Source organism: Saimiri boliviensis, chromosome 12 (assembly GCF_048565385.1).
Source record: "Saimiri boliviensis isolate mSaiBol1 chromosome 12, mSaiBol1.pri, whole genome shotgun sequence".
In the NCBI taxonomy this organism is placed as follows: Eukaryota; Metazoa; Chordata; class Mammalia; order Primates; family Cebidae; genus Saimiri; species Saimiri boliviensis.
Genome location: NC_133460.1, coordinates 87,476,028 through 88,019,246, shown reverse-complemented (window position 1 = coordinate 88,019,246; position 543,219 = coordinate 87,476,028). Strand labels below are relative to the sequence as shown.

The 543,219-nt window shown below is 43.1% G+C and overlaps 7 protein-coding genes, 3 non-coding genes and 5 pseudogenes across 18 annotated transcripts; 8 read left to right on the top strand and 7 right to left on the bottom strand.

Moving 5' to 3' along the window:
• The first annotated feature begins 11,666 nt into the window (after positions 1 to 11,666).
• PCGF6 (polycomb group ring finger 6) lies at positions 11,667 to 60,012 on the top strand. Its single transcript, XM_010333361.3, has 10 exons — positions 11,667 to 12,100; positions 14,587 to 14,686; positions 14,775 to 14,871; positions 16,115 to 16,170; positions 16,268 to 16,327; positions 17,222 to 17,330; positions 27,505 to 27,532; positions 42,739 to 42,837; positions 50,178 to 50,264; positions 58,855 to 60,012. The coding sequence occupies exons 1-10, from the start codon at positions 11,741 to 11,743 to the stop codon at positions 58,909 to 58,911; spliced, it is 1,053 nt and encodes a 350-aa protein (XP_010331663.2). The 5' UTR covers positions 11,667 to 11,740; the 3' UTR covers positions 58,912 to 60,012.
• Positions 29,867 to 39,132, top strand: LOC104650479 (non-histone chromosomal protein HMG-17 pseudogene; annotated as a pseudogene).
• On the top strand, positions 53,416 to 53,543 carry LOC120362577 (U11 spliceosomal RNA). The gene has a single exon (XR_005578436.1). It is a non-coding gene; the product is annotated as a U11 spliceosomal RNA (small nuclear RNA).
• An 18,592-nt stretch (positions 60,013 to 78,604) lies between the features above and the next one.
• Positions 78,605 to 92,515, bottom strand: INA (internexin neuronal intermediate filament protein alpha). Its single transcript, XM_039465209.2, has 3 exons — positions 91,451 to 92,515; positions 81,818 to 81,942; positions 78,605 to 80,615 (listed from the first exon to the last, which is right to left on the bottom strand). Exons 1-3 carry the CDS (start codon positions 92,513 to 92,515, stop codon positions 80,306 to 80,308), a joined length of 1,500 nt encoding a protein of 499 aa, XP_039321143.1. The 3' UTR covers positions 78,605 to 80,305.
• Positions 92,485 to 269,907, top strand: NT5C2 (5'-nucleotidase, cytosolic II). Of its 8 annotated transcripts, none has more exons than XM_074382805.1 (19): positions 92,485 to 92,573; positions 174,480 to 174,604; positions 208,478 to 208,551; positions 250,320 to 250,437; positions 251,276 to 251,371; positions 251,997 to 252,020; positions 257,697 to 257,788; positions 257,921 to 257,978; positions 259,280 to 259,373; positions 260,252 to 260,305; positions 261,798 to 261,881; positions 263,169 to 263,210; positions 264,447 to 264,554; positions 265,163 to 265,229; positions 265,890 to 266,060; positions 267,541 to 267,592; positions 268,108 to 268,168; positions 268,319 to 268,495; positions 269,190 to 269,907. In XM_074382805.1, the coding sequence occupies exons 2-19, from the start codon at positions 174,504 to 174,506 to the stop codon at positions 269,415 to 269,417; spliced, it is 1,701 nt and encodes a 566-aa protein (XP_074238906.1). In that variant the 5' UTR covers positions 92,485 to 92,573; positions 174,480 to 174,503; the 3' UTR covers positions 269,418 to 269,907. The 8 variants fall into 8 exon arrangements, with proteins under 8 accessions (XP_074238906.1, XP_039320949.1, XP_039320950.1 ...); XM_039465015.2 differs by lacking the exon at positions 92,485 to 92,573 and adding an exon at positions 157,945 to 158,022; XM_074382804.1 differs by lacking the exon at positions 92,485 to 92,573 and adding an exon at positions 158,314 to 158,850.
• On the top strand, positions 101,675 to 102,344 carry LOC120362530 (eukaryotic translation initiation factor 1 pseudogene; annotated as a pseudogene).
• On the top strand, positions 133,773 to 133,879 carry LOC120362610 (U6 spliceosomal RNA). Its single transcript, XR_005578463.2, has one exon. It is a non-coding gene; the product is annotated as a U6 spliceosomal RNA (small nuclear RNA).
• Positions 268,044 to 441,769, bottom strand: CNNM2 (cyclin and CBS domain divalent metal cation transport mediator 2). 2 transcript variants are annotated; one of them, XM_010333363.3, is made up of 8 exons: positions 439,921 to 441,769; positions 310,223 to 310,366; positions 305,594 to 305,731; positions 303,125 to 303,294; positions 290,497 to 290,590; positions 287,115 to 287,180; positions 282,850 to 283,034; positions 268,044 to 282,130 (listed from the first exon to the last, which is right to left on the bottom strand). In XM_010333363.3, exons 1-8 carry the CDS (start codon positions 441,503 to 441,505, stop codon positions 281,921 to 281,923), a joined length of 2,592 nt encoding a protein of 863 aa, XP_010331665.2. In that variant the 5' UTR covers positions 441,506 to 441,769; the 3' UTR covers positions 268,044 to 281,920. The 2 variants fall into 2 exon arrangements, with proteins under 2 accessions (XP_010331665.2, XP_039320948.1); XM_039465014.2 differs by lacking the exon at positions 287,115 to 287,180.
• LOC141580644 (large ribosomal subunit protein eL43-like) lies at positions 343,287 to 369,066 on the bottom strand (annotated as a pseudogene).
• Positions 441,770 to 454,481: 12,712 nt separating the features above from the next.
• On the bottom strand, positions 454,482 to 497,068 carry AS3MT (arsenite methyltransferase). The gene is made up of 11 exons (XM_010333124.2): positions 491,256 to 497,068; positions 491,006 to 491,049; positions 490,641 to 490,768; positions 489,530 to 489,680; positions 488,598 to 488,734; positions 487,450 to 487,519; positions 483,886 to 483,967; positions 482,460 to 482,591; positions 482,000 to 482,142; positions 466,430 to 466,564; positions 454,482 to 459,625 (listed from the first exon to the last, which is right to left on the bottom strand). Coding segments are annotated over exons 1-11 (1,131 nt in total). The 5' UTR covers positions 491,257 to 497,068; the 3' UTR covers positions 454,482 to 459,517.
• LOC120362616 (U6 spliceosomal RNA) lies at positions 493,086 to 493,190 on the bottom strand. Its single transcript, XR_005578469.1, has one exon. It is a non-coding gene; the product is annotated as a U6 spliceosomal RNA (small nuclear RNA).
• Positions 497,069 to 497,158: 90 nt separating the features above from the next.
• BORCS7 (BLOC-1 related complex subunit 7) lies at positions 497,159 to 510,791 on the bottom strand. Its single transcript, XM_039465307.2, has 5 exons — positions 510,607 to 510,791; positions 501,255 to 501,317; positions 501,105 to 501,148; positions 499,342 to 499,362; positions 497,159 to 498,657 (listed from the first exon to the last, which is right to left on the bottom strand). The coding sequence occupies exons 1-5, from the start codon at positions 510,742 to 510,744 to the stop codon at positions 498,606 to 498,608; spliced, it is 318 nt and encodes a 105-aa protein (XP_039321241.1). The 5' UTR covers positions 510,745 to 510,791; the 3' UTR covers positions 497,159 to 498,605.
• An 8,744-nt stretch (positions 510,792 to 519,535) lies between these two features.
• LOC104650523 (prostaglandin E synthase 3-like) lies at positions 519,536 to 521,286 on the bottom strand (annotated as a pseudogene).
• LOC101045632 (profilin-1 pseudogene) lies at positions 520,383 to 520,826 on the top strand (annotated as a pseudogene).
• A 721-nt stretch (positions 521,287 to 522,007) lies between the features above and the next one.
• Positions 522,008 to 530,699, top strand: CYP17A1 (cytochrome P450 family 17 subfamily A member 1). Its single transcript, XM_003922241.4, has 8 exons — positions 522,008 to 522,468; positions 524,208 to 524,346; positions 524,608 to 524,837; positions 526,099 to 526,185; positions 527,153 to 527,368; positions 527,668 to 527,837; positions 529,633 to 529,733; positions 530,250 to 530,699. The coding sequence occupies exons 1-8, from the start codon at positions 522,172 to 522,174 to the stop codon at positions 530,531 to 530,533; spliced, it is 1,524 nt and encodes a 507-aa protein (XP_003922290.1). The 5' UTR covers positions 522,008 to 522,171; the 3' UTR covers positions 530,534 to 530,699.
• The last annotated feature ends 12,520 nt before the right edge of the window (positions 530,700 to 543,219 follow it).

Below are 543,219 nucleotides of genomic sequence, written 5' to 3'. Positions count from 1 at the left end.
GCTCACTGCAACCTCCGCCTCCCGGGTTCAAGCAATTTTCCTGCCTCAGCCTCCCAAGTAGCAGGGATTACAGGTGCGGCCCACCACGCCCCATTAATTTTTGTATTTTTAGTAGAGGTAGCGTTTCGCCATGTTGACCAGGCTGGTCTCGAACTCCTGACCTCAGGTGATCCACCCACCTCAGCCTCCCAAAGTGCTCGGATTACAGGCGTGAGCCATATAAATGAATTTTTTTTTTTTTTTTTTTTTTTGAGACGGAGTTTTGATCTTCTTACCCAGGCTGGAGTGCAAGGGCCCGATCTCGGCTCACCGCAACCTCTGCCTCCTGGGTTCAGGCAGTTCTCCTGCCTCAGCCTCCTGAGTAGCTGGGATTACAGGCACGTGCCACCATGTCCAGCTAGTTTTTTTGTATTTTTAGTAGAGATGGGGTTTCACCATGTTGACCAGGATGGTCTCGATCTCTTGACCTCGTGATCCACCCGCCTCGGCCTCTCAAAGTGCTGGGATTACAGGCTTGAGCCACCGTGCCCGGCCCCAAATGGTGATTTTCTAATTTCTCATTTATTCCACACTTATTTTTTTTTTTTGAGACAAAGTTTCACTCTCGTTACCCAGGCTAGAGTGCAATGGCACTATCTCAGCTCACCGCAACCTCTGCCTCCTGGGTTCAGGCAATTCTCCTGCCTCAGCCTCCTGAGTAGCTGGGATTACAGGCACGTGCCACCATGCCCAGCTAATTTTTTGTATTTTTAGTAGAGACGGGGTTTCACCATGTTGACCAGGATGGTCTCGATCTCTTGACCTAGTGATCCACCCGTCTCGGCCTCCCAAAGTGCTGGTGTTACAGGCTTGAGCCACTGTGCCCGGCTATTTTTGGTTTTCTTTTTTTTTTTTTTTTTTTTTTGAGACGGAGTTTCGCTCTTGTTACCCAGGCTGGAGTGCAATGGTGCGATCTCAGCTCACCGCAACCTCCGCCTCCTGGGTTCAGGCAATTCTCCTGCCTCAGCCTCCGGAGTAGCTGGGATTACAGGCACGCACCACCATCCTCAGCTAATTTTTTGTATTTTTAGTAGAGACGGGGTTTCACCATGTTGACCAGGATGGTCTCGATCTCTTGACCTCGTGATCCACCCGCCTTGGCCTCCCAAAGTGCTGGGATTACAGGCTTGAGCCACCGCGCCCGGCCTGGTTTTCTAATGGAAGAAATTTTCCATCTCTTGGCCAGGCACAGTGGCTCACACCTGAAATCCCTGCACTTTGGGAGGCTGAGGAAGGAGGGTCAGGAGTTTGAGACCAGCTTGGCCAACATAGTGACACAGTCCCTACCGAAAAAGAAAAAAGAAAAAAAAAAAGCCTGGCAGCTACTTGGGAGGCTGAGGCGGGAGATTCACTTGAACCCAAGGAGGTGAGGTGGTAGTGAGCCAAGATCGTGCCACTGCACTCCATCCTGGGTGACTGAAGAGACTCCATCTCAAAAAAAAAAAAAAAAAGGAATTTTCTGTCTCCCTATTTATTTATTCAGGCAGTCATATCAGTGTGGACTCAGTTTCTTACTGTATTTAATGTATATTCTCACTAGACATTACCTGGTATTCTCATCATTTTTATTTTGATATTGTTTATCACAAATAAGATCATTAGGATCTCCTTCAAACTGGCTCCTTTGTTTCTTTGACATGGCTGCATAATTGTTTGAGCACTTCCTTCTTACTTTCTAGCACAATGAGACATTCTAGGCTCCCCTTATATTGTCCCAGGCTACGGTGCAGTGACATGTTCATGGCTCACTGCAGACTCGACCTCCCTGGGCTCAGGTGATCCTCCTACCTCAGCCTCCCAAGTAGCTGAGACTACAGGCATGTGCCACCATGCCTGGCTAATTTTTGTATTTTTTGTAGAAACGGGGTTTTGCCATGTTGCCCAGACTGGTCTTCAATGCCCGGGCTCAAGTGATCCACCTGCCTCAGCCTCCCAAAGTGCTGGGAATACAGGTATGAGCCACCATGCCTGGCTAGTTCCTTTTATTGGTATTAGAAACCAAGACCAGAGTGTGAGGTAATGTAATTGCTTCTAGGCCCTCTCCGCAGATAGTGCTGAGAAATGTACATACATCTACATGTACATAGCTATCTGTATTCATCTATCTTTCTATCCTTAAGTTCACCTTCAATGTCTTCAATTCTAGTCTAGTAAAGCAAAATTCTATCCATTCCCTATTCTGTATTTTTAACACCCTTTTCCAATAGTGAGAATTTTGTCATTGTTCACACATATTTATTTGCTTGCTCAATCCTAGGATATACAGAAAGTAGCTTCAGAATTGCTAACCTATGTCTCTTTAAAAAAGAAGTGTACTAATTAGATTCAATTATTTTATTTTATTTATTATTATTATTTTTTTTTTTGAGATGGAGTTTCGCTCTTTTTACCCAGGCTGGAGTGCAATGGCGCGATCTCAGCTCACCGCAACCTCCGCCTCCTGGGTTCAAGCAATTCTCCTGCCTCAGCCTCCTGAGTAGCTGGGATTACAGGCACGTGCCACCATGCCCAGCTAATTTTTTGTATTTTTAATAGAGGCAGGGTTTCACCATGTTGACCAGGATGGTCTCGATCTCTCGACCTCATGATCCACCCGCTTCGGCCTCCCAAAGTGCTGGGATTACAGGCTTGAGCCACCGCACCTGGCAGATTCTATAATTTTTAGAATGCTGGCAGTTCTAGCTCTGCACAATAGTCTGGGGCCATAAAAAATAAGTGTGCTGGCCAGGAGCAGTGGCTCATGCCTATAATCCCAGCACTTTGGGAGGCCAAGGGAGGCAGATCACCTGAGATCAGGAATTCAAGAACAGCCTGGCCAACATGGTGAAAAGTCGTCTCTACTGAAAAAAAAATTGTGAGGACGCTGTGGCTCATGCCTGTAATCTCAGTACTTTGAAAGGCTGAGGCAGGCGGATCATCTGAGGTCAGGAGTTCGTGACCAGGCTGGATCACATGGTGAAACCCTGTTACTACTAAAAATACAAAAAATGAGCTGAGCGTGGTGGCAGGCACCTGTAATCCTAGCTACTTGGGAGGCTGAGGCAGGAGAATTGCTTGAACGCAGGAGGCAGAGGTTGCAGTGAGCCAAGATTACACCATTATACTCCAGCTTGGGCAACAAGAGCAAAACTCTGTCTCAAAACAAAACAAAACAAAAAAACAAAAATTAGTCAAGGGTAGTAGTGGGTACCTGTAATCCCAGCTACTTAGGAGACTGAGGCAGGAGAATCACTTGAATCTGGGAGGCAGAGGCTGCAGTGAGACAAGATCACTCCACTGCACTCCAGCTTGGGCAATGGAGTGAGACTCCATCACACACACACACACACACACACACACACACACACACACACACAAATTGTGCAAGTGGAAACCGTGCAAAGTGATCTTAGTGTTAATGTTGCCATTGTTCTATGACCTTCAAAAAAATGTTGTGAAAATATTAAACAGTCTCTTACTGTTGGTTATAAATGCATAAAAAATTAAAAACAGGGCCAGGCATGGTGGCTCACGCCTGTAATCCCAGCACTTTGGAGGCCAAGGCGGGTGAATCACCTGAGGTTGGGAGTTCGAGACCAGCCTGACCAACATGGAGAAACCCCGTCTCTACTAAAAATAGAAAATTAGGTGGGCATGGTGGCAAATGCCTATAATCCCAGCTACTCGGGAGGCTGAGGCAGGAAAATCGCTTGAACCTGAGAGACAGAGGTTGCGGTGAGCTGAAATCGCGCCATTGCACTCCAGCCTGGGCAACAAAGAGCGAAACTCCAGCTCAAAAAAAAAATTTAAAAGATGGTAAAACTGGCCGTGCGCGGTGGCTCACACCTATAATCCCAGCACTTTGGGAGGCCGAGGTTGCGGTGAGCCGAGATCGTGCCATTGCATTCCAGCCTGGGTAACAAGAGCGAAACTCTGTCTCAAAAAAAAAAGAAAACAAACAAAAGATAGTAAAACTAGTATTTATTTGGTACACTGCAATTTAAAACATTAGAAACGCCGGGCGCGGTGGCTCAAGCCTGTAATCCCAGCACTTTGGGAGGCCGAGGCGGGTGGATCACGAGGTCGAGAGTTCGAGACCATCCTCGTCGACATGGTGAAACCCCGTCTCTACTAAAAATACAAAAAATCAGCTGGGCATGGTGGCGTGTGCCTGTAATCCCAGCTACTCAGGAGGCTGAGGCAGGAGAATTGCCTGAACCCAGGAGGCAGAGGTTGCGGTGAGCCGAGATCACGCCATTGCACTCCAGCCTGGGTAACGAGAGCGAAACTCCGCCTCAAAAAAAAAAAAAAAAAAAAAAAAAACATTAGAAACATTGAGGATTAAAGTGCTTCATTTCTTTGCTAAAAACTCGTCAAGAATAATGAGTGTTAAAGTCTTATTGGAAAAATACTCATTATGAATAGTTTGAATACTGCTTGCCTTCTCTTATAAAGTACAGTAATAGCATGTTTTTCTTTTTCTTTTTTCTTTTTACTTTTTTGAGATGGAGTCTCAATCTGTCACCAGGCTGGAGTGCAGTGGCGCAATCTCAGCTCACTGCAATCTCCACTCGCTGCAATCTCCTCCTGTGTTCAAGGGATTCTCCTGCCTCAGCCTCCAGAGTAGCTGGGACGATTCTCCTGCCTCAGCCTCCAGAGTAGCTGGGACTATAGGCGCATGCCACCACACCCAGCTGTCTCTGTTGTTTACTTAGAGATTTGAGGACTGAAGAGCTAACAGCAAAGTTTATACTTTATGCAATTACAGTTAATATAATGTAGTAACTACCTTTGAACTATGTTATTGTTGGACTGGTGTTATTTAATTAAACTGTGGTAATTGAAATTCATACATGTCAGAACTGAACCAAGCAAGAACCTTCTATCTTTTTGTCTTCAGCCTGTGGATATATAATCCAAATCCTTTGCAGAAAAGTAATTTGGGTTAGTTCTTCCCCAGCCCATCCTTCACAGTGATTATCTTTATCATTCGAAACACAGTTTGATTAATTTATTTCTTTTTGCATTCAATTTTAGAAGATTTCCCAATTTTTTTTTTTTTTTGAGTCAGGGTGTCGCTCTGTCTCCCAGACTGGAGTGCAGTGGCACGATCTCAGCTCCTTGCAACCTCTGCCTCCCGGGTTCAAGCAATTCTCTTGCCTCAGCCTCCCAAGTAGCTGGGACCACAGGTGCACGCCACCACACCCAGCTAATTTTTTGTATTTTTAGTAGAGATGGGGTTTCACCGTGTTAGCCAGTATGGTCTTGATCTCCTGACCTCGTGATCCACCCTCCTCAGCCTCCCAAAGTGCTGGAATTACAGGCATGAGCCACACGCCCGGTCCTTTTTTTAAAAAAAAGATATTAAATTCAGGACTATGCAAAAAGATATATTCAGGGAAGTGTCATATCCATTCCTTCAATCCTTTGTTCCAACCACATCCAAAGTGTAACTTATCTCATTAGTTTCAGGTTTATCCTTTCTGTTTATTTTTCAAATATGCAGATAAGGTACTGTATATTTTCTTCTTTCTCTTTCTTTCTTAAGCAAAAGGTGGCATACTACAGATTATCTTTTTTAAGTTGCTCTTTTTCACTTAACAACATATCCTAGAAATCGGCCAGGCATGGTGGTTCATGCCTGTAATCCCAGCACTTTGGGAGGCCGAGGCAAGTATAGCACCTGAGATCAGGAGTTCCAGACCAGCCTGACCAACATGGTGAAACCCCGTTTCTACTAAATACAAAAAATTAGCCAGGGATGGTGGCACATACCTTAATCCTAGCTACTTAGGAGGCTGAGGAAGGAGAATCGCTTCAACCCAGGGAGGCAGGGGTTGCATTGAGCCGAGATTGTGCCATTGCACTCCAGACTGGGCAACATGAGCAAAACTCTGTATCAAAAAACAAAATAAAACAAAAACACGAAAACCAATGTATCATAACTGTCTTTAGAGAAATTTCTCATTCCTTTTTTTAGAGTTGCACAGTACTCTATCTCGTGGCTATTCAGTAGTTTATTCAGCTACTCTGATGTTTATGGGCATTTAGTTTCCAGTATTGTGTAATTACCAACAGCGCTGCATTAAGAAACCTTTTGTGGGCCGGGCGCGGTGGCTCAAGCCTGTAATCCCAGCACTTTGGGAGGCCGAGGCGGGTGGATCACAAGGTCGAGAGATCGAGACCATCCTGGTCAACATGGTGAAACCCCGTCTCTACTAAAAATACAAAAAATTAGCTGGGCACGGTGGTGCGTGCCTGTAATCCCAGCTACTCGGGAGGCTGAGGCAGGAGAATTGCCTGAACCCAGGAGGCGGAGGTTACGGTGAGCCGAGATCGCGCCATTGCACTCCAGCCTGGGTAACAAGAGCGAAACTCTGTCTCAAAAAAAAAAAAAAAAAAAAAAAAAGAAACCTTTTGTGTATGTATGATCTTTTTTTTTTTTTTTTTGGAGTTTCACTCTTGTCACCCAGGCTGGAGTACAATGGCGCAATGTCAGCTCACTGCAACTTCCACCTCCTGGGTTCAAGCTATTCTTCTGCCTTACCCTCCCAAATAGCTGGTATTACAGGTACCTGCCAGTATGATGCCTGGCTAATTTACTTTATTGCTTTTTTTGAGACGAGGTTTCACCATGTTGGTCAGGCTGGTCTTGAACTACCGACCTCAGGTGATCTGTCCGCCTTGGCCTCCAAAGTGCTTGGATTACAGGCGTGAGCCACCACTCCCGGCCTAATATAAATGTTTATACCTTGTGACCCACCATGTTGGCCAATCTGGTCTTAAACACCTGACCTCTGGCCAGGCGCGGTGGCTCAAGCCTGTAATCCCAGCACTTTGGGAGGCCAAAGCGGGTGGATCACGAGGTTGAGAGATTGAGACCATCCTGGTCAACATGGTGAAACCCCGTCTCTACTAAAAATACAAAAAATTAGCTGGGCATGATGGCACATGCCTGTAATCCCAGCTACTCAGGAGGCTGAGGCAGAAGAATTGCCTGAACCCAGGAGGCGGAGGTTGCTCCGCCTCAAAAAAAAAAAAAACAAACAAAAAAACAAAAAAAACACCTGACCTCAAGTAATCTGTCCATCTGTACCTCCCAAAGTGCTGGGATTATAGGTGTGAGTCACTGTGCCCAGCCTTAATTATTTATAGTATGTATTACTTTGTGTTGTGGAACAATATATATAAAACATAGAATTTATCCCTTCAATGATATTTAATATACAGTTCAGTGTCATTAAGTACATTCACATTGTTGTGCAGCCATAACCACCCTCCATCTCCAGACCATTTTCATCTTCCCAAACTGAAACTCTGAACCCGTTAAACAGAAACTCGCCAGCATTTTACTTTCTGTCTCTATGACCTTAACTACCCTAGGTATCCATATAAGTGGAAATATACAGTATTTGCCTTTTTTTTTTTTTTTTTTTTTTGAGATGGAGTCTCTTTTTTTTGTTTGTTTGTTTAGTTGCCCAGGCTAAAGTGCAGTGATGCAATCTGGGCTCAGTCTCTTGAGTAGCTGGGATTACGGGTGTATACAACATGCCTGGCTGATTTATATATATATACATATATATGTGTATATATATATATATATATATATATATATATATATATAATATATATTTTTTTGAGACAGAGTTTCGCTCTTGTTACCCCGGCTGGAGTGCAATGGTGCGATCTCGGCTCACCGCAACCTCTGTCTCCTGGGTTCAAGCAATTCTCCTGCCTCAACCTCCTGAGTAGCTGGGACTACAGGCGTGCACCACCATGCCCAGCTAATTTTTGTATTTTTAGTAGAGACGGGGTTTCACCATGTTGACCAAGATGGTCTCGATCTCTTGACCTCGTGATCCACCCATCTCAGCCTCCCAAAGTACTGGGATTATAGGCGTAAGCCACTGCACCCAGCTGATTTTTATATTTTTGATAGAGACGAGGTTTCACCATGTTGACCAGGCTGGTCTTGAACTCCTGACCTCAAGTGATCTGCCCACCTCTACTTCCCAAAGTCCTAGGATTACAGGCTTGAGCCACTGAACCTGGATTCCTTGTGGTTTTTATTTGCATTTCTGTAATGATTAGTGATGTTGAGCAGTTTTTCATATGCTTATGGCCATAGCTTTATTTATTTATTTATTTATTTATTTATTTATTTATTTATTTTTGAAGTCTCACTCTGTTGCCCAGGCTGGAGTGCAGAAGCACAATCTCTGCTCGCTGCAACCTCTGCCTCTCAGGTTCAAGTGATTCTCCTGCCTCGGCCTCCCAAGTAGCTGAGATTACAGGTGCTCGCCACCGTGCCCAGCTAATTTTTGTATTTTTAGGAGAGATGGGGTTTTACCATGTTGGCCAAGCTAGTCTCGAACTTCTGACCTCAAGTGATCCACCCACCTCAGCCTTCCAAAGTGCTGTGATTACAGTGTGAGCCACTGCACTGGCCCATTGCTTCATTTTTATGAAATAATAAATGTGACTAAATAATATTCCACTGAGTGGATCAATGACATTTTATTTATCCATTTTCAGTTGATGGACATTGGAGTTCATTCTATTTGTTTTTATCAGTAATGCTGCTATAAGCATTCATGTAAGCGTTTTTGTATGAACATATGTTTTAATTTTTCTTCATGTACCTAGGAGTGAAAATGTTGGCTCACATGGTAACTTGACGTTCAAGCTTTTGACAACTGCCAGACTGTTTCTCATAGTTGCTGCACCATTTGACAGTCCTACCAGCAATGTGTGAGGGTTCCAATTTCCCTACATCCTCCACAGAACTTTTTATTATCTGTTTATTATTATAGCCATCCTAATATGGTGACGTGAGCTGGGCACAGTGGCTCACACCTGTAATCCCAGCACTTTGGGAGGTAGAGGCATGTGGATCACTTGAGTTCAGGAGTTCGAGACCAGCTTGGCTAACATGGCAAAACCACATCTCTACAAAAACTGGTTGGGTGTGGTGGTGTGCTTCTGTAGTCCTAGCTACTCGGAGGCCAAGGCATGAGAATTGCTTGAAGCCGGGAGACAGAGGTTGCAGTGAGCTGAGATCATGTCACTGCACTACAGACTGGGCAACAGAGTGAGACTATCTCAAAAAAAAAAAAGCTAATAGAGTAAAGTGGCATATTATTGTGATTTTGATTTGCATTTCTCTGAAGACTTATGATGTTGACCATCTTTTCTTTTCTTTCTTTTCTTTTCTTTTTCTTTTTTCTTTCTTTTTTTTTTTTTTTTTTTTTTTTGAGACAGAGTTTCACTCTTTTTTTTTTTTTTGAGACGGAGTTTCGCTCTTGTTACCCAGGCTGGAGTGCAATGGCGGGATCTCGGCTCACCGCAACCTCCGCCTCCTGGGCTCAGGCAATTCTTCTGCCTCAGCCTCCTAAGTAGCTGGGATTACAGGCATGCGCCACCAGGCCCAGCTAGTTTTTTTGTATTTTTAGTAGAGACGGGGTTTCACCATGTTGACCAGGATGGTCTCGATCTTTCGACCTCGTGATCCACCCGCCTCGGCCTCCCAAAGTGCTGGGATTACAGGCTTGAGCCACCGCGCCCGGCCTAGAGTTTCACTCTTGTTACCCAGGCTGGAGTGCAATGGCGCGATCTTGGCTCACCGCAACCTCCGCCTCCTGGGTTCAGGCAATTCTCCTGCCTCAGCCTCCTGAGTAGCTGGGATTACAGGCATGCGCCACCATGCCCAGCTAATTTTTTTGTATTTTTAGTAGAGACGGGGTTTCACCATGTTGACCAGGATGGTCTCGATCTCTTGACCTCATGATCCACCCGCCTTGGCCTCGCAAAGTGCTGGAATTACAGGCTTGAGCCACCGCGCCCTGCCTTCTTTTTTTTTTTTGAGACAGAGTTTTGCTCTTGTGCTCTTGTTGCCCAGGCTGGAGTGCAATGATACAATCTTGGCTCACTATAACCTGTGCCTCCCGGTTTCAAGTGATTCTCCTGCATCAGTCTACCGAGTAGCTGGGATTACAGGCATGTGGCACCATGCATAGCTAAATTTGTATTTTTATTAGAGATGGAGTTTTCCATGTTGGTAAGCCTGGTCTAGAACTCCCAACCTCAGGTGATCCACCTGCCTTGGCCTCCTAAAGTGCTGGGATTATAGGCGTGAGCCACAAGGCCCAGCCTGTTTTTGTTTTTGAGATGAGCTGTGACTGTGTTGCCCAGGCTCATCTTGAACTCTTGACTATATGGAATTACTGTAGCGCTCCACCACATCCACTTGAGGCATTCTCTTTCTTTCTTTCATTTTTTTCTTTTTTTGAGACAGAGTTTCGTTCTCGTTACCCAGGCTGGAGTGCAATGGCCCGATCTTGGCTCACCGCAACCTCCGCCTCCTGGGTTCAAACAATTCTCCTGCCTTAGCCTCCCAAGTAGCTGGGACTACAGGCATGTGCCACCATGCCCAGCTAATTTTTGTATTTTTAGTAGAGACGGAGGTTTCACTATGTTGACCAAATGGTCTCGATCTCTTGACCTCGCGATCCACCCGCCTCAGCCTCCCAAAGTGCTGGGATTATAGGCGTGAGCCACCATGCCCGGCCTGGGAGGCATTCTCTTTCAATACTGTACATAGTAGTTTTTATTCCCAATCCTCTGGAGTCTATACCTCCTCCTTTTAGGAGACATTTTCTTCCTTCCATTCTTTCTTGAGTCTTGCAGACTTCAGTATCTCAAGATTGACCAGACTTTGGTTTGGGACTGCAGAAGGGGAGGGGGTTCTGGTCCAGATACAATGGGAATACATAACCTGATTCACTGTACCCCAACCAAATACCGTGACTTGATTTAGTCATCAATTTCCTAGGAAGTACTTACGCTGCTTCCAACCAAATTAGCATTACTATTGCTCATTAACAACACATTCAGCCTTTTTTTTTTTTCTCAAGCTATTCTCCTGCCTCAGCCTCTGTGAGCCACCACTCCCGGCCCACATTCAGCTCTTTTATGTACTTATTTTTATTATTATTATTTTTTGAGTCCAGGTCTCGTTCTTGTTGTCCAGGCTGGAGTGCAATGGCCCGATCTCGGCTCACAGTAACCTCCGCCTCCCAGGTTCAAGCGATTCTCCTGCCTCAGCTTTCCGAGTAGCTGAGATTACAGGCATGCGCCACCACGCCCGCTAATTCTGTATTTTAGTAGAGACGCGGTTTCTCCGTGTTGGTCAGGCTGGTCTCGTACTCCCAACCTCAGGTGATCCTCCCGCCTCAGCCTCCCAAAGTGCTGGAATTACAGGTGTGAGCCACCGCGCCTGGCAGGAACTTCATATTTCCTAAGGGAAATAATCTTGGATGGAAGTGATTTGCCACAGAAGAGATGAATAGTTGGTACTCAGATGGAAATGATCATTATTTGTAATGCAACATCTTATGCTACCTGGTTCAGTGCTCGGTGAATTAGGTGATGCAAATATTCTATTGTTGCCTGGAACGGTAGTAATTTTGTCGTTTTTAAAAGGCGGCGAAGACAGCGTCCCCTTCTAAGGGGAACATGTGGTGTGATTCCTTTAAGGTGCGACCCGCGCGCCCCGCCGCCTGCCCCTGAGCTGCGGGCTTTGCGCCCCGCGGAGGTGAGGCAGCTAAACCACATTTCCCGGCGGGCCCCTCAGCCTGCCGCGCCTGCGCAGCGGTGCAGTCCGGGGCTGGCTGAACTCCCGCGCTCTCCCGCCGCTTCGCCTCGCCTGGTGCCTCCCCGAGCCATGGAGGGGGTCGCGGTGGTGACGGCGGGGAGCGTGGGTGCTGCCAAAGCCGAGGGAGCTGCAGCCTTACCGCCTCCGCCTCCCGTCTCCCCGCCCGCCCTCACCCCCGCACCGGCAGCTGGTGAGGAGGGACCGGCGCCTCTGTCCGAGACCGGGGCTCCCGGCTGCTCCGGCTCCCGGCCCCCTGAGCTGGAGCCGGAACGTGGCCTAGGCCGCTTCAGAGGCCGCTTCGAGGACGAGGACGAGGAGTTGGAAGAAGAAGAGGAGCTGGAGGAGGAGGAAGAGGAGGAGGAGGAGGACATGAGTCACTTCTCGCTAAGGCTGGAGGGAGGCCGGCAGGACTCGGAGGACGAAGAGGAGGTATTTAGAGTCCCCGTGCGACCCCTCTCGTCCCAAGCGGCGTCAGGGGCGTTGCTGGCCCTTGTCGGCCAAGCCTGGGCCCGAAGCTAGTGCGCCGCCGCCCCCGGAGCACTGGAGCCGACTTCCCGCGACCCCCGCCCCTGCTCCCTAGTCGTGTGGCGCCGACAGGCCTCCGCCCGGCCCTGGTCCGTATCCGATTATTTTGTGAGGTTACTGCAGGTCAGTTAGGTTCTGCAGGTCCGACTTAATCGTTTTGTTAATAATTATAGTTATTTTGGGACAGGGTTGCCCAAGCTGGAGTGCAGTGGCGCTACCATGGCTCACTACAGCCTCCAGCTCGCGAGCCCAAGCGATCCTCTCGCCTCAGCCTCCGGAGTAGCTGGGACTACAGGCGCGCGCCACCATGCCTGGCTAATTTAAAAAAATTTTTTTTTGGTAGAGAGGAGGGCTCCTTATGTTGCCCAGGCTGGTCTCGAACTCCTGAGTTCAAGCGATCCTCCCTCTCCGGTCTTCCAAAGTGTTAGGATTATACAGGCGTGAGCCATCTAGCCTACCTTTTAAGTAATTATTGAAGCTGCTCCTTACTAGGCAGTAAAGATCCTTTTGAAACAGTAATTTGGCCAGGCGCAGTGGCTACCAATCCAAGTTACTCAGGAGGCTGAGGCAGGAGAATCTCTTGAACCAGAGAGGTGGAGGTTGCAGTGAGCCAAGATTGGGCCATTGCACTCCAGTGTGAGTGACAGAGCGAGACTCTGTTGAAAAAGAAAAAGAAAAGAAACAATAATTTATATTGTGTTCTTATTGTAACTTTCTGCAGTATTTTGATGAGTTGGAGGTATATGCTTCCATGTTGCAGTGACATTTTTTTTTTTTTGAGACGGAGTTTTCGCTCTTGTTACCCAGGCTGGAGTGCAATGGCACGATCTCGGCTCACTGCAGTCTCCGCCTCCTGGGTTCAGGCAATTCTCCTGCCTCAGCCTCCTGAGTAGCTGGGATTACAGACACACGCCACCATGCCAGCTAATTTTTTGTATTTTTAGTAGAGACGGGGTTTCACCATGTTGACCAGGATGGTCTCGACCTCTTGACCTCGTGATCCACCCGCCTCGGCCTCCCAAAGTGCTGGGATTACAGGCTTGAGCCACCTGCGCCCGGCCGCAGTGACATTTTTTTTTTGAGACAGTCTCACTCTGTCATCCAGCCTGGAGTGCAGTGGCACAATCTTGGCTCACTGCAACCTCCACTTCCTGGGTTCAAGTGATTCTCCTGCCTCAGCCTCCCGAGTAGCTGGGATTACAGGGAGGCTGTAGAGACAGGCCATTTTAGTAGAGATGGTTCCACCATATTGGCCAGGCTGGTTTCCAACTGCTGACCTCAGGTGATCTGCCTGCTTTGGTCTCCCAAAGTGCTGGGATTACAGGCCTGACCCGCCTCGTTCAGCCTGCAGTGCACCCAGCACATTTTGAGATAATAGTGTAAAAGAATTTGATGAGCCGGGTGCGGTGGCTCAAGCCTGTAATCCCAGCACTTTGGGAGACCGAGGCGGGTGGATCACGAGGTCAAGAGATCGAGACCATCCTGGTCAACATGATGAAACCCTGTCTCTACTAAAAATACAAAAAATTAGCTGGGCATGGTGGCGCGTGTCTGTAATCCCAGCTACTCAGGAGGCTGTGGCAGGAGAATTGCCTGAACCCAGGAGGTTGCCGTGAGCCGAGTTCGGGCCATTGCACTCCAGCCTGGGTAACAAGAGTGAAACTCCGTCTCAAAAAAAAAAAAAGAATTTGATGAAGGTGGGCTGAGCACAGTGGCTGACACTCACAATCCTAGCACTTTGGGAAGCCGAGGAGAACGGATCACCTGAGGTCAGGGATTCAAGACCAGCCTGGCCAACATGGCAAAACCTCATCTCTACTAAAAATGCAAAAATTAGCCAGGCCATAGTGGTGTGCACCTATAATCCCAGCTACTTGGGAGGCTGAGGCAGGAGAATCACTTTAACCCAGGAAATAGAGGTTTCATTGAGCCAAGATCACACCAGTACACTCCAGCTTGGGTGACAAAGTGAGACTCTGTCTCAACAACAACAAGAAAAAGGAATTTGAGGCCGGGCGCGGTGGCTCAAGCTTGTAATCCCAGCACTTTGGGAGGCCGAGGCGGGTGGATCACGAGGTCGAGAGATCGAGACCATCCTGGTCAACATGGTGAAACCCCGTCTCTACTAAAAATACAAAAAAAAAATTAGCTGGGCATGGTGGCGCGTGCCTGTAATCCCAGCTACTCAGGAGGCTGAGGCAGGAGAATTGCCTGAACCCGGGAGGCGGAGGTTGCGGTGAGCCGAGATTGCGCCATTGCACTCCAGCCTGGGTAACAAGAGCGAAACTCCGTCTCAAAAAAAAAAAAAAAAAAAAAAAAAAAAAAAAAGAAAAAGGAATTTGAAGAAGGCAAGGACTTGTATTTTAAAACTGTTTCCATTGTATTTGCAGCGCCTGATTAATCTCTCTGAGCTGACCCCATACATCTTGTGTTCCATTTGCAAAGGTTACTTAATAGATGCAACTACCATTACAGAATGTCTTCATACCTGTAAGCATATGTTCACATTTCTGAATAATTTTTCTGTTTTTGAAATGTCTTGAAAGCATCCTAATTTTAACATTTTCTTTTTCAACAGTTTGTAAAAGCTGCATTGTAAGACATTTTTACTACAGCAACAGATGTCCAAAATGCAATATAGTAGTACATCAGACACAACCTCTTTATAACATAAGGTAAGAGGAATATATAAGCAACAATTGTATTTTAAATATACTTTTTCTGAAAGCTTGAAGTTATGTAGTTAGAATAAATTCTTGACCTCTCAGGATGCGCTCAGTGGCTCACACCATAATTCCAGCCCTTTTTGGGAGGCTGAGGTGGGCAGATCACTTGAGGTGAGGAGTTCAAGACCAGCCTGGCCCACATGGTGAAACCTCGCTCCCACTATTAGCCAGGTGTGGCAGCACATCCCTATAATCCCAGCTACTCAGGGGGCTAATGCGGGAGAATCGCTTGAACCTGGGGGGCAGAGGTTGCAGGAGCCGAGATCATGCCACTGTACTCCAGCCTGGGTGACAGAAGGAGGAGACTGTCTCAAAAAAAAAAATTTGTTTTGACCTCTCTCAAAATTAAAAGGGAACTACGTATTCTTTTAAGAAATATATATAGAGCACTTACTATGTACCAGGCACTGTAATATCTGCTAAGAACTTAAAAGAGGCACAGGCCTCTTTCCTGAGAATTTTAATCCCATCACTCACTCAAGTTAATGAGGCTAGTTTAGGCTTATTAATTCTGTTTTTTTCTTTTTAGAAGTAATAACTGAAACAACTGGCCTCTTTAGTAAAGCCCATTTGTCATAGCTCATTATGGCTTATTAATAAAAATTCCAGTTCATACTCAGTTTCTTAAGAGAGGAAAAATACTAACAGATTACTGTTACTTATTCAACAAATATTATTGAGTTTTTACCACCTTCACACAGGGGTGCTTTGCAGATGATAGAAGTCCAAAATACAATCTCTGCCCTCAACTCGTATTCTTATGAAGGGAATAAAATCAAACTAACCAGGCATGGTGGCACGTGCCTTTCGTCTCAGCTCTTCAGGAGGCTGAGGTGGGAAAATCACCTAAGCCTGGGAAGTAGAGGCTGCAGTGAGCCATGATTGAGCCACTGCACTCCAGCCTGGGTGACAAAAGTGAGACCTTGCCGTCACACATACACACACACAAACACAATGCACATGAAACAGTTTAGTGAGCCATTCAAGAATCTATGAATACTTATGATTACATGTAATTACTTAAGGTTTTCTTGAGTGAGTTATATTTTTAGGAACTATAAATGCTACTTAAAAGTAACTCACCTCTGTGAAAGAAGATACCCACTCTCAAGAGAAAACACAATCAACTCACTCTGTACCAAAATGCATTTTTCTGAATTCTGAGGTATTCTCCATCCTTTCCTTTTATTAGGTTGGACCGACAGTTACAAGACATAGTGTACAAATTAGTGATCAATCTAGAGGAAAGTAAGTTTCTTTTATTACATAGTTATGAATCCCAGAATCTCTGACTCTACTAGTTACATTTTAAGTATAATTTAGTCTGTGTTTTATCATTTTTTAGGAGAAAAAAAGCAAATGCATGATTTCTATAAAGAAAGAGGTCTAGAAGTACCTAAACCTGGTAAGTTTGGGTGTATACCATAATGTACTTATAGATTAAAGAATACTAACAATAAAATATATGCCCTTTGAAGTTCTTTTGGGGGTAGCTTGTTATATGATCTGAGAGATTTTGAAGGTAGTGTTGTGTGTAATCCAATTTATTTATAAAAATTAGAGATTGTAGGCTCTGGAGCTAGATTCTCTGAGTTTGTTCCTGGCCCTTCTGCTTTATGAGGTGTATAACTTAAGCCAAGCTAGTTATGTACTTAAATGTCTGTTTCCTCATCTACAAAATAGTGATAATACTACTTTATTTAAAATATGTATATTGAGTAATATAAGCACTTAAAACAGTGCCTGGCACACAGTAACTGTTCAAACATTAGTTTTTACAATGATGTAATATCATGGAATGGATGGCAAATAGATTTGAATTTAAATCCTGGTTCTTTCACTTAGTTACCTGGGTGACTTTGGACAAATTGCTTAATCTCTCTAAGCCTCAGTTTCTTTATTAGTTAAAAAAGAAAAAAGAGTAGTAGTGATACCTTTATCATGGGATTATAGTAAGGATTAAATGAGATGATGTGTGTGAAGTGCTGAGCATGAGCCCTGGCACACAGTAGTGCTTATGCAGGGTTGTCTACACATGTTGCTGTTCTGGTGAGCTCCCTCTGTGGCCCCAGTAAGCCAGCCACACATGTCTGCCTTCCATCGTGGAGTGGTCCCCAGGCTTGCCTCTCATTTCACTGGCTTTGACAGATGAGCCAATGTCATTAGACAGGGAGATTGAGTGCTTTATGATCTTTTAAATAGTCAACATAGTTATAATACCTGTGTAGTTATTTTTCCAAAGACCTCAATTTATAACGTTTTTATTCTAAATTAACATTTTTGTTTGGCTATCAAATAGCTGTTCCACAACCAGTCCCTTCAAGCAAAGGAAGATCTAAAAAAGTCCTAGAATCAGTGTTTCGTATTCCACCTGAACTTGATATGTCTTTATTACTGGAGTTCATTGGGTGAGTACCCTAAAAATGTACGTTTTAACCTTAAACAATGTTAAAAGTCCCAATGTTAAGAAATCATTCTGAACTTGGTAAAATTAAGTTTTTCTGACATCTCCTTTGAAAATTATTGAATTGAATATTAGAAATAATTAGAAAAAGGTATGAAGGGCCGGACATACGTAGTGGCTTATGCCCGCAATCCCAGCACTTTGGGAGGCTGAGGAAGGTGGATCACCTGAGGTCAGCAGTTCGAGACCAGCCTGGCTAACATGGCTAAACCCCATCTCTACTAAAAATACAAAAAAAAAAAAAAAAAAAAATTAGCTGGGCATGGTGGCAGGTGCCTGTAATCCCAGCGACTTGGGAGCCTGAGGCAGGAGAATCACTTGAACCTGGGAGTTGGAGGCTGCAGTGAGCAGAGATCATGCCGTTGTACTCCAGCCTAGGTGACAAGAGTAAAACTTCATCTCAAAAAAAAAAATACAATAAAAAAGAAGTATAACCAGTAGTATTCTAATCATCTGGTTTAAGAAATAAACCATTGCTAATATCGCTGAAGTCTCTGGCTAACTCTTCCTTCAGAGGTTAATAACCACTCTGTTAAAAGTAGTGTTTGTCATTTCCATGCTTTTTCTTCATGTGGTTGCCACATGTATATCTATTCCTAAGCAATATGTAGAATTGTTTTTGCCAAACTTAAAATGGTATACTTTTCACTCAGTACTGTGTGATTCATCCCTGTTGAAATATGTAGCTCTAGTTCATTCATTTTCACCGTTATCTGGTATTCCATTAAAATGAATATATTATTGCTTATCTTTTCCTCTTCTGTTGAATATTTAGGTTTTTTCCAGGTTTGTTGATTTGTTTGGTTGTTGCTATTATAAACAATGTTGCTCTAAACATATACATATCTTCTGTGTATATATGAGAGGGGTAATTCTCTTAAGAATTCTCTAATGTTGGTCAGTAGATTTACTGACTCTTAGGGTATGTTTCTCTTCAACTGTAGTTGATTTTGCCAAATTGTTTCCCAAAGTAGTTAGATACCTTTCTTTTTTCTTTTTTCTTTTTTTTTTTTTTTTTTGAGACGGAAGTTTGCGCTTGTTGCCTGGGCTGGAGTACAATGGCGTGATCTTGGCTCACGGCAACCTCTGCCTCCTGGGCTCAAGGGATTCGCCTGCCTCAACCTCCCAAGTAGCTGGGATTACAGGTATGCGCCACCACACCCAGCTAATTTTGTATTTTTTTTTTTTTTTTGAGACGGAGTTTCGCTCTTGTTACCCAGGCTGGAGTGCAATGGCACGATCTCGGCTCACCGCAACCTCCGCCTCCTGGGTTCAAGCAATTCTCCTGCCTCAGCCTCCTGAGTAGCTGGGATTACAGGCACGTGCCACCATGCCCGGCTAATGTTTTGTATTTTTTTTTTTTTTTTTTTTGAGACAGAGTTTCGCTCTTGTTACCCAGGCTGGAGTGCAATGGCACGATCTCGGCTCACCGCAACCTCCGCCTCCTGGGTTCAGGCAATTCTCCTGCCTCAGCCTCCTGAGTAGCTGGGATTACAGGCATGTGCCACCATGCCCAGCTAATTTTTTGTATTTTTAGTAGAGACGGGGTTTCACCATGTTGACCAGGATGGTCTCGATCTCTCAACCTCGTGATCCACCCGCCTCGGCCTCCCGAAGTGCTGGGATTACAGGCTTGAGCCACCGCGCCCGGCGATGTTTTGTATTTTTAGTAGAGATGGGGTTTCACCATGTTCACCAGGATGGTCTCGATCTCTCGACCTCGTGATCCACCCGCCTTGGCCTCCCAAAGTGCTGGGATTACAGGCTTGAGCCACCGCGCCCGGCCTAATTTTGTATTTTTAGTAGAGATGGGGTTTCTCCATGTTGGTCAGGCTTGTCTCAAACTTCTGACCTCAGGTGATCCACCCACCTCAGCCTCCCAAAGTGCTGGGATTAGACTTGAGCCACTGTACCCGGCTAGATAATTTTCTAATTAGAATAAATTGTTTATTTCATATACTGTAGCATATGGTATACTCCATTTTAGTGCAACAATGTTAAACAGACTGTTATGGTCACAGAGTTGGCATGTATCAAACTGTAGTTTTCAAATGCTTAACTATCTGGCATAGTAAACTAAAATACCTTTCTTGGAAAAATCTAGATTTCTCAGGTATTACTGATGACTATTTTACTTCTCAGTCATCTCTTTATAACTCTAAGCTACTTGTATCATTTATTATCTAGCATATGCTTTGTTGTATTTATCTCTTTGTATATTTACTTTGTGCTCTCAACTGATATTAAGAACCCCTAAAAGGCAAGAGACATTTCTTATATCCCCAAGAAATCCATAGTAGTGGTTGATGACAATGAAATAAAGATCCCTTTGGGGCCGGGCGTGGTGGCTCACGCCTGTAATCCCAGCACTTTGGGAGGCCGAGGCGGGTGTATCACAAGGTCAAGAGATTGAGACCATCCTGGTCAACATGGTGAAACCCCGTCTCTACTAAAAACACAAAACATTAGCTGGGCATGGTGGCGCATGCCTGTAATCCCAGCTACTCAGGAGGCTGAGGCAGGAGAATTGCTTGAGCCCAGGAGGCGGAGGTTGCGGTGAGCCGCGATCGCGCCATTGCACTCCAGCCTGGGTAAAAGAGTGAAACTCTGTCTCAAAAAAAAAAAAAAAAAAAAAAAAAAAAGATCCCTTTGGAAAAAGTTCGAAGAAATCATATAATTCCAGATTTTAATCCAGCAATTTCTGTTATTAAAGAGTGTTGCAATTTAAATGTCTATAAGGGAGTAGGTTAAATAATGGTATACCCATACATGAATGTGCGCTAATATAATAATGTGTGTGACAATATGGAATAATAATTGCCAAGATGTATTAAGTGGGAAAAGCAAGGTGTGGAAGGCAAGTATATGAACCATGTGCTCACTTAAGCTTTTTAAAAAGAGGATGCTGGAAAATAATACACGTATTTTTTTTTTATGTACACAGACCATTCCTGAAAGGACATTTAAGAACATTGGCTGGGCATGGTGGCTCACGCCTATAATCCCAGCACTTTGGGAGGCCAAGGTGGGCAGACAGATACCTGAGGTCAGGAGTTCAAGACTACCCTAGCCAACATGATAAAACCCTGTCTCTACTGAAAATACAAAAATTAGTCCAATCTGGTGGCAGGCACCTATAGTCCCAGCTACTTGGGAGGCTGAGGTGGGAGAATCACGTGAACCTGGGAGGTGGAGATTGCAGTGATCCAAGATCATGTTATTGCATGCCAGCCTCGGCAATGAGAGTGAAACTCTGTCTCAAAACCAAAAAGGCCAGGCACAGTGGCTCATGCCTGTAATCTCAGCACTTTGGGAGGCCGAGGTGGGTGGATCACTTGAGATCAGGAGTTCGAGACCAGCCTGGCCAACATGGTAAAACACTGTCTCTACCAAAAATATAAAAAATTAGTAGCTGAGCGTGGTGGTGCGTGCCTGTTATCCCAGCTACTCAGGAGACTGAGGCCGGAGAATCACTTGAATTGGGAGGCGGAGGTTGCAGTGAGCCAATATCATACCACTGCACTTCAGGCTGGGTGACAGAGCAAGACTGTCTCCAAAAAAAAAAAAAATGGCTGATCGCAGTGGCTCACACCTGTAATCCCAGCAGTTTGGGAGGCCCAGGCAGGTGGATCACAGAATCAGGAGTTCAAGACCACCCTGGGCAACATGGTGAAACCCCGTCTCTACTAAAATACAAAAAATTAGCTGGGTGTTGTGGCAGATACCTGTAATCCCAGCTACTCTGGAGGTTGAGGTAGAAGAATCGCTTGAACCTGGGAGGCGGAGGTTGCAGTGAGCCAAGATTGTACCTTCACCCCAGCCTGAGCAACAGAGTGAGACTCTATGTCTCCAAAAAAAAAAAAAAAGAACATATTAATGGCAGTTGCCCCTAGGAAGTGACACTGGAGTCTGTGAGTCTAGGGTGGGAAGAAGTCTTACTTGGCATTGTGTTTGAACTTTTACATGTGACTTGTTTTATTTTCATACTAATCAAAAGAGGCTGGAGTATATCTTTTAATGACTAGCTAATTAACATTTGAAAATTAAAAGGATTTGGCTGAGTGTGGTGGCTCATGCCTGTAATCCCAGCACTTTAGGAGGCCAACACAGGCCTCCCCCAAAAAATTAGCTGGGTGTGGTGGCCTGCGCATGTAATCCCAGCTACACAGGAGGCTGAGACGGGAGAATCGCTTGAGCCCAGGAGGCAGAGGTTTCAGTGAACCAAGATCAGGCCACTGCACTCCAGCCTGGCCAACAAGAGCAAAACTCCATCTCAAACAAAACAAAATAAAACAAACAAAAAAATACAAAAGTTAGCCAGGCATGGTGGTGTGCACCTTTAGCCCCAGCTACTTGGAAGGCTGAGGCAGGAGAATCACTTGAACCTGGGACACGGAGGTTGCAGTGAACCGAGATAGCGCCATTGCACTCCAGCCTGGCTGACAAGAGCAAAACTCCATCAAAAAGAAAAAGAAAATTAAAAAGAATTATATTTCTAAAAAATTATTTTGAGAGCCAGGCGTGGTGGCTCGTGCCTGTAATCCTAGCACTTTGGGAGGCAGAGGTAGGAGGACCACTTGAACCCAAAAGCTGGACACCAGCCTAGGCACCATGGTGAAACCCTCTCTCTACAAAAAATATAAAAAGAAAAATTAACCGGGTATGGTGGCATGCACCTGTAGTCCCATCTACTCGGGAGGCTAATGGGGGAGGATTGATTGAGTCCAGGAGGTTGAGGCTGCAGTAAGCCTTCATTGCATCACTGTATTCCATCCTGGGCAACGGAGCAAGACCCTGTCTCCCCCCGCCAAAAAAAAAAATTATTTGAGGGAAATGTAACATTTTTCACTAATACACAGCAGGAACTTGGATCCACTTTTTATATCTTTTTTGAAAAGTCAGATATTGTAATACAACAATGGTATGCCACCATTTCTTCTTTGTTTATTTGCAGCAGAAATCAGTTAATCATAGCAGGCTTTCCTGAGTGAGACTTGACCGCAATGCTCAAGGCAGTCATTACTATTACCAAAGTTGTTGCATTATTAACGCATTCCCTGCTGTAGAGGAAAAAACCCTGACTTGGAATAAGGAGATCTGGATTTAAGTCCTAGCTCTGATGTTTTCTAGCTTTGAACAAATTGCTTTTTGTTTTGTAACCTTGAACAAATGGCTTTTTGTTTATTCATAAGGTTTATGTGTGTGTATATATATATATTGTGTGTGTGTGTGTGTGTGTATAAATTTTTTTTTCTGAGAGAGTCTTGCTCTGTTGCCCAGGCTGGAGTTCAGTGGCATGAACTTGGCTCACTGCAATCGCTGCCTCCCGGGTTCAAGCAGTTCTCCTCCCTCAGCCTCCCAAGTAGCTGAGGTTACAGGCGTGTACCACCAAGCCCGGCTAATTTTTTTTTTTTTTCATGTTTTTAGTAGAGACAGGGTTTCACCCTATTTGGCCAGGCTGGTCTCAAACTCCTGACCTCGTGATCCACCCGCCTCGGCCTCCCAAAGTGCTGGGATTATAGGCATGAGCCATGTTGCCCTGCCTCATACGGCTTGCTGTGTAAATAAAAATTGAACCTTAGAAATTGTTGATTATGTTGGGTATTCAGTGTATCTCATAGTATAGTTCATTATCTTTTTTCTTCTTCCTTGAGACAGGGTCTTGCTCTGCTGCCCAGGCTGGATTGCATTGGCACGATCTTGGCTTACTGCAGCCTCTGCCTCCTAGACTCAGGCAATCCTCTCGCCTCAGACTCCTGAGCAGCTGGTACTATAGGTACACACCGTCATGCCCAGCTAATTATTTTACTATGGTCTTGAACTCCTGGCTCAATCTGCCTGCCTTGGCTTCCCAAAGCAATGGGATTACAGGCATCAGCCACTGCACCTGGCCCTAAGTTTTTATTACATGGAAAATTATTTGTATTACCACAAAATTAGGCTATTGGGGGTAACCCATAGGAAGCTGTTTTCATGACAGGACGAGGCGTTTTAGTCTCATGAAAGCACAAGTGCAAATTTGGTTCAGCTGTTGACCCTGCTTGATTTGGAGGAGGAAAACAACTGAGATGGGTTCAGCCTCTGCACAGTAATCTTTCAGTTACTAGAATATGAAATTAGATTTCTCCCCTAAATTGGGTATGCTTTTTTTTTTTTTTTTTTGAGATGGAATTTTGCTCTTGTTGCCCAGGCTGGAGTTCAGTAGCGAGATATTGGGCTCACTGCACCCTAGCCTCCCGAGTAGCTGGGATTACAGATACATGCCACCATGCCCGGCTAAATTTTTGTATTTTCAGTAGAGATGGAGTTTCATCATGTTGGCCAGGCTGGTCTCAAACTCCTTACCTCAGGTAATCTGCCAGCCTCGGCCTCCCAAATCCTGCTGGGATTACAGGCATGAGCTACCACGCCCAGCCAGGTATGCATGTTTTATGATCTTTTTTTTTTTTTGAGACGGAGTTTCGCTCTTGTTACCCAGGCTAGAGTGCAATGGCGCGATCTCGGCTCACCGCAACCTCCGCCTCCTGGGTTCAGGCAATTCTCCTGCCTCAGCCTCCTGAGTAGCTGGGATTACAGGCACGTGCCACCACGCCCAGCTAATTTTTTGTATTTTTAGTCGAGACGGGGTTTCACCATGTTGACCAGGATGGTCTCGATCTCTTGACCTCTTGATCCACCCGCCTGGGCCTCCCAAAGTGCTGGGATTACAGGCTTGAGCCACCGCGCCCGGCCGTTTTATGATCTTAAGATAGTCTCTTATCCTTTTTGTTCTATAGTGTCTATGTATAAAGTAGATTATAAAAAGAAATAACCTAAGACAGGCAGTATGGTATGTAGAAAGAGTATAGGTTTTAAAGACTAACTCGGGGTAGATAACCCTTGTGATGTAACTTCACTGATCTGATCATCAGTTTCTGTATTTCTTTTTTTTTTTTTTTTTTTTGAGACGGAGTTTCGCTCTTGTTACCCAGGCTGGAGTGCAATGGCGCGATCTCGGCTCACCGCAACCTCCGCCTCCTGGGTTCAGGCAGTTCTCCTGCCTCAGCCTCCTGAGTAGCTGGGATTATAGGCACTCGCCACCATGCCCAGCTAATTTTTGTATTTTTAGTAGAGACGGGGTTTCACCATGTTGACCAGGTTGGTCTCGATCTCTCGACCTTGTGATCCACCCGCCTCGGCCTCCCAAAGTGCTGGGATTACAGGCTTGAGCCACCGCACCCGGCCCAGTTTCTGTATTTCTAAACTGGGGGTTACAATAGCAATTCAGGATTGTTGTAAGAATCAAATACAGTATTCTTAAGTCTAAATTATTATCAATAGAAGTATTGAAGTAATGCAGGGTCCTTCAAAAATAAAGGTTAAAGTGGTCCATGGTGCTATAATACATATGTATGCACACCAAAGAAAATGGACTCTTACAAGATGTAACCCAAGAGGTAGTATTCTACTATATGCTGGTTCTGTATTGTGTTCAGTCAGCTCTAAACTGAGGTATAACCACAGTGTTAAAAGTTTGAAAATGTGTCATGTGGTAATGGAGGGAACAAAAATATTTCATTTGGAAGTGAAGAAATGATAAGTCCCTCAAATTAGTTTAAAACTCTTTAAAGGGTTACCAAGTAAAAGAAAAATTGGTCTGATTCACAATACCAGAAAGCAAAACTATGACTACTAGGTATAGTATGTTTGATTAAGTGGAAGCAATACTTTTTTTTCGAGATGGGGTCTGGCTCTGTCACCCAGGCTGGAGTGCAGTGGCGTGATCTTGGCTTACTGCAACCTCTGCTTCCCGGTTTCAAGCAACTCTCCTGCCTCATCCTCCCAAGTAGCTAGGATTATAGGCATTCCCCAACAAGACTGGCTAATTTTTTTTTTTTTTTAAATCACTGAGGAAAATGCTCTGCTGAAATTTTTTTTTTTGAGATGGAATTTTGTTCTTGTCCTGGCTGGAGTGCGATGGCATAATCTCTGCTCACTGCAACCTCTGCCTCCTCGGTTCAAGTGATTGTCCTACCTCAACCTGCCAAATAGCTCAGATTACAGGCATGCACCACCACGCCTGGCTAATTTGTATTTTTAGTAGAGACGGGATTTCTCTTTGTTGGTCAGGCTGGCCTCAAACTCCTGACCTCTGGTGATCCACCCGCCTGGGCCTCCCAAAGCACTGATGTCTGGCTAATTTTTGTATTCTTAGTGAAGATGGAGTTTCACCTTGTTGGCTAGGCTGATCTCAAAACTCCTGACCTCAAGTGATCCATCTAGCTCGGCTTCTTAGAGTGCTGGAAATATAGACGTGACCCACTGCACCTGCCTGCAAGCAAGTAATTTCTAACAAAGTCACCCACAAATGAAATTGCTGACTTGTCAGTTAAACTGTCTTTAAATATTCAGGCAGAAGCCGATGCCCATGTACCATGTAGTCTACAGAGATCATTCTTATAATGAATGGGATACTTTATAACTCTTTTTTTAATCTTTAATTTTTGCCCTGTCACGTATGTGATGTAATTCTTAAGATTATATGATAATTTGACATTTTATGTGTGTATTTTATATTTGTACGTACATTAATGGATTTACAGTTTATATATTAATATTATTTTATATTATATAAAATAATATTTATAATATATAAATTATATTTCTGTATCTCTATCATATATATTTTTTCTTATAAAGAGTACTTTGGAATCTGGGTGTGGTGGCTCACACCTTTAATTCCAGCACTTGGGGAGGCTAAGGCAGGAGGATGGCTTGAGGCCAGGCCTTTGAGACCAGCCTGGCCAACATAGTGAGACCCTATCTCAAAAAAATTTTTTTTAAAATTAGGCATGCATGGTGGCACATATCTGTACTCTCAGCTACTCAGGTAGGTTAAGGCAAGAAGTTCACTTAGGCCCAGAAGGTTGAGGCTGCAGTGAGCCACTACACTCCAGCCTGGGTGATAGAGCAAGACCATATCTCTTAAAGAAAAAGAAGGGGGGAAAAAAGAATAGAGATGATGCAATTGTGAACTTGTCTATTCTTCTTCACAACATAAGGAAGATAGAACATTGGCTTTGATGTTAGGCACACCTAAGTTTGAATTTCAGTTTTGTTACCTACCATCTATGTGTGACCCAAAGCAAGTTATTAAACCTCTCTGAGCTTAGTTTTTTTTTTTTTTTATCTGTAGAATAAGGGTACTAATACTTGATTTAAAAGGCTATTGTAAGGACTAAATGAAAAACATGCATAATATATGAAAATCTAATTCAATGCCTGGTACATAGTACATTCTCAACAAAAAGTTAGATCCCCTTGCCTCCCTCATGTCTTAAAAGTAATTGATTTAACCAAGAAATCTCTAGACTTCTAGGTGAAAAGACAAATTGAGTGAAAATTATGGCTAGGTAATTATGCTGCAAGAAAAGCAATAGGAAGCATAGCAGCCTTCTTGTAAGAAATCTTATATTTTAAAGGTTACTATATAGAGAAAAATCACATTAATTACGATTAAAAGATAAACAAACATGAAACTAGATTTTAAGCTGTAAATTGTTAGGATGCCAAATGGAGGGCTTGGGGGATATTTAATATGTAAGAATATACTTTTTCCTGGAGATCTATTGTACAGCATGGTGACTATAGTTAATAATGTAATATATACTTGAAAATTGTTAAGAGTAGATCCTAAATGTTCTCACTACAGCAAAGTAAGTATGTGAGCTAATGGATATGTTAATTTGCTTGATTTAATTAGTTTACAGTATATTTATATGTGTATATATATATCAAAACCTACAGATATACTCAATTTTAATTTGTCTGTTATCTCTTAATAAAGCTGGAGAAAATAAATAAGTAAATCCTCATGTTTTCCATCAGAAAAAGAATATACTTTTAGCTTCTGAAATTAAGTATAAAGTAGTGTAAAATACTGGATAAAACTGCTTTTGCCTTAACCACTAGGTGGCAGAAATGACAATTACATTTGTTTATTTCATAAAATTTTAGATGACTTTTAAAATTACAATGAATTGATGTTTCTCAGATATTTATGTTATTTTATGTTGTTTTGTGATTAAATATATAGGTTAAAGTATTAAATATTGATTAATTTTGCTCTCATTTTTCAGTGCTAATGAAGGCACGGGACATTTTAAGGTATTTTACTTTTTTTTCCATTCATTTCACAAGAGGACTGTGTAGCACACAATTTTAAGTCAGATTAGCAACCAAATGGAGACTGTATAAATAAGTTATTTAAATATGAAGTACATTTAGTAATATTTTAATAGATTTATGAGTAAAGTTATTAAGTAGGGATTTGTTCATTTAGAACAGTAGTCTAAGAAAAATTAAGTTAATACTTTTTAAAACTAAAACCAAATGCTGTAATTTGGTTATAAAAAATGTCTCACAGCATTTTTTGCATAGTTGGCATTTAGAGTTAAATATGAGCTTTAAATTTTATTTGCATGTAACATTTTTTGCTCAAGTTAACTTGCCCTAACTTGTTACTTCAATTATTCACTGAAATTTTAGAGGTAAGAATGAACTCCTTTATAACATATGTAAGTTCAAGGTTGTTTTAAAGACTCCAGAATCACAGGCACCAGTGTATACCTTGTTGCTACTATAGTATGAGTTATCAGGGAAAGGTAACTTTTAAAAGGGGTAAATCAGACCTTATAATTACTTGGGACTGTAATTTTTTTTTTTTTTTTTGAGACAGAGTGTCAGTCTGTGGCTGAGCTAGATTGCAGTGGCGCAGTCTTGGCTCACTGCAACTTTCGCCTCCTGGGTTCAAGGGATTCTTCTGCATCATGGGACTATGGGTGTGCACTACCATGCCCTGCTGATATTTGTGTTTTTAGTAGAGACGGGGTTTCGTCCTGTTGACCAGGATGGTCTCAATCTCTTGACCTTGTGATCCGACTGCCTCAGCCTCCCAAAGTGCTGGGATTACAGACGTGAGCCACCTCGCCCAGCCGGGGACTGTAAATTTTTAAGGAATAGGTGATTTTGATCTGTTTAGATTTTCAGTGACTTTGTCAAGAGTCAGCACTGAAAGTTTAGTGAATTATACCTGGTTGGATATACTGTATTATTTTATGAGCACACTAGCTCAGAGACATGAATTAAAGCATAGGAATAGATACATACTTCTCTGGATGAAGCATATTATGCATATGTCTCAGAGATTGATATGATAGAGGGAATGCAGAATGCAGTTTAAGTCCCCATAATTTTTTTTTTTTTTTGAGCCTGAGTCTCCCTCTGTCACCTAGGCTGGAGTGCAGTGACACAATCTCAGCTCACTGCAACTTCCACCTTCTGGGTTCCCCGCTTTAGCCTCACAAGTAGCTGGGATTACAGGCATGCACTACCATGCCCAGCTCATTTTGTATTTTTAGTAGAGATGGTGTTTTACCATGTTGGCTAGGCTGGTCTCAAACTCCTGACCTTAGGTGACCTGCGCACCTGGGCCTCCCAAAGTTCTGGGATTACAGGCATGAGCCACTGCACCCGAATATAAATCCCTATGATTTTTGATAGCATTGAACCTCTTCTAAGTTGTAAAACATCAAACTGGTGGTGTTTAGCTTTAGGAAATTGTCTCATGGCCATGTCATGGGTGGGACAGTGGTAGATATGTTTTTATATGGTTCAAGCACAGGAGTGTATGCTACTAGTGTTCCTTGAAGGTATCTGTCTAATAACCTATAGTAGTCAGACCAACAGAGTTTTAAAACCTCATGACAAAAGAACTAGAGAATGAATTGAAATATTAGGCCAGGTTCAGTGGCTCACATCTGTAATCTCAGCACTTTGGGAGGTCAGCATAGGATTGCTTGGAGCCAGGAGTTTGAGACTAACCTGGGCAACATGGTATACCCTGTCTTTATAAAAAATAAAAACGTTAGCTCTGCATGGTGGCATGGACCTGTAGCCCCTGCTACACAGGAGACTAAGGTGACAGGATCCCATGAGCCTAGGAGATTAAGGCTGCAGTGAGCTGTGATTGTGTCACTACAGTCCAGCCTAGGTGACAGAATGAGACTCTGTTTAAAAAAAAAAAAAAAAGCCAGGCATGGTGGCTCATGCCTGTAATCCCAGCACTTTGGGAGGCCAAGGCGGGTGGATCACGAGGCCAAGAGATCGAGATCATCTTGATCAACATAGTGAAACCCCGTCTCTACTATAAATACAAAAAATTAGCTGGGCATAGTGGCGCGTGCCTGTAATCCCAGCTACTCAGGAGGCTGAGGCAGGAGAATTGCCTGAACCCAGGAGGCGGAGGTTGTGGTGAGCCGAGATCGCGCCATTGTGCTCCAGCCTGGGTAACAAGAACAAAACTCCAACTCAAAAAAAAAAAAAAGAAAAAGAAAAAAAAGGAAAGAAAAAGTCTTTGTCTACTGCTTCCTCAAAAGCACATGTGCAACCCAGAATATATATATATATATATATATATATATATATATATATATATATATATATAGTTGTGATTCTCACACATCAAAAACCATGATGGCAGCACCACGTTGAAGTGTTCTTGCCAAAACATACAAGAAGGCGATTATGCTTCTAAATTGCTAATTTACAAGAACTACAGGGGACAAAGAGATGTATTAAATGACACTGTAGGAATATAATAAGCCAAATCAAGATAGTAGAAAATTACATGGCAACCAATTCTGTTTCTTCAGCAAGTAAATTAAAAAGGAAAGAGGTGAAGAATAAATGTACAGATGAAACCTATTGTAACTCAAGGATATATACATTAATTTGGTGTGTATGGCCAGGCACTGTGGCTCATGCCTGTAATCCTAGCACTTTGGGAGGCCGAGGTGGACAGATCAGGAGGTAAGGAGATCGAAACCATCCTGGGCAACATGATGAAACCCTGTCTTCACTAAAAATACAAAAATTAGCCAGGCGTGGTGATGCATGCCTGTAGTACTAGCCACTTGCGAGGCTATGGCAGGGTAATTGCTGAACCCGGGAGGCAGGGGCTGCAGTGAGCTGAGATTGTACCACTGCACTCCAGCCTGGGTGATAGAGCAAGACTTCATCTCAAAAACAAAAACAAACAAACAAAAAAACTGGCAGTGCACGGTGGCTCATGCCTATAATCCCAGTATTTTGGGAGGCCAAGCCGGGCGGATCACCTAAGGTCAGGAGTTCAAGACAAGCCTGGCCAACATGGTGAAACTCTATCTCTACTAAAAATATAAAAAATTAGCTGGGCATAGTGATGGGTGCCTGTAATCCCAGCTACTGGTGAAGCTGAGTCAGAAGAATCACTTGAACCCCAGAGGCAGAGGTAACAGTGAACCATTGCACTGCAGCCCGGACAATAAGAACGAAACTCTGTCTCAAAAAATATATATATATATATGCTTATATTAGAATTTTTGTTTGAGCCCATCACTGATTATCTTTTTTTCATAAAATATTTTTAGTTTTCTCTTTTAGTAATGACAGCCCTATAAAACGATAAAATCATTTTCTACTAGGTTAAAGAAATTGGGGCCAGGAGCAATGGCTCACACCTGTAATCCCAGCACTTTGGGAGGCCAAGGTGGGCAGATCACCTGAGGTCAGGAGTTTGAGACCAGCCTGGGCAACATGGCAAAACCCCATCGCTACATGGAAAAAAAAAAAAAGAAAATAGAAAAATTTGCTGGGCATGGTGGTGTGCACCTATAGTCTCAGCTACTCAGGAGGCTGAAGTGGGAGATGTCTTGAGCTCAGGAGGCAGAGGTTGCAATGAAATGAGATTGTGCCAGACCCTGTCTCAAAAAAAAAAAAAAAAAAAGTGGGGGGCCGGGTACATGGCTCAAGCCTATAATTCCAGCACTTTGGGAGGCTGAGGCAGGCAGATCACCTGAGATCGGGAATTCGAGACCAGCCTGACCAACATGAAAAAACTCCATATCTACTAAAAATACAAAAAATTAGTCGGGCATGGTGGTGCATGCTTGTAATCCCAAGCTAATTTTTGTATTTTAGAAGAGATGGGGTTTCACCATGTTGGGAGGCAGAGGCAGGAGAATCACTTGAACCTGGGAGTCAGAGGTTGCGGTTAGCTGAGATCATGCCATTGCACTACAGCCTGGGCAATATGAGTGAAACTTCGTCTGAAAAATAATTAAAAATCTGAATACTTTCATAAGTTTTCTGATAATCATGTTATAGTTATATAGGAAAATCTTACTCTAAGAAGATAACTGCTGGTATATTTAGGGTAAAGTATTTTAGTGTCTGCAAATAGCTGTCAAGTGATCCAAGAAAAAAATATATGCATATATACACACACATAGGAAGAGACAAAACAAATATAGAACTATATTAACAGACTGGACCTGGTGGTTCATGCCTGTAGTCCCAGCACTTTGGGTGGTCAAGGCAGGAGAATTATTTGAGCCTTGGAGTTTGAGAACAGCTTGGGCAATGTAGGGAGAACACATCTCTAGTAGAAAAAGAAAGAAAAAGAAATATATTAAATGTGTATCTCCCCAGGCTTAGGTGATCCTCCCACTTCAGCCTCCTGAGTAGCTGGGACTACAGGTGTGCACCACCACACACAGCCAAATTTTTGTATTTTTTTGTAGAGATGGGGTTTCGCCATGTTGGGCAGGCTGGTCTTGAACTCCTGACCTCAGGTGATCTGCTTGTCTCAGCCTCCCAAAGTGCTGGGATTACAGGTGTCAGCCACTGCGCCCAGCTCTGTAGTGCATTTTTTGGGGGGAGGGGGTGGGTGGGGACAGAGTCACTCTGCTGCCCAGGCTGGAGTGCAGAGGTGCAATATTGGCTCACTGCAACCCCCACCTCAAGGGTTCAAGTGATTTTCCTGCCTCAGCCTTCTGAGGACCTGAGATTACAGACATGTGCTACCCACCTGGCTAATTCTTGTATTTTTAGTGGAGATGGGGTTTCACTGTTGGCCGGGCTGGTCTTGAACTCCTGACCTCAAGTGATCCGCTCACCTTGGCCTCCCAAAGTGCTGGCATTACAGGCATGAGCCACCGTGTCTGTCCTGTAGTTCATTTTTTTAAATGCCTTGGGCCAGGTGCAGTGGCTCATGCCTGTAATCCCAGCACTTTGGGAGGCCGAGGCAGGCCAATCACGAAGTCAGGAGAGTTAGGAGACCAGCCCAGCCAACATGGTGAAACCCCATCTCTACTAAAAATATAAAAATTAGGCCGGGCGCGGTGGCTCAAGCCTGTAATCCCAGCACTTTGGGAGGCTGAGGTGGGTGGATCACAAGGTCGAGAGATCGAGACCAACCTGGTCAACATGGTGAAACCCCGTCTCTACTAAACATACAAAAAATTAGCTGGGCATGGTGGCGCGTGCCTATAATCCCAGCTACTCAGGAGGCTGAGGCAGGAGAATTGCCTGAACCCAGTAGGCGGAGGTTGCGGTGAGCCGAGATCGCGCCATTGCACTCCAGCCTGGGTAACAAGAGCGAAACTCCATCTCAAAAAAAAAAAAAAAAAAATATATATATATATATATAATTAGCTGAGCATGGTGAGGGGCGCCTGTAATCCCAGCTACTCAGGAGGCTGAGGCAGAAGAATTGCTTGAACCTGGGAGGCAGAGTCTGCAATGAGCCAAGATCATACCACTGCATTCCAGCCTGGGCAACAGAGCGAATAAATAAAATGCCTTAAGTAAGGATCCAAATAAAGTTCACACATGGTCATTGGTTGATAGATCTTTAAATATAAGTTTGCCATAGTCTTGTCCTTTTTTTTTTTTTTTTTTTTTTTTGAGACGGAGCCTTGCACTGTCACCCAGGCTATAGTGCAATGCACAATCTAGGCTCACTGCAGTCTCTGCCTCCTGGGTTCAAGCAATTATCCTGCTTCAGCCTCCTGAGTAGGTGGGACTATAGGTGTGCACCACCATGCCCAGCTAATTTTTTTTGTATTTTTAGTGGAGACAGGGTTTCACCATATTAGCCAGGATGGTCTCATCTCCTGACCTTGTGTTCCACCTGCCTCAGCCACCCAAAGTGCTGGGATTACAGGTGTGAGCCACCACGCCCGGCCTCTTTTTTGTGAGACAGAGTCTTTCTGTCACCCAGACTGGAGTGCAGTGGCTTGGCTCACTGCAACCTTCACCACCTGTGTTCAAGCAATTATCTTGCGTCAGCCTCCCAAGTAGCTGGGATTACAGGTGCCTGCCACCACACCTGGTTAATTTTTGTGTTTTAGTAGAGACAGGGTTTCACTATGTTTGCCAGGCTGGTCTCGAACTCCCAACCTCAAGTGATCTGCTGCCCACCTTGGCTTCCCAAAGTGCTGGGATTGCAGTCGTGAGCCACTGCACCCAGCCATAAGTTTTTCATTTCATTTTTTTTTTGAGATGGAGTCTTACTTTGTCACTAGGTACCAGGCTGGAGTGCAGTGGCGCAATTTCGGCTTACTGCAACCTCTGCCTCCCAGGTTCAAGAAATTCTGCCTCAGCCTCCCTAGTAGCTGGGACTACAGGCGTGTGTCACCTCGCCCAGCTAATTTTTGTATTTTTAGCAGAGACAGGGTTTCACCATGTTGGCCAGGATGGTCTCGGTCTCTTGACCTCGTAATCTGCCTGCCTCAGCCTCCCAAAGTGCTGGGATTACAGGTGTGAGCCACCGCACCCAGCCTCATTTCTTTTTTCTTGCAATTCATCATTGACAAAACTGAATCACTTGGCCTGTAACGTTTGTATAGATTAAGTTTTGATGTTGCATTTCCGTGTGATTTAACATGTTCTTCTGTATTCTCTCTTTCTCATAAACTGGGAGTTAAATATGAGTATTAGTAAGACAGGTTTGATTGGGAGGAGGAATAATACATCATAGGTGATGATATTTTCATCTGTTAGGAGGTGTATAATATCTGTGTTTCTTTGTAATGTTAGCAGCCATTGATGCTCATTGTCTAAGTTCGTAGATTTACTAGGGGTTGAAAAATGATGCCATCATTCCTTTTACTTGTTGAAATAGTTCTATAAAAAGAAACTTCTCTTTGTCTACTTGGTTACCCAGTGGTACAGTTTATATAGGAAATATAGGAAGGCAGGGCACGGTAGTAATCCCAGCACTTTGGGAGGCCCAGGCGGGTGGATCATGAGGTCAGGAGTTTAAGATCAGCCTGGCCAACACAGTGAAGCCCTGTCTCTACTAAATACACAAAAAATAGCTTGGCATGGTGGTGGGTGCCTGTAATCCCAGCTACTTAGGAGGCTGAGGCAGGAGAATCTCTTGAATCCAGGAGGCAGAGGTTGCAGTGAGCTGAGATCTTGCCATTGCACTCCAGCCTGGGCAACAGAGCTAGACTCCATCTCCAAAAAAAAAAAGAAAGAAAGAAAAGAAAAGACAGGACAAATGTTTGATTCTTTCCCTTTACTTGCCACATTCAAAATAATGAGTTGGTTCACCAGCATACTCCAGTCATGGTCAATTAGGTTTTGTTGGTTTTGTTTCTGCTTTGTTATGAACTTATGGGTTTAAACATGGTATGGTATAAAGCATTTCAGTTATAATTCTTTGTTTTTTTTGTTTGTTTGTTTTTTTTGAGATAGATTCTCACTGTGTTGCCCAGGCTGGAGTGCAGTGGTGCGATCTCAGCTCACTGCAACTTTCGCCTCCCAGGTTCAGGCGATTCTCCTGCCTCAGCCACCCGAGTAGCTGGGACTACAGGTGCACACTGCCATGCACAGCTAATTTTTTTTTTTGTATTTTAATAGAGACAGGATTTCACCATGTTGCCCAGGCTGGTCTAGAACTCAGCTCAGACAATCTGCCCGCCTTGGTATAATTCTTATTGATGTTTAAATTGCCCTATCATGTCATAGTCTATGATAGCTTCCTGGCTATCTGATATAACAACATGTTTTCATGCTTACTTTGTATATCTCTTGCCCCAGACATGGAATCGGTCATTTTCCCAAGGGGTCCTAGTTACTTTTGGTGATCATTGGTATTTCAGAATTACAAGCTGATTTGCGTTACTGCTTGGGTTGGTCTCTGTTTCCAGGCCTTTTCAGTTGATAGAGGTAGGAATATTTTTCAAGGCAAATATATCATGAGTTAATACTACTATCTTTTTACTGGAAAAAAAAACAACCAAATATATATATATTTCCCTATGGATTTTAGGCTAGCTTATTTCAACTTATCAAATTAACCTTTTTGTTATAGATGACAGGAATGATTGTCATACAAAATTTCAAAGAAGTTGGAATCTGAGTATTCTTTTTTCTGCTTATTTGCAGACCGCAGGAGTGTATTAGGTATAGTGGAAAAAATAATAAATTAGCTATCTACTTGAGAGCTGATTTTGTAGCCTTCAGCATGCATATATATAAAAATAGGCCAAGATCTATTTTTTTCTTTCAGATATTGGCATATGTCATAGTTCTGATTTGGGTGATCTAAGAATTACAGTATTCATAACATTAGCTAAATTGGTTTAATTTTAACAAACATTTAAGTCATGTACCCACCAATAATTTAGAATTGAGGGAAATCGGATTGTCCTCTGCTGATATACCTAAGCTCTAGAAATCGACCTTCAGAAATACGTTGGTTGGCAGGCAGGCATCTAGTTAGGTTATCCTTAATAGCAGCTTCTCAAGGCATCTACTGGGATGGATTGTCATGTTAATCGGGCATTGCCACATGCAATGAGGTGCCCTCTTGGGGCCTCCAACCAGGATACTGTTTTATCTCCTCCTTAGTGAGATTGCCTTCACTTTGTGAAATATTCATTCCTATACCTGCATTAAAAGAATGAAAGCACTGGCCAAGTGTGGTTGCTCACAGTTATAATCCTAGCATTTTGGGAGGCCGGGATGGGCAGATCAGTTGAGTCTGAGAGTTCTAGACCAGCCTGTGCAACATGTCAAAACCCCATTTCTACAAAATATATAAAAATTAGCCTTGCATGGTGTTGCACACCTGTAGTCCCAGCTACTCAGGAGGCTGGGGTGGGATGGGATGATCACTTGAGTCCAGGAGACAGAGGTTGCAGTGAGCTAAGATCATGCCACTGCACTCCAGCCTGGGTGACAGAGCCAGACTGTCTGTAAAAACAAAACAAAACAAAAAGAATACAAGCACTTTGCTGTTGTTCTCTAGATTATAGCAATGTCTTAGGGTGAAAACTGGGCCTTCTAAAAAGTTAAAATCTGGCCAGGAGTAGTGATTTATGCCTGTAATCCCAGCAATTTGGGAGGCTGAGAGGGTTGGATCACCTGAGGTCAGGAGTTTGAGATCAGCCTGACCAATATGGTGAAACCCTGTCTCTCCTAAATATACAAAATTAGGTGGGCCTGGTGGTGGGCGCCAGTAGTCCCAGCTACTTGGGAGGCCGAGACAGGAACCCAAGAGGCAGAGGTTGCAGTGAGCAAAGATCGCACCACTGCATTCCAACCTGGGTGACAGAGTGAGACTCCGTCTCAAAAAAAAAAAAAAGTTAAAATCTTTCACATAAAGAGTCAAATGATACAAATCATCTTAAAGAGACAAATGGATAAACCCCCCAGAGCCCGAGCAGTGTGAAGAATAAGAGGCGAGAATGACCCCCGGACCGACCAAAGCTCACGCGACGCTGCATCCTGTGCTCAGCGCCTATGTCCCACTGCCGTCGCCACCATGCCCAAGAGAAAGGCTGAAGGGGATGCTAAAGAAGATAAAGCCAAGGTGAAGGACGAACCACAGAGAAGATCCGCAAGGTTGTCTGCTAAACCTGCTCCTCCAAAGCCAGAGCCCAAGCCTAAAAAGGCCCCTGCAAAGGAGGGAGAGAAGGTACCCAAAGGGAAAAAGGGAAAAGCTGATGCTGGCAAGGAAGGGAATAACCCTGCAGAAGATGGAGATGCCAAAACAGACCGGGCACAGAAAGCCGAAGGTGCTGGAGATGCCAAGTGACGTGTGTGCATTTTTGATAACTGTACTTCCGGTGACTGTACAGTTTGAAATACTGTTTTTTATCAAGTTTTATAAAAATACAGAATTTTGTTTTACTTTTTTTTTTTTTTTTTTTAAGCTATGTTGTTAGCACGCAGAACACTTCATTGTTGTTTTGGGGGAAGGGGCATATGTCACTAATAGAATGTCTCCAAAGCTGGATTGATGGAGGGAAACACCTTTCCCTTCTAGTTTTGAGAGACTTCCTCTTGGCTCCCAGGAGGAAGGATTCCCTGACTTTGACACACATGGCTATCTTGGCACACAAAAGCCTTGCGGTATGGAAACACAAATTCGTTTTTATGTCCTCTTCTCCCTTTCCATCTTTCAGCATAGACCTAACTCCCTTAAGCCCAGACATCTGTTGGGACCTGACTCCCAGTCATTGGTTACCAGTGCGTCAGGCAATCTGGACTTGCCAGTGATGCCACTGAGATGGCACCTGTCAAAAGAGCAGTGGTTCAGCCGGGCGCGGTGGCTCAAGCCTGTAATCCCAGCACTTTGGGAGGCTGAGGCGGGTGGATCACGAGGTCAGGAGATCGAGACCATCCTGGTCAACATGGTGAAACCCCATCTTTACTAAAAATACAAAAAATTAGCTGGGCATGGTGGTGCGTGCCTGTAATCCCAGCTACTCGGGAGGCTGAGGCGGGAGAATTGCCTGAACCCAGGAGGCGGAGGTTGCGGTGAGCCGAGATCGCGCCATTGCACTCCAGCCTGGGTAACAAGAGCAAAACTCCATCTCAAAAAAAAAAAAAAAAAAAAAGAGCAGTGGTTCCATTTCTAGATTGTGGATCTTCAGATACATTCTGCCATTTTCATTTCACTTCCTGAAAGTCAGTCGGCTCGTGAAAAGTTGTTAAACAACATGCTAAATGTGAAATGTCAGCCCTCATTCTAAACTTTCCCTGTTCAGAGCATCAGATGAAGACTTCATTGGGTTTTATAGTAGCTTTCTGATTTTTGGTAGTCCATCAAAGAAGAAAGTTTGAAAGTTGTTGTATACTGTTAATGATTGTCTGCTCATGTCCTGCCTGAAATATCATGATTGTTTATGAAAAGTATCTTTAATAAAGCTGGATATAGTTTGGCTTGGGAAAAAAAAAAAGAGACAAATGGCTCACAAGACTAACAACTCTTCAGTGCTTACTGTTTGTCAGGTATTTTTATTAGTTATTTATAAGCATTATTTTCATAATTCTACAAAACAGATGCCAATTTTATCTGTTTGACAAATAGAGACACAGACAAGTTCAGGAACTTGCCCAACGACTCACTGTTAGAAAATGCAGGGCCGGGCGCAGTGGCTCACGCCTGCAATCCCAACACTTTGGGAGGCTGAGGCGGGCAGATCACGAGGTCAGGAGTTCGAGACCAGCCTGGCCAACATGATGAAACCCCGTCTCTACTAAAGATTAAAAAAGCGAGGCATGGTGGTATGTGCCTGTAATCCCAGCTACTCAGGAGGCTGAGGCAGGAGAATTGCTTGAACCAGGAGGCGGAAGGTTGCAGTGAGCTGAGACTGTACCATTGTACTCCAGCCTGGGCAACAGGGCAAGACTCTGTCTCAAAAGAAAAAGAAAGGAAAAAAAATAGAAAATGGCAGAACCAGGGTTTGAACCCAGGAAGTCTGTCCCTGGAGTGCCTGCACTCAACACCTGTGCTATATGCTATACTGTGGTAACAGGTAGACCATTTATCAGTTGCTCAAGTATCACAAGCAAGCCCAAGACACCTAGAAAAATAAAATACCTAGCTGATGTAGACTTTATGAATTTTAGTTAGGAAAGTTCTTTTTTTTTTTTTTTTTTTTTTTTTTTTGAGACAGTTTCGCTCTTGTTACCCAGGCTGGAGTGCAATGGCACGACCTCGGCTCACCGCAACCTCCGCCTCCTGGGTTCAGGCAATTCTCCTGTCTCAGCCTCCCGAGTAGCTGGGATTACAGGCACGTGCCACCATGCCCAGCTAATTTTTTGTATTTTTAGTAGAGACAGGGTTTCACTATGTTGACCGGGATGGTCTCGATCTCTTGACCTCGTGATCCACCCGCCTCGGCCTCCCAAAGTGCTGGGATTACAGGCTTGAGCCACCGCGCCCGGCCAGGAAAGTTCTTAAGAACAAACTACAGATAAGAAAACTCAGTGCTCTAACATGGAACAAATGTGTGTCTCGGTCCCCTAGGTAGCCATTCATGGCTCCCACTCTAAGTGCTAGAAAAGTTTCCTGAAAGGGACTTTTTAGTTCTGATTACTTCAGCTTTTCATTTGCATGAAGTCATAGCATCCTTAATTGTCTCAGAGAGATGGGAGCTAGGTAAGCATTAGTTTTTACTTTCAAGCTCTGTCATTTACTTGTCACCTCCTACACTTCAAATTATTGGGTCCCACATTCCAGCCACATATGTTTAAATAGTAATCTTTTTAGTATTCCTTTAAAAAACAAAACTATTAGGCCGGGTGCGGTGGCTCAAGCCTGTAATCCCAGCACTTTGGGAGGCCGAGGCGGGTGGATCACGAGGTCAAGAGATCGAGACCATCCTGGTCAACATAGTGAAACCCCGTCTCTACTAAAAATACAAAAAATTAGCTGGGCATGGTGGCGCGTGCCTGTAATCCCAGCTACTCAGGAGGCCGAGACAGGAGAATTGCCTGAGCCCAGGAGGCGGAGGTTGCGGTGAGCCAAGATCGCGCCATTGCACTCCAGCCTGGGTAACAAGAGCGAAACTCCGTCTCAAAAAAAAAAAAAAAAGAAAACTATTATGCAAAATTTTAAACTTATACAAAAATAAGCAGAATAGGCCGGGCGCGGTGGCTCAAGCCTGTAATCCCAGCACTTTGGGAGGCCGAGGCGGGTAGATCACGAGGTCGAGAGATCAAGACCATCCTGGTCAACATGGTGAAACCCCGTCTCTACTAAAAATACAAAAAATTAGCTGGGCATGGTGGTGCGTGCCTGTAATCCCAGCTACTCAGGAGGCTGAGGCAGGAGAATTACCTGAACCCAGGAGGCGGAGGTTGCGGTGAGCCGAGATCGCGCCATTGCACTCCAGCCTGGGTAACGAGCAAAACTCCGTCTCAAAAAAAAAAAAAAAAAAAAAAAAAAAAGCAGAATAGTATAATGAATTCTCATGTACATACCACTCCAATAATTATAAACTCATGTTCAATATCCTTTTATGGCAACATAATGATACTATAATTTTTTCTTTTCTTTTTTTTTGAGACAGTCTTGCTCTGTCACCCAGACTGAGTGCAGTAGCACGATCTCAGCTCACTGCAACCTCCGCCTCCTGGGTTCAAGTGATTCTCCTGCTTCGGTCTCCCGAGAAGCTGGGATTGCAGGCGCCCACCACCGAGCCCATTTAATTTTTGTATTTTTAGTAGCGCTGTTTCACCATGTTGGCCAGGCTGGTTTTGAACTCCTGAACTCCTGATCCGCCCACCGCAGCCTCCCAAAGTGCTGGAACTGCAGGTGTGAGCCACTATGCCCCGCTGATACTACAATATTTTAAATTAATGATAATCCCTTGATCAAATATCCATGTACTATTTAAATTTCCTATATTGTCCCATGAAAATTATTTGATAGTCTTTCTTTTCTTTTTCTTTCTTTTTTTTGGGGGGGGTTGAGATGGAGTCTTGCTCTATCACCAGGCTGGAGTGCAGTGGCACATTCTTGGCTTGCTGTAATTTCTACCGCCTGGTTCAAGCTGTTCTCCTGCCTTAGCCTCCCTAGTAGCTGAGACTATAGGCACATGCTACCACACCCAGCTAATTTTTGTGGTTTTAGTAGAGGTGTCATTTCACCATGGTGGCCAGGATGGTCTCCATCTCTTGACCTCGTGATCTGCCTGCCTCAGCCTCCCAAAGTTCTGGGATTACAGGTGTGTGCCACCTCGCCTAGCATTTGATAATTTTTCTTTTTTTCTTTTTTTTTTTGAGATGGAGTTTTACTCTTGTTACCCAGGCTGGAGTGCAATGGCACGATCTCGGCTCACCGCAACCTCCACCTCCTGGGTTCAGGCAATTCTCCTACCTCAGCCTCCTGAGTAGCTGGGATTACAGGCACACACCACCATGCCCAGCTAATGTTGTGTATTTTTAGTAGAGACGGGGTTTCACCATGTTGACCGGGATGGTCTCGATCTCTTGACCTTGTGATCCACCTGCCTCGGCCTCCCAAAGTGCTGGGATTACAGGCTTGAGCCACCGCGCCTGGCGCATTTGGTAATTTTTCAATCAGGATTCAGTAAGGTTCATAGATTGTAATTGGTTGATGTGTTTGTCATTTACAGCCCTTAATGTTACAGCCCATTCCTCCTCCATCTTGTTTTTTCTTTCTTGCAGTTTCTATGTTGAAGAAACAAAGGTTTATGTATTTATTTATTTTTAAATATTTATTTATTTTTTGAGACAGAGTCTTGCTCTGTCGCCCAGCCTGGAGTGCAGTGATGCAATCTCAGCTCACTACAACTTCCACCTCCCAGGTTCAAGCAATTTTCTACCTCTTGGGTTCAATTGATTCAACTGCCTCAGCCGCCTGAGTAGCTGGGATTACAGGTGCATGCCACCACATTTGGCTAATTTTTTTTTTTTTTTTTTTTTTTTTTGAGACGGAGTTTCGCTCTTGTTACCCAGGCTGGAGTGCAATGGCGCAATCTCGGCTCACCGCCACCTCCGCCTCCTGGGTTCAGGCAATTCTCCTGCCTCAGCCTCCCGAGTAGCTGGGATTACAGGCACGCGCCACCACGCCCAGCTAATTTTTTTGTATTTTTAGTAGAGACAGGGTTTCACCATGTTGACCAGGATGGTCTTGATCTCTTGACCTTGTGATCCACCCGCCTCGGCCTCCCAAAGTGCTGGGATTACAGGCTTGAGCCACCGCGCCCGGCCTTTTTTTTTTTTTTTTTGTATTTTTTTGGTAGAGACGGGGTTTCGCCATGGTGGCCAAGCTGGTCTCCAACTCCTGACCTCAAACGATCTGTCCACCTCAGCCTCCCAAAGTACTGGGATTACAGGCATGAGCCACCGCGCCTGGCCTCGAAGTTGTTTTAGACATTTGGTATTGGGTGTTTCCTCTTTGTCTTTAAAGTGTAAGTTCAGTACTTGAATGAATAAATTTTACTCTGAGTTTTGTTTTTTAATGAAACAATAAACCAGCAAGCCTATTTAGAAAAATTGTTGACATACTTTTCAGAAAGGGAAAACTGAGCAGAATTTCCGTTTTTCTTCTCTGATATGTATATTAGCTTGTTTCATAGTTTTTTCAAGAGTCTATTGAATTGTCTTTGCTATAAAATTTGCTTTAAGGTTTGCATATTACATGTATATACACACACTTCACGCATATACAGGTATATTTAATCTAAAAGTAGTTTTATCTATCTACCTATTTATTTTTGTAGCCATTGGAAAAGAAGTTTGTTCGAGTTTCTGGAGAAGCAACTATTGGACATGTAGAAAAATTCCTCAGAAGAAAAATGGGTCTTGATCCAGCTTGTCAGGTATAGTACATGTATTTAAAAGAACAGGGAAAGTTGTGAGATTGCCTTTAGCACACTGAAGAAAACTCTGTCTCTAGGATTTAATGCAATTACTTTTATGATGTTGTAGACATTGTTAATGCTAATTGAGTATTGATACACAGTGATTCACACCTCCAGCTTTAATCACATTTGGTTGTCCATTTCTTTCTTTTTTTTTTTTATTTTTTTGACAGACAGGGTCTCTTTCTGTTGCCCAGACCAAAGTACATTGCCATGATCAGTGCAACGTTGAACTTTTCCTGGGCTCAGGTGGTTCTCCCTCCTGTCTTAGCCTCCTGAGTAGTTAGGACTAGAGGGACATGCCACCATGCCCAGCTTTTTTTTTTTTTTTAAAGAGATGTGGTCTTGCTGTGTTGTCCAGGCCGGTCTCAAACTCCCAGCCTCAAGTGATCCTCCTGCCTCAGCTTCCCAAAGCACAAGGATTATAGGAGTTGCCACTGTGCCAGGCCTAGTATCCATTTCCTACTGCCACTGATAGCAATCTATTAGTGTCAGAGAAAAGCTGAAGATAGGAGAAATATTAAGGAGGCCTCAGTTCTAGCCCTTTCCATTTTGGTAATAGAGAAAGATTCTTTATTACCCACTTTTCTTCATAGGACATCCTTGCATTTATTAGTTCTTCAAGTATAACCAGCAAGCTCAGGACACATAGAGAAGTGAAATATTTATCTAATATGGACCCTGTTAGTTTTTTATGCATAAACAGAGATCTCCTGTTCTAGTTATATAATATTTTCTTGTTTTTATATGATGGAAACCTCAAACCTCATGTATTGTTGAACATAAAAGTAAAATACAGTTCTAGTTATATGGTCCAGTTAGTAAAAGTGCACCTTTATATAGCTTTGCTTTTCCATTAGTAAAATGTAAATGGCATTTTTGTTATTCACCATCATGTGTAAGATTTTATAGAATAATTTTTATCTAAACTACTGTATTGTGGCTGGGCACAGTAGCTCACCCCTATAATCCCAGCACTTTGGGAGGCTGAGGTGGCTGGATCATGTGACGTCAGGAGTTTGAGAGCAGCCTGGCCAACATGGTGAAACCCTGTCTCTACTAAAAAACGAAAAATAGCTGGGCATGGTGGCATACACCTGTAATCCCAGCTACTCAGGAGGCTGAGGACGGAGAATTGCTTGAACCTAGGAGACAGAGGTTGCAGTGAGCCTAGATTGTGCCTTTGCACTTCAGCCTGGGTGACAGAGTGAGACTCTGTCTCAAAAAAAAATAAGTAAAATAAAATAATAAAATACTGTATTGTTAGTTAAATTAATAAATATGTTAAAACAGTGACTGACCTGGCATTGTGGCTCAGACCTGTAATCCCAGCACTTTGAGAGGCCGAGGCAGGTGGATCACCTTAAGTCAGGAGTTCAAGACCAGCCTGGCCAACATGGCAAAACCCCATCTCAACCAAAAATACAAAAATTAGCCAGGTGTGGTGGTGCGCACCTATAGTCCCAGCTACTCAGGAGGCTGAGGCAGGAGAATAACTTGAACATGGGAGGCAGAGGTTGCAGTGAGTCAAGATTGTGCCACTGCATTCCAACCTGGGCAACAAGAGCAAGACTTCATCTCAAAAAAAAAAAAAAAAAACAAGAGGTGGCTGAAGGTTTGCTAGTGTTTCTAGTGCCTGTATTTACTGGTAGTAAATATATACCAAATCCAATGAAATATTACGTCTCTAACTGAGCTTCACATATCCTGGTTATATATTATGGCAGCTGAAAACTAGAAATGACTTCTTTTTTACCTTGTAGCCACAGCACACTTGAGGATATTCTTAGGTTTTGGTTAGAAACAGAGAGCTGTTTAGTGACTCCTGGACAAAAAATTGTGAGTGATCCCTTAACAGCCTATTATTTCTAAAAGCAGAAGTCAGAAGACTTGCTGTTGATTATATAAGAAGTAGACTGGGCACTGGTGGCTCATGCCTGTAATCCCAACACTTTGGGGGGCTGAGGCAGGTAGATCACAAGGTCAGGAGTTCAAGACCAGCCTGGCCAAGATGTTGAAACCCCATCTCTATTAAAAATACAAAAATTAGCTAGGTGTGGTGACGGGCACTTGTAATCCCAGCTACTTGGGAGGCTGAGGCAGAGAATTACTTGAACCCAGGAGGCAGAGGTTGCAGTGAGCTGAGATCGTGTCACTGCACTCCAGCCTGGGTTCAAGTAAGAGTGAGACTCTGTCTCAAAAAAAAAAAAAAAAGAAGTGATACCCAGGGGGACTATAATTATAATCTAGGATCTAGATTATTTTCTCTATGACCTATACGTGTGTGTGTGTGTGTGTGTGTGTGTGTGTGTGTGTGTGTGTGTGTTTTGGGCTTTTTTTGGTGACAAGGATAAGATACTGTGTTTCCCAGGCTGGACTTTTTTTTTTTTTGATATAGAGTCTCGCTCTGTCGCACATGCTGGAGTGTAGTGGCAAGATCTTGACTCACTGTGGCCTCCAACTCCCGGGTTCCAGCAATTCTCCTGCCTCTGCCTCCAGGTAGCTGGGATTATAGGTGTGCACCACCATGCCCAGCTAAATTTTTTTGTATTTTTTAGTTGAGATGGGGTTTCATCATTTTGCCCAGGCTGGTCTTGAACTCTTGGCCTCAAGTGATCCACCTACCTCAGCTTCCCAAAGTACAGGGATTACAGGTATGAATCACTGTGTCCAGCTTGTTTTTTTAATTGACAGAAATAATATATATTGGGTTGGGCATGGTGGCTTATGCTTGCACTCCCAGCACTTTGGGAGGACAAAGTGGGTGGATAGCTTGAGCCCAGGAGACTACCCTGGGCAACATGGTGGAACCCCATCTATACAAGAAATACCAAAATGAGCCAGGTGTGATAGTGCACACCTGTAATCCTAGTAGTCCTAGCTCCTAGGGAGGATCAACTGAGCCTGGGAGGTAAAGGCCACAGTGATCCGTGATTGCACCACTGCACTGAGCCTGGGTGACAGAGCAATACACTGTCTCAAAAAAAGGTAAAAATAAGTGAAATGAAGGCCAGGCATGGTGGCTCACACCTGTAATCCCAGCACTTTCAGAGGGCAAGGTAGGTGGATCCCCTGAAGTCAGGAGTTCAAGACTAGCCTGGCCAACATGATGAAACTCTGTCCCTACTAAAAATGCAAAAATCAACCAAGCGTGATAGCACACGCCTATAGTCCCAGCTACTTGGGAGGCTGAGGTGCAAGGACCACTTGAACCCAGGAAGTGGAAGTTGCAGTGAGTTGAGACCACACTACTGCACTCCAGCCTGGGTGACAGAGTCAGACTCTGTCTCAAAAAGAAAAAAAAAAAAGAAATGAAATGAAATAAATAAATTATATCAATTTACTGTGTACAACATGATGTTTCAAATATGTATACATTGTGGGATGGCAAATTAACACATTACCACACATATTTTTTGTGGTGAAAACACTTAAAATTTCTACTCAACAAGTACAGTATATTATTATTATTATTATTATTTTCCTTTTTTTTTTTTTTTTTTTATTGCATTTTAGGTTTTGGGGTACATGTGATGAACATGCAAGATTGTTGCATAGGTACACACATGGCAGTGTGCTTTGCTGCCTTCCGTCCCCTCACCTGTATCTGTCATTTCTCCCCATGCTATCTCTTCCCACCTCCCCACCCCCCGCCCCTCCCCCATTTCCCCCCAACAGACCCCAGTGTGTAGTGCTCCCCTCCCTGTGTCCATGTGTTCTCATTGTTCAACACCCGCCTATGAGCGAGAATATACGGTGTTTGATTTTCTGCTCTTGTGTCAGTTTGCTGAGAATGATGGTTAGTACAGTATATTATTAAGTACAGTCACCATTGTTGTACAACATATGTCTTCTAAGTTGATTTTGTTACTAAAAATGTGGGTTTCTTTTTTGCTTACATCATGGAATTTAAGCCTTTTTTTTTTTTTTTTTTTTTGAGAGGGAGTCTTGCCCTATCGCCAGCCTGGAGTGCAGTGGCACAATCTCAGCTCACTGCAACCTCCGCCTCCTGGGTTCAAGCCATTCTTCTGCCTCAGCCTCCCAAGTAGCTGGGACCACAGGTGCATGCCACCATGGCCAGCTAATTTTTGTATTTTTAGTAAAGACGAGGTTTCAGCATGTTGGCCAGGATGGTCTTGATCTCTTTTTTTTTTTTTTTTTTTTTTTTTTGAGACGGAGTTTCGCTCTTGTTACCCAGGCTGGAGTGCAATGGCGTGATCCCAACTCACTGCAACCTCCGCCTCCTGGGTTCAGGCAATTCTCCTGCCTCAGCCTCCTGAGTAGCTGGGATTACAGGCACGCGCCACCATGCCCAGCTAATTTTTTGTATTTTTAGTAGAGACAGGGTTTCACCATGTTGACCAGGATGGTCTCGATCTCTTGACCTCGTGATCCACCCGCCTCGGCCTCCCAAAGTGCTGGGATTACAGGCTTGAGCCACCGTGCCCGGCCAGTGGTCTTGATCTCTTGACCTCATGATGTACGTGCCTCGGCCTCCCAAAGTGCTGGGATTACAGGCATGAGCCACCGTGCCCGGCCGGAATTTAAGGCTTTTAGCACTTTGAAAATTAAATAAAATTATGTAAAGGGTGTGGTGGCTCACACCTTTAATCCGAGCTACTGTGGAGGCTGAGGTAGGAGGATCACCTAAGCTTGGGAGGTCAAGGTGGTGCTCCCGGAGAACCTCAGGAAAAAAAAAAAAAGAAGAAGATATAAAATTTGTTTTAACCTTTAATTTTCTTTTTCAGTTCTTGGCTCTCTAAATTAATATTCTCAATTACTGTATAGCTGGTAATATTCATACATTATTATTTAACCAAAATGTTAAAAGAATGGAATAGAATTATCAAATATACAGACCCATTAACTGGGGACAAAAACTGTTGAAGCCTAAATTTAAGATAGAGTAAATGAGTTACTTCTAATAGGAACAAAACATTGAGCTGGCTTACTGGTCATCAGAATATAATTCTTGGTGTCCTGCAGTCACTTGAGCCTGCTATGCTGACTTTCTTTAAACCACTCAGTTCCAGGTAGGAGACACGTGCATGGTTTTCAGATATGTGACCTTCATTTGTGGTTGTTTACTAACCGGAATGAATAATTCCCACAGGACTGTTAAATGGTAACCTACCTTTATTAAAGTTATTTGTGGCAGATTAAAATAAAAGAAGACAATTCTGAAAGTTGAAAAAATACAGATTATGTGTTCTTAAGAAAGACTTAAGTTGATTTAAAATTTAAATATCAATAATTATCCAAATGTGCTTCTTTTCCGTATAGACTACCGTGTTTCAGGGTTACTGTGGTTGATTTAGTGGTATTTACTCTTCGACGTTTTGTTGTATTTTGCTCTATAAATAATTAGTATTGTTTCATATTCTTTTGTACATCATTTGATATTCAGACCTCATTTTTCTTTTATGAAATGAAATTTAGAACATATACCTCACATTGATCACTAAAAATTCTTCTATAAGATCGTAATATTTGATTTTTCTGTTAATCTTGCCATACGAATTCCGTCTTTTTTTTTTTTTCTGAGACGGAGTTTCGCTCTTGTTACCCAGGCTGGAGTGCAATGGCGCCATCTCGGCTCACCACAACCTCCGCCTCCTGGGTTCAAGCAATTCTCCTGCCTCAGCCTCCTGAGTAGCTGGGATTACAGGCACACGCCACCATGCCCAGCTAATTTTTTGTATTTTTAGTAGAGACGGGGTTTCACCGTGTTGACCAGGATGGTCTCGATCTCCTGACCTCATGATCCACCCGCCTCAGCCTCCCAAAGTGCTAGGATTACAGGCTTGAGCCACCATGCCCGGCACGAATTCCATCTTAAAAGTTAGGTTGGCCTGGCACAGTGATTCAGCACTTTGGGAGGCCGAGGCGGGCGGATCACGAGGTCAATAGATTAAGACCATCCTGGCCATCATGGTGAAACCCTGTCTCGAACTCTGGCCTCAAGTAATCCACTTACCTCAACCTCCCAAAGTGCTGAGATTACAGGCATGAGCCACCACACTTGGCTGACAGTCATGACCTGTTGGGTAAATCCAGGTTTCTGCTCCCTCTTAGGGCTGTGTGGTGTGATGTACTGTTTCTAGGTTATGTGATTGTGTGGTTTGTTGCATTAAATGTTGTGGGTGATTATAACACAAGGACAAATATTTTGTGTATGAAAAAGGAGAAAGAGGAGTCAGTAATGATATTCTGGTATGGAAGACAAGGAGAAATTTCATACCATAATCTAAATAGCAACGTTAGAAGATGGAGCCAGTTAAGTGATATATATATATTAATAAGCTGTTGAGGATCTAACCCCATTTTAAGCCAGTGGGAAGGGAGTAGTACTTAGTGAGAGAAAGATTAAAGATTTGCATTTCTAGCTTAGCAAGTAAGTGTAGTAGAGTCTTATTAAAATGTATATATACAACAATATTCTCTCTAGAGAATTCTGTATAAAAGTCAATATATTGGCCAGGGCACAGTGTTTCACACCTGTGTTTTGGGAGGCCAAGGCAAGAGGATCACTTAAGACTAGGAGTTTGAGACCAACCTGGGCAATATAGCAAGACCCTGTCTCTACAAAAAATTTTTTTTAAAAACCAATTAGCCAGATGTGGTGGCACACACCTCTAGTCCCAGCTACTTGGGTGGCCAAGGTGGGAGGATTGCTTCAGCCTAGGAGTTTGAGTTTGCAGTGAGCTATGATTGGGCCCCAGCATTCCAGCCTGGGTGACAGAGTGACACGTTGTCTGGAGATATATCTTAGAGCTCTGCAATTACCAAAGGGCTGAAAAGACCTTGTTGAGATTGTTCATCTACAAAACAGTTTCTTTAGTGTGTACTTTACGTCAGTGTTGTACTTTGATATATATGGCATCGTTGAAAAAGATACTCCTCATAAGAGAATTTTTCACATAATGAATGATTGCCTTTTAAAGCATTAATACCTTTTAATGATTTTTATCACAGATATTTAAAAAGATGCCTACTTTCCTGGGCCATCTAATGCTAAATACATCCAACATGACTTAATTTCTTTGAGATTCAGGGAAATCATTTTGAATATCAATTATACTGTGCTATTGTCCTGCCATATCCTCTAATGCTCTTCCCATGTTACCTTATTTACTTCTATAAAAAGTTTCTAAAACTCTCTTTTCAGGAGTGTTTAATCAGTCTAAAATAAAATAGCAAAATCTAGTTTAGAAACAATTATGTTAATTTTTATCTTCATTTCTTCAGATGGTATTTTGAAGCAAGAAAGCAATCTAATACTGTCTTCATGTCCATAGGTAGATATCATCTGTGGTGATCACCTGTTGGAGCAGTATCAAACTCTAAGGGAAATCCGACGTGCAATAGGTGATGCAGCCATGCAGGTAGGTTCTAGACATTCCCATGTCTAACAGATAAGTTACTTAGTGAAAGAACAAAGTTCCATGTTATCAGTAAGTTTCCATAAATATTCTACAATTATCTTAAAATTTCCTAGACTATAGGCCGGGCGCGGTGGCTCAAGCCTGTAATCCCAGCACTTTGGGAGGCCGAGGCGGGTGGATCACAAGGTCGAGAGATCGAGACCATCCTGGTCAACATGGTGAAACCCCGTCTCTACTAAAGATACAAAAAAATTAGCTGGGCATGGTGGCACATGCCTGTAATCCCAGCTACTCAGGAGGCTGAGGAAGGAGAATTGCCTGAACCCGGGAGGCGGAGGTTGCGGTGAGCCGAGATCGCGCCATTGCACTCCAGCCTGGGTAACAAGAGCGAAACTCCGTCTCAAAAAAAAAAAAAAAAAAAAAAAAAAAAAAAAATTTCCTAGACTATAAATAATTATATTTAATATTTATCAAATGCTTACTGCATGTCAGGTGCTATTCTAAGTAGTTTAGATTAGCTTATTTATTCTTCATAATTATTCTAAGAAAGCAGGCAGTTGTTTTTTCTTTTTCATTTTAAAGATAAAGGAAACTAAAATACAGTAAGGACATGTAACTTCCTACAGTCAGTGAGTGAGACAGGGCTCAGACTCTAGGCAGTTTGATTCTAGAAGCCTTGGTTTTTTTCTCTATCCAGTGCTATAATAAAATTTTGCGGCCGGGCGCGGTGGCTCAAGCCTGTAATCCCAGCACTTTGGGAGGCCGAGGCGGGTGGATCACGAGGTCAAGAGATCGAGACCATCCTGGTCAACATGGTGAAACCCCGTCTCTACCAAAAATACAAAAAATTAGCTGGGCATGGTGGCGCGTGCCTGTAATCCCAGCTACTCAGGAGGCTGAGGCAGGAGAATTGCCTGAACCCAGGAGGCGGAGGTTGCGGTGAGCCGAGATTGCGCCATTGCACTCCAGCCTGGGTAACAAGAGCGAAACTCCCTCGCATAAAAAAAAAAAAAAAAAAAAAATTTGAAGGCTATTAAGCCAGTATATCAAAAAGGGCATTTCAAGAAAAACTTGCAAGTACTCATCAAGCTTTAGAGCAAGTTTGTCCAACCAGTGGCTCAGGATAGCTTTGAATGGGGCCCAAAAGAAATTCGTAAACTTTCTTGAAACATGGTGAGATTTTTTTTTTTTTTTTTTTTAACTATCAGCTACTGTTTGTATTAGCTTGCTTATTTATTTATTTGTTTGTTTATTTAAAACAGGGTTCTTGCTCTGTTGCCCAGGCTAGAGTACAGTGGCACTCTCTCAGCTCACTGCAGCCTCTGCCTCCCAGGTTCAAGCAGTTCTCCTGCCTCAGTCTCCCTAGTAGCTGGGATTACAGGCATGTGCCACCACACCCAGCTGATTTTTATATTTTTAGTAGAGACAGGGTTTCACCATGTTGGCCAGGCTGGTCTCGAACTCCTGACCTCAAGTGATTCACTCACCTTGCCCTCCCAAAGTGGCGGGATTACAGGCATGAGCCACACTGCGCCTGGCCTGTGTTAACATCTTTTATGTTGGCCCAACACGATTCTTCCAGTGTGGCCCAGGGAAGCCAAAAGATTGGACACCTCTACTTTAGAGATTTCAGATAGCTTTTCTTGTTTAGTAGATAACTCAAGGTGACTATTTTGATGTTTTAATTAACCTATAATGTGAGTGGGAATGTAATGTGAAGTCTCCTAGTCAAAATAATAAAAAGCAAGATAAGATCTGCAAGTTTAATGAAGAGAAAATAGGACCACATTTTCTTTTCTTTTTTTTTTTTTTTTGAGACGGAGTCTCGCTCTTGTTACCCAGGCTGGAGTGCAATGGCGCCATCTCGGCTCACCGCAACCTCCGCCTCCTGGGTTCAGGCAATTCTCCTGCCTCAGCCTCCTGAGTAGCTGGGATTATAGGCACGCACCACCATGCCCAGCTAATTTTTTGTATTTTTAGTAGAGACGGGGTTTCACCATGTTGACCAGGTTGGTCTCGATCTCTCGACCTCGTGATCCACCCGCCTCGGCCTCCCAAAGTGCTGGGATTACAGGCTTGAGCCACCGCGCCCGGCCAGGACCACATATTCTAATGTATTCCAGAACCTATAGTGGAAAATTGTTTTTTGTTTTGTTTGCCAGGCTGGAGTGCAGGGGCGCCATCTTGGCTAACTGCACCTTCCTCCTCCCGGGTTCAAGCATTTCTCCTGTCTCAGCCTCCTGAGTAGCTGGGACTACAGGTGTGCACCACCACTCCCAGCTAATTTTTGTAGTTTCAGTAGAGATGGAATTTCACCATGTTGGCCAGGATGATCTCAATCTCTTGACCTTGTGATCCGCCCGTCTTGGCCTCCCAAAGCGCTAGGAATATAGGCATGACCCACTGGGCCTAGCTGGAAAATTGTTTTAAGAACTATATGACTCTGAGAAGCTTATGAAATACTAATGAAGATTTGATGAACTCTCAAACTAAGTGTTTGTTTGCTAGAAATACAATTCTTGGGAAGAAAAAAGGGGCTTCAGGGCCGGGCGCGGTGGCTCAAGCCTGTAATCCTAGCACTTTGGGAGGCTAAGGCGGGTGGATCACAAGGTCAAGAGATCGAGACCATCCTGATGGTGAAACCCTGTCTCTACTAAAAATACAAAAAATTAGCTGGGCATGGTGGTGCGTGCTTGCAATCCCAGCTACTCAGGAAGCTGAGGCAGGAGAATTGCCTGAACCAAGGAGGCGGAGGTTGCGGTGAGCCGAGATCGTACCATTGCACTCCAGCCTGGGTAACAAGAGCAAAACTCTGTCTCAAAAAAAAAAAGTGGGGGGGCTTCTATGGCAGGGTGTGGTGGCTCACATCTGTAATCCCAGCACTTTGGAGGCTGAGGTGGGCGGGTCATTGAAGTCAGGAGTTTGAGACCAGCCTGGCCAGCATGGTGAAACCTCATCTCTACTAAAAATATAAAAAACATTAGCTGGGTGTGGTGGTGGACGCCTGTAGTCCCAGCTACTTGGGAGGCTGAGGCAGGAGAATGACTTGAACGTGGGAGGTAGAAGTTGCAGTGAGCTGAGATTACACCACTGCACTCCATCCTGAGCGACATAGCAAGACACCATCTCAAAAAAAAGAAGTTGGTTGGGGGAGGCTTCTGTTGTGAGTGGCACACATAGGGCATTGTTTGCTCTTTGTGGAGAATCAACATCAAGAGATTTCAGAAGCATGATTTTTTGGTATTTGGGTAGCTGGTGATCATTGGTCCTGGAGCCCTTATTTGTTGTATAAGTTAGACAGTTGTGACTTTTTTTGTGTGTGTGTGGCAAAGTCTTGTTCTGTCACCCAGGTTGGAGTGTAGTAGTGTGATCTCAGCTCACTGCATCTCCTCCTCCTGGGGTCAAGTGATTCTAGTACCTCAGCCTCCCAAATAGCTGGGACTGTAGGTTTACCACCACACCCAACTAATTTTTGTATTTTTAGTAGAGATGGGGTTTCGCCATGTTGGCCAGGCTGGTCTTGAACTCCTGGCCTCAGTGGTCTGCCCACCTCAACCTCCCAAAGTGCTTGGATTACAAGCGTGAGCCACCACAGCTGGCTGACAGTCATGGCCTTCTGAGTAAATCCAGGTTTCTGGTTTCTGCTCCCTCTTAGGGCTCTGTGGTGTGATGCACTGTTTATAGGTTTTGTGATTATGTGGTTTGTTTTATTAAATGTTGTGGGTGATTATAACACAAGGACAAACATTTTGTGTATGTAAGTATAGAAAACATACATTAAAGATCTCTATAAATGACAAGAAATTCGGCAGGGCATGGTGGTGACTCATGTCTGTAATCCCAGCACTTTGGGAGGTGAGGTGGGAGAATCGCTTCCAGCCTGGGAGGTCTTGGCTGCAATTAGCCATGAGTGGCTCGGTACTCTAGCCTGGGCAACAGAGCAGGACCATGTCAAAAAAAAAAAAAAGAAAAGAAAAAAGAGGCCAGGTGTGGTGGCTCATGCTGTAATCCCAGCACTTTGGGAGGCAGAGGTGGGCAGATTACTTGAGATCAGTAGAGACCAGCCTGGCCAACATCCTGAAACCCCATCTCTGCTAAAAATAGAAAAAATAGCTTGGGCTGGGCACTGTGGCTCACACCTGTAATCCCAGCACTTTGGGAGGCCAAGGTGGGTGGATCACAAAGTCAGGAGTTCGAGACCAGCCTGGCCAACATAGTGAAACCCCATCTCTACCAAAACTACATGGCCAGACACGGAGGCTCACACCTGTAATCCCAACACTTTGGGAGGCCGAGGTGGGCAGATCATGAGGTCAGGAGTTTGAGACCAGCCTGGCCAATATAGTGAAACCCTGTCTCTACCAAAAAATACAAAAAATTAGCTAGGTGCAGTGGTGGGCGCCTGTGATCCCAGCTACTCAGGAAACTGAGACAGGAGAATCGCTTGAACCTGGGAGGCAAAGGTTGCAGTGAGCTGAGATCGCGCCACTGCACTCCAGCCCAGGTGACAGTGTGAGACTCTGTCTCAGAAAAAGAAAAAAAAAATACACAAATTATCCCAGCGTGGTGGCACACGCCTGTAGTCCCAGCTACTCAGGAGGCTGAGGCAGGAGAATCGCTTGAACCCAGGATGTGGAGGTTGCAGTGAGCCAAGACTGTGCCATTGCACTCCAACCTGGGTGACAGTGGACTCCACCTCAGAAAAAAAAAAATTAGCTGGGCGTGGTGGCGGGTGCATGTAATTTCAGCAACTTGGTAGGCTGAGGCAGGAGAATCACTTGAACCTGGGAGGCAGAGTTTACAAAAGTGAGCCAGGATTACACCACTGCACTCCAGCCTGGAAGAGCAAGACTCCATTTCAAAAAGAAAAGAAAAGCAATTCTTGGCCAGGCATAGTGGCTTGCTCCTGTAATTCCAACACTTTGTGGGGCAGAAATGAGGATAATTTGACCCCAGGAGTTTAAGACTAGCCTTGGCGGGCCGGGCGTGGTGGCTCATGCCTGTATTCCAAGCACTTTGGAGGCTAAGGTGGGTGGATCACCTGAGGTCGGGAGTTCAAGACCAGCCTGACCAACATCATGAAACCCAGTCTTAAAAAAAAAAAAAAGCCGGGCGCGGTGGCTCAAGCCTGTAATCCCAGCACTTTGGGAGGCCGAGGCGGGTGGATCACGAGGTCGAGAGATCGAGACCATCCTGGTCAACATGGTGAAACCCCGTCTCTACTAAAAATACAAAAAAACTAGCTGGGCGTGGTGGCGCGTGCCTGTAATCCCAGCTACTCAGGAGGCTGAGGCAGGAGAATTGCCTGAGCCCAGGAGGTGGAGATTGCGGTGAGACGAGATCGCGCCATTGCACTCCAGCCTGGGTAACAAGAGCGAAACTCCGTCTCAAAAAAAAAAAAAAAAAAACTAGCCTGGGCAATATAGCCAGTCCCCAGTCTCTACAAAGGATAGAAAAATTAGCAGACATGTTTGTGCATACCTGTGGTCCCAGTTACTGAGGAGGCTGAGGCAAGGGGATTGTTTGAGCCCAAGAGTTCAAGACCAGCTTAAGCAACAAGACGAAACCCTATCTCTATAAAAAATACAAAAATTTGGCCGGGCGCAGTGGCTCACACCTGTAATCCCAGCACTTTGGGAGGCCGAGGCAGGTGGATCACGAGGTCAAGAGATCGAGACCATCCTGGTCAACATGGTGAAACCCCGTCTCTACTAAAAATACAAAAAATTAGCTGGGCATGGTTGCGCGTGCCTGTAATCCCAGCTACTCAGGAGGCTGAGGCAGGAGAATTGCCTGAACCCAGAAGGCGGAGGTTGCGGTGAGCCGAGATCGCGCCATTGCACTCCAGCGTGGGTAACGAGCGAAACTCCGTCTCCAAAAAAAAAAAAAAAAAAAAATACAAAAATTCACCAGGTGTGGTGGTACATGCCTATAGTTCCAACTACTTTGGAGGCTGATGTAGGGGAGATTGATTGACCCAGGAGGCTAAGGTTGCAGTGATCCATGATCACACTGCTGTACTCTAGCCTGGGTGACAGAGTGAGACCCTTTTTCAAAAGAAAGGAAAAGAAAAGAAATATAATTCTTTTGTGTGTGTGTGTGTGTGTGTGTGTGTGTGTGTGTAATTGCCTATGTTCATTTGTCTCAATGGAACAACTGCTTAAAAGAAGTGTGAATATTGTGAGAACTATCTTTTTTTTCTCTTTCCTCACAATCTGGTCCCAAGAATTATTTTCTTAATGTAAATTATACAGTTCCTTGGAAGAAGCAGAATATATACACATATGCATAGTTATATGTGCATACATAATATGATATGTTTTAATTGACATAATGCAATGCATGAGTTTCAACAAATACCTAGCTGCTTAACTGAAACCCCTCCTTGACATGCAGAACATTTCTGTCACTCCCGGAGAGTTCTTTCAGCTCCTTCTCAGTTAATTATTCTCCCTACCACCAAGGCAACCATTGTTCAGCTTTTTTCACCAGAGATTAGTTTTTTTCTTTTCTTTTCTTTTCTTTCTTTTTTTTTTTTTTTTTAAGACAAAGGCTGGGCGTGGTGGCTCATGCCTGTAATCCCAGCACTTTGGGAGGCCGAGGTGAACAAATCACCTGAGGTCAGGAGTTTGAGACCAGCCTGGCCAACATGGTCAAATCCCATCTTTACTAAAAATACAAAAAATTAGCTGGGCATGATGGCAGGTACCTGTAATCCCAGCTACTTGGGAGGCTGAGGCAGGGAATTGCTTGAACCCAGGAGGCAGAGGTTACAGTGAGCCAAGATCGCGCCATTGCACTCCAGCCTGGGCAAACAAGAGTGAAACTTTGTCTCTGAAAAAAAAAAAAAAAAAAAGACAAGGTCTCACTGTTGCCCAGAGTAGAATGCAGTGGCGCAATCATGGCTCACTGTAGCCTCAACCTGGGGGTGCTCAATAGATCTTCCCACCTCAGCCTCCCAAGTAGCTGGGACTATAGACGTGCACCACCATATCTGGCTAATTTTTAAATTTTTTGTAGAGATGGGGTTTTGCCACGTTGTTCAGACTGGTTTTGAACTCCGGAGATCAAGCAATCTGCCCACCTCAGCCTCCCAAAGTGCTGGGATTACAGGTGTGAACCATCATGCCTGACCTTTGTTTTTTAAAATAACAGTTTTATTAAGTTGTAATTCACATACTGTATTAGTCCATTCTCACATTGCTCTAAAGAAATACCTGAGACTGGGTAATTTATAAATTGTCTCACAGTTCTGCAGGCTGTACAGGAGTCATAGCGGCGTAGCTTCCAATCATGGCAGAAGGCAAAGACATGACAGGAACTAGGAGCAAGAGAGAACGAGGAGGGGAAGTGTTATATACACTTTTAAACAACCAGATCGTACGAGACGTTATTTTCTTTTGTGAGGACAGTACCAAGGGAAGTGGTGCTGAACCATTCATGAGAAATCCAATCCAGTGACCCAATCACCTCCCACCAGGCCCCACCTCCAACATTGGGGATTACATTTCAACATGAAGTTTGTTTGGGACACAGATCCAAACCATGTCAATACACCCCTGCTTCCCCCAATCTCATCCTCACATTTCAAAATACAATCATGATTTCCCAATGGTTCCCCAAAGTCTTAACTTATATCCAGCATTAACTGAAAATTCCGAAGTCTCATCTGAGACAAGGCTACTCCCTACTGCCTATGAGCCTATAAAATCAAAAACAAGTTAGTTACTTCCAAGATACAAGGAGGGTATAGATATTGAGCAAATAACTCCCATTTCAAAAGGGAGACATTGGCCAAAAGAATGGGGCTACAGGCAGGTACAGTGGCTCACGCCTATAATCCCAGCATTTTGGGAGGCCAAAGCAGGAAGATCATCTAAGGTTAGGAGTTCAAGACCAGCCTGGCTTACAAGGCAAAATCCTTTCTCTAGTAAAAATACAAAGATTGCTGGGCATTGTGGCTTATGCCTGTAATCTGAGCACTTTGGGAGGCCGAGGCAGGTGGCTCATGAGGTCAGGAGTTTAAGACCAGCCTGGCCAACATAGTGAAACCCCATCTCTACTAAAAATACAAAAATTAGCTGAGTGTGGTGGTGCACGTCTGTAGTCCCAGCCACTTGGGAGGCTAAGAAAGGAGAATCGCTCGAACCTGGGAGGCAGAGGTTGCAGTGAGCTGAGACCACGCCATTGTATTCCAGCCTGGGTGAGAGTGAGACTCCTTCTCAAAAAAATAAAAATTAAAAAATTAGCTGGGCATGGTAGTATGCGCCTGTAACCACAGCTACTCGGGAGGCTGAGGCAGGAGAATTGCTTGATCCCAGGAGGCAGAGGTTGCAGTGAGCCACCATCGCGCCCCTGCACTCTAGGCCAGGTGATAGAGTGAGATACTGTCTCAAAAAAAAAAAAAGCACATTCACAAGGAGTGTTTGGTGAATAAGAAACTCTGTGGTCCACTTATTTTCTTTAAATTAAGTAATTTCACCTTAGTGTTAGATTATTAAAAAAAAATAATAATAAGCCAGCTTTAACTTAATCATTTGGCTTACTGGTTTGAAAGAACTGCAAAATTGTTTTTTTCTCCCCTTTTCAGGATGGTCTGCTTGTCCTTCATTATGGTCTTGTGGTCTCTCCTCTGAAGATAACTTGAAGATTCTAGGCATATTATGAGGGAAACAAAGGAGGCTTCTGTAGGACTGTATCTCACCAAAGATTTTAATGAATTGTAATTGCTACCACTTTGCTGTTTGAGACATAACTTACCTATTTTTAGCACCAAGAATTATAGCATTTATAAGTACAACTTGGAACGATGGAATGCATCTGTTACTAGAGACTGTATATAAAAAGCAGCCAAAACTCAGGGGAAATTTTTCAAAAATTGAATTTTAAAATTGCTTGTGATTTTAAATACTTTGTCATTGATTTTTGCTTCCCATCTTTGAGGTAGTTGGTTAATTTTCTTTGTTCAGCCATTTCAAGTTGGTAGTTGGGATGTCTGCTCTCTGGAATGGCATCAGTTGGGCAGTCATCCTTTTGGAAAAGAAGTGTGCTTTTGAATGGAAGATTCAAAGCCAGTCTTTGTTAAACTGCAGGGTGTACTCTCAGACAAAGACCAGAACTACTGGCCACTTTTGTGTGTTGCCAGCATATTTTGAACTTGTATCTTTTTAATACCAGCAACACTACAAAGAAGATGTTATTCACTTCAAAATGGATGAATTGTTATTTTGTGTGAAGAGACTCTGAGTTTATGGTCTGTGCCATAAGCTTTCAGTGTAATAAGACTTCTTTAATGTATCTTCCAACAAGGAATGCTTCTTTGTGACAATATTTTTATTTCTGACATTCATTTTATTTGGGTACATAGTGTGGTTCTTGATACCTTGCAATAGTGTTGCTTCTGAAAGTAATAAAAAATTTTAGGAGAATTTGAGAAGTTTACAGAATTACTTATTGATTGTTTTCAGTTTAATGTTTATTTTCTCATTATTTTGTCACTGGAATAAAGAATAAGGGTGTTTGAGCTCACCTCCATGCAAAGACTTCAGTTTTAAACATGATTTTGCCTGAAATTAGCATTGTGATGCTTTCTAAAAGAAATATTTTATAAACCGTATTTCACAGCAGAATTTCCAAATCTGTGTAGAGACTACTACAGAATTGGAGAAGGATTGGCAATTCTTTGTAAAGAATTTGTGAATTGTATATAAATTTCTTCTAACATTTAATAAAAATTTATTTTAACCTATTTGGAAATGTTAGTGTTTACTCTGGATTAAAAAATAATAATAACCAAGCCAGAGCTGGGTGCAGTGGCTCATGCCTGTAATCCCAGCACTTTGGAGGCTGAGGTGGGTGGATCACTTCAGGTCAGGAGTTTGAGACCAGCCTGGCAAACATGGTTAAGCCCCATCTTTACTAAAAATACAAAAATTAGCTGGGCATGGTGGTGGGCACCTGTAATCCCAGCTACTTGGGAAGCTGAGGCAGAATTGCTTGAACCTGGGAGGCAGAGGTTGCAGTGAGCCAAGATTACACCATTGCATTCCAGCCTGGGAGACAGAGCAAGACTCCATCTCAAAAAAATACCAGGCATGGTGGCACATGCCTGTATTCCCAGCTACTTAGGAGGCTGAGGCAAAAGAATCACTTGGGCCCAGGAGACGAAGTTTGCAGTGAGCCGAGATCTTGCCACTGCACTCCAGCTTGGGTGACAGAGTGAGTGAGATTCCATTTCAAATAAAACTTAAAATGAGCTGAGTACAGTGGCTCATGCCTGTAATCGCAGCACTTTGGGAGCCCGCGGTGGATGGATCAAGAGCTCAGGAGTTTGAGATCAGCCTAGGCAACACAGCAAGATCCCATCTCTACGGAAAAAATAAATACAAAAAACAAAAATTACCCGGGCATGGTAGTGCATGCCTGTAGTCCCAGCTACTCAGGAGGGTTGATTGAGCCTGGGAGGTCAAGGCTGTGAGCTATGATCCTGCTACTGCACTCCAGCAAGACCCTGTCTCAAAAAATAATCTGATCTTTAGTAGCTGCTTACAATGTACCATTTGTAACAAGAGAGCTGACCAAGAGTTGAAGAGATGTTAATGTTTAAAGATTATTGTCAGGCCGGGTGTGGTGTCTCACGCCTGTAATCCAAGCACTTGGAGGCCACAGCGGGCGGATCACCTGAGGTTGGGAGTTCAAGACCAGCCTGACCAACATGGTGAAACCCCGTCTTTAAAAAAAATAAAAAATAAAAAAATAAAGATTATTGTCTTTAGAACCCAGATTTGGTTGTTTTCAAGTATTATAGATTTTCTTATTTTGGAGACAGAGTCTCAAGGCTATCACCCAGGCTGGAGTGCAGTGATGCAATCTCACCTCACTGTTACCTCTGCCTCCTAGATTCAAGCAGTTCTCATGCCTCAGCCTCCCTAGTAGCTGGGATTACAGGTGTGTGCCAGCACACCCAGCTAAATTTTTTTTTTTTTTTTTTTTTTTTTTTTTTTTTTGAGATGGAACCTTGCTCTCTCATCCAGGCTGGAGTGCAATGGCGCGATCGCACTGTTACCTCTGCCTCCCGAGTTCAAGCAATTCTTCTGCTTCAGCCTCCTGAGTAGCTGGGATTACAGGTATGTACCACCCATGTCTGGCTAATTTTTGTATTTTTAGTAGAAATAGGGTTTCACCATGTTGGTCAGGCTGGTCTCAAACTCCTGACCTCTTTTTTTTTTTTTTTTTTTGAGACAGTCTCAATTTGTCACCTAGGCTGGGGTGCAGTGTCATGATCTCCGCTCACTGCGATATCCGCCTCCTGGGTTGAAGTGATTCTCCTGCCTCAGCCTCCTAAGTAGCTGAGATTACAGGCGTGCAACACCCATGCCCGGCTAATTTTTGTATTTTTAGTATAGACGGGGCTTCACCATGATGGTCAGGCTAGTCTCGAACTCCTGACCTCGTGATCTGCCTGCCTCAGCCTCCCAAAGCACTGGTATTATAAGCGTGAACCACTGCACCCGGCCTAATTTTTGTATTTTTTAGCAGAAAGGGGTTTCGCCATGTTGGCCAGGCTGGTCTCAAACTCCTGGCCTCAAGTGACCTTCCCGCCTTGGTCTCCCAGAGTGCTGGGATTACAGGTGTGAGCCACTGTGGCTGGCCACATTACAGATTTTACCATTTCAGGGAAGAGATTATCCCTACAGAGACTCAAATGTAGACTTGGAGTAAACATTTACTTTCCCCCTATTTTCCTCAAGTAACCAACCCATTCATGACTGTAACATGGGAAAATACTTATCTCCTTAAAAGTAGAATATTAGCCGGGCGCGGTGGCTCAAGCCTGTAATCCCAGCACTTTGGGAGGCCGAGGCGGGTGGATCACGAGGTCGAGAGTTCAAGACCATCCTGGTCGACATGGTGAAACCCCGTCTCTACTAAAAATACAAAAAATTAGCTGGGCATGGTGGCGCGTGCCTGTAATCCCAGCTACTCAGGAGGCTGAGGCAGGAGAATTGCCTGAACCCAGGAGGCGGAGGTTGCGGTGAGCCGAGATCGCGCCATTGCACTCCAGCCTGGGTAACGAGAGCGAAACTCCGTCTCAAAAAAAAAAAAAAAAAAAAAAAAAAAAGTAGAATATTAAATGTAATTATTTGATAAACACTTCTGTAATGAGCAAGTCAAGAGTATCACTTGTTAGATGTGTAAACAAGATTCAAAGAGAAGTGACCTATCTTCAAGGAACTCACAGCTTATGGGTTACAACATCTCTAAGAATCTAATGAAAAGCAGTTATTGGTAAGTACTGTGATTCACAAAAAGCTCTACCTTTTCTTTTTTCTTTTTTTTGAGATGGAGTCTTACTCTGTCACCCAGGCTGGAGTGCAGTGGCACAGTCTCAGCTCACTGCAACCTCTGCCTCCCAGGTTCAAATGTTTCTCCTGCCTCAGCCACCCAAGTAGCTGGGATTACAAGCATGCACCACCAACCCCAGCTAATTTTTGTATTTTTATTAGAGACAGCGTTTCACCATGTTGGCCAGGCTGATCTCAAACTCCTGACCTCAAGTGATCTGCCCTCCTCAGCCTCTCAACGTGCTGGGATTACAGGAGTGAGCCACGGCGCCCAGCCTACCTTTTCTTTTTTCCACCTTCCTGGACTTGACCTCCCAAAATTGCAAAGAACTAAGTAGATAACTGGTAAAATCTGCTTGGCCTGTAAATTAAGTAAGTATGCCAAGTGATTGCTGTACAAATCTGTAGCTATTCCGAAAACCAATGTGTCCATGGGCTACAGTAACAGAAACACAGTTTCACATCAAGGAATTAAAAGTTATTTGTTGTTTTTTTTGAGACAGAGTCTTGCTCTTTTGCCTAGGCTGGAGTGCAGTGGCACAATCTCAGCTCACTCCAACCTCTGCCTCCCAGATTCAACCGATTCTCCTGCCTCAGCCTCACAAGTAGCTGGGACTACAGGCTTGTGCCACCATGCCCAGCTAATTTTTGTATTTTTTAGTAGAGATGGAGTTTCACCATGTTGGCCAGGCTGGTTTTAAACTCTTGGCCTTAAGTGATCTGCCCACCTCAGCTTCCCAAAGTGCTGGGATTACAGGCATGAGCCACCGCGCCCTGCCAGAAATTAAAAGGAAAAAAAAGGGGGGAAAAAGAAAAAAAGTCGGGGGGAATAGTTCTAATCTCTAATGCATCCCTGTCCTGTTCTAGGTAGCATACTTCAAAGGTACCGATAGATAGAAGGGTTTCCAAAAGACAGTAGAATAGAGGATGGCGATGGGGACAGACCCAGAAGCTAAACAAGAATAAGGGCTGGGGGCAGGCGTGGTGGCTCACGCCTGTAATCCCAGCGCTTTGGGAGGCTGAGGCAGATGGATCACCTGAGGTTGGGAGTTCAAGACCAGCCTGGCCAATATGGTGAAACCCTGTCTCTACTAAAAATACAAAAATTAGCTGGGTATGGTAGCATGTGCCTGTGGTCCCAGCTACTTGGGAGGCTGAGGCAGGAGAATCGCTTGAACCCAGGAGGCAGAGGTTGCAGTGAATTGAGATCGTGCCACCACACTCCAGCCTGGGCAAACAGAGACACTGTCTTAAAAAAAAGGGCCGGGTACGGTGGCTCACGCCTATAATCCCAGCACTTTGGGAGGCCGAGGCGGGTGGATCACGAGGTCAAGAGAGTGAGCCCATCCTGGTCAACAAGGTGAAACCCCGTCTCTACTAAAAAAAATACAAAAATTAGCTGGGCATGGTGGCGCATGCCTGTAATCCCAGCTACTCAGGAGGCTGAGGCAGGAGAATTGCCTGAACCCAGGAGGCGGAGGTTGCGGTGAGCCGAGATCGTGCCATTGCACTCCAGCCTGGGTAAACTCTGTCTCAAAAAAAAAAAAAAAAAAAAAAAAAAGAATAAGGGCTAAACAAGTGCCTCTGGTTAATCTGGAGAAGTGAAAATACAGTTGGTGGAAAGGCAATACATTGTAGCTGTCTTCAAATAACCAGGTCAAAAACTTAAATGAGAGAAAAAAACACAAGCAAAAATAAGCCAGATGCTGGGCACCATGGATCACGCCTGTAATTCCAGCATTTCAGAAGGCAAATATGGGAGGATCGCCTGAGTCCAGGAGTTTGAGACCAGCCTGGGCAACATGGTGAACCCCTGACTGCAAAAAATGCAAAAATTACCTGGGCATGGTAATTTTTTTGAGTATCTGGGCACAAGTCTGTAGTCCCAAATACTCGAGAGGCTGAGTTGGGAGGATCACTTGAGCCCAGGAGGCAGAAGTTACAGTCAGCCGAGATTGCACCACTGCACATAGCCTGGGTGACATAGGCAGACCCTGTCTCAAAAGAAAAAAAATTTTTTAATTAGCTAGTTGTTGTGTGCTCCTCTGATCCCAGCTACTTTGGAGGCTGAGGGAAGAAGATTGAGCCCAGAAGGTCCGGTGAGTTACAATCTCCCCACTGCACTGCACTCCAGCTGGGTAACAAAGTGAGACTTGCTGGGTGCGGTGGCTCAAGCCTGTAATCCCAGCACTTCGGGAGGCTGAGGCGGGTGGATCACAAGGTCGAGAGATCGAGACCATCCTGGTCAACATGGTGAAACCCCGTCTCTACTAAAAATACAAAAATTAGCTGGGCCTGGTGGCACGTGCCTGTAATCCCAGCTACTCAGGAGGCTGAAGCAGGAGAATTGCTTGAACCCAGGAGGCGGAGGTTGCGGTGAGCCGAGATCGCACCATTGCACTCCAGCCTGGGTAACAAGAGTGAAACTCCGTCTCAAAAAACAAAAACAAAAACAAAAACAAAAAAACAACAAAAAAAACCAAAGTGAGACTCTTGTCTCTTAAAAAAAAAAAAGCCCTGTTTTTTTGTTTTTTTTGTTTTTTCTTTTTTGAGATGGAGTCTCAACCTGTCACCCAAGCTGGAGTGCAGTGGCACAATCTCGGCTCACTGAAACCATCACCTCCTGTTTTCAAACGATTATCCTGCCTCAGCCTCCCACGTAGTTGGAATTACAGGTGCCTGCCACCACGCCCAGCTAATTTTGTATTTTTAGTAGAGACGAGGTTTTACCAAGTTGGCCAGGCTGGTGGTTGAAATTTGACCTCATGATCTGCCTGCTTTGGCCTCCCAAAGTGCTGGCATTACAGGCGCGAGCCACCGCGCCCACTACTCCTGGATTTTTTTTTCTTTTTAGGTAAAGTCTCCCTCTATTTCCCGAGCTAGAGTACCATGACATGATCTCGGCTCACTTCAGGCTCTGTCTCCTGGGGCCAAGCAATCCTCCCACCTCAGCATCCTGAATAGCTGGGACTACAGGTGCATGCTGTCACACCTGGCTAATTTTTGTATTTATAGTGGAGATAGGATTTCTCCATGTTACCCAGGCTAGTCTTGAACTCCTGGGCTCAAGTGATCTGCCCACCTCAGTCTCCCAAAGTGCTGGGGTTACAGTCATGAACCACCATGTCAGGCTCAAATGCCCAGTCTTGATTCACACAGATTCCCCGACTTACCTGTTCTCACTTGATCTCTGCAGAAGGTGCACAAGGCCCAGATACATGTGTTAGTCTTGTTGTCACCACCAGCAGCGTGCATTTTATATATATATATATATATATATATATATATATATATTTTTTTTTTTTTTTTTTTTTTTTTTTTTTTTGAGACGGAGTCTTGCTCTGCCACCCAGGCTAGAGTGCAAGTGGTGCAGTCTTGGCTCACTGTAACTTCCGTCTCCCGGGTTCAAGTGATTCTCCTGCCTCAGCCACCCAGGTAGCTGGGATTACAAGTGATTCTCCTGCCACAACCTGCCGGGTAGCTGGAATTACAGGCATGAGCCACCATGCCCTGATAATTTTTTGTATTTTTAGTAAAGATGGGGTTTCACCATGTTGACCAGGATGGTCTTGAACTCCTGACCTCAAGTGATCTGCCTGCCTTAACCTCAAAAAGTGCTGGGATTACAGGAATGAGCCACCGTGCCTGGCTGAAAGCTTTTTCTTTCTTTCTTTTTTTTGAGACAAGAGTTTTGCTCTTGTTACCCAGGCTGGAGTGCAATGGCGCAATCTTGGCTCATCACAACCTCCGCCTCCTGGGTTCAGGCAATTCTCCTGCCTCAGCCTCCTGAGTAGCTGGGATTACAGGCACGCGCCACCATGCCCAGATAATTTTTTTGTATTTTTAGTAGAGATGGGGTTTCACCCTGTTGACCAGTATGGTCTCGATTTCTTGACCTCCTGATCCACCCACCTCGGCCTCCCAAAGTGCTGGGATTACAGGCGTGAGCCATCGCACCTGGCCCATTGAAAGCTTTTTCAAAAGGAGTTTTTACTAGGAACAGAAACAGAAACAGGAACAAAACTAAATATTCAAATCTGCACAAAAGTTTACCATAGAGTGTATGAAGTACAGACTCCGGAGGCTAACATCAATGGCTAAAGAAAGATTTGTTTGACTGGGACAATTCCAGGTCCCTTTGTTTTGCCTAACTGAGGTAATATTAAGCAAAGATGCCCAGAGGAATAGTTCATGGTAGTTTTGTTTTTGTTTTTGTTTTTGAGACAAAGTCTCACTCTGTTGCCCAGGCTGGAGTGCAATGGTGTGATCTTGGCTCACTGCAACCTCCACCTCTCAGGTTCAAGCGATTCTCCCACCTCAGCCTCCCAAGTATCTTGGATTACAGGCTCATGCCACTGCGTCCGGCTAATTTTTGTATTTTTAGTAGAGACAGGGTTTCACCATCTTGGCCAGGCTGGTCTCGAACTCCTGATGTTGTGATCTACCCGCCTCGGCCTCCCAAACTGCTGGGATTACAAGCGTGAGCCACCACACTGGGCCAGTAGTTGTTTGTTTGTTTTTGAGACAGAGTATCACTCTGTCACCCAGGCTGGAGTGCAGTGGCATGATCTCAGCTGACTGCAGCCTCTGCCTCCCAGGTTCAAGTGATTCCCCTGCCTCAGCCTCCCGAGTAGCTGGGACTACCAGTGCTTGCCACCACGCCCAGCTAAGTTTTGTATTTTTAGTAGAGATGCGCTATCACTATGTTGGCCAGTCTGGTCTCAAACTTCTGACCTCAGGTGATCCTCTCTCCTTGGCTTTCCAAAATGCTGGGATTACAAGCATGAGCCACTGCACCTGGCCATTGGTGGTAGTTTTACTCTGGCAGAATGAGTGCTTAGCAGGTTTCTCGTTCCTCCCTTAAATGCCATCACGTTTTCTCTCTAATACAGATCCCAGCCATTTCTGCTGACCTTGGGCTTCACTCACCTTCCGCACTGCCTTTCTCTCCTGCTTGAGTCAGATGCATTCTTTTTTTTTTTTTTTTTTTTTTTTTAGAAAAAGAATAATAAGAAAAAGAATAAAGAAGAGGAAGAAAGAGAAAGAGGAAGAGGGAGAGAGAACGGGGGTATTGCTTTGTTGCCCGGGCTAGAATGCAGTCTAAATATGGGTATGCCTATAATTGTCCTTAATAATGGAGACATGAAAGAAAATGAGGGAAGAGAGTAACAAACAAGGAGCCAACCAACATTTCGTTTAAACTTCTAAGTTGATATGATGTAGTACTGATAAGAGTGTATATTTTGTGTAAAGTGGAGAGTTCTATAAATGTTAATTACGTTTACTTGTTCCAGATCTGAGTTCAAGTCCTGGATATCGTTGTTAATTTTCTGTCTCATTGATCTGTCTAATATTAATGTTGAAGTCTCCCACTATTATTGTGTGGGAGTCTAAGTCTCTTTATAAGTCTTGTATGTCTGGGTATTCCTGTATTGGGTGCGTGTATATTTAGGATCTGTAACTCTTCTTGTTGTTGCATTGATTCTTTTATCATTATATAATGTCCTTCTTTGCTTCTTTTGATCTTTGTTGCTTTAAATACTATTTTATCAGAGGCAAAAATTATAACTTCTGCTTTTTATTTATTTATTTTTGCTCTCTGGTTGGTTGGTAAGTCTCTCTCCATCCCTTGTTTTGAGTCTTTGTGTATCCTTGAATGTGAGATGGGTCTGGATGCAGCATACAGTTTTAGTTTTTTGTCCAAATTGCCTGTCTTTGAATTGAGGAATTTAGTCAATTTAAATTTAGAATTAATAATGATATATGTGAGTTTAATACTGTCATTTAATATTAGCGGGCTATTTTGCCCATTAGTTGATGTAAATTCTTCATTATATTGATGTTCTTTACTTTTTGGTATTTTTTAGAAAGGCTGATACTGTTTGTTCCTTTCTATGTGTAGTGGTTCTTTCAGAAGCTCTTGTAAAGCAGGCCTGGTGGTGATGAATTCTCTGAGTGCTTGCTTGTTCACAAAAAACTTTATTTTTCCTTCACTTATGAAGCTTAGTTTGGCTGGATGTGAAATTCTTGGTTGAAAGTTCTTTTCTTTAAGGATGTTGAATATTGGTCCCCACTCTCTTCTGGCTTGTAGGGTTTCTGCTGAGAGATCTGCTGTAAGTCTGATAGGCTTCCCTTTGTGGGTAACCTGACCTTTCTCTCTGGCTGCCCTTAGTATTTTCTCCTTCATTTCAACCCTGGTGAATCTGACGATTATGTGCCTTGGAGTTGCTCTTCTTGAGGAATATCTTTGTGGTGTTCTCTGTATTACCTGGAGTTGAATATTATCCTGCCTTACTAAGTTGGGAAAATTTTCCTGAATAATATCCTGAAGCATATTTTCCAGCTTGGATTCATTCTCTTCGTCACATTCAGGTACACCTATCAAGCGTAGATTAGGTCTTTTCACATAGTCCCATATTTCTTGGAGACTTTGCTCATTCCTTTTTATCCTTTTTTCTCTAATCTTGTCTTCTTGTTTTATTTCATTGAGTTGGTCTTCGACCTCTGATATCCTTTCTTCTGCTTGATCAATTGGCTGTTAAAACTTGTGCATACTTCACGTAGTTCTCGTATTGTGTTTTTCAGTTCCATCAATTCACTTATTTTCCTCTCTAAATTTTGTATTCTTGTTGACATTTCGTCAAACCTTTTTTCAAAGTTCTTAGTTTCTTTAGATTGTGTTAGAACAAGTTCTTTTAATTCACAGAAGTTTCTTATTATCCACGTTTTGAAGCCTGCTTCTGTAATTGGAACACACTCGTTCTCCATCAAGCCTTGTTTCGTTCTCCATCAAGCCTTGTTTCGTTGCTGATGAGGAACTGGAATCCCCTGCTGAGGAAGAGGCGTTTTGATCTTGGGTATTCTCAGCCTTTTTTGACTGTTTTCTTCCCTTCGTTGTAGATTTATCCATCTGTGGTCTTTATAATTACCGTCTTTGTAATTGGGTTTCTGAGTGGACGTCCAACTTATTGATTCTCAGCACCGAAATCTGAGCAACCCACTGCGCCGACCAAATCAGCGGCGTTAAGATTGATGGTGCTTTTCTGACTCTGCACCAAGAACCGACGCTCCGAGGCGCCGGCAAAACCGCCTCGCCGGTCACAAGAGTCGCGCTGGCGACCCGTGGGGCTCCTCCGCTGGGAATCTCCTGGTGAGTGAGCAACAAGAATTCATGTGAAGGTGTGGCGTCCTCTCGTTCTTTGCGTTTTCAGTGGGAGCTACAATCCCGAGCTGCTAGTGATCAGCCATCTTGGATCTCTCTCCCGCATTCTTACCTAGTTTCCAACAGTTCTTCCTTTGAACTCCAAGCTAACACAGACCGTGACACACCCTTTCCCCTCTCCTACAGAGACTTGGTTTAGGATTCCTGAAAGTAACACCTTGGACCCATTTATTTGTTCAATCCAGCTTGCCTGAAGTGCATACCCTGTTATCCACTCCTAGATAAGTGTTCTTATAGTTTCACCAGGTTGTAATTCCTAATCAGATATATGTGTGACTAATTGTTACAATTTTTATTCTGTCTTTCTTTTCTTTAAAACTCAGCTGGGTGTGGTGGCTCACTCCTGTAATCCCAACACTTTGGGTGGCCGAGGTGGGCAGATCAGGAGTTTGAGACCAACCTGGCCAACATGGTGAAACCGCATCTCTACTAAAAACAAAAGTTAGTTGGGCATGGTGGCACGTGCCTATGATTCCAGCTATTCAGGAGGCTGAGGCAGGAGAATTGCCTGAACCCAGGAGGTGGAGGTTACAGTGAGGCAAGGTTGCGCTACTGCGCTCCGGCCTGGGCGACAGAGTGAAACTCTGCCTCAAAAAAAAAAAAAATTTTTTTTTTAATTTAAAAACCTTTCATGATTGCAGCCACTATGCTGTATTTTGTTTTCTTGGAAACCCCCTGATAACAGAGAAGATTCAAGCACATGCTGATTCTGAATGTTCATCTTTGTTTTCTCTAGTAGACCATATCTTAAGAGGGAGTCCTCATTTTTATTCTTTTTCATTATGTTGCCGTGTACATGAGTTTGATTGGCTTCTCTTCAAAACTGGATTAGTGAAATCTAAATTTTATTGCCTATAGAGATTAATAGTGCTCTCACAAATGAAATGACATATTGATCTCCCGAAAGCCTGCCAAGTAGTTACTTACACAGAATGGGTATTATGGGTTAATCGATACTGCCTTTTGATTTGGTGTTGCGGGTGTCTGTGGTTTTACAGAGCTTCTTCTTATGACACCATTTTCATTGAAAGAAGAAACAATGTTTTTATTCTAATGTTTCTCAAGAAACATTTTCCTAAGAGAAAAGCTAGTGGAATAATATATTAAATTAAAAGATGAAATGCCAGGCCGGGCGCGGTAGCTCAAGCCTGTAATCCCAGCACTTTGGGAGGCCGAGGCGGGTGGATCACAAGGTCAAGAGATCGAGACCATCCCAGTCAACATGGTGAAACCCCGTCTCTCCTAAAAATACAAAAAATTAGCTGGGCATGGTGGTGTGTGCCTGTAATCCCAGCTACTCAGGAGGCTGAGGCAGGAGAATTGCCTGAGCCCAGGAGGTGGAGGCTGTGGTGAGCTGAGATCGTGAAAAGAAAAAAAAAAAAAAAAAAAAAAAAAGATGAAATGTGAGGCGCAGTGGTTCACGCCTATAATCCTAGCACTTTGGGAGGCCAAGGTGGGTGGATCAACTGAGGTCCGGAGTTCCAGACCAGCCTGGCCGTCATGGTGAAGCCCCATCTTTAAAAATTAAATTAAATTAAATTAAAATTAAAAGACGAAGACAAAGGCTGCCAGGAACATTTTTTTTTTCCCAAATAGAAAATAAAGTCAGGGAGGAGGGTGTGGTTTCTTGTGCCTATAATCCCAGCTACTTTGGAGGATCACTTGAGCCCAGGAGTTCAAGGCTGCAATGAGCTATAATTGCACCATTGCACTCCAGCCTGGGTAGCAGAATGAGACCCTGTCTCTGGAAAAAAAAAAAAAAAAAGGCATAAAGGCAGTATTGCATAGTCATTAAAGACAGACATCACGGAGCTAGACTGCATAGCTTAAAATCCCCGCTTTAGGCCATGCTCAGTGGCTCATACCTGTAATCTCAGCACTTTGGGAGGCCAAGGCAGGCAGATTACCTGAGGTCAGGAGTTCGAGACCAGCCTGGCCAACATAGTGAAACCCCATCTCTACTAAAAATACAAAAATTAGCCAGGTGTGGTGGCAAGTGCCTGTAGTTCTAGCTCCTCAGGAGTCTGAAGCAGGAGAATCGCTTGAGCCCAGGAGGCGGAGGTTGCAGTGAGCCAAGATTGTGCTGCTGCAACTCCATCCTGGGTGACAGAGTGAGATTATCTCCAAAAAAAAAAAGGCCAGGCACAGTGGCTCATGCCTGTAATCTCAGCACTTTGGGAGGCCAAGGCAGGTGGATCATGAGGTCAGGAGATCTAGGCCAACATAGTAAAACCCCATCTCTACTAAAAATACAAAAATTAGTTGGGTGTGGTGGCACACACCTGTAATCCCAGCTACTCAGGAGGCTAAGGGAGAATTGCTTGAACCCAGGAGGTGGAGACTTCGGTGAGCCGAGACTGCGCCACTACACTCCAGCCTAGCAACAGAGCAAGACTCCATCTCGAAAAAAAAATCCACAAAAACATAAAACCCCAGCTTTGCTGCTTGCAAACTGTGTGATCTTGGACATACTATTTAACTTCTGTAAACTTTAGTTTTCCTTCTCTATAAAAGGGAACAATGGAGAGGCCAGACTCAGTGGCTCAAGTCTGTAATCCCAGCACTTTGGGAGGCTGAGGCAGGCAGATCACAAGGTCAGGAGTCTGAGACCAGCCTGACCAACATGGTGAAACCCTGTCTCTACTAAAAATATAAAAAATGAGCCAAGCATGGTAGCACGCATCTGTAATCCCAGCTACTCAGGAGGCCAAGGCAGAAGAATTGCTTGAACCTGGGAGGTGGAAGTTGCAGTGAGCCAAGATTGTGCCATTGCACTCCAGCCTGGGCAACATAGCAAGACTCCATCTCAAAAAAAAAAAAAAAAAGGGACCAATGTGGTGCCTAACTCAAGGGGTTGTCATGAGAATCAAGTGAATATATAAAGCACTGACAACAGTACCTGGCACAATCTATTATCAAGTTCAAATATGATCCTTACATAGTCACTTCTCAGATTACTTTGCCGAGTTAGTTCCTTTCTGACGAATAAGGAGGTCTATTAATATTACAAGATTGCTGTTGAGCCACTTGTTTTTTTCCTTTCTTCTTTCTTACATATTTATCACTTTACCTGCTTCTATCAATAACCAGGAGAGGGATGACGATACATCTTGGCGATTAATGTCTCAGGCTCGGAAGTTGAACCTGCATTCTGCTTTCATTCTAATTCCAATCTTAGCTCTTCTGCGTTGTGACTAGATTATTCCATAGACAGACAGTTTCAGTCGCCAGAAAGAGTTCCTGTTGTTAAGCTAAAGTCTTAGTTTAAGATAAGGAATTATTTAGCCCTAAAAGATATCAGGAATTTTATATGTCGTGTATGAATTCTTATGCCAGGAAACCGTGGAAGATTGACATTACACCTCTCACTTATTCATACATGTAGCATAGCAAATGAACCTGTGAGTTACGTTTGTTTTAATAAGCACTTTTAAGAAAAGATGCAATTTTTGTCATGTGCAATAATCAGCAATTGACTAAAAGCTGCCACTCGTTATATTCCGAAACTCTAGTTTTATATATATGATCTTGGTTACACTCTGCTGAGCATTCTGAAACCCTTAGAAGTGTGTGATAGAGCGTGTGATAGAGCTAGAATGAAACATCTCAGACTCAGAACAGAGACCATTTGCCTCATTATCAGAGAGAATAGCCATGTGGTGATCCACAGGGATTAATCAGTGAGGAAGTGAACCTAGAGACCCTTCTAAGATCCATCTTCATTTTTCTTCATAGCTTGAGCTTCCTTTGTTTTGTTTTATTCAGAATCCCTGGGACCCTGAAGAAAAATAAGTTTTTTTTTTTTTTTTTGAGACGGAGTTTCGCTCTTGTTACCCAGGCTGGAGTGCAATGGCGCGATCTTGGCTCACCGCAACCTCCGCCTCCTGGGTTCGGGCAATTCTCCTGCCTCAGCCTCCTGAGTAGCTGGGATTACAGGCACGTGCCACCATGCCCAGCTAATTTTTTGTATTTTTAGTAGAGACGGGGTTTCACCATGTTGACCAGGATGGTCTTGATCTCTCGACCTCGTGATCCACCCGCCTCGGCCTCCCAAAGTGCTGGGATTACAGGCTTGAGCCACTGCGCCCGGCCAAAAAATAAGTCTTTAAACATCTGCAATGTGACTCACTCCATTTTATCATAATCCTGCTCTGCATGTGTGTGTGTGTGTGTGTGTGTGTGTGTGTGTGTGTGTGTGTGTATTTTAAAGGGAATGTAAGAAAGGGTTTATAGGCAGGGCGCGGTGGCTCACGCCTGTAATCCCAGCACTTTGGGAGGCCGAGGCGGGTGGATCACAAGGTCAACAGATCGAGACCATCCTGGTCAACGTGGTGAAACCCCGTCTCTACTAAAAATACAAAAAATTAGCTGGGCATGGTGGCGCGTGCCTGTAATCCCAGCTACTCAGGAGGCTGAGGCAGGAGAATTGCCTGAACCCAGGAGGCGGAGGTTGCGGTGAGCCGAGATCGCGCCATTGCACTCCAGCCTGGGTAACAAGAGCGAAACTCCGTCTCAAAAAAAAAAAAAAGAAAGAAAAAAAAGAAAGGGTTTATAAATCGTAGCTGGTCTCCACTCCCACCTAGTAAGCTTGTGAAATATCAGCATAAAACATGGGGAAAGTCCAGCCATCTTCTAGGAGATCAGTAAAGGAGGAGAGAAGCCCTTTGATCTGTGTAGTAATCACTCTCTTCATCCTTTAAGGGTATGCAGCAGGGCATGGTAATATAATCAAAACAGTCCTTTATTTGGCTAGATTCAGGAGCACCTACCTCTTTGAAAATGGCATGTGAGATATTTGAAAATGGCAAAATGCTTGATGACATCAATGTTAACCTGTACCTTATGTCTGAAAATGTCGCAAAGCCAGTACTGTGTGTTCTATAAAGAAAAAATGTCACATATGAGTGCTGCTTTAAACACCCAGGAAGCCCACTTTCTGTTATTTCCATTTAAATTACTGTACTAACTTTCAGGTACAGGCCGGGTGGGGTTGCTCATGCCTGTAATCCTAGCACTTTGGGAGGCCAAGGCAGGCGGATCACTTAAGGTCAGGAGTTTGAGACCAGGCTAGCCAATATGGCAAAACCTCATCTTTACTAAAAATACAAATATTAGCCAGGCGTGGTGGCACATACACTTGTACTCTCAGCCACTCTAGAGGCTGAGGCATGAGAATCATTTGAAACCAGGAGGCCGAGTTTGTAGTGAGACGAGATTGTGCCACTGCACTCCAGCCTGGGCAACAGAGCAAGACTCTGTCAAAACACACACACACACACACACACACACACACACACACACACACAAGAAAACCTTTTAGGTACATAAACTTATTTTGTTCTAAGAAAAATAAATGTATTCTTACAATTTAGATGTTTTTCAGGAACTTAGAGACATCTGATGATATAGTGATAAAAATAGTATTAGCTGAAAGTCAGTGATGGCAGTTATAAGTAAGCAACATTTCCAGCTCTCTGTGTGTGTTTGTGTGTGTGTGTGTGTGTGTGTGTGTGTGTGTGTGTGTGTGTGTTTAAACCCATTTATGTCCAGAGAGAGTTCTGACTTTTTCGTTGGGCTGTTTTAAAATCAATATTCTTTTTTTTTGAGACAGGGTTTTGCTGTTGTTGCCCAGGCTGTAGTGTAATGGCATGATCTTGGCTCACTGCATCCTCTGCCTCCAGGTTCCAGTGATTCTCCTGCCTCAGCCTCTGGTATAGCTGGGATTACAGGAGCCCACCACCATGACTGGCTAATTGTTTTGTATTTTTAGTAGAGACAGGGTTTCACCAACAGACAATGTTCACCAACAGACATGGTTTCACCATGTTGACCAGGCTGATCTCACACTCCTGACCTCACGTGATCCATCTGCCTTGGCCTCCCAAAATACTGAGATTACAGGAGGAGCCACTGTGCCTGGCCAAAATCAATACTCTTCTTAGATCTGGTTTGTTTTCCTAATGGGATTACTTTTTTTTTTTTTTCAAGATGGAGTTTTTGCTCTTGTTACCCAGGCTGGAGTGCAATGGCGCGATATTGGCTCACCGCAACCTCCGCCTCCTGGGTTCAGGCAATTCTCCTGCCTCAGCCTCCTGAGTAGCTGGGATTACAGGCACGCGCCACCACGCCCAGCTAATTTTTTGTATTTTTAGTAGAGACGGGGTTTCACCATGTTGACCAGGTTGGTCTCGATCTCTCGACCTTGTGATCCACCCGCCTTGGCCTCCCAAAGTGCTGGGATTACAGGCTTGAGCCACCGCGCCCGGCCCCACAGGTAAGTTCTACAAGTTTATCCCCACAATTATTTGTGACTTACATTAACCCTAGATCTAAACTTTGGGCTGTAGCTTCCAGGCAGTTGCTCAGCTTTTGTCTCATTAGCCAGTGCAGTAGAATAAATTCTAAGTGTCCTGGATTGATCACCTCTTGTAGAATTGTTCCTTCCGTATATGTCCTCACTTCCTGCCCCTCGATGGGAAGCTACAGAATTCCTTTGCTAAATTATAAGAAAGGCCACCCCACCGCCCTTTTTTTTTTTTCTTTAATAGAAAACTAGTACCCAGTTCTGTATAATTTTTGGCAGAAGCAGAGGTGGTTTGTGGTTGGCTGGGCCCAGATTCCAGTTTTGAGCTACTTCCTGGCAATGGAGGAAGGCAGTTGGCTGAGGAAGTCTGCTAGTGTGTAGCAGCTTGCCTGCAGGAATTGGTGTTGCAAAAGGTTTCTTGGACAGAGAAACTAAGTAAAACATAGTGAGAAGGGGATGAAACAGAAGATAAAAAGAAAGATTTCTACTCCCTTCAGCAAGGAGACTTTCTTTTATGCAGAGAGAAAACATAAGGGCCAGGTGTGGTGGCTCCCATCTGTAATCCCCGGACTTTTAGAGGCCAAGGCAGGTGGATCATTTGAGGTCAGGAGTTCAAGACCAGCTTGGCCAACATGATGAAACCCCCATGTATACTGAAAATAAAAAAATTAGCTCAACGTGATGGTGGGCACCTGGAATCCCAGCTACACCAGAGGCTGAGGCAGGAGAATCACTTGAACCTGGAGGCAGAGGTTGTAGTGAGCTGAGATCATGCCACTGCATTCCAGCCTGAACAACAGAGTGAGATGCCATCTCATAAAAACAAACAAAAAAACAGAGACAAAAGCAAGCATTGTAGAGTCAGACAGAAGGCCAGGGTCCAAATCTCAGCTCTGCCACTTACTGTGTGATATCAGACCAGGGTCTTTTTGTTGTTGTTGTTGAAATGGAGTCTTGCCCTGTCGCCCAGGTTGAAGTGCAATGATGCGATCTGGGCTCACTGCAAACTCTGCCTCCTGGATTCAAATGATTTTCCTGCCTCAGCCTCCCGAGTAGCTGGGATTACAAGTGCCTGCCACCACACACAGCTAATTTTTGTATTTTTAGTAGAGACGGGGTTTCACCATATTGGTCAGGCTGGTCTCGAACTCCTGACCTTGTGATCCACCCACCTTGGCCATAACAGGCATGAGTCACTGTGCCCGGCCCAGACCAGGGTCTTAACATTGTTATTCTGAGGTTCTACATCTTCATTTGTAAAATAGGTATACAAATACTATACCTAACGAGTGGTTGTGAGTTTTTTTTTTTTTTGAGACGGAGTTTCGCTCTTGTTACCCAGGCTGGAGTGCAATGGCGCGATCTCGGCTCACCACAACCTCCGCCTCCTGGGTTCAGGCAATTCTCCTGCCTCAGCCTCCTGAGTAGCTGGGATTACAGGCATGTGCCACCATGCCCAGCTAATTTTTTGTATTTTTAGTAGAGACGGGGTTTCACCCGTGTTGACCAGGATGGTCTCGATCTCCTGACCTCATGATCCACCCGCCGCAGCCTCCCAAAGTGCTGGGATTACAGGCTTGAGCCACCGTGCCCAGCTGGTTGTGAGGTTTATATAATTCTGTTTACTACCTCATATAGCGTCTGACACATAGAAAACAGGTACTGAATTTTATTTTTTCGAGATGGAGTCTCGCTCTGTCACCCAGGCTGGAGTGCAACAGTGTGATCCCAGCTCACTGCAACCTTCACCTGCCAGATTCAAGTAATTCTCCTGCCTCAGCCTCCCAAGTAGCTGAGATTACAGGCACCCACAACCGCACCTGGCTAATTTTTCTATTTTTAGTAGAGACAGGGTTTTGCCATGTTGGCCAGGCTAGTTTCAAACTCCTGACATCAGGTGATCTGCCTACATTGGCCTCCCAAAGTGCTGGGATTACAGGCATGACCCACCACATCTGGCAAGTCTAGCTATTATTAATGTCTCAGGATGCAGGGGATGACATTGACAAATGAATCTGAAAGTCATATGGGATATCATTAGCATACACTGCAGGCAGGCTTTCCCCCAATCTCTTGGACTTGTTTTGTTGAGACAGGGTCTCACTCTGTCGCCCAGGCTGGAGTACAGTAGTGTGATTCCCCTCCCGGACTGAAGTGAGACTAGTCCCGAGTAGCTGGGACTACAGGTGCAGGCCACCACAGTTGGCTAATTTTTGTTTTTGAGAGATGAGGTATCCCTGTGTTGCCCAGACTAGTCTTGAATTCCTGGGCTCAGGCCATCTGCCCACCTTGGCCTCCCAAAATGTTGGGATTCCACATGTGAGCCACCACACTTAGCCATGTCTTTCTTTTATAAATGAGTTCATGGCAATTAAGGGTCATTAAAAAGAGCAGACACAAATCAGTCAGAGCCAGAGCCAGACTGACTCTGAACCCAAACAGTGCTTCTCTCAGCAAAAGGGCAGAAACCACAGAACACAAATTACGTTGGTGGGATTCGTGTGACTTTTAATTTATTTTACTAATGTCTTACAGTAAGTGTGAGGAGTAAAGATAGGGATGGGGTAAAGGTAAGGAAGAGAAAAGTATCTTTCAAGTTCCTCGAACTATTGAAGCATGTGCTAGGATAAGAAAGTTCAGTAAAAGCATCATGTCCTTATCACCAGAGCTCTTAAAGGAGATGTGGAAGAGAGACGGGGCAACTCTTCAGCTCTGGCAGAAGTGACTGCTGGACAGAGAACAAATCCTGCATCAGCCTTGGCACAAGTGAAAGACTAGGCAACGCAGATGCTACAGAGTTGGGCAGATGAAGAGCTGACTGTCCAGAATCTACTTCTAGCAAGCGAGTAGGCGCATGCACACCCCCTCCTCTGGTCTGAGTGTCTCTTCCTCTCTGGCAGGACCCCACCAACTGTGCAGCCATGGGGCAAATGTTGGGGAAGTCTTTTAGAAAAGAGAAAGATTTCTTTTTTATATTTGCTGGTGGTGTTGACTGACCAGACGTGGTTTCTTTTACTTTGGGGCAATAGCATTGTGTTCTGGTGACAAAGTATCATATACTTAGTACTCGTAAAAGGCATACGAGAGTGAAAGCAAGGCCTCTTTAGGACCTAGACTAGTGGGAAAGGGAATGAGTGGATTCTAAGGGTAAGGGCATGAAAAAGCTAATTCTACATCACCACAAATGAACTGACACATAAATTACACCTTGGCTTTTTCCACTCATAGAAACACTCACTTCTTCTAGCTTATACTACTAAATCTAAGTTCAGCTTAATCACAGTTTGGAATAACTATTTACTGAGCTTCTAAAGTAAAGGTGAAAAGCTACATCCTTAATTTTTTTTTCTCCTAATTAAATGGATTTGTGTAAGCTGAAAGCCTAAAGTCTAGGGATTCTTTTCATTATTTTATTTGTTGGGGGAAACTCTTGAAATTCATCACTGCCATTTTTTTTAACCTACAGGATTGAAAGAATATGAAATGGGCAGGGATGAGTCATTACATGAATCATAGACATGGTCAACATGCATCTAATTTTACCCACTGAGCAAAGAGAGCTAACAGGGGTAAGTTCTTTTGAGAAGAACCAAAATGTGTTTAAAAGGGAAGAATACTACACTAGACTATTTTTTTTCCTGCATGGAAGAAAAGGATATATGGAATTGAGGGAGGTGGAAAAGTGTCCATTAAACAAACACCTATTATTTGTGAAACAGTTCTATCAGAGTGGAACTGGGTGTGGACCATTAGTTTATCTTTGGCAGTGATCTTATGTTTTAGATACCTAGAGTAAGATTATTTAGCTGGATAATGGCTGGGTAGTGTGAATAATTTCAGTTCACAGCAAATGACGATGATCACAGATTTAGCACCTTAGTTTGTACTTCCTCTGCACCTGAATCATCAATCGCTGTGAAGTGTAAGCTGAAGGTCAGAAAGCTGTATTCTTAGATAACTCATCTGTGATTGCTCCAGGACTGCAGTTCACTTCAATCTAAGGGGTGGTTATCTTATTAGAGAATGTAAGTATTCAATACTAAATATGAGACTGAAGCCTTGAAGACATTTCATAGTGGTGTGGCAGGTGTTATGTTTCAGGAACAGGCTGTTTAACAAGTCAAGTGCATATCATTCCCTCTTAAGCATTAACTCTTTCAAAGCAATGGAATTATATTTTTTGGCTCGAAATGGTGGTTTCTTCTATATTTGATTTCTCGGTTTTCTTAGTAGATATTACCGTCTCCTCTAATATTTCTTCAAAACTTTCCCCTATCTGGGAGGTTTTCTTAGAGGCTACCTTAGATGCCTCCTCCTCCTCTTCCTCTTTCTTAAGTGATAGCCCAGTGGATGAGACTTTGGAGGTTGTAGAACTGAGGATTCTAGATGGGAGCAGATAACTTGGATTGGGAAGTGGATTCAGCCCCGAAATGCTTAACCCACTGGTGCTAAAACGTGTCTCTTCACCTTCCAGCAGTTTCCTGTAAATTCAATAGAGAAAAACTCTTAGGAAGTCAACTTATAACTTCCCACCCCGCCAGAACTCAACCGTCCAGTCCCGATTCATTTGATTGAGATTCCAAAGGACTTTGGAGTTTCTTCATGAGACTGAAACTAATAAATATTTAATTTCAAAGCTCAAAGAGTTGGAATGTGTGCATGGGTGTACACACACATACACCCCTTCAGCACCAGCTATGTTTAAATCATTGCTAAAGGGAAACCTATCCTATTCACAAATATATTCCAGAAGGAAAACCTACAACTCTGCTTGGCCACATCACACCCATTTTTGGCAATTAGCAACAAAGCTCTAGGGAGAAGTGATTTTCCTAATTCACACCTTAGCTGCAATAGTGATAAGGAGGTGAGATGTCCACAAAGGTGGTAGGAACTGCCTAATTCAACCTGGATTTGAGATTTGTACTTTTTCAGTGAGTAAGGATACAAAGAGAATAGAACTAGCAATAACAAAAGCCAGTGAATGACACTATTTCAGATACCAGATTTTTCTCAGTGTGACTAAACAGTCCTATAAGAGTGGCCCCCAAACCATGTTTTTCATAATTCTTAACCATTTTTATCATCCCTTTTTTTTTTTTTTTTTTTTTGAGACGGAGGCTCACTGTCTCCCAGGCTGGAGTGCAGTGGCGTGATCGCAGCTCACTGCAACCTCCACCTCCCTGGTTCAAGCAATTCTCCTGCCTCAGCCTCCCAAGAAGCTGGGACTACAGGTGTGCACCACCATGCCTGGCTAATTTTTGTATTTTTAGTAGAGATGGGGTTTTACCATGTTGGCCAGGCTGGTCTTGAACTCCTGACCTCAAGTAATCCACCCGCCTTGGCCTCCCAAAGTGCTGGGATTACAGGAATGAGCACCACACCTGGCCCTAAACCCTATTTTTAAAGTTACAAGTCTCATGGGTTTTTATTTTAACCTCTGTGTCCTCACATTATAGCCTTAAATCCTTGCAGAGGTACACAGAATACTCCGCGACTTGTATGGTGGAGCTGGCTTATATCTAAGTAGAGGGACAGAGAGGTCAGTTCACTTGAAAGGGGCCAGTGATGCCCTTCCTCCCTCCCTCACCAGTCAGAAGCCAGAGAGACTAGACCCACTTATTTGGGTTGCACTGCTCCCAGGTGACTGGATTTACTTGGGTGAGCGGGCTCTTTGCGGTACCTGTAAGCTGCTATCTCAATGTCAAGAGCCATTTTGACATTGAGCAAGTCCTGGTATTCCCGAAGGTGGCGTGCCATCTCACTCTTGGTGTTCCTCAGATCATTCTCTAGCTGTCCAATGCTATCCTGAAAAACAACATATCCAAAACAGTTAGGCCAAACCAGCTGAAATTCCTTGAGATTTCCAGAAGGCAAGGATTCTCAACACTGACTACACATTAAAACTACCTAATGAATAACTTGCTTATATCCAGGCCTGTCCCTGAGCCCAGATCCAGATTCACTGATTCTGGGGTGGGGTCTCAGCATTTGCATTTATTTCCTAAAGGCCCCCAGGAGATTTGGACTCATGGTGAGAACTGGGAACTTTTACCCAGAGGGCAAGTGAACACCTGCCCTTTTCAGGATAGTGACACAGCAAATAGTTCTCAACTGAACATGGAGATGATTTCTTTTTTACACTTACTTAGCATCCCTCCCTTGCTTGCTGTGGCATGTACTTTCCAAAGCCCAAAGCCTCAGGTCAGGAGCTTAGATTCAGAAAATTCCTACTGTGGAAAGCACAGCAAGGACAGCAAGATTTGCCTCCATTCATTTTGATGATTTCCTGGAAGCCTACTAATCAGTCACTTTACTGAAAATGTTTTACATTATAGGTAAGGAGAAAGCAGAAATATTCCACAGAATTTTTTTTAAAACTAAGGTATGGAAGAGAAATCATTTTATATTTATAGTCCTTGAGCAGCCAGAAGGATTTTATTTTTTTGAGACAAGGTTTTGCTCTGTTGCCTAGGCTGGAGTACAGTGGTGTGATCATAGTTCACTGCAGCCTCGAAACTCCTGGGCTCCAGCAACCTTCCTGCCTCAGCCTCCCAAGCAGCTGGGACTAGCAGCTATGCACCACCATGCCTAGCTAATTAAAAAAAAATTTTTGGCCAGGCTCGGTGGCTCAAGCCTGTAATCCCAGCACTTTGGGAGGCTGAGGCGGGTGGATCACAAGATCGAGACCATCCTGGTCAACATGGTGAAACCCTGTCTCTACTAAAAATACAAAAAATTAGCTGGGCATGGTGGCGCATGCCTGTAATCCCAGCTACTCAGGAGGCTGAGACAGGAGAATTGCCTGAACCCAGGAGGCGGAGGTTGCGGTGAGCCGAGATCGCGCCATTGCACTCCAGCCTGGGTAACAAGAGTGAAACTCCGTCTCAAAAAAAAAAAAATTTTTTTTTTGTAGAGATGAGGTCTCATTGTGTTGTCCAGGCTGTTCTCAAACTCCTGGCCTCAAGAGACACGCCTATCAGCTGGGTGGGGTGGCTCACACCTGTAATCCCAGCACTTTGGGAGGCTAAGGTGGGCGGATCACAGGGTCAAGAGATCGAGACCATTCTGACCAGCATGGTGAAACCCCATCTCTTAAAAAAAAAAAAAAAGAGAGAGAGATACTCCTGTTTTTACCTCCTAAAGTGTTTAGATTACATATGTGAGCCACCGTGCCCAGCCTGGCCTTTTCTTTTGCTCCTTAACTATATCAAGTTCATTGCTGTCCCAGGCCCTTTAGGCTTGTTATTTCCTCTACCTAAAATGCTATCTTTACATGGCTGACTCCTTGTCATACAAGATTCAGTTCAAGCCAGGCGCAATGGCTCATGGCTGTAATTCCACCACTTAGGGAGGCTGAGGCAGGTGGATCACCTGCGGTCAGGAGTTCAAGACTACCAACATGGTGAAACCCCGTCTCTAATAAAAATACAAAAATTAACCGAGTGCAGTGGCGTGCACCTATAATCCCAGTTACTCGGGAGGCTGAAGCAAGAGAATCACTTGAACCCGGGAGCTGGAGGTTGCAGTGAGCCAAGATCACTACCATTGCACTCCAGGCTGGGAAACAAGAGCAAAACTCCATTAAAAAAAAAAAATTGAGTTCAAATGTCCTCTTCTGACAAGTGCAGTGGCTCATGCCTATAATCCTAGCATTTTGAGAGGCCAAGGCAGGTGGATCACTCGATGTCCAGAGTTTGAGACCAGCCTGACCAACATGGAGAAACCCTGTCTCTACTATAATTATAAAAAATTAACCAGGCATGGTGGTGCATGCCTATAATCCCAGGTACTCGGGAGGCTGAGGCAGGAGAATAATTTGAACGCAGGAGGCAGAGGTTGCGGTGAGCCGAGATTGTGCCATTGCACTCCAACCTGGGCAACAAGAATGAAACTCATCTCAAAAAAAAAAAAAAAAGTCTTCCTTTGCATTCAATTTAAGTATCCTCCCTCCACCAACCCAGTACATTACCTGAAGCCCAAGCAGCTGCTAGTCCATGCAGGAACCTTGTGCAAATTAGAAAAAGATACCTTCAATAGGAGGACAAATTAAAAAAAAAGCATTCAGTTGAATGCAGCCACGCTGCTCTTAGCTCTTATTATTACATAAAATTAGCTTCTTCATGTATTAGGTTTTTTTTTTTTATGAAATGGAGTCTTGCTCTGTTACCCAGGTTGGAGTGCAGTGGCGCAATCTGAGCTCACTGCAACATCCTCCTCCTGGGATCAAGCAATTCTCCTGCCTCAGCCTCCCGAGTAGCTGGGATTACAGATACACACCATTATGCCTGGCTAATTTTTGTATTTTTAGTAGAGACAGGTTTCACCATGTTGGCCAGGCTGGTCGAATTCCTGACCTCATGATCCGCCCGCCTCAGTCTCCGGAAATGCTGGGATTACAGGCATGAGCCACTGTGTCCGGCCCTGGCAATTTGTTAGTTTATTCTAGTTTATTTTCTGTTGCTTTTCTCTATGACAGAGTTTTACAACTTTGACAGTATTGATGTTTTGGGCTAGATAATTACTTGTTATTGGGAGCTGTCTTGTGAAATACAGGATGTTTAGTAGCATCCCCGGCTAGATGGCAGAAGCACATACTTCCCTCTCCCAGTTGTGGTAACAAGAAAACGTCTCCAGGGCATGGCGTGGTGGCTCACGCCTGTAACCCCAGCATTTTGGGTGACTGAGACAGGCGAATCACTTGAGGCCGAGCTGAGAGAATTGCTTGATCTGGGAAGGCAGAGGTTTCAGTAAGCCATGATGGCGCCACTGTGCTCCAGCCTGGATGACAGAGTGAGAGCTTGTCTCAAAAAAAAAAAAAAGGAAAGGACACAATGAGTAATTGGGGGTTATTTATTTTATTTTATTTTTTAGACAGAGTCTCACTCTGTCACCAGGCGCTAGGCTGGAGTGGTGCAGTGGCACAATCTCGGCTCACTGCAACCTCCGCCTCCCGGGTTCAAGCAATTCTCCTGCCTCAGCCTCCCGAGTAGCTGGGACTACAGGCGCACGCCACCACGCCCAGCTAATTTTTGTATTTTTAGCAGAGACGGGCTTTCACCATGTTGGCCAGGATGGTCTCGATCTCTTGACCTCGTGATCCACCCGCCTCGGCCTCCCAAAGTGCTGGGATTACAGGCGTGAGCCACCGCGCCTGGCCCAATTGGGGGTTATTTTTAAGAAACAGTGATGCAGGCCAGGTGCGGTGGCTCACGCCTGTAAACCCACCACTTTGGGAGGCCAAGGCGGGTGGATCACGAGGTCAAGAGATCGAGACCATCCTGGCCAACATGGTGAAACCCCGTCTCTGCTAAAAATACAAAAATTAGCTGGGCGTGGTGGCGTGCACCTGTAGTCCCAGCTACTAGGGAGGCTGAGGCAGGAGAATTGCCTGAACCCGGGAGGTGGGGGTTGCGGTGAGCCGAGATTGCGCCATTGCACTCCAGCCTGGGTAACAAGAATGAAACTCCGTCTCAAAAAAAAAAAAAAGAAACAGTGATGCAGATAAACATATCAGAAACCTCAAGAAAGTAAGTACTGACAGGCCCGTGCAACTCCCCTGTGTGAGAATGATGAAGCAATGGTGAAAGGCAGGGCTGAGACATCAGGGGGTGCAAACTTCCAAATCAAGAGAATTTGCAGAATTAAAATTCATGCCACCTACCTGTTCTATAAATATTGACAAGAATACTGCAAAGAAGAGTCTCAATTGACTGATGGGTGCAGAACAAGGAATGACAGTCAGTAGGAAAAATACGTATTATACTGGACAGTGATGCATATATTTCAAAGTGTGTTAAGAGATCATGAGGGCTTAAAGAGATTTTTACTGAGAAATTTTAACTGACAGTTCCTATTTGAGGTTATAATCAACTCTGCTACTGACATATTAGGGGCAAGATAATCAATATTACTGTGGTAAGAGAGAAAAGAGTCTAGGGCGAGGGAAAAAGGAGAAAGAAGAAAATATGATTATGCAAAGAAGGAGGAGGAATGCTATATGAAGATAAGAGGAGGATTTCATTAAGGACTCTGGGTTGCAGTTTTTGCCCTGCCACTAACATCCATTGGACTTCAGCCAGTTTTCTACATTTTAGTTTCTTCCTATCTTCTATTTCTGCACACAGAAAGTTATCATGTTCATTCTTTTTCTAAGGTGTTCTGAGATCCTCAAATTAGGACTCCAATTTAATATATCTCACGTATACATTAGTATATGATGAGTCCATTATCTGTTAAATTAGATAGTAGCATTAAAACAGCATGGCAAATAGAAAGAATGCAATAAATGTTAGTGATTTTTACTGTTAATATCGAACCATGTAGCCCTCTATCCTTTTGATGATATGGACAAATTTATCACAAGCCTTCACTATTACCAACCCCTTAGATAACTAAGAAAACGAATGTATCATAACACTTTAATATTGGATAGTTGGAGGCATATACCTTAAAGCGCCAGATTTTTTAATAACAATTTTGAATAAAAAGCCTTTCTAAAGTGACTTGAGCGATGCTGGAATCAGCGTTGCTGCTTATTGGTTTTCTTTGTTCTGAAAGATGAACGGATCTGCTGCTACTCATTCTTAATGCCTGACTCCAGTGGTCCCCATTCTGTATCTTGCTGCAGGCTTGAAACCAAATAAAAAAGCATTTTGAAATTATGTTATGAATAGGCTGGGGGCATTAGAGAGGCCAGGTTCCTAATATGTGGCTTAGATAGATAATATGTCTCATCAGCAGGTTAATTAGATCCTTGCTTAAAACATTACTTTTGTTTCATAGCTGTTTTTTTGAATAAGAAAGAGGTGGTTGTGGATCTGAGTTCTAGACAAGAGTTCCTTGAACTTCTATGTTACAGATTTCAGATTTCACATATCTATTTTACAGATCACTGTACACAAAAGCACGACTTTGCTCCTTTCAGAAGCAACTGTGCGTGTGCTGACCATTGATTGCTCTTCAATGTCCGGTTTCTTTGTTTGCGCTCTGCTCCCCACATCAGGCTGTGTCTTGAATTGCCCTTCAAAAGCCCTGCCAAAGATGGCCTCCAACTCGAGATCTGAGCAGAGCGCCGCAGTCCGTCCCCTCCCCCAACCACGCAGCTGCTGCCGGCTTAGCCTGAGGGAACGCAAGAGCGGCACGCCCAGCTCCAGCTGGGGTCTCTCCTGGAGGAGCTAAGACAAATGCTGAGCATCGTGCCCACGGCTGGAAGGATGCCGGGTGGAGTAAGAGAAAAGAACTGGCCACACTAGCATCTGCAGTGCTGAAGAAGAACGATAGAGCTGTGGATTTCAGCACGTTTTGGGGGCCCTCGGTCAGGGGGGCAGTAGTGAGTGCCCCATAGTCTGATTTAAAGAGGCTATCTGGAATTACTGCTCTGCATAATCAACTTGGGTGGGGACAGAGGATTTTTATTTGTGGTTCACCATGCGTGCTTTATTCTCACTCCTATCTTTCCTTTGTCCCCATCTTTTTCTTTCCTCGACCACACTCAAAAGCCCTGCATTATGCGTTATCTCTGTAAACTACTTTACTGGAAGAAGTGGTTTAGATCAGTGTACTCCAAAATCAGTCTGAGGACCAACAGGATGCAGCACTTTTATTGAAAAATGCATATTCCTGGCCGGGCGTGGTGGCTCACGCCTCTAATCCAAGCACTTTGGAGGCCAAGGCAGGCAGATCAACCTGAGGTCGGGAGTTCAAGACCAGCCTGACCAACACGGTGAAACCCCGTCTTAAAAAAAAAATTTTTTTTTTACAAAGAAAAATGCATATTCCTGGGCCCTACCTGTGAACTGCTGAATCCATATCTTTGGGAGTGGGCCTGATTATTTTTTTAAGCCCCCAATTGACCTGAGTGTCACTGGGTTTAGGATCCACTAGTTTAAATTTATTTCTATAAAGATGCTTTTATGGTGGCCCAGGTGACAGTAATACAGTAAGATTAAGGTGGGGCAAACAAAACAATGAAACAAAAACCAGGTGGAAGAGCTTACAAAAGACCAAATGTACCTAATTTTAGAAATGGATCTATCAAGCTATGGATTTACGTGCAGCCACTGCCACCTCCAATCTCCAAGGGGCCAGCCCCTGCCTGCTATTTAATTAGGCTGTACTCCAATCTCATAATGGAGAGAAAACAGCAGCCTTGGCTTTTCTCCCTGGAGAGCATTAACCTGCAGTGATCTTGATCATTCAGCAAGGTCTTTCAAGGAAAGCTTCAACTTTTCAAGACTGACCGCAGTAGAGGCCTGAGACCCCGAGGACCCTCCAAGAAATGTCTTTGGATATCTTTAATAGAACTGGGACTCCAATGGTGCTGAAGTGGCTATGTAGGCACTGGAATTGCCCAGTGTCAGAAATGGAAACCCCTTCGGCTTTTTATGCAGCTCTTCTCTTGCCTGATTCAGACTTTCTCATACACTATTGTGTACTTATTGTATCACCTTGAATCATTTTTTTGCCCTTTCAAAAGTGTAAGAAGCTTTCTCTTCTCAAATAGGCTATCAGCTCTCTGGGACAGAGAAGATGGAACTTTAATGGGACCTTCCTGTTTCATAGAGGGTGCCAAGCTTGAAAAGGAAAATGGCCCTATCACTAATCTCTAGCAGAAGAAAGAGAACATCCTCCCATTATTGCAGTGAAAGGTGGGGACAGGGTGAGAAGGCAAGAAAACAATGGCTAAATCTCACTGTAGAAAGGGAGGTTTTTTTCGGTCAGCACTGCTAAGATTGTCAGAACCGTCAGAGACACCCTTGTGGCATCAGGCCTTTAGGATCCGCAGGTAAGACTGAGCCCCACCTCAGCCTTAGGCCCGAAGGAGTAGGGAACAGCTCTCTGTTGTCTGACCACCTCTTCCACTCCCATCAGCAGGTCCTCTGTGGCTCTAAAGGCTCAAGCTGCTAGGGGCAGCACCGCAGAGCTGCAGTTTCTTTGCTGTTTTTTGTTTGTTTCCTGTAGACCATTTCTGGATGACCCTACTATTGTCTAACGATGAAAGCCTTTTACTGCAAACAAGCCAAGCCAAACTGTCACTACCTCTTAGAATGTATGGGCTATAACAAGCAAACAGAGGACATGGAAAAGCCCAATTCAGCTGACAGCTCTAAGTAAGTTATCCTTTTTTTGTGTGGAAATACTGGGCTAGGCTGGGCATGGTGGCTCACACCTGTAATCCCAGCACTTTGGGAGGCCAAGGAGGGAGGATCACTGGAGGTCAGGAGTTCGAGACTAGCCTGACCAAGATGGAGAAACCTCGTCTCTACTAAAAATACAAAATTAGCTGGGTGTGGTGGCACATGCCTGTAATCCCAGCTACTCAGGAGGCTGAGGCAGGAGAATCACTTGAACCCAAGAGGCAGAGGTTGCAGTGAGCCTAGATCACACCACTGTACTCCAGCCTGGGTGATGGAGTGCGACTCTGTCTCAAACAAACAAACAACAACAACAACAACAACAAAAAAAAAAAAGAAAGAAAAGAAAGAAAAGAAAAGAAAAAAAAGAAATACTGGCCTAGCACTCCAGAAGACCACACCTAGCTCATCCTTGGAGGCTTCTGGAAGAAAAAAACGAAGTCTCAATTAGCCAAATATGATTAATTCAGGCCATCCAGGGGCAAGGGTGCATAGTGAAAAGTTGAAGTTCCAGATTTTGAAGCAGAAACGGAAGTACTTATTTGAATGATGCTGCAATACCAAACTAACCTAAACAGTCCAAGCAGGCTTTCGTCCTTCATCAAAGGAAGTTATTTGTAAAAAATAGCAAATACCTGAACATCAATAAGAATTCCTTAGCTTCTGATTGAAATGATACTTTTGAGATTTCATTTCTTTCTTGCTTCTCTTTTACCAATGTTCCCAAGCCCTATTTATTTCACCAAATATAAGCTTTAATCCTAGCTAGAATTACTGCAGGTTTCTGAATTGTCATTCTATTCAAATGAGCGTTCACCTTGAAACTGAACCATAGTATTTTAATTCTTTTCTACACTTTCCATTTACCCGTCTCCTACCTCTGTGCCCTTTATGGTCATAATCCCAGAATGTCTTATATAGTAAAACTGAAGATGCTGTGGCCTTTGTTGGTAAGAAATAGCCAATCAATACCTTCACAGGAGCTTGGAGGACAGAGAAAGATGGGGAAAAAAAATACATATACTAGAACAAAGGAAAACCATCTCTGTGACTTATCACATGCACTTACGATGAAAAAAATATTAACGAAACAGGAATTTTCAAGTGGGACCTCACAGCTGCTGAGCAAATTAAGTGGTTTTTGTTTAGTGCTAAGCCATCCATGAAAGCCAAAATTGATGTTGTCTACGAGGTGACCTTTGATTGCAGGTAGCCAAGACTGATATGTTGGTGTTGCAGGGGAAAAAAAAAATCAAAGCAGTTTAACTGTCTAGAGATTCATAACTGGGACACGAGATGGGAGAGACATCATTTCCGAGACGGAAAGAACTCGAGATCAGCACCCTGGACAGCGCCCCGACCTTTCACGTTTTGCCAACTAGCGTATGCTTTCTTTAAAAAATGTCAGCTGGTGGACAAGGGAATCATGTGTGTGTGTGTGTGTAGCTGGGCGGTTGCTACTAGCTCAAGTGTGTGTGTGTGTGTGTGTGTGTGTAGAGCAGGGCGGTTGCTACTAGTGATAAGTGTGTGTAGAGCAGGGCGGTTGCTACTAGATCAAGTGTGTGTGTGTGTGTGTGTGTGTGTGTGTGTGTGTGTTAGGGTAGAGCAGGGCAGTTGCTAACAGCTCAAGTATTGCTCAGCTTGTTGGCTCCCAATCTACTTTTTGGAGCGCAAAAGTCAAGAAAATGGGATAGGACCCTTCCCAGTTCAGGACGGCATTCTTTCTTCAACCCTGAAGCGTACCAAACTCCATGAATACCTGCCAGAACGCACAGAAAGCCTTTCAAAGTCAACCAAACAAGCCAAATAGCCGAGACAGCACCGCCCACGTAACCCGCCCCGTTAAGGTCAGTCCTACTTTGGGTGGGGCAGTGTTCTCCGGATCCCCGGTGTGTGTCTGCCCGCTTGCTGACAGACAGGCATAGCTAGGTTTTCGAACCTCAAAGAAGTTTAATGGCTTCTTTGTTTAAAGGGCTGGGGCAGGAACCTAAATGAGGGGCGTTCCCTAAAGTTAATAGTAGAGACTCCAGGGCTTTTTGTTTACTAGCGCCTCCAGCCGGGGCTCTTCTCTCCTCTCTTTTGCCCTCCCCTTAAGTCCTAGGGCCCAGTTTTACCAGAGGAAGCGGGAATGCGCGGGAGAGGGGAGGGCACCCCTTCCCACGCCCGGCCCCAGCCCCTACCTGGTAACCAGCCACCTCGGCATTGTGCCGCTCCTCCAGTTCCAGGATCTGCCTCTCCAGGGACTCGTTGGCCCCGCGCAGGCCCTCGATCTCGATGGTGCGCGCCTGCAGCTGGCGCCGGTACTCGTGGATCTCCTCGCGGCTGGCTCGTATGGCCTCGGTGCTGCGCGCCGCCTGCTCGTTCAGGTTGGCGAACTTGGACTTGTACCATTCCTCCGCGGACTGCAGGTTCTTAGCAGCCAGGGACTCATATTGGGCGCGGATCTCTCTCAGCGCCGAGCTCAGGTCTGGTTTAGCCACAGCCACGTCCACCTCGGCCGCGGCCTGCGACGACGCCTGCAGCGTGGCCAGCAGCTCGGCTACCTCCTCGTCGTGCACCTGGCGCACGAAGGCCAGCTCGTCCAGCAGCGACTCCACCTTCTTCTCCAGGTCCAGGCGGGCCAGCGTGGCGCCGTCCACGTCGCGCTGCTGCGCCTTCAGGGCGCGCTCGGCACCTTCGCGACCGCGGCTCTCCTCCTCGCAGCGCGCCCGCAGCCGCTGCACCTCCTCGGCCAGCCCGTCGCGCTCCAGCAGGGCCTGCGCGCGCGCCGAGCTCGCCTCCTCCAGCTGCGCGCGCAGGTCGCGCAGCTCGCGCTGGAAGAGCTCGCCGACGCGCGACGGCTCGGCGTGGCGCTGCCGCAGCGCGGCCAGCTCGGCCTCCAGCGCGCGGTTCTGCGTCTCCAGCTGATGCACCTTCTCGATGAACACCGCGAAGCGGTCGTTGAGTCCCTGCAGCTGCTCCTTCTCGTTGGTGCGGATGATCTTGTACTCGTTGGTGCGCGCCGCCGCCTGGCTCAGGTCTAGCCCGTCGGATGCCGGCGGCCGGCGATAGGCCAGGCCGAGGCCGAGCGACGAGGCCGAGGAGCAGGCGGTCGAGGAGGCCACATTGCTGCGGGACAGGGACTGCGAGCGGAAGCCGCCCGCGCCGCCGGCCCCGGAGAGGCGCGTGGACAGGCGGGAGCCGTCCCCGAACACCTTGCGGTAGGAGGAGGAGGAGCACAGGTAGTGCTCGGAGCCGAAGCTCATGGTGCCGGGATCCGGGCCGGGCGTGCGGCTTCGGCTGCAGATACAGAAGAAAGGAGAGGTGCGGCAGGCAGGGCGCGGCGGGGCGGTGCGCGCTGGCTTTTAAGGCGCCGGGGCTGGGGCGGCGCGTTGGGGGCGGAGCTCCTGCTCCGAGCCTGGCCCGGGGAGGGAAGGGGGGCATCCAGGAGCGGGGGCGGGGAGGCGCAGTGACTACTGCAGCTGCGCGCTCAACGACCTGGGGCGCGGGGTTAGGGCCATCTGCGTCGGAGTCGCTCCTCTCCGCAGCGCCTCTCCCCAAGAATCCACTGCTTCTGAAGTGACTCAAGCGGAGGGGTGCCCTAAACGACTGAGGTTTCCCACTCGGAAACCACACAGCTCTGTCGCATCACTTGACCCTGTCTCTTTCTTCTTTAACCCACTGGGAGGTTAGGGGTTTCTGGGAGGTGTCCCCTACACCCACCCTCATCTTGGGTTCTGAGGGCGAGGCTGTGTTTTCCCAGTTACAGTGGGAAACCGCTGAGCGAGGCCTTGCTCCTCCCTCAGATGGCTCAGGGTCCCCAAGGAGAAAGGTCAGAGAGTGTCTCTCCAGCTGGCCCTCTGCAGCTCCTGGGAGGCTCCGGGCAGGCGGGCAGGTAGATGCTTGGAAAGAGCCTCTCCCCCAGAAGAGAGGGGAGATCGGTAAAAAAGTGACCCCGAGCTGCAGAGAGTGGGGAGAAGCAGAGGTAGAGAGAGGAAAAGAGGCCAGACTTGGAGAAGCAGGAAGCGCTGGGAATTGCTGGGGCTCATCGATAGGGCACTAAAGTATGGCACAGGCCAGGACCTCAAGCTGGTGGAAAGGGGGCTGCAGACTTTTGTGTTTAGAGCATTATGTTTTAAAACATTTCAAAAGGAGCGTTTTCAAACCAGGAGGTTTCACCTAAAAAGAAATTGGATTTCTGGCTTCTTCTGAAAACGGGAAGAGGTGGGATGCCCACAGTGGGCAGAGGCGAGTTGCCCTTGGCCTTTGTATAAGAAGTGTGCTTTCCTGTTTACTACAGTGCCAGCCATTCTCCACTGAATTACCCCCACCTTCTTAATTCGTGTACTTTACCTCTCTGATCATGTGTGCATTTGAGATTTCAGTCTGTGTAAATCCAGCAGGGCAGGTCCTCATCTGGCTTTGGAGAGCCACCTACTCTAGAGATCTCTTTTTGGAGAAAAGAGATCCCTGCAAAAAGATTAAACTTTCAGAGTAGGGGAGAGTGCTGGTGACTGAGCCGGCCTCTTCTACCACATGGTAGGGTTGGTGGGAAGTGGGGTGGGAATCAAAGAATGGGATCTGAAAAGATGAAGCCTGGGAGGGGTCAGCGTGAGGTCTGTAGTAAGTACCCACTTTCAAGCTTCCAATGGCACTCAGGTTGTGGATATGGCTTTGGAGAGGGAGTAGGAAGACCTTTTTAGCTATATTCCAGAATTCCAGTCTGAGGGCCTTTTTTTGATCTTGGAATCTTCAAGGACGTAGTCCTAGGATAACTTTTACTTCATGAGGAAAGGGAAATATGCTTGGGACAGGCCATCAAAGGAAGGGTGAAAGGGGATCTTATGGGACTTTGGAGCATATCTTTTGGCTTTGTGCTTAATGTCACGGAAGATGGTTAGGCCCTGTCACAGCCTGTCCCTCTGGTTCCTCATCACAGACCAAAGCCTTGAGGTAGAGGGACTCAATTCTGAGGTCTTTGCACTCAGAAAGACCTGGTAAGGTGAACAATAAAAGATTACTAACACTGTTGAATAGTGATTGTCTGCAGTACTTGTGCTGGCACTTTTGCATAGATTTACCTCCTCTGAATATGCTTCAAGGTGGCCCTCACCTCTGTCTTTTAAGACACTAAGGTGCCAGTGCAGCACAAGGTCAGCAGCAAGCAAAGACAAACATACATTCTCCCTTTACTACATAATTCTGCAGTGAGACTTTTTTTTTTTTTTTTTTTTTTTTTTTTGAGACAGAGCTGGGCACAGGGTCTCATGCCTGTAATCCCAGCATTTGGGGAGGCCGAGAGGCAGATTACTTGAGGTCAGGAGTTCGAGACCAGCCTGACCAACATGGTGAAACCCCATCTCTATTAAAAATACAAAAATTAGCCCAGAGTGGTGACACATGCCTGTAATCCCAGCTCCTCAGGAGGCTGACACAGGAGAACTGCTTGAACCTTGGAGGCGGAGGTTGTAGTGCGCCGAGATTGTTCCACTGTACTCCAGCCTTGGCAACAGAGCGAGAATCCATGTCAAAACAAACAAACAAAAATCAAACACACAACAACAATGGGGTTTTGCTCTTCTTGCCCAGGCTGGAGGGCAGTAGCATGATCTCAGCTAACCACAACCTCTGCCTCCTGGGTTCAAGCTATTTTTCTGCCTCAGCCTCCTGCATAGCTGGGATTACAGGTGCCCGCCACCATGCGTGGCTAATTTTTTGTATTTTTACTGGAAACAGGTTTCATCATGTTGGCCAGGGTGGTATCGAACTCCTGACCTCAGGAGTGATTCACCTGCCTTGGCTTCCCAAAGTGCAGGGATTACAGACATCAGCCACTGTGCCTGGCCTGCAGTGAGACTCTTGAAATCACGTTAATTTCTATGTAGCACAGCCAGGCGTGATGGCTCACGCCTGTAATACCAACACTTTGGGAGGCTGAGGTGTAGAGATCACCTGAGGTCGGGAGTTTAAGACCAGCATGATCGCCGGGCGTGGTGGCTCAAGCCTGTAATCCCAGCACTTTGGGAGGCCGAGGTGGGTGGATCACGAGGTCAAGAGATCGAGACCATCCTGGTCAACATGATGAAACCCCGTCTCTACTAAAAATACAAAAAATTAGCTGGGCATGGTGGCGTGTGCCTGTAATCCCAGCTACTCAGGAGGCCGAGGTAGGAGAATTGCCTGAACCCAGGAGGCGGAGGTTGCGGTGAGCAGAGATCTCGCCATTGCACTCCAGCCTGGGTAACAAGAGTGAAACTCCATCTCAAAAAAAAAAAAAAAAGACCAGCATGATCAATATGGAGAAACCCCGTCTCTACTAAAAATATAAAATTAGCCAGGCATGGTGGCACATGCCTATAATCTCAGCTACTCTGGAGGCTGAGACAGGAGAATCGCTTGAACCCGGGAAGTGGAGGTTGCAGTGAGCTGAGAGGGTGCCATGACACTCTATCTTGGGCAACAAGAGCAAGACTCCATCTCAAAAAAAAATTTTTTTTCTATGGAGCCAGAGTAGGACTAAGTGGGCTTCAGTAGAGTCATGTGCTGATTTGTTATTGATTTTTTTTTCTTTTTTTTTTTAAGATGGGGGTTTTACCATGTTGGTCAGGCTGGTCTTGAACTCCCGATCTCAGGTGATCCACCCGCCTTGGCCTCCAAACTGCTTGGATTACTGGCGTGAGCCACCACGCCTGGCAAAATTCAAGTTTCTTTTCTTTTTTTTTTTTTTTTAAAGATGGGGTTTCACCATGATGGCCAGGTTGGTCTTGAAATCCTGACCTCAGGTGATCCACCCACCTTGGCCTCCCAAAGTGCCAGGATTACAGGCGTGAGCCACAGCGCCTGGCCTGTTACTAATTTTTAATTGGAAGAACATTGGACTCAGAGTCAGATGGGTTTGAATTGTGGCTTCTGCCATTTACTAAGCATGTGGAGATAACAACACCTACCTCCCAAGAGTCATGAAAGCTTAAGCTGATGCATGTGAAGGTGCTTTGTAAGCTGTATAGATACAAAGAGTTATGGTCATCATCGTCCTCTTTCAAATGAAAGGAATGGTTTCACATCCACCAGCTGGGTTTAGGGAGGGATTATAGGAAAGCATCCAGCACATCCTTGCACAGATCTCCTGGCTAATACTACTGAAAGACAGCAGCAAAATGCCCTGGTTGGATTTCACTTTTCTTTCCCTTCCCGTCCTCCAGTGGAATTGGTACCCCAAAGGCAAAACACACATAGAGCAGAAGAAAGTGAGGCAAAGGGCCTAAATATTCCAACAAATGGCAGTTGCTGTGGCAAAGCTGCATTTTGCATTTTCTCAACAGCTTACCTGAGATTCCAAACTGGTATTCTCCTCTGGGACTTATGCCTCCCCTCTCTTGATATCCCACCCCACAGGCCCAGATGTTTGGCTTTAATAATTTTAGCACAAAGCTGTCTTGTGAACGAGTGCTCTTGGCTGAGCCTCAATCCATAACTCCTTCCAGCTGGCTAAGTCTCCTGAGGGAGTTCCCTGTGTGTGCCAGGGCTGTAAATTCATCATCCTCTAATGGCACACTTGGACACCACAGACACACTGTCAGCCATCCCCAGTTCTCCCTAATGCCACATTCTCCAATCTTTCTGTGGCATTTGGCAGTGCTGACCACTCTCCTTGGTTTTAATGACTCAGTTCTTGGCCTTCTCCTCTTTCTTCGTAAATACTTTATTTAGGCCACGCACCATGACTCATGCCTGTAATCCTAGCACTTTGGGAGGCTCAGGTGGGAGGATTGCTTGAGCCCAGGGGTTTGAGACCAGTCTGAGCAACATGGCAAAAATACAAAAATTCAAAATACAAAAATACAAAATTAGTCTCTACCAAAAATACAAAAATTAGCTGGGTGTGGTGGCACATGCCTGTGGTCCCAGCTACTCAGAAGGCTGAGGTAGGTGGATCACCTGAGCCCACGAGGTTGAGGTTGCAGTGAGCTGAGATTGCACCACTGCACTCTAGCCTGAGTGACAGAGTGAGACCCTGTATCAAAAAATGATGACAAACTGTCTTTTTAAGATTTTGGATCTCCCAGAAGAAGGGAAGCTTATAAAGTTTTCTCCCTGAGAGACCTGATTTTCCATCATGGTTTTTCCTAGCCAAATGACCTCAAACACATTACTATTATTTGCTGAGCCTTAATTTCTTGAAATTGTCTGTGAAATTTCAATAAAACAATCCACCAGAGTGCTCTGCAAACCTGGCTGATCATTAGAATTACCTGAGGACTTAAATTCAGATTCCCAGGCTTTACCCACAACCCACTGAATCTAGGGGATTGAGATCCCCAGACCTACCTCTCATGAAATGACTGAGGTTTAAATGAGATTATGTATACAAAGCAGGCATCACAGTGCCTGCTGTGTGCATGTTCAGTAAATGGTGGCTGTTAGAAATACCAACTTCTTTAATTCATTCATTCACCAAATAGTTACTGAATGTTTATATCCAAGGCCCTGCAGTAGGTGCCTTCTCCATAGGAATAAGCCATGGGACTGGCATTCTAGTAGGAGAGACAGAGATTAAGCAGTTAATTACACCATTAATTGTTAATGACAGTCGTGAGAAGTGCTCTTAAGGAAAGTACAAGTTGCTGTGGGGCATACAACTAAGGGCCTGACCTGCGCCAGTGAGTCCCAAACCCCTATTTCTAATTTCCGCCTCCAAATTCACATATCTAACAATCTGTTGGATAGCTCCACCTGAATGCTTGCTGGTCTCTTTAAATACCATAGATCTGAAAGTGATCTTATGATCTCTGTCTTCTCTTCCCCTTACCCTTGCTTCTTGATCTTGACCTTGTCCCAGTCCTGCTCCTCTGCTTACACAGTTCCTTCTTCCTGGAATCCGGTCTTACTTCAACTATTGAGATCCTTAAGGCTCAAATGCTGCCCCTCCATGAAGCTTTCTGTGGTATCTCCAAAGGCAGGCAATCCATCCCTCTCTTGAACTCTCCTCCTACCCATAGCCTTTGCAACACTCACATGGCTCATAATGACTACAGTCTTCTACTGTAATTATTTGTGTGATTGTCTGAATTGAAATGGGAGCTGTGTGCAGTAGTGCACACCTATAGGCCCAGCTACTGAGGCAGGAGGATCTCTTGAGACCAGGAGTTTGAGACTGTAGTGCACTATGATTGCACCTGTGAATAATACATGTGAGGTGAAAAAAGGGGTTGAAAGTGCCTTCTGTTACAATCACTTGGGAAAAGTCTTTGGCATGACACCAAGCGTGAGATTCATAAAAGAAAAAAAAAACAATACTTTTAATTTCATCAAAATTAAAATCTTTTGCTCTGTAAAAGATCCTGTTAGGATAAAGGCCAGGCGCAGTGGCTCACGCCTGTAGTCCTAGCACTTTGGGAGGCTGAGACAGGAGGATCACAAGCTCAGTAGTTTGAGACCAGCCTGGCCAGCATGGTGAAACCCTGTCTCTACTAAAAATACAAAAAATTAGCCAGGCATGGTGGCGAACACCTGTAGTCCCAGCTTCTTGGGAGGTGGAGGCAGGAGAATTGCTTGAATGAGGCAGGCAGAGGTTGCAGTGAGCTGAGATCACTTTGTATTCCAGCCTAGGCAGCAGAATGAGACTCCTCTTAAAAAAAAAAAAAGATGGAAAGACAAGCCAAAATATTTACGAATTACAACAAATATATCCAGAATATGAATCCAGAATTTGTGAAGAACTTTCTGAATGTAACATTTCAAGTCATTTGCCCATTTTCTAATTGGAATGTTCATTAGAACATTCTAATGAACATTCCAATTAGAAAATGGGCAAATGACTTGAATAGGCATTTTACCAAAGGGAGTATACGGATGGCAAATAAGCACATGAAAATATGTTCAACATATCTAGCCATCAGGGAATCAAATTCAAAGCAAAATTATGTGACACTACATACCTACTAGGGTGGCTTAAACACAAAACACTGACAATACCAACTGCTTACAAGGATGCAGAACAGCTGGATCTTTCATTCATTCCCACCAGAAAAGCTGGTGGGGATGTAAAATGGTACATCTACTCTGGAAAAACACTTTGGTAATTTCTTATAAAGTTAATATACATTTGGCCGGGCACAGTGGCTCGAGCCATTACTGTAATCTTAGAATTTTAGGAGGCCAAGGTGGGCAGATAGCATGAACTCAGGAGTTCAAGATCAGCCTGGGTGACATGGTGAGACTCCGTCTCTACTAAAAATACAAAAAATTAGCCAAGCATGGTGGTATGCACCTGTAATCCCAACTACTTGGGAGGCTGAGGTGGGAGAATGACGTGAACCCAGAAGGTGGAGGTTGCAGTGAGCTGGGATCCACTGCACCGCAGCCTAGGTGGCAGACCGAGGCTCTGCCTCCAAAATAAATAAATAAATTTAATTAAATTAATTAATATACATTTACCATGTGACTCAACAATCTCACTTCTGAGTTTTTAGCCTAGAAAATGGAAAACCTATGTTCACACAAAAATGAGTACACGAATGTTCATAGCAGCTTTCTGTATGATATACTAAAATAGGAGGCAACCCAAATGTCTCTCAGCAAGTGAATGGATAAGCAAACCAAGATATATTCATACAGTGGAATACTGTTCACCATTAGAAAGAGTGAACCATTGACACATGAAACAACTTCAGTGGGCCAGGCGCAGTGGCTCACACCTATAATATCCCAGCACTTTGGGAGGCCTAGGCGGGCGGATCACGAGGTCAAGAGATCGAGACCATCCTGGCCAACATGGTGAAACCCCATCTCTACTAAAAATACAAAAATCAGCTGGGCATGGTGGTGCGTGCCTGTAGTCCCAGCTGCTCGGGAGGCTGAGGCAGGAGAATTGCTTGAAACCAGGAGGCAGAAGTTGCGGTGAGCTGAGATCACGCCATTGCACTCCAGCCTGGGTAACAAGAGCGAAACTCCGTCTCAAAAAAAAAAAAAAAAAAAAAGAAAAGAAAAAAAGAAACACCTTGGGTGAATCCTAAGGGCATTTTGTTGAGTAAAAGCTAATCTCAAAATGTTACATATTACCTAATTCCATTTATAAAACATTCTTGAAGTGAATAAATTATAGTGCTGGAGAAAAGATCAATGGTTGACAGGAATTGGGGTTGTAGAGGTGTGGGAGGATGTGACTGCAAAAGGACTAAGAGGAGGGAATTTTTGTGGTAATGGAACATTTCTGCTACTCAAATCTGTACACATGATAAAAATTTAGAGGGTGGGAGAGAGAAGAGAGTAACCTAATGAAATCCAAATAAGGTCTGTAGCTGAATGAAGGTGTTGTATTAATGTCATTTTCCTGGTTTTGATAATGTACTATGGTTATATAAGATGTGATCATGGGGGGAGCTGGGTAAGTGGCACATGGGAACTTTCTGTACTATTTTTGCAATTTTTTTGTATCTTAAACTATTTCAAAGTAAGACATATATAAAAATAGGCAAATGTTCTTAGGAGATACATACTGAAGTTTTAGGGTTGCAATATCATAATTTATGTAACTTACTCTTAGATGGTTTGGCAAAAATGCCATCTGTACATATAAAGGGACACAGAATGGGGAGGTAAAACAAATGCATCAAAAATTTGACCTTTGGTGAATTTAGGTGAAAAATGTACAGATGTTTATTGTATTATCCCTGCAACTTTTCTAGGTTTAAAATTTTCAAAATAAAAAGTCAGGTAAACAATTTTTTTTTTTTGAGTTAGAGTCTTGCTCTGTTGCCCAAGCCGGAGTGCAGTGGCATGAACTTGGCTCACTGCAGCGTCTGCCTCCCAAGTTCAAGCAATTCTCCTGCCTCAGCCTCCCGAGCAGCTGGGACTACAGGTATGTGCCACCAAGCCAGGATAATTTTTATTTTGTATTTTTCTTTTGTTGAGACAGAGTTTCACTCTTGTGTCCCAGGCTGGAGTGCAATGGTGTGGTCTCAACTCACTGCAACCTCTGCCTCCCAGGTTCAGGCAATTCTCCTGCCTCAGCTTTCCAAGTAGCTGGGATTACAGACACCCACCACCATGCCCAGCTAATTTTTGTATTTTTTTTTTTTTATGAGACCGAGTCTTGCTCTGTCACCCAGGCTGTAGTGCAGTGGCATGATCTTGGCTCATGGCATCCTCCACTGCCCAGGTTCAAGCGATTCCCCTTCCTCAGCCTCCTGAGTAGCTGGGACTGCAGGTGCGTGTCACCACACCTCGCTAATTTTTTTTGTATTTTAGTAGAGACAGGGTTTCGCCATGTCAGCCAGGATGGTCTCCATCTCCTGACCTCATGATCCACCCACCTTAGCCTCCCAAAGTACTGGGATTACAGGCATGAGCCACCGCGCCTGGCCAAGAAGTTAGAAAAATTGATTAAAAAAAAAAAAAAAGACCCCAGTCACTGAGCCGCCGCCGAGGACTCAGCAGCCTCCCCCTTGAGCCCCCTCGCTTCCCGACGTTCCGTCCCCGCTGCCCGCCTTCTCCCGCCGCCGCCGCCTTCCGCAGGCCGTTTCCACCGAGGAAAAGGAATCGTATCGTATGTCCTCTATCCAGAACCTCCACTCTTTCGACCCCTTTGCTGATGCAAGTAAGGGTGATGACCTGCTTCCTGCTGGCACTGAGGATTATATCCATATAAGAATTCAACAGAGAAACGGCAGGAAGACCCTTACTACTGTCCAAGGGATCGCTGATGATTACGATAAAAAGAAACTAGTGAAGGCGTTTAAGAAGTTTGCCTGCAATGGTACTGTAATTGAGCATCCAGAATATGGAGAAGTAATTCAGCTACAGGGTGACCAACGCAAGAACATATGCCAGTTCCTCGTAGAGATTGGACTGGCTAAGGACGATCAGCTGAAGGTTCATGGGTTTTAAGTGCTTGTGGCTCACTGAAGCTTAAGTGAGGATTTCCTTGCAATGAGTAGAATTTCCCTTCTGTCCCTTGTCACAAGTTTAAAAACCTCACAGCTTGTATAATGTAACCATTTGGGGTCCGCTTTTAACTTGGACTAGTGTAACTCCTTCATGCAATAAACTGAAAAGAGCCAAAAAAAAAAAAAAAAAAAAAAAAAGAAAGAAAAATTGATTAATAGATACATAGATGAGAGAGAGAGAGAAGGCAAAAAGGAAAGTATCACCCAAATCTGGGCTTGAACTAGTGACCTTCAGTCTAACATTCTCTTATCTTGGGCTAATTGTAAATACAACTCCCCTTTCCTTCTTGCCCACCAATAGGAAAATCCTGCTTGTTTTGAAGTAACAGAAAAAGGTCAGAATTCACACTCTGTTGGAGGTATTTTAAGTGCTACTCTGAGTCCTTGGTATTGCCATAGTCATCTTACACACATTTACCAAACCCTGGCTAGATGCCAGCTGCTGGGATCCTAGAGATGAATATAGCTAGAAGTGACACATGATGTCACTTTTTCTCAGATTAATTTTAAAATAAATATGGAAATATACGTAGTGTGTAAGGTGCTACAACTTTCTTTTTTCACTTCATAAATCATATATATTTTCCCACATTAGTTATTTACATCTATTTACTTCTTTTTATAGTTCAGTATAGCATTTACTTGTAAGGATGTGCCATAATTTTAGTTTTTCTCTGATAAAAACATCAGTCTGATTTTTTTCTTTGTCTTATTTACCACAAGTGCATGTGATTTTTTTTTTTTTTTTTTTTTTTTAAGACAGGGTTTCACCATGTTGGTCAGGCTGGTCTTGAACTCCCAACCTCGGGTGATCCACCCACCGTGGCCTCCAAAGTGCTTGGATTACAGGCGTGAGCCACCATGCCCGGCCCGCATATGATACTTTTTTACAAAAAGAAAGAAAAAAAAGCTGGGCACGGTGGCTTATGCCTGTAATCTCAACACTTTGGGAGGCCGAGGTGGGTAGATTGCTTTGAGTTCAGGAGTTTGAGACCAGCATGGGCAATATGGTGAAACCCATCTCTACAAAATTAGCTGGGCGTGGTAGGGTGTGCCTGTAGTCCCAGGTACTCAGGAGGCTGGGGCCAGAGAATTGATTGAGCCCAGGAAGCAGAGGTTGTGGTGAGCCAAGCTTGCGCCACTGCACTCCAATCTGGGTGGCAGAGTAAGACTCTGAGAAAAAGAAAAAAAAAAGAAAAATACATTTCCTGAGTGAAATCCAGCCTTCATTTCTAGTTTGCAATAATCACACACACACCTGCTGTGTATCCAGCTGCATGCTTGGTGCTTTCTGTGTCTGTGTGGGAGAAGACGTGAGACATAATCAAACTCCCAAAAAGCTTACAATCAATTGAAGAGGTTTGACTACCTTGAGATTTTAACTTAAGTACTACCAGGCAGTATGCACTTGATTACAGACCGTATATACTAAGTATATTTTCTGTTTGATTTTAGGCTATTTTTTCAGATGGATTTTGTTAGCTTCTATGAAAAGATATTGCATGAGCATATCATTAAGGAAGGTGGGGAGAATCATGCCCCAAACTTTCTAGAAGAAAGGAGAATGAGCCGGGCACGGTGGCTCAAGCCTGTAATCCCAGCACTTTGGGAGGCCGAGGCGGGCGGATCACAAGGTCAAGAGATCGAGACCATCCTGGTCAACATGGTGAAACCCCATCTCTACTAAAAACACAAAAAATTAGTTGCGCATGGTGGCGCATACCTGTAATCCCAGCTACTCAGGAGGCTGAGGCAGGAGAATTGCCTGAACCCAGGGGGCGGAGGTTGCGGTGAGCTGAGATTGCGCCATTGCACTCCAGCCTGGATAACAAGAGCGAAACTCCGTCTCACAAAAAAAAAAAAAAAAAAAAAAAAAGAAAGGAGAATGTTTTTTAACAAACATGAAAGAACATGACATCAAACTGAATCATACTCTCGTTTATTCTTCATTATAAAACTTCAACTGTTTCTATGTATATAGAAGATAAAAACAAAAAATTGGTCAGGTGCAGTGGCTCATGCCTGTAATCCTACCACTTTGGGAGGCTAAGGCAGGTGGGTCACGAGATCAGGGGATCGAGACCAGCTTGGGAACATGGCGAAATCCTGTTTCTACTAAAAATACAAAATTTAGCTGGGCCTGATGGCACATGCCTGTATTCCCAGCTCCTTGGGAGTCTGAGGCAGGAGAATCGCTTGAACCCGGGAGGTGGAGGATGGAGTGAGCCAAGATCGCAGCATGACTGCATTTTAGCCTGGTGACAGAGCAAGACTCCGTCTCAAAAGAAAACAAAAAACCCACAACCAAACAAACAAACAAAAAAACACAAGTATAAGTCATTTGGATGGATCAGTTGATAGTCACAGTTCAATCTATGTGGTTGTAGTTGTGCTCACAAATTTGTGTTTGCACGGTTTTGCATTGCATTGTTTGATGTTCAGTGTTTGTTCCCCTTTTGTATTTTTGCTTAGGGAATTTGGGGTTTCTATGTTTTGGCTTTAGCAGTGTCTCAGTGCTTAAGCCTATTTCTGCGTTCTCTTTCTTTCTCTCTCTTTTTCTCTCTCCCTCTCTTTCTTTCATCTTCCCAGAATGTTCTCTTTATTCACTTACTTCTTAGTCTGAGGCTAAGAAGTTTCTGACCCAAGTTTCCAGAACCCCAGGATTATGAGAAACAGGGACTTGCTGGTTCAGTTACACTTCACAACCATGGACAGCTCCCCGACTGTCCTAGTATTGGTGCTTGCTTTATAGACTTCTCCGAATGTGAGAATGGAAACGTATCCAAGAAACCATTTGGCTTACCTCCTCCTACCTTTTGCTGTTTCCCAGAGAAAGGATCCTAGTTGGCAAATAGTCCAGGATTATTGACTGCTGGCTAGGGGTAAATACAAAGGACCTGGAGGGCGCCTTCACCCAGGATTTCCTGCACTCACATCTGCTAGTGCTTGGAAAAATCCTTCAGTTCAATTCAGCAGACTTGTGTGGACCCAGCCTTTCCCTCCTTGGAGAGATAAGGCCTAAATATAGATATTGTCTTGGAGGGGGAACAAAGGAACTCTAGTTTAATAAGAAAATAATCCCTCGTAAAGGCTGTTCTCTATGAGAAATAGAGGAAGAGAGAGCCCAGAGTGTTGGGGACTGAAAGGGCAGGAGAGGGAGTGGCAGAATGAAATGGAGGAGAAGCATTCAGAGACATCTGGGGGCTCTGAAGTCAGTCTTGGTGAGCTCCACACAGTTTACACCAATGTGCCCTGAGCACACAGTCAAAGACATGCCTTACACTTTCCTAAAATGAGAGTACAGAGGCTTCCCACTGTCTCTTCTAAGGAAAGAAAGAGTCACTAGACTCATTTCTCTCTCTTTCACTCTTCCTTTTCTTTCCTTTCCTTTCTTTCCTTTCCCTTTCTTTTTTTTTCTTTTCTTTTTTTCTTTCCTTCTTTCCTTCTTTCTTTCCTTCCTTCCTTCCTTCCTTCCTTCCTTCTTTCTTTCTTTCTTTCTTTCTTCTTTCTGTCTTTCTTTCTCTCTCTCTCTTTCTTTCTTTTCTTTTCTTTTCTTTCTTTTCTTTCTTTGTCTCACTTTGTCAACCAGGCTGGAGTGCAGTGACACAAACTTGGCTTACTGCAGCCTCAACCTCCTGGACTAAAGTGATGCTTCTGCCTCAGCCTATCAAGTAGCTGGGACTATAGGCACATGCACCATGACCAGCTAATTTTTTTTTTTTTTTTTTTTTTTTTGTAGAGATGGGATTTTATTATGTCACCCAGGCTGGTCTAAAACTCCTAAGCTCAAGCCATCCACCCACTTTGGCCTCCCAAAGGGCTGTGATTACATGTGTGAGCCACCATGCCCAGCCAACTAATTGCATAAAGATAATTTATGCAATGATTTTATGCATTTTTATCTTCTTTGTTCTTCATGACTAGCTTAGGATTTTATTATTCCCATTTTCCAAATGAATAAACTGAGACTCTGAGAGATTAGGGAACTTGCCCAAAGTGACACAGCTAGAAAATGGCAGAGCTGGGTCTTGAACCAAGTTCTTCTGACTCTAAGCTGGTTTTCCTTTCATCACACTTTATCCCTAATTGGGTCTTTTTGTGTGTGATAAAATGAGTATAACATGAAGTTTACTGTTTTAATCATTTTAAGTGTATAATTCAGTGGCATTATATTCACAATGTTGTACAGCCATCTCCATTATTTCTAAAACCGTTTCACCATCCCAAACAAAACTCTGTACTCATTAAGCAGTTCCACATTCCCCCATCCTCGTCTTTGGCAACCCTGTTTTATTTTCTGTTTCTATGAATGTGACCATTCTACGTACCTCACAGAAGAGGAATCGTATAATACTTGTCCTTTTGTGTCTGGCTTATCTCACTTAATATAACGTCAAGATTTATCTATGTTGTATCGTGTGTTAGAACTTCATCTCTTTTTTCTTTCTTTCTTTCTTTTTTTTTTTTCGAGACAGGGTCTCACTCTGTCACCCAGGCTGGAGTGGAATGGCACAATCTTGGCTCACTGCAACCTCTACCTCCCAAGTTCAAGCAATTCTCATGTCTCAGCCTCCCGAGTAGCTAGGATTACAGGTGTACACCACCATGCCTGGCTAATTTTTATATTTTTAGTAGAAATGGAGTTTCTCCATGTTGGCCAGGATGGCCTTGAACTCCTGACCTCAGGTGAGCCACCCACCTTGGCCTCCCAAAGTGCTGGGATTACAGGCTTGAGCTACCATGCCTGGCCAGAACTTCATCTCTTTTTATGACCTGATATAATCTTGTGGTTGCAGAGGACAGAGATTCACTCAGGCCACCAGAAGGAATGAAGGGTTATTGTAAGCAGCCTTAACAGAATTCAGGAAGACATAAATCTCAGCCACATGCTGAAGTTTAGGAATAGCCCTATGGCTGGGTTTATTAGGACTTAAATATAATTTGGAATCTGATCAGCACAGCCCTGGGGACCAAGATTTCTCATTGATTTCTTAGTGGCAGGAAGTTGTTGTTTTCTGATACTTAGCCATTATGTCAACATAGTGATACTCTATGTAGAGATATTCTCCTTGTAGTCTGGCACCACCACTGAACTACTTCATACCCTGTGGATTTTCTCCCTTATGGCTTTCATCTCCTGCTCCCACTGCCAGTTGACAAACTTTCCAAAAATCTCTGGCTCTAAGCCACCTGCCTACCTAGAAATTATCTGCCCTTGAGATGAGCATCTTCCCCAGCTCTGATCAGTTGTAGCCAGGGTGACAAGTCACATGCTATTGAACGTGCCTCCTAATGGTAAAGACCTGCCTCTCTTAGGAAGAAGTTGGGCACGTGGCAGGTGGATGCATAGAGAGGTATTGACGTCATCCCTCTGCATGAGCTCTCTGGTACTCTCTCATCAGGTTGTTTATTGTACTTTAACCCTATGGATTTACTTCTGTGACTTTATAAATCCCAGAGAAGAGGTATATTTAGCTGAGTTGTGTACTATGCAGGTATTTTTGGTCATATTTTTAGATTATACAATCATTGCTGTATGGTGAGATGGAGTTTGGAATTGGTACAAATATACTTAGCTTATGTCAAGCTGCCTATTTGTGGTTTCTGAATGGAATTCTATTCTATGCTTTTCTTTTCTTGAGACAGAGTCTTGCTCTGTCACCCAGGCTAAAGTACATGATCTTGACTCACGGCAACCTCCACCTCCTGGGTTCAAGTGATTTTCCTGCCTAACTCAGCCTCCCAAGTAACTGGGATTACAGGTGTGTACTACCATTTCCGGCTGATTTTTGTATTTTTCGTAGAAACGGGGTTTCTCCATGTTGGCCAGGTTGGTCTCAAACTGCTGACCTCAGATGATTCACACACCTCAGCCTTCCAAAGGTCTGGGATTACCAGTGTGAGCCACCATGACCAGCCAGTGAATGGGGTTGTTTCTTTAACACTGAAAATCTGTTTTCAATTTCTATGCCAAATCTACAGTAACAGGAAGATCTTCAGAACACAGGGCACACTGAGGTGCTAGCAAACCCATAAGGTGGATCCCACCTTCCAATAAGCTATTGGTAAAAGGACTGGATTGTGGGAATCAGGTCATTCCTAGTTCTGTAACTATGACAAAGAATGTGGTGCTCATCACAGATCACACATCACACAAACATCTCATGTCCTCTCCCTCCACAACGTTTTGCAGCTTCCCTTGTAGTTAGATTGGAGCATGTAACTAATTTTGGTCAACAGTCTGTGAGAGGAGGTGATACATGTTCTCCACAGTTTCTCTCTCTCTCTCTCTCTCTCTCTCGCTCTCTTTTTTTTTTTTTTTTGAGAGATGGGTTTCACTGTGTTAGCCAGGATGGTCTTGATCTCCTAACCTCGTGATCCACCACCTCAGCCTCCCAAAGTACTTGAATTACAGGCATGAGCCACTGTGCCTGGCCTGTTCTCCACAGTTTCTCTTCTTGGAAGGCATGAGTTTGGTTGACAGAACCCTCAAGGTAGAAGCCGACTGAATCCCTGAGTCATCATCTGAAACAGTCCTACCCCAGGGAACCTCCAGATCTTTTGTGAGTAGAAAATAAATCTCTACAGGTTAGGCCCTAAAGACCTTGTTGTCTGACTGTTAGAGTATAGCTTGTGTCTAATCAGTACAGTCAGTAACCAGCAGTGTGACCTTGGGTGAGTAACAGTGTCTTCAGTCCTCATTTTCCTCTTCTGAAACAGAAGAGAATTGCCCCAGATAATCTCAAAGGTTACCTTCATGATTCCTAATTTACCATGTCCTGCTGACTTTTCCTGGGTGGACTTTCTGTTCACTTCTTTCCATTCTTACCGCCACTAAGGTATAGACTTTCTCACTTGAGCCTCCGAATTGGCTTCCATGTCTCCAGGCTCGTGCATCTGTCTTTCGACTTCCTTATATAGATCATGTTCCCTTCTTACTCAAAAGCCTTCACTGGCTACCCACTGCCTGCTGAAAAAAGCCCATGCGGGCTGGGCGTGGTGGATCACACCTATAATCCCAGCACTTTAGGAGGCTGAGGTGGGTGGATTGCTTGAGCCCAGGCATATGAGACCAGTATGGGCAATAGGGAGTAACCCTGTCTCTACAAAAATGAAAATAAAAATTAGCCAGACATGGCGGCGCACAGCTGTAGTCCCAGCTACGTGGGAGGCTGAGGCAGGAAGATCACTTAAGCTCAAGAGGTCCAGGCTGCCGTGAGCCATAATTATGTCACTGTACTACAACCTGGGTGACAGAGCAAGACTCTGTCTCATAAATAAATAAATAAAGTCTGTGTGATGTCATGCCTTTGAGGTTCTTAACAATTTGTGTTTGGTTATTTGTGCAGAGTTCTCTCTCATCCACTGTACTGTAGGCTTCTTGAGGCCCAATATCACATTTGATTCAGTTAATAGCCTCCTAGAGTTACTGTCTATTGAAGTGAAAAGTCAAATTTCTCCAACCTAGGAATGAATCTCTAGTAAAATGATAGAAACTACTAAATGAATTGGAATGATGAACTTTGCCAGTAGAACAGTGTATTCGTCCATTTTCATGCTACAGATAAAGATATACCACAGACTGGGCAATTTACAAAAGAAAGAGGTTTATTGGCCGGACGCCATGGCTCATGCCTGTAATCCCTGCACTTTGGGAGGCTGAGGCAGGCGGATCACGAGGTCAGGAGATCAAGACCATCCTGGGCAACATGGTTGAAACCCTGTCTCTATTAAAATACAAAAAAAAAAAAAAAAAAAAAAAGTTGGGCATGGTGGTGTGTGCCTGTAGTCCCAGCTACTTGGGAAGCTGAGGCAGGAGAGTCACTTGAACCAGGAATCAGAGGTTGCAGTGAGCAGAGATCATGCTACTGCACTCCAGCCTGGTAAGAGAGCATGAGACTCTGTCTTAAAAAAAAAAGAAAAGAAAAGAAAGGTTTATTAGGCTTAAAGCACCACATGGCTGAGGAGGCCTCACAGTCATTGTGGAAGGTAAAAGGCATATCTTACATGTCGTGAGACAAGAGAAGAGAGCTTGTGCAGGGAAACTTCCACTTTTAAAACCATCAGATCTCATGAGACTTATTCAGTGTCCTGAGAACAGCACAGTAAAGACCCACTTCCATGATTCAATCACCTCCCACCCAATTCCTCCTATAACAAGTGGGAATTCAAGATGAGATCTGGGTGGGGACACAGCCAAACCATATCATTCTGCCCCTGGCCCCCCCAAATCTCATGTCCTCACATTTCAAAACCAATTGTGCCTTTCCAACAGTCCCCCAAAGTCTTAACTCATTTCAGCATTAACTCAAAAGTCCACAGTCCAAAGTCTTTTCTGAGACAAGGCAAGTCCCTTCTGCCTATGAGCTTGTAAAATCAAAAACAAGTTAGCTACTTCCTACATACAGTGGGGGTACAGGCACTGTTGTACAAAACTGGAGAAATTGGCCAAAACAAAGGGGCTACAGGCCCCATGCAAGTTTGAAATGCAGTGGGGCAGTCATATCCTAAAGCTCCAAAATGATTTTCTTTGATTCCATGACTCACATCCAGGTCACACTGATGCAAGAGGTAGGCTCCCATGGCCTTAGGCAGCTCTGCCTCTGTGGCTTTGCGGGATGTACTCCCCATTCCTTGCCACTTTCACAGGCTGGTATTGAGTGTCTGTGATTTTTCTAGGTGCAAAGTGCAAGCTGTCAGTGGATCTACTATTCTGGGGTCTGGAGGATGATGGCCCTCTTCTCACAGCTTCACTAGGTAGTGCCCCAGTAGGGACTCTGTGTAGGGGCTCGGACCACACATTTCCCTTTTGCACTCCCCTAGCAGAAGTTCTTCATGAGGGCCCTGCCCCTGCAGCAAACTTCTGCCTGGGTATTCAGACATTTCCATACATCTTCTGAAATCTAGGTAGAGATTCTCAAACCTCAATTTTTGATATCGGGGCACCCACAGGCTCAACACGATGTGGAAGCTGCCAAGGCTTGGGGTTTCCACCCTCTGAAGCAACAACCTGAGCTGTAACTTTTTTTTTTTTTTTCGAGACGGAGTTTCACTCTTGTTACCCAGGCTGGAGTGCAATGGCGCGATCTTGGCTCACCGCAACCCCCACCTCCTGGGTTCAGGCAATTCTCCTGCCTCAGCCTCCTGAGTAGCTGGGATTACAGGCACGCGCCACCATGCCCAGCTAATTTTTTGTATTTTTAGTAGAGATGGGGTTTCACCATGTTGACCAGGATGGTCTCGATCTCTTGACCTCGTGATCCACCCGCCTCGGCCTCCCAAAGTGCTGGGATTACAGGCTTGAGCCACCACGCCTGGCCCTGAGCTGTAACTTTTAGTCACAGCTGCAGGAGCTGAGATGCAGGGCACCAAGTCCCTAGACTGCACACAGCAGGGGGACCCTGGGCCTGGCCCACTAAGCCATTTTTTTCTCCTAACCCTTTGGGCCTATGATGGGAAGAGCTGCTATGGGGACCTCTGACATGTCCTGGAGACATTTTCCCCATTGTTGGGGATTAACATTAGGCACCTCATTACGTATGCAAATTTTTGCAGCTGGCTTGAATTGCTCCTCAGAAAATGAGTTTTTCTTCTCTATTGCATCATCAGACTGCAAATTTTCCAAACTTTTATGCCCTGTTTCCCTTTTAAAACTGAATGCTTTTAATAACACCCAAGTCACCTCTTGAATGCTTTGCTGCTGAGAAATTTCTTCTGCCAGAAACCCTAAATCATCTTTCTCAAGTTCAAAGTTCCAAAAATCTCCAGGACATGGTAAAATGCCACCAGTTTCTTTGCTGAAACGTAACAAGAGTCACCTTTGCTCTAGTTCCCATTAACTTCCTTATCTTCATCTGAGACCACCTCAGCCTGGATTTCATTGTCCATATCATTATCAGCCTTTTGGTCAAAGCCATTCGACAGGTCTCTAGGGAGTTCCAAACTTTCCCACGTTTTCCTGTCTTCTTCTGAGCCCTCCAAGTTGGTCCAGTCTCCATCTGTTACCCAGTTCTAAAGTCACTTCCACATTTTTGGGTATCTTTTCAGCAGCACCCCACTCTCGGTACCAATTTACTATATTAGTCCATTTTCACACTGCCGATAAAGACATACCCAAGGCTGGGCACAGTGGCTCATGCCTGTAATCCCAACACTTTGGGAGGCCGAGGTGGGCGGTTCACAAGGTCAGGAGTTCGAGACCAGCCTGGCCAACATAGTGAAACCCTGTCTCTACTAAAAATACTAAAATTAGCTGGGCATGTTGATGCATGCCTGTAGTCCCAGCTACTCGGGAAGCTGAGGCAAGAGAATCATTTGAACCTGGGAGGTGGAGGTTGTGGTAAGCCGAAATTACGCCACTGTACTTCGGCCCAAGCAACAGAGTGAGACTCCATCTCAAAAAAAAAAAAAAAAAAAAGACATACCTGAGACTGGAGAATTTACAGAAGAAAGAGGTTTATTGGACTTACAGTTTCATGTGGCTGGGGAGGCCTCACAATCATGGCAGAAGGTGAAAGGCATGTCTCACATGGCAGCAGAAAAGAAAAGAGCTTGTGCAGGGAAACTCCCATTTTTAAAACCATCAGGCCTGTGGTGCATGCCTGTAGTTCCAGCTACTTGGGAGGCTGAGGTGGGAGGATTGCTTGAGCCCAGGAGTTCTGTGCTGTAGTGCACTATGCTGATCAGGTGTTCACACTGTTTGACATCAATATGGTGACCTCCTGGGAGCAGGGGACCACCAGGTTGCCTAAGGAGGGGTGAACTGGCCCAGGTCAGAAATGGATCAGGTCAAAACTCCTGTGCTGATCAGTAGTGGATCACGCCTGTGAATAGCCACTGTACTCCAGCCTGGACAACATAGCAAGACCCCATCTCTTAAAAAAAAAAAAAAAATCAAATCTTGTGAGATGTATTCAGTATTATGAGAACAGCACAGGAAAGACCCACCCCCATGATTTAATCACCTCCCACCAGGTTCCTCCCATAACACGTGGGAATTCAAGATGAGATTTGAGTGGGAACAGAGCCAAATCATATCAAATACCTACTGGCAACATGTAGAATGTGTATTAAAATACAGAATATGTGTGTGTTAAAGTCTGCTTCCAAGGTTGACTTCCAAAGGCTATTTGGAAAGCATTGTGCAGTAAGGGAGGTGAGGGGGTTACAAAGATGTATTATATGAAGCACAGCCCCTGCCCTTCAGGAGGTGGTGGGAGGAAATGTGTGCAAGAAGCAGTCCACTTAGAACAGCAAGGGAGTCCTTAAAGTGGCTTTCTGGGGACAACAGAGAAAGGAATTTGGTTATGTTGGCTGGTGCTGGTACAACCCTTGTTTATAAGAATGCTGTGACTTGGACGCCACTGGCTTTGCCTGTAGTGCTATAGGGGGCCCCTGGTGGGCCCAAAACACAGACAGAGGAGGAAACAGGTAGGACTCTAAAAAAGGAAGGAAAGTGAGAAGAAAAAAAAGTGAAAAGCCGGGCGCGGTGGCTCAAGCCTGTAATCCCAGCACTTTGGGAGGCCGAGGAGGGCGGATCACGAGGTCAAGAGATGGAGACCATCCTGGTCAACATGGTGAAACCCCTCTCTACTAAAAATCCAAAAAAATTAGCTGGGCGTGGTGACACGTGCCTGTAATCCCAGCTACTCAGGAGGCTGAGGCAGGAGAATTGCCTGAACCCAGGAGGCGGAGGTTGCGGTGAGCCGAGATCGCACCATTGCACTCCAGCCTGGGTAACAAGAGCGAAACTCTGTCTAAAAAAAAAAAAAATTTAGCTGGGTGTCATGGTGACGCCTGTAATCCCCGCCACTTGAGAGGCTGAGGCAGGAGAATAACTTGAACCCAGGAAGTGGAGGTTGTGGTGAGCTAAGATCGTGCCACTACACTCCAGCCTGGGTGACAGAGTGAGACTTTGTCTCAAAAAAAAAAAAAAAAAAAAGGAATGAAGGAAACAAAATCATCATTAGAACACCACGGTAGTAATTGCTGCAGATAAAGTCCACTGATAAAGCTAATATTAGTAGGCAAAACTCTTAAGAAGAACCAGGATATTTGCATAGCATCTAAGTATCAACCTCCAAATCTGCATTAATTATCTTGTTTTTAACATATGTCCCCAAATGCTTTGATACCCCTCCCTTCACAATAGAAAGCTTAATTTGCCTTCCCTTAAGTGTGGGCTGATTTAGTGGTACACTTCTTTTTTTTTTTTTTTTTGAGACGGAGTTTCGCTCTTGTTGCCCAGGCTGGAGTGCAATGGCGCGATCTCGGCTCACCGCAACCTCCGCCTCCCGGGCTCAGGCAATTCTCCTGCCTCAGCCTCCTAAGTAGCTGGGATTACAGGCACCACGCCCAGCTAGTTTTTTGTATTTTTAGTAGAGACGGGGTTTCACCATGTTGACCAGGATGGTCTCGATCTCTCGACCTCGTGATCCACCCGCCTCGGCCTCCCAAAGTGCTGGGATTACAGGCTTGAGCCACCGCGCCCGGCTTAGTGGTACACTTCTAACAAGTCATGCAAGGGTCAGCAAAGACCCAAATAGGAAATATATGAGGTTATTTAAGCTATAAAGTCGCTGTTGCAACAACTCACCCCTACTGTTGTAACAACTCACCCCTACTGTTGTAGCATGAAAGCAGCCGTAAAAAATATGTGAATGAATGAGTGTGGCTGTACGCCAATAAAACTTTATTTATAAAAGCAGGCATTGGGCTGGATTTGGGCCTCCAGCCACGGTTTGCTGACCTCTAGAATAGTATATGAAAAAGAAAAAATAGTAACTTTGCAGTGGAAAAACCTGGCAGACACCACCTTAACCATGTGATCAAAGTTAACATTACCAGTAATAAGTAATAATGAAGTGTTGTAAGTGAAAAATGGCAGAGTAAGGAACTCCCCAAGTGTATCCCTCCATAAATGCAACCAAAAGGTTGGTTAAAACTGTTGGAATCAGCCCAGCCCGGTGGCTCACATCTGTAATCCCAGCACTTTGGGAGGCTGAGGCGGACAGATCACGAGGTCAGGAGATTGAGACCATCCTGGCCAACATGGTGAATCCCTGTCTCTACTAAAAATGCAAAAATTAGCCAGGCGTGGTTGCGGGCGCCTGTGGTCCCAACTACTGGGTACCAGTACTAGAGGGAAGACAATGGACCTAATTCACAAAGAATTGTTTTTGTTTCTTTTGACCTCTATGGTGGCTCCCTGGAAGACTTCTCAAGGCATTACCATCATCTTGTCTAACTTGGAACTCTCCAGTGGTGAGGGTGGCTAGTGAAGGAGCTTCTGTTGAAGATATTTACAGGCAAATGTTTTGGTTGTTGCTCCCTGGGACACTGGGTAACACTTGGGGCAAACAGTAGACTAATTTAAAGCATGGGAGAGAAGGCTGAATATTAAGATGCTTTGAAAAAAAAGGACTTTGAAAAACTGACATATCCCTGGGAAACCAGAAAGCCACATGCATGCAAAGGCCTGTGCACATGTTCAGGAAACCTCTGAGAAGGCCCTAAGTTTTCTGGCTGATCTTCAGGCTCTTCACAAGCATGAAGTGAAGGCTAAGGCAAAGCTTAAACTGCTTGGCTAAGTTAAAGGCATACCCTTGAACGCATGTAGCCCAGGTGCAAAGACTGGCAGATTTTTGTGGTTCAAAGCATTTAACAAAATCTGTATTCAATCACTAGCTGAGCACTTAACTAGCAGAACAGATATTTCAGTGGCCACACACAACAAAGAATACTGACATTACTAATTAGTTCAGAAAAGTCACTAAGCAGGACAGCATGGTGGCTCACGCCTATAATCCCAGCACTTTGGGAGGCTGAGGAGGGTGGATCACCTGAGATCAGAAGTTCAAGACCAGCCTGGCCAACATGGTAAAACCTGCCTCTACTAAAAGCACAGAAAAAAATTAGTCAGGCATGGTGGCAGGTGCCTGTAATTCGAGCAACTTGGGAGGTTGAAGCAGGAGAATAGCTTGAACCGAGGAGGTGGAGGTTGCAGTGAGCTGAGATTGTGCCACTGCACTCCAGCCTGGGCAACAGAGCAAGACTCTATCTTAAAAAAAAGAAAAGCCAGGCCGGGCGCGGTGGCTCAAGCCTGTAATCCCAGCACTTTGGGAGGCGGAGGCGGGTGGATCACGAGGTCGAGAGATCGAGACCATCCTGGTCAACATGGTGAAACCCCGTCTCTACTAAAAATACAAAAAAAAAACTAGCTGAGCGTGGTGGCGCGTGCCTGTAATCCCAGCTACTCCGGAGGCTGAGGCAGGAGAATTGCCTGAACCCAGGAGGTGGAGGTTGCGGTGAGCCGAGATCGCGCCATTGCACTCCAGCCTGGGTAACAAGAGCGAAACTCCATCTCAAAAAAAAAAAAAAAAAAAAAAAAAGAAAAGCTGGGCGCGGTGGCTCACGCCTGTAATCCCAGCACTTTGGGAGGCCGAGGTGGGTGGATCACGAGGTCAAGGATCGAGACCATCCTGGTCAACATGGTGAAACCCCGTCTCTACTAAAAATACAAAAAAAAAAAAAAAAAATTAGCTGGGCATGGTGGCACGTGCCTGTAATCCCTGCTACTCAGGAAGCTGAGGCAGGAGAATTGCCTGAACCCAGGAGGCGGAGGTTACGGTGAGCCGAGATTGTGCCATTGCACTCCAGCCTGGGTAACAAGAGCAAAACTCTGTCTCAAAAAAAAAAAAAAAGAAAAAAGAAAAGTCACTAAGCAAACAACAAAAACTGCAACAAACAGCAACAACAGACTCCAGGGAGGGAGGAGAATCTGATTTCCACAGTTGCCAAATTATAGTAAAAATGTCCGTTTTTCAACAAGAATTACAAGGCGTGCAAATAAAGATGAAGGTATGGCCCATAAACGGAAAAGAAAGCAATCAATAGAAACTGTTCCTGAGTGTGCAGGCACAGTGGCTCATGCCTGTAATCCCAGTACTTTGGGAGGCTGAGGTGGGCAGATCAGTTGAGGTCATGAGTTTGTGACTAGCCTGGCCAACATGATGAAACCCTGTCTCTACTAAAAATACAAAAATGAGCCAGGTGGGGTTGTAGGCACCTGTAATCCCAGCTACTAGGGAATCTGAAGCAGTCTGAGGCAGGAAAATTGTTTGAACTCGGGAGGTGGAGGTTGCAGTGAGCCAAGATCACAGGACAGCACTTCAGCCTTGGTGACAGAGTGAGACCCTGTCTCAAAAAAACAAACAAATGAAAAAAACTATCTCAGAGAAAGCTCAGATGCTGAACTTACTAGACAAAGACTAAATCTTAATACATTTAAAATATGTTTGGAGAATTAAAGTAAGCCATGTCCAAAGAACTAATGGAAACTATGAGAATTATGTCTTACCACTAGAGAATAGCAATAAAAAGACAGAAATGATAAGAGCAGGCTGGACATGGTGACTCACACCTGTAATCCCAGCCAAGGGGTTGGGAGGCCAAGGCGGGTGGATCACGAGGTCAAGAGATCGAGACCATCCTGGTCAACAAGGTGAAACCTCATCTCTACTAAAAATACAAAAATTAGTTGGGCATGGTGGTGCGTGCCTGTAGTCCCAGCTACTCAGGAGGCTGAGGCAGGAGAATTGCTTGAACCCAGGAGGTGGAGGTTGCGGTGAGCCAAGATTACGCCATTGCACTCCAGCTTGGGTAACAAGAGCAAAACTCCATCTCAAAAAAAAAGATACACGTACATACATATGCCTTTCCTGACCATTTGAGTTAGTTGTAACATCATGACTCTTTACTCCTAAGTACTTGAGCAAGTATCTCCTAAAAACATGGGTGTTCTGCATAGCTGCAGCATCATTATCATCCTTGGGAATTTTAACATCAGTACAATGCTATATGTAACATATGCCCATATTTAAATTCCCTCAATTATTCGTTATAGCTGTTTTTTCTTTTTTTTGTTGTTTTTGTTTTTGCTTTTTGTATTTGGATCATGCATTGCATTTTGTTGATAGGTCTCTTCTATCTCCTTCAATCTAGAACAGTTCTCCAGTCTTTGGGGGTAATTTTTACATTAACCCCAACAAAATGATCTCTGTCACCCATTTCTATTTTTGAAGCTTCCAGGCTAATTGTTTTGTCTTTGTCTAACTCTTTCTTCTTCCATCTATCTTCTATCTATCTATCTATCCATCCATCCATCCAAGTCTCACTCTGTCATCCAGGCTGGAGTGCCGTGGTGCGATCTTGACCGACTGCAACCTCTGCCTCCCAGGTTCAAGCAATTCTCTTGCCTCAGCCTCCCAAGTAGCTGGGACTACAGGCGAGCGCCACCACTCTTGGCTAATTTTTGTATTTTTAGTAGAAATGAGGTTTCACCATGTTGGCCAGGCTGGTTTCAAACTCCTGACCTCAGGTGATCTGCCCACCTCAACCTCTTGAAGTGCTGGGATTACAGGTGTGAGCCACCGCTCCTGGTCATCTTTCCTCGTGTTTAAAGTGAATCATTTTTGTCACGAATATTACAGAGACAATATTGTGTCCTTTCTTGTGTATCACATTAGGAAGCACATGATGCCAGATGTCTCATTATGTTAAAGCTTTATTTTTGTGATGGTTTTGACATACGATGATTATTTCCTAGGAAGAATAATACCCTCCACCCAAAAGCCTGGGAAGATTGGGTTCTGTGTTAGAGGGGAGGGGAAGGGGAGTAACACCAGTTGAATACTTACTCTATGCCAGGCACCATGCCAGTGCCTTTATAGAATTAATCCCATTAAACCCTCATAACAACCCAGAGATTGTTATGCACATTTAATACAAATGGAATCTAAGGCTTCAACAGGCCAAGTAACTGCTCAAAGTTCTAAAAACAAATGGAACTGGATTTTAATACAGGTCAGTCTTACATTAGAGCTCATGCCTATTCAACATATCATTCCTTTTGTTTGTTTGTTTTTTGTTGTTTTTTTTTTGGTTTTGAGACAAGGTCTCACTCTGTCACCCAGGCTGGAGTGCAGTGGTGTGCGCTCAGCTCACTGCAGCCTCGACCTTCCAGACTCAAGTGATCCTGCCACCTCAGCCTCCCAAGTAGCTGGGACCACAGACACTCACCACCACACCTGGGGAATTTTTGTATTGTTTGTAAAGACAGGATTTCACATTGTTGCCCAGGCTGGATCATTCTTTCTTAAAACCATGTTCAGAATCAAGTTGAGTAGCTTCCCGTAGACCCATCTGGATTGCAGTAATGGGAGGATGGCAGATATCAGGCTTGCACATCACCGCTCACCACTCCTCACTCAACCGCAGCCGCGGCTAATTAAACCTGGCACTTTATCCTCTTAATTCAATAATTAAGAATGTGAAACCCAGGAATTCTTTCTCAAGTCACTGTTTCAGGCAGGTGCTACCAATGGATAGGAGTTGGCACGGGAGATGAAATCTACTCTGTGGCTTTGTAATCAGTCATGTGGGTTCAAACCTGTACTGTACACTTACTAGCTATATGATCTTGAGCAGGTCATGCAAACTTTCTGAGGCTGTTTTTGTCAACTGTAAATTAAGATAATATCTCATTTGCAGTAGAGTTGCCTTAGGATTATCGTGAGGATTAGTTTATGACATGTATTTAAAAGCACCCAGCACTGTACCTGGCAGATTGCAGGCCATGAAGAGTGTATAGCCTTTAAGGAGCCCATCAATCACTTCAACTACTGCTCTGGAGACTGGAGGAAACACTTTTTTTTTTTTTTTTTTTTTTTTTTTGAGACGGAGTTGCCCAGGCTGGAGTGCAGTGGTATGATCTCAGCTCACTGCAACCTCCACCTCTTGGGTTCAGGTGATTTTCCTGCCTCAGCCTCCTGAGTAGCTGGGATTACAGGTGTGTGCCATCACGCTCAGCTGATTTTTGTTTTGTTTTGTTTTGTTTTGTTTTAAGATGGAGTCTCTGTTGCCCAGGTTGGAGTTCAGTGGCATGGTCTCAGCTCACCTCAACCTCCACCTCCCCAGTTCAAGTAATTCTCCTGCTCAGCCTCCCGAGTAGCTGGGATTACAGGCATATGCCACCACACCCAGCTAATTTTTGTCTTTTTAGTAGAGATGGGGTTTCCCCATGTTGGTGAGGCTGGTCTTGAACCTCTGACCTCATGATCCATCCACCTCAGCCTCCCAAAGTGCTGGGATTACAGGAGTGAGCCACCATGCCTGGCTAGAACACTTTTTTTTTTAACCAGGAAATGCTATAAAAGAACCACAATTTGGCGAGGCTTGGAGGCTCCTGCCTGTAATCCCAGCATTTTGGCAAGCCAGTGTGGGAGGATCACTTGATCCCAGGCATTTGAGACCAGCCTTGGCAACATAGTAGGACCCCGTCTTTACAAAATAGAAAATTTTCCAGTGTGATGGCACATGCCTGTGGTCCCAGCTACTCAGGAGGCTAAGGTAGGAGAATTGCTTGAGCCAGTTGGAAGGTGAAACAGCACGAGCAAAAGTGGTAAGAGAAAGGAGAGCACAGAGAGGAGACTGGCTCTTCCATTGTCCAGGGTCTGGGCTGGGGAGTCTCTTCGGTGGGGAAGGAAAAGCCTCTTCCGGGCGGGGTACTTTGGGTTTTCCTCTCGTTCCCTGCCAGTTCTGATCTAACCCAGCCAACCCCAGGAACACCCGAAGAAGCAGAGACTCTGCTCGTTTCATGACTACCACCAGGGTGCAGTATGGCACAACAGCTTGGCGCATCAGAGTTCATTCAGTTCCTAATTTGTGCCAAGAGCTGATCTAGGTGCATGAAAGTGTCCACCAATCTAATGTTTGTGGAGCACTTTTCATGGAGTTTTCATAGTACTTTAACCTCAGTGATCTGATCTAATACTAACTACAACCCTGTGTGGTCTTTACGTGTTGGTCTCATCTACCCGGAGGAACCGATGTTGAGGATTTAAGTGAATTACTCAAGTTCATTTAGACTGTGCAGGAATCTGAATTTGAACCAAGGGTCATAATCTCCACCTGGTGCCCTCTACTACCACTTACTGCACTTTGTTAAGGAGACAGGAGCATAAAAATATTTAGCATAATGATAAAAGCTTATATTAATAATTTTTAAGAACCAGTGGCAGAGTTTCAGTTTGAGAAGATGAAAAAGTTCTGGAGATGAATGTTGGTAATGGTCGCACAATGTGAATACATTTAATACCGCTGAACTGTAAACTTACAAGTGGTTAAAGTGGCAATGTTTTTGTTTTTGTTTTAGGCAGGGTCTTGCTCTGTCCCCTAGGCTGGAGTGCGGTGGTGCAATCTCAGCTCACTGCAGCCTCTACCTCTTGGGCTCAAGAGATCCTCCTACCTCAGCCCACCAAGTAGCTCAGATCACAGGTGCGTGCCACCATACCCAGCTAATTTTTTGGAGAGATGGGATTTTGCCATATTGCCCAGACTGGTCTCAAAACTCTTGAGCTCAAACAATCCACCTGCCTCAGCTTCCTAAAGTGCTGGGATTACAGACATGAGCCATAGCACCTGGCCTAAGATGGCAAATTTTATGTTATGTATATGTTAATACAGCTTTAAAAATGGCAACTGCTAGGCTGGGCACAGTGGCTCACACCTGTAATCCCAGCACTTTGGGAGGCCAAGGCGGGCGGATCATGAGGTCAAGAGTTTGAGACCAGCCTGGCTAGCACGGTGAAACCCTGTCTCTACTAAAAAAAAAAAGAAAGAAGAGGCCGGGCGCGGTGGCTCAAGCCTGTAATCCCAGCACTTTGGGAGGCCGAGGCGGGTGGATCACGAGGTCAAGAGATCGAGACCATCCTGGTCAACATGGTGAAACCCCGGCTCTACTAAAAATACAAAAAAATTAGCTGGGCATGGTGGCACGTGCCTGTAATCCCAGCTACTCAGGAGGCTGAGGCAGGAGAATTGCCTGAACCCAGAAGGCGGAGGTTGCGGTGAGCCGAGATCACGCCACTGCACTCCAGCCTGGGTAACAAGAGCGAAACTCCATCTCAAAAAAAAAAAAAAGAAAAAAGAAAAAAGAAAATACAAAAATTAGCCGGGCATGGTGGTGTGAGCCTATGATCCCAGGTACTCGGGAGGCTGAGGTAGGAGAATCACCTGAACCTGGGAGGCAGAGGTTGCGGTGAGCTGAGATTACGCCACTGCACTCTAGGCCTGGGTGACAGAACGAGACTCCATTTCAAAAAACAAAACAAAACAAAACAAAACTATGACATAAATGGTTAACTGTATAACATTTATTAATAACAATAGTTACTGTTATATACCAGTAACTGCCTTTAAAAGCACTGATGGGCCAGATGCAGTGGCTCACACCTGTAATCCCAGAACTTTGGGAGGCCAAGGCAGGCGGATCACAAGGTCAAGAGATCAAGACCATTCTGGCCAACATGGTGAAACTCTGTCTCTACTAAAATACAAAAATTAGCTGGGCATGGTGGTGCGTCCCTGTAGTCCCAGCTACTTGGGAGGCTGAGGCAGGAGAATTGCTTGAACCCCGGAGGCAGAGGTTGCAGTGAGCCGAGATCACGCCACTGCACTCTAGCCGGGCGCCTAGAGACAGAGCAAGACTCTGTCTCAAAAAAAAAAAAAAAAAAAAAGCACTTATGAACTTACTTCCTTAATTCTCACCATCATCAATTGAAGTAGATACCATTATTACTCTCATTTAATAAATAATTTCATCACTGGGTCTGTCTTTACTCCCTTCCTCTTCCCAGGCCCTACCCCCAACCCCCTCCCTCAACAACCCTGGTATAGACTGTGATCTGCCCTTAGTTAACCAGTACTGTGGAGTGTGATAGAATGGAAAGACCATGGGCTTTGGAGTTTACTGACCTAGAGCTGATGGGGTCTCAGCTGTTTTACTGGCTGAATGTTCTTGAGTACATTACTTAATCTCTCTGAGCCTCAATTATTTCATTTATGAAATAATAATACTTACTTCATAGGGTTGTTGTGATGAGCAAATAAGATAATGTATAAATGTGAAATGCTTAACAGTACCTGACACATCGTACGGACTAAAACATGTTGGTTATTATTATTTGCTCCTAGTAGGGTGCTCAGAAAACAGTAAGTAAATAGGACAGGAGCGATGGCTCATGCCTGTAATTTCAGCTCTTTGGGAGGCCAAGGCAGGCGGATCACCTGAGGTCAGGAGTTTGAGACCAGCCTGGCCAACATGGTGAAACCCCATCTCAACTAAAAATACAAAAATTAGCTGGGTGCAGTGGTGGGCGCCTGTAATCCCAGCTACTTGGGAGGCTGAGGCAGAAGAATCGCTTGAACCTGGGAGGCCGAGGTTGCAATGAGCTGAGATGGTACCACTGCACTCCAGCCTGGGTGACAGAGTAAGACTCTGTCTCAAAAAAAAAAAAGAAAAGAAAAGAAAAGAAAACAATAAATAAATAGATGGATATGTCCCGAGGGTACCTGAAATACCTCCTGGCCCTCATGGGCTTGGGGGTGTTGGAGGAAAGCAGCACCCAGCAGAGAATGTCCAGCCCCAATCAGCTGAGCTCATGGAATGATAAGAAAAGATGAGGCTCTTGGAGTCCAACTTCATCATCTTACAGAGGAAGCCAAAACCCAAGAAAGGGAGTAGTGTTATGCAGAGTCACCCCTTTGTGCCAATCAGCTGGGAATTTACCCTGAGAAACAGTCTGGTGTGGTGAAAGCCCCTTCCTGGAAGTCAGGCCCAGGCAGTGATGGGAGTTCTTAGCCAGCTCTAGGGTCCCTCCCAGAAAAACAGCAGGCTACCATCAAGTCCTCTCTAGCCTCAGGGCTGCTCTGAGAGGTGCTCACCTCTGCCCTTTTTCTGCAGGAGCAGCCAAGAGGATCATGAAACCAGGAGATCCGCAGTTTATTGTAGCCTCTAGGGCGGTGCGAACGGGGAGAGAAGAAAGGGGACGGGCCCTGGGCATACTGCCACAGCTGTACCTTTGGTTAATATTTATTCTTTCTTCTTCCTCCGCCTGGAAGCCAAGGGAAAGTCAGTAACAGCTTGTGAGGCAGGATCCCAGGCACTTGAGAAGCTGGTTCCTGTGAAAGATGACTCAGCACAGGCCTTTAGAATGCCAGGCAGTGTCCCCTGCCTGGATGCTGCACAGGCCCAGGAGCACCATGTGAGCCCCTTTGGCTGTTACAAAGTCCAGGCTGTTTGTCTGCTTAGGGGGTACTTGTCTCCTTGGAGCTGGGGGATGTCCTGCAGCCCCCAGCTCATGAGTGGCTAATAGCATCAAGGTCCTTGTCGTGGTTGGGTCTCTGAATCACTTCCCTTACAGAGACCCTTCATGCCTTGCCTATATGCAGCGACCCTGGTTTTCTCCAGACTGTCATTGATACTGCCTCCAGACTGGGCTTTCCAGTGCATTTCATCAGGGCATTCCCCAAGGATGCCTCACTGCCTATGAACTCAGCTCCCAATTCCTTAGCACAATGTGGTTCTGACCAAAATTTCTGCTTCAGGCCGGGTGCAGTGGCTTACCCCTGAAATCCCAGCACTTTGGGAGGTCAAGGAGGGTAGATCACTTGAGGCCAGGACTTCAAGACCAGCTTGGCCAACACTGTGAAACCCTGTCTCTACTAAAAATACAAAACTTAGCCGGGTGTGGTGGCACGCACCTGTAGTCCAAGCTACTTGGGAGGCTGAGGCAGGAGAACCACTGGAACGGGGAGGCAGAGGTTGCAGTGAACTGAGTTTGTGCCATTGCACTCCAGCATGGGCAACAGAGCAAGACTCTGTGTCAAAAAAAAAAAAAAAAAAAAAAAAAAAAAATTCTGCTTCATCCCAGCCCCCTCTCCTTTCTCCTGCCATGCAGCTTGTATTCTAGCCCAGGGTTTCTCAGTGTAGTCTGTAGACCATCTTCTTCAGAATCGTTGAAGATATGATTCCTGGGTTCCAGACCTACTGAATAGAAAATGCAGATTCCTGTGCTGCAGAACTACTGAGCCAGATGTTGCTGGTACCTCAGAACCTGCATTTAAACAATACTGGGGCTGATTTTTGTATAGAATACAGTTTAAGAACTACTGCTCTGCCAAACCAGATTGTTGAGTTTCCTGACTGTATCTGTGTAGTCACACCTTTCTCACTTCCTGAATTTTGCAGCCTGGTGCACTCTGCCCCTCCTCTAAGTTTCATCGCACACATCAGCTCCTCTGCTGCTTTCCCCAAATTCAGGTTCCTCTCCCTGTGTTCACATGATACATTGCACTTTCCACCCACCTCTTCTATAGTATCTTCTGACCACGTCAGAACGACCATGGATGTTTTTGAATCCCCAGAACCTAGCATAATACCTGGCAGGGAGAGGGCATTTGATGTTAATGCATGTTTGCCGAATGAATGAATGAATGAAGACCAGATCATAGTCTAAATCAGAAAAGTAGATTAAAGCTGGGCATGGTGGCTCACGCCTATAATCCCAGCTCTTTGGGAGACCAAGACTGGAGGATGGTTTGAGCCCAGAAGTGTGAGACCAACCTGGGCAACATAGTGAGACCTTGCCCCTAGAAAAAAAAATTATATGGGCATGGTGGCACATGCCTGTAGTCCTGGCTACTTAGGAGACTGAGGTGGGAGGATTGCTGGAACCCAGGAGGTCAAGGTTGCAGTGAGCTGTGATCTTGCCACTGCACTCCAGCCTGAGCAACAGAGCAAAACCCTGTCTCAAAAAAAAAAAAAAAAAAAAAAAAAGAAAAAGAAAAAAGAAAAAAGAAAAAAAAAGAAAAAGAAGGAAAAGATTAAACCCATTATGTAGTGGACAGAGCCGTATTTATCATTCAGACTCCTGCTTCACAGTTTCAGTCTAACTTGTTTTAAATGTTTGATCTTTTCTTGAGGAAGCTACGGGTTTCCATTGTGGCAAAGGTAGTTAGGTAAGTTATGAGTTAGGCCTAAGAAGTATTTTTTAAAATCCCAACATGTGTTTGTGTGGGAGGCCAAGAAACAGCTTCCTCTTGATCTCTCTGAGGATAGATCCTACCAGACTTTTTCTCCACCCTAGACCTGTTCCCAAGGATTATTCGTTTCGGAATTCTTGACCTTCTAACTCTAGTGACGTAACTGCCACCTCAGTTAGGCACGCCCTGACCTTGTCATGATTGTCCAGCTCAGAAATGCGAACAAACTGGTCTCTGGCCAGAACTTCCTTGCCACCAGTTTACTCCCTTCCCCTACTCCCAGCTCCCTGCATCTCTGTCCTAAACCCCAGCCCACGAATGCCTCCTCTCTTCATTCTTGTCCACAGGGAGGTGCTTTTCCTGCTGTCTGAGGCCTGCTGCCTGCATGGGCTCTGGACCCCATCCTTCCAATCCCTCAGCACTTGGCTCCATCAGCAGCAGCTCACTCTGTCCTCACTCTTTCCTTTCTGGCGTTTCCTTCCACACATGAACACAGTCAAGCTTCTCTCACCTCGGAAAGGTACCTCTGTCTAGCTATAAGCCAGTCTTGCAAGTTGACTTCACAGCAGAGGTTATCAAAAGAGTGGGCCCATGGCTGGGCGCGGTGGCTCATGCCTTTAATCCTAGCACTTTGGAAGGCCAACGTGGGCGGATCACTTGAGGCCAGGAGTTCCGGATCACCCTGGCCAGCATGGTGAAACCCCGTCTCTACTAAAAATACAAAATATTAGCCGGAAGTGGTACACACCTGTAATTCCAGCTACTCAAGAGGCTGAGGCAGGAAAATTGCTTGAACCTGGGAGGTGGAGGTGGCAGTGAGCTGAGCGTGCCAGTGCACTCCAGTCCTGGCAACAGAGCAAGACTCCATCTCAAAAAAAAAAAAAAAAAAGTAACGGAGAGTGCTTTGCAAACCAAGGAAGAACAACAGAGAGTCCACAAGAAAGGAGTAGTTCATAGTGTCAAATGCCACACAAAATGCAAGCAAAATCGCGACTGAAAACTACTTGTGTCTGTGCGCGGTGGCTCATGCCTGTAATCCTAGCTCTTTGGGATGCCGAGGCAGATGGATCACTTGAGGCCAGGAGCTCAAGACCAGCCTGGCCAACATGGTGAAACCCCATCTCTACAAAACAAAATACAAAAAATTAGTGGGGCATGGTGGCGGGAGCCTGTAATCCCAGCTACTTGAGAGGTTGAGGCAGGAGAATTGCTTGAAGCCAGGAGGCTGAGGCTACGGTGAACCAAGATCGTGCCATTGCACTCCACCCTGGGCAATAACAGCATAACTCCATCTCAAAAACAAACAAACAAAAAACTATAGCTGCAGCTTTCCTGCTGGTATCTAACAATACAGGCTCCTATCAGGTCTCTGCCTCTCCACGATGTTAGCTCTCTAACTGGTGCGTCTCTATTGAGTCTTTTACCCTCTAAATCTGTTAACACTCTGGCCAATTATTTTTTTCCAATGATTGTTTCGTGTTTTTTCTTTTTTGTAGAGATGGGGTTTTGCTATATTGCCCAGGCTGGTCTCTAATTCCTGGACTCAAGTGATCCTCCTGCCTCAGCCTCTCAAAGTGCTGGAATTACAGGTGTGAGCCACCATGCCCAACTGACCGTTTTGGTTGTTTTTTTTTTTTTTTAATTGCAGTAAAATAGACATAACAAAATTTACCATTTAATCATTTTAAAGTATACAGTTCAGTTCATGTTGTTGTGCAACCATCAACGCCATCTATCTACAGATCCTTTTCATCTTCCCAAACCTAAGCTCTATCAGAGCTTCAGAATGTCTCCATTTCTCCTTCCCCATCCCTGGCAACTGCTGTCATCTGCTTTCTTTCTTTTTTTTGAGATGGAGTTTCGTTCTTGTTGCCCAGGCTGGAGTGCAATGGCGCAATCTCAGCTCACCGCAACCTTTGCCTTCCTGGTTCAAACAATTCTGCCTCAGCTACCCAAGTAGCTGGAATTACAGGTACCCACCAGCACTCCCAGCTAATTTTTTTGAATTTTTAGTAGAGATGGGGTTTCACCATGTTGGCCAGGCTAGTCTCGAACTCCTGACCTCAGATGAATCCGCCTGCCTTGGCCTCCCAAAGTGCTGGGATGTCAGGCATAAGCAACTGCACCCAGCCCAGTCATCTGCCTTCTATCTCCATACATTTGACTGGTCTAGGTACCTCATGTAAGCAGAACTATACAGGATGCATCCTTTTGTGACTGGCTTACTTCACTTAGCATAATGTCTTCAAGGTTCATCTCTATTATAGCATATGTTAGAATATCCTTCCTTAGCCAGGCGCGGTGGCTCAAGCCTGTAATCCCAGCACTTTGGGAGGCTGAGGCGGGTGGATCATGAGGTCGAGAGATTGAGACCATCCCGGTCAACATGGTGAAACCCCGTCTCTACTAAAAATACAAAAAATTAGCTGGGCATGGTAGTGTGTGCCTGTAATCCCAGCTACTCAGGAGGCTGAGGCAGGAGAATTGCCTGAGCCCAGGAGGCGGAGGTTGCGGTGAGCCGAGATCGCGCCATTGCAATCCAGCCTGGGTAACAAGAGTGAAACTCCGTCTCAAAAAAAAAAAAAAAAAAAGAATATCCTTCCTTTTTAAGTCTGAATAATCCAGCGGTTTGGGTGTGTGCATATATGTCACATTTTGTTTATCCATCTGCTGATGGACACTGGAGTTGCTTCTGCCTTTTGAGTGTCGTGAATAATGCTGTTAGGAACATAAGAGTACATGTGTCTCTTCAAGACACTGTTTTCTTTCTTTCTCTCTTACTCTCTTTCTTCCTTTCTTTCTTTCTTTTTTGAGATAGAATCTTGCTCTGTTACCCAGGCTGGAGTGCGGTGGTGCAATCACTTGAACCTGAGAGGTATGAGTGATTCTCCTATCTCAGCCTCCCGAATAAGTAGCTGGTACTACAGGCTCATACCACCAGGCCTGGCTAATTTTTTATTTTTTGTATTTTTAGTAGAGACGGGTTTTCACTACGTTGGCCAGGCTGGTCTCGAACTCCTGACCTCAGGTGATCCACCCGCCTCGGCCTCCCAAAGTGCTGGAATTACAGACATGAGCCACCACGCCCAGCCAAGACCCTGTTTTCTTTTTGGGGTATACCCAGAAGTGGAATTGCTGAATCATATGGCAATTTTACTTTTTAATTTTTTGAGGAGCCATCACACACAGTGGTTTGTATTGCTTTACATTCCCACCTGCACTACACAGGGATCCAGTTTCTCTACATCTTCACCAACACTGGTTATTTTCTATTTTTTGTTGTTGTTGTTTCTTTTTAAAATAGCCATCATACTGGGTGTGAGGTGACACTGTATCTTGTGGTTTTGATTTGCATTTCCCTAATTTTTTTTTTTTTTTTTTTTTGAGACGAAGTTTTGCTATTGTTACCCAGGCTGGAGTGCAGTGGCACGATCTCGGCTCACCGCAACCTCTGCCTCCCGGGTTCAATCAATTCTCCTGCCTCAGCCTCCCAAGTAGCTGGGACTACAGGCGTTTGCCACCATGCCCAGCTAATTTTTGTATTTTTAGTAGAGATGGGGTTTTACCATGTTGGCGAAGCTGGTCTAGAACTCCTGACCTCAGGTGATTCACCTGTCCTAGTCTCCCAAAGTGCTGGGATTATAGGCGTGAACCACTGCACCTGGCCGACGTTGCCCATTTTTAAATTGGGTTGTTTTTTTGTTATGGAGGTCCTCTATGTATTCTGGATATTAGCAATTATCAGATATATGATTTGCAAATATTTTCTTCCATTATGAGTTGCCTTTTTGCCTTTTTATTCTGTTTTTTGTTTTGTTTTGTTTGGAGACAGAGTCTTGCTCTGTTGCTCAGGCTGGAGTGCAATGCACAGTCTCGGCTCACTGCAACCTCCGCCTCCCAGGGTCAAGTGATTTTCCTGCCTCAGCCTCCTCAGTAGCTGGGATTACAGGCGCATGCCACCACCTGGCTAAATTTTGTATTTTTAGTAGAGACGGGGTTTCACCCTGTTGGTCAGGCTGGTCTCAAACTCCTGACCTCAGGCGATCTGCCCCCTTGGCCTCCCAAAGTGCTGTAATTACAGGCGTGAACCACTGCGCCCAGCCTATTCTGTTGATAATACAGTATATTTTAAAAGCCCTTAAGTTTTTATGTAGCCCAGTTTGCCTTTTCTCTTTTGTTACCTATGTTTTTGGGGTAATATCCTCCAGTAATCAATTTTTGTTTTTGAGACAGAGTCTCAGTCGCCCAGGCTAGAGTGCAGTGGTGAGATCTCAACTCACTGCAGCCTCCACCTCTCAGGTTCAAGCGATTCTCCTGCCTCAGCCTCCTGAGTAGCTGGCATTACAGGCGCATGCCACCTTTCCTGGCTAATTTTTGTATTTTTAGTAGAGACAGGGTTTCACCATGTTGCTCAGGCTGGTCTTGAACACCTGATCTTGTGATCCACCCACTTTGGCCTCCCAAAGTGCTGGAATTATAGGTGTGAGCCACTGTGCCTGGTCTTTTTTTTTTTTTCCACTCTGTCACCCCAGCTGGAGTGTAGTGGCACAATCATGGCTCACTGCAGCCTCCACCTCCCCAGGCTCAGGTGAGCCTCCCTATTAGCTAGGACTACAGGTGTGTGCCACCACACCCAGCTAATTTTAGTACTTTTTGTAGGGATGGGATTTCATCATGTTGCCCTTTTTTTTTGAATCCCAAGCTCAAACGATCTGCCTGTCTCAACCTTCCAAAGTGCTGGGCACAGTAGGCATGAACCACTGTGCCCAACCTTCAGTAATCTTTTAAATACACCCTTGTATATAGCTGATCCTTTCACCGTCCTCTGTAATCCTTGAAAGCTTCTTTCTTTTAAACTCCTTAGCCTTAATGATCTGGTCTTCATACTTCCTCAGTCTCATCTCTCACTAACAAGGTAATCCGTTGTCACTCTGAATTGCTGCTCAGCTGCAAGCATTCACCTGGCTCTCCAATGTCACCTTTCCACCTGCTAGGCCCACTTCCTCCTTTCCTTGCTTTTCACTGAACTTCCACTCATCCTTTAAAGCTTCCTCCTCTGGGAGGCTTTGACTATTCCATAAGTGGCTTCCTTGACAATCTTTGTTTAATTTTATGGTAACCCTTATCAGATCGTTGGCTCACCCACTTCCTGTCCCTCCCACTAGACTCTATATTCCTTAAGGGCAGGGTTCCTACCCTATCTTGTCTGCTGCTCCAACCATGGTTGAACAGTTGAACTGGATCTCTGCCACTATTTAGTTGCTTTGACCTTCAGCAAACTAGTCAAACTCTCTGGGCCTCAGTTTTCTCATATGATCATTGTGAAGATTAATTGTGTCTGTAAAGTGCTTAGTGCTTGTTCTGCGTTAGAGTAAAATGCTCAATGAAAATTAACCATTGTTCCCATCAGCTTGTTGAACTGAGATCTCAAACTCTAAGCAGCTGTATGACTTTAGACAAAAATCTTAAATTCCCGAGGCCTGTTTTTCCTTCTGCCTGGATCACCTAGAGTGGTGGCTCCTAAAGTAGGCTACACCTTATAATCATCTGGGGAGCTTTAAAAATGCTAATATCAGCAGGGCATGGTGGCTCATGCCTGTCATCCCAGCACTTTGGGAGGCCAAGGCAGGTGGATCACGAACGAGACCATCGTGGCCAACATGGTGAAACCCCATTTCTACTAAAACAAAAATTAGTCGGATGTAGTGGTATGTGCCTGTAATCCCAGCTACTCGGAAGACTAAGGAAGGAGAATTGCTTGAATTCTGGATGTGGAGGTTGCAGTGAGCCCAATGCCACTGCTTTCCAGCCTGGTGACAGAGCAAGACTCCATCTCAAAAAAAAAAAAAAAAAAAAATCTGGGTTCCTCCCCTAAAAATTCTGACTTAATTGGTGTGAGGTACAAGTTGGGCATGGGCATTTTACAGAGGATCCCCTGGTGAGTCTAATGTTCAACCAGAATTGAGAAATACCAATCTAAAGTTACTTTCTAATCTAACACACTACAAAGTTGAGCTGCAGAATTCCCTGGACCCAGGTCAATGGAATGTCTCCAGGCGTTCTTCTGCTATCACTCTTTGTTAGTTTAACAGGAAGCTTATTGAACAAGCTCACCAAGCTGGAATTCCAAGAGTATTTCTGGATTCCTGAGTGTTTAAATTTAGCAGCTCACTTTATCCAGGAGAAACCTGGGGACCATGTGCTCTGAGAAAGAGAAAACAATGGTTCTTCCCTGCTCTATAGCCCTCACCCAAGGCCTGGGAGTCTAGATACCTGGAGTGCTGTACTATGGATGAGGGAAAGGGAGGAGGAAAGAGTCCTTGGTACTTGGTATAATCCTTTTAATTTTTATTTATTTATTTTTTCCAGGCTTGACCAGCATGATTTTTTTTTTTTTTTTTTTTTTTTTTTTTTTTTTTTTTTTAAGAGACAGAGTCCTGCTCTGTGACCCAGGCTAGAATACAGTGATACAATCATAGCTCGTTGAAACCTTGAATTCCTACTTCAGCCTTTTGAGCAGCTAGACCTACATGTGTGTGCTACCATGCCTGACAAATCCTTTTTCTTTCTTTCTTTTTAATGTTTGTAGCAATGGTGGTCTCACTTATTGCCAAGGCAGTTTGGAAATCCTGGCCTCAAGTGATCCTCCCACAGTGCTGGGATTACAGGCATAAGCCAGTGTGGCTGGCGCTTTAGTATATTTGTGGTAGGGGCACCTGGGGCCCTGACTAGAAGGGAGAAGGGGCTGAGAGTTACAAATACTCACTCCCTTATCACTGTGCTGTTCTTTAAAACCACATTCACAGCCATGACTTGAGTCTCTGCATAATCTTGAGAAATGCAGAGTAGGTATTACCACCTCTACTTTATAGAGAAGCAAACCTAATCTGAATGGTTGAGGTCCTTACCAAAAGTCACTCTATGTTAGCAGAAGGGTCAGCATAGAGTCCCTATGTCCTGACTTTGTCCAGGGCAGAAAAACTCTTCACACCCAGGTAGCTCAGAGCCTTTCTTGGCTTCCTGGACTTGGAGTCAAGTTTCTAAGTGGCCCCATTAAGTGCTACAGGGAACACCTAAAATACCTCTTCCTGGCCGGGCACAGTGGTTCACGCCTGTAATCCCAGCACTATGGGAGGCTGAGGCGGGCGGATTACCTGAGGTTGGGAGTTCGAGACCAGCCTGACCAACATAGAGAAACCCCGTCTCTACTAAAAATACAAAATTAGTTGGTCATGGTGGCACATGCCTATAATCCTACCTACTCTGAGGCAGGAGAATCACTTGAACCCAGGAGGTAGAGGTTGCTGCGAGCCGAGATCGTGCCATTGCACTCCAGCCTGGGCAACAAAGACAAACCTCTGTCTCAAAAACAGACAAACAAAACCTCTTCCTGATTTTCCTATGGTCAACCACCTCTGAGCACAGTGGCACTCTCTGGGATCATTAGCAAAACCTTTACTTTTGCAAAGTGTCATGCTCAGATCAGCTTTGAGGCTTCAAGCTGGTCATTCAGGGAGGCGTTTAGTTATAATGCCCAGTGTGTATAGGAATTCTCGGAAGGGCCCAGCAGTGTTGGCCAAATACTGGGTCATAGATAGGAGTTGGCCGTTGGCCATTGGCTCAAGATGAAATAGAAACAAACAAACAAACTCAGAAATGATTTTTTAACTAATCTAAATGTGATTAAAGTCCTGTGCTCGCGTCAGCAGCACATGTAGTAAAACTGGAACGATACAGAGAAGACTAGCATGGCCCCTGAGCAAGGATGACATGCAGATTCATGAAGCGTTCCATGTTTTTGCTACAGTCCGCCGCCCATCACCTTGCTTTGCTTCCCTTCCCCAATCTTCCATGACATCACAGGGCCCGTGACATCATACCCTTCCCATATCCATCTCCTCTTGCACCACTGAGGTTGGCAATTGGAGAACGAGAACAATCTGGTCGTCCCCACTCAAGCGTGGCACCCTGCTACCTGCTGCTGTGGCCCTCATGCAACAGTAAATGAATAAGTAAAAAAAAAAAAAAGTCCTATCTTATTCTGAGATGATGTTCTTCCTACTTTTTTGGTGTTAAATTACCTTTCAGCTGCGTGTGGTGGTTCGTGCCTGTAATCCCAGCACTTTGGGAGGCCGAGGCGGGTGGATCACGAAGTCAGCAGTTCAAGACCAGCCTGACCAACATGATGAAACCCCGTCTCTACTAAAAATACAAAAATTAGCTGGGCGTGGTGGCACATGCCTGTAATCCCAGCTATTTAGGAGGCTTAGGCAGGAGAATCACTTGAACCCGGGAGGCAGAGGTTGCAGTGAGCCAAGATTGCTCAACTACACTCCAGCCTGGGTGACAGAGTAAGACTCTGTCTCAAATAAACTAAAAATTAGCTGGGCATGGTGGCAGGCACCTATAATCCCAGCTACTTGGGAGGCTGAGGCAGGAGAATCGCTTGAACCCAGGAGGTGGAGGTTGCAGTGAGCTGAGATTGTGCCACTGCATGCTGGCCCAGGCAACAGAATGAGACTCCATCTCAAAATAATAATAATATAATTACCTTTCATGAATTAGTGCTGACAGTAGATGGCAGTTTACTTTGATGTGCTGAATGGCACAGTTAACAGATGATCATCCTATGTAAATTTTCAAAATTGCTTTTGAAATGTTACTGATTCAAGGAATCCCAGTTCTGCTAATCAATTCTCCATTTTGGAGGACCAGGAGTAAGGTCCTATGACTCCAGGATCTTCAGGGTTGTGGAAGGCCTCGCCTTGATAGCAGTGATAGAATATTCAACACTAAAAAAATCAAAATGCCCAGAGCTGGGCCTCGCCACTCATAAGTTCACATAGAAAGAAAGCCATTGGCCGGGCGCGGTGGCTCACGCCTATAATCCCAGCACTTTGGGAGGCTGAGACGGGTGGATCACGAGGTCAAGAGATCCGAGACCATCCTGGTCAACATGGTGAAACCCCGTCTCTACTAAAAATACAAAAATTAGCTGGGCATGGTGGCACACGCCTGTAGTCCCAGCTACTCGGCAGGCTGAGGCAGGAGAATTGCTTGAACCCGGGAGACGGAGATTGCGGTGAGCCGAGATCGCGCCATTGCACTCCAGCCTGGGTAACAAGAGCGAAACTCCGTCTCAAAAAAAAAAAAAAAAAAAAAAAAAAGAAAGAAAGAAAGCCATTGTCACATTGGTTTTTGTTTGTTTGTTTTTGAGATGGAATCCCACTCTGTTGCCCTGGCTGGAGTGCAGTGGCCCGATCTCAACTCACTGTAGCCTCTTGCCTTTCAGGTTTGATTATCCTGCCTCAGCCTCCCAAACAGCTGGGATTACAGGTGCCTGCAACCACTCCTGGCTAACTTTTATATTTTTAGTAGAGACGAGTTTTCACCATGTTGGCGAGGCTAGTCTCGAACCCTTGACCTGAAGTGATCCGCCTGCTTCAGCCTCCCAAAGTGCTGGGATTACATGTGTGACCCATCACACCCAGACACATTGGTTTTATTTAGCCAACATTATTATCTTCGCTTCCATTTTAAAGATGAGGAAACTAAGAAACTTGCCCAAGGTCACAGCTAGTTAGCAGCAAAGCCAAGAATTGAAGCCAGGGAGTTTGGCTGTGGAATCCATGCTCTTAATCCCTTCACTACACTGCCTGGTTAGAAGCAATTTAAGACTTTTGTAGCATGTAATGGTCTATTTTCAGCCTGTGATTCCATAGACGGAAAGTGCCTGGGGACTAAGCTGCCTGATCTGTGTTGAGATACTGTCAGTGATCCCTTTCTGAGCCCCTTCCACACCACCACTTGGAAAATCAGAACAGGTGGACAGCCCTTTGATGGTCTGGAAAGACATCAGCAGCAAAAGCAATGAACTTTGGGTAAGGTTAGCAAGCCCTGTAGCTTGGAACCTGAGAGGTCCTCTAGAGCCTAGGCTGGTAGTTTCCAAAAACAGTTCTAAAAGCAACCAAACCCTTTTTTCCAATATAGACCTATTTTCAGCTAATAGTATACATAGAAAATAGGTAACATATGTAATAATATATGTATATGTCCATATATACATACACATACATCCTTAGGGAAAACACCTTCATAAAACAGATTAAAGTAGAGGTGTATGGAAGGAGAACTAGGAATCCAGTTGGCCTTATTCTCATCCCTCATGTAACATTGAACCACTATCTAGGACCCTAGAGCCTTCAGGAACAGTTTGAAGACCATTGCTCCAGGCCAGCTTTTCTTAGGGAAAATATTAGTCTCATAGGATGTGTAATAGAAAAAACAATTTTACGTTTAAACACCTCTGGGAAACCCTGGATGTGCTAACTTTGTTTTGAGGTTTGCAATTTACAGGTATACCTCAGAGATATCACGGATTCTATTCCAGACAATCATAATAAAGCAATAAAATGAGTCATATTTTTTCTCAGTCTATATTAAAGCTGTGTTGTACTGTAGTCTGTTAAGTGTGCAATAGTTTAAGTATGCAACAGCATTATGTCTTTTAAAAGTATGCCTTTATTTAAAAATACTTTGTTGCAGCCGGGCGTGGTGGCTCACACCTGTAATACTGGCACTTTGGGAGGCCGAGGCTGGCGGATCATGAGGTCAAGATCAAGACCATACTGGCCAACATGGCGAAACCCTGTCTTTACTAAAAATACAAAAATTAGCTGGGCGTGGTGGCATGTGCCAGTAGTCCCAGCTACTCAGGAGGCTGAGTCAGGAGAATCACTTGAACCCAGAAGGTGGAGGCTGCAGTAAGCCGAGGTTGTGCCATTGCACTCTAGCCTGGTGAGACTCTAAAAAAAAAAAAAAAAACAAACTTTGTTGCTAAATAGTGCTAACGACCATCTGAACCTTTAATCTTTTTGCTGGTGGAGGGTCTTGCTCCATGTTGGTGGCTGCTAACTTATCGGACTGGTGGTTGGTGAAGGTTGGGGTGGCTGGGCCAGTTTCTCAAAGTAAAACAGCAATGAAGTTTGACACATTGACCAACTCTTCCTTGAGTCTCACTCTGTCATCCAGGCTGGAACGCTATGGCATGATCTTGGCTCACTGTAACCTCTGCATCCCGGGTTCGAGCAATTTTCCTGCCTCAGCCGCCTCAGTAGCTGGGATTATGGGTGTGTGCCTCCATGCTTGGCTAAGTTTTATATTTTTAGTAGAGACGGGGTTTCACCATGTTGGCCAGGCTAGTCTCGAACTCCTGACCTCAAGTGATCTGCCTGCCTCAGCCTCTCAGAGTGCTGGGTTTACAGGCATGAGCCAAAGCCATTGCACCCAGCGTAATAAGCTTTTTTTTTTTTTTTAGGATGGAGTCTTGCTCTGTCACCAGGCTGGAGTACAGTGGTGCAACCTCGGCTCACTGCAACCTCTGCCTCCTGGGTTCAGGCGATTCTTCCGCCTCAGTAGCTGGGACCACAGGCATGTGCCACCACGCCCCTCTAATTTTTTTGTATTTTTAGTAGAGATGGGGTTTCACCATGTTGGCCAGGATGATCTGGATCTCTTGACCTTGTGATAGGCCCGCCTCGGCCTCCCAAAGTGTTGGAATTACAGGCGTGAGCCACTGCGCCTGGCCACGTAATAAACTTTTTAATGCAATATTCCTCTTGTTTTTTGAGACAAAGTCCCATTACGTCCCCTAGGTTGGAGTGCAATGGTGCCATCTTGGCTCACTGCAACTTTCACCCGCTGGGCTCAAGTGATCCTCCCACTTCAGCCTTCTGAGTAACTTGGACTACAGGCTTGCACCACCACACTTGGCTAATGATGTATTTTGTAGAGCTGAGGTTTTGCCGTTTTACGTAGGCTGGTCCTGAACTCCTGGGCTGAAGCAATCTGCCTGCCTCAGCCTCCCAAAGTGCAGGGAGGATAGGTGTAAGCCACTGTTCCCTGGCTAGTTTATGTAATATTCTAAATGCTTTGTTATCATTTTCCACAATGTTCACAGTATCTTCACCAGGAGTAGATTCTATCTCAAGAAATCACTTTCTTTGCTTGTCCATAGAAAGCAACTCCTCATCTATTAAAGTTTTGTTGTTTTTTTTTTTGAGATGGAGTCTTGCTCTGTCACCCAGGCTGGAGTGCAGTGCCGCCATCTTTGCTCACTGCAATCTCCGCCTCCCAGGTTCAAGCGATTCTCCTGCCTCAGCTTCCTGAGTAGCTGGGATTACGGGCGTGTGCCACCATGTCCAGCTACTTTCTGTATTTTTAGTAGAGACGGGATTTCACCATGCCTGACTACTTTTTGTTTTGTTTTTTTTAGTAGAGACAGGGTTTCACCATGTTGTTCAGGCTGGTCATGAACTCCTGACCTCATGATCCGTCCTCCTTCCCCTCCCAAAGTGCTGGAATTACAGGCATGAGCCACTGCACCTGGCCTTTATCTATTCAAGTTTTATCATGAGATTATATCAATTAAATTACATCAGAATTGTTCCATTTCTAATTCTAGTTATCTATTTCCCCACATCTGCAGTAACTTCCTTCACTCAAGTCTTGAATCACTCAAAGTCATCCATGAGGGTTGGAATCAACTTCTCAGCCTCTGTTAATGTTGATATTTTGACCTTCTCCCATGGGTCACATGTTCTTTTTTTATTTTTATTTTTTGAGACAGCATCTCGTTCTGTCACCCAAGCTGGAATGTAGTGGTGTGATCTTGACTCCCTGCAACCTCTGCCTCTGCCTCATGGGTTGAAGCAATTCTCTCACCTCAGCCTCCTGAGTATCTGGGACTACCAGCATGTGCCACCATGTCCAGCTTATTTTTCTATTTTTTGTAGAGACAGGGTTGCCCAGGTTTGTCTTGAACTCCTGGGCTCAAGTGATCCACCTGCGTTGGCCTCCCAAAGTCCTGGGCTTATAGGCATGATATGGTTTGGATCTATGTTCCTACCCAAATGTGTCATGTTGAATTGTAATCCCCAATCTTGGAGTTGGGGCCTGACGAGAAATGATTGGGTCATGGAGTCAGATTTCCCCCTTTGGTCCTGTGCTTATAATAGAGTTCTCACGAGATCTGTTTTCTATTTTTTTTTGAAATGAAGTCTTGCCCTGTCACCCAGGCTGGAGTGCAATGGCGTGATCTCGCCTCACTGCAACCTTCACCTCCCAGGTTCAGATTTTCCTGCCTCAGCCTCCCGAGTAGCTGGGATTACAGGTGTGCACCACCATACCCGGCTAATTTTTTGTAACTTTATTAGAGATGGAGTTTCACCATGTTGGCCAGGCTTGTATCGAACTCCTAACCTCGTGATCTGCCCATCTCAGTCTCCCAAAGTGTTTTGTTTGTTTGTTTGTTTTTTGAGACAGAGTTTTGCTCTTGTTGTTTATGCTGGAGTACAGTGGAGTGATCTCAGCCCACAGCAACCTCCGCCTCCTGGGTTCAAGTGATTCTCCTGCCTCAGCCTCCTGAGTAGCTGGGATTACAAGCATGCACCACCATGCCCAGCTAATTTTGTATTTTTGGTAGAGATGGGGTTTGTCCATGTTGATCTGGCTGGTCTTGAACTCCTGACCTCAAGTGATCCGCCTGCCTAGGCCTCTCAAAGTGCTGGGATTACAGGTGTGAGCCACCACAACTAGCCCAAGATCTGGTTTTTTAAAAGTGTATACCACCTCCCCCAATCTCTTCCTCTTGCTCCAGCCATGTAAGACAAGCCCACTTCCCCTTTGCCTTCCATCATGATTTAAAGTTTCCTGAGGTCTCCCAGAAAGCTTCATGCTTCCTGTACAGCCTGTAGAATAGTGAGCCAATTAAACCTCTATTCTTTATAAATTACTCAGTCTCATGGATTGCCTGAGCTCAGGAGTTCGAGACGAGCCTGGGGAACACAGTGAAACCCCGTCTCTACTAAAATACAAAAAATTAGCTGGGCACGACAGCATACACCTGTAATCCCAGCTACTTGGGAAGCTGAGACAGGAGAATCGCTTGAACCCAGAAGGTGGAAGTTGCAGTGAGCTGAGACTGTGCTATTGCACTCCAGCCTGGGCGGTAGAGTGAGACTCTGTCTCCAAAAAAAAAAAAAAAAAAAAAAAAAAAATTACCCAGTCTCTTGTATTTCTTTATAGCAGGATAAGAACAGACTAATACAGAAATTTGGTACTGGGAGTGTGGCTATAAAAATACCTGAAAATGTGGGAGCAGGTTTAGAACTGGATAGAGGGGAAGAAGTTGGAACAGCTTCAAGGGCTCAAAAGAAGATAGGAAGATGAGAAAAAAGGTTGGAACTTCCTAGAAGCTGGTTAAATGGTTGTGACCAAAATACTGATAGTGATATGGACAATAAATTCTAGGCTGAGGAGGTCTCAGATGGAGATGAGAAACCTACTGGGAACTGGAACAAAGGTCACTTTTGTTATTTGTTAGCAAAGGGGCTGCAGGCATTGTGCTCCTGTCCTAGGGGGTCTGTGGAACTTTGAACTCGAGAGTGATGATTTAGGATATCTGGTGGAAGAAATGTCTCTGTAGCAAAGCATTCAAGATATGGCCTGGCTGCTTCTAACAGTCTATGTTCATGTGTGAGAGCAAAGAAATGACATAAAACTGGACCTTGTATTTAAAAGGGAAGCATAATGTAAAAGTGAAAAATTTGCAGCCTGGCCCATGTGGTAGAACAGAAAAACCCATTTTCAGGGGAGGAATTCAAGCCTGCTACACAAATTTGCATAAGTAAAGTGGAGACAAATGCTGATAGCCAAGATGATGGGAAAAAGCCCCTAAGGGATTTCAGAAAACTTTGTGGTAGCCCCTTTTATAATAGGTCATGGGGCTTAGGAGGGAAGAATGGTTTTGCGGACCAGGCCCAGGGCCCTGTCACCCTCTACAGCCTCAGGACACTGCTCCCTGCATCCCAGCCACTCCAGCTCCAGCTGTGACTAAAAGGGCACCAGATGCAGCTCCGCCACTGCTCCAGAGGGTGAAAGCTGTAAGCTTTGGCAGCTTCCATGTGGTGCTAAGCCTGCCAGTGCACAGAGTACAAGAGTTGAGGTTTGGGAGCCTCCACCCAGATTTCAGAGGATTCATGGAAAAGGCTTGATGTCCAGGCAGAAGCCTGCTGTAGAGGCAAAGCCCTCATGGAGAACCTCTGCTAGGGCAGTAGAGCCCCTATACAGAGTCCCCACTGGGGCACTGCCTAATGGAGCTGTGAGAAGAGGGCCACCATCCTTCAGACCCCAGAATGGTAAATCCATTGGCAGCTTGCACCCTGCAAAAAAAGAGAAAAGAGAAAATGGCAATATCGAAGAAACAAAAACAGTACATGAATTTGGCTTATCAAGATATGATCTGGCTGGGCGTGGTGGCTCACACCTGTAATCCCAGAACTTTGGGAGGCCAAGGTGGGTGGATCACGAGGTCAAGAGATTGAGACCATCCTGGTCAACATGGTGAAACCCCATCTCTACTAAAAATACAAAAAATTAGCTGGGCATGGTAGTGTGTGCCTGTAATCCCAGCTACTCAGGAGGCTGAGGCAGGAGAATTGCCTGAACCCAGGAGGCGGAGGTTGCGGTGAGCCGAGATCACGCCATTGCACTCCAGCCTGGGTAACAAGAGCGAAACTCTGTCTCAAAAAAAAAAGATATAATCTAAGTCTTTTTTTTTTTATCCTGCAGGTTTCCTGAACTAGGTTATATGGTTCAAATGCAAGTCTCCTGGAAAATTAATAGAATTAAACTAAGGGCTTTTTTCTGGATCACCACTACAGAAAGAGTAGTAATACACTGAACAGGGAGGCCTACATTTGTTTGACTCTCTACCAGGCGTTTCCCAAACTTTTTACACAGGGGGCCAGTTCACTGTCCCTCAGACCGTTGGAGGGCTGCCACATACTGTGCTCCTCTCACTGACCACCAATGAAAGAGGTGCCCCTTCCTGGAGTGTGGCGGGAGTCCGGATAAATGGTCTCGGGGACTGCATGCGGCCCATGGGCCGCAGTTTGGGGACGCCTGCTCTAGTCTGTGTCTCTTTCTAGCCTTTTGTCCTAATCCTTCGTGTATTAGTTTCCTACTGCTGCTGTAACAAATTATCATAGATTTAGTGGCTGAAAATAATACAAATGTATTATCTTACAATTCTGGAATTTAGAAGTCTGAAGTGGGCTTCAGTGAGCTGAAATCAGGGTGTCAGCAGCGCTGTGTTACTTCTGGAGACTCTGGGGAGGAATCAGTTTTCTTGTGTCTTCCAGCCTCCAGAGGCCTCCTGCATTCCTTGGCTTGCAGTCTCCTCTCGTCTTCCTAGCTTGCAATGGCAGGTCAGATCTTTCTCACATGCATTACTTGAACCCTTACTCTCCCCTTCCCACTTCCCCATTTAAGGATCCTTGGACCCATCTGGAAAATTCAGGCTCCTCTTTCTATTTAAGATCATCTAATTAGCATAGTGAATTCCATCTGCAAACTTAATTCTCTTTTGCTATGTAACTGCAACATAATCACAGGTTCTGGAGATTAGGCCATTATTCTGCTTACCATAACTGCTAAGGTTAGATGTAGATCCTAGTACTTTACCTATCGTTTTTCTTATAAGCATGGATGGCTAGATCTGACCAAAGAATTAACTGAAATGAACTGTTTTGCGTTTGGTGAAAGTAAACTCGGCTACTTGCCATTCAAATGAGAGATTTATTTACAGTTAACCCAAGATGACGCTTGTTACAACAGGAGTGCTGTAGGTGTCCGGTAAGGGAGGACACTTAATCATGGTGGGCTTTGAAAACTGAGCCTCAGGGACTGCACCCTATTCATGCCAGTGAAATACAGACATTGATGCCTACCATCTGACATCTGAATTGGAGCCACAAAAGGTGATAAAGAGACTGATACTCTGAAAGTGAGGTTAACAGAGGGATTTGTAATCCCTAATCCTGCAACAGTGAGTCAGTTTCTTTGGGTCAATTGTATAGTTTTTTGTAGTACTCAGAAGATTATTTTTCCAAGTGGCCCTTTAGGCTAGCAAACAAGGAAAAGACCCATGAAGTCCATGTTGCCTGGGCAGCAGGCAGCAAGGAGTGGCTCGGATTGGCTGCTACCATGGCAACATTGATTGCTGTCACAAGCAGGGATGAGGGAGACAGTTAACATTTGCAGACAACACAAGGACTACTTGCATCAGAATTACTTAGGAGTTTGTTTAAATTTTGAATTCCTAGGACACAAGGCCAGAGATTCACAATTGGTAAGATTGAGATAGGGTATGGAATCTGCCTTTTAGAAAGCTCCCCAGGCAGCTATGCCTGATGAAATTTGAGAACCAATGATTAAAAAAAAAAAGTACATCCCTTTTACAAATCCCTATATAAATCCATCTCACCAGAGCCATTTTCTTGCTTACAGAGGCCTTACAATCTTTAAAAGACACAGTAAATCTGCTGAACTAGGAATTTGTAATGACAAATGCCCAAGTTTTTTGAGTGCTAAATAGGTCTTTCTTTTTTTTTTTTTTGAGACGGAGTCTTGCTCTGTCACCTGAGCTGGAGTGTAGTGGCGCAATTTCGGTTCACCGCAACCTCCGCCTCCCAGGTTCAAGAGATTCTCCTGCCTCAGCCTCCCCAGTAGCTGGGATTACAGACACATACCACCACACCCAACTAATTTTTGTATTTTTAGTGGAGATGGGGTTTCATCATTTTAGTCAGGCTGGTCTTGAACTTCTGACCTCATGATCCACCTGCCTCGGCCTCCCAAAGTCCTGGAATCACAGGCGTAAGCCACCACGCCTGGCCGCTAAATAGGTCTTTCAAGATTTCAGCAAGAATGGAACTTTTTTCTTTCTTTCTTTCTTTTTTAATTGAGACAGTGTCTCACTCTGTCACTGAGGCAGGAGTGCGGTGGCTTAATTATGGCTCACTGTAGCCTTGATCTCCTGGGCTCAAGTGATCCTCTCCCTTTCAGCCTCCTGGGTAGCTGGGTAGCCATCACAGCCAGCTAACTTTAAAACATTTTTGTGTGTGTGTGGATATGTGGCTTACCTATGTTGCCCAAGCTGGTCTTGAACTTCTGGGCTCAAGCAATACTCCTGTCTTGGCCTCCCAAAGAGCTGGGTTTACAGGTATGAGCCCCAGTGCCCAGCCTGGAACTTTTTGCCTAAGTAACGTCTATTAATATCGCATAGAGCTGTCGTACCAAAATGTACTCTGAGACTCCCAAGGTAGAGTTCCCAAATTGGGAAATTCAGCTCAAGGTCACTGTGAAGGACTAGGGTGGGATCCAAGAAGGGGACAGCATGAACCAGGACTAGAGGGGATGGCTAAGGTGCAGGCCTAGGTTTTTGATACCACTGAGACAAACGATTCTCTCGCTTGCAAGAAGACTCAGGACATAAAGACCACCACCAAGAATATAGGCTTCCTGTCGTTTCTGAGAATCACTGCTGGCATGAGCCAGTCACTGGTGGTGAGTTAACCCTCATGGGGGTTAAGAACCAGTAGATTAGGCCTAGTGCAGTGTAATCCAGCACTTTGGGAGGCCAAGGTGGGCAGATCATTTGAGCTTAGCAGATAGGAGTTAGACACCATGCTGGCCAACATAGCAAAACCCCAACTCTACAAAACAATACCAAAATTAGCTGAGTGTGGTGGTGTATGCCTGTAGTCCCAGCTACTTGGGAGGCTGAGATGGGAGGATGGCTTGAGCCCAGGAGGCAGAAGTTGCAGTGAGTCAAGATTTTGCCACTGCACTCCAGCCTGGGCAACAGAGCCAGACCCTGTCTCAAAAAAAAAAAAAAGTTTAAGAACCGGTAGATTAGTGGATGTGTGACATCCAATGTGTTATTTTTCTATTTCTTTAGTACTGCTTGTAACTCGAGGCCTGGGCATATTCAGTTTTGCTAGTTGTAGTGGATACTCTTGACTGCCTTAGTATCCACTCTCTACCTGTTCCCCCCATGAAAACTTCCAGTTTTGCTCAGATATCCTCTCCATTCCCACCCCCAGGGACAATATCTAATTTGTTGGTATATGGCCCTTCCTTGGCAATGACTTTTAGTCTGAGGGATCTGTGTATGTCCTAATTCATTCCAATTAGGTTGAAAGAAAGAGTTGTTGCGGAGGAGTGTTGTCTGCTTTGTTGACATGAGGGAGGACACTTGGAGCCATCCTACACATTGTAAGATGAAGCAAACTTTCAGGGCGACAGGACAGAGGGAAAAAACATGGTCTTTTTTTTTTTTTTTTTGAGACAGTGTCATTCTGCCACCCAGGCTGGAGTACATTGGGCATGTTCTCCTCTCACTGCAGCCTCCACCTCCCAGTCTCAAGTCATCTTTCCATTTTAGCCTCCTGAGTAGCTGAGACTACAGGTTCACGTGACTATGCCCACCTAGTTTTTAAAATTTTTTGTAGAAACAGAGTTGCACCATGTTGCCCAGGCTGGTCTCGAACTCCTGAGTTCCAGCCATCTGCCCACCTCAGCCTCCCAAAATGTTGGGATTACAGGCATGAGCCACACTGCTCCTGGGTAAAACTTGGTCCTTTTTTTTTTTTTTTTGAGATGGAGTCTTGCTCTGTTGCCAGGCTGGAGTGCAGTGGCGCCATCTTGGCTCCCTGCAACCTCCGCCTCCTGGGTTCAAGTGATTCTTCTGCCTCAGCCTCTCAAGTAGCTGGGACTACAGGCATGTACTACCATGCCTGGCTAATTTTTGTATTTTTCGTAGAGATGGAGATGGGGTTTCACTATGTTGGCCAGGATGGTCTCCATCTCTTGACCTCGTGATCAGCCCGCCTCAGCCTCCCAAAGTGCTGGGATTACAGGAATGAGCCACCGCGCCTGGCCGAAACTTGGTCCTTAATGGCTGTGTTGGCTGGGCATGATGGCTCACGCCTGTAATCCAAGCACTTTGGAGGCCAAGGTGGGTGGATCACCTGAGGTCGGGAGTTTAAGACCAGCCTGACCAATATGGTAAAACACCATCTGTTTAAAAAAGAAAAAAAAAAATGGCAATGTTGATTACTGAATATTTACACCAGAGCGTACCATACCTCTGAACTTCCTTATCGTTTAAGCCATTTTAACCGGGTTTCCTGTTACTTGTGAACAAAAGTTTCCTAACATCTGTGGTCACCAGTTTGCCTTGCACTTTCTGGTTCATGCAATTATATGTAAGATGTAAAAAAGTAGCCGGGCGCGGTGGCTCAAGCCTGTAATCCCAGCACTTTGGGAGGCCGAGGCGGGTGGATCATGAGGTCAAGAGTTCGAGACCATCCTTGGTCAACATGATGAAACCCTGTCTCCACTAAAAATACAAAAAATTAGCTGGGCATGGTGGCACGTGCCTGTAATCCCAGCTACTCAGGAGGCTGAGGCAGGAGAATTGCCTGAACCCAGGAGGCGGAGGTTGCGGTGAGCCGAGATCGCGCCATTGCAATCCAGCCTGGGTAACAAGAGCGAAACTCCGTCTCAAAAAAAAAAAAAAAAAAAAAAAGATGTAAAAAAGTAAAAGCAGAGAGAAGACTATGGCTTGTGGGCTGAGAAAATCAACAGTATGTGGGCTAAAATGTGTTTATGTAAAAACTGTTGTGAGCAAACTTTGTCTTTTGAGTGGTCACGTTTTTCAGTTTCCACAAGTGTCCACGTCCAGAAAACAAACTCACTAAATTAGCTTTTATTTGCATTTCTTATCTCAAAAATAATTATATTTGTTTAGCTTCTTGTTAGCATAGAAAAGTGTTTACTGAGGTAGATGTGGACTACCAAGATGGGAAAATTAAATCAATTAGGAAATGTTCTCACTGACAAATAGTAGAAACTGACTTGTACATACTGAAAGAATTGGCTTTTCAAATAGATAAGTAAATGTACTTTCTCACTCTGACATAAGTTCAACTGAGGCTTTAGTTCTTTTTTTTTTTTTTTTTTGAGACGGAGTCTCACTTGCTCTGTTGCCCAGGCTAGAGTGCAGTGGCATGATCTCATGATCTCAGCTTACTACAACCTCTGTCTCTGGGTTCAAGTGAGTCTCCTGCCTCAGCCTCTTGAGTAACTGGGACAACAGGTGCATGCTACCACACCCAGCTAATTTTTGTATTTTTAGTAGAGTTGGGGCTTCACCATGTTGGCCAGGCTGGTCTTGAACTCCTGACCTTAAGTGATCCACCCACCTCAGCCTCCCAAAGTGCTGGATTACAGGCATAAGCCACCATGCCCAGACTGAGGCTTTAGTTCTAATACGTACTGCTAACCCCAAATGTGTGAAATGCTCAGGTGGGCTGAACTGCTCTGGAGGAAGGATATGGGTTCTAGTTGCACAGGGAAGGGTATTTCATTTTAAGTGCAGCAACTTACCACTTATTTAAATGGGTATTTAGAGGCTAATTGGAATGGTTGGTGATATTTTAGATCTACCTGGAAACAAATTGTACTAATGATTTGCTCAGGTTCCTGCTATAAGAGAAGGCTGTAGCTTCACAGTGTAGAGAGCTGGCTGAGTGCGGTGGCTCACAGCTATAATCCCAGTACTTTAAGAGTATGTGGTGGGTGGATTACTTGATGTCAGGAGTTTGAGACCAATCTGGCCAACATAGTGAAAACTCATCTCTACTAAAAAAAATTCGCCGGGTGTGGTACTGCGTGCCTGTGGTCCTAGCTACTTGGGAGGCTGAGGCAGGAGAATCACTTGAACCCAGGAGGCAGAGGTTGCAGTGAGCTGCTGAGATTGAGCCACTGCACTCCAGCCTGGGAGAGAGTGAGACTCCATCTCAAAAAAAAAAAAAAAAAAAAAAGAAAGAGAGACCTGGTTTGCTTCCTTCTTTTATTCAAATAATTTAATCCAATTTGCCGCACCATAAAAGGCATTAAAAGGCCGGGCGCGGTGGTTCATGCCTGTAATCCCAGCACTTTGGGAGGCCGAGGCGGGTGGATCACGAGGTCAAGAGATCGAGACCATCCTGGTCAACATGGTGAAACCCCGTCTCTACTAAAAATACAAAAATTAGCTGGGCATGGTGGCACATGCCTGTAGTCCCAGCTACTCAGGAGGCTGAGGCAGGAGAATTGCTTGAACCCAGGAGGCGGAGGTTGCGGTGAGCCGAGATAGTGTCATTGCACTCCAGCCTGGGTAAAAAGAGCGAAACTCTGTCTCAAAAAAAAAAAAAAAAAAAAAAGGCATTAAAATAAATTCTGCCCACAATCCCATCACACAGTAATTTAGTTACGAATTAATTTATTAAAAAATATATAGGGAATCCCCAATGTGTCAGAACCTGGGCTAAGGGCTGTCTTCCTCTCAGTGAACAAGACAGACTGTCCCTGCCCTCTTGGAGCTTACAGGTGGTACTGCAAAGGCAGATATTAAAAACATATCACACAAATATTTCTTTAATTGCAACGGTGATAAGGTAGAGAAGGGAAGGGAAGGTACCGGGCAGCATGAAAGAAAATGACAGGAGAGAATTTCAGGTAGATTGGGTGGGGGATTAGGGAAGTCCTCTGAGAAACATTTGGGTTAAGGCCTTCAGGATGATTATGAGTCAGGAAGGTGAAAAGAGCCTTTCTTTTTATTTTTTATTTTATTTTTATAAAAAAAGAATAGAGATGGGGTTTCACCATGTTGGCCAGGCTGGTCTTAAACTTCTGACTTCGTGATCCACCTGCCTCACCCTCCCAAAGTGCTGGGATTACAGGCGTACGCCACTGCACCTGGCCAAAAAGAGCCTTTCAGGCAGAGAAATGATACATTCAGGGACAAGGAAACTGGAGTGTTCTATGAACTGAAAAATGTAAATTTGGAAGAAGTCAGGTGAACATGGCGTAAACAGTGCTATTTGTGTATTTGATTCCTTTTTCAGAAAGTTACTTTTTTTTTTTACTGTGGTAAAATATACATAACATAAAATAGGCCGTTTTAACCATTTTCAAATATACTGTTCAGTGATGTTGATTACATTCACGATGTGGTGCAACCCTCACCACTGTCTATGTCCAAAATGTTTTCATCACCCCTAACAGAAAGTCTATAACCATTAAGCAATAATTCTCCATTCCTTTCTTCCCTGAATGCCTGGTGACTGTGAATCTGCTTTCTACCTCTATGAATTTGTCTATTTTAGCTATTCCATATAAGTGGAATCATATCATATTTGTCCTTTTGTGTCTGACTTATTTCTCTTAGCATAATGGTTTCTTTTTTTCTTTTTTGAGATGGAGTCTCTCTCTGTCCCCCAGGAGTGCAGTGGTGCAATCTCGGCTAACTGCAACCTTTGACTCCCGGCTTGAAGTAGTCCTTCCACCTCAGCCTCCCAAGTAGCTGGGATTAAAAGCATGCACCTCCAGGCCTAGCTAATTTCGTATTTTTAGTAGAGATAAGGTTTCACCATATTGGCCAGGCTGGTCACAGACTTCTGACCTCAAGTGATCCACCTGCCTCTGCCTACCAAAGTGCTGGAATTAAAGGTGTGAACCACCACGCCTGGCTGCATAATGTTTTCAACGTTCATCCAAGTTGTAGCACGTTATCAAAACTTCTTTCCTTTATTTATTTCTGAGATCACTCTATGTATGTATGTATGTATTTTTGAGACAGAGTCTTGCTTTGTCACCCAGGCAGGAGTGTAGTGGCATGACCTCAGCTCACTGCCACCTCTGCCTCCTGAGTTTAAGCCATTCTTGTGCCTCAGCCTCCCTAGTAGCTGGGATTACAGTGTGTGCCCAGCTAATTTTTGTATTTGTAGTAGAGATAGGTTTTGCCATATTGGCTAGGCTTGTCTCAAACTCCTGGCCTCAAGTGATCCACCTGCCTCAGCCTCCCAAAGTACTGTGATTACAGGCATGAGTCGCTATGCCCAGCCAAAACTTCATTCCTCTCTTTTTTTTTGGAGATTGAGTTTCACTCTTTCAACCAGGCTGGAGTGGAGTGCAGTGATGAAATCTTGGCTCACGGCAACCTCCACCTTCTGGTTTCAAGAGATTCTCCTGCCTCAGCCTCCAAGTAGCTGGGATTACAGGCACACGCCACCATGCCCGGGTAATTTTTGTATTTTTAGTAGATACAGGGTTTCACCATGTTGGCCAGGCTGGTCTGGAACTCCTGACCTCGTGATCCACCCATCTTGGCTTCCCAAAGTGCTAGGATTACAGGTGTGAGCCTCGAACCCTACCCAACTTCATTCTTCTTCATGGCCGAATAAGATTGCATTGTATGTATATATTATGTCTTGTTTATCCATTCATGTGTTGATGGACACTTTGGCTATTGTGAAGATGCTGATAAGAATATTTGTGTACAAGTATCTTTTTGAATCCCTATTTTTAATTATTTTGGGTATCTACCTAGCAGCAGAATTGCTGGGTCATTTGTTTAATATTTTTGAGGAATGACCAACAATGCATGAGTGTTCAAATTTCTCCATATCCTTCCCTCCCACACTTGTTATTTTCCATTAAAAAATTATATCCACGGGTATGAAGTGTATGTATTTGATTCTGACTCTCCTATATCCTTGAGAATCCATCTCTCCTGAAACTCTGAAGATCTCTGGGGTCACTAATCTGGCATGAGGCTTACAAGGACCTACCTTCAGTTTTTACCCAAGTGTCTGATTTCCTTAACAGATATTTGGCAAACTCTGGAACGAGGTGTGAGCTGGGGATCAATTTGAATCTCTGGTGTCTACCATCTGGTAGATGTTCAACAAATAAAATGATTGGGATAAAGGTTGCAGATCTTGTCTTCTCTCACATGAGAAACACCCAGTGGAAGTTTCCAACAGGCAGTTGAGAGATTTTTGCTTGATTCAAACTAATTAATTTTCATGACTATGTGAGGCAGTTAGTTGTTGGTTACATTTAAACTGCAAATCTGATCCCTGCCACTCTGCTTGACGCCCTTCAGTTACTCTTCATTGCATTTAAGGTTGGGGCTCTTATTCATTAACATGGTCTGCAGTGCCCTGACAGGTCTGATCTTGCCTCCCTCCATGACTTTTTTTTTTTTTTAATTGCCTTCCCCACTTTTTTTTTTTTTTTTTTAATGGAGTCTCACTCTGTAGCCCAGGCTGGAGTGCAGTGATGAGATCTCAGATCACTGCAACCTCTGCCTCCCGGGTCCCAGTTCAAGCAATTCCCCCTTCTCAGCCTCCCAAGTAGCTGGGATTACAGGCAAGAGCCACCATGCCCAGCTAATTTTTTGTATATTTTAGTACAGATGGGGTTTCAACTTGTTGGCCAGTCTGATTTTGAACTCCTGACCTCGTGATCCGCCCGCCTTGGCCTCCCAAAGTGCTGGGATTACAGGCGTGAACCACCGCGCCCGGCAGGACCATTTTTTTTAAAGGAGTTCATTCTTGTTGCCCATGCTGTAGTGCAATGGCGCAATCTCAGCTCACTGCAACCTCCACCTCCTGGGTTCAAGCGATTCTCCTGTCTCAGCCACCTGAGTAACTAGCATTACAGGCATGTGCCACCACACCCGGCTAATTTTTGTATTTTTATTAGAGACGGGGTTTCTCCATTTTGGTCAGGCTGGTCTCAAACTCCTGACTTCATGATCTGCCTGCCTCAGCCTCCCAAAGTGCTGGAATTACAGGCGTGAGCCACTGCACCAGCCTATTTTTGCCACTTTCTCCCTTTCTCTTTAGGCTTCTGATTATTCCTCAGATGCGCAAGGCTAATATCAGCTGCTCCCTCTTTCACCCTTCCAAACAAGTTATCCCTCTCTCCCTTCCTCCTTTCTTTTCCTTCCTTCCTTCCTTCCCTCCCTCCCTTCCTTCTTTTCCTTCCTTTCTTCTTTCAGGGTGTTGCTCTGTCACTCAGGCGGCACTGCAGTGGCTCGATCATAGCTCACTGAAACCTCAAACTCCTGGGCCCAAGTGATCCTCCTGCCTCAGCCTCCAAAGTAGCTAGGACTATAGGTGTGTGCTACCATGCCTGGCTAATTTAAAAGGCTTTTTTTTTTTTTTTTTTTTTTTTTTTTTTGTAGAGATGGCATCTTGCTATGTTGTCCAGGCTGGTCTTAAACTCCTAGGCTCAAGCGATCCTCCTGTCTCAGCCTCCCGAAGTGCTGGGATTGCAGGTGTGAGTGACTGCACCCGGCCCTCCTCTCACTTTCACCTGAATCCTACTCATTCTTCAGGTCTCAGCCAAGATGTCATTTCAAGGGAACGGTTTGTTGACCCTCACCCCATCCCAACTCTAGACTCTATTTTGTTCTGCCTCATGGCATCTTTTACTTTTCTTGCATAGCACTTAACAAAATTGTAGTAAAGTGATTTTTTTGTTTACTTAGAGTTCATCTTCCAAGTAGTCAGTAGTCTCCATGAGGGCAGAAACTCATGTCTGTATCTGTTAGTGTTAGGCACATAGTAGGCACTCAATGCATAGTTTTGAGGAAAGCTTCTACCAAGAAGCAGAAAAACTGATGAGTGATGAATGCTGCTTATATTCTGGGTGACTCAGAGTTTCTGGTATTCTGGGGAAAAGAGTGTAGATCAGATTGGATGGGACAGCCACGTGGGTGCCTGGGCAGGAAGTTGATGAGAGGCCATCCAAGGCCACAGTGGGGTGGCCTCTTTTGCCAAGCAGTACCCAGGCTCCTCAGCTAATGTCAGGTTAGAGACCTCAGGCAAGCTCTTTATGTTTCCTCAGGCTCCCAGCCCTCTGTTAGAAGGTTGTTTCATAACTTGGCCTGGGTTGTCTTACCCTTGAAAGTCACAAGGCCAAATTGTTCTATCCTTTTGCATTTGAAAGAATGAAGTTTTTGTTACAAAAGCAATACATGATTACAATTATCTTTCAAACCATTAAAACTAAAGCTAATACTCCCTTCGAGCATTCTCTCGATGGATTAATGGTCCCTTATTGCTATCTTAGAGACAACATCTGATATATTTTGGGCATGTAGCTTTATAGATCTGTTTTAAAAATCTTTCATAAACCTAATGTATGATAATAGGGAATAATGGTATTATTTATGTATGTTCTGTTTTAGCTTTTTATTTTGAAATAATTTTAGATTTACGGAAGAGTTACAAAGATAGTATAGAAAGTTTCAACATAGCCTTCACCCAGCTTCTCTTAATGTTAACAATTTACATAACCCTGTTTCAAAACTAAGAAATTAACATTGGTACAATACTAATAACGAAACTATAGACCTTATTCCAGTTTCACCAGTTTTTTCACTAGTGTCCTTTTTGTGTTCCGGGATACCACACTGCATTTAGTTGTCAGATCTCTTTAGTGTCCTATCTGTGAATAGGACAGTCTCTGACAGTTTCTGTCTTTCCTTGACTTTCGTGACCTTGACACTTTAGAAGATTACAGGTCAAGTATTTTGTAGAATATTCCCTCAATTTGGGTTTATTTGATGTTTTTCATGATTAACTGAAGTTTTGGATCAGTGAATAATTTTTTTTTTTTTTTTTTTTGAGACGGAGTTTCGCTCATTACCCAGGCTGGAGTGCAATGGCGCGTTCTCATCTTACCGCAACCTCCGCCTCCTGGGTTCAAGCAATTCTCCTGCCTCAGCCTCCTGAGTAGCTGGGATTACAGGCACGCGCCACCATGCCCAGCTAATTTTTTTTTTTGTATTTTTAGTAGAGACGGGGTTTCACCATGTTGACCAGGATGGTCTTGATCTCTTGACTTCGTGATCCACCCGCCTCGGCCTCCCAAAGTGCTGGGATTACAGGCTTGAGCCACCGCGCCCGGCCCAGTGAATAATTTTTAAAGTATCAATACTATCTATTTAGATATATATATTATATATATATAATCCTGCAACTTGCTATTTTCATTCAAAATACGACTTTGAGATATACCCATGTTGATACATGCAGATCAAGATCACTTCTTTTATTTATTATTGTTATTTTTTTGAGACAGGGTCTTGCTCTGTCACCCAGGCTTGAGTGCAGTGGCACGATCACAGCTCACTGCAACCTTGACCTCCTGGGCTCGAGTGATCCTCCCACCTCAGCCTCCTGAGTAGCAGCTGCAACTACATGGTGGAGCCACCATGCCCAGCTGACTTTTTTTGTTATTTGTTTTATTTTAAGATGGGATTTCACTGTGTTGGCCAGGCCGGTCTTCAACTCCTGACCTCAGGTGATCCACACACCTTGGCCTCCCAATGTGCTAGGATTACAGGTATGAGCCACCACGCCTGGCTGGCTGACTTTTTTTAAAAACTTTTTGTAGGCCGGGCGCGGTGGCTCACGCCTGTAATCCCAGCACTTTGGGAGGCCGAGGCGGGTGGATCACGAGGTCAAGAGATCGAGACCATCCTGGTCAACATGGTGAAACCCTGTCTCTACTAAAAATGCAAAAAATTAGCTGGGCATGGTGGCGCGTGCCTGTAATGCCAGCTACTCAGGAAGCTGAGGAGGGAGAATTGCCTGAACCCAGGAGGCGGAGGTTGCGGTGAGCCCAGATTGTGCCATTGCACTCCAGCCTGGGTAACAAGAGCGAAACTCCGTCTCAAAAAAAAAAAAAAAAAAAAACTTTTTGTAGAGATGAGGTCTCACTATGTAGCCTATGCTTCATTTAAATTATCTATAGAATTTTATTATATAAGCATTCTACATTTTAGTTAGCTATTTCCCTGTTGGTGGGCATTTAGGTGATTCTAAATTTTCCTTTCCTTTCTTTTTTTTTTTCAAAACAGAGTTTCATTCCATCACCAGACTGGAGTGCAGTGGTGTGATCTTGGCTCACCACAACCTCTGCCTCCTGGGTTCAAGCAATTCTTGTGCCACAAGCAATTCTCTCATGTAGCTGGGATTACAGGCATGCATTAGTAAGCCTGGCTAATTTTTTTTTTTTTTTTTTTTTTTTTGGTAGAGACAGTGTTTCTCCATGTTGTCCAGGTTGGTCTTGAACTTGTGAGTTCAAAGCAATCTACCCTCCTCAGCCTCCCAAAGTGCTGGGATTACAGTGAGCCACTGCCCCTGGCAGACCCCAGTGATTATCCTTGCACATATCTCCATATACACATGGAGTCATGGGTGGTAACTAGGAGTGGCAGTGGTGAGACAGACGTCACAGATGTTGTCCAGTTGCCCTCTGAAGTGGCTGGGCCAGTTTACATTCTTTGATATTATGAAGCTTGAAAATTGATACCAGTCTCAGTTTTATTTCCATTTTTCTGATTACTAGTAAGTTTGGGCATCTTTTTGCATGTTTATTGGCAGTTTGTATTTCCTTTTCTGTGAACTGCCTACTTATATTTTTGCCCATTTTTCTTTATTATTATTTTCTATTATTATTTATAGCTATTATCTACTGGAAGAATGCCCATATTTCTAATGGATTATTCATCCTTTTTCTTTTCAAGATGTTTTTCTCTGTTGCCCAGGCTGGAGTGCAGTGGCCCAATCTTAGCTCACTGTAATCTCTGCCTCCTGGGTTCAAGTGATTCTCCTGCCTCAGCCTCCTGAGTAGCTGGAATTACAGGCATGCACTACCATGCCCAGCTAGTTTTTGTATTTTTAGTAGAGATGGGGTTTCACCATACTGGTCAGGCTGGTCTTGAACTCTTGACCTTGTGATCTGCCTGCCTCGGTCTCTCAAAGTGCTGACATTAACATATTCATTCTTTTTCTTATTGATTTGTTAGACATACCCTTGTCTTTTGTATGTTGCAAATAGTTTTCACTTTATTCTGTTTATCTTTTAACTTTGTTTTCAATTTGTTTCAAGTTATTCCATCTCTCTGATTTTTTAAGTTCTTTTTTCTGATTTATTTTTCAAAACAAAGTTATTGATTATAAAAATAATACAAACACTAAGAAATTAATACAAAAGTACAAAGAAACCACTCCATCTTATCACTGAGAGAAAACAACATAACCAATTACTTATTTCTCTCTAGTCTTCTTTTTTTTTGTTTGTTTTTTTGAGATGGAGTTTCACTCTTGTTACCGAGGCTGGAGTGCAATGGCGCGATCTCGGCTCACTGCAACCTCTGCCTCCTGCATTCAGGCAATTCTCCTGCCTCAGCCTCCTGAGTAGCTGGGATTACAGGCACGCGCCACCATGCCCAGCTAATTTTTTGTATTTTTAGTAGAGATGGGGTTTCACCATGTTGACCAGGATGGTCTCGATCTCTTGACCTCGTGATCCACCCGCCTCGGCCTCCCAAAGTGCTGGGATTACAGGCTTGAGCCACCGCACCCGGCCCTTCTCTCTAGTCTTTTGTGTGCAATTTTTTTTTCACAGTTGTGATCACATTCATTTGTGTGTGTCAGTATATTTGTTTTTCTCTCAGTACCCCGGTCTTTAGACAAAAAACCCTGGCCATTTTTCTTTTCTTTGCTTTTTTTGAGATGGAGTCTCCCTCTTTTGCCCAAGCTGGAGTGCAGTGGCATGATCTTGGCTCACTGCAACCTCTGCCTCCTGGCTTCAAGCAATTCTCCTGCCTCAGCCTCCCAAGTAGCTGGGTCTACAGGCATGCACCACCATACCCAGCTAATTTTTGTATTTTTAGTAGAGATGGGGTTTCACTATGTTGGTCAGGCTGGTCTTGAACTCCTGACCTCAAATGATCCACCCACCTCAGCTTCCCAAAGTGCTGAGCCACCAGTTCCCACCACCCTGGCGTTTTTTCAAATGTACTTGGTTTAATGATTGTGTCACACCAGCCTCGAAACCCTATTTCTCTTTTCCATATATCCTGAGAAATCTAGGTGAGAGGCCCAAGGCCTATCCTCAGCTGACCTGAAGCAAAGTTGACTAAAAAGCTAAGAAGGGGTAGAAATGCTCCAGTGGAGCACTTATTAAAAAGACGTGGAGGTTTTGGTTGACTCCAAGCCCAATATAAGTCAACAGTATGGACGCCAAGAACTTTATTGCAGGAGTGCCAAGCACTAGGCTCCCCAAAGAAGGAAGCTATAGTCCTGCTTTGCTCTGATGATACCACAAACATTTGGTTCAGGCGTGGGTGACACGTTCTAAAGAAATCACAGTGAACTCAACCATTTGCATGAGAGGGGTAAAGACCCTTATAACCAGGGCAGAGGAGGAACAATGGAAGGAATGAGAGACACTGATGTGGAATAAGACGACCTTGGGCAGAGGTGGTAAAAGTAAAGTACCTGAAAAGTCAAAGGTCCAAGAGAGATGAGATGTTTGCTCTCTGCGGCTCCAAGGCATCGAATTTGGGCCCTGAGAGTGGCAGTTTAGACACATTGTCTCGCTGGTAAAAGTGGCCTGGAAGGAATTCAGTGCTCTGGAAATAGTGGGCTGCTTCCGAGGAGTCTTGCTGCTGAGTTGCTGGTGGTGGGGTGAACACTTGTTGAGTGCTTACTGCGTGCTGGGACCCTGCCGAGGGCCTCACCTGCGTGGCGTGATTTCATCCTGCCAACACGCTTTGATGTGGGCACTGCTGTTTCCTAGCCTGGTGTTACAGATGTGGGCACAGGGTATAGGAGGGCAAGTACCTTCCCTGAGGTTACAGTAAGTGGTGGTACTGGGACTCGAACTCCTAAAAAACTTCAAAGCCGGTGCTTCTAGCCATCAAGGGGATTCGAGGGTGCCATGGGGGTGTGGACCCATGAGGGGCTTTGAGGTCCACTAGACTTGAACATTCTGTGCCTGGGAAAAAGGATGCCCTCTCCTCCCAAGGGAAAGCCTGGTCGGAATGAGATGCTGTGGAGAGGGTAGCCCGGAACCCGGCTGAGGGGCGCAGGCAGAACGCCAAGGGCGGAGACCTAAAGGCGATGGAAGGGTTGTCAACGTGCGTCGCCGCCAGAAGGTGAAAGCCGGCGTTCCGTTGTTTGAAGAGCTCCAGACGCGCGGGAGGGACAGACGCAGCGCGGTCAGGGAGCGTCGGCGTCGCCCAGCTCTGCGGCGGAGCTGAGGGAAGGAACAGCGCGCCCGTCCCTGGCCAGGCGCGCGCAGGGGGCGGCACAGGGCGGCGCCGGGCGGCGGCGGCGGGGAGGGCGTACGCTGGAGCGGCTGCGGCAGTTGCGCGCTGGGATTGTTGCTGTGCGCCTGGGCCGGTGAGTGCGGCGGGACCGGCGGGCGGGTGGGGAAGGAGCTGGCGAGCGGGGAGCGAGGTGAGGAGGTGCGCGGCCGAGCGCGCGACCCCAGGGCAGCGGCCGCCGCCTGCCTCCGCCCCCGGCCCCCAGGCACCGCGGCCCCCAGGCCCCTCTCCTTAGGCCGAGACTCTGCCCGCGCGCCCGCGGACGCCACACGCCTCCCCGCTCCCTGGGTGCGGTCCCCGCCCCGTGGCAGCCCCTTCCTCCGCGCCGCGGCGACGCCTCCGGCTCACGTCACGCTCGCGCCATTGTTTCCCAGCGGCTGGCTCTCCGGGACCCCGCCTCAGCCTGCAAGCGCGGCGGTTCGCCGGGTTCCGCCCGGCATCCCGTTTCCTCACGCGGGTGGTGCCCCTTTCCTCAGTCCTGCTCTCGTTCTCCAGCCCATTCCTGGCCGTCCCCGGCCACCCCTGAGGCCGTGCCTTCGCCCCTTGTCATGGCCTTCTCGCCCCCTGCGCGCCCGCCGTCGCCCCCGGAGAAGCCGGCGGGCCTCTGTGGCGGGGCGCCAGGTTGACAGCGTTTTAGCAGGACCACGAGAAACGGCCAGCTCGCTTGCCACACGCCCGTGTGCAGCACTTCCTGGAAAGGCCACAGCGAATTGCAAGCCGCCACAAAAAACATCCGGACGGCTGCGGTCAGGGGGCTCGGCCGTTCCGTGGCGGCCTAGTCCTTTCCTTTTTTCGGGGTTCCTGAAACCGGAGAGGGCGAGATGCCGATCTGAGGCCTGAACCCTGCGTTGTAAGAAGAACGTTTTGGGGGTTTGACTCCGGCAGGCTGCAGCTTCTGAAAGCAGTAGGTAGACACCGCTGTCAGGGTCGACGTCTTCCTGGGCTTGCAGCTTTAGGGCCCTGATGTCTGACGGGGGCAGTGCCCCGAAATGACTAGTCAACCGTGACAGGGGGGTGTGTGCGCGCGCGCGGCCGGGGGCGGACGGGCTCTTCGGGATTGAGCTGAACTTGCTTCCCACTGTCTGTAGACTGTTCATTTTCCCACTTAAAGCAACGCATGCAAACAGCTGACTGGAATGTGAAAGGGAGAGTATTGAAACTGTGTCATTTATCACGAACACGTAATGTTACTGCGTACAGGAGGCTTTAGGTTTTCAAAATATGTACCATGTCGCTTTTCAACAACGGTTGGAATTTATCCAGATGAAGACATACAGGCCTAAAAGTGTTCAGTTTGAAAAGTGAAAAAAGAAAAGAAAAGAAGAGATGTGAGCTGAGAGTGAAAAAGGAACAAAAATGGTTAAGTTCAAGATAACATATCTGGTTAGTCATTAGAAACTCCACATGCAGGGTTGATACTAGCATACACAGACTTTATTTCTGAAGTGCATTTTCATTGCAGTATAAACCACTACATTTCAGCAGTCTAGGTAGCTGTATTACTCTCATTGACCCAGAATTAAGGTTTTAGGATTTAGTAACCAACAACTGTAAAATAAACGGGGCTGAAAGAGATGTTCTGCAAGATTGTTTTCAGTTCTAAGGTTTGATGCCATTGTGTGAAAATTTACAATCAGCTACAAGTTTCCGGAAGTTTGTAATTGTAAGAAGATTTATATAGATAGTATTCCCTTTTAGTATCTGCTAGCCTTAACCGGAAGACATCACGTCTTCCTAAGGAAAGCCAGCTTACAATAGAATGTTAGGCAGAGAGGTGCTCATTAATCTGTCTCCAGGCCATTTCTGCAGTTTTATGGGGAAAGGGAGGGATACATAAAACACGTTGGTTTTGTTTGTTTGTTTGATACGGAGTTTCGCTCTTGTTACCCAGGCTGGAGTGCAATGGCTCAATCTCGGCTCACCGCAACCTCCGCCTCCTGGGTTCAGGCAATTCTTCTGCCTCAGCCTCCTGAGTATCTGGGATTATAGGCTTGTAATATCTGTTTGGAAAGAGAAGACTGAAATCTGCTGCCTGAAATTTAATGGCTTAAAAGAAAAAAAATCAGTAAGCTTGTTGAGTATCAGCATGTTTTCATTACAGATGCCCAGTGGAACATACATTTTTATAGGTTCCTTGGTTTAATGGAGTTTCCTTTTTTTTTTCTTCATTTTTATTTTGGAGACAGAGTCTCACTCTGTTGCCCATGCTGGAGTGCAGTGGCATGATCTTGGCTCACCAAAACCTGGGTTCAAGCAGTTCTCCTGCCTTAGCCTCCTGAATAGCTGGGATTACAGGAGTGTGCCACCACACCCAGCTAATTTTCATATTTTTAGTAGAGGCAGGGTTTCACCGTGTTGGTCAGGCTGGTCTTGAACTCCTTTTTTTTTTTTTTTTTTTTTTTTAATGGACCACAAGTTTCTTTGTGTGTGTGTGTGTGTGTGTGTGTGTGTGTGTGTATTAAGCATTATTATTATTTTTTTTTTGAGAAAGAAAAAAATAATAAAAAGAATAAAGAAGAGGAAGAAAGAGAAAGAGGAAGAGGGAGAGAGAATGGGGGTATTGCTTTATTGCCCGGGGTAGAATGCAGTCTAAATATGGGTATACCTGTAATTGTCCTTAATAATGGAGACATAAAATAAAATGAGGGAAGAGAATAACAAACAAGGAGCCAACCAACATTTCGTTTAAACTTCTAAGTTGATATGATGTGGTACTGATAAGAGTGTATATTTTGGATATTTAAAGTGGAGAGTTCTATAAATGTTAATTACGTTTACTTGTTCCAGATCTGAGTTCAAGTCCTGGATATCGTTGTTAATTTTCTGTCTCATTGATCTGTCTAATATTAATGTTGAAGTCTCCGACTATTGTTGTGTGGGAGTCTAAGTCTCTTTATTAGTCTTATATGTCTGCGTATCCCTGTATTGGGTGCGTACATATTTAGGATCTTTAGCTCTTCTTGTTGTTGCATTGATCCTTTTATCATTATATAATGTCCTTCTTTGCTTCTTTTGATCTTTGTTGCTTTAACAACTATTTTATCAGAGGCAAAAATTGTAACTTCTGCTTTTTATTTATATATTTTAGCTCTCTGTTTGGTTGGTAAATCTTTCTCCATCCCTTATTTTGAGTCTTTGTGTATCCTTGAATGTGAGATGGGCCTGGATGCAGCATACTGATGGGTTTTAGTTTTTTATCTAAATTGTCTGTCTGTCTTTGGATTGGGGGATTTAGTCAATTTAAATTTAGAATTAACAATGATATATGTGAGTTTAATACTGCCATTTAATATTAGCTGGCTATTTTGCCCATTAGTTGATGTAAATTCTTCATTATATTGATACTCTTTTTGGTATTTTTTAGAAAGGCTGATACTGTTTATTCCTTTCTATGTGTAGTGGTTCTTTCAGAAGCTCTTGTAAAGCAGGCCTGGTGGTGATGAAATCTCTGAGTGCTTGCTTGTTCACAAAAAACTTTACTTTTCCTTCACTTATGAAGCTTAGCTTGGCTGGATGTGAAATTCTGGGTTGAAAGTTCTTTTCTTTAAGGATGTTGCATATTGGTCCCCACTCTCTTCTGGCTTGTAGGGTTTCTGCTGAGAGATCTGCTGCAAGTCTGATAGGCTTCCCTTTATGGGTAACCTGACTTTTCTCTTTGGCTGCCCTTAGTATTTTCTCCTTCATTTCAACCCGGGTAAATCTGACGATTATGTGCCTTGGAGTTGCTCTTCTTGAGGAATATCTTTGTGGTGTTCTCTGTATTACCTGGAGTTGAATATTATCTTGCCTTACTAGGTTGGGAAAATTTTCCTGAATAATACCCTGAAGCGTATTTTCCAGCTTGGATTCATTCTCTTCGTCACATTCAGGTACACCTATCAAGCGTAGATTAGGTCTTTTCACATAGTCCCATATTTCTTGGAGACTTTGCTCGTTCCTTTTTATCCTTTTTTCTCTAATCTTGTCTTCTTGTTTTATTTCATTGAGTTGGTCTTCGGCCTCTGATATCCTTTCTTCTGCTTGATCAATTCGGCTGTTAAAACTTGTGCATACTTCACGTAGTTCTCGTATTGTGTTTTTCAGTTCCATCAATTCACTTATTTTCCTCTCTAAATTTTGTATTCTTGTTGACATTTCGTCAAACCTTTTTTCAAAGTTCTTAGTTTCTTTAGATTGTGTTAGCACAAGTTCTTTTAATTCACAGGAGTTTCTTATTATCCACGTTTTGAAGCCTGCTTCTGTAATTGGAACACACTCGTTCTCCATCAAGCCTTGTTTCGTTGCTGATGAGGAACTGTGATCTCCCTGAGGGAGAGGCGTTCTGATCTTGGGTATTCTCAGCCTTTTTTGGCTTTTTTCTTCCCTTCGTTGTAGATTTATCCATGTGGTCTTTATAATTACCGTCTTTGTAATTGGGTTTCCGAGTGGACGTCCAACTTATTGATTCTCAGCGCCGAAATCTGAGCAACCCACTGTGCCGACTAAATCAGTGGCGTTAAGATTCATGGTGCTTTTCTGACTCTGCACCAAGAACCAACGCTCCAAAGCGCCGGCAAAACCGCCTCACCGGTCACAAGAGTCGCGCTGGGGACCCCTGGGGCTCCTCCGCTGGGAATCTTCTGGTGCGTGCGCAACAAGAATTCATGTGAAGGTGTGGGGTCCTCTCCTTCTTTGCGTTTTCACTGGGAGCTACAATCCCGAGCTGCTAGTGATCAGCCACCTTGGATCTCTTGGTCTTGAACTCCTGGCCTCATGATCTACCTGCCTTGACCTCCCAAAGTGTAAGGAGTTTCTTTAATGTTTTAATTTAGGTTTGTCTTAAAATACAGTGAAATAGCTGGGCGCGGTGGCTCACGCCTGTAATCCCAGCACTTTGGGAGGCCGAGGCGGGTGGATCACGAGGTCGAGAGATCGAGACTGTCCTGGTCAACATGGTGAAACCCCGTCTCTACTAAAAATACAAAAAATTAGCTGGGCATGGTGGCTTGTGCCTGTGATCCCAGCTACTCCGGAGGCTGAGGCAGGAGAATTGCCTGAACCCAGGAGGCAGAGGTTGCGGTGAGCCAAGATTGCGCCATTGCACTCCAGCCTGGGTAACAAGAGTGAAACTCTGTCTCAAAAAAAAAAAAAAAAAAATACAGTGAAATATTTCAAACATACAGAAAATAACAGTGATCATTTGATATGTCTACTATCCACATTCTTCATAATAGCAATTAAAATTAAGACTGTGATAATTTTTTTAACCTTTTTTTTTTTTTCTTTTTACTGTTTACCACATTAATTTTGTGGCTCTCCTTCCCCCTCACCTATGAGATGGAGTTTTGCTTTTGTTGCCCAGGCTTGAGTGCAGTGGTACGATCTCCGCTTACTATATAACCTCCACCTCCTGGATTCCTGCCTCAGCCTCCTGAGTAGCTGGGATTACAGGCATGTGCTGCCACACCTGATTAATTTTTGTATTTTTAGTAGAGATGGGATTTCACCATGTTGGCCAGGCTGGTCTCAAACTGCTGACCTTAGGTGATCTGCCCGCCTTGGCCTCCCAAAGTGCTGGGATTGTAGGCGTGAGCCACAGCGCCTGGCTCAGTTTTCTTTTTTTTTTTTTCCCCAGGCTGGAGTGCAGTGGTGCTGTCTCGGTTCACTGCAACCTCTGCCTCCTGGGTTCAAGCAATTCTCCTGCCTCAGCCTCCTGAGTAGCTGGGACTACAAGTACTTGCCACCACGCCCAGCTAATTTTTGTATTTGGGGGTTTCACCATGTTGGCCAAGATGGTCTCAATCTCTTGACCTTGTTATCCACCCGCCTTGGCCTCCCAAAGTGCTGGGATTACAAGCATGAGCCACCTCACTCAGCCTGACTCTTCTTTATAAAACACTGCAGATAAAGTTGAAGCTGACATGAATCCTTTCTGATCCTATTGCCTTGTCTTTCCCTCCTTGCTCTCCTCCCACCGTCAATTAAGTAATTATTATTCCCATTACATTTTTATACTTTTATTAATCTTTAGGTATCCATGAAAGTGCACATAACTTTTTGTTCAATAAACATGATTCTGTAACATGCTTTTTTGTTCAACATTGCTTTTGATATATATCCATGTTAATGTTTATTTATTCATTTTCATTGCTATATTCCATCATATGAATAAACTGTGGTTTATTTATGGATATTTAGTTATTTCTGACTCTTTGCTGTTGTTAGCCACCCTGTAATAGGCATTCATGGAGGTGTTTACTTCTGAGAGAGAATTCTAAGGCTAGGAAGTTCTTAGGTTGTAGGAGATGAGCATCTTTTTTTTTTTTTCTTAGTAGTAGATTCAAAGAGCATCTTTTTTTTTTTTTTTTGGAGACAGTCTTGCTCTGTCGTCCGAGTCCAGGCTGGAGTGCAGTGGCGCAAGCTCGGCTCACTGCAGCCTCTGCCTCCCGGGTTCAAGCAGTGCTCCTGCCTCAGCCTCCCAAGTAGCTGGAACTACAAGGCGCACCACCTCGCCCAGCTAATTTTTGTATTTTTTTAGTAGAGACGGGGGTTTCACCATGTTGACCAGGATGATCTCGATCTCTTGACCTCATGATCCACCCGCCTCAGCCTCCCAAACTGCTGGGATTACAGATGTGAGCCACCATGCCCCGCCTTTTTTTTTTTTTTTTTTTTTTTAAATGGTGTTTTGCTCGTTTCCCTGGCTGGAGAGTGCAGTGTCGCGATCTCAGCTTACTGCAACCTCTGCCCCCCAGGTTCAAGGAATTCTCTGCCTCAGCCTCCGAGTAGCTGGGATTACAGCCGACCACCATCACGTCCGGCTAATTGTTTTTTTTTTTTTTTTTTTTTTTTTTTTTTTTTTTTTAGTAGAGACAGGGTTTCACTATCTTGGCCAGGCTGGTCTTGAACTCCTGACCTCATAATCCACCCATCTTGGCCTCTCAAAGTGCCGGGATTATAGGTGTAATCCACTGCATCCAGTTTAGAGCCAGGGTTTGTACCCCGGCAATGTGGCTCCAGAATCTGTATTCTTAGCCACAGTATAATTCTATGACTTCAAATTATGTAACTTCTCTTTCCTGTTTACTTCTTCGTAAAATGAGGATAATAGTATCTAACATACAGGGTTGTTGTGAAAAGTTAGTGAGTTAAAATATGTGCTATACTGCTTAGAATCATAGATGAAAAATAGTAATAAGCACTCAATAAATGTCAGCTATTACATTAGCATTAAGGCAGTGAACTCATGCATATCTATGAATTTATATATTACAAGGTAGAAATACTATGGTGATTATTTCTGCCTTTCCAATTTTATCTTTTTAAATTACTTCGTAAGAGGAAAAACGAGCTAAACCAAGTTGAATGGTAAGCAGGAGTTTATTGGTAAGCTAATGGGTTCTTTTTGAAATAAAGCAGTTTTTAACCTGCCCCCCCCTCCTTTTTTTTTGGAGACAGGATTTTTGTTGGTTGCCCGGGCTGGAATGCAGTGGTGCGATCTTGGCTCACTCAACCTCCTCTGTCTTCCCGGCTCAAGCGATCTTCCCACCTCAGCCTCCGGAGTAGCTGGGTATACAGGCACCCGTCACTGTGCCTGTGTAATTTTTGCATGTTTTTGTAGAGATGGGGGTTTTGCCATGTTGCCTAGGCTAGTCTCGAACTTCTAAGCTCAATGGATCTGCCTGCCTTGGCCTCCCAGAGTGGTGAGATTATAGGCATGAGCTACTCTGCCTTGCCCTCCTATTTTTTTTTTTTTTTTTTTTTTGTTGTTGTTAAAGGAATATTCAGGAATCATTACTAAAGGTGCAAAGTATTATATATTGTCTGAATGTAAAAATTGTACAGCCTCATTTATACCTTTATGCTTTTGAAGACCTCAGTTAATTATGGCAATGTTTTGAAGAAATAGCTCAATCTTTTGAAATGTTTTCCTTACGTGCTCTCTTGTTCCTTTGTGTCAATAACTGCTGTTGTTGAAGGTCTGGTATTCAAAACATTTCGTTAGAAGCAACCTTAATGTGTTGATGTAGAACAAATATATAGCATTCTGTATGATATGGCAGGGTAGTGGCAATAGAATGTTGATGAGAACATAGCAAAATTCCTGTCTTTTTTTGTATATTCTCAAAACTTTAGGAACAGATGAAATAAATTTGTAGTTTCTAGTTACAATTTCAGACTACAGATAAGAGCATGTAGCTGCTTGAAGGAGAAAAACAAATTGTCAAGGCAACAGGTTCTGCATTTCTCAGTGGACAAGATCTCTTCTCAGCTTTATTATTTTTCCTTCAGAGAAGAAGGAACCTTTTGTTCCAAGGCCTGATGTTGAAATGTTAGCAAAATATTATGTTAATCAAGCCAAGAATCTTACGCATTTGTGAACCAAGAGTAAGATTTCACAAAGGTTCATTTAGAGCGTTAAAAGAGACTTGTGCAGTTATTCTTGCATTTTCAGGCTTACACAAAAATAGGCTTCTGGAAAGCAAAGAGCTCCATGTGTAGAGGTTTAATGGTTTATTTATTTCTGTCAGTTAAGTCTGCTGCGCAAGATGCTGGGGGTAGAACAGCAAGTAAAATACTGCTCTCCTTTATGGAGCTTATATTTTGGAGAGATTGACAGAATGCAGACTGTCAATTGTGAGTGTTATGTGCAAAAAACGAAAGTAAAACAGGGTAAGAGGACAGCGAGTGATGTGTGTGGGTAGGTAACTGTGATTTTATTAGTTGGAGTTGGTTATCCATCTGCATGATTTTGGTGCGTGAACTATGAGTGTTGGCCTTTGACAGGAACGTGTAGTAAAATTTGGGATGAATGACGTAAAGACCTCTGAATGAAAATAATGAAGTGGAAAAAAAAAAAAAAAACCTGTTTGTAGGCCGGGCACAGTGGCTCACGCCTGTAATCCCAGCACTTTGGGAGGCAGGTGGATCACTTGAGGTCAGGGGTTCAAGACCAGCTTGACCAACATGGTGAACTCTTGTCTGTACTAAAAATCCAAAATTAGCTGGGTGTGGTGGGGCACACCTATGATCCTAGTTACTTGGGAGGCTGAGGCAGGAGAATCGCTTGAATCTTTGAGGCAGAGGTTGTAGTGAGCCGAGATTGCACCATTGCACTCCAGCTTGGGCAACAAGAGTGAAATTCTGTCTCAAAAAAAAAAAACAACAAAAAAAATTTATTTATCATGAACTATCTAAAAGATGAGAGGTAATGAAATATTTAACATAATTTAAATGCAACAGTTTTAAGGAGCCTTTTTTGGAAAAACTGGCATTTCTTCATCTTAAACTATTTTATTTTTTTAATTTTTATAGATTTAGGGGGTACAGTTTTGGGTATATAGCATAGTGGTGGTCTGACTTTTTAGTGTAACCATCACTTGAATACTGTACATTGTACTCATTCGGTAATTTCTCATCCTTCACCCTCCTCCCACCCCCACTTGAAGTATTTTATATATATATGTATATGTGTGTGTGTGTGTGTGTGTGTATATACACACATATATACGTATACACACACACACACATATATATATCCTTCCATGTATTTTGTGATGAGAGTCAGTAAAGGTTACAAAATACTTTAAAAAGCTTTAGTTTATTTCACAGTGCTGTTCTTTGAGTTATAGGTGACACTGTTAACTGCAAGTAAACTGAGGGTTTAGTTTTTCAGCAGTACTGGTGGATAAATTAAACTTGAATCTGAGTCTCTGTGTTTTTAAGGGGATGTATTTGTAAGTAAGTTGATTTGTGGCTGCCTATGTTACAGAGAGGACCCCTCACAATATGACGATAAAACCAGTGGCTAACTACTATACTTTATTGATTTTACTTGTTCATGTCTCAAGGAAGAAGGTTATCAAAGATGGTATAAAATGTGGTTATTTAGTACAATATGAGGTATACAAATGGAGGATATAGCTTTAATTTTTTTCGTAAACTACTTTAATATATGTAATATGTAATAAAAGTTGTTGTATTTACAGACCAAAATAAGTTTCAGGCTGGTGAGAAAATTTGAAGAAATTATTCAAAATTATTCTTGCCATTTAAGTTTTAGGGCAGTGTTGTAGCATGAGAACGAATGGTTGATTATAAAACTTATAAATTCCACGTGTATTTTTTTGAGATGGAGTCTTGCTCTGTAGCCCAGGCTAGAGTGCAGTGGCTTGATCTTGGCTCATTGCAACCTCTGCTTCCTGGGTTCAAGCGATTCTCCTGTCTCAGCCTCCCAAGTAGCTGGGATTACAGGGGCTTGCTACCACATCTGGCTAATTTTTGCATTTTTAGTAGAGATGGGATTTCACCATGTTGGCCAGGCTGGTCTTGAACTTCTGACCTTAGGTGATCTGCCTGCCTCTGCCTCCCAAAGTATTGAGATTACAGGTGTGAGCCACTGCACCCAGCCTAAAATGACTTTTTAAAGGGCATTTACCAGCATATAACTGGCAGCATGGCATTTTGTCTTAATGTGGAATTGTCATGAAAATAAGTGCTGACTGCTATTTTTTTTTCTTTTGAGATGAGGACTTGCTCTGTCACCAGGCTGGAGTACAGTGATCTGGGCTCACTGAAACCTCCACCTCCCGGATTCAAACTCTTCTCCTGCCTCAGCCTCCCAAGTAGCTGGGACTATAGGCATGCGCCACCACGCCCAGCTAATTTTTGTATATTTAGTAGAGGCGGAGTTTCACCATGTTGGCCAGGATGGTCTGGATCTCTTGACCTCTGATAAGTCTGCCCGCCTCAGCCTCCCAAAATAATGAGATTACAGGTGTGAACCACCATGCCTGGCCCTGACTGCTGTTTATATACTTTTATCAATTTGGGCATGAAGAATATTACTGTACATCGTAGTTCTTGAACTTTTCTTAACATTATGTTAAGTAATGGGAGGGTAATTATGAGAGGGATAACATTTTGTTTCATTGTAATTTAAAGATAGTGGTCTTATTATATGCGGCTATCAGCATTTTATTGGCACATCATTTTGAGGAAAAGAATATTCAGGGCAGATTGCTAACCAGACTTACCCTACAGTTTCAGTTGCTCTTTGCTTCCTGTTTTCAGCAGTTGCCTAGAGCTGTTGGAGCAGCTGTTTTCCTTTCTTTGAGGGAGGGTGATGGTAGTGGTGAAGGGAACTGCATGTTTTGCCTGTGAAAAAAATGTTTTTTTGCTCTGCTGCCCAGGCTGGAGTACAGTGGTGTTATCTCCTGATACCAAGTGATCCACTCACTTTAGCCTCCCAAAGTTCTGGGATTACAAGTGTAAGCCACTGCCACTGGCTGAAAAACAGTTTTATTGAGGCATAATTCGTATACCATAAGTTGCACATAGAGTACATAATTTTTTTTGAGACAGAGTTTCGCTTTTGTTCCTCAGACTGGAATGTAATGGCCTGATCTCAGGTCACCGCAACCTCTCTCCCCCGTGTTCAAGCGATTCTCCTGCCTCAGCCTCCTGAGTAGCTGGGATTACAGGCAGGCACCACCACGACCAGCTAATTTTGTATTTTTAGTAGAGATGGGGTTTCTCCATGTTGGTCTCCCTGGTCCCGGACTCCCGACCTCAGGTCTCCCAAAGTGTTGGGATTAAAGGCGTGAGCCACTGCACCTGGCCTATAAAAAGTTTTAACATATATACATGTTAAATATATGTATGTCATATATATGTTAACTATATATGTGATATATATTTAACATGTATATATGTATATGTTATATATGTTTATATATATTTAACTTGTATATGTTAGATACACATACACACCCACACGCCCCATGAAATCCTCACCATAATGGAAGATACTGAACGTATCACCCCTTTTCCCCAGAAGTTTTCCTGGGCTCCTTTGTAATAATATCTCCTCCTCTCTTTCTCTACTTGACCTTCCTACCCCAGGGAACCACTGATCTGTTTTCTGTCATAGTAGTCTGTGTTTTCTAGGATTTTATATATATGATATCATACACTATGCACTCCTTTTGTCTCCTTTCACTCAGTGTAATTATTATAAATTTTTTAATGTTTTGCATATAAATACTTTATATTGCATAGTACTGTTACATTGTACAGATGTACCATAATTTTTTTATCCATTCACTTGTTGATAACATTTGGGTTGTTTGTAGTTTCTGGCCGTTACAAAAGTGCTATGAACATATGTGTATAAGTTTTCTGACCATTACAAAGCTGCTATGAACATTTGTGTGTAAGTTTTCCTTTTTTTTTTTTTTTGAGACAAGGTCTCTGTTGCCCAGGCTGGAGTGCAGTGGTACGAAATGATCTTGGCTCATTGTAGCCTCAACCTCTTGGGCCCAGGTGATCCTCCCATACCAGCCTCCTAAGTTGCTGGAACCACAGACTTGTGTCACCATTCCCAGCTAATTTTTCAATTTCTGTAAAGATCATGTTTTGCCATGTTGCCCAGGCTGCTCTTGAACTCTCAACCTCTGGTGACCCGCCCGCCTTGGCCTCCAAAGTGCTTGGATTACAGGCGTGAGCTACCATGCCTGACCTGAATAAATTATTTTTTAAAAAGCCACAGAGGTTGTTTATATAAAAAAGACTTGACCTGGACAACATAGTGAGACCCTATCTGTACACAAATTAAAAAACAATTAGCTGGATATTGTGGTGAGTACCTGTAGTTTTGGCTGTTCCGGAGTCTGAAGTGGAAGGATCACTTGAGCCCAGGAGTTCAGGGTTGCAGTGAGCTATGACGATGTCACTGCCCTCCAGCCTGGGCAATAGGGAGACCCCGTTTCAGAAGAAGGGAGAGAGGAAGGGAGGTATATTATTCATGTCATATGTCATATATGATAGCATTTTCAAGATGGGAAGTAACTTAGGCTCCAAATGATTTCACAAATAATGCTGGGTTTTTTTTGTTTGTTTGTTTGTTGTTTATTATTTTTTTAGATGGAGTCTGGCTCTGTTGCCGGACTGGAATGCCGTGGCATGATCTCGGCCCACTGCAGCCTCCACCTCCTGGGTTCAAGCGATTCCCCTGCCAAGTAGCTGGGTCTACAGGTGTCCGCCACCATGCCTGGCTAATTTTTTGTGTTTTTTAGTGGAGACGGGGTTTCACCATGTTGACTAGGATGGTCTTGATCTCCTGACCTTGTGATCCACTCACCTCGGCCTCCTAAAGTGCTGGGATTACAGCACTTGAGCCACCAGGCGTGGCCATAATGCTATTTTTATAAAATGTTAATACACTTCTTAACTCTTAAGAGGATATTTTTCATTCTTATTTGAAGCTACTTACTAATGAAAACTTCAGAAACAGAAGTGAAACCTAGTAATAGTCTAATGTTAGAGTAGTTAAAGATACTTAAGCTGCCCACCTCATTTTAGATGTTTATCCTAATTAGATGAACTTTTTTTTTTCTTTGTATGGAGTCTCCCTCTGTTGCCTAGGCCATAGTGCAGTGGCACGATGATCTCGGCTCACTGCGACCTCACAGGTTCAAGTAACCCTCCTGCCTCAACCCTGCTAGCAGCTGGGGATTACAGGCATGCACCAGCATGCCCAGCTAATTTTTGTATTTTTGGTAGAGACAGGGTTTTGCTATCTTGGCCAGGCTGGTCTCAAACTCCTGACCCAGGTGATCCACCTGCTTCAGCCTCCCAAAGTGCTGGGATTACAGGTGTGAGCCACTGTGCCTGGCCTAGATGAAATGTTTTAGTTTATTCCTTCTTTTTGTTCATAGTCTCTATTGCCAGCTGAAAAATAATTACAGAAAAATATAAAAGCATGAAATAAATAGAAATCAAATATTTATTGCTTGTATTTGTGCCACCATCGACGAACTTAGTATGTTGATCAAAATGTATTTTTTTATTTTTTAAAGGGATGGCATTTTTTTCTTTTCCAAATGTTAACAGTAAAACCAGTTGGAAGAGAATGGTTTTAGCAGCTTAAAAAAAAATTAGAAATGAAGTTTTGCCATTAAAAGTTATTTATAACAATGGGAGAAGAAAAGACAAGTTGTTTCATGTTATAGATCTACCCGTAACCCAAAAGTCTAATACTTCCTTACCAAGAAAGCTGGAGGTTCAACATGAGTAAAACATTTATGAAAACCTAGATGGAGGGGCTGGGCGCGGTGGCTCACGCCTGTAATCCCAGCACGTTGGGAGGCCAAGGCGGGTGGATCACGAGGTCAAGAGATCGAGACCATCCTGGTCAACATGGTGAAACCCCATCTCTACTAAAAATACAAAAAATCAGCTGGGCATGGTGGTGCATGCCTGTAATCCCAGCCTCAGGAGGCTGAGGCAGGAGAATTGCCTGAACCCAGGAGGCGGAGGTTGCGGTGAGCCGAGATCGCGCCATTGCACTCAAGCCTGGGTAACAAGAGCAAAACTCCCATCTCAAAAAAAAAAAAAAAAAAAGAAAAGCTAGATGGAGGCTGGCGGGTGGCTCACGCCTGTAATCCTGGCACTTTGGAAGGCTGAGGTGAACAGATTGCTTGAGCCCAGGAGTTTTGAGACCACCCTGGGCAATATTTTTTGTAGACAACTCGCCTCTACAAAAAATACAAAAAAATGAGCCAGGCGTGATGGCACTCGCCTGTGGTCCTAGCTACTAGGGAAGCTGAGGTGGGAAGATGACTTGAACCTGGGATTCAGTGAGCAGAGATCATGCCACTGCGACCCTGTTGCAAAAACAACCCAAAAACCTAGATGGGACAGTGTCCCTTCCAGCCCAAGTGCCACCAGACACAGCACAAGAGACTAAAAACTCAGTGGTGGGAGGCTGGGCATGCAATGTTTGGGAGTATAAGCGTCCCTCTTCTGACTGAGGGATTTGGGGAGTAGGGTAAACAAAACCAACTTGGAAAAGAATTGAGGAAGAAAACCAACAGTTGCCTTCTGCAAGGGTGGGGACAGGGAAAGAAGTAGGGCCAGGGCCAGGAGCATTTTACATCACTAACCTAACTTGGGAAGTTATCAGCTTAAGGCCATCTTCAGCTGACCTTAAGAGGAAAACCAGGTGACTGATGGGAGAATCCATAGGAGGGAGAGGGGGAAATGGAATGTGGCTGGTAGGAGGTAATAGCCCCTTCCTATCTGGGCACAGGAAGGCAACTTAGAGATCACCAACCTGCCCCCACCTAGCTACTCATTCTGCTCAGCATTACCTGGTATAGGGCCACTCTCTGCCCCAAGGGAGTGGGGGACCCCAAGCCTGGGGCCTCTTTTGAGGCCACATTACCCTCTGCCCCCTTGGCCTGGGGCTCCTGGCTCTCAGGGGTGGCAACAGTTTTCCCTTCCTGGGCAGTGCCCTTGTTGCTGCAGGCACCTTGCTCCTGCTCTTCCTCTGTGGCTGAGAGGCAGAAGAATTGTTGCATCCTCCTTCCAATTTTTGTGGAAGGGCAGGCTGCTGAATTTGAAAGACTTCTTGAGACAGAACTTCTTAGCGGAGACCGCCCCCTTTGCTTCTGCACCCAGGATAGGGGATGCTGGCGGGATGGCATTGCCTGTGGCCCTGGCTGCCTTATGTGTTCTGTTCATGGAAGGTGACTCTCCTTCACTTGTGGGAGATAAGTCTCCATTGCTTTTCACATGGCCATTGTCCTGTCCATTGGCCTTTGCAGAGGAAGTACCTGTTGCAGCCCTGGCACTTCCTGAGCAGCCTTGGAGTTCTGGCTGCCCATGATGGGGGTCTGCTGGGGGGCAGCCAGTAGCCAACCCAGGTTAGCACATTAGGGGTTGTACAGTGGAGTTGGCTGGGCAGGGAGAGGGGTGGGACTGACGTCTCACCGGGATGAGGAATCAAGCCGTACCCGGCTCCAACCCAGTAGTTGTACCTATTGCTGCTTCTCTGCACACCAGAATCTGTTGATCAGAATTTAAAATTTGCCTGCTACACGTGTTTTAAAAACATACATCAACTGAAAATTATATGTATTGACAAACTATGCTGTTCTGTGGTTTTAATGCCTTTTTTAGAATCTAGGATTGGAGTTACTAATTACTGGCAGTCATGTTTAATTATTTGGAAGTATATAGTACCTTTCCTGATGGAAATTACCATATGAAATTCTTTCTCTTTTTTTTTTTGAGGCAGAGTTTTGCTCTTGTTGCCCAGTCTGGAGTTCAGTGGTGCAATCTCGGCTCACTGCAACTTCCGCCTCCCGGGTTCAAGCTATTATCTTGCCTCAGCCTCCCTAGTAACTGGGATTACAGGCGCCTGCCACCACACCCCACTAATTTTTTGTATTTTTAGTAGAGATGGGATTTCACTGTTGGCCAGGCTTGTCTTGAACTCCTGACCTCAGGTGATCCACCCGCCATGGCCTCCCAAAGTGCTAGGATTACAGATGTGAGCCACTGCGCCGGGCTCTGAAATTATTTTTGTAACTCTACATTGTTGAGAAGTGTCAGTATAATTTTCAGCATATTTACTGTATTCAGTATGTTTTAATAGGCAATTATTAGGCGTTTGCAAGCTGGAGTTTTTCTGATATTTTAAAAAATCTGTCAGATGTCAGTATACAGATGCCAATATTAAGTTACTAAATTACTGCTTTTCTTTTCTAGAATACAAAATACAGTTGAAATAAAATGTCAACCTCCTGGAGTGATCGGTTACAGAATGCAGCAGATATGCCTGCTAACATGGATAAGCATGCCCTGAAAAAGTATCGTCGAGAAGCCTATCATCGGTAAGTATTTTGTCTATTTAATCCTCAAAACAGCTCTATGAAGTGGGTACTTTATTTTACAGATGATGAAATTAATGTACAGAGAGGTTAAGTACCCCAGATCATACGGCTAGGTCATGGTTCAAATCTAGTTCTAAGTCAAGACTTTCCTTTTTTTTTTAAAGACTTTTCACTAGTAGTACAACATACTGCTTCGTATATCTACTAATAAAAGTCTTTGGGGCCGGGCGCGGTGGCTCAGCCTGTAATCCCAGCACTTTGGGAGGCCGAGACGGATGGATCACGAGGTCAAAAGATCGAGACCATCCTGGTCAACATGGTGAAACCCCGTCTCTACTAAAAATACAAAAAATTTGTTGGGCATGGTGGCGCGTGCCTGTAATCCCAGCTACGCAGGAGGCTGAGGCAGGAGAATTGCCTGAACCCAGGAGGCGGAGGTTGCGGTGAGCCAAGATCGCGCCATTGCACTCCAGCCTGGGTAACAAGAGTGAAACTCCGTCTCAAAAAAAAAAAAAAAAAAAAAAAGTCTTTAAGAGAAAAATGTTTTTGGCTGCTAGAAAATTGCACCTAAGTTAATAGGAATTTTTTTTTTCTTTTTTTGTGGGGGTGCTGGGCAGAGTCTTGCTCTGTTGAGTGGCGTTATCTCGGCTAACTGCAACGTTCACCTCTCAGGCTCAAGCGATTCTTGTCTCTCAGCCTTCCAGGCAGCTGAGACTACAGGTGTAGGCCACTGCACCCAGCCAATTTTTATATTTTTTTGTTTTCTTTTTTGAGACAGAGTCTTACTCTGTCGCCCAGGCTGAAGTGCAGTCATGCAATCTTGGCTCACTGCAACCTCCTCCTCCTGGGTTCAAGCAATTCTCATGCCTCAACCTCCCCAGTAGCTGGGATTACAGACATGGCCACCATACTTCACTACTTTTTGTAGTTTTGGTAGAGACAGGGTTTTGCTATGTTGGCTAGGCTGGTCTTGAACTCCTGGCCTCAAGTGATCTCCCCACCTCAGCCTCCCAAAGTGCTGGGATTATAGGCTTGAACCACCAGACCATGCCAAGAATGAAACTTCGTTTTTGTTTTTTTTGAGATGGAATCTGGCTCTGTCGCCTAGGCTAGAGTCCAGTGGTGCAATCTCAGCTCACTGCAACCTCCACCTCCTGGGTTCAAGCGATTCTCCTGCCTCAGTCTCTTAAATAGCTGTGATTACAGGTGCCTGCCATCATGTCTGGCCAATTTTTTGTATTTTTAGTAGAGACAGGGTTTTACCATGTTAGCCAGGCTGGTCTCAAACTCCTGACCTCAGGTAATTCACCTGCCCTGGCCTCCCAGAGTGCTAGGATTATAGGTATGAGCCACTGCACCTGGCCCAAGTATGAATTTTTTTTTTTGAGACAGAGTTATGCTTTTGTTGCCCATGCTGGAGTGCAATGGCATGATCTCGGCTCATTGCAACCTCCGCCTGCTGGATTCAGGTGATTCTCCTGCTCAGCCTCCTGAATAGCTGGAATTACAAGAGGCTGTAATAGCAGGAGGCTGAGCATGTGCCACCACGCCTGGCTAAGTTTGTATTTTTAGTAGAGATGGGATTTCTCCATGTTGGTCAGGCTGGTCTTGAACTCTTAACCTCATGTGATCTGCTCACCTCAGCCTCCCAAAGTGCTGGGATTGCAGGGGTGAGCCACTGTGCCCAGCTTGAAATTCTTAATTGGTATTTACCACAAACTGACTCTAATTTTTAAACAGAATTTTAAAATCGTGTCTGTAGACTACTGTGTTAAATTGAATGTAGGTAACTCTGGGTATTAATAAAGTTTCCTTTTTTTTGATTTTAGACCATAATATTTTCTCTAAATCACTTTTTCTTTAAAAGTGTAGGCCAGGCACAGTGGCTCACATCTGCAGTCCCAGCACTTTAGGAGACCAAAGCAGTAGGATTGCTTGAGCCCAGGAGTTCAAGACCAGCCTGGGAGATATGATGAGACTTCATCTCTACAAATTTTTTTTTTTTTTTTTTTTTTTTGAGACAGAGTCTTGTTTTGTTGTCAAGTCTGGAGTGCAGTAGCTCAATCTCAGCTCACTGTAACCTCTGCCTCCTGGGTTCAAGCAATTCTCCTGCCTCAGCTTTCTGAGCAGCTGGGAGTACAGGCGTGGGCCACTGTACCCAATTAACATTTTTTGAAATGGAGTGTCACTCTGTCGTCAGACTGAAGTGTAGTAGTGTGATCTCAGCTCACTGCAACCTCTGCCTCCAGGGTTTAAGCAATTCTCATGCCTCAGCCTCCTGAGTAGCTGGGATTACAGGCATGGCCACCACACCCAGCTAATTTTTGTGCTTTTAGTAGAGATGGAGTTTCGCCAAGTTGGCCAGGCTGGTCTTAAAACTCCTGGTCTCAAGTGATCCACCTGCCTTGGCCTCCCAGAGTGCTGGGATTGCAGGTATGAACCACTGTGTGCGCTTCCCAAATTTTTTTAAATAAATTTTTTTTAAAAGTTAAAATTGTATTTAATTTTTTTTTCTTGTTTGAGACAGAGTCTTTGCTCTTGTTGCCCAGGCTGGAGTACAATGGGGCAATCTTGGCTCATTGCAACCTTCACCTCCCAGGTTTAAGCAATTCTTCTGCCTCAGCCTCCTAAGTAGCTGGGATTGCAGTTGCACACCACCACGCCCAGCTAACTTTTTTATTTTTAGGAGAGACGGGGTTTCACCATGTTGCTCAGGCTGGTCTTGAACTGGCCTCAAGTGAGCCACCTGCCTTGGCCTCCCAAAGTGCTGGGATTATAGCCATGAGCCGAGCCCAAACTAAATTGTATTTTCTTTTTACTTAACTATTTTTATAGATTCAATTAAACATTTGCATCTATTTAAATCTTAAGTAGCTAGGTACTCAGAAATAGATAATGTATTTAGTAATTATTTATTTTTAAGCAGAAATTAGAAATTTACACCTAAAGTGAATTTATGGGGTAGAAAAATCTGGGCCCTAGTAGAACCATCTTTGCCTCCTACACTAGGAAAGTCAGAATTAGGTAACATTTTGTTGTTTCAATAAATACTAATATTTTGAAAAACATAGTTACTTGTTATTGAGTGTATCAGAAGTTCATTATTATACCAGTAGTTATTTTTTTAAGTAGGCTGGTGATTTTTGCCTCATGGTAGGTCACTGTCTGGCATTTCTAGGTGTTAGGATGCTGTTATTTCTTAGACTCTGAACAAGTGAAAACATTAAAGGTTCCTGTCGAGTGGGTACTAATGATTCTATTTTGTGTGTGAGATATGTTGCTAGATATGGCATGTTAAATTATAAAACAGAACGTTTTATGTGTGTTTATGTAATATAATGTACATTTGTAGATTATATAGAATTGTTATATAGAATCGTTCTATACTTTCTCTTCAATTATTTGCTTGGTATTTATGCTGTATTTATTAACATTAGGTTAGGATGTAATGTTTTTAGCAGCGGAAATGAGGGCTGGTAAAAATCATTTAGTAAACATCGAAGTTGTATTTTATATATGTGATAGGCTGGGCATGGTGGCTCACGCCATGGAGCTTAGGAGTTTGAGACCAGCCTGGGCAACATGGCGAAATCTCGTTTCTACAAAAAAACACAAAAATTAGCTGGGTGTGGTGGCTTACAATCTGTGGTCTCAGCTACCTGGGAGGCTGAGGTGGTATGATTACTTGAGCCCAAGGGGCAGACGCTGTAGTGAGCTGAGATCATGCCACGACCAGCCTGGGTGACAGAATGAGACCATGTTTCAGAAAAAAAAAAGTGTGTATGTATGTGTGTGTGTGTATTATAACCTGAATGTACTCCTGACTCTTAGAATGGTATTTCCTGGAAGATTTTAGATGGTTTCTGTGCCCTACATTCTTTCCTTTTTTTTTTTTTTTTTTTTTTTGAGACAGAGGTTTTGCTCTTGTCACCCAGGCTCGAGTGCAATGGCATGATCTCAACTGCAACCTCTGCCTCCCGGGCTCAAGCCATTCTCCTGCCTCAGCCTCCCAAATAGCTGGGATTATAGGTGCCCACCACCATGCCTAGCTTATTTTTGTATTTTTAGTAGAGATGCGGTTTCATATTATTGGTCAGGCTGGTCGTGAACTCCTGACCTCAAGTGATCTGCCCGCCTTGGCCTTCCAAAGTGCTGGGATTACAGGCATGAGCCACTGTGCCTGGCACATTCTTTTGTATAGTAAGGTGTATGCACTGGAAACAATAGAAAAAATATTTTCAAGGGCTTGAAGTTTTAGGTCATCGAAAAAAAATTTTTTTATCTATGTTTATTTATTTAAAGAGGCAAGGTCTCATTCTGTTGCCCAGGCTGGAATGCAGTGGTGTGATCATAGCTCATGGTAACCTCAAACTCCTGGGCTTATGCAATCCTCCTGTCACAGCCTCCCCAGTAGCTGGGACTACAGGTGTGTACCACAGTGCTTGGTGATTTTTAAAAATTTGTTCTAGAGATAGGATCTCACTCTGTTGCCAGGCTAGTTTTGAACTCCTGACTGCAGGCAATCCTCCTGCCTTGGCCTCTAAAAGTGCTGGGATTACAGATGTGAGCCATCACACCCAGCCCGAAAAAAAATTTTAATGTAGAAAATTTGGGTTCTTGGACTCTTGCAAGTATTTGCTTTAAAATTATTATAATAGGCCGGGTGCGGAGGCTCGCGCCTATAATCCCAGCTCTTTGGGAGGTCAAGGCAGGTGAATCATGAGGTCAAGAGATCAAGACCATCCTGGTCAACATGGTGAAACCCCATCTCTACTAAAAATACAAAAATTAGCTGGGCATGGTGGCGCACACCTGTAGTCCCAGCTACCCGGGAGGCTGAGGCAGGAGAATTGCTTGAACCCAGGAGACGGAGGTTGCGGTGAGCTGAGATCACGCCATTGTACTCCAGCCTGGGTAACGAGTGAAACTCTGTCTCAAAAAAAAAATAATAATAATAATAATTATTATTGAGACAGAGTCTTCCTCTGTCATCTGGGCTGGAGTGCAGTGGTGTGATCATGGTTCACTATAGCCTTAAACTCCTGGGGTCAAGTGACCCTCCTGCTTCAGCCTCCCGAATACCTAGGACTGCAGGCCTGTACCACCACACTTGGCTAATTCTTGTATTTTTTTTGTAGAGACAAGGTCTTGCTATGTTGTCCAGGCTGACTCAAACTCTTGTTCTAAAGTGATCCTCCTGCCTTGGCTTTCCAAAGTGCTGGGATTACAGGTGTGAACCACCATTGTGCTTTTAGAACAATAAAAACATTATATATGTATATATCTTTTTAAACATTGACATGATATGGAATGTATAAATCAGGCCAATTAACATGTATTACTTCTTAACATTTATCATTTTGTGATGAGAACGTTTAAAATCTACTCCCTTTGCAATTTTGAGGTATACAATAGATTATTATTATCTGTACTCATCATTATATAATCATCAAACTTATATCTCCTGACAGTATTTGCTTTCATTAATTAAAAATTTTAAATAGAAACCATTTAGAAGAAATTTATTTTAGTGTTCTAGTTAGGTCAATTTGTAGAATATTCTGTTTCCAAGGCTTTTCATTAAAGACATTTATTTGAATTGGTTATTTGTCATTGGTTAAGGTAGGCTATACTGAACATTATCACAAAGTATACATTGTATGTGATGCTTTAGAAGAAGCTAAATATTCTTAGTTAAGTAAATAATATCCAACTTCCAGCTTTTCTCTTGCTTAATATCAGTCTTCTGAATTTTAGAGATGACAGTCATGTATCATTATTAAGAAACTGGCCTTCAGAATGTATGACTGTTGTTCCTCCTTCATTTCCTTATGGTGGTTTAGTTTCCTGTGCTGAGGATAGTCATCAGGCCAAACCTTTCAGTGGAATGTGTTTTGCTGTATGGTTAGAAGACAAGCTGAGCTGCTCAGATGTTGTAGTGACCTCAAAGAGGCAGCTTAGAAAATTATCTCTTAAATAGTTTTTGTTTAATACTAGAGTCTTTTAGTTATCACTGCAGATAAGAATTTATATTTACCAATCCAAGAATGGAACAATTAGGTTCTTCATTTGCTCTCTACATTGACTGTGCCCAGGATACAGAAGTCAGGTATTTAGTTTTACGTTTGTAAAGTTCTGATGATTACAATACAACAGAATTTCTGTAGGACAATGAATTGGCTTTTTTCTTTATGAACACAGCTTATGGATTTAGCAGTGGTTTTATCATACTGAACTGAAATTTGGTAAGTTACTAGGCTTGTGAATATTTGTTAACCAGTCTTTGACCTTATTTTAGAAGATCTTGGAATGATTTTCTCTTTAAAATTCTTTAAAGACTTTTGTATATTTATCTTAAATTATTTTAGAAGATCTTGGAATGATTTTTTTCTTTAAAATTCTTAAAAAAAATTTTTTTTTTTTTTTTTTAAATTTCACCATATTGGTTAGGCTGGTCTCGAACTCCCAATCTCAGGTGATCTGTCCGCCTTGGCCTCCCAAAGTGCTGGGGTTACAGGCATGAGCCACTGTGCCTGGCCTTCTCTTTAAAATTCTTTAAAGACTTTTGTATGTTTATCTTAAATTATCTATGTGAAGTTGTTTTTTTAGTTGCGGTTTAGGCTTCCAGCCGTATCAGTCTTTATTTAAATCTGCTGAATAATAGTTTCTTCTACAATCAAGGTAAATTTCTTATACATATTTAAGGAGTGAAAAGGAATTTGTGTATATGTAATTTTGTAGTACTTATAGCTTGGATCTAGAAATGTTTATGATGGGCCAGGCACAGTGGCTTACGCCTGTAATCCCAACACTTTGGGAGACCCAGGCGGGCGGAGCACAGAAGTTCAAGACCAGCCTGGGAAACATGGCAAAACCCCATCTCTATCAAAAATACAAAAATTAGCTGGGCATGTTGGTGTGAGCCTCTAGTCCTGTTTACTCGGAAGTCTAAGGTGGGAGGATTGCTTGAGCCTGGGAGGTCAAGGCTGCAGTGAGCCATGATTGTGCCACTGCACTCCAGCCTGGGCAACAGAGTGAAACAGTCTCAAAGACAAAAACAAAAAAAGGGAACTCGTTATGATTTTTTTTTTCTTTTTTTTTTTTTTTGAGACGGAGTTTCGCTCTTGTTACCCAGGCTGGAGTGCAATGGCGCGATCTCGGCTCACCGCAACCTCCGCCTCCTGGGTTCAGGCAATTCTCCTGCCTCAGCCTCCTGAGTAGCTGGGATTACAGGCACGCACCACCATGCCCAGCTATTTTTTTTGTATTTTTAGTAGAGACGGGGTTTCACCATGTTGACCAAGATGGTCTCGATCTCTTGACCTTGTGATCCACCCGCCTCGGCCTCCCAAAGTGCTGGGATTACAGGCTTGAGCCACCGCGCCTGGCCGATTTTTTTTTTTTTTCTTAAAACTCATATAAAAGCAGGCGTCAGGTTATATGCAGATAGAGACTGCCAAGTTGATCAATTTTAATTTCTTTCTCTTTTAATCACAGATATCATGAATGTGATTTAGCTTTTTATTTTGTTATTAATCAAGCTGAGTAAACTGTCATTTTAGTATTGGTTCAAATACTTGGTCTGGGTGCGGTGGCTCATACCTGTAATCCCAGCACTTTGGGAGACTGAGGTGGGTGGATCACGAGGTCAGTAGCTCAAGACTATCCTGGCCATCATGGTAAAACCCCGTCTCTACTAAAAATAACAAAAAAATTTAGTTGGGTGTGGTGGTGCACATCTGTAGTCCCAGCTACTTGGGAGGCTGAGGCAGGAGAATTGCTTAAACCCTGGAGGTGGAGGTTGCAGTGAGCCTAGATCGTGCCACTGCACTCCAACCTGGCAACAGAGCAAGACTCCATCTCAAAAAAAAAAAAAAAATCCATCTATCCGTAAGTGGATAATTGTTAAAATTTCAGTAGCCACTTTGTAAATTGAAAATTATGAGGAAAATACAGGTCCTCTGGAATGCTGAAGAGCCATGTTCCTTAAGTAATATACATATGGGGCCAGGCGCATGTTTCATACCTGTAATCCTAGCACTTTGGGAGGCTGAGGCGGGCAGATCGCCTGAGGTCAGGAGTTCCAGACCAGCCTGGCCAACATGGTGAAACCCCATCTCTACTGGGAATACAAAAATTAGCTGGGCATGGTGGCGGGTGCCTGTAATCCCAGCTACTTGGGAGGCTGAGGCAGGAGAATCGCTTGAACCCAGAAGACCCTGGGCAACAGAGTGAGACTTTGTCTCAAAAAATGTGTGTGTGTGTGTGTGTGTGTGTGTATGGAATATATCTTGTCAGAATAAGAAGAGTGAAGTAGAGCATCAAAACTGTGGCTGGGTGTGTAGCTTACACCTGTAATACTAGCACTTTGGGAGACCAATATGGGAAGATGACTTGAGGCCAGGAATTTGAGACCAGCTTGGGAACATAAGGAGACCCTGCCTCTACAAAAAGTAAAAAAATTAGCCAGCTATGTTGCTGTGCGCCTGTTGTCGTAGCTACTCGGGAGGCTGGGGCAGGAAGATCACATGAACTCCGGAGTGTGAGGTTGCAGTGAGTTTTGTTTGTGCCACTGCACTCTAGCCTGGTGACACAGCAAAACCCTGTCTCTAGAAACTAAAGAAAAAAGAAAAAAAAAAACTGCAGGTTAAAAAAAAATCATTCTAATGCTTTTACTCATGTTTCATGTTCTTAACCAATGACAAGTAAGAATTCAGGAATGGATAAGATTTTTTTCAGCTTATTTATTTTCCTCCCAAAATTATTTGTATGGAATTCTATTTAGCAGTAAAAAGTGAACTGTTGATACATGCAACAGCTTTGATATATCTCAAGAAAATTATGCTGAGTTAGTAAAGCCAATCTGAACAGGTTACACTCTTGTGTGGTTCCATTTCTGTAGCATTCTTTTTTTTTTTTTTTTGAGACGGAGTTTCGCTCTTGTTACCCAGGCTGGAGTGCAATGGCGCGATCTCGGCTCACCGCAACCTCCGCCTCCTGGGTTCAGGCAATTCTCCTGCCTCAGCCTCCTGAGTAGCTGGGATTACAGGCACGTGCCACCATGCCCAGCTAATTTTTTGTATTTTTAGTAGAGACGGGGTTTCACCATGTTGACCAGGATGGTCTCGATCTCTCGACCTTGTGATCCACCCGCCTCGGCCTCCCAAAGTGCCGGGATTACAGGCTTGAGCCACCGCGCCCGGCCGCATTCTTGAAATGACAATTACTGAGATTGAGAACAAATTAATGGTTGCTAGGGGATAGAGATTGGGATGGGTGGAGGGAGAAGGTGGGTGTACCTATAAAAGGGCAGCACAAGGAATACCTGATGAGGAAACTGTTCTGTATCTCAGCTCTAGTGATAGATATGTTAATCTACACATACACAGAGTGCATGTAAAACTGATGAAGTCTATAAGTTGTGAATTGTATCAATGTCAATTTCTTTGTTGTGTTATTGTGCTATATACACAAGGTTGGGGAACCCTGGGGGAAGGGTTCATGGAATCGCTGTATCATTTCTTACTCAAATGCATGTGAATCTATAATTTCTCCAAATTTAAAAGTTTAACTTAAAAAATTCTCTTGGGTAGGCAGGGCACTGTGGCTCATGCCTATAATCCCAGCACTTTGGGAGGCCAAGGCAGGTGGATCACTTGAGGCCGGGAATTTGAGACCAGCCTGACCAACATAGAGAAATCCTGTCTTTACTAAAAATACAAAATTAGCCCAATGTGGTAGCACATGCCAATAATCCCAGCTATTTGGGAAGCTGAGGCAGGAGAATCGCTTGAACCTGGGAGGTGGAGGTTGTGGTGTGAGCTGATATCATGCCATTGCACTCCAGCCTGGGCAACAAGAGTGAAACTCCGTCTCAAAAAAAAAAAAAAAAAAAAAAAAAATATCTTGGAAGTCTAAGGCAGGAGGATCACTTCAGGCCAAGAGTTTGAGATCGACCACCTTGGCAACATAGTAAGACCCTGTTTCTACAAAACAAAACAAAACAAAAGTGCTGCAAGTGGTAGTACGTACCTGTAATCCCAGCCACTGGGGATGCTGAGGCAGTGGATTTCTTTTTTTCCTTTTTTTTTTTTGAGATGGAGTTTTGCTCTTGTTTCGGCTAGAGTGCAATGGTGCAGTCTCGGCTCACTGTAACCTCCACCTTCCAAGTTCAAGTGATTCTCCTGCCTCAGCCTCCCAAGTAGCTGGGATTACAGGCATGCACCACCATGCCCAGCTAATTTTGTAATTTTAGTAGAGATGGGATTTCACCATTTTGGCCAGGCTGGTCTTGAACTCCTGACCTCAGGTGATCCACCCTGCCTCAGCCTCCCAAAGTGCTGGAATTAGAGGCGTGAGCCACTGCACCTGGCTGAGGCAGTTGGATTTCTTGAGCCCAGGAGTTTGAGGTTACAGTGAGCTGTGTACCATGCTACCACACTCTAGCTTGGGAAATAGAGCGAGCCTCCCCACCCCCAACCTTTTTTTTTTTTTTTTAAAGAGATGGAGTCTCACTCTGTTGCCCAGGCTGGAGTGCAGTGTCGTGATCTCATTTCACTGCAACCTCCGCCTCTTGGGTTCAAGCAATTATCCTGCCTCAGCCTCCCGAGTAGCTGGGACTACAGGTGCACGCTGCCATGCCTGGCTAATTTCTTTTGCATTTTAGTAGAGACAGGGTTTCACTGTGTTGCCCAGGCTGGTCTCGAACTCCTGAGCTCAGGCAATCCGCCTGCCTTTGTCTCCCAAAGTGCTAGGATTAGAGGCGTGAGCCACTGCTCCTGGCCTGACTCTGTCACTTAAAAAACAAAAACAAAATAAATTCTCACAGTGACACCTTTTCTTATGACACATGAATTCCTTTATAATGTGCGGTGATACCACTTTATGGTGTACAGAGTCTCTAAACTTTATTGTTCAAAATGATGTATTGAATCCTAAAGCATGCTCCCTTTGCTACTGTTCCCTCTATACTTCTTCCCAAAACGGCATATCTAACAGTAAAATTAAGAAGAAAAATGGTGGTATTGGTGGCATGGAAGAGAAAGAAGGAAAGCAGATCTAAGATTTATTGGACTAGTATAAGAAGAAGCTTAGGTTGAGGAAGTATTATTTATATTTACATTTAAATAGTATATATATTTCACATTAAAGGGCATGGCTTCTGTTATTAATTGTAATTTTTTTTTTTTGAGACGGAGTTTCGCTCTTGTTACCAAGGCTGGAGTGCAATGGTGTGATCTCGGCTCACTACAACCTCCGCCTCCTGGGTTCAAGCAATTCTCCTGCCTCAGCCTCCTGAGTAGCTGGGACTACAGGTGCGCGCCACTATGCCCAGCTAATTTTTGTATTTTTAGTAGAGATGGGGTTTCACCTTGTTGACCAGGATGGTCTCGATCTCTTGACCTCGTGATCCACCCACCTCGGCCTCCAAAAGTGCTGGGATTATAGGCGTGAGCCACCGCACCCGACATTAATTATAATTTCTAAGAGCGAGATTCATTCATGTTTTTTGTTTTTTTTTTTATCAGTAATTTGTTATTTTTTTTTGGGACGGAGTTTCGCTTTTGTTGTCCTGGCTGGAGTACAGTGGCGTGATCTTGGCTCACTGTAACCTCTGCCTTCCAGGTTCAAGCAATTCTCCTGCCTCAGCCTCCTGAGTAGCTGGGATTACAGGCATGCATCACTATATCTGGCTAATTTTGTATTTTTAGTAGAGACGGGGTTTCTCCATGTTCGTGAGGTTGGTCCCAACTTTGGGTGATCGCCCGCCTCAACCTCCTAAAGTGTTGGGAACACAGACAGGAGCCACCATGCTTGGCTGTAATTTGTTCTTTTTAGTTCCTGTGTGTCATTCTATTTTATCGGTATACTACAGTTTATTTCATCATTCATTTTCTATTGGTGGACATTTAGGTTATTTTTAATACTAAAATATTGTTTTTTAGAGACCTGGTCTCAGTCTGTTGCCCAGGATGGAGTACGGTGGCACAATCATAGCTCACTACAGCCTCAGCCTCCTCCTGCTCTCTAGTGATGCTCCCAATTCAGCCTTCCAAGTAGCTAGAACTACAGGAGCACAGCACCACACATAGCTTTTTTTTTAAAAAAAAATTTATAGAGATGGGGTCTCACTATGATGGCCAGGCTGGTCTGGAACTCCTGGCTTCAAACATTTCTCCTGTCTTGGACTCCCAAAGTGCTGGGACTTAAGCAAGAGCCACCATGCCTGGCTAATGTGAGTTTTTAATTATTTTTTTGATTAAAAATGTTTTTTAAGACAGTGTCACTCTGTCACCCAGGCTGGAGTACAGTGGTGCAATCTCAGTTCGGTGCAATCTCAGCTCGCTGCAACCTCCCAGGTTCAAGCAATCCTTGTGTCTCAGGCTCCTGAGTAGCTGGGATTACAGGCACTTGCCACCATACCCAGCTAATTTTTTTGTATTTTTAGTAGAGACAAGGTCTTACTATTTTGGCCAAGCTAGTCTTGAATTCCTGACCTCAACTGATCTGCCTGCCTTGGCCTCACAGAGTGCTGGGATTATAGGCGTGAGCCACTGCACCCAGTGCAGATTTCGGTTTTTTTAAGTTTTTAGTTATTATATATAAAGCAGCTATAGACTGAAAAAAATTTGATGAAGGACTTAGATCTGGACTATATAAAGAACTTTTAAAATGTAACAATATGAAAATAACCCAGTTAAGAAATGGTTAAAAGATTTAATAAAACATCACTACCAAAGAAAGATATATACTGATAGCATAAAAACACATTTTTTTTTGGAGATGGAGTCTCACTCTGTCACTCTGCCTGGAGTACAAAGGCATGATCTTGGCTCACTGCACCCTTCGCCTCCTGGTTCAAATGATTCTCCCCCTCAGCCTCCCAAATAGCTGGGATTACAGGCGCCTGCCACCACGTCTGGCTAATTTTCATATTTTTAGTAGAGATGAGGTTTCACCGTGTTAGGCAGGCTGGTCTCGAACTCATGATCTCGTGATCTGCCCGCCTTGGCCTCCCAAAGTGCTGGGATTACAGGTCTGAGCCACCATGCCCGCCCCAAATTTTCTTTTGTCATTGATTTATACTTTCATTTCATTGATTTTGCATGATTTTAGTCCTTTTAAATTTACTCTGGCTTGGTTTATGGGCTACTCTGTGGTCTATCTTCAATAATCTATATGCTTTCGACAAGAATGTGTATTCCACTGATGTTGAGTGGCATGTTCTAAAGATGTCTTTACCTTTATTTGTGGAGCATATTTTCACTGGATATGCATTTTTAAATGTATTGTAGAAATCATGAGTTCACAGCATTACGTCTAACTCTAGTCCATCCAACTAAATTTCCTTCTTGTTCACTCCCATTCCATTTTTGTATATCCCTTGTTCCACAGTGAAAGCTCTGGCTCGTGACATCATCAGCATATTTCACTTGCTTAATCTAAAATTGCTTCAGTTAATTAATTCATACCATAATAAACAAAGCTAAAAAGAGTTCAGGATTTGTTTGCTATTCTTCTACTTTCTTACCTTACCCTACCAAAGACTAAAGGCTTATAGTCAGATGTTGTGTTTTTTATTTACTTGGGTTAGTTCTTTCTTGCTTTTTTTCTCTACAGTGTGGTTAGGGTATTTGTATTCAGAATAATTAGGATCGTGTGTTGCTTTCAGTTAAGTGTTTTTTCTTTTTCATTCTTATTGATTTAATTTCTAAAATAATTTAACATAATAATGTAATATTATTTCATAGTAATATATCCTATGTTGTAGCATTATTATATATAATATATATAAGAGGTAATATACATTTAAAGGTCAAAATTGGCCGGGTGCCGTGGCTCATGCCTATAGTCCCAGCACTTTGGGAGGCCAAGACAGGTGGATCACACAAGGTCAAGAGATCGGGCATCCTGGTCAACATGGTGAAACCCCGTCTCTACTAAAAATACAAAAATTAGCTGGGCATGGTGGCGCACGCCTATAGTCCCAGCTACTCGGGAGGCTGAGGCAGGAGAATTGCTTGAACCCAGGAGATGGAGGTTGTGGTGAGCCGAGATCGCGCCATTGCACTCCAGCCTGGGTAACGAGAGCGAAACTCCATCTCAAAAAAAAAAAGTCAAAATTATGCAAAAGACATATCAGAAGTGTCATTCCCACCCATATGCCTCCCAAAGTTGCTAGGTAATGAACTTTCCATTTCTTTTTTATTTTTCCTGCTTGGGATTCATTGGCCCTCTTGATTTTATGCTTGAATTTAATCAGTTTTGTAAAATTTTCTGTCATTATATTTTCATATATTGTTCTGCCCCATTTCTCCTTTCCTTCTGAACTCTAATAAGCATATGGTAGATTAGGAATGGTGTCCTTTCTTGTCTTATCCTTTTGTATTTTCCATCCTTTTTTTTTCCTCCATGTCACATTCTGGAAAGTTTTTCCTGACTTACAGTTCACTAATTCTCTTTTCCATTGGGTCTCATCTGTTGTGAAATCTATTAATCACATTCAAAAATTTTGATTTACATAATTTTTGTTTGTTTGTTTCAGCATTTCATTTTGGAATGTTTTTTTCAAAACTCCTGTGTCACTTTGTGCAGTTTCCCGTTGTATGTTAAACATTTAAATCTTAGTGAACTTTGGTGTAAGAATTGTAAGAACTGCCAGGCACGGTGGCTCAAGCCTGTAATCCCAGCACTTTGGGAGGCCGAGGCGGGTGGATCACAAGGTCGAGAGATCGAGACCAACCTGGTCAACATGGTGAAACCCCGTCTCTACTAAAAATACAAAGAATTAGCTGGGCATGGTGGCGCGTGCCTATAATCCTAGCTACTCAGGAGGCTGAGGCAGGAGAATTGCCTGAACCCAGGAGGCGGAGGTTGCGGTGAGCCGAGATCGCGCCATTGCACTCCAGCCTGGGTAACAAGAGCGAAACTCCGTCTCAAAAAAAAAAAAAAAAAAGAGTTGTAAGAACTGACTTACATTCTTATTTCCAAGCACCTCCTTTTGAAAGCTTTTTAAAAGAGAACTTTGTTACCATATCTATTAGGAATTATTTCTGAATATGACTACCGTAGACCCAATAAGTGAGGAATAATATAGTCATTATGTCCAAATTTTAATATCTTATTTAAGCAACACACATGCATACTTTAAAATGAATCTAATTCTAGATTCTGGCCTTTCCATTTGTGGTAGTATTGCCTTAGTCCAGGCCCTTGATATCACTGTCCTAGATTACGGCAGTATCCCCGTGTAGGTCTCCCTGCCTTCAGCCTTGTCCCTCTCAAATTTTTTATTTTTATTTTTGCTGAGGACTTTGATTGTATTTTTTTTTTTTTTTTTCCAAGAGATGGAGTCTCATTCTGTTGCTAAGGGTGGAATATAGTGACATGATCATAACCCACTGTGGTTACTTTGGGCTCAAGTAATCCTCACACCTCTACCTCCCAAGTAGCTGGGACTACAGGTGCATGCCACCATCCCTGACTAATTTTAAAAATTTTTTGGCTGGGCACAGTGGCTCATGCCTGTAATCCCAGCACTTTGGGAGGCCAAGGTGGGTGGATTTCAAGGTGAAGAGATTGAAACCATCCTGGCCAACAAGGTGAAACCCTGTCTCTACTAAAAATACAAAAATTAAAAAAAAAATACAAAAATTAGCTGGGTGCAGTAGTGTGCACCTATCCTCCCAGCTACTTGGGAGGCTGAAGCAAGAGAATTGCTTGAACTGGGGAGGCAGAGGGTGCAGTGAGCTGAGATCATGCCACCGCACTCCAGCCTGGAGACAGAGTGAGATTATGTCTCAAAAAAAAAAATTTTTTTTTTTTTTTAATAGAGACAGGATCTTGTATATTGCGCATGCTGGTCTCAAACTCTTGGCCTCAAATAATCTTCCCAGTTTAGCCTCCTGAGTCACTGGGACTGCAGGTGTGAACCAAAACACCTGGCCAAATTCATTTTTTAAGTCATGTTATAATCCTGCTTAGAACTTTTAGTGATACCACATCAAGCATGCAACAGGATAAATTCTAACCCTGGTAAGCCTCTCTAAGCCTGATCTTTTTCTTCCCACTTTTGTGTTGAGCAATTCCCTTCCGTAGATTCTGTGTTCTGCCAACTCAACTGTTTTTTTTTTTTTTTTAATTTTTATTTATTTATTTATTTATTGAGACTAGGTCTTGCTCTGTCACCCAGGCTGGAGTGAAGTGGAGTGATCATGGCTCATTGCAGCCTTGATGTCCCAGGCTCATTGCTTTGTTTTTATTCACATATTATGATGTTTATGTCATTTTGCTTTATGTTCATGGTTCCTCTTCTGTTGGAGACCCCTTCTTTTCCTCTTAGCCTGCTGCTAATACATTTAACCTGGTGATTAAGAGCTTGGTCCTAGGGTTAGCATTTTGGATTGTTCCATTTCTTTAGAATCACAGCATTTAATTTTTGTAAACTTTAACTTTGTCATCTTTCAAACTGGAATAACTTCTACCTCGTAGAGTTATTACAAAGATTAGATGAGGCAATAAAGAAAAGAGCTTAGCACAGTGTCAGTTTTAGGAAACAATATCTCATCCTTTTATTTATTTATTTATTTTTGGAGCTGGAGTCTCCCTTTATTGCCAGGCTGGAGTGCAGTGGTGAGATCTTAGCTCTCTACAACTGCTGACTCTCTGGTTCAAACAATTCTCCTGCCTTAGCCTCCCGAGTATCTGGGATTACAGGCATGTACCACCATGCCCGACTAATTTTTGTATTTTTAGTAGAGATGGGGTTTCACCATGTTGGTGAGGATAGTCTGAATATCCTGACCTCGTAATCCACCGCTTCAGCCTCCCAAAGTTTGGGATTACAGGCGGGAGCCACTGTGCCCGGCCCCTATCTTTCAATAAGACTCAGCCAAAAGGGATATATATGTCCCTCTCTGTTGTGCATATCTCTGATACTACTATTAACATACTACTTTATAACTGCTTTTGAATAGACCTCACTAGACTTTGAGCTTCTTAAAATCAAGGACTGCCAAGTTTATCTTTGTGTTACTGGTACCTGGCACAGAGACATTTAGTAAATATTTGTTGAATATGTATATGGAGTTAGAAAGAGCTAATCATCTTTAGACAATGCCTTACCTTTTGCACAGGAGGTTCTAGTAAGTGTGTACCCTTGGTTCAAGTGAGAATTTTTGTTTTCCTTTCTCCTTGCCAGTAGTGAAGTCTTAAAATAGTAATTACATTTATTTCCACCACACTGAGCTGTGATAACACAAGCTGAAAATCTAGGGAATTTATGGGAAGTTGGCACCCTTAAGGATTAGATCACTTTTCCATATTCAATTTGTATTCTTGTATTTATGGAATTTGCTTTGAGGATAGTCAATGGAAATCCTTCGTATTTGTGTATAACTTGAGATTTAGATTTTTTAAAAAAGTATTTCCCAAGAGATATATTAATGAGGCAATGCCTGATAATTCAGTTGCTTTTCCTGTTCCCCTGTCCAAAATAATAGTTCTTGGAGTGTTTACAAATGACAGACAACATCCCTACTAGATGTTATCTTCCCTTTTATAGATTAAAACGCTCAGGCTTGGCTGGGTGTGGTTGCTCATGCCTGTAATCCCAGCATTTTGGGAGGCCGAGGTAGGTAGATCACGAGGTCAGGAGTTCAAGATCAGCCTTGCCAAGATGGTGAACACTTGTCTCTACTGCAAATACAAAAAAATTAGCCGGACGTGGTCGTGGGCCCCTGTAATCCCAGTACTCGGGAGGCTGAGGCAGGGAATTGCTTGAACCTGAGAGGCGGAGGTTGCACTGAGCCGAGATCGTGCCACTGTACTCCAGCCTGGGTGACAGAGCGAGACTTTGTTTCAAAAAAAAAGCTCAGGCTTAGGTTAAGTAACTTATTCAAGTTTTCAAAGCTAGAAAGTGGAGGAGCTGGAATTTAAGCCTAGTTCTTCTAGTACCCATTCTTTTTCCATTACACCATACTGCTTTTCTAAATCAACTGAAATCAATTGTGTGGGGTTTTTTTATTTTTTATTTTTTCTACCTTAAAGTCTTTTTTTTTTTTTTTTTTTTTTTGAGACGGAGTTTTGCTCTTGTTACCCAGGCTGGAGTGCAGTGGCACGATCTCGGCTCACTGCAACCTCTGCCTCCTGGGTTCAGGCAATTCTCCTGCCTCAGCCTCCGGAGTAGCTGGGATTACAGGAACGTGCCACCATGCCCAGCTAATTTTTTGTGTTTTTAGTAGAGACGGGGTTTCACCATGTTGACCAGGATGGTCTCGATCTCTTGACCTCATGATCCACCTGCCTTGGCCTCCCAAAGTGCTGGGATTACAGGCTTGAGCCACCGTGCCCGGCCCTTAAAGTCTTTTTTTAATCCCTAAATTTTATTTTGAATTTATAGTATTTAGTAGTGCTTCTAATTACTTAGTAATATTTAAACATTTTAATAACTAATAGAAACTTCTATGGTAAGATATTTAGGTAATATTTAAAAGGCTAAAGCTTTTTAAAATTTTAAGCTTTAATTCAAGTAGTAGTTCTTTAAGGTATATGTATTTTATTTTAAATTTGAATCACCACTAGGAGGATTTATTTGCCATCTCAACGTTCTTAGACTTTAGCTGACATATTTATTTCTTCCCCTGTTGCATAATCCCTATGCATTGTATTGTTCAGGAGGCAGGAATGTCAGAAAAATTTTTTTCAAAGCTCAGTTTGCTCTGAGATGTTTTTAGAAAGTTCTGGTTTTATCCTCCATATACCAGAGGTCTGTAAATATATTTTCACATGAGCTGAAATTTTCAGATGATTAAGTGAAATACTTGTGAACACAGATGTTTTCTTTAAAAGCAGTTAATGAAATCAGAAGAAAAAAAAACAAAAAAAACACACCTCACTGTGGAAATACTTTAGGTTCCTCCTGTAATATGATTGGCACATACTTCCCTCTCTTGTAATTCACATTGTTCATTTTCTGAGGGAGGAAATAACTAAACTAATAATTAAAACATAAAATTATTTATCCTGTATTTCTTGCCCACAGAGTAAATTAAAAATGATTTTGACCGACCAGGGCTGCCCGATTCTGTGAAGCTCACATTGTTTGCGTAATGTTGGAGGGCCTCATTAGTGGGGTAAATTTGCTTTTTCTGTGTTTGCCAGTAACGATTCCTGTCTCTTATGGGAACTTGCCATTTGGACTGTCTCGTTCCTTAACTGGCCAACCTTATTTAAACAGTTCGGGCCATTAGTTATTTTTCGTAGTCTCGAAATTGTTCTTAAGTTTTCAAGTATTTAAAGCTGAGGATGTTGGTCACTGAGATATTGCCTAGTTAGGGTTCGGCATTGTGCCCAAATTTGTTGGGCCTCTCAGGGCCTGAGTTCTCTGTGCTTTAACAAATGAGCCACAGTTCTCAAGAGATCAGTGAAGCTTGTTTGTTGATCCTGTATTCTCATCCAGAGGAAGTAGATCTTTGAGAATGTCTAAAGAAGGGTAAGTGAGTTTATTATTCTTTCTCTTTCATTTTTCTTAGTGAAGAGGTGTCATCTGAGTGAATTAAAAGATTAATATGCAGTGCTACCAGTCCAAGAATGGAGGTAGAGGTAAAGATTGAAAGAAATTCAGCCCAAATCTTACAGTGCTTCATGTATAATCTACTGTAAAGTTGCTATTGTTGTTTTGAAAGACAGCATTGAGTATGGGTAATCTTAATAGGAATTTTGTAAGATATACGCACTTTGTTTACTCTGTGGTAAATTCATTTGGTTTTTCTGCAAAATGTATTTGTCAAGATTGGAAGCAAATAGTGGAGGTTTACCAAAGAATGAAGGGAAGCTTAAAAATTGAAAGGCTTTTAAAAATAAGTAGTACCTTTAGAAAATGGTGTGAAATATTTAGTGAAAAGCAGCTTATGATTTTGTTTGTTTCTGAGCAGCGTAGGCCAAAAATAATTTAGAGTAGAATTCCCTTTTCTAATTTGCTTTGCAATATAAGATTGTTCTGTGTTAGGTTTTTATTGTTTTTATATTAGTTTCTCTTATGTCTCAGAGTCTGAATTATTACTGATTCTCTTTTTGTGACCACTGTAATAAGTGATAAGTTAATAACTGCATACTATTGGTTATTTCATTTCTAGCCTTCAAGCATAACTAGATCTGATTAATTTTAAAGAGATGTTTCTTTTGATAAAATAGGACATAAATCTCTCAAAAAAAAAACCTTTAAAAATACAGTAAAAGTTTAGTTTTTATTTTTCTGGAATCTATTAATTCTTTTTCTAGTTTTTTTCTTCTGTAAGAAAATGTGAAGTGGTTCCAGAGTCTCACATTTAAAATCATTTAAATCTAATCATGTATTGATTATGAGCAAAATAAAATTGGCCCACTTTGCTGCTATTTTTAAACTTCATTATTGAATAATGAGAACAACCAGGGGTATAAGTAATTCTGTATTATTTTTAGACCTTTTATGACATCACTAGAAATTAGTTTTTTTTTAAGTGTGAAAATTATGAAAGGACGGCCTTTTTAGGTTGGTACATTTTCTTTCCTTCTATCACTGGCTATACATAGGTAGTTGTTAAACCATTTTTATGATAAGGACTATTACGGATGCTGGTATATTTGTCAATCTTGTACTCCTAGTTGTTTGTAAAGCTATTATAGTTTGTAGATTTAAAATGAATTGTATTTCTAGATGCGATTAAAGTTCTTGGGAAGTTGTCAGTACTAATTTTTACGCTGTGGTAAAGTATATGTTAGACTTGGTTAGTTAAAGTTAGAGGGACTTATATTACCCCTCTAGGACACTATAAGGACAGAGATACTCTTTTAGATTTATCTTTAGGAGTCTCTGGGACGATGTCTATAGTGTCTGAAAAATAAGTGCATTTGAAGTATGTAAAGTATACAAATGAAATAAATTAACTTTTATTCTCTGTGGTATCTTTAGAAATAAATGAATACATTTTGTGCTTTGGGATGAAAAGAATTTTTTTAAATCTTTTTTTTCTAGCAAACTAATGCAGAAAAGAATTCTTATATTCATTGTTTTCCTAAGTGTGATATTGACATTTAGTACCATTTGTTATTTGATACCTGTGAAATATTTTCCTAATAGTAATAGGCAAAGATTGTTAATACAGTTAAATCACCAAAAATTATACTTGAGCTTTATGCAAACCTATGATAATTATGACAGTGTGATATTAGCATTAAGATAGGGATATAGATCATGGAACCAAATGGGGGAGTTCATAGACCCACACATATATAATCAGTTGATTTTCAGCAAAGAAGTTAAGCTAATTCAGTGGTGAGAGGTGTTTTTAACAGGCGTACTGGAACAACTGAATATTTATGTAGGTAAAAAATAAACCTTGACCTTTACCTCAAACCATACATTAAAATAACATAAAATGGGTCATAAATATAATCTTTGTGATCCCAAATGAGGTACAGATTTCTTAGATAAACTGAATAAAAATTATTAGACAAAATTGGTAAGTTGGGCTTCATCAAGATTTAAAAAAATCAAATCTCTGCTTCTTGAAAGACATCATTAAGAATATTTAAAGGCAAGCCACAGACTGGGAGAAAATATTCTGAATATATTTATATCCGATAAAGGACTTGGATCCAAAATATATGAAGAACTCTTGTAATTAAATGATAAGACAACCCAGTTTAAAAACGGGCAAAAGATTTGAGTTGATGCTTTACAAAAGTGGATTTGAAAAGATATTATTGGTCATTAGGGAAATACAGATTAAAACTACAATGAGATACTACTGCACACACACTAAAATGGCTACAATTAAAAACACTGACAGTGTGGAGCAATGGTAACACTTACGGATTGCTAATAAGAGTGCAAAATAGAAAAGAGTTTTGGCAATCTCTTTTTAAGTTAAACATCTGCTTAACATATGACCTTGTAATTCCACTTTTAGATATTTACCCAGGAGAAATTAAAAGATGCACACATAAATTTGTATGTGACTGTTCATAGTGGCATTATTTATAACAGTCGAAAGCTGGAAACAACCCAAATGCCCATTAACTGAATGGACAAACAAATTGTGGTATATCCATACAATGAAATAGGAATAAAAGAACTAGTTTCCATATATGCAACAACACGGATGAATCTCAGAAGTATTATACTAAGTAAAAGAAGTTAGGCACATGACAAAATAATGTTTGATTTCATTTATATGAAAACCCTGGTGACAGAAAGTACAGTTAAGTGGTAGCTCAAGGCCAGGGGCTGGGGAGGGTATAGGACATGAAGGAATTTTTTGGATTGAAGAAAATACTCTACATCTTGATTGCAGTAGTGCTGCATGAGTGTATACAGTTCTCAGAACACACCAAAATTATCATTTGAAGTGGGTGCATGTTATTTTATGTAAATGATACCTTGATAAAGTTGGTGGAGGAATGAGACTAGAGAAGCTCCTCAACCTGCTGATTTAAAATTTTCTAAATAAAGTGGTTGTTGATTATTCATTTTCAAAGGGATATCTTTGGGAAAATATGGGTGCTCCTAGGATATGTATTGCAGGGAAAAATACACTCTCCTTGCAGTGTCATGATTGAATTAGTCCTTTAGAGTTGTTAGAGTGCCCTTTTTTTTTTAAATTACTAGAGTTGCTGTTTTTTTTTTAGGTAAAAGGCCAAAGTGAAATTTATTACTTTTATTTTAAATTCTGGGTTTTGACCTTTCTTCCAATATAGGCACAGTACCCTTGTTAACTTGGCCTTACGCTAACATGGATAATCATATTTTCTTTTCAATTTCTATCTCACAGAGTTTAACCCTGAAATTTTGTTACATTTTATGAATGATCCTCCTATACACTGGTCTTTCAAAAATTGTAGAGAAAAAGTGAAAACCAATTTAGAGGCAAATAGGAAAAAAGGGATTCGAAAAACCTATACTTAATTAGATTGAGATTTTAGAATAGTAAATATATTTTCAGAAGTACTGGTATTGTCCTGGTTTTTCCCATAACTTGTGTATTTTCCTGATTTGGCAGTCAGCCCTCTCCACCATCCTTCTCCCATTATCACAATTTCTTCATTTGAGAATGAAGGTGAAAGGAATTTTAATGTCTTTTCCTTAAATATTTTTGATGAATCTCCTTAAAGTGTGCTTTAAAACCTTTGATGGAAAGAGAGTCTACATTATCATTAGTACTCCTATTATTTTATCATTTTTAAGATAGACATTCTTTTACATTTAAATATCCCTGCAGCTGGGCTTTGTCTAGCAATGTACCACCTAGAATTCACGTTGAGTTCTTCCAGAGAGGATTTGCTTTCTTTTCTTTTGGCAACCTGGGGAATATATCAGCCGTTCTGGTAGCATCAATTCAGAGCACAGCCTACAGCTACAAGACTGACTTATTCAAATTCTCGGGGAGATTTTCCCCCTCCCTGGACTCTGTGCAAAATAGAAAAGCGATGTACAGTTAAGGCTGAGATGTACAGATTTCTTTGTGGGGCCTTCTATGTTGCCAGATACATTTCTCCTATATCCTCGTATGAGTATAGCCCAGGCGTCCCCAAACTTTTTACACAGGGGGGCCAGTTCACTGTCCCTCAGACCGTTGGGGGGCCGCCACATACTGTGCTCCTCTCACTGACCACCAATGAAAGAGGTGCCCCTTCCTGAAGTGCGGCGGCCGGATAAATGGTCTCAGGGGGCCGCATGCGGCCTGTGGGCCGTAGTTTGGGGACGCCTGGTATAGCCCTTTTGATATCCTAGCTTTATGTGGAATCTCCTACTAGGCTCTGACTTGGCATCTCCCCACCCCCCACTTTTTTTTTTTTGAGACAGAGTCTTGCTCTGTCTCCAGGCTGGAGTGCAGTGGCGAGATCTCAGAAATCCGCCTCACAGGTTCAAGTGATTCTCCTGCCTCAGCCTCCCGAGGCATGCGCTACCATGCCCAGCTAATTTTTGTGTTTTTAGTAGAGATGGGGTTTCACCATGTTGGCCAGGATGGTCTCAATCTTTTGACCTCGTGATCCCAAAGTGCTATAATTACAGGCATGAGCCACCACGCCTGGCCATTTTTCCTCTTTTCTTACTAGTATATAATATGGGTACGTTTTACAATTGATGGCATTTTAAATATTAATCATCTTAAGTTTTGTTCTATGTATTTCTCCATACAGACTTTTCTTTGGAACTTTTGGATATTGAGTACATGAGTGAATAAAATGAGTATTATAATTTTTTTTTTTTTTTTTTTTTTTTTTTGAGACGGAGTTTTCGCTCATTACCCAGGCTGGAGTGCAATGGCGCCATCTCGGCTCACCGCAACCTCCACCTCCTGGGTTCAGGCAATTCTCCTGCTTCAGCCTCCTGGGATAGCTGGGATTACAGGCACGCGCCACCATGCCCAGCTAATATTTTGTATTTTTAGTAGAGACGGGGTTTCACTATGTTGACCAGGTTGGTCTCGATCTCTTGACCTCGTGATCCACCCGCCTCGGCCTCCCAAAGTGCTGGGATTACAAGCGTGAGCCACCGTGCCCAGCCAAAATGAGTATTATAATTAATTCACGTTTTATATGTCGTAACGCATTTGTTGAGATTTTTAGTCTCTGTGCTGCCGAAGCGAAGCACTGTTCAGGTTTTTAATGCATGGGCTGCTGTTCTCTTGACACAATGTAATAAACAAAATGTATACCTCTTGATGTTTCTCAGAGAAAATGTTAAAAAAAATTAGTAAGAAGTTATTGGTTAGAATTTATGAAAGAAAATTAATACTACTAGCTGTCTGTTGTTTTTAGAATCTAACCCAAAATTTCTTTTTGTGTCTGTATGTCCATGATATTTGAACTTTGAATTTTTAAGAATTCATTTCATAAAGTTCTTACCTATAATATATCTTATATAATTAAACATACTTTTTATGAGGGATGGAGACATAATGGAAGATGAGGTCTTCCTATTACTCTTTTGTAATAACAGCTTTATCGAAATGCAATTCACATACCGTTCAATTCACCTTTCTAAAGCATACAATTCTGTGGTTTTAGTATATTCGCAGAGTTGTGCAGCAAATACCACTATCTAATTTTAGAACATTTCATTACCCCTACAAGAAACCCTGTACCCGTTAGCAGAAACTCCTTGGTTCCCTCCTCTCCACAGACTCTGGCAACCACGAACTCCTATTAAATTTCTAGTTTAAGCTTAATTTTTAATTCAGTTAAATATTGTGTCTGCTATTACAACGCCCTATGTTAGGTATTGGGAAGATTATAAATCCTGGTCTCAAAGTTAATAATCAAGTAAAGAATAAGAGAACTACCATATTTTATGTATATGACAATATATAGTAAGTGTCAAAATAGGGAATTTTGAATATTTAAACCTCTCACTTGGGTCACAACTTTATAGAATTTTAGTTGTTGATGCAAAAGTAATGAGACCCAGAGACATTACTCTCACATAGTACTGTGGCACAACCAGAATATTAATAGTTCCTTGACAAAATCACTTGAGATCCAGGGTCTTGAATAGTAAATGAGAGGCAACTGAGTGGTCCTTTTAAGTATAGGGAAAACAATATAAACAAAGCATTAGGGCATATTTAGGAAATAGCAAGTAGCTGGCTATGATTACTAGAGCTAAAGGTGCATGATGTGGCACAACATAAGATCAAACTGATTTTGACAAAATGGTGAAACGTTTTGAACTTGAAGATCCAAGAATTTCAGTTTATTAATTGGGTAAGTAGTGAACGATGACTGAGGGTTCTTAAGAGAGTGATGTGATTGGATCTAGGCTTTAGGACAGTGCTTCTCAAATGATCTGTGAGGGGAGGACCAGTGTATAAACAATTTTTTTCCAGTCCGTTTCAAATGGACATGTTTAGAAAATAAAAATGAATTACAAGAAAAATGAAGACACAAAATGTAAGCCTACCTGTTTATTTCTACATTCAACAAACAAAATTTCTCTGTCAAATTACTATAAAAGTTTCTTAAGACTTAGAATTTCTGTATGTGTCATATCATGAGTTAGTAACAAATGTTCATAAGCTAGCCTTGGTCTGTGGACCACTCTTTGAGTAGCACTGCTTCAAAGCAATTAATTTGGCATTAGTGTGAGGACAGAGCAATTGGGAGATGATTGCTGGACTAATGAGGACCTGGACATGTTGTTAGCATTGTGAATTGAATGGAAGATTGGATTCCAGAGACATTTGGTAATTTAAATGAAGGCACATGAGATGATTGGATGTGGATTTGAAGAAGAAAGAATCAAAAGATAATAACTAGATTTTAAGCTTGAATTGGAAAATGGGAGTGCCAGTAGCAGAAGTAGGAACTAGTTTGGAGATTGGGTTTTCAACAAAAAATAAACATTATAGCATTTTCTATTAAGTAAAAATATACATATATCCAGACACATACTTTTTAGTTTATAATTTCAGTTTGTCCTCTCAAAAAGCACTTGTAACTTTTTCTTTTCTTGATTGTAGCAAATTTTGAATGTGTAATTATGCAAACCCATAAGGAAAACAGATGCCCAGGAAGATTTTATACTTGAATCCTTAGTCTCATTTGTTGTTGCAGTAACTGTCGTTGGGCACTTGGCCAGGAAATTGTGACTCCTAGGCAATGGGAGGAGTTACAGATAAAGTTCACCACTGCCAAAGAAATTCTATTCCAAATGGATTTGTGTGGAGCAACAGTGATATCCAGTGACAAGTTAAATTAGACACAGAGGTGTTTTCTCCAGCACTGTCTCGGAAGATACATGATTCTGAAAGGCCTGATACAGACTAAGCTTCTTGAAGTTAAGTCACAAAAAAACTATACTAGGGACTTTACGAAGAATTTTGTTATGTGACTTCAAGAACTAGTTGACTCAGATAGTTTCACACTTTTCAAAACGGCAACCAGTGACAGATGAGGTAATGCTGCTTTGAATTACAAGTTAAATCTCAAAGATTGCTATTTACAAAATTAAAATTTAATAAATTGCATGTTCATGTTACTTAAGTGTGAGAATATTAGATCCCTATTCCTAAAGCATATTATATTAATGGCTTTATTTCTTATGGTTAATATTTATATTTACTTGGATAGAGTTTATTTAAGTTTCATGTCGTAACTGCTGTGGGATATGATAATCAAAGCTGTTATGTTTGTCTTTATTATTGAAGTCTGTGCTTGGTTTTTTAGTGTTCCTGTCACCTAGAAATTGTTTTTCTGGTTAGTGCTTAAATCTGCAACTTACAAATGACTTAGTATGTTGGAATTGCTGGTTAATTGTGCTTTAAGACTGGATGCTTAGTTTAGTCATGCTTTGTGGGGTGGCAAGTTTATGCTTTTTCAAAAGCAAACTTCGGGAAATTAATTTCGCAGATATGTTCAAGCTCTTGAGCACGGGGTGGAGTATGTTCCACTTGTTAATAATTTAGAAATGTGACACCGTAAACTGGCATTGGCAAAGGTACAGTTAAGGTCCTGAGACCAATAGAAATTTTTGGATTCCTCAAGCAGATAAGTCTTTTTGTTTTGAAATGTGCGATGGGGCAGTGGGCCAGCCTTGTAATTGATACAGTACCTTTTAGTTGATATAATACCTAACACTTTGTTTTGCTGTAACCTCAGTGAAGAATAGTCAGTAGTTTGAGGCCAAGAGATTACTTTCTCTTGAAGACTATATCCTGGAGGCATGGTATTTCATGTTTAAGGCTGCCTCTATGCTGAAGTCAGTGCATACTTTAAGCATTTGGGTGTTTATTATCTTTGTAAACCATGGACTATATAGCCAAATAACTCTATTTGGCTTATTGCAATTCTCTATAATACAGCTGTTCTATTTTACCATTATAGCTTTGCTTATGCACTTTAAATATTCATACAACAAATTAGATTTAATTCCATATTGCCCCTCCCCTCATGTTTTGTAGCCTAAATTAGGGAAAGAAAAGGAAAGATGAGACTATATGTAAGGCTTTTCATTTTTATAAACATAATAGAAATGAATTGGGGGAGACAGGAGTGATTGTAAGTTCAGGAATTGCTTTTGTAGTTAGAGTATTTATTTTGAATGAAAATGAAAAGATAAAGGACATTTGGTAGAACTTATTAGGAAAACATCTTATTTTCTAATATTAGACTCTTATAAACTCTGTCTTAGCTCTTTCTGCTCCCTAAAGAACAGCTTCTATGACGTATGTCAGAAAACGGTAATTGCTTTGTAGTAGACAATGAATGTGTTGATTGAATAGTTAATGTGACTAGGTTAAAGAGGAGAGAAGTGCAATTTGATGGCTATTTAGCAGTGATTATTTTGGCAAAACCAGACTTTCATATTCCTGAAATTGTTATTCCTAGAGTTTACATAGATAATAAAGGTACATTATAGCCTTTATATCCTTAAAAATATACGTATGTGATAGATTTTCTAACAAAGAAAGAAGCTGGTACTTGGCTGGGACTGTTGATAGTTTCTTTCCATCTTAAGCACTGATTGAGTGACATTAGCAGCAAAATCTCTTTTTTCCTGTGATGTTAGCTGTACCTGAAGCCAGCTAGCATCTTTCTTTTTTTTTTTTTTTTGAGACGGAGTTTCGCTCTTGTTACCCAGGCTGGAGTGCAATGGCGCGATCTCGGCTTACCGCAACCTCTGCCTCCTGGGTTCAGGCAATTCTCCTGCCTCAGCCTCCTAAGTAGCTGGGATTATAGGCACGCGCCACCATGCCCAGCTAATTTTTTGTATTTTTAGTGGAGACGGGGTTTCACCATGTTGACCAGGATGGTCTTGATCCCTTGACCTTGTGATCCACCCGCCTCGGCCTCCCAAAGTGCTGGGATTACAGGCTTGAGCCACTGTGCCCGGCAGCATCTTTCTTCTATGAGAGTCAAAGCCATTTCTTTTATTATGTGGTTCTATGTATTTCTCTCCTGGATTGCATCACAAGGGAAAAAAAAATCTTCCCCAATCCATTCCTGCATGTATTTCCATAGAATATTTTAGGCATGTCAGCTGTTAGGGCCTGATCAAGGATTTGATCCAGTTGGTGAAAAGCCTTCAGTAGTGACATTTAGTTTCTAGAGTTACAACCATTGTTTTGTCTTTTATCCTTGTTGTACTTTCAAAAAGATTTACATAACTGGGAAAATAAAGTAGATGCTTTTATCAGTAATAGCAGGGTGATATTTGATGAAATATTAGAAGGTGATATGTTTGGGGATTGGAGGTTGGAAGGTGTTTTTGTTTGTTTGTTTGAGATAGGGTCTTACTCTGTTGCCCAAGCTAGAGTGCAGCGGCACAATTTCAGTTCACTGCAGCCTTGACCTCCTGGGCTCAGGTGATCTTCCTGCCTCAGCCTCCTGAGTAGCTGAACTACAAGCATGTGCCACTATACCTGGCTAATTTTTTAGTTTTTGTAGAGATAAGGTCTCACCATATTGCCCAGGCTGGTCTTAGACTCCTGGGCTCAAGCAGTCCTCCCATCTTGGCTTCCCAAAGTTCTGGGATTACAGGCATGAGCCACCACTCCTGGTCCCAAACTCCTTTTTAAAAAAGACTCCAAGGCTGTCTCTACAAAGAAAAAAAAAATAAAAAGAAAAATAGCTGAGTGTGGTGGTGTGTACCTGTGGTCCCAGCTACTTGGGAGGCTGAGGCTGAGGTAGGAGGATAACGTGAGCCTGGGAGGTTGAGACAGCAAGTGAGCCATTATCACACCACTGCACTCCAGCCTGGGCGACAGAGTAAGAACCTGTCTTGAAAACGAATAAGAAACATATATAAATTAGACATTTTAAAATGGTGAGGTAAATATCAGTAGAAGATCTGATATTAGCGAGTTACTTAGGTGATTGTGATTTTGATGTACACTGTAGTTTTGGGATCCACTGAATTGTATCTTTTTAACTTCTTACAGTTACTTATGAAATGAAGGCAAATAAAAGGTTTGATAATAAGAGGAGAAGCCATGCAGTTTTAACTTTGGCTGCCAAGCTGAGGATCAGGTGGAAAGGATAACCTTATTTTCTTTCTCTTTTCTAGTCTTTTTTTTTTCTTTTTGAGACAGATACTCAGTCTGTCACCCAGGCTGGAGTGCAGTGGTACAATCTTGGCTCATTACAACCTCTCAGGCTCAGGAGATCCCACTTCAGCCTCCCAAGTAGCTGGGACGTATAGGCACGTGCCACCACACCCAGCTTTTTTTTTTTTTTTGTATTTTTTGTAGAGACAGGGTTTTGCCATATTGCCTAGGCTGGTCTTGAACTCCTGTGCTCAAGCGATCCACCCGCCTCGGCCTCCCAGGGTACTGGGATTACAGGCGTGAGCCACTATACCCAGTACTTATTTTTATAGATGTTTAAAACTTACCTTGAAAGACCATTATGATGATAATCTACCATGTTATTATATGTTCAGTTTTCCCTATGTCTCCGTAGTGATCTTTCTGCTTATTTCATTTACTTAAAATCTGATATTTTGGTCTTAAATGCAGGAGAAAGTCCAAATTCCCTAATGTGGCATACAAAATCATCATGATTTTGACCCCTACTAACCTTTGATAGCTTTAATTGCTCCTTCCCCCATCCTAGCCCCATAGCAAATCTCTTTCTGTGAAAACAGAGAAGCAAAACCAAAGAAAGCTCAACTTCAGCCACAATAAATGATTTGTAGTTTACTGTAAACCTTTTTCTTGCTTGGTTATTTTTCCTGCATTGCTTTTCTTGCGTTTTCCTAATGGAAAACTACTGATTAATACTCAGTTCAAACATTTCTTCCTGACCTCTCTAAACAACTGGTACTCTCTCCTCCATGTTATTTTATAGTACTTACTGTATTGCTGAATACTCACTTATAAGTCTCCTAGTAGGCCGAGTTCCTCAGGGATAAAGAGAGTAAATTACAATATAAGTTTAATGATGGCTGGTAGTCTTTTGTTCAATCAAAGTATCCAGTATAACAGACAGTAGCAATTTATTTAATGAATCTATATTTATATCTTTGGTGGGCTTTAAATGACCCTTGTTTATTAAATAAATTACAAATTAATAAGTTAATAACTTATAAAATCCCAAAAGTAATCTTATTTTATGGGGTCAAACTTTGAAAAGGAGAGCCTCTTCCCTGAAATATTGAATGTGTGGCATTTTTAATGCCAGGACGTGATACACAAATCTGTGTATTTTTGTATAATATCTGATTTTATTTACTGTATGTATAAGAAAGACTTGAATACTATTTTTTAATTTTTAATTTATTTGTTACATTTTTGGGGAACAAAGTCTCACTTTTCCACCTTGGCTAGAGTGCAGTGGTGTGATCTTGGCTCACTGCAACCTTGATCTCCCAGACTCAAGCAGTCCTCCTACCTCAGCCTCCCAAGTAGCTGTGACCACAGGTGCACACCACCATGCCTGGCTGATCTTTGTATTTTTTGTGGAGTTGGGGGTCTCCCCATGTTACCCAGACTGGTCTTGAACTCTTGAGCTCAAGCCATCTGCCTGCCTTGGCCTCCCAAAATGCTACAATTGTGAGCCACTGTGCCTGGTCTTGAATAATTATTAATAGGGATTTTAATACTGATATTTAAATGAGAGGATCTAAAAGAGGCTGGGCACAGTGGCTCACGCCTGTATTCCCAGCACTTTGGGAGGCCAAGGTGGGTGGATCACCAGGTCAGGAGTTTGAGACCAGCCTCGCCAAAATGGTGAAATCCCGTCTCGACTAAAAATACAAAAATTAGCCGGGTGTGGTGGCAGGTGCCTAAAATCCCAGCTACTCAGGAGGCTGAGGCAGGAGAATCACCTGAATCCATGAGATGGAGGTTGCAGTGAGCTGAGATCACTCCACTGCACTCTAGGTTGAGTGACAGAGCAAGACTTGGTCTCAGAAAGAAAAAAAAAAAAGATGATGATCTAAAAGAGAACAAAGGAAAAGCTTCATGTCATTGGTCTTGCCAGTGATTTTTTTTGGATAGGACACCAAAAGCACTGGCAACAAAAGCAAAAACAAGTGGGACGATCTCAAACTAAAAAGCTTCTTCACAGCAAAGGAAACAATAAAATAAAAAGGCAGGCCAGGTGTGGTGGCTGACACCTGTAATCCCTGCACTTCGAGAGGCCAAGGCAGGTGGATTACAAGGTCAAGAGATTAAGACCATCCTGGCCAACATGGTGAAACCCCATCTCTACTAAAAATACAAAAATTAGCCGAGTGTGGCGACTCGTGCCTGTAGTCCCAGCTACTCAGGAGGCTGAGGCAGGAGAATTGCTTGAACCTGGGAGGCAGAGGCTGCAGTAAGCCAAGATTGCACCACTGCACTCCAACCTGGGTGACAAGAGTGAGACTCGTATCTCAGGGGAAAAAAAAAAAAAAAAAAAAAAAAAAGGCAGCCTATGGATTTGGAGAAACTGTTTGTGAACCATGTATCTGATAAAGGATTAATATCTAAAATACATAAGGACTTCAAACAATAGCAAAAAAAGGAATAACCTAAAAATGGGCAAAGGTCCTGAGTAGATATTTCTCCAAAGCAGACATGCAAATGGCTAACAGGTATTTGAAAAGGTGCTTAACATCATTAATCATCAGGGAAGTACAAATCAAAACCACAACGAGATATTTCATACCTATTAGAATGCCTTTTATCAAAAAGATAGGAAATAAGTCTTGGCAAGGATGCAGTGAAAAGGGAACCCTTGTAAACTATTGATGGCAATGTGTATTGATGCAGCCACTGTGAAAAGTGCTGTAGAGCTTCCTAAAGAAATTGAAAACAGACCTGCCATATGACCCAGCAATTCTTCTGGTTATATGTCTAAGGGAAAGAAAATCACTACTTAATAAAGATATCTGCACTCCCATGTTCATTGTAACATTATTTACAATAGCCAGGAGATGGAAAAAAACAAAATATCTCTCTATGGGCTGAATGAATGGATAAAGAAATTGTGGTATATATACACACAGTGGAATATTCAGCCTTAAAAAAGGAGAGTCTACCATTTGCAACACCATGGATGAACCTAGAAGACATTATGCTAAGTGAAAAAAGCCAGACACACAAAAAAAATACTGCATGATTTCACATGTGGAATCTAAAAAGCAATCAAGAAACAAAACCATACAAACAGAGCAAAACAGTGATTGGAGGTCAGGCATGGTGGCTCATGCCTCTAATCCCAGGACTTTGAGAGGCTGTGGTAGGAGGATTGCTTGAGAGCAGGAGTTCAAGATCAGCCTAAGCAATATAGGTGAGACTCTGTCTCTACCAAAAATAAAAAATTAGCCAGCCTTCATGACATGCACCTGTAGTTCCTGCTACTGGGGAGGCTGAGGTGAGAGGATCTCCTGAGTTCAGAAGGCTGAGGCTGCAGTGACTTGTGATTGTGCCACTGCACTCCAGCCTGGGTGACAGAGTGACTCTGCCCTAAAAAAATAAAACAAAACAGTGTTGGGGAAGGATAGAAAGATGTAGATCAAAGGGTGTGAAGTTGTAGTTATGTTGGATGAATAAGTCTAAGAGATCTAATGTATAGCATGAGGACTATATTTAATAATATTGTATTATATACTGGTAATTTGCCAAGACAGTAGATTTTAAGTACTTGTACCACAAAGAAAGAAAGGTAACTATATGGGATAATGGGTATGTTAATTTATTTGACTGTATTAATAATTTCACTGTGCATATGTGTCCCAAGGTAAGTATATTGGACAACATGTTTTATTATACATCTTAGTATATAATTTTAAAAGTTTAAACAATTGGTTGGAAAAAATGAGAAAATCTAGAAAAACAGCCATATAACTTTATTAAACTTGAGAATTTATTTTTAATTGAGATTTTTTTTAAAAATTCTTTTCTATAGGGTGTTTGTGAATCGAAGCTTAGCCATGGAAAAGATAAAGTGTTTTGGTTTTGATATGGATTACACCCTTGCTGGTGAGTAGCAATTTCTGATTGCTTAAGAACTGCTGCTTTGAGTATAACACAGTGGATTTGCAGTAGGTAGTTCAATAAACATTTGCTGACTTAATCATGTATTTGGCTGCCAGAAGCTTTCATTATCAGGCTGCTTCCACTAAGATTTGTGAATATTGAAATTATCAGATATCCTTGAGATATGGCTCATGAGTTTTTATACATAGAACAAGTAGTAAATTTTTCTATTTTAGAGACCCTGGTAAGAAATTATATGGTAAAGTCATACATTGATATGTATATTTGGGCATTTTTGACTTTTAACTATTCTTTAGGTATGAGATTTTGTACCTTCCACAGATAAACTTTTATCAGTTAAAAATTTTAATATGTTGTTGTTATTATTATTATTTTTTTGAGACAGAGTTTCACTTTTGTCATCCAGCCTGGAGTGCAATGGTACAATCTTGGCTTACTGCAACCTCCCCCTCCTGGGTTCAAGCGATTCTCTTGTCTCAGCTGCTCGAGTAGCTGAGATCACAGTCATGTACCACCACCATGCCTGGCTAATTTTTGTATTTTTAGTAGAGACGGGTTTTACAATGTTGGCCAGGCTGGTCTCAAACTCCTGACCTCAGGTGATCCTCCCACCTTGGCCTCCCAAAGTGCTGGGATTACAGGTGTGAGCCACCATGTCCAGCCAATATGCTATTCTTAACACAGATGTGAAAGGTGTTTATTTTCCATTGGAATGATTGCACACATAATATGTATAAGGCTTTTTAAAAACGAGAGCCGTGGTTGTAAAAAAGAAGGAGTTCATGTCCTTGACAGGGATATGGGTGAAGCTGGAAGCTATCATTCTCAGCAAACTAACACAGGAACAGAAAACCGAACACCACATTTTCTTTCTTTCTTTCTTTTTTTTTTGTTTGTTTGTTTGTTTTTTTGTGACACGGAATTTCGCTCTTGTTACCCAGGCTGGAGTGCAGTGGCGCCATCTCGGCTCACCGCAACCTCTGCCTCCTGGGTTCAGGCAATTCTCCTGCCTCAGCCTCCTGAGTAGCTGGGATTACAGGCATGTGCCACCATGCCCAGCTAATTTTTGGTATTTTTAGTAGAGACGGGGTTTCACCATGTTGACCAGGATGGTCTCGATCTCTTGACCTCGTGATCCACCCACCTTGGCCTCCCAAAGTGCTGGGATTACAGGCTTGAGCCACCACGCCTGGCTCCGAACACCACATTTTCTTACTCATAAGTGGGAGTTGAACAATGAGAACACATGAACACAGGGAGGGGAACATCACACATTGGGGCTTGTTGTGGGGTGGGGAGCAAAGGGAAAGAGATCATTAGGACAAATGTCTAATGCATGTGGGGCTTAAAACCTAGATGACAGGTTGATAGGTGCAGCAAACCACCATGGTACATGTATACCTATGTAACCTGCATGTTTTGCACATGTATCCCAGAACTTAAAAAAACACAAACAAAAAACTCAGAGATGTACTAGGGTTGCTTTACGGTACCTAGGATATATGCAGGAATTTAGCCAGTCTTCCCAGTGGTCAGTTGCAATTATATGGAGGACTGGGCAAGAAGTCATTGAAACTGCATGACAAATATGGAAAAGATGAACTTCTTTAGCTTGTGGAATCTTTAGTTTTTGTAGATGTTTTCATCAGCATGTTTTGTCCTTAGGAGGATGTGGGACATTGGGTACCATCTCATGGTCTCTTACTTATGTAAACTTTGTGTTTAAGTTTCCACATACTTTTTTGTTAAATAAATTATAAAGCTTTTAAAACCAAACAAACAAAAAACTAGAGCCATTAGTTTTATTCATTATCCCATAGCCCTTAAACACCAGCACTTTGCTGTTTTTCCCTTCCTCCTCTAAGATACATTTGAAAGAGTCAATGTATTAATCAATAGTTATAACATCTTTTCAGAACTTAGTAAAATATTTTCAAGCTGGTGAAAATATTGAAGAAGTAGTAGGGTTGAGAGGTCAAGTTGAGCATATGTGCTTGCACATATGTACTTGTATAGTTTCACAAGCATGTGTGTGTGAACTAGAGCTAATGGCTGTAGTTTCACAGACGATCTTTCAGAAATTATCTCTAAAAAATTTTGTATTTACACAAAAACCTTAAAATGTATAAATAGACTTCTTCAGGAACTATTTATAAAACAGTATTAGGAAACCAGTTTCCATCTCAAATTAGACAAACTGCAGTTTGACATTCAATTTAGGCTACAAATTAAATGAATAATATGTGTTCAAAAATGAAAATATGGGGGTATTTGCCACATAGATATGGCCATAATTTTTTTTTTACCAAACAAGTACTACATTAAAAATATACAGTTCTTGATTTGAATTTTTTTCTTCTCTCCATACTCAGTCATTTATTTGTTTTTCTATTGCCTTATGTTTATTTTTGCCGCATTTAATGTTTTCCTAATTTGTCACACTTTTAGGAGCACTTGTTAGAAAGCAGTGGAGAGCACTATACTTTCTCAATGTAGATCTTACTGTTCAAATGGGGAGAAAATCCTACATTCTACTTTTAATAATTCTAGTCGGCCGGGTGTGGTGGCTCAAGCCTGTAATCCCAGCACTTTGGGAGGCCGAGGCGGGTGGATCACGAGGTCAAGAGATCGAGACCATCTTGGTCAACATGGTGAAACCCCGTCTCTACTAAAAATACAAAAAAAATATTAGCTGGGCATGGTGGCGCGTGCCTATAATCCTAGCTACTCAGGAGGCTGAGGCAGGAGAATTGCCTGAACCCAGGAGGTGGAAGTTGCAGTGAGCCGAGATCGTGCCATTGCACTCCAGCCTGGGTAACAAGAGCGAAACCCCATCTCAAGAAAAAAAAAAAATTCTAGCTTTCAGCCAGGTGTGGTGGCTCAGGCCTGTAATCCCAGCACTTTGGTAGGCTGAGGTGGGTGGATCATGAGGTCAGGCAATCAAGACCACCCTGGCTAACACGGTGAAACCCCGTCTCTCCTAAGGTTAAAAAAAATTAGCTGGGCCTGGTGGCACATGCCTGTAGTCCCAGCTACTCGGGAGGCTGAGGCAGGAGAATTGCTTGAACCTGGGTGGCGGAGGTTGCAGTGAGCTGATACTGCACCACTGTGCTCCAGCCTGGGCGACAGAGTGAGACTCCATCTCAAAAAAAAAAAAAAAAAAAAAAAAGAATTCTAACTCTCTAGGGAAAGGAATGGTGAGATAATGTGGTCACTGAAAGAGACTGTCTAAAGGAGAAATAGAAGTTAATGGGGTCAAAAAGTGACAAACCTTTTTTCCTTGTTTATTAAGACAATCTCATTACATTGATATAGTTCAATTCAGTGACTATTGAGAATCTATAATGTGCCTGGCACATTTTGTTACTGAAAACTGAGATAATACATTTTCCCACAGAATAATGAAAAAATAAACTCTTTTGTGTATTGAAAAAGTCACTGAATCAGCCAGGTGCAGTGGCTTATGCTTGTAATCCCAGCACTTTGGGAGGCTGAGGCAGGCGGATTACTTGAGGTCAGGAGTTTGAGACTAGCTTGCCCAACAGGGTGAAACCCCATCTCTACCAAAAAATACGAAAATTAGTTGGGCGTGGTGGTGGTGTGTGCCTGTAGTCTCAGCTGCTCAGGAGGCTGAGGAGGGAGAATTGCTTGAATCCAGGAGGCAGAGGTTGCAGTGAGCTGAGATCCTGCCACTGCACTCCAGCCTGGGCAACAGAGTGAGACTGTGTCACACACACACACACACACACACACACACACACACACACACACATACACTCTCTCTCTCTCTCTCTCTCTCTCTGTCTCTCTAACTGAATCTGTCTCTAAACTTTAATGTACCTTATGATTTCTTTTTCTTCCTTTTGGTTTTGTTTTTTTGAGACGGAGTCTTGCTCTGTCACCAGGCTATAGTGCAGTGGCGTGATCTCGGCTCACTGCAACCTCTGCCTCTTGGGTTCAAGCGATTCTCCTGCTTCAGCCTCCTGAGTAGCTGGGACTACAGGTGAGAGCCACCATGCCAAACTAATTTTTGTATTTTTAGTAGAGACAGGGTTTCACCATGTTGGCCAGGATGGTCTCAATCTCTTGACCTTGTGATCCACCCACCTTGGCCTCCTAAGGTGCTGGGATTACAGGCCTGAGCCACTGCACCTGGCCGATTTCTTCTTTTTACTCTTGTTTTTTGCAATGCCACTTCATATTTTAATGCTTTCTCCTAGTCTAGACACAAATATACTTTGTGTATATTTAACAGTAACTGTTAATATTTATTAAGTACTTATTATATGCCAGGCCGTGTTCCAGTTGCTTTACATAGATTATCTCATTTAATACTTGGATTCTGTCATTCACATCTGTTACTTAATATTTACAGAAACCCTATTAATCACTTACTGCTATCATCTCCATTTTACATATGACACTGAGACATTAAATACTTTGTCCAAGGACATTTAGTTATGTTGCAGCTGAACCAAGATTCAAACCTAAGTGTGCATGTATGTATAGGTATGTAATGTTTAAATTATCATTTTGGATAATGAAAGTTTATTGAGATTTTCATATAAATAGAAACAGTTTTTTAGTCTGCTTTCACACTGCTGATAAAGACATACTTGAGACTGGGAAATTTACAAGAGTTTTTGTTTGTTTGTTTGCTTGAGACAGAGTCTTGCTCTGTCATCCAGGCTGGAGTGCAGTGGCGCGATCTTGGCTCACTGCAACCTCCACCTCCTGGGTTCAAGCAATTCTCCTGCCTCAGCCTCCCGAGTAGCTGGGATCATAGGCATCTGCCACTGTGCCCAGCTAACTTTTGCATTTTTAGTAGAGACAGAGTTTTTCTATGTTGGCCAGGCTGGTCTCAAACTCCTGACCTCGGGTGATCTGCCCACCTTGGCTTCCCAAAGTGCCGGGATTACAAGTGTGTGCCACTGTGCCCAGCCAGAAAGAGGTTTAATGGATTTATAGTTCCAAGTGGCCAAGGATTCCCTACAATCATGGAAGAAGGTGAAAGGCATGTCTCACATGGCAGCAGCAAACAAGAGAGAGCTTGTGCAGGGAAATTCTCCTTTAAAAACCATCAGATCTGGTGAGACTTATTCACTATTACAAGAACAGTGTGGGAAAGACCTACCCCCATGATTCAGTTACCTTCCACTGGGTCCTTCCCAAAATGTGTGAATTGAAGATGAGATTTTGGTGGGGACACAGCCAAACGTATCTTTCTGCCCCTGGCCCCTCCCAAATCTCTTGTCCTCACCTTTCAAAACCAATCCTGCCTTCCCAACAGTCTCCCAAAGTCTTATTTAAGCATTAACTCAGAAGTTCACAGTTCATTATCTCATCTGAGATAAGGCAAGTCCCTTCTGCCTATGAGCCTTTAAAATCAAAAGGAAGTTACTTACTTTCTAGATACAATGGGGTTACAGGCATTGGGCAAATACAGCGATTTCAAGTGGGAGAAATAGGCCAAAACAGAGGGGCTACAGGCCCCATGCAAGTCTGAAATCCAGTGGGGCAGCCAAATCTTAAAGCTCCACAATGATCTCTTTTGACCCTGTGTCTCACATCCAGGTCACACTGATACAAGAGGTGGGCTTCCATGGTCTTGGGCAGCTCTACCTCTGTGGCTTTGCAGGGTACAGCCTCCCTCCCAGCTGCCTTCACTGGTTGATGTTGAGTGTCTGCAGCTTTTCCAGGCACACAGTACAAGCTGTCAGTGGATCTACCATTCTGGGGTCTGGAGGAGAGTGACCCTCTGGAGGAGGTTTTCCATGAGAGCCCCACCCCTGCAGCAAAAGAGCCAGGTGTTTCTGTATGTCCTTCAAAATCTAGGTGGAGTTTCCCAAACCCCAATTCTTGACTTCTGCACACTCACAGGCTCAACACCACATGGAAGGTGCCAATGCCTGAGGCTTGCACCTCTGAAGCCACAACCCAAACTGTGTTGGCCCCTTTCTGCTATGGCTGGAGCAGCTGGGACTCAGGGGACAAAGTCCCTAGGCTGAACAGAGCATGGGGACCCCGGGGTTGGCCCCGTGAAACCACTTATTCCTCAGACCTCTGGGCCTGTGGTGGGAGGGGCTGCCATGAAGATCTCTGACATGCCCTGGAGACATTTTACCCATTGTCTTGGTGATTAATATTAGGCTCCTCCTTACTTCTGCAGCCAGCTTGAATTTCTCCTCAGAAAATGGGTTTTCCTTTTCTATTGCTTTGTAAGGCTGCACATTTTCAGAATTTTTTTTTTATTGCATTTTAGGTTTGGGGGTACATGTGAAGAATATGCAAGATTGTTGAATAGGTACATACATGGCAGTGTGATGTGCTGCTTTCCTCCCCATCACCTATGTCTGGCATTTCTCCCCATGCTATCTCTCCCCAACTCCCCACCCGCCACTATCCCTCCCCTACTTCCCCCCTACAGACCTCAGTGTGTGATGCCCCCCTCCCTGTGTCCATGTGTTCTCATTGTTCAACACCCACCTATGAGTGATAATATGCGGTGTTTGATTTTCTGTTCTTGTGTCAGTTTGCTGAGAATGATGGTTTTCAGGTTCATCCATGTCCCTACAAAGGACACAAACTCATCGTTTTTGATGGCTGCATAGTATTCCATGGTGTGTATGTGCCACATTTTCCCTGTCCAGTCTATCATTGTTGGGCATTTGGGTTGGTTCCAGGTCTTTGCTATTGTAAACAGTGCTGCAATGAACATTCATGTGCATGCGTCCTTATAGTAGAATGATTTATAATCCTTTAGATATATACCCAGTAATGGGATTGCTGGGTCAAATGGAATTTCTATTTCTAGTCCTTGAGGAATCGCCACGCCGTCTTCCACAATGATTGAACTAATTTACACTCCCACCAACAGTGTTCCTATTTCTCGCCCAGATTTTTTAATGATTGCCATTCTAACTGGCGTGAGATGGTATCTCAGTGTAGTTTTGATTTGCATTTCTCTGTTGACCAGTGATGATGAGCATTTTTTCATGTTTTTTGGCCTCATGTATGTCTTCTTTTGTAAAGTGTCTGTTCATATCCTTCACCCACTTTTGAATGGGCTTGTTTTTTTCTTGTAAATCTGTTTTAGTTCTTTATAAATTCTAGATGTCAGCCCTTTGTCAGATGGGTAGATTGCAAAATTTTTTCCCATTCTGTTGGTTGCCGATTCACTCTAACGACTGTTTCTTTTGCAGTGCAGAAGCTGTGGAGTTTCATTAGGTCCCATTTGTCTATTTTGGCTTATGTTGCCAATACTTTTGGTGTTTTCATCATGAAGTCTTTGCCTACGCCTGTGTCCTGAATGGTTTTGCCTAGGTTTTCTTCTAGGGTTTGTATGGTGTTAGGTCTTATATTTAAGTTTTTAATCCATCTTGAGTTAATTTTAGTGTAAGGTGTCAGGAAGGGGTCCAGTTTCTGCTTTCTACGCATGCCTAGCAAGTTTTCCAAACACCATTTATTAAACAGGGAATCCTTTCCTTGTTGCTTGTTTTTGTCAGGTTTGTCAAAGATCAGATGGTTGTAGATGTGTGGTGTTGCCTCTAAGGCCTCTGTTCTGTTCCATTGGTCTATATCTCTTTTGGTACCAGTCCCATGCTGTTTTGATTACTGTAGCCTTGTAGTATAGTTTGAAGTCTGGTAGTGTGATGCCTCCTGCTTTTTTCTTTTTGCTCAGAATTGACTTGGCTATGTGGGTTCTCTTTCGGTTCCATATGAAGTTTAAGGTGTTTTTTTCCAGTTCTGTGAAGAAGGTCATTGGTCGCTTGATGGGGATAGCGTTGAATTGTAAATTACTTTGTGCAGTATGGCCATTTTCATGATATTGATTCTTCCTAACTATGAGAATGGACTGTTTCTCCATCTGTTTGTGTCCTCATTTTGTTTAGCAGTAGTTTGTAGTTCTCCTTGAAGAGGTTCTTTACGTTCCTTGTCAGTTGTATTCCTAGGTATTTTATTCTCTTTGTAGCAATTGTGAATGGCAATTCATTCTTGATTTGGCTCTCTTTAAGTCTGTTATTGGTGTATAGGAATGCTTGTGATTTTTGCATGTTGATTCTTTTTTGAGACGGAGTTTCGCTCTTGTTACCCAGGCTGGAGTGCAATGGCACGATCTCGGCTCACCGCAACCTCCGTCTCCTGGGTTCAGGCAATTCTCCTGCTTCAGCCTCCTGAGTAGCTGTGATTACAGGCATACGCCACCATGCCCAGCTAATTTTTTGTATTTTTAGTAGAGACAGGGTGTCACCATGTTGACCAGGATGGTCTCGATCTCTTGACCTCGTGATCCACCCACCTCGGCCTCCTAAAGTGCTGGGATTACAGGCTTGAGCCACTGCGCCCAGCCTGCATGTTGATTTTGTATGCTGAGACTTTGCTGAAGTTGCTTGTCAGTTTCAGGAGATTTTGGGCTGAAACGATGGGGTCTTATAAATATACAATCATGTGGTCTGCAAATAGAGACAATTTGACTTCCTCTTTTCCTGTTTGAATACCCTTTATTTCTTTTTCTTGCCTGATTGCCCTGGCTAGAACTTCCAATAGGAAGTGGTAAGAGAGGGCATCCTTGTCTAGTGCCAGATTTCAAAGGGAATGCTTCCAGTTTCGCCCATTGTTCATGATATTGGCTGTTGGTTTGTTATAAATAGCATTTATTATTTTGAGGCACGTTCCATCAATACCTAGTTTATTGAGGGTTTTTAGCATAAAGGGCTGTTGAATTTTGTCAAAGGCCTTCTCTGCATCAATTGAGATAATCATGTGGTTTTTGTCTGTGGTTCTGTTTATGTGGTGAATTATGTTTATAGACTTGCGTATGTTGAACCAGCCTTGCATCCCTGGAATGAAGCCTACTTGGTCATGGTGAATAAGCTTTTTGATGTGCTGTTGCAATTGGTTTGCCAGTGTTTTACTGAAGATTTTTACATCTATGATCATCATGGATATTGGCCTGAAGTTTTCTTTTCTTGCTGAGTCTCTGCTGGGCTTTGCTATCAGAATGATGTTGGTCTCATAAAATGATTTGAGAAGAATTCCCTCTTTTTGAATTGTTTGGAATAGTTTCAGAAGGAATGGTACCATCTCCTCTTTGTATGTCTGGTAGAATTCGGCTGTGAACTCATCTGGATCTGGGCTTTCTTTGGGTGGCAGGCTCTTAATTGCTGCCTCAACTTCAGCCCTTGTTATTGGTCTATTCAGGTTTTCAACATCTTCCTGGTTTAGGCTTGGGAGGATGCAAGTGTCCAGGAATTTATCCATTTCTTCCAGGTTTACTACTTTATGTGCATAGAGTTGTTTGTAATAATCTCTGATGATGCTTTGTATTTCTGTGGAATCTGTGGTGATATCCCCTTTATTGTTTTTTATTGCATCTATTTGATTATTTTCTCTTTTCTTTTTTATTAATCTGGCTAGTGGTCTGTCTATTTTGTTGATCTTTTCGAAAAACCAGCTCCTGGATTTATTGATTTTTTTTGAAGGGTTTTTTGTGTTGCTGTATCCTTCAGTTCTGCTCTCATCTTAGTTATTTCTTGTCTTCTGCTAGGTTTTGAGTTTGTTTTTTTTTTTATCTTGCTCCTCTAGCTCTTTCAATTTTGACGATAGGGTGTCAATTTTAGATCTCTCCTTGCTTCTCATGTGGGCATTTATTGCTATATATTTTCCTCGAGACACTGCTTTGAATGTGTCCCAGAGATTCTGGTATGTTGTGTCTTCATTCTCATTGGTTTCGAAGAACATCTTTATTTCTGCCTTCATTTCATTGTTTATCCAGTCAACATTCAAGAGCCAGTTGTTCAGTTTCCATGAAGCAATGCAGTTCTGATTTACTTTCTGAATTCTGAGTTCTAACTTGATTGCACTGTGGTCTGAGAGACTGTTTGTTATGATTTTCATTCTTTTGCATTTGCTGAGGAATGATTTACTTCCAATTATGTTGTCAATTTTAGAGTAGCTGTGATGTGGTGCTGAGAAGAATGTATATTCTGTGGATTTAGGGTGGAGAGTTCTGTAAATGTCTATTAGGTTTGCTTGGTCCAGGTCTGAGTTCAAATTCTGTATATCCTTGTTAATTTTCTGTCTCGTTGATCTGTCTAATATTGACAGTGGGGTGTTAAAGTCTCCCACTATTATTGTGTGGGAGTCTAAGTCTCTTTGTAAGTCATTAAGAACTTATTTTATGTATCTGAGTGCTCCTGTTTTGGGTGTGTATATATTTAGGATCATTAGCTCTTCTTGTTGCATTGATCTTTTACCATTAGGTAATGTCCTGCTTTGTTTCTTTTGATCTTTCTTGGTTTAAAGTCTATTTTATCAGAGATGAGACTTGCAACCCCTGCTTTTTTTTTTTTTTTAAGCTCTCCATTTGCTTGGTAAATCTTCCTCCATCCCTTTATTTTGAGCCTTAGTGTATCCTTGCATGTGAGATGGGTTTCCTGGATACAGCACACCGATGGGTTTTGGCTTTTTATCCAATTTGCCCGTCTGTGTCCTTTGATTGGGGCATTTAGCCCATTTACATTTAGGGTTAATATTGTTATGTGCGAATTTGATCCTGCCATTTTTATGCTAGCTGGCAGTTTTGCCCGTTAGTTGATGCAGTTTCTTCATTGTGTCTATGCTCTTTAGCATTTGGTATGTTTTTGCAGTGGCTGGTACTGGTTGTTCTTTCTATGTTTAGTGTTTCTTTCAGGAGCTCTTGTAAAGCAGGCCTGGTGGTGATGAAATCTGAGTACTTGCTTGTTCATAAAGGATTTCATTTTTCCTTCACTTAATGAAGCTTCGTTTGGCTGGATATGAAATTCTGGGTTTAAAGTTCTTTTCTTTAAGGATGTCGAATATTGGCCCCCACTCTCTTCTGGCTTGTAGAGTTTCTGCTGAGAGATCTGCTGTGAGTCTGATGGGCTTCCCTTTGTGGGTAACCCGACCTTTCTCTCTCGCTGCCCTTAGCATTTTCTCCTTCATTTCAACTCTGGTGAATCTGACGATTATGTGCCTTGGGGTTGCTCTTCTTGAGGAATATCTTTGTGGTGTTCTCTGTATTTCCTGGACTTGAATATTGGCCTGCCTTGCTAGGTTGGGGAAGTTTTCCTGGATGATATCCTGAAGAGTATTTTCCAGCTTGAATTCATTCTCTCTGTCACATTCAGGTACACCTATCAAATGTAGATTAGGTCTTTTCACATAGTCCCATGTTTCTTGGAGACTTTGTTCATTCCTTTTTACCCTTTTATCTCTAACCTTGCCTTCTCATTTTTCGAGTTGATCTTTGACCTCTGATATCCTTTCTTCTGCTTGGTCAATTCGACTGTTGAAACTTGTGTATGCTTCACGAAGCTCTCATGTTGTGTTTTTCAGCTCCATTAATTCACTTATATTACTCTCTAAGTTGTTTATTCTCATTAACATTTCATCAAATCTTTTTTCAAGGTTCTTAGTTTCTTTGCATTGGGTTAGAACATGTTTTTTTTTTAGCTCACAGAAGTTTCTTTTTTTTTTTTTTTTGAGATGGAGTTTCGCTCTTGTTTCCCAGGCTGGAGTGCAATGGCGCGATCTCGGCTCACCGCAACCTCCGCCTCCTGGGTTCAGGCAATTCTCCTGCCTCAGCCTCCTGAGTAGCTGGGATTACAGGCACACGCCACCATGCCCAGCTAATTTTTAGTATTTTTAGTAGAGACGGGGTTTCACCACGTTGACCAGGATGGTCTCGATCTCTTGACCTCGTGATCCACCCGCCGCAGCCTCCCAAAGTGCTGGGATTACAGGCTTGAGCCACCGCGCCTGGCAGAAGTTTCTTAATACTCACCTTCTGAAGCCTGTTTCTGTCAATTCATCACACTCATTCTCCATCCAGCCTTGTTCCCTTGCTGGTGAGGAGTTGTGATCCCTTGTAGGAGGAGAGGCATTCTGGTTTCGGGTGTTTTCATCCTTTTTGTGCTGGTTTCTTCCCATATTTGTGGATTTATCTACTTGTTGTCTTTGCAGTTGTTGACTTTCAGATTGGGTCTCTGAGTGGACGTCCAGTTTGTTGATGATGAAGTTACTTCTTTCTGTTTCTTAGTTTTCCTTCTTACATTCAGCCCCCTCTGCTGTGGGACTGCTGAGGTCCACTCCAGGCCCTGCTTGCCTGGGGATCACCTGCAGCAGCTGCAGAACAGTAAGGGTTGCTGCCAGCTTCTTCTTCTGCTATCTTTGTCCCAAAAGAATACCCACCAGGTGTCAGTCTGAGCTCTCCTTTATGAGATAACTCTTTGGATATATGGGGGTCAGGGAGCAGCTTGAGGAGACAGTCTGTCCTTTATAGGAGCTCAAGTGCTGAGCTGTGAGCTCCATTGTTCATTCAGAGCTGCTGGGCAGGTACGTTTAACTGTGCTGCAGCAGAACTCATAACCCCCGCCACTTTTTTTCCCCAGGTGCTCTGACCCAGGGAATTAGAGCTTTATTTATGAGTTTATGTCATGCTGCTGCCTTTTTTCAGGGCTTCCCTGCCCAGCGAAGAGGCAGCCTAGTCACTATTTGCCTACAGAGGCTTTGCTTAGCAGCTGTGGGCTCCACCCAGCTGCCTTGTGAACTTCTCTGCAGTCCTGTTTATAGGAGTATAGTTAGAACTGCCTCTGCAATGGCGGCCCACCTCTGTAATGGCAGACTCTCTCGGTAATGGCGGGCTGCCTCAGCAATGGCAGACTACCTTTGTAGTGGTGGACTGCATCGGTAATGGCGGATGCCCCTCCCCCACAGAGCTGGACCATCTTGGGTTCAGCTGTGCTTGCTGTGAAACTCTCAATCCAGAGCGTTTCAGATTGCTGTTTTTTTGTGGGGATGGGACCAGCCGAGCCTGATCACCTGGCTCCCTGCCTCAGACCCCTCCCCCCACTTTTTTTTCAGTTGAACAGATGACTCTGTCTCCCAGGTGTTCCAGTCACCTGTTGAAGAGGCGCCGGGATCTGGGTGATTTCCCGTTTGGTGACCCACTACACCGGCTGAAACAGCTGTGCTGAGATTCGTAATGCTTTTTTTGCCCGGGTGGCGCCCTGTTTCAGTCCCCTTTTTTATCAGTTGAATGGGCGACTCTGTCTCCCAGGAGCTCCAGTTGCCAGCTAAAACGGCGCTCGGACCCGTGTATTTTGTGCGGAGACTGGCCGCGCCAGCCAAAACCGTCTTGCCGGCCAAAACCGCTGCACTAACCAAAACAGCTGCACCGACCAAAACAGCCATGCTGGTGACCCGTGGGGCTCCTCTGCCTGGGAATCTCTTGGTCTGTGAGCAATAAAAGTCCATGTGGAAATGTGGTGGCATCCACTCACCCTCTGCGCTTTCACTGGGAGCTGCAATCCTGAGCTACTCCTAATTGGCCATCTTCCTTTCAGAATTTTTATGCTCTGTTTCCCTTCTAAAACTGAATGATTTTAATGGCACCCAAGTCACCTCTTGAATGCTTTGCTGCTTAGAAATTTCTTCCACCATATATCCTAAATCACCTCTCTCAAGTTCAAAGTTCTACAGATGTCTAGGGAAGGGGCAAAATGCCACTAGTCTCTTTTCTAAAACATAACAAGAGTCACTTTTGCTCCAGTTCCCACCAAGCTCTTCATTTCCATCTGAGACCACCTCAGACTGGAACTTATTGCCTATATCGCTATCAGCATTTTTGTCAAAGCCATTCAACAAGTCTCTAGGAAGTTCTAAACTTTCCCACATTTTCCTGTCTTCTTTTGAGCCCTGCAAACTGTTCTAACCTTTTCCTGTTACCCAGTTACAAAATTGCTTCCACATTTTCAGGTATTTTTTTCAGCAATGCCCCACTCTATTGGTACCAATTTACTGTATTAGTTTGTTTTCATCCTGCTGATAAAGATATACCTGAGACTGGGCAGTTTACAAAAAGAAAGAGGATTAGGCTAGGCACGGTGGTGCACACCTGTAATCCCAGCACTTTGGGAGGCTGAGGTGAGCTGATCACCTCAGGTCAGGAGTTTGAGACCAGACCAGCCTGGCCAACATGGTGAAGCCCCATCTCTACTAAAAATACAAAATTAGCTGGGTGTGGTGGTGCACACCTGTAATCCCAGCTACTCAGGAGGCTGAGGCAGGAGAATCACTTGAATCCGGGAGGTGGAAGTTGTAGTAAGCTGAGAGCATGCCACTACACTCCAGCCTTGGCAAAAAGAGTGAAACTCTGTCGTCCTCCCTCCCCCCCAAAAAAAGTTTAATGGACTTACAGTTCCATGTGGCTGGGGTGGCCCCACATCATGGTGGAAGATGAAAGGCATGTCTCACATGGCAGCAGACGAGAGAAGAGAACTTGTACAGGGAAACTTCATTTTAACGCCATCAGATCTCATGAGACTTACTGTCACAACAACAGCACAGGAAAGACGTGTTCCACCCCACCCCCATGTAGTTACTCCCCACACTGGGTCCCTCCCACAATATGTGGGAATTCAAGATGAGATTTGGATGGGGATGTAGACAAACCATATCTATAGTATGTACTCCTTTGTGTCTGGGTTATTTCGTTCAGCATGTTTTTGTAATTCATTCATACTGTGTCTACCAGTAAGCAGTTCATTCTTCTTTTTTTTTTTGGAGACACAGTCTTGCTCTGTCGCCATGTGCCAGGCTGGAGTGCAGTGGCGCAAACTTGGCTCACTGCAGCCTCTGCCTCCCAGGTTCAAGGAATTCTCCTGCCTCAGCCTTTCCCGAGTAGCTGGGACTGCAGGCACATGCCACCATACCCAGCTAATTTTTGTATTTTTAGTAGAGACGGAGTTTCACATGTTGGCCAGGATGGTCTTGATCGTTTGACCTTGTGATCTGCCCGCCTCGGCCTTGCACAGTGCTGAGATTACAGTTGTGAGCCACTGCGCTGGTCGCAGTTCATTATTTTTTTAATTCTTGACATAAAAAATCTTTTTATTTTAAAATTATTTTAGACCAACAGAGGAGCTACAAAAATAATTTAGAAGTTCTCCTTTCCTCTCTCCTGTGGTAACATCTTGCTTGACCATAGTACAATTATAAAAACCAAGAAGTTAACACTAGTAACAGTATTATTAGTTGAACTGCAGACTTTATTGGACTTTTATCAGTTTTTCCAGTAATGTTATCTTTTTATTGTAGGATCCAGTCCAGAGTCACATATTGCATTTAGTTGTCTTCTCTCCTTAGTCTCTTCTAATCTGTGATTGTTCCTAAGTCTTGTCTTTCATTATTTTGACACTTTTTTATTTTTCTGAGACAGAGTTTCACTGTTGCCCAGGCTGGAGTACAATGGGGCAATCTCGGCTCACTGCAACCTCTGCCTCCCAGGTGCACAGTTCTCCTGCTTCAGCCTCCCAAGTAGCTGGGATTACAGGCACACACCAGCACTCCTGGCTAATTTTTTGTATTTAATAGAGATGGGGTTTCACCATATTGGTCAAGCTGGTCTCGAATTCCTGACTTCTGGTAATCCACCCACCTTGGCCTCCCAAAGTGCTGGGATTATAGGCGTGTGCCACTATACCCAGCTGACACTTTTTTTTAAATAATTTTTTTTTTTTTGACCGGGCACGGTGGCCCATGCCTGTAATCCCAGCATTTTGGGAGGCCAAGGTGGGCGAAACACCTGAGGTCAGGAGTTGGAGACCAGCCTGACTAACGTGGGGAAACCCTGTCTCCGGGCGTAGTGGCACATTCCTGAAATCCCATCTACTCAGGAGGCTGAGGCAGGAGAATTGCTTGAACCTGGGAGGTGAAGGTTGCCGTGAGCCAAGATTGCACCATTACATTCCAGCGTGGGCAACAAGAGCAAAACTCCGTCTCAAAGGAAAAAATAAAAAAATAAAATTGTGTGTGTGTGTGTGTGTGTGTGTGTGTGTGTGTGTGTGTGTGTATGTATGTATGTATGTATGTATTTTCTTTCTTTTTTTTTTTTTTTTTGAGACAGAGTCTCACTCTGTCGCCAGGTGCCAAGCTGGAGTGCAGTGGCACAATCTCGGCTCACTGCAACCTCTGCCTCCCAGGTTCAAGCAATTCTCCTGCCTCAGCCTCCCAAACCACACCCAGCTAATTTTTTTGTATTTTTAGTAGAGACCGGGTTTCACCGTGTTGGCCAGGATGGTCTTGATCTCTTGACCTTGTGATCCGCCTGCCTCAGCCTCTCAAAGTGCTGGGATTACAGGCTTGAGCCACCGCGCCTGGCCTCTTTCTTTTGAGACAGTGTCTTACTCTGTTGCCCAGGCTGGAGTGCAGTGGTGCCTACAGTCAACCTCTCAGGCTCGGGGGATCCTCCCACCTCAGCCTCCCAGGTCGCTGGAGATACAGCTGCAAGCCACCATGCCCAGCTAACTTTTTTATTTTTAGTAGTGACAGGGTTTCACTCAGGCTGGTCTGGAACTCCTTGGCTCAAGTGATACACCTGTCTTAGCCTCCCAAGTGCTGGGAATACAGATGTGAGCCACTGCACCTGGCCTTGCTTTGAGATTTTTAAAGAGAACTGGCTAGGTATTTTGTAGAATGTTTCACAATGTGGGTTTGTCTGCTTTGTCGTTCATAGAAAGCACCTTCTAGCTGTGTCCTCACATGGTGGAAGTGGTAAGGGGTCTCTCTTAGGCTCTTTTATAAGGGCACTAATCCCATTCACAAGTGCTCTGCGTATATAAAAGAGGTTATCAATCACTTACCAGAGGCCTCACTTCCTAATACCAACACATTGATGATTAGATTTCAGCATAAGAATTTTGGAGGACACAAATATTGAGACCATAGAATGAGCTTTGAAACTATCTATCTGGCATAATCTATGAACTGGCTATTCTGGCCAACAGTATTTTGAGTGATATCTAGTTACCTTACAGCATAGATGGGTTACTAGTTTTCAGAGTTAGAATGTAGTGAAATTCATAGAGTACAGTGACCCTAGAATTGATGCTTCTAAAGTGTCTGCATAGCACATCATATGTCAAACATGATATCTCAAAGTCATGTTTTGGAATGGTATGTTAATTGAGAGGTGGTTATTGACTCGTGATTCTTAACACACTGTAAATTTGCCTAAATTTGTTTTGAGGAAACAGCTACCTAGGGTTTCCTCAAAGTTCTTTTTTTTTGTTTTCAGATGTGGGAAATAGGGAAATAGGATGGGGGTAGGATTTAATCTTGGTAAATTGAGCTGTTTTCATAAGGAAATTGTTTTTGGTCTTCCTGAAAATGGCCACAGAAATCCTTCTTTTAATAAAACCATTAAATTTGTAAGCTTTTTAATGGTTCCTATTAATAGATAAGAAAATTTACTTTGGATAATCTTGATGTTTTGATAATTCTGTTTTTTATGTTAAATGCTGGAGTTGATAGAATTAGTGGTAAATAATTATTTAAAACTTTGATGTCACTGATAAATGAGGAAGAGGGTAACTAAAGCAAAAACACATATGGTGGACTATAGGAATGTTAAGCTGTTTATATAATAGTTCTAAACTTGTAATTTTTCCAAAGTTAATTTTATAAACCTTTGGTAAAGGTATTAGTGGGGAGAGTTGGTTGTTGGGAATTTGTTGAGAGTAGTTTGTTAAAAGAGAAATTGATGGCCTTCTTGTATTAAAATGTTTCTCATTTTGCTTACAGTTTTATAATCATTTATTCCTCCAGTGAAGTATGTCACACAGTGTTCAGTAACTGTGTTCAATAATTCATTCTGATGGGAGCTTCATTAACTTCATCTCATCTAAATGTCAGTCTAATATCACAAACATTTTTCAGAGAAGATTCCTTTATCACTAATTATCCCTGTAATTGATGCCAGCTATGTATTGGTTTATTTGCAAGATTTCTATGTAAGACTAACACTTGTATATAGAAAAGAAACAAAATATACAAAAAAACTTGTTTATTGACAAAACTAATTTTGCCTGATTGTCTTGAATCTAAACCACTGTCAATCCTGAATCTATTGCCCATAGAATGCCAGTATTTGTATTTAGCTCTTTATGTCTGTATTACTGTAGATTAACACTTCATTTCGCTAATGAGATTATGTACATTAATTATGCTTTAACTACAAGCATATTTTTCAAGGCTAATCCCTAGAATAATACAGGAGTTAGAGGCACTGACTCCCATGCAATCGAAAACCCTTAACTCTCCTGAAATTTAACTACTAATAGCTTATTGTTGACCAAAGCCTTATTGATAACATAAAGTCAATTGACACATATTTTGTATATTGTATGTATTATATACTATATTTTTACAAAAAAGCTATAAAAATTGTTATTAAGAAAATCATAAGGATGAGAAAATACATTTACTATTTATTAAGTGGAAGTGGATTATCATAAAGGTCTTCATCCTCATTATTATCTTCATGTTGAGTAGGTTGAGAAGGAAGGAGAAGAGAAGACGTTGGTTTTGCTGTCTCGGGTAGCATAGGCAAAAGAGGTGGAGGATGTAGGAAAGGAGGCAGGAGAGGTAGGTACACTTTCATTGTAAAACATCTGAACGGCAGGGCATGGTGGCTCATGTCTGTAATCCCAGCATTTTGGGAGGCTGAAGCAGGAGGATTGCTCGAAGCCAGGAGTTTGAGACCAGCCTCAGGAATCTAATGAGACCCTGTCTCTACAACAACTTTTCAGAAATTAGCCAGACACGATGCTGTGTGTCTATAGTTCTAGCTACTTTGGAGACTGAGGTAGGAGGATCACTTGAGCCCAGGAGTTTGAGGTTTCAGTGAGCTGTGATCATGCCACTACACTCACACGTTGCTGGGCACATCAAGACCTTGTCTCTCAAAAAAATAAAAATAAAAAATCCTCATGTAAGTGGTTCTGCTCACAAACCCACATTGTTAAGTCAACTGTAATTTGTCTACCACGTACAGATGACTTTATATATGAAAGTCATGTTTAGACTCTAGATAATACTGAAACATATGTATTAACTTTACCATGGGCCAAGAGTGGACTACATTTTATATAAAAAGTACCTGTCAAGCCTATTTACAATTCCTCTTTCACCCTAAATTACTTTAGCAGCATTCTTTGCCCATGATATGTATCAGGATCTGGTCCTTTGCATTTTGACTTCCTCTGCAGATACGTGTTTTTCTTTTCCCCCTTTTTTTGAGGTCTCTTTCTCCCTTAATTAGACCCGTTGGGTGCTGCTCTAGTTTCGTATTTTATTAAGTTGCCCTCATGTATGTACTTTGTATACCCCAGATTTTTCATTTGTGGTCCTTATCTGAGCACACAATCTTTTTTAGCTTTTTTATGGTTCTGTGACACACACAGATGGGTCAGGCTAACCCCAGGACAAAACAAGCTGAAAAAGATCTTGAAAGCCAATCTAAGATTAGGTCTTTGGACTTGGGAGAGAGTAAGTAAGTTGTTTTTAATCAGACTATTCCCTTTCCACAAATTGAAGGACTAATCTACACTAGTTCTGAATTCTGTTTCTTTGGTTTTATTTGCATAGATGACTGCTAAAATGTTATTTTGCTAAATTTGTTGTTACCAACAGTGGACAATAGAGTGAAAATAGAAAACAGAATTGATATTTTCAGGCTGTTCACTGCCTGTTTTTTATTTTCAAATGGCAAATAGGCACAAACAGACTAGTGGTTTTCATTAGTATTGTTACTTAGTTTTATAATATTAGACCCAGAAATATTAGTATTGTTACTTAGTTTTATAATATTAAACCCAGAAATCTAGTTCTGAGGTTTCAAATGAGAAATTCTTTTCCGAGTAAATGAGTGACATAAAGTCCTTAACAGTACCTCCTCATGGTTACAGATCAGCATCTGACAGACTGCTAATCTGCAAAATGTGTTTTTCAAGAAGCAGATGCTAGCCAGCAGTTGTTAAGTGAGAGTAATCTGAGTGTTGTAAGAAGTGATTTTTTTTTTCTTTCGGTCATCTTTCCACACCACCACAGTGGTGCACATGAATATCATGGCTGATGCCGTTAAGAGCATCAGCAATGCTGAAAAGAGAGGCAAACACCAGGTTCTTATTAGGCTGTGCTCCAAAGTCATTATCTGTTTTTTTACTGTGATGACGAAGCATGGTTACACTGGCGAAGTTGAAATTGATAAATCACAGTGCTGGGAAAGTTGTTGTGAACCTCACAGGCAGACTAAACAAGTATGGAGAGATCAGCCCCAGATTTGATGTGCAACACAGAGATCTAGAAAAATGGCAGAATAATCTGCTTCCACGCTGCCATTTTGATTTCATTGTACTTAGGATCTCAGCCGCCATCACAGACCATGAAGAGGCAAGATGAAAACACACAGTAGGGAAAATCCTGGGATTCATTTTCTAGAGATGGAATAGATATTTACAAATAAAATGCCTCATGGAAAAAAAGGTGATTTTTAAAAAAAAGGCAGAATAATCCCCTTTCTGTTAAATTATGTTAAATATTTATATTATATGAAATACAGTTAAATTTAATTATATTTTTAAATTATATATTACATATAAATCTCATACATTCCAACTTTAGGTCTACTCTTATTTTTATCCTTACTGAAGAGGTTATGTGGTTGGAGGAAAAAACCTCAGAGTGTGATAGCCCTGGGTTGGATCCCAGCTCTGCCTTGTACTAGCTTTTGACCACCAGCATGTTACTTAACCTATGTCCCAGTTTCTTCATTTAACTTTTTAAAAGGTCGGGGGCTAGGGTAGGGATAAACTTTTGGTGTAAGGTTTAAATGAAATAAAGTACATAGAATGACTAGTGTAGTGAAAGTAGTTCTCTTTGTCTGACTGGTGATACTAAGGTATTAATAAAATGAACTTGAGCTGAAAGGGAAAAATATCTGAGGAATAAGGAGAAAAATACCAATATTGACCTTATTTACACTTCTACATATTATGGAAAGACCTGGCATGCTTGGTAGATGGCAATAGAATGTTTAATGCTCTTTTGTGTGTGTTTAAGTATTGCAAATGATCAGGAACTTAATAGAAAGTTAAAGTTCTTTTCTGAGCAGCTCTTAATGACAAAGTATTTTGGCAACAGAGCATGTTTCCAGTATGCTGAAGGAAAGATTTTGGACAACATGTCTTTCTTTAAATTAAAAATTATTTCTTCATGGGAGTTGTCATTAATATGCTTCTAATAGGTGCAAAGAGTGTTACTTGCCTTTTTGGAACAATAAGAATTCTTAGGTAGAAAGAAGTAGTTAACTTTTGCAGTTGCATGAAAGACTAAATGTGGTAAATCCCATGGAGTTAACACAAAAATTATGTATTAGAATTATTAAATTTCCAGAAGTCTGAACCCCAAGGAAGATGAAAGCAGCATACTGGTAGGGAATGGGGAATGAGTTGTTAATATTGACTTAAGCCCTTCACAAATACAGAGTGACTCTTCATTTAGAACTATGAAAATGTAGTATTTCTGACTTGGCTCATTGGGGAAATCATCTTGATTTTTTCTCCCACCCTGAGTTGGAGTCTTGCTCAGTTTCCCAGGCTGGTGTGCAGTAGCATGATCTTGGCTCACTGCCACCTCCGCCTCCTAGGTTCAAGCAATTCTCCTGCCTCAGCCTCCTGAGTAGCTGGGATTACAGGCACGTGCCACCATGCCGAGCTAATTTTAATATTCTTAGTAGAGATAGGGTTTTACCATGTTGACCAGGCTGGTCTCGAACTCTTGACCTTGTGATCTGCCCACCTCAGCCTCCCAAAGTGCTGGGATTACAGGCATGAGCCATCTTGCCTGCCCTGATTTCCACCCCCCTCCCCCCCCCCCAATTACGAAGCCTTGGGTTTTTTGGCTCTCTTGTGACTTTTATGCTCAGAGATCCAGAAGCAGGTACATTCCAGTTTTTTTTCCAGCTCTAGCACTTTAGGTTCTGAGCCATTTCAGTAAATCTAGCAATAAGCTCCTTATTTCTGTTATCGTTACAGAATCAGTAAATACCATGGCTAGTGTTCACTCCTTTGCATTTCTCTGAGAAATTTTCAGGAGGATAAGAATGAACATTTATTAAGCATTTACTAGAAAATCTGCTTTATGTACAATGTACCTTTTAGTCCTCACCACAGCCCACTGAGGTAGGAATTACTGGCAATGTTGTATAAAAATAAGGCCAGACATGGTTGCTTACAGAGGTAATCCCAGTGCTTTGGGAGGTTGGTGGGAGGATCCCTTGAGCCCAGGAGTTGAAGATCTGTTTGTGCAGCCTAGTGAGACCTCATCTCGACAAAAATAAATAAATAAATAAAGATTAGCAGGGTGTGGTATAGCAAACCACCATGGCACAGGTTTACCTATGTAACAAACTTGCACATCCTACGCATGTACCCTGGAACTTAGGAAAAAAAAAAAAAAAAGATTAGCAATGTGTGGTAGTGCACGCCTCTAGTCCCAGCTACTCAGGAAGCAGAGGGAGGAGGCTGGTGTTAGCCAAGGAGTTTGAGGTTTCCGTGAGCTGTGATTACACCTCTAGCCTGGGCTGTAGAGCCAGACCCTGTCTCAAACTAGCAAAAAGTCAAAAAATAAAGAGGAAAGGCTGCTAAGTCAACAGATAAAATGAATATATAATGTAAGGGAAAAGAAATATCTTTCTGTCCCATCTTAAGTTCATGGTTGTGGTCCCTATAACAAAAGACAGATTAGTGAGAGAAAAGCATACAAACTTATTTAATGTAAGTTTTATGGGACACAGGAGCCTTCATAAGGAAATGAAGACCTAAAGAAATGAGTAAACCTGTGTATTTTCTATGACAGGATTGAAAAAGAAGTGGATAGTTGTAGAGAAGTATGATTGGACAAAAAGGGGTATGATCTAATGATAATAAACTGGAAGGAACTTAGCTCTGTTCATTGAGATTCTTTGCTGTGTCCCTGGGAATTCAGAGGTAAGGATGTTTCTTTCTTCCTGGTATAAGGAGGACAGCTCTCAAATGAGAGTAGTATGACCTGCTTTAGGGAAAGGTGAGAAAGACTCTTCCTAGATTTTATGACTTGCTTCAGGGAAGAAGTGGGGAAGTGAGAGTGAGTTCCCTGCTTCGGCTGTTTTCTCAAATACCAATGTACCATATCTTGGGTCCAAATGTTCTAAACCCTGTCAATAATTAGCAATTGATCTGTTAAAACTCATAGCTGTAATTTAAACCCAGGTCAGTTTCCATTTCTCATGCTGCTCCCAGCTTTAAGAAGAACAGAAATTATCCAGAAACCTCTAGGTGAAGATATCAATAAGAGACAAAAGCCTGTAAACAAAGAGCATCCTTCATTTTTCCCCCCAAACAAAACCCTGCCTAGGGCAAAACTGCATCTTTCTTTTGCAGTTGAATTGTAATCTTCATCTTTAGAATACAGATAGTTCAACATAGTTTTTCTTTTGGTTAATTTTTAGAAATAATCTTAAAGCTTCATTAAGAGTCAGGATTACCTATTATATAAATAACTCTATTAGAATGTTAGAATTTTTTTTTTTTTTTTTTTTTTTTTTTGAGATAGTCTTCCTCTGTCACCAAGGCTGGAGTGCAGTGGTGTAATCTTGGCCACTACAACCTCCACCTCCTGGGTTCAAGCGATTCTCATGCCTCAGTCTCCCAAGTAGCTGGGATTATGGGCACCTGCCACCACGCCTGGCTAATTTTTGTATTTTTAGTCAAGATGGGGTTAGCCGGGCTGGTCCAGGCTGGTCTTGAACTCTTGACCTCACATGATCTTCCCGCCTGGATTACAGGCATGAGCCACTGCGCCTGGCCAAGAATTCTGAAATGAAATAGTGCATTTTTTTTTCCTCAAAAAATCTCCCGGGTGGGAGAGGGGGGGATGTTGGAAATATATTTTAGGTCCCTCTCTTGAATTTTTCTGGCCTCCTCTCTTTTCTAGGCCATATCATTAGCCTCTGAGGATGAAATAAGTTGTCTGAAACCTAAGCACTTTGCATTAACAAACCTAAAGTGAGGGGAAAGGTGACTGAATAAAGCTGTTAAGAGTACCAGGAAAGAAATTAAGAGAAATTAGCTTGCGATGTCAGTAAATCAGAGCATTATCTTGCTACTAGCAGAGGCATCTCAGGACCTTTGATCCCTGTCCTCTCGGACATAGTAGATGCACTCTGATCTTGTTTTATTGTTATTGGAGTGGACTCAACTCACTTGACATTTAAGTGAACATTTTTTAGATGGTGTGTTTACTTGGACTAGAGTCCAGGGCACTCATCATGTTTCTATCAGCAATTGTATATCCTCACCAAACTTACTGGCATTGGAGGTGCTTAAAGGGGTGACAACAACAATTTAAGAAGTATTATGCAGTATTGGTGTATTGTCACTACAGACATGTCAGACTAGTCCAGCATTTAAGAAAAATTATGGTAAAATAGTAAAACATAAAATTACCATTTTAAACCATTTTTAAGTGTACAATTCAGTGGCATTAAGCACATTCACAATGTTGCATAATGCTCACCACTATCCATTTCCAGAACTTTTTCATCATCCCAAACAGAAACTCCATTAAGCAATAACTCCCCGTTCCCTCCGCCCCTCAGTCACTAGTAACTGCTAATCTGTTTTCTGTCTCTATAAAATTTGTCTTTTCTAGATATTTCATAAAAGTGAAATTATACAATATTGGTTTTGTGTCTGGCTGCTTTTAACCTAATATTTTTCGAGTCTGTCCATGTTATAGCATGTATTCCTTTTGAGACTGAATAATATTCTGTTGTAGGTATATACCACATTTTGTGTATCTGTTCATCTGCTGAGGGACACAGGGATTGTTTCCACCTTTTGAGTACTGTGACTAGGCTGCTGTGAACATTGGTATTTAAGTATCTTTTTGAGTTCCTGCTTCCTGCTTTCAATTATTTTGGGTGTATACCTAGGAATGGAATTGCTGGATCATAATGTAAATCTATGTTTAGCTTTTTGAAGAAGTGCCAAACTGTTTTCCACAGTGGCTGTAACATCTTACATCTCTACCAGCAATACATGAATGAGAATTTCAGTTTCTTCACATCTTGCAATACTTACTTGCAGGTTTGTTGTTGTTTGATAATACTTATCCTACTGGGTATGCAGTGGTATCTTATTTATTTATTTATTTATTTATTGAGACGGAGTCTCGCTCTGTTGCCAGGCTAGAGTGCAGTGGCACAAATCTTGGCTCACTGCAACCTCTGCCTCCCAGGTTCAAGTAGTTCTCCTGCTTCAACCTCCTGAGTAGCTGGGACTACAGGGGCGTGCCATCATGCCTGGCTAATTTTTATATTTTTAGTAGAGACAGGGTTTCACCGTGTTGGCCAGGATGGTCTTGATCTCTTGACCTCATGATCCACCCACCTCGACCTCCCAAAGTGCTGGGATTACAGGTGTGAGCTACAGTGCCTGGCTGTGAAGTGGTATCTTATTATGGTTTTGATTTAATGATTCTCTAATGGCTGGTAATGTTAAGCATCATTTCATTTGCTTATTTAGTCGTTTATATAACTTCTTTGGAGAAATGTCAGTTTTTAAAAATTAGGATTTTGTTTGTTTGTTTTGAGATGGAGTCTTACTCTGTCGCCTAGGCTGGAGTGCAGTGGCATGATCTTGGCTTACTGAGTGATCTTGGTTCAAGTGATTCTTCTGCCTCAGCCTCCCAAGTAGCTGGGACAACAGGTGCGTGCCACCACGCCTGGCTAATTTTTTGTATTTTTTAGTAGAGACGGGTTTCACTGTGTTTAGCCAGGGTGGTCTTGATCTCCTGATCTTGTGATCCATCTGCCTTGATCTCCCCAAGTGCTGGGATTACAGGTGTGAGCCACTATGCCCAGCCCTAAAATTAGGTTTTTGTTTTGTTTTGTTTTGTTTTTGAGACGGAGTTTCGCTCTTGTTACCCAGGCTGGAGTGCAATGGCGCGATCTCGGCTCACCACAACCTCCGCCTCCTGGATTCAGGCAATTCTCCTGCCTCAGCCTCCTCAGTAGCTGGGATTACAGGCACGTGCCACCATGCCCAGCTAATTTTTTGTATTTTTAGTAGAGACGGGGTTTCACCATGTTGACCAGGTTGGTCTCGATCTCTCGACCTCGTGATCCACCCGCCTCGGCCTCCCAAAGTGCTGGGATTACAGGCTTGAGCCACCACGCCCGGCCAAAATTAGGTTTTTAAAATCACTGTGGAGTTGTATATTCTGCATATTAATCTTTATACGTTCTGGATATTAATCCTTCACCGGATACATGATTTGCAAATATTGGCTCTCATTCTGTGAGTTGTCTTTTCCCTCTCTTGATCATGCCTTTTGAGGCACAAGTTTTTAATTTTGAACTCCAGTTTATCTGTTTTTTTCTTTTATTGCCAGTGGTTTTGCTGTCATAGCTGTGAAATCATTGCCAAATCCAATATAAGGAAGATTTTCTGCCATGTTTTCTTCTAAGAGTTTTATAGTTTCAACTCTTACATTTAGGTCTTTGATACATTTTGAATTAACTACTTCTTTTTTTTTTTTTTTTTGAGACAGGATCTCACTCTGTCACCTAGGCTGGAGTGCAGTGGTGTGATCTCAGCTCACTGCATCCTCCACCTTCCAGGCTCAAGTGATCTTCCCATCTCAGCTTCCCAAGTATCTGGTTGCGCCATCATGTGTGGCTAATTTTTTTTTTTTTTTTTTGAGACGGAGTTTCGCTCGTTACCCAGGCTGGAGTGCAATGGCGCGATCTCGGCTCACCACAACCTCCGCCTCCTGGGCTCAGGCAATTCTCCAGCCTCAGCCTCCCGAGTAGCTGGGATTACAGGCACGTGCCACCATGCCCAGCTAATTTTTTTTTTTTTTTTTGGTATTTTTAGTAGAGGCAGGGTTTCACCATGTTGACCAGGATGGTCTCGATTTCTTGACCTCGTGATCCACCCACCTCGGCCTCCCAAAGTGCTGGGATTACAGGTTTGAGCCACCGCGCCCGGCCTGCTAATTTTTTATTTTTTGTAGAAATGGAGTTTCACCATGTTGCCTAGGCTGGTCTCTAACTCCTGGACTCAGGCAGTCCACCAGCCTTAGCCTCCCAAAGTGCCGGGATTATAGGCATGAACAGCTGCAACTGGCCATGCCTTTTTTCTATTTAATGAAACCAGTGACAATGTAAAGGTCTGTGTTTGCTTTACCAAGATGAAACTCTTTGTAATAGTGATGAATTAAGATGGATATTAGCTCAGTTGAACTTACTATGGATAGTGTAGAAACTGGTTGCATCTATTTGAAGTGTTCTTACTGTGATGAGAGGTCTCTGAAAGAAATATATTTGTTGAGAAGTCTTTGGTACAAACCAAGAAATGTAATCTTTATAAACACACACACACACACACACACACACACACACACACAAAACAAAGAAATTCTCATTGTCCTAGGTCATGAAATAATACTTAAGGCGTCCTCCTCACAACTTGGAAAATGTAGAACTTGCACGTTACCTTACCCCACTGGCCTCCAAACAGATTATATGCAAGAGATATTTGTGTGAGGGAATGAGCACTTCCAAGTCAGTGAAAGCTATCAATATATATATACATATATATATATATATATATATATATATATATATATATATATATGTATATATATATAACTCCTCTGACTTACCCTTGAGAGATTTATCAGTTTGTGAATGGATCAAAAGCACACAGTTGAAGATTAAAGAACATAAAAATAGGTATAGTTTGACTTAATGCATTTATGATCTCCCTTAGTGATCTTTTTTCTTAAGAGTTTTTGGACTCTTGTCCTCCCCCACAAACAAGGTAGAATAAGAGAATAAGCTGAGTATTTACAAAGAGAAACTAGGGTAACAGATAAAAAGAAAAAAAAAATCCCTCTCCAAAAAGAGATGATCTCTTTCAAAAATAAATATTGTGGTTAATAAAATTATTAATAAAAATAAATTAGGGCTGGGTACAGTGGCTCACGCCTGTAATCCCAGCACTTTGGGAGGCCGAGGCAGTCGGATCACGAGGTCAAGAGATTGAGACCATCCTGGCCAACAAGGTGAAACCCCGTCTCTACTAAAAATATGAAAATCAGCCAGGCGTAGTGGGATGCGCCTGTAGTCCCAGCTACTCGGACGGCTGAGACAGAAGAATTGGTTGAACCTGGGGGGCAGAAGCTGCAGTGAGCCAAGATTGTGCCATTGCACTCCAGCCTGGGTGACAGAGCGAGACTCCATCTCAAAAATAAGTAAACAAAAATAAATAAATAAAACATTCATACAACTAAACAAAATAAAAATCTAATCGGAATATATCATGAGAACTCAACCCCTTAAGATTTGTGAAGATGAAACGTGATTATTTTGTCCGGGCACAGTGGCTTATGGCTGTAATTGATGCCAGCACTTTGGGATGCCAAGGCAGGTAGATCGCTTGCACCTGGGAGTCCAGGACCAGCCTGAGCAACATGATATAACCCAATCTACAAAAAATGCAATAATTAGTTGAGCATGGTGTTGCACATTTGTAATCCCAGCTACTCTGGAGGCTGATGTGGGCAAATTGCGTGAACCTAGGAAGTGGAGGTTGCAGTGAGCCCAGATTGTGCCACTGCACTCCAGCCTAGGCTACAGAGTGAGCCCCATCTGAAAAATAAATAAATAAATAAATACAAAGAAAAGAAATGTGATAATTTCATGCTAGATTCACTGAATTATATTGTCAATGTTCTGATTAGAATAAACAACTTGACAAGGGCTATGGTGAATGGATTTGCATAGCTGGTAGGTTCATTATTTATTGTTTTAACTATGAAGCAATGAACGATTGACTATAAAGACTACTGTTATGTAGGATTTATCCTTTACTTTTTTTCCAAAGGGGATTTGAGGTGACTTGCAAAATTAAACACATATAAAATGGGTCAAAAGACTAATTTTTTTGAATAAAAGAAAGCACACAAGAAAATATGCTTCCAAATAGATACTGTCCTTCATATAGTCAGTCGCCTTATTAAGGAAAAATTACTCCAATATTGCTTTCTTAGACAGTTTAGGAATTCTTTTGGAATTGTTTTCAGAGCTAGCTTACAAACGCAAAAGAAAACCTGCTTTATTGTTTTACATACTCATACTTTTTTTTTTTAAACCCAGCTTGATTTCCCCATTTATTCATTAGTTGCTCCAAATAACCCTCACCTCCAATTAAATTCATCACCTGTTGAGAAACAAACATGTGCCACCAGGGAGGATATCTAGAATAATGTGCCGTAGACTCTAAGTGTAATTTTAAAATAAGAATTTTCAATGTTTTGAGTAGTGGTTGCAGTACTAGAATAAATACATAGTGCCTCTGAAGTGTTTGTTGTTGTTGTTGTTGTTGTTGTTTTGAGACAGGGTCTTGCTCTGTCACCCAGGCTTCAGCACAGTGGTGCAATTGTAGCTTACTATAACTTTGAACTACTGGGCTCAAGTGATCCTCTTACTTCAAACTCCTGAATAGCAAGGACTATAGGTGTATGCCACCATGGCTGGCTAATTTTTAAATTTTTGTAGAGATGGAGCCTTGCTGTGTTGTCTAGTTGGATCTTGAACTAGTGGGCTTAAGCAGTCCTCCTGCCCCAGACTCCAAAGTGCTGAGATTGTAGGTGTGAGCTGTCATGCTCAGCCTGGGAATGAGTGTTTCAAATGGGTGAAGGCTCATTTTGATGTGTAAGTTCTATTATGTTTGTTTTTAACAGACATTATTTTATTAGTCATATCTCATAATACAGTGTATTTTCATTTCAGAATTCCGTTTTTGTTTCTGTTATTTTGAGATAGTTGTCTTTTAGAGACAGCTTATTTTGGAGCAAATACATTGATCGTTAGGTAAAAATACTTGTCATTTGTAGTTTGTTTCTTTAACTGAACTAAGCTCTTTCGGTGTCATCCCTTATTTAACATTTTTCTTAGTGGTTACACTGTTTTATCTTCTTTGACCCAATATATCACCTATCTGTTGCTCTGATTTCTTAAGAATATTAATACCTGAAAATAATAAGCAGTACTGTCTTCCAAAAGATCAGTGCTGTTGGTATGCTGGTAGAACTGGTTTTCTTATTAAGACTATAATATTGACAACATAGTATAGTTAAAATATTCCTGGGCTGGGCATTGTGTTTTATGCCTGCAATTGCAATGCTTTGGGAGGCCAAGGTGAGAGGATCACTTGAGGCCAGGAGTTCTAGACCAGCCTGGGCAATATAGTGAGAAGAACACATTTTAATTAATTAATTTATTTTGAGATGGAGTCTCACTCTGTCACCCAGGCTGGAGTGCAGTGGCATGATATCAGCTCACTGCAGCCCCTGCCTCCTGGGTTCAAGTGATTCTCCTGCCTCAGCCTCCTGAGTAGCTGGGACTACAGGCACCTGTCACCCTGTCCAGCTAATTCTGTATTTTTAATAGAGACAGAGTTTCACCATGTTGGTCAGGCTGGTCTCAAACTCCTGACTTCAGGTAATTCACCCGCCTCAGCCTCCCAAAGTGTTGGGATTACAGGTGTGAGCCACCTTGCCTGGCCCACATTTTAAAAGAAAAATTAGCCATGTGTTGTGGTGGATGCTGGTAAGCCCCAGCTACTGGGTAGGCTGAGGCAGGAGGATTGCTTGAGCCCAGTAGTTTGAGGTTACAGTGAGCTATGATCATGCTAGGATACTCCAGCCAGGATGGCAGAGCAAGACCCTGTCTTAAAAAAATAAATAATAAAAAATCTGAGCCGGGCGCGGTGGCTCAAGCCTGTAATCCCAGCACTTTGGGAGGCCGAGACGGGTGGATCACGAGGTCAAGAGATCCAGACCATCCTGGTCAACATGGTGAAACCCCATCTCTGCTAAAAATACAAAAAAAAAAAATTAGCTGGGCATGGTGGTGCACGCCTGTAGTCCCAGCTACTAGGGAGGCTGAGGCAGGAGAATTGCTTGAACCCAGGAGGCGGAGGTTGCGGTGAGCCGAGATCGCGCCATTGCACTCCAGCCTGGGTAACAACAGCGAAACTCCATCTCAAAAAAAAAAAAAAAAAAAAATCTGAAGCAACCTTTAATTTGGAAGGCTCTTCTTCTAATAATTGCTGATAAAAGACTTTGAGTATTGCATGAATCTCTAAATGGGGAGGAAATTTAAGCAGTAATTAAAGAAACAACTCAGCTAGTTAATAAAATAATTCTGTATGATATATAATACTGTGTACACTTCAGCCATTTAAAATAGTTTATGAAAGATCAATTTAAAAACTTCCTGATTTGATAAAATTTATTAAGTTGGGTGAGAATAAATTAGGGAAGACAGATGAAACAAGAACCCAAAATAACAAAAGTTGTTAAAGTTGTGTGATATGTTTAAAACAGCTCATTTCATATTTTCTCCACTTTCGTGTGTATGAGTAGAAATATCCTTAATATTAAATTTAAAAATCAGGTGGCAGAAACTAAAAAAATACCAATAAAGTGTTGTTTTTTTTTTTTTTTAAAGAGCATTTAAATGGTAAGGTCCTTTAGTCTTTTCATTCATTTTCATTTGAGATATCATAGTCCTTGTTATTTTAGCTGCTATTCTTTTTTTTTTTTTTTTTTCAACTTCAGAATTTTTTATACTACCTTCCTCAGGAAATGAAGTACTATTTCTACAGTCAGGTGTTGCTTTTGAGGTGGTCCCTCCATGTTAGGAAATAAAAGAAATAACACTCCAATGCATTATCTTACCTGTAGATGAAAGTCCTTTGTATTCGTTGAGATAAACACCCTCAATACTATTATTTTTAGACATATATTACATATAAAATACATGGCATATTTTAGGTGTATATTATATTACTTTTTAGGAACTTTTTAATATGAGTCTACACTTAGTTTCCAAGCTTTGATTCCCTTTATGTCAACTCTGTATCCCATTTAAACTTTTTCACTAATATTAAATTAATCGCTCTGAATTGCGATAATACGTGGTTTGTTTCTAGATTAGGAATTTTAAAAGATTGCTTAGTAAAACCCATTTCATCTCCATTACATGGTAAATGATATAAAGAATCAATTACCAGTGTTTATGATCTTTACTTTCCATTGACAATTATAAAAACATTCAAATGTAAGCCAGATTTTGTGTGTGTGAGTAAATGTCATGTAATAATATTAGTTGCATCAGTAAAGTTGCTAAGATGAATTTTTCACTCCCAGATCCCCAGGGTATTTTCTTTTTTCTTCTTTCTTTTTTTTTTCTCTTTGGAGACAGAGTCTTGCTCTGTCACCCAGGCTGGAGTGCAGTGGCACAATCTTGACTCACTGCAACCTCAGCCTCCCAGGTTCAGGAAATTCTCCTGGCTCAGCTTCCTGAGTAGCTGGAACTACAGACATGCACCACCATGCCCAGCTGATTTTTTGTTTTAGTAGAGATGGGGTTTCACGGTGTTGCCCAGGTTGGTCTCAAACTCCTGAGCCCAGGCGATCCAGAGCCTGCCTCAGTCTCCTAAAGTGCTGGGGTTACAGGCGTGAGCCACTGTGCCCGGCTAAAGGCTATTTTCAACATGACTAAACTTGTTTTCAACATAGTTCTAACATAATAGCTACCTTTGATTCATTATCTCCTTTCTGCTTACACGTTCTCTGGATGTTTTATCATGCAGATATTGGCCAGTGAGGAAAGCGTAAGTGGTAATAGAATCAAGTTGTGTAGCAAAGGTTTAGATTAAACCTTATGAATAAGACACTAATACTGTAGTTGGTTATCTGAGCAGATCATGAGGACGTTGCAGTTCTGTCATTGGGAACATATGTTAGGTTTTGATAATCAAGTGAAAAAATCAGACGATCTTAGGGGTCCACATCAAGTGACCACATAGAGGTTTTCTATTTTTAATTTACTTCCTCAGTTTTTTCCTTGGGATGAATAGACTGACAACATTGTTCAGAATACTTTGTTATTAAAGAATGAATTTATTTCCATCTAGATTTCCAACTCATTAAATATGTAAATTCAATTCTTTAAGACTCTTTGAAGAAGATAGTGAAACATTTCAATTAAATGGGATAGATAATGTATGTGGAAGTGTATGACCTAAAGTATAGGCTAGAGGAGCACACTGTTGTCCCATGGACCCAACTCAGACCACAGACCATAGTTTGGCTGAAAGAATTTGTTTGTTTAATTGGGTCAGTATTATAACATTGAGAGATTACAGGTAAAAGTCTAGGTTGGCTGTTATCACACAGTTGACAGCATTTGGCTCCCACTCCCACAGGGAAGTCAACTGCACTTGAGTAGCTACTTCTTCCTCTAGACAAGATGTACACCCTAACGTATCCCACTCCACACATTAATTCATTTGCTTAATCTTGACATAGATGTTTGTAACGTATTAGCTGAATCTGAATTTCAGAGTTGCGAGGTAAACTTTATGGTACCTTGAGAAATTGGTTATAAATATGAGTTATTGGTATACATCTGAATAAATTGTACATAAATCATGCATGTTTTTGTTTTTGTTTTTGTTTGAGAGGGAGTCTTGCTTCATCGCCCAGGCTGTAGTGCAGTGGTATGATCTCTGCTCATGGCAGCCTCTGTTGCCTGGGTTCAGGCAATTCCCCTGCCTCAGCCTCCTGAGTAGCTGGGACTATAGGTGCGTGCCACCATGTCCGACTAATTTTTTTTGTGTTTTTAGTAGAGATGGGGTTTCACCATATCGACCAGGATGGTCTCGATCTCCTGACCTCGTGATCTGCGCGCCTCGGCCTCCCAAAGTGCTGGGATGACAGGCACGAGCCACTGTGCCTGGCCAATCATGCATAGTTTTTAAGAAGACTTCCTGGGCTGGATTTATTGACCCCCATTTTGTCCCTCTATACTTATCAATAACACCCTGTGTTATTGATCTTCTAAAACTTACAAATATCTAACTGTATATCCCTGTAGTATATCAGGAACTATGAGCTCCTTCCAGGCCCAGGATCATACATTATTTTGTTTTTTGTTCTCAGCTTCTAGTACCTGGTACACAGTAGGTATCCAAATGTTTGTTAAATTCCTCTAACTTTAGTACAGATATTTGAGTGCTGTGATCTGTTTTTATTTTTTGAAAAAAAAAAATATATATATATATATTAGCTACTTCTGTTTTTGTATTACAAGCAGCTCCTTCGGTTAAAGACTATTTTTAAAAGTTATCTCAATAATTTTCAGTTTTTCTGTCTTAAATTGAAAACAGTACAGAAAATACAAGATCTTTATAAGTATACAGATTGTCAGATGGAATATTTTTGAATTAGGTAATTTTTTTCATTTAAAAATATTCCAATATTCTTAATTTTTTTTTTTTTTTTTTTTTTTTGAGACGGAGTTTCGCTCTTGTTACCCAGGCTGGAGTGCAATGGCGCGATCTTGGCTCACTGCAACCTCCGCCTCCTGGGTTCAGGCAATTCTCCTGCCTCAGCCTCCTGAGTAGCTGGGATTACAGGCACGCACCACCATGCCCAGCTAATTTTTTGTATTTTTAGTAGAGACGGGGTTTCACCATGTTGACCAGGATGGTCTCGATCTCTTGACCTCGTGATCTGCCCGCCTCGGCCTCCCAAAGTGCTGGGATTACAGGCTTGAGCCACCGCGCCCGGCCTATTCTTAATATTTTTTAAACAAATAATTACCATTTAATTTTGTATTTGCTTGCAGTAAACTGAAATTGGCAGTCTCAAACTCCACTTACTTTACTAATTTACACATCTTGTCATTTGGGAGTGTGTTTTACTTTATATTACTAAAAGTATTGCCATGATATTTAGCTTTTTTCTTTTAAGTAAATTAAAATTGAGATCATTTTATGAAATTTGCTTTGAAAATCTAGAAAGATATGAAAATATCTTTTTTAGGTCATTTGTCATCTCTTAGGTTAGAGATAGAATTTTGGCCCAGCTCTATTTAATGTGTTAGGATTTTCATATAGTTTTGGAAAATGGAAAAAAGTTCTCTGGCATTTGTTTATATGAGAATTGGAAAGATCCTATTTAAAATGTTCTTAGTGAAAAATGTGCATTATCATCTTTTCTAGTCAGAGGGCTAGAGAACCAACATCGCATAGCCTACAACTAAATAGATGAGCATGTTGATGTTGATCATACTTACAACATAAAAACAAATAATTATTCTTGGGTGGTTGGATTGCATTTTTGGTTTTCATTGTGACTGCTGTAGTGCTGTAATGCTTTTAGACATTACATCTGGTAATTTCTGCTCTTTGGTTGAGTACCCCAAAAATCCAAGAGTTAGAGGAACCCAGTGACGTGTCTTCAAAAACCTGAATACCTCTAGGGAAAATGACTCCCTATAAAGTTAAACATAATGCATATCTTTAAAGTGTCAGTATATTTAATGGATTATGTATCTTCAACTTAGTTATTTTACTAAGCTAGGTAGTTTCTTTTAACTTTATAGAATACTGTTGGGCGCAGTGGCTCATGCCTGTAGTCCCAGCTCTTTGGGAGGCCAAGGTGGGCAGATCACCTGAGGTTGGGAGTTCAAGACCAGCCTGACAAATACGGAGAAATCCCATCTCTGCTAAAAATACAAAATTAGCCGGTCATGGTGGTGCATGCCTGTAATCCCAGCTACTTGGGAGGCTGAGGCAGGAGAATCGCTTGAACCTGGGAGGTGGAGGTTGTGGTGAGCCAAGATCGCACCACTGCACTCCAGCCTGGGCAACAAGAGTGAAACTTCGTCTCAAAACAAAACAAAACAAAAAAACCTTTGTAGATTACTATACTGGCTTACAAAGGGCAGATTTCCACTGACAGAATCAAAATTTAAAAATTTCCTTCCCTTCCAAATTTAGATACCTGGTTAGATTTTTAGTAGCGTGCAGTTGATTCTAGTCATCTTGATAATGATAACTAGAATCTTGATAATGACTAATCTAGTAGTTAGGTATAGGTAGACTTAGTTAAAGTGGGTACTTGGAAGCAAGATGAAGCTGCTCTGCTTGTTTTTGTATCCTTATTCAGTCTATTTCACTACCCACAGTTCAAGTTTAAACACTGTTTGCCAGCTGCATTCAGTTTCTATCATGTTAGCTTGAAATGTGCTAAAGAAAACTAAGACTTATTTCTGTTTGTCTTTCGACTTAACATTTTAGGATCAGACTTGGCTTGTATTCCAGACTCAGGGTGCCAGAAAAGTAAATAATACACAATAAAACTTAGACTTAACTTCAATACCCTTGTTAACTTCAATACCCTTGTTCTGTTATGGCCAATTAGGCTAATTTTAGTGATAGTCAGGCTTCTAAATTGGAGGGCAGTAGTAACCCCTGTAAATACCAATTTCCAAATGGTATCTCTCTGTTCCAGCCCATCACAACAGTTTTAAAACCAGCTTTTGTTTTTGTTTTTGTTTTCTTTCGTTGCTTTGTTTTGTTTTTTTAACAGGAGAGCCAGTGTAACTCCTTCAAGACTGGAGTGACACACACTGCATCTGCATCTGCCTCATGTGAGTTCTCATTTTGGCAGCAGCATTCTGCTAGGTTGGAACCTCTGTAGAGGTTTGCCCTTTATTTTTCTATATCTATAAAGTATTACATAGTGTGTCTTGGTGGCAGTGGTAAAAAGTGCATGAGAGTTCCAAACTTCCTGCAGAAAGTTTTCTGCTCATTCCAAAGGGACTTTGTCCTTTAACATATATTCTGTCTTATATGAACAGCATTTACTCAAAACAGAGCCCATAACTTTCATCCCAAAAACATAGTTATTTTTGAAGAACTATTTTTTCCTCGCAGATTATGGAGTAAAGAGTATCTTTTTTCTTTTCTTTCTTTCTTTTTTTGAGACGGAGTCTTGCTCTGTTGCCAGGCTGGAGTGCAGTGACACAGTCTCGGCTCACTGCAACCTCCACCTCCTGGGTTCAAGCGATTCTTCCGCCTCAGCCTCCAAGTAGCTGGGACCACAGGCGCGTGCCACCACGCCCAGCTAATTTTTGTATTTTTAGTAGAGATAGAGTTTCACCATGTTGGCCAGGATGGTCTTGATCTCTTGACCTAGTGATCTGTCCACCTCGGCCTTCCAAAGTGCTGGGATTACAGGCGTGAGCCACCGCACCTGGCCTAAGAATATCTTTAAATGCTCTCAATAACTTGAACTTTCAAAGCTTTGGTTGTTTTCTTTATAGTCAAATTATGTAACCTGAGAACACCGTGTGCTGTCCTAGTGGCTGAAGCAGTCCTCTTTTTTGGACTCTAGCCCTTAAAATAGCTGCTTCTTTGTCTTTGGATATTGAGTAACTTGGGGTAGGCCAGAGTACCTTCTGGGAGAAGAAATAAGCAGATAATGTGAAACTATTGCTTGGGTTTTGGAACCACAGAAAGTCATTTGTGAGAGTTGAGCTTGAAGCTGTGCATCATTTACTTGCCACAGTTGTGGGAGAGAAATTGAAATCAGAGCCTTTGCAGCTGTGGAGAGGCATAAAGCTCTAAGTCTGAGGTGATATATATGGTTTTGGTTTTCCATAAATATCTGAGGCTGGCTTTGAAGGGCCTGGTTGATTAAAAAGGGAATTTACTTTTTATATTTTATTTTTATTTTTAAAGGCATGGTGGTACTTACTAAGATTTAGGAATTTTTGCCACCAGCTCACAACAAATGCATTTAGGGACACTTAGAATAAAACATCTACATTCATGCTCTGTGCAGCTGCAGTTCTGCTTCTCTAACCTTGGTTGTACTATCTAGCAGATAATTTAATGACCTGGGAGTTCATGTTGCTGAAATGATTATCCAGGAAGCTTATGAGAAAATGTCAATAGCTTGTAGGTCTTACTGATTAATATAGAGCTTGATGAAATAGATAGTGTTGTCAGGGTAGAACTTGGACTGCCTTTACCAAACTCATTCCCACTTGTGAGTACAGAAGTTTATTTTGGACTAGTTGAAAAAAAAATTGGAGGGAGAGCTGTATGTTTCAACACCCAAGCTTAAGTTCTGATGGCTTATGTATTCTAGAAATTTATTTTTTGCAGTGGTAGTGTATATACTCTGCCACAAAGAGCTTTTGTTTGTTTTTTGAGATGGAGTCTCACTCTGTCATCCTGGCTGTCACCCAGTGGTGGAGTCTTGGGTCACTGTATTCTCCACCTCCTGGGTTCAAGCATTTCTCCTGCCTCAGCCTCCCAGTTAGCTGAGACTACAGGCACTAGCTACCACTCCTGCCTGGCTAATTATTGTTATTTTTGAGTAGAGATGGGGTTTTGCCATATTGGCCGGGGTGGTCTCAAACTCATGACCTCAACTGATCCACCTAGCACTACCAAAGTGCTGGGATTAAAGGTGTGAGCCACCACGCCCAGCCTTACAAACAGCTTTTGGATGAGACTCAGACCTAAATTTTGGCTTCAGCTGATATTTGTACTTGCTACAGAACTTCATGTTGGCAAATGAGGAAGCTACATCATATTTTTAAGAAGTACTCTTGAGTTCATGAGAAAAAGGAAGTATTTCTGTAGGTGGAATTTCTAGAAAGTCACTTCAGTTGAACACTTGGGAAATTCTGCCCTGCGAAAAAGTATAATGTGGCAAGTGTAGTGTTTTTCTGCTATTCTAGGATTTGTGCTGTCAAAATGGAAATTTGAGACTTTTTCTTCTCTGTATTGTTTTTCACTGAAAATTCTGAATAAATTAATTTGAGCTTCAAATCCAGATTGTCTGATAGACATAGGTTTTACTCACTAGTTACTCCATTGCTCTGTAGTTACCTGATTGTCTAACTGGAGAAAATAGCTGATTTAGGAGTGAATGTGTTAAGAGTAATTAAGATTTGTATTTTGTCTCCCACTTTAAGACATATCCAGCAGATTGTCCTTCTGAAAAATTAACAATTGAAAACATTTTATATGGACCAAATCCTATAAGAATAGATGTCAGTAGATTACCCAAATTACTTAGCTATACTGGAATCTTATTTCATTAGATACTGTTTGAAATAAATGGGGCCTTGGTTAGGATTGAGAAATAATTTTTGTTTTATGGAGATTGTATTAAAATGAGATTTACTTGCAACTGGAGTAAGAACGTAGGACATTGAGGAGGGTAAGGTGAGAGTGGTTATACTTTTAACATAACTCAAATTTACAACAGTAGGTGCCATGCCTTATGGTTTTATGGTACACCAGCTCTTTATTAGTGTATATAGCACTTTATTTTTTAAACCACAGTGTACATCATATAGATTTAGGAATTCCACACTTAAGTCTTCAAGTTTTTTTTTAGGGGGAGTAGAGAGGATGAAGCAGGAGTTAAGGGAAAGAAGGTAATATAGCCAGTTTTGAAAACGTTAGCCATGGCTGGGTGTGGTGGCTCAGCCTGTAATCCCCAGCAGTTTGGGAGGCTGAGGTGGTCAGATCACTTGAGGTCAGGAGTTTGAGACCAGCCTGGCCAACATGGTGAAACTACCATCTCAACTAAAAATACAAAAATTAGCTGGGTGTGGTGGCGGGCACCTGTAATCCCAGCTACTTGGGAGGCTGAGTCACGAGAATCGCTTGGATCCGGTAGGCAGAGGTTGCAGTGAGTTGAGATCATGGCCACTGCACTCCAGCCCTGGCAGCAGAGCGAGACTCCAACTCGGGAAAAAAAAAAAAAAAGAAAATGTTAGCCAGGGTTAGCATTAGCATTAAGTTATTAATACGCTTGCAATAAAAAAAGAAATAAAGATGGCTTTTTTGGCATTGTTCTGATGAGATGAAACTCAAGTCTTTCTTAAAAGACCTTAAAAATTTTAGGCTTCTGGTTTTAAAATCTGACAAATATTTATTAAAGGATTTTGAAAGCCCAGCTTGCAATTTAAAAAATAGATATACATAATATAAGTTTTAAAGGTACAGGAGGTACATGACAGTCTCCTTCCCTGTCTCTTAAAGGCCACTCTGTTCCCTTCCTAGGAGGCAACTAGTATTACTGTTCTTTATTTTCAGAACTATTGTACAGGATTGTTTTTGGAAAGGGAAAATTGAATCGCACTCATTAAAATATTAGCACCAACTTTGGATAGGTATACTAACTGCAATGAGAAATCTGTTTGAGCCATAAGCTAAAGATGTTAATAGTAGATGGAAGAACTATCATAATATAAAAATAGTTGCCATTATGAGATTACAAGAATAGGATGGATATTTTTGCTTCATTTGCTATTTAGCAAGCTGGCAGGTCTTTTTAGTTATTTTTTTATTTTATTATTATTATTATTTTTTGAGACGGAGTTTCACTCTTGTTACCCAGGCTGGAGTGCAATGGTGCGATCTCGGCTCACCGCAACCTCCGCCTCCTGGGTTCAGGCAATTCTCCTGCCTCAGCCTCCCGAGTAGCTGGGATTACAGACACACGCCACCATGCCCAGCTAATTTTTGTATTTTTAGTGGAGACAGGGTTTCACCATGTTGACCAGGATGGTCTCGATCTCTCGACCTCGTGATCCACCCGCCTCGGCCTCCCAAAGTGCTGGGATTACAGGCTTGAGCCACCACGCCTGGCTAGTTATTATTTTTAATATGGCTTACTCACTTCTGGAGACTGATGGAGTCTTACCTAAATATTTCATTTGGAGGAAACTTATTTAAAGGAGCAATATTTTCTTTATGCTTGAATTTCAGTAATAACTCTAAAGAGTTTTTTCGTTATGGAAAATTTCAGACATATACAGTATTAGACAGAACCCCCCCATTGCCTGAAATTCCCGTTCTTTGACCTGTAACAAACTCAGCGCTCCTTTGGCGGATAAGGAGAGATTTTGTTTTATACACATTTGCATATACCCATCCTGCCATACTTCTAATAAAATGAATGATAATTCTTCAATATCTTTCTTTTCTTTTTTTTTTTTTTTTTTTGAGACAGAGTCTCGCTCCGTTACCCAGGCTGGAGTGCACTGGTGTGATCTCAGCTCACTGTAACCTCCATGCCTTGAGTTCAAGCAATTCTCCCACCTCAGCCTCCTGGGTAGCTAGGAAAACTGGTGCATGCCACCACTCCCAGCTAATTTTTTGTATTTTAATAGAGACAGTGTTTCACCATGTTGGCCAGGCTGGTCTTGAACTCCTCACTTCAAGTGATCTGCCCGCCTCAGCTTCCAAAAGTGCTGGGATTACAGGCATGAGCCACAACGCCTGACCAGTTCTTCAGTGTCTAATTCCCAGTTCATAGATTTCCCTAATTGTTGCAAACGTCTTTTTATGGTTGGTTTATAGTAATAGCTTGGAAAATACAGTTTTGATGGCATACATTGTTAGATCCGATACAGAAAACAGTTAATCATATTGATTGGAGAAGGCATATAAAGCAACTACCAAGCCAGAAAGGAATTCCAAAAATAGATTATTTTAAAAGTTCATTTTGAAGGATTTCTGTACCAATTATGCACAACAGCAAAGCCTTCAACATATATAGACCTCCCTTACCTAGTTTTCTATGTACTTTTATTCTCACTATTAATATCACAGCTATGCATATTCATTTTTTTTAAAATTGTGGAAATGAAAGAATAAAGGGAAAAAATGTTTGGAATAGGTTTCCTGAGAATGAAGGAACTATACTGAATGGTTTGATAATTCAGCTTGTTGTTAGGCTCCTGCTATGTAATCTGACCTATTTCCACAGACTAACAATTGAGTTCTCTAATTACTTGGGGCAGTACAGAACGTGGAGTGTGAGGGGGAAGAAGAAAAATGGCAGAATTAGAAGGGAGGAAGAATTGGGAAAGAGCAGAAATTCATTCATTAGCATTCTGTTTTAATTGGCTGTTCTTTCTGCTAACTAATGAAAACCTCCTCTTTGTGCAGTGTACAAGTCCCCGGAGTATGAGTCCCTTGGTTTTGAGCTTACTGTGGAGAGATTAGTTTCTATTGGCTATCCCCAGGAGTTGCTCAGCTTTGCTTATGATTCTACATTCCCTACCAGGTAATTTTTCAAGATATTTTTGGATTAAGACTACTTCCCTTACCCTCCAAATTAGACATTCCAAATTCATCCTTAAACAACAACAACAAACCCCTGAAAAACATTGAATAATTCTTTGTTGTTTTTTTTGGTTGGTTGGTGTTGATTGTAAAATTACCATGAACTTTTCATATACACCATATCTTTGTGTTCCTGAATTAAACTCAGTTTATACACCATATCTGGGTGTTCCTGAAATAAGCTCAGTTTATTGCAACTGAGGAAGACCCACTTATGGGTAAAAAGGAGGATTACAAAAACTGATGGGCAGTAATCACAGGTGTTCCTATTTGGGGCTGTTGGCAAACAGGTACTTGTTTTTGTAATACACTTAACATGATAGAAGCTTGGCAGTTTGCATTTCTGGATTTGATAGAGAATATTTAGGATTAAGAAAATGATGTTTATTTGAGATGCTGTTGTATGTGTCCCACATACAACATCTAATGGAGGAAAATATAAGCCTTCTCAGTTGTCCAAGAAAAAAGCCTATGTTTTAGAGTGGTACCAGCTTTAGGAAGAGGAATTTTGTTTATACCTTGTTTGATTAAGCTCTTACTTCTTACAGAAAACAATTAAGATATCTGTCTGGACAGAGTCAATATTTTTTAGTTGCTTTAGAATTAGTTTTTAAGACTTTACTTACTTTAGCCCCGGAAGTTATATCGTTTTTGGACATATTTGGGTTGCTACAAAGTTTGAATTAGATGAGGTTGGTTCATGATGATTTAATAGTACTACATAAAATTATTGCCTGTATTACTTTGCATTATCAACAGTGTTCTTCATTTTCACATAGGGGACTTGTCTTTGACACACTATATGGAAATCTTTTGAAAGTCGATGCCTATGGAAACCTCTTGGTCTGTGCACATGGATTTAACTTTATAAGGGGGTGAGTACAAAGAACCTTTAGCCTCTTTATAATGTTGTAGTCAAACAGTATGAAGATGACATTGTCTCCCCAGATATATTTCCCTATTCCTTTTCGTCATAAAGAGCAAATTCCCTTACATAAGATTAGTTAACATTTATTAGGCAGTCAGAACCCAAACTGACATATAGTTAGCAATTACATTTTGTTTAAATTAAGTGCCTTCCAATTATACAGCGTACAATAAGACTAACCTTGGCCAGGCATGGTGGCTCATGCCTGTAATCCCAGCACTTTGGGAGGCTGAGGCGGGTGGATCACAAGCTCAGGAGCTCAAGGCCAGCCTGGCCAATATGGTGAAACCCTGTCTCTACTAAAAATACAAAAATTAGCCAGGCGTGGTGGTTCACGCCTGTAGTCCCAGATACTTGGGAGGATGAGGCAGGAGAATTGCTTGAACCTGGGAGGCAGAGGTTGTAGTGAACAGAGATGATGCCACTGCACTCCAGTCTGGGCGACAGAGCGAGACTGTCTCAAAAACAAAAACAAAAACAAAAAACCTAATCTTGAAATTTACCCATAAGAACTTTAGTAGTTTTGACTTCTTTGAAATTCTAAGATTTTTATTTTCTTCTTTCTAATACAGTTCTCAGGTAGCTGTTCAGAAGAGGTATGTATATAAAAATGCTTTGAAAAATTTTAAACTACAGCAATTTAAATGATTAAGAGATTTTTAAATAGCTAATACATTATTTTTTAGATTCTAATGAACATCTCCAGACATTTGATTGTGTCATTAAAAACATTTTAAACATAAGGTTAAAATGAATATGTGGTAATAATATTTAAAACAAGGAGGCTGGGCGTGGTGGCTGACGCCTGTAATCCCAGCACTTTGGGAGGCCGAGGTGGGTGGATCACCTGAGGTCAGGAGTTTGAGACCAGCCTGGCCAACATGGAGAAACCTCATCTCTAAAAAAATAACAAAATTAGCCGGGCGTGGTGGCGTATGCCTGTAATCCCAGCTACTCAGGAGGCTGAGGCAGGAGAATCACTTGAACCTGGGAAGCGGAGGTTGTGGTAAGCTGAGATTGCACCATTGCACTACAGCCTGGGCAACAAGAGCGAAACTCTGTCTCAAAAATAATAAAAATAAAAAAATAAGGATAAGCTTATTTTCAAAATAAAAATGTTTCCACTATTGTCACTAATTTGAACTTTTCACCCTAGTAAACAGCAGATGAAATTTAGTATCTACTTTTTTGTGTATGTGAAAGGTCCCAATATTTTCTCTAAAAATCATAATGCCACAATTTGATAACTTCTGTAACTGTAGCTTTACAGTTAAACATTTTCTCTACTGTTATGCTACCTTATTTACTATTGACATTGTCTTAGGGTCAGAACAACAGCTCCTAAACAGAATAGGATGTGTGTCAGTCCCTCATGTAACTTTTCCATTTACTATTCATTCTTGATGGCAGGATAGGAAAAACACGAGGCTACATTGAAATGTTTAAAAATAAGTGTCTTTTTTTGTGATAAGAGGCACATAAACTGGCTGAAATTGTACCAGAGCTCCCTTTGGATTTGAGGTCTCAAGATGCTGCTTAGAAATGAAGCATTTGATATAAGACTCTTCATTTGGCATTACTGACAATACACAGGCACAGAGATCTCCATGTATACATAGTAAGAATAGTGTGAAGTAAACACCCATCTTGACACATCTGGGCAGGCCATTGTTACATCTACCTTTCCTTCACTGTTTCTTTCATGAGGGGTTTGTTCAGGATCCGTGAATATCGGGAAACAGGATTCAGAATATGAAGTGATTATAGGTTGTATTAGTAATTTAAGCTATTTTATACACTGATATTGTCATCATAATTCAGAATCTCAAGATGAACCAGGGTTCTATTAGGTCTAAAAAGGAATTTTTGCATTTTGAGGGAGGGGTAGGCAGAGAAGAAAAGAGAAGCAGTTTGATAAATTAGTACTATGATCACATTTACTAACTCAAGATCCACAGACTTCCTCTCTTACCCTAAATAAGCCAGTAAAGTTTCTACATAGCTCCTTTCCCGAATGCATTTAATAGTGTTTCAAAAATAAGTCATTTATGAGTAAATGCAGAATTATCTAAACAGCACTTAGCACTGTTCAGTCTTTAGAGTTAAAAAGAAAAGTTGGCCTAGCACAGTGGCTCATGCCTGTAATCTCAGCACTTTGGGAGGGCAAGGCAAGAAGACTGCTTGAGCCTAAGAGTTCAAGACCAGCAGTAAAGTGAAACCCCATCTCTACAAATATCAAAAATTAGCTGGGCATGGTGGTGCATGCCTATGTATGGTCCCAGGTACATGGGAGATTGAGGCAGGAGGATTGCTTGAACCCAGGAGGTTGAGGCTGCAGTGAGCTGTGTTCACACCACTGTACTACAGCCTGGGCAACAGAGCAAGACCCTGTCTCAAAAAAATAAAAATAAATTAATAAAATTAAAATGCCTATGAAAAGAGACTGAAGATGGAGAGAAAGGAAGAAATAGTTATCAAAGCTATTACAGTGGTAGACAAGGCTGGAAAAGAAGGGCTCCATCAGGCTTTGCTAATGAGTTAGGACCTTAATAACACTTCTTTATTCTGTGGGTCATAGAAAGTAATCTGTGTGATAACTGTTTTCTTCCCAGTCCAAGTGTAGCTTTCTTCTTTTATGATACATTACCTCCCCCACGTTGATTTTTATTTTAAATATATACTAGTGTGATTTGACACTGAGTTTACAGTGTAATTGCTAACTATATTTATAAATCAATTTGGGTTCTAACTGCCTAATAAATGTTAGCTATCTTTATGTAAAGAAATTTTTCTTTACTGATGGAGGGAATAGGCAAGTATATTATATCTAAGGAGATAGTGCCAGCTTATTAAACCTGACTGAAAAAGTATATTTTTATTGTTACCTTCCACCTTACTTTTCATTAAAAAAAATCTTGGAAAGCTAGATGATGAGGTACTCTACAAAGTTATTCATTATTGGGAACTCTCATTTCAGAAGAGTGATTAAGACAGGGAGCTAATGTGATTTTATATGTCTCACTGGAGTTTTTGCCATTTGTAGTTAACAAACCCAAGCAGGAATTTATCCAGGTTACTCTGAGTGTGAACTTTAAATTTGATTTCCTTTATTTAGATTGTTAATCTCCATGTATTCACTGTCATAATTGTATATTTTTATATTTCAGTATTTTTCCCTTTTAGTTTCTCTGAAATGTTTTCTTTTAGAAGTGTTTCTGGATCTTTAACAAATTCTGTTTCACCAGCTTTTTTTCTTTTAAATCCTGAATTTTCTTCATGGTTCTGTTCTGTCTCTTCTCTTCCTTCCTTGCACATTAAGTGACTTCATCTCCTCATACTTTTCATGATTCCATCGAGTATCTGTACACAGATGATCTCAGTTATCTCTCAAGTCTGAATCTCTGTTTTAAGTTCTTGACCGGCCGGGTGTGGTGGCTCAAACCTGTAATCCCAGCACTTTGGGAGGCCGAGGCGGGCAGATCACGAGGTCAAGAGATCGAGACCATCCTGGTCAACATGGTGAAACCCCATCTCTACTAAAAATACAAAAAATTAGCTGGGCATGGTGGCGCACGCCTGTAATCCCAGCTACTCAGGAGGCTGAGGCAGGAGAATTGCCTGAACCCAGGAGGCAGAGGTTGTGGTGAGCCGAGATCGTGCCATTGCACTCCAGCCTGGGTAACAAGAGTGAAACTCGGTCTCAAAAAAAAAGTTCTTGACCTTTGTTTCTAGTTGCCTGATAAAAATCTGTTTACTTCAAGTTTAGTATAGCCAAAATAGAACTACTGTGACATCACTTCTTACCTAGTTTTCATATTTCTGTTCATAGTACCAACCACCTCTCAGAGAAACCATAGCATCAACATCATCTATGACTCTTAATGTCCCCCCTGCCAGATCTGCTCAGTTTGCTGGGTTTTATTTTACCTTGGTAATCTCTCTTAAATATATTCTTCCCTTTAATTTCCTGGGTCACCACTCTAGAACAGGCCCTGCTGTTCTCATTTGGACTACTGCAATAACACCTAACTGATCCCAGTACTTTGTATCAAATTAGCTTTTGCTAAAAAATAGGCCGGGTACTGACTCCTGTAATCCCAGCACTTTGGAAGGCTGAGGTAGGCAGATCACTTGAGCCTGGGAGTTTGAGGCCAGATTTAGCAACATGGCGAAACCCCATTTCTACAAAAAATTTTTAAAAATTAGCCAGGCACTGTGGTGTGCGCCTGTAGTCACAGCTACTCAGGAAGCTGAGGTAGAAGGATTGCTTTGAGCCCAGGCTGTTGAGGCTGCAGTAAGCCAAGTGGTGACAGAGTGAAATGTTGTCTCAAAGTATATATACATGTAAATTAAAAATAAAGGCTAGGCGTGGTGGCTCCTGCCTGTAATCCCAGCACTTTGCGAGGCTGAGGTGGGCGGATCAATCACTATGTCAGGAATTGGAGACCAGCCTTGACCAATATGGTGAAACCCCGTCTCTACTAAAAATACAAAAATTACCTGGGTGTGGTGGCACACGCCTGTAATCCCAACTACTCAGGAGGCTGAGGCAGGAGAATTACTTGAACCTGGGAAGCAGAGGTTGCAGTGAGCTGAGATCGTGCCACCGCACTCCAGCCTGGGTGACAGAGCAAGACATGTCAAATAAATAAATAAATAATTTAATGCCTTAACATCTGATGTATCTTATACACACATACATACACACACACATATACTTACTGTGTACTCACAAAAATTAAAAAAAAAAAAATTTAGTGGCTTTAAATGGTGACCATTTTATTTAACTCAAAATTCTGAGAGTGTCTGGATTTGGTGGCACACACCTGTAATCCCAGTACTTTCAGAGGCCAAGGCAGCTGGATCATTTGAGATCAGGAGTTTGAGACTATCCGGGCCAACATGGTGAAACTCCATCTCTAATAAAATACAAAAAAAAAACTAGCTGGGCATGGTAGTGCATGCCTGTAATCCCAGCTACTCAGGAGGCTGAGGCAGGAGAATCGCTTGAACCCAGGAGATGGAGATTGCAGTAAGCTGAGATCACGCCACTGCACTCCAGCCTGGGCAACAGAGTAAGACTGCCTCAGGAAAGAAAGAAAAAAGAAAATTCTGAGAGTCAACTGGGAGATTCTGGGGTTGCACAGCTGATATCTCTAGGCTTTTTCACATGTCTGTGGTTAGCTGTTGGTTAACTGGCAGCTGATCTAGAATGGCCTTATGCACATTCTGGCATTGGTAGGCTGTTGGCGAAGTACTTCATTTCTATGTGTAGCCTTCTGTCTTCCAGCAGACTGTCTCACTCTTCATGCACATAGTAGTCTTGGAGTTTCAAGTGCTGTGAGGGAGAGTAAGCCCCAGTATACAAATGCTTTTCTAGGTTTCTGTTTGGATCCCATTTGCTGCTATATAAGCCTATATGCAAGGATAGAGAAATAGACTGTGTTCTAATGGGGAGAGCCACAAAATTGCATCACAGAGACAGGAAGAATTTGTGGCCATTGTTGCAGTGCATCACATTGTCTTTCTCCAATTTATTCTAAGACAGTCACTATGTTAATTTTGTTTTACAACTCAGCTCCCATGGGATTATCCCTCTGCTTTAAAACTGTCAGTAGGGCCCTCTTACCCCAAAATGGTGTAGGACAGTAGCTTAATCTGCCTTAACCCATCTTTCTAGCTTAATTTTTCTCTGCTTCCCTTTCATTACCCAAATTGGACTAGTTTCACAACTGGTCCATCTAGCCTTTAAGGCGCAGCTCATATGCCAGCACGTGCATGAATCTTTTCTAGATTTTCCTCTCTTTAGTCCTCACATTTGCTTCTACCCCTTAAGTTCAGTGGTGTTCCCTTCTTTGGTTTTCTCGTAGCTTTTTGCACCTCTCTTGTAGTAGTTGTGATTTTTTTTTTTTTACCTCACAGTTACATGTGTATGTGAGCTACTTCCCCACCACACTGACAATTCTATTAAGAGACAGAACCTAAGCTGAACATCACACCTGTAGTCCCAGCAACTTGGGAGGCTGAGGTGGGAAGTACTGCTTCAGCCCAGGAGTTTGAGTCCAGTCTGGGCAAAATAGCAAGACTCTGTCTTTAAAAAAATTAAAGAGCTGGAACCTGAACTCATTCGTCTTCATAGCTGGCCATGCTTAATGTTTGGAATCCTATCTTGCATATAGCCATCAAAATAATTGAATGAATCTTTTAATAATGTTACTTCCCAATTATTATGTTATTTTTAAAGTCAGTTAATTTTTAAATTTTTCTTTCAGACCAGAAACTAGAGAACAGTATCCAAATAAATTTATCCAGCGAGATGATACTGAAAGATTTTACATTCTGAACACACTATTCAACCTACCAGGTAGATTCATTCTATGCTTGTTTACACTGATGCTTTTCCTTCTGTGACCATTAGTCTCTGTTCAAGGGAGATAATGAAATAAGTTTGAATTATTTCATTGTAGCTTATGAATATCTGTTCTTCATTTTTCAGAGACCTACCTGTTGGCCTGCCTAGTAGATTTTTTTACTAATTGTCCCAGATATACCAGGTATGTATATATTATAATTTTTTTTTCCAATTGATTTTTAAAATTAATGTACAGGGTTTTAGAGAACTGGCCATTGTAGGTCTTTTCTGCTTTTCTAAAGTGAATTTAGTGCTAGTGAGAGATGCCACATTGCCAGCCTGAGAGATGGGACAGCACCAGCAGCTCCATGCAGGCTCTCACCTCCCACACGGCCCCTCTCCTTGCCAGTGTGCTGCAGCCACCACTTCTGATTGGCTTCTCCTGGGAATGAAGACGGCCAGCAGAGGTGCTAATTGTGACAACTGAGTGGGAGGTTTGTGTGATGATTATCTGTCCGAGCAGAATTACACTAAAACCCCCCAACTCATTTCACAGCAGCTACCCAAGAGCCATTCAGGGATGGTAATTTGATTCCCAGGCCCGGCAAGATTTGATTAGGAATAAATACTGTGTATCTTACCAGAGGTAAAATTTTGCGTAAGTCTTAAACAAGTTATCCTCTCCCTTTAGAGAGAATTATATAGCCAATACTGAAAGTTTAGCCTTATATGCCAGAGTTGGCTAACTTCATATCCTCTTTGGGCTTTATCCACTTCAAAACACTAAATTTTGGTTGGGCGCGGTGGCTCACGCCTGTAATCCCAGCACTTTGGGAGGCCGAGGCGGGTGGATCACGAGGTCAAGAGATCGAGACCATCCTGGTCAACATGGTGAAACCCCGTCTCTACTAAAAATACAAAAATTAGCTGGGCATGGTGGCGCGTGCCTGTAGTCCCAGCTACTAGGGAGGCTGAGGCAGGAGAATTGCTTGAACCCAGGAAGCGGAGGTTGCGGTGAGCCGAGATCGTGCCATTGCACTCCAGCCTGGGTAACAAGAGCAAAACTCAGTCTCAAAAAAAAAAAAAAAAAAAAAAAAAAAAATTTGGTGGAAAGCTGAGCTAAATAAAAAATGGACAGTACTTTTGTACTTAGGGACGGTGTCAGAAAACTCAGGGTGGAAAGAACCTAAATGACCAATTTTAAGTTTTAAATGTTTCTTCAACCTGTTTCTAAAAAGTGATTAAAAAAAAATTGACATTTTTGTAGCTTCCATTCAGTATATTTTTCTATCACTTTGTATTTGTTCACAATTGTATTCCATTGAATGCTATGGCTATTTCTGGTGGTGAGAATGGACTTTGATTAGGGAGTAATTATTTCCTAATTAGCCACAGCCTTTACCCATGTGATATGGAAACTTTGGGTCCCCTGGGAGTTTTTTGATATATATTTTATTTGCCCTGTTTTGGATCCCCTGTCATGTTCTTTTTATCTTTCTGTAGTTGTGAAACAGGATTTAAAGATGGGGACCTCTTCATGTCCTACCGGAGTATGTTCCAGGATGTAAGAGATGCTGTTGACTGGGTTCATTACAAGGTACCAAGAAACTGCTGCTTCACCTGCTCGCTTTCTGGCATGTATTTTATGGCCTGGCATTAACTTTCCAAAAGGAGCAGAATATTTCCTTTGTTTAAAAAAAGAAAAAATGGATTTGCCCCCTAGTGATAGCTCTCTAGAATACATTGGTTCTTGTCTTCGGTCTCCGAGGTAATGTTGATCTTTCCCCAGTGATGGTGTTTGGCTTTTGGATTTTATTTTAGTTTGCATTTCTCAAACTTAGAAGAGGTTTTACTGTATTTCATTATACTTCACATAGCCTTTGCGGATGGCAGTGGTCCATTTTTTTGTCCAGATACCTCCCACCTAATAATATTAAATTTACATTTATTATAAACTGTATTGAATCAAATATGAAATGCCTTTTAATTTCAAATTTAAAATAGAAACTGTTTTATATTTTGAAGACAAATTTTATAGGCAGGGTTGCAACAAATGATACCTGCTACTTTTTCCTGACCTTTTCTAGTTTTTCCACTTTACCATTTTGGTAAATCCTTAAGAAATGCATTTGAGGCTGTGGCTCATGCCTGTAATCCCAGCAGTTTGTGAGGCTGAGGCAGGTGGACTGCTTGAGCTCAAGCCCTGTCTCTACAAAAAGTTCAAAAAATTAGCCAGGCATGTTGATGTGTACCTGTGGTCCCAGCTAGTTGGGAGGCTGCAGTGGGAGGATGACCTGAGCTTGGGGAGGTTGAGGCTGCAGTGAGCTGTGCTCGCACCACTGCACTCTAGCATGGGCAATAGGGTATCCTTGTGTCAAAAAAAAAAATGATTTGGTTTGATTAGTAAACACAATTTTTTGTATAAATTACATGTTAAAAACTGATTTTGTTAATTCCTTTGTTTTCTTCCCCTAGGGCTCCCTTAAGGAAAAGACAGTTGAAAATCTTGAGAAGTATGTGGTCAAAGATGTAAGTAATACAGGCGAAAATAGATCTGCACAATAGCTCATTTTACCTGTTAGGGAAATAATTAACAAGCTAATTTATAAAGAAATGGACAAAGGAAGGTATTTCTTTGTCTTGGCATAGTATAATCTCCAAGGTATAATCACCAAGAATTTTCAGCTAGAGCACAGGTCTTTGTAGAGTTTTTCCTGTTTGTTGGTAGGCAGGAAGACTCAGTATTTCATTTGTTTGTTTACCTTCAATTATAGTAACAGCAGCTAGAGGTTTACTGTATGCACATCACCATGCTAAGTGATTACATGCATTATGCCATTTAATCTGTTGTATAACCCTGAGTTAGGTTTATTGTTAACTCTGTTTTATAGAGAAAAAAATCTGAGAAATAGAGGGATTAAATAACGTGTCAAAGGTCACATAGTAAGTAGTAAAGCTAAGTCACACCTAAATCTTAACTACTGCACTAGATCATCTCAAAAACGTGCATATATATTACTGTTATTTAAAATCCTTTAACCTGTCAACAGAGAGTAATGAGGAAAGCTTTAAAATACCTTAAAAGGCAGTAGTAGGAAACCAGATAAATTTTTTTTTTTAATCTGTGGTTAATAGTATTGTACAAATGTTAATTTCATACTTTTGATAATTGTACTGTGGTTAAGTAAGATACTAATATTAAGGGAAACTGGAAGAATACATGGGAACTCTACTATTTTCACAACTTTTCTGTAAGTCTAAAAGTGTTTTAGAATAAACATTAAACACACATAGTGCCCCAAGATGACATACTTCTTTCTTTTCCTACAGAGTAAAAGTAGCAGAATACAGTATTTTCTCAAAGTACTGTGGTAAAGATTTCTTGTTTTCAGTTTTTGTGCCTCCTATTTTCACCTACCTCCCTTACTGTTTTGTGAAAGAACACTGAATGGGGAGGGTCCAGGAGAATTTGAGTGAAGGAACAAAGATATTTTTCTTTCCAGGCAAATGAGGAATTAGAATTTCCTCATTTAAGTGCCATGGGTGTGGGTATTTCTAGGTAGCATCTGCATATGTCATTTCATTTTGCAAGGTGTTTTATAAAACCATAGTATACATACTGAAGCCATATCTAATAATCTCTATGTAGAACATTTGCTGATGATGTTTAAATCAGCCTCTCCCTAACTCTAACACACCTCACATACTTGAAGAAATCTCAAGGTAATTTCAACTCTTTCCTGAGGCAGACATATGAAGAAGGTAGAGATATGTTAACAGCAATATAACCCTTATAAATATGCATATCATTTTACAAGTAAATCTATTATATATACCGTATATACTACATATGTTAATACTTTATTTATAGTGATAATGTGGGCTTTTAAATGCAAAATTCTGAATACAACTAACCCTTAAAAGCCTCCCCCATTCCTGTTGTGGTGGACAGAAATCCTGTATATGACAGCCAAAGTTCAAAAGTAAGAATGTTTGTTTTTGTGTTTCACTCACATTTTAGGGAAAATTGCCTTTGCTTCTGAGCCGGATGAAGGAAGTAGGGAAAGTATTTCTTGCTACCAACAGTGACTATAAATATACAGATGTAAGTGCTTAATGTTTATGTTTGTGTATTTATGCAGAGGAATTATTTTGGCCTAAAGAACTGCAAAGACGATGAGGAGGATAGAAGTTCATCCAGTGAAAGTAGTTTCTTGCCATCTCATTTTCAAAGCAGAGTAAAAAGGCAAAAATATACAGAATAAGAGTGGTTCTCAAAATTTTCTAAAAATTTAACTATTTTCACTGATTATAAATTGGCTACTTGAAATTTTAATCTTGGGGTTATTTAAAACATTTGTAAACATTAAAATGACTTTTGTCTCTTTGGAGCATCATTTCTATGAACTTGAGCAGTCACACCCTTTATTGATGTGTGCCTGTGACTTCCCTGCTACCGGAAAACCTGCAGCAATAGATGGTGCAAAGATGTTTTGGCTCTTAGTCATCAAAATCTACTACCTCTTAATAAGAGTTTATCCCCATGATTAAAGCATGTGGAAAAACTGATCTAACTCCTTAGTTTCATCTTTCTTTTGCTGCGACACTTAAAAGTTTATAGTAGTAGCAAGAAGTCCCATTTCCCTTAATTTGCTGTACAGATAAATTTGATTTAGATACCTAGTGATTTGTAGTAAAGTTTTATATAAACCATTGGTTTGTAGACTTAGTTGGTCTAGGGATGATAGTAGCGAAGCCAAGGTAATACGTTATTTCTGTGTAAGTCATTCGTTTTCTCTATACCCCTACCTCATATGCTCCTTACCTCCAAATGTGTGTTCAAAAACATCTTCCAGAGGAAGTATGTATCCTCCCTGAAAATGTCAGAAGCTTTTCTTTTTGGTATGGTAAAGCATTAATTTCCTGGCTTCTGCTGCCATGATTTCATAAAGTTTAGAGAAATCAAGAATGTGAGCCGGGCGCGGTGGCTCAAGCCTGTAATCCCAGCACTTTGGGAGGCTGAGGCGGGTGGATCACGAGGTCAAGAGATCGAGACCATCCTGGTCAACATGGTGAAACCCTGTCTCTACTAAAGATACAAAAAATTAGCTGGGCATGGTGGCACGTGCCTGTAATCCCAGCTACTCAGGAGGCTGAGGCAGGAGAACTGCTTGAACCCAGGAGGCGGAGGTTGCAGTGAGCCGAGATCGTGCCATTGCACTCCAGCCTGGGTAACAAGAGCGAAACTCCATCTCAAAAAAAAAAAAAAGAATGTGATGAATCCTATGTTGAAAAATAGATGTTTTATGAAAAGCTTATAAATTTCTTTAGGTTATATGCCTTTTACAAAAGTAGTATATGGACCTTAGGCTAATTTTTTTTTTTTCCCCAGAAAATTATGACTTACCTGTTTGATTTCCCACATGGCCCCAAGGTAATATATGTGACTCAATAGACCATTGCTTTGATACTAATGAATGCATTTAATCTTTCTGGAATATTGAGGGGGAAAGAATTTTTCAGAACTCACCCAGAAGAGTTCTTCTTTTTAAGCTTATTGTCTAATCTTTATTAACATTAGAAGTAATCTAGGAGCTAGTAGAATTTAAAATCAAATTGCTAATTTAGAGTGCAACTTGAAAAAAAAAATGAAAAAAAAAAAAAAAAAAAAAGAAAATAGAGTGCAACTTGAATACTTAGTAGACAGAAATAAAGGGATATTCATGTGCTATTTAGTAGGATGGGATCAGAACAATTTTAAGCCCAAGAAGTTCTATGCAGAATTGCTAAGTTTGTGTGGCAATGAAAGGAATTTTCAGGTTGTGAAAGATACTGGATTAACAGAAAAAGAAAATGTGTGTATATTCTTGACAACTTCTACATTTTACATTAGTTGTTGCTAAGTTTTTGCCAAGAAAGTACATAACCTTGATATTTAGCAGACAAGTCTTCATTCATGCAGTGCGACTGCACTTAGGTTTAAGGAATACTCCTTGCAACTTGGAATTTTAGTCCTAGATTTTTGTGAATAAACACCAGCAAATCCCTGTTTTGAGAATACCTGAAATCACAGTGTGCAGTGCCGTTTGTGTTGGTCTTAAAAGGTTAATGCCAGGGTTCCATTTCAGGATAGTCATGATTTCAGTGGGCATAATTCGCTCATTAGTATTGTGATTAGCTTACACTGTGAGCCAAAAGCCAGTGTGTACCTAGAGCTATCATTCTGACAACATAACCAGTAAAATTTCCTAATTATAGTTTCATGTTAGTTTGTATGCATTAGCTCTGATGCAGATCTGCCTCTCTCTTAACCTGTCCCTTGGGTATTGATTTGCATCTCTCCCTATGTCTTTTAAGCTCCTTTTAGCAGATGTCAGAGTGAGTACACTTTCATATATTAAAGTGCTATAAAGTAAGTTATTGTAATTCAGTAGTATATGAAATGATTTAAAATGTGTAGAATATTATTACAGTCATTTAGTATTTATACCTTGTGTGCTTCCCAAAGGATATGGCTTATAAATAGACAAAATACCTTTTAAAAAAATAAAATAGTGGGATCTTCTGTCTATACTTAGTATTTTTATATTCCTTGCATCTGAGTGCGATTAAATAGTAAGCCTTAAGGTAAGGAGTGATGTTTCAGCTTTTGCTGTTTCTCCTTCACCAGCCTGGTAGCTCCCATCGACCATGGCAATCCTACTTTGACCTGATCTTGGTGGATGCACGGAAACCACTCTTTTTTGGAGAAGGCACAGTACTGCGTCAAGTGGATACTGTAAGTCAGGAGGATGATATGTCTGCTAGCACACTGTCCTTAGTGTTTCTCCTTTCCCCACTCTTACTCTCTATAAGGAAATAGGAATTTTTTTTTCTGTTAGCAATGTTTCTCCTTTGAAATTAAGAATTTTGGTCTTGGCCGGGCGCGGTGGCTCAAGCCTGTAATCCCAGCACTTTGGGAGGCCTAGGCGGGTGGATCACGAGGTCGACAGATCGAGACCATCCTGGTCAACATGGTGAAACCCCGTCTCCACTAAAAATACAAAAATTAGCTGGGCATGGTGGTGCGTGCCTGTAATCCCAGCTACTCAGGAGGCTGAGGCAGGAGAATTGTCTGAACCCAGGAGGCGGAGGTTGCGGTGAGCCAAGATTGCGCCATTGCACTCCAGCCTGGGTAACAAGAGCGAAACTCCGCCTAAAAAAAAAAGAATTTTGGTCTTAACTGAAGCAGCCAAACCAACCCACTAATTGAAAAGAGTAAGTGCCATTCACTTGGCTGTCTGGCCAAGTAGCACTGGCGGTGGGGGTAGAATGGGGGGATTGGGGGTGAGGGGGAGGATTGTGATAGAATGATAAAGTATTACAAAGTCCATATTCTTCACACAGAAAACTGGCAAGCTGAAAATTGGTACCTACACAGGCCCCCTACAGCATGGTATCGTCTACTCAGGAGGTTAGTCACAGACTTTCCTTTATTTAATGTAAGTTTTTGCTCAGACCCCTCACTGTGAAAGCTTTGGTGATCTCTCAGCAAAGTGCCACGTGTACCCTTTAGTATTCTAAGATGTCATCTACTGAAGTTAATTGTTTAGTCACTTCTTAATGCAATAGGGGTCTAGGTTTAAGCAGTTGTTAGTATAGCCTAATGAATCTGATTTTCACTAAAAATTTTTATTTTAATCTTATTGGAGGCTTTTTTTCAATACCTGGAATCACTTGGGGGTACTTCTCAGTATGTTCTCAAGGGTTTTTCAAGGAGCTCCGTGGGCATAGGTATATAGTATGTTGTAGTTACAAACAGTTGAATAAAGCCAGCTTAATGGCAGATTTGTGATGAAACTGGCAGTGGCTCTTTTGAAGATTATTTTCAATAATATGAGGATATAGTTTTGTTGCTCTTGGATTTGCTGATCAAGAGCTCTGGTCAACACAGTGGAGCTGAAGGCCTTGTCTTTGAAGGCAGTAAAAAGAGAATGGTAAGTCTTTATTTTTTTCATCTGTTCCTGACATAACTATAAGAATAAAATGAATCATAGAATTTAAGGGTTATAATACTTGGAATGCTGATTTTAATATAGAGACAGTTTTCTCATTGTTCACTCTGTTGTTTCAGGTTCTTCTGATACAATTTGTGATCTGTTGGGAGCCAAGGGAAAAGACATTTTGTATATTGGAGATCACATTTTTGGAGACATCTTAAAATCCAAGAAACGACAAGGGTGGCGAACTTTTTTGGTGATTCCTGAACTTGCGCAGGAGCTGCATGTCTGGACCGACAAGAGTTGTAAGCCATTTCATAAACCTCTGATGCGGTGTATGTCAAAATGTCCAGCTGTCAATCAGTCCTCTTTGAGAAACCATTCCTTTGTATTCAGAAATTCAGAGGTGGTCAAAAGGTGGGCCTTGATATTTGGATATCTCCTTCCCATAGAATATTCAGATATTTTACAGAACTCCAGAATCTGAATAAACATGAGAGGTTATCTTGTTTAACCTTCTTGAATCTCTTTGAAGTCAAGTATAGAATGTTGGTGTCTTGAGTTGTGTTACAGTAACACTAAGTTGTGAACTGGAACTCAACTTTTCCTCCATGGACCCGTATTTCCCCAACCATGCCTAGTAGTACCAGTCTCCCTGCTCACAGCCCATATCTGTGATTCTGGGGCAGTGATGGCTCTGAATGTTAATCACCTCTGGTATTTTTTTATTTACTGTTCCGAGATAAAGAGAATGAGGCCATATTGTATTCCTGAACTAAGCTACACTGTGTATATGCAGTATATATACTATGCTGAATTGAATTACAGATATAGTCTTAAAGCACTGTTTGATATAAAAGTTCTGCAGCCAGCCTTGGTGCACATTACCTGCAGTGTGGTGAAGGTGACTCCGGAAATTCAACCTGCCTGGGGTAGGAGCCCTGGCTCCTTAACTTGAAATCTGCATGCCCTTAGGCAAGTTATTGAGACACCCTGTGCCTTAGTTTCCTCAAATGTAAAAATGGGGATAATACCTATCTCCTAAAGCTGATGAAAAACTTAGGTAATATGTATATAAAGAAGATAGACATGACAGCCTCTCTCAACCAAGGCTCCTCATCTGAAACACAGAAAATTATCGTTATTTTACCTAACGGAGCTGAATACAGAAAATTTAGTAACACTTTTCTCAGTTCTCCTAAAGATGGTAGATAGAAGAAAATATGTTAAATACAATAGATGGAGCAGGGCTTAATTCTGAGGAACCCAGGTTGAGATAGGCTGCAGCACAAGGAAGCATGCTGTAGATGCTGACTGTTGCTGTTATTATTGTCTGTACTATCAGTGGGATTCACATTTTCAATTTACCGCCTCTGAAGTTTTAGAAATCTGGTTGATTTGACCCTCGACCTGTGACTCAGGACAAGTCACCTAATTCTCAGTCTTTCATCTAAAAATGGGACTATTAACACTTGCTTAGCTGACTATACCTGAGACAATATAAATTCTGGGCTGGAAGGGATAAGTTGTAGTCATGGTGTTTAAGCAGGAGGAAAGGCAATTAAAGAGAAAATGATGGTGTTCATCTATTGTCAGACTCCAAGCCCGTACCAATGAGTTATCCTGATGAAGGGAAGGAGTAGGTCACTATATACTCACCTATAGCATGTCAGTCCCAGGTTATACTTTTCAATGACATCTGTAACCTTTTAGTTTTAGCAGCGGTTAAGAACTGGGTGCTTATTTATTTAAAATATCTTCCTTTTCCTTCCAAATCTTAACTAGCACTTTTTGAAGAGCTTCAGAGCTTGGATATTTTTTTGGCTGAACTCTACAAGTAAGTTCTAAAAATGTCTTTCCTAAAAACTTCTTCAGGAATCACTTAGATATAAGAAATGTTCTTTCCAGGCTGGCCATGCTGGGAGGCTGAGGCAGGAGAATTGCTTGAACCTGCGAGACGGAGGTTGCAGTGAGCTGAGATTGAGCCATTGCCCTCCAGCCTTGGCAACGGGAGCAAAACTCCATCTCAAAAAAAAAGTTCTTTCCAGGCTTGGCACGGTGGCTCATGCTTGTAATCCCAGCACTTTGGAAGGCCAACACAGGCAGATCACTTCAGGCCAGGAATTTGAGACCAGCCTAGCCAACATGGCAAAACCCTATGTCTAGCAGAAATACAAAAATTAGCTGAATGTGGTGGTGCATGCCTGTAATCCCAGCTAACTCGGGTGGCTGAGGTTGCAGTGAGCTTAGATTGCTCCACTGTCACTCTGAATAACAGTATTACTTTAAAAAAAAAAAAAAAAAAAACAACTCTTCTCAGAGATGTTCACTGAGTTTTTCTTTTATCTTCAGGCACCTTGACAGCAGTAGCAATGAGCGTCCAGACATTAGTTCCATCCAGAGACGTATTAAGGTATCTAAATGATATTTGGGAGGAAACTTGGGAAATAAAGTTTAAAAAGGATTTTTTCACATTTCTGATTTTTATAGAGACTGACACTCTACTACTGCTTAATAAATATTTGTTGAGTGAGCTGAGAATCAATCTTGTTCTTTGTTTTAGAAAGTAACTCATGACATGGACATGTGCTATGGGATGATGGGAAGCCTGTTTCGCAGTGGCTCTCGGCAGACCCTTTTTGCCAGTCAAGTGATGCGTTACGCCGACCTCTATGCAGCATCTTTCATCAACCTGCTGTATTACCCATTCAGCTACCTCTTCAGGGCTGCCCATGTCTTGGTGAGTTAAAGTTATAATTGATAGCCAAGATGTACTCTAAGCCCAGGATCAGGAACCAGCTTTGTGAGATAGCACAGGAGATAGTTTTGAACATTTCTTTCTGATATACAGAGCCCATGGGCAGGTTGTATGGCTGCCTAAGAAGGGGTCTTTGAGAAAGTAGAACCAAACTTGGAAGTCACAGGGTACAATTTTACTCTCTGAAGTCTACTCTTTTAAAAAGTTTTATGTGGGCCAGGCATGGTGGCTCATGCTTGTAACCCCAGCACTTTGGAGGCTAACGTGGGAGGATTGATTGAGCCCAGGAAGTCAGGGCTGCAGTGAGCTGTCATTTGCTCCACTGCACTCCAGCATGGGTGACAGAGTGAGACCCTGTCTTAAAGAAAATGTGGTTTTTATATTCCTATATTCTGATGTGTTTCGGGACTACTTTGTTTTTGCTGTGAAATAGAAAATAAACTATCTTTTCCAGTTTCAGGCTGCAGTAGACAACATGGGCACCATTTTGAGGGGCAGGGAGAGAGGAAGACAGGCAGCTAAAAGTAGTTCTGTGAAGATAAGTCTAAATTGACTTGTCCTGTGGTCTGTTATTGATATAACTGCATGGCCACCTAACAGAGGAGAGGGCTTAGGATTTGGGAAGAAGCTACTTTGCTCTGCCTGCTTTCTGAGCCTCTGGCTTTGTTCTGTCTAGATGCCTCATGAATCAACGGTGGAGCACACACATGTAGATATCAATGAGATGGAGTCTCCTCTTGCCACCCGGAACCGCACATCAGTGGATTTCAAAGACACTGACTACAAGCGGCACCAGTTGACACGGTCAATTAGCGAGATTAAACCTCCCAACCTCTTCCCACTGGCTCCCCAGGAAATTACACACTGCCATGATGAAGATGATGATGAGGAAGAGGAAGAATAAGGAGGAAAACCAAAACGCCGAGCACCCATTAACCAAGTCCTGGCAGGACGCACAGGAACAGATATCCCTGTGAGGGTTCTACTGGGGGGGAGGGAGGGGGGCTACATGAAAGGTACATCTGAAAAGTTTCTGAAGATTCTATTGTTATCATAGAGAGATACTTGTTTTGGTTTTGTGTATCTGTACTCTCTGCAGATGGTCCAAAATTGCAATGGAGTCTGTATTAGAAGAAAATAAGGGTAAAACCAGGCTGAACTGCATGCTGGCTCCGTTGTGGCTTGTGACACTTTTTAAAAATCATCAGTATGTCATAGTGTATCTGGATACACAAGGGGTGGTGAAGGGTCTCAAGAGTAAAACAAAGAGTGGGAAGAGGTGATCTGAAATGCTGTAATGTTACAAATTGTGCTGTAACTCCAAGATCCAACTTTTTCAGTGCATTACATGGTGTATTGTATATCAGTGGAGAAATATATTATTTCCATGATCAGCTGTAGTCTCTGTTAAGGTCAAGTTTCCTTTTATAAGCCTTTAAATCCTCAGTGACTCTGGCAAGGCTGCCTCTCTATCAGTGGCTTTACACAGATGTATTCTCTACTTGCTTTAGGGCAGGATTCTATTTTGAGGGAAAAGACAGTATTCTTAATACTTTTTTTGCTATTAGCACAAATGCTTATTATTTGTTATCCAAAAACCACCTTTTCCTTATCTGTGATAAATCTATAGAAAGAATTTAGCTGTAAGAGGACAAAGGAACAAGTCCCCAGAGAAGAAAGGGAGGAACTTCCTTCTTACACTACAGTAGAACATTGATCAGTGTGAGCTATATAGCTGTGGCTCATGCTACCCAATTCCAGATTTCTTTATCCTCTAGAGTTGACTGCTGTATATTAAAGTTGATCATTAGAGGATGGGAAGAGGGCTCTGTAAGCCAGAACCTTACTAAAGCAGAGAGCACAATCAGTGTGAATAAATTCACTGAGAATCCCAAGTCGAGGCCAGGCTTGGTGTCTCATGCCTATAATCCCAACACTTTGGGAGGCTGAGTTGGCGGATCACCTGAGGTCGGGAGTTCGACACCAGCCTGACCAACATGGAGAAATCCCGTCTCTACTAAAAATACAAAATTAGCTGGCCGTGGTGGCTCATGCCTGTAATCCCAGCTACTTGGGAGGCTGAGGCAGGAGAATTGCTTGAACCCGGGAAATGGAGTTTTCGGTGAGCCAAGATCATGCCATCGCACTCCAGCGTGGGCAACAAGAGTGAATCCCCTCAAAAAAAAAAAAAAAAAAAAATCCCAAGTTGAAATCACTTCTTGTTTTAAACAAGAATGAATCATTACTGTATATGTTAGGGTACTAAAACTGTTTCACCAGTACAGTGAAAGTTGTTCCAACATCTTAAACAAACAGTGGATAGAGACTCTTAGTTTAGCCATCATATATTTTCTTCCATTCTTGTCATTGGTCAACAGGGGAGGATAGATTAGCCGCTCCAGAATTCAATAAAGTGTAATATTTCTAATGCTGACTTAGACCTATTCTGTAACACAACAGCTGTAACAGCTATTGGTCTTCAAGTGGGTTTAGATTTGGTGTAGTAACATCAGTTTGACATTCTCTTAAAGGAAATACGTATTTTCAAGGAATGTGAAAACGTTCCCGGATCTCTTTTGGTTAAAAAGAAATATTCAAGAACTGATATATTCTAACATGGTTATATTCATGGTATTTCATAGGCCTCACAGTTTTTTCCCCATTAAGTTTTTTGGAACAGGACTGTGAAGTGAGGCTTTTAAAAAAAATTTCATTTTATAAGCAGGGAACATAGCCCGATTACTTAGTCAAGGATATACTGCTTCACTACTTTGGATATATATGGCTTTAGGATTAAGTCATCCAAGAAACATACATTCAAAATGGTATCTATTGGGAATATATGCCCCTTTAAAAGAATCAGGTCAGAAATGCAATTGCAATAGCAATTAGACTGTTGCCCATGTTAGGAGACTGTGTGGTCATCCCAATTATTAATTATTATAATTCAAGATGGAGATGTCCTAGTTTAAAATAGTCCTAAGTTTTCTTAAACCCAAATACTTTATGTATTACATCTACAGAGCTACCTTATCATAGTAAGTACATTTACATATTGTCCCTTTTAGGGCCACATAAAGGGCTTTGATTTACCCCCTTTTGTATTACATCCATGTAAGTGTCTCTTACTAGCCAGATGATTCCATGGCAAATGATTATCTGGGTCCAAAGACAGGAAAGTGAAAAGCACACAACCAGCTGGAATAAGAACTCCACTGCTAGTCACAACCCTCCCAAGGACCACCGAAATGTACTATTAAAGAGCTCTAGGAGTCCACAAAATCCACAGCAAAATGGTGCCTCTCTGTATATTATTCTTTTTAAGAGTGTACTGGGAAGTCCATGGTCCATGGGTAGGAAGGGCAACCATAATTGGGCTTTTAAAAACATAAATTAGGAACTTTTCTCTGTGGCCACTAGTTAAGGAAGTTGAACTTAAAAGGTATACTTTTCCTTTGAAAAAAAATTCTGAGGAGTTTTACATCATGAGATGACCAGTCTGCCATCTCTTTACAGAATTTTTTCCTAGGCATTTTGAAAACACTATTTACAGGCATTGTAGAACACCAGGCAGCCCCTTCTTGGGTGCTAGATGGAGCTCCCAACCTTACAGTATGTACTGACTAACAGGGAGCCTAGCCTCCCCAGCAGCTGGTCAGAGGTACAGCAGACCCAGGCCCTGCTGGGTTTCCTTGGGGAGAGGAATTGCTCAGTACATCATCTCTGCAAAAATGGTCAGTGAAAGCTCATGGTGTACTTGAGAAAAGTTGGTCACAGCCAAGAAAGTTCAGTGTTCAATTTAGACCTAAGATATTTTCTCTTGCCATAAGCATAGCTCTGCTGAGACCTAAAATAATAAGGCAAACTTTTCAAGCTACCCTAAGATACTTTTAGAAGTGGTTTTTAATAGAACTACAAATCCTTAAGTCATATTAGCATTGTTTTTAAGGAACCACTTATAAAAGCCACATGCAATTGCATGTCAGATTTAAAAATTGTGTTGTCCATGTTTAGATATTTCTAAATCAGACCTATTTATTTAAGAAATACTTTGACAACAACTTTAAAGCCCAGCAATTTTTCCAGGGCTGCCTGGTCATTCTTAAATAAATACTCTGCTTACTCACCACAAATAGCCTGAGACAAACAACTGCATATTTAAGTCTGTATTAGGGTAGGAACCTTATCCAAATTCCATGTTATGGAAACTATTTAATCTCTTTGATGGTGGGAAAAATGGTAACTATGATCTAGCTATTGCCATACAGTTAACACTCCAATTCCTCACTTGGCTTAGTAGTTTAGGGCTCAAATACTTTTGTTTCTCATGATGATCTTTATTGGTGGCCAGGGAATCCAGCTTTTCTTAAAGGTTTTCCTCAAATAGAACAATTTCAAATGATACACAACTTTTGGGAGGCCCTGAGAATGAAATCTGTAGCAGAGCAACCTTGAGGATGATGGAAGAAAAACATGCACTACTGCTAAGAAGCAGGGATGACCACAGGCACAGGCAGCCAGAAAGTAGAAACCCACACCGCCCGGCACACACCTCCCGACAGAAACGCAGCACGCCACACCGTTCTCGCACTGCTAGGTATCTAGACACAGCAGAAAGCAAGTCCTTTAAACAGGCAGCGGGACATTCATTTATCAAATGAGGAAAAAGCTTTACTTTTCTTTAACCTGGATTTCTTAACCATTTTTCCCTGTCCTCAGACACAGTGTCTTCATTTCAAGGCCACACAGTCTGACTGATTCCAATCAAGGTAGGTGATCTCAAAAATAAAATATATACAGTAGTTAAGTTTCTCTGTAGAGCTTTAACACAAAACAGTAGTCCCCACTGAACACAGAACATTACATCTCAAACTTGCCGACTCTGTTTACCGTAAGACTGAGGAATCCGTTTTCCAATTTAAAACAAAATGATGAATTTTGAATCTGCTCCCTTTATTTCTTCACACCAAATAACTAGGTATAAATATGTCCCTAAATGCTCTGGTCTCCCATGGAGCTCTTCCCAAAGCCATGTCTGGCCAGGGGTATAAACCAGGCCTGAAGAGTCTGGACTGAGATAAACCTTCCCACACAAACTGGAGCCCAAGCAGCTGAGCACACATTTTTCCCAGGAAAGACAGCAATAGTCCTTCCACGTCTCACAAGTTCTTGAGATACTTGGAAAGATTTGCCAAGCAAACCTTCCCCACACTGAAAAATGTTTATTCAGTGTCCAGTCTTTAAGAGAGTGTTCTCACCAGAGGTAATCTTTGATTTGAGGGTGTATTTTGAAACAAAAGAATTTTTTGAACCCACTGACCTCAAGTCAGTGACTTAGGAGAATTGCGGTAGGAAAGCTGGCCCAATCTAAAAATTCCTGTCATGTCTTGGCCTACTGTTTGAAAGCTGCAGTCACTAATACCCTGACAGGAAAAGCACTTGGCAGAGAAGCCTGGCAACTAATTCCCCTCCTAGAAACGTGCATCCTCGGTCCTCACAGTCTTCTACTAGGGGAGAAGGCTGCCAGCAGAAAGTCAGAGGAAAGAGCCCTAGAACCATCATCCCTTTGTCCTGGCACTGCTTGCAAATAAGAGCATAGATGTGAGGCTCTTGGAGGGAAAGTGATGCAACTATCATGCAAAGAAAGCAAAAGTTTATTCGCCATCTAGTAGAATTTAACTTTTTGGCTGTAATAAGGAATCATGTCTTTATTAAATTACCTTCAAAAAGTGTAAGTTTCCAGAAATCAACTCCAGGCTATAAAAAAGTCAGTTTTTACCACTTTGTCTACAAGACCCTCTGATCAGTATTTGTTTCCTCAGAAGTGCCGAGTCGAAAAATGTCTCTAGGGAGCACAATTTTTGTGAAATAGAAACCCCGGAGTGCATCAGGATAAAGCTTAGAAATGAGCAGATGTGTCTGCACTCCTAGGATGCAGGGGGTGGGGAAGTTTAGGCAAATCTCATCTTGACAGCAGGAAAAATCGCCTCCATTTTCCTTGGAGCATTTCCTGATGTGAGCTAAGGGCTCATCAAGACAAAGTGAGTAAAATAGGAAAAAAACGCCAAGGCAGCAGGCTGGGAGAGAACGTGCCACAGTGATTTCTTTCCCCAGCTCTGCTGCCACTTCTGCCCCACTTCTAGGGAAAGCAGGCTCCCAAGATGGCATTTCACTGGACTAGAGAGACACCTCATTCTACTTTCAGGAAGTTGGGTGATGACTGGGGAGGTGGGAGTGGTAGTCAGGTCAGGCAGTGTCTCAAAGCCAATTCTGTCAGCAGCTCTTCCCTGAAATGTCTCCATCCACAGGACAAGTGTAAGTAAAACAGACTGCAAATGCTATGGTTAAATAAATTCAGTAGTGACTATAAATGGACCAGTCAAGAGGCTAAATTCTTAGAGCACGATTCTTTTTGGAATGTACAATGGAGACTAAGAGTGGAGAGAAAAGAGTTTCCAAAAAGATGTGGCTTAGGAATGGATCACAGAGGGTCCCTGAAGCTCCACCCTAAGTTCTTCAGGGACTGGTCACATAATGAGTGAGGAGAGTAAGAAGGAACAGAAGACAAAGTGCTGATGGAAGAGAACGTGTATCATCCACACCCATTACTGGAGAATGCAGGATGTCCACTGAACCCCAGAGAGCACCTGTACCTGCCTTGCCACACTCAGGCCGGATGTTTTTAACTTGAGAGTAACCTATCTGTGCATGCTCCGACCTTCCTCCCAGGCTTAGCATAGCAGAGGAGGAAATATAAAGCCATCCTCATCTTCAAGAGCCAATTGAGAGGCCTGAATGAGGCCTTTGGTCTTAACCTAGGAAACACCGCTGGCTTAGCCCAGCTGCACTGTGTGTTATTAGTGACTGGGCAGCCAATATATGGGGCAATTCGACTGGATACTCTGAATGTTCTTACGTAGCGAGAGTAACTGACGGAGGACAGATGACAGTCCTTGCAAAGGACACCACCTTCCCCCTAGGATTGGCTGTACCAGGCTGTGACTTAGAGGCACAGAACTAGTACTCACTTCTTTTAAGACTTCACACTGTCCAAAGAATATGCTCTTCTATGTTGCCATGCTGAGGTCCAGTCCCAGCTTTTCCACCAGCAAAGCCAGGCAAGTGGGCAGGGCAGTTGGTTCAGCCAGGCTGAACACAGTGGCATGGTTGGTGTTGCATAGATGAAAGGGAAGAGGGAACACACGTCTGCTAGAAGGGTGAACAGAACATCTTTTATCTAAATAGAATAGAAATAACAAAAACCTTGTAAAACAATCACAAAATTTACAAATAAATTGGTACAAAATAAATAGGAGAGATTGTACATCTACAACATCATTTGAATTATAAAATGCATTCATTATGACAATCAGCTCATTAATCCTATACATGTCATTTGTGCTTATTTCGGTTTATGTACACAGCTCTGAATACTGTGTTCAGAAAACTTCACTGCTCAAATGCATGAACTGTACACTATGATACAGTGAATAAAGGCTGAGAAGGATGAAAGTCAGACACAAAGCAGGGTCTTGAGGGCCAAGGCAATGTTGGCACTGGGCCTTAAAACCAAGAAAAGGCATACTAAGCCCAGATGGGCAGGCAGCTTCCATTATCCAGAAAGATAGATTCTGCAGTCCAAGGTAAGCAGAAGAAACCATTATTCCTTGTGGGGCCAGGCAACTGACCTGCTTCGGGAGGAAGGAGGCTGTAGACTCACAGCTAGACTCTGCCCTACATAGGGGAAGAGAGCCTGTCACCAGGAAACCACCTCAGAAACATTGCATGGAGGTACTTGAGAGGCCTTGCCCCAAGGTAGACCTGCCTCCCTCCTCATCCAAAACACAGGTCCTCAAGAACACAGGTGGGCCCAACTAAAGGGGCTGGGGATGCTAGGCCAACATAAAAGCAACCACCTCTTTATAAAAACAAAAAACACTACCCTTTCACCTGCTTTAAGGGATAGCAGAACCCTAGGATCCATGGATGAGGAAGCTTCAAGATAGATTTTGTCCTAGTCACAGATGAAGTACTACCAGGCATATGTACGTAATAAATAATATAAAATAAAGCATATATACTTGCGGGTTTAAAGGACTCCAGAAACAAGAAAAAATGGATAATTTCACCTTCACAGTAGACTTCAGACTTGGGAAGTAATGAATCAGAAGCTAGGCTGGGGCTCTCTGGGAAATAAGAATCCTAAGACTTCATTCTTTCCAACTTTGCTCTGCTCTGGAAGCCTGAGCCTCCAATAAAAAGGGCAGGCACCCAAGCCCCACCAGGTCCGCTGGATAGTTCTCTTCAGGGTGAATCTGCAGAGGAATCTGCCCCCCAAAGAACTGCATCCTAAAAGTGAATCCATGTGGATCAGATGTGGGCACATGCCGGAAGGGATCCTTCCAAGCAAGGCAAGACAATGCTCCCAGTCATTCTCATCTGTTCATGGTCCCAATGGGTATGAAAACGAAAACCTTGTATACTCAAGTCCTTCTTACAGTATGTGTTAGATCTGTGTACATATAAACCTTGGCATACAAACACCTAGAACTTTACTCTCTTGCAGCTAGAACCTTTGTTACCAGGTTGAACTTGAAGCAACACGGAATGTCCCATCAAAAGATATTTAAAACAATTCTAGTAGAGATGATGGCTGTGGCTGTAGCACACCGAGAGAAAGCTTCCTCGAGCTGCGCCAACCACAGCGGTCTGAGAAGCAAAGAAGACCCCCAGCCTGGGGTGGCGGGAGGAAAGCTGCTCCCCACTCTGCAGCTGCTGTGCACTGCCATCTCCTCTTTGCGTCCTTAGGGTTCACCAGGGACTCTGGAATTTGAATCTTCACATAGGCAAGAAGGTAGCAAAAGGGAAACAAGCAAGCAAACCGTGATTGAGACAGAAAGCTTGCAAGTGCTAGAGGAGGAAGGCTCGCCTGTCACAGCCTTGCTAAGTACGGCAGCAAGCTCAGCCTGGGTGCACCGTTCACCTCTCACATGGAGGCAAATGAACCTCAACTTAGAAGTCTGTGAACGTCTCTCGCCTATTAACCAACTTGAACACCTAAGAAATATGAAAAGCTAAAGATTTGCAAACGGCCCTGAGGTATAAAAATCCACTGAGAAGTTGCTCATTGATAAAATTATATCAGAAAACTTTCTGAATCTCCAAATCACTTTGCTATTCAACCCCCTATATCCCTACCAATTCCAGGTTAACATACAATTCACCCAGATACCCTTGATGGACAGAAGCACCACTAGCCTGGAGCCCAACATGGAACCACGTGGCCCAGGACAAGAGCCAGTTTCCTCAGGAAGTAAGCAATGGGACCTCAGAGGTCTCCTGGACCCTGACCTGCCAGCTCAGTCTTGTATATCTCCTCAACCCTTTGCAAAGAAAAGCCCCTACCTGGGCTCAACAGCAGAGGGGAGTTTTTCCCATGCCACCAGGGGCCTGGGTCATGCAAAGTAGTGTGCAAAGCCAGCCCTCCCTGGCCTGCGCTTGCTTAGATCCCCAGAGAACAAGGTGAGCGCCTTCCTGGGCCACCCAGGTGAGTCATCTGCCTAGGGTCACCCCTAGGGAACAATGGCGGCAACCCTGGTTGCCCAGAAGCCCTCACCTTCTTGGGCCTAGCAAGGCGAGGATGGCTACAGATCCCTGCTGGCCTTCAGATGATGACGGAGGTGGTTGTGTTTTTACCAGCCAGGACGCAGGCTGGATCAGCCAGGGCCTACACAGGTCTGTTCCCCAACCTGGAGAGAGGATTTCAGGGCAGAAGTTCATGGTCCCTACTTAGCTCCAATTCCTATTGCTCCATTTCCTAGGGAAAATGTATTTCTATTTGTATCTACCATTGTTTTCCTAGACTTGGAAAAGCTGGTCCTTTAGTGTACAGTGCTGAGGACAGCACGGGTAATATACTCACAGTTACTGTTCCATATTAGAGTGAGGCTCTGCATTCAACATTTGCACTGTCCCTTGAAGTCACATTAGAAGATGGTAGGATGCCCCACTCCCTCCCACTTGGGGATGCCAACCGCTTCCACATGGGCATTGAGCTCCCTGCAGGGAGTGAGGTGAGGAGGGAGAAAAGAACAGAGTTCAGTGTGGTATCCTTTCAAGTTCAAATTATGTAAGAACCAAGATTTAAGTTAGTTGATTAGCACCCCAATATCTGTGTCAGTTTTAAGATTTTGTTTTCCTAAGAGTTTAAATGCATGATTTTGAATTTGCCTGATGAATACAGGACAAAGCAGTAAAGGGAAGGAAGCTCCCAGACAGCAGGAGAAAAGGCCTCCTCATTTACAGAGCGAAGACAATGTCCCAGGGCCACCTGGATGCTAGGAATTTAGCTCCAATGGAGCCATGGGGTGCCAGTGGCTGCTCAGGAGCAGGGGAGGCCCTGTCCCACCCACAGAAACCCTGTGTAGGAGGGCAAGGCCTCCATCAGCCTCTAGAACTCAGAGGCCTGCATTTGGTCCACTCCGCCCACACCCTTCCACACTTGAAAAGGTCGCAGCCGTGGGAGGACAGTCCAGCAGAGGGGGCTACAGAGCAGCCACTGGACATCGAGACTGCAGCTATTGGATGGTCTTTCTCTGCTGGACCCCACTGGCTTTGTAGACGTGAATGGCAGAGGCCTTCCAAGCCAAAGTCATTCTCCTGCTGCCCGGAGACGCAACAGCCCAGAGTCTCCTCCAAGTGTCCGAGGGGTCAGTTTCCCGAGAGAAAGCAGAGCCTGGAAGAGGAATCTGGCCGCTCAGACATGGGTGCTGTCTGAAGGGTCCTAAGGTCTCCCCAAAGGAGCTGTTGGCTTTCATTCCTTCAGGGACCTGGCAGGAATTATTTCAGATTCCCTATTGTTATAAAACAGTGTGAAGAACAGAAGGTAAAGAGTAACAGAAAATGAATACAAACTTGGCAGGCTAAAATGTCATCCTTCGGGAGCCCCACTGATGAGCCACTCCTGCCAAGCTCCTTATAAGAGAAAAATTTGCAAGAAGCCATCACACTGAGCAGGTAAGACAGTAGTTAAGAAGTCTGCTTCTCCCTGAAGTCACAGGGGCGGCCGCCGGCATCCCCCCTCCTCTCCCCAGACTCAATTGTTTAGGATTTATAAAGGAACGGCAGAGCTCTGAAAACGCCAACACACTAGCTCTGGTTCCAGAGGCTCCTCCCAGTAGCAAGGCATCCCTGAGACAACTGTGTGCGGAGAAGCAGACACAAGCCTGGATAGGTTGATAGGGTGGAGCTCCTGAGGCCGCAGAAGCTGGGCTAGGCCGGGGGCCCAGCTCCCTGCAGCTCAGGGAAGGCCAGCACTGTGCAGGCCCAAAGCAGGGGATAGACACCTTCCCCCAGCCGGGGGGCAGGCTTCACTGTGTTGCAAGGACCGCTCATCTTTATGTACTCCACACTGCTGGTGTGCTCAGTGAGAGGCATCTTAAGAAACTGACTTTTAAATTTGAATGGTTCTATTTAAAAAAAAAAAAAAAAAAAAGATACTTAGACTGAAGTTCCCTCTAAGGTCAAGCTACATGATGGGGGCAGGTTGGGTGCCAGCAGCAGGCCACTCAGCATCCTCGGGGGTCCCCATGAACCTCTACATCAAGTGAAACCAGTACTTCTCCCACTATGGACATGGCACCTTCTGAGAAAGACCCTCCAGGGCTGACATCGCAGAGGAAAGACTGAGCTGGGCGTGCACAACACCGAGGCACAAACTGCTCACCAGGTGGCCAGCCTTCCTGCTGCCATCTGCTCGACCACACTCCCTGCCCCGCATAGAGCCCGGCTGGGCTGGATGGACTTCCCACCTGGAGGAGGGAGAAAACTGCTGCTTAGCCAAGGCCTCGCTTCGCACAGTGAGCCCAAACAGAAAACACTGTCCCCTTTCCTAGTGATGGATGCGGCGGGCACCGATAATCCTATGTGAACACTGGCAAGGATGGTTTCATCTCAGTGTATGAATAGCCAACAACACGCACACATCCCTCGGGCTAACAACACAGAGAAGCTCTAGTTCAGGATTCAGTCACCCAAATACCTCCTGACATCACTTCACTACATGATGAATTTGGCATCAAAGCAAGACGGAGACACACATAAAATGGCCACAACACACATTTGGTTTCTGAATCCCTGTTTGGGGTCAAACTGACCCTGGCTGTACAGGCAGCCTCTCTGGCGTCGGCCACATCTGAGGCGGGAGGCACAGAGGCCCTCAGGCAGGGGACGCAGCCACTGCCGGGCCCCGTGGGCTCAGGGACAGGGGAAGAGGGACAGCTGGCTCCCTGGGAGGAGGAGCAGGGGCTGGCAATACCCAAAGTTCCCTCCTTTGAAAACATGGGTCTCGAAATGCCTTCTCGGCACACGGTACAGAGTACAGCTGGAAGGTCCGACTCCTTTTCTGATAACGTGTGTCCTAGTGGGACGGGGAGGAGCTTGCACTCCACGTCACGTGTTTACTGAAAAGCCCTGTGGAAGATTTCCATTTGGCATCTGTGTAGCAGCATCTTGAGTTAACAAGAGCAAGGACCAGGGAGGTGGGTGACGATACTCTGTGGGCTTGGGCACTGGGTAAGGGGAGGGCTGGCCGGGAGACCCCAGGCTGGAATGACAGGGCGAAGTCAGCTTGCCTCTTGCCAATGATAAACCATGGGTTTTAAACTCATTAACATTCATTTTGGTGATAAAAATTCCTTAGGGTGGGAGCAAAATCACATTCCCAAGCAAATGTTAAATCTTCCTGAGGGAAAGGGGTACAGTTAAACATTAAATTCTCAAAACCCCACTGAGCTCAGAGAGGTGACTGCGGTCCCTCTGAGGCAGGCTACGCCCCACAGTGATGACAAACTTGGCAGGTTCTGCAGTAACACGGTCTTCTTCATTGAGCCAGCGAGTTCAACAGTGGTACCCACTGGGGCACACAGGAAGGGTGCCCCTCCCTGGGAGGGCCAAGGAAGGCCATTGGAGGGGCAAGTCCAGCCTACGAGGGTCACATCATGGGATCGCAGCAGAGTTCAGACAGAACAACTTCAAACTCTGCAAAAGACACTTTTTAAAAACATGATCTCTTGAAAAAATAAATCGCAACAATTTTCAACTTCATGCAAATCGAGGGCAGAGGAGCATGAATAATGATAAAAGGGAGCGCTGAAAAAATAAACATGATTCTATTTGGGCGGAATCAGTTCATCTCCAAAATCTTGAACGCCATGCCCCGGCTGCCAACTCCACGCTCTCGTTTCCATTCCTCCCCTCTCCGTCCTCCTCCGCAGCTCCTGGGAAGGGCACCAGGTCTTTGGTCTCAGGATGTTGCGGGATGCAGCATGGCGGACAAGCTCACACCAGTGGAAGTCATGGGCAGACGGGGCTGGGCCCTCGGGAGTGGGCGGTGCAGGCCGGCGCGGCCTAGATGGCGCCTTCGCTGTGCAGGCTGTGGTTGGCCTTACTGTGTGTCACACAGTTCTGTTCGTTGAGTAGGTTGGCTGTCTCATCTGGCAACCCGTCATGCAGCTCCGTAAGAGTCAATTCGATTTTAGTGTTTTCACTGTCTGAAGACTGAGGGGTTTTGTCCATCCGGGATGCCATCAAGGCATTTTGGTATTGTTGTCTTGAGATCTGAGGCCAGAAGACGCACAGAAAACAAACCAAGATAATGCTTATTTAGGTTCTTTTATCTCCACATCAGACCACACGTTAAATCCCGACAGGCCCACGGCAGCCTCTCTAGGAGAAATCACACTTGAACCCAGTAAGCCACTTTTTAAAGTTCACATTGACTTTGGTGAACAAGTCAGTTCTTACTGATGGAACCCAATTCCAAATATTATCTCAAAATTTTAGAGACTAGAAAATAGAGACTGGTTTCCCCCAGCTAAAGCTGGCTTGTTCTCCAAAAGTCATCTTCATTTCAGACCAAGAGGAGCACCCTGACTGCCGGGCAGAAGACAGAAGTGGAGCCTTCCCTGCAATCCTCTGGAGTCTCCTGATCTCAGCCTTCCCAGGGCCAGGCAGGGAGCCACCGGAGCCACGCGCCCAGGAGAGCTCTTTGAAAAGGGGCTGTTCTTTTTTTCCAGGATCTCCAGCTCCCATTCCCTGAAAGAGCCATATTTGATCTGGCAGCTCACTGGATAGGACCAAGATGATCAACGTCTTTCTCAGCCTGAGGCTTGGGCACAACAGAGGAAAACAGGGTTTGTAGTTGAGAGTGGAAGGCAGGGCACCCACAGAGCGACAGAGAGAGAGCCCTGAGGAGTGCCGGGAGCAAAACAGACAATTTTCCAGGGAAGTTGACATCTAACTGCCAGGCCCGGCCACGCGGCACTCACATCTCTCACCTTAACGAACTGCAGATCCGAGAGCGCTCGCACTGAGTAATCAGGGATGTAGACTTGGAGGAGCGAGGAATTGAGCTGGTTATTGCTGCTCCCCAGTGTTGGTGTGACAGCGTCAATCCGGTCGCTTCGACTGAGAGAGTCTGAGTGATTCAAGCCACAAGGGCGAGGAGGGGACTTATTTTCACCTGGAAAAGGAGGGAAAAATCCAACCATTTAAGTAGATACGGCCAATAAAAACAGCTCTTTAGTTTCCAAAATAAAAAAGACTCAGTGCCACACAAGCCCAACCAACTTCTTCCAGATGTCTCAGCCACACAGTGCGCCGCCGAGGGTCTCCTATGCACAGCGGACGCGCTGGCTTCCCTGTACCAGCACGCTCTATCCATCTCAGCTGCCTGGGCCTGTGTATGTGACAGACACAATCCTCCCAAGTCTCTAACAGCAAAGACCCTGCACTGCGTGCCTGCGTGAGGAGCATTCCCAGGTGCTGTGAGATGCTCAGGCGAGGGCAGGCCAAGGTCTGACATGCAGAAGCTGCCTGATATCAAACAGAGGCCACGAGTGGACGGCACTTCATCATTTTGCCGGAAGTAAAAACAAGGGACTCTTCAGAATATTCGTAATTCAGTATGTGTTGTAAAGGGATCAAAATATTTGTCTGCTCATAACATACCCTCCAGCCAAACCCATTATCTTTGTCTGACCCCAGTAAAATCCCCCATCGGCTAGCCCGAGGATGTCTCAGGCATTCAAGAATGCTGGAAGACATTAAAGCCCTGAAGAGTCTGAGTAAGTTATCTTGGGCACTATGGAGTCTCCAGACAGGTTTTGTAGCATCCTTTCATTAAAACAAAGTGGAAGAAAGCCAGTCTCGGTGTTGTTGCTCTTCTGGGGAGTTCACCGTCGCTTCTAATATAAATGTCATAAAAAACGCCCCCTCACCAAGGCTTCTTCCACTTTTTGCTTTTCTAACCAACTCTATTGCACAGATAGGAAATGCGTGCCCACCCTGGCCAGGTCTTGAATCGCGTCGTATCACAGGATTGGAGGGGACCAATTCTCCCATCTGAGGCTTGGCTCCTCTTTGCAATGTGTCCCTGACAGATGCCCCCCAGAGGAGCTGGCTTTTGGCTGCACCTGCCCTTCAGCTATCAGGAAAATTTGTCATCGTACCCATCAAAACGTGCCTCCCCTAACTTCAAATGATAGTCTCACTTCCTCTGTGTGGAGCTCTAGTGAGTACCTTTTCTTCCTCTGCTATTCAAAATAGCCCTTAACTAGGGGAAGAGAGTGATGGTCCCCTTAAGTCTCTTCTCCAGGATAAATCCTGTAGCTGTTCATCTCACCCCATCACTGTCTTCAAACAGGACACCCAGAACAAAACATAAGTATTCCAAGAATCTTCGGTGACAAATTCACTTACTCCTAATTTTTTTTTTTCTTTTTGAGATAGGGTCTCACTTTGTTGCCCAGACTGGAATGCTGTGACTCGATCTTGGCTCACCATAGCCTCAACCTCCTGGGCTCAGGGGATCCACCTGCCTCAGCCTCCTTAGTAGCTGCGACTACAGGTGTGTGCCATCACACTTGGCTAATTTTTGTATTTTGGGTAGAAATGGGTTTTTGCCGTGTTGCCCAGGCTGGTCTTGAACTTGTGAGCTCAGGTTGCCTCAGCCTCCCAAAGTGCTGGGACTACGGACATGAGCCACCGTGCCCGGCCACTTTCTCCTAAAATTTTTACATCTTAACTTTCCCTACAATTGTGAAGTCATGAACTAATTTTTCATTGTTAGACAAACTAAATTCAGAGTGGCAGTTTCCCTTGTTTCCACTTCTAAGAGAGCAAGGCAAATCAACAATTTAACAGACTTTTATATTTAGCAGAACGGAACTTTGAATAGGTGACACACTTTTGCTAAGGTTCAGATTCCTTATCTGTAAACTGTGGATGATGATTACCTGGTACCCATTTTTTTTTTTTTTTTTTTTGAGACAGAGTCTCGCTTTTGTCACCCAGGCTGGAGTGCAGCCATGCAATCTCGCCTCACTGCAACCTCTGCCTCCCAGGTTCAAGCAATGCTCCTGTCTCAGCCTCCCAAGTAACTGGGATTACAGGCGTGTACCACGACACTTAACTAGTTTTTGTATTTTTAGTAGACATAGGGTTTTGCCGTGTTGACCAGGCTGGTCTTGAACTCCTGGACCTCAAGCGATCCACCCACCTCAGCCATCCAAAGTGCTGAGATTACAGGCATGAGACACCGTGCCTGGCCCTGGTACCCATCTTATAAGGTCTGACAAGGGTTAAAAATAAGACAATGTACAAAGTGGTTACCTGACATGAGTAGGTACCCCATAAGTGAGCCTAGTTAGCTTTTTTTGGAGATGGAGTTTTGCTCGTTGCTCAGGCTGGAGTGCAATGGCACAATCTCAGCTCACTGCAATCTCTGCCTCCTGGGTTCAAGCAATTCTTCAGCCTCAGCCTCCCTAGTAGCTGGAATTACAGGCATGTGCCACCGTGCTTGACTAATTTTTTATTTATTTTTTTAGTAGAGATGGGGTTTCTCCATGTTGGTCAGGCTGGTCTCAAACTCCTGACCTCAGGTGATCCACCCGTCTCGGCCTCCCAAAGTGCTAGGATTACAGGTGTGAGCCACCACACTGGGCCTAGTTAGCATTTTCTATTCTTTCTTGTCAGCTTCCTCCCAGACTGTGCTACCATGCGCCCACCCCCAACCCAGCCTTTGGACACGCAATGACTTCACCCAGGGTGACAGATTAGTCAGTTTTTTGAAACAAAGGATCCCACTGTATCCCTGGGCTTCAGCCACCAATCTCATCACCATTTCTACAGATACCTTTGAAACAGTGTCTACGTGTTAACACTTGAAGGCCATAAAAACATTTCAAGGTACTTTGCTACTGATCAGGCCTCTGCCTGTCTGAGACTTCCTGCAGTACTTCTAAGTCTCCTGTTTTCTCCTCAGGAGGATTTTAGGGTGATTCAGTCCACTTCCTCTCACCCCACTGCCCTCTATTGGTGTGAGTGGACCCTCTCCTCTGCCAGGAGCCTGCTGCCTGGCCCCATGGCCACATCCTGGAGGAGCAGGCCCTGCCTTCCGGGACCCCTTCCACAGCTCATAGGGCGTGAGCTTCAGCTCACTGCTCAGAGCCTCAAATGCCATCTTACTTCAAATAATAATAATAATAATAATAATAATAGTCCACATTCTTCATCTGAAGCCCTGGGGGGCCAGAGGTGTTTGAAATTTGGAAGGTGATACAGTCCATACATCCACATTACAGACACTATCCGTCAATTCTGGGGCAGCCCTAGTCCACAAACACACTGGCTTGTGCTGAGATGGACGAGGACTCGCACCAAGCACAGTGAAGACCACAGTGGCTGACCCCCAGTTCAGGTCAGGTTTTGTGGCCAAATTTATGTGCCAAAGTTTTATGACAGTAATTACGGAAAAAACTCCCAAGATAAATATAGGAAAGTTGTGTTACCAACTAGGAAATCCCAGCAATTTTAATTAAAGACAGATTAAGCCTCTTCCCTTCTTGTTAATGGCTGGACGAGTTAGCTAGGCCTGGCCGCCCTCTCCTGCAGGGCAGTCAGCAGCAGCGGGGTAGGAATGTGCCCGGTGTTCACTCCAAAACCAAGTCAGGCGGCGGGAGAAGCAGGCCACCTGCCTGATGGGGAGCAGAAGTGCTCGCGCTCCGCTCATAGGGACGTGGGAACGAGAAGCCAGGAGACAGGAATGCTGTGTGCCTGTGTGGATGGAGATTTTTCTTGCATACCAAGAGGAGGTCAGTTCTCAGGCCTTTGGCAAGTATGCTCTCTAAAAGTGACCTCAAGGTTTGAGGGCCTCTGCAAACTCCACACACCATAACTTTCTGAGGTCAAAGTGAGAACCAAGAACAGCCCCCACTACTGCTGACCTGAAAATGCAAGGTCAGCCGTGAGGGTAGGGAGAGCAGGGAGCGCTAACAACCTGTGTGAGAACCGTCCGCCTTCCATGTTTCCTGGCACATGTCTCCTGTACACAGTGACTGTGCGGTGCTCTGGGCTCTCCACCTGCTGTGGCTTATGTTTTCCTGGAGAGCGCACTATAAAGTTACGGAATTACAGCTTCAGCACTCCAAGGGACACTGAGAACAGCTTGTCCAGGTAAAGGAAGCAGACCTAGCCAGCCAGGTGTGATGGGGGGCAGGGGAGGCAACCGGGAGAATGACGGAAAGGAAGCATGCAGAATTACCTGGAGAACCTGCTGCTAACAACTCTGTTCTGCTGACAACAAAGGTACGAGACAGGGACAAAGGAACTGAAAAATGGAGAAAAACAGGGTGAGATCGCATCAAAAGGCAAGAAAAGAGATCTCTATCATCAAGGGACAGGAGGGGACATTCATTCTACCAATACAAAATGAGCATTCAGTTGCAGAAATGCACAAGTCAGTAGAGTATTCTAGAAACAAAAGAGAACACACACTGCTTTCCAGGAAGAGGAACACACGGAAGCCAAGATCAGGTGAAATCCTACCCACGAGCCTGTTACTAACCCAGAAATCTCTTAAGCCACTAATAACCAATTGGGGTTTATAGCTCGAATCATGCTACTCTTAAGGGTTTAAGTCACAAGTAGTGGCAAAAAGGGGAGCTCAATTAGTCAACTGCCTTAAGAGCCTGGCCCAAACCACCGGTGCCTGCACCCCAATACTCACTGCACAGCTTACTGCTCCCCATCTGTGGCAATTCGGCTCAGTATAATTTTGACCTGAAGCTCTGAATTGCTTAGGAATGCTTTCAAATCTCAAAAGAGAGGAAACTAAGTAAAGAACACATTCACAGAGTTCCTGGGAATGCAGACCAGAGTCAGTCACCCTCCTCACCGCTCACTTGGGGGCTGCAGCCCCCATCAGATCGAAAAGTCTCAGAACACGTCATGTTGAGCAGGAATCACACCTCTGGGGCAGGCAGGTGTTAAGGACTGATTATTGAAGGTTTTCCCCAGACAGCGAACATCAATAAACAGAAACGTCATCTTGAGATGCCTGTACTAAGTGCGCCTCTCAATGAATATACAAAACCCCAAATCTTAGTTGTAAAGTTAAGTAAAATACTAGGCTTTGGAATAGGTAAGATGCCATTAGTGAAATTCCCCCACTCTGTAAAACTTTGAGACGGAGTCTTGCTCTGTGGCCTGGGCTGGAGTACAGTGGTGTGCTCTGGGGTTACTGCAACCTCTGCCTCCCAGGTTCAAGCAATCTCCTGCCTCAGCCTCCAAAGCAGCTGGGACTATAAGCATGTGCCACCATGCCCGGATAATTTTTGTATTTTTGTACAGATGGAGTTTTCACCATGTTGGCCTGCCTGGACTCGAACTCCCCTTCTTTTTTAGCAGCTCTAGACTCTGGAGACTGTTCACCATGTCTTCTGAATGAGATTTGTCCTTCCATTACAGTTCAATAGGAACTGGGCTGACATTTATGTTCCAGGAACCAGTAACTGGTAGATATGTACAACCCACTCCCCACTCTTCTAGTTTTTTTTTTTTTCCTTTTTTTTCTGAGATGGAGTCTCGCTCTTGTCACCCAGGCTGGAGTACAGTGGTGCAATTTCAGCTTACTGCAATCTCTGCCTCCTGGGTTCCTGCAATTCTCCTGCCTCAGCCTCCCAAGTAGCTGAGATTACAGGTGTGTGCCACCATGCCCAGCTAATTTTTTGTATTTTTAGTAGAGATGGGGTTTCACCATGTTGGTCAGGCTGGTCTCAAACTCCTGACTTCGTGATCCACCTGCCTCAGCCTCCCCAAGTGCTGGGATTACAGGCATGAGCCACCGTACCTGGCCACCTCTAGTTTCTTTTCAGAGTCATCTTATAAATCTGGTTCTGCTCACCTGGGACTAATTTGAGGTTGGCCGCCAAAATGCATCACAGTCACAGCACCTTTCTGCTATGCCCACATTTCCTCTCATGCTTTAAGGGGGCGAGGCACTGTGCAAGGATCACTGCATCCTAGTCTTCTAATAATCACATGAGCTGGTATCATTATAGCCTCTTAATAAGAAGGAGACAAAGGGCCTCGCTCAATATCAAGCGACCTGCCTGTGTTTGAGTTGATTCTATAACCCAGGTCTTCTCAAGCCTAGGTAAGAGCTACCCTAAGGAAGGTCACCTTTAAGTTCGCAACAGAAACCTACTAATGAGGTAGGGTCAGACAGGCCCCTGTTCAAAATGGGTTTTGGTGAGCAGTTGACAATGGGGACACCATGCCCCCAGAACTCAAACACCTATATCAGGATAGTGAGAAGGTACTTTTGGGACAGAGGAAATCTTGACGTCTCAGTGACTTTCTAACTGTAACATCTTTGGGTTCCTCAGACTTTTACTGGGTGGTACAGCTGATGAAGACTGATGTCACAAAAACAGTCTTGTCTAGAGGTGTCTCCTCCTCTTTGAAGCCTGGTTTTCAGGAATTCTTTTAAAATGGGCTATTATTAGGTTTGAAGTTTGTAAATGAAGTTTCCTAGCACTGCATATCATTTGGTATTTTTGCCACAAGGTGGCACTCCAGAACCTCTCTCGAACTGCCTGACCTGTTCGGGCTGCATAAGGTATTAATAGCAAGGGTTTGCATTCCACCAAGGAGCACCGTCTCCAGAGGCCAGCAAGCCACCAGGCATCTATCTGTGTTCACATCTGAGAGCACGTTTCGCTGGCTGGCATCTTGGAATCTTGTGCTCAGAGAACTTGGTCAATCCCCCATGGCCACCCACCCTTATGGCTGACTCAACTGGCCAGCTCTCCAGACAAGAAGAGCTGGCCACAATCAGTATATAGCAACAACCTCATTGGTCCTCAGGAATATACAAATTAAGACCTCCCAAACTGCTAACATTTAAAAGACTCAACAATGCCAAATGCTGGATAGAGCAACCGGAACTCACACAGCACAGGTTGGGGGTAAGTAGGTGCATCAGAGCTGAATCCAGAGGCACGTACCCTCTGACCTGCAATTCCATTCCCAGGTGCACACCCAGCAGAAACGGGCACACACATTCACCCAAAGTCATGTTCAAGAATGTTTAAAGTCACATATTCATAGTAACCCCAGAGAGGAAACTACCCCAATGTCTATCAGCAATGAAAGCACATGTGTGTTGCTGTGCATTCACACAGTGGCATACTAGATATGGCGAGAGGAAAGCGGATGATCACACACAGCAATAGAGGTGACGTGACAAGCACGACACTGAGAGAAGGCAGCCAGCCTGCGTAACACACACTGTGTCTCCATTTATGCAAGGTTCAAAAGCAGGCAAAACTAAGCTGAGAAGTCAAGACAGCAGTTACTCTGGGGACCAGTGACTCAAAGGGAGCATGATGGGGGTTCTGCACAGCTGGTGATGTCCTGTCTCTTAGTCTGGGTACAACTTAAAACGTGTTCAGCTTGTGAGAATTCGTGGAGGTGTACACATAGGATTTGTGTGGACTTTCTGCCTATATGATGTACTTCAACGAAAAATTCAAAAAGGAAATGAATGAGGCCAGCTGGCAGATACAGAGAGAACGATGACAAGAGGGAGCCTTACTTCCTAAAAGGCAGCCCTGCCCTACGCGGCTGGGGACCAAACGCACCTGGAGAGGCCGTCAGGGCCATCACGCCGTAGTATGAGAAGGCGCTCGCTTCAAACTTCATACCTTCTTTCCCAGCTTCAACTTCCACTTTCCCCTGTGGAGAGAAAAGGCAGGTATTTTCAGTTCAGTTGCATGAGCCTGTCTGCACACTCTGTACAATATTTGGTCCTTCCTTAGATTTTTGTCTGATTGCCTTTCCCAGCCCTATCGAGGAAGTGAAGCTTCAGCTCATGTTTCCCACTGAGAGGAGGGGGCTCATTTGCTTTAAATATGAAAACTGGATTTGGCTGGTTATGCAGAGGTGACAGTATAAATGATATTTTTAAAATAATCTTGTATTAAAAACTTACAATACAATTTTCTTTGTAGAGCTACAATCTCGCTATGTTGCCTAGGCTGGTTCCAAACTCTTGAGCTCCTGTCTCACTGTCTCGGCCTCCCACAGGGATTACAGGTGTGAACCACTGTGCGTGGCCTGTGATGTGTACTTTCTGTGAGTCCACTTAGTACCTCCCCAACATGTGTAGTTCCTGGATTCTTCAGGAGCCCACCAGCAATGGAAAGATGGTGGTCTCGATCCATCAGTGGGACCAGCACCAAGAAGATGCCGGGCGGGCTGTACTCCAGCCTGGGCCACAGAATGAGGCCCTGTTTCAAACAAAAAAGATGCTGCACTATGCCACCTGCTGACGCAAACTATTATTTTATATTAAGTTTCCAATTACAAAAACTCTCTAATTTCTTGAGAAGATGAACGACTGCATTTCTTTCAGGTTTTCCTCTGCTCAACAGAAATAGTGGTTCACCAGTCCCTAGCCAATTATCTTGCCGTATGAACTTACAACTCTAACCATAATACAAAATCGACCTGCAAATGGGCAGGTGCTAAAAGCCCTCCCCATGCAGGCAGGGCCCTACGGGTAACACTGTGGAGTCCCAGATGAATGTGCAGCAGGGACGGCTGAGCACATGAGTAGCAATGGCCTGTATGGCACACAGGAGCTAAGCATGAGGAAGACGACGTTGGGAATGGAAGCTCCCAGAAAACACTACTTACTTGTTCTCGTTTAAAGACAAATCACATACAGGAAGGAAAAGTGGCATATGACCAAGAGAAGGGGACAGCGCAAGGGAAGCCCAGGGCAGTGGCAGCAGCCAGCCAGGCTCTGGTTTTGCAGGGAGGAGTGAGGGCAGGTCTGGAAGGCAGCCGGGTGAGCAGGTCCCGGGCGATGGGCTGGGGGCGGGGGGGGGGGGTCCTGGGCAGTGGAACAAAGTCTGCTTCTTCGAGGGTGGCGGCCACAGGCCTGGGAGGGAGTGTGGTACAACAGCTATGGGTAAAGCACCAGCATGATTTGGAGAAGCCATCAGGGAAAGAGGAGCATAGGAACCAGAGGAGGTCCATCAGGAGGGGCTGAGGAATGGGGACTCCAAGAGTGGGAGAGAGGTCAGGGCTGGAGACGGCGACCTGAGACAGGAAAAAGACCAAAGCACAGCCTGAGACTGTAAGGGAAAACGGACACCCTAACAGGACCACAGCAGACAGCGGCACCACGGCAGAAGACCAGGGGAAAGGAGAATTCCAGGGGCAAGGATGGTCAGGGCCTCGTGTGCTCAAGGTCACCTGGGAGCAGCATCACTGACCACGGGCTGCTGGGGGCTTCAGGAGGTCTTCCCACCCCACAGAGGAATCAGTGGGGAGATAGTGGCCCTGGCAGGAGAGGGTCAGGCAGCAGGTCATCCCCATCGGTGGGGCCACAGGAAGGTTGTTCAGGATTCGGGACTCTAGATGCTGGGGAAAATCCCTGGAGTAGTGCCCGTTCAGAACGAGGGGAGAGGAACAAGGTTCAGAGACCGCAACAGCAGAGTGGCTGTGGTACGTGTCTCCCCAATTCTGTGTCCATCTCTTCCTGAACTGACACTTAGGTGCCGGCTGCAAATGTCTGCTTTGTAGTTTGTAATCTTAAGAGTGGCTGCGGGACGCTTGACCCTCCATGCAGGAAATCAGGAGGAAAGGTCAAATGCAATGGAGCCTCACGATGACTTCCGTTTCTAGGGACCCCCAGTTATGTGAAGCGTTTGTTGTACAACTTATAGGGCCTTTCGTGTTGTGCCTCTGCAGAGACGTATTAGGTCACTTCTTTTTTGTAGATGGAGTTTCGCACTTGTTGCCCAGGCTGGAGTGCAATGGCAGGATCTTGGCTCACCTCAACCTCTGGATTGGGAGTGGTGGCTCACGCTGTCAGGCCCAGGAGAGCAGGGACTACCAAAACAAGACTGTAAAACCGAAAACCGTGTGTCTTTTCCTCCCTCTATTTAATCCACAGATTCACGCCATCTGTCTCTTGGAAGTGTATGGTAGCTCCACTCCGAGGCATGAAGCTCTGTCTTGCACACTCAAAGCAGAGATTCCCAAATTAGTGACGCTGGCTCCTGCCCTTGGGCATTCTCATTTAACAATATAGGTGAACCTGGCCATCAGGATTTTATTTAAGAAGCTCTCCAGGTGATTCTAGCAAGCCACAAACTTTGAGAATCATTGCTTTAAGGCCTGTCAGTGAACAACAGCCCCAGCCCTAGAAAATGTGTGCTCTGGCCTCTCAAGGGACTCCCTCAAAGGCAGTGTAGCTGAGTCGGCTGATTAAGCAAGGGCAGCTGCAGAAAGACTCAAAACTCCAGACCACAGCCATTCCAGCGGATGCTTCCTCTGCCCTTTAAGACAGGAGCCCAGGCAGGGCAGGATCCGCCATCTTCCCTCTGGACTCCATCTAGTCGAGATCAAACGCTGCATGGTGGATATGCTAGCTCAGCGATTCCTAGATATTCCCATCCTAATGGCCAGTAAGACACACCTCTACAGAGACAGACACAGGGAAAGATATGGGGGTGGCAAATTTTTATTTCATAAAGACAGTTTTAAAATTCATTGTTTTGAGACAAGGTCTGGCTCTGTCACCCAGGCTGGAGTGCAGTGGCACGATCATGGTTCACCACACCTCTGGTGAGAATCCTCCAGCCTTGAACCCCCAAGCTCCAGCAACACTTGTCACTCAGCCTCCTGAGTAGCTGGCACTACAGGCATGCACCACCACACCCAGCTAATTTTTCTTTTTGATTTTTTTTTTTTCTGTAGAGATAAGGTCTCACTATGTTTCCCAGACTGGTCTTGAACTCCTGGCCGATCTTCTCTCCTCGGTCTCCTAAAGTGTTGGGATTACAGGCATGAGCCACCATGCCTGGGCAAAGTAAATGTATTTATTTAAAATGCCTGTAATCTCTGCATTTTGGGAGGCTGAGGTGGGCAGATCACAAGGTTACGAGATCGAGACCGTCCTGGCCAACGTGGTGAAACCCCGTCACTGCTAAAAATACAAAAAAATAGCTGGCCATGGTGGCACGCGACTATAGTCTCAGCTACTCGGGAGGCTGAGGCAGGAGAGTCCCTTGAACCTGGGAGGCAGAGGTTGCAGTCAGCCGAGATCAGGCCACTGCACTCCAGCCTGGCAAAAGAGCAAGACTCCATCTCGAAAATAAAAATAAAAACACAACTATTGCCAGGTGCAGTGGCTCGCATCTGTAATCCCAATTACTGGGGAGGCTGAAGCAGGAGGACTGCTTAAGGCCAGGAGCTCAAGACCAGCCTGGGCGAAATATTGAGACACTATCTCAAAAAACAAAAACAAAAATCAGCTATCTACTGTTAGCATCATTTCATAAATGACCAGATATTTATCCCCTCAAATTTAGAAAATATAACTTTAGAATATCAGGTCTTCCAAGTGAATACACCTTGCTTTATGAAAAGCTCATTGCAACTGTCTTTTTCTCATTTTGCCTCAAACTGGCAAAAACTTTGTTAAAATATTTTTTAAAATATTTAACTTTGTTAAAACTTAGGAAGAATCATCACATTAATTTTACTTCATATAAAATTGCAATAGATTTAAGGGTACCTGCAGTTCCTTCAGTTCTATAACAGCATTGTATGACTCTACATTCCAAGAGGTTTAAAATCTGCCCACCCCTCTACATCCGTCTCTATAGGATCTGCCCAGCCTCTACGTCCCTCTCTGTAGGATTTAAGCTTTTCTGGCAGGCAAGTTTTTAAAACATCCGGTAAACATATCTTTTATTCATTTCTGTGTTAGTGGTTTCAAAAACCATTCATTTTCAAATAACCCTACCAGTATACAAATTAGGGTCCAGGAGGAAATGGCTTACCTAGCTGGAAATTCGTTAGGTGTCTTTCAGATAACTTTGTCCATATAAGGAGGCTCCATATTGATTTTACTTTTGAAACATTTTTAAGTTTAGTCGAGCATATCACCAAAAAAACCAGGACAGGACATGACAAATTCCACAAATTCCCAGAGGGAAGTAGGGCTTCATGCTTATAAACTGACGAATTTGGAAGAAGGCCTCCCTGGACCAGTGAAGCTGGCTTCCTGAGTAAAGCATCTATCACAGTATCCTGCCCTTCTTTGGACAAAGGTATCAGATAACCTCTTCTCAAAGTTTCTAAGTGTCCACAAACCACTCAACAGCCCGTGCCATGCCCAGCTTCAATGGGAAATCCTAATCTCCCCTAGCTAGCATGGGCACAAACATACTGGTGCAAACTGCGCCAGCCAGAGGATCAGTGCATGCAGCTCCGAGGCGGGACTTCCCCACGCACCACACCTGGTCTCGGGCTCACTGTCAAGTTGAGTTTTGTTTTTCAAATCACCATCACGAAGTACTCGGTAGGGGAGGGGGGCCTAAAAGGAGATGATGATGAGATGCCAGGGGCACAAAGACCGGGTTGTATTCACCAAGAGGGGGTGGTGGCACCCAAAGATGCCCACTCAAAGCCTGGGGAGACCTGGTGCCCTGACACTCTCTAGCAATGCTTTCAGTCTGGAGTGTGTGATGGAGTGGCCAAACTCGGCAAGGTTGCCAAATTTACTTTTCAAAATGTTGATAGTCAAAATTAACTTAGACACATTTTGGACCATCTGGCTGATCGTTTTCCAATCAAGAGCTACCACCAGATGTCAGTGGCAGCACCTGCCTTAGCCACTCTGGTGTCACGTGGTGCCACTTGGAACACCACAGCTAAGCCTTGCTACTGTCCACTGAGAGCTTATTGGTAACACCGCATCTCAGACTCCATCCCAGACCCACTAAAGCAGGATCTGCATTCCAGCAAGATCCATGGGCGAATCCTCTGCACATTAAAGTGTGACAAGCACTGAGCTCATGAGTAGGGAACACAGTGGGATTTAACAGGAAAGTAATTCAGTCACACCCAGTGGAGGCCAAACAGTAGCCTAACACAGTGTAGAAACATTCAAAGTAGCTCAAATTTGTCAAAGGGCTAGAGGGTGCCGTCATCTTGGACACGCAGAGGCCCAGCCGTGCTGAATGCAAGGGAGCTGGCACTCAGCAGCCTCCACAGCCCTGGGGCAGGGGTGCTTCCGGATCAGCCAAATACCATCATCTACACGTTGAGAATGGATTCACTTGATAGTCTGTTAAGGTTTATAGTTATACACGAGAGTTCTAAGCAAAAGGAGCTTACACCTAGTCAATTTTACATGGACATATACTTTAGTGTAACAAAAGGTTCAACGCTGGATATCCAGTAAAATGGGTGTGTTATCTGTACTTGCCTCAAGATTAAGGATCCATTATGACACCGGGGTACACAGACCATGCAACTCAAAACCCCTGAGGAGGTTGCTATTGAGAGCTTAAATTCTCCTTCCAATATTAGGTGGAGGCATACTAAGCATTGTTAAGGGCTGTAGAAATCTGAAGATGCTACCTGCCACCTCCACAAGGAGACAACCCCCATTTATAGGGAAAAGTCCCTTTTGAATCCATGTCAGACTATAAAAAAGAGTGTGGATGGGCCGGTTCACGCCTGTAATCCCAACACTTTGGGAGGCCAAGGCGAGAGGATCACAAAGGCAGGAGATCGAGACCAGCCTGGCCAACATGGTGAAACCCTGTCTCTACTAAAAATACAAAAGTTAGCTGGGCATGATGGTGCATGCCTGTAACCCCAACTACTCAGGAGGCTGAGGCGGGAGAATCGCTAGAACCAGGTGGAGAGCTGAAGGTTACAGTGAGCCAAGATCATGCCACTGCACTCCAGCCTGGCAACAGAGCTACACTCCGTCTAAAAGAAAAAAAAAAAAAAGTGTGGATGAACTGGGAGGCAGAGCGAATGAGGAAGAGTGAGGGAGAAACATTAATTTGGGGCATGAAACCAACCAAAAAAAACTTAACTCCAGAAGCGGAAAAAAAAGTATTCCTTTCTGTAGGTTATGTAAAAGGCAAATAAAACAGGTATTCCTTTTGTTTTCCTTCCTTTTTCATATATTTCTTAGTTACTCTTTATGTTTCCTAAATTATAAGCTGGTTATGTGCTGTGGAAGAGCAATCATACTATTTTTTATTAGATCATTTAGGCATTTTACTCCCTAAAGGACCAAGTTCTCACCAACTGTATGAATTATACAATGATCTATTACTTTTTTTTTTTTGAGATGGAGTTTCACTCTGTTGCCCAGGCTGGCAACATCTCAGCTCACTACAACCTCCACCTCCCGGGTTCAAGCGATCCTTCTGCTTCAGTATCCCAAGTAGCTGGGACTACAGGCACGCACCACCACGCCCAGCTGACTTCTTTTGTTTTTAGTAGAGACAGCATTTCACCACATTGGCCAGGCTGGTCTTGAACTTCTGACCTCAAGTGATACACCTGCTTCAGCCTCCCAAAGTCCTCAGATTACAGGCATTAGCCTCCGTGCTCAGACATATTACTCTATTTTTATTAGGAAAATGTTTCATAACAGTTATAATTACTGTGAACATCCTGGTTTTTTTACTTGACATTTTTGCACATTCTTTCCACTTCTTCCATTACTACATAGCGACCCCTCATATTATCGCCTCACTTTGATTAGCCAGACATAAACTGCTTCTACTATTTTATAATGGATTTGCTGTAAATATATTTGCATAGATAGCTTTGTAAAACAATATTTTATTTAGATGGGAGGCTGACAGTTTAGGATATGATTTATTTATTGTACTTTTTCTTTTTTTCCCCCCCCATTCACAGTTAAAAATTTGAGGGGACAGGGTATCTATTTTCTCTATGCTTAACTTTGTCAACTGTCTTTCTGACATCTGTTGATACAAGTATCAGAATTTTTTTTACTGCTTTCCCAATTAACGTGACATATTTTGGTTTTGTTGTTCTTAAACTAGCACTGCATTCTTAAAATAAACTCAATTCAGTCACAGTCACAGTGAATAACCTTGGGTATGTCTTGCTCTCTGCTACCAGTTTTATTTAGAAAATCTACATCAATGTTGACAAGTGAGATTGACCTATAATATCAGATTTTAGGGTTAAGCTCATATGCCTTAAAGAATGCAGTTGACTATCATGGCATCTTGTTCTATTTGTATGACATAAAATTATGAGTTTTGTGAAGTTTGAATATTTATTCTAGCAAATCCTTTTTATTCTAGCTGCTTTTATGGGGGAGGGGAAAACTTTTTTTTTCCTTTTATCACATCAATTATGCCAATAGAACACTGACTTTGTTCATCTTTTCAAAGAACCAAATCTTGATTGTATTTGTGGGTTATAAGGCATTTTCAATTTTCAATTTATTTATTTATTTATTTATTTATTTATTTATTTATTTATTTGAGACAGTCTCACTCCATTGCCCAGGCTGGAGCACAGTGGTGCAATCTCAGCTCATTGAAACCTCTGCCTTCAGGGTTCAAGCAATTCTTGAGCCTCAGCTTCCAGAGTAGCTGGGACCACAGGTGTGTACCAACACACCCAGCTAATTTTTGCATTTTTAGTAGAGATGGGTTTCGCCATGTTGGCCAGGCTGGTCTCGAACTCCTGACCTTAAGTGATCTGCTGGCCTCAGCCTCCCAAAGTGCTGGGATTATAGGCACAAGCCACCATGCCAGCCAGTTCATATAAGAATCTTTACTAATTTGTTGTTTTTTAGTCTGCTGCTTTGTTCTTTTTCTATGTATTTTTTTTTCTTATTTCAATACTTAGAGGAATAAGATTTCTTAAAACTTTTGTCTATATGGTATTTATATTATTTAATAGTCAACTTTTATGGTAATACTATGTATATTTTATTATATTCTGTATGTTTTCTCTAACTCAGTTGCTATTTAGGACTTTTATTTTTCCATTAATTCTATTTTTAAATTACTTATTTAAACAGCACATGCACGTGGTGAGAAATTTAAACTACACAAGGAACAGGTCAGTCTTTCTTCCACTCTCTTTCCAGCCTTCCACATTACCATCTTAGACTCACTGTTACCAGTTTCTCGTGTAGATGCATGTTTATTTCTTTTACAAAAAATGAGAGCATATTATACACTGTGTTCTGTGTCTTGAATATATAAACCTACATAAGAGAATTTATCACAATTTTAACATGGCTTAGTTTTTAAAAATATATGGCCTTTTCTATTTAAAAATTTATCAATTTTTTTGAAGACAGAGTGAGTCTCTGCCACTCAGGCTGGAGTGCAGTGGCAGGATCTCTGCTCACGCAACCTCTCTGCCTCCCAGGCTCAGGCTCAAGTGATTCTCCCACCTCAGCCTCCCAAGTAGCTGCCACCACTCCTGGTTAATGTTTGCATTTCTGTAGAGACAGGGTTTCACTGTGTTGCCTAGGATGGTCTTGAACTCCTGGACGCAAATGACTTGCCTGCCTCAACCTCTCAAAGTTCTGGGATTATAGCTATGAGCCACCATGCCTAGAACTTTTACGTATTTTTTATTTCTTTTTTTTTTTTTTTAGATGGAGTTTCGCTCTTGTTACCCAGGCTGGAGTGCAATGGTGTGATCTCGGCTCACCGCGACCTCCGCCTCCTGGGTTCAGGCAATTCTACTGCCTCAGCCTCCTGAGTAGCTGGGATTACAGGCATGCGCCACCATGCCCAGCTAATTTTTTGTATTTTTAGTAGAGACGGGGTTTCACCATGTTGACCAGGACGGTCTCGATCTCTTGACCTCGTGATCCACCCGCCTCGGCCTCCCAAAGTGCTGGGATTACAGGCTTGAGCCACCGCACCCGGCCATGTATTTTTTATTTCTAATTTTATTTCATTATGATAGATTCAGATAGTTTTATGAAATTTCTATCTTTTTGTATTTACTAGCATATGCACTGTAACATAAGTGCTCAATTTTTATGAATCACGTAGATATTTTATTGAGACATTCTCATTCTGTTGCCCAGGTTGGAGTACAATAGCACAATCATAGGTCACTGCAGCCTCGAACTCCTGGGCTTAAGCAATCCTGCCTCTGTTACCTGAACAGCTGGGACTGTAAACACAGGCCACCAAGCCCAGCTAATTTTTAAAACATTTTTTTGTAGAGAAGGGATTCTTGCTCTGTAGTCTAGGCTGACCTCAAACTTCTGGCCTCAAGCAATCCTCCCACCTTGGCCTCCCAAAGTGCTGAGATTACAGGCATAATCTGTAATAACATAACACGCCCAGCCCATGTAAGCTTTTTTTTAAAGTGTACTTCTCTTGATTATGTTTAATTTTCTCCAAATCTTTTAATTCTATTTTGCAAGTTATTCAGTTTAAAACTGTAACTTTTTTTTTTTTTTAGTATGCCTGATCTTTTATGATAGTGGAAAAACACTTCTACCAAAATTACATTCCTTTCTATTTCTACTTTATATGTATTTTGTTAAGTTATTTAAAGCATGGAGAGCCAATAAAGTTTTTTCCATTATCTACTGTGATTTTATAATGTCTTTATTGATTTGGAAATGCATTTTAGTGTAAAGATCGACTTTTTCAGATAAAACTTGAAGTTTTGGCTTTTTTATGCGTATGTGGTGGGAGGTATGTACATGGTAGCTTACAAAATACTCTTGTTTACTTAGGTAATTTTCCTTGAATAGATTTTACCTTATCTAGGGCTTAAAGGAAAAAATGATGTGTTTCTATTTACAATTATATTCCTATCATCAATTATTCAAAGGGCTTTTTTCCTCAAGTGCAGGGAGAGCACCTCACTGACACTGAGACCAGGAAGAGAAGGCAGATATCACTGCTTCCTTCTCATTTAATGCCCTTGAAATGCAGTAGAGGCTGGGCATCGTGGCTCACACCTGTAATCCCAGTGCTTTGGGAGGCTGAGGCAGGTGGATCACTTGAGGTCAGCAGTTCAAGACCACCCTGGCTAACAATGTGAAACCTCATCTTGACTAAAAATATAAAAATTAGCCAGGTGTGGTGGAGCGCGCCTGTAATGCCAGCTACTTGGGAGTCTGAGGCAAGAGAATCACTTAAAGTCGGGAAGTGGAGGTTGCAGTGAGGCGAGATCATGCCACTGCACTCCAGCCTGGGCAACAGAGTGAGACTCTATCTGAAAAACAAACAAAAAACAGGAAAAAAAAAAAAAAAAAACCCACAGTGGAACATGTTCCCTAAGGTGGTATGAACTTTCAGTGCTGGCTTAGTGACATATTAGATAGACTATGCTTTGTAATCATGGTAGCTATGCCAGATTGACTGAGGCTGTGAGAGCATTTCATTTTGTTCTTCTCTGGGTACCTTAGGTAACTGGTTAAGTCTGCAAGATCATGTTTTTCACCAAACATCTGTTCATCAAACACATTCACTACTTACAAAACCCCCATGGCATTTTCAGCCTAATAGTTCAAAAGTCTCATCACATTTATATAAATATTTAACACAAATTGGTATACAAATACAGGTAAATATACATACATGTCTTATCAAAAATATCTTAAAAGATTTACTTGTAAATGGGCAGAGATTATGAAGTCCCTTTTCCCTAATATTTTTAGATCCATGGCTTTCTTATATAGCAATAAAGCAGTACTGAATCACAACTTCATAAACCCTAACCATACTAAAGTAGACAACTGAAAACCACAGTTTCGAATATTACCACTGAAATTCACAATGTCAGTCTTCTAAATCCTCCTGTGAGTCTTTAGTGTAATCCAGAGTTTCTCCAGGCTTAAGGAATATTCACATCTCACTCTTATGAGAAACATGTTTTATTCCCTCACTACGGTAAACTAAATTCCCAACAGTGCCCTCAGAGTTTCAAGCATATATATCTCCAGAGAGGAAAACAAAACAAAACAACAATGGAGGAAAACTAAATGTAGAAGATGAATCAGGACACTAAATTAATAAATATGCAAACAGAAGTTTCTAAGAAGCACTGTAAGAAAGTGACAGGTAATCACTAACCCTCGGCATTTTCCTACTCCTCACTCCTGCTTCCAGACACCACAATGCTGCCATACATGGGGTCATACATCAACACAACACTTTCCCGAGTTTGAATCTACACATTTGAATGTGTAGATTCAAACTCGGGAAAGTGTTGTGTTCATGTATGTATCACATCTGATCAAATGTGTAAATGTCAAGGTACAAGAATATTAGCTCAATACAAGAATATTTTTGTACTGAAATAAACTCAGATTTCTGGTTAAAGCAATTCTTCAATAAAGAAGTATAAGAAGTCAATAAAATTAGCATTTTATTGACTGTAATATCCACCTTGGCCTCCATGCCAAGGATAGAGCTCTATTAAGTGAGACTGTGATAAAACAAGGCCTCCTGTCAACCCAAGCACCAAAGTCACTCAAAGGAAGTTCAGAATGAATTGACCTTCCCACTTCATCTACTGAATTATGTTATAGTGAGAAGGAATCAGTTACCCTGCTGTGAGAGGCTGTAATTATCCTATCAGTTCCTCTGTAGAACAGTTTGGTTAGTAACCAGGAATAAAGACAGTAACAAATGGATTATGTTGATGGTGTTAACGGAAGAGATATCTTCTGTTATCTAAGATATCTCTCTTTTTTTTTTTTTTTTTTCTCTAAGAAGCTGTATAAGCTTAAGTCCTACTGAAGGATGGAAAAAAGGAAAATTAAGAGGACCAAAGAACCTATGACTCTGAAATTTCAAAAACCCAGAGATAGGGACATGTACTGGTAAACTTTCCCAAACTCTTCAAAAAACACTAACAATTGAATTCACCATTTTCATCTGACTCAGCAATCACTAAGTACATCCCTCCAAACTTTTTTTTTGAGACAGGGTTTTGCTCTGTCACCCAGGCTGGAGTGCAGTGTCTGAACATGGCAACCTCCTAGGTTCAAGCAATCCTCCCATCTCAGCCTCCCAAGTAGCTGTGACTACAGGTGCATGCCACCATATCCAGCTAATTTTTAACTTTTTTTGTAGAGATGGGGTCTTGCCATGTTGCCCAGGCTGGTCTGAACTCCTGGCCTCAAGCAATACTCCAACCTTGGCTTTTCAAAGCGCTGGGATTACAGGCATGATCCACTGTACCCAGCCTACTAAGTACCTTTTAGTATTGAACATTAAAGTAACGATTGGCATTGCTTTATATTAGAATTACTTTACAGATATGAAAACAGGAAGATGCAATTCTCCCATGTCTAAGCCTACCCCTTATATAGGAAAGGTTCAGTATGTACACGGTGACACCCATTCACTTACACCAAACCAAAAGATGGGTACTCAGAGCAAAGCACTATTGAGTAATTCTTCTGACCTGCAGAATGAGAACGAAGTAGTCCACAGGCTTGTTGCGCTGGTAGAGGTAGTACTCGGGGGCTTTCTTGTTCTTCTCATCGTACTTCAGTTCCTGGATGACATTGGGGTGCTTTAGCAGCCTTAGAAGGATCTTCTCTGACATCTGGGATGGGCTAAATGCTTCTACTTCTATAGATATAAACACAACTTGATATTACATTTCAAACGGAGGGAAAAAAATTATACTATTAATAGTAATTAAGGTGTTTAGATAAGAATACTTGGAGTCGAAGTGATAGCATATGGATGGACGAGGCTTCCGTTTGGTGATCCACTGGGGACAGATTACCTGGGAGAAATTAGAAAGTGCTGAATTCTCACATTTGTTCCTTTTACTTCTTTCTTTTCAACCCGTCATTGCCTTCAGTCCTCATCAAAGTACCCTAATTTGACTGACAGAAATGAAAATCAACCGCAAGCGGGCTCTTTGAGTGCGGGGATGCCCCTCAACAAGCCATAACAGTCTGACTGTCGACCAACAGCCAAAGGAAGAAGCCAAGGTCAGGAACATCGGGTGCAGTTAGTGCCAGCGCACACACACAGGTGCCCCACGTCTCCCTCTCCCACTCAACTACCCCGAGGAATGTGGGGAACAAAGAGGGTTGAGACTGGGAATAAGAGCAGGGCATGTGCACACATCAACATGCTAATTTAAAAAAAAAAGTAATATTCAAAAGTATTTACAAAGACAGCATTTTATTTTAAGTAACAAAAACAGAAATTACCGATTGAAGGGTGCTATCCTGCAACTGGGCTCCATGATATCTCAGAAGCAGAGTAGGAGATTTAGTTTTAGACTTTTTTGTTTTGTTTTTGAGACAGAATCTCACTGTGTTCCCCAGGCTGGAGAGCAGTGACATGATCTTGGCTCAATGCAACCACCGTCTCCAGGGTTCACGCGATTCTTCTGTCTCAGCCTCCACGGTAACTGGGATTGCAGACATCCACCACCATACCTGGCTAATTTTTGTATTTTTAGTAAAGACGGGGTTGCATCATGTTGGCTAGACTGGTCCTGAACTCCTAGTCTCAAGCAATCAGCTTGCCTTGGCCTCCCAGAGAACTGGGACTACAGGTACGAGCCACCATGCCCAGCCTAGATGTCTAGTTTTAATTTGTAGTTCTTAAATGATGAGGAACAGTATTATGAAAATTAGAAAAAGAGTAAGAAGTGAAAGACATTGTCTTTTATTTTCTAATTATTTATGAAAGCTGTTAAGTTCTCTACTGTGACTTTTTTGTAATAAGATAGTACATTACAGAAATTTTAGAATACAGAAAAAGAAAGAAGAAAAAAATTATCTGTAAGCCAACCACTCAGACTACCATCTGAGCAATTTAGTGAGCATATCTTTCCAGTGCCATGCCTAGGTATGCGTGCTCATGTATACATGTGTGTACACACAAAAAACACAACTCTAACCTTAAAGTACACATGTTTTTCCCCACTTTGGATCATGAGAATTTTCTGATGTGATGAATATTACATTGTGAGCATTTCCATGTGTCTAAGAACGCGACCTTAAGTTACACAGCATTCCGTCACGTGGTTGCGGTTAGCCTTCTTTTAAACATGGTTTAAGTTTACTGTGTGTAGATGAAAGGCACTGGCTGCCTAGCAGGGACACCGATGTCTTCTAAAGCCACTGGGTGCTTTCAGACTTTCTCACAATTCCCCCGGCCATCAGAGCTCAACCCTGCAGAGCATTTGGGGATGGGAGAAGGGTTGATCAGTCTCTCAAGTCCATTCAACCTTGACCTCTCTGGAGCAGTCAGTGCCGGCTGGGTTGGTGGTTTAAATAAGATGAACAATTGCCTCCTGGAATGGGCTCAAGTTAATCCAATCTGAGGAGGCCATCAAGAAATCCGTATCAAAGTTCTCAGAATTTCTGATTTTATTCAAACCATAAAAGATAAAGGTTTAATTGTGAAAACCTAGTTTTCTTCTTTGCAAATCACAGCCCCTGTGTTACCACTGATGTCCAACTGTGCTTCCAGGACAAGCTGAAGAGAGATTGGACTCAACTGTCCATCAAACAAGCTAGTGCCAGGCTGGCACCATCAGCCTGCTCCACCAGCTGGCTCTCCCACGGACCTAGCTGGAAGGAGATGGCCTGGCCTACTGTACACATGCAGTGTGGCACTAACATTCATCCTTACCTTTCAGACCAATTTTAAGTTACTGGTCCACCCCTGGTAAATTTCTCAGAGGGTTCATGCCGACACTGAACACAGGAGAGGAGAGAATTTAAAAAGAAACAAAACAAAACAAAACAAAAAAACAAAAAAACAAAAAACAAAACACAAAAGTGGCATTACTTATCACCCCATTTCCCAGTGTCCACCCCCAGCCCACCCCAGTCAGTGGTGGATGAGAAACACGCTTCAGGGTTGGTAGAGATCGCAAACTGTGATAAGCTGCACTTGCCTGTTGCTAGGAAACGGTGCATGGCCAAGAGGAGCTGTGGTGATATTTTAACCTTCATCTCGCTGTCTGTCTGTTTAAAGGCAGAAAAATCTTGCTTTCGTTCCCGGTGAGCCACTTTCTTTTTCGTTCTGTTATCGGCTAAGGGAAGAATGAAAAGGGAAAAAAAAAAATAAGAAAATGTATACCATGAGATCAGGGCCCTTTTCGAATTAAAAAGTCAAAATATATTGGAAGGGCTGGACTGTATTTCCAGATGCAAGTGCTCTATGCACAGATGCCACAGCGAAGGAGAGAGGGAGAGCCAGATGCGCATCACATCAGCATGGGAGCCTGGGCACCGCGCAGTCCGCAGTGAGTGGCTGCAGGAAGCCTGATGAGTGAACGTGCTTCAGAGGAAGGTCTATAGAGGGCCCTTGTGAGCACGGCATCGGGCAAACGCAGACAAAACCTCACAGGACCCACAGATGCACACAACAACAGGGCGCGCAGCTGGGGTGCACAGTCTACTGCTGCTCAATGTCAGCATACTCCAGCAAAGGACCATCACTATGTACACAGAGGGAAGTGTGCCCCTGCATATAAGAGGCCCCTCGCCTCTGCCAAAAGACAACATACAAACAAAATCCCCTTAAGAAACAAGAATGCTTTTTCAGAGCAATGTTTTATTAATATCTGTTTGCTTCACTCCTACTCCAGACCATGAAATCCTCAAGGTCAAGCAAATACAAATGGGATCTGGACAGGGGTCAGCGAACTTCATCTGAAAAGGGCCAGAGGGTCAGTATTTTAGGTTCTTCGTATCTCCACGGTCTCCACATTGCTGTTTAGAAAAATGAAGGAGCATGGCTATTTTCCAACCAAACTTTCTTGATGAACACTGCAAGTGCATATAATTTTTGCATGTCACAAAGCAATTGCTCTTCTTTTTTCTTTTTTTGAGATAGGCTCTTGGTCTACTGCCCAGGCTGGAGTGCAGCAGCACAACTGCAGCTCGCTGCAGCCTCAACTCCAAGGCTCAAGCATTCCTATCACCTCTGCCTCCCAAGTAGCTGGGATTGCAGGTACATGCCACCACACTCAGCTAACTTTTAAATTTTTTGTAGAGACAGGGTCTCACTATGTTGCTCAGGCTAGTATTGGAACTCCTAGGCTCAAGCAATCCTCCCACCTCTGCCTCCCAAAATGCTGGGATTACAGAAATGAACCACCTCGTTTGGCCACTTTTCAACAGTTTTAAGATGTGAAAAGACATTCTTAGCTTGCAGGTCACACAAAATAAGAGGGCAGGCACTCATGGGCTGTGGTCTGCCAGCTCCTGACCTGGAAGGAACCTCCTACAAAACCATCTTTCAAGTATTTTTCTGGACAAACTAATGATCAAGAAAAAACTAGCTTAAAGATAAGACCCCAGTCGCTTGCTCCTTCCCAAGAATTGAGTCACTGCATTATTGTTTCTTGCATAGAGCAAAACAGATCAATTACTAGGCTTTTCCCGAGAAGGCAATCGCAACTTCCACTTTTCATCTATCTCAATTTTTTTGAGACCCAGACAGCAAAATCAATATAGAATTTAAAAATAATTTTCTAATGGCAACAGCTGTCACTCAAAATCTCTATCTAGATTTAATAATATACCTGAAATTGGCTGGCCGCAGTGGCTCACACCTGTAATCCCAGCACTTTGGGAGGCCGAGGCAGGTGGATCACTTGAGGTCTGGAGTTCAAGATCAGGTCAACACGGTAAAACTCTGTCTCTACTAAAAATACAAAAATTAGCTGGGCATGGTGCTGAATGCTTGTAATCCTAGCTACTTGGGAGGCTGAGGCAGGAAAATCACTTGAACCTGGGAGGTGGAGGTTGCAGTGAACTGAGTTCGAGCCACTGCACTCCAGCCTGGGCAACAGAGTGAGACTCGGTCTCAAAAAAACCCCAAAAAACAGAATATAACTGAAATCACAAATCCAGCATCTTGAGCCAGTAAGTCATATTAGGCAATACTTAACGTAAGCAATCAGTCCAATCAAAGCTTAAAAGAAGTTAAACTAAGATTTGTATAAAACTGAAGTGCAGCCGGGTGCGGTGGCTCAAGCCTGTAATCCCAGCACTTTGGGAGGCCGAGGCGGGTGGATCACGAGGTCGTGAGATCGAGACCATCCTGGTCAACATGGTGAAACCCCGTCTCTACTAAAAATACAAAAAATTAGCTGGGCATGGTGGCGTGTGCCTGTAATCCGGGCTACTCAGGAAGCTGAGGCAGGAGAATTGCCTGAACCCAGGAGGCAGAGGTTGCGGTGAGCCGAGATCGCGCCATTGCACTCCAGCCTGGGTAACAAGAGCGAAACTCCGTCTCAAAAAAAAAAAAAAAAAAAAAAAAAAAAAAATTGAAGTGCAAACATAGGATCTCCTAAATGGCAAATCACCTTTCTAATAAGTACTACCCCTGGGGAAACATACAGAAACACACTCTGTGGTTTTTTGTTTTTTGTTTTTTTGAGAAGGAGTTTTGTTCTTGTTGCCCAGGCTTGAGTGCAATGGCACAGTCTCTGCTCACCTCAACCTCCAACTCCCAGGTTCAAATGATTCTCCTGCCTCAGCCTCCTGAGTAGCTGGGTTGACAGGAATGTGCCACCATGCCTGCCTAATTTTGTAATTTTAGTAGAGACGGGGTTTTCTCCATGTTCGAGACCAGGCTGGTCTCGAACTCCTGATCCACCCACCTTGGCCTCCCAAAGTGTTGGGATTACAGGCGTGAGCCACCACGCCTGGCCCACACTCGGTTTTCAAATAGTCACTTGTGAGGAAGGAGGAACATAAAGACACAATTAGTATTTTCTACTATGAGACCTCTGAGGACCCTCCAAGTGAGGAGGAAAGGACAATACATACTTGGGAAAGGGTGTTTTTTTTAAGAATGCTATTCAGATGTGAGGGTGAAACAGGATATACTTTCAGAAGACAGTCATTAATTAAATGTAATTTTTTTTCTTTTGTGGGTATGGGGAAGACTATCTCAGATTTATTTACTTTTTTCTTTGAGAGAAAGAGTCTCACTCTGTTGCCTAGGCTTCGGTGCAGTGGCACGATCTTAGCTCACTGCAACCTCTACCTCCTGTGTTCAAGCAATTCTCCTGCCTCAGCCTCCCGAGTAGCTGGGATTACAGGTGCATGCCATCATGCCCGACTGATTTTTGTATTTTTGTAGAGATGGTGTTTCACCATGTTGGTCAGGCTGGTCTCCAACTCTTGACCTCATGTGATCCACCCATCTCGGCCTCCCAAAGTGCTGAGATTACAGGCATGAGCCACCACGCCCAGCAACTTTCTCATTTTTAAAATGAGGGATGTTTCCTTCTAGCAGGACTGAATAAAACCACACCTGCTTTGAGCAAGGCAGACTTTGTCCTGAATGACCAGCTTGTTGGGAAGCTGGGACAGTCCACTTCCCCTCCACCAAGCCATGCTTTAATGTGAGGCAGGATACACAGGGCCCAGATGCTCTTTCTCTATCCCACCCCTAGGACCTCCAAACATCTCAGGCCTGGGTCATCTCTGGCTTTATGGAACCCTTGAGCATTGCTAAGGGTGCAGCCATGATTTAATCTTCCCAGTCCAGCAATCATGTTTTATACTTTAATGAGACAGGATTCGGCTCAACACTCAGCTCTACACCTGGGTAAATACGGTATCCATACTCATCTCCCCCTGCCCTGATCCAAGCCACTCCCCAGTCTCACCTTCCCCAAAAGAGAAGGCAGAGAAGCACAGAACAGGCAAAACACATTCTTACTGTGTACCCTGCCCTATCCTGCTTCCCACACCCCAAACCTGCTGCTCCAGCAAACTAAACTTGCAAATCTCACTTCCACCCCTCACCCAGGGGCTCTGAAACAAGAAAGTATTGTTGTCATCCATCAGTTTAACAAATCCCACTCACTTTTTTTTTTTTTTTGAAATGGAGTCTTATTCTGGTGCCAAGGCTAGAGTGCAATGGCACAATCTTGGCTCACTGTAACCTCTGTCTGCCGGGTTCAAGTGATTCTACTGCCTCAGCCTCCCAAGTTGCTGGAATTACAGGCGCGCACCACTACGCCCAGCTAATTTAGCATCTTTAGTAGAGACAAGGTTTCACCATGTTGGCCAGGGTGGTCTTGAACTCCTGACCTCAGGTGATTTGCCTGCCTCAGCCTTCCAAAGTGCTGGGATTACAGGTGTGAGCCACTGTGCCTGGCGTTTCATTCACTTTATAGAGTACTTGAATTATGAAAAGTACAAACACAAGTTTATCTGAAAACAATTTACCTAGTTGTATAAAATGAAAGTTCAGTAGAGAACGATTTTTCTAAACATATATGAAATAAAATTTAAAACCAACAACAGTTTTCTGTTTAGGGCAAGTAATGCCCTCATCAGTGGTTAGAAGCCAGCTGCCTTTTCAGAAGAATGCTGTCGCATTGCACGGTCTGCTCCTTCCGGTCAAGAGACTGGAATACACCGACAGGTCATGCATGGCCTACACACACAGTGTATCATTCTAAACAGAGGCAGCAACTGGAGAAATGTCAGATGACTCACAACACAATTAAAAAAAAACAAAGGTTTTAGAAATACACTCAGACAATGCTACTTACTGTATAAATCTGTTTCATCTAGAATCTCAGATTTGATGATTTCTTCAATCACATCTTCTAAGGTGACAATTCCCAGAACTTCATAAAACGGATCCCCTTCTCCCTCATTGTTTACCCGCTGCACGATAGCCAGGTGAGATTTACCTTTAGAGAAAAGAAAAAGTTTAGGAAGTGACTTTCTGAATTTCCTGAATGACATATTATACGTGACACAGTAAACACAGATGCAGAATTATCACGTCTGTTTCTGCATTTTAAAATGGTATTGAGATGTCACAAATAAATGGACGAACTTCATGAGCCATTAAAAGCTGGAAAGTTGGCAGGGCGTGGTGGCTCAAGCCTGTAATCCCAGCACTTTGGGAGGCCGAGGCGGGTGGATCACGAGGTCAAGAGATCGAGACCATCCTGGCCAACATGGTGAAACCCCGTCTCTACTAAAAATACAAAACATTAGCTGGGCATGGTGGCGCGTGCCTGTAATCCCAGCTACTCAGGAGGCTGAGGCAGGAGAATTGCCTGAACCCAGGAGGCGGAGGTTGCAGTGAGCCGAGATCGCGCCATTGCACTCCAGCCTGGGTAACAAGAGTGAAACTCTGTCTCAAAAAAAAAAAAAAAAAGCTGGAAAGTTATGCCAGAACAGCATCACCCTCCACAAACATTGCACTGCACCACCGTTCTCTGATTCCTAATGGTAATGTCTCTTGCTGTGGAACCTTTCAGCAACTGCTACTTTAAGAGAGTGGTTCTCAAAGTGTGGTCCATGGTCCCCTAGGGATTCCCAAGACCCTTACAGGTGGTCCGTGAGGTTCAACTATTTTCATGAGGATACGAAGATGCTATTGACCATTTTCATTGTGTGGACGTTTGAACCAATGGTACAAAGGCACCTTAGCACAGATGGAGGTAGTGGGAGGAAGCTGCACTTAGTGATCACTGTTCTCTGTCACAACACATGTGCAGTAAAGGGAAGGAAGTCAGCTTCTCTTAAGAATGTACTTGGCTGAGGGCCATGGCTCACTCCTGTAATCTCAGAGCTTTGGGAGGCCCAGGTGGGAGGACTGCCTGAGCCTACGGAATCAAGACCAGCCTAGGCAACACAGTGAGACCCTGACTCTACTAAAAACAGAAAAATTAGCTAGGAATGGTGGTACACGCTTATAGTCCCAGCTTCCTGGGAGGCTGAGATGGGAGGATCCAGGAATTAAGGCTACAGTGAGCTATGATGGAGCGGCTGCACTCCAGCCTAGGCAACAGAGCAAGACACTGTCTCAAAAAAAAAAAAAAAAAAAAAAAAAAAAAAAAAATTTCTTGCTGAAGCAGTCAACATTAATTTCATTAAATCCTGACCTGAGTCCATGTCTTTTGATAGTCTGTATGACAGTAGCCTGGGAATTGCCATAAAACATTTCTGTTGAATTCTGAAGCATGGCAGCTGTGCTGAGGAAAGGCACTTTTGTGATTGACTTGCAACCTGGAATGGCCACTTTTTTGTTGAATGTTGTTTTTACTTGGAAGAATGACTACTAGACAAACTATGGTTATGTAGACTTGGGTATTTGTCAGGCATTTTCTCAAAAAATGAACCTGTCACATCAAGAAAAACAACAGGCAGTCTGTACTACCAATGATAAAATTTGAGCTTTCAATAGAAAATTATAATTTTGGCTGGGCGTAGTGGGTCATGCCTATAACCCCAGCACTTTGAAAGGCTGAGGTGGGCAGATCACCTAAGGTTAGGAGTTCTTGACCAGCTTGGCTGACATGGAGAAACCCATCTCTACTAGAAATACAATAATTAGCTGGATGTGGTGGCATGTGCCTGTAGGCCTAGCTACTCAGGAGGCTGAGGTGGGAGAATCACTGGAACCTGGGAGGCGGAGATTGCAGTGAGCTGAGATTGTACCACTGCACTCCTGCCTGGGCCACAGCGATACTTCCTCTCAAAAAGAAGAAAAAGGCCTGGCACAGTGATTCACACCTGTAATCCCAGTGCTTTGGAAGGCAGAGATGGGTCCATCACTTGAGGTCAGGAGTTCAAGACCAACCTGGCCAAAATGGTGAAACCCTGTCTCTACTAAAAATACAAAAAAAAGTTAGCCAGGCATAATGGTGCATGCCTATAATCCCAGCTAGGCTGAGGAGGCTCAGGCAGGAGAAATCACTTGAACCCAGGAGCCAAGATCACACCATTGCACTCCAGCCTGGGCAACAAGTGAGACTGTCTCAAAAAAAAAAAGAAAGAAAGAAAGAAAGAAAAAATTAAGGCCCGGAACAGTGGCTCATGCCTGTAATCCCAGCACTTTGGGAAGCCAAGGTGGGTGGATCACGAGGTCACGAGTTCGAGACCAGCCTGACCAATATGGTGAAACCCCATCTCTGCTAGAAATAGAAAATTTAGCTGGACGTGGAGGCATACACCTCTAGTCCCAGCTACTCAGGAGGCTGAGACTGAAGAATTCCTTGAACCTGGGAAGTGGAGGTTGCAATGAGCCAAGATCATACCACTGCACTCTAAACTGGGTGGCAGAGTGAGACTCCATCTCAAAAAAGAAAAAAAAAGTTAATTAAAATTTTGGGAGACTTGTAGCCCCCACGAGTGTAACAGCTCTCAACAGCTAAAGACTTTTCTGATGAGATTGCTGGCAATATTAAATGATTTTTGAAAATATTGAATATCGCAATCGGTCAACATTTTGAAGATCTATGTAACTCAGTGAACCGATTATTTTCCAAGTGACTATGGCAATATTACAAACTCATGCACGGGTACACAATCCATTCAGAGTACAAGATAGAACAAGGGATTTTTTTAAAATTCTTATTTGGAATAATTTTAGATTTACAGAAAAGTTGCAAAGAGAGTATAGAGAGTTCCTATATATCCTTCACCCAGTTTCCCCCATCGTTAACATCTTACACTACCATGATATATTTGTCAAAACTAAGAAACTGACATTGGTACATTACTATTAAACTCCAGACTTTATTTGGGTTTTACTGATTCTATTAATGTCCTCTTTGTTTTGTTATCTGGTTCAGAGCACCACACCACTTTTAGTTGTCATGGCTCTTTAGTCTTCTCTGGTCTGTGACAGTTTTTTGGTCTTTGCTTTTTATGACATTGACAATATTGAAGGGTACTGGTCAGGTATCCTGCAGAATGTCCTCTGATTTTTCGGGCTTGTCTGATGTTTTGCCCATGATTAGACTGGGTTATAGGTTTGCTAGTTACATCACATCAGCGGTTGTAAGACATCACTGCTGATGTTCACCTTCTTTATCACTTGGATAAGGTTGTGTTTCCCAGGTTTCTCCACTGGAAAGTTACTAATTTTTCCCCTTTCCTTAATTCTATTCTTTGAAAGCAATTCACTAAGTCTAGCCCACCCATACAAGGGTGGGAGTTAAGCTCTACTTCCTGGAGTAGGAGAGTATCTACATATAGTATTTGGAAGTGAGAGTACCTGCATATTTTATTCAGTATTCTTCTGTAAAGATTTCAGACGAAACAATGTTAATATAATGGAGTCCAAAAAAGTCCGCTGGTACAGTTTCAGATTCTACATTGTAGCTAACCTTTAAGAAATTACTACTTATGGAGTTTTGATATAGTATCAGAGAAGAATACCCATCACCGTCCAAAAAAGCTATTAAAATACTCCTAGCTTTTCCAAATACGTACCTGTGTGAGGCCAGATTCTCCTGATATACTTCAACTAACACAGTATACTGCACAGGCTGAATGCGCAAGACTGAACAGCTGCCTTCCGTTTGGCTTCATTAGATAGACATGCAAAAAGCAAAACAATGGCACTCTTCTACCATTTTTGTTTTAAATAATTATCTTCATTAAAAACACTATATTAGCATGTAATGGATTATTGTCCTTTAAGTCAACTGTTTTGAATGTCTCAGTTTTAATACAGTAAATATCAAAAGCTATAACCCACATAAATAAAAGTTCAAGGATCCTCAATCATTTTTAAGAGTTTCAAGGGATCCTAACACCAAAAAAAGTTTAACCCATTTATGCCAAAGGTTGTAAGTTTTTTGTGTTTGAAAAATCAGACCTTGGTAATGACTTTGAGCAGTGGAATAGAAATAACTTCAACAAGCTTAGCGTTCCAATCATGGAACACTAGGCATACATAGGTTAAGGTCTGGTGCTTTTGGGGATAGATCGCTTGAGACCGGGATGGCAAGCAAAGAACATGAACTCCTAGGTCCAACAGTTCTGGATTTGAACTCCAGCAGGCCACTCATTAGCTATTACTAGCAGAAGACCATGAGCAATTGATGTAACTTTTCTGAGCTTCAGTCTCATCTCTAAAGTCAGCCTCATAACTGCTACTGCACAGGTTGTTGTGAAGATCAGAGATAATGCTGGTACCCAGCAAAGACACTGCCTGGAATCCACTGGTTAATCACTAAGTGGTAATGCTCATTTTTTAATTAATGTTTTTCCTAAATTCTAAGGCACCATCAACTTATTACCAGCTTAGAGGGAAAAAACCCCACAATATTATTAGATGTACACAGTGGTTAGAAGATGCACCTTAGGCAGGGCTCAGCAGCTCATGTCTGTAATCCCAGCATTTGGGGAGGCCATGGCAGGAGGATTGCTTGAGGCCAGGCATTTGGGGCCAGCCTGGGCAGCACAGTGAAAACTCATCTCTATAAAAAAATAAAAAATAAAAAAGATGCATTTCAATCTCAAAGATGTTCTAAAATATTAAGAGCAGCTGGGCGTGATGACTCACGCCTGTAATCCCAGCACTTTGGGAGGCCGAGGCGGGTGGATCACGAGGTCAGGAGTTCCAAACCAACCTGGTCAACATGGTAAAACCCCGTCTCTACTAAAAAATATAAAAATTAGCTGGGCGTGGTGGCGGGCGCCTGTAATCCCAGCTATTCAGGAGGCTGAGGCAGGAGAATCGCTTGAATCCGGGAGGTGGAGGTCCAGTGAGCCAAGATGGTCCCATTGCACTCCAGCCTGGGTGACAGAGCAACACGCCATCTCAAAAAAAAAAAAAAAAAAAAGTAAGAGCATCTCTCAAACAATGTTGGTTTTCCCAATCCAAAGTGTGCAGAGTACCTAAAACCATAAATGAAGCCAAAGTAGGCATAATCTGGAAACTTCATAATCAACTAATTTTTGTATAATTTATGTTTAATAACAGTGTTTTCTTGGTGGGTGTGTGCGTGCAAGAGCTTTAAATAAGGTTTAGTTAACACTAAGTTGGGTGAGTTCACCCAGACACAACCAACCACATTATTCTCTGAGGGCAGCATCTGATCAAGTTCCCAGCACTTAAGCAGACACTGGTTTTGGCCCTGTGGATCTGTTGGCCCTTTATTAACTTGGCAGTCTAAGTCAGCTTCTGCTCTGCCTCAGAGCCCCTTCTAGGCAGCCGTGTCTACAAGCCTAGAAGTTTAGATTGTTAGACAATTAGGCGTCCTACAATTTTCAACCCTAGCATGCTCACGTTCAAAGAATGAAAATATTTTGGGCACAGGAGACGAGGAAGGAAACTTATCAGCAATGGATATAAACACTGCATCAGGTCAAGTCAATTCTCATCTCGTCCACTTGGTCTGGTAGGTTTCTCACATCTGCTTTCCCAAGGACCCAACATAAGCAGTTAAAAATTCTTGGTGAATGCTGTCTGTCGAAAGTTAAATTCTTTTGCTATTCCCAGCTTGTGATCATTTAAAAGGAATTTTCCAAAGCAAGGTCTAATATTAGACTCAAAATGAAGTTTCCATTCCACTGAGGCGCTATTCTCACCAAAGTAACTACCGTATAATCAGATTGTCTTGGAGCAACTCGTTTAAATGCAGATGGACATACTTGAAATACCAGCTCAATAGCACCGACAGATTTGGCTGGAAAGGGCCTTACTCTAGGAGAAATTATTTCTGTGAATTAGGCTTCTTAGACTGAAAATTAAGTTTTCCTCCAAGTTCACTTGTTTCAAGGCTGAAACTTCTGCATTTGCCCCAGGGCCACATTCTTTTAGCTTTGGAATTCCTGGTGAGAAGTCCTGTTTTCTGAAACTTCTTCCCTGTGCACAGCACAAAGGAAAAACAATGACACCTCCCTCTCCTTTACTCAGGCTTTTGGAGAACAGTGATTCTATGCACCTTTCCACTTAACCATTCACTGCAGGGACTTTAGTTCTTGTCAAGGCATCAATCAAAAGGAAAATGTAAACAACTTTTTTTTTTTTTTTTTTGACAGGGTCTCACTCCCTGGCTGGAGTGCAGTGGCGTGATCACAGCTCACTGCAGCCTTGAACTCCTGGTCTCAAGTGATCCTCCCACCTCAACCTCCTCAGTAGCTAGGACTACAGGCGCATACCACCATGCCCAACTAATTTTTTTTTTTTTTTTGAGACAGAGTTTCGCTCTTGTTACCCAGGCTGGAGTGCAATGGCGCGATCTCGGCTCACCGCAACCTCCGCCTCCTGGGTTCAGGCAATTCTCCTGCCTCAGCCTCCCTAGTAGCTGGGATTACAGGCACGTGCCACCATGCCCAGCTAATTTTTTGTATTTTTAGTAGAGACGGGGTTTCACTATGTTGACCGGATGGTCTCGATCTCTCGACCTCGTGATCCACCCGCCTTGGCCTCCCAAAGTGCTGGGATTACAGGCTTGAGCCACCGCGCCCGGCCTGCCCAACTAATTTTTAAATTTTTTTGTTGAGACAAGATCTTGCTATATTGCTCAGGTTGGTCTGGAACTCTTGGCCTCAAGTGATCCACATGGTCCTCCCAAATAAATAACTTTTCAATACATAAATTTTCAAAACTGAGCTCAAATAGGACCTTTCTTAACTTCAGCATTGGAAAAATTAAGTCAAGATTGAAAGCAGAAAAGAAGCTCTGAGAAAACAAATAGAAGAATAAACCAAAAACTTAAAAAAAGATGATAAACTGATGGATTCTTAACTTCCGATGAGAAAAGTGAAAATACAGCTGTCAGCAAACTAATTACAGACAAAAAAACCACTAAGACTTTTAAATATTCACAGACTAAATAAACTTCGTGCAGTGTATTAGATAAAATAAAGCATAAATTGTTGTCATGAGCAAGGCTTGGAGAGGGCCCTTTCTGGTAATCTGGAAGAGATCTTGCTGTACACAAGGCAGGTTGAACTGTCCTGATATTTAAATTCCTAGCCCTTCTCCTGTTCTGGTCCTAAGGGTTCTAAGACAAGCTTCAACAGGCCTGTTTTCAGAGTCCAGGGCTTTATAAATACATCTCTCCTCAAATTCAGAATCATAAGCAAGTTATAATGAAGTAACAGCCTCAATTGTCCATCCTTCTACAACCACTATGTGCTCAGGGCAGGCCACTGGCACAGGTGAAATTACAAAAACCACGTCTGCACTGGGAGATTGACTAAGCAACTGAAATAATCTATACAAGGTAGAATTGGGATCAAATTTCTACTTCTGCCTCCTTCCACCACTCCACAAATTAAAGTTTATTATTTGCATATTCTCTCTGAATTGGTAAACCAGCCCAGAATGGTAGTGGATTACCACATTTGCATCTTTTAACCTTATCATACTTCTAGGCTCAAATTTTTAATGATAGATACCATTTGTATTTTGATGGTAGTTAACTGTTTCTATTATGATTAAGCCGACAAGGCATCTATAACAGCTGGATGAAATATGGACTTGTTTGCTTTCAGACAACATTGATGTCAATGAAATAAAATGGAACTAGGCAGACTAACTGGAATAACTAAGGAAAAAAGTCGATGGAGTGGATATGGCAGAAGAGAGTCAGGAACAACTTGATAGAGTTGTACTAATGAAAAGTGACATATAGTAGTCAAGAAGACCCAATAATGCAGGCACAAGGCCAACCGAGCCTGTGGGGTCCTAAAATGCCACTCAAACAGCAGGAAGAAAACAGAGACCCAGTCATGAGAAACTCAAGCCAAACGTCTTACATTCGCCATGACATCTGTGTTGCACAGCTCCGGGGGCACTGTTAGCACAGAATGCAATGCTTCATGTTTCCCTGAAGTTGTGAGATGCTGTGGCCTCCTTACTAAACCAAGGAGAAGGCAAATGAAGCACCTGATATGCTTTTGTTTTTAAATTTCTGATATACTGGCATAAAATTATAAGAATTCAATAAATGGGAATTAAAATTCCAAAGAGGGAGTTCTACAGAACTAGCGACACCAGAGGCAAAAGCTCTCCAGGTCAGAATTTAGGTCCCATGTCACAAAAAAATGACATATTTTAATGGCTATGCTTAAGAGCTCCAGAGGAAGCCAATTTGCATATTGGTAGTCAAGGAAGTCAATACACTTTAAATATAATTACAATTGGTTTGAGTCAGATTTACAAAAGGTGAACAAACTGATCAAGTGAGAGAGTGTCTATGAACATAAAATAAAATCCGGGCCATGAATGAACAATGAACCACAGTTGCACAAATTCATTTGTTTGTTCCATAAATATCTGCTGACTGCCTACTATGTGCCAGGCCCATACCACAAAGACCAAAACACAGCACTGACTCTCAAGAGGCATCCGAGCAGGAGAGATGGGCACTAGGGAAGCGGACTCTGGGGAAACTAATGGAAGAATAGACCCTGAAGTGAAAAGGTATGTCGGGCTGTGTTAAATGTACTGTGGAGAACAAACCAGTAGGGGCAGGATGACATTTAACACAGGATGGCCCAGGAAAGGCGGCCTAACTAGGGGACCCTTGAGCAAAGCTGAAGCACAGGAAGCCAACCTGAGGCAGGATGTTTTCAGGTAAGAGAACAGTCGGGAGGCCCTGAAAAGGGAGGGGCTTGATTCATTCGCTGTGGTGGCTGGGGAGCCAGGAGGCCACCAAGGGCTAGAAGCCAGTGAGCAGGAGGGCGAGGGCAAAGGTGAGCTGTATGGGGTGGGGCGTGGGCCATGTAACCATCAGAAAGGCTTTAGCTCTCGCTCTGAGACAGCAGGTCACCGGAAGGCTCTGGCAGAAGAGTGGCATATCTGCATTGTTTTAAGAGTCCCTCTGGCTGCAGTGTTGAGAAAGTCCTGGCAGCAGGTGGGAGGAGAATGGCCCTGAGGCAGGGCTGAGGCGGGGAAACCCAGTAGGAAGTTACCAGTGAACCAAGTGAGCGAGAACGGTGGCTTGGGGCCGGTGGCAACGGTGTGGGTGACAAGAAATACTTGCATTCTGGATAGACAGTGTTTTAGAAAGAGCCAGCAGGATTTGCTTATGGACTGGATAGGGGGCGGAGGAGAATGAGAGGAGTTGGGCTCACTCTACCACTTTATGGCTTGAGCGATGAGAGGAATGGTGGAAAACAGTGTGTGGCGTCAGTCTAGAAGGCAGAATGCAGCTCAGTTTTGGACAGGGTTAGGTTTGGCATCCTAGTAGAAATGTCCAATAGATAGTTAGATACACAAGTCCAGAATTTGAGAGAGAAAGAGAGAGAGAGACATGTAAGCTACAGATAAAAACTGGGTGAGTACAGATGGTAGCAGAGCCAGAACCCCACCAAGATAACCTAGGCCGTGGATGGAGGGAAGGGCCAGCACTGAGTGTGGGATGCCCCGGTTTCCTGGGTAAGGAGGCTGAGATAGAACCAAAGAGAGGCTGAGAAAGAAGGGCCAGCAGGAAGGGGAGGGGAGAATAAAGGAAATGGGTATTTTGGAAGCCCCATTAAAAAACAAAAAATAAAAACTGTTCCAAAGAGCAGAGAGCAGTGAAAAATATCAAATCCAGCCAAAAGGTCATGAAAGGTGATTTTGACGACAGAAGATGCTGTCAATAAAGATTATGGTGGAGGAAGGGCCACAGGGTAAGTGACATGCCGAAGACCCCAGAGTCTCTGGCCATTGTGCTTGCCACTCTAGCCGTTCTGGCTTCCAACAGGGAGGCCCAAACTGGCCTCCTTATGCCAAATAGCTTTTATCAAAGAGAAAAGGCCTGTCATTAGGACAGTTTGTCCTCTCCAAAATAACATCTCCCTTTTTAAGTCCCTAAATCTGAACATGCCACCATCAGATTTCCAATCACCTAGGCTTTAAAACTGAAATCATCTGTATCTTTTCTCTCCTTTTTCCTCCTTTTCAATGAATGAATGAATACATACTACATACATACAGTCAGCTGCTTAAGATGCACAGCTCAGTGAAACTTGACATTTGCGTACACCTGGAAAACCACCACCCGGAAGTGGGAGTCAGGGTGTTGACAATGGCTACAGGGGTGGGTGAGGCAGGAGATGGGGTTGGAAAAAGGAACAGGGAATAGGTAATGGAGCAGTAAGAGGAGGGGCTAAGTAGGTTCAGCAGACTTCGGGTTTCAATGGGAACACCCTCCATGTGGCCCCTTCTGTAGGGTTCCCTTTCCTGCCCCCTCCCTTTATCGGCAGCAGGCCCCTGAAGGACAGACAGATCACACACTGATCCAGCAACAGAGCATGTTGTGATAACTGAGTGGCAGCACGACTTCAGCATAAGGGAAGCGGTTCTCCTTCCATATTTAGATATATCTGGAATCTTGGTTCAGGACTGGGTCTTGTATTTTACAAGAGGCAAAATGAGGAGAGAAGCTATACCATATACAAACTAGTCACAGGAGGAACAATCACAGAAGCCGGAGATGTTTAGCTGGAAGAGACACATGGGCAGGAATGAGACTGACAGCAGCCTTCAAATATGTGAAATGAAATCAGTCAGCTCCATGCCTCCTCACCCCACAGTTTGTTACCTGCATACCCATAGCTCAGTGTGCCAGGAAGGGGTTCTTCAAGATTAGACCATCAGCTCCGGATCAACTCTGGATCCACCTTTGTGTTAGTCCTCAGCCCCTGCCAAGTCTAGCATAGTGGCTAATATTCCAGTCTGTTCTCTACTCCTGCATTCACAAAGTGAGACTTATTCACCGTAACATAACCACAGCATTCCATCATGCACAGAGCTCACTTCCTATCAGCTAATGAATTAAGGAGAAAATGTTCCTAAACCCGGGCTCAAAGGCATCACCATGGTGCAACTTCCACTCTCCCCTTGTTAAGCTTTGTCCACCCAGTCACACAACTTGACTTTTCCCAGTCAGGTCCTCCATGGCCCTATACTCCCCCACTTCCTCTGCTTGAGCCCTTTTAATCCTTTGTAATGTGGCTCTTAACATTTAAGTCCACACATAACGTCACCCATACCAGGAAGCCTGCTCTATTCCCAAAGGTAGAAATTATCTTTCATATTTTTTAGTTCCTATAGCATCATCTGAGTTTCTCTTAAGGCATTTTTTTTTTTTTTTTTTTTTTTTTTTTTTTTTGAGATGGAGTCTTACTTCTGTTAACTGCGTCTGCCTTCCAGGTTCAACTGATTCTCCTGCCTCAGGTTCCCAAGTGGCTGAGATGACAGGCGTGCACCACCACACCTAGCTAATTTTTGTATTTTTAGTAGATACAGTGTTTCACTATGTTGGCCAGGGTGGTCTTAAACTCCTGACCTCAGGTAATCCACCGTCCTTGGCCTCCCAGAGTGCTGGGATCACAGGCGTGAGCTACCGCGTCTGGCCGCATCTTTTTCTTATACTAAGTTTGTGATGTTTTCCATGCTAGACTGGAAGCTCCTTGTTTCTCACCTTTCTCCCAGAGCACCCAGCTTGATGCCACCCTCTATAAACAGCAAGTTGGAAGGGGTCGGCCCTCACAGCATCCCAGGCTCCTCACTCACTGCCCTAACACAACCCACTGGGGCTGCCCTGCCACAGCTGCACCATACCTGGGCTCTGGGAGTGCCTGGGGCTCTCTACCCACATTACTTTTAATAGTATTTTAGATAGGTGCTTTCCCCATTCATTTCCCTCTCAATTCAAAAGTGGCAAAACCCAAAGAAAAATAAACTCCGAATTACAAGCCACATAACACAAACACATGAAGCCATTCTCTCACAAATTTTTGGAATGAATACATGGATGAATGCTAATATGTGCGCCTTCCAAGTCTTCTGACTACTATGGCAATCAATCTAGTATTAGAGGCCGGGTGCAGCGGCTCACACCTGTAATCCCAGCACTTTGGGAGGCTGAGGTAGGCAGATCACTTGAGGTCAGGAGTTCGAGACCAACCAGGCCAACAAGGCGAAACTCCATCTCCACTAAAAATACAAAAATCAGCTGGGCGTGGTGGTGCACTCCTGTAGTCCCAGCTACTTGGGAGGCTGAGGCAGGAGAATCACTTGAACTTAGGAGGTAGAGGCTTCAATGAGCCAAGATTGTGCCATGCACTCCAGTCTGGTTGACAGAGTGAGAATCCATCTCAAGAAAAAAAAAACAAAAACTAGTATTAGAACATGAGCTATAATGGAACCTGCTTAAGGAAAAGCAATACAATTTCATTTAGGAAACTATCACCTAGCTATTTCTGTACCGTTGAACGCTAAAATAAAAATAAAAACAAACTTGGTGTGTCTTTTTTTAAAGTACTTATTTTACCTTACCATCCCCACCAGAGCTAAGTGCATTTTTTCCAATTGAATTTTCCCACCATAAAATACACTAGAAAAATGTGACACAGATCTTAAAATAGTCCTATATAAACAATACATGAGTATACATACATATATATAGAAGCACTTGCTGTATATAGAAGCCACTGGTTTTAAATGATAACTGTTGCTATTCTGGGAGACAAAAGCCTCCTTTTACTACTTCCAAAAATTCCAAAGTCTGACCCATAAGTGGCTGGCCCAGACCTTGCTAGCAGTACAGCTCCTTCAGTCCAGCCATGAACATCCTCACTCCTGGTCAGGCCTGAACTAAGGAGTCTGCCAGTAAGGCTCATTGGTGGAATATGGAATCATGGTTTCTTTAAAAAAACTAACATTTTTTGGTGAAAATAGAGGCTTATTTGCTACAGGGCCCTCTCCTGGACAGAACCCTGAATTTATCTACTAGTGTAAATGACAGCAGCTGTCAGGGGACAGTGTTGCTGCTGCCCTTTGGCCACTTGAACAACTGACAGCAGGGGGGTACCACTCAGTGAGGTGATCAGCCTCTAAAAGACATTTTTTTAAACCAGCAGAAGCAAAGTGGACAAGTCCCCTCCATTAGTGGCTGAACAGTCTTGGGCACAGTGCATGCAGGAGCCAGGAGTGTTACTTTAAAACTGACTGGTTGAATTTCACTTCTCCGTAAAAATCTCCATGCAGTAAGACCAGGAATATTATACACTGGAAAAAAACTAATCCAGGTGGTTCTCAGATTTTACAGTTTTATCAATGGAGATTTGGGAAAGGTATGAACACCCTCAAGGACATCAACATTTACATGTTAGGAAAGTTCCTGAAATTCACAAAACTGTAGGCCGGGCGTAGTGACTCAACGCCTGTAATCCCAGCACTTTGGGAGGCCAAGGTGGGTGGATGACTTAAGGTCAGGATTTCGATACCAGCCTGGCCAACATGGTGAAACCCTGTCTCTATTAAAAATATAAGAATCAGCCGGGTATGGTGGCACACGCCTGTAATCTCAGCTACTCGGAGGACTGAGGCAGTAGAATCACTTGAACCCAGGAGGTGGAGGTTGTAGTGAGCCGAGATCACACCACTGCACTCCAGCCTGGGCAGCAGAACCAAGATCTGTTATAACAAAAGAAAAAAAAGCTGTAGATACCTGCCTGACACACTGTAGGCATGCAGACCCAGATATTTACCGAGTGAGTGAATCTACAAATCACATTTATCTCAACATTTTGAACATATTTTATTTTCAATATATACAACTTTCTGAGCCAAAAAGATATTTTATATTTGTCCTAAAACTGCCTTCTCCATATTTCTAGAGGTTTTCTTTGGACTTATATTTTATGTTTATGTCTGGCATTACCTTTGAGGCTATGCTATCTATCTTAGTCATTATTATAGAGAGAAGGCTCCATCTTCTTACACTATGCACAATATTTCATCTAATAATTTGACCCTGATTTTTACAAAACCTTTTTATGTTAAACACTATACTCAACTGTTACCATCAATTTTCCCATTGTATGCTTTCTTCCACTCAAATACATACTGAGTAGCCAGACATGGTGGTGTGCCTCTGTAGTCCCAGCTACTTGGGAGGCTGAGGGTGGAGAATCACTTTAGCCTATGAGTTCAAGTTTGGCCTGGGTAACATAATGAGGCCCCTCTCTATAAAAATGTATTATATATTATATTAAAATAAGATATATATACTTTTTACATAATACCATATAATAAGTATATATAATTCTCAGCACAGGGCTAAATATATATAAATGTCTTCTTTTTTGCTGGAGCGCAATGGCATAATCTCGGCTCACTGCAACCTCTGTCTCCCGGGTTCAAACGATTCCATTGCCTCAGCCTCCTGAGTAGCTGGAACTACAAGTATGCACCACCACGCCTGGCTAGTTTTTTGGTATTTTAGTAGAGATGGGGTTTCACCATGTTGGCCAGGATGGTCTCGATCTCCTGACCTCGTGATCCTCCCGCCTCAGCCTCCCAAAGTGTTGGGATTACAGGCATGAGCCACCGAACCTGGCCTAAATGTCTACTTCTTTAAGAAAATATGATTTAAAAGATCAATTAGAAATTATTTGAAAAGTCCTTTGCTATTACAAAATGGAGCATTTTCATTTTGAAATGATTGTATATTCACATGCAGTTATAAGAAACAAGAGAAAGATCCTGTGGATTTTGCCCAGGATCTCATATACTTTTACCCAGTTCCCCCGATGGTTACATCTTGCAAAACTACAGCACAGTGTCACAGCCAGGATATGAGCATTGACAGGCCATGGCACAGGACACATCTACGTCCACAATGACCTCCCTATTGCCCTTTCATAGCCATAACCCCAAACTAATCATTTTAATAGTTTCCTCAGTAAAATAAGAGCTTAGTTTTCTATTGACAGTGGCTCTTATGCTTTAGTGTTTAAGTGTAAACTAATATTTAAAAAGCTCACAAAATGGCTATCAGTAGAAAAACATTTTTCATCAACAAAAACTTGTTTTACATGCAATGTTTTTTTTTGTTTGTTTGTTTGTTTTTTGAGACGGAGTTTCGCTCTTGTTACCCAGGCTGCAGTGCAATGGCGCGATCTCGGCTCACCGCGACCTCCGCCTCCTGGGTTCAGGCAATTCTCCTGTCTCAGCCTCCTGAGTAGCTGGGATTACAGGCATGCACCACCATGCCCAGCTAATTTTTTGTATTTTTAGTAGAGACGGGGTTTCACCATGTTGACCAGGATGGTCTCGATCTCTTGACCTCGTGATCCACCACCTCGGCCTCCCAAAGTGCTGGGATTACAGGCTTGAGCCACCGCGCCCGGCCCTACATGCAATGTTTAAAAACCCAAGAGTTGGTCTAATCCTAAGATTAGCCAACCATGCTTCCCTGGGTGAAGTATACAGCAGGTAGTTATATAAGTAAGAGAGACATGTTTTTTTAGAGAGTAGCAGAGACCCTAGCCTTGATTTAATAAATGCCTGCAGAGACACATCTGTGGCAGGATGATTTTCCAGGCAGTTGCTCTTTATCTTCTACTAATATGTAGATAGATTTAACAGTCCCTGGTAATTCAATTAAACACTTTAGGGGTTTAACTGAATTACCAGGGACACCTAAATGGGACTTTAGGGGTTGACTTTAAGTCAAGGAGGTTACTCTTAGTAGACGTGACTTAATCAGTTGGAAAGCCTTAAAAGCAGGGCAAAGATTTTCTGAAGGAAAGAAGAAACTCCTCCCATAGAAAACAACTTCAGACTGCCTGTGGGGTTCCAGCCTGCTTGTTATCTTCTCCTCCTAAGGACCTGCCCTATCAATTTGGGCTTTCTTAAACAGCCCCTCCACAACACATAAGCCAGATCCTTATAATAAATCCCTTGATGAAAGAGTGTGTGTGTGAGTGTGTGAGTGTCCCCTATTGGATTTGTTTCTTTGGTTGGACCCTGACTGATAGACTCCGGATCCATACTGCAAAGAGATTAATAGAAAGCAGATACCAAAAGACACCTAGGATTAAACTAAATTATCATTTCCCGAATCCAACACAACGAATGACTGATTTATATAGGAAGGCAAACTAATATGTGTGCACTATGCCAGAGAATCCGCTCCATGAACTTCCTGGTGACACAACAGACAAAGCAAGTAAAGCAACCCTTTGAAACAAACAAACAAAAAATAACCTCAACTGTTTAAAAGACAAGAAGCTACGTCATTTACTTCTATCCATCCAAGTGGATGGTCCCATCAAAGCCAGCCCTCCAGCCCTCTCTCCTAAGTTAGGATTCCAGGCAATAAACAATGGATGGGCTCACATTCCCACCACCACCCACTTCTTTTCTCTTTCACTTGTTCTTCAGTCCTGCTGCCAGATACTTTAGCCAGAAACCCAAAGTGAGGCAATTAATAGAAAATTCCAGTCATTATGTGACTTACTTAATGGCTCATCCAAATGATTTGTGAGAAAATCTCATGAACCAACAGAACAGAGACTGAAGAGTTTTTTCCATTATTTCTCTGAGTATTTAAAGACTTGGATTTTCCCATCTTTTGGAGAAATATTTTCTTATAAATAGTGAGGCACGCCGGGCATCTCCACTTCATCTTTTTTGGTGGTCTGTAACACTCACTGTACACTCACTGGAATGTTTTCCTAGTAAATGATCGGCAATGGAAAACATGGCTAAGACAAAAGATGGCTTTCAGGCTGAGATGATGGGAAACTTCTCATGTTCCCCAAGAGACAGGTAGTTCTTCTATAGAACGAAGGCATTTATTTTAGAACCAATGAGACTATTTCTGTCTTTCCTTTAGGCCTGTGGCCTTTATAAGAATGATAAATGAGGACTGACTAGACTACTTAGTACTCCGTTTAGTAGTAGTCCAATATATCCAATAATAGTAGTTTTTTTACTTTTTGAGACAAGGTCCCACTATGTTGCCCAGACTGGTCTCGAATTCCTCGACTCAAGTGATCTTTCCACCTCAGCCTCTCAAAGCGCTGGGATTATAGACATGAGCCACCATGCCTGGCCAATAGTAGGAGATTTTTAAAAGAGATCTATACTTCTACTGCTAAGACAAAATGTTAATGCTTTGGTTTTATGATTTATTTTTCTGTTCCATTATTAGGTTTTAGTTTTAGACCAATAATCATTTAGAACTTTGTTTTGTGGTCCAAACTTCTCGATTTCAACCAATTTCTTGCCTGATTTCTACAACACAAGTAAAGAAGATCAGTAATTATACGAAAGTCATACATAAAAATGTGGTCCTGTTTTCATGGCCACGGAACAAAAATTACCTAAGCCTAGACAATGTGCTATTTTAAGTAACACTGTAGATCAAACCACACTGTACACTTTTGCTGCAGTCACAGGCATTTTAAGGAAAGGAATGAGGTCGGTTTTTAAACCTGCTTGATGGGGAAACTGTTTTCTTTTTTTTTAAAAAACAAGAAAGATCTTAACCTCTTTTCTCATTCAAGTCTCCTCTTTTTACGAAGTCCTTCCTGATGACCTCAATTTGGAAAGAGAGAGAATTGCTATTATATATTATACAGTTAATATAAGTTAATAGTAAACATCTATATTACATAATAAATATGTGATATAAGGGGAAAAAGCTATCAAAATTGTCCCCTCCCCCACAAAAAAATCATTGGATATTAGAATTAGAAGGAAAATTAATCTCAATAAATTCTTATCCAATGTATTAATTATCTTCTGCAAATTTTGTGCTTATAATAAACTTTAAAAAATGAAATAATAAAAATATTTAAAGGTCTTCCTCACTGTCCTAAAATCCAAGCATTCTACTCTTTTGTTTCCTATCCCCAGAAACTTCAAGCACTTCATCTTCATTACAGAGGAGAAAAAAGATGCAAACCACTTTTTATTTATGACAAAGTCTCGCTCTGTCACCGAGGCTGGAGTGCACCAGCACAATCTCAGCTCACTTCAACCTCCGCCTCCTGGGTTCAAGCGATTCTCCTGCCTCAGCCTCCAGAATAGCTGGGACTACAGGTGCCTGCCACCACACCTGGCTAATATTTTGTATTTTTAGCAGAGACAGGATTTCACAGTGTTAGCCAAGATGGTCTCGATCTTCTGACCTTGTGATCCGCCTGCCTCAGCCTTCCAAAGTGCTGGGATTATAGGGGTAAGCCACCATGCCCGGCGCAAACAATTTTTTAAAACTGAATGTTCACTGTTACAGAGTCCTTCACAATTCCTACGCACCATTCCCATTATCTACCTTCCCCCAATAGCTCTTAAAAATGTGTAGAAGACTGTCGGGTATGGTGGCTCAGGCCTGCAATCCCAGCACTTTGGGAGGTTGAGGTGGATGGATCACAAGGTGAGGAGTTTGAGACCAGCCTGACCAACATGGTGAAACCTCGTCTCTACCAAAAATACAAAAATTAACCAGGCGTGGTGACATGCACCTGTAATCTCAGCTACTCAGGAGGCAGTGAGCCAGGATCGCACCACTGTACTCCAGCCTGGGTGAGACAGCAAGATTCTGTCTCAATAAAAAAAAAGTGTAGAAGACAAAAATTAGTTTTTCTCTTTTTCTTTTTTTGGACAGGGTCTCACTCTGTCACTCAGGCTAGAGTGCAGTGGCACAATCATGGCTTATTACAACCTCCACCTCCCAGGTTCAAGAGATTCTCCTGCCTCAGTCTCACAAGTAGCTGGGATTAAAGGCACATGTCACCATATCTGGCTATCTTTTGTAGAGATGGGGTTTCACCATGTTGCCCCTGCGGTCTCAAGTTCTTGGGCTCAAACAATCCATATACCTCAGCCTCCTAAAGTGTTGGGATTACAGACATGAGCCACAACACTCAGCTAAGTTTTTATATTTCTATAAGAAAAACATCACCACCTAAACATCCATGAGAGAAGCCTCGTTAAGTAAATTCTACTACATCCACACTAGAATGCTATGTAGCTAGCGTGAATGTAGGATTCTATCCATAATAGAATGCTACGCAGCTATTTTTAAAAAAAACCAATTTAGAGCTACATAAATTGTAATGAAAAGTTACTCTAAAGTAAAACCCTGTGGAATATTATATATAGTATGATCCCATTTGTATTCATTGTAATTAATTGCATTAATCATAACTATACAGGAAACTCTAGAAACAAATGTTAACAGCGGCATTCTGGCTGAAATCTGTAGTACTGTTACAAGTTGTCATTCTACAAGGTAATTCTTTTTTTTGCTTTTGAGACAGAGTCTCTGTCCCCCAGCTTCCACATCCCAGGTTCAAGCAATTCTCCTGCCTCAGCCTCCTGAGTAGCTGGGATTACAGATATTAACAGATGTGCACCATTGCACCCAGCTATTTTTTGTATTTTTAGTAGAGACTCAGTTTCACCATGTTGGCCAAGCTGGTCTCGAACTCCTGACCTCAGGTGATCTGCCCGCCTCAGCCTCCCAGAGTGCTGGGAGTATAGGCATGAGCCATTGCACCAGGCCCCTATTGTACATATTTCTAACAAGAGAAAATGTTTATTTAAACTAGGGATCAAGGAGAATAGGGTCCCCTGTCAGTGTTGAACACCTCTAAATGACCAATTACAACCCTCTAGGCCCCAACTGCTCATTCCCTCCATTGCTGCAGCGGCTAGTTCATGCAGGCTTGGAGTGGCTTCACGCCCATGCATCATTGCAAGGAGATACTGCCTCATTGCTAATGCTCAATATTTCACTTCCTGCCTTAGGATTTCTCTTGAAACTTACTCTGCAGTTATGCATATGCAAACCAGAAAGGGTGAAATCAGTGGGATAAAATACTCCATTTCGTACTGAGAGCATTTCATTCCATAGGTTCTTTAAAAGGTCCTAATGGGATTGAACACCTGTTGCCTGTAGCCAAGGTTCTATTGGATCCTTGAATTTTCTTTTCCTCCTCCTCATTTCACTTTGCTTGTCCTGAACTCCCACTTCCTGAGACTGCATTCCATATAAACTTCCCTGCATGCAAGTCTTTCTACCAGGCTGATGTTCAGGCTGAGACATCAGATAAGTGGAAAGTTTTTCTACTAATCACTTTTTGGTTTCACACATTTCATGCTCTTCTACTTGCAGATTCCAGTGCCAGATGCGTTAGAACACACTCATATCTCACTGTAATGCTGGTCTTGTACCTTTGAATGATATCCACATCATTGGATTAGCATTCCCACAGTAGGATGGCCACCAATAACTATACATCAAAGCGACTGGAACCACACAGATACATCCCAGTATATCCAAACGAAGTGTATATCCTCAGCTTAACTTTCCCTGAGTTGAATCTCAGAAATGCTTGGGACCACTCCAACATGGCCACACCCAAAAGTAAGAGACAGTAACTTAATGTGGAAAGAGTTGTTTTGACCCTCTGTAAACTTTCCAGTTTTTCAAAATTTATAAAAACACCAACATGTAAAACACTTGCTAGGTGTCTTCCCAGGGCCTTGGAAGCAACCCACCCACGTGAGAAGCACTTCAGCTTTAGCTTCATTAGGTTTATGGTAATACGGCTTTTCAAGTAACTACAACAAAGGGAGGCATAAAGCACAGGCTGAAACCCCTAAAATCTACATACTCCACCATCCTAGTCTCATCTAAACCTCAGACCTAAAAATACCCATCTGCCCATCTGGGCCTCCTCTTGTCCAATAAGCATCTTTTTTTTTTTTTTGAGACGGAGTTTTGCTCTTGTTACCCAGGCTGGAGTGCAATGGCGCGATCTCGGCTCACCGCAACCTCCGCTTCCTGGGTTCAGGCAATTCTCCTTCCTCAGCCTCCTGAGTAGCTGGGATTACAGGCACGAGCCACCACGCCCAGCTAATTTTTTTTTATGTTTTTAGTAGAGACGGGGTTTCACCATGTTGACCAGGATGGTCTTGATCTCTCGACCTCGTGATCCACCCGCCTCGGCCTCCCAAAGTGCTGGGATTACAGGCTTGAGCCACTGCGCCCGGCTCAATAAGCATCTTAAGTTCAACATGTCCAAAACGAAACCTATCATCTTTTTCACAAAACCTGTTTCCCCACTTCTAATTTTCGTACTAATGACATCTGTAAAGGTCAAATGTGAAACTGTGGGAGTCAACTTAGACACCACCTTTCCCTCTGGTTTCACCCTGCTATGACACGTTGGTACCCAACATTGTGTTAGGTTCTAAATTTAAGACTGCCTCCTAAATATCGATTATTTTCTATTTTTTTTTTTCTTTTTTAGATGGAGTGTTGCTCTATCGCCAGGCTGGAGTGGAGTGGCATGATCTTGGCTCACTGCAACCTCCGCCTCCCGGGTTCAAGCAGTTCCCCTGTCTCAGCCTCCCAAGTAGCTGGGACTACAGGCATGCACCATCATGCCCCGCTAGTTTTTTGTATTTTAGTAGAGATAGGGTTTCACCACGTTGGCCAGGATTGTCTTGATCTCCTGACCTTGTGATCTACCTGCCTCGGCCTCTCAAGTTGCTGGGATTACAGGCATGAGCCACTACGCCTGGCCTATTTCTTTCTTTCTTTTTTTTTTTTTGAGAAGGAGCCTCACTTTATTGCTCAGGCTAGAGTGCAGTGGCATGATCTCAGCTCATGCAGCCTCTACCTCCTGGACTCAAGCGATTCTCCCACCTCAGCCTCCAGAGTAGCTGGGACTATAGGCATGGCCCACCATGCCTGGCTAATTTTTATATTTTTAGTACAGATGGAGTTTCACTGTGTTGGCCAGGCTGGTCTAGAACTCCTGACTTCAAGTGATCCACCTGCCTTGGCCTCCCAAAGTACTAGCATTTCAGGCATGAGCCACCACAGCCAGCCAATTATTGCTTCATAGTCTCCATCCCGATCACCAGTTCACCTAAATTCCAGATCCTCATTACCTCTAACATTATCTAACTTTAATGTTCTCTCCTCAAGGCCACCTCACCGACGCCATAGTAATCTTATTAAAGACCAATCTGAACATGTTACTCCCCTGCTCAAAATTCTTCCATAACTTCCCACTGCATTTAGCAACATTTAAGTTCTTCGGGATGGCCTTCAAAGCCCAACATGATGGGAGCCTCCTCTAGCCACATCTCCCATAGCTTTGCTCATTCCATGCCAGAACATAACGTTTTCCAATTCCCCAAACTAGATATGCTATTTCACTGTTCCCTTTGCCATAAACACTGCCCTCCCTTTGGCTCCTTTGCCCTTATTCTCCCCTCAAAGATTCAATTTAAGCATCATCTCATCTTGGAAGTCTTCCTAACCTCACCAAGGCCAACTGGGTTTGGTGCCCGTGTCTGTTCCCATAAATCCTTCACTAGCTCCATTAGGGCACTTATTATCCGTATTATAACTGTCTCTCTCCTGAGAGTTTAGTCCTCTGTGAGACTCTGGAAGGGAAAAGTTCTCCTTCATATCTAAAGCCTCAGAAACTAGTATATCTAGTATATAATACTTTTTTTTTTTCCCCCCCCAGATGGAGTCTCCCTCTGTCACCCAGGCTGGAGTGCAGTGGTGCCATCTCAGCTCATTGCAACCTCCACCTCCTGGGTTCAAGCAATTCTCCCTGCCTCAGCCTCCCGAGTAGTTGGGATTACAGGTGCCCACCACCATGCCTGGCTAATTTTTGTATGTTTAAGTAGAGATGAGGTTTCGTCATGTTGGCCAGGCTGGTCTTAAACTCCTGACCTCAGGTGATCTGCCAACCTCAGCCTCCCAAAGTGCTGAGATTACAGATGTGAGCCACCATGCCCGGCCAATACTTTTAATAAACATTAATTAAATAGATCAAATTAATCTTAAAAAAGTGGGAGGGGGGCCAGACACAGTGGTTCAGGTCTGTAACCCTAGCACTTTGGGAGGTTGAGGTGGGTGGATAACTTGAGGTCGGGAGTTCGAAGCCAGCCTGGCCAACATGGTGAAACCCGGTCTCTACTAAAAATACAAAAATTAGCCAGGTATGGTGGCAGACACCTGTAATCCCAGCTACTCAGGAGGCTGAGATGCGACAGTCACTTGAACCTTGGTTGCAGTGAGCCGATATCGCACCACTGCACTCCAGCCTGAGTGACAGAGTAAGACAGTCTCAAAAAAAGAAAAAAGAAAATGGGGGGGAGGGGGATGAAGGGTATGGGGGAAATGGCATTATCTCTCCAAGATCTTATCGTAAGAGGAGCTTGTCTTTTTTTCCTGGGACACAATGCAGTAAACAAGGCCAATCAGTGACTGCCAGTTGATTATAATTTTAGCAACCATTTCCCAGAAGAATGACCAATTGTTGTTACCTAATCTAAGGCCTTGTACATAAAAGACACTCATTTCCTATTTAATTGTACTGATTTTATTATTTTAACTCCTATTGGCACCAAATTCTAGAAAAGTTACAATAGAGTTTGTCCTCAGATGAAGCCCACTTGAAAAACAAGTAGAAATCAAACCCTGTGCTCCTTCCTGTTGTGCTTGAGAATGTCTTCAAGAATTTTCATTATCTTCTCAAACACAAAACATGAATTTAGCCTCAAACCCAAGACTCTGGTATTCAAATATGATGAGTTGTCAAGTAAAAAAAGGTAAGTGTTTACTGAATGACTCGATGAACAAATGAGTCAATGAATGGCCAAAAGAACTCCACATTCATTTGCTTACGTAAAGAACTTTAAAACAGACCATTCTTTTGAGGGACGCGCTCTGCGCTCCGTGGTAAAAATGACAACTGTCTAAAGCTTTCTGTAACTAGCATTACAAATGCCTCATGGAACATCACCTCAGTTCCTGATACAATGTTCAGAAGACCTGGGCTGTCCCTGGTCACTGACCCCTCATCAAAAAAGGTACAGATTTTAAGAGCTCAAATATGTGATAGGATCCTAGGCATACTATCAGTGATTAAGACCTTAAACTCTAAAATTAGACAAGTATGGATGTGGATGCTTTGACTCTGCTACATACTACCTGTGTGACAGCAAGTCATTTACCTTCTCATGGCCTCTCACTTTGACCATCTGTAAATGGAGACATGCCCTACATTTGCAACAAAAATTGAAAATCAAATGAAAAAAGTAGAATTTAAATAGTGCCCGGCACACAGTAAGTGCTCAATAAATGATAATATTACTGATGAACTTTTTCATGGATCTGGAAGCTAAAAATCATCTCAAATGTACATGCATAGTACCTGTTAGTATCTATAGAAACAGGATCTTGGGATCACTGGAATTATTCAGCTATAAGTAGCTTCTTTCAAAACACAGATTGCAGACTTCTATCAAAGACCATCATGTGTATCACCTGAGCATCCAATCCTATGTATGCTTATTTTGCTTTAAAGTTCTTCAATACAGCAACTCTACCAATTGTTCGCTCTGTTTCCCAAGACCAAAATTTTGCAGCTGGGTGGATCAAATGGGTTATGGAGATTGTCCTCCCTCCCCTCTCACCTCTAGAAGTAGTTGCTCCCGCTTACTGGATGAGGCAGTGGGGAGGGCGGCCCATGAAGGAAGCTTGTACAGCCACTGCCTTTGTCATGTTTCCTCTGTGAAGAAACAGAAGACTTCAGTTCCTGGGATTGGTTAAGCTCTAGAATAGAGAACTAAGGAACTACTTTGTATTTTCCTAGGAATCTCATCTCTCTTTGTGCAGAGCGCCATTGCAGCCAAACTGTTACATATTCTTTTTGCATCTTTGTCAGGAAACTGGAATGATAATAAACACAGGTAGCTTGCAATACACAATTAATTGAATGAAGTTGGCACAGAGCAGAGAAAGACTCAAAGACTGAGGGAATGAGAAGGGGAAAAGCCAATGAAAGAATAAATTATGTGCAATGACCATACCAACCTTGACATTTTCAAAGATATTGCAAAGATTTCTATGTTTCGGATTAGAATTCACTTGAGGTCAATACAGCTGGTCATAAATTAATTCAACAAATATTTTTATTGAGCACTCACTATATGCTAAGCATCGTACCATGCAACAGGGACTAAACACAGATACAAGACTGATTTCCTTACTGTCAAGGAACTGGAAGTCAACCAAGGAAGACAGGCAAGGAAAGTCACGTGGTAGACTCTCTCTTAACTGACCTCCATGTAACAATGTGCTGACTAACGAACACACTCCATTCTCCCTGTAAAACATACTGACTGAGGCCCACAGCGCACTGAATGCTTTTGGCTAGTAGACTGCTACCTAGTACGCTGCATTCTAAAGTCCCCTAGATTAGGCATAATTTTTACTAAGAATTGATTATTTCTGTCTCCAAACCTTTTTGATTTTTTGAGACAAGATTTCACTCTGTCTCTTAGGCTAGAGCGCAGTAGCACAATCATGGCTCACTGCAATCATCTTGACCTCCTGGGCTTAAGCAATTCTCTCACCTCAGCCTCTTGAGTAGCTGAGACTACAGGTGTGTGCAACCACGCCAAGCTACATTTTGGTATTTTTTGTAGAGACACAGTTTTGCCATGTTGCCCAGGCTGGTCTCAAACTCCCGAGGTCAAGCGATCTACCTGCCTTGGCCTCCCAAAGTGTTGGGATTACAGGCATGAGCTACCACTCCCAGACTCCAAAACTATTTATGACACTTGTACTTGATGCCACAATTGTGTAATTGAAGCATTATAAAAACTTAAAAGAATAGAAAAGTTGTTTCTATGGACTCTTAGTCAATTTTGTGCTGCTGCATCACAATACCTGAGACTGGTTAATTTATGAAGAACCGATTTCTTACAGTTTAGAGGCTGGGAAGTGGAAGGTTGAAGGGCCCACGTCAGACAAGGGCCTTCATGCTGTGTCATCCCATGGCAGAAGGGCAAGAGAACAAGAAAGGACTGAACTTGCTTCTATAACAAGCCCATTCTCACAATAACTAACCTAACTCCATAATGACACCAATCCATTCACAAGGAACCTGATGACCCAATCACCTCTTATTAGACCCCATCTCCCGATGCTTGTACTAGAGATTAAGTTTTGCCACATGAACTTTGTGAGTCAAATTCAAACCACAGCAAACATTATGATGAATCCTTTGGAAAGAATCAATAAAAGCAGGTTGTTAAACAAAAAAATCCCTGCTATTGAATTAGAAGTGGGTAAGAGAAAAAAAAATCTAGAAAGATTCTGTACTTGTAGTGCTTTGAAAATGTTTTGTATTGCTTTTTCCACTTTAAATGAAAACTCAGATTTAGAAAAGATTTGGGGAACTTAGAGAAGATATATTATGGATGTGATTCATACATGATTGTATGAAACACCAGTGAGCCCAACTCAAAGAAAACACCTGGGTTCTACTTCAGAAGAATGGTAATACCATCTTCCAATGCCTGTTGAAATTGATTCAGGCAAAAAACATTAACAGATGCTAAAACCATCAGGGGAAGAGGCTGATGGAGAAAATAATATTTGTGTGGTGCCAAAGTATCATTTCACAGGCTGGGCGTGGTGGCTCAAGCCTGTAATCCCAGCACTTTGGGAGGCCGAGGCGGGTGGATCACCAGGTCAAGAGATCGAGACCATCCTGGTCAACATGGTGAAACCCCGTCTCTACTAAAAATACAAAAAATTAGCTGGGCATGGTGGTGCATGCCTGTAATCCCAGCTACTCGGGAGGCTGAGGCAGGAGAATTGCCTGAACCCAGGAGGCGGAGGTTGCGGTGAGCCGAGATCGTGCCATTGCACTCCAGCCTGGGTAACAAGAGCGAAACTCCATCTCAAAAAAAAAAAAAAAACTGCGATGGGAGCTAGAAATAAAAGCGCTGTCTCACTCATTACCAAGTATCACTTCACAGATCACTGCTAATCCCAAAGAAAGCTTATCTTTAGAACAAAGACAACTACAGTCACCACCTTAATTTGATTTTAATCAAGTTTAAAATCATTAATAGTGGATAATCAGACCTTATGTGCCACCTAAAGTACTGCACACTAAAATACATTTCATTCCATATATATATATATATATATATTTTTTTTTTTTTTTTTTTTTTTTGAGACGGAGTTTCACTCTTGTTACCCAGGCTGGAGTGCAATGATGCGATCTCGGCTCACCGCAACCTCAGCCTCCTGGGTTCAGGCAATTCTCCTGCCTCAGCCTCCGGAGTAGCTGGGATTACAGGCACGGGCCACCATGCCCAGCTAATTTTTTGTATTTTTAGTAGAGACGGGGTTTCACTATGTTGACCAGGATGGTCTCGATCTCTTGACCTTGTGATCCACCCGCCTTGGCCTCCCAAAGTGTTGGGATTACAGGCGTGAGCCACCGCGCCCGGCCCTTTCATTCTTTATATTCTTGACTAAAGTGTTTAATCAAGAATTTAGTTCTAGCTTCAAGTGTACAGAAATACATGGGATAGTGAAATGAGTTAAATGGTATCATGACAAAACAATCATACAAGCCCTACATGTAGGGCACTCTACAAAACAACTAGCTTGGTTTCTTTAAGAAGCCAGTTGGGCGTGTTGGCTCATGCCTGTAATCCCAGCACTCTGGGAGACCAAGGCGGGCAGATCACAAGGTCAGGAGATCAAGACCAACCTGGCTAACACGGTGAAACCCCATCTCTACTAAAAATACAAAAAATTAGCCAGGCGTGGTGGCACACACCTGTAGCCCCAACTACTCAGGAGACTGAGGCCGGAAAATTGCTTAAGCCCAGGAGGTGGAGGTTACAGTGAGCTGAGATTGCTCCACTGCACTCCAGCCTGGGTGAGAGTGAGACTCCATCTCAAAAAAAAAAAAAAAAAAAGCCAGTATAATTATTAATTTTGCTTGGTATTATTACAGTACCATATTTGGTTACATCACAAAACGTCTTCATTGCTTAGAATCATGGGGCATGAAACGACATGTCTTGAATCTGTTTTGAAATGTTTTTGCAAAGAAAAAAAGATAAATGAAAACAAAACTAATATTTATTGAACTGGTAATGGATAAATTGTGGTTTATTGCATATTTTCTCTACTTTTGCATATACTTTAAACTTATTAAAATTTTAAAAAGTCAATATCATGAAAAAACAATGTCAAAAAGCTGAGGGGTGAAATTATTCTAGCTTTAAAGAGATAATAAAAGCATAATATCACAATGCAATGCAAAAATCTTGATTGCACCCTTGTTAGAAGGAAATCAACTATAAATGACATTTGTGGGACGATTGGGGAAAATGTGAATATGGGGAGAATAGTCAATGATTTTAGGGTATAGTAATTTTCTTAAGAGTGATGATGGGCCGGGCGCGGTGGCTCAAGCCTGTAATCCCAGCACTTTGGGAGGCCGAGGCGGATGGATCACAAGGTCGAGAGATCGAGACCATCCTGGTCAACATGGTGAAACCCCGTCTCTAATAAAAATACCAAAAAAAATTAGCTGGGCGTGGTGGCGCGTGCCTGTAATCCCAGCTACTCAGGAGGCTGAGGCAGGAGAATTGCCTGAGCCCAGGAGGCGGAGGTTGCGGTGAGCCGAGATCGCGCCATTGCACTCCAGCCTGGGTAACAAGAGCGAAACTCCGTCTCAAAAAAAAAAAAGAGTGATGATGGATTTAGGATTATGGGGAAGAAGATGAAAACAGCTCAGGATAAAGTATAATGTTTGTAACTTTCTTTGAAATGACTCAAAAAATATTAAAAATGATCAAATCTGGAAGATATATGTATATTATACTAGTCTCATTTTTATTTTTACATTTTTGCACATTTTTATAATCAAAACTTAAGTTTGCCAAATGATTGCAATTTTATTTTGAAATAATGTTTAGGGTATATATGTATAATTTTTAATGATTCCCTCCTTTTGCTGGCTTTGTTGTTTAATGAAGTCATATGGACTGGATATGTGTCCCCTCCAAATCTCGTGCTGAAATGTGATCTGCAGTGTTGAAGATGGGGCCTAGTGGGAGGTACTGGATCATGGGGGTGGATCCCTCATGAATGACTTAGTGCTATTCACTTGGTGTTGGGTGAGTTCTTTTTTGGGAGTGAGGGGACAGAGTTTTACTAGTCACCCAGGCTGGAGTGCAATGGCACAATCTTGGCTCACTGCAACCTCTGCCTGCCAGGTTCAAGTGATTCTCCTGCCTCAGGAGAGTAGCTAGGGTTACAGGCACTCACCACTATGCCCTCTATTTTTAGTAGAGATGGGGTTTCACCATTTTGGTTAGGCTGGTCTTGAACTCCTGACCTCAGGTGATCCGCCTGCCTCAGCTACCCAAAGTGCTGGGATTACAGGCATGAGCCACCATGCCCGGTCCAGTGTTGGGCAAATTCTTGCTCAGTTCACCCAAGATCTAGTCATTTAAAAGAGTCTGGGCCAGGCGCAGTGGTTCATGCCTATAATCCCAACACTTTGGGAGGCTGAGGGAGTGGATCATGAGGTCAAGAGATGGAGACCATCCTGGCTAACATGGTGAAACCCCATCTCTACTAAAAATACAGAAACTAGCTGGGTATGGTGGCATTCACCTATAGTCCCAGCTACTTGGGAGGCTGAGGCAGGAGAATTGCTTGAACGCAGGAGAATTGCTTGAACACAGGAGGTGGAGGTTGCAGTGAGCCAAGATCATACCACTGTACTTCAGCTTGGGCAACAGAGCAAGACTCTGTCTCAAAAACAAACAAACAAACAAAAAAAGTCTGGGACCTCAGCTGGGCATGGCTGGGTAGGGTGGCTCATGCCTGTAATCCCAGCACTCTGAGGCCAAGGCAGGCGAATTGCTCGAGTCCAGGAGTTCAAGACCAGCCTGGGCAACATGGCAAAACTCTGTCTCTACTAAAAAATACAAAAAATTAGCTGAGTGTGGTAGTGTGTGCCTGTAATCCCAGCTACTCAAGAGGCTGAGGTGGGAGAATCACCTGAGCCCGGGAGGTCAAGGCTGCAGTTAACTGAAATCATGCCACTGCACTCCAGCCTGCGCAACCACAGGAAGACCTTGTCTCAAAAAGAAAAATAAATAAAAGAGTCTGGACCTCCTCCTCCTTTCTCTTGCTCTACCTCTCACCATATGATATGTCTGCTCCCTCTTTGCTTTTCGCCATGATCGTAAGCTTCCTGAAACCCTCACCAGGAGCAGATGCCAACGCCATGCTTCCTGTACAGCCTGGAGAACCATAAGCCAAAATAACGCCTTCTTTCTTTATAAATTACCTAGTCTCAGATATTCCTTTACAGCAATGCAAATGGACTAACACATGAACCAACTAAGGGTAAGACAGGAGAGGATCCAGATGGTGGCATGCTGCTAAATGTTTAACAGCCAGCTCTCTGGAAAACACTGATTTGTAGCATTTGCCAATTTCCTTGGTGTAAGTATTCCTACCATGGCTGATTCCAAGTTATTAACACAGTGTCACTAACCAGTTGAAAAGAGGTAAGCACAATCAGTTTCTTAAGCCAGTATAGGATCCAGTTCCAACACATCACTTGATCCAGACCATAGCAGGGGGATACTTCATCTATCAGGTCACCAGCTGACAATGGGGAATGAAGAAAGAGTTTAAACACACACAAAAAAGTATGACAGCACCTTCCTCAAAGGGCTGCTTTGAAGATTAAATAAATTACATATAAAATACTCAGCACAATGCTTGGCATATAAAATAATAACTAACTAACTAAGAACCTCCTATTACTATCATTTCCTAACCTGATCCAAAATGTAAAAGATCATCTCAACAACTACAAACCCTAAGAAAAGTTCCAAATCAGCATGCCCAACTGACGTGGTAGAAGCTGCAGTTTCACAGGTCTGTTTAGATAAGGAGAAGTCAGAATTCGTGGCTGCTTCAGTCCCATGATGAAATTCCTGTGAGGCTTTCACTGACTAAGAATGCCACGTATCACTTAAACACATTCACCAAAGATAAACAGAACTCTCTCTGTCTGATCTTAAAGAATTCTAACTTAGCCTTCAAAACCTTCTTTACCAGGAATGTGAAGTTACCACAGGCAACTATCTTTGGCTGAGATTACTACATATACATACACCCATATATACATATATATTCACCCACACATGGCAGAAGTAATTCTTATCTAAAGGAACCAATATTTTCTCAAGAATTTGCTAGAAAACATTTTGTTCCATGTATCCTGTTTTGAAATCATAAATTAGAGTTGTATTCTTCTAGGGGAAAGAGGCCATAGAAAAAGGAGAATACTGCCGGGCGCGGTGGCTCAAGCCTGTAATCCCAGCACTTTGGGAGGCTGAGGCGGGTGGATCACAAGGTCAAGAGATCGAGACCATCCTGGTCAACATGGTGAAACCCCGTCTCTACTAAAAATACAAAAAATTAGCTGGGCATGGTGGCGCGTGCCTGTAATCCCAGCTACTCAGGAGGCTGAGGCAGGAGAATTGCCTGAACCCAGGAGGCGGAGGCTGCGGTGAGCCGAGATCGTGCCATTGCACTCCAGCCTGGGTAACAAGAGCGAAACTCTGTCTCAAACAAAAACAAAAACAAAAACAAAAAAAAAAAAAAAAAAGAAAAAGGAGAATACTGACAATGTTAGCCTTTAACATGGATGATTAACAGTGAAGTCCAACTGTCCGTAGCACTCTATGCTTCCCACAGCAGGAGTCAAGTCAAGAGGGAACTGCTGCAGTAAGACTATCCCCTACAGGTCTCATTGTCAAAAACTGAGTGGGAGCACCAGAACTCTGCCATTTCTGGCAGGACCACTCCTCCCCCTGCCCCTCCATACTCACAGCCTTCCCATTATTGTCTGTCTTGGCACCATCAGGACCAGCCTGGCCAAGATGGTGAAACCCTGTCTCTACTAAAAATACAAAAGTTAGCCAGGTGTGGTGGCGGGTGCCCAGCTACTTGGGAGGCTGAGGCACGAGAGCTGCTTGAACCCGCAGAGGTTACAGAGAGCCGAGCTTGAGCTACTGCACTCCAGCCTGGGTGAGGGAGAGTAAAAATTAAAAGATTGAAAATGGGGTAGGGGGGATGTTAAAAAAAAAGAAAGATTGAAAACCTGAAATAAAATGGCTAAGAAAGCAGAAATATAGAAATATTTTATAATTGCCATGAAAGAGTTGAACTGACATACTAATAACTTTTTATTTATTTTTGAGACGGAGTCTCCTACTGTCACCCAGGCTGTAGTGCAATGGTGCGATCTCGGCTTACTGCAATCTTGGCCTCCTGGGTTCAAGCAATTCTCCTGCCTCAGCCTCCCAAGTAGCTGGGACTACAGGCGTGCATCACCATGCCCAGCTAATTTTTTTGTATTTTTAGTAGAGACGGGGTTTCACCACGTTGGCCAGGATGGTCTTGATCTCCTAACTTTGTGATCCATGTGCCTTGGCCTCCCAAAGTGCTGGGATTAAAGGCGTGAGCCACCGTGCCCGGTCCACTATAACTTTTTAAAAAACACATGAGTAATACATGTTCACTGTAGAGAATCCATGGGGGAGTAACTTGGAAAACAATTAGAATCTAATGGAGAAACTGAAAAGTCATTCATAATGCTACCTTTCAGACATTTTTTTCCAAAACCACTTGTGTCTTACATATTTTTTCACAAAAATTACCTTTCGCATAAGTCTTTAAAGTCTTTTCATGTCAATAGAGAACTTTATTACAATTTTTGGTAGCTGAATGGTTCAATTTATGCATATCTAATAATTATGGCTATACAACAGTATATTTAATTCCTCTGGGTTAGATATTTCAATTGTTTCTGATGATTCATTCTATCATATATTTGATATTTGCTCTTGGTAAAACTATTCCTTCCCTTAACTGCCCAATTTGGAGGAGGCCACAGAATGCTACATGGTGAGATGCCTCCATCACCACAGGCTCTCTCTCCCAGATAATCTGCATCAGCACACCTAAAGACTGAAAAACCTCCCATCTTTAAAAATGAAAAACTGCTCCAGGTCCCCTATCTTGTTCCTGCTATCGCTCTACTTCTTTACTTCTCTTTACAGCAAAAGCCTTAGAAGAACTGTCTATTCACTGTCCCTAATTGCTCAACTTTCATTTCTTCTCCACATGCTCCAAATTGGTTCAACGAAACCACTCTTGTGATCTCCATGACCTATCATTTTTTTTTATTACAGAAATTAACCCATTTATTATAGGCCAATGATGTCTCAAAGAGTAGAGGAGCGTCTACTGGTCTTTCAATTCCTTCAGTCTTCTGATGGCAGACTTTACTGTGACAGCGAAAGTGGTATTGTATGTCCAGGCACCGCCAGCCACTGTTTTCATGCAGGAACCACAGTGCCAGATCCCCACAGCTCGTCTCTTCATCTTGGTTTTGCCACAGAAAGAGCAAATGTACTTGGCATGCTGGCTGTTTCAATTTTCTTCACCATTTTCTGGAGGGGGGCCCCATAGCGGGTCCCGTATTTACCGACGATCCCAACCTTCTTGGTATGTTTGGGCATGTTGTCGGTCCGAGCCCAGAGAGGAACCACTTTTCTAGATAAAATGATTCTTAGCCTTCATCTTCTTCAACATTACTCCATTTTTTTTGTTTTTTTGAGACAGGGTCTCACTGTGTCGCCAAGGCTGGAGTTCAGTGGTGCTATCATGGCTTACTGCAGTCTCTAACTCCCAGGCTCAGATGATCCTCTCACCTCAGCCTCCCAAGTAGCTGGGACTACAGATGCACACACCATGCCTGAACAAGTTTTTGTATTTTTAGTAGTGATGGGATCTTGCCATGTTGCCCAGGCTGGTCTCCAACTCGTGGGCTCAAGTGATCTGCCTGCCTCGGCCTCCCAAAGTGCTGGGATTATAGGTGTGAGCCACTGTACCTGGCCTGTTTACTCCTTTCTTAAAAGGATATTTACTTTGCGTCCACCACGTTTTCCTGGTTTTTCTCCTTAGTGAAGATTCCACCTCAATTCCCTTTGTTAGTTCCTCATTCCTGACCTCTAAAAATCAGAGCACTCTTGGATTTCCACTTTTGGATGTCTTCTCTTCTGTCTACCCGTCTTCATTTGAATAATGATCTCATTTAGTCTCAAAGTTTTCATTATCATCTATCTGCTGGGGATCTTTTATGTCTCCCTCCAGATCATTTCTCTGAATTCTGGATTTATAAACCTAGGCCTCATTCTTACCTTTACTCTTTTTCTATCCAGAACTTGATTTTTTCTCACCACCCCCACCGCCACCGTCTTGGTCCAAGTCACTATTCTTTCTCTCCTGAATTACAACAGCTTACTAACTGATCTCTGTCTCACCCTTGCTCTACAAAATAAGTCCTTTGCAGAAAAGCCAAAGTAATCTTTCCTAAAGGGTAACTAAGATTATGTCATTCCCCTGCTGAAAACTCTCCCAAACCTTCCCATCACACCTAGAGTACAACCTGATGATCTTTATGGCACCATAGCCCACCATCTTGGCCTGGTGGCTTGCCTTTTTTTTTTTTTTTTTTTGAGATAGATTATGGCTCTGTTGCCGAGGCTGGAGAGCAATGGCACGAACTTGGTTCATTGTAACCTCTGCCTTCTGGGTTCAAGTGATTCTCCTGCCTCAGCCTGTCGAGTAGCTGGGATTACAGGTGTTCATCACCAGCTAATCTGTATTTTTAGTAGAAATGAGGTTTCACCATGTTGGCCAGGTTGGTCTTCAACTCCTGACTTCAGGTCATCCACCTGCCTCAGCCTCCCAAAGTGCTGAGACTGCAGGTGTGAGCCACCATTCCCAGCCTGGCTTGCCTTTCTCTAGGCACTTCTTGCTGTTTTGTCAAACACAGTCCTATCCAAGAAGAGTCTTTGCTCTTCCCATCCCCACTTCTGGACAGCTCTTCCCCAAATGTTCAAGCTCCTTATCCCCCACCTCATTCAGGTCTCTGCTCAAGTGTTACCTCCTCACGAGGCCTTTGCTCACCACTATCTAAAACAGTTCACCTGCCTAGTCCTTCCTCTGCCATACATACCACCTGCCAGCATCTGACGTATTGGTTCATATTTATTTACTTAGTTTGCTCCTTACTTAGATACTGAATCTACGAAGGCAGGGACATGACCCGATTCACTGCTTTCTCCTCCATGCCTAGAATGCTGTCTGCCACAAAGTAGGCACCTAGTGACATCCTCCGTCATACGTCTTTATGCTGTTAAGAATCCATCTTTCACCACTCCTCCAGAAGTTATCAGACAAGAACATTAAAATGTTAAGTTATTACAAAAGATTTCAGACATGACAAACAGTGTAAAAGAAAAACATCCACATGCATACCACCAAATTAAAAGAATAGAATAAAATGTTCCAGGTATTGTTGGGCTGCACAAATACCCACTCCACTGAAGCAACTTAATATCAGGCTTCAAGAGAACCTGAAAAAGAAATGTGTTTGATTCACTTTTTTTTCTTTTTTCTTTTCTGAGACAGAGTCTCACTCTGTTGCCCAGGCTGGAGTGCAGTGGTGCAATCTCAGCTCATTGCAACCTCCGCCTCCCAGGTTGAAGCGATTCTCCTGCCTTAGCCTCCTGAATAGCTGGGATTACAGGCACCTGCCACCACATCTGGCTACTTTTTGTAATTTTTTTTTGGGGGGGGGTAGATTCTGGGTTTCACCATGTTGGCCAGGCTGGTCTCGAACTCCTGACCTTGTGATCCGCCCACCTCGGCCTCCCAAAATGCTGTGATTACAGGCTTGAGCCACCACGCCTGGCCTGATTCACCTTTTTTAAACCTGCTTTTAAAAAGAAGCAAAAAAGGGAAACAAAACTATATGACAAAGTACCATAAGTCACCCCCTACCCACTACCAAGAAAAAAAAAAAAAGTCCTATGTTGCAGTGAGATGGGGTTGTTAGATGGAGGAAACAAAAGAAAGAAACAAACAATACGGCAGGGAAGCAGCAGGAGCTGGCGTATTGTCTGCGGAATAATACCTGGGAAAGGAGGCTTCAGGCAAGAGTGAGCCAATGTGAAGAACTGGCCTCCATTCACCTGTCTTCCCTATTGACCACATGATTATAGAAAGATTATCAAGCAGGCAGAATGATTACAAATGAAGCTGGCTGCGGGACCAGGATTGAACTGGGTACACATTCAATTACATCATAGAAAGTTTAGATGATACTGTAATTTAATCACACTGTCTGGCAAGGCAGCATTTACCAAAATTGGCAAATAAGTGTTGCAAATGACACAGGAAACAAGCTTTCTGCTCAAAAATAAGTGGGGGATAAATGGAAAATCTTTTCATTATTTTTAAAGGACTTATTAAAATTAAACTGGAAACACCATGACCCATTAAAAAGAGATCTTTTAGAGCTTTGTCATTAAAGAACAGTATCAGAAACCCAGCGGAACAATTTGATATGCAATGAAATCACTAATGTATCTAACTCTATTCTACCACAAAAGTAACTGGCTCCATGGAGAATAGCTGCTTCTAGTTTACAGGGAAGCAGGGGGGGTGGAAAAAAATCAAGATGGGACTAGAAGATTTGTTTCTAGAAGGAAGTCTACAAAGGAGCCAGTTTAAAGACTCAAATAGCAATTTGACAATTCAGTTAAGACTCATGAGTCTTAATGGTACTTAAAAGAGGAGAAATCTTAAAAGCTATAAGAGGGCAAGTAGGGATTAAACTCCAGCCAGGCATGGGGTAAGCTGAACTTTGAGCTTTTGTAAATTCATCTACCTACAGGGGTCACTTTCCGGGTTTTTTTTTTTTGTTTTGATTTGTTTTGTTTTTTTTTTGAGATAGAGTCTTGCTCTGTTGCCCAGGCTGGAGTGCAGTGGCACAATCACAGCTCACTGCGAATTCCACCTCCTGGAATTCCACCTTATGGAAAATCTTTTTATTATTTTTGAAATAATGGGTTCAAGCAATTCTCCTGCTTCAGCCTCCTGAGTAGCTGAGATTACAGATGTATACCACAACACCTGGCTAATTTTTGTATCTTTAGTAGAGATGGAGCTTCACCATGTTGGCCACGCTGGTCTCAAACTCTCAACCTCAAGCGATCTGCCAGCTTTGGCCTCCCAAAGTGCTGGGATTACAGGTGTGGGCCACTGCACCCAGCCAAGTACCTTTCTGTTAATTCACACAAAGGTGCTATTTGGGATAGAGATGGTCCTAGGTATGGAATTATGACGTACATGAGTTTCTAATGATATTTTTGAAAAGTCTTATAAATCAATCAACCCAAATTACTCCATGAGTATTAGACACAGTTCTATCAATGCAAATCAACAGGAAGACAGTTTGGGGAGGGTCTGCAGAATTCCATTCCCTCTACAGCTGGTAAGAGATTGTGGTCAAAAATTGGGTAAGCACAAGACATAAAAAGAGGTACAGGCTAGGACAAGCCTGGGCTTGGCCCAATAAACAATTTGGAATGGTTCTTATTTACTGTAGGAATTTCTCAGGTCCTAATTGTCTTAAGGGAATTTTATTGGGATTAGATAATAGCTCATCTAAATCTTGACCCTAGATCTAGAATTACACAGATTTAATGCAGAATTTGAGATGCCCCCCCCCAAAGAAATTTAATCGAACACAGTTGACCTAGAATTAATTTAACTTTTTCCAGTCACCAAAACTTGTTTCTGAACTAAAGTATAATACAACCTTAACTCATTCAATACAGGCACCCTTTTTATTTTCCATTGCTCTTGCAATTTTCCAGAAGTTAACTCTCATTTGAGTTAATTACCAATACTCCAGATGGAAACTTTCCCTAATAGGTTGTTCCATTCACAGCCATTTAGAAAGCACTGCTTGCGTCACAGTGTTTTCAGCTTGAATAAAGGAGCTGTTACTTCAAACCCCAATTCTTAGTGTCCTGCAGTCAGTCACACCTCACTGAGTGTACCCAGTGCCTGTCTTCTACTAACGACCTTTCAAAGCAAAATGCTACATCTAACCCACCAGGTAGCAGATTTACCCTTCCTTCCAGTGCACAGTAAGCCCATGCAGGCTAGAATTCCTTCAACAGACATCAAAAAACTGTAGTAGCAGTAAAAATAATTCACCACTATTGAGGGTGCTCTGCACGCCAATGTGTTTGTATGTCTAAATTATTCCAAGAACCTGTGAGGAAGAGACTATTAATCCCATTTTATAAATCACAAAACTAAGACTTAAACAGGAACTAATATTCCCTGAGTTTTTATCTTTCCTTTGAAGGTGACTGGATGCCAAAAACAGTTTCCTTTTGTAGAAGAGGGCACTATGAACTATTACCCTCACTTCATAAAATATTAAAGATCAAAGATTATACAAGCTAAGAAGCACAGAGAACTGTTTGATTCCAAGAACCCCACCGTAGCTTATTTTGCTATGTTACCTATGCAATTTTATGAAGGTCTTTCACAGAACACTCTTCCACTCTCAGCTAAGGAATCAAAAATCTGCCTAAAAAGCCTCATTCACTTCATATTGTACTTCTTTTCATGTTTGAAGAAAATTAGGAAAAGGAGGTAAACATACAGAACCGGAAGCAGCGTGTAGTTCTCTTGCAAAAAGCGGGAGCAGCCAAAATGAAGTTCAGTCCCTTTGTGACTTCCAACCAAAACAAGAATCGCAGAAGGCATTTCAATGCACCTTCCCATATTCGCAGGAAGATTAGGTCTTCCCCTCTTTACAAAGAGCTGATACAGAAGTACAAACGTGCAATCCATGCCCATCCGAAAGGATGATAAAGTTCAGGTTGTATGAGGACTCTCTGTAAAGGTCAGCAAATTGGCAAAGTAGTCCAGGTTTACAGGAGGAAATACATTATCTACATTGAACGGGTGCAGCAGCAAAAGGCTAATGGCACAACTGTCTACGTATGCATTCACCTCAGCAAGGTGGTTATCACTAGGCTAAAAATGGGAAAAGACCACAAAAACATCCTTGAAAGGAAAGCCAAATCTAGCCAAGTAGAAAAGGAAAAGGGGGAAGAAGCAATTGAGAAGATGCAGGAATAAAATAATCTTATATACAAGCTTTGAGTAAAATTTGAAACAAAAAAAGCTAAGAAAAGGAAAGAAAGGCCATAGTAAACTTTCTCTCCAGAGATTTGATAGTACTGAAGAATGTTCAATATCTTTGGATCTGATAGATTTCAAAAAAGGGTTCAGTACTTAACCGTTTTTCACTGTAACTCTAGCCAGTGTGGTATAGACTGTTGGAGAGAAGAATTTATCCGCTAAACTACATACTGAAACATTGTTTTTAGAATATGGTTTACAATAAATTGTAGCTCTTATTCCTCTGACAAAAATATGTATCCCTTATCCTTGTCCACAATGAATCTCCTTTGTCAAGGATTAGATCACTCATATAGGCAATAAGTGTTTTTTTGTTTTTGTTTTTTTTTTTTTTTTTTTAAGACAGTCTTGCTCTGTTGCCCAAGCTGAAATGCAGTGGTGCAATCTTAGCTCACTGCAACCTCCACTTCCCAGGTTCAAGCAATTCTCCTGCCTCAGTCTCCCAACTAGCTGGGATTACAGGCACCCACCACATGTCCAGCTAATTTTTTTTGTATTTTTAGTAGAGTCAGGGTTTGACCATGTAGGCCAGGTTGGTCTGGAACTTCTGATCTCAGGTGATCCACCTGCCTTGGCCTCCCAAAGGGCCGGGATTACAGGTGTGAGCCACCATGCCTGGCCTGGCAATAAGAAATTCTTAATCAATGATACCTAGGAAATTACATAAACTCTCTCCTACATTGGTGGTAGGGGTGTTAACTAATATAACTTGATTGGAGGGCAAACTGGCCAAATCTACAACAATTGCAAATGCAGATATTTACAATGATTCAGCAATTCTACTTCTAGGAATTTATCCTACAGGGAAACTTACACAAGCATAAAATGTATAAACAATGAACTTCTTTCTTGTACTGTTAAAATCCTGTATTTCTGGAAGGATATACAAGAATAACAATGGTTGCCTCTGAAGAGAGAGTGCTGATCTGATAGCAAGGGGTAGAATTTTCACTATATACCTTTTCGTGCTTTAAAAACTGTATACACTAGATTTACTGCATAGATTCTTAAAAAAAAATTCGGCCAGACGCAGTGGCTTACACCTGTAATTCCAGCACTTTGGGAGGCCAAGGCGGGTGGATTATTTGAAGTTAGGAGTTTGAGACCAGCCTAACCAACCTAGTGAAACTCCATCTCTACTAAAAATGCAAAATTAGCTAGGCATGGTGGCATGTACCTGCAGTCCCAACTACTCAGGAGGCTGAGGCAGGGGAATCACTTGAACCCAGGAGATAGAGGTTGCAGTGAGCCGAGACTGTGCCATTGCACTCCAGCCTGGGCAACAAGAGCAAAATATCATCTCAAAAAAAAAAATGTATATATATATATACACACACACACACACACACACACACACACACACACAGTATTACCTATGCAAAAGAAAACTAAATAATAAAAGTTACCAGTTGCTTTTTGCATTTTCTTTTCTCACTTATCTCTACCTGACAATCATACTTCCTAAGCTTTTCATTTAATTCTTGAAGAATTTTTTATAATATATTGTTTCTTAAATAGCTTATTTTACTTTGCCAATGGCCATGGAATGCTTTTATTAAGCAAAGAAGTAACTTACTGACGCACACCTTTCCTCAGTATGTGCAGATATTTACTAGACATCTTCCACATGCCAAGCATTGTGGATGTCTGATATATAGGCCGGGTGTGATGGCTCACACCTGTAATCCCAGTACTCTGGGAGGCAGAGACTGGCAGATCACCTGAGGTTAGGAGTTTAAGACCAGCCTGATGAACATGGAGAAACCCTATCTCTACTAAAAATAAAAAATTATTCCAGGAGTGGTGGCGCATGCCTGTAATCCCAGCTACTCAGGAGGCTGAGGCAGAAAAATGGCTTGAATCTGAGAGGCAGAGGTTGCAGTGAGCAGAGATCGAGCAGAGATCACACCACTGCACTCCAGCCTGGGCAACAAGAGTGAGACTCCATCTCAAAAACAAAAACAAACAAACAAACAAAAAAATGCAGTCCCTGCTTTAAGTTATGTCACAATTACTATTTTTTTTTTCAAAATGAAAAATTTTTCCCTCTGATTATAATAAAGTAATATAGGGTCATTCTTTGAAAAAATAAAATAATAATATAAAACCTAAGAACATGAAAATCATGGCCGGGTGTGGTGGCTTACACCTGTAATCCCAGCGCTCTGGGAGGCCAAGTGAGGGTGGATCACCTGTGGTAAGGAGTTCAAGACCAGGCTGGCCAACATGGCAAAACTCTGTCTCTACGAAAAATACAGAAATTAGCTGGGCATGGTGGTGCACACCTGTAATCCCCACTACTCAGGAGGCTGAGGCAGGAGAATAGCTTGAACCCAGGAGGTGGAGATTGCAGTGAACCAAGATCGCACCATTGTACTCTAGCCTGGGCAACAGAGGGAGACACTGTCTCAAAAAAAGAAAATAAAAATCATGTTAAATCCCACTACTCTTTAACATTTCAGTGTTTATCTTTCCAAAATCTTTCATTTCATCTATCTTTTTAGAAACAAAAATGAGGTCAGGTGCAGTGGCTCATGTCTGTAATCCCAGCACTTTGAGAAGCCAAGGCAGGTGGATCACTTGTGTTCACAAGTTCAAGATCTGCCCCAGCAACATGGTGAAACTCTTGTCTCTACAAAAAATTAGGCAGGCATGGTGGAACACACCTGTAGTTCCAGCTACCTGGGAGGCTGAAGTGGGAGGATCACTTGAGCCCAGGAGGTCGAGTCTGCAGTGTGCCATGATTGCACCACTGCACTCCAGCCTGGGCAACAGAATAAAACCTTGTCTCTGGGGGGGGGGGGGGAAGATGATCATATTATATATACTATTTTGCAATGTGCATTTCCTCCTGAATATATATTAACATTTCTTTTTTTCCTTTTTTTTTTTTTTTTTTTTTTTTTGAGATGAAGTCTTGCTCTGTTGCCAGGCTGGAGTGCAGTGGCTCAATCTCGGCTCACTGCAACCTCTACCTCCCAGGTTCAAGGGATCCTCCTGCCTCAGCCTCCCGAGTAGCTGGGACTACAAGCACGTGCCACCACACCCAGCTTCTTTTTTTTTTTTTTTTTTTAATACTTAAAGTTCTGGGGTACATGTGCAGAACATCCAGGTTTGTTACATAGGTATACACTTGCCATGGTGGTTTGCTACATCAATCCCCCAACCCCCATCATCTACATTAGGTATTTCTCCTAATGTTAGCCCTCCCCAATCCCCTCCACCTTTTTTTAAATTTTTTTTTGTATTTTCATAGAGACAGAGTTTCACCATGTTGGCCAGCATTGTCTCAAACTCCTGACCTCATGATCTGCTCACCGTGGCCTCCCAAAGTGCTGGGATTACAGGTGTGAGCCACTGTGCCCAGCCAAACATTTTTCGCTATTTTGTTTTATATTATGTTACTGAAATGTTTTAAATTGTTCCAAATCAAAGTAATATGTATACATAACTAAACATCCCCCAACTTGTTTCAATTTCTTTTTAGCAATCTTTCGTAATTATTTCCATCTCTCTAAATGTTTCTACCATTATTTGACATTTTATGATATTTTAATAAAATAATCTTTGTTAGGGAAGTTCAATGAGTTTTTCACAATTCTTTTCTCTACTAATTACAAAAACAAGTCTTAAATTTCCTCAATTTGCATGTGGCAGCCACAAATCCAGTCTGACACAGGTGTGCTGTATTAATATAAACACCTTACGAGGAACAGCACTAAACATGGTAATCTTCCAGATGGTCAACAGCTCTTGACTACGACTTTTTCTTGATGTTTCTAAACTCATTTAGACACTGTCTACAGACTTCAATTCACTACAGATCATTGTCAACACCTCCCATCTCTGGTTCTCCAGTCTCCCAGTATACTTTTTTTTTTTTTTTTTGAGACAGGGTTTTACTCAGTTGCCCAGGCTGGAATGCAGTGGTATGATATGGCTCAATGCCTGGGCTCGAGGTATCCTCCTGCCTCAGCCTCCCGAGAAGCTGGGACTATATATATGCACACAACACCAAGCCCAGTTAATTTTTTAAGATTTTGTAGACAAGTGTCTCACTGTGCTGCCCAGGCTGCTCTCAAACTCCCAGGCTCAAGCAATACTCCTCCCATCTTGGCTTCTCAAAGTGATGTGATTAAAGGTGTGAGCCATCGTACCCAGCCTAAAATCTAGTTATTGAGCAAAATTTTTCTGGTTCAATCCCAATTTTTTAGTCAACTCGAATGTCATAAATCAACATGAAATTCTGCTTACAGAGAATAATTTTTATAAGTTTAATTTTAAGAACTCTTGGCTGGGCGCGGTGGCTCAAGCCTGTAATCCCAGCACTTTGGGAGGCTGAGGTGGGTGGATCACGAGGTCAAAAGATCGAGACCACCCTGGTCAGCAAGGTGAAACCCCGCCTCTACTAAAAATACAAAAAGTTAGCTGGGCATGGTGGCGCGTGCCTGTAATCCCAGCTACTCAGGAGGCTGAGGCAGGAGAATTACTTGAACCCAGGAGGCAGAGGTTGCGGTGAGCCGAGATCGCGCCATTGCACTCCAGCCTGGGTAACAAAAGTGAAACTCCGTCTCAAAAAAAAAAAAAAGAACTCTCAAGATGTCCCACAGTTGAGTACATTAGGTTGTCTAAACTGACAGGCATTTAGCAATATTAAAAACTGTATTACAATTATAAATAGGAATGCAAAAAATCTGGTTTTCAAATGCTTGGGAATGTGCATTTTGGAGTCCATATTTGTAAAAGTACAGTATGAGCATTTGAGTTTTTTTGTTTGAGACAGGGTCTCGCTCTGTCGCCCAGGGTGGAGTGCAGTGGCATGATCTTGGCTCACAGCAACCTCTGCCTCCCAGTTCAAGTGATTCTCTTGCTTCAATTTCCCTAGTAGCTGTAACTACAGGTGTGTGCCACCATGCCTGGCAGATGAGGTTTTGCCATGTTGGCCAGGCTGGTCTTGAATTCCTAACCTCAAGTGATTCTCCCACCTTGGCCTCCCAAAGTGCTGGGATTACAGGTTTAAGCCACCACCCCGGCCAAAAGTACAGTATGAGCATTTGAAACTCATTTAATTTCTTACAGAGTATTTCTAATTCAAAGCTAGTCTATACACAGTGGTGACAGCAAGGGTGGCTTCTTAAGTATACGACACATGCCGTCACACAAGCCTCATGTTTGGAAGGGCCTGTACTTGGTATAAAGCTCTGCCACTGTTTTGAAATTCTTAATTTTTGAGGAAAGTATTTCACATTTTCATCTTGCCCTGGGTCCTACAAATTACACAGTTGATCCTGAGTGACAGACAGTGAGGTGCCCCGCCACAATAATTTGAAGCTAAGATCAATAAGGTTTCTCTCTAATCAAACATGGAAACTGGCTTAAAAAAACAATCCTCTAGCAATCTTCGAACACAAGAAATCATAAATATGTGACTGAAGAGATCCAGAATACATTACTCAGTGAAGTTAGGAGCAATTTCAGAGACATAGAGCAAAAATGGGATTATTTTAGTAAAGAGCAATTTATTGAGTTATCAGACCTTAAGGCTTCAAAAATTAAAATCATATAAATGGGCCAGGCGCAGAGGCTCACACCTGTAATACCAGTGCTTCAGCAGGCTGAGGCAGAGGATTACTTGAGGCCAGCAATTTCAGACCAGCCTGGGCAACACAGTGAGACCCCATCACTACAAAAAAATATATATATATTATCTGGGTGTGGTGGTGCACACCTGTAGTAACAGCTAATTGGGAGGCTGAGGTGGGAGGACTGCTTGAGCCAGAGGGGTTAAGGCTGCAGTGAGCCGAGATCACACCACTGCACTCCAGCCTGGGTGACAGAGTGAGACCCTCAGTAAAAGAAGAATCACCATTTGACAAAATTCAGTATTGGGCCATGATTTTAAAACCAAAAAACCAAAACCACCGTTTGGCAAATTTGGAAATACAAGGCCCTTTTCAATCTGATGAAGGGGAGTTAGCTATACAAAATCTAAAGCAGGCCAGGCACTGTGGCTCACGCCTGTAATCCCAACACTTTGAGAGGCTGAGGTGGGTAGACCACTTGAGGTCAGGATTCAAGACCAGCCTGCCCAACATGGTGAAATCCAGTCTCTACTAATAATACAAAAACTAGCTGGGCATGGCAGCGGGTGCCTATAATCCCAGCTACTTGAGAGGCTGAAGTAGGAACCCAGGTAACAGAGCCCAGACTCCGTCTCAAAACAAACAAACTAAAACTAAAACTAAAGCAAACATCATACTTAATGGTGAAATACTGAAAGCTTTCCCCCTCCAATGGAAAACAAGACAAGGATATCACTATCACAACTATTCAACTAAAGGTCCCAAAGAGTACATTCTAGCAAGAGAAAGAAATAATCTTGGAGCCGGGCGCGGTGGCTCAAGCCTGTAATCCCAGCACTTTGGGAGGCAAAGGCGGGTGGATCATGAGGTCGAGAGATCGAGACCATCCTGGTCAATATGGTGAAACCCCGTCTCTACTAAAAATACAAAAAATTAGCTGGGCATGGTGGTGCGTGCCTGTAATCCCAGCTACTTAGGAGGCTGAGGCAGGAGAATTGCCTGAACCCAGGAGGCGGAGGTTGCGGTGAGCCGAGATCGCGCCATTGCACTCTAGCCTGGGTAACAAGAGCGAAACTCCATCTCAAAAAAAAAAAAATAATAATAATAATCTTGGAAAGGAAATACATTAAACTGTCATGATTTGCATATGACATGACTACATTCACAAATACATTCCAAAAGAATCTATATATACAATGAGCTTGAGCCCAGGAGTTTCAGACCAGCTCGGGCAACAAGGTAAAACCCTGTCTCTACAAAACATGCAAAAATTAGCTGGGCATGGTGATAAATGCCTGTGGTCCCACTTAGCTGGGAGGCTGAGGCAAGAGGACTCCTTGAGCCTAGGCGATCAAGGCTGCAGTGAGCTATAATCATGCCACTGCACTCCAGCCTGGGTGACTGAGTGAGACCCTGTCTCGAAAAAAAAATAAAGTAATATAAACAATGAAAGTTGGTAAGTGAATTTACCAATTTGATTGGTATTTACCAATTAGATTAAAGGTTAACATATAAAAATCAACTATTTTTGGGGGTAGGGAGAGGGGGATGAAATTTTGCTCTCATTGCACTGGCTGGAGTGCAGTGGCATGATCTCAGCTCACTGTAACCTCCGCCTCCCAGATTTCAGTGATTCTCCCGCCTCAGCCTTCTGTGTAGCTGTGATTACAGGTGTGTACCACCATGTCTACCTATTTTTTGTATTATTAGTAGAGACGGAGTTTCACCATGTTGGCCAGGCTGGTCTCAAACTCCTGACCTCAGGTGATCGATCCAACCATCTTGGCCTCTCAAAGTGCTGGGATTACAGGTGTGAGCCACCACATCCGGCCAATTGTATTTCTATACACCAGCAGCCAACAATCATTACATAGAAATTTTAGAATGAAATCATTGACAATAGTATTAACAAGCCAAATACTTAAGAATGAACTAACAAAATAAAATCTCTACATAGAAAACTAGAAGTATTATTGAAAGAAATTAAGCCGGGCACAGTAGCTCATGCCTGTAATCCTAGCACTTTGGAAGGCCAAGGCAGATGGATCCCGTGTGGTCAGGAGTTCAAGATCAGCCTGGCCAACAGGGCAAAAACCCATCTCTACTAAAAATACAACAAAATTAGCTGCCTGTGGTGGTGCATGCCTATAATCCCAGCTACTCAGGAGGCTGAGGAAGGAGAATCGCTTGAACCCAGGAGTTGGAGGTTGCAGTGAGCCAAGATTGTGCCACTGCACTCCAGCATGGGCAAGAGTGAGCCTCCCTCTTAAAAAAAAAAAAAAGAAAGAAAAAGAAAAAAAAAAGCAATTAAAGACCACTCAGTAATGCCAGTTCTTTCTCAAGTTGATCTACAGACTCCATCCAATCCAAATCAAAACTCCAGCAGGTTATATGTGGAAACTGATACCAATTATAAAATTTATGTGAAAACATGAAGGCCCAAGAAAAGCTGAGACAATCTTGAAGAAGATACATAAAGTCTGAGAGAAACAGACTCACATACACCTAAACAAAGGAATCTCATGCACTGCTGCTGGGGATGTAAACAGACACAGTAAGTTTGGAAAACTGTTTGGCATTCTTTACTAAAACCTAACACAAGCATATCCTAAGGTCTTGCTCTACTTAGTGTGGTCTACAGCCACTCCAACTGGCTCCTGACATTTACAGACTCTAAGGCTCTACCCTCAAACTACTAAAGCAGAATCTGCATTTTAACAAGACTCCCAGGCAACTGATGTACACAGTACAGTTTAAGAAGCCCTTCCCTACGATCCAGCGATTCCACTTCCTGGTACGCATCTATCAGAAATGCACACAGAAGTCCACCAAAAGACATGCTTGAGAATATTTATAGCAACACTATTCAAAATGGCTAAAAACAGAAAACTACCTAAATACTCAACAACAGAAAGAATAAATTGTGATATAACCACACAATGGGCTGGGCATGGTGGCTTACGTCTGTAATCCCAGCACTCTGGGAGGCCAAGGCAGGTGGATCACCTGAGGTCAGGAGTTTGAAACCAGCCTGGCCAACACGGTGAAACCCCATCTCTACTAAAAACACACAAAAAATCAGCCAAGGATAGTGGCAAGTGCCTGTAATCCCAGCTACTTGGGAGGCTAAGCCAGGAGAATCGCTTCAAGGGTGGGAGAATGGGGGTGGAGGGGGTCGGGGGAGGGGGCAGGAGGTTGCAGTGAGCCAAGATTGTGCCACTGTCTCAAAAAACAAACAAACAAACAAAACCACACAATGGAGTACTACTCAGTAATGAGAATGCACAGTCCACAATATGATTCACAAATACAATATTGTATTTCACAATACAAATACAAACCACACCAAAAGAATACAACTTGTATGTTTTCATTTATATAAAGTATGAAAACAGGAAAAACTAATTGATGTTCATGTCAGGACAGTGGTTACCCTGGGGGATACTTGAACTAAGAAAGAATAGTGTTTTTTTTGTTTGTTTGTTTTTTGTTTTTTTTAAAGATGGAGGTTTGCTCTGGTGCCCAGAGTGGCACGACCTTGGCTCAATGCAACCTCTGCCTCCCGGGTTTAAGTGATTTCGGCTAATTTTTGTATTTTTAGTAGAGACAGAGTTTCACCATGTTAGCCAGGCTGGTCTCAAACTCCTGACCTCTAGAGATCTGCCTGCCTCGGCCACCCAAAGTGCTAGGATTACAGGCATGAGCCACCACATTTGTCATGCATAGTTTTACATGGATGGGAGAACCCATCAAGCTGTATACTCACAACTTTTTGTGTACTTTTCTGTATATAATTTAAAAGTTAATTTATAAAGTACTAGAAAGAGGGCTGGGAATGGTGGCTCATGCCTGTAATCTCAGAACTTTGGAAGGCTGAGGCAGGCGGATCATCTGAGGTCAGGAGTTAGAGACCAGTCGGGCCAACATGTGAAACCCTGTCTCTACTAAAACTACAAAAATTAGCCTGGCATGATGGCTCATCCGTATAATCCCAGCTACTCAGGAGGCTGAGGCATGAGAATCGATTGAACCCAGGGGGCAGACGTTACAGTGAGCCAAGATCACGACACTGTACTTCAGCTTGGGTGACAGAGCAAGACTTTGTCTCAAAAAACAACAAGAATAAAAAATAACAAAAGGATGTACAAGTATCTCTTTAAGACCCTGCTCTATTTTTAGTATATACTCAGACTTGGAACTGCTGGATCATATCGTAATTCCATTTTTAACTTTTTGAGGAGACACTATACAGGTTTCTACAGCAGCTATTCCATTTTATCAATTTTTTTTTTTTGAGACGAAGTTTCGCTCTTGTTGCCTGGGCTGGAGTGCGGCACGATCTTGGCTCACTACATCCTCCACCTCCCAGGTTCAAGCAATTCTCCTGCCTCAGCCTCCTGAGTAGCTAGGATTATAGGTGCCCACCACCACACCCGGCTAATTTTTATATTTTTAGTAGAGATGGAGTTTCACCACGTTGGCCAGTCTCAAACTCCTGACCTTGGATGATCCACCTGCCTTGGCCTCCCAAAGTGCTGGGATTACAGGCGTGAGCCACCATGCCCAACCTAGCTATTCCATTTTAAATTGCCACTAACAGTGCACAGGGTTCCAGTGTCCCCCACATCTTTGCTAACACTTGTTATGTTCTATTTTTTTGATAGTGGTCATCTGAATGGGTCTGAGGTAACATCTTATGAAAGTTTTAATTTGCATTTCCCTAGTGATCAGTGATGAGAATCTTTTCATGTGCCTGTTAGCCAACAGTAAATTTTTTAGCCAGGCATGGTGGCTCACGCCTGTAATCCAAGCACTTTGGAGGCCAAGGCGGGCAGATCACCTGAGGTCGGGAGTTCAAGACCAGCCTGACCAACATGGTGAAACCCCGTCTCTACTAAAAATACAAAACATTAGCTGGGCATGGTGGCACGTGCCTGTAATCCCAGCTACTCAAGAGGCTGAGGCAGGAGAATTGCCTGGACCCAGGAGGCGGAGGTTGCGGTGAGCCGAGACGAGATTGCGCCATTGCACTCCAGCCTGGGTAACGAGAGCGAAACTCCGTCTCAAAAAAATAAATAAATAAAATAAAATAAATAAATAAAAATTAATTAATTAAAAAATAGTAAATTTTGAAAGTTTTTTCAAGATTGTATTAGCTATCCTGTGTCTCTTGTGTTTCCACATGAATTTTGGGATCAATATGCCAACTTCTGGCGGTGGGGGCAGGGATGGGAAGGCAGACTGGATTCTGGTAGGGATTGTATTAAATATGTAGATCAATTTGATAAATATTGCCATTTTATTTTTTTAAAGAATAAAGAAGAGGAAGAAAGAGAAAGAGGAAGAGGGAGAGAGGATGGGGGTATTGCTTTATTGCCCGGGGTAAAATGCAATCTAAATATGGGTATGCCTATAATTGTCCTTAATAATGGAGATATAAAAGAAAATGAGGGAAGAGAATAACAAACAAGGAGCCAACCAACATTTCCTTTAAACTTCTAAGTTGATATGATGTGGTACTGATCTACGTATTCCTGTATTGGGTGCGTATATATTTAGGATCTTTAGCTCTTCTTGTTGTTGCATTGATCCTTTTATCATTATATAATGTCCTTCTTTGTTTCTTTTGATCTTTGTTGCTTAATTGTAACTTCTGCTTTTTATTTATTTATTTTAGCTCTCTGTTTGGTTGGTAAATCCTTCTCCATCCCTTGTTTTGAGTCTTTGTGTATCCTTGAATGTGAGATGGGTCTGGATGCAGCATACTGATGGGTTTTAGTTTTTTATTCAAATTGCCTGTCTGTCTTTGGATTGGGGGATTTAGTCAATTTAAATTTAGAATTAATAATATATGTGAGTTTAATGCTGCCATTTAATATTAGCTGGCTATTTTGCCCATTAGTTGATGTAAATTCTTCACTATATTGATGCTCTTTTTGGTATTATTTTAGAAAGGCTGATACTGTTTGTTCCTTTCTATGTGTAGTGGTTCTTTCAGAAGCTCTTGTAAAGCAGGCCTGGTGGTGACGAAATCTCTGAGTGCTTGCTTATTCACAAAAAACTTTATTTTTCCTTCACTTGTGAAGCTTAGTTTGGCTGGATGTGAAATTCTGAGTTGAAAGTTCTTTTCTTTAAGGATGTTGAATATTGGTCCCCACTGTCTTCTGGCTTGTAGAGTTTCTGCTGAGAGATCTGCTGTAAGTCTGATAGGCTTCCCTTTGTGGGTAACCTGACCTTTCTCTCTGGCTGCCCTTAGCATTTTCTCCTTCATTTCAACCCGGGTGAATCTGACGATTATGTGCCTTGGAGTTGCTCTTCTTGAGGAATATCTCTGTGGTGTTCTCTGTATTACCTGGAGTTGAATATTAACCTGCCTTACTAGGTTGGGAAAATTTTCCTGAATAATGTCCTGAAGCATATTTTCCAGCTTGGATTCATTCTCTTTGTCACATTCAGGTACACCTATCAAGCGTAGATTAGGTCTTTTCATATAGTCCCATATTTCTTGAAGACTTTGCTCGTTCCTTTTTTTTTCTATTTTCTCTAATCTTGTCTTCTTGTTTTATTTCATTGAGTTGGTCTTCGACCTCTGATATCCTTTCTTCTGCTTGATCAGCTCGGCTGTTAAAACTTGTGTATACTTCACGAAGTTCTCATATTGTGTTTTTCAGCTCCATCAATTCACTTATATTCCTCTCTAAATTGTGTATTCTTCTTAACATTTCGTCAAATCTTTTTTCAAAGTTCTTAGTTTCTTTGGATTGGTTTAAAACAAGTTCTTTTAATTCACAGAAGTTTCTCATTATCCACATTTTGAAGCCTGCTTCTGTAATTGGAACACACTCGTTCTCCATCAAGCCTTGTTCCATTGCTGATGAGGAACTGTGATCCTCCGCTGAGGGAGAGGCGTTCTGGTCTTGGGTATTCTCAGCCTTTTTTGGCTGTTTTCTTCCCTTCGTTATAAATTTATCCATCTGTGGTCTTTGTATTTACCGTCTTTGTAATTGGTTTTCTGAGTGGACGTCCGACTTACTGATTCTCAGCGCCGAAATCTGAGCAACCCACTGTGCCGACTAAATCAGCGGCGTTAAGATTGATGGTGCTTTTCTGACTCTGCACCAAGAACCAACGCTCCAAAGCACCGGCAAAACCGCCTCACCAGTCACAAGAGTCGTGCTGGCGACCTGTGGGGCTCCTCTGCTGGGAATCTCCTGGTGTGTGAGCAACAAGAATTCATGTGAAGGTGTGGCGTCCTCTCGTTCTTTGCACTTTCACCGGGAGCTACAATCCCGAGCTGCTAGTGATCAGCCATCTTGGATCTCTCCCTGCCATTTTAAAAATAATCCTCTAATTCATGAATCCATGAATCCACGAACAAAGCTTTCCATTAGAGTCTAATTTCCTTTCATGTTTTGTAGTTTGTAGAACACACATTTTGCAATTTATTTGCTTTTTTTTTTTTGAGATAGAGTTTTTGCTCTCGTTGCCCAGGCTGGAGTGCAACGGCGTGATCTCGCCTCACTGCAACCTCCACCTCCTGGGTTCAAGTGATTCTCCTGCCTCAGCCCCTCTAGTAGCTGGGATTACAGGCCCCTGCCACCACACCCAGCTCATCTTTTTTTAATTTTTAGTAGAGATGGGGTTTCACTATGTTGACCAGGCTGGTCTCAAACTCCTGACCTCAGGTGATCAGCCACCTCAGCCTCCCAAAGTGCTGGGATTACAGGTGTGAGCCACTGCACCTGGCTAAGTTTTGCAATTTTAAATTAAATTATTCCTAAGTATTTTACTGTAAATAAAATTGTTTTCTTAATTTCATTGTCAGATTCAAGTGTGTAGAAATATAAGCGCTTTTTTCACCTGTAATCCCAGCTACCTGGGGAGGCTAAGGAATGAGAATCACTTGAAACTAGGAGGCAGAGGCTGCAATGAGCCAAGATTGTGCCACTGCACTCCAGCCAGGGCAACAGAATGAGACAAAGAAAGGAACGAACAGAAGGAACAGAAGGAAAGAAAGAAAATGTAAGTGATTTTTTTAACGTTGCTATTGTACCCTGCAACCCTGCTGAACTCATTTATTAATTCTAATAGGTTTCTTTTTATTGTTTGTCATTTAGTAGAGGCAGAGTTTCACCATGTTGGCCAGGCTGGTCTCAAACTCCTCGTTTCAAGTGACCCACCTGCCTTTGCCTCCCAAAGAGCTGGGATTAGAGGAGTGAGCCACCACACCAGCCTAAATCTAATGCTTTTGTAGTGGAGCCCTCCGCATTTTCTATATAGAAGAGCATGTCATCTGTGACTAGATAAAGTTGTACATCTGCCTTTCCAATCTGGGTATTTACCTTATCCTTCAAAGGGCTATATATTATTTATTCATTATAATCACACTGGTAATTTTAAAGACCTTGCTCAGAGACAAGCCTGTGTTTTTCAAGTTCCTTAGATCAGTATGTATACATGTAAGATCTGTAACAAAATAGTAGTCACAAAATAATATAATCTAGAATACATTTGAGCTGCATTTGAGAGTTAAAGAATGGAAAGTACTTATCTTTAACAGTATTGAATAGCCTGTCAATTATGCATATTGACGTCCTTAGCCAGGCCATTCTAATTTCCTTTGTCACCTACTAAATAAAACCCAGAGGAGCTTCCCTGCTCTAGATGCTGGTAAAACTTCTCTGCAAACAGAAGTATGCATTCGCTGAACACCCACACCCACGGCTTGAAGTAGTTGTTTGCATTATGAGTAAGAAAAACACTAGTGTGGCTTCAGTCTAACTAAGGGACTAATCCTGCTTTTACAAGCCAGAAAATAAATGGCCACGAAAATTTTACAAGAGCCTCTATGTTTGTTAGTGGGTAAAATTTGATGTGTCATCAGAAGAGATTTTATTAACCCTATATAACTTAAAGCCATCAAGAAACAGAAAAAAAAAAAAAACCATTTGAACACTGACATAAAGCTATAAATATGGCATGTATCCAGTTTAGTACAAGTCATGTGAAACACAACTTTTTATCCTCAAGGTGTTTGTTCTAAACCATGAAAAGGTCACTTTATTCTTTTACTCTTGCAGTGTTTAGAGTTGCTACACATTATGATACAAAGCCATTTGTAAAAGGGAGAGGAAATGTGCTGTAAAATCATATTAGAAATTTAATGGGACTGCCAACAAAATTAAAATGTCTTTCTTGCTTATATTGTAGCTTTATCTTGTACATTAATTTTTGTTCTTAATTGAAGGACAACTTCATATAGGACCCTATAATAGTAACTTTATACTATTTGGGCCTTCTTCACTGCTTTTTATATAAATTATACTTTTAAAATATTTTACAAATATTTTACAAACTTAAATATAGTTGGTCTACAGCAGGTGACTTTTACATTTTAGACAAATGCTACATAAATATTAAAACCAAGAATCTAGACCTCGGATCTGTTTTCCCATTATTTTTAAGTTATTCATCAGAATTTGAAACAAACTTTTATATATACCCAATATTTAGAAAGAAAACAGGAGAAGAACTATCAAAATAGTATTTGGAAAGAACATGCATCTTCAAACTAAAATGGCCTACCAATGGCCAAAACAGCAAATTGTAAAAGATCTATTTCAACACAGGTCATTCCAATCTTTCAACATACTAAGATTCTGAAGAGCTTCCAGAGCAATCAGTCACCTGTAGTGGAGCAAGAATGAGGACAAAACTGGCCTCCTGATCATTAAGACTGGATGCTTGCAGATAATGAAGCAATCCATCAAAATTCTCAGGGAAAATTCTCCTCAACCTAGAATTCCATTCTCATTCCAACTCTCATCAAATGTAGAGCAAAATAAAAGGACTCAGAAAGTTCCTTTCTCCACACCCTTCCTTAGGTCAGTCCTTACAGACATGTTTCATCAAAATCAGGGAGCATGTCTAGAAAGGAGAGGATAAGGGATTCAGGAAAGCAATAATGGGAAGTCATAGGATGTCAGCTATGAAAAGGTCTAGAAAGCAGTCAGTCCAGTTTGGAGCAACAATGAGCTCTAGGAGGAGGTTGGAGATGGGAGGGAATAGAACAAGAGAATACATTATACAATGGAGAATTGAAAAATAATTGAGGATATAACAAAGGCAAGTATCTCGTGGAAGAAAGGCCATCAGAAAATAAATGCTATACAAGGAAAGAAAGGTAATCTGTAATCCCAGCTATTCAAGAAGCTGAGGCAGGAAGAATTGCTTAAACCAGGGAAGTGGAGGTTGCAGCAAGCTGAGATCACACCATTGCACTCCAGCCTGGGTGACAGAGTGAGACTCCATATTAAAAAAAAAAAAAAAATCCAAACTATCAAAACTTACCCCAAATAAAGTAGATAACATAAATACTCCTTTAACTAATAATGAAACTAAATTGTAGTTAAAAGCCTTCTGAGGGGAAAAAAAAAATCTCCAGACTTAGGAGGTTTCACTGGGGAATTCCACCAAATGTTTAAAAAAGAACCAATTATATACAATCTCCACAGAAAACAGAAAAGGAAAATATATTTCCCAACTTACGAGACCATCATTAAGCACACTCCACAGCCAGACGAAAACTACTACTAATAAGAGACCTATAGACCAGTGCCCCATAAACATATATGCAAAATTCAACAAAATACTAGCAAATCAAATCCAGTAACACAGAAAAATATTAACACATGTTGACCAAGAGAGATTTATCCTGGGAATGTACGGCTTATTCAATATTTAAAAATCATGTATCTACCATACTAACAATTTGAAGAAAAACCACATGGTTCTAACATAGATGCAGAAAAAACATTTGGCAAAATCCAGAACAATGCTGGTAAAAACTCTCAGCAAACTGAATATAAAAAAAACTTGCTCAATTTCATAAAGATCATCTCCAAAACAAACTTACAACATGAAACTTGGTGACAAGACTAAATGCTTTCCCTTTAAGACTGAGAATCAGGCAAAGATGCTCACTGCTATTCAACTCATACTGAAAACTCTTGGTCACTTCAGTAGGAAACAAAAGGTTTACAGATTGGAAAGGAGAAAATAAAACCACCTGTCCATAACAACATGACTGTCTTTTGAAAATCCCTATTAACAAAACAACTAGAAGAAATAATTGGTGATGGCAGCATGTGACAACAAAGGGAGCGCATGAGGAAGTTTCTCAGGGTCAGGGACCTCCTCTGTGTCCTGACCATGGTAACGATTAACCAAACCTACACCTATGTTAAAATTCATAGTAGCCAAGCACAGTGGCTCACGCCTGTAATCCTGACACTTTGGGAAGCCAAGATGCATTGCTTGAGTGTAGGAGTTTAAGACCAGCCTGGGCAACACTGACCAATCCCTTCTCTCTACCAAAAATTAAAAAAAAAATTAGCCGGGCATGGTGGTACATGCCTGTAGTCCCAGCTACTTAGGAGGCTGAAGCAGACGGATCAGTTGAATCCAGGAGGCTGCAATGAGTGTTACCAGGCCACTGTATTCCAGTCTAGGCAACAGAGTAAGGTTCTGTCTCAAAAGTAAAAACAATTCCAGTATACCAAATAAAGTCAATTTTATTGCATCTTAATGAAAACACCAATTACATTCCTTCTTCAATATGCCATTATTCAATTATGCTGTCCTAAAGAGATTCATACAGTGAATTGTGCTCTAAAAACTTTAAATCAATGCAATGCTTACCATCTTTCCCCAACCTCCACCCCCAACAAGATATAACACATTTTTAATAAACTAACATGGTTTATTAAATTAGTACTTGTAAGCTAGGGGCATCTAATTCTGTTATATCTACATAACCAGAAAGCTTTCCTCAAAAAATTCTACATAAAATAAAACAATTATTTTAAATGCAAAGCTGAGTTAGCAAGAAAGAGAAAGGCCAGGTATGGTGGCTCACGCCTATAATCTCAGCACTTTGGGAGGCCAAGGCAGGTGGATCACTTGAGGTCAGGAGTTTGAAACCAGCCTGGCCAACATGGCGAAACCCCATCTCCACTAAAAATACAAAAATTAGCTGGGCATAGTGGCACATGCCTGTAGTCCCAGCTGCTCTGGAGGCTGAGGCAAGAGAATGGCTTGAACCCGGGAGGTGGAGGTTGCAGTGAGCCATGATGACGCCATTGCGCTCCAGCCTAGGCAACAGAGCAAGACTCCGTCTAAAAAAATAAATCAAAGTAAAAATTGAAAAAAAAAGGGAAAAACTGTAGGAGCCAGAACTAAAAACCAGATGCATGTGAACTGCACCTTTCCTGAGCTGGGATGGCAAGATAAAGATCCATATAGGGAATACGGTATTAAAAACCAAGCATGAATAAGAAGGGAGCATTTGGTCAGTTGGCATTAAACATTCTCCTTTCCTTGTAGGGCTGTCTGCTCTGTATCATGGAGGCTGAAGAGCCTCTTCCAGCTACGGCTCCTGATATGATTAGGTTCCATCAATCACATGTACTAACATGGACTTGGAAAGAAAACTGAAGACCTGCTTCTGCTACTTTGCAAATGGGCATAGGCCAAGACATTTGATTTTTCTGCATCACCATTAGTTGAGTGTACAGTGTCTAGTAACTAGTGTCATGGGTATCAGAGACAGGGCATGGGTATTTAGTGTGGATCAAAACAGATAAGCATGATTCTGAAGCCGACAGCTTTAGTGGAGGCTTCCTGATCATTGTGGCTTCCTAACCATGGCAGTGGTCCTATGGTTCTGGGTTTTTTAAGATGGGGTTTCACCATGTTGGTCAGGCTGGTCTTGAACTCCCGACCTCAGGTGATCCGCCCACCTTGGCCTCCAAAGTGCTTGGATTACAGGCTTAAGCCATCGGGCCCAGCCTGGGGTGCTTTTTGAAACCCCAACCGGCAGCTCTTTTGTTGGCCAGCTTTGTGTGTGGCTTTGAGAATTGTTTCTAAAGACAAAACCCTTCTAGAATGTAAGTTCCTCAAGGACAGTGAGCTTTGTCTGTTTTGTTCACTAACGTGTTCCCCAAGAACCCAAAAGTAGTACTTAACACATGGTAGATGCTCAATAAATATTTGATTGAATGAGCAAACTTGGAATCTATTTCTTCAGCCCTTCAGCAACTTTGTCGGTGTTTAATGCTTTACGGTAAACCTTTCCTGCTTAAACTAACTAGAGTAAATTACGTGTCTGCAGCTTCACAACTTATATCAAAAGTAGGGAGTAGGAGTTAAGATCTTGACATAAAGCCAGAACCTCCAAAGGGATGCTCCTTTAGGAAAAGGGTGGACCACAAAGAATCTGCCCATGAAGACAGGTGACCTGCTAAGGACATTTACCTGCCTCTGCTGAGGCTCTGGGAAGGAGGGAGGGAGAAGTATACCCTCAACATTTTTAATGACACACCTATACCTTACATAGCTTTGAAGCTTAAATTTTTACTACCTTAGTGGTCCTGAAACATTTAAGTCAGGAAATTAACAACAAAGAATACATCTTCAACCAAAGCCATACAAGAGTCCATAGTTAAAGCTCTTCTTGGGAGAGAAAAACAAAAAATCTACTTACAAGCCACAATCACAAACAACAGGGGGAAATAATCTACTATAAGCAAAAGGCAATAGACAAAAAAAAAAAAAATCCAAAATTACCAGATAATAGAATTATCTTTGGAAAAAGTTATACAGAAGTTGCAGCAATCTAAAACTTTTGACTAATTAAAAGGTGAAATCAGATAAATTACGCCCTGCTAGCATACAACTAATGAAAACTTACCTCTCCTAAGTAATAACGAAAGTCTTAACCTTCTTCCCACAAAAATTCAGCTACAGGAAGTCTAACAGCAATCCTAAGGAAGTTAGGGAATATGTCCAGCCAAACTAGATCAATAATCCATTCTGGCCATGGGAAATATATAAGACCTCATATTTACAGCAAACCTTTTATCATTTAAGTTTCTCAATGCACATAAGTAAACATAATGATGGTAAATCCAAATACTATGGTAGGCTCAGAGGAGACCATGCATCATCTAGCCCAGGCGTCCCCAAACTACAGCCCGCGGGCCGCATGCGGCCCCGAGGCCATTTATCCGGTCCCCCACTGCACTTCAGGAAGGGGCACCTCTTTCATTGGTGGTCAGTGAAAGGAGCACAGTATGTGGCAGCCCTCCAATGGTCTGAGGGACAGTGAACTGGCCCCCTGTGTAAAAAGTTTGGGGATGCCTGATCTAGTCATTCAATTAACATGTACTGAGTATCAAGTTCTATAAGCCAGTTACAAAAACAAGTAAGACAAGAACCAAGAACCTGCAATCCAGTGAGAAAATACAGTTATATATATTATATATATATATATATATATATATATATATATATATTATATATATAACTCTTGATCGAAAAGACTTTTGAAAAAACTGACTGTGTTAGGTAGATGATAAACTGACCTACACATTAGTAGGCCAGGAATCTCCTGTTAACCACTATCAAAAATCCCTCCTGGATCACAGACATCCCAGTGAAGCTGCAATTATGACCTTCATTTTCTAGATGAGGAAATTAAAGTTTGAAGAGATTAACTTGATTTGCCCAAGATAGATCGCACAGCTGGAAAATCAGGGCTGAGGTTCAAATCCAGGGCTGACTCCAAAGCCCCTGCTGTGAACTACCGTGGTACCGAGGCAGGCATGGAATCACATTCCCATTCACAAGTAGGTAGACTGCACAAAGATCAACCTCCCTGTCACCCAGTCCCCTTTATCACACACTCCTTTCTTACTCATTTGCAAACCAAATAGAAAGGAACTAGAGGCCAGGCATGGTGGCTCACATCTGTAATCCCAGCACTTTGGGAGGCCAAGGTAGGCAGATCACTTTGAGGTCAGGAGTTCGAGACCAGCCTGGCCAACATGGTGAAACCCCATCTCTACTAAAAATACAAAAATAAGCCAGGCGTGGGGGTGGGTGCCTGTTGTCCCAGCTATTTGGAAGGCTGAGGCAGGAGAACCTAATGAACCCAAGAGGCAGAGGTTGCCGTGAGCCAAGATGGCACTGCACTCCAGCCTGGGCAACAGAGCAAGACTGTGTCAAGAAAAGGCAAAGGAAAGAGAAGAAAGGAACTGGAGCTTGCTCCCAGTAAAAGGCTGCTCCCACTAACATGTGTACCTGGGCAAAGTCTCTGGCAAATATGTTTACTTTGGAATCAAGTAGAATGTGAAAGTATGTGATTCCTACACTCAGAAAGCTTAGTTTAAGTTTATACTCAAAATATTACTTGCTCAAATTGTCCACAAATATGTAGCTTGCTCAGGGATTGTAATACATCAGCATGAACATATCAATTTGTATGTATAGTGGCCACAAGTCATGTAAATATGTTTATAGAGAGAAAAGCTATATTTGCTCTTAAAAATTAACATAATAGTTCATACAGCTGTCCTAAATTTCCTTTACCCTATCTATGGAGGAAAAAAATAAAATGTTTACTAAATAAGAGTATAACCAAGACCTTAAGTGTTACTGGTTAAACTATTAAGAACTCTTTCAGAGAAGCCTCAAACACTTAGAAGCATCTATGTACATGCAAAACCAAGACTCAGGCAATTGCAAATTCCTTAAGGACCAATACTAGGTAATATATTGTGGTTCCAGTCTTTAATGTGTAAGTACAAATGGTAATACAACATTCCTTGAAAAATGCTCTGTATTTAAGATCTTATGCTAGTTCTATGTGGCCTTCCCTCTACTCCTTCAGATACTCCAAATTAGTATAGCTTTACTGGACTATAGAGTTTAAGAAATGAAAGAATCAAAATTCTCAGAGTTAAGCCAAATATGAAAAAGCAGGAGACCAGTGTAATGAAGGAAAGCAGATGGAACAGTTCAAATCCTGAGATAAGATATTACAATCTTAAAATGAGGCAAGGAAGTAATCCGAGAGAAACATTACTAAAAATAAATATCCATTTTAATCAATGTCTTATTTTCTTCCATTAATTATTTCCATCCCTTTTGAAGGTGGAAGAATTTTATGAGGAGGATCAACAGAAAGGGGTACACAATTTCAAAATTTAAAATTTCTGGCCGGGTATGGTAGCTCACACCTGTAATCCTAGCACTTTGCAAGGCCAAGGCGGGTGGATCACTTGAGGTCAGGAGTTTGAGACCAGCCTGGCCAACATGGTGAAACCCTGTCTACTAAAAATACAAAATACTAGCCTGGCACGGTGGCACGTGCCTGTAATTCCAGCTACTCAGGAAGTTGAGGCAGAATTGCTTGAAACTGGAGGCGGAGGCTGCAGTGAGCCATGATTGTTCCACTGGACTCCAGCCTGGGCAACAGGGCAAGGCTCTGTCTCAAAATAAAATAAAATTTCCTACAGCCCAATGGAAAATTAAGAATTGGGTCTCATTTTTATAGACAGTTAACTCTATTCTCACCCTCCAATTACAAAGAAAGTTCTCCATGTAGACTGAGGAACAGGGGGTAAAAGAAATCGGAAGATAAATTTACACAAAGATCTTTCAAGTTCCACACCCTCCACCATTCAAGGCACTATACATTAAGGAAGGGACAGATATACTCTCCCCACACACCTCAAAGAGCAAAACGGAGTAGATGGAAAGAATATCAAACTGCATTAAAGATTGCTTCACTCTGTTACAAAACTCTTAGATGGTCAGTGATAAATGAGTGTTCTGGTTAGGGATAAGGCTCATTCTATACCCACCCCGTTCCCTTTTAGTTCCAAGAACCTTGTACACATGACCTACAGCCATCGCTAGAGTTTAAAAGTTAGAATTCTCCTACTTAACGCCTATTGGGAACTACAATAATAGTTTCTGATTCTATTCCTCTACACTACTTTCTAAAGCCATCTTGCTCTTCAGTTTTCTTAAACTGGCCAATCTAACCTTAGCTATTCCACACTTGTATAACCACACAAAACCCCTATAATCACACTTATCCAGCTTCTGTTGCATCCCCATCCCTAGTAGCATAATTCTATACATCTGGGGGCACACAAGTAGCTAGTGTGTCCCGTCTACTTGAAAGTTGAAGGCCAGGTGCGGTGCCTTAGGCCAGGCATGATGGCTCACTCCTGTAATCCCAGCCCTTTGGGAGGCTGAGGTGGATGATCACCAGAGGTCAGGAGTTCAAGATCAGCCTGGCCAACATGGTGAAACCCTGTCTCTACTAAAAATACAAAACATAAGCTAGGTATTGTGGTGCGCACCTGTAATCCCAGCTACTTGGGAGTCTGAGGCACGAGAATCACTTGAACCTGGAAGGCAGAGTCTACAGTGAGACAAGATTGCACCACTGCACTATAGCCTAGTGACAGAGCCAAACTCCATCTCAAAAAAAAAAAATAAAAATAAAAGTTTAATGGATATGAAAGGCAAGAAGCTGTTGTAATTTTTATACCTTTTGTATAATCACTGATCATCTTTAAAGAACCAGACGCCTTATAGTTAAACAAAGGAGTATAGGTATTAAGAAACCCCAAACTATATTTTTTTGAGATGAAGTCTTGCTCTGTCACCCAGGCTGAAGTGCAGTGGTTCCATCTCAGCTCACTGCAACCTCTGCCTCCCAGGTTCAACGATTCTCCTGCCTCAGCCTCCCAAGTAGCTGGGACTATAGGCATGTACCACCACGCCTGGTTAATTTTTGTATTTTTAGTAGAGATGGGGTTTCTCCATGTTGGCCAGGCTTTTCTCAAAATCCTGACCTCAGGTGATGCGCCCACCTCAGCCTCCCAAAGCACTGGAATTATAGGCATGAGTCACCGTGACTGGCTCCAAACTATCTTTAAATGTACCATTTCTTAACTCATTTTAATTAAGAACACATAAAGCAATAACTTCCCTAAAATACAAGGAAAGCCTAAATAAAAATAAAACTTTATCTGCTGATGTAACCTCCAAAAAACAAGAAGAATGAAATAAATAAGACCCCCGATAAGTCTTTAGACAAAAGTTACTCATTGAAGAGTGAGTAATTTAACCTTGACTAGCTAAGGCTCAAAAATGTTGCCTGATTCCTCGGGAAGTGTTCGGATCGCTGAAATGATAGTGAAAGTTTCCCCTGCCCATCCTGACATTTTGCCAGGGTTTTAGCAGCAGTAGTTTGCTTATCTATATAGACATATGTTACTCAGTGAAGGTGAACTGTTTAGCTTATTCCTGTTTGCACAGAACTCAGTATTTAGAATTGTAATTGGATCCGTCTAGTGTTTAAGGAAACCAGAAGAGCAACAAAAAAACCCGTTCAAATCATATAAGCCTATGTAGTTAGACAACCAGGGTTACTACTGGGTACTTCTTATTCTAAATCCTATACTCAAGGCCCCTAATCTGCTTAAGTTTTTATAAGTCAAAATCATTCCCTTTGAAAGGGCTCATTCACAGGTGACTTCTAGAGCAACTGAGGAGAAAGTAACGTAAGTCATTAAGCCTCATGTCTGTGGAACACAAACTCATTGATCAAAGCACCATAATGATTTTGATGCTGGACTCAAGAATCTTCTCTAATTGTGGATGGAATGGCTGCTTTTCTCAATCCTATTTTTAGTTATAATTAAGTGCCCAAAAGATAGGGGGTGGGCACAATTTTACCAAGGAAGAGAATTTTAACCCATCATTTGGTAAAGTTAGCAAATGATGAGCTGAGTACCCTGGACGCTGTAGGGTGGCTACAAAGCTAGACATTCCCTTAAACTGTATGCCAAAGTACGTGTGTGTCTGCATATTTCTGGGGAAAAGGTCTGTACTTTGTATAAGATTCTTAAGTGACATGTAAACAAAACTTTATGAATCCCAGGCCTGTAGGATTTCTTTGCAGTCATACAAAAGCACTTTCAAAGTATGTGTGCCAGTCACTTTCACTCGCACCTGTGAGCATTCACAGGTTTCAGTCCAAAACATATTAACACTCCTGACTACAGTAAAGGTCTTGGGGCCCTATCTATGTCCAACACCTTTTTACTATTTCTAAATCAATTAAGTAGCGTGGTGCATACAGTGGGTTAATAGGTCTCCAGAATTATCTGCTGACAGAGTTCAGGTCTTCACACTGAGGCCTCAGAGAAGACAGACAGTAGACTCTGACCTTTAGCTCTTATCTCATTCTCTTTGGAATCTTAGTTTCCAAAGGAAAATAGTGATAATACCTGCCCCACATTTCACACAATTGTTGAGAGTGACAATCTTGAACCAAAGATGATGTAGGGTATCTTATTTTTGTTAGAGCAGAGGTTGCAAACCATTTTTGACTACGTATTCTATGAAAATGTTGAGCATACATCCCCTAATTTATATTTTCTTATATATTATATATTACTATATACATGAAATGCATATAAAAGCAAATTTAAGTATATGCATATTCAGTCATATATATGCATCAATTAAATATATATATGCATATTCAGTCATATACATATGTGTGTGTGTGTGTGCGTGTGTGTGTGTATAAGTCCTGCTGCATCCCAGCGCATGGCTGCATGCAGTTTACCCTGAGGACTACCACTTTCGAATATATAATTTTCAGCCAGCCATGGTGGCCCATGCCTGTAATACCAGAACTTTGGGAGGCCGAGGCAGGCGGATCACGAGGTCAAGAGATCAAGATCATCCCGGCCAACATGATGAGACTCCATCTCTGCTAAAAATACAAAACTTAGCTGGGTGTGGTGGCACGTGCCTGTAGTCCCAGCTACTTGGGAGGTTGAGGCAAGAGAATCACTGGAACCCAGGAGGCGGAGGTTGCAGTGAGCTGAGATTGGACCACTGCACTCCAGTTTAGCAACAGAGCGAGGCTCTATCTCAAAAAATAAAAATAAAAAAATATAATTTTCTTTGTGGTTCTCTAATTTCTTCTTTCTTCAAACACTCCACCCTCAGTCTTTGTACTCTGAACCCTCTCGTTTTCTTCCTCTGAAAATTCTCTTTCAGCAGTTTACTTCCTGCTTCCATCTTTTAAATATGAGCTTTCATATTCAGTTTTCTGCTCTTCTGGGGACACCCTCCCGTGGCAACGTCATCTTACTCACTGACCCACGGCAGAAATCTGTGCTTGTTCCTTCTGTGTTCATCTGCAACTACCAAAATTTATGTTTGAATCAAAAGATCTCACTATTGTTAGAAAATCACCTAGCCCGCCCTACTCACATGTCAACACCCACACAAAATCCCTGTCATTGCTTATCCAGCTTCTGCTGAATCACCACCTCTAGTAATATAATTCTAAACATCTGGAGGACACAGAACATTTTCAAATGGCTCTACTTTTTGGAAATTCTACTTCTATTAAGCTGAAACTACTTTCTTATAACTTCCACATTGATTCCAGTTTGTCTTCTGAGGCTTTACAAATGGTCCATCATCTCCCACACTAAGTCGAAATCAGATGCATCATCTTTGTAACCTTGAAATTCAGTGGCATGATGACTTTAAGTACAATAAGGCAAGTGAACATCGGAGCTAGTCCATGCCGTATAAATCAAAACAGTTACGGAACATAACAGGTACATCAGGGCAAGCACAGACATTGTCTGGGGTAAGGTGCAATTTATTAGATAGGATATATAATTATATAATTGCAAAAACCACAATCACTTTTTCACCAACCTATCAGGTAAACAGATAACACTGGATATTTAAAAAATGTGTGGGTCTCAAGCTGATGGATAATACTCCAAAGTCTGAACATGCCAACCATTTGGGAGATCGCTCCTCAGTTGCCAGGGCCTGTTCACTCTGTGTTTAGAAGGCCCCCCTCTCCCAATCCTTTTACTACTTTTAATCAGCTGTCATTAACTGATTACACTGATGCTAACAGACAGTTCTTCTATCAATCTGAGCTGGTCATGTAAACAAAACAAAAACATTCTGCTGTAGAATAAGGCATAAAGTGCTTATCTAGCCCCTAGGAACTTCCGTGTTCTCAAGTGTTTGGCCATGCAGTTGGGAGAACTGATGGCTAGAAAGAACACAACTAAGAGTACCCAGTAAAAAGCCAAGGAAGACCCTGAAGGAGAATGTAAGTGAGACTGGGTCTGCTGGCTAGTTTAGAGCCACTCCCTTGTAATGAGTGGACCATAAAAACTTCCTGTATCTAGCTTTGATGAGGAAGAGCTTGGTATGTAAAGAAGCTTTGAGAGTTCTCAACAATGTTGACACAGGAATTTTCTCAGCCCCTTTGCTGGATTCACAGCAGGGACACCCCTTCTACTCAGCCGGCTGTGCTCAGCCCCTTGCGGGAGGAAGCATGTGAGTGAGCAAGTGTGGGACACTCCAGGGTCGACATAAGGGCAACCTCTGTGCAGGGCCCATGGCCAGATGGCCAGACTAGGCCTGTCACCCCAAGGGGAACACGGCAGTGCCCAGGCAAGGGTGCCCGTGACCCTGAAACTGCAGAGTGGGTGTTCGTGTGCTAATTAGTGTGCCTTTAGTTCCACCGTCTACAGCCCGATGGACAGCAGTGTGTTAGCTCAGTTGGCCCCTGGTCCTATTGCATGGGGCAGGTGCCTTCTGCTGGCAAGGGCAAAAGGTCAGTATGACAGCCTTTCTGGGTACTCGCAACTCAGTGGGTCCCAAGCTCTTGTCCAGCATCCAAGAAGAATGATAATATGTTGACAATCAAACAGTGAGCAAGGCAGGGAGTTTTACTGAGTGATGAAACAGCTTTCTGTAGAGAGGGGACAAAAGGGTGGTCCTCTAACCCAAAGGCAGGAAAGTCCCCTCAGTGTGGCTGAGCCTCAATGTGGGGCTTTTATGGGCTCAGAATAGGGGAGGGACAGGTTGTGGGTAGTACTGGGAAAGGCAACATTCAATTGGTTAAAAGGCATTATTGAGAAAGAATAAGGAAAGGGAAGGCAAACAGTTACAGAAATTCACACTCTAGGCAACAGGTTTCATCCAGCACCAGCAGTGCAGTCTTTTAGCCTTCAGGTTGATTTTTGGTTTGAAAGTGGGGTTTCACTGTGGACCTATCCCTATCTGCCTAGGCATGTGGCTGCCTGTCACTATCAATGTTTAAAGAATTTTGGCTATATCAGACAAAATAGGAATATACAGAGGAGGATTGCTAATTACATAAAACAAGAGGGTGAAAGGGGAAAAACATGTTTCAGACAGCAAGAAATCAGCTATTCAAACTGTTCTGGGGAAAAAAAGATAAAACAACCTGCAGCAATTTAGAATTCTCAAGGTCTGCCAGGGTTTCCTACACAAAGCAGGAATTTTGCCCAACTCCTGCAGTAAGTTAAAAAAAAAAAATACTTTCCCTTCCTTATTTCCTTTTCATGTTAGAAAATATTAGCAAAATTCAGTCTTTTTCTGTCCTTAACAGACTGAAGTTCAAAATAAGAGTAAAAGCCAGGCACAGTGGTCACACCTATAATACCAGCACTTTGAGAGACTGAAGTGGGTGGATCATTTGAGGTCAGGAGTTCAAGGCCAACATGGTGAAACACCACCTTTACTAAAAATACAAAAATCAGCCAGGCATAGTTGTAGGTGCCTGTAGTCCCAGCTACTCGAGAGGCTGAGGCAGGAGAATCATTTGAACCCAGGAGGCAGAGGTTGTAGTGAGCCAAGATCACACCACTGTACTCCAGCCTGAGTAACAGAGTAAGACTCCATTGAAGAAAAAAAAAAAAAAAAGATAAAAGGACAAGATCATCACACAATTATATTTTAGTTATAATCTAGGCTTAGATTGTCAAATATCTAGTTGTACAAGTACTACCTAAGCCTTTTACACATATTTCTTTAAAATTGCTATTAACATCAAAAATCTTTCCTGCAAAAACCCTGTATACATAAAGACCTGGAGATATCACTTAAAAATTAAAATTCCCCAATTTAATGGCTACTGGGAACTATGATAAAAGAAATTATTTCTATTATTATTTCTCTCGCTCTATTAATATATAACACTTCCTAAAGCCATCTTATTCCAGCTTTAATTGGCCAATTTTACTTTGGCTATTCTACGTGTCAACACCCACATAAAAACCCTATAATTGTTTATCCAGCTTCTGCTGAATCCTCATCCCTAGTAAAATAATTCCACATATCCATCTGGGGACAATACAGAACATTCCCAAATAGCTTTATTTATTGTCTTGGATGATCACATAAGTTTTTGGTTTTTTTTTTTTTTGAGACTAAGTCTGGCTCTGTCACCCAGGCTGGAGTGCAATGGTATGATCTCAGCTCACTGCAACCTCTGCCTCCCAGGTTCAAACGATTCTCCTGCCTCAGCCTCCTGAATAGCTGGGATTACATGTGCGCACCACCACATCCAGCTAATTTTTTTTTTGTATTTTTAGTAGAAATGGGGTTTCACCATGTTGGTCAGGCTGGTCTCAAACTCCTGACCTCGTGATCCACCCCCTCCTCCGCCTCCCAAAGTGCTAGGATTGTAAGCGTCACCACGTCCAGCCAATCACAGAGGTTTTAACCTCTCTGGGCTTCAGTCTTTATACACATGATCTTCATCCATAACTACATGCATTCATTTCTTCCACTGCCAACCAACAGTAGCCTCCTAAAATTTACAATCTGGCTGGGCACAGTGGCTCATGCCTGTAATCCCAGGAGGCTGAGGTCAGGAGTTCAAGACCAGTCTGACCAATATGGTGAAACCTCATCTTTACTAAAAATATGAAAATTAGCCAGGTGTGGTGACCGGCACCTTTAATCCCAGCTACTTGGGAGGCTGAGGCAGGAGGACTGCTTGAACCTGGGAGGCAGAAGTTGCAGTGAGCTGAGATCAAGCCACTGCACTCCAGCGACAGAGCAAGACTCCGTGTCCAAAAATAAAAAATTAAAGTGCTATGTCAAATGAAATGAACTAGGCCAGGTGGCTCATGCCTGTAATCCCAGCACTTTGGGTGGCCAAGGCAGGAGTAGCACTTGAGTACAAGAGTTCCAGACCAGCCTGAGCAACACAGAAAGACACCATCTCTACCCAAAAATTTAAAAAATTAGCCGAGCATGGTGGTATGCACCTATGATCCCATCTACTTGGGAGGCTGAGGTGGCAGGATCACTTGAGGCTGGGTGGTCAAGGCTGCAGTAAGCCATGATCACACTACTGCCCTCCAGCCTAGGCAATAGGCATGTCTTAAAAAAAAAATTTAAAGACAGCTAGGCTAACTTCATATGGTCCATTTAAGACCTAAAATTCCACTGTTAGGTAATACATAGCATATATTTTACTCCTTAATTAAAATATCAAAAAAGCAAAACAGCCGGGCGCGGTGGCTCAAGCCTATAATCCCAGCACTTTGGGAGGCCGAGGCGGGTGGATCACGAGGTCAAGAGATCGAGACCATTCTGGTCAACATGGTGAAACCCTGTCTCTACTAAAAATACAAAAAATTAGCTGGGCATGGTGGCACGTGCCTGTAATCCCAGCTACTCAGGAGGCTGAGGCAGGAGAATTGCCTGAACCCAGGAGGCGGAGGTTGCGGTGAGCCGAGATTGTGCCATTGCACTCCAGCCTGGGTAACAAGAGCGAAACTCCACCTCAAAAAAAAAAAAAAAAAAAAAAAAAAGCAAAACAAAAAACTTGTGATTAATAAAAAATTTAATATTTAGATCACACCTGAGCAAGGGCTTTTTTCAATCCTACGAGGAAATTTCTAGTTCCATCACAATTTCCTGTCCTAACAATTAAAATCAGTATCAAAGTTGAACAACAGGCCACAAAATACGGGTCTCTTTTCAAATTATGAAAAGGCTGGAATTACTAAGTAGAACTAAACACCATAGAGTGGATGAAGTAAGCTCATGTTTAAGGAATAGTTTTTAATATTCAGTTGTGTTCATTTGTCAGCTTTCTATAACTTAGTTTAATTTTCCATACATTCCAAGATTTAGACTGCAATGTAAGTTTACCAAATGCAGTACCAGTCACAAAACTGTATTGCAACTCTATCCATTTAAGAAAATGTGTTCTCCAACCACTCCTTTGAAACAGCAATGAGAGTACTGTCATCCAATTCCGAACTCAACAACAGACATTCACATATACAAGTAGGAACAGTCTGGTTTCCAGTTGCTTACAAGTTCCAGAGTCAAATTAATACACTCATGAAAACAATTACTTATATCTGAAAGCCCTAAAGCCACAAAGAACTAAGTACCCATCAAAGCTTTACAGTCTTGATTACACAGGGGAATGCAGCTAGGCCCAGCAAATAGCCCAGAGCGAGCCAGCTTCTCTCGCCTGCAAATTAGTAATGGTCTATGTTTTTCCTCTCTTCTCTGCCAAATCCTTGAAGAAGGAACACACTTCACATACAAAGAGCCAATAAAAAGAACCCTAAAAATACTTTCTATTCCTAAGACCTAATCATTTCATTCATTTATCTGACAAAGTTTATTATGTACTCACTACTGCAGGCACCAGCTAACCCTATGCTGGTTTGGGTTGCTGTCTTCAATGGAGGTTAAGGTCTAGGCCAGGGTGACAGACCAGTATGAATCAAATAATACAGCTATTATGATCAATATTATGAAAGAATAACCAAGTGCTATTAGGGAGATTTAAAGGGCAATCTTACCTAATACAAAAAGGCAAAGAACACCTCCCCGAGAAAGTGACATCTAAACAGTCATCTGAAGGATACTAAATATCTTACATTTTTTTCTCTGCACATTTGCACAGATAATTTTTCTAGTCACCAAATAACTTGACTATAGTTCCAAAACAGATGTTTCTAAATATGTCGTGGATATATTTCAAATGTAAGAAAAGCACTTATGCATTTCCATTTGCCCTCCGCTATTACCAGGAGAAAAACACACCTTGGCTAGACCACTGGTCCTCCAAGAAAGATAAAACAAGTGAAGAGGAGGTAACCACCCTAGTCATTCCAACCAAGGCCATCCTAGATCAGCCAATAGTCGCCCAACCCTCAAGATCAGCAGAGCCTCCCAGCCAACTATTCCAGATGTGTGGCCAATAAACACGATTATGTACAACTGAGGTCTCTCAGTGATCTGTTACATAGCATTATTATGGCAATAGATAACAGATATACAAGACAAAAAAAAAATTTACTATCCTGCCAGGTGTGGTGGTGTATCCCTGAATTCCCAGCACTTTGGGAGGCCAAGGCAGGTGGATCGCTTGAGCCCAGGAGTTCAAAACCAGCCTAGGCAACATGGTGAACCCTGCCTCTAAAAAACCGTACAAAAGTTAGCCACGAGTGGTGACATGGACCTGTGGTCCCAGCTACTTGGGAGGCTGAAGTGGGAGGATCACTTTTCTCCAGGAACTACTGGAGGATACGTTCTCCCAAGATAAGTGAATAAACCAACAAAGATCCTGATGTAGGGATTCAGAGGTAAAAAATTTAATATAGGAAAAAAGATGAAGGGAATTCTTTTGTTTGTTTTTGGGATTTTCTTTGAGACTGGGTCTTTCTCTGTCATTCAGGCTGGAGTACCCTGGCATGATCACAGCTCACTGCAGCGTCAATCTCCTGGACTCAGGTGATCCTCCATCTCAGCCTCTCAAGTAGCTAGGACCACAGGCATGCACCACCATACCTGATTTTTTAATTTTTTTTTATACAGCTAGGATTATGCCATGTTGCCCAGGCTGGTCTCAAAGTCCTGGACTCAAATGATCCACCTGCTTCAGCCTCCCAAAGTGCTGGGATTACAGGTATGAGCCACCACACCTGGCAATGGTAATTTTTGAAGTTAAGATTCAGGGCAACAGCAGCACAAAGCTAGCACAGGTTGTCAGTTCTAGAAGAAATGCTCCCAAAACCACCTAAAGAACTCGTGCATAACCTGATATATTTACTTTAGAATTCCAGCAAAGGGTATCCGGATAAGCTGGTGATGTGAAGAAAAGTATGCAAAGAAAAAAAGATTTATGAAGAATTCCAGGGGAAGGAAAAAAGAAAAAGCACATGATTGCAATATGTTGCTTGCTTCATATAAACAATTTATTTTTTTTTGAGATGGAGTCTTGCTCTGTCACACAAGATAGAGTGTAGGGGGATGATCTCAGCTCACTGCAACCTCTGCCTCCTGGGTTTAAGTGATTCTTCTGCCTCAGCCTCCCAAGTAGCTGAGACTACAGGCATGAACCATCACACCTGGCTAATTTTTGTATTTTCCGTAAGGATGAGGTTTCACCATGTTGGTCAGGCTGGTCTCTAACTCCTGACCTCGTGATCTGCCCGCTGTGGCCTCCCAAAGTGCTGGGATTACAGGCATAAGCCACCATGCCCGGCCACATGAACAATCTTTACATAGTCATAATAATGTCAACATTGAACACATTCGTTTAAGAAGAAAAGTCTGGGAACATTTCCCTAAGGAAGTGACATCTAAAGCACATCTTTAAATTTGATAATTACAGCAATAGGACAGGGGAAAAGAAATATGAATGTGTGGTGTGGGGAGAGGGGAAACACAGAAAAGGAAAGTCCTTATTTTTCAGTGTAAGAGCCAACAAAGAAGATCTAAAACTGGGTTGGGCATGGCAACTCACACCTCTAATCCCAGCACTTTGGAGGCCAAGGTAGGCAGATCACTTGAGACCAAGAGTTTGAGACTAGCCTGGGTAACATGGCGATACCCTGTTTCTACGAAAAATACAAAAATTAGCCAGGTGTAGTGGTACATGCCTATAGTCCAGCTACTCAGGAGGCAGAGGTGGGAGTATCATCTGAGCCCAGAAGGTTGAGGCTACAGTGAGCTATGGGGGAAAAAAAAAAAAAAAAACCTAAAACTGAAATAAAATAAATAGGAATTTAACTAAAAATTTAGAAATATCAAGTATAATGGTGTAAAAAACGATGGAAGATTAGAAAATAGTTAACTTTTAATCCCAGCACTTTGGGAGGCCGAGGCGGGTGGATCACCAGGTCAAGAGATCGAGACCATCCTGGTCAACAAGGTGAAACCCTGTCGCTACTAAAAATATAAAATATTAGCTGGGTATGGTGGCGTGTGCCTGTAATCCCAGCTACTCAGGAGGCTGAGGCAGGAGAATTGCCTGAACCCAGGAGGCGGAGGTTGTGGTGAGCCAAGATCGCGCCATTGCACTCCAGCCTGGGTAACAAGAACGAAACTCCATCTAAAAAAAAAAGTTAACTTTGGAGAGTAGGAATTAGAATGTGATAAGCAGTTGCTATTTTAAGCCCTGTGTCTTTTTCAGCTATGTATTAATTTAATAATATTAAAATTGGGCCAGGCGCGGTGGCTCAAGCCTGTAATCCCAGCACTTTGGGAGGCCGAGGCGGGTGGATCACGAGGTCAAGAGATCGAGACCATCCTGGTCAACAAAGTGAAACCCAGTCTCTACTAAAAATACAAAAAGTTAGCTGGGCATAGTGGTGCGTGCCTGTAATCCCAGCTACTCAGGAGGCTGAAACAGGAGAATTGCCTAAACCCAGGAGGCGGGGGTTGCGGTGAGCCGAGATCGCGCCATTGCACTCCAGCCTGGGTAACAAGAGCGAAACTCCGTCTCAAAAAAAAAAGACAAAAAAAAACAAAAAACAAAAAAATAAAATTAAAATTTGTATCCATTTTTAACCTTAATTGTCCTATTCTCTCCAAATTTCTATTTTCATCCCTTATGTCTATTACAACTATTTGTTTTATGTATTCATTTACTCATTCAACTATTTATTGGACAACTACTAATTGTCAACTGTTTTTGATGATAATGGATACAACGATTAACAAAAAACAAAGTCCCTGGTGGGTGGCCAGGGAGACAGATGTCACCCGTATTAAACATAGATATGCTCAGTAGTAAGTATTAAGGGGAAAACTAATGCAAAATAAAGGGTCAGAGACGAACAGAATGGACTATTTTACATATATTAGTGACCTGTGAGCAGACACCCACATTTAAGCAGGCAATGTAGCTCGGTGGTACAACAAATGAGGGACAGGGGGCAGCTAGCACAAAGGCCCGAAGATACCCGCACTCAGCATGTTGAAAGAGAAGTAGGAAGACGAATGACACACCTTTTTAAGAATTTCAGCTATTTCGAGTTAGTCAATAAACCACTGAAAGGCTTTCAAACAATGAGTAATAGAAGTTAACTTAAACGTTTTAAAAGATCACTTTCTAGGGTACAAGCACTTTGGAAAATTATTTGGTAATACATACTAAGGCTGAACCCACACATACCTCACGAACTAGAGATCCTACTCCTAGGCATATACCCAACATAAATACATACATGTATTTGCCAAAGACTCGTAATACAGTGTTCAAGCAACATGATTCAAAATAGCCTGAGGCCGGGAGCTATCTGAATGCTCAACAGCAAAATGGAAGAATGGATAAATTGCAGTATAGTAACACACTGGAATAGCACACCGCAACGAGAAGAAACCATTTACAATTTCATGTAACATCATGGATAATTCACACATATAAGGCTGCATAAAAGCCAGTCTCAAAACAGTACATATTGTATGATTCCATTTATTATAGATAAAGTACAAAAATGACAAAACTGACCTATGTTCTACAAGTCTAGGCAGTGATTACCCTTGGGATGGGGACTGGAAGGCAGCATGAGGAATTGCTGGTCACATTCCGTTTCTTGCTCTGGGTGCTGGTCACACACAGGTATAACCAGTTTGCAAAAATTCACTGAAAACTCATAATGTACATTTTTCTGTGTGTTTATAAACATCAGTGAATTTTTTTTTTTTGAAAGATCACTCTGACTGCTGTGTGGAAAATAATTATAAGGAGGCAAAGATAAAACAGGAAGGAGACAGCGAGGAGGCTAATGGTACAGCTATAATCTGCTATAAAATGACAGGGGCTCGGGCGGTAGATGTAGAGATGGTATGGAGTGGCCACATTCTGGAAATATTCTGAAGCTAGAGTCAATAAGATTTCCTAACAGATTACACCTAAGGTTAAGAGAATCAAAGTCATAAAGGATAACATTAAGATTTTACCCTGACAACTGAAAAAACAGAAGTGCCATTAATTAAAACAAGAATGATGGCAGCAAGTATAGATTTGGAGAGGGTGGAGAGAAGAAAAAAAAGAAAAATCTTGCTATGTCCAGTTTTGAGTATCTTATGTTTGAGATGGCTCTAAGTAGAGCTATTGAACATACAGCTGGATTTATAAATCTGGAGTTCAGAAAAGTCTGAGCTGAAAAATAAAATTGGGAATTGTTGGTAAAAGCAAATAACGTGGAGTGCAGTGGTGCGATCTCGGCTCACTGTAACCTCCGCCTTCCGGGTTCAAGTGATTCTCCTTCCTCAGCCCCACCAAGTAGCTAGGACTACAGATGTGTGCCACCACACCTGGCTATTTTTTACATTTTTAGTAAAGACTGGGTTTCGTTACGTTGGCCAGGCTGGTCTCAAACTTTGGACCTCAGGTGATCCACCTCAACCTCCCAAAGTGCTAGGATTACAGGAGTTAGCCACCGCACCCAGACAATAAACACAATTTTCAAATATTTTTTCACAAGAAAACTAAAGGATCCTTAGAGTAAGTCCTCAAATCACCAGGGAACTACAGTTTGAGAAACAAATGATTCCCAGTTGAGTATCCCAAATTCGAAATCTGAAATACTCCAAAAACTTTCTGAGCACAAAAACGATGCTCAAAGGAAACGTTCACTGGAGCATTTCAGAATTTGGATTTTTGGATCTGAGATGCTTAACCATTAAACATAATGCAAATATAACAAAATCTTAAGAAAATCCAAAATGCTTGTTCCCAAACATACATACAAGGGATATGCAACCATACAAACATCCATTAGAGAATAAATAATAAGAGCTTGTCACAATTTAGCCATCACATGCTTTCCACTCTGCAGTCAGATGGGAACAGCTCTTTAGAAAATCAGTTTTACAGATGTTAATGACTTTGTTTAAAAACCTTCTTGTTGCCGGGCGCAGTGGCTCAAGCCTGTAATCCCAGCACTTTGGGAGGCCAAGGCAGGTGGATCACGAGGTCAAGAGATCGAGATCATCCTGGTCAACACGGTGAAACCCCGTCTCTACTAAAAAATACACACACACACAAAAAAAAATTAGCTGGGCATGGTGGCGCATGCCTGTAATCCCAGCTACTCGGGAGGCTGAGGCAGGAGAATTGCCTGAACCCAGGAGGCGGAGGTTGCGGTGAGCCGAGATTGTGCCATTGCACTCCAGCCTGGGTAACGAGTGAAACTCCGCCTCAAAAAAAAAAACCCAAAACCTTCTTGTTAATAGCCAAGTTGCAAGATGTTACCAGCAACAACTCAGAAGTGCTAAAACAAGGAAGTAGCATAATGAAAGAAAGGTGAAGGGGTTCCTGTTTATTCATTCAACAAACATTTACTAAACCCTTAAGGTACATCCAATCCTGACAGTCCAAAGATACAAACACGGTCCCTGTCTTCCTGAAGCTTACAGTAGTGGGTTTGAAAACAACCAATTAGAAAGCAGTGGAACAAGGGCAGGTGTGGTGGCTCATGCCTGTAATCTCGGCACTTTGGGAGGCCAAGGTGGGTGGATCACTTGAGCTTAGGAGTTCAAGATCAGCCTGGTCAGCATGGTGAAACCCCATCTCTACTAAAAATACAAACAAACAAACAAACAAAAAACCTAGCTGGGTGTGGTGGCACACACCTGTAATTTCAGCTACTCAGGAGGCTGAGGCAGGAGAATTGCTTGAACCCAGGAGCCAGAGGCTGAAGTAAGTCATGATCACACCCCTGCAGTCCAGCCTGGGTGACAGAACGAGAATCCATCTCAAAAAAAAAAAAAAAAAGCAGTGGAGCAGATGCTGTAACAGGTGTGTTACATAGGACCAGGGTGGTCACCTAATCCAGCTCTGAGGGTTCAGGGAACCTGGAAGCAAAGGATAATTCAGAAATCTGCCTAGGGCTTCAATTCTGTACTACTCTACTAAATTCTTTCATTCATCATAACATGTTATTCACTTTGCTTTCTCTTCTAAACTCTACTCTCCCTCCAAAGATTTTGTTAATTTGAAAGAAAATTAGCACAAGTATGCATGTTTTCGTCTATTTTAGGCTCACATTGCTTTCAGATCATCTCAGCTTCTAAGCCCTTCAGCTGCTCAATGACTTTATACACACCAGAGTTATTTTCATTAATCACTCTTCCAAATATCTCTTTCAAACCATTAAGGCAGGCATCCCCAAACTTTTTACAAAGGGGGCCAGTTCACTGTCCCTCAGACCGTTGGAGGGCTGCCACATACTGTGCTCCTCTCACTGACCAATGAAAGAGGTGCCCCTTCCTGAAGTGCGGTGGGGGGCCAGATAAATGGCCTCAGGGGGCCGCATGCGGCCCCGCGGGCTGCAGTTTGGGGATGCCTGCATTAAGGTTTCTAAATTCCAAGGACCCAGTGAGGTTCTTTTAAGACAAGGAAGTAGAATTTCACTTAAGACTGAAAGCGACCCCAAGTGCCACTGGAGATGTTCACCACAAGGAGATTCTCTTCTCCCCTATGGTGAAAACATATTTCAAACCACTGACTTCGTTGTAATTATGATCCTCAAAGCTGTGGCCAAATTCCAGAGGGGCCAATTATAATACACCTAAGTTTTCTCATAATTTTAATTGGCTATGCTTCTGTTACTCCATAACCCTAAACTACTGCCAAACACATATTACAAGGTCATTCACCAAAGAATTTTACAATTGGAAGACGGTCTTAGAAATCAATCACTTAGTGCTGCAGTTTGCAGACTGTGTTCCAGAGGAGTGCTTCACAGGTCCTGCCAGCACACACACAAGTTTTGACATACTTGGGAATTTGTTAATCCGGGCTTATGAAGAAGACCTTGGTATAAAGTTCCTCCTGCCCTTTCTCTGTGTATATGTATATATTTACAGGTTTTAACCATTGTGTCACTGATGAGAAAAGGCTGGTTTTCTTTTTTCCCCCTAATTGCATCCCACAGAGTCCACTCAGGTAAACCTGCTCCAGTTCTTTGTCACCACACTCTGCTCAATTCAATGCTAAGGCTGAAGTACATCTGCTGGCTAATGCTAAATGATTACTGTCAGTTGCAAAATAAATTTGATATCATGTCATGACAGTACAATTTGAGTGCCAATTTAAATTTCGGGTGTTTCTCGCCTTTTCCATTTATAATGAGGAAAAGCGAACACTTGATACTGATTCAGCATTTTTATATTCTTTAAAAAACAGCCGTCAAGTGACTGTTCAACCTCTAGCAACAAGTTCACCAACTTCTACTCCATCATTAAACAGCTCTGTCAATTCGTCTTCAAATTGAGCCACATCTTTCTACCTATGTCTTCCATCCACCAGCCTTAGTTCTATTCCCTAGAACCACAAGGTAAAAATCCTCTTCCTTTACATATCCTGGATGGCTAATTGTGGGCTTCCCAGGCCCCAAGTTTTCATGTATCCAAAGCAAATCTTTTTTCAAACGTTTTTCTGTATATGGCTTTTTTTCTTTTTCTTTTTTTTTTTGAGATGGAGTCTCGCACCGAGGCCCAAGCTGGAATGCAATGATGCAATCTCAGCTCACTGCAACCTCTGCCTCCAGGGTTCAAACAGTTCTCCTGCCTCAGCCTCCTGAGTAGCTGGAATTACAGGCGCCTGCTACCATGCCCAGCTAATTTTTATATTTTTAGTAGAGACAGGGTTTCACCATGCTGGCCTGGTTGGTCTTTTAACTCCTGACCTTGTAATCTACCCGCCTGAGCCTCCCAAAGTGCTAGGATTACAGGTGTGAGCCACCGTGCCCAGCCTTGTACGTGGCTTCTAATTTCAGAATCTGTGTCTCAGAATTAACAGAGACTTGATAATTGCGTCCACCCTAGTACAGAATAAAATAGGATTTATGGGCGTGCGGGCTCATACCTATAATCCCAGCACTTTGGGAGGCACAGGAGGACTGCTTGAGCCCAGGAGTTCAAGACCAGCCTGGGCAAGATGGTGAGAATCTGCCTGTATAAAAAAAAATTTTTAATTAGACAGGCATGGTAGCACATGCCCACAGTCCCAGCTTCTGGCAGGGATGAAGTGAGTGGATCACTTGAGCCTAGGAGGTCAAGGCTGCAGTGAGCTATCATAGTTCTACTGCACTACGGCCTGGGCTACAGAGCAAGACCCTGTCTCAAAAAGATAAATAGAATTCTCATTCCCAATTCTACATATTTTTTTCTTTCGATAATGCATCCAAGATTTTATTTTTGTTGTTGATATACCTCACTACAGACTCACATTTGGCTCTTGGCAGATGCCCCTAAGAACTACTCCTAAGCCACAAACCCCTCAACATCATCCTGTGCTGACTTATGCAACTAGCTTTTTTGTTTGTTTGTTTTTTATTTTCAAGTTGGAGTTTTGCTCTTGTTGCCCAGGTTAGAGTGCAATGGTGCAATCTCGGCTCACCAGGCCTCTGCCTCCCGGGTTCAAGCAATTCTCTTGGCTCAGCCTCCCTAGTAGCAGGGATTACAGGCATGCACCATCACACCTAGCTAATTTTGTATTTTTAGTAGAGACAGGGTTTCTCCATGTTGGTCAGGCTGGTCTCGAACTCCTGATCTGAGATGATCCGCCTGCCTAAGCCTCCCAAAGTGCTCGGATTACAGATGTGAGCCACCAAGCCAAGCCACATCTAGTTTTACAGTCAAAATAGGATCTTATATTCATCCAGTGAAACTTCATCTTACAGCCAGTCCATCATCTTAGTTTGACAAAAATATGACTGCGTTGAAATTTGGACACGTACATGCCCCATCTTAGATCTGTTGTGTGTGTGGTTTTTTTGTGTGTGTGCTTTTCCCTCTTGTACATTTAGGATAAAAGACTGATCAGGTGATCTACCTGTGGGGCCACATGTTACACCCTACACATCCCCTCGAGCCCCTCGAGCCCCTCCATCTCAAGTGAAAAAGAGTATTTCAAATACAAAGCCAAAGCCACAATCAGCAATAGGAAAAGGAGAGAAAACTATTACCTAGTTCCCAAGGACTTCAATGCCTTTCTTAAAACCCCAGAGGTCGCCGGGCGCGGTGGCTCAAGCCTGTAATCCCAGCACTTTGGGAGGCCGAGGCGGGTGGATCACGAGGTCGAGAGATCGAGACCATCCTGGTCAACATGGTGAAACCCCGTCTCTACTAAAAATACAAAAAATTAGCTGGGCATGGTGGCTCGTGCCTGTAATCCCAGCTACTCAGGAGGCTGAGGCAGGAGAATTGCCTGAGCCCAGGAGGCGGAGGTTGCGGCGAGCCGAGATCGTGCCATTGCACTCCAGCCTGGGTAACAAGGGCGAAACTCCATCTCAAAAAAAAAAAAAAAACCCAGAGGTCCAAAAAAAATTCCCAGTTCTTTTTCAATAGTTATCTTTCACCCCTGTCTTATCAGCAGCAATTGCATCAAAGAGATGGACGAATGACAGAGAAGGTGAGTACAAAAGACAGGTGAGTTTCAAACAGCCAGAGGTCTGGGGAGAGAGTAGGGCACAATCCCAGGTAAGGATTCAATATTTCAATACAGACGATGATGTTTAAAAAAGGTGGGGAGGGCAAATATATGAAAAGATACTGTTTGCTTATTGAGGCAAAATTGGAGTCTGTGAAGAAGAATAAAAGAAGGCTGAAGAGGCAAACTGACATTTCATTCAAAGGGTCGAAAATGAAATGCTAAAATGTTTGAACTTTGTTACAGTTGTTTGATATTAAAAATTACTGCATAAGGCCAAGCACAGTGGCTCATACCTGCATAAGGCTCACACAGTGGCTCAAAGCCAAGGTGGGTGGATCTCTTGAGCCCAGGAGTTCAACACCAGCCTGGACAATATACTAAGACCCTGTCTCTAATGAACCACGCCGCCCACGCCGCCATTCCCCCACGACTCCCCGCTCCGCCACACACACATTAGCTGAGTATGTGCCTATTGGAGGCTGAGAGGTAGGAGATCACTTGAGCCTGGGAGGTTGAGGCTGCAGCGAGTCATAATTGCAACACTGCATTCCAGCCTGGGCAACAAAGTGAGACCTTAGCTTAAAGAAAAAAAAAAAAAAAAAAGTTACTGCATAAAGCAGTAATTTAATCAGAATCCTGGTCTGGGAAGATAAAAAATTATTCATCTTCTCCAAGTTGACTAAGATGAACCATTACTTCATATACTACTACAAAATTTAAAACGTTGCCAAATAAACTATGTCATGCTGTCATCCCAATTTCATGGATGTTAAGATGTGAAAAAATGCATCTTTCAACCAATGAAATATAGCCAATAGCTTGCAGTTTAACACAATGGTCAAGATAAAGAAATCTGATTGTACAGTTACAACGCACAGCAAAGGGTACAATGTACAGCAGTTTCTCTCCTTACCAGCTGCACAAATTCTCTCCTTACTGATTTTCCAAGTGAGTCATAGGAACTCAACGAACACAGGTAAAAGGAACCAAGCAGCACCACTCCCTTCATAGTCTCAAAGAAAAAAAAAAAAAAAAATCACAACTCAATTGGAAAGAGTGAATAAAATCTGTTTTACATATGGTGATTTTTTTTAAACTAGGGTTTCACATCAGAATCAGGGAGCTTCGTCCTTTCTCTCCAAAACAAACCAAATCAAACCCCACAAATTTGGACCCCACACTTCACCAAGAAAGAACATCTTAGTTGGAAACCATAGCCTATGTTTTGAAAAAATTCCCCTAAACTATTCTGATGCACTATTAGGAATCACTGAATTAAGATCATTACACTTAGACTATTAAACCATAGCAACACATCGCAAGCATACCTCCAAATTCAAGAGCTATAAATGTTTGACAGATCTGACAACATACAAAAATAAAACTTCTGTAAGGAAAAACTCCATCATAAATAAGAAATTATCAACTGCGAGAAATATTTGCAAATTGAGTTAATGTTTATAATATATAAAGATCTCAAACCAATTAAAAGACACAAACAACCCAAAGAAAAATAATATCTAATTCATAGAAGCACAAATGGCTAACATAAGGAACATGTTCAGTCTCACTGAGGAAGTGCCAGTTATGACAATGAGCCATTTTTCACTTATCAAATAGGTTAAAAAAAAAGTTAAAGATTAATATAACTAGTGTTAGTAAGGCTAACTGAAACACATGAACAGTATTTATATAAGCAAAAACCTTAAACTTCATCAACAGTTAAGTAGATTATGGTAAGTAGATATGGTAGAGCCATGCATCTACAGGTATGCACAGCCACCATACACTGAGCCAAGTTCTGAAAAACCTTCATTTTAAAACAATACCTACAGTGTAATTTCCTTTCTGAAAAAAACAGCCACAAAACCCAACTGGCTATGTTTATATCTGCATAGAAAAAGTCTAAAAGGAAATAAGACTAAATTCCTAATAATGGTGACAAGGTAAGAGTAGAATGAGGGGGTGGGTGATGTGGAGACTGAACTCTTACTTTCTATACCTCTCTATTACCTTAAATTTTATCATGAGCAATAAAGAAAAAAATTATTAAAATGATCTACATTACACAGCATCACTTTCCAAACACAAATAGTTAACATGATACCTTCATCTGCAAAAGCCCCATTCTTTCCCCTTTGTTTCCTGGGAGACTTTCTTAAAAGGTCCCAGAGACTAGTTTTTTTTTTTTTTTTTTTTTTTAAAGAGATGAGGTCTCTAAGTCACCATACTGTTTGCAGAAAAAAAGAAAGGAAGGAAGGGAGCAGGGAGGGGAGATGGAGTCTCACTCTGTCACCCAGGCTGGAGTGTATGTGACACAATCATAGCTCACTGCAGCCTTGAACTCCTGGGCTCCAGGGACCCTCCCACCTCAGCCTACTGAGTAGCTAGGACTAGAGGCAAGTGCCACCAGGTCCACCTAATTAAAAAAAATTTTTTTTTACAGATACAGGGTCTCACCATCTTGTCCAGGCTGGTCTCAAACTCGTGGGCTCAAATCATCCTACCCCGGCCTCCCGAAGTGTTGGGATTATAGGCATGAGCCACCACGCCAAGCCCCAGAGACTAACTCTTAACTCTTTAACTAGAGTCACCAAGCCAGGAAAGAACACATGACAAAAGTGGAATCTTTCGATAAGTCTCTTCCCTGCCAGGGTGACACTCTACTTGTACAAATGAACTTGGGTTTCTCAGTTAACAACGAACTGGAGAACCAATGCCTAAGGAGGGGGGTGAACCGGCCCAGGTAGGAAACAGAGCAGGTCAAAATTCCCATGCTGATCAGTACTGGTATTGTGTCTATGAACAGTCACTCTACTTCAGCCTGGGCAACACTATGAGACCCTATCTCTAAAAAAAAAAAAAAATAAATAAAAAAAAAATCACTGAACCAAAAGGATGAGTCAATAGCAAAATTTTTTCTGAGAACAGACAACATCTGGAATGGTAGAGAGCCAGCGTGGGCAAACTTTCTGTAAAGGGCCAGATAGTAAATATTTTAGATTATTCAGGCCATACAGTCTCTACTGAAACTACTATACTCTTGCCCTTACAGCACAAAAGCAGATATAGGTAACATATAAATGAACAGGTATGGCTGTATTCCAATAAAAATTTATGACACTGAAATTTGAATGTCATGTAATCTTCACATATCACAAGTTATTATTTTTTTCAAGACAGCATCTTACTCTGTTGCCCAGACTGGAATGCAGTGGCACAACCATGGCTACTGCAGCCCTGAACTCCTGGGCTCAAGCAGTCCTTCCACCTCAGCCTCCCAAGTAGCTGGGACTATAAGTGTGCACCACCACACCTGGCTAAAATAGTATTCTTTTACTTTCAACCATTTAAAAATAAAAAATTCTTGGCCGGGCGCAGTGGCTGAAGCCTGTAATCCCAGCACTTTGGGAGGCCAAGGCTGGTGGATCACGAGGTCAAGAGATTGAGACCATCCTGGTCAACAAGGTGAAACCCCGTCTCTACTAAAAATACAAAAAGTTAGCTGGGCATGGTGGTGCGTGCCTGTAATCCCAGCTACTCAGGAGGCTGAGACAGAAGAATTGCCTGAACCCAGGAGGTGGAGGTTGCGGTGAGCCGAGATGGCGCCATTGCACTCCAGCCTGGCTAACAAGAGTGAAACTCCGTCTCAAAAAAAAAAAAAAAAAAAAAAAAATCTTTACTCCTGGGGCGTACAAAAGCAGGTGGCAGGCCACAGGCAGAAGTTTGCATCAGAGGATAATTTTACAAATCTTAAAAAGAGTAAAAATAAGTAAACAAAGTCTGATAAAATACTGTCTGATTCCTCACATACAAAAATTCTTTAGAGCTTAAAATACACACACACACACACACACACACACACACACACACACACAGAGTTAGTGAACCACAACCCGAATTGCCACTATTGTGAGGAGTGTTCTCTGAAATAGCTGAGATAATTTACAGTATTAAGATTGCCAGTCACTGGAGAAATACAAAGCAAAACTACAATGAAGCTAGCAGTAATGGGCCCAGTGCAATGGCTCACGCCTATAGTCCTAGCACTTTAGGAAGTCGAGGTGGGCAGATAACTTGAGCCCGGGAGTTCAAAACCAGCCTGGACAACATGGCAAATCCCTGTCTCTACAAAAAATAAAATTAGCTAGGTGTGGTGGCACATGCCTGTAGTCCCAGCTACTTGGGAAGTTTACAAGGGAGGATCACTTGTGCCCAGGAAGCAGAGACTGCAGTGAGCTGAGACTGCTTCACTGCACTTCAGCCTGGGTGATGAAGTGAGAGACCCTGTCTCAAAAAAAAAAAAAAAAAAAAAAAGACAGCACTACTGGCTGGGCACAGTGGCTCATGCCTGTAATCCCAGCACTTTGGGAAGCCAAGGCAAGAAGACTGCTTGAGCCCTGGAGTTCGAGGCCAGCCTGGGCAATATAGTCAGATGGTATCTCTACAAAAAAATTAGCTTGGCATGGTGGTGTGCACCTGTATGCGGTCCCAGCTACTCAGTGCAATGAGGTGGATCACTTGAGCCCCAGAGGTCAAGGATGCAATGAGCTATAATCACACCACTGACCAGCCTGAGCAACAGAGCAAAACCCTGTCTCAAAGGGGAAAAAAAAAAGCACTACACTCCCACTAGCAGAGTTATAACTCACATACTAAGTGTTGACAAAAATGTGGAAAAACAGCCGGATGGGGTGGCTCAGGCCTATAATCCCAGCACTCTGGGAGGCCAAGGTGAGTGGATCACAAGGTCAGGAGTTCGAGACCAGCCTGGCCAATATAGTGAAACCCTTTATCTACTAAAAATACAAAAATTAGCCAGGTGTGGTGGAGGGTGCCTACTTGGGAGGCTGAGGCAGAAGAACTGCCTGAACCTGATAGGCAGAGGTTGCAGTGAGCCGAGATTGTGCCACTGCACTCCAGCCTGGCCACAGAGCAAGACTCCATCTCAAAAAAAAAAAAAAAAGAAAAAGTAGAAAAACCAAAACCCTCAGACATTGCTGGTTGTAAAATGGTACATACAGCTACTTTGGAGAACAGTTTGGCAGCTTCTTAAAAGTTGACTATATGATCCAGAAATTTCACTCTTAAGTACCTCCACAAGAGAAATGAAAGCATGTCCACACAAAGACAATCCAAGTGTCCACAGGAGCATTATTATTATTTTTTTGAGACAGTCTCACTGTGTTGCCCAGGCTGCAGTGTGATCTCAGCTCACTGCAACCTCCACCTCCCAGGTTCAAGCTATTCTCCTGCCTCAGCCTCCTGAGTAGCTGGGATTACAGGCACCTGCCACCATGCTCAGCTAATTTTGTCTTTTTAGTAGAGATGAAGTTTCACCATGTTGGCCAGCTGGTCTGAAATTTCTGACCTCAGGTGATCCACCCACCTTAGCCTCCCAAAGTGCCTGGATTACAGGTGTGAGCCCCAGTACCCAGCCTTTAAGCATTATTCATAATAGCCTAAACCTGGAAGCAATACAAATGCCCATCAACTAGCAAATGGGTAACAGAATGTGGTATATCCATGCAATCAAATACAATTAGTCAGTATAAAAGAACAAACAATTGATACATGTTACAACATGGCTGGGCCTCAGAAACATTTTGCAAAGTGAAAGGAGCCAGACAAAAACGACTACGTATAATTCCTTTCATAGGAAATTTCTAGAAAAGGCAAATCTATAGAGACAGAAAGCAGATCAGTGTTTGCCAGGGGCTGGAGAGGAAAGCAGGGATTGACTATAAATCAGAAGAAAGGAAACTTCTAGGGACAAAGCAGTATTCTAAAATTGGATTGAGGTGGCAACTGCCCAACTCTATAAATTTACTTTAAAAGTCACTGGATTGTATGCTTCCATGGGTGGGTTTTATGGTATGTAAATTATACCTCAATAAAACTTTTAGGAGGAGGAGGCCAGGCACAGTGGCTTCCACCTATAATCCCAGCTACTCAGGAAGTTGAGGTGGGAGGACTGCTAGAGGCCAGGAATTCAAGACCAGCCTGGGCAACAAAGCAAGAACCCTTTCTCTAAAAGAAATGTTTAAAAAAACTTAGCCAAGTATGTTGACATGCACCCGTAATCCCGGACACTGGAGAGGCTGACGTGGGAGGATCCCATGAGCCCAGGAATTCTAGGCTGCAGTGAGCTGGATCATGCCAGACCCCAGGTAGCCCCGTGGCCCTACCAGATTGCTCATAGCTCTCTGCATTCTTCCCAGCACTTGCATGATTCTGAGCCTTAATTAAGTACCTCCTCCTAGAAACTTTTCTCCATCTATATCCTGCCCACTTCCCATCCCACCTCACCCCCAAGGAGACTGCATCTTTTCAATTTTCCCTGAGCTTGGCACTCAGCACATATATCTTCATCTCTTTTATTCCCACCTCCCAATTCTCCGACAAATTCCTTGAGGAAAGAATTGTGTTATTAATCTGTCTATTTTATATTACACCCTACATATAGCAGGCACTAAATAGGTATTTGTAAGACTAAGCTACAAAATCTACAGGGAATAGGTGCCATCTAAACAAGGTCTTTTACATTAGCATGAACAGTGGCAAAAATCTAAACTTTTAAAATTCATACTACCCCATCTTCCACTCCTCCATTGAACCATTATCTAAATCCCTTCCAATTTCAGAAAACAGTTCTAGTTTAATTCAGATTTTTCCAGTTTAATCAGACAAGTACAGAAATCACAAACTATATTTCAACGCTGAGCACAAGCACATTTTTCACAGCTGAATATAAAATCTGCAAGAGGAAAAGACATTGAACCTAATCAGACACAAGGAAATATGCCCCCTTATACTTCAACTAAAGCCAAATTTCAACCAGCATAAAATGCCCAAATGAGAAAGAAAGGCTTTCTGGTAAAAATCTCAGTTAAGATGAAGACTCAGATTGTGATAAAGACTTTATTTCTGAAGAAGTGTTTAGTCCTGACCACTTTTACCTGAAACAGAAAAAACAAAGACCTTGAAGCTTAAAAATGTCTAGCAAGTTTACAACTTTGAGTGGTTGGCATTTAGTTTGTGCTACTTCTTAAATAAGTGACTTATGAAAATTATCTGCCTTTATTTTCAGAGATGGTAGGACAATGCAATTTATTTTTAAAATCACAATTTGCGTCAGATGGAATTTAACCCTCCTACAAATGATTTACAGAGATAGAGCAGACAAAGGCCAAACGCTGATAAGGATAAAGACGCTGACTCGAGACTTTAGAAAAACAAGCATGAAAACAGTAAAGCAGACACGCCAGGGAATTAAAAGCCATCTACTGGTAATCTTCAATGGAGAAATCACTGAGATTTTAGTGAGTTCAATTTTGAGTAAAACAGCAAGTATTAACTATTGAGATGGTCTGAACTAGAAGGAGGCGCACAGCTATAGCCAGGGAAAATCTGATTTCCTGCTTCTCATCTTCTGACTCAGACTTTCAAATAATCCTTCATCTATATGAAACAGCTGTGATTTTAGGAAGTTAATATAAGCCACCCCAACTCAAAACATTTACCCTCAAGAGGTAAAAGAAAGAATACTGAGATCATTTTAAACTTCACTGTTAACTGCTGATCCTTCAAACAATTCAAGACATGGCAGGGAAGAAGCATTATATATAGAGAGCTGTGTCAGGTGCTTCATATATGTCTTGGTCAGTTTGTGCTGCTATAGCAGAATACCACAGAATGGGTAATTTGTAAAGAAGAGAAATTTATTTCTCACAGTTCTGGAGACTGGGAAGTCTAAGATCAAGGCGTGGGCAGGCTGGGTGTCTCGTGAGGAGCATGGTCTTTGCCTCCAAGATGGCACCTTCCATCCTCTGGAGGTGTCTTCACATGGCAGAGGGAAGGAGGGCCGAGTGCTGAGTGAAGCCTCTTTTATGAGGGCTTCAATCACTTTCAGGAGGGAGGAGCCTGCACAGCCTTAATTTCCTCTTAAAGGCAAACCCCCCGCTTAATACTATCAAGTTAGCCATTAAGTTTCGATATCTGAATTTTGAGGGGATCCGTTCAAATCATAGCAACACACAGCATTTCATTTAATCCTAACAAGAACCCTAGGAGATGTTTTAAAGATGAGAAGACCGAGGAATAGAAAGACAAAGCAAAACTTAACAAGTCCCAAAACTAGCAAGTAGCAGAACCCAAGTTAATGTTTTCCCTGCTGTATCACAGCACCGCCAAGGCTGAGCAGGTGGTCCAGGTAACTAGCTCTGCTAACTGGTTAAATACTAGACACCTGACACCAAGACTAGGCTCCCAATTTCTCCATTAAGAATATCTAGCTGGGTGCAGTGGCTCACACCTATAATCCTAGCACTTTGGGAGGCCGAAGCAAGTGGATCACTTGATGTCAGGAGTTTAAGATCAGCCTGACCAACATAGTGAAACCTTGACTCCACTAAAAATACAAAAATTAGCTAGATGTGGTGGCACACACCTGTAGTCCCAGCTACTCAGGAGCCTAAGACAGGAGAATCACTTGAATCTGGGAGGTGGAGGCTGCAGTGAGTCAAGATGGCGCCAATGCACTGCAGCCTGGGTGACCCAGCAAGACTCCATCTCAAAGAAAAAAATAATAACAACATCTAATTGGACCAATTAACTATTTCTACAAATAATTATTTTATGTTATGCATAAAAGTACATTTCATTACAGTTGGTAGACTGCAGACTCCTTCAGTGTAGGCTTAATAAATATTTATAGACTTTTTTGAAAACCATTAAGGCACTCTGAAGTCCGTTACTTGACTAAAGGACTGATAAACATTTGCCTCTTAATTTCTCATAAAGTAAAATAAAGCATGTAAGCATGTTCAGTCCATCAGAACAATGCACACTTGTTTAATTTCTAAAAGAAAACTCAAAACACATGAATCCTTAACCCGAAATACTGCTCCTCTGAATTTCCACATATATTGTGCCTGTACCTTTGAGTATTTATTACCTTAAATTTATATTAAAAACTATTTCTGTGCATGCTTTATCATCTCTACCAGACTTTATACAACTTCAATATGCCCCACAGCATCTAGCAGAGCAGATGCTGAATACATGATTAAATGAAGAAAATTATTTTCTTTTTACCCTACACTGCTGCCATAATAGATGCTCAGAATCAATGTGGTTAATTAAAAAAAGAATGAAAAAGGAAAACTTTTTACAATAATAATGAGATTCTCCGGGAACAATCAGCCTTGAATCAAAGTTGATTTCTGTCATCAGGTTCTAATTAAGAACGGCAGATAAAGCAGATGGAGAACAGCTTTAATCTTCATGCTAAGTTGATACTACTCTGGTGAAAACACAGAAAAATTGTTTGGACAAGCCAACTGAACAAACATGATATTGGGTGTCTGGAGGAAAGTCATTCTTAAAGAGTCTTCTTTCCACTAGATGGCTATCTGAACTTTCACTGAGAGAGTCAGTCAAAGGGCAAGGCATCACTTAATGTGACTGCGTTCCAGCTAGGCCAAGGAAAGGAGGGGGTGGTGAAGGGAAAGAATTCAAGGACAGGAAGGTTTGTCTTTTTTCCATTTTTAAAAGGTTTCTCTTTTTGGAACTACTTACTTAGTCCTCTTCCCATTTTCCTTACTCATATCATTTATTAAGTTCTGCAGAAGTGTTTTCCTAGATTGATGAAATTGTGCCCAAGTTCTCATCAGAGAAGTTTAGAGTTCGCTTAAACTGGTCGGCCATATGATTTCAGACGCAAGCCCTCAGGACTTCATTTTGCCCATCTAACTGTGAAAATGTACCTACATAAAATGTGTCATTTTTGAAAATGAATGTCTCCTTAATGAAAACTAGTAATAGTTTTTCCATTAAGTACAATATGTATGTGATCCATACAATAAAACCTCAGCCATTTGAAGTGAACTACTAGGGCCATTTGTTTAAAATCATTATTTTACGCTAATGTTTTATTTACTTCTTTCTGATTACAGGATAAATGCTCACTGAAGAAATTTTGGAAAAATCTGAAAGCACATTTTGTGTAAATAAAATAATGTAAAATTTCCCATTTTCCAGGAAGAAAAACATTTCATTAATTTCTTCCTTTGTAAAAAGGTAAACATTTATTTCTATATGACATGTGTTCAAGTGAGTTACTAGAGAAATAGCCACAGTATTGCCAAAAATAAACTGTTAGCGTAAGTAAATCCTCTTTCTTTTCCTATTCTCAGCTTCACCTTATAAATGAGAGCTATCTCTTGGCTCATGATGAAGGTTTAAGCATCAGTTAAGACAGCAGAATCAAATTACTCAATGATACACTATCAGAGCATGGTGTTATTTGGTTTAGGTTACATTATTTGATGGAGAATGACGACACAGAGGTAAGATCCATCTGATCCATCTGATGGGATGTTTCTGTGCAGCGTTATTTAAAATTCTGTTGAACTAGGCACAGTGGTTCACACCTGTAATCGCAGAACTTTGGGAGGCCAAAGCAGGAGGATCACTTGAGCCCAAAAGTTCAAGACCAGCCGGGGCAACACGGCAAGATCTTGTCTCTACAAAAAATATGTTTTTAAAAAATCAGCTGAGGACAGGGTGTGGTGGCTCATACCTATAATCTCAGCACTTTGGGAGGATGAGGTAGGTAGATCACTTAAGGTCAGGAGTTTAAGACCAGCTTGGCCAATATGGTGAAACCCCATCTCTACTAACAATATAAAAATTAGCTGGGTGTAGTGGATGCCTGTAATCCCAGCTACTTGGAAGGCTGAGGCAAGAGAAACCAGAGGTTGCAGTGAGCCGAGATCGCACCATTGCACTCCAGTCTGGGCAATAAGAGCAAAACTCCGTCTCAAAAAGAAAAAAAAAAAAGAAAGAAAGAGAATTGCTTGAATCCAGTAGGCAGAGGTTGCAGTGAGCCAAAACCGCGCCACTGTACTCTACCTGGGTGACAGACCAAGACCCTATCTCCAAAAAAAAAAAAAAAGCCAGGTATGGTGGCACATACCTATAGTCTTGGGAGGCTGAGTCAGGATGATAGCTTGAGCCTAGGAGGTCAAGGCCACCATAAGCATGATCACATGCCACTGCACTCCAGCCTAGGCAACAAAGTGAGGCCTTGTATCAAAAAACAAAACAAAATAATAAAATTCTGTTGAATTTAAAGCATAACAAAAATTACAACCCTGTGTAATCTCAATTATGTTTAAAATAAATTTTAAAAAAATAAATATTCGCCAGAGGAAAAAAGATATGTCAAAATGTCAACAGTACTTTTATCTCTTTGTGGTGAAAACACAGATGAAGAAAACCAAATGGCATTCTTTTAACAGTTAAAAATTTGTTATTTTATTGCAATAACATTAATGTAATGGCAACAACAAAAGATTTCTTGTACTGCCCTTTAAAACACCTGTCAGTCATGATCTGCACAGTACATACCAGTGCATAATAATATGCACATTACAACCGAAAAAGTGGTAATGATATTCTCAATATTCAAAGCATCCACCAAGTTTTAAAATAAAGTACAAAGAGAAGATCAGAGTTTTTCAAAAGCTACTTTTCCTGGGCACATAGCATGTGTCAGGCACTGTGCTGAGCTCTTCGTATGGATTATTTCATTTAGCTCTCTCAAAACCCTAGGAGATATTATTACTATTCTCATTTTAAAGATGAGGCCAGGTGTGGTGGCTCATGCCTGTAATCCCAACACTTTGGGAGGCTGAGGCCGGCAGATCACCTGAAGTCAGGAGTTCAAGACTAACCTGCCTAAGATGGCGAAACTCCGTCTCTACTAAAAATATAAAATATTAGTCAGGTGTGGTGGCAGGCACCTGTAATCCCAGCTACTTAGGAGTCTGAGGCAGGAAGCCGGGCGCAGTGGCTCAAGCCTGTAATCCCAGCACTTTGGGAGGCTGATGCGGGTGGATCACGAGGTCAAGAGACCGAGACCATCCTGGTCAACATGGTGAAACCCCGTCTCTACCAAAAATACAAAAAATCAGCTGGGCATGGTGGCGTGTGCCTGTAATCCCAGCCACTCAGGAGGCTGAGGCAGGAGAATTGCCTGAACCCAGGAGGCGGAGGTCGCGGTGAGCCGAGATCTTGCCATTGCACTCTCCAGCCTGAGTAACAAGAGCGAAACTCCGTCTCAAAAAAAAAAAAAAAAAGGAGTCTGAGGCAGGAGAATCACTTAAAGTCAGGAGGCAGAGGTTACAGTGAGCCGAGATCGTACCACTGCACTCCAGCCTGGGCTACAAGAGTAAAACTCTGCCTCAAAAAAAAAAAAAAAGAGGAAGCTGGCCAGGCTCAGCAGCTCATGCCTGTAATCCTTGCACACAGGGAAGCCAAAGCAGAAGAATTGCTTGAGCTCATAAGTTCAAGGCTGCAGTCAGCCACATTCACATCACTGCACTCCAGCCTGGATGAAAGCAAGACCCTATCTCTAAAGCGAACAACAACAAAAAAGATGAGGAAGCTGAGGCTTACAGATAAGCTCAAGTAACTTCCCCGGTGTTATACAGCTATTAAGCAAAGGAGCCAGAATTCAAAGTCAGATGTCTGATACCAAGACTCACACTTTTACTGAGAATGGGACATTTGCACTGCCTTCAATAATAACCAGACTGAGAGTGTAAACTACAGCAAATATCCCAGATATAGCACAGATACGACTGTAGCTTCCTGAGTTGCAAGCAAACACCATTTACTCTTCTACAAAAAGCCTGAGAATCCCTCCTGAACAGAAGTATTTTGTTCACTTTTCATGTATAGTTACATGGGAAAATGTGGCATATAATAAATAAAATGAGCCAGGCACAGTGGCTCATGACTGTATTCAGCACTTTGAGAGGCTAAGGGTAGGGGGCGGGGGAGGGGGTTGGTGATCACTTGAGCCCAGGAGTTCGAGACCAGCCTAGGCAACATGGTAAAACCCATCTCTATAAAAATTACAAAAATTAGATGGGCGTGGTTGTCCTAGCTACTTGGGAGGCTGAGGCAGGAGGGCCACCTGGGCCCAGGAGGTTGAGGCTACAGTGAGTGAGCCATAACTGGGCCACTAAACTCCAGCCTGGGCAAGAGAGCAAGACTCTGTCTCAAAAAATAAGAATAATAAATAAAATAAAATAATCTCACTCAAAACTGCCAAAACCTGGACAACTATCCTGTCTCACAATCTGAAAGCACCCACTAACTTCTGGCTATTATCTAAAAGAGGGTCTTTTAAAGCACCAAACTAAAATAGCTATCACAAACCAAAGCACAAGGTCCAAGCTGATTAAAAACGAATACAAGGCCAGGCATGGTGGCTCATACCTGTAATCCCAGCACTTTGGGAGGCCTAGGCGGGTGGATTACCTGAGGCCAGGAGTTTGAGACCAGCCTGGCCAATACAGTGAAACCCTGTCTCTATTAAGAATTCAAAAACTGGGCCAGGCACGGTGGCTCATGCCTGTAATCCCAGCACCTTGGGAGGCCGAGGCGGGTGGATCACGAGGTCAAGAGATTGAGACCATCCTGGTGAATATGGTGAAACCCCATCTCTACTAAAAATACAAAAAACTTGCTGGGTATGGTGGCGCGTGCCTGTAATCCCAGGTACTCCGGAGGCTGAGGCAGGAGAATTGCCATAACCCAGGAGACGGAGGTTGCAGTGAGCCAAGATCGCACCATTGCACTCCAGCCTGGGTAACAAGAGCGAAACTCCTTCTCAAAAAAAAAAAAAAAAAATTCAAAAATTAGCTGGGCATGGTGGCACGCACCTGTAATCCTAGCTACTAGGGAGGCTGAGGCAGGAGAATCACCTGAACCTGGGAGGCAGAGGTTGCAGTAAGCCAAGATTGCACCACTGCACTCCAGCCTGGGTGACAGAGTGAGATTTCATCTAAAAAACAAACAAACAAACAACAACAACAAACAGATACAAGTTGCTTGAGTTCAGAACAAGTCAATTCAGATTCAATAGTTTATATTGGAAAAGAGGATAGTTTTAAGATGAAGACATACCAAAAACTACCCAACTTCAAATCACATTCACTTGACTCCACTTGCTTTCTGCACAATAGTGCCTTTTGAAACTAAGCGTAGAGAAGAATCCCAAATTACTCAACATAGTTAGAAAAAAGGAAAAGTAGAACTTATGAAATATCCCACAACTTAGCACTTCCACCTTTCTCTCCCAGAGCAACTGCTCTTTAGTACTGTATTCTAGATTGCGATCATTTCAGGGATTTATTCCAGAGAAGCAAACAAGTAAGCAGTCTACCTGCCTAACATAGCTCAAAATGGCAGATTAATTACTAGATGGCCTTAAATTGCATCAAAACTAAGCAGAGATATTAGCCAATGTCTTAAAAAGATGGTTTTCTCCTGTTAGGGCTTAATTCCAAGGACAAAAGTCAGGACCTTGGACATGGAAGGAGTCCTGACACGAAGGCTATGAAAGGAGCTGTCAGCCGGGAGTGGTAGCTCACACCTGTAATCCCAGCACTTTGGGAGGCTAAGGTGGGTGGATCACAAGGTCAGGAGATCGAGACCATCCTAGCCAACATGGTGAAACCCCATCTCTACTAATATACAAAGCAAATTAGCCGGGCATGGTGGCGCGCGCCTGTAGTCCCAGCTACTTGGGAGGCTGAGGCGAGGGAATCATTTGAATCTGGGTGGTGGAGGTTGCAGTGAGCTGAGATCGCGCCACTGGGCAGCGGAAGTTGCTGAGATCGCGCCACTGGGCAGCGGAGGTTGCTGAGATCACGCCACTGGGCAGCAGAGGTTGCAGTGAGCCAAGATCGCGCCACTGCACTCCAGCTGGGTGACAGAGCAAGACTCCGTCTCAAAAAAAAAAAAGGAGCTGTCTTTAGTAAAAAGAAAATCCAGACAACTATAAAAACGATTGTAAAAACAGTAACTCAGCTTCATAGATTCTTGATAAATGTTAATGAAAATATAATTTCCTAGTGCATAGAGTTCAAATCACTTATCCTACCACTCAAAACCTTTCCCTTCTAGACTATTTAACCTTTCCAGCCCCATCTCCCACTGTTCTCTTGCTTTCACCTTTGTTCTCCAGTCCCTCAAGGAGAAATGGCCTCATATTCGTATCTCTACCAGCTGAAATCTTACCATGTTTTTTATTTTTATTTTTTTTGAAATCTTGCTCTGCTGTCCAGGCTGGAGTGCAGTGGCACAATCTTGCCTCACTGCAACCTCTGCCTCCCGGGTACAAGTGATTCTCCTGTCTCAGCCTCCTGAGTAGCTGGAAGTACAGGCACCTGCCACCAGGCCTGGCTAATGTTTTTGGTACTTTTAGTAGAGATGGGGTTTCACCATGTGGGCCAGGCTGGTCTCAAATTCCTGACCTCAAGTGATCCACCTGTCTTGGTCTCCCAAAGTGCTAGGATTACAGGCGTGAGCCACCACACTTGGCCAATCTTACCATCTTTTAAAGTCCTCCTCAAAAGCTGACTTCTCCTTGAAATCCCCACCTCCACCCAGCAAGTGGTTCTTAACAATATCCTTTTGTCTATCCAGAAGAACCAGCTTATACAATAATTATTGGTAATGTCTTTCTCCCTGAAAATTCCTGAATTGTAAATTCCTGGACCTGGATTGCATTGCTGTAAACTACTGGATCACACAGGGGACCAAGATGTGGTCATCTTTGCATTGTCCACAAAAGCCTAGCAGCACTGGGCACTGCACACAATGGGCTCAACAAATGCTTCTGAAGAGATGTAAAAGGAAACATGAAAGGTTAAACTATATCAGGTCCCTCGCCATCTTATATTTATTAATTGATTCATACCTTTACAAAAAACAAGTTTATTAAATATGACTATTGAAAAACACAGACCAAGCATGTTGGCTCACATATGTAATCCCAGCACTTTGGGAGGCCAAGGGGAGAGAATCACTTGAGCCCAGAAATTCAAGACAGCCTGAGCCACATATTGAGACCCCCCCCACCCCAAAATACAAAGAATTAGCCAGGCATTGGTGGTGTGTGCCTGTGGTACCAGCTACTCAGAAAGCTGAGGCAAGAGGATTGCCTGAGCCCAGGAGGTCAAGGCTAAAGTGAGCTATAATCACACCACTGCACTCCAGCCTGATGACAGAGGGAAACCGTCTCAAAAAAGAAAAGAAAAAGAACAATGTAATGTTACATACAGAATAGCACAGTGGTTCAGTGTCTTTGAGCAGTTTGGGTTCAATTCTTTTTTTTTTTCTCCCAAGGCAGAGTTTTATTCTTGTTCCCCAAGCTGGAGTGCAATGTCACGATCTTTGCTCACTGCAACCTCTGCCTCCCAGGTTCGAGCAATTCTCCTGCCTCAGCCTCCCTAGTAGCTGGGATTACAGGTACCCACCACCAGGCCCAACTAATTTTTTGTGTTTTTAGTAGAGACAGGGTTTCACTATGTTGGCCAGGCTGGTCTCAAACCCCTGACCTCAGGTGATCCACCCGCCTCAGCTTCCCAAAGTGCTGAGGATTACAGGTGTGAGCCACCGTGCCCAGCTGGGGTTCAATTCTTACTCTACTCCTTACTCACCAAGTAACCTTGAGCAAGTGATTTGGCCTTTCTGAGCTTTAGTTTCCTGACTTATAAATTGGAACTAATAATTTACTCATTGGGCTTCATTGGGCCGTTGTCAGGTAAAATTAAATAGCACAGTACCTGGCACATAGTCAATAATAAATAAAGCTACAGTTAGGCTGGGCACAGTGGCTCATGCCTGTAATCCTGACACTTTGGGTGGTCAAGGCTGGTAGATCGCCTGAGCTCAGGAGTCAGAGACAAGCCTAGCCAACATGACAAAACCCCGTCTCCGCCAAAAATACAAAAAATTAGCCAGGCATGGTGGCACATGCCTGTGGTCCCAGGTACTCGGCAGGCTGAGGTGGGAGGATCGCTTGAGCCTGGAAGGTGGAGGTTGTAGTGAGCTGAGATCACACCACTGCACTCCAGCCTGGATGACAGAATGAGATCTCCTCTTTAAAAATAAATAAATAGAGCTGCAATTATTATTACCTGAAAACTCCTCCACTGTGCTAGATTATAAATTTTAAATAACAATCTAAATTAAAACTGAAAGCAGCATTTTTTATATTTCAGAATTTTATTTCCCCTAATTCTTCACTGAGAAATCTCAAGTCATGTCTATAAAGTTCCATAATATAACTGGTACAATACTAACATTTTAAAGCTCAGTAAAACTGGCTCAAGAGAATGATTAAGTAGTTCAACAAATGCCAAACTACGTTTTCTCCTTTACACTCATCAGTAGGAAATAATTCCAAGTTTCCCTGTAATAAATACACCAACTGACTTCGCAACGACATTACCAATATACAGAGCTCTTACCAACCCTATTAGCACATCCTGTATGTTTCCACCCCAGAACCATCAAGGACTTCTATTCAAGTACTGAAGCAGAACCACTTTTTAGTTACAGTTGCATGGATATATTTAAGAGACCTATATAACACAGCCTATAGAGCTTCTGCCAGATGGGGTGGAATACTAGGTTGCCCTTAACACTCGAGTTCCTCAGGAAAACAAGCTCCAATGTGCTCCAGTGCCCCCAACTAATGAATTTAAACAGGCTTATGTGAAAGGGTACTCATTTAATTTTTTTTTTTTCTTCTTTTGGTAGAGACAGGGTCTCACTATGTCATCATTCAACATTTTTTAAAGATTATTAAAATCAGTTTGTGGCCAGTGTGGTGGTTCACCCCTGTAATTCCAGCACTTTGGGAGGCCAAGAAGGCAAGAGAATTGTTTGAGCCCACAAGTTCAACACCAGCCTGGGCATTATAACTAGACTCTGACTCTCCCAATAAATTTTTAAAAATTAGCCAGGCATGGTGGCACACACCTGTAGGGCCAGCTACTCAAGAGGCTGAGGTGGGAGGATTGCTTGAGACCAGGAGGTTAATGTTGTTGTGAGCAAGAATCACACTACTGCACCCCAACCTGGGCAACAAAGTGAGACCTTATCTCCAAAAAAAAAAAAAGGTTTCTAAAAATTTTAGACAACCATGAAACACAGAGCAAAAAAAAGGTGGATTCAGTTTATCCTTAAAAGCATGCAAACATGCTCAAAGCCCACAGAATGACTCAGGCTTGAAAGAAAAACTTTCAGCCAGGCACAGTGGCTCATGCCCATAATCCCAGCACTTTGGGAGGCTGACACAGGCAGATCACTTGAGGTCAGGAATTTGAGACCAGCCTGGCCCACATGGTGAAACCCCATCTCTACTAAAAATACAAAAATTAGCTGGGCGTGGTGATGCACGCCTGTAATCCCAGCTACTCAGGAGGCTGAGGCAGGAGAATTGCCTGAACCCGGGAGGCAGAGGTTGCGGTGAGCCAAGATCACACCACTGCATTCAAGCCTCAGCAACAGAGCAAGACTCCATCTCGAAAAAAAAAAAAAAAAATTAAATCAATAAATGGTATCTAGTGAACCTGACAAAGCAATACTCACTGTCAGACATGAGTTGCTGCCTAAATTTAGCTTTAATGCGCAAGAGCTGGACATTGTAGTTGGTGCTTTGTCAATCAAAGAATACCTAAGTTCTCCAAACGGAAGGTTTTGCTCCTAGCAAGGCAGCATGCCATAAAAGAGAGCAGCCGATGTGAGGTCAGGCAGCTTCCAGTGCTGGGTCTACTTCAGCTTACTAACTGCATGATCTTTGACTTTTTGGTCCTCAGTTTTGAAGATAATATCTATACTTTGCCTTTCTCTCAGTATCACTGAAAGGAGGTTTGGTAAAGCCTTGCCCTTTTTGGCACCTACACATCAATCACCCTCTCCCCATCCCAAGCATCCAGCTTTCATCAGTTCTTACCAGACTTCTGCAAAGGCCTCCAAATGCCAGTCACTATCTTTCCACATCTTTTATCCCTCCTCGCCAAAAGATTTTCGACCCAGAAGACCTTTCGAAAACACAACTCTAGTAATGTCATGTTCATGCACCCCAATACTTCAAGGACATATTGTTGCTGTTAGAAGAAATGCTGGAACCCTTAGTGTGGCCTGCAAGGACTGCCCACTGGAGTTCCTGCTTGCTTCTGCTGACTTCTCCCTCAACATGCACACATACAGATTATTTGTGTTCCAACCTCACTAGTCATCTTTCAGCTCCCTGAGTGTACAATGTTACCTCCCACTTTATCATGTCTCCCTGTAAGTCTCTTTTCCACGCCCAAATTTCCCCTAGTTGACTCCTACTTATCTGTCAGATCTCAAGTCACCCAAAAGCCACTTGCTTCCCTCCCCTCCCACCTGCCAATATTCTCGGGGCATTAAGTAATTTTCAAGCAATTCTCCTGCCTCAGCCTCCCGAGTAGCTAGGATTACAGGCATGCACCACCACGCCTGGCTAATTTTTGTATTTTTAGTAGAGACAGAGTTTCACCATGTTGGCCAGACTGATCTCAAACTACTGAACTCAAGTGAGCCACCTGCCTCAGCCTCCCAAAGTGTTGGAACTGCAGGTGTGAGCCACTGCACCCAGCTGCCAGTGGCTTTTTCCTTCATTTTTCTTCACTCTATAAGTATTTCCAAGTATTTTTAAAATCCTAGCCAATATTTAAAATGAAAAATACTAGAAGACGCACACATTTTTCTAAAATAGAAACAAAGGCATTTCAATTTAGAACCTTCTACTTGCTCAACTTATTCACAGCTTTAGAATACTGTGAAACATGACTATTAAACATAAAACTGAACCCTTTATAGGGTTATTTTAAAACCCAGAGAACTATAAAAGGATTATAGTACCAATGAAGCAGTAAGAAAATGATTAAAATGTATGCCAGGGAAGGGATTACAAAACATATGACTGGAGAATTCATGGCAGCGGGGTTAATAACTACAAACTAGTTCAGAGTAAGTCAGTATTTATGTGAAAGAAAAAATCAGTTCTTCAATGGTTCACACCTCCTATCTCACCAACATTTACTGTGAGTAAAAACTTCTGGCATTTGGCAAAGAACTACTCAGAAAAATGCACAATTGTATTTGAAGGGGGAAAATATGGATGCTAACAATATTAAGTATGGCATGTGTTTTGTTCTTTCTCAGAACACAGTATTGTTTTTCCAAGTTGGTACCTCATATTAGCATGTTGTAGAGTTTTTCTCCTTATTTAAAAAGTAAATATCTGGAAAATAAGTACCATGACAGGGTCTCCAATCCTTTCTCAATGGTGCTTCAAGTTCTATCCTGGTTGCAAATCAAAATAGTGAAGTAACTCTTCCAGGCTACAAAAAACACTAAAAGTGCAGAATGGAAGCAGTAATGCCTCATGGGTGTTCAATTATTAATGTACTTCCCCTGAAGCTTACCCTGTTTAACCTGGGAGTGAAGAATTTGGGCTCAAGGGAGTTGCACAAGCAAGGGAGAATGGATCTTTAAAAAAACAATTACTTTGGTTGGAACAACAGCTACCACAAGTGCTTTCAAAAAGTCCTCCATGGTAGAAATCGCCCACTTGAGAGACTTTTCTGTCAATACACATGTTCAATTACGATCACTAAATGCTTTTAGGTAATCCTAAAAGCAAAATGGAAAATACTTAGGACAACAATCAATATATCACAAGAATAATCAATATGTACATTAAATGTAAGAGCCAATCAAATCAGCTGCTCACAATTCTCCCAAACACAATCTTTCTGCCTCTGTGCCTTTCCCAGCATTAGACCCTGCAACTAAAATGTTTTGACCTTCCCCCAGCCTCTGGCCTCCTTTGAGACTGCCCTAAGAACATCTTCATCTTCCCATTGCTAAAGCACTTTGTAATATTCCCTGCAGCACCAATGAACTCATTCTGTCTTTTTATAACTACAGACAGGACTTTTCCCCAGTGTTCTTCAAGGACTTGCACAACATGTAAAATGGCTTTGCATTCTCTACACTGCCTTGCACATTATCGATCAAATATTTATGGAAGCTGTCAGAACTGGAGAGACGTGGAGGTCTGAGTCTCAACCCTGACTTTATGACAAAGCAGTCAATGATCAGAGTTCAAGTGGCTTTACAGGTAAAGCAAACATTGATTGAGCACCTCCAAGTGGCAGGCCCAAGGCAAACTAAACAAAATTCCTGACCTCAAGGAGCTCACCATCCTGTGAGAAGTTGTAAACAACAATTACCCAAAGGGAAACAAAAAGAAAAGATCCACATGGATACATAAAGTCCTGTAATCACACAGAAGAGGGCACCTAACATAGCCTGCAGGTAGGTAAAGGCCTCGTCTTTGGAACTAGCTAAACTCCTGTCATGCTTAGGGGAAAACAACAAGGGAAGGAAGAATGGAACAAGCCAAAGGGGAGCACAGAAGCAGGCAGAGAGGGGAGAGAACCTGGAGCTCCCGTTTCAGTGTGGCTAGAGGGTAAAGGACATTGTGGGGCCCGGGGGAGCAGGGGAGGAGGTTGACCTCCTCTTTGGAATAAAGGAATGAAGGAATCTACACAAAAGAAAACATAATATATGCTTGCTTTCTACTTGCAAAAAAGTTATACTCTGTTTGAGGTAACACTGAATTGATTTTGTCTTATTGATTAGGGGTCACTAAGAAGCAGCTGGAAATAGCACTAGGTAAGAATAAGGAAACCAGGTTCTAGTCCTAAAAGAGCTGTTACCAACTACACAGTTGCTCTTGGGCAAAACACTAAATGCTCCTCTGGAAAATAAGATGCTCTGAACTACATTCGCTACTTTCCCTTCTTATTCAAACACCTATTTTGATGCTTGAATAGGAAAAAAAAAAACAGATGACTACAGACAAGGATGGACAAAGGCGGCTTTACAGAGCATCCTTTTAAAAGAGAGGAATGAGATGCCAAAACCCTTGGGTGACAGTTTGTGGGGGGATACAGGATATGTACACAATCTAAAAATATCACCTCATAGATTACTTATTAATTATTAAGGGAAGAAGGTACTTTACTATGTGATATTCTTGCCAAACATATATATATATTAACCCTGCTTCTAATTATGAGAAAACAAGACAAATCCAGACTGTAGAACATTCTACAACTAGCCTGGACTCCAAAAATGTCAATGTCATGAAAGAAAAAAAGGCAAAGGAGCTATTCTGGATAAAGGGACATCAAAGAGACATGCCAACTGAATAAATGTGAACTGAATATTCGATATGTTTGTACTGACATTAAGTTTCATGAATGTGATCTCATGGTAGTATGCTTATCTGGGAGAACATCCTTATATTTAAGAATATACGGTGAAGTGTTTAGGAGTGAAGTATCATGATGTCTGCAACCTACTTTCAAATGACCAATGGTCCAGGAAGAAAAGATGTCTATACACACACACACACACACACACACACACACACACACACGTGTGCCCATGAAAAGATACAAATATGGCAATATATTAAAAACTGGCGTGTAGGGGAAGGATATAAGGGAATTCATTGTAATATTTAAACTTTTCTGTGCTGGACTATTTTTCAAAATAAAAAGTTGCAGGGGAGAAGGATAAATGAGAATTAGACAAGCAGAGAAAAGCCAGGAAATTTTCCAGGCAGGTACCATAAGAAAGTAGGCCAGGCACGGTGGCTGACACCTGTAATCCCAGCACTTTGGGAGGCCGAGGCAGGCGGATCACAAGATCAGGAGATGGAGACCATCCTGGCTAACACAGTAAAATTCCATCTCTACTAAAAATACAAAAAGTGGTGGCACACACCTGTAGTCCTGGCTACTCGGAAGGCTGAGGCAGGAGAATCGCTTGAACCTGGGAGGCAGAGGTTGCAGGAAGACAAGAGGCTGCAGTGAGCTGAGATCGCACCACTGCACTCCAGCCCTCTGTCTCAAAAAAAAAAAAAAAAAAATTAGCCAGGCATCGTGGTGAGCGCCTACAATCCCAGCCACAGGAGGCTGAGGCAGGAGAATTGCTTGAACCAGGAGGTGGAGGTTGCAGTGAGCCGAGATTGTACTGCACCACTGCACTCTAGCCTGGGTGACAGAGTGAGACTCTGTCTCAAAACAAACAAAAAAAAGGTTATGAAAGTAGCAACTTAAAGATTAAAGAGAATTAAGAAATACGAGGTTTTAATTGTAGGTCAATTTTCTGCTGATCTTACATATATGTATACTTAAGGATCCCGTAGGTATAAGCAGTATAAAAGTTCAGAGCTTTCAAGAAAAAAAAAAAAGGAATTATAACTAGGTATTAAAGGCTGAGCAGAGTTTTAGAAGGGCAGAACTAAGTACTCTTTAGGATGAGAACATGAGCAGAGGTGTGTTAACTACAGTGTGTACAGACATAAACACATGTCTGTGCAACACATAGACACACAGACATATGAATATACGTCTATTATACACATATATGACATGCAGTTCTGTGATTAGCCATTTTAGACAGAAAATAAAACAAGGGCCAGAGCCAGAGTATAAAGCACTCTACGAACTCTGGAAGGCTCTGGATTCTATACATTAGTAGTTGGTAATGAATACTCTTGACTTTTTTTGTGTTCTTTTCCTAAATAATAAAAGTAATGCCTGTTCAATTTAGAAAGTACAGAAGAGTATTAGATGCATATAAATACCATCTCATTTTTATTAACATTTCAGTGTATCTCCTACCAGTTTTGCATGCAGTGTTTTTTTCTTTGGTTGGTTTTGTTTCAGAAATGGGGTTTTACTATGTTGCCCAGGCTGGAGTGCAGTGGCTATTCACAGGTCAGATCATAATGCACTACAGCCTTAAACTCCTGGGATTAAGCCACCCTCCTGCCTCAGCCTCCCAAGGAGCTGGGACTACGGGTGGATGTCACCATGCCCGGCAATGCAGTTTTCTTTTTTTTGTTTGTTTGCTTGTTTTTTTTTGAGACTGAGTCTTGCTTTGTTGCCTAATCTGGAGTACAGTGGCACGATCTTGGCTCACTGCAACCTCCACCTCCCGGGTTTAAGCAATTCTCCTGCCTCAGCCTCCCAAGTAGCTGGAATTACAAGAGCATGCCACCATGCCTAGCTAATTTTTGTATTTTTAGTAGAGATTTGGTTTCACCATGTTGGCCAGGCTGGTCTTGAACTCCTGACTTCATGTGATCCATCCACCTCAGCTTCCCAAAGTGCTGGGATTACAGGCTTGAGCCACTGCATCTGGCCTGCAACACATTTTTAAAAACACAATTGAGACCATGTTGCTCTTTTCACTTAAAATAATAATCTCCCCCACGTTATATAAAACTTTATAGGCCAGGCGCGGTGGCTCACACTTGTAATCCCAGCACTTTGGGAAGCCGAGGCAGGTGGATCATGAGATCAAGAGATCGAGACCATCCTGGTCAACATGGTGAAACCCCGTCTCCACTAAAAATACAAAAAATTAGCTGGGCATGGTGGTGCATGCCTGTAATCCCAGCTACTCGGGAGGCTGAGGCAGGAGAATTACCTGAAGGAGGCGGAGGTTACGGTGAGCCGAGACCACGCCATTGCACTCCAGCCTGGGTAACAAGAGCAAAACTCCATCTCAAAAAAAAAAAAATCTTTATAAATGTAATTCTACTGGCTGCATCATATGCATATACCTAGACTTGCTTAACCATTCTTCAGTGCTGGACTTTTAGACTGTTACAATTATTTGTTATTTTAAAAAAATTTTTTTGCTAGGTGCAGTGGCTCACACCTGTAATCCCAGCACTTTGGGAGGCCAAGGCAAGCAAATCACCTGAGGTCAGGAGTTCAAGAACAGCCTGGGCAACAAGCAGAAACCCTGTCTCTATTAAAAATGCAAAATTAGCCATGCGTGGTGGTACATGCCTGTAATTCCAGCTACTCGGGAGGCTGAGGCAGGAGAATCACTTGAGCCCAGGAGGCGGAGATCGCAGTGAGCCAAGATCATTCCATTGCACTCCAGCCTGGTCAACAACAGTGAAACTCCGTCTCAAAAAAAAAAAAATCAGTTTCTCAAAAAATTAGGAATAGAATTATATGACCTAGCAATTCTATTTCTGGGTATATATCCAAAAACTCAAAGCAGGGACTCGAACAGATGTTTCTACACCCATGTTCATAGCAGCATTACTCACAATAGTCAAAAGGCGGAAGCAATTCAAATGTCCATCAACAGATTAATGGATAAATAGAATTATGTTCATACACACACAAAATATAACTCAGCCTTAAGAAAGAAGGACTTTCTGACACAAGCTACCACATGGATGAAACTTGAGAACATTACAAAAACTAAATTAAGTCAGTCACAAAAAGACAAATACCTTATAATTCCATTTATACGCAATACCTAGAGTAGTCATAATCATAGAGACAGAAAGTACAACGTTGGTTGCCATGGGCTGGGGAATTGGGGAATGGGAAGTTTCGTTTAATGAGTATAGAGTTTCAGTTTTGCAAGACGAAAAGAGTTCTGAAATGGTGGCACACCATGTGAATGTACTTAACACTACTGAACCGTACACTCAAGATGGTTAAAATAGTAATTTTTATGTTGTATTTTAACAAAATGTTTAAAAATAAAAATTTAAATGAGCACCTCTGTGTTTTAAGTTTTACTTGTATTTCTGATTAGTTTCTGAGATCACATTCTGGAAGTGAAGCTACTAGGTAAAAGGATATACAAAAAGTATCAGGTTCTTACACAGCCAAATTACTTCCTAGGAAGATTATACAAATTAACATTACTATAAGTAGCATAAAAGAGTACTGGTCTCACACCACACTCTCAATGATATTCACTTCAATCATTCAACAATATCTATTGCGTACCTATGGGCCAGGCCCTGCTGTGGGCCCTGGGAACGCAGCAGTGAACAAGACAGGCAAGTCCCTGCCCTCATGGAGCTTACATTCTAGTAGGAGAGGCAGATGAAAGAAAAGAAAAAAAGATTAATAAGATATAGTACAGTAGAGGGCTAAGAAAAAAAAAAGAAATAAAGAAAAAGAAAAAAAAAAAAGGGGGAAGGCAGATAAGAGTTGCAGGAGAGGGGCTGAAATCATAAGGACTGCCATGGACAGCCTGGCTGAAGTGGGGATATCTGAGTACAGATCTGAAGGAAGGAGGGAGCAAGCTGCAAAGCTATCTGGGGAAAGGACATTCCAGGGAGAAGGAACAGCAACAACACAAGCCCCAAGGCAGGGGCATGCCTAGAGTATCTTTGGGGCTCACGAAACAGCCAGAGGCCACTGTGGCTAAGGCAAAGCAAGTTGGAGGAGTAGGAGATGCATGGGGCCTTGCCAATTGTACATGACCATTTTTTTCTATCCTGGCTATTTTGATTTGTTAAAAGACAGTACCAACTGGGCACACTGGCTCATGCCTGTAATCCCAGCACTTTGGGAGGCCAAGATGGGTGGATCGCTTGAGCCCAGTTGTTCAAGACCAGCCTGGGCAATGTAGTAAGACCCCATCTCTACTCTGTATTATAATTTTTTAATAAAATTTTTTTTAAAAAGACAATATCATATTATTGTAATTATAGAAGGTTTTTAACAAACTGGTAAGATGAAAGCTATGTTTAAGGAAGATAGCCTGGCAGAGGTATGCTTAATAAGACAGACAAAATAAAGAAGCCATCTTAGAAGTGCTATGATAATCAAAATAGACTGATTCATTCATTCATTTAAAATCTATTTCTAGGCTGGGCACAATGGCTCACACCTGTAATCCAGCACCTTGGGAGGCCAAGGCAGGTGGATCACTTGAGGTCAGGAGTTTGTTAACAGCCTGGAGAACATGGTAACACCCTGTCTCTACTAAAAATAAAAAATTAGCTGGGCATGGTGGCAGGCACCTGTAATCCCAGCTACTTGGGAGGCTGAGGCAGGAGAATCAATTGAACCCAGATGGCACCACTGCACTCCAGCCTTCATGACAGAGCAAGACTCCATCTCAAAAATAAAATAAAATAAAATAAAACGTATTTCTGGGGCACCCAAAACACAATAAGCACAAATAAGAAGGGCTAAGGGTTGGCACTGTAGCAGTGGGAATGGAGAGAAAACAGAAAGTAAACGCCACATTTTCAAAATAGATCAATTATGTTTGATAACAATACACAGAGAGGAGGCCAGGAGTGGTGGCTCATGCCTGTAATCCCAACACTTTGGAAGGCCAAGGTAGGTGGATCACTTGAGGTCCAGAGTTCGAGACCAGCCTGGCCAACATGGTGAAACCTCATATCAACTAAAAATTTTAAAAAAATTTTTTTTTTTTTTTAAAAGGCTGGGCACAGTGGCTCCTGCCTGTAATCCAAGCACTTTGGGAGGCTGAGGCAGGCAGATCACCTGAGGTCAGGAGTTCAAGACCAGTCTGGACAACACGGTGAAACCCTGTCTCTACAAAAATACAAAAACGAGCTGGACATGGTGGTGTGTGCCTGTAATTCCAGCTACTCTGAAGGCTGAGGCAGAAGAATTGCTTCAACCCAGGAGGCAGAGGTTTCAGTGAGCCGAGATCATGCCATTGCACTACAGACTGGGTGACAGAGTTAGAATCCATCTCAAAAAAAAAAAAAAAAAAAAAGATACAGAAGGGGAAAAAGTATAATTCATATGTACTTCAAGTTAGCTGAGAGCAGGAAATCTATCTAATTCCTCTTTGGTCTCCCATAGTTTTTTGTTGTGATGCTAAACACATGCTTATGGGTTAAAGATGAATCAAAGAAAGTTTTCTCAAGATGGAAAAAGACTATGGAAAGAGACATACGGACAAAATCTAGGAGAATGCTCAATTAGAAACGAAAGGGAAAATCTGGAACCTAAAAAGAAAAAGGAAGCAGTCAGAGAAACAGCAGGAAAACCAAGACTGTGCTACAGACAGTCTCGATTCCAGGAGCCAACCTGGAGAGAAGAGTGGTCCTCACCCACAGCTATAAACAGTAAAGGGGCCAAGCAAGAGAGGAAAGGTGACAACCAAGTTGTGGATGTGGCAATAAAGGAAGTCATGGGTTGTAACTGTTTGAAGAAAAATTGTAGAGGATTAAAGATGACAAGGAAAAGGAAGTAACTAGCTATTCTTGAAGAAATCTTGCAGTAAAAAAGAGAAAGAAAAAACAGACCATTAATGATCCCCTAAGACACAGAACTCTGCCAGAAATTAGCCTCTGATCCTGCAGTGAAGCTAAGTAAGCCTTAAGGAAATATTTACAACCTTCAACCTGGCTGGGATCTTCAAACAACTAGGCAGATTGAATGAAAACAGGAAAGATTCTACCTACACCATGTCTGAAAAAGGCAACAAATCTTTGAATTTGCTAATACCTGGTTCGGTAAGTGGCTTTGGTAGGTCACAGATAAAGTAATAACTGCTGACTTTTTGGATATTTAGGTAATGTGAGATAAATCGGCTTAAATCAACTAAGGGCCTTTGTCTGCTTGTTTATTTTGGTCTCCAAAACTCCTATTAGAGGCTCTCTTCAACTATTCAGAGATCTATCACTGTCCAGTCATATTCAGAGGAAGGCAGTAAAATGCTGGCTGGAAGTTCTGTGTCAACTGACAAGCTTCGATGTAGAGTAATCAGGTCAAAATGCTGATATATATTTAATATCAAGGAAGTCAGAAAAAATAAATTTATTTATCTAATATGCAGAGGGCTATTTAAGAGCAATGTCATCTGTAAGTAAACATCAATTTCTCTTTCTAAAATGCTTAATTTTCGTAGAAAATTAGCTAAAGGAGTAGAGGTATTGTCTTATTTTTTCTTTGAGACAGGATCTCACTCTGTCACCCAGGCTAGAGTGCAGGGGTGTGATCCCATCCAACCACAGCCTCTACCTCCCGGGCTCAAGCAATCCCCCTGCTTCGGCGTCCTGAGTAGTTGGCACAACAGGCGTGTGCCACCATGCTCAGCTAATTTTTTCATTTTTATTTTTTGAGAGGAAGTCTTGCTGTCACTCAGGCTGAAGTGCAGTGGTGCACTCTCCACCTCCTGGATTCAAGCAATTCCCCTGCCTCAGCCTCTTGAATAGCTGGGATGGCAGGTGTCCCGACACCATGCCTGGCTAGTTTTTTTTTTAAGAAGTGACAGGGTTTCACCATGTTGGCCAGGCTGGTCTCGAACTCCTGACCTCGAACAATCCACCTCCCTTGGCCTCCCAGAGTGCTGGGATTACAAGTAGGAGCCACTGTGCCTAGCCTAATTAAAAAAAAATTTTTTTTTATAGAGATGAAGTCTCACCATGTTGCCCAGGTTGGTCTCAAATACTCCTGGCCTGAAGCAATCCTCCCACCTGGGCCTTCCAGAGTTCTGGGATTATAGGCATGAGTCACTGTGCCCCACCCATTGTCATTATTTTAGGTCATTTTAACACAGACTTTATAGTAAAGACACCTAAATGATAGCTTATTTATCCTACAGTTAAATAAAAAGTTTCTGGGGCTAAGTGAAGTGGCTCACATCTATAATCCCAACACTTTGGGAAGCTAAGGTGGGAGGATCACTTGAGCCCAATAGTTCGAGACCAGTCTGGGCAACATAGGGAGAGCCCATCTCTACAAAAAAAAAAAAAAAAAAAAAAGGCTCGGTGCGGTGGCTCACCGCAAAGTGATTCCAGCAGAGGTAGGTGGATCACCTGAGATCAGGAGTTCAAGACCAGCCTGACCAACATGGTAAAATCCTGTCTCTACTAAAAAATAAAAAATTAGCTGGGTGTGGTGGCACATGCCTGTAATCCCAGCTACTTGGGAGGCTGAGGCAGGAGAATCGCTCGAACCTAGAATGCGGAGGTTGCAGTGAGCAGAGATCACACCATGGTACTCCAGCCTGGACAACAGGAGCGAAACACCATCTAAAAAAAAAAAAAAAAAAAAAAAAAAAGGTTTCGGCATGCATACAGAAAAACAGAAAATCACATCTGTTTATTTATCTGTCTGAGAATATGTACATTTTGGGAGTATAAACAAACTAAACATTTGATCCTGATGAAAGCTAAAAGGTCTTTTTATTTTAGCAAATGTGTAAGATATACATTTTGCAGGTTTAGTAGTCTGGAAACTATTAACTGAGCTTCAAAAAGAGGTGATTCCAGAACACTCCTTTTATCTTTTGTCTCCTTTTAACAATCAAGACTAGATTTACAGTGATAATTTATTTAGACAAAAGGAAGCACCAGTTTCCAGAACCATTATCTCTTACCTTGTCCCCAGATAAGAGGTATCTCGGGATTATAGCTTTATGTTAAAAGTACAAATCTGAAGCCGGACGCGGTGGCTCAAGCCTGTAATCCCAGCACTTTGGGAGGCTGAGGCGGGTGGATCACGAGGTCAAGAGATCGAGACCATCCTGGTCAACATGGTGAAACCCCGTCTCTACTAAAGATACAAAAAAATTAGCTGGGCATGGTGGCACGTGCCTGTAATCCCAGCTACTCAGGAGGCTGAGGCAGGAGAATTGCTTGAACCCAGGAGGCAGAGGTTGCGGTGAGCCGAGATCGCGCCATTGCACTCCAGCCTGGGTAACAAGAGCGAAACTCCGTCTCAAAAAAAAAAAAAAAAAAAAAAAAAAAAAAAAAAAAAAGTACAAATTTGGTTGGAACTCAACTACTTAACAATTTTTTTTGGGGGGGGAGATGCAGTCTCAATATTTTGCCCAGGTTGTGCTTGAACTTGCCATCTTCCCACCCCAGCTTCCAGAGTAGCTGGGACTATTGGGCACACAGCACCCTACTGGGTTTCACCAAACTTTTATTTAATCAGGGCTATCATGTAAACATCAGAAAGTTGCATTCCAGGCAGACTACATACAAATCTAAACAAACTGGATTTTCTCACCTATTAACATGTTTTGAAAACAAATGCAATCCAAAAACCTAAATTCCCTTACTTCTCACACAAAATGAATCTTACTAAGCTGTCAAGTATGCACTCACACACATTATGGGCTTTAAAATACTACTCACTTTTCACCCCAAACGGTAAGGATCCCAATGAGGAGGAAAAAATCACACAAATGACAGCACAGCTGCATTAAAGATAAGATATTAGAGGGTGTAATTCCAGCACTTTGAGAGGCCGAGGCGGGTGGATCACGAGGTCAAGAGATCGAGACCATCCTGGTCAACATGGTGAAACCCCGTCTCTACTAAAAATACAAAAAATTAGCTGGGCAGGGTGGCGCGTGTCTGTAATCCCAGCTACTCAGGAGGCTGAGGCAGGAGAATTGCCTGAACCCAGGAGGCGGAGGTTGCGGTGAGCCGAGACCGCGCCATTGCACTCCAGCCTGGGTAACAAGAGTGAAACTTCGCCTCAAAAAAAAAAAAAAAGATATTAGAGGGGCCAGGTGTGGTAGCTCATGCCTATAATCCCAGTGCTTTGGGAGGCCAAGGCGAGTGGATCACAAGGTCAGGAGATCATCCTGGCTAACATGGTGAAACCCCATTTTATTAAAAAAAAAAAAACACTCATTCAACACGGTAGTTAAGAAAAAAGATAAAATATCCACATTCCCCAAGAAAAAAAACCTGAGTTTCATCTTAATATACTCAATTTCAATTCCATACCTCAATGAGTGGTTCAGGTTATAAAACTTGTACTTTAATAACATTTTGATGGATTTGGTTTCCTCCAAACATTACAAAATGCATCCTTTAAAAAGAAAACCTTGGAGCAATACAGAAAAACATGCTTCCTCCCCTAAACCCACCACAGCAAAAGATAGTCACTGTAAGTTAACATTTTGATAAATGTTCTTCTACTTGTTGCAGGTCAATGTATGTATATATAAACAAGCAAATGAAAATGTAAAAAAGCAAACCTATGCAGAAGATGGTCCACACAGTATCATTAAAAGAGTATTTTAGCCAACTGACTTGTTTCTGGCAGAATCTCATCCCTCTCCACACCCAATCTCCCCCATTCCCATTGCACCAAAAAAAAAAAGAAAAAAGAAAAAAGAAAGAAAGAAAGAAAAGAGTTTCATTTTGTCTCCTCTGTTTACCTGGAATCCCAAAACCCTCAAGGATCTCACTGGTGATGGCAGGATGAAATACAGCGACTAAAAGGCAGGGTTTTTTTCTCTGCTCAGTTATCAACTCAACAGAGATGAAATTATTCCTGCCAAACCTTACATCAAGGAGGTACACTAGTGACTAAAGGAAATCATTTTGAAAGAGATAAGAGAGCTGCTATCTTATTCTAGTTGTTTTTAGTTTTAATTTTACCTCTTAAGACCTGCTCAAATATTTCCATCTCTTGCATGATTCTCAGGACTGCCTAAACCCAAATGCCACTCTGCAGAAGCTCTGAGTTGAGTCAGCACATTGTTTCTATGATTGCAGATGGACAAATGGAAAAACTGAGGCTTTGCACACTCCCATAAAGATCAGATGATGCCCTCAGTCTGTCTTTGCTAGCATGGGAAAACATTCTCCCTCTCAGATTACCAGCCCCCCACCCCCACGGCACCAAAAAGAAAAAAAAAACCACACACACACACACACACACACACACACACACACACACACTTTCATTTTGTCTCTTCTGGTTACCTGGAACCCAAAAACCTCAAGGATTACGGTGCTAGGCTAGGTGTGGTGTTTCATATCATAATCCCAACACTTTAGGAGGCCGAGGTGGAAGGACTGCTTGAGGCCAGGAGTTCAAGACCAGCCTGGGCAACATAGTGAGACCTTGTCTTCTAAAAAAAAAAAAAAAAAAAGCCAGGTGCCATGGTATGTGCCCGTGGTCATAGCTACTTGGCAGACTGAGATGGGAGGATCACTTCAGTCCCGGTAGTCAACAGGGGCTGCAGGACTACTGGGGCTGCAGTGAGCTCTGATTGCACCATTACACTCCAGCCTGGGTGATAAAGGAAGACCCTATCTCAAAAAAAAAAAAAAAAAAAAAAAAAATGCTGCTCACAGCAGTATGAAATACAGAGTAAATGAAAGTCAGGCTTTCTTCTAGTCTTCGAAAATAAAATAAAAGAAAACCCTTGATAAATTGATGTAGAGAAGAGACATACTACAAAAGCTTTTTCTTTTTTTTTTTTTTTGAGATGAGGTCTCCTGTGTCAGACTGGAGTGCAGGGGTGTGACGACCACTCACTGTAGCTTCGACCTCCCAGCTCAAGTGGTCTTTCCACCTCAGGCCCCCAAATAGCTGAGACCACAGTTATGCACCATCACACCAAGGTAATTTCCTTTTTATTTTTTGTAGAGACAGGGTCTCCCTATGTGTCCAGGCTGGTCAAACTCCTGGGCTCAAGCAATCCTCCCACCTCCCAAAGTGCTGAGATTACAGGCCATCATGCCTCATTCAAAATCTATTTTTTTTTTCTTGAGACATAATCTCACTCTGTCAACCAGGCTGGAGTGCAATAGTGTGATCTCGGCTCACTGCAACCTCTACCTCCCAGGTTCAAGTGATTCTCCTGCCTCAGCCTCCCAAGTAGCTGGGATTACAAGTGCCCACCACCATACCCAGCTAATTTTTCTATTTTTAGTAGAGACAGCGTTTCACCATCTTGGTGAAACTGGTCTCGAACTCCTGATGTCAGGTGATCCTCCCGCCTCAAGTGATCCCCCTGCCTCAAGTGATCCTCCTGCCTCAAGTGATCCTCCTGCCTCAGCCTCCCAAAGTGCTACAGGCGTGAACCACCGCACCCAGCCCAAGATCATTTTTAAACTTTTTAAAGCATTTTTTAAAAATCATTTAAAAAAATTTTTATTTTTAGAGGCAGAAGTCTTACTCTGTCACCCGGCTGGTATGTAGTAACACAATCATAGCTCAATGCAGCCTTGAACTCCCAGGCACAAGTGATCCTCCCACCTCAGCCTCCCAAGTAGTCAGGACTATAGTGTGTGCCACAGACCATAGTGTGTGCCACAACACCTGGTTTATAAAACTATTTAGGTATTAGCCAGTCTTTCTGTGCTCATCTCCAATCCCAAGCCCCTAGACTGATACAAAGCCACTCTAAATAGCAGAAGGAAATAGATTCTGTCAGGCATGGTGGCTCAGGCTGGGCAAGGTGGCTCACACCTATAATCCCAGGACTTTGGGAGGCCACGGCGGGTGGATCATTTGAGATCAGAGGTTCAAGACCACCAGCCTGGCCAACATGGTGAAACCCTGCCTCAACTAAAAATACAGAAATTAGCTGGGCATGGTGGCAGGCACCTGTAGTCCTAGCTACTTGGGAGGCTGAGGCAGGAGAATCACTTGAACCCAGGAAGCAGAGGTTGCAGCAAGCAGAGATTGAACGACTGCACTCCAGCCTGGGCAACAGAGCAAGACTCAGAAAAGAAAGAAAAGAAAGAAAGAAAGATGGAAAGACGGAAAGAAAGAAGGAAAGAAGGAAAGAAAGAAAGAAACAGAAAAGAAGTAGATTCGCTTTTAAACTCCCAAACTCTAGACAGTCATATTTTTTGCCTTGACTGACACTTTATACAACTGATTTCTTCTTTTCCTTTATCTACTCTGGGATAGAAATTTTACTCTTTTATGGCAGGCATGGTGGCTTATCCATGATCCCAATGCTTTGGGAGGCTGAGGCAGTAGGATTGCTTAAGGCCAGGAGTTCAAGATCAGTCTGGGCAACATAGCCAGACTCTGTCTCTCCAAAAAAAAAAAAAAAAAATTAAAATAAGCTCGACGCAGTGGCAGGAAGCTATAGTCCTAGATACTTGGGAGGCTGAGGTGGAAAGATTGCTTGAGCCCAGGAGTTTGAAGCTGCAGTGAGTTATGATTGTACCATTGCACTCCAGCCTGGGCAATGGAGGGAGACCCTGTCTCAAATACAAACAAATAAAAACACAGAAGTGCCTGATAATGTGTATCTTTCCAATTCCACATCCATTTCTTCCTGGACTAATCCTTGATTTTGTGTCAGATATTTTTTTTTTTTCTTTGAGACGGAGTTTCACTCTTGTTACCCAGGCTGGAGTGCAATGGCGCGATCTCGGCTCACCGCAACCTCCGCCTCCTGGGTTCAGGCAATTCTCCTGCCTCAGCCTCCTGAGTAGCTGGGATTACAGGCACGTGCCACCACGCCCAGCTAATTTTTTTGTATTTTTAGTAGAGACCGGGTTTCACTATGTTGACCAGGATGGTCTTGATCTCTTGATCTCATGATCCACCCGCCTCGGCCTCCCAAAGTGCTGGGATTACAGGCTTGAGCCACCGTGCCCGGCCTTGTGTCAGATAATTAATACGTACTTATAGGCTAATGAGACCCTGTCTCAAAAAAAAAAAAAATTTACTCTTTCCTATCAAATTTCCTAAATAACTGTCAATAACCAATTGTGGGTATTTCAATCTCTACATATACAAGTGGCAAGTAAAAATCCCTACTTTTTAAAGAAAATATAAAATCCACTACAAGCAAGTGAAACAAGTAAATGTAAGATAACCTCAACAAATTCATGTTTTTTAAAGGCATTTTTCTATTTTAAGAACCATTTGTCACCTAACAAGTTCCACAAGGTTTCAGGATACAAGGGCAACATACAAAAATCACTTGTGTATCTATATACTAGCAATGAATGATCTGAAAATAACATTAATAAAACAATTCCATTTACAATGGCATCAAAAAATAAACAAAATACTCAGGAATAAAGATAACAAAAGGATTACAAGCGCACTGAAAACTACAAAACATTGAAGGAAATTAAAGAAGACCTAAATAAATGAGATGACATCTCTGTTCATGGATGGAAGACTTCATACTATTAACATTGCAAAATTCCCAAATTGATCTACAGATGCAATGCCCCTATCAAAATTCCAACTGCCGGGCTGGGCGTGGTGACTCACGCCTGTAATCCAAGCACTTTGGAGGCCAAGGCAGGCGGATCACCTGAGGTTGGGAGTTCAAGACCAGCCTGACCAACATGGTGAAACCCTGTCATAAAAAAAAAAAAAAAAATTCCAACTGCCTTTTTTGGCAGAAATGGGCAAGCTGATCCATGAAAAATTCACAAGTAAATGCAAAGAATCCCGACAGCCATAACAATCATGACAAAGAATGAAATTGGAGAATTCGAACTTCCTAATTTCAAAACTTACTACAAAGCTGCAATAATCAAAACAGTGTAGTACTGAGATAAGGTTAAAGATCAGCAGAACAGAACTTAAGGTTCAGAAGTAAACCCTCAAATGTATGGTCAATTTTTTGTTTGTTTCTTTTGTGTGTTTAAGGGAGAACTTAGAACAATTCTAAATCAATTTTTTTTTTTTTTTTTTTTTTTTTGAGACAGAGTCTTGCTCTGTGACCCAGGCTGGAGTGCAGTGGTGCGACCACAGCTCACTGCAACCTTGACCTCTTGGGCTAAAGTGATTCTCCTGTCTCAACCTCCTGAGTAGCTGGGACTATAGGTGTGTGCCACCACGCTGGCTAATTTTTTTATTTTTAGTAGAGACGGGGTTTCACCATGTTGGCCAAGCTGGTCTTATACTCCTGACCTCAAGTGATCCACCTACCTCAGCCTCCCAAAGTGCCAGGATTACAGGTGTGAGTCACCGCACCTGGCCACCAGTTGATTTTTGACAAGTGGGTCAAGACAACTCAATGAAGAAAGAATAGTATTTTCAACAGACAGTACTGGGACAACTGAATATCCACATGCAAAACAATAAAGTTGGACCCATACCTCACATCATATACAAAAACTCAAAATGGATTAATGACCTAAATGAAAGAGCTAAAACTATAAAACTCTTAGAAGAAAACATAGGCATAAATCTTTGTGACCTTGGATTAGGCAATTAGCTATGACACCAAAAGCATAAGCAACAAAATAAAAAAAAATAGGTCTGGTTGCAGTGGCTCACACCTGTAATCCCAGCACTTTGGGAGGCCAATGCTGGATGACCGCTTGAGGCCAGGAATTCAAGACCAGCCTGGGCACATAGCAAAACTCTATTGCTCAAAAAAACAGGAAAAAAAAAAAAAAAAAGGAACCAAAGGCAAATTGAACTTCATCAAAATTAAAACCTTTTCTGCTTGAAAGGTCACTACGAAGAAGGTAAAAAGACAACACATAGGATGGGAGAAAAATATTTACAAATCATATATCCGACAAGTGACTAGTATCCAGAATATAAAAAGAACTCTTACAATTCAACAATAAAAAGACAAATAACCCAAGTTAAAAATGGGCAAAAGAACTGCAGTGACGTATCGCCAAAGAAGATATAGAAATGCCCAATAAGCACATGAAGAGATGCCCAACTTCATTAAGCCATTAAGGAAATGCAAATCAAAACCACAATGAGACACCACTTCACTCACCAGGATGCCTATCTTCAACAGTAGCAAGTGCTGATGAGGATGCTGGAGAAATTAGAACCCTCATACATTGTTGGTGGGAATGTCACTGGTGCAGCCACTTTGAAAAATAGTTCGGCAGTTTTTCAAAAAGTTAACAGTAGAGTTACCATATGATTCAGCAATTCTATTCACATGTATATACCCAAGAGAATTAGAAATACATGTCCACAATCTAACTAAACTAAAAGATGAACACCTGGCCTAACAGAAGGGCTCCTGAGATCCTGCTCCAGCTCTATGGTCAGCTTGCTTTACAACAGGTTGGTTTTCTGTGCCTTTACTATTCCTCATTATTTAAAGCATCCTTCATCAGGACATACCAAACAGGGACACTGAGGCAGAAGCCCAGTACAGACCAATGGAAGGAAGGTAGTTGTTACTCAAACACTTCTAAGTTGCTCAGAACTCACTCCAATAACATGCCCAAACTAAATCACAGTCCTATTCTATAAAACCACTGACTTACCTTCAGGCTAGGTTGGGATTTGTTAAAGAATTCGACATGCACAACAATGTTCATTGAAGCATTATAAATAGCCAAAAAATGGAAACAATCAAAATGTCTGTCTACTGAGGAGTAGATAAACATCATGTGGTATATTCATAAAACTGAATGTTTGGCCACAAAAACATGTGGTATATCTATAAAACTGAATATTTGGCCATAAAAAGGAATGAAATACCAATACATGCTACAACATGTGAACCTTGAAAACATATGTTAAATAAAAGAAGCCAGCCACAAAAGGCCACATTTCATTTCCATGCTATATGAAATGTCCAGAATAAGCGAATCCATACAGACAGTAAATTAGTGGTTGCCAGGGACTAGCGGGAGCAGGAAATGAGAAGTGACTGCAAACAAGTATGGAGTTTCTTTCGGGGTGATAAAAATGCTCTGGAAGTAAGACAATAGTAATGACTGCACAACCTTGTAAATATACCAAAAGCATCAAATCATATACTTTAAAGGGGTAAGTTTTACGGTATGAGAATTATGTCTCCATTTTTAAAAATTTTTAAAAGAACCAATTGTTTCAGCAGTAAAACGTTCCTCAAGAGAAATGGAATGAATTCCTTAATATGAGCAATGGTTAGTTTTCACAAGATCAGGATTCATAATGTTCTTAGCAGATTTGAATTTTTTCCAGGTATATCATGTACAAAGTTAACAAGGAGATTTTCACAAAGACTGGCTATGATCACCTTACCCTAATACATCAACTATTTTCACTTTTTCCACATTACCTTCAAGTGTATACACATGTATATATTTTTACATGTCTATATTCCACGCAAATAATCAGTGTAAGTTTTCCCATTATTGCTACACGGCCTTCAAGACTATCACTGAATGGTTGGAAATAGTTCACATTTATAATTTTCTTAACTCCTTCTCCTCTAAGCCTTGCCTTGAAGTGCTAGATATTTATTTCCAGTTTTTCACTGTTTATACATAATGTTGCGATACACATACAATATAAAAAGCTAACACAGCTCTTCTTCTCTTGGATCACTGAATTAATATTTCTAGGGGGAAAAAATTAATAAATCATTTTTATGACACCTAGTTGCCCTCCAAAATTATTGTAAATTTACACTGCTGGCTGGGAGCAGTGGCTCATGCCTATAATCCCAGCACTTTGGGAGGCCCAGGCAAGCAGATGACGAGGTCAGGAAATCGAGACCATCCTGGCCAAGATGGTGAAACCCTGCCTCTACTAAAATTACAAAAATTAGCGGCCAGGAGAGGTGGCTCATGCCTGTAATCCCAGCACTTTGGGAGGCCAAGGCGGGTGAATCACTAGGTCAGGAGTTTAAAACCAGCCTGTCCAAGATAGTGAAACCCCATCTCTACTAAAAATACAAAACATTATCTGGGTGTGGTGGCATGTGCCTGTAATCCCAGCTAATCGGGAGGCTGAGGCAGAGAACTGCTTAAACCTGGGAGGCAGAGGTTGCAGTGAGCCGAGACCATGCCACTGCATTACAGCCTGCGTAACAAAGTGAGACTCCATCTCAAACAAAAAAAAAAAAAAGAAAAAAAAGAAAAAAAATAGTGGGGTGTGGTGGCGTGCACCTGTAATATCAGCTACTCATGAGGCTGAGGCAGAAGAATGGCTTGAATCCAAGAGGTGGAGATTGCAAAGATCATGCCACTGCACTCAAGCCTGGCCACAGAGTGAGAGACTCCATCTCAAAAAAAAAAAAAAAAATTTACACTGCCATAAGCAATACAAACTTGCTATATTAGATATTACCATTTTTCATGCTTTTTATGCAATCAATATTAAAATATTTTCTTTTTTTATTTTCCTTTAGTCTTAAAAGCCTTTGGTTATTCAAGGGCTTCCAAAATCCATGAGCATTTGCTTTTAAAATGCACACTAACGTTCATAGCAGCATTATTCATAATGGCCAATCATAATAAAAAGTAGAAACTGTCAAATGTCCATCAACTGATGAGTTGATAAACACCTCAAGTCAAAAGACTTGTCTTTTTCAGTTGCTTATGATTAAAGAGAAATGAATAATAATTTTAAACTCAGTATTCTTACTCTAAGGAAAGTAGAACCTGTAATAAATTGTTCTGTTTTCCTTAAAAAGATATATGCATGTAGTCACCTTGTCAACTGCTGGGAAAATAACAAAGCTTAGGATTCAATCACAATAAAAAGGAAAAGAAAAAATCTATAATAATTAGCCACTGTTTTTTGGTTTTTTTTTAAAGAGACATGGTCTTGCTTTGTCACCCAGGCTAGAATACAGTAATGCAATCATAGCTCATTGTGGCCTCAAACTCCTAGATTCAGGTGATCCTCCTGCCCCAGCTTTCCTAAAGGCTTCCTAAAGTGCTGGGATTATAGACATGAGCCAGTACATTCAGCCTAGTCACTTTTTTTTTTTCTTTTCTGAGTCTTGCTCTGTTGCCCAGGCTGGAGGCTAGAGTGCAGTGGCACGATCTCAGCTCACTGCAACCTCCACCCCTAGGGTTCAAGCAATTCTCCTGCCTCAGCCCATAGCTGGGACTACAGGCACATGCCACCACACTCAGCTAATTTTTGTATTTTTATTATTTTTATTTTTTTAATTAATCAATTAATTGTTTTTTTGAGACGGAGTTTCGCTGTTGTTACCCAGACTGGAATGCAATGGTATGATCTCGGCTCACTGCAACCTCCGCCTCCTGGGTTCAAGCAATTCTCCTGCCTCAGCCTCCCGAATAGCTGGGACTACAGGCGCCCACCACCATGACCAGCTAATTTTTGTATTTTTAGTGGAGACAGTGTTTCACTGTGTTGGCCATGCTGGTCTTGAACTCTTGACCTCAAGTGATCCACCCAACTAGGCCTCCTAAAGTGCTGGGATTACAGGAATGAGCCACCCTGCCTAGCCAGCTTAGCCACTTTTGAGATTTCAGTACCAATAACTATAAGGACAAATGCCAAAATGTCTCTCTTGACTATCAAGCTCCAGTCAAGAGAAAGATCAAGAACCATTGTCATGGTTTGAATGTGTCCTCTCAAAAATTCATGTTGAAACTTAATCCCCATAGTAGTGAAGAGATAGGGCCTTTGGGGAAAGTGATGAGGGCTCTAAACCAGTGGTTCGTAAAAGTGCTGGAGGGAACTAGCTTAGGTCCCTTTTCACTTTCCATTTCTCTGCTATGTGGAGATGCCACATGAAGGCTCTCATCAGACGCCAGTGCCAATGTCTTGATCTTGGACTTCCCAGCCTCTAGAACTGAGAAATAATTTTCTAATACATATGGTTTTTTTTTTTTTTTTTTTTTTGAGACAGAGTTTCACACTTGTTGCCCAGGCTGGAGTGCAGTGACACAATCCCAGCTCACTGCAACCTCCACCTCCCCAGTTCAACCAATTCTCCTGCATCAGTCTCCTGAGTAGCTGAGATTACAGGCACCTACCACCATACCCAGCTAGTTTCTTTTTTTTTTTTTTTTTTTTGAGAAACGGGGTTTCATCATGTTGGCCAGGCTGGTCTCAAACTCCTAACCCCAGGTGATCAACCCGCCTCAACCTCCCAAAAAGTGCAGGGATTATAGGCATGAGCCACCACGCCCGGCCAATTTCTATCATTTTTAAGGTACCCCATCTGTGGTATTTTGTTATAGCAGCTCAAACAGACTAAGGTAACAACCAAGAGCCTATAGAAAGAATTGTTATAATAAAAATACTGGTTAACTAAACACAAAGTGCCAGGTACTATTAGAAACATTTTTACATTTATTAGCATAATAATTCTTACTAAGTACCATGTGAGTTAGAAAATATCTCCATTTTACTATGAAAAAAACTTATACCTAAAGAGGGTAAGTTACTTGTCCAAAACAGATCAAGGAAGAACGCATTTTTCTTAACCTTTGCATTAACAGATGCTATCCTCCCCACAGCATATGAATTCAAAAAAGAAGCACTCCCACCTCAGAATGACAGCAAGGGAGGGTTAAATATGATGATATGAAGATCTCACAGTCATTACAACAGTGTTTACTTTCAATCATAGCACTAATGTAACACAAGGAGAGGGTTTGGCATCCCCATTATCCATCGACACCTAAGCTAGACTACAAACATCTAGTTCCTCCTTCCGAAGTCTGCCACCATCCCTACTTTTTTTTGAGACAGAGTCTCACTCCATTGCCCAGACTGGAGTGCAGTGGCATTATCTCGGCTCACTACAACCATCACCACCCAAGTTCAAGTGATTCTTCTGCCTCAGCCTCCCAAGTAGCTGGGATTACAAGTGGCCACCACCACACACAGCTAATTTTTCTGTATTTTTAGTAAAGATGGGTTTTTACCACATTGGCCAGGCTGGTCTGGAACTCCTGACCTCAAGTAATCCGCCTGCCTGGGCCTCCCAAAGTGCCGGGATTACAGGCGTGAGCCACCATGCCTGGCCAATTGCTACCTCTTTTTATCCTATATAGACATCCTAGAGTTGCCAATGTCTGAGATGTTGAAAGAAATAATGCTTCTTATTGTCTCTTCAGTGTTGGTATGATTTGGGGTTTCTTGTTTGTGTGTTCTGAGAAAAAAAAAAAGCTGAAAAGACAGTACTTAAAAAAAACTGTATTCAGTCCTAGTGATCTGCTTCCATGTGTTTGAGTTTAATAGTACTCTTTATATGTCAAGCAAATCTTACTGAATTGGAAGTTTACTATCAATAACATATACATATATATATATATATATATATTTAGAGAAAAAAGGGCTCATTTGAAAAATATATACTACTTTGTAAGTAACTATGCATCTAATTACACTCCACAGGTTCACTCTTAAAAGTTTATTTAAGGCTAGGTGTGGTGGCTCACATCTGTAAACATAAAATTTTATATTTAAAATGAAAGAAGGGGTCAGGCATGGTGACTCATGCTTGTAATCCCAATACTTTGGAAGGCAAAGGCAGGCAGATCATTTGAGCCCAGGAGTCGAGATCAGCCTGGGCAACATGGCATGATCTCATTTCTACTGAAAATACAAAAATAGCCAGGTGTGGTGGTGCACACCTGTGGTCCCAGCTATTCTGGAGGCTGAGATAGAAAGATTACTTGAACCTGGGAGATTGAGGCTGCAGTGAGCTAAGCTAGCACCACTGCATTCCAGCCTGGGTGACAGACCAAGACCCTGTTTCAAAAATAAATAAGTAAAAGCAGGAAAACCCACAAAACAGACTGAACTGTTTTGTGGGTTTTCCTGGTTAATGATATTTTAAATTGTGTTTAGATTTACTAATAATTAAAAATAACCAGTCCCTCACAATAGTTAAGAATGCTTCAGAACTTAAATCATTTAGAGGCCCTTTTGTGGGGCAGGAAAGGTAGTGTGTAATCCCATAAAAACCAAGAGAATATGTCCAAAACGTGGTCAGGAAAAAAAAAACAAAAACAAAAACAAGAAAAAATGCAAACAAGGTCCTTTCCTGCCCCATCCTGCTCCTACTCAGTTAAGGTGGTATTTAACTATGGTCTCTCCTCACCTAAATGTTTATGCTCAGACTTCAATGAATCCAGTAACATAATAACTTCTAAAAAACAGCATGATTCTCTGTAAGAAATTAGCTTATCTTATTTTTTAAAACTTGGGATGGGTGTGGCACAGAAGGTATATAGATGCATAGCACATAGATTTCAAATGCTTTGATGAACATTTCCATGGAAATTTTACAGATCTGTATGTACTGTGAACAGAAATGAAAAGAGTCGAGGAAGTTTCACCCCCCCCAGTCCTAACCAAATCCAATCATCATTACTCTCATAAAAGAAACAATAAGCTAGGCGCAGTGACTCATGCCTGTAATCCCAACACTTTGGGAGGCAAAGGAGGATAGATCATGAAGTCAGGAGTTCAAGACCAGCCTGGCCAAAATGGTGAAACCCTGCCTCTACAAAAATACAAAAATTAGCCGGGCACCTGTAATCCCAGCTACTAAGGAAGATGAGGCAGGGAATTGCTTGAACCTGAGAGGCAGAGGTTGCAGTGAGCCGAGATCGTGCCACTGCACTCCAGCCTGGGCAACAGAGTGAGACTTCACCTCAAAAAAAAAAAAAAAAAAAAATCAATGAAAGAGTAAATCATTAACAGATATCCAAACTAAACTAGATCAAATGAAATATCTTTTATTTAATTACCTGAGGCTTCAAATAATCTAGGTATCAATGCTCATTTCCTAAAATACCCTTTTAGTCTAACCACAATAAAGTAAAAACTCAGTTAAACTAAGATAAAAATGAAACATAAATAAAAATGAGCTCACACGCTTGGACTTATTTTCTATATAATAAAATGTTTGTCAAAAATTGCTTAAATCCAGGTCATCTAAAATATTGACAGCAAAATCACAAGACAAATAAAAACCAATGGTAACACTGACTATTTGCTTTTTCAGTGACACTGCTACCTTCATCTCTGAACAACCTGGGACCAGAAAAGACCAACCTGCTGAAGCAGAAAAAACTCTTAATCTAGAAGTCAGGGACATGGGTTCTAGTTCAGTTGATGCTACTAGCTAGGTAGGTGGCCCTAAATGTCATTACTTTGTTTTTTCTCTTTCCCAGGGTTTACTTTCCTTAATCAAGAGGCTGACTAGACCAGTTTTTCCTAAACTCACCTAACCATAAGAAGTACCCCAGGGAAACTGTAAACAACATGGATTCAAAAGCCTTTTCCCAATTCAGGAGGTCTCTGGGTGAGGCTGAAGACCTTATTCTTTTTAAGTGATCCAAGTAAATCTTATTTATCACCAGGTAAATCTGGCAAACACTGGACAAGATAATCCTCAAGCTGCCTGCCTTCCAGCTCTGATTCTATACTATCTGGGTATTTCATAATAGTGTTCTGAAAACACACAAAATTACAATCATTTAATGTATGATACTGTACAAAAATAAATGTATAAGATCATAAAAACAAATATATCCACTCCCTGTGACATATTTAAACACCAGTAAAAACGCCTTCTGGCCAGGCATGGTGGCATGCACCTGTAATCCCAGCAACTTGGGAGGCTGAGATGGCAGGATTGCTTGAGGCCAAGAGTTCAAGACCAGCCTGGGCAACATAGCAAGACCCTAACAAATACTGATAAATTTTTTAAAAAATTCCTAGACTCAAGGCAAATAGAATACTTAATTTGGTGAGAAAAAAAATGTATGTAAGCGCTCAGCATATTAATATGGAGAGACTTGCTGAGTTATAGAAAGAAATTACCTAATATCTTAGGTGAAAACTGCACAGTGCATTCTTTCTCATTATCTGGTGATCCCACCTGTTCCCAACGAAGAAAAGCTAGAAAAGAGGCTGGCTGAGTCCCTACCAGCTGTAAATAGCATGCTCTGCAATATTGGAATGCAACTGTTACAAAGCTAAAAGAAAACAAAGAAACAGTAACTGGTTGCTAATTCTTCAAATGCACCTCAGCAGAGACAACCAGGTGGCCCAATCTTTTGTGAGGATGGTTTTGTCAGGTGAATGGACAGCCTCTAACAAGCTTTCCACACATAAAGGTGGCAGCCTTTCATTTTGCTTTTCCTTCCCCCTACACTACATTGCTCTAGTTTTTCTAAAATTCTCATAATCCTCTAGTGGTATTTACCGAATTCATTCTCTTACTTAGACTTGTAAGTAACTACAAAACTAACACACATACACAAAAGAGAAAGGCTCCTTGCATGGAATACAGAAAGCAGAGTTGTGTAAAGGATGCTCATTAGTAACCAGTTACACAGATAGATTCAAAAATGTAAATAAAAACCAAGATTAAAACACAGTAAAACTGAGTTTGACCAATTACTCCGTGACCCTTGCAACAGAAACAGATAAGAAACCAAGAGTGAAACATTATTACATAATTTAGCTATGGGAAAAACAGTTGTAGAGCAGCCCATGGAAGAAGCACACTAGTACAACACAGTGCTAGTATCAAACATTTTCAAAATGAATCTTGATGCTTGACATGCAAACACTGTCAACACAATTCTTTAGATTTAGGATCACATAGGCCAAAAACTTATTTGTTTTAACGGCAAAAAAGGGGATACCAGTTGTTATGAACAATACCATAGAAGCATTGGGTTAAAGCCATGTATGTTTAAACACATTTTTTTTTTTTTCCTATTTCCCGATAGGCTGTGAGGCAGTGTTGAGACAAAAGGCTAAACCTCACACTCAGTAAAATAGAAATATCAAACCAGGATCAAGGAGAGCAGCATAATAGAGAGGTTAAGAGGGCAGATCCTGGTATCACAAAGACCTAAGTTAAAACCCCAAGGCACAAATTACTGAGCGACCTTGAACAAATCATTTCACCCAAAAGTCAATTTCCTCATTTGTAAAATGGAGATAATACTTCATTCAGCTATTGTGAAATTTAAACAAGGTGATTCATATAAAGCCCTAGCCCCTGCGCCTGGCACCGAATACATAGGTAAGTAATAATCATCACCATCATCATGATCAAACTGTAAAAGTAGCACAATTGGCCGGGCGCGGTGGCTCAAGCCTGTAATCCCAGCACTTTGGGAGGCCGAGGCGGGTGGATTACAAGGTCGAGAGATCGAGACCATCCTGGTCAACATGGTGAAACCCCGTCTCTACTACAAATACAAAAAAAATTAGCTGGGCATGGTGGCACGTGCCTGTAATCCCAGCTACTCAGGAGGCTGAGGCAGGAGAATTGCCTGAACCCAGGAGGCGGAGGTTGTGGTGAGCCAAGATCGCGCCATTGCACTCCAGCCTGGGTAACAAGAGTGAAACTCCGTCTCAAAAAAAAAAAAAAAAAGTAGCACAATTACTATCTTACAACATCAAATAAAGCCAAGAGTTTCCTGGTAGCCAGAGAAAAAAGACATTCACAGTTCGAATCCAGTCTGGGCAATATAGTGAGACCTTGTCTCTTGGGAAAAAGAAAAAAAGAAAGATGAAAGAAAACATTCACATATACTAATATAAAGGTGGCTTTTCTTCCCACATTACAGAACCTTCTATTTGGGCTCAAGCCATCCACCCACCCTGGCCTACCAAAATGCTGGGATTACAGGCATAAGCCACCATGCCTGGCCAAAAGAATAATTTTCAATGAGATCTGGATTTATGATCTAACCAGTTTGCGGAGTTACAGTTGGCATTATTTGGGTGTCTGTTTTGTTTCTGTTTTGTTTTGTAAATAGGAAATTTAGGAGAGAGGTAGAGGAAGAGAAAGTCTTCAAACCATTCAACACACCATTATTCAGTAGAGAAAAACAATAAAGGGTTGATTGTTAAGATTACATCATAATTGATTTAGAAAATGAAGACACGATTTAGAAAATGACACATCAGTTGAAACTCAGCCATAAAAAAAGAACCAATACAACTAATAGTAAGGTTAAAGTAACCAAACTCAGCAAAAAAAAAAAAAAAAAAAAAAAATCCAGGAAAGGTTAGGTGAAAAACTCAATTATTCCCATAGTTAAAGTAACAAATACTTATTCTGTCCTTTTAAGATCATGTCTTAAATTTCCCATTTGCAACCAACTATCTTTGTCTGCTCTTCCAAATCATGCCACTAGCTTGAAAATATGCCTTTAACTTGAACTATCTTCTTTTTTTGGGGGGCAGGGAGACGGAGTCTCACTCTGTTGCCAGGCTGAAGTACAGTGGCACAATCTCCGTTCACTGCAATCTCCACCTCCTGGGTTCAAGCCATTCTCCTACCTCAGCCTCCTGAGTAGTTGGGATTACAGGTGGACACCACCATATCCAGTTACTTTTTTTTTATTTTTAGTAGAGAAGATGTTTCACCATGATGGCTGGGATGGTCTCGATCTCCTGATCTTGTGATCCGCCCGCCTTGGCCTCCCAAAGTGCTGGGATCACAGGTGTGTCACCTCATCCAGCCACCTTGGACTATCTTCTTACCAAATACATCATTCTCATTAAAGACAAAAATAAAATCTTGTGCATTATTATTTTTCTAGAGTTCATGGGGAAATATTAGTAATTCCATCATTTTAAGAATACATTTTTAAAAATACTAAGTAATTTTGGAGGAAAAAGAGCTCCTCATGAAAATAAATCCATCATAGAAAAGTTGTTCAAGGTCCATCAAACACAGATTTCAAAATAATATGAATTTTGAAATTTTGAGTAGGGGCATGATTAAGGAGCTGTGAGGTAAAATACTAAATTCTCAAGATAAAAAGATATAGAAGTGAAGAAAAGACTTCAGCAAGAAGTACAAACTAGTGTCATCAATCCATCAGTAAATGTGCAAAATTCTGAGTAATAAAAAATATCATGCACTAGATCATCTGTATCAATATTGGGAAATTTAGCAACAGAAAGACTTTTAGGGGCATTTCCAAACATTCCAATGTATCTTTCTATATTACAGATATTACTGCAAAATGAAAGAAGTTAGATGCTCTAATTAACAACTTAGCTGTGAAAGAATGACACCCCAAAATAATCTATGTCACCTAGAGATATTGGATATTTTCTTTTTACTATTTAAGAAACCAGAAGAACCTCCTTCTGCTTTTAAATGCAAATATACCAATCTTCAAAGCATCCCTTTATATAAAAATCACTACAATGTGATCCTCTTCTAGAAAGGACATCATTCAACCAGAAAAATGGAATTAGGACAACCATACGCTCTTTAAGTATGGTCGGATCATCATATCCAGTGAGCTCTCACCAGGTATATACCACCTTCTTCAGAAGAGAAACAACTACCAGTGATCAAAATTCTATTTGAAGAAGGAAAACTTAGTTTTGAGGACTATCAGGTCATGAAAGGTTACATACACATTTCAATACCAGCCGGCACATGCACTAACATCATCATAATTCAAAAATTCAGCATCCATGGTTTTCAAATAACATTATTTACTGGAAACATTCAGAACTTCAATCATAATAGTGTGAGTTGCTATTTACCTGTTCATTATATGGTAAAACAAACAAATAACACAATGCAAGAAATGATGTGCTGTATAAGCACCTTGGAACAGTGAGAGTTGACTTGGAGACATACTTCAATTTAATGTATCGGTGATCAAGGTTAAAAAAAGAATAAACTGAAAGAGTCAAGAAATAAATAAGCCCTAATAGAGGGAATCATCTGCTGTCAAAGGTTCAAGCTTTCTGCCAAAATCACACTTGGTTTGGGCAACTGTTAACTGTTGTCAGATAAATGTAAAATAGTGAAGAAGGCTACAGGAGAAACAGCCTCATAAAAGGCTAACTCACCTCCAGTCTTTCAAAGTTACATATTAATAACTAACTTTAGTTTAAAAACAACAACAAAAACAACTCTTCAATAGCTAAGAGAAGTCACATCCAAAACGGGTAAATTTTTTGGTGGTACTTAGCTCACCCCACCCACCCCTTACCCTCAAAGGCAGACCTCAATCTTCCCCACAAGTCGCCAGGCAAGCAGGAACAGAAGCTATAGAAAATGTACTTCCAATCTTTGAAAGGCCAGTGTGGACGTTTGAGAAGGAGGAAAAGGACTGCAGTGGGTTTACAAAAGCTACTTAAATGTTTTCCAAATGCCTGTGATTAAAGTCAACTAAAGGCACGGCATCAGCCAGCCCCTGTCTTCACCTACCCACTAAGAACCCAGACAACAAAGGCAGCAGACCCCTCAAGATCAGAGGCCCACACAAAGGACACACACACACACACAAACACACACACACGTGTCATGCAATGAAATTCCACAGCCATAATGGGAAAAAGTAAGTGATGGCTGTCTTGTGCTTTTAAAGAACCTAGTAGCACTTACTAGTTCAATCCATACCCAAATCCACACCACCCTTTCAACTTTGCAATTAAGAGAGAGGAGAAATCCCGGTCAACTCGCCTTGGGGGGTTGGTCTGAGGGTAGTGGACTCAAGTAGGGAGGAGGATGGAGAGAGAAAGAGCAAGCCAATGAAAGATACCAAAATTTCCCACCTTTCTTAAATTCTTCCAGCATAGCGTCCAACTTGGTGTCATTGAAAACAAAGTGCAAGGGATGGTTATAAAATTTGGTGATGGTTTTCAAGGGAGTACAGTCATCTGGATCCACGAAGGCCAAATCTTTGACAAACAGCAAGTCCACGATGTTGGAGCGCTCCCCCTCAAACACTGGAATGCGGGTGTAGCCGCTCTCCATGATCTCAGACATGGTGTTGAAGTCCAGGATGGCTTCGCCGGTGATCATGAAGCAGTCCCGGAGCGGGGTCATCACGTCCTCCACCGTCTTGGTGCGGAGTTCCAGCGCCCCTTGGATGATGTTCAGCTCCTCCTTAACGAGGTCGTTGTAGGGGTCGGTGACCCGGAGCATTTCCAGCAGTTTTTCCCGGTTATAGACGGTGCCTATCTCCTGGCCCAGGACGCAGTCCAGCAGCTTGCTGACCGGGTAGGAAGCAGGAAAGGTCATCATCATGAAAAACTTGGTGAGGAAGATGGTGTTGGCCCCTACAGCCAGGCCGTGCCGGGAGCAGATGGCCTGAGGCACGATCTCCCCGAAGATGACGATGCCGATGGTGGAGACTACCACGGCCACGAGGCCCGAGCCGGCGATGTCGTCGAGCAGGATGGTGAGCGTGGTGTTGACCAGCACGTTGCCCAGCAGCAGTGAGCACAGCAGGTAGTTGCCCTGCCTGCGCACCGGCTCGATGCGCTTGGCGTAATTCTTCTCCTTCTCGGTGCCGCAGTTCTGCACGATGCGCAGCTCCATCGGGTCCAGGGCCATAAGCCCCAGGTTGAGGCCGCTGAACATACCCGACAGGCACAGCAGCAGCGAAATGAAGATCACCTGCAGCCAGAAGGGCAACAGGAACTTCTTCTCCTCACCTACGATCATCTTGGTGTCCTCGCCATCGTGGTAAATCCAGGTAGTCTCGGCCCACGGGGGCGGCGGGAGCCCAGCCACCCCCGAGCCGCCCTTGCCCCCGACGGCGCCACCCGCGGAGCCCGAGCCGCCGGCGCCCAGGGCAGGCGTGGAGAGCGACGTGCACAGGTAATAGGACTTGCTTTTCTCCATCTTGCGTAGTGGTTTGATCTCAATCTCGATGATGCCCGAGGTGCGGCGGTTGAGAATGATGTGGGGCAAGATGATGATGTCTGAGGTGCGGATGCCGCAGCGCTGGGGGCCGCTGTCCGGCTCCGGCGGCGCGGGACCTCCGAGTCCGCGCTCGCCCGGGCTGTGGCGCCGCCGCTCGTGCTCGGTGAAGGCAATGCGGGACCACGTCTCGTTGTTGATGTTCTGCCCGTACACCCGCAGCTTGACCCGGGTCCGTTCGCTCACCCGCAGCGCCCCCCCTTCCATGAACGACACGTCGTTCGTGTCCTCCAGCCGCAGCCCGATGATCACCGTCTCCTCGTTCTCGCCCGCCGCTGCGCAGCCGCCCGCGCCGCAGCAGCAGCTCAGCAGGAGCAGCGACAGCAGCCGCCCCGCCGCCGCCTGCAGGACCCCCCGGCCGCGGGCGCTGAGGCTGCGGCGAGCCGCCATCTTCCAAGTGGGCAGTGCGGCGGCTGCCTGCCCGCCCGCCATCTTTACTTTGGGTTCACAGGCGCCACAGCCAATCACAGGGTGGCTGCTCCAGCTGCGGCTTCATCCTTTCCACCCGGCGGCGCGAGCGCAGGCACCAGCCCCTGGGCGAGACTGCAACGGAGCGTCCGCGGCCAGTGCTCAGCAGTTCGCCTCCCAGACTGACAATGACTCGACCTCGGCCAGCTGAGGAACCCCGAGGCTAGCAGGAGGGGACAGAGGGAGGGAGAGGAGCGCCGGCTGCTCCCGCGAGAGGCAGGTCGACCAGCCAATCACGAGCGGGCGCCCGCCCTCCCGGCCAGGGGGCTGGAATGGGGGCGTGGCCGTGTGCCGCTCCGCGGGCCAATGGCAAGGTAAGTGGGTGGGGCGATGAGAGCCACCGTCCCCCTCTGCACGCCAAGTTTCCAACTGAAAGGCGCGTGACTCTTGTGTATGTGCGAGGGGAGGGGGCGTGGCCAGCTGGGACTCGAGAGCCAGTCAAAGATGAGCGCTGTAGGAAAAGGGGCGGGGCCTCCGTCCTGCTGCCAATAGGAAGGAGCTGTCCGCAGGGCCGGTGCTCCACAGGGGGCCATGTAGTAGATCCCGGCGCCTGGACCGGCCGGGTTTGGACCAAAGCCTTGCGGCACGAAGTGGCAAGTTCCCGCCGCATCAGCTTGGTGGCTCACCAGTTCTCAATTCCTAGGCAGAAAGCCTCGGCGCCCTCCTGCCCCGGGAGCCCGAGAAGCCAACTAGACAGCCTAAAAAGCCAGGGCACTGGCCGCATTCCCCCACTCCACCTGCGCTGCGCTCCACAGGGGTAAGCGGCGTCGGTGGCCCAGCACAGCTGCGGATCAGCAGTCCTCGCGCCTCTTCTAGGGGACGCGCGCCCTCTGCGGATTGCGGTCACGTGGCGCCACCTGCGGGCCGCACAAGCGCCCTGCAACGCTTTCCGCGTCAGGGACATACCCCAAAAAGTGTGCAGGAGCTACGGATTGGGCGATCAGAGAGACAGTTCCCCAAATTTCCTAGTCGTAGAACCCCTACATATTCTTGCTAAAAGCATATATTTCCTAGATCCTTTCCCATATTTACAGAATAGGAAGGGCCCCGAATCTGTATTCCCAACAGGCACCCAGGCAAGTTTAGGAAATGGGAGGGGGCAAACATCCTAAAGAGACCCACAGAGGCACATTCTTACTCACACTGACCAAACTCTGCTAGGATCATAGGTCACTCAAGAGCAAAAAGTTCTGGAAGCCTAGCTCCCCAGTATTCCCAGCGTCACCTGGAGGTGACGAGATAGCAGAGTAGCTGCCAAATCGGTCTTTTCCTTGAAACTTAAAACATTCAAAATGTTTAGTGTTTCTCTACCTCTTTTGTATTCTACAAGCACATTTTCTCCCCCTTTTGTAAATGCATCAAATTTCTCTGATTAATTTCTGGTATGAGTAATTTCTGGAATGAAATTATTGCAGTGGCCTCCTAACTGATCTTTCCTCTTCTACACCTGCTCTTTTCCCTTCTCAACCCAGCAGCCAGTGATCTTGTCCATAAGATTCTGTTGCTCCCTTGGTTGAAACGCCTCCACTGGCTTCCCATGTCATCATAGTAAAAACCAAAGTACCTACAACATCCTACAAGGCTCGAGGTCTGCTACTTCCCGTTACTTCTCGGACCTCATCATCTGCTGCTCTTCTAGTGGGAGGAGACAGATAACAAACCAAAAGAATTTTTCTCCAAGCTGTTTCTCCATCACTCCGGGGATTTTCCCCTACGAGCCTTTGCACTTGCTGTTTGTTTCCTGGCCTGGGACTCTCTTTCCCCAGGTGTCAGCATAGCATTGTTGGTTGTTCGCCTCCTTCAGTGCTTTGCTCAAAAGCCATCTGATTTTAAATTGTGGAAAACTCCCTCTATGCCGCGTCTACTTTATTTTTCTTGAAAGCAAAGATTACTTTCTAATGCACTATGTAAATTATTGATTTGGTTTGCTAGCTGTCTCCTTCCACTAGAACTTAAGCTCTCTGAGGTCAGAAAGTGTGTCTGTTCACTGCTGTATCACAAAGGCCTAGAAGAATAGTACCTATGTATATAAGATATAGATACATAGATATATGTGTGTGTGTATATATACTTTTTTAGTTTAGTTTTGTTTTTAGTTGAAGTCTCGCTCTGTCACCCAGGCTGGAGTACAGTGGCATGATCTTGGCTCACTGCAATCTCCACCTTCCTGGTTCAAGCAATACTCCTGCCTTAGCCTCCTGAGTAGCTGGGACTACATGTGGGTGCCACCACACTCAGCTAATTTTTGGTATTTTTAGTAGAGACAGCGTTTCACCACATTAGCCAGGATGGACTTGATCTCCTGACCTCATGATCCACCTGCCTCGGCCTCCCAAAGTGCTAGGATTACAGGTATGAGCCACCACACCTGGCCTACATATACATATATTTTTAGGGAGATGGAGTCTCACTCTGTCACCCAGGCTGGAGTGCAGTGGCACGATCTTGGCTCACTGCAACCTCTGACTCCCGGGTTCAAGGAATTCTCCTGCCTCAGCTTCCCAAGTAGCTGGAATTACAGGCATGCACCACCACATCCAGCTAATTTTTGTATTTTTAGTAGAGACAGAGTTTCACTATATGTTGGCCAGGCTGGTCTCAAACTCCTGACCTCAGGTGTGGGCCTCCCAAAGTGCTGGGATTACAGGTGTAAGCCACTGTGCCCAGCCCTAGATATTATTTATTCTTTTTCTTTTTTAAACCAGGGTCTCGCTCTGTCATCCAGGCTGGAGTGCAGTGGCACAGTCATGACTCACTGCAGTCTCCACTTCCTGGGCTCAAGCAAACCTCCCACCTTAGCTTCCCAAGTAGCTGGGACCACCAGCACACGCCACTACATCTACCTAATTTTTTTAAATTTTTAGTAGAGACAGGGTTTCGCCATGTTCCCAGGCTGGTCTCAAACTTCTTGCCTTAAGAGATCCTTCTTCCTTGGCCTCCCAAAGTGCTGGGATTACATGTCTGAGCCACCACACCTGGCCAATGATAGATATTCAAAACAATAAATGTAGAATGTTAAATAAATGAAAATATTTATTCTGATTATTTTAAACAACGTCCTGAATCTAGTTTCCAGCCCTCCGTTTCTGATGCTATTTCCTCTACCCCAAGTCTTATACTACTATAGTTGAAAAGTAAGTTTGGATGAAGAAAACAACGGGCAGGCTTGGCATGCATTTATAAGAGTGGCATTATGGAAGTTTCAAAGGAAAAAATTTTTTTTTTTTTTTTTTTTTTTTTTAGACGGAGTTTCACTCTTGTTACCCAGGCTGGAGTGCAATGGCGCGATCTCGGCTCACCGCAACCTCCGCCTCCTGGGTTCAAGCAATTCTCCTGCCTCAGCTTTTGTATTTTTAGTAGAGACGGGGTTTCACCATGATGACCAGGATGGTCTCGATCTCTCGACCTTGTGATCCACCCGCCTCGGCCTCCCAAAGTGCTGGGATTACAGGCTTGAGCCATCGCGCCCGGCCAAAAATTATTTTTATGGGTATTTGACAAAGGTTAAGGATAGACATGATCCTTCTAAGTCAGTGGATTGAAATGAAACCATTTTAACTTCATAAAAAGTGGAAATACAAATGTTTTTAAGGGAGCTAAGAGAGAAGACAGGCTCTCAAATGCTGAAAGTACACATTTGGAATAGGAGTGAAGTGGGGGGAGGAGGAGCTTGCCAACCCTACAGACATTTCCTGTGCATTTCAGAGAAAGCTAGAACAATCAGGAAAATGTGACATTCAGCAATTTAGAAGCAAGTTAGAAATTCAGGACTTCAAAGAAAAAAGATCAGAAAGGACATACCCAGACAATTTACAATATTGAAAAAAAAAAAAAAAAAAAAAGCTCAAATTCACATAAAGGGTTGCTGAATGACCCTGGGTGGTTGGTGCAGAGTTATAGTCTTCCTATATACTCAAGACACGCAGAGCAGTCTAGATGCCTAAGCCAACTAATTGTTCCTTAGCAAGAGGGATCTCTCTTCGGGTTTGGAGGCTTTCGGGCTTCAGGAGTTACCCTCTTTTTAGTGAGGACCTGCTATAGAGCAGGCTTACGGTGACTTCTGGGGGCTTCCTGGCCTGTCCATCTGTTTGAATGGAGGGCAAGATCAACACCTGCCTCAAGGGATCTCTTCTGAAATCTGGAAGAAAAATGAAAATGAAACTCTTGCATTATATTTCACCTCTATAAAGGGTGACAAAAGGCCCAAGATTGCTAAATGGTTGCTGCTGCTGCCCAATCCTATTTAAGTTCTGACTGTCTGACCCTGGGCAAGTCATTTAGATAAAGCCGGAACCAAATACCTTCCCTAACTTACTTTCTCTTTCCAGAATCCTTCACCAGTTACGAAAGGGGAAGGGTAACTTCAATTTTGTCATCTGCAAAGGTAAGTTCCCAAGTCTGCAGGTTCAGGGATTTGGAAGGCATTGCACTGAAACCTAAAAGTCTTTTAAAGTTTGATGAGTTTGATTTTCTTAAAGATGGCAAGTAAAACAGTAAATGGCATTCGACACATTTGGTTGCTCAACATAAAGTTGATTTTATAGAGCTTTTTTCTCTTCCAAAAATTGCCTACTTATAAAAAGTATTCATATTTATTGCTTCAATGGTATCTTTTTTTTTTTTTTTTTTTTTGAGATATAATCTTGCTCTGTCATCCAGGCTGGAGTGCAGTGGCGCGATCTTGGCTCACTGCAACCTCCACCACCCAGGTTCAAGCGATTCTCCTGCCTCAGCCTCCCAAGTAGCTGGGACTATAGGCGCACGCCACCATGCCCAGCTAATTTTTTGTATTTTTAGTAGAGAGGGGGTTTCACCATGCTGGCCAGATGGTCTTGATCTCCTGACCTCGTGATCCGCCCGCCTTGGCCTCCCAAAGTGCTGGGACCACAGGCGTGAGCCACCATGTGCGGCCTTCTTTTTTCTTTTTTGGGAACAGGGTCTCACTCTGCTGCCCAGGCTGGAGTGCAGTGGTGCAATCATAGCTCCCTGCAGCCTCAAACTCCTGGGCCCAAATTCAAGTAATATTCCTTCCTCAGCTTTCCGAGTAGCTGAGGCTATAGGCACAAGCTAATGCACCAGGCTCCAACAACATTTTAATCACACCAAAACACGAGCTCTTGGCCGGGCATGGTGGCTCATGCCTGTAATCCCACTACTTTGGGAGGCAGGAGGATCACTTGAGCCCAGAAGTTCAAGACCAGCCCCAGCTCTCTGCCTGCCAACCCCTGACACTGTGGGATTTTCTAGAATCTTCTAGAATGTTCTTTATGCCTGTTCTTTCAGCTTCCAGCTCAGCTAAGGACAGAGGTGTAGGCAAGGCTTTGAGCTTGGTTGTCCTTATCACTGTAACTAAAACACTCAACCCAGGGCATGCTTTAGGGAAATGTTCACCTCCATAGTTTTAAAATGTTGACCCATGTGAATATTATCTATTTTAAAAACTAATTTAAAACTACATTTGGGGAATGAGAAACAGGTGGGAAATAAAGAAGACTCTAACAGGAGGATGGTAACTAGGAATAAGATGCCAGGAAAACAAAAGGTCCTGAATGTCCAATTCTGAGCCCTCCCTTAAGACTAAGACTTGCGCCGACGCAGTGGCTCAAGCCTGTAATCCCAGCACTTTGGGAGGCCGAGGCGGGTGGATCTCAAGGTCAAGAGATCGAGACCATCCTGGTCAACATGGGGAAACCCTGTCTCTACTAAAAATACAAAAAATTAGCTGGGCATGGTGGCATGTGCCTGTAATCCCAGCTACTCAGGAGGCTGAGGCAGGAGAATTGCCTGAACCCAGGAGGCGGAGGTTGCGGTGAGCCGAAATCGCGCCATTGCACTGCAGCCTGGGTAACAAGAGCGAAACTCCGTCTCAAAAAAAAAAAAAAAAAAAAAAAAAAAAAAGACTCAGACTTGCATGGCTCTGACCCCAGCGCTTTCATTTAGGACTGCAGTCATAAAATATCAGCTTTCCCATACCAGCTGAGTTCATTCCCATGGTCTTTTCTCCACATCCTCTGAAGCTGGGCTAAAATTCTACTCCAGTAAGTCAAATCCCTACATGCAAAGACAAAACAACGTGTCAGCGGGAAAAACAAAACTGCTCCTAGTTCTAGTTCCTCTGAGATATCTATTTATTTTTTAACACCTCCGCTGGCGGGAACCTATTTATTTTAAATATGAGTAAACTGAAGATTTAACTTATTTGTTTCCATTTGTTAATACATGGCCCCGATTCTCTGTGTCCTCTTTAAATTTTTAAAAGTTTTGTTTTCTCACCTCACTTATTTTTCCCCTCTTTTATTTATAAATTTATCAACTAGACTGGGCGCAGTGGCTCACACCTGTAATCCTGACACTTTGGGAGGCCGAGGTGGGTGGATCATGAGGTTAGGAGTTCAAGACCAGCCTGGCCAAGATGGTGAAACCTCATCTCTACTAAAAATACAAAAATTAGCTGGGTGCCATGGCAGGCACTTGTGATCCCAGCTACTCAGGAGGCTGAGGCAGTAAAATTGCTTGAACCTAGAGGGTGGAGGTTGCAGTGAGCTGAGATTGCACCACTGCACTCCAGCCTGGGCAAAAGAGTGAGACTCCATCTTAAATAAATAATTTATCAACTAATATATTGTATATTTAATAACTTCCAAACCAGGTACTAGGCATTACAGAGCTACAATTTACCCCGAAAACTTACTAGCAGGGAAGTTAGCAAATGTTTGCATAAATAACTACGTAATACAAGATTGAACATCAAATGTCTTAAAAAGAAGTACAAATAAAGTGAAAGAATTTAGGAACTTTGAGGAATAGAAGTTTTAGATATATGCAGTGTCAGAGCTATTCTTAAGTGTGTCTTAGTGTGCTCAGGTTGCCATAATAAAATACCATAGACAGTGTATCAGTCAGGGTTCCCTAGAGGGACAGAACTTTATATATATTAACTTACGTGATCACATGGTCCCACAATAGGCTGTCTGCAAAATTGAGGAGCAAGGAGAGCCAGTCTGAGTCTCCAAACTGAAGAACTTGGAGTCCAGTGTTGGAGAGTAGGAAGCATCCAGCACGGGAGAAAGATGTAGGCTGGAGGCTAGGCCAGTCTCATCTTTTTACATTTTTCTGCCTGCTTTATATTCCCTGGCAACTGATTAGATTGTGCCTGCCACATTAAGGGTGGGTCTGCCTTCCCCAGCCCATTGACTCAAATGTTAATCTCCTTTGGCAACACCCTCACAGACACACCCAAGAACAATACTTTGCATCCTTCAATCAAGTTGATAGTAGTAACCATAACAGGGCTGGGCACAGTGGCTCACACCTATAATCCCAACATTTTGGGAGGCCAAGGCAGGTGGATTGCCTGAGCTCAGGAGTTCAAGACCAGCCTGTGCAACACTTTGAAAACCCTCTCTACTAAAATACAAAGAATTAGCTGGGCATGGTGGCTTGTGCCTGTAGTCCCAGCTACTTGGGAGGCTGAAGCAGGAGAATTGCTAGAACCAGGAGGTGGAGGTTGCAGTAAGTTGAGATTGTGCCACTGCACTCCAGCCTGGGTGACAGAGCAAGATTCTGTCTCTAAAAAATAAAAAATTAAATTAAAATTTAAAAACCATAACAGGCGGGTTAGTTTATACAATGGAAATTTATTTTTTCACTGTTCCTGGAGGCTAAAAGTTCCAGATCAAGGTCCAGCAGGGTGAGTTTCCAGGGAAGCCTATTCCTGGCTTGAAGACAGCCACTTTGTCCTCACATGGACTTTCTTGTGTGTGAACCGAGAGAGAGCCAGCCCTCTGGTGTCTCTTCTTGTAAGGACACTAGGTGACTGGATCAGGGCCCCACCCTGATGACCTACTTTAACCTTAAGTACTTCCTTAGAGGTTCCATCTTCAAATATAGTCATGTTGTGAGCTTCAACTTAGGAATTTTGGGGGGACACAGATATTCCATCCCCACCAAAGGGATTGAAAAATAAGAAAAAAACTAGGCACAGTGGGTCACGCCTGCAATCCCAGCACCTTTAGAGGCTAAGGGGGTGGATCACTCAAGGTCAGGAGTTCAAGACCAGCCTGGCCAACATGGTGAAACCCCATCTCTACTAAAAATACAAAAATTAACCAGGCATAGTGGCAGGTGCCTGTAATCCCAGCTACTCAGGAGGCTGAGGCAGCAGAATCGCTTGATCCCAGGAGGTAGCAGGTTGCAGTGAGCCAAGATCGTGCCACTGCACTCCAGCCTGGGCAACAGAGCAAGACTTCATCTCAAAAAAAAATAGATAAGAAAGAAGAAGAAGGTATTCTACTGGGGAGAAAAGTATGAGGTGAGGTTGGAAAGGGAACAGCATTTTTGGAACACCACGTGGTCGAATGTGGTTCAATAGCCAATGAAGAGGAACAGCAGGGATAATGTGAAAAGTTAGTTGGGTGTCAGTGTGTGGTGTGTTGAATGCCAATGCCAAGTTTAGGAGTTTAGATTTCATTCTGTAGATATCCAGGAGTTACAGAAAATTTTAAGTAAAAAGACTGTATTACAGGAAGATGAACCTGACAGGTACCACTGCAATGATGCTGAGGTCCTGCCCATTGAGGAATTTAGGGAACTCCTGCCACTCAAAGTAGAAAAAACCTAAACTGTTTACAACACACTTTCTCATATAGTATCTTGGATTGACCTTCACAATTAGAACCAAGAGATACGCCACTTCTCCAGCCATATATAGGACAAAGAAGCAAGATAATGATCTCATGTCACAGGAGCCAGAAGAAAACAGAGGTGGGGCATCACAGCCTCTGTTCAGGAAGTCCGCACCTGCTTTGGCAATACTGCTGCTGTGGACTCTGTAGTAATCTTGACTCTTAGAGCAAATGCATGGTTTCCCAGTTGGGACTGGACTCCTGATCATAGGTCAGACTTCCCGATAATGGTTTTTTTTTTTTTTAAGAAAACGTGGCGAAACCCTGTCTCTACTAAAAATTTAAAAATTAGCTGGGCATGGTGGCAGGTACCTGTAATCCCGTGAGGCAGAGGCAGGAGAATCGCTGGAATCCAGGAGGCAGAGGTTGCAGTGAGCTAAGATCACGCCACTGTACTCCAGCCTCAGTGACAGAGCAAGACTCCGTATCAAAAAAAAAATTTTTTAACCTGGTTTAAGGCTTAAACTGGGACAGCCCCAAGCAAAGACTATGTTCGCTTGATAATTATAATGGCAAAGGTGACCACCCGCTAGTCAAGAAAACCCCTATATTTCCCTTCTAGACCACTAGACTACACCCATCTCCCTCTACTCCAGATGTATCCACTATCCTTACTTTTTTAAAATTTTTTGTTTTTGAGACAGATTCTTGCTCTGTTGCCCAGGCTGGAGGGCAGTGGTGAGATAGCTCACTGCAACCTCTGCCTCCCAGGTTCAAGCAATTCTCCCACCTCAATCTCCTGAGTAGCTGGAATTATAGGTGCACCACCATGCCCAGCTAATTTTTTTTTTTTTTTTTTTTTTTTTTGAGACGGAGTTTTGCTCTTGTTACCCAGGCTGGAGTGCAATGGTGCAATCTCGGTTCACCGCAACCTCCGCCTCCTGGGTTCAAACAATTCTCCTGTCTTAGCCTCCCGAGTAGCTTGGGACTACAGGCATGTGCCACCATGACCAGCTAATTTTTGTATTTTTAGTAGAGATGGGGTTTCACCATGTTGACCAGGATGGTCTTGATCTCTTGACCTCGTGATCCACCTGCCTCGGCCTCCCAAAGTGCTGGGATTATAGGCGTGAGCCACAGCGCCTGGCCAATTTTTGTATTTTAAGTAGAGATAGGGTTTCCCGATGTTGGCCAGGCTGGTCTCGAACTCCTAACCTCAAGTGATCTGCCTGCCTCAGTCTCCCAAAGTGCTGGGTTTATAGGTGTGAGCCACTGCTCCTGGCCACTATCCTTACTTTTATAGTAATCATTTTCCTTTTTAGTTGCTATATTTTTTAATTTAGGCATTCTCTAAAGGGAAGCAAGGGCAAATCATTAATACAATGGTATAGGACAAATTCTGGCCTTTGTTCTAACATTTATTAGAATGTGATCCCAGCAGGTATGGTGGCTCATGCCTGTAATTCCTGCACTTTGGGAGGCCGAGGCAGCTGGATCGCTTGAGCCCAGGAGTTCAAGACCAGCCTGGACAACATAGGAAGACCACATCTCTACAAAAAATACAAAAATCAGTTGTGATGGTGGTCCATACCTGTAATCCTTGCTATTCTAAAGGCTGAAGTGGTAGGATCACTTGTGCCCAAGAGGCAGAGGTGGCAGTGAGCCCAGATCACACCACTGCACTCCAGCCTTGGTGACAGAGCAAGACCCTGTCTCGAAAAAAAAAAAAAAAAAAAAGGCTGGGTGCAGTGGCTCAAGCCTGTAATCCCAGCACTTTGGGAGGCCGAGGTGGGTGGATCACGAGGTCAAGAGATCGAGACTGTCCTGGTCAACATGGTGAAACCCCGTCTCTACTAAAAATACAAAAAATTAGCTGGGCATGGTGGCGCGTGCCTGTAATCCCAGCTACTCAGGAGGCTGAGGCAGGAGAACTGCCTGAACCCAGGAGGCGGAGGTTGCGGTGAGCCGAGATCGTGCCATTGCACTCCAGCCTGGGTAACAAGAGCGAAACTCCATCTCAAAAAAAAAAAGCGATCCCATTATTTAAACCATTTGAATATACTCAGCCTCAGGTTTCTGTAAAATTAGAAAAATCAGCATTGTGAGGGAGGCATAAAGGAGTTTAATAAAGAAACAATGTGGGCTATTTGGCTGGTTTTTATCCCATACAAAGCAGTGAATCCTCCTCCTAACCATGCAAAGTCACTATCTTTAAAGGGTTGCACTGGCTTCCTGGGCTCCTGCTACATTATTTAAAAGCAAAAATAAAAATACCTCTTTGCAGCACTTCCTTAGTTAGATGCAGTTGAAAGGAATAATAAGGTTAATTTTAAAAAGAAAATAAGGACAGTTAATAAAAGATTAACTACAAAGCCAAAAGCCACACAAATCATTCTGCGCTTGCTGTGCAAACCTTTCCTCCCTGGCAACCTGACATTTGCTTTCCAGAGTAGGCTCATTTAATATTCACAAAGAAAGTTATGTGATGGGAGCTTGTTAACTCTGAGAACAGAGAGTAAACTGTCCAGGCCACTTCACCTGACACAATTAGGCTCTGAGTTGTAGGTCACATTACCATAAGCAGCTCTGGCAGTCTCTGGTGTCCTCCTGTGAGCATCCCTGCAAAGCTCCATGTGCCCCTCTTGGCTACTCCTTGTAATGAATTAAATATATGTTAGTGTCACAGATTAGGCCACTGACTTCCATCATCTGAGCTATGATGGAAAAAAACCTCACTTGTAACATTAGTGAAACTGTACTAATGCTAATCCCTTGAAAAGGACCATAAACTCAAAGACCTACAGGGGTTAAGTGAAGTTGACTTGAAGTGGGGATGGTGGCAAACTGTCTAAAGGGGCACGCCGTGTCTGAAGAGGAACCCATTACTCAGCTATGGCCATCACAACTATGCAGATGTGTAGGGCTGCTGTTGGCAGCATTTTCAATTTTTCAAGAAGCTCCAAATATATATTAAATAGATACATATATATTTATATATATATATTTAAATATATATATAGTTAATATATATATAAATATAACTCCAAGACTCCATTCCATCTCTCTCTCTCTCTCTCTCTCTCTCTCTATATATATATATATATGTATGTATACATATGTATATATATACACACACTTTTTTTTTTTTTTTTGAGATGGCGTCTTGCTCCGTCACCCAGGCTGGAATGCAGTGACGATCTCAGTTCACTGCAACCTATGCCTCCCAGGTTCAAGTGATTCTCCTGCCTCAGCCTCCAAAGTAGCTGGGACTACAGGTATGCACCACCACACCTGGCTAATTTTTGTATTTTTAGTAGAGACGGGATTTCACCCTGTTGGCCAGGCTGGTTTCGAACTCCTGACCTCAGGTGATCTGCCCACCTTGGCCTCCGAAAGTGCTGGGATTACAGGCATGAGCCACCATGCCCAGCCCAAATTCACATTTTATACAGAACTTTCTGATTTATAAATGTAGGCAACTGATTGTAAAATACACTGTGACCTCTATAGAATCTGGACCCATAAATCTGTTTCTACATCTGGAAGGGAACTTGAGAGTCTTCCAAGTTCAATGCCTTCATTTGACAGATGGGAAAAGTGAATCCCAAAGTGGAGAAATGACATTCCTATGGCCAAATAACTAGTTCAGCAAAAGCCAGATCTGAAGGAATACCTGCTTGCCATGTCCTGCATCAGTTTCACTCCCCCAATGAGAAAAAGGTTAGTGGCTTTCGGCCTAGTTTAAAAGTTAGCAATAAACTCACTGGCATGCGCCTGCAGCCCCAACTACCTGGGAGGCTGAGGTGGGAAGATCACTTGAACCCAGAAGTTCAAGTACAGCCTGGACAAGCTAGCAAGACCCCATTTCTAAAAAAAAAAAAAAGAAAAGTTACCAGACCCAAGTCTGGCCTACAGTGTGTCTAGAACGTCATTGACTGGCCAGTCTACATTTTTACTTTCTCTGGCTTCTGGACAATGGATTATGAGGCATTGTGTTACTATATGAAGCAATGAAGTAGTATTAGGGCAGAGCATTTTGGTTCTAACCTGATCTTCCCCTCACCTGGAGCACTGCACTGCAGCATGGCCCTGCTACATGGAACCTGCTACATGTTACGGTTCCGTGTCCGAGACAAGCAAGGTTCACGCAGCAGGAGGAAATTAAGTCCAAAACTTACATTCACCTAACACGCCCATTAACCTCAGTGGGAGTTATGCTTTCAGGAATTGCAAGGTCAGCAATTGAACTAGAATGAAGCAGTAAAGCTCCTCGTAGGTTATTGTTAGGATTGTATAATTCCAGCTTCCTATTTGCAAAATAATTTTTTTTTTTTTTTTTTTTTTTTTTTTTTTTTTTTTTTGAGAGACAAGGTCTTGCTCTGTCACCCAGGCTGGAGTGTAGTAGCATGATCATAGCTCACTGTAACCTCAAAAAGAGTTCATGTTTAACCTAGTTCGATCTCCCTCTACTGACTGTTGGGGCAGGGCCTACAAAAGAGCCTTTGTTTGGACCCAAATTGTGGTGCCTGGTTGAAGAAATTTGGCAAATCACAAAAGTCAGGACAGGCACCAACAAAGTTGAGAGAACACACTCAGCAGTGTCTGCCCCCTTGGCCCATGGGATTCACCATATTCCATTTCAGCAACCAGTGCCTAGGACGGTGCCTGGTACACAGGAGGTAATAACTGTTTAGTGAATGAATGAAACAAAGAATAGATGGGTTCCCATGCCTTGCCAGACTTATTTAATATAATTTCCATGTTAACATGGCAGAATGAGTGACTACCTCAGCTGCTTCCTTGGAGCCATCCAAGTAAAGGCTGGGAATCAATAGGAGGAGCAGGCTCTGGGGCTGTCCTGACACAAAGTTATTTATTTATTTATTTATTATTTTTTTTTTTTTTGAGACAGAGTTTCGCTCTTGTTACCCAGGCTGGAGTGCAATGGCACGATCTCGGCTCACCGCAACCTCTGCCTCCTGGGTTCAGGCAATTCTCCTGCCTCAGCCTCCTGAGTAGCTGGGATTACAGGCACGAGCCACCATGCCCAGCTAATTTTTTGTATTTTTAGTAGAGACAGGGTTTCACCATGTTGACCAGGATGGTCTCGATCTCTCGACCTCGTGATCCACCTGCCTCGGCCTCCCAAAGTGCTGGGATTACAGGCTTGAGCCACCGCGCCCGGCCCTGACACAAAGTTATTTTTTAAGCCCTATTTTTAAGCTATGCATGGCTGGATGTGGAGGTGGGGGGCCTATTGAGGCTCTTGCTGGGCCTCCCTGAGTTGGTAAGCTGAAAATCTTCTGCAGGCTTCCATAATTCTTTTTGTTTTTTTTTTTCTAATTTTTATTTTTTAGGCTGGGCACAGTGACTCACACCTGTAATCCAGAACTTTGGGAGGCCAAGGTAGGTGGATCATGAGGTCAGGAGTTTGAGACCACCCTGGCCAACATGGTGAAGCCCCATCTCCACTAAAAATATAAAAATTACCCGGGTATGGTGGTGCGTGCCTGTAATCTCAGCTACTCAGGAGGCTGAGGCAGGAGAATCACTTGAATCTGGGAGGTGGAGGTTGCAGTGAGCTGAGATCATGCCACTGTACTCCAGGCTGGGTGACAGAGCAAGACTCTGTCTTTAAAAAATAAATAAATATTTTGTTTTTTAGAGATAGGGTCTTGCTAAGTTGCCCATCCCAATCTCATTACTCACATATTTTTGGGGAACTGAGAGTTCAGAATGACAAGTAAAAAGTTAATACCCTCTCCTAAATGCAGAAGAGCCTAATAAACCAAATAAACATCCCCACCACCACCCACCCACTGCCGCTTGTTTTTTCTGAGACAGTCTTGCTCTGCTACCCAGATTGGAGTGTAGTGTTGTGATCTTGGCTCACTCCACTTCCTGGGTTCAAGCGATTCTTGTGCCTCAGCCACCCAAGTAGCTGAGCTTATAGGCCTTGGCCACCATGCCTGGCTAATTTTTGTATTTTTGGTAGAGACAGGGTTCTGCCATGTTGGCCAGGCTGGTCTTGAACTCCTTGCCTCAAGTGATCCACTTGCCTCGGCCTCCCAAAGTGCTAGGATTATAGGATAAGCCACCACACCCAGCCAGCGGAACACCTTTCAATCAATTCCCCTCGAGCAGGGCCATCTTGTGCTTATGAAGAGCAAAGTATGCTTATCCCAGCTGTACCATTGTAACTGTACCATTTAATGTACATGTAATGTAATGTACCATGTAATGCTGTAATGTACCATTTTCACATTAAAGTAGGTCACGACTAGGTAGATACAGAACTCTAGAACCAAGCAAGCATGTTTAAAATCAAGGTCATGGAGGTGAATAGGGCTTAAAAAATAACTACCTAGTTCTTTCCTCTGTCTATAATAGTAAGTTAGGCTCTATAGCTGAACCTACTCAGAAATCTAAGAATTTCTCCATTTTAAACGACTTTCTTTTTTTTTTTTTTTTTTTTTTGAGACGGAGTTTCGCTCTTGTTACCCAGGCTGGAGTGCAATGGCACGATCTCGGCTCACCGCAACCTCCGCCTCCTGGGTTCAGGCAATTCTCCTGCCTCAGCCTCCTGAGTAGCTGGGATTACAGGCACGCGCCACCACGCCCAGCTAGTTTTTTTTTTGTATTTTTAATAGAGACGGGGTTTCACCATGTTGACCAGGATGGTCTCGATCTCTTGACCTCGTGATCCACCCGCCTCAAAGGCTGGGATTACAGGCTTGAGCCACCGCGCCCGGCTTAAACGACTTTCTTAAAACAGAAGTCTATCCTATGGAATCCATTCCAATGTTTTACATGACTTAAAATTCTTAAACTCCTAGTCCAAAATCCCATGGTCAATGCCATGCCCCTGGTTCTTTTTGTACTGAGTCCAAGGCAACTGGTTGATATCTTATCAAAACCCTTGATTGGCTAAAGGCTATTTATTTATCCTTTTTTTATTCTTTTTTTGAGATGGAGTCTCCTTCCATCGCCCAGCCTGGAGTACAGTGGCGCGATCTCTGGTCACTGCAACCTCCACCCCCCAGGTTCAAGCAATTCTTGTGCCTCAGCCTCCCAAGTAGCTGGGATCAAAGGTGCCCATCACCACACCTGGATAATTTTTGTATTTTTAGTAGAGATGAGTTTTCACCATATTGGTCAGACTGGTCTTGAACTCCTGAGTAATCTACCTGCCTTGGCCTCCCAAAGTGCTGGGATTATAGGCGTGAGCCACCACGTCCACCCTGAAGCTTGTTACTTAAAAACTAAATTATTCAGCTCCTGATGATAAGGACCATGGCTTATAACTTTCTGTATCCTCCAATAAAGTCTTCAGGTATAGATGGAATTCAAGTTATTTACCATCCTTGAACCTTTCTTTAATGTTCTTAATATTATTATTTAACTATGGAAAAACTGAATCTATCACTTTGCTAAAAGTTTAACCAGGACACCTTATAAAGAAAAGAAAACCTACCATTTTTACTCTTTCCTTCCTTCCTTTCTCCTTCCTTCTCTTTCTTTCTTTCTTTCCCCTCCCTCCCTCCCTCTTTCTGTGACAGAGTCTCACTCTGTTGCCCAGCCTGGAGTGCAGTGGTACAATCTTGGCTCACTGCAACCTCCGCCTCCCAGGTTCAAGCAATTCTTGTATCTCGGCCTCCCAAGTAGCTGGGATTACATACACATGCCATGACGCCCAGCTACATTTTGAATTTTTAGTAGAGATGGGGTCTCACCATCTTGGCCAGGCTTGTCTCGAACTCCTGACCTTAAGTGATCCACTCACCTTGGCCTCCCAAAGTGCTGGGATTATAGGCATAAGCTATCATACCCAGAATATTTATTTATTATTTTTTAGAGACAGGGTCTTGCTCTGTCACCCAGCTGGAGTGCAGTGGTGTGATCATAGCTCACTGTAGCCTGGAACTCCTGAGCTCAAGCGATCTCTTACCTCAGCCTCTCTATTAGCTGGGACTACAGGTCTGGGACCACCTGAGACCACCATACCTGGTCATTTTTACATCTCTTAGCTGTCTTTTTAAAAAACAAACTCTATTCCTGATCCATTTGGGATAATTTACAATAGATAATCACTATGTCATCAGTCATTAGGGTGAGATATTTGTGATTCAAAGATATTTATGATTCATTTGTTTTCTTGAGACACTGGGTTCAAAGATGTCTATGATACATTTGTTTTCTTAATTCAATTACAAAAAAAGGAAGAAAATAGCATTTGTTTAGGTTCGGTGGCTCACGCCTGTAATCCCAGCACTTTGGGAGGCTGGAGCAGGCGGATCATGAGGTTGAGACCATCCTGGCGAACACAGTAAAACCCCATCTCTACTAAAATACAAAAAATTAGCCCAGCGTGGTGGCACGTGCCTATAGTCCCAGCTACTCGGGAGGCTGAGGCAGGAGAATTGCTTGAACCTGGGAGGCAGAGGTTGCAGTGAGCCGAGATCGTGCCACTGAACTCCAGCCTGGGCGACAGAGCGAGACTCTATATATAAGAAATAAAAAATAAAAAATAAAAATAAAAAAAAAAGCATTTGTTTGAAAACTACCTCAACGTTTCTCCTACCAAACATGATTTGGCAATCTTTTGGCATGAATAGTATGATTGCAGTAGGAGCTTTGTTTAATAAGTAAACATAGTGAAAAGTTCAAAAGGTGCCATGCAAAAGATCGAAAGGAAGATTCTTTTCCTGAGACCCTCTGCCAACTGTTACTCTTCTGATGCCTTTCCTGCTTCGTGAACAAGCCTTAAGACAGCTTCTCTGTTCCGTTTTTGACCACTATGTGGCACCAGAACTTTGAATTAGGAAATAGAAAAAAAATCTGCTTAACTAGTCTTCATATGATTTGCTGTGAACCTTTAATCAATACCTGCTAAAAATAATAATTCGGTTTTTTTTCCATTGATTTGGAATATGGTGGCTCTCTACCATCTGTTGTTGTCTTTTCTTTTGTCTTTTCTTTTGAGACAGTTCTGCTCTGTCAACCAGGTTGGAGTACAATGATATAATGTTGACTCACTGCAGCCTCAACTTCCTGGGTTCAAGCGATTCTCCTGCCTCAGCCTCCCAAGTCGTTGGGACTACAGATGTACACCACCATGCCAAGCTAATTTTTTTGTACTTTTAGTAGAGATGGGATTTCACCATGTTGGCCAGGCTGGTCTCAAACTCCTGACCTCAGGTGATCTGCCTGCCTCGGCCTCTCAAAGTGCTGGGATTATAGGCATGAGCCACTGCGCCCAGCCCATTAGTTGTTTCTTATGGTCTCTGCCATGGGGAAAAGCAGGTTAAAAAACATGCAAATCACTACTGTGGTCCCCTGGTTGGCTGTAGATTTAGCAGCTTTTCTTTGTGCCACAGCAGCCTCCAGCAGCATCGGGAACACATCTGGACTTCACACTGTCAGACTCTTCTGCAAGCTTAAATGGATCTGTGATTACAACCTGTCAAAAGGCAAACCAAAATGAAAGCACAAGTTAAAGGTGTTTTGATGTACCCAAACACTAATATTTCTGTTTGATTTAGGTTGATTTACATAGAACAGAGATAAAATGTTACAATCCATGGGGTCCTGAGAGTAACATCAGTCATTCTGCCTTAAAGCCACTTACTTCCTGAAGCTCCTAATGAAATGATTACAACTTTCAAGGTAAAATTCACTTAATGCTTTTTAAAGGCCGGGCGTGGTGGCTCAAGCCTGTAATCCCAGCACTTTGGGAGGCCGAGGCGGGTAGATCACGAGGTCAAGATATCGAGACCGTCCTGGTCAACATGGTGAAACCCCATCTCTACTAAAAATACAAAACATTAGCTGGGCATGGTGGCACGTGCCTGTAATCCCAGCTACTCAGGAGGCTGAGGCAGGAGAATTGCCTGAACCCAGGACGCGGAGGTTGCAGTGAGCCGAGATCGCGTCATTGCACTCCAGCTTGGGTAACAAGAGCGAAAACTCCATCTCAAAAAAAAAAAAAAAAAAAAAGCTTTTTAAAGATGGTCCCTATTGGGCCAAGCATTGATTTTTGCTCAGTTGATTTTGTTTTATGGGATTATCATTTGCATATGCCTTTTAAACCTCTTTGGAACAGAGATACTGAAATGCTAAAACTTACTCTCTTCCTTTATTCTGATCTCCAGAAACATTTATACCAAACAGGAAAGTGAGTCCCAGATGTAGGGCTGTCATTTGTCAATTGCTGATGCTCAGATGAAATTGCCAACAATGGCCACACAGATCTCAGAGGAGAAAACATGGAGTTTTTAGAAGGTAACACTGCTGTATTTCTTTTCCCTCCTTTCATCTCCAAATGAGGTACCTCTAACAATAGAACCAGTGGGGCCAGAGAAAAGCCAGGCACAAAGAGAGAAAATCAAGAGCCTAGGGGCAGGCACAGTGACTCACACCTATAATCCTGGCATTTGGGGAGGCGGAGACAGGTGGATCACATGAGGCCAGGAGTTTGAAACCAGCCTGGGCAATATGGCAAAACCTCATCTCTACTAAAAATACAAAAAATTAGCCAGGCATGGTGGCTAATTTAGTATGTTTAGTCTCAGCTACTTGGGAGGCTGAGGCAGGAGAATTGCTTGAACCTAGGAGGTGGAGGTTGCAGTGAGCTGGGATCACACCACTGCACTCCAGCCTAGGAGACAGAACAAACTCTATCTCAAAAAAAAAAAGCATGAACGTGCTACTTTAAATATTGGTAATGAATTCATTAAACATAAGTTTACAGTCCTACTACTTATTGCTGGTCACTGCAAATCGAGGGGTGTACAAGGCAGGCACAGACTACATTCATGAAACTGACAGACTATTGGACCGTTCCCTTTGCTGAAGTGACTGACTTCCTGGTGGCCTTGGTCTCTCTGTCCCTCAGTGCTTACCTTTCTAAAACAAAAAGGTCTGCCTGCATCTGGTGAGATGAGCATCTGGCAGGGGATCGCCAAGCCTGGACAAAGGCCAGCTCTGCTGGTTGCTACAGCTTAGCCTTCATATCAATTGCATTTCCACCTCCCAGTATACTGGAACTACTGCTTGAAAGGGTTCACCCTGGCCTCCCATAGTGGCTTATGCTTATAATCCCGGCACTCTGGGAGGCCAAGGGAAGTGGATCACTTGAGGTCAGGAGTTCAAGACCAGCCTGGCCAACATGGTGAAACCCCATCTCTAGCAAAAATACAAAAATTAACTGGACGTGGTGGCACACATCTCTGATCCCAGCTACTTGGGAGGCTGAGACAAGAGAATCGCTTGATCCCAGGAGGTGAAGGAAGCAGTGAGTGAAGATTGCATCATTGCACTCCAGCCTGAACAATGAAGTAAAACTCTGTCTAAATAAATAAATAAATCACGCCTGTAATCCCAGCACCTTGGGAGGCTGAGGGGGGTGGATCACAAGGTCAAGAGATGGAGACCATCCTGGCCAACATGGTGAAACCCCGTCTCTACTAAAAATACAAAAATTAGCTGGGCGTGGTGGCACACACCTGTAGTCCCAGCTACTCAGGAGGCTGAAGCAGGAGAATCGTTTAAACCCAGGAGGCAGAGGTTGCAGTGAGCCAAGATCAAACCACTGTACTCCAGCCTGGTGACAGAGTGGGACTCTGTCTCAAAAAAGAAAAAAGAAAAAGAAAGAGTTTGCCCCTCCTCTTTTTCACCCAGAAAAATGATTTTCCATACCCTTCTTCTTCCCACTCAATGTTATCTACCAATAGGAAGCGATGATATCAATATCACTTCCAAACACATTCTTCTAGTTCAAAAAGATCTCAAGACTTTAAGGAAATGAAAGGTGGGGTACCCAGATAAGCAGTCCTTTCCTGCACCAACATCCTATGAGTCTATGAAAAGTTTAACTATGGAGAGACAGAGCAGCACACTGGTTTAGAGTGTCCGCTCCAGAATCAGATGTGGGTTCAAATTCCCTACTTTCTAGCTGTATAACTTTGGATTTGTAAATGAATCTTTCAGAGCCTGAGTCTCTCCATCTGTCAAATGAAGGTAATAAGGGTTATTGGGAGGACTAAATGATACGGTGCCTTAAACATATTAACTATTCAATATTATGGGCCGGGCGCAGTGGCTCACACCTGTAATCCCAGCACTTTGGGAGGCTGAGGTGTGCGGATCACGAGGTCTGGAGTTTGAGAGCATTCTGGCTAACATGGTGAAACCCCGTCTCTACTAAAAGATACAAAAAATTAGCTGGGTGTGGTGGCACACAGCTGTAGTCCCAGCTACTCGGGAGGCTGATGCAGGAGAATCGCTTAAACCTGGGAGGTGGAGGTTGCAGTGAGCCGAGATTGCGCCACTGCACTCCAGCCTGGGCAACAGAGCAAGACTCCATTTCAAAAAACAAACAAACAAAAACTATTCAATAAAAGTTAATTCCTCTGTATTATTGCTATGGTTGTTAATGCTATTACTGCCATTACTATTAAACAAGACAGTCCATAGCCCTAATCCTGTCTGCATCATTTCAGATGCTGCAGTGTTTTGTTGTTTTTTTGTTTTTGAGAGGGAGTCTCCCTTTGTTGCCCAGGCTGGAGGGCAGTGGCATGATCTTGGATCACTGCAACCTCCGCCTCCAGGTTCAAGCGATTCTCCTGCCTCAGCCTCCCGAAAACCTGGAATTACAGGCACCTGCCACCACACCTGGCTAATTTTTTGTATTTTCAGTAGAGGGGGGTTTCACCATGTTCGACAGGCTGCTCTTGAACTCCTGAACTCAAGTGATCCACCTGCCTCTGTCTCCCAAAGTGCTGGGATTACAGGCATGAGCCACTGCACCCAGCCAGATGCTGCAGTGTTTTAACAGTGTTATTATTTTAATAGCAAAATACACTTTGCTTATCACGATTAAAAAGAAGATGAAGAAAAGAAAAAGCAGAAGAGGTCTCAAACGTTAAGTATATATAATACCCTTCCTGCCACCTACGTGTACTCTCTGTACTCCAGTGTTTATCATAAAGGTCTTCCGTTTAAAAAAAAAAAAAGAAAGAAAGAAAGATAAGAATATCCTCCCTTAAGAGCACAAGGTTATATTCCTAGGTCACACAGCTGTTTCATTTATTAAAATCTTGCTTCAGTGTTCTTTATTCCCATTTCAAAAACTTGAAACTGACCCAAAGACATTGGCACATCTGCAGGCTGAAATAAATTAAAATCAGAAAGGAGATCTTACGTTGGGATAAACCAGGTCAAATATGTGGAATTTTACAGTTTATATCTGAGGTCAAGAACCTCCCGTACGTGCACTCCACGCACCCTGGGAGGGAGAACAAGGACAGCTATGCTGAAAGAAAATGGCTTCTGTAAAGGCAAACTCATTTAACTCCTTTTTTCAAAAAAAAAAAAAAAAAAAAAAAATAGCCAGAGTAGCCAGGCGCTGTGGCTCACACCTGTAATCCCAGCACTTTAGGAGGCTGAGGCAGGCAGATCACCTGAGGGCAGGAGTTCAAGACCAGCCTGACTAACACAGTGAAACCCCATCTCTACTAAAAATACAAAAATTAACTGGGTATGGTGGCACGCGCCTGTAGTCCCAGCTACTTGGGAGGCTGAGGCAGGAGAATCGCTTGAATCCAGGAGGCAGAGGTTGTAGTGAGCCAAGACCATGCCATTGCAGTCCACCCTGGGTGACAGAGTGAGACTTTGTCTCAAAAAAAAAAAAAAAAAAAAAAAAAAGCCAACAAACAAAAAGCCAAAGAGGAGGTTAAAAAATTGACTTATCTTTAACTTCTATGCACTGAGATACTGTAATCTTGGTTTTAGTTACAGACTTACAGCAATTAGCTATACAAAACATAAGCATTGTTAAAACCTTTTAAGCTAAGGAATTTAGAGACTTCTGTTGTGCTACAATGTTTTTTGTGGTCTTTCCGTAATTTATTCTAAAAAATTTTTTTGAAATATATGTCTATTTCCATAAATCTCATAATTTGGAGTACTATACCTAGAAGACTTTAACATGAGGTACCTTTATATCCTCTCAGTAATAATTTTCTTTTAAGTCTTCAGGGAGCAGGAAATTCTTTATGGTTTGGATGGATGAAAAGGTGCCACATATGTAATAACCCAGGAGGCAGAGTCCCTTATTTTGCCAGCTGCTTAGGCATCAGTGTACCCATTTTTGATTTGGAAGGTCTGAATTAATTCTCTCAAAACTGGCCATTATAATCTCAAACACCTACCTCTTCTGTAATAGGTCCCTGGGCCCTAGAGAAGGGTGCTTATATAATTTTAGCATCAGGGAATTTGCAGTGAAAAGCAGATCAGGACCAGTGGTATTCCAAATGAGGAATTCTCTAGCCTTGGAATACCATAATTCTGGTTTTTTGGAAGTAAAACTAAGAGATATAAATAACATTAATAATATGACAGTCAAAAGAGTATTCGTGTGTCAGAACAGAAAAAGAAACCTATTCCATTAGGGCACAAACTAAAAACATGAAGAAAAATTATAACCTGGTTTATCTTTAGAGGGTTGTTGTAGCCAAGAAATAATTAATGATTCAATATGCACTCAAAAAACAAAAGTCTAGGCTGGAAATCTAGCAACAGGTGTTATATTTTTCCTTTGAAAACATTTCTTTCTCTAGCCTTCTTTTTTTTTTTTTTTTTTTTTTTTGAGTCTCACTCCATTGCCCAGGCTGGAGTGCAGTGATGAAATCTTGGCTCACTGCCCTCCACCTCCCTGGGCTCAAGCAATCCTCCCATCTCAGCCTCCTGAGTAGCTGGGACTACTGGCATGCGCCACCATGCCCAGGTAATTTTTTTGTATTTTTGGTGGAGACAGTGTTTCACTATGTTGCCCAGGCTGGTCTTAAACTTCTGAGCTCGAGCAACCCACCTGTCTCAGCCTCCCAAAGTACTGGGATTATGGATGTGAACTACTGCGCCCAGCCCCTGCTTTCATACTAAAGACAGATTATACTTTGCTTGATCATTCACATAAAGTCCAGCAAAAATTTGATTGGCCATGTAGGCTCTTTTCAAGTTGGCTTTGCTAGAACTTTATCTAAAAATGTTATTCCAGTCAAAGCCTTGGCAAAATAACCAGTGTCTCCAATTATCCTGTTTCAAAAGAAAAGACTCTTACTAAAATATGCAAATAACTATGTTACCATAAAATCAGAATATTCACAAAAGTTTCCTGAATTTTGGAGAACTTGTTAAAGTAGGTATAATAACTAGTCAGGCGTGAGCAGGGCAGGAAAAGGCTCCCCCAGCAGATCCCACCAGGAATATCAGGTGACCATTAGGTGATGATCAGGTGGTGGTTAACTGTCTCTCTAAAATCACAGTTGGTCTCCGCCAGCACCAGGGAAAGGAAGTCTCTCAGTAAACAGAAACACCTGAAACTGGTGATCAGCAGCTTCCTGATAAGATCTCAGGAGTTGAGGGGGGGGTGCCTCACACCTGTAATCAGCACTTTAGGAGGCCAAGGCAGGTGGATCATGAGGTCAGGCGTTCAAGACCAGCCTGGCCAACATAGTGAAACCCCGTCTCTAACAAAAGTACAAAAAATTAGCCAGGTGTGGTGGCAGGCGCCTGTATCCCAGCTACTTAGGAGACTGAGGCAGGAGAATCACTTGAACTCGGGAGGTGGACGTTGTAGTGAGCTGAGATCATGCCACTGCACTCCAGCCTGGGTGACAGAGTGACACTCTGTCTCAAAAAAAAAAAAAAAGATTATATACCAGTTAAATGCCACCATTTTGCCTCTTTTTTTTTGGACAGGGTTTCACCATGTTGGGCAGGCTGGTCTGGAATGCCTGACCTTGTGATCCACCTGCCTCGGCCTCCCAAAGTGCTGGGATTACAGGCATGAGCCACTAACTGGTATATAATCTTCTAAGAACATTTGACCAGTAAGAGAAGTGTGCCTCAAGATAGCATGCATACTGGCCAGGCATGGTGGCTCACGCCTGTAATCCTGGCACTTTGAGAGACTGAGGCGGGCAGATTACCTGAGGTCAGGAGTTCAAGGCCAGCTTGGCCAACATGGCAAAACCCTGTCTCTACTAAAAAGCACAAAAATTAGCTGGGGTGGTTGTCCACACCTGTAATCCCAGCTACTTAGGAGGCTGAGGCAGGGAGACTTGCTTGAACCCAGGAGGCGGAGGTTGCAGTGAGCCGAGATCACACCACTGCACTCCAGCGTGGGTGACAGAGAGAGACTCTGTCTCAAAAACAAATAAAATAAAATAAAATCGTTGTCTGAGGTAGTGAAAGTCAAACAAACCTTTAACTCTAAAGCAGAACAGCCTCCAGATGTTGACAACTTCTCTCCAATTGGTCTGATCAGAAAATCTTGAGCAAATCGTGAATTCTTCAAGATAGCTGCCGTTTCTTCATCCACTTCAACAATTTCACCTTCCTAAAGGGTAGTATAAAAAAAACATATGCAGGCCGGGCACGGTGGCTCATGCCTATAATCCCAGCACTTTGGGAGGCTGAGACGGGTGGATTACGAGGTCAGGAGATCAAGACCATCCTGGTCAACATGGTGAAACCCCATCTCTACTAAAAAATGCAAAAATTAGCTGGGTATGGTGGTGCACGCCTGTAGTCCCAGCTGCTTGGGAGGCTGAGGCAGGAGAATTGCTTGAACCCAGGAGACGGAGGTTGCGGTGAGCCGAGATCGCGCCATTGCACTCCAGCCTGGATAACAAGAGTGAAACAACTCCGTCTCAAAAAAAAAAAGAAAGAAAAAAAACCCCATATGCTGAGTTGCAACTTTAGTCTCAATAGAAGAAAAATGCCCAGAAGTACCCTTTTCTCTACATCCTCACCAGTAGTAGTAGTTTTTATACACTGTTGATAGGAATTTAAATTAGTACACCATTATGGAAAACAGTATGGAGATTCCTCAAAAGATTAAAAATAGAACTACCATATGACCCAGAAATCCCACTACTGGGTATATATCTAAAGAAAATGAAATCAGTGCGTCAAGGAAATATCTGTACTCACCATGTTGACTGCAGCATTAATCACAATAACCAAGATATGAATCAACCCAGGCTTCTATCAATGGATGAATGGATGAAGAAAATGTGGCATATAGTCTCAGGATACAAAATCAATGTGCAAAAATCAGAAGCATTCCTATACACCAGTAACAAACAGAGCCAAATCATGAGCAAACTCCCATTCACAATTGCTACAAAGAGAATAAAATACCTAGGAATACAATTAACAAAGGACGTGAAGGATCTCTTCAAGGAGAACTACAAACCACTGCTCAAGGAAATAAGAGAGGACATAGATGGAAAAACATTCCATGCTCATGGTTAGGAAGAATCAATATCGTGAAAATGGCCATACTGCCTGAAGTAATTTATAGATTCAATGCTATCCCCATCAAGCTACCATTGACCTTCTTCACAGAACTGGAAAAAAACCACCTTAAACTTCATATGGAACCCAAAGAGAGCCCACATAACCAAGACAATCCTAAGCAAAAAGAACAAAGCTGGAGGCATCACGCTACCTGACTTCAAACTATACTAGAAGGCTACAGTAATCAAAACAGCATAGTGCTGGTACCAAAACAGAGATATAGACCAATGGAACAGAACAGAGGCCTTAGAAGTAATGCCACATACCTACAACCATCTGATCTTTGACAAACCTGACAAATACAAGCAACAGGGAAAGGATTCCCTGTTTAATAAATGGTGTTGGGAAAACTGGCTAGCCATGTGCAGAAAGCAGAAACTGGACCCCTTCCTGACATGTTATAGAAAAATTAACTCCAGATGGATTAAAGATTTCAACATAAGACCTAACACCATAAAAACCCTAGAAGAAAACCTAGGCAGAACCACACAGGACATAGGCATAGGCAAGGACTTCATGACTAAATCACCAAAAGCAATGGCAACAAAAGCCAAAATAGACATATGGGATCTAATTAAACTTAAGAGCTTCTGTACAGGAAAAGAAACAGTCATTAGAGTGAACCGGCAAACCAATGGAATGGGAAAAAATTTTTGTAATCTACTCATCTGATAAAGGACTAATATCCAGAATCTACAAATAACTAAAATAAATATACAAGAAAAAGACAACCCCATCAAAAAGTGGGTGAAGGATATGAACAAACACTTTTCAAAAGAAGACATTATGTGGCCAACAAACATATGAAAAACTGCTCATCATCACCGGTCATTAGAGAAATGCAAATCAAAACCACATTGAGATACCATCTCACACCAGTTAGAATGGTGATTATTAAAAAATCTGGAGACAACAGATGCTGGGAGGATGTGGAGAAAATAACACTTTTACACTGTTGGTGGGAGTGTAAATTAGTTCAACCATTGTGGAAGACAGTGTGGCGATTCCTCAAGGATCTAGAAATAGAAATTCCATTTGTCCCAGCAATCTCATTACTGGGTATATACCCAAAGGATTATAAATCGTTCTATTATAAAGACACATGTACACATATGTTCATTGTGGCAGTGTTTACAATAACAAAGACTTGGAACCAACCCAAATGCCCATCAAGGATAGACTGGATAAAGAAAATGTGGCATATATACACCATGGAATACTATGCACCCATAAAAAAGGATGAGTTCATGTCCTTTGCAGGAACATGGATGAATCTGGAAACCATCATTCTCAGCAAACTGACACAAGAACAGAAAACCAAACACTGCATGTTCTTACTCAAGTGGGTGTTGAACAATGAGAACACATTGACACAGGGAGGGGAACATCACACACTGGGGTCTGTTGCGGGGTGGGGGGCTAGGGGAGGGATAGCAGTAGGTGGGGAGGTTGTGGGGATAACATTAGGAGAAATACCTAATGTGGGTGATGGGGGGATGGAGGCAGCAAATCACCATGACATGTGCATGCCTAGGTAACAATCCTGCAAGATTTGCACATGTACTCCAGAACTTAAAGTAAAATAAAAATAAAATGTGGCATATATACACAATGGAGTACTAACCAAACTTTAAAAAAGAAGGAAACCCTGTCATTTGCAGCAACTGCATGGAACTGCAGGTCATTATGTTAAGAGAAATAAGGCAAACACAGAAAGACAAATACCACATGTTCTCACTGATACGTGGAAGCTAAAAAAGTGGATCTCATTAAGATATAGAGTACATTGGTGGTTACCAAAGGCCAGAAAGGGTACAGGTTGAGGGAGATAAAGAGAAGTTGATTAATGCTTACAAATATAGGGTCTGATGAAAGAAATAAGACCTAGTGTTTGATATATCAGTAAAGTTACTATAGTTTACAATAATATATTGTATATTTCAAAATAGCTATAAGAGGATAATTTTAATGTTTCTAACATAAAGAAAAGACAAACATTTAAGGTGATAGGTATCCCAATTACACTACTTTGATCTTTACAAATTATATGAATGTATTAAATTATCATGAACCCCGTAAAATATGTACATTGATTATGCATCAATTTAAAAAAAGTAAAGTCTTTATGTATCAATAATAACACTGAATGTCAATGAACTCAATTCTCCAATTAAGAGACATAGAGTAGGCTGGGCATGGCTCATGCCTGTAATCCCAGCACTTTGGGAAGCTGAGGTGGGCAGATCACAAGGTCAAGAGGTTGAGAACATCCAGGCCAACATGGTGAAACTCCATCTCTACTAAAAAATACAAAATATTAGCTGGGGATGGTGGTGCACGCCTGTAGTTCCAGCTACTTGGGAGGCTGAGGCAGGAGTATTGCTTGAACCCGGGAGGCGGAGGCTGCAGTGAACTGAGATCACCCCACTGCACTCCAGCCTGGTGTCTGGTGACAGAGTGAGACTCTGTCTCAAAAAAAAAAAAAAAAAAAAAAAAAAAAAAGGAGGCATAGAGTGCTGTGAAAAGCTTGTAGCAAAGAGGGCAAACGAAGAAGCAGGTTCTGAAGTTCATTCTTGATTATGCCTACCTTCTAAAGGATGGAATCATAAGTACTGCCAATTTTGAGCAGTTTTTGCAAGAGAGGATCAAAGTGAATGGAAAAGCTGGGAATCTTGGTGGAGGATTATAACCCTTGAAAGGAGCAAGAGCAAGAGCAAGAGCACTGTGACTTCTGAGGTTCCTTTTTCCAAAAGGTATCTGATATATCTCACCAAAAAATATTTGAAGAATAATCTATGGATTGGTTGTGTGTAGTTGCTAACAGCAAAAAGAGTTATGAGTGATGTTACTTCCAAATTAGGCTGGATGAAGAAGAGGAGGAAGGTGAGGATTAAAATTTATTTATCCAGAATATTTTGTATGAGTTCTTGAATAAAACTTGTAAAATGCCCCACTACCAAGAAAAAAAAGGAATAGAGTGGCTGGAATGGATAAAAAAAAAAAAAAATGGGACCCAATTATATGCTGCCTACAAGAAACCTACTTTACTTATAAAAATACTGAAAGTGGGCCGGGCTTTGTGGCTCAAGCCTGTAATCCCAGCACTTTGGGAGGCCGAGGCGGGTGGATCACGAGGTCAAGAGATCGAGACCATCCTGGTCAACATGGTGAAACCCCGTCTCTACTAAAAATACAAAAAAAATACCAGCTGGGCATGGTGGTGCATGCCTGTAATCCCAGCTACTCAGGAGGCTGAGGCAGGAGAATTGCCTGAACCCAGGAGGCGGAGGTAGTGGTGAGCCAAGATCGTGCCATTGCACTCCAGCCTGGGTAACAAGAGCGAAACTCCGTCTCAAAAAAATAAATAAATAAATAAATAATACTGAAAGTTAAGGGGTGGAAAAAAGACATTCCATGCAATTGGAAACCAGAAAAGAACAGAAGTAGCTATACTTATATAAGATAAAATAGATGCTGAATCAAGGCTGTCAAAAGAGACAAAGAAGGTCACTCTATAATGATAAAGGGGTCAATTCAGCAAGAGGATATAAGTATCTATGCACCCAACACTGGAGCTCCAAAATATATAAAGCAAACCTTAATAGATCTAGAATAGATATACTGTAATGCAATAATTGTAGGGGTCTTTTAACACCATACCTACTACTCTCAGTAAGATGGAGCATTCATACAGAAAATAATAAAGAAACATTAAACTAGATCAAACATACTAGATCAAATAGGCCTAGCTGACATTTACAGAACATTTTATCCAACAGCTGCAGAATAAACATTCTGCTCAATAGCACATGGAACATTCTCCAGCATAGACTATATCTTAGGCCACAAAACAAGTCTTAACACATTTTAAAAAGTAGAAATCATAACAAGTATCTTTCTTACCACAATGGGATAAAACTGAAAATCAATAACAAGAACGTTGGCTAATTCACAAACACATGGAAATTAAACAACATGCTCCCAAATAACCAATGGGTCCATGAATAAGAGAAAAATTTTAAATTTCTTGAAACAAATGAAAATGGAAATACAACATGCAAAAATTTATGGGATACAGCAGAAGCAGTACTAAGAGGAAAGTTTATAGCAATAAATGCCTACATCAAAAAAGTAGAAAGACTGCAAATAAGGCCAAGTGTGGTGGCCCATGCCTGGAATTCCAGCACGTGGGGAGGCCAAGGCAGGTGGATTGCTTGACCCCAGAAGTTCAAGACCAGCCTGGGCAACACGGTGAAAGCCCATCTCTACAGAAAATACAAAACTTAGCCAGGCATCGTAGCCCGTATTCCCAGCTACTTAGGAGGCTGAGGTAGCAGGATTGCCTGAGCCCAGGAGGTCAAAGCTGCTATAACCCATGATGGTACCACTGTACTCCAGTCCAGGTGACAGAGTGAGACCCTGAGAAAGAAAAAAGAAGAAGGAAAGGCAGGGAGGGAAGACAGATGCACTTTAAATAAACAACCTAGTGATGCCCATGAGGGAACTATAAAAACATGAAAAAAATCAAACTCAAAATTAATAGAAGGAAAGAATAATAAACATCACAACAGAAATAAATGAAACTGAGACAAAAAATACAGAAAATCAACAAAAGGAAAAGTTAGTTTTTGAAAAGACAAAATAGACAAATCTTTAGCTAGACTAAGAAAAAAAAGAGAAGACTCAAACGGATGGATAAAGCAAATGCAGTGTATATATACATGAACACTACTCAGACATGAAAAAGAAGGAAATCCTGTCACTTGCAGCAACGTTCATGGAAATGCAGGTCATTATGTTAAGAGAAGTAAGCCAAGCACAAAAAGATGAGAATATTGCCTGTTCTCACTGATATGTGGGAGCTAAAAAAGTGGATCTCATGATCATAGAGAGTAGACTGGTGGTTACCAGAGGCCAGGCAGAGGAGGGAGGATGAAGAGAGGTTGATTAATTAGTACAAAAATACAGTTTAATAAGAAATAAGACCCAGTGTTCAATAGATCAGTAGGGTGACTATAGTTTAAAATAATCTATTGTATATTTCAAAATAGCTAGAAGAGAATAATTCAAATGGGTTCCTAGAATAAAGAAAAGGCAAATATTCAAGGTGATGGATATACCAGTTACATTAATTGATCTGTACAAATTATATGAAACTATTAAATTATCAGATGTACCCTGAAAATATGCACATCTATCATGCATTAATTTAAAAAATGTTTGGCCTGGCACGGTGGCTGATGCCTATAATCCTAGCACTTTGGGAGGCTGAGATGGGCAGACCACTTGAGGCGAGGAGTTCGAGACCAGCCTGGCCAACATGGTGAAACCCTGTCTCTATTAAAAATACAAAAATTAGTCCCAGCTACTGGGGAGGCTGAGGCAGGAGAATCACTTGAACTAGGGAGGCAGAGGTTGCAGTGAACCAAGACTGCACCACTGTGCTCCAGCCTGGGCAACATAGTGACACTCCATCTCAAAATATATGTATACACACACACACACATATATATATATATAATTTTGTTTAAAAGTAATTGTATTAAAAATGGTTTTTGAAAAAAAGATTTAATAGCTATATATACATATACATATATATACATATATATATATATATATATATATATATATATATATGTATGTATATGTATATATATAAATGGTTTTTGAGGCCAGGTGTGGTGGCTCATGCCTGTAATCCCAGCACTTTGGGAGACCGAGGCAGGTGGATCATGAGTTCAGGAGTTCGAGACCAGCCTGGCCAATATGGTGAAACCCTATTTCTACTGAAAAATACAACAATTAGCTGGGCTTGGTGGTACGTGCCTGTAGTCCCAGCTACTCGGGAGGCTGAGGCAGGAGAATCCCTGGAACTTGGGAGGTGGAGGTTTCGTTGAGCTGAGATGGTGCCACTGCACTCCAGCCTGGGGGACAGAGAGACTCTGTCTCAAAAAACAACAAAAAAGTTTTGAAAGGCACTAGAACAAATCAATGGTTTCAAAGAACAAATCAATGGGTTCAAAGGCCCTTCCCACTCTGATTCTGTGAATCTACTGGAATAGGCAGCACATCAAGGAGCAGTGCATCTTTGGGAAAACATTAAGGGCTCCACTGTACCAAGAAGTAGTTAAGAAATTTGAGGCTGGGTGTGGTGGCTCACACCTGTAATCCCAGCTCTTTGGGGGGCAAGGTGGACAGATCACGAGGTCAGGAGTTCAAGGCCAACCTGGCCGATATGGTGAAACCCTGTCTCTACTAAAAATACAAAAATTAGCCAGGCATGGTGGCATGCCTCTGTAGTCCTAGCTAATCAGGAGACTGAGGCAGAAGAGTTGCTGGGACTCCGGAGGTGGAGGTTTTAGTGAGCTGTGATGGCGCCACTGCACTCTAGCCTGGGGGACAGAGAGACTCTGTCTCAAAAAAAAAAAAAAAATTTTTTTTTTTTTCTTGAAAGACACTAGAACAAATCAATGGGTTCAAAGAACAAATCAATGGGTTCAAAGGCCCTTCCCACTCTGATTCTGTGAATCTACTGGAATAAGCAGCACATCAAGGAGCAGTGCATCTTTGAGAAAGCATTAAGGGCTCCACTGTACCAAGAAGTATTTAAGAAATCTGATCCAGCCAAACTAAGCTTCATAGGTGAAGGAAAAATTAAATCCTTTGCGAACAAGCAAGTACCCAGAGATTTCATCACCACCAGGCCTGCTTTACAAGAGCTCCTGAAAGAAACACTAAATATAGAAAGAACAACCAGTACCAGCCACTGCAAAAACATACCAAATGGTAAAGAGCATCGACACAATGAAGAAACTGCATCAACTAACGGGCAAAACAGCCAGCTAGCATCAAAATGGCAGGATCAAATTCACACATAACAATATTAACCCTAAATGTAAATGGGCTAAATGCCCCAATCAAAGGACACAGACGGGCAAATTGGATAAAAAGCCAAAACCCATCAGTGTGCTGTATCCAGGAAACCCATCTCACATGCAAGGATACACTAAGGCTCAAAATAAAGGGATGGAGGAAGATTTACCAAGCAAATGGAGAGCAAAAAAAAGCAGGAGTTGCAATTCTCATCTCTGATAAAATAGACTTTAAACCAACAAAGATCAAAAGAGACAAAGAAGGACATTACATAATGGTAAAAGGATCAATGCAACAAGAAGAGCTAACGATCCTAAATATATATGCACCCAATGCAGGAGCACCCAGATACATAAGGCAAGTTCTTAATGACCTACAAAGAGACTTAGACTCCCACACAATAATAGTGGGAGACTTTAACACCCCATTGTTAATATTAGACAGATCAACGAGACAGAAAATTAACAAGGATATCTAGGACTTGAACTCAGACCGAGACCGAGCAAACCTAATAGACATTTTACAGAAATCTCCACCCCAAATCCACAGAATATACATTCTTCTTAGTATCACATCACACCTACTCTAAAATGGACAACATAATTGGAAGTAAATTCATTCCTCAGCAAATGCAAAAGAATGGAAATCATAACAAACAGTCTCTCAGACCACAGTGCAATCAAGTTAGAACTCAGAATTCAGAAACTAACTCAGAACTGCACAACTTCATGGAAACTGAACAACTGGCTCTTGAATGCTGATTGGATAAACAATGAAATGAAGGCAGAAATAAAGATGCTCTTTGAAACCAATGAGAACGAAGACACAACATACCAGAATCTCTGGGACACATTTAAAGCAGTGTCTAGAGGAAAATATATAGCAATAAAGGCCCACATGAGAAGCAAGGAAAGATCTAAAATTGACACCCTTTCGTCAAAATGGAAAGAGCTAGAGGAGCAAGATCAAAAAAACTCAAAGACTAACAGAAGACAAGAAATATCTAAGATGAGAGCAGAACTGAAGGATACAGAGACACAAAAAAACCTTCAAAAAAATCAATAAATCCAGGAGCTGGTTTTTCGAAAAGATCAACAAAATAGACCACTAGCCAGATTAATAAAAAAGAAAAGAGAGAATAATCAAATAGATACAATAAAAAAATGATAAGGGGGGGCCGGGCGCGGTGGCTCAAGCCTGTAATCCCAGCACTTTGGGAGGCCGAGGTGGGTGGATCACGAGGTCAAGAGATCGAGACCATCCTGGTCAACATGGTGAAACCCCATCTCTACTAAAAATACAAAAAATCAGCTGGGCATAGTAGTGCGTGCCTGTAATCCCAGCTACTTAGGAGGCTGAGGCAGGAGAATTGCCTGAACCCAGGAGGCGGAGGTTGCGGTGAGCCAAGATTGCGCCATTGCACTCCAGCCTGGGTAACAAGAGCGAAACTCCGTCTCAAAAAAAAAAAAAAAAAAAAAAAAAAAAAAAAAAAAAAAAAAAATGATAAGGGGGATATCACCACAGATTCCACAGAAATACAAACCATCATCAGAGATTATTACAAACAACTCTATGCACATAAACTAGTAAACCTGGAAGAAATGGATAAATTCCTGGACGCCTGCATCCTCCCAAGCCTAAACCAGGAAGAAGTCAAAACCCTGAATAGACCAATAACAAGGGCTGAAGTTGAGGCAGCAATTAAGAGCCTACCACCCAAAAAAAGCCCAGGTCCAGATGGGTTCACAGCAGAATTCTACCAGACATACAAAGAGGAGATGGTACCATTCCTTCTGAAATTATTCCAAATAATCCAAAGAGAGGAAATCCTTCCCAAATCATTTTATGAGACCAACATTATCCTGACACCAAAACCTGGCAGAGACTCAGCAAGAAAAGAAAACTTCAGGCCAATATCCATGATGAACATAGATGCAAAAATCTTCAATAAAATACTGGTAAGCCAATTGCAACAGCATATCAAAAAGCTTATCCACCATGATCAAGTAGGCTTCATCCTGGGGATGCAAGGCTGGTTGAACATACGCAAGTCTATAAACATAATTCACCACATAAACAGAACCAAAGACAAAAACCACATGATTATCTCAATTGATGCAGAGAAGGCCTTTGACAAAATTCAACAGCCTTTTATGCTAAAAATCCTCGATAAACTAGGTATTGACGGAACGTATCTCAAAATAATAAAAGCTATTTATGACAAACCAACAGCCAATATCATACTGAATGGGCAAAAACTGGAAGCATTCCCTTTGAAATCTGGCACTAGACAAGGATGCCCTCTCTCACCACTCCTATTCAATATAGTATTGGAAGTTCTAGCCAGAGAAATCGGGCAAGAAAAAGAAATAAAGGGTATTCAAATAGGAAAGGAGGAAGTCAAACTGTCTCTATTTGCAGACCACACGATTGTATATCTAGGAGACCCCATCGTCTCAGCCCCAAATCTCCTGAAACTGATAAGCAACTTCAGCAAAGTCTCAGGATACAAAATCAATGTGCAAAAATCACAAGCATTCCTATACACTAATAACAGACTTAAAGAGAGCCAAATCAAGAATGAACTGCCATTCAAAATTGCTACAAAGAAAATAAAATACCTGGGAATACAACTAACAAGGAACATAAAGGACCTCTTCAAGGAGAACTACAAACTATTGCTCAATTAAATAAGAGAGGACACAAACGGATGGAGAAATATTCCATGTTCATAGTTAGGAAGAATCAATATTGTGAAAATGGCCATGCTGCCCAAAGCAATTTGCAGATTCATCGCTATCCCCATCAAGCTACCAATGACCTTCTTCACAGAACTGGAAAAAAACACCTTAAACTTCATATGGAACCAAAGTCAATTCTAAGCAAAAAGAACAAAGCGGGAGGCACCAGGTACTGGACTTCAAACTATACTACAAGGCTACAGTAATCAAAACAGCATGGTACTGGTACCAAAATAGAGATATAGATGAATGGAACAGAACAGAGGCCTCAGAGGCAACACAACATATCTACAACCCTCCGATCTTTAACAAACCTGACAAAAACAAGCAATGGGGAAAGGACTCCCTGTTTAATAAATGGTGTTGGGAAAACTGGCTAGCCATGTGCAGATAGCAGAAACTGGACCCCTTCCTGACACCTTACACTAAAATTAACTTTAACTCCAGATGGATTAAAGACTTAAACATAAGACCCAACACCAAAAAAACACTAGAAGAAAATCTAGGCAAAACCATTCAGGACATAGGTGTAGGCAAGGACTTCATGACCAAAACACCAAAAGCACTGGCAACAAAAGCCCAAATAGACAAATGTGACCTAATCAAACTCCACAGCTTCTGCACAGCAAAAGAAGCTGTAATTAGAGTGAATCAGCAACCAACAGAATGGGAAGAAATTTTTGTAATCTACCCATATGACAAAGGGCTGATATCCAGAATCTACCAACTAAAACAGATTTATAAGAAAAACAAACAAACAAGCCCATTCCAAAGTGGGCGAAGGATATGAACAGACACTTTACAAAAGAAGACATACATGAGGCTAACAAACATATGAAAAAATGCTCATCATCACTGGTCATCAGAGAAATGCAAATCAAAACCACATTGAGGTACCATCTCACGCCAGTTAGAATAGCAATCATTAAAAAATCTGGAGACAACAGATGCTGGAGAGATTGTGGAGAAATAGGAACACTTTCACACTGTTGGTGGGAGTGTAAATTAGTTCAACCATTGTGGAAGACAGTGTGGCAATTCTTCAAAGACCTAGAAATAGAAATTCCATTTAACCCAGCAATCCCATTACTGGGTATATATTCAAAGGATTATAAATCGTTCTACTATAAGGACACATGCACACAAATGTTTATTGCAGCACTGTTTACAATAGCAAAGACCTGGGACCAACCCAAATGCCCATTGATAACAGACTGAACAGGGAAAATGTGGCACATATACACCATGGAATATTATGCAGCCATCAAAAACGATGAGTTCATGTGCTTTGTAGGGACATTGATGAACCTGAAAACCATCATTCTCAGCAAACTGACACAAGAACAGAAAATCAAACACCACATGTTCTCACTCATAGGCGGGTGTTGAACAATAAGAACCCATAGAAACAGGGAGGGGAGCATCACACACTGGGGTCTGTTGGGGGAAATAGGGGAGGGACAGCAGGGGGTGGGGAGTCGGGGAGAGATAGCATGGGGAGAAATGCCAGACACAGGTGAAGGGGAGGAAGGCAGCAAATCATGCTGCCATGTGTGTGCCTATGCAACTATCTTGTATGTTCTTCACATGTACCCCAAAACCTAAAATGCAATTAAAAAAGAAAAGAAATTTGAGGCTGGGTGTGGTGGCTTACACCTGTAATCCCAGCTCTTTGGGAGGCAAGGCGGGCAGATCACGAGGTCAGGAGTTTGAGACCAACATGGCCAATATTGTCAAACCCTGTCTCTACTAAAAATACAAAAATTAGCCGGGCGTGGTGGTATGCATCTGTAGTCCCAGCTACTCAGGAGACTGAGGCAGAATTGCTGGAACCCTGGAGGTGGAGGTTTTAGTGAGCTGAGATGGCGCCACCACACTCCAGCCTGGGGGACACAGCAAGACTCCGTCTCAAAAAAACAACAAAAACAAAAGGTTTTGAAAGACACTAGATCAAATCAATGGGTTCAAAGAACAAATCAATGGGTTCAAAGGCCCTTCCCACTCTGATTCTGTGAATCTACTGGAATAGGCAGCACATCAAGGAGCAGTGCATCTTTGAGAAAGCATTAAGGGCTCCACTGTACCAAGAAGTATTTAAGAAATTTGAAGCTGGGTGTGGTGACTCACACCTGTAATCCCAGCTCTTTGGGGGGCAAGGTGGACAGATCACGAGGTCAGGAGTTCGAGACTAACCTGGTCAATATGATGAAACCCTGTCTCTACTAAAAATACAAAAATTAGCCACGTGTGGTGGCATGTGTCTGTTGTCCCAGCTACTTGGGAGGCTGAGGCAGGAGAATTGCTTGAACCCAAGAGGCAGAGGTTGCAGTGAGCCGAGATTGTGCCACTGCACTCCAGCCTGGGTAACAGAGGGAGACTCCATCTCGAAAAAAAAAGAAAGAAAAGAAAAAGGAATTTGAAGATGCAGCCAGGTGCCGTGTCTCATGCCTGTAATCCCAGCACTTTGAGAGGGCGAGGAAGGTGGATCACCTGAGGTCAGGAGTTCACGACCAGCCTGGCCAACATGGTGAAACCCCATCTCTACTAAAAATACAAAAATCAGTCGGGTGTGGGGTCATGCTCCTATAACCCCAGCTACTCGGGAGGCTGAGGCAGTAGAATCGGTTTGAACCGGGCGGTGGAGGTTGCAGTGAGCCAAGATCATGCCACTGCACTCCAGCCCAGGTAACAGACTGAGACTCTATCTCAAAAAAAAAGAAAAAGAAGAAAGAAAAGAAATTTGAAGATGCTTGGCCAGGTGTAATCCCAGACTTGGAAGGCTGAAGTGGAAGGATCCTGTGAGGCTCAGAGTTCTAGACTATAGTGGGGTGAATAGCCACTGTATCCCAGCATGCTCAACATAGCAAGACCCTGTGTCTAAATAAAGAAATAAATAATTTTTTAAATTAAAAAAAAAATTGAAGACGCTATTTGGACCAAAAAATCAGAAGAAGCCGGGCACAGTGACACATACTTGCAACTTTAGGAAGCTGAGGTTCTTGAGGCCAGGAGTTCGAGACGAGCCTGGACAATATAATAAGAACCTGTCTCACCAACAACACAAAAAATTAAAAATTAGCCAAGCATGGTGACACATGCCTGTAGTCCCCGCTACTTGGAAAACTGAGGTGGGAGAATCGCTGGAACCCAGGAGTCTGAGGTTACAGTGAGCTATGATTGTGCCACTGCACTCCAGCCTGGGTGACAGAGAAACTATCTCTAAAATAAATAAATAATCAGAAAAAGGAAATATTAATAGTAAGTTTTCCACCTTTGGCACCAATAATGACTGTATCTTCTGTTCACTGAAATTGCAGTGCATACCCAGTGTTTTGCTACATTATTGCTAATCCTTATTGAAATTCTGCAAAGTAAGTATTATTATGAATTTTGATGACTTGCTCAAGTTTACTCAAGTAATACATAATAGAGCCAGAATTTGAACCCAGGTATCTGATTCCAAAGCCTGAACTTTTCTATTTCGAGAAAACAAAATATGCACAGAGCAGTAACAATGCCAATTAGTACCATCATCAAGCATTCAAAAATTTCTTAATTCCTTGACAGGATTAAACAATTAAAATACTATTATACATACTCCTACTCTTTTCCATAGTATTGCTCTATAGCTCTATAGCTCTATTAATCCAATGTCTGAATGAGACTTCTTGTAAAAAGTTTTCTTCAGGCCAGGCGTGGTGACTCACAGCTGTAATCCCAGCACTTTGAGAGGCTGAGGAGGGTGGATCACTTGAGGTCAGGAGTTCAAGACCAGCCTGGCCAACATGGTGAAATCCCATCTCTAAGAAAAAAAAGAAAAAGAAGAAGAAAAAGTTTTCTTCAGTGTGTAATGGTATTGTGATTGTGCAGGAGAATATTACATTCCTATGGGATGCATGATGAAATATTTAAGGAGAAAATGGCATAATATCTGCAACTTATTTTCAATGGCTCAGCAAATAAATATATCTCTCTATATAAACACACAAAGCAAATATGGAAAAATGTTCTCAACTGCTGAAACATAGGTAATGCATATGTGGTATTCACTGAACTATTGTTAACTTTTCTGTATTCAAAAACATTTTTATAATAAATATTAAGGGCTAGGTAGGGTGGTTCATGCCTGTAATCCCAGCACTCTGGGAGGCCAAGGTGGGCAGACCAGTCTGGACAACATGGCAAAATCCTGTCTCTACAAAAGTTGTAAAAATTAGCCAGGTGTGGCCGGGCGCGGTGGCTCAAGCCTGTAATCCCAGCACTTTGGGAGGCTGAGGTGGGTGGATCACGAGGTCAAGAGATCGAGACCATCCTGGTCAACATGGTGAAACCCCGTCTCTACTAAAAATACAAAAAATTAGCTGGGCATGGTGGCGCATGCCTGTAATCCCAGCTACTCAGGAGGCTGAGGCAGGAGAATTGCCTGAACCCAGGAGGCGGACGTTGCGGTGAGCCAAGATCGCGCCATTGCACTCCAGCCTGGGTAACAAGAGCGAAACTCCGTCTCAAAAAAAAAAAAAAAAATTAGCCAGGTGTGGTGGCATGCCTGTAGTCCCAGCTACTCATGAGCCTGAGGTGGGAGGATCACTTGAGCCCAGAAGGTCAAGACTGCAGTGAGCCATGATTGTGTCACTGCACTCTAGCCTGGGTGACAGAGCGAGACCCTGTCAATGAATAAGTATTTAGGAAAAAATGCCTTTTCACTCCACTTGAAACACACACATACATTTAAACACACACACAAACAAACCAACCAACACCAGAAAAGTGGGAAGCAATGCAAAGTCAAAAAAAGACAGCTGGAGAAAGGCAAGAGCAGAACGAATACCGGAAGTCATGGAAATTGTTTTATTTACCTTAAATGTAAAATTTGCATCAAACATGAGTTCCTTTTCGTGTCCTGTAATTCCTCCATTGTAAATAACTTGGCATCTACTGGTTGGTCCTGTCTTAGAGCATTTGAAGAGGCGAAATGTTGCAGAAACAAAACGACAGTCACCTAAAAACAGAATTTATCCACGGTTCAACTCCAGCACTCCCTCAGCAGACAACGAGCAAACAAGTTATAAAGATGACTTTCTTCTTTGCATCTCATCAGTTATCTTTCTGGGCACTTCAGTCTATTTACTGGATGACTTCAAAGTGCTTTATTAAATATCAAAATTGGGGGGGGGGGTTACCATTTTACAGGAGACAAGATAGCTATTTCCAGATGACACAAAGTATCCCTCGAGTATCAGAAGCCACTTACTAATCACCGAATTTCAATCATTCAAGTTGTAGTTATAATAGTCCCTGCCATCTGTCATAGCTTACCGATAACTCTTTCCAGTTCCTTGTTTTGAATTGAAATGAGATTGGCAGTGACCAAACGTGGAGGGCAGAACCCAATTTTTTGAGCAAGGATAGCAAGTTCCTTCCAGTACAAAGCACCACCCAGACACTCGCCTAAGAAACAAAAACAAGCAAACAAGCAAAAAACAAACAAACAAAAGAAACCACCTAAATGATTACCAATGGCGGAATGATCACAGTACGGCATAGCTGTACAATACCATTGTATAATACAAACATAAAAAAAAAATTTTTTTAATTTAGGCCAAAAACACAAAATTAGAAACTACATTCTATGTATGGCATGCCCCAATTTTATTATACACATGCACAGAAATAAACCAAACTACATGAATATTTCCTAAAATGTTAAGGAGGTTATCACTGGGTTATACGATGATAAGTAATATTTTTTAAGAGACAGGGCTTTACTATAATGCCCAGGCTGTACCCAAACTTCTAGACTCAAGCAATCCTCCTGCCTCAGCCTCCCAAATATCTGGGATTACAGGTGTGTGCCACTGTGTCCAACTGAGTAATTTTTTCTCTTTTTTTTTTTTTTTTTTTTGCACTTTCCAACTTATTAACAGTATCTATTTATCATTACACAAGAATAAAGTTAATATTATTTTAAGAATAAGAACTTTTGGCCAGGCACAGTGGCTCACACCTGTAATCCCAGCACTTTGGGAGGCTGAGGCAGGCGGATCACAAGGTCAAGAGATCAAGTCCATCCTGGCCACCATGGTGAAATCCCATCTCTACTAAAAATACAAAAAAATTTAGCTGGGTGTGGTGGTGCATGCCTGTAGTCCCAAATACTCAGGAGGCTGAGGCAGGAGAATTGCTTGAAACCAGAAAATGGAAGTTGCAGTGATCCGGGATCATGCCATTGCACTCCAGCCTGGTGACAGAGTGAGACTGTCTCAAAAAAAAAAAAAAAAAAAAACTTTTGATTTCATAGTCAGACTGATAAAAAGCATGCATTTATCTAAACTTCCAGAGACTATTAAAATGATAACAAAGGAATAAACAACACAATAATGATGAGAACATAAAGGGTCTTAGAGGGCATCAGCTCTGGAACAACTGTCCTCATTTCTGCACTAGAGTTTTCAAAGTATTTTCCCCATTCTTTATCCCATTTAATCTTTATAACAGCCCTATAAGGCAGAATATATTATTATTTACATTTTTACAGTTTGGAAAACAATAACTCACAGAGATGAATTAAACTATCTGAAGCCCTATCGCTTTTGAATGGCAGAGGAAGAATGGAGCCTTGGCCTCGTATGAGGCCTAATCCCACGTGGTCTCATATCATACAGCCTCATCCTGGCTATTAGTAAAAGGGAGCTCTGCACAAGCAACCATCTGCCTTAAAACTAATCAAAACAAAATCACCTACCCCATAAAACTCTGTGTGTCCTGATTTCTTCTGGCAGTTCAAGGTTCACATAGACGTCACTGAAATATAACTCCCCACCATACTGAAACAGACCCACATTAGTCCAAATAAGATTAATGATTACATTGATCCCAGATAACAAAGAAAGGAGCAAAGTCAAATCTAAAGATCAGTAGCAATTTTTTTTTTTTTTTTTTTTGAGACAGAGTTTCGCTCTTGTTACCCAGGCTGGAGTGCAATGGCGCGATCTCGGCTCACCACAACCTCCGCCTCCTGGGTTCAGGCAATTCTCCTGCCTCAGCCTCCTGAGTAGCTGGGATTACAGGCACGCGCCACCATGCCCGGCTAATTTTTTGTGTTTTTTTTTTTTTTAGTAGAGACGGGGTTTCACCATGTTGACCAGGATGGTCTCGATCTCTTGACCTCGTGATCCACCCGCCTCGGCCTCCCAAAGTGCTGGGATTACAGGCTTGAGCCACCGCGCCCGGCATCAGTAGCAATGTTTAAGCTGACCCTTTGTGAACAAATAACAGCTGCCTCTTCAGTTATAATCAATAGTCAAGTGCCAAGATTTTTTTTCTCCCAGTGGCTTATCCAACAGGTAATGAGATCACATTCTAAGAGTGTCTGCATCCTAAATAAAGATATTCAGGTTACTTAAATTTTTAGCCAATCTGAACCAAAAGCAGCCCCAGGTCACTGGAGAACTAACAGAAGATATCATCAGCATTCATAAACTTTTGTCTCTTAAGAATAATATAACTTTGTCAGGTATGATGGCTCATGCCTCTCATCCCAGTGACTCAGGAGTCTGAAGTGGTAGGATTGCTGGAGGTTAGCAGTGTCAGACTAGCCTTGGTAACAGAGCAAGACCATCTCTCCAATACAGAAATTTTAAAATTAGCTGGGCAGGCTGGGCACGGTAGCTTATGCCTGTAATCCCAGCACTTCGGGAGGCCGAGACTGGCAGATCCCAAGGTCAGGAGTTCGAAAGCAGCCTAACCAACATGATGAAACCCCCTCTCTACTAAAAAAACAAAAAAAAAAAATTAGCTGGGTGAGGTGGCAAGCGCTTGTAATCCCAGCTACTTAGGAGGCTGAGGCAGGAGAATCACTTGAACCTGGGAGGCAGAGGCTGCAGTCAGCCAAGATTGTGCCATTGCGCCCCAGCCTGGGTGACAGGGTGAGACCCTCTCTCAAAAAAAAAAAAAAAAAAAAAAAATTAGCTGGGCATGGTGATATGTGCCTGGAATCCTAGCTACTCAAGAGGATTGTTTGATCCCAGGAGTTGGAGGCTGCAGTGAGCTATCATTGACACTGCACTCCAGCCTGGGTGACAGCAACACCCCATTTCTATTAAAAAATATAAATTTTTGTAATGTTATTTACTTTTATAACAACACGTTTTTTCTTTAAAATATTGTCCTTAAAACGTAAAGCAAATGAGTGATCAGGAACTTAACATTTTATTTGGCTAATTTCAAAAATTTGGAAACCCGGAGATCTAGATTCTACAATAGCGTTTCTACCTTTTTTTTTTTTTTTTTTTTTTTGAGACAGAGTCTCACTCTATCACCAGGCTGGAGTTCAGCGGCACAATCTTGGCTCACTGCAACCTCTGACTCTCTGGTTCAAGTGATTCTCCTGCCTCAGCCTTACAGATGCTTACCATCTCACCTGGCTAATTTTCTTTTTTGTATTTTTAGTAGAGATGGGGTTTCATCATGTTGGCCAGGATGGTCTCGACCTCCTGAGCTCATGATCCATCTGCCTCAGACTCCCAAAGTGCTGAGATTACAGGCCTGAGCCACCAAGCCCGGCCTCTACCTTTTGTAAGTACATTTTTGGTGGAGATAGTGAACACCTGGTCTGTAAAATGGCATACTAACAAAGACATCACTAAATCATTAAATCATTTCTACATAGGTATTTGTATTTGAGTTCTATGATAGCTTTGTAAACCAAATATCTCAAAAACTTTTTTTTTTTTTTTTTTTTTTTTTGTTTTGAGACGGAGTTTCGCTCTTGTTACCCAGGCTGGAGTGCAATGGCGCGATCTCGGCTCACCGCAACCTCCGCCTCCTGGGTTCAGGCAATTCTCCTGCCTCAGCCTCCTGAGTAGCTGGGATTACAGGCACGCGCCACCATGCCCAGCTAATTTTTTGTATTTTTAGTAGAGACGGGGTTTTACCATGTTGACCAGGATGGTCTCGATCTCTCGACCTCGTGATCCACCCGCCTCGGCCTCCCAAAGTGCTGGGATTACAGGCTTGAGCCACCGCGCCCGGCCTCAAAAACATATTTTTAATTAAAAAAATTTTTTTAGAGATAGGTGTCTCACTATATTGCCCAGGCTGGACACAAACTCCATCCAAGTAGCTAGGAGTACAGGCATGTACCACCCACCCAGCTAGAATCTTTTTTATTTTTATTTTTTTAAAGATGGAATCTCGCTCTGTCTCCCAGCCTGGAGTGCAATGGTGAGATCTCTGCTCACTGCAAACTCTGCCTCCTGGGTTCAAGTGATTCTCCTACCACAGCCTCCTTAGGAGCTGGGATTATAGGTGCACGCCACCACACTCAGCTAATTTTTGTAGTTTTAGTAGGGACGGGTTTTACAATGTTGGCCAGGCTCAAACTCCTGACTTCAGGTGATCCGCCCACCTTGGCCTCCCACAGTGCTGGAATTACAGGCGTGAGCTACTGTGCCCAGGAGAATCTTCCATCTTCTGTCACGAAAATACATATCTCATGATACAAGGAAGGCTGTGGAGCTCCTGCAAGCTTTCCTTTTAGAAAGTAGTTAATGTAGGGCCAGGTGTGGTGGTTCATGTCTGTAATCCCAGCACTTTGAGAGGCGAAGGCGGTGGATCACGAGGTCAGGAGTTTGAGACCAGCCTGACCAACATGGTGAAACCCCATCTCTACTAAAAATACAAAAATTAGCCAGGTAGGGGTGCATGCCTGTAATCCCAGCTACTCAGGAGGCTGAGGCAGAAGAATTGCAGGAGGCAGAGGTTACGGTGAACCAAGATCATGCCACGGCACTCCAGTCTTGGTGACGGAGCAAGACCCTGTCTCAAAAAAAAAGAAAGAAAGAAAGAAAGAAAGTAGTTAATGTAAAAGTTCCATCTTCTGTAACTTCTCAAAAGATCTGAAATCATGACAGATAAGAAATAAGAAGCCCTGAGAAATACTGTACATGCTAGAAGAGAGTTTATTCAAAGCAAACATTAGTAGTTAGTGCAAAGGTTCCTACAGCTCCACAGATGCTATTCGAGGATCATGTAGAGCAGCAAATAGGAAGAGAGACAGTCAAGAAAGCAAATACCTTAACACATGCAGTGACAATTGTCACTTCGGATTTACCACCTCTTGCAACCTGAGAGGGAAAGTAATCCATATCCAGGGTATTCCTGTCTCTTCCCCCTTTTGCCATCCCTTTTTCATTTAATGGATATATTAAGAGAGTTTGAGCTCTCAGTTCACCGGGGAAACAAACAAGACTGAATCCATCAGCTCTCACGGATGTTCAAAGGTAATTGATCTCACTCTCCTCCTCACCTTCAGCACCCGATATGCCTCCTGCAGCACTTGTTGTTTATCAGGCACAAGGTTAATAACACAGTTTGATCTAAAAGAGAACAAATGAAACGTTGAGCAAATCTTCACAATACTCAAAAATCTGCAAGCCCTTTTAGACCCTAAGGGTGGCTCCCACCGTTCTGTTCAAAGCTACTCCATTCTCCCTGCCTCCCTCCTGTCTTCCTAATGCCGTCAACTAAACTTTTCCCCAAGATCACAGACAGAGTGTTTAAAATCTCAATAAATTCTTGGCAAGTCTGAATGTGCAGAAAAAAATATCAGACATGATTCTTATTTGTTTCTGTCCTGATGTTCACCATGTAACAAGATGAAAACTCGGACCAGATGCCTACTGCAGAAGGCATTTCTGATGCCCCATGTAAACTGGCTGTGTTCCTCAAAGGTAGCTTTCTTAAGGCTGTCACTTGGGCACAATTTGACAATAACAACTTGCGGGAAAAAAGGAAACAGAATCCTTATCATTTGCCATGGAAGTATTATGAAAGATAACAGGGCACCATGTATTATAGGAGCAAACTTAGTGGTCCTGCTGGTCTTTTGGGTTCATTACTTTGTGGTTAAGTTTCAAGTAAGTTCTCTCTTGGTCTACTGTGTTTGGTGGGCTCCAGTAGCTCAAACCAGCTCTCTCCCATTAGTAAGCCATGAGCTTAGTCTAACACTCTAAATGAAAGTCGATTCAGCAAACAGTAGTAGTGACATCTGTGTGTTCAAAAGGAAATCAGGGCTGGGTGTGGTGGTTCACACCTGTAATCCCAGCACTTTAGGAGGCCGAAGTTGGTGGATCACCGGAGGTCAGGAGTTTGAGACCATCCTAGCCAACATGGTGAAACCTTATCTCTACTAAAAAAAAAAAAAAAAAGAAGAAGAAAAACAAAAAAGATTTAAAATATTACCTAGGTGTGATATCATGTGCCTGTAATCCCAGCTACTTGGGAGGCTGAGGCACGAGAATCACTTGAACCTGGGAGGCAGAGGTTATAGTGAGCTGAGATTGGGCCACTGCACTCCAGCCTGGGCAATAGAGCAAGAGTCCATCTCAAAACAATTTTTTTTAATTAAAAATTTAAAAATGGGCTATACTCATAACAGTAAGAATATAGACCTACACAACAATATCATAGCTCTCATTCTTGATTCCAGCCTGTCCCAACTTCTCGATGTAGCCATGAATAAAAGACACATTAGATGACTGGAAGCCATATTTTTCCATGTGATAGTCAAGGTACTTTTCAGCCACTTCCACCTAAAGGAAGAAAAATATAGTTTTGATAACATTTTGAAAAAAAAAATACCACTTTTTCCTAAAACTTTTCTTATTAAATACTTTTCCCAGATTATTTTGGATAAATATACAAGATTCCTGTGGACATGTAGGTTATACTATAGCCTGGGACACAAAGTCCCTGCAGCCCGTGCAGTTTTGCTTGAATAAACTCCTCATTCAATAACAAAATCTTTCGGGATAGATGGCAGCAAGAAGGGAAAGATCGGCCGGGCGCAGTGGCTCAAGCCTGTAATCCCAGCACTTTGGGAGGCCGAGGCGGGTGGATCACAAGGTCAAGAGATCGAGACCATCCTGGTCAAAATGGTGAAACCCCGTCTCTACTAAAAAAATACAAAAATTAGCTGGGCATGGTGGCGCACGCCTGTAGTCCCAGCTACTAGGGAGGCCGAGGCAGGAGAATTGCTTGAACCCAGGAGGCAGAGGTTGCGGTGAGCCAAGATCGTGCCATTGCACTCCAGCCTGGGTAACAAGAGCGAAACTCCGTCTCAAAAAAAAAAAGGGAAAGATCAAAGTCCACTCTGTCATCACGATATTCATATCAGAGCAAACCTCCGACTCTTGTGTTTGCCCAGAAGAGCCTCTAATTGTCTAAGTTATCAGCTTCCAAGACAGGAAGCACTAGTGGCACAAATGAGCATTGCTAACTAGAGGCTTTCTTAATTATTCTTGAAGAGCCATGAAGAAAACAACTTCATTTCTCAAAGAATGCTTTTGAGAATCTTTTCCTCCTTGTCTTCCAAGTCATTGCCTTACCTGACCTTTAGTCATGTCTATTCCAGTCACATGTCCTTTTTCACCAACCAGCTGGCTAAGTACATAGCAATCTCTGCCACTTCCACTACCCAGATCCAAAATCCAGCAGTTTTCTAGATGCTCGGGGATCACCAGACCACAGCCATAATACCTGGGAAATGGAAAACACATATTTTTTTCCTGGAGACTAGAAGACATGGAACCACTAAATCTTATACATACTTCCCTTCTTTCTTCCTCCCTCCCTCCCTCCTTTCCTTCCTTCCACTTACACATACTTCTGTTTTGATGTTTAATCTCCACTAAACTGATGTCCATGAAGGCTGGGACTATATCTGCTTTACCACAGTATCATTGAGCATGTGCTAGGCACTAAGACTTCATAAGCCATCTAAAATAATGTGATCAGGCTGGGCGTGGTGGCTCATGCCTGTAATCCCAGCACTTTGGGAGGTCGAGGCAGGCAGATCACTTGAGGCAAGGAGTACAAGACCAGCCTGGCCAATATGGTGAAACACTGTCTCTACTAAAAACACACCAAAAAATCAGCCAGGCATGGTAGCAGGTGCCTGTAATCCCAGCTATTCAGGAGGCTGAGGCAGAAGAATCACTCGAACCTAGGAGGCAAAGGTTGCAGTGAGCTGAGATGGCGCCACTGCGCTCCAGCCTAAGCGACAGAGTGAGACTTCATCTCAAAAAATAAATAAATAAAAAATAAAATAATGTGTTCAATAAATATATTTAGGCATTAACTGAGCTTCTAATTCAGGCCCAGTTATTGAGGAAGAAATGTAAGGTTTCTGTTCTGTAGGGATGGAGTGCAGTGGCTATTCACATCCTGGATCGCACACTCCAGCCTGGAACTTCTGGGCTCGCGTGATCCTCTGCCTCATCGAGAGGACCTGGGACTACAGGCTCACTAGCGCACCCAGATTCATGGGACGTTCTTAGAGCAGTAAGATGATAGGTGCTGAGATTTAGGATTTTTACAATAGACAAGACAAGCTGGATGGGTTGGTGGCTACGGGTTAATTCCCTAGTGACCTGCATCATTATCTTTTGGGCAAACTGCAGTTTGGGGTCTTCCTGGGGACAGCGCGGGGCACTCTACCTTAGGGCTACTTCTTCGTGTACATTTTGCAAGGCTTCCCGGATGTGCTTGGGGACCGGCCTGGCTGTGGTGACACAGGCATTGGTCCGGAGGTCTGCCGATTTCTTCAGCACCTGCCCGTAGTAGGTCTGACCCAGCATCGACAGTGGAGTGAGGAGCAGGGAGGGAGAAGAGCTGTGACTGCAGCGCGAGGGCTCCGTCACCACCTCCACCTCCACTTGGTGGACCTCAGCTCCCTGCAAAGGTCGAAGCCTAGACCCTGCCCTGCCCCGACTCCAGGGGTCCCCGGGGACAGGGCGCGGGCCAGGCCGGACTTCCATCAGCCTAGGCTCCACTTGGGCCAACCCAGGCCCTACAGCTCTCACCTGCACGTCCTTCTGGATCTCAGTGTCCTCGCGGGGGGCAGCCACTGTCGGGAGAGGGAACGGTAGTTGAAAGGAAGAGGGTGCTGAGGGACAGGCATGCGAGACGGGGCCAGCAAGGGCAGGCAGCGGGTCGAGGGGTGCGGGGAGGACCAAGGTCTCAAGAAGCCCCTCCAGAGGCCGGGGGCCCAGGGAAGGGGCTGGGGGCCTGCAGGGGGTCCTGCAGTGGGGCCGGGGCGGGACGTGCACTCACTGTCTCCTCAGCCTGGGACTCCGGAAGGCAGGTTCCTGCAGCCAGCTCGTGCCCAGGCCACGCCCAGGCTGGCAGCTCCCACCCGCCTGGCCCGCTCCAGCACCCCGCTTGATCCCTCCACTGTGATTTTCAGGGATAAATCTCGTACTCTGACTTAAATGAACACTCGCCTATATAATGATCTTCTCCCCTCCCCCTTTTTGGGAATGGAATCACCTTTTCTCTATCTGGTTGTTTTTCTTTTTTCTTTTTTCTTTTTTTTTTGAAACAGAGTTTCATTCTTCATTCTTGTTGCCCAGGCTGGAGTGCAAAGGCGTGATCTCGGCTCACCGCAACCTCCGCCAGCCGGGTTCAAGCGATTCTCCTGCCTCAGCCTCCCGACTAGCTGGGATTACAGGCTTGCACCACCACGCCCGGTTTTTTGTTTTGTTTTGTTTTGGTATTTTTTGTAGAGACGGGGTTTCGCCATGTTGGTCAGGCTGGGCTCAAATTCCCGACCTCAGGTGATCAACCCGCCTCCACCTCCCAAAGTGCTGCAGGCACGAACCACGGTGCCTTGCCTTTAGATCTGTTTTTTTTTTTTTTTTTTTTTTTTTTTTTTTTGAGACGGAGTTTCGCTCTTGTTACCCAGGCTGGAGTGCAATGGCGCGATCTCGGCTCACCGCAACCTCCGCCTCCCGGGTTCAGGCAATTCTCCTGCCTCAGCCTCCTGAGTAGCTGGGATTACAGGCACGCACCACCATGCCCAGCTAATTTTTTGTATTTTTAGTAGAGACGGGGTTTCACCATGTTGACCAGGATGGTCTCGATCTCTCGACCTCGTTATCCACCCGCCTCGGCCTCCCAAAGAGATCTGTTTTTTAAAGTCAGATTTATTGAGATATAATTCATATTCCGTAACATCCATCTTTCCTTTTTTTTTTTTTTTTTTGAAACGGATTCTCTCTCTGTCGCTAGGCTGGAGTGCAATGCTGCCAGCGATCTCGGCTCACTGCACCCTCCGCCTTCTGGGTATAAGTGATTCTCCTGCCTAGGCCTGCCAATTACAGCCTGAGATTACAGGCACGAGCCACCATGCTTAGCTAATTTTTGTATTTTTAGTAGAGTCGGGGTTGCACCACATTGGCCAGGATGGCCTCAATCTCCTGACCTCATGACCCACCCGCCTCCGCCGCCCAAAGTGCTGGGATTAACAGGCGTGAGCCACTGCACACAGCCCCATCTTTATTCAGTGTGCCTTTCTGTGAATTCTGACAAACGTATACACATCACCATAACAGAAACCAAAATAGCCCTGCCCCCACGTTTCTCCGTGCCTCTTTGTAGTAAATTCCCTCTTCCCACCCTCAGCTCCTGCGCAACCACAGATGTTTTCCCTCCCTATAGTTCTGCCTTTTATAGAAAGTCATGTATGGAACCATTACAGCATGTAGCTCTATTTTGGGTTGTATTTAGGAAAGCAACTTTGCTAAATTCATTTTTACCTACAGTAAATTTTGGTCAATTCACATGTATTTTCTAGGTATTGTCACTTCATCTTCCAGAAATTTTTTTATTTTTAATTTTTTTGAGACGGTCTGTCTCTTGTCACCCAGACTCAAACTGCTGGCTCAAGTAATCCTCTCCCCTCAGCCTTCCAGCTACCTTGGATTACAGGCGTGCACCACCACACTTGGCTAATTTTTGTATCTTTCTGTAGAGACGAGATTTCGCCATACTGCACAGGCTGGTCTCCAACTCCTGGGCTCAAGTGATCCACTGACCTCGGCCTCCCAAACTTTTTGGATTACAGGAATGAACCACCACGCCAGGACTGGAAGTTTGTTTGTTTTTAATATGTAATGCTTCACGAATTTGCATGTCATCCTTGAGCAGGGACCATGCAAATGTTCTCTGTATCATTCCAATTGTAAAATATGTGCTGCCGAAAAGTACTTTTTAATTATTTTTACTTATATGGGTGTATCTTACTTCCTTTTGCGGTTATAAGAAGCATTTCTCTTTTTACTTTACATCTTAAAAAAAAATTAGAAGGCCGGGCGCGGTGGCTCAAGCTTGTAATCCCAGCACTTTGGGAGGCCGAGGCGGGTGGATCACGAGGTCAAGAGATCGAGACCATCCTGGTCAACATGGTGAAACCCCGTCTCTACTAAAAATACAAAAAAAAAAAATTAGCTGGGCATGGTGGCACGTGCCTGTAATCCCAGCTACTCAGGAGGCTGAGGCAGGAGAATTGCCTGAACCCAGGAGGCGGAGGTTGCGGTGAGCCGAAATCGTGCCATTGCACTCCAGCCTGGGTAACAAGATCGAAACTCCGTCTCAAAAAAAAAAAAAAAATTAGAAACAGGGTCTCACTCTGTGGCCCAGGCTTAGCATCCCTGAGCAATCACCTCTGGATCCTTGAACTCTGGCCTCAAGCCATCCTCCTGCCTCAGCCTCCCCAGTAGCTGAGACTACAGGTGGGATCCACCATGCCCAGCTTGTAATAATCATTTCTATTCATTAGGACAGTAAGGAGACAGGGAGATCCAAGTCAAAGGGTATCTAAATGGAAGAAGTGGACTCCTTTATTCATTTTTGAATCTCAACTGCCAATAATACAAAAATCTGGTTGATAGTCAACTAGTATATTTTCATTTTCCCTGATGTCAATTAGTGGTTACAAATTAACAGAAAGGTAGTGCCTTTTATGTTTTTAACAAATTAAACCCAAGAAAACAATCCTTGTTGACATTTTTTTTTTTTTTTTTAAGAGACAGGGTTTCACCACGTTGGTCAGGCTGGTCTGGAACTCCTGATCTCGTGATCCGCCCGCCTTGGCCTCCCAAAGTGCTGGGATTACAGGTGTGAGCCACCACGCCCGGCCTTGTTGAAATATTTTTACAGGTTGGAATATTTCCAACTATTATGCGTATATAAAATTTAGTGTTTTTATAAGTATCAGTTTTTGGGCAATCATAGAATGGTGAAAATGCTCCTAAATATTAGTTTTCAAAATATTCTCTTCATAAAATGAGTTCCTTTAGAAAGGCAGTTACCTTCTAATAGTTAACATGGTATCATCTTAAAAGGGCAGATTAGTGAGAGGTCAAGGAAAGGGCTCTATCATTTTTTTCTTGTGCTTGTTTTGTTATCTTCAATTTATGGTTTACTTACAAGACTCATTTGACAATTCTTTTTCTTTTTTTTTTTTGAGACGGAATTTCACTCTTGTTGCCCAGGCTGGAGTGCAATGGCATGATCTCCGCTCACTGCAACCTCTGGGTTCAAGCAATTCTCCTGCCTCAGCTTCCTGAGTAGCTGGGATTACAGGCATGCACCACAATGCCTGCCTAATTGTTTTTGTATTTTTTGTAGAGATGGCGTTTCACCATGTTGGCCAGGCTGGTCTCGAACTCCTGACCTCAGGTGATCCACCTGCCTCAGCTTCCCAAAGTGGTGGGATTACAGGCATGAGCCACCACGCCTGGCTGACAATCCTTAAATCTACCTAACCACACACAGATAAACTGCAATAAAACAAACCACTGTCAACTTAAAATTGAGTTATTCTCACATTTCCTTCATGGTGTCTGGTGTACCAGCTAATTTTAGAACAGACTGTGACCATCAATCATTCTGATTGGTCAGTGGCTCACCACAAGTTTTGTGGGGTTTTTTTTTTTACCATCCTCCCTGCTGAACGACAGGAATGCTATATATCTGCATACTAGGTAGAACAAATTAGGACTCTCATATCAAGCCGTATTTTAAATATTCGCAAAACCTAATTTTTTTTTGTAAGATAAAAAATTAACATACATAGAAATGTTCTTCCCTATTCTTCAGTGGAGGCCTGTGCACACTGTTACACATTCTATCTTGGAAGCTACTGGTGTGACAATTCCAGGATGGTCCAGAAAGGCAGATTTTGGTTCACTACACAGAACCATCTTTCAAGAAGTAGAGATTTCCAAAAGGATCAGCACCCCTAAGTAAAGGACTCCCCAACTACTGGAAGCAGAAGCCAGATGAATGGCTGGATGACGGCTCAGCTGAGATGCAGAAGCAGAGGTAAATGGATGGCATTCAGTTACTTCCAAGATCCTTTTCTAAGAGCTCTTCAGTATTATGTTAAAGACTAGAAATGACAGGTGGCACCCTTGTTTCTATGCATAAGGAAACTAACAGGTAATAGACAACCAGACTAGTAGCCAAATAGATGTACCATCAAGCTCAGTGACCTTGAGTAAGTCATTTCATCTTATAACACATCCTGGCTGTGTTATTTCATCTTCCTGGCTGTTTTTTCATCTGTAAAAGATGGGGCCAGAATTTAATAACTTTTAAGGCTCCATACAGCTCTAATATTCTGGGGTTATATGACTCTGCTTCATCAAGTATTATGTTGGGTTCTAAAATATACCCTTTAAAAAAATTCTTTATTATTATTTTTTAGTTTCTTTGAAATAGAAAGTGTATTTGAAATGCCTTTTTGGTATATATTATAGTGATAAAAGATTTTATTATTTCTTATTCATATAATGTGTTTTGTAACTATTACATCAACTTTGTAATTCTGGAGTTACATGGGCAATTATTTAAAGTATTTCTCTTTTTAGTTTTCTAAGATTTTATTCAGATTTTTGCATCTATATTCATAAAAAATCAACTATATTATCTTATATGATATTTCTCCCATCATTTTATTTTTTTAAATGAAAATCCTGTTTACGTCATTAAATGAGTTAGTGTCTTATGATCATTTTCTATATTTTGGGAGTATATGTTCTTTGACAGTTTAGAAAAGTCTCACGAAAGCTTTCACAAGCAAATGCTATTTTTACTGGTTATTCTTAATTTGTGGGTTATTTCTCATAACCAATCTGGAATATTTTCCTTTAAGTGTCAGTTTTGTAATTTTATATCTTTATAAGGAGCTGGGCATATATCAATCAAACTTTTAGCAGCAAACTAAGAACTCTTTTTCAAATCTAATTGATTTTAAATATTGCCTATTCAGTTACGAATTTACTAATTTGTACTTTTATGGCGACACTTTACCAATTTAATCTGTAAGAACTACTTAATTTTTTTTTCTAATTTGTGTCATTCATGCTTAGTTTTATTATTTCCATTTTGATTTCTTTCTAAATCTAACTATATATCCCTTTAAAAAAACAAAAATATTTCCACCCTATCCCTAATACAGAGACTTAAAGCATGATTATTTTCTTATACTACTACTTTGGTATTATCACATTCATTTTCTTGCACAGCATTTGAACATTGGTTATTTTAAAAATATTATCTTCCAGCACATCCTCTGCAATGCAGATGTTACTTAGTGAAGTATTTTTTCCATGTTGTTGATCACCGTTTAATTCTATGTATGTTGTTTGCTTCTATTAAAAACAAACCATCAGATTATGTATACATTTCCACCTGTTCTCACACTTCTGGCTACTTTTCTTTCTTGTATTTTGTTATGATGTTCTCTAAAGTTGATTAAATTCAGTACAAATATGTTTTCATTATTTAATGTAAATTTTATCTTATATTTACTATTAAAAGTTTGATTGTGAAAGGTATTAATATTTTATCACATACAGCCAGGCACGGTGGCTCACGCTTGTAATCCCAGCACTTTGGGAGGCAGAGGCAGGTGGATCACGAGGTCAAGAGATCAAGACCATCCTGGTCAACATGGTGAAACCCCGTCTCTAGTAAAAATACAAAAAATTAGCTGGGCATGGTGGTGCGTGCCTGTAATCCCAGCTACTCGGGAGGCTGAGGCAGGAGAATTGCCTGAACCCAGGAGGCGGAGGTTGCGGTGAGCCGAGATCGCGCCATGGCACTCCAGCCTGGGTAACAAGAGCGAAACTCCATCTCAAAAAAAAAAAAAAAATTTATCACATACAATGTAAACAATCACTCTTCTTTAATATTTGTTCCAGCATGAAGAAAACTTAGACCATCCCTTCATTTTAATTTTTTTCCAACTTAAGTACTTCTTTGCTTCTTGTAATGACTGGACTTAGCTTTTTTTACTAAATGAGTGGTCTTTCTTTTCAAAGGTAAATTGAGTCAATCTGTGTTTAACAATACTGTAATTAATACATGTTCATAGAATTAATACATAAATTAATGCCTTTTCAGATCTTTCATATCTAGCTTTTTAACCTTAAGTTAATATCCATATGTATGAGAACTAAATGTAATCTGATATGCTTAGTTAACTTGATGATTGGACAATAACAACATTAACTACTTTGGATTTACTGTTACTTTCTCTTTGTTTTTGCAGTGAAAACAACATTTTCTTATGTCAGATTTCTCTCAGTCCCTCAGTAAATGAAGACCTAACTAGAACAATATACGGTCCCATTTTAAATTCAAACAAAGATATTCAAGTTTGACAACAGATTCATGGTAATGTCATTTTAAAAGATAGATCCAATGAACACAGATAAACATCAAAGTCTTCACCATGGCACAACCCTATGCTGCAATCACTCATAATAATTCAACTACCTTCATATTTGGCAGTAACGTCATACAAGTGAATGTGCTGATGATTAGAAAAATTACAAAATGAAAGCCAAGGTCACTTAATCAAGAATTACAGCAACAAAGAAATCCTAGGAATGCAGGTCAAGGCAAGAGGCGGCAGCTGGCCTGACAATGATACCATTTGCCTAATGTTCATTTAGGAATTTGCTATCACAAATAAAACACATTATCTCCTAGAACAGAAAAGGAAACAATCAGATATTACTTATCACCATTATATGATCATGAAATTAAGATATTTCCTTAACAAGTAAGAGAAAAAAAAATCATTCTCGTGTTTATAATAGAAGCTCTATTTCTGATTTTAAAACATTACTCAATATTTCCTTAAGTAACGCAATGTAGACAATATAGCCTATTTTTTTTTTTTTTTTTTAGTTGAGACGGGGTTTCACCATAATGGTCAGGCTGATCTTGAATTCCTGACCTTGTGATCTGCTAGCCTCGGCCTCCCAAAGTGCTGGGATTAGAGGTGTGAGCCACCATGCCTGGCCTGACAATATAGCTTTTGACATATTAAAAGTTCTATGGGAAAACTCTTTTAATTTTGCTTTAATATCAAACTAAACAAAGCAGCTGAAAAAATTCAGTAAGAGCATAGGTTAGTCCAATTCAAGAAGTGCTTCCAAAATTCAACCACCTGGCTTCGTTTTAGGAGAAACTGCACATCAACACAAAACTTTTCTAACTTAACTTTGGAGAAGAAAATAGAAAACCAAACCCAGAGCACAACAGTTGTGAAGGTATTTACTCCTCGGCATTAGGCAAAGGAGCGCTATAGCACTCTTCCATGTCATTCTATTTCAACAGATGATTCAACTGGTCCTGTAGATCTGATGACTGTTCAACACTAGAAATTAGAATAGAGACAGGGTTTAATTGGAATGAGCAATAAAGACATCTTTGTAAAAACTATTTTTAAAAAAGTTTTTTTCATTACGGACAGGGCCTCGCTATGCTGCATGAGGCAATCTTGAACTCGGGGCTCAAGCGATCCTTCAGCCTCAGCCTTCCAAAGTCCTAGGATTACAGGTATGAGCCAGCCACTCCACCTGTCCTATACAAGCTATCTGTACTTTAATGCATAAATATTGCTGCATGTAAATCAAAATTGATATTGGTCCAGTTGGGTCCCAGAAGTGTCTAAAGTCTGAAGAAAGGTTTGCAGGTTTGCAAAACCAATTAGTAATGTAAACAATATTGCAAGGGACAAATTTAATCCATTTTGAAAAACCAGGCTGTTTAATGGCTTTTGCACATTTACTCTGCTTAATGAATACTACCAATGTAAAAGGTTTTCTATTCCTTAAGGTTGATCTCTATACCCTGTAACTTTTAGAAAGCTTTGAGTTAAGTTACTGCATGCCTTTGAAATATGCTGTATTCTTTAAATCCCAAGTGAGTATCCCAGAGAGCATTTCAATTTGAGGGCATATGTCAACCAGAGTTTTGTATTGATCCTGGACCCAGCAGTCTAATTTCCCCCAGCCTGCTTCGGTTGGTTCCTTACTACTCTACCTTTGGGGTTACTTACTTCTTCTGAATAGCTTCTTGCCTAAATCAGAAAAGGAAAGAGGAAAATAGACATAAGAAAATCTAGTGAACTAGTAGAAGTTTCATTTATGACCAGATACATGCAGTACAGGCAGAAGAAATTTCAGCTTATGTCACATTCCGTATTTCAGTCCATCCTATCCTAAGATTGTGCTATTGAACAGGAATCCCTATCTAAGTGCAGAGCTGCGGAAGATGGAATTCTAAACCTAAACAGATAGTAACACTCTCCCAGTGAGAAATGTGGTCCAACAAACTACATGCATGGCTTAAAATTAGCCTGCATATATGGAATCAAATGGTCACATACCTAACATGTAGATACCCAAAGAATGACTATGGCAAACATTAGCTATTTAAATATCAAAGAGTGAAATTCCTCTTTCTCTCTTTCTTTCTTTCGAGTCAGTCTCGCTCTGTCAGCCAGGCTGGAGGGCAGTGGTGACCAATCTCGGCTCACTGCAACTTCTGTCTCCCGGATTCAAGCAACTCGGCTGCTTCAGCCTTCCCAGTAGCTGAGATTACAGGTGTGTCCCACCATGCCCAGCTAATTTTTGTATTTTTAGTAGAGATGGGGTTTCACCATGTTGGCCAGGCTGGTCTCAAACTCCTGACCTCAGGTGAACCGGCTGCCTTGGCCTCCCAAAGTGCTGGGATTACAGGCATAAGCCACCATGCTCAGCCTCAGTTTTTTTTTTTTTTTTTTGGAGAAGGAGTTTCACTCCACTCACTGCAACCTCCACCTCCTGAGTTCAAGCAATTCTCATGCCTCAGCCTCCTGAGTAGCAGGGATAGATTACAGGCGCCCGTCACCACACCCAGTTAATTTTTTGTATTTTTAGTAGACATGGGGTTTTGCCATGTTGGCTAGGCTGGTCTTGAACTCCTGACCTCAGGTGATCTGCCCTCCTCGGCCTCCCAAAGTGCTGGAATTACAGGTGTTAGCCACCACATCCAACCCTAACCATATATTTCTAATAGGCACATAAATATAATCTCAAGTACATAAAATGTGAAACAACATGAAATAAGATGAAAAGCAAATTCTAATGGAAAAGGGGGTCTCTTATATTTAAAATTCCCTACATGATTTATACGTAGCAAGTGCCACAGTTACCTACATACTATGTAAGATGCAGGTACGTTACACTTGATTTCCTAGTGGAAAAGCTGACTTCCCAGGAGAGACCTGGGGTACAGTCAGTCATCAAATACTGACTGTCTCACTGGTGCCAAGTACAGTGCTAGCATGGTCCTGGCATGGGCCCTGCCTTTAGGGGGTTTTCGGTCTCTCTGTGAGGAGCCCTCAATTTAACATGGGAAGGTTCATAAAAGGTGGACTCTGCTCCTGAGTCTCATCCCTTATCCCCACTTCTTCTGTAGTCTCAGGCATTTTTGCCATGGAGAAAAGTCATCCTTGGCTACCCCGGCCTTTACTCCCACTCCGGCCTCCATAGGAAAGCGCTAAAGCACAAAGGGCAGGCGTCCCCAAACTTTTTACACAGGGGGCCGGGTCACTGTCCCTCAGACCTTTGGAGGGTCGCCACATACTGTGCTCCTCTCACTGACCACCAATGAAAGAGGTTGCTCCTTCCTGAAGTGCGGCAGGGGGCCGGATAAATGGCCTCAGGGGGCCGCATGCGGCCCCGCAGGCCGTAGTTTGGGGACGCCTGACAAAGGCCATGAAAGCAGACTGGGGATATCGATTTTGCAGTGAATAGTTGCTGGAGGGGGCATACTCACTGGTATTGAAGATGTGTTGTTATGATTGCCATCTTCCTTAAACTCTGCATAAAAGAGAGACAGAGATAGAACATTCCACTTCCCTGTGGCCCTAAAAACTATACACATAAAACCCAAATCATTCTTTTTAAAAAAAAAGTTGTTTCTTACATCTTCTGAGTGCAAGATGGCATCTTCCTGTAGTACCATGTTTCGAGCTGCCTGGCCTAGCAGCTGGAAGACAAAAATAAAATGGTAATAATCAAAATTCCCAAACTTCCTGTAATCTTCTCTCTGCAGCTGTTACACCACAGTCCTCTCTCCTCTCCCACTCTTCCACCCTGTACAACCACAAACACTCAAAATGTAATGGAGAATAATTTTCTATTTGTTCATGTTGAAAATTCATTTCACTGGCACTATGGCAGTTCTGGCATGGACTTGACATCTGTTCCAAAGGCCTGAGAAATCAAGTGCTTCCTAACTGCTGAGCTGTTGGCACAGTGTATTCATTAAGTGCTAAGAGAAGTCTGCGGAAAACTTTGGCTCTACAAGTCCAGTGAGAGAACATGACTCCTGATCTTTAAAGGCAGATCTGAGATTTGGGGTGGTCTGACAGTGATAAAGGAGCAAGAGTTAGAAGGCGGCCGAAAAGGACAGAGGAATATAGCTGTTTAGAAATGGAATACGGGAAGGCCGGGTGCAGTGGTTCACGCCTGTAATCCCAGCACTATGGGAAGACGAGGTGGGCAGATCACTTGAGGTCAGGAGTTCGAGACCAGCCTGGGCAACGTGGTGAAACCCCATCTCTACCAAAAAATATAAGTTAGCCGGGCGTGGTGGCGCATGCTTGTAATCCCAGCTACTTGGGAGGCTGAGGTGGGAGAATTGCTTGAACCCAGGAGGTAAATGTTGCAGTGAGCCAAGATCACACCACTACACTGTAGCTTGGGCGACAGCGTAAGACCCTGTCTTGAAGAAAAAAAAAGAAAAATAATAAGAGAAACAGTCGGGGGTGCAAGGGAAGCCATTACAAGCAGCTCAGGGCTTAAAACAGGGAACTAGCCCATAAAAGATGGCCAGACAGGGCTGGGAAAAAGAGAAAGGAGATGGCCTGGCGTGGTGGCACATGCCTGTAATCCCAGCCCTTTCGGAGGCCAAGGCAGGCGAATCACCTGAGGTCAGTTCAAGATCAGCCTGGCCAATATTGCAAAACCCCTCTAGTAAAAATACAAAAATTAGCCAGGCTTGGTGGCATGCGCCTGTATTCCCAGCTACTTGGGAGGCTAAGGCAGGAAAATCGCTTGAACCTGGGAGGCAGAGGTTGCAGTGAGCTGACATCGTACCACTGCACTTGAGCCTGGCAACAAAGTGATGCTGTCTCAAAAAAATAAAAGAAAAAGAAAAGAAAGGAGAAACATGCAGGCAGAATTTAATGAGGTCACTGAGTTTAATGGGTCCTGAGACCAAGAGAGAAAAGCAGAGCTCAGATTCAGCCGAGCAGCCTACAGTCAAGGCAGAGCTGACTGCATGAGCACTGAGAGGCAAGCAGAAAGAAGCAGAAATTTCTGGCTAATACTGCACCCTGCTCCTGGCGTACCTAAATGCCACCAAGTAAAAGGTGCTACTGTTATGTGTCTCCTACCAGTCCTTCCCTGTTCTCTTGGGTCAGGGAGACTCTGGTGAAAAGGGTGGTGTGACTTCAGAGTAACCAGGATTGCCAGATTCCTTCCCCAACCCAGGGAAACTTTATTTATTTTTAAGTTTTAAAATTAGTAAACCTTTCTGGACTTCTAAAGTCAAAACAATAAAATAGGACTTTCCATCTCTATCCCTTTCTTTCCCTGTTCTCTCCCCCACATGCATAGCTATTTTTTTATTTTCATTTTTTTGAGACAGGGTCTCACTCTGTCACCCAGGCTGGAGTGCAGTGAACTGATCTTGGCTCACTGCAACCTCCACATCCTGGATTCAAGTGATTCTCCTGCCTCAGCCTCCAGGGTAGTTGGGATTATAGGTACACACCACCATGCCCAGCTAATTTTTGTATTTTCAGTAGAGATGAGGTTTCACAGTGTTATCCAGGCTGGTCTCAAACTCCTGACCTCAGGTGATCCACCTGCCTCAGCCTCCCAAAGTGCTGGGATTATAGGCGTGAGCCACCATGCAGGGCCCCATACATAACTATTTTTATTCGTTTTGGGGTTTTCTTTCCAATGTTCCTTTTTTTTTTGAGGCAGAGTTTCGCTCTTGTTACCCAGGCTGGAGTGCAATGGTGCGATCTCGGCTCACCGCAACCTCCGCCTCCTGGGTTCAGGCAATTCTCCTGCCTCAGCCTCCTGAGTAGCTGGAATTACAGGCACGTGCCACCATGCCCAGCTAATGTTTTGTATTTTTAGTAGAGACGGGGTTTCACCATGTTGACAAGGATGATCTCGATCTCTTGACCTCGTGATCCACCCGCCTCGGCCTCCCAAAGTGCTAGGATTACAGGCGTGAGCCACCGCGCCCAGCCTCCAATGTTCCTTTTTAAACAAAGGACACATGTATTTATTTCCCACCATACAACCTTCCTACTTAAAATGTAACATACTACAGCTAGTGCTCGACTTACGACCACAGTCGGGACCGCAGACTGGTCCTAACACGATTTGGTCGTAAGTTGAGTAGGCTATATGTACAGTTGAAATGGTGCATGCGGAGATGGTAGTGCTGCCAGAAGCTGATCTGCACTGTCGTATGCCCAGTTGGGCAACGTTTGCGCTGCCAGACGCGGAGCAGTCGTGGCTAGCGATTGTGGTCGTAAAGTCGAATGGTCGTAAGTTGCATAGGTCGTAAGTTGATCAATACCTGTATGTGTACTTGTTCGCACCTTGCACATACTCTCTCTCTCCCTCTCTCTCTCATTTTATATATATATATATATATATATATATATATATATATATATATATTTTTTTTTTTTTTTTTTTTTTTTTTTTTAGATTTCGTCTCACTGTGTCACCCAGGCTGAAGTGCAGTGGCACCATCACTGCTCACTGAAGCCTCAACCTCCCGGGCTCAGGTGATCCTTCCACCTCAGCCTCCAGAGTAGCTGGGACTACAGGTGCACACCACCATGCCTAGATAATTTTTTGTATTTTTTTATAGAGACGAGGTTTCATATGTTGCCCAAGCTGGTCTTAAACTCCTGGGCTCAAGTGATTTGCCCACCTCAGTTTCCCAAAGTGCTGGGATTACAAGCATGAGCCACAGCGCCCAGCCTACACCTTGCTATTTTCACTGCAATAGATCCCTGAGGGTTATCTCCAGCAATACATATTGAATCTCCTATTCAACTGTTATATCTTATTGAAGCCACTGCTCTTTTACAACTGTAGAGTACCACATTCTATAGGTGACCATAAGATTATTCAATCAGGCCACGTGCGGTGGCTCACGCCTGTAATCCCAGCACTCTGGGAGGCCAAGGCGGGTAGATCACGAGGTCAGGAATTCAAGACCAGCCTGGCCAAGATGGTGAAACCCCGTCTCTACTAAAAATAAAAATAAAATTAGCCAGGCATGGTGGCATGCACCTGTAGTCCCAGCTACTTGGGAGGCTGAGGCAGAAGAATCGCCTAAATCCAGGAGGTAGAGGTTGCAGTGAGCCAAGATCACACCACTGCACTCCAGCCTGGGTGACAGAGTAAGGTTCGGTCTAAAAAAAAAAAAAAAAAAAAAAAAAAAAAACATTATTCAATCAGTTCTCTGCTGGGGGTGCTGAAGGATTTGGGAGCAGTTCCCAGTCTTTCCCCAAAGTAAGTAGTGATCCAAAAAATTCTCCTATCTTGTATCTTACGTCACAGCTTTTATTGTTACAAATATCCATATCTTTGCATCTTTTTGCCAGCATATGTTTGGGATAGACTCACAGGACTGTGATTGTGATTGTGGGGTTTGAATTTTGCTCCATATTGCCAAATTCCTCTCCTTTATGTACCGCTTTGCATTCCCACCAACAATTATGAAGTGCCTGTTCCTCCTATGGCTACTTTTAAGGGAAAACTTCAAACTCCTATAGATGGGAGATGGTGACTTACAAACCTATGGCAGGAAAAAAAAAAGGGTGGTTCTAACAGAATCTACTTCATTCACTTAGTCATTCAAACAAATATTTATTGAGTGTTTAACATATGCCCATACTCTAGTTAAGTGTGATAAGAGAGCTCACAATCTGGAGGGGGTACAAAGGAGACACAGGCACTTAAATCATCTTACGGTAAGTGCTGATGGCGCAGCACTGGCTGCTCTGGGAGCACAGAGTGGGGCAGGAGTATCTAACCGATTACAGGGGTAGGTGTTCAGGAAGGGTTCCTAAAAGAAGAGACTTCTAATCTGAGACTTAAAAGCTAGGGTTTAGTCAGTTTGCATGAGAAAAAAAAAAAATAGTTAGGGTTTAGAATTCACCTTGTGTGTATAATTTTAGAAGAAAATGGCATGATTCATTTTTCTGTTTTAGAAATGCGGTAAGCAGGTGGACTAGAATGGGGAATGCGGCAGAGAGATTGGTCAGGAGGACACGGCAGGACTCCAAGCAAGCAACAAGGATGGCCTGAAACATAGAAGCAGCAGAGAAAAACAGACACAAACAGGATTTGTGAGACATTTAGAAAACAGTCTCGATGGGAGTTGCGGTTGCCTTGATGCAGGGGCTGTTGTCATGTGAAGCCAAGGCCTTTCCTTGATATATTCATTGGCAATCGGCATCACTTTCCTACATAAGCCAACCAGACACATAATACACCATCTGGGATTTCTAGCTTTGCTTTCTTTAAAATGGAACAACATTGGTCGGGCGCGGTGGCTCATGCCTGTAATCCTAGCACTTTGGGAGGCTGAGGCAGGAGGATCACAAGGTCTGGAGTTCAAGACCAGCTTGGCCAATATGGTGAAATTAGCCAGGTGTGGTGGCAGGTGCCTGTAGTCCCAGCTACTCAGGAGGTTGAGACAGGAGAATTGCCTGAACCTGGGAGGCCAACGTTGCAGTGAGCCGAGATTGTGTCACCGCACTCCAGCCTAGGCAACAGAGTGAGACTCCATTTCAAAAAAAAAGGAAGAACATCTTGAATACATCTGTAAAACAACCTTCATTACGGAATCTTTTTAGAGTTCAAATTTTTCTCCCACGCTTTTACCATTAACTTGTTCATAATTAACTCAAGAACAATTTGTCTTAGCTACTCATCTTCAACAAGTGTTTTCTGACTTTCACCTTCATTTTCATAGCAATGAAATGTTTGTCTTTTTTGGTACTCATATATCATCATTTTTCATATTATTTCATTCAATTATGTAGTTGCAACTGGAAGCATAAGTGCCAGACAGACATTTTAACATTCTTTTCATTCTTTTTTTTCTTTCTTTCTTTAAAAGAGACAGGATATTCCTATGTGGCCCAGGCTGGTCTCAAGCAATCTTGCCTTGGCATCCCGAAGTGTTAAGCTTACAGGCATGAGCCACTGCACTTAGCCCATACACACATTATGTTGAGAAAAAAACACAATGGACCCTCACTAGGCACACAACTCAAATGGAGGAGCAGAAGCACAGACATGCAAGGGCCTAACAGTCATAACCACTCACTGTGCTGTGGAGAAATGGTGTGTTTCTCCTTATAGCCTCTCTCCCCAGAAAGCCCTTCCCTGATCACCTATTTAAGATTAACCCTTCTGACTGGGCACGATGGCTCACATTTGTAATCCCAGCACTTTTCGGGGCCAAGGCATGAGGATCACTTGAGGTCAGGAGTTGGAGACCAGCCTGGCCAAGATGATGAAACCCCATCTCTACTAAACACACAAAACTTAGCTGGGCATGGTGGCAAGCACCTATAATCCCAGCTACTTGGGAGGCTGATACATGAGAATCAGTTGAACTCTGAACCCAGGAGGTGGAGGTTCCAGTGAGCCAGATCACACTACTGCACTCTAGCCTGACGAAACAGAGCTAGAGAGCTCCAAAGAGACTTCTCCTCTATCTCAAAACAAACAAACAAAAAAGATTAACCTTTTCATCACTATTCCCAGTTATTTTTTCTTCATAGGATTTACCACCACCTGATTTTTTTCTATTTGTTTATTGCCTGTCTCTTCACTAAAATATAAATGCCCTAAGTAGAGGGATTTACTTTTGTTTATCCCTTGTACCTAGAAAACAGTTCCTGGCACATACTAGACACCTACTATTTGTTAAATGAATACTGTGGAACGAATGTTTTACACAAGAAAATTCTTAATCAATCAAACAAAATAGCTGTGTGGAGACTGCTCAAGAAGCAATGCTTTATAGGCTAAGAGGAATTGAAAATCAGTAAGCTACTCCAATAACCTTGAGTCTAGTAAAGAGCAAAATCAAAATTACTAAGTAACGGCCGGGTGCGGTGGCTCAAACCTATAATCCCAGCACTTTGGGAGGCCGAGGCGGGTGGACCACAAGGTCAAGAGATCGAGACCATCCTGGTCAACAAGGTGAAACCCCGTCTCTACTAAAAATACAAAAAATTAGCTGGGCATGGTGGCGCATGCCTGTAATCCCAGCTACTCAGGAGGCTGAGGCAGGAGAATTGCCTGAACCCAGGAGGCGGAGGTTGCGGTGAGCCGAGATCGCGCCATTGCACTCCAGCCTGGGTAACAAAAGCAAAAACTCCGTCTCAAAAAAAAAAAAAAAAAAATTACTAAGTACCTATAGAAAAAGATGGTATGGTAGGCGATAAGTGCCACGTAGGAGATCCAATAAAAAGACGACGTCTATACAAATAATGAATAAGAAAAAAGAAAAGACGAAGTCTAGAGAAGTGAGAAATGATATGTCAACCCTGTCCCAGAGAGCTGGATTGATTTCAGCTTAATACAATCCACACCACTTACTGAGCATCCAATCTAAACTTACTCAGAAGCAGCCCAGGTGAAAAGTACATAAGGATGAGGCATGGGAAGCAGCAAGGCAATCAGGGAGGTCATTGGTGGCACAGTGGCTTTTTGGCCTTTTAATCCAGCTAGGACCACATAAGAGGTAGTCTCCAAGCCTAGAACCAGTATGCCTAGGGTTGAATCCTAGTTCTCCCTCCCTGCTAGGTGTGACCACGTTAAATTCCTCTCTGTATCCTCTATGTAAGAAAAGTACTCCCTTTATTAGTCATTCTAAAGACTTCACGAGTTAAACTGCAAAAAAGACAGCAGCGTCAGCACACATAAAATACTAAATAAATGTAATATTTATTATGATGATGAATAGGTTCAATATTTACAGGTGGTTAACTATAAACACTATCTAGCCCCCCCCTCCCCACACACACACATTTTTTTTTTTTTTTTTTTTTTTGAGACAGGGTCTTCTTCTCTGTCACCCAAGCTGAGTGCAGTGGCACAATCTTGGCTCACTGCAACCTCCACCTCCTGGGTTCAAGTAATTCTCCTGCCTCAGCCTCCCAAGCAGCTGGGATTACAGGTGCATACCGCCATGCCTGGCTCATGTTCGTATTTTTAGTAGAGACAGTTTCACCATGTTGACCAGGCTGGTCTTGAACACCTGACCTCAAGATATCCACCCACCTCAGCCTCCCAAAGTGCTGGGATTACAGGCATGAGCCATGGCACCTAACTAAAATTTATATATTTATACCATTCCCTCCACAAAGATTCAAGACAATTTATACCCAAACTATGTGTATGTATACATATACACACATATATTTTGAAAAACAGAAACAATTTAAAATCATGAAAAAGAGAAGGAACTATGTCTACAACTAAAACTGACATAGGAACTTCTGTGCAACCAAGGCAAAAAGTGAAACACAATGAGTTGCATAACCCTTACTATTTGGTAAAAGGCAACATAATCTTTCAACATAAACTTTCCTTTGATACTGAATCCTAAAAACAGCATAACATGTGTGACCTCAAACAAAGCATATTTGGGATTATCAGGTTGGTGATTTCAACAATAGTGTTATGATAAATGCAAACACCTTCTTCATACAGTTGTTTCTTGTAACCACTATCAATAAAAGCTAGACAATGCATTGAAGCCAATTCTGTAAAGAGAAGTCTACGGCTCCAAACTAATATAAGTAAAGCTGCTATGAACATTCATATACAATCGAAAGACTTGTGGACATACTAAGCTTGCTACTACAACTATGTAACTTAATAAAATAACATGGGAACTGATGAACTATGAGTTAAAAAACAGAAACAGTTGCTATAAAACTAAGTTGAAAATAGGAAACACTAACAATGAGTACTTGTGTTGAGTTTTGTTTGTTTTTGAGACAGAATCTTGCTCCATCACCCAGGCTAGAGTGCAGTGGCACAATCTCGGCTCACTGCAACCTCCGCCTCCTGGGTTCAAGCGTTTCTCCTGTCTCGGCCTCCCGAGTAGCAGAGACTACAGGCACGCACCACCATGCCCAGCTAATTTTTGTATTTTTAGCAGAGACGATAGCCTAACCAGGGGTTTTGCCACAATGGCCAGGCTGGTCTCAAACTCCTGAACTCATATTATCCACCCACCTCGGTCTCCTAAAGTGCTGGGACTACAGGTGTGAGCCACTATAGAAATGTAAAACGATGCTGTGCTCAGATTGCTTTACAGATATTCAAGATGTCAGAGTTGAAAGAGACCCAAACTGGAAATCTTAGATGATATGTTATGTAGGTAGTTGCTTTATCTAACAAATTGATGAACCTATGTTTTCATTTCTCTTGAGTAAACACCTAGGAGTGGAATGGCTATGTCATTGACCCATTTCCTTTATCTATTCACCTGTCAATGGGCATTGGGGTTGTTTCCAGTTTGGTGCTATCAAAAATAGATATGCTATGAGGATGTGTAAATATTTGTGTGGACATACACTTTCATTTCTCTGGGGTGAATATCCAGGAGTTCAATGGATAGGTCTGTTTTCGGAGAGAGACAGGGTGCACATACACAAAGCTTTCTGGTTAAGAAAAGCCATCAAATAATTCCATTCATGGAACCAGAGGATGGAAGAGAGAAAACAGGGGAAAGGAGAAAGCTAATCATGAAACAGAAAACCAAGAAGTGGCCAGAAAGACAAATCAGGAAAGAATAAATCCATAGACAGGTGATGCACAAATGTGTGAAAGGAATCCCAGATGCTGGGGACAAACCATGCGGAATTGGCTGAAAGGAACCAATCTTCACTGCAGGTAACTCGGCGAAAGAAATGAGGAACCGGTTGGGAACATTAATTAGCTCGTGGGCCGTGCAGCAGCTCTCTCTGTATAGAAGCACAGATTTCCCCGGCATGATTTCTTCCCCCCACCCTCACGCACAATCTCTAACCAAAGAGACTACACACCCCGTAATGGAACACACGCCTCCGCGAACAAGACCTACACTTAGCGAGTACTTCACGGCCTACAACTCCCAGGATGCAACATGACATCCTTCCCACAGCACCGAGAGCCTGCGACTACCCGGACTATCAGGCCGGGAGAGTCCACTCCCAGCTCACCTCAGAGCTCCGGGAGCCCTTCAGCACCTGCTTGGTGAGCGCGATTACGTCAGTACCACAGGTGGTCACCTTCTCTGTGAGAAGCCCCTTCACCGACTGACCGAACCGCGCTTGAGAATCTGGCGTTCCAGTCGCCATCACTGCAACCAGCGAACGCCTCCGCACAGCGATGGCGAGTCGCCCGGGCCAAAATACAAGAAAAGCGGAAGGAAACGAGGAGGTGTCTCTCCTCGTCCGTGGGAAAATTAAGGGACGCATGCGCCTGATGGAGATTGACCTTTGCTCACTAAATTCTTAGGAACTATTCATTGACATCCTGAGGAAAACTGGGTCCAGGCAAACATCTCTGGAGGGGATGGAGAGCAGTTTCACTGATGGTTATGGGAGTCCCAGGCAAGATAGATCACTTAAGCCTGGGAGTTCCAGACCAGCCTGGGCAACATAGTGAGACCCCATCTCTTAAAAAAAAAATTAATACAAAAAATCAGAAGGCTTGGATTACAGTCCCAATGTTACCATTTAGCAGTGTGTGGCTGCAAATTACTCAGCCTCTGTAATTTCATTCCCCATCTGTTAAACAGAAGTAATAATGTTTCCAAGGGGTTATGAGAGTATCATTCCATTCTTTTTTTTTTTTTTTCTTAGACAGAGTCTTGCTCTGTTGCCTAGGCCTTTTTTTTTTTTTTTTCTTTAATTGAAACAGGGGCTGGGCACGGTGGCTCACGCCTGTAGTTCCAGCACTTTGAGAGGCGGAGGCAGAAGGATTGCTTGAGGCTGGGAGTTCAGTATTAGCAGCCTGGGTGACATAGCAATAACTTGTCTCATTTTATTTTATTTTTTAAATTATTATTTTTTTTAGACAGCCTTGCTCTGTCTGCAAGGCTGGAGTGCAGTGGCTCCATCTCAGCTCACTGCAACCTCCGCCTTCCAAGTTCAAGTGATTCTCCTGCCTCAGCCTCCCAAGTAGCTGGGACTACAGGTGCCCACCACCAGGCCTGGCTAATTTTTGTATTTTTAGTAGAGACAGGGTTTCACCATGTTGGCCAGGCTGGTCTCGAATTCCTGACCTCAAATGATCCACCGGCCTTGGGCTCCCAAAATGCTGGGATTACAGGTGTGAGCCACTGCACCTGGCCTCATTCCATTCAATTTTAACAAACATTTCATGAAATAAATACCAGACACAGTACTAGGCTGGGGATAGAAAAAGAAATGAGATACAGTTCTTGTCTCCATGGAGCTTCCAGGCTGATGAGGCACACAGGCCTTTAAACAAAGAAGGAAGAACAACCTAATAGAAAAATTGGCAAAAGGCACAAACAAGCAATTAAAAAAAAAAAATCAACTGGCTGATAAATGTGAAAAATGCTCAGCATCACCAGTAATTTTTATTGATAAATAACCTCTTTATTAATACCAAACTGATGGTAACTACCTTGTAAGTGAATTGATATGTAAAATATTTCAAGTAGCTCCATTTCTTTTTTAGTTAACAGAGATGATAATGTTATTACATTGAAAATTTTGTTCAAAATTACCTGTATTCAATATCAACATTACTTCCTCTTCCAAGTGTCTAGATTTGTATGCCTCTACCGAATCTCATTTACTGTTGACTTTTTGTCCTTAATAAACTTTATTGAGTTTATGTGCATGAATTTGTTATAATTTATGTACAATAACTACATTCTTTTTTTTTTTTTTTTTTTGAGACAGAGTCTCACTCTGTCACCCAGGCTGGAGTACAATGGCGCCATCTGGACTCACTGCAACCTCCGCCTCCCGGGTTCAGGTAAGCGATTTCCACTGCCTCAGCTTCCCGAGTAGCTAGGATTACAGGTGCCCGCCATTACGCCCGGCTAATTTTTGTGTTTTTAGTAGAGATGGGTTTTCACCATGTTGGCCAGGCTGGTCATGAACTCAGGTGATACACCCATCTTGGCCTTCCAAAGTGCTGGCATTACAGGCGTGAGCCACCACGCCCAGCCTATACAATAACTACGTTCTTTAAAATGTATAGTTTGATGAGTGTGACAGATGTATACACCTGTGAACCACCACAACTATTAAGATACAGATCAGGCCAGGCGCAGTGGCTCATGCTTGTAATCTCATCACCTTGGGAGGCTGAGGCCAGTGGACCACTTGAGGTCAGGAATTTGAAACCAGCCAGCCTAACACGGAACATGGTGAAACCTCTTCTTTACTGAAAATACAAAACTTAGCCAGGTGTGGTGATGTGCACCTGTAGTCCCAGCTACTTGGGAGGCTGAGGCAGGAGAATCAATTGAACCCAGGAGGCAGAGGTTGCAGTGAGCTGAGATCCCACCACTGCACTCCAGCCTGGAGACAGAGCAAAACAGAACAAGATAGGTACAGTGTCTCATGCCTATAGTCCCAGCACATTGGAAGGCTGGGGCAGAAGGATAGCTTGAGGCCATAGGTGCAGTATCAGCAGCCTGAGCAGCATAGCAACAACTTGTCTGATTTTATTTATTTTATTTTATTTTTTGAGACGGAGTCTTGTTCTGTCATCCACGCTGAAGTGGCATGATCTCAGCTCACTGCAACCTCTGCCTCCCCGGTTCAAATGATTCCTCTGCCTCAGCCTGCTGAGTACCTGGGATTACAGGCATGTGCCAGCACCCTGGCTAATTTTGTATTTTTAGTAGAGATGGGGTTTCCTCCATGTTGGTCAGTCTGGTCACCAATTCCCAACCTCAGGTGATCCACCTTCCTCAGCCTCCCAAAGTGCTGGGATCACAGATGTGAGCCACTGCACCAGACCTTATTTATTTATTTAGAGATGGATCTTCCTCTATCACCAAGGCTGGAGTGCAGTGGTGCAATCTCAGCTCACTGCAACCTCCACCTCCCAGGTTCAAGCAATTCTCCTGCCTCAGCCGCCTAAGTAGCTGGGACTAGAGGCGCCCACCACCATGCCCGGCTAATTTTTTGTTGTTGTATTTTCAGTAGAGACAGGTGTCACCATATTGGCCAGGCTGGTCTTGAACTCCTGACCTTGTGATCCACCCACCTTGGCCTCCCAAAGTGCTGGAATTACAGGCATGAGCCACTGTGCCTGACTATTTATTTTTGAGACAGAGTCTTGCTCTGTTGGCCAGGCTGGAGTGCAGTGGCGCAATCTTGACTCACTGTAACCTCTGCCTCTGACTACAGGTGTGTGCCACCACACCTGGCTAATTTTGGATTTTTTTCTTCTTCTTTACCATGAAAGACTAGGAATTTCAGGAAGAATAATTTTGGATTTTTAGTAGAGATGGAGTCTCACCATGTTGGACAGTTTGGTTTCAAACACCTGACCTCAAGTGATCCACCCACCTCAGCCTTTGAAAGTGCTGGGATTACAGGTGTGAGCCACTGTGCCCAGCCCTTTGTCTCAATTTAAAAAAAAAAAAACAAAAAACATGCAAAACATTTTTATCACCCTCAGAAGTTTCCAAGTGCCCTTTAAAGTCCGTCTCTCCCTCTATGTCTCACCCCAGGACACGAATGAGCTGCTTTGGGGAACTATGGGTTAATTTGCATTTCTAGAACGGCAAATAAATGGCATCATACAGGATTTTTGGGGGGGATCCTTTTTTGTCTGGCTTCTTTCTTGCTGCGTGATGATTTCACAATTATCTATGTCGTGCGTATGACTAGTCTGTGCATTGCTACTGCTGAGAAACATTCCACTGCATGCATAGTTCTGTGTTTATTCACTCTCTTGTCGTTGCTTGGGTTGTTTCCACTTTTGGGTTTTTGTTGTGTTGTTTTTTTGGTCTTGGTTTTGTTGTTGCTGCTGTTGAGACAGAGTCACTCCTCTGTCATCCAAGCTGGAGTGCATGGCATGATCACAGCTCAATCCCCTGGGCTCCAGCAATCTTCCCGCCTCAGCCTCCGGAAGAGCTGGAACTACCAGCTCATGCCACCATGACTGGCTAATTTTTACAATTTTTTTCTGTAAAGACAGGGTCTCCCTATGTTACCTGGGGTCAAGTGGTCCTCCTGCCTTGGCCTCCCAAAGGGCTGGGATTACAGGCGTGAGCCCGTCACACCTGGCCTCTGCTTTTGGACCATTATGAATAAAACTGCTATGAACATTTGTACACAAGTCTTTATGTGGGTTGTTTTCATTTCTCTTGGGTAAATATCTAGTAGTAGAACAGTTGGATCATATGGTAAGCGTTTCAGTTTTCAAGAAACTGGCAAACTGTTTTCCAAACTGATTTAACGTTTTACAGTTCCAATAACAGTGTAGGCCACTCCAGTTGCTCCAAGTCCACAAACTTAAGGAAAAGATGGAATGTTCTATAGCCATGGTAACAAGTAGCTCCCTGTGGTGGACAGACTTGCCACTGACAGGTAACCTCTGTGACCTCCAGCTCCTGGTGTTCTTGCTCTTGTGTGATCCTTTTCTCTTGCACGTGGTCATGATCTTTGATTTGCTTCCAATCAATAGCATCTACACAGGCAATGGGAAGCACATGAGAACGTTACGTAAGATTACATGATGTTGCATCACCATTCCCCTTATCTTGCTGGAGGCTCTCTCTCTTGCTGGCTGTAAGTGAGTGGCTATGTTGGAGGACTCCATGTGACAAGGAACTGTAAGCACCATCTAGTGACCTACCTCTGGGCCTCCAGCTCACAGCCAGCAAACCAAAAAAAAAAAAACAAAAAACAAAAAAACTGTCAATCCAGCAATCAAAAGGAACTGAATCCTGCTGATAACCAGGCACATAGGAAGCAAATTCTTCCCCAGTACAGCCTCCAGATGAACACCAACGCTGGCCCACACCTTGACTGCAGCATGTGGGACGCTAAGTAGATGGCCCAGAGAAGCTGTACTTAGGTTCCTAACCCACCAAGACTGTAAGATAATACATGTGTGTTGTTTTAAGCCACAAAGTTTGTGGTAGTATTCATGGTAACGTGGTAATAGAAAACTAATATATCACCAAAACTCGTTTGAAATCTGTTCAGCTGGGTGCACTGGCTCATACCTGTAATCCCAGCACTTTGGGAAACTGGGGAGAAAGGATCACTTGAGCTCAGGAATTCAAGACCAGCCTGGGCATCATGGTGAAAACCCAACTCTATGAAATATATTCAAAACTTAGCTGAGCATGAAGGTGTGCCTCTGTAGTACCAGCTACTCGGGAGGCTGAGGTGGGAGGATCAACTGAACCCAGGAGGTCGAGGCTACAGTGAGCTGTAATTGCACCACTGTACTCAGGCTAAGTGACAGAGCCAGACCCTGTCTTAAAAAATAAAAACAAATAGGGCCGGGCACGGCGGCTCAAGCCTGTAATCCCAGCACTCTGGGAGGCCGAGGCGGGTGGATCACAAGGTCAAGAGATCGAGACCATCCTGGTCAACATGGTGAAACCTCGTCTCTACTAAAAAAATACAAAAAAATTAGCTGGGCATGGTGGCACATGCCTGTAATCCCAGCTATTCAGGAGGCTGAGGCAGGAGAATTGCCTGAACCCAGGAGGCGGAGGTTGCCGTGAGCCGAGATCACGCCATTGCACTCCTTCCTGGGTAACAAGAGCAAAACTCTGTCGCAAAAATAAATAAATAAATAAATAAATAAATAAAAATAAATAAAAGAAACAAATCTGTTTAACTTATGACAACTCACCTAGTGAGCCCCCTTTTGCAAACCAAGCAATCAGGATCTGCCCCTTCACTTCTGAAAATCAATCATTCAGGAGTTTGAATCCTGCCTGGGCAACACAGAAAAACATTGTCAAAAGAGGCTGAGCGTGGTGGCTCACACCTGCAATCCCAGCACTTTGGGAGGCCAAGGTGGTTGGATCGCCTTAGGACAGGACCCTGAGACCAGCCTGGCCAACATGGTGAAACCCCATCTCCACTAAAAATATGAAAATTAGCCAGGCAGTGGTAGGCACCTGTAATCCCAGCTATTCAGGAGGCTGAGACAGGAGAATTGCTTGAACCGGGGAGGTGGAGGTTGCAGTTAGCCAAGATCACACCATTGCACTCCAGCCTGGGCAACAAGAGCAAGACTTCGTCTAAAAAAAAAAATTATTTTTGGTAACTTGCATCTTCCAAATCTCTACAATTATGATGTGTAACTTTAATAATATGATAATGATGGTGTAAAGCAATTTCTTGTTTGTGATTGGGTGAAATATCAGAAGGTCAGCTTGGCACTCACTGTAGGAATAGAAAGTAGCCATTCAGGCTGGGTGTAGTGGCTCATGCCTGTAATCCCAGCATTTGGGAGGCCGAGGCAGGCGGATTACAAGGTTGGGAGTTTGAGACCAGCCTGGCCAATATGGTGAAACCCTGTCTCTCCTAAAAATACAAAAATAAAACGAGCACAGTGACAGAAGCCTGTAGTCCCAACTACTCTGGAGGCTGAGGCAGGAGAATCACTTGAACGTGGGAGGCAGAGGCTGCAGTAAGCCAAGATGACGCCACTGTACTCCAGCCTAAGTGACAGAGCGAGACTCATCTCAAAGAAAAGAAAATAAGAAAAAGAAAGTAGCCATTCATATTTCCCTACCAGCTGGTTGACCCCACCGAGGCCCCTGCCTGGCTCTTGGACCCAGGCCTCTCTGCTTGTCAGTCCAGCTCTCAGGCTTCACACATGATCTCCTCATCCAGCCTACCCCATGCACCAACACCAGCTTCGCCCTCCTAAAACACCACTGTCACCTTGCTGCTCCCTGCTGCAGAGCTCTCAATGGCTCCTACAGCCTCCCTATACCCTTCCACTCCAGAGCTCCAGAGCCTGATTCAGTGTACCCCTCAGATCTTTCTCAGGGATCCCCACAACACACCTCTTTGTGTCTTCAGCTAAGGGAATCACCATTCCCCTCACACCATGCTCCTTCCAGCCTCTGCTGCTCTCCCTTCCAGCAACACCCTTTTCTCCCTACTCCTTCATATCTCTACCTAACAGTTCTGAGGTGGGAGGTGGGACTGGACTCAGGAAGGTGAACTCTACTGTGGAGGCAGGGCTCAGACAGTGGACCAAATTGAGGACCAATCAAAACAGGACAGGGGCAGGCTGGGCACAGTAGTTTGCGACTGCAATCCTAACACTTTGGGAGGCCAATGCGGGCAGATTGCCTGAGCTCAGGAATTTGAGACCACCCTGGGCAACATGGCAAAACCCTGTCTCTACTAAATTACAGAAATTAGCCGAGTGTGGTGGTGGGTGCCTGTAGTCCCAGCTACTTGGGAGGCTAAGGCATGAGAATAGTCTGAACCTGGAAGGCAGAGGTTGCAGTGAGCCAAGATTACACCAAGCCCTCCAGCCTGGATGACAGAGCAAGGTTCCATCTCAAAACAAAACAAAACAAAACAAAATAACAACAACAAAAAAAAAAACAGTTCTGGCACAGAAGCAGAGAAGCAGCTTTCCATAGGACACACCCGCCAGTGTGCTATGTCAGTTTACCATTGCCATGGCAACACCCAGATATTTAATACCCTTTTCCATGGCAACAACCTGATGGCCTGAAAATTACTTCCCTCATCCTAGAAATTTCTATACAAACCACCCCTTAATTTGCATGTAATTAAAAGTGGGTGTAAATATGAGTGCAGCTCTACCTCATATTTGGGGACTGTGACTTTGGGGACATTGCCCGTGAGTAGCCCTGCTCCACAAGGAACAGTACCTCTGCTGCTCTGTGCACTGCCACCACCAGCTTACTCTGGAATTCTTTCCTGGGTGAAGCCAAGAACCCTCCTGGGCTAAGTCCCAGTTCAGAGGCTTGCCTTTCCTCCTGTCCTGCATCAATCCTAGCTCTCCTTCAAGGCCTACCTCTCAATAGCTCCTACCCTTTCTTTCAGAAAGGCTTCTCCTGGGCTTGAATATCCCAGCCCATACCTCTGGCTGCAACATGGCCTTTAAAATATGAACAACTTTTGAAAATTCTGAGTAATGGGCAACCGGGCAGTCTGGTTAATGAGGCGTGGCTGGTTCTTCTTCATCTTGAGGTCCCCTACCTGCTGCCTTCCTGCCTAATTCCAGCAGTCCTCACTCCAGTCCTCACTGAACCTGCAAACAGACAACTCCTGGAGAGGGGGACAGATGCCATCTCCCACTCTGTAAGCCTCAACTAACAACACCTGGTTGGACCATCTCTTCTATAATGATTAACAATTGACACCAAGAATGTCCACTACCCGCTGGGAGCAGTGGCTCGCTCCTATAATCCCAGCACTTTGGGAGGCCGAGGTGGACGGATCACAAGGTCAGGAGATCGAGACCATCCTGGCCAACATGGTGAAACCCCATCTCTACTAAAAATTACAAAAATTAGCTGGGCATGGTGGCGTGCACCTGTAGTCCCAGATACTTGGGAGGCTGAGGCAGGAGAATTGCTTGAACCTGGGAGGTGGAAGTTGCAGTGAGCTGAGATTGCGCCACTGCACTCCAGCCTGGTGCCTGGCAACAGAGCAAGACTCTGTCTCAAAAAAAAAAAAAAAAAAAAGAATGTCCACTACCTTGGGGCTGTGATTTCATCTGGTAATATCAAATTCTTTTTTTTTTTTTTTTTGAGACAGAGTCTTACTCTGTCACCCAGGCTGGAGTGCAGTGATTTGATCTTGGCTCACTGGAACCTCCACCTCCCAGATACAAATAATTCTCCTGCCTCAGCCTCTTGAGTAGCTGGGATTACAGATACACACCACTATGACCAGCTAATTTATGTATTTTTAGTAGAGACAGGGTTTTGCCAGGGTGACCAGGCTGGTCTCGAACTCCTGGCCTTATATGATCTGCCTGCATTGGCCTCCCAAAGTGCTGGGATTACAGGCGTGAGCCACTGTGCCCAGTCTGAGACATAAATCTTTTGAAAAATAAGCTTTAGTAGAACGATCTTGAGGAATATCACAAGAGGAATAACAGGTTACCAGTAAGGTGTCAATTTGTTTCAGCCACTTTTGAATTCATGTTCTATAATCTAACATTTAGTTCTCTTTCCCCAAGCTGAGAGCTTCCTATCATGTCAGTATCTATGTTATGAAGAAAAGGAGACTTAAGTGAGATGTTTGTATTTATCACAACTGCTGCATCAATTGCCTGGGACCTCAACAGTTTCATGGAAGTTGGGAAATGTTCATGCATAAGGTTATTGCCTTAGCTGACTCAAAATTGCCCCATACAATGGTATATATCTACCCTTAGTGAGGCCTTTTGAAAATCAAACAGGTTGAAAAATAAGTTTAAGTAGGCAAAGACACCATCTGCCTTTAGAGCTATCAACTCAGGAATTCTCTCAATTATAAAATCTTGCAGAGAAGTTATTTTTCTTTCTCAAAATCCAGGTAATGATAATATTCCTTACTCCAGATCTGGCATTTTTTCATCTTCACTATCCTGTGAATGATCATCTGCTCCATCTGGTCAATCTACATCCTCTTCACCACCCATGTTGTTCTCAGAGAAACGATCAAAATCAGACATGGCTTCATCTGAATAATCTGCCCAATCTTTCCAACGACTGAAGTCCACACTAAGCCAGTTAAGATTTGCCCTTTCTTTTGCTAATGTTGGCCATGACTGGCTAGATTTTCCTTTTTGTAAACAACTAAAATCTGTCTGTCCATTCATTTACGCTTGATATCATTTGGCTCAATACAGTGAAAAAGATCAAAATGCTTAAAATGAACACTTCCAGGAAGTGGCAGTACTAGGGCTTCTGCACAGCTAGTGGAGCAGCAGTCCAGACCACAGTGTGTGGCCTGAGCTCTCTGTCTCCCCTGCCCGCCTGCCAATTCACCAACAGCGCTGCCAGCAGCACACGGCAGGGTGGAACGCCCACATCAACAACCTGGTGGCAGAAGGGACCTGTCAGGACACGGCTGCTGTGGGCTACAAAGACTTGCCCTCCATCTGGACTGCCGTCCCCGGGAAAACCTTCACCAACATCAGGCCAGCTGAGGTTGGTGTCCTGATTGGCAAAGACTGGTCAAGTTTTTTTGTGAATGGGCTGACACTTGGGGGCCAGAAATGTTCTGTGATCCCGGACCCACTGCTGCAGGATGGGGAACTGAGCATGGATCTTCATACCAAGAGCACCAGTGGAGCCCCCAACTTCAATATCACTGTCACCATGATTGTCAGGACGCTAGTCCTGCTGATTGGCAAAGAAGATTTCTAAAGCAGTTTGATCAACAAGAAATGTTATGAAACAGCCTCCTACCTCCAGCGTTCCCAATACTGACCTCGTCTGTCCCTTCCCTACTGCTTCCCACAGCTTAGCACCCCTTTCCTTCCCAAACACACATACGCCATTTATATTTTGGGGGCCCTTACCCCACACCCCGTATTGCTGCCGAAACCACATGGGCTGGAGGGCCAGGGCTGGATAGACAGTCACCTCACCCTATCCATGCCTCTCCTGTGTGTGGTTGGAAAATTTTTTTGGTGTGGGGTTTATTCTTTTTTCTGAACAAAAAAGATTCTACTTAAAAAAAATTATCATTTCCTCCAAGACAACTGAATGCAAGTTTGGATTTCTTAAAACTGACATTAACATCTTTACTGTCTTCAACCCAAAATTCAAGGAAGATATAGTCCCTTCTATCATATCACGTTGCAGAAGCAGGCTGCGTGGGATGGGGAAACGGGTGGGCTGGTGTCCGGTGGCAGCTGCTGCCAGGAAGAAGATGCTCCTCTCCCATGGTGACTCCTAGACGCCGCGTTCCTCCATGGGCGCAGCCTCTTCTCATTCCCCTCAGGTGAGAGCAGCAGCAGCAGGCTTGACCTGGGTCCTCAGAAGTCACCACTTGACTTTTTTTGTTGAAACGGGGCCTGGCTCTGTCGCCCAGGCTGGAGTGCAGTGGTGCAATCCTGGCTCACTGCAACCTCCGCCTCCCGGGTTCAAGCGATTCTCCTGCCTCAGCTTCTCAAGTAGCTGGGATTAAAGGCATGCACCACCATGCCTGGCTAATTTTTTGTGTTTTCAGTAGAGACCAGGTTTCACCATGTTGGCCAGGCTGGTCTTGAACTCCTGAGCTCTAGTGATCCACCCGCCTCAGTCTCTCAAAGTGCTAGGATCAGAGGCATGAGCCACCGTGCCCAGCCCCATGTCTGACTTTTGAAGACCTCACTTTCTTCAGTTCTTAAATGATAAGATAAAAGACCTTTGATAGTCCCTGCTACTTGTAACCCTCCCGACTGTCTTCTGTCCAGTGATTTTGATTTTGCAACATGGAAAGTTCCAAGCCTTGATTCCTGAGCCCAGATGACATTTGCACTCTGGGGTCATTCAAGCATGGAGAGCTCTTCAGAGGGGGATCAACTGACCTCCCTTACCTAGCTCCTCCTCCGGAAGTTTGCCCTGGAGTTGAGCCAGCCCTTGAGGAGGCCTTCACTCCCACCACCAATCTCCCTTCTGGAAGTGAGCTCAGGCCTGGCTGAGCTCCAGGAGGATCTTTCACAAGGCAAGAGATAACACAAAGTCAAGGTGAAGATCAGTGTAGCCCTTTAAAAACCTTTGTGTCCTAGAGTTGCTGGAGCTCTCCCACTCCACCGCTGTCCCTCTTGCCTGCCAGCACCTAGCCACCATGTGGGAGCTTGTGACTCTCTTGCTGTTCACCCTCACCTATTTCTTTTGGCCCAAGAGAAGGTCCCCTGGTGCCAAGTACCCCAAGAGCCTCCTGTCCCTGCCCGTGGTGGGCAGCCTGCCATTCCTCCCCAGACATGGCCATATGCATCAGAACTTATTCAAGCTGCAGAAAAAATATGGACCTATCTATTCCCTTCGTATGGGCAGCAACCCTACGGTGATTGTCGGCAACCATCAGCTGGCCAAGGAGGTACTTATGAAGAAGGGCAAGGACTTCGCTGGTCGGCCTCAAGTGGTAAGTGATGCCCATCTCCTCCCTGTCCCCTTCTCCACCCCCAGGTTTGTTCGGGTCTTCACACCATGCCTAGAAAGGGGCTTCCAGCTCCAACTGTAATTCTTCCCAAAACAGACTAGTGAGGCGACGTGAGGGGAGTGAACCTTCAGACCCCTACCCGGGCTCTAAGTGAGGCAGGAAGAATTAAGGGAAGGCCTCCTTTACCAAGCTGCCCAGGAGGCAGGGTGGGAGGACCACAGTAGTCTCAGGAGTCAAGGAGGCCTCACTCCGCTCCTCTCTCTGGGCCTAGACTTCTCTAGTGGACTGAGAAGGTGCATGTGCAGCACCCAGCCTGGTGCCCAGCACAGTAAGTGCTCCCCATACAGCCAGGATTCGTGTTCCTCTTCTTGGAAAACGGGGGCAGTGATTACCGTCCTCCATGGGAAGCTGCTGGGGACAAGTAGCCTGGCTGTTGCAAACTGGGATTGCTGTTTTCCTGGTGCCGCTTCCAGCTGCTCTGGCTCACAGGAGGCCGTGATCTACAATGACATTTCGGGGATGCTGATGAGCCTCCTGCTGAGCTTGCTGTTGTGCTTCCAGGCCAGGAGGGCTACTGATCATCCAGAAACACTGCTGCTGAGAACTCCCCTGAACACCCCAGCAGGGTCCTCAGCCTCTCAGCTTTGATCAAGCCAAGGGTTGGTTTGTTTTTCCTTGGACCAGTCGGCCAGGTCTGCTGGCTAACTACCTGGCTCCCACCTCTGCTGGTTTCCTCCCCAGGGCAGAGAAGGTGGAGGAGGCTAGTGAGGTGGAGCTTCAGAGTCAGGAGACGGAAAAGGGAGGCTTTGGACTCTTATGCTTTTGGGGATGCCTCTAGGAGAAGACAGCTTGGCCCAAGTCCAGACTGGGTAAACAAAACATCTGCGCTCTGCAGATGTGGGCTTGTGGTTGGGAATGCAAGCTTGCAATGGAAGGGTAAACCCAAGTGAGGTGAGCTGTGCCTTTAGCACTCCCTAAAGGGCTCAGGGAAAAGTGGAGATCTGTGCAGTCCTCAGCCTCTATAAGCCCACCTGCTCCCTACCCTCTGGACAGGCATAGTTTACAGAGTATCTCATCCATAGCTGCCTTCCTCTGGTCAGAAACTGATGAGCAAAACGAAGCCCAGAAGCCAGGTACAGTAGCTCACGCCTGTAATCCCAGCACTTTGGGAGGCTGAGGCGGGTGGACCATGGGGTCAGGAGTTCAAGACCAGCCTGGCCAACATGGTGAAACCCCCTGTCTACTAAAAATACAGAAATTAGCTGGGCATGGTGGCACACCCCTGTAATTCCAGCTACTCAGGAGGCTGAGGCAGGAGAATTGCTTGAACCCAGGAGGCAGGCGTTGCAGTGAACCAAGATTGTGCCACTGCATTCCAGCCTGGGCAACAGAGCGGGACTCCATCTAAAAAAATAAAAAGAAGAAGCCCAGAGGGCACCCTATCAGCAAACAGAGCCCCAGGACTGCTGCATTCGAATCCAGGGTTCTTTCTTTCTCCTCTACATACTGTCTTTCTGATGGAACTGGGAGTAGGAGGCCTTAGGGTCTGTCCTGCCAAGACCTCACAGTCATGGTGGAGTGCCATGGGGTTGTGCCCACATGGGGGACAGCATGCCAGGTACCTGCCTTCTCCTCCAGGAAGGAGAGCAGGAACAGGAGGTGCAAGGGTCAGGGTGGGGTGGATGGTGCGTGATTCCTACGGCCTTGTCTGCTCTCCAAAGGCAACCCTAGACATCCTGTCCAACAAGGGCAAGGGCATCGCCTTCGCTGACTACGGTGCACACTGGCAGCTGCATCGAAGGCTTGCGATGGCCACCTTTTCCCTGTTCAAGGAAGGAGATCAGAAACTGGAGAAGATCAGTGAGTGCCAGGCTGGCCCCTGGGGCTGGGGCTGGATCCCACCGGAGCTGCTGGAGGGAGAGGAGGGTTGGGGAGGGAAAAGAAGGTTGAGGAGGGGTGAGGGTTACCGCTAGAGTTCAATGCAGCCTTTTCTTGGCTACTGCTGCCATCTAGTGGCCATCTGCTGTCTGTCCCCTGCTCCTGTTAAGAGGGAACCGGTAGAGAGAAGGTGAGGGTGCTGATTCATTCATTTCCCACCCTCATGCCCCTCTCTCCTTTCAGTTTGTCAGGAAATCAGTATATTGTGTGATGTACTGGCCACCCACGATGGACAGAGCATAGACATGTCCTTTCCTGTCTTCATGGCGGTAACCAATGTAATCTCCTTGATCTGCTTCAATTCCTCCTACAAGAATGGAGCTCCTGAGTTGAAGATCGTAGAGACTTACAATGAAGGCATTATAGAATCCCTGGGCAAGGAGAGCCGGGTAGACATGTTCCCCTGGTTGAAGGTGAGCATGACGCCACACCCCGCCTTCAGGTTCCAGTACACCTTGACAGTGTTGCCAGCCTGCCTTCCTTTAACTGCTCCCTCCAGCCGCGGTAACCCATCTTTTTCCAGACTGCCTCAGCCACAGTGACCTCTACCTCTTAAAACCGTTGCCATTTCTCTGCAGAGATAGATTTAGCCTTTTAATTATGCACATTAATACTCCAGATAATGGCCCTTATTTCTTTTCTGATGACCACGTGCCAGTATGAAGCATTCTATAAGTATTCATCACTGAATTCCCCTTGGTGGTAGGTTTCATTACCTCCATTGTGCAGATGAGAAACAGGCTTAGCAGGCTTAAGGAGCTTGTCCGAGGCTTCAAGCTCACATCTATCTCACTAAGGGCTGGGCACACAGAGTCAGCGGCTGATGTCTGATGGAATGGGGAAGGAGAGGTGGAGACTATGACCCCCTTCCTTGTTTAAAATTGTCTTCATAAAAGGCCGGGCACAGTGGATCATGCCTGTAATCCCAGCACTTTCGGAGGCCGAGGTGAGTGGGTTATGAGGTCAGGAGATCAAGACCATCCTGGCTAACACAATGAAACCCCATCTCTAATAAAAATCAAACAATTAGCCAGGCATGGTGGTATATGCCTGTAGTCCCAGCTACTCGGGAGGCTGAGGCAGAAGAATCACTTGAACCCAGGAGGTGGAGGTTGCAGTGAGGCGAAATTGTTCCACTGCACTCCGGCCTGGGAAACAGAGTGAGAGACCATCTTAAAAAAAAAAAAAAAAAGTTGGCTAGGCACAGTGGCTCACACCTATAATCCCAGCACTTTGGGAAGCTGAGGCAGGTGGATCATGAGATCAGGAGTTAGAGACCAGTCTGGCCAGCATGGAGAAACCCCGTCTCTACTAAAAATACAAAATTAACTGGGCATGGTGGCACATGCCTGTAATTCCAGCTACTCGGGTGGCTGAGGCAGGATAATTGCTTGAACCCAGGAGGCAGAGAGGTTACAGTGAGCTGAGATGGCGCCACTGCACTCCAGTCTGGGCAATAAAGCGAGACTCTGACTTTAAAAATATATATATTGTCTTAATTGTCATGATGAACCTATTCTGTGTCCCCATCTTCCCTTCCATTCTGGCTGAAGATCAGGGGTGAAGTAGAACTTCCAGAGACAGAAAGCTAAGATCTGCCTCCAGGAGAGACTCTGACAGCTGGAGAAGGAATATGGAAGAGGGATGGATTTAACATTTCTTTTTACTTCCCAGATTTTCCCCAACAAAACCCTGGAAAAATTAAAGACCAATGTTAAAATACGAAATGATCTGCTGAATAAAATAATTGGAAATTACAAGGTAGGTAATAGAGCCGATGAGAATACAAGGTAGGCTGAAAGTAATCATGAGAGCAGGGTGGGGTCCATTCTACACACGTGGGCACTTCAAAACCTAGCAGACAACCTGGCACACAGTAGATGTACAATAAAAACTGAATTAAGGGCCAGGCACGGTGGCTCATGCCTGTAATCCCAGCACTTTGGGAGGCTAAGGCGGGTGGACTGTTTGAGGTCAGTAGTTTGAGACCAGCCTGGGTAATATGGTGAAACCCCATCTCCACTAAAAATACAAAAACTAGGCCGAGCGAAGTGGCTCATACCTGTAATCCCAGACTTTGGGAGGCTAAGGCTGGTGGACCGTTTGAGGTCAGTAGTTTGAGACCAGACTCACCAACATGGAGAAACCCCATCTCTACTAAAAATACAAAATTAGCCGGGCATGGTGGTGCATGCCTGTAATCCCAGCTACTTGGGAGGTTGAGGCAGGAGAATCACTTGAACCTGCAAGGTGGAGGCTGTGGTAAGCTGAGATTGCACCATTGCACTCCAGCCTGAACAACAAGAGTGAAACTCCGTCTCAAAACAAAAACTAGTCGGACGTGGTGATGGGTACCTGTAGTCCCAGCTACTCAGGAGGCTGAGGCAGGAGAATCGCTTGAACCCAGGAAGCAGAGGTTGCAGTGAGCCAGGATTGAGCCATTGTACTCCAGACTGGGCATTGCAGCAAGACTCCTCAAAAAAAAACTGACTTAAGGAGTTGGGATGAAAAAGTGAGGAACTGAAGAGGATCCTAGAAGAGACCTACCCCTCCACCAAATTTAAAGAAGGCCCAGGGCTGCCTCCACAAGCTTGTAGGTCCTGCCCAGACCCGCTCCACTTCCAAGTGGAAGGAGCCTTGTTATCTCTAGTCGGGGACAGAAGTATGGCAGGAGTGTCACCAATGAGGCTCCTTCCTTATTACTGTCTCCCAACCTCACCCAACCCAGGAGAAATTCTGCAGCGACTCTATCACCAGCATGCTGGACGTACTGATGCAAGCAAAGATGAACGCGGATAATGGCAATGCCAGCTCAGATCAAGATGCAGAGCTGCTTTCAGATGGCCACATTCTCACCACCATAGGGGACATCTTTGGGGCCGGTGTGGAGACCACCACCTCTGTGGTCAAGTGGATCGTGGCCTTCCTGCTGCACAATCCTCAGGTGTGCATCCCCCTAAACAATCCTAGACCCCTGCCAGCCCAACCGCTGGGCTCCAGAGAGAGGGAGAGGCAATTCCTCAGGCTTTCTATGCAGGAAGACTAGGCCTGCTCTGCCCCCTACCCAAGCTGTGGTTGGCTTTGACTGCCCCATCTTCTGGAAGCAGGGCCTGGGCCTCAGAGCCGCTACTGGGAAGGGACTGGACAAGCTCTTCTGGATGTCACAGTTGGATTCCTCTATAAGCCCATGCTTCTCCTGGGCTTACACACAACTGGTCACCTCCAACTTACTCTGGTCTTCAGGTGAAGAAGAAGCTCTACGAGGAGATTGACCAGAATGTGGGTTTCAGCCGCACACCAACTATCAGTGACCGTAACTGTCTGCTCCTGCTGGAGGCCACCATCCGAGAGGTGCTTCGCATCAGGCCCGTGGCCCCCATGCTCATCCCCCACAAGGCCAACGTTGACACCAGGTGCGCCTGCCCTCCCAGCAGCCTCTAGCCTCATGGTGCATCTAACATTGTTCGCCAGCCCACCCGCTCCCCCTAGCCCCTGCCTGCTGGCCAACCTAAAGTCAGTCAACCATTGACTACTCGAAATCATCCTACCAGGTCAGGCATGGTGGCTCAGGCCTGTAATCCCAGCACTTTGGGAGGCCAAGGTGGGCAGATAATGAGGTCAAGAGATCGAGACCAACCTGGCTAACACAGTGAAACCTTGTCTCTACTAAAAATACGAAAAATTAGCCAGGCATGGTGGTGGTGGCCCGTGCCTGTAATCCCAGCTACTTGAGAGGCTGAGGCAGGAGAATCGCTTGAACCCGGGAGGTGGAGGTTGCAGTGAGCCAAGATTGTGCCACTGCACTCCAGCCTGGGCAACAGAGCAAGACTCCATCACCAAAAAAAAAAAAAAAAAAAAAAAAAAAAAAAAAAAAAAATCATCCTGCCCCTTACCCTATGGCTCCATGTCTCCACCACCCACAGACAGACATGGACTCATCCACAGATCTGCCTGACTTTCAGGAGAAGCTTCCTGCTGCCCTCGGAGACATGTGGTCTGGGATGAAAGACTGGGAGCTCCATGCTCCAACCAAGTCCAACCAGCTGCAGCACAACGCACACCTCCATGCATGCCAGACACCGAGGTCCGCAGACACAGGGGTTCAGGCATAAGCGCCTGTCAAGAGGGAAGGGCTGGATTTAAATTTGATCGGCAGAAGCTGAGGAAAAGACAACCGAGTGGGAAGGACGGAGCAAAGGGCGCTTCCCCCATGGCAGAGGAATGAGGGGGCGTGAGGCTGAGCAGGGAAGGGAGGACGAAGTTCCAGGTGTTCGGATTCGCTCAGGGTGGCTGGCAAAATATTAAGGGAAAGATTAGGGAAGTTATAGATTATCGTCTCAAACCTTTCAGAAGGCCGGAAAGTTTTTAGTAACTTATAGAACAGGCTGAAAACAGCCAGTTCTTCCGTTAGAAAAATAAGTCAGAAAGTGAAGATTAAAATAATACAAGCTTCCCCAGTTAAGTCTGTTCACCCCACATTCCTTTGTCTCTGTTTACTCATGTAAACTTTGTGCTAAATAGTCCTCTCAAGAAGAAGTCAAAGAAGAATTACCCTTTAATGGTGTTTATTCTAGGCCCCAGAACCAAGACCTGTTATCACTCGTAAAACTACTCTTTTTTTTTTTTTTTCTTTTTTTTTTTGAGACGGAGTTTCGCTCTTGTTACCCAGGCTGGAGTGCAATGGCGCGATCTCGGCTCACCGCAACCTCCGCCTCCTGGGTTCAAGCAATTCTCCTGCCTCAGCCTCCTGAGTAGCTGGGATTACAGGCAAGCGCCACCATGCCCAGCTAATTTTTTTGTATTTTTAGTAGAGACGGGGTTTCACCATGTTGACCGGGATGGTCTCGATTTCTCGACCTCGTGATCCACCCGCCTCGGCCTCCCAAAGTGCTGGGATTACAGGCTTGAGCCACCGCGCCCGGCCAAAACTGCTCTTTTAGTCACGTTAATTATCCACATGCATATTGACTTAAAACCTCTGTTATTAAATCTATACTGAATAAATGCGAGGAAGAAAAGAGTAGTCGTCAGCTGCAATCGCCCTCTGAATGCAGCTAAGGACCCCCTAGCCCAACTCTTAAGCTGTACTCTAGTATATAACAGTGTATTTCATTCACCTGTTGCTAAGTCAAAGTCTGCAAAAACAGACCTCCGCAAATACCGATCAGTGTCTCACAGAGCCGCTTTTCCCCTTCCTCCCTGGAGCAGCATCGGTGAGTTTACTGTGGACAAGGGCACCCATGTCATCATCAATCTGTGGGCGCTGCATCACAATGAAGAGTGGCACCAGCCGGACAAGTTCATGCCTGGTGAGTCCCTGTCCTGTCCTCTGCCCTGGGCCACACAGCCAGCCTGGATTCTGCTCCGCCACTCCAGCACCCCTTCACCTCTGCCACGCTTGCTGCTAGAAAACTCAGCTCCAACTCCACGGACCTGTCAACACCCTCATCCTGCCATAGACTTACTCAATCTCTTCAAAGCTGGGTTTCCCACACTCTTCTTCCAAACCTCCAAGAAGCCCTCTAGGCCTCTGTCCGCCATTCAGTCACTCGCTTCTCCCCTTGGATGGTGGTATTTTCATAGATTAATTCCACCTCTTTTCCATCCTTCCTGAATATTTCATTTCCTCTGTGTCCTTAAGGGTAACCTGAGAGCAGGGCTGTATCTCACCTCAGGCTGGTGTTCCCCCACAATCAGGCTACATTCTCAGATCGGGGTTCCCTGGGCAGGCAGGTCATGTCTCCCCCACAGCCAGGGCAGAACGGTGCCTCTACTTGCTCCTGCCCTAGCCCCAGCCCCTGGCTGATGCCACTCCTTGCCTGCAGAGCGTTTCTTGAATCAAGCGGGAACTCAGCTCATCTCACCGACATTAAGCTACTTGCCCTTCGGAGCAGGACCTCGCTCCTGTATAGGTGAGATCCTGGCCCGCCAGGAGCTCTTCCTCATCATGTCCTGGATGCTGCAGAGGTTCGACCTGGAGGTGCCAGATGATGGGCAACTGCCCTCCCTGGAAGGCAACCCCAAGGTGGTCTTTATGATCGACTCTTTCAAAGTGAAGATCAAGGTGCGCCAGGCCTGGAGGGAAGCCCAGGCTGAGGGTACCACCTAAAAGCCGTAACTCACAGCCCCTGTCCACCCTGTGGCCCAAAACACGGATTTAGAGGTGCAACCAGCCCCCGCTTCTCCGCCGTTCTTCCCTGCTCCCAGACCACTCTGCCTTCTTTTCCAGCCTGTGGCAATGTCAGTGATGTGCATAAATAGTTTTTTTCATAAGGTCCCTGAGTATATTCATTTGGTCACTCGTTCTTTCAACACAGATTTTACTGAGCACCTACTATGTGCCATTGACTGTCTCAGGACACTCGAGCTCCGTGGCCTCTGAAGCTTATATTCTAGTGAGGGCTAACAAGTGAATAAGATGTTCAGAGACTTGGCCAGGCGCGGTGGCTCAAGCCTGTAATCCCAGCACTTTGGGAGGCCGAGGCGGGTGGTTCACAAGGTCAAGAGATCAAGACCATCCTGGTCAACATGGTGAAACCCCGTCTCTACTAAAATACAAAACATTGGCTGGGCATGGTGGCACGTGCCTGTAATCCCAGCTACTCAGGAGGCTGAGGCAGGAGAACTGCCTGAACCCAGGAGGCGGAGGTTGCGGTGAGCCGAGATCGCGCCATTGCACTCCAGCCTGGTAACAAGAATGAAACTCCATCTCAAAAAAAAAAAAAAAAAAAAAAAAGTTCAGAGACAGAGACTCATAAGTGCTTTGAAGTCAATCACAATTTGTGTGATATGATGAGAAAATGGTAGCAGCAGCTGGTGGCTGCTTTGAAAAGGGTCAGCCTCAGCCAGGCTTTTCTTGACCCATACTGAGAGAGAAGCAGGTGAAAGGCCTCCAGGTGGAAGAGGTCAGCATGGCCAATGAAGGGGAGAGTAGGCCCTGATGACATCACAGTGGTGGGTCAGTTCCCACTGTAGCTGCGATTACAGGAGAACAGGAGGAAGGTTAGATTTGTATTCTAATTATGACAGGAAGTCACTGGAGAGTTTTGAGTATGTAAGTGGAACAATTGTTGTTTTGCTTTTTTTTTTTTTTTTTTTTTTTTTTGAGATGGAGTTTCACTCTTGTTGCCCAGGGTGGGGTGCAATGGTGCGATCTTGGCTCACTGCAATCTCTGCCTCCCAGATTCAAGTGATTCTCCTGCCTCCGCTCAGTAGCTGGGATTACAGGTGTGCATCACCAAGCCTGGCTAATTTGTATTCTTAGTAGAGACGAGATTTCGTAATGTTGGTCAGGCTGGTCTCGAACTCATGAGGTGTGGTTTGTTTTTTTTTTTTTGATTTTTTGCTTTTTGTTTTTGTTTTGGAGACAGACTCTCGCTCTATCGCCCACGCTGGACTGCAGTGGCAGGATCTCAGCTCACTACAACCACCACCTCCTGGGTTCAAGCGATTCTGCTGCCTCAGCCTCCTGAGTAGGTGGGATTACAGGTGCCTGCCACCATGTCTGACTAATTTTTGCATTTTTAGTAGAGATGGGGTTTCACCATGTTGGCCAGGCTGGTCTTGAACCCCTCAAGTGATCCTGCCTTGGCCTCCCAACGTGCTGGGATTACAGGTGTGAGCCACGGAGCCTGGCTTGAGTTTATATTTTGAAAGCAGGGCCAAAGTGTTGTTTGTTTTGATCCAAACAGGCTTCACTGCATGTTACCTCACAGGTTTTGACCTTGGGGGAGTGTACGTGACCCACAGACTGGACCTGCCATTGCCACCCCTCTATCTCGGTCTGCAAAGACCAAGACTGGTCCTTTCCTCATCCTTCCCTGGGGTAAACACTGCCAGGTAAGGGCTTCTACAGCCATCTTCTGCAGCAGCGCTTGGGTTCTGCCTCCTTTTCCCCACTAAAAAACCCCAAGAAGTCTATAAAAGCTTCCTCACTAGAAAATGGAGCCCTGACTCCTTTAGATCTTGAAACCAGTATATTTAAACCTTGGTCATTGGGCAGTCTGCAAATGAATGTCCTGAGATATCCCGGAAGAAACTGACCCTTGCCTTTTAGCCTAGAGAGAGGCCCCGTCCCCAGCTGCCTGGTGCCAGCCAGACAAGGGTCAGATCATCAACAATCCAGTCCGTCCCCTCTGACTAGGCAGAAGGCTCTGGAAGTACCTCAGCAGAGTATGGCTGACACCCTGCCTAGCTAAGTCTCACAGAAAAGAAATCAAGGGAGTCCCTTGATTTCTTTTAGGAAGGAGACAAGGTTTTCAATTACAGCACTACCTTCTTCCTTAAAAAGAGCTTTGTTGGCTGGGCACGGTGGCTCACACCTATAAGCCCAGCAGTTTAGGAGGCCAAGGCGGGCAGATCACAAGGTCAGGAGTTCGAGACCAGCCTGACCAACATGGTGAAAACCCATCTCTACTAAAAATACAAAAATTAGCTGGGCATGGTCGTGCACACCTGTAATTCTAGCTACTCAGGAGCCTGAGGCAGGAGAATCACTTGAACCTGGAAGGTGGATCACACCACTGCACTCTAGATCACGCTACTGCACTCCAGTGCTGAGACCACACCACCGCACTCCAGCCTGAGCAACAGAGCAAGACTCCATTTCAAAAAAAAAAACAAAAACAAAACTTTGTTAATCAGGGGCAATGGACCATTCCCTACTGTCCCCTAACTTGGTCTTGGCCTTCATCTGCCAGTTACCCTGGGACTTTGCTAAAAAGCCTGCAGGAGGCCAGGTGTGGTGGCTCATGCCTGGAATTCTAGCACTTTGTGGGGGCCTAAGCAGAAGGATCCCTTAAGCCCAGGAGTTTGACAACAGCCTGGACAACAGAGTGAGACCCTGTTTCTACAAAAATTAAAAAAAAAAAAAAAATTAGCCAGGCATGGTGGCACACCTGTAGTCTCAGCTACTCAGGAGGCTGAGGTGGGAGGATTGCTGGAGCCCTGGAGGCCAAAGCTGCAGTGATCTGAGATCGCACCACTGCACTTTAGCCTGGAGCAAGAGCCTATCTCTCTTTTTTTTTGTTTTTTGAGACGGAGTTTCACTCTTGTTAACCAGGCTGGAGTGGAGTGCAATGGCGCGATCTCGGCTTACCGCAACCTCCGCCTCCTGGGTTCAGGCAATTCTCCTGCTTCAGCCTCCTGAGTAGCTGGGATTACAGGCACGTGCCTCCATGCCCAGCTAATGTTTTGTATTTTTAGTAGAGATGGGGTTTCACCATGTTGACCAGGATGGTCTCAATCTCTTGACCTCGTGATCCACCTGCCTCGGCCTCCCAAAGTGCTGGGATTACAGGTTTGAGCCACCGTGCCCGGCCTGCAAGAGCCTATCTCTAAAGAGAAAGAAACTACTGAACATTCTGGTTCAGTAGTTAGAGAACGGATGTTTTCCATCCCAGTTAAACTCACCTACCGCTTCTACAGAGGACACAGGCCTTCTGCTAAGTGCTTATCTTTCACCATTAGTCTACACAATGCCTTTTAGGCCAAGCACAATGGCTCACACCTATAATGCCAACACTATGGGAGGCCAAGGTGGGCAGATCACTTGAGCTGTGGAGTTTGAGACCAGCCTGGTCAACGTGGTGAAACTCTGTCTCTACCAAAAATACAAAAATTAGCTGGGCATGGTGGCACACACCTGTAGTTCCAGCTACTCAGAGGCTGAGGCAGGAGAATCACTTGAACCCAGGAGGTGGAGGTTGCAGTGAGCTGAGACTGTGCCACTGCACTCCAGCCTGGGTGACAGGGTGAGTGAGAGAGACTCTTTCAAATAAATAAATAAATAAATAAATAAATAAATAAATAAATAAATAAATAAATAAATAGCAAGCCTTTCAAATTCTGAGCAAATTTGAAATACTTAACCTTCCTCCAGCCAATCTTGTTCCCCTCTGCTCTGAGCTGAGGATAGCTTGACTTGAATCTATCCCCTAGCTGATGGGGGCAGACGACCCGCGAGAGGGAAGGGGACAACCTCCAGTTTAGCTTTTCCCTTGAGCTCGCTGCGCTGTCAGCATCTCTCCCAGGCTGCTTGTGATGGGGGATGGGGCCAGCCACAGCTGCCCGCAAACTTTCCTATGAACTTCATTTTTTTGAGACACGGTCTCACTCTGTTCCTCAAGCTGGAGTGCAGTGGTGCGATCATGGCTCACTGCAGCCTGTAACTCCTGGGCTCAAGAGATCTTCCTGCCTCAGCCTCCTGAGTAGCTGGGACTACAGGTGTGTGCCACCACTCCCGCTAATTTTTAAGTGTTTTGAAGAGATGGGGATCTAGCTATGTTGCCCGGACTAGTCTCAAACTCATGGTCCCTAGTGAGTTTGGCCTCCCAAAATTCTGGAATTACAGATGTGAGCCACTGTGTCCTGTCTAAACCTTCATTCGGAAGATAAGGAAATTGAGGGTCATCATGGGGTAGAGGTAGGGTATGACCTGCCCCAGATCACACAGCTACTCAGCAGCAGGGCTGCAACCAGAACCCGAGATTTCAATGGTGCATGGTGAGGAGCCAGCCATGCTTTCCCATCTGTCCCCTGTGGTCACACAGAAGGACTCTTGTTATGTTTGACTGGGAGAGTACCTTTCAGAAAAGCTGAGTGACCTTTCAGAAAATGACTATGAACTTTGACTCCTGCCCAAACTGTACTCTCCCCTGTTTGGAAGGCCTTTTCACCACTGATCTAAACTCACCACCTTGAGGCTCAGACATATTTCTTATGACTCACGAATCCACCATAAGCATCCCTCTTTAGCACTCAGCTTCTGTTCCTTGGTACTGAACCTAAATTGAACCATGGCCTCTGAGCATCTGCCTGGGTGGGAGTACCCAGGGACACTGTCTACCTCTGTACCTCTGGAATTCAAGACTGAGCCTTCTCATGTTCTTTATCCTGCATATCAGCACCTGACAAATAGAAGGTTAGACACATAAGAGTGATGAAGGACAGTTAAGCCCCAACATTGGGGCTTAGCCCAGGAAGGTTCTTGGCTTCACCCAGGGAAGAATTCCAAGGCAAGCTGGTGGTGGTGGCCAGCAAGCAGCAGTGCACAGCAGCAGCAGAGGCACTGCTCCTCGCAGAGCAGGGCTACCCATGGGCAGTGTGCCCAGAACAGCAACGCAGAGGCAGGGCTGCACTCATATGGAGATCTACTTTTAATTATATGCAAATTACTGGGTGGATTACGCAGAGATTTCTAGGATGAGGGTGGTAACTTCCAGGTCATCAGGTCATTGCCATGAAAAGGGATGGTAACTCCTGGGCTTTGCCACAGCAATAGTAAACTGACGTGACACCCTAGCAGGCACGTCTTATGGAAAGCCGCTCCTGCCGCCTCGCCCAGCCCACGTTTTCGCTAGTCCTTAATTTGGTTCCATGTCTGAACCCCACCTCCTATCTCAAGAGGACTGAATCAAATGCTCTAAATCACTTGGTTAATTGGCCCAGTGATAAGTAAATAAATTCTATTTCCTTATGCAGAAGAAAGCCCAGATCTTTGACAGAACTGGAAGGTCTTTGCCAAGACTCCACAGTCACCATTTGAGCCTCAGACTGTCCTTAACCAGTGGTGTGATGATAAATAAATGTTTAACCACCAGGTCTGGGAGGGGCGGGGGTGTGTGGAATAGCCTTGGTTTGTAGTGTTTGCTGACTACTGTGGTGTAAATACTCCCACCATGACCAATGTTAAGCTACTAATGTGATGCCAGTAAATGCAGGGTTGGGAAGAGACACACAGTAGCATTATATGTTCTTTCTGTTATCATTATATAGTAAACGCCGTTATGCAGTATTTCTACTATACTGATATATACATGTAAATAATCTCAAAGGCACAGATAACAGTAACATGTAGTAAAATAACTAGGAAATATCAGTTTTGAGTATTTATTACCTTTTTTTTTTTTTAATATAACCCAATTGCAGGTTTAAGTTTTTTAAACTGGCTGCTTCATATAAACAGCTCATAAAATTCCTGAAAATGTAATAATCTGTTCTAGTGAGCTATTAAGAGCCAATCTTTCCAGAAACGGGCCATTCTTGTCTTAAAGAAAAGCAGTTCCTGGCTGGGCACAGTGGCTCACATCTGTAATCCCAGCACTTTGGAAAGCCAAGGAGGGCAGATCATCTGAGGTCAGGAGTTCTAGACCAGGTTGGCCAACTTGGCGAAACCCCATCTCTATTTAAAAATGCAAAAATAATAGGCCGGGCGCGGTGGCTCAAGCCTGTAATCCCAGCACTTTGGGAGGCCGAGGCGGGTGGATCACGAGGTCGAGAGTTCGAGACCATCATGTTCGACATGGTGAAACCCTGTCTCTACTAAAAATACAAAAAATTAGCTGGGCATGGTGGTGCGTGCCTGTAATCCCAGCTACTCAGGAGGCTGAAGCAGGAGAATTGCCTGAGCCCAGGAGGCGGAGGTTGCGGTGAGCCGAGATCGCGCCATCACACTCCAGCCTGGGTAACAAGAGCGAAACTCCGTCTCAAAAACAAACAAACAAACAAACAAACAAAAAATGCAAAAATTAGCCAGGTGTGGTGGCGTGCGTCTGTAGTTCCAGCTACTTGGGAGGTTGAGGCAGGAGAATCGCTAGAACCCGGGAGGTGGAGGTTGCAGTGAGCCGAGATCATGCCACTGTACTCCAGCCTGGGCAACAGAACAAGACTACTCCATCTCAAACAAACAAACAAAATGAAAAGCAGTTCCTGGGCTGGGAGGCGGTGGCTCACACCAGTGCTTTGTAATTCCAGCACTTTGGGAAGTCAAGGTGGGTGGATCTCTTGCGCTCAGGAGTTCCAATCCAGCTGGGCAACATGGTGAAACCCCGTGGCTACAAAAAAAAAATACAAAAAATTAGCCAGGTATGGTGGCATGTGCCTGTGGTCCCAGCTGGTCCCAGTTACTTGGGAAGCTGAAGTGGGAGGATCACATTGAACCCAGTAGGTTGAGACTGGTAGTGAGCATGCCACTGCACTCCAGCCTGGTTGACAGAGCAAGACCTTGAGGAAGGAAGGAAGGAGAGAGAGGATAGGAGGGAGGGAAGGAAAAAAGGAAGGAAGGAAGGAGGAAGGAAGGAAGGAAGAAGGAAGGCAGAGGCCAGGCGCGGTGGCTCAAGCCTGTAATCCCAGCACTTTGGGAGGCCGAGGCGGGTGGATCACGAGGTCAAGAGATCGAGACCATCCTGGTCAACATGGTGAAACCCCGTCTCTACTAAAACTACAAAACATTAGCTTGGCATGGTGGCGTGTGCCTATAATCCCAGCTACTCAGGAGACTGAGGCAGGAGAATTGCCTGAACCCAGGGGGCGGAGGTTGCGGTGAGCCGAGATCGCGCCATTGCACTCCAGCCTGGGTAACAAGAGTGAAACTCCGTCTCAAAAAAAAAAAAAAAAAAGGAAGGAAGGAAGAAGGAAGGAAGGAAGGAAGGAGAAAGGAAGGAAAAAGGAAGGAAGGAAGGAAAGAAAAAGCAGTTCCCCTGTGTCTCCTTGCTGCCGGGGAGGGAAGTCCTTCCCTGGTGTGGGAGGGTGAGAGTGAGTGAATTTTCCATCAGCCTCTGATGGCTACAAAACCTGAAGCAAATGCACAGCACTCTCTGCAGTCACACTCACAGATGTTAGCGCCCCTCTCTGGAGGGTAAGGATCCAGTCACAGAGGCCATGCAGTGGGGCGGGAAGCACAATGGATGAGGAGGACCCAGACCCCCCAGGTGCTCGCCCCCCGCTCCCATTTCCTGGCCCTGGCTCTCAGGCCCATCGCTAACTTCCTGAACTTCAGTTTCCCACCGATGACGTTGGGGAACTTAGCACCTGTGCTGCCCCGTCTTCTGAGGCCCAGGTGAGGACGGGAATCAGAAAGGGCTGTGTGGGCAGGAGAGTCCCACACACGGGACTACAAATGACTTGAGTCATGTTCTGGAGACAAACCCTCCTGGTGTTGTCATTTACAAGCTGAGTGGCCATGGGTACCTTATGTGGCCTTCAGTCTCAGTTTTCCCATCTGTAATATGGTGGGAGGGGGAGGTGGGGAACTCAGGTGTTTGTGTCATAGCGTTACTGTGAGAATGAAATGTGAGCCTATGAAATACATTGAGTGCCTTGATAAATACTGGGTTTCTCATTGTTGTCTATAGCCAAACCCACGAAATGAGTCTTTCTCAGGGTTTTATACAAACCACCCCAAAAGCCACCAGTTTGGTCGGGAGGGGAAGTGGATATATGCAGATGAGTCCCTCTGCAGGATGGAACCCTGGGGAACCCACCCTGCTCACTCTGTCCCCGAAGGGCCCACTTACAGCCCCTGGCCTGCTGCCTGCCTGCTCCATCCCTGCAGGGAAAAGGCTGGCAGCGAGTGGAGAACCCAAACGCAAACTCATCATGGCTCTAACACAGGAGGTGTTCTGTCACATTTTCCATGAGACTGGGTTTCTTTTTGTTGTTGTTGTTGCTGAGACAGCGTCTCACTCTGTCGCCAGGCTGGAGTGCAGTGGTGCAATCTCGGCTCACTGCAACCCCCACCTCCTGGGTTCAGGCGATTCTCCTGCCTCAGTCTCCCAAGCAGCTGGGATTACAGGCACTCGCCACCACGCCCAGCTAATTTTTATATTTTTAGCAGAGATGGAGTTTCACCATGTGGCTAGGATGGTCTTGATCACTTGACCTCGTGATCTGCCCGCCTCGGCCTCCAAAAGTGCTGGAATTACAGGCATGAGCCACCGCACCCAGCTGGGATTGGGTTTCTTGAGACTTCTTGGTGAGAAAACATGAAATGAAGGGAATCTGAAGCTATGGTGAGGAACAGGCTTGTAACAGAGTGAGGAGAAATTTCAGGTCAAACAAAAATCCTCTTCTCTCCTCACAGACACAGAAAGCTCTATTCTCATCCCCTTGGAGGAAGAGCAAAAACACTCTTTCCAGGAAAAGAGACAAGATCTAAACTGTAACTCCTGAGAATTTTACAGTGTTACCAAAGGGTTATACCCTCCCTGGAAGTTGACATTGGTCCGGATACTGGTGGCAGGCAGCATCACCTGTGCCAGGGGTGACGCCATTTTAGCACTGAGGGGCTCTTGGAGGTGAAGCCTTGCTGGGTGTGGGGGGTCTGCCTCCTGGAGCAAGAGGAGATGGAGCAGCTCCTGAGGAAACGGTGTCTGTTTAATCTTTCACCATTTACTGTTAGCTCAATACATCGTTCTCTAGTTTTCTCTCACCTTTGAAAAGAAATTACAAGGCTCATGTCTGTAATCCCACCACTTTGGGGGGCCAAGGCAGGTGGATCGCTTGAGCCCAGTAGTTCAAGAGCAGGCTAGGCAACATGGCAAAATCCTGTCTCTACAAAAAATATAAAAATTAGCTGGGGCCGGGCGCGGTGGCTCACGCCTGTAATCCCAGCACTTTGGGAGGCCGAGGCGGGTGGATCACGAGGTCGAGAGATCGAGACCAACCTGGTCAACATGGTGAAACCCCGTCTCTACTAAAAATACAAAAAACTAGCTGGGCATGGTGGTGTGTGCCTATAATCCCAGCTACTCAGGAGGCTGAGGCAGGAGAATTGCCTGAACCCAGGAGGCGGAGGTTGCGGTGAGCCGAGATCGCGCCATTGCACTCCAGCCTGGGTAACAAGAGCGAAACTCCGTCTCAAAAAAAAAAAAAAAAATTAGCTGGGCGTGGTGGTGTGCATCTGTAGTCTCAGCTACTTGGAGAGGATGAAGTGGGAGGCTCAGTGAGCGTGGGAAATTGAGATTGCAGTGAGCTGAAATTGTGCCGCTGTACTCCAGCCTGGGCCAAAAGAAGAGAGAGAAAGAAGCCACAAGTTCATGTGATGTGATCACCTACATTACAGCTCTTCACTGTCCAGCCTTCTGGTTATTACCCCGGCCTTGGAGCCCAGACCTGGCTTCAAATCCTGGCTCTCCCACTTATTAGCTACGAGATCTTGGAACATTAAATTAAGTCCTCTGGATGCTTTCTTTCCCGTCAAGAAAGCAGGAATAATTGCAGCCTGTATACCTCAGAGGCCTGTTTTGAGGCTAATTTTTTTTTTTTTTTTTTTTTTAATGTAGCTAAGATGCTCACCCAAGACTGGCATAGTGGAAACAGTCAACCAACAAAGCAATAAAGACAAATTAAATTAAAATATTTTCCTAGGTGCAGTGGCTCACGCCTGTAATCCCAGCACTTTGGGAGCCTGAGGCGGAAGGATCATTTGAGCTCAGGAGTTCGAGACCAGCCTGGGCAACATGGCAAAACCCCATCTCTACTATAAATACAAAAATCAGCCAGGCGTGGTGGTGGGCGCCTGTAATCCCAGCTACTCAGGAGGCTGAGGCAGGAGAATCACTTGAACACAGGAGGCGGAGGTTACAGTAAGCCAAGACTGCACCACTGCACTCCAGCCTGGGTGACAGAACAAGACTCCATCTCAAAAAAAAATTAAAATATATGACCTGCTCCTCTCTCCAACTTGATCTCTGGCTACTTCCCAGAATGCAATGATAAATTGCTTGCAGCTTTCTACATGCCATGCAGTCTCCTATTCAGGGCCTCCCATGCTGTTTTGTGCTTTTCAGTACCAGGCACACAGTAGGCACTCAATATTCTGCAGAAGAAACATTTGCTTAGAATTCCCTTGCACCCTTCTTAATCTGACAGGCTCAGTTTAGAGGTATCTCTTCCAGGAAGCCTGCCTTGATCCCCTAGTTGGGCTGAACTCCCCTCTGTGCACACATGCTTCGTGGCACTTTCCACCTGGTACTAAAATTGCTGATGTGCCTTCCTTCCTCTCTAGAACACCATTAGCTCCTCTAAAGAGGAGCCAGGGCCCAGCATGGTGGCTCACACCTGTAATCCCAGCGCTTTGGGAGGCTGACGTAGGTAGATCACTCGAGATCAGGAGTTCGAGACCAGCCTGGCCAACATGGTAAAACCTGTCTCTATCCAATACAAAAATTACCTGAGCATGGCGGTGCACATCTGTAATCCCGGCTACTCGGGAGGCTAAGACAGGAGAATCACTTGAACCTGGGAGGTGGAGGTTTTAGTGAGCTGCGATTGTACCATTGATTCTAGCCTGGGAGACAAAGTGACTCTGTCTCAAAAAAAAAAAAAAAAGAGGAGGAGCCAGGCCTAAGGCATCTTTGCATTCTCATGCCTTGGCATCTGGTAGGTGCTCAGTAAAGGCTCAGCTCTTCAGTGAGGCTATACTTGTCCCCAGGCCAGAACCCAAATTCTCTCTCAGCAAGAAGCTACCAACCAAACCCACTTCCCCCTCCTTTTCTGAGTCAAACCCTGGTTTTTGCCTTTGGCTGAAAACAGGAAACAAGAATGTGGAATTTCTTGAAATTCTTGTTCACCAAAAGTACTCTGGTTTGCAGTTCTGGCCGCTGGTACCGTCACCACCTGCACTTGGTCATATGGGGCAATAGAGACAAGCAACGCATATTTCATCACAGAAATGAGGAACTCAGCGACCCAGCAGCCTGGGGTCCAATAGCACGGTCCCCTCTAGACCTGGGCATCCAGGGCACATGCACAGCCTCTGGCAATCATCCCCTCAGACTTACACCATTTTTTGTGCCACTCAGACGTTAGCTTAAAGAAGGCAAGAAGGATGTACTCCCAGAGTTTCACTTCTGTGGTTTTAGAACAGAACTGTTGGCTGGGTGCGGTGGCTCATGCCTGTCATCCCAGCACTTTGAGAGGCCAAAGTGGGCAGATTACCTGAGGTCAGGAGTTCGAGACCAACCTGACCAACAGGGAGAATCCGCGTCTCTAGTAAAAATACAATTAGCCAGGCGTGGTGGCACATGCCTGTAATCCCAGATACTCGGGAAGCTGAGGCAGGAGAGTCACTTGAACCAAGGAGGTGGAGGTTGCGATGAGCCAACATTGCGTCATTGCACTCCACTCCAGCCTGGGCAATAAGTGAGACTCTGTCTCAAAAACAAAAACAAAAACAAAAAACTGTCTCTAGATGCTAGTATGACCCTACTGGGGTTGCCTGAAGGAAACAACAGTTTAGAAAGAACAAGTCAGTAACCACTCCCCTAGTGTCACTGAGGGGCCAGGAATGTCCTCTGCCCGAGGGTCAAAGACAGGGGTGGGGGCACGTCTGGCTAAAACTGGCCTCTTGGAAACAACAGGGCTGATTGCCCGGGAAGCCAGGGCCTAGGAGGACAACACTCACTTGCCAACACCCCCAGGGTGCCGACCCACCAGTGGGCACTCCACTTACGGAGGCAGGAACCCCTTCCTGGAGGGTTCCTAGGATGTGCACTACCTTGCTTTGCTTACCTGCAGTCTTGCTGGGTAGGGCTGTCTTCCTCCCTGGGCAGAGGTAGTAAGCTGTTCTTCAAGCAAGGACTTACACCTGGCTGGTCGCAGCAGTGGTTCACGCCTGTAATCCCTGCACTTTGGGAGGCTGGGGCAGGTGGATATCTTGAGGCCAGGAGTTCAAGCCTGGTCAACATGGTGAAACCTGGTCTCTACTAAAAATACAAAAATTAGCTGGGGGTGGTGGTACGTTTCTGTAATCCCAGCTACTCGGGAGGCTGAGGCAGGGAATCACTTGAACCCGGGAGGTGGAGGTTGCAGTGAGCAAAGGTTGCGCCACTACATTCCAGCCTGGGCGAGCGACAGAGTGAGACTCCATCTCAAAAAATAAAAATAAATAAATTAATTTTTTTTTTTTTTTGAGACGGAGTTTCGCTCTTGTTACCCAGGCTGGAGTGCAATGGCGCGATCTCGGCTCACCGCAACCTCCGCCTCCTGGGTTCAGGTAATTCTCCTGCCTCAGCC

Excerpts from the sequence above, each read along its gene's own strand:
- CNNM2 (XM_010333363.3), bottom strand. The coding sequence starts at position 441,505 with ATGGCGGGCGGGCAGGCAGCCGCCGCACTGCCCACTTGGAAGATGGCG. Across the intron at positions 290,591-303,124 it reads ACTTCGTTCTCATTCTGCAG|GGGAAAGTGGAAGTTGAAGC; the intron begins GTCAGAAGAATT and ends TTCTCTCCACAG. Across the intron at positions 287,181-290,496 it reads GGCCCTGACGGCCTCTCCAG|TTCCTTTGTCCCTGTCTCGT; the intron begins GTGCGTTTGGTC and ends TCCATTTTTCAG.
- BORCS7 (XM_039465307.2), bottom strand. The coding sequence starts at position 510,744 with ATGGCGACTGGAACGCCAGATTCTCAAGCGCGGTTCGGTCAGTCGGTG. Across the intron at positions 499,363-501,104 it reads ACAACACATCTTCAATACCA|GCAAGAAGCTATTCAGAAGA; the intron begins GTGAGTATGCCC and ends TTTCTGATTTAG. Across the intron at positions 498,658-499,341 it reads CAAGAAGCTATTCAGAAGAA|TGTTGAACAGTCATCAGATC; the intron begins GTAAGTAACCCC and ends TCTAATTTCTAG.
- INA (XM_039465209.2), bottom strand. The coding sequence starts at position 92,515 with ATGAGCTTCGGCTCCGAGCACTACCTGTGCTCCTCCTCCTCCTACCGC. Across the intron at positions 81,943-91,450 it reads CCGAGGTGGCTGGTTACCAG|GATAGCATTGGACAGCTAGA; the intron begins GTAGGGGCTGGG and ends GTTGTTTTTCAG. Across the intron at positions 80,616-81,817 it reads ATTGAGATAGCAGCTTACAG|GAAACTGCTGGAAGGTGAAG; the intron begins GTACCGCAAAGA and ends TTGAATTTACAG.
- CYP17A1 (XM_003922241.4), top strand. The coding sequence starts at position 522,172 with ATGTGGGAGCTTGTGACTCTCTTGCTGTTCACCCTCACCTATTTCTTT. Across the intron at positions 522,469-524,207 it reads TCGCTGGTCGGCCTCAAGTG|GCAACCCTAGACATCCTGTC; the intron begins GTAAGTGATGCC and ends TGCTCTCCAAAG. Across the intron at positions 524,838-526,098 it reads ACATGTTCCCCTGGTTGAAG|ATTTTCCCCAACAAAACCCT; the intron begins GTGAGCATGACG and ends TTTACTTCCCAG.
- PCGF6 (XM_010333361.3), top strand. The coding sequence starts at position 11,741 with ATGGAGGGGGTCGCGGTGGTGACGGCGGGGAGCGTGGGTGCTGCCAAA. Across the intron at positions 17,331-27,504 it reads TTATTACTGGAGTTCATTGG|TGCTAATGAAGGCACGGGAC; the intron begins GTGAGTACCCTA and ends CTCATTTTTCAG. Across the intron at positions 42,838-50,177 it reads GTCTTGATCCAGCTTGTCAG|GTAGATATCATCTGTGGTGA; the intron begins GTATAGTACATG and ends TCATGTCCATAG.
- AS3MT (XM_010333124.2), bottom strand. Across the intron at positions 466,565-481,999 it reads ATGCAAATTTTACATTTAAG|GAAGGTGAAATTGTTGAAGT; the intron begins GTAAATAAAACA and ends ACTACCCTTTAG. Across the intron at positions 459,626-466,429 it reads GTTCTGCTTTAGAGTTAAAG|GTTGTAATCACAGATCCATT; the intron begins GTTTGTTTGACT and ends GCCTTTTGACAG.
- NT5C2 (XM_074382805.1), top strand. The coding sequence starts at position 174,504 with ATGTCAACCTCCTGGAGTGATCGGTTACAGAATGCAGCAGATATGCCT. Across the intron at positions 250,438-251,275 it reads GATTCTACATTCCCTACCAG|GGGACTTGTCTTTGACACAC; the intron begins GTAATTTTTCAA and ends ATTTTCACATAG. Across the intron at positions 264,555-265,162 it reads TACTGCGTCAAGTGGATACT|AAAACTGGCAAGCTGAAAAT; the intron begins GTAAGTCAGGAG and ends TTCTTCACACAG.